The sequence below is a fragment of the Chroicocephalus ridibundus genome, chromosome 3, assembly GCF_963924245.1.
Source record: "Chroicocephalus ridibundus chromosome 3, bChrRid1.1, whole genome shotgun sequence".
In the NCBI taxonomy this organism is placed as follows: domain Eukaryota; kingdom Metazoa; phylum Chordata; class Aves; order Charadriiformes; family Laridae; genus Chroicocephalus; species Chroicocephalus ridibundus.
The window spans coordinates 55,498,506-56,075,221 of NC_086286.1; the positions used below are offsets into that span (position 1 = coordinate 55,498,506).

The 576,716-nt window shown below is 39.9% G+C and overlaps 3 protein-coding genes and 1 non-coding gene across 13 annotated transcripts; 3 read left to right on the top strand and 1 right to left on the bottom strand.

Moving 5' to 3' along the window:
• Positions 1 to 10,009: 10,009 nt before the first annotated feature.
• On the bottom strand, positions 10,010 to 10,719 carry SF3B5 (splicing factor 3b subunit 5). Its single transcript, XM_063329225.1, has one exon. The coding sequence runs from the start codon at positions 10,579 to 10,581 to the stop codon at positions 10,321 to 10,323; it is 261 nt and encodes an 86-aa protein (XP_063185295.1). The 5' UTR covers positions 10,582 to 10,719; the 3' UTR covers positions 10,010 to 10,320.
• A 21,110-nt stretch (positions 10,720 to 31,829) lies between these two features.
• STX11 (syntaxin 11) lies at positions 31,830 to 48,334 on the top strand. 4 transcript variants are annotated; one of them, XM_063329227.1, is made up of 3 exons: positions 31,846 to 31,930; positions 42,028 to 42,262; positions 45,269 to 48,334. In XM_063329227.1, the coding sequence occupies exon 3, from the start codon at positions 45,274 to 45,276 to the stop codon at positions 46,138 to 46,140; it is 867 nt and encodes a 288-aa protein (XP_063185297.1). In that variant the 5' UTR covers positions 31,846 to 31,930; positions 42,028 to 42,262; positions 45,269 to 45,273; the 3' UTR covers positions 46,141 to 48,334. The 4 variants fall into 4 exon arrangements, with proteins under 4 accessions (XP_063185298.1, XP_063185297.1, XP_063185296.1 ...); XM_063329226.1 differs by having other exon boundaries at positions 42,028 to 42,232; XM_063329228.1 differs by lacking the exon at positions 42,028 to 42,262 and having other exon boundaries at positions 31,830 to 31,930.
• A 3,579-nt stretch (positions 48,335 to 51,913) lies between these two features.
• On the top strand, positions 51,914 to 51,996 carry TRNAL-UAA (transfer RNA leucine (anticodon UAA)). Its single transcript has one exon. It is a non-coding gene; the product is annotated as a tRNA-Leu (tRNA).
• Positions 51,997 to 78,117: 26,121 nt separating this feature from the next.
• Positions 78,118 to 469,229, top strand: UTRN (utrophin). Of its 7 annotated transcripts, none has more exons than XM_063329232.1 (76): positions 78,118 to 78,221; positions 79,119 to 79,283; positions 141,243 to 141,304; positions 155,464 to 155,556; positions 157,025 to 157,102; positions 160,575 to 160,667; positions 161,547 to 161,719; positions 165,775 to 165,890; positions 166,853 to 167,016; positions 167,612 to 167,815; positions 169,007 to 169,188; positions 169,884 to 170,034; positions 171,489 to 171,608; positions 172,581 to 172,682; positions 175,720 to 175,827; positions 176,420 to 176,599; positions 177,900 to 178,069; positions 180,389 to 180,512; positions 182,205 to 182,292; positions 185,387 to 185,622; positions 185,893 to 186,073; positions 188,746 to 188,891; positions 190,899 to 191,111; positions 196,881 to 196,994; positions 197,843 to 197,998; positions 198,948 to 199,118; positions 203,084 to 203,263; positions 203,943 to 204,077; positions 204,583 to 204,732; positions 206,156 to 206,317; positions 206,680 to 206,808; positions 207,288 to 207,461; positions 208,084 to 208,239; positions 209,529 to 209,699; positions 211,618 to 211,797; positions 214,389 to 214,517; positions 214,649 to 214,819; positions 215,393 to 215,542; positions 216,802 to 216,939; positions 217,395 to 217,547; positions 223,983 to 224,174; positions 225,149 to 225,321; positions 229,513 to 229,663; positions 231,000 to 231,175; positions 232,333 to 232,468; positions 234,693 to 234,842; positions 236,036 to 236,120; positions 237,706 to 237,911; positions 239,054 to 239,171; positions 243,267 to 243,472; positions 245,034 to 245,188; positions 251,451 to 251,640; positions 333,259 to 333,431; positions 338,822 to 338,978; positions 367,684 to 367,813; positions 379,068 to 379,336; positions 382,245 to 382,391; positions 383,836 to 383,914; positions 389,115 to 389,175; positions 400,456 to 400,517; positions 401,494 to 401,568; positions 408,029 to 408,230; positions 416,891 to 416,976; positions 424,912 to 425,069; positions 427,330 to 427,496; positions 429,971 to 430,082; positions 441,516 to 441,652; positions 443,293 to 443,331; positions 443,574 to 443,639; positions 446,532 to 446,597; positions 454,510 to 454,668; positions 455,021 to 455,264; positions 461,097 to 461,205; positions 462,718 to 462,804; positions 465,624 to 465,646; positions 467,263 to 469,229. In XM_063329232.1, exons 2-76 carry the CDS (start codon positions 79,205 to 79,207, stop codon positions 467,269 to 467,271), a joined length of 10,437 nt encoding a protein of 3,478 aa, XP_063185302.1. In that variant the 5' UTR covers positions 78,118 to 78,221; positions 79,119 to 79,204; the 3' UTR covers positions 467,272 to 469,229. The 7 variants fall into 7 exon arrangements, with proteins under 7 accessions (XP_063185302.1, XP_063185303.1, XP_063185301.1 ...); XM_063329233.1 differs by lacking the exon at positions 78,118 to 78,221 and adding an exon at positions 78,223 to 78,351; XM_063329231.1 differs by lacking the exons at positions 78,118 to 78,221; positions 79,119 to 79,283 and adding an exon at positions 116,275 to 116,370.
• The last annotated feature ends 107,487 nt before the right edge of the window (positions 469,230 to 576,716 follow it).

Below are 576,716 nucleotides of genomic sequence, written 5' to 3' on the forward strand. Positions count from 1 at the left end.
TTTTCAGGTGCCTCAGGTGGGTGCCTGCAGCTTGGTGGGGTAAACTGAGTGCTGATGGGGACATGTGGTGCAGCAGGGGGGTGTGTGCCCTCAGAAATGCCCCCCAGCACCCCTGCCCCATCCTACAGCAGCAAAGGCACCCCACGGATCCACCTTGCCTGGCAAACAACAAAATCATCACATTCTGGTTGTGACTGGAGGCTACTGCTTTCCTAATAAAAACTCTTAATATGACTCATTGAATGCACCCCAAAACAACCAGATGAAGCTGTGACATGCGCAAAGAGAAGTATTATTTTGTGGGTGTGTAACCCTTGGTCCCTTGAACCATCTTCTTACCTGGCCACCATGGAGAAATGGGAGATGCCTATAAGCAAGGATTGACCTGCTGTCTTGGCTGCCATCCCCTACATCTTTGGGACCCATTCACAGGGCCCTGGTAAGTTCTCTGCAATTCTTTGCTCCCTGGTCTGCCGAGGCACTCTTACCCTTCAGCGTGAGAGATTCATCCTGAATTACTGCAGTTGGTTCCCTAAATGGCTCACACCAAAAACATGTGGGTAACAGCAAGGGAAATAAGAGTTTGAACTTGCAGCACACTGTAATTAACTACTTTGTGGCAGCTGCCTGAGAGGTTTTTTCTGCCCTGTTTTTTTTTTTGCCTGCAGTGCCCGAGTGATGCAAGGGAAGTACCTCCAAGGAAAGAGGCAGAAGACCTTGTATTTGACAATAAAGTAAGGACGTGGAGCAGCCGATGTGTCCTCACAGTTAATTTACCACAAGTAACTTGTTCCCAAGTCCTTATCTTCAGTTTAAGATATCTTTATTGCAGGAAAAGAGCTTCCCCACAGAGTGATAGCCAGGAACAGGCATTTTGCTTTGCATTCACATCCTCCTTTATCTTCTTTGTGTAGACAAGGCCTGAAGTTCTCTGCTCAGCTTTGCCAAGAAAAATGCTCTGTTCCTCGTTCATGACGCTCGGTTTTCTGGTAGTGTCCTTGGAGAAGTTGTGGGGGAGATAAGCTTTCAGCAAAAGACTCATAGCTAACTGCCATAAGGGCAGCATGAGGGATGAAATCTCTTTTTCTAAGAACTATTAAGCACTGTAATCCCTCAATCCTACTGCCCCTCACCTCCTCGTTTCCTAGTAAACATACATCATGTCCAAAAGATAATGCCTTAACATGGTCCTCATACGTTATGGGACTCCAGCTCACTTTCTCTCTGCAAGTGCTGGCAGTCTCACTGGTGAGCTGCATGTGTTGCAGAGTGATGCTTCAATTCGTTTTCGGAGTTTTAAGTTTGGCTTTTCCTTGTCTCATCAGCATCATGCTTCATATCTGAGAAAGAAACAGCAGCTCGGAGTGATACCCTTGGCAGGATGAGGCCCATGCTCTGGAGCTCTCAGCCACAAGATTTTGGTATGAAGTTCAGGCAGCTGGAAAGAGACGCTCCTGGCCCTTATTCTGTCAGTTTTCCTAGGGGACCTTCTCTTCCACAGGGTTTCACATATATGTTTCTTCTGAAGAGACTGAAGGCCCTATTGGGGCTCCTCCTTTGCTTGCAAAGCACCTAGGCAGGGACGGTGCACAGATGGCAGACTGTAAAAGTGAACGCAGAGAAGGGATTGTCCCTAATCTGGAACAGTTTCATAGGGAGGGGAACATATTATCTCTAACGTGAGTTATTCAGCGTGACAACGTGCCAAAGCTTGGAGTGCTTCATCTCTGCTCACTGACCAAAACAATACCTGTGGTCCATAAGGCACTGTGAGGAGATGACCAGTTAGTTCACACCAAGCTACCGTGACAATGAATATCTGAATTCACCATGTTTAGGCTGTGGTAAAGGCAGCTGCTATATGGATCTGCTTTTTCCAAAAAAAAGGATACATATTCTTGTTCCTTCACCTGACTCAAGAGCAGGGTACAAGACTTCATCGGCAGAGGTGAGAAGTCAACTAAAGGCCTGAACCAGAGAGATGCTGAATACCTGAAGCTCAGTCTGTGGTTCAATGGGAAGCTCCAGCTAAAATGGCTGGATAAGATTGAGGTCCGGATGACTAGCAGATCGAATATCCAAGTGCCCTGCTCAGGTTGGTAAGTCCTAGCCTGCAAGTGAGCAAAGCCTCACAGGGCCACGCTTTGGCCCTGCACTGCCCCAAGTCTTGACTTCCCACCAAGAGAGTCATCCTATGCTGCTGCTGAGATCCCACAGCCCCAGTTGCTTTCTGTGGCTTGCTTGATGAGCATACGGATCATCTCCTTCCCTTAAAGCCTCCTCATAAACAACCAGTCAAAATACTGGGAATGAAGTCACGAAGCAGAGCGCTGGGGGAGCTGTCTGCCAAGGCACTCGCTCACTCCAGCTTCCCAGGGTCACCCCAGGACAGCTACCCTTAGCTCTGCGGCGCAACAAGTTAAATTGCTCACAGATTTGCCTGCAAATAGCTGCTTCGGGACCGATTGCTTAGAGGGAAAATATTTTAACAAGTAAAGAAAAGCAGCGTATAGCTCCTTAAACAAACAGGCTTTACTGCCGCTTGTAGGAAGGCCTGTTGCAGCTCCTTAGCAACGTCCCAGAGCTCTGATGTGGGCGCAAGCTGCTTTCCCAGACAGTGGATGGGTCTGTCACACTCTCAGGAAAGCCTGTGGAGGCCCTGCTTGACCAGGTCCGACCCAGTGACACCCTGCAGGGTCCACCCCCCGCCCCAAGCTTTGAAGGGCAACCCCAAAGGCACCATTGAGCAGTTGGGAAGTGAGAAGTGAGCTTAGCCGTTCTCGTTACGGTCATCTCTTAAATCAATACGAACAGTGGTCTAATAATGCAAAACGCACCCTCAGCCTTTTAATATATGAAGTACTGAAATCTGCACACATTCCACTCAAGATGTCCAAGTGTGACGTTAGTTATACTAGCGGTACATTGTCAGCAGGAAACAGAAAGCACAAGTCTTTACTATTCTCCATTCATCGGCATCATACATTTGTTTCTTCAATATTTATTTATACCAATTAGGACATAAAATATGAATGCTGCAAAGTTCAGAAAATCCTGTACCAGCCTCAGCTCATCCCAAGGCTAACCATCAGCCTTACCGGCAATGACAGGAGTGTGTCAGGAACCTGTGCTATTGTGCTACGACAGCAGAAAAGAGATTAGTTTGGGTTTCACCAGACTGCAGCTTTGCAGACGTACCAGAAAGAGGAAAGAAATACTAAAGAAACATGTTTTCCTCTAGTTCTCGTGGGATTTGCTACTCCATAGATTGAACAAGAGCCTGCTTTCAGCCACTCACTAATGTGAAAATTTTTTTGCAAAAGTAAGAGGCAAGGAGGAGCAGGTCCTACATATCCTTACATCCTCAATCTTTTTTTCCTTTTTTGATGAGTTTCATGTTATGGTTCTTCGTCAAAACGGAGATCGGAGAACTAACAGCTCAAGGCCTCAAAGTTTTACGTGCAATGTTGTCTTGGCAGTGACACAGCTGAAGGACAGTTGAAGGGCAGCTATGTTCTTCAACACAATCCATGAAACCCTGTTTCTTTACAGTTAAAAGGTAATGCTGTCACGGGCCCTGCACTAGAAAGACATGAGAGAGACATCGAGAGCATCCCCATAGCCTTACCCACTGCTTTGATCGTTTCAGATCAAAACAAAGTATGCTTTATTTTGCTCAGCTTTAAAGGTACCAACTTCGATAGATCAGATTTTTCCCTGTTCACATTACTTTCTCTTCCCCCACAAACATGGACTAAGACACTTAGTAAGACAGTAACCATTAAAGTCACAATTTTCCTAACGTTTCTTTTTACTCCATGAAATTTTATCAGAATAACATTAAGATGACTATTTAAACACTGGGTCCATGCTACCACTGGAAAGGTAGCACGTGAAGAAATATGTTTCAAATTTAACTAATTTTAACTATGTCCTGAACATGACATTGGAAGTTCACTATTTGTTCTTGGAAAACAGCATTTAACAAAAACATTCCACCTCTAAATATCCTTTGGCTTCTCCATTAATTCTGTAGCTCAGAGAGTAAGCAAAAGAATAAATTTTCAGTACTTGATGCATACTAAAAATTTTAGGATCAAGCGTAGCTGCTGATGTGTGATGGGAAAATTGCTAGGCTGGTAAATATTAGGATTAATTTTCCTTTTAAAAAACTAGGAAGCAGATTTTTTTTTAAGTTATATGAAAAGAACAATACTTACATTCTACTTAAACATGAGGAAATGCAAGACTTGGTTGCCTGTGCCGTGTGATGTCTGCCCTGTTGTGCACTGTGATCAATGTTTAATTATAGCAGTCTGATTTTTCGGGCTTTATGCACGTGTTCTTAGCTACGCGTGTACCCAATTACACAGTAGCCTGCAGGTTATTACCCCACAGTTTCTGCACAGATTATAGTAGCTTCTGGCCCAGAATATAAAACATGCTATGTTTTCTTCCTTAGCAAAAGCAACTTAAAGCCATTTTTGCATATCCAGTTGGTTATGCTCAGTCTGTCCACAGCAGTTCACTATTCAGTTACGCCAGTGCCGTGTGTGGTCAAGCCATAAACCTGACGAGAGAAGTGAGACATTAAACAAAACCTCATGTCTTTGTAGCATGTTTACAAATCCTAACTTTGCAAGTTTAATCTTAACACCATTTCAGCGATGCAATTTACATTGCAGTACCCAAGAGGCATCAGGCTGTGAAGAACTCCTAAGCCAGCTGTGCTGCAAAGGGAAACATGGGGCATTTCTTTTTCACAAAAAACAAGGAGTCTGAGGAGACGTTTCTGAGGTGGACAGTTCCAGCTGTTTGAGGTGGGTTTCAAAACAAATTTGAGTTATAAACTACTTGTGGCAGGGAGCGTTTGAGTGTTCTGCTATGTGTTAATGGCAGGGGGGGCAGGGAAGTCCAGCATATTTTGTGTGCTACTGCAATAGAAATCAAGCTGGCATGAAAATGAAAAAGCAAAAGGTTACAGTTCTGAACCCAAGAAAAATGTTATTATAGCTGTATTTTTAGGGCAGTCAGAACCATTCAGAAATGCTCACAGAAACGTGAGCATCCTGACACATTTCTTCATGATAGAATGATGGCTCAGTTTCAAAGGGCACCAAAGAATACACTGTACTGCATTATATTCGTAAGGCCTTTGTCAAATCAAACCTGATGGAAATTAAGAAAAAGAAGAATATAGGAGGAGAACAACAAATAGACAAGGGATAAGGGAACATTAATGGAATTTCCAAACAAGGATGCCTAACTTACTGAAATGTGCCACAGTTTAATACGTTTAAAATGCATTTAAGTTCTTTTGGGCAATAAAGCTAGCCTCAAGGCAGTGGAAAGCATGCATTTTTAGTTAGCCACAAGAGCATAGATTTATAAATGTATTCTAATAATAGTACTAAAATGAAATATTGCATGATTAAGTGTTAATGACTGAGAAACAACTAATGAAGTTGTGAGTGCACTTTTAAGACTCCTTTGTGTACTATGAAACAAAATAGGTCTTTTGGCTTTTTTTTTTTTTCATTTTGCTTTAGAAACTCTATGGAATTAGCACTTCAACAGCACAGCACCAACAGAGCTCTGATGGGGATTCGGAAACTTTGGAAACCAGTGATGCTTAATATAGCTCAGCTTTAAAAAGGAATTATCTGATGTGCTGAAGTAAAATCCTGATGGTAAAACAGACTATGAATGTTATCAGCCATGAATGTTTAATATACGCAAATGATCCTAAAAAAACGTTGAGTTTTATGCTGACTATGACTAAAGCGAAAGAAGTGGCCCAACTTTTACCGTTTGCGGAAAATAACTCACTAGTGCAATTATTTCCCTATGCAAATGTTAACTAATGCACTGCTATCATTCTGATAAATCAGAAAATAGAAAAATGAAGGTATTCAGAACTATAGAGCTATGGTGAAGTCCTAGGGCTCCCACACTGCTCTATTCACCCATGGTGAACAAAAGGTGTAATATATGTTTTGAATCTTAGAACTATCCCGTTGGAAAAAGCTAAGTATTTCTGCCTATTGGAAAGTTGTAGCCATTTTTTTAAGTATCCATCTATTTTGTCAAAGGAACCTTTCAAGATAGTGTGCAATTCTAACAGTTATCTGTGCCTTCAGTTGCGTAGCAGCATTATTTGCTGCCCTCTGGTGTAGCAAAAAAAGAAAAACTCACTTATAATAAAAAGTAACTGGAATATACTAAATTGAGTAAAGTGCCAGGATTTCTTAATTTATAAATAAGTAGTAAACCTCACACTTATGCTACCTGGAGGAAAAGATAGCCATGTTACCAAGAGAATGGTAACAAACATCATTAAAAATGAAGGTGGTAGTGCACTTCTACAGCAGTATTTTCCGGATTAAGTATAACCGATTTATAAGCAAAATAAACCACCTTAGCATGAAGCTTTGCATGCTTTTTCTGTAAAAGTCAAGCTTGGTTCTCCTCTTGAATCATGTATAATTAAGGCACCAGAAGCAAACCTTTCTCCTTTCACCTCATACTTCATCTTTCAATCAGGACAGAGGTAAAAAACAGATGCATCCCAGTAGCACACATAACTAACCCTATTCTTAGGATGCTTTACCCTTTCCAATACCAAAATGTAAAAGAGCTCACTGCCTTCATTGGTTTTAAATATGCTTTGGGATTTAGGAAAAATACTGTAGTCCAGAAACATGCTCTTCAGTGTCTCCCAATTCTCTTCAAGTTTACCTTGAATTCTTAGGAATTCTAATTTCCTTTGGTTTTCTCCACTTTTTAAGAAACTGTTTGTAATGCTTCACAATCATTACTTAACATGGACACTCTAAAAACCTTTTCCCACCACATTAAAACAGAGGCACGTGCTTAGAATCACAGAATCATAGAATCTTCATGGTTGGGAAGGATCTTTGAGATCGTCAAGTCCAACCATACACACACAAAAGAGAAAAAAAAAAAAGCCCAAACCCCTACAATCTCTGCCACTAGAGCATGCCCTGAAGTGCCACATCTAGACGTTTCTTAAATACCTCTAGGGATGGTGACTCCACCACCTCCCTGGGCAGGCTGTTCCAGTGCCTGACCACTCTCTCAGTCAAGTAATTCTTCCTAATACCTAATCTAAACCTCCCCTGCCGCTACTTCAGACCCTTTCCTCTGGTCCTGTCATTATTCACTTGGGAGAAGAGGCCAACACCCACCTCTCTACAGCCTCCTTTCAGGGAGTTGTAGAGGGCAATGAGGTCTCCCCTCAGCCTCCTCTCCTCCAAGCTAAACATGCCCAGCTCCCTCAGCCTCTCCTCATATGACCTGGTCTCCAGACCCCTCACCAGCCTGGTAGCTCTCCTCTGGACACGCTCCAGCACTTCAATGTCCCTCTTGTACAGGGGGGCCCAGAACTGAACACAGTACTCGAGGTGAGACCCCACCAGTGCCGAGTACAGAGGCACCATCACTTCACTGCTCCTGCTGGCCACGCTAATCCTGATACAAGCCAGAATGCTGTTGGCCTTCTTGGCCACCTGGGCACACTGCTGGCTCATGTTAAGCTGGCCGTCCACCAGCACCCCCAGGTCCTTTTCTGCCAGGCAGCTTTCCAGCCACTCTTCCCCAAGCCTGTAGCATTGCTTGGGGCTGTTGTGACCAAAATGCAGGACCCGGCACTTGGCCTTATTAAACCTCATACAGTTGGCCTTGGCCCATCGATCCAGCCTGTCCAGGTCCCTCTGTAGAGCCTTCCTACCCTCAAGCAGATCAACACTCCCACCTAGCTTGGCGTCATCTGCAAACTTACTGAGGGTGCACTCAATCCCCTCATCCAGATCATTGATAAAGATATTAGACAAAACTCGCCCCAAAACTGAGCCCTGAGGGACACCACTGGTGACTGGCCACCAAGAGGATTTCACCCCATTAATCACAACTCTCTGCGCAAGGCCTTCCCAGTTTTTTACCCATCAAAGCATACACTTGTCTATGCCATGAGTCGCCAGCTTCTCCAGGAGAATGCTGTGGGGGATGGTGTCAAAGGCCTTACCAAAGTCCAGAAAACGTCCACAGCCTTCCCCACATCCAGCGGGGATTTGAGTGAGTATACCCAGCAGAACCAGCAAGTTCACCCACCGCGTAACTCTGACTTGTCCCTGAAGGCTGTTTGGCCTTTATAACAAAGAGTTGGCCTGCAAGGGGGCATTAACCTTTACTTATGTATCATGTATTTGTTGCTCATATTTTAAAATGTATTGAGTGAGTATCGAGAATACCCATGGACAGAGCTAATTGTTAGCAGTTTATACTCAAATAAATCTTCCTTGAAATGTGTTTTAAGTTCCAATTTATGCATAAGCAGATTAAGTTGCAGTTTCTGCTTTTTCCTTCCGTGTAAGAGATTCAAGACTTGTCTTCACAAAACATTGCAAGTTCCGTTTCCAACCCATTACAAAAGCACCTGTATTCTCCAGCTCTTCCAGTTCCCGAGTCCCAGCCATCAGACAAGATAGCTTATGGAACTAATTAAGTAATTGCTGCTTCTGTTCTTTCTTCTCTCTGGACAGAGTAGCTATGGTGCACGTAAGACAAGAGAAAAAGGCTTTCACCGTGGGACTCGTCCACGCCACTAAGCATGTTGCCTGCTCGCATATGGAAAAGGCAAGTTCCTAAGATTTGGTAATAGAACAGACTTTTATTAAGAGTAACAGTAACCTTGCTGGATTAAGACTGCATTGCATACCTTCTCGTAAGTGCCTGAACTCAGTTAAGTAAAATCTTTCTGCCACGTTGCTCAGTACGTGAAGAAAAGACGCTCTTCAAACCACCTGCTACAGCTTGCGTGGAAAGTGAGAAACCGGAGTTGTTCCCCACAAAGCTTGCAGGTAAAATTTATTTCGGACCACTTCACCCATGCCCTCATGTTAGTAAGTGCAACAAAACTGGAAAAATGCCATCTCTGAATTCCTCAGAAGGTGGACGTACTGACTTGAATGCTGCCTCAAGAGCTTGCATGCTTTTTCTTACTTTATTACAGTATTATGAACAGCTTAGTTTTATAACACCCAATAAAGAGTGTGAGAAGTTTATCACTCAAAAGTTTTGAGATCACCGATTTAAGAAAAAAAACATTGGTAAGCTTGCATAGTCTTAATAGGATCAGAAAACACTGAATTTTCCTACCCAATGTAAAAAACCCAAACACAACCCACAATAAAAAAAACTCACCTACAGTTACAACGCTCCACATCAGAAACGAGAGCACTGAATTTCTCCAAGCAACATATCTTTAAGTTTTACTTTGAGGTCTTCCCATTAATTAGAACTCAAAAATTTATTCTTACTATGACAACTGAAACAAAGCCTATTTTAAGTGACGAATCAAAATCAACATCAGTTCAGTCTGCAGTCTAACATTGTGTCATCTCAAGGCATTTTACTTCAAAGTAGTAGTGAGTAACCCTTATGTTTCTCTTGGGAAGAAAAATCTGGAGCAGTCATCTGGCAAAATGGTTTAGCTTTTCCCAAGTCTCTGCATCACCTATTCCATATTAAGCCTCTAACCCCACAATACACTTGTTAAGCATAACATAGAAAAAAAAATTTAATCACTAGTTGACTAGAAAGCATTAGGAAAAAAAAAAATTAGCTAAGTTGGATTACAGAGAATCAAGGTTTGGAAAATTCAAAGTACAGGCAAGAGAATTATGAGGCAAGAAAATGGTATTTAAAGAAAATCCATTTTGGAGTTTTAAAACACCAAAGCAATTGACTTACGCAAATCACCCCACACAATAAACACTAACAACAGATCAAACCCTTTGAGTGTCAACAAACTTCCTCTCTCTCCTCAACACAGTTAAGCAAGCACCCATTTCCCCCCGGCGGGGAAAATGCTGCCTGCAAAGTATCCGAGACTACCGCCTCGGATGGTTGCATTGAGCCGCTTAATACTGAGTGATCAGCACTCCTTTTAGAAAAAAGGCCTCTTGAGAGCAGACTACCAAACAAAACATTACAAACGCCCAATAAGTTTTATTATTTCCCATTTTAAAAAAAATCCGAACGATTGTACAGTTAAAAGAGTCGAAGCTGTCCAGAAGCTGGCATTTTACAAGCCTTTCTCCCCATCAGAGTCCTTCCAGGGAACACCACAGCAGGGAAGCGGAGGGACCAGGAGTACGGCGGGCCGCAGACGCCAAAGCTCCCCGGGCCCGCTGAGGCGGCTCCTCGGGCCTTCCCGGGGGCGCAGGGGCAGCCCAGCGGCGCCGGGCTCGGCCGGCAGGCAGGCAGTCGCCCTCGGGGAGCCCAGCCTGGCGGAGCGGGCTAGGACTCGTCGGGCTTGTCGGCGGGCGGCCCGCAGGGCTGCAGCATCTTCTCCATGAGGTTGAAGCGGACGCGTGCCTTGCTCTCGTTCTCGGCGATGGCGAAGTAGTTGAGAAGGTCGAAGTGGCCCATGTAGGAGCAGTACGAGTCCCGGTGCTGGTTCACCAGCCACTCCCACTTGGTGGTGTCGGCGTGGCCCGTCCCGATGTACTTGGACTGCAGGTGCTCCAGCTGGCTGTGGATGGTGTAGCGGTCCGTCATGGCGGCGGCCGGCAGGCGCGGAACGAAATGGCGAACGGAAATGATGTAACGTGCCCTCACGCCAGGGACCTTTTCCGCCCCTCCGACCGGAGCGCAGCAACCACCGTTCCCACCCGGCCCTCGGGCCGAAAGCTGTTATTTACTGCTCCGCGGTCCGCTCGGGAAGGGAAGATTAAAAGTAAAAAAAAATTAATAATTCCCGGGGATACGTGCTTTCCTGCCGCGGTGCACGATGGGAGCACGCCCGAAGGGTATGACGGGAGCTGTAGTCCTCGCTCCGCGCCGGGCCTGGCCCCGAAGGGCACCGTGCGCAGGCGGCCCGCCCCCCCCACCCCCCCCCCCCCACCATCCCCTCCCGGCCCTGCGGCCTGGCCCGTACGGCAAGAGCCTGAGGGCCGTCCCTCAGGGCACGGCTCATCCCAGCTCCTGGCATTGTCTCTGTATAAACGGCATCTCATTTTTGCCTCCCTAAACAGGCGGCACGGGGATTCTGGCTCTGGAGAAAGAAAAAGCTGCCAGGAAAAGAGCCAGGAGGTGCCCAGAGCAACCCAAAACATTCCTTTTCCTTAGCCCTTGGCTCGGCTAGAGGGCAATGCAGCGCTTTCTGGGGGGGTTCTCGTAGAAGAAGTCCATATTAGAGAAAGGCTGAAGAAGTGCACAGCGTTTGTGCTTTTCAGTGGTGCCCAGTGACAGGACAAGGGGCAACAGGCACAAACTGAAACACAGGAAATTCCATCTGAACGTGAGGGAAAACTTCTTTACTTCGAGGGTGGCAGAGCACTGGCACAGGCTGCCCAGAGAGGTGGTGGAGTCTCCAACTCTGGAGACATTCAAAACCCGCCTGGACGCGTTCCTGTGCCACCTGCTCTGGGTGACCCTGCTCTGGCAGGGGGGTTGGACTAGGTGATCTCCAGAGGTCCCTTCCAACCCCTACCATTCTGTGATTCTGTGATTTGCGGGTCCTCCCCAAATACGTAGTTTGGTGAGGTTCAGCCTGTTACATGCAGCTGAGGGAAGTACTGCAGGTCCCATCCCTGTACCTTGGTGAGGTTCCTTAGTTACTTTTCCCCAGACAGGCTTTGCAGCTGAGCAGGGTCAAGGGATTTAAGCAAAAGTTAAGTGTTACTGTTGAAAAAAGATTTTTTTGATAGCGCAGGTAGTATTTTTACGTGAATGTTAAAAGCAGATGTAAACCCCACAGAAATTATAAATTGAATTGCCTGTCTTCTTTGGTCAAAATGGAGCTTGAGATAGATTTTATCATCCACCACATAAGTAGTCTTTCTTCTCCAGCTCTCTTCAAGAGCTTACACAAAGTTAAGTTTAAAATACACGAAATGATTCCCGCTTTCATATGATGGTAGTGTTTTTAATTCCTTGTTTTAAAATAGGAAGGACACATTGCCAGAAATTTTCCAATAGGACACTGATTTATTTCTTCCTGGCCTTGTAAACATCCTGTAGCCAAAAGAAATCCACAGAAATATTCTGTGAAAACCCGTCTGATTCTAAGCTCCTTGCTTAAAAGCAAGCATCTTATAAAACCAAGGCCACAGAAAGCAATGTCAAAACAACATTCTGAAGTGTCCTTACCCTTTAGTGCAAAGAACTAAATGAAGACTATAATTTTTTTTATAGTATTATTTTTACGAGGATCTGTTGAGTCATTGTTATCAAGGCTTACTTAGCAGGAAGCAGTTTACACAGCTGGATACAGCAATTGGATTCTGTGGTTGCTTCCAGAGAGACCAAGAGAGAAAAAAACAAACACACGCAACTCCTCAGGAGTGTCTGTATATGCTGGTATATAGAAAGACAAAGAAAGAGATATTCTGAACATGGGAAAGCTGTCATTTCTTTTTTATATGGTATATTCATAAAAAGCAGGATGGTATGAAGGACACTAACTTTTGATAGATGTTCAGTGCCAACACAGTGACACATGGGACTGATCTCAGAGGTGTTTTCAAATTATCATCTTGGAAACTCTAAGCCAGGAGATGTATTGATTAAAATAATCAGTTTTCAGAATAGAAAAGACACCGAGAATCTTATTCATCTCTTGCAGCTGTCGCAGGAGTTTCTAGGAGTAATAGTTGCATTAAACCAAACAGATCTTAGCGTTCTAGTTCAAAAAAACACCCTAAGAGGGAAGTGTAAACCTGAAAGTTTCAGCAAGCTTGATAGTGAGCCAGATGAAAACACTGCGTTCAGGCATCCAGAACTCTGTGAAAAGATGTACAAAAACTTCACTGTATATTGGCTTTGATCAAAAATTCCGCTGAGAGTAGACGACAAGCTTACTAATACTAGGAAGAAAAAATAGGTAGTAAAATTACCAGCCAACAGCCAAATAACAAATATTTGCAAGTAATTACCTAACTTGGAATTTCACCTGAAAAATACAAAGTTTCAGCTGCTAGCTTTGAAGAATTACATTTGATTATATTCACTTTATCTCCATTTCTTCTTCCGCGCAAAAATAAAATCTGTTGTTGGGCGTTGTTTTTCTTGTAAAACGGATGGCTGCACTGGGGCACTTTCATTTCAAGTTTAGGAATACGAAGTGACTGGGGGGCGGGAGAGGATGTAAATACACATGCAGGCACAGATGTAGACTTTATACAGAGAGAATTATCACTGAGTGGGGATACACTTGTGCGATTAGGATTCCTCAATAATTTAGCATTCTGGGATATTTCAAGGGTTTTGTACTGAATACTATTAAATATAATTATTAAAATATATTTGTCTTAGTCTCTGAAGTCACGTTGATAAATAATTAGTGTCTGAAACAACTCTGAAACAACCGATGCTTACTTATGGAAATCACGTAATGTGTTGATTTAAATGCTGAAATAATCTATTTGGAGATTAAAGCTAAGATTCGAATGGTCGAGACCCCAGGAGCAGGTCGTGAACGGCAGCAGCCACTGGATGTCAGGGTTGGACCTGCAGAAACTTATTTCGTAAAACGGGAGTTGGTTGCTCTTCCAAAAAGAAGAGAAAGAGGGTAGAGGAGGCAGGTAGGCCAACAGAGTGACAGTGGCAGTCGACTGCAAGATATAAACGAGTTTTTTAATTTCCTACTGACTCTTTAGGTAGAAGGGTGAAGCCATAAATACTTCACAAACAAGGGGATATCCAACACACACCCAGAAAGATGATAAAATGGAGAGACATGCCATAATTTTTTTTTTTCAGAAATTCCTCTGTTCTTCACTATATTGATTTATCCTACAAATACAATTTCAGAGCAAGAAAAAAAAAATGCTTGAGACTGCATTAGCCTAGAAAGAATGGTGCTAGAAAGTAAAAAAAAAAAATTAAGAAATTAATGTCATTATGTGAGAAATTACCCTTTTTGTTAAAAGTATGCATTTTCTTTAGAAATGTGTTGCTTCTACTGTAGCAGTGTTCTTAAATAATTATTTGCAGGGGTCACATTACCACTTAGCATTTTTAGTAGGCCGCAAAAATTACTTTTCTTTAATTGCATGGTCTTTTTCTTTCCTCAGATTTGCTGTGTCATCACATACACTGCAAAAGCCTTTTTGTAATGTGTGCGGTTTCTCAATGCTGTTACCAGCCTACCAACATTAACAGCCGCAGGAAGCCCTTACTTTGGCCCTGTAACATGTGGAAGATCTTTTTAGTGCTTTTCTCAGAGGTCCTGTGAAAACCAGTTTTCATAAGCAAGTATCTTTCTCCAACTTGTTTTGCGTAAGCTCCTCTAATTTCTTTTCCTTGCAGTCAGAATTGGGATTTTGCTCCAGTGTAGGAATATTCCTTCACACTGCCACAGCTTGTAGCCTTTGGGGCTGCATCTGAGACAGAGAAAATACAGCCCCTGCAAGCATGGTTAAGTTTTAAACTTAAAAAAAAGTTTTTTTCTCTAGGCCGACTGCTAGAAACTGTGTTTTGATATTGTTTTGATTTTATAGTGTGTAAATACCTAAATATCTGAAAGCTTCTTTTAGGGTTGTGCCGCTGATTCTTTGCCAAAGCTGGAATAAAAATGTGGAATACAAAATAGGAAAAGAAACAATACTGTGTATCCTACCATTGAAAGCATACACTTCCAGCTGTTGTGTATCGATGTTCCTGTCTGGAAAAGAGAATTATATTATTTTAAATCGGACTGCAACTGGAGAAGTTCACTGCTGAAAAATTTTCTTGACCTGAGGATCAGGACAGGCATTATTTAGTATCGGGTAGTGTTTTGCAGTATCGGGCTTTGATATGTTATGGTGTATCAAACCTTGGGACAGGAGGCTGTTGTACCGAGTGATTTGCAGCTGGCTGGAAATGAAATGTTGGACTGAAAATCATGAACTCTTTTTAATGTCAGTTTCAGCATTTTTAGGATATTTTTGTTTGGTTTTCATTGCATCATATGCCACCAGAGTTATGCACTAAGCTTTTTTAAAACTCCCTCGAGCGTTTCTAAAATAATATATTCTAGAGCACGCTTTTGTTGTGTGATGGCAGAGTGAAAACCTAAAGGTCTTGATCAGGTTAATTGCCCCTTCTCTGTCAAACTGAGTAGATCTGTGACCTGCACTAACCGTCCCTTGTGAGGAGCAGCTTATGGAGGGCACAGATTTGGTCTAGTAGCTTCACACTCCATCACTTGCTTGTGAAAATTACCATGACGCACTACTCCTTCTTCGGTATACCTTTGAGTAACAGCTGTGTGCCTTCTGTGTACCAGAATCTAATTAGCTTCATTTAGAGGCCATTGAGAACTTCCTAGCGTGGTGTAGGAGCACCCTAACGGTAGAGCCACAGCAGGGGTCACTAGCACAGCGCTCACAGATGAGACTCTGAAATAATGCGATGAGCTGAGAAACGTGGTGCAGAGGGGAGGGAGAAGACGGAGCACCTCTACCAAGAGTGCGGCGGAGGTCTGGGAGAGGCTGCTCTCACTTGCTCTTTAGAGGGAAGTTCTCTATTCCGAAGCCATCACTTTGAAAATAAAAGCCCCTCCGCTAATGTGATTAGTTACTGCTTCAGGATAAAAATAGAGCTAATGATAGTCTGCCAGGTGAATTGAAATTGCTTGTGTCCACATACATTTTTGTAATGGGAAAGGTTTGTTCTTGTCATGCATTTTGAAATAAAATGAAGTAATAATAGTAAATGCAAAAAAAACTAGGGAAGACTACAGGACTATCCCAGATGCAGCTGTATTCTGCCCACACTTTTCTGTGGGTGTCTTTCCTTCTTTCACCCCAGGTAAACTGTCGCAGCTAATACAGCTATTAATTGTGTTCAATAAGGTATACAAAATAGCAGTGATGAAAGATACATCTTTAAGTAGGCCCTAGAGAAGATATCAGAAACGTACACAAGCTTAAATTAGAAGAAATTGATTTGACCATTGAGTAGCTCTGTATATCCTATCTTTGTCTTCTTTCTATATGCAGGGAAGAGTAAGGACAGAGGAGGTGACTTTCCTTTTTTTAAGTCTGACTCCTGAAGCTGCTTAATGCAGCTGTTTCTTTTTTTATCTGCCACGTAAGTATCATGTTTTAAAAATACTGATTTCTTCAGAATGGTACTTAAAAATGTTCTGTACAAGGAAGACTATCTGTAACCAGCCTTTTTCCCCTCCAGCTTCCCCCCCATTCACACACGTGCACAAGTATTCACCGTTTCACCTCCTGCTCTGCAGTGAGCACAGCAGACATTGGGGTCATCATCCTTATCTCGACAAAAATCTGTCGTCTGTATTCTGCACAAGGGCAAAACTCATCTGTTAATGCACAGCGAGCCAGTTCATAAAAGTCAGAAATAACAGCTGGAGAAGCAGGGAGCCACTGGTATCAGGGAGTCATCAACTCGTCTGTTTGGTGCGTGTTGTACTAATTCATGTTATGAAATTTCAGGCTGTGGATTGCTCGTGAGGCAGTCAGCAAAAGAGAGAGGGGGCAGCAATGGATATTCAGGAAATTAGCATCATTACAGAAAGAAAAATATAACTGTTCCTTCCGTGCATCTCTAGGAAAAGGCAAACCAGTAACTGCCAGTTAACCGCTTGTTTTTCAACTTGGGTTGGGAACTTCCTCGTTTGAAATAAGAAATGTACATAAGCCTCTTGCATTTGCTGTAAAATTAAAGCTTTCACTAATAAAGCTATGCAATGCCTCTTACTTTCAGCTTTATCAAAGTATTGTTGTTTATTACCTTTAAGAAGGCAGAAAGAACATAATAATTCAAAACACTGAGCACCATAGAGAAACGTGTAGCACCAAGCACAGCTCTTGATAACTCAAGACAAATGTCGTCTTGCTTGCTGGTTTCATTCTTGGGAATGTCTTGTTTGCCACAAGCTGAAAATCATTTAGTTCACCAGGTCCTCAAAATAAAAAAAGCAAACCCAGAGTGTTGAGAACTGACAAGGAGTAAGCCACTGGAAGCAAGTGGCTTTATAGCCAAGATTGGACAATGTTAGTAATGTATGGTGACAGCCATTGCATCTATGCATTTTGGCATGTGATTTGAAAGTTTGAAATAGAATTGTTGATTTGGGAAAGCAAACATATGCAAGGAGTACAGCAGAAAGATGTTATCTGCTTTAGCTTGTAATATTTCTCCCTACCTCCTCAGCACCATGCAGACTGAGAAACCTTGAACTGGACAAAATCCAAAAAACTGCTGGAAAAGTATTGTCAAACCCAGGCACTCAGAAACCACCTGAACCTGGAAATTTTTAAGTGGGCTTTTCAAATGGTGATTTTTCTTTGCCATTGTTTTTAAGTAACATATATTCTTTGCTGTCTTTTTTTTTTCTTTTTGCATTTTGAGACTCCATATTTCCTTCAGTTTGCATTTGCTTTTCTCCATAAATGTTTGAAAATACTTATTTGTATTTTTATATATATATATGTATATATATATTTGAAGGTACTTAGTTTAGAAAATGAAAGCTGAAATTTTCACGTGCTCAAATGGTTGCAGGGACAGAAGCTTTAAGAAAAGCACCAGTCATTGTGAAAATGGTGCTGGGGTTGCGAGCTGGAGCCCTACAGGATGTGCGTAGATAGCGTGGAAGGTGGCTAATGCATCTCTCAGAATAGCTGTTGTGAAGAATAGACAATTCGGTATTCACATATAGCTGTGAATAGCCTTCAGTATGAAATTAAAACATTGGCAAAACATAACTCTCTGTTCCCTTTTCCCTATCTTTTTCAGCCTCGTGTAACTTAGCGACGAGCATCCCTTGGTTAAGGCGTTCTGCTGCAGTGTTCATACCACAGTTCACCCAGTGGGGCCTCACGGTGGGATTATGATAATGCCAAGTAATGTGGCTGTTGGTGAGGTTCACCTCTGGGCATGGGCATAAAGATACCTGGTTTTGAACAGGACTAATGGGATGTATTTCTGACAGGCAGAGAGAGGGAAGGGCAATCTCCCCAGTGGGTTCTTCACTTTCAGCTCCAGATTCAGCCCAGGGGTTCTCTCAGTAGGTGCGAGGGGTTGGGTATTTCAAGCGCTAAGACCGCTGGCAACAGTCATTCGTACCTGGCACCTCAAAAGGATCAAGCCTGAAGGGTAAGGAAAGATTATTGTCGGTCCCAGATGTGCCAGCAAAAAAAGCCGGCACGTCAGGAACAGGCTGGGGCAGATTCCCATGCCAACGTGTGCATGAGTCTGTCGCTGCCTGTAACTGGCGTGACACCTTCACCCTTATCACACTCGAAAATGTAGGAAATTATTTGCAACCCTTGAAAGAAAAGTCAAAGACAATTAAAGAGATTATTTCTCAACTACAGTTGCAATTACAGCAAGTTGCCGGATGATTTTTATAAGCAAGGGATGAACACACAACAGTAGCAACAGAAAATGCTACCGGAAAGAAAATCTAATCTCCTTTAGTTAAAGGACCATGAATGCCAATCAGTGTAATCCCGTGACATCTTTTCTCTCCCCCATTTAATTAGTTCCTTGTGTGAAGATGAGCTGAAGATTATTCTCCTTTAAAATGCATTTACTCTATCTCACATAGGTAGCTGCACACAGAATAAAGGCTCCAAGATCTTTCCCATACCGTGGCTGCCTGCTGGATTCATCAGTGTGAAAAGGGCTGCTCTGACTGACTCAGCTGCAGAACTGATTTGTCGTGTCAGTGGAGAACAGACCTGTGCAGATGCTGAGTCACAAACTTGCTTGCATAATTGGAAGGGTAAAACAAGCTTGTCGAGTGACTCAGTTTGCAATTTGATACTCGTCTCATTCCCAAATGCACAGGCACCTGTATTTGGGGATAGAAGGGATCGTTAATTACACTTTGAGTCATTTCAGTGGTACCCATGGAATGTCTCCTTCTGAAATGCTCTGCTGTTCAGTTCTCTCTCCCATAACCCCTGGGATCTGCCCAACTGTTTCTTCCTTCACACAGGGGAAAATAAAAAATCTGTATTTTCCTGCACTACTGAAGCCAGTCACCATTACTATCCTAATAAATCCTCACACGGAGCTCAAGTCAAAAGCCCAGCATCCGTACTTTTCACGTTTTTTAAGAGACTTTTATTACCCTATTTAAAGGACTTCGCAATAAGCTCTTTTCAATGGTATATTAGGGTTAGGAAAGAAGGTGCATCTTTTGTGCATACGTAGAATTCCAAAACAGTGGCATAGAAATCATAAGCCAAAATCTTCCTGCAGATGTAGGTATATTGTTTTGACTGCTGTTTGTGGCAGGAAAAATTGGGCTTTTAGCTGAGAAGATCTGATGCTCAAGAGGAGTTGGAAAAAACTCTGCGTTGAGAGAGAGTAGTTTGTCCAATGCTCTATCAGCCAGAGAAACAGAAACAGTAACTGTGCTTTAAGAAGCAGATAGCCATAAATCTAGAGAAAAAAATAGTGTTGAGAGCAGGCATCTACTTTATGGATGTCACTGTTTCCTTTATAAAACACATCAGGAAGTGCAATAGTCTTTCTTCTGAGAACTGTATAGTATCCTACAAGCACTAACTCCTGACGGACGAACTAAGAAAGGAAAGCCTAATTGAACAGACGAGGACGTTGACACAAGCAGCCATGACATCCCTTGCGGGGATGTCCCCCATGTGGAAGGGGTGGCAGAGCAGGCTCTGTGCTGGTGCCGCACCGTGCCCACGGCCCAGCTGTGCCTCCAGCTCTCCCCGAAGACTTTTCACTGACTCAGCTCAGCGCATCATCTCTAGGTGAGACTTGTTTATGACCGTGACAGTTTGCTTTGGGTAAATTAGCCCTTTGGAAAATTTTATTGTCGGTTAAGTTTCTGTTTCCTCCTACGTCCTGAGCAGAGTCTTGAGCTGAGCCCACACTCGCCCTGACACATTTCTCACCCTTCTCACACTGTACGCTGTGGAGCTCCTCCAAGAGCTGCGTTTTGATTTATAGGCAGAGATAATCATATATTTCACTACAACGAGTTCTACCACTTTTATAGCAAATCTGAAAATTTTCACTGTCTCACTCAACCCAAAATGTAGCTCTGTTTGCCCAGGATGAGCCGGGGCATTGGGGGGTGGGGTGGTGCATCTGAATACACTTTTAAAGTACTTCTACCAAAATGTTCTGTACAAACAACTTGTACATTGGCTCTGATGATATCATTTCAGATGCCTGAATGCAAACTCCACCTCAAAAATCCCACAGCTATTGGTTATTAGGGGGCTGTCTCAAGACAAAGGTCACCTTCAGCTTATTTCTCACAGTTTTCTCCCAGATGTTGTTAATGCCTTGTAAAAGAAACACGCGTTGGGCTTAGACAGAGCTTTGGTAGTAGGTTTTTTCCTAAGAAAGGTACTCTAATGAAGGTACTGTAGTGCAAAACATGTCTTACAGATGTGTGGTAGTCCTGGGTTTGGATTGCTACGCCTGTGTCTGGGTGTGAGACCTTACTTCCCCAAGGTTTGGGGCATCAGAGTTGGGATTTTTGGATCAGCTCATTAGGAAGCTGGGACAATCACAAGTCTGGTTGTGATTTGCAGTTGTGTAAGTATCTGAATTCTGGGGGCTAGTTTGGGCTTGTCTCTAGGATCTGTGAACCATTTAATCAAGAATACATGTTGTAACTGCCAAAGCCAGCTGCCAGAGCATTTGTATAATTAACTTCATTTTGCTTTCTGATTTTTGTCCTAAGGGCACTGGCTAGAGGACACACATTGTCTATTCACTCACCCAGACACATGATCGTTATGTTTTTATTCTCCTCTATACCACTGCCTATCCTCTATCCCATGCTTCCTGTATTTTTGAATATTGGGCCTGTCTCATTTGATGCCATAGTCAGACTTTCACTGACTTCACTGAAAGCGGAATTTGGCTATTAATTTTAACTGGCTTAGGTGTCTTAACTGCTTACTTACACAATATTTTCTATGTCAACTGTATAGCATTCACACCTCAGAAATTATTTGAGGGAGGGAAGTAGAAAGATGGCTGTATAGAGGCATAAGCCTTAAGAGAAGCAAAATATCTGTCAGAAAAAGGCAGAGACATGAAAAGACATGTAATCTTTTCATGAAAGGAGAGGACTAGCACTCAGGGAATTTGGATGCAACTTCTGGTTAGATCAAGGCTTCCTGTACACCTGTAGGCATTTTGACAATTTCTGTGATTTCTTTCCCATCTATAACACATGGGTAGCAATACACATAGCAGTATTTTTCAAGTAATTGCTTGCAAATTGGTTTAGAGAGCCTGAAGTAGAAGACAGTTTATAAGTGTAATGCAATATTATTATTGTAGTCACATAAATTGAAAACCTAGCTTAGTCCATCAACTTAATTTAATTGTCACCAAAGCCACATATATGGCAGGCTTTCTAACATTACTTGGAAAATCATCCTGCAAGTGAAAATGTTGTCCTTCCAGAACTGGTGTGTCTATCTCCTTTCGTCTTCAGGGAATAAGACTCTGAAAATTTCCATGTAGTACAGGTTGGAAGGCGGATGGGCATATTACTGGGTGTGTAAGAGAATTTGGAGAGTGCTTGTTTGCGTCTAATCGGTCTGTCTTATGACTTGTAATACACTGCAAACACTTGTTGAACTGTTAAACTAGATATAGATAGAATTCTTTGACCAAGACACAAAGAGCCTGGATACACCTCAGCACCTAATAATGCAGTATCAGTTTGGCAATGTAGGCTGCCAGGCCACCAGCCGGTGCCAGGCGAGCATGTTTTATGTCTTGGACTGACAGACAGTGTATGCGGATCGCTCTACCCGGACACCTGCGTGGAGACGGGGTTGTTTTCAAAGAAAGCTACAAACGGTCGAACTGCAGATACGTATCGTTAGAAACAACAAATCTCTGGAAAATCAACTCAGTAGATTGGTAACCAAGATTAAAATGAAATGTAGGTGTGTTGCAGTGAGAATGTTGACTAACGAAGAAGAGCTGGCTTTGCTGTAGCAGCTAATGAACCTATCTTAGGCGCTCTTCATGCAGTAACAGGCACTAGACGGTGAGTCTGGCTGCTCTTGCACTGCAGGATGTGGGATGTGGGATTTAAGGGCTTCATACTTAGAGTCATCTTTCAGCACCGAGATCTGGCCTCTACAGCTGTTGATTTTGGACCACATTCAAATCACAGAGATCTCAGGGAATTATTTTGTCCAATCTCCTGCTCAAAGCAAAGTCAACCTGATTTCTGACCAGGTATCTCTGGGGTTTGTCCAGCTGGGTCTTGAAAATCTCCAAGAACAGAGATTCCACAGCTTCTCCAGGCAATCTCATGTTCCAGTGCTTCATTGCTCTCATAGTGGGGAATTTTCCTTTGTATCCTATTGGAACCCGCCCTATCTCAGGTTATGAGCATTGTCTCTCATTCTCCTGCCATACACTTGCGTTGTATCATTAATCTCCTCTTCAGTACTTTAAGGCTGCTGTTAGGTCCCCTAAATCTTTTCTTCTCTGGACTAAAGAAGCACAGTTCCTTCAGCCTCTCCTCGCAGGTCACCCGCTCCGAGCCTCTGACCATCTTGGTGACTCTCTGCTGGACTTGCTCAAGTTCATCTACATCCTCCTCACACCGAGAATCCCAAAACCCTTGACTTTCTTACAAAAAGGAAAGGAAAGGGAGCAAGAACACTGCCTGTACCTGTAATGTACTTTCTGGGTCACGTAACTCTACGGCAACAAGGAGAGGTATTTATCTGCTTGTTCTTTCCCAAGAGTCAGCAAAGTGTAAGGCAGCAGAGAGAACATTACTCAGGTTTCTCAAACTCACATCTGTACATTCTCACTGACCTGAGCGGCCTCACAAATAGTCTGTGATTTTGAATTGCAAGGGTAATTATGATATTCTCTGTGACTGAGAAGGAGCTAAATCCTACGTGGAGAATCCAATCAGAGGGAGACCGAGGAATAGAGCCATATAGGTAATGGAATAGCCTTAAAAAACTATACATTCCAGAGTGGCTGGAGGTGGAAATGTAGGGAATCTGTCACCTCAGTGAGTCTTTTGCCCCCCCCCCTTTGCTATAGGGTTTAAAGGAGGGGACTGCACAACATCAATTGAGCAGGTGACCCTGCTCCCCCCCTTAAGGAATGAAGGGGGAGAAAAAGTCTCTGTAAAGGATTATCTTACATGTAATTAATTTAACTGTCACTAAAGCTGCAGATATGGCAAGATTTCAAACATCACTTGGAAAATTTTCTTGCCATGTCATATAACAGAAATATTTTTCATCACAAATTGAGGTGTCTATCTCCTGTCATCTTCAGGGAGTGAGCATATGAAATTTGCTATGCAGCTATTCGGTGTGTTGTTTGGAATGGAAAAGATATATTCTGAGTACTGATTATTGGTGAACTTTAAAAAATTTGCTCTTGGATATTTCAGGAGATTAATTTTGTTTATCTGTTGTTGAATTATTTTGTTAATTGTACCTGATTTTAAAACCACGCCAAATTGGTATTTACAGCAATTTTATTTGCTGTAGCGTTAATATTAAATGTGAACAGTATTTTAAATTATTGCGTATGCAGGATCTTCTCTCGCATAATTATATGTTATTTGGGTTTTCTTTTATTTATCATGTTGTAAACATTTATTCTCTGAGATAGAAACTGTATTTAACATCCTTCCTACCAATACGTAGCCATTATCAGCTACCAGGTTTGCAGGAAAGCCAATGTAGCCGTGTAACGTGAGGGTGTGTAACATTGCTTTCTGTGCCTGTTCCCCAGCTATGTCATCTTTCTCTCAGGGAACTCCCTGGTGACCTCGGCCAGAAGCAAGGCTTAATTTGTTAGGCACAGTACAAATGTATATTAGATGACGTATCTTTCCAGAAACAATTTTCTTTCAGTAAAAAGATGCGTGAATTCACTTCTCACGGTTAAAAATACAGCTACCTGATTTACCCTACGGTATTTTTAATATGATATTAATAATAGATTTTCTGTAATCTCTCAAAATCTCACCATGTCATTGTAACTGTTTATTAGCTTAATAAGAAATACACACATTCGACATTTGACTTGAATTCTGGAGAACTGACTTACCCCATCTGAAGCTGCAGTCTTATGTTTTAGTGTATTTTAATATTTTGTATTTTAATAAATATTTAAGTACACCTTAGCACATTTTAATAAGATTCAGAAAGTGAGGCTAAAATAAGGTTCAAGAAGTCATCTAATCCATTCCCCACCTCAATTTTAAATCAGCCATACCTGACGTATTCCTAGCGGGTATTTATCCAGCTTAAAAAAGAGGCACAGCCAGGATAAGCTGCATCACCGAAGCTGAAGGTACAAGGAAGAAAGAAGAACTCAGTAGGTATGCACAGTGTAGTCCTCCTTATCTGCCATACACAACCTACACAGAGATGCTATTTGTAAAGTACATATATAAAAACCACATTTTTCAGACCAAATAATTCTTTATGTTGATAAACTGGAATAGAGGCTGTGTGCTCTGGTTTTGGTTCATCTGTTGGGACTTCCCCATCAGTTTGCTCACTTGACTATGACCTGAGCAAATGAAAAGCCCAGCACCTGATGCTTTCAAAGATCCTGAAGTTAAGGGATCTGTGTGGCAGTGCCAATGCCCACCTCCGTCCTGATGGATGCACAGTCGATTCATTGGAAGTTAATAGTTGCTTCGCATGAAAATATGACTGTACACTTTGGGCGCTGCAGAATCTCTCTCCCCCGTCGGGAGGGAGGCAGGGCCGGCAGCGGCTGGGACTCACCCCGGACTCCAGCAGATTTGGTTGGGTTTGATCTTTCTGTAATCAAACCACCAAGGCAGCTGCTTCCATCAAAAGCCAGTAGCTTCATAAAAACAGCGCAGGTATTAAGTTGCCCTTCTGCCTTCCTCGCTTTCTTGTATGGATGCCTCATATACAGAGATACTCCATGGCTGGGGTAAATGAGAGGAGACCTGTGGGCTCCCGTGGCATTGCAGTGAAGCTGCTCAGTGCCCCCAGTGCTTTCTACCTTTGCATTTCTTAACTGCGAGGCTTGAGGTGCCTGAAGTCTGGCTGATAGCAGGTGCCTCCCAGAATCCTGGGATACTTGCCACAGTCGACAGAAAGTTTTGAAATCGGTTTGAAAGATAAAATATAAGCCTTCACTGTTCTCAGATAAGTTTTGCAAGTTGTTTGACAAATACTCCTCTACCTTGACGTGTACCATTAATTTTTAGCTTTTTCTAGCTAAAACCCTGCCCTGTAAAATGCAAACTTTAACAATGACTTTGTTTCATTCCATGGAAATCTGTCATGCTGTTACTGTCACGCATCACTGTGTCACATATATACCATCTGCCTTGCCATTCAGGGAGGACTCTAGGCAGCAACTGCTTATGACTGGGCTGTGAAATGCATCGCTCCCTGGCTGTGTATTCCCAGCTAAATGATCCCGAATGAATCTTCCCTCACCTTCAGCTAACCAAAAAGTTCTTCTTTTTCTTCTTAGACCTGTAGCACATCACTACGATGCTGCCCTTGGGTAGGTCTACCACAAAGCATTTAGATCTAGCCACAAAGCCACCTGAAAGGGTTCCACTTGTGCAGGATGCCTTCGCAGGCTGGTAGCCCGCATGGCAAAGGAACACTCCCTGCAGCTTGTGCAGTCTCCCCACTCCTTTCTGAATTAATATGGTTATATTGCTTGTTGAAAAGCACTGGCAGCATGAATAAGGTGATCCATACACACGGCTGTGTAAATTTTATGCTCACACAATTCTAGGATAGAATTACTCTATTTCATCGAAACTTGGTGGGGTTTAGAAAACAACCCCTTTTCTCTGAATGACTAATGACTTGAAAATGATGCTCCAAAAAACTATGGATCGGTTCTCATTTTCCAATGGCTCTCTTTGTGAAGGTCTATTTATTCTTCACCATACCCTTCTAAGCCTTCTAAGGCTTTTAATCCCTGGATGTTCTTACCCCTTAGGTACTTCTCCCTTCACACCTGATATACAGTCTGGCCATTTTCTGCTCAGAGAGTAGTGATGAGGCAAAAACAGGTCATGGAGCTTTTGGCAATATGAACTTGCCCCTCGAATCTGCCGTTACTGGGACTATACCCAAATCTGAGTGCCTGCTATGTATCTTCCTGGCCTGGCTTTTTGATCCTTCTGGACTCTCATAAAGATGTCCTTGTCTCTGCTCTGCCAGGTTACAAAGCACTCTCTATAGAGCAGAAGCTAACTGCTCTTAATCTATGGGCATGCAAACGGACAGAAGAGATACCTCACTCCTGTCTGGTAACAGGAGTTATTAGGCCAGCTGATGCGACAGGGTCCTTGTCATGTTATAGATATGGTCTGTACTCTTGCATTCAAAAGCTGTGACAGCAGCAGAGAAATCCAGTGGCTTACTTGATAATCAACCAAGCCTTCAGCTCCCAGAAATCAGTATTGTTCCATCGGCTCCACTTAACTATGCTTGTTCACGTCCATTATGTGAAAATATTTGGAATTTGTTCATTTATTGGTTACTAGCTAAATAAAACATGCTGGCACCTGCCATCGTCTCCTGAATCAACAGAAGTCCCGGGACTATTTCCTGTCCATCCAATCTGGCATTTAATACAAACGTAACTAGATTTGCAGCTCTTTAAGAACTCATGTATGGGTAATGAACCTTCAAAGCGGTGCACAGGTGCCAAGTTGTGGTTCACAAGGAATTCAGGGGTATTACACCCAGGGCTGGCTCTGCATGCCTTTCAGGCATAATTGGAGAAGAATGTTAAATCCTTTCCTAAATAAGCAACAGAGGTGGCCCTAGCACAGGGCATACTCTGACTCCGCAGCAATTACATCTGTACAGCTTTCAGCACTCCCACCTTTTCTAACAGCCTTCTTCCTTCGTAATGAAGGAGAGAAAAGGAAAGCAAAAAGAAAAACATCCGCAGGGCTCAATAGGTAGAGCACTATGTTATCCCTCATAAATCCACATAACTCCACAGGCTTCAGCAAAGAATTAAGGTGGATTTAGCTAGCTGTGGAGACACTTGGCTTCTGAATTCTTTTCAGCAGTCTGTTCCTCATGCAACCAGGGCGGATCTCTCTACATCAGCAACGTTTGGTGAAGGACTTGTTCTACAATGTCAGTAGCTTTTGTTAGAGGCTACAAGGAAATGTGAAAGACTCAGAGCAGGAGTGTTTGATGGACCTTACTCAAGGTGGAAGTACTGCAGCTGAAGACTCAGTTTCCCTGGTAAATGAATATAGTGAAAGAATTCCTAGCATCAGCCTCTTGTTGTCTCCCTCCATTCACCTTGGCAACTGATAAAACATATAACTTCAGGAGAAGTTAATGATCCATGAGGTTAAAAAGCAAAAAGTGGATATTAATACAAAGTTATGTGTCCAGGACCATGTGTCTTGGTTTAACCCCAGCCGACAACTAAGATGACACAGCTGCTCACATACCCCAGCTGAGATGGGGGAAAGAATCAGAAGAGTAAAAGTGAGAAAATTTGTGGGTTGAGATAAAGACAGTTTAATAGGTAGAGCACTACTTCCCATCGGCAGGCAGGTGTTCAGCTATCTCCAGGAAAGCAGGGCTCCATCACGCCTAATGGTTACTGGGGAAGACAAATGCCATCACTCCAGACGTCCCCTCCTTTCTTCTTCCCTCAGCTTTATATGCTGAGCATGACGTCATATGGTATGGAGTATTCCTTTGGTCAGTTGGGATCAGCTGTTCCAGCTGTGTCCCCTCCCAACTCCTTGTGCACCCCCAGCCTTCTCTCCGGCAGGGCGATATGAGGAGCAGAAAAGGCCTTGACTGCCCAGCAACAACTGAAAACACCAGTGCACTATCAACTCTGCTCTCATCCCAAATCCGAAACGTAGCCCCACACCAGCTGCTAGCAAGAAATTTAACTCCATCCCAGCTCAAACTATGACAACACAAAACAGTCATTTCATTGAATCGATGTGTGCTAGATTACATCAGACCTGATTCTAGCTTAAAAGATGCTCGTTTGTACTGCACATCCAGAAAAAGGTACATGGATTTTGTACGTGTCTGAGAGTGGTCTCTGCGCTACAGGACTGGACTGGTTGCAATTTGCTCTATTTTTAGGTAAAAGTTTCACAAGTGTCAGTTATTATAGATCGATAACACTAGGACTCCATGCTTGAAATTAGTAGAGGTGTTATGGGTGCAAACTGTTATGTACATATGGGTAAACTCGAAAGAAACATAGGGGTATTGCTATATAGCAGATTAGGATAGGGAATTGGAAGTGTAAATATAAGTGTCTTGGTGAAACTGCTTTTCCCAAAAATTGAGATCCCCAGAACTCCCAGGTGCCCTGAGATGTCGATAAGCAGTAACAAAGAGAAATCTGCATCCACGTAATTTCTAATTTCTTGGGCTTCATATGAAACTCAATCAGGCTATTCCATGATTGGTTAGAAGCATCAGGCACTGGAGCAGAGACAAGGGCTCTCCCTGGCATGGACAGTCCATCTGCTCTGTGGATTGTCCTTGAACCACTAGATATCCTCAAGGATGTGCTCATCCCAGAGCACAAGTCCTATGAGGAGCAGCTGGGGGAGCTGGGGTTGTTCAGCCTGGAGAAAAAAGGGGGCTGAGGGGAGACCTTATCGCTCTCTACAACTACCTGAAAGGAGGGTGGTGAGAGGTGGGGGTCGGTCTCTCCTCTCAAGTAACAGGTGATGGGACAAGAGGAAATGGCCTCAATATGCACCAGGGGAGGTTTAGGATGGGTATTAGGAAAAAATTCTTCACTGAAAGGGTTGTCAAACATTGGAACAGGCTGCCCAGGGAAGTGGTTGAATCACCATCCCTGGAGGTATTTAAAAGACGTGTAGATGTGGTGCTTAGGGACATGGTTTAGTGGTGGTTTTGTCAGTGTTAGTTTAACGGTTGGACTCAATGATCTGCAAGGTCCCTTCCAACCTAGACAATTCTATGATTCTAAGGTATTTTAACGTACATGAGACTCCAATTTGTTTATATATTACTTTCCACAAACATTTATGAGCACTGAAAGTAATTAAACCTTCCTCTTTCTAGAGATGAGGAAACTGGAAATAAAATGTGGTTCATCCAAAGCCACCACCGAAGATCTAGGTCAGGATTAAAAGTCTTTTAAGGGAAAAAAACCCAAATCTTCAGAGAAAAAAAGAACTAAAAGGGAGGCTTTCTGCCTCCAGATGTTGCCCAAACTCCTTTGAAAAAATTATTGGCATCAGTGATCCCTACACTAACAAATTCTGCCTTTATGTAAATGGAGTATTTCCTTTCATTGGTAAATGATAATTTTTCATTAAATGTCTCTCATATAGTCAGAGATAGTACAAAGTGAAAAAAAATTAATTTGTTACTTTTGTAGCTTTGCATGTAAGGCTGCTCAGGACTCAGGGGAGGATAAAGTGACAAGACTGAAAATTCTAAATCTCTTTTATGGGCAAATCACTTTTCTCTGTCTAATCAGTTTCGTTCTCAATCTACACCGTTATTTCAGAAGTGACTGAAATGAGCATAATAATCCAAAACAAGTGTCTTTCGTATGTATGATGACATGACAATCTTTCCATATGACTTACCTGGTTTTGTTTCTCGTAACACCGTGCAAATGGGCACCCTTTGTAGGATGTAGCAGCATAGTATGCTCAAGCACTTCAGTCCTTATTTTGTCAATGGTGAATTTTTTTTTAGCTATCTTTTCATGTAGCTTAATTAGCTAGCTGTTTCTGAAAGTTTTCGACCTTCTTTAACCTCGTCTAATCTAGGTGACAAAATTTATAGAAATAATAAAGTCCTCTCGCTCTCCATTTCTTTTCTTAGAAGGTTAATAATTTAATAACATTGCTACCTTGCCTGCTACTCAGCTACTGAAACTGTAAATAAAGTCTCTCTCAAAGTGGAGGAGACTTGCAACTCATCTATTTGGTCTTCCATACCCTCCTCACAAATTACAGGGCAGATACCAGATGTTTCTAGATGAGCATTTTGCTCTTGATTGGGTTGTCAGGCACATCAATCTATGCACCCAATAGCCTTGCCAGTGCGACAACAACAGCAGGTCAATTTGTAATTGTTGTTCCAGGCCATACAAAGCAGAACTTATCTTTGATTACCCGTGAAGTTAACATTAACATGCAGCTTTATTTTCAGCTCCGCTTGCATTAGCAACACTAAAGGCCTGTTTGCTGTCTTCGGTCCAGTGGCAAAGAAAAAGCCACCTGCCCACGCCGGCGTTGGGGACACTGCAGCTGGTCTCACGAAGCAACAGCTTGGAAAAGAAGAGAAACCCCACTCATAATTCAATGCCTTCAGGTAGTTTTAGAGGATCGATGGGACCCACCTACCTAAATTCAGCTCCAGTATCAAGGTCTAAGAGAAAAATCCCAGCAAAGACTTCACATGGAGGAACCCTGCAGTACAGTCTTGGATTTTTCAAGGAGAAAGAGACACTCTCTCAGATATATTTTCAACTGACTGTTAACCATAAAACCTCAAGTATTCAACTATTGCTTAAGTTTTTTTCCTGACACAACAGCAGCGTAGAAAATAAGGAGGAAGCTTCCTACGTCTCCGCAACTGTCTACATTGTGACAGAATTTTCTCTCGGCATGGCCAGGGACACAATGTAAGAGAAATTTTGGAGCCTTATTGTAACTGGCAAGGGCTCAGGAAAGCACAGTTGCTCTTTCATCTCCTACCTGGCACCAACAAAAAAGTAACTTCTATCTTTTAAAATTTCCTGATTCGAATTCTCTTCAATTTTTGTGGTGAAAGGGAGCAAAAAGTACACCCAAACAAATGTCCAAGATGTTCGAGAAAAGCAAAAAACTTCCTGTCTCAGAAAGACTTGAACAAGACTTGGGTCTATAGCTACTTGTGTGGCTTATTAGTGCGTATTATTAGTGTGTATTAAAAATTGTGATGAAGTTTTGTTGTTGCTTTTTGGAGGGGAAGATTTAGCATGTTGGTTTGTTGGGTTTTTTGTTTGTTTGTTTGTTTGTTTTAAAGTTAGAATGGTGGGGAAGGTAGTTTTTTTCCAGGAATGGTCAAAGTTCTCAAAGTCACCACCCAAACACGGGCTACATTTGACTCTCACCCTGAAGCCCCATGCCAGAAGCGCCCCCTCTCTTGCCCACACCGAGCAGCGGCAGCAATTTGGTTGAATTACGTTCCCAGAAGCTCCTTCGACGCCCTATTTCATCACGCACGGCTCAAGCCACCGGGACGGGACGGGACGGACGTTGCTCCATCAAGCAGCGGTGGGGGGGACGGGAAGAGGTGGGGGGACGGGACCGGGTCGTGCCCCGCTCAGGGCGACGCCTGGCCCAAGCTCCCTCCCCAGCCGCCCGTACGTCCCCTCGGTTTTAGCTCCCTGTCCGTCCCGGGCCTCACCGCGCCCCCAAACCGCCCCCTCACCCCCCAGCCAGGCGGCGGGGGTCGGAAAGCCCCCGCTTCCCCGGCGGGAAAAGGCAGGGGCGTCCACGGGGACGGCGGCAACGGAAAGGGCAACCTCAGCCCACCCACGCTTCCCAGCACCCACGGGGCGGACTTTCCCCCCGCTAGGGAGTGGTGCGAGCCGAGCGCCGCCCCGAGGGGACGGAGGAGGAGGAGGAGGAGGAGGAGGAAGGGGTGACGGCGCGGCCGCCCCTCCATCCGCACCCCGCAACGACGGCCGTGATTGACAGCCCGCCGGGGGCGGGGCGCTACTATGCAAATAAACTCCCTCTCTCTCAGCCAATAGGCGGGCGAGACGGGCGGCGGGGGCGGGGCGCTCGTCGGGGACAAGCGCCGGCCTCGACGGCGCGGGTGCTGCGGCGGCAGCGGCACTTCGGGGGCAGCGGGACGGGACGGGACCGGCCGGGACGGGACGGGCTGCCCTGCCCGGGGTGAGTACCTGTCAGGATGGGGGAGGACGAGACGGCGCTTTCCTCGGGGAACCGGCCGGGATGGGCTCCTTCACCCCGTCGGCTGCCGGGACGGGATCTCCGCCGTATGCCCGAGGCGCGCTCAGCATCAGCCGGGGTCCCCCGGCGCCCAGCCGGCCCGGAGCTGCTGCGGGACGGAGGGCGGCCTCGGGGCGGGCCAGGGCTCGGGGTGCGGCGGTGGCGGTCAGCCCGCCCCATCCCCTGCTGTCGGGGGGAGTCCCGCTCCGTGTCCGGTGCTGGCAGCGCCGGCCAGCCCAGCCGGCGGGGCGGGAGGGGCCGCGGGGCTCTGGGAGCGCTTCGCACCTCGGTTTTGTCTGAGAGTAAACGAAACTGCCCGGTTTGAGTCGAGAGGGGAAGCCTGAAGCCCGGAGGCAGAAGGGACGGCCGCGGATGGAGAGCGGGCTTTTGGGTGCGGAGCTGCCTTCGGGTAGCTCCGGTCCCGCAAAAGGGGTTTTCACAGGGTGAGGGAAAACCAGAAGCGCTTTCAAATATGAGTCTCCTCGTCCAGTCCCAGCAGGTGTCTGAATTTCTACCCGCCTTGTCTGGCTGGCTTAACGAGTAGTAACATTTCATTCATGGTGCTCATCTGCAGGTATGAAGATGCTCATATGTAGTTATGAATAGCTCCGGAGCAGATTTTGTAGAAAATTGGGTTTCTATGCAAAATATCATAGCTTTTACTTCTTTCTTGAGCATCAGCATGGCCAGAGCTGCGAGTGGGTGCAAAAGTTAGCGTTCTTTGATTGCTTCCTATTAATTGATATTTGTTTCCTTTCCTGCCAAGAAGAATTAGTACTGGTGTATGTGTGAGATAAATGTGTGTAACTGTGTGATACCAGGAAAGGAAATGACTAGAAGAATAACACTGGCCTAAAACGGACATTCATGCTTCTTGTTCCTGTTCTATAGATGGTATTTTAGGAACTGTTTTGTTTGGTTTTTTTTAAGCTGTCAGGGATCAAAATGGCACTATATGGCTTTTTAAGATGAGAATACAATTTGAAGGATGCCGCTTTCCTGCCAGTGGTGTTACTTGCTATTTAAATAGTTTTATATGGAAGTGGTGAGACTGCAAGATGAGCATAACTTTTTTTTTATTCAAAACAGACCAAAGTTCTAACAGACAGACTAAAGGTCATCCTTAAGAAAGGATGGTTTAAGTGCCCAGCACCTCTGATGATCTCTTTCTCACCTCATTTTTTTTCACTGGCTTCCTTGTATGACCACTGCTCTGAAACTGAAATTGCATGTTAAGTCATATGGCAAATATATCTGGTGTTTTGGCTGAGACTAAAACTGCAGGTTAAACTCTGTTGTCATAAGAGATGAAGAAATTAAGCGCGGTACATAAGATTTCTTGAGACATTAAAATAGGTATAAAGTGATAACAGTATCTTCGGGGCACTGCAGATAAACATGGTGTTAAGGAACACAAGGGCATATTTTATCAGTCTTGGAGATTTCTTGTGCTGTGGGGTTAGGCTTCATGTCTAACACCTTGCATTATACTGGAACAGTAACCAAAATCTCCTCCAAAAGGAGAAATTCTAGTTGTTGCTGGTGCAGAAATAATAGGTAAGGGAATCTGCTGGGTGAAAAGGGTCACCCGAATTGCTCCCCAGGCTCACCTGTGCTAGCACCCACGCTGCGCTGGACACGCCATGAGGCTGGGAGCGAAGGCATTGCAGGGCCATGGGGGGACTGTAAGACATTACCTAGTCCTTTTAGTGCATTGTAGCAGTGCACCGAAGCCAGACCTGAGAGAGGTTTCTGTAGCCTCTCGCTGCCCTCTATGAAGAGGCTCCCATAGTGTTCCTGCAGGAAAATGGCCCAGTTTTCAGCTAGTCGCAGCTAGTTCAACAGACCTCTCATGTGTGAAATGAATGGATTACTTCATGCGTTTCCAATGTCAACATAGGGAACAAGCTGATCATTTCTCTTTTTATAAACTCCTTTTATACATTAGAGCACTGTGTCTCTCTGCCTGATCTGCTGCATGAATTAAACATAAGTCCCTCGACTCCTCTTCCTCCAGGGTTGTATATTGGAAACACTGTCCGTTATCCTGTGACTTTCTAAGTTTGGTAATTGGTGCAGGATGTACTATTCCTACTGAGGCCTTACCTATGCCAAGCAGAGTAAAACCAGTCCTTCCCATGCCATCTCTCATATAAGGCATGAGGTTCTGTACAATGCCATTATATTGTGAACTTGGTTTTTAGCTTGCAGTCTGCTATAACCCCACTGATCCTTCCTGCTACCAAACTAGGTATTCCCTACTTTCCTTCTGTGCAGATGATTTCTTCTAAATGTACCATACCAGGCTCGTCTCTATTGAATGTCCTTTCATTTTCGTTAGTACTTTTCTTGCTTGCCAAGATCGTCTTAAATTCTCATCTTTTCTCCTCCCTTCTGCCACCACACGCTCTCTTCCACCCCCTTCCAGTTCAGCATCACCTGGAGACCGTACAGGCTCCTGTTTGGTTCCACTCTCCAAGTTGCTAATGGAAAATAGGGATAACCTTCTAGTGTCACAGAAATCCATCATAATGTCGGCATATTCCAAATGAGTTCTGATGGTGAAAAGGCAACTGCTGAGTCAAATATGCAGGTGCTGGACCAGATGCACTTTCCATTATCTTTTATCTGGCCCATCAATTTTCTTTGACTGTTTGGCCATCCCTGTAGTGCAGGGATGACAAAAGCACAGTGCAAAAATTACTGAGGCGATGTTAATTTGATGCGATAAACTCATCTCAGCACCAAATGTGGGGTTACCACTTTTATGCAGTTTTGCAGAGAAGCCACTTGGCTTCTCCCCGTTACATTTTGGGTTTCCCCCCAAGACGTGTCCCCGACATGAGGCACGTCTGGTGAGGAACATCATTCCCAGGGAGCGGGAACACTGCTCCTGCCCAGGGCTGGCTCCTGGGAGCCCCGTCTTGGGGAGCAGGGGGGCTCCGCCTGAGGGGAAGCAATGCTGTTGAGTTTCTACATCTGTTCTGATGGCTTTTGCTGATTGTGTCGAGCGTCTTGATATCTCATCTGGCCTATCACACAAAGTGTATGGCACGTCTCATCTAGACCCTATTTTTGTAGTTTATCACAGACAGAATGATGTCACGTATCTTGGCTTCCGAAGGCTTATCATGTGTGCAGTGTTTGCTTTATCTACTAATGACGGTTAACCCATTAATTGCCAAGATTATTCTTGACAAAACTATGTTGACAAAAGCCAAGGAAGTTCTGAACACGTCAGCTTTTCCTGCTGTGTCTTTCCTCTGTGCCGTATTTGTGTAAGTGACAAATCACTTATTTTTGAAAGGGAGAATAAAGCTGGCTTGAGCTTTGGATATGCCCAGTCAGGAACAGATTCTCAAAGTGCCACTGGCCAGTGTATGCCTAATTACATCTATATCTTGTCTCAGCTTCACTGGTTTGAAGAGGCCTGTAAACACCCATGGGCTGCTAAATAGTGTACAGTAATTGCCATAAAGTCTGCCAGTGCCAGGCGTGTCCCGGGGCTGAGGCTGTGGGTATGCACGTGTGGCTGTGGGGCTTATTTCCTGATTGAAACTATTTTGGTCCAGTTACAGTTGTGTAAATTTTGTAGTAGGATCCAGAACTGAGCCTCATGTGTACTGGCCCACATGAACAAATACCAATAAAACACCCTGTATACAATCTTTAAGTGATTTTTTTTAAAGCTAAGAGTACTTGATCTCAGATTGTAATACTTCATTACAAGCTTTAAATATATGTATAATTTAAAAAGTAATGCTGTTGTGCTAATTTAAAAATGTCTGTAAGAACATGTTGCTTCTGACTGATGATCACATGCAACCTCGTATTTCTACTCAGATGCCAACATAATGTCTTAATCGCTTATAAATACCACTGTGTGGTAGGAATAGTAGTTATATAAATGTGGTATGTACATAGCTATTTCGCTGAGCCAATGTGTTTCATGGAAGCTGAGGTGATTAATTAGATAATGTATATACTTATGGCACTGTAGCGACAGTGCTGCATGTGAGTGCGTCCGTCGCCTGATTTCCTTGGGCAGTGACTCATGAGGATGCCAAGCTGTAGTAATTGCGAAGGAATGCATGGGTGGCTGTCTCACTGTTTATGCTGGTGGTAGGGCTCTGTCTTAGCTATTTGCCAAGGCCGTGGAGGTACAGTTCATGCTCCCCTCGTCTCCATCCAGGCCAATTTTGCCTGAAGACTTTGTTTTGCCTGGGGCAGGACGGGCACGCTGCAGTGGTCAGCCGGCAGCACGCTGCATGTGTGGAAAAGCACTGAATGGAGAGCGGTGGTGGGATTGTTTTTCTCCCCCTGGGGTAAAACACAGTCCCGTGCATGGTCATCTACTCTTTGTAATGGCGCTCTGCTTTTAGCAAACTGTGTATGTTAAAACTGATCGGAGTCAACTCACGGGTCTCAAGGATTACAAGGATTTAGCAAGTTTTCAAACCCTGCAGTTGCTAACTATATATTCCTTTTCTAGCATCCTTAGGAAATGGAGCTGGCTAAACTTACGGTGAGCATTACACTTTCCTGTCCTTAACTTCTATTTAAATACAGAAACATGGCGACTGCTGGAGAGGTCCCAATTTTGGGAGGGGGTTCAAACAAAGCACGTGAAGACTAACACTTTTCAATGGTCCATGTAGTGAAGATGGAGAAATGTATTTTTTTAAAGCCTGGGTACAGGCCCTCACAGCCATACAAAAAAAAAAAAATAATCTAGTTACAATGGCTCATTAGTGTGACTTGTGAGAAAAATGTCAAGAGGAGATACTGAGAATCTGTTTTGTTGTCTATCCAGGATTGAAAATTTGTCAGCGGTGACCCACAGCTCTCCAGTGAAAATTTAGACAAGTCAGTAAATAGCAGCAGTCAACCTGTACGCTACAGGCTGTCCTCTCCAATGCAGGAATAATGTTTACTTAGCATGTGCTACTGTTTAGTAACAAGTTAAAACTCCAGATGTTTTTTGTCAGTCTCATCATAAACATGTGAAAATGCAATGCATATTATGCGTGCATTTAATGCATGCTAGCGGTTTCCTCTAGTTTTGATACTGAAAGCTAGAAAGCCTGATAACTTGTCGATGGAAAACGCAAAGATGGTTAACCTATTGAATAGCTCTGAGACGTATGAGATGCACCCTAGATCCTTGAATTTGTAACATGGTGTTGTACAAAAATTGAGAGTTACTTCATGTTGAAGAGATTGAATACTGGTAAAGAAACCGGGATGAGACAAAGAAGAACCTCCAAAGCAATCAGTATTCAGGCAATTAGTACCTCATTACTTCGAGTTAGAGGCAACAAACTATTTGAATGTTAATTTTCTCCCCTGTACCTTTCTTAGCCTTTATGGTAGGAGAGGAACCACTGGAGACTGGGAGATTCTGACAACTGCAGAAATAGCCTGCAAAGAATAGAGCCATCCCTAGATCTCTGCATCTATCAGCTTGTAGTAAATCACTTGTTCTGGTACAAACAGAGAAGTTGACGTTTCATACAAGCTTTTGGAAAGAAAACCCTGCCCTGAGACATTTGTAACTGTGTACACTTCTCACTAGGGTGACTGAAAGCATAAAGGAGGTGTTTTGCTGTACATAGCCTTTGACTACAATATGAAGCAGGTAGTGTCTAATAGTCTGCAGGTGCATTTGCAGCTTCTTGCTGGATTACTGTAGCTTCATAACTGCCGCTTTGTGTTAACCAATGTACCGTCAGTCCTGAATACTTTTTGCCTATTTTTAAATATTGCCCAATCCAAGAAACTCCGGAGAAGATAACTTCCTTTCAGTGAGGCTACAAAAAGATTTTGAAATGCTGATCTCTGTCATAGCTGTTAATATTGGAGCAGAATATACGGTCATGATCTTAAAACAGCTCCAGAAGGCAAACTGTTCTAATCATTAGATTATGATTTTTGGTGTTTCCTGAAGCTCTCATAGATGAGAAGCAAGAAAAAAGAGGAGCCATTTGAGAAATTCAAGCCTGCTGTTCCACCAGTGATGGACATGTGATGATTAGGGGACTGGAACACCTCTCTTATGAAGAAAGGCTGAGGCATTTGGGTCTCTTCAGTCTGGAAAAAAGAAGACTGACGGGGGATCTTATCAACGCTTATAAATACTTAAAGGGTGTGTGTCGGGAGGATGGGGCCAGCCTTTTTTCAGTGGTGCCCAGTGAGAGGACAAGAGGTGATGGGCACAAACTTGAGCATAGGAAGTTCCACCTGAACATGAGGAGGAACTTCTTTCCTGTGAGGGTGGCAGAGCACTGGAACGGGCTGCCCAGAGAGGTGGTGGAGTCTCCAACTCTGGAGACATTCAAAACCCTCCTGGACGCGTTCCTGTGCAGCCTGCTCTGGGTGACCCTGCTCTGGCAGCGGGGTTGGACTAGATGATCTCCAGAAGTCCCTTCCAACCCCTACCATTCTGTGATTCTGTGACGTGTTTGGGGAGACAGAATTTGGTCTGAAAAGATGACTAGCTGCCTGCTGTGAGTCAATTAGAAGGTCTTTTGGAAAGAGGAAAATCTATTGTAAACAATAGTCTGTTTTCCAAGTTAATATTGTCAAATCTATTATTGGAAAAGCTACCAGGCCAAATGATTAAATCTGCTCTATGACAGTTGTTTCCCAAACAGAAACAGTAGAAAATTATGACTAAATCTGAGACTCCAGCTCTTAAATGAAAGGCTTCAGCTGCATTCAACACATCTTTTTCCTATACAAAATGCAGATTGTGCAACGGCAGCACACTATTTGCCTTGTAATTGAGTGTGTTCAATTCAGCCAGTCCGAGTGGATTTCCATCGATACTGCATCCTCCACAAGCAGCCTGGGAAGTTACTGGAATGTGCTGACACACACTTGGCTATGAAGTAATTCTGCCTAGGAGCAGGTTCTTCCCTAATTGTTCACTGCGTGTTTCTTGGGTCACATCTGTCACGTGTCATGCAACCAAGAGCAGATGCCATTCAGAGACGGGATGAGCCACCTGGGATTGTAGTGGAGCACAAAAGGACTTTTTGTAGTAGAGCAGAAAAGGACTTTTACCTTCTGAGGGAGAGAAGAACCACTGATATAAATGGTTTTTAACTGGTTTCTTTTGAAATATCTGTTGTTCCTCCAATAAGCCACTTCAACTGAAATAAAAGCTTCATCTTGTAAGGTCCTACTCAAGGCTGAAGAGATTACTGGGTAGACTTTTGGTAATCCACAAGCTGGTATTAACTAACGTCTGCCTTTTATGAATGCTGTAAAAAGAAAAAATGTACACTGGCTTCCTTCCCAGCTGCTGCTGGTGAAATATAGATGCTGTGCTGTAACTGCTGCTTTATTTCACCATTTGTCCCCAAACTCAGTGATGTGGATGTACAAATGTTAAAGCTGAAACAATTATATGTGTGCAACTCGTTTGTTTCTACAGAAATAACTTTTCGTCCTTTCTTAATTATTTCTACTTAAATAACAGGCTGCAGAGTATTAGTGCAGCAATGGAAATGTATGCACAGCATGCTCTTACAGCGGAATTCTATTACTGCAAATGGCTTCTTATTGCAAATGTTACAGTAGTTCAGAACTCCTATTTGTATGTATAGGGGGCTAATGGAAAGGGGCTTCACGTGTATGCACGGTTTTTGATTTTCAGAGTGGATTTCCTTTCCTGTCTGAAATACCACGTTGTGCAGAGTTGTGTGGGGCCACAGTCTCACTGCAACAGGACAGCTGGCGTCTTCCTCGTGCATCATGAGAAAGCTAGTCATAGTGGTGATTAATACCAAGAAGTAGCATGCTAACATGAAGAGATGAATACTGAACGTGTCCTCAGCTGACTGTACTTGGTAGATACCTGACTTCAAAGTTGTAACCTCTGCAGTCATTACCTGGCCTGTATTTAATCTGCGTGTGAGTGTGTGTTCAGGTGTACACACTGTGATGGACTGCAGAAGGAACTTGATTTTTAGAAGGCCAGATTTCTCTAGCCCAAAAATACAAACATGGAAGTACACATTCCAGTTTGAATATACACAGTATTTTAAAAGAAAATAAAACTGACAGCTAATCTAATCTATTAAAACACACACTCTTAGAATTAAGGTGTTTATACTCTTCGGGCCATTACCCCAGAGTACAGAGTAGTTGGTGTCTTGATATTCTAATGTGTTAGATGTATCCTAAATAAACCAGTGCAAGGAGTTGAATATACTTATTTGAACTCACGTTCAAATTAGCAAACTTTTGACCAAAGGCTGGTCCATTAGAACCGTTTAGACTGGACCTTTCGAGGTCATCTAATCCAGCCCCCCTGAAACCACACACAGGTGATGCAGGTTGCTGAGGGCCATGTCCAGTCAAGTTTTGAATATCTCCAAGGATGCAGATTCCAAACTTCTCTGTGCACCTTTTCCAATGTTTTTGAAGGTTTTGGGGTTTTTTCCCCCTCTACTATCTGGCTGGCATTTCCCTTGTTCCCACTTGGGTCTGTTGCCTCTTGTGCTGTTGCTGTGCAGCACAAGAATGGTCCAACATGAATGGTCCACCCTTGCATTAGGCTGTTGGTGACAGCAACAAGATCTCCCTTGAGCTTCCTGTTTCCCGGCTGAACACTCCCAGCTCTCTCAGGCTCTCCTCATAAGTCAGGTGCACCTCTGACCATCTTGGTGGCCTCCCCTGGACTCACCCCAGTGTGTCCATGTCTCTTGCGCTCAGGAACCCCAGCACAACGCAGCACTCCAGATGTGGATGCTGAGGGATCACTTCCCCTGACCACTTTTGCTACTCCAGCCTGGGATGCTGTTGGCCTCCTTTGCCACAAGGGCGCATTGCTGACTCATGTTCAACTTGATGCCCACCCACGCTCCAAGGACCTTTTCTGCTGAGTTCCTTTCTGGCCAGAAAGCCCAACTTCTACTGCTGCACCAGGCCCTCTATTAAGGGAGAGATTGCCGCTCATTTTAAAGAATGAGTGCTGAGGCTATCCTTAACAACTAGTAATGTACTAGGTATTAATATATTGTTGTTTTAATTACAAACAATGTTGTGAACTTGTATGTAGATGCAAACTTTCCTGAGTGACAACAGCATTTGATAAAGAAGGTCAAGTTTTCTAAATGCTGATCTGTTTCACTGAAATTTTTTAAATGGCTGTTCCCCCCTGCTCTCCCGTGCTTGTTTGTTCATTTGTTTCAGCTCTTCAGTGTCTGTCCCTGACACTATCAAAGGAATGCTTGGAAGTTATTGTCCTTTCTTGGGAAGATCTGGTTCCCCTTTGTTTGAAATGTGAATTTGAAATGGGGAAAGAACTCTGTGGTGGCATTGCATTTGAGCCTGCTGTTTTCCTAAAACTTTGCCAAATTGCGAGTCTCTCAAAGCAGCAATTTGCAAATGCCCTAAATAAATTTACTGTGTTCCTTGAGCAAAAGGTGCTCACGGAAGCTGAAATCTAAACATTTTCTTGAACCTCACAGATGTCTTTGGCCAAATACTGCAAATGCTAACCTACAGAATAATTGAGCATGCTCTGGCATAAAGCTGAACATCCTCTGCAATTTGTGGTGTTTGTGGCCTAATATGATGCTGAAATACAGGCAGAAAGTCGTTCTCTTCCTGTCCTCCATCCTGCCCAGGCACTGGATGTAGATAAGGAAGAACATCTTGAAAACGTGAAGGTGAAGTGGGAAGCAGGCCAGGTGATGCGCTCTGGAAACAGAGAGAAAAAGGCAGGACTCAGGGAGAATGAAAGATGTCAAAAAGTCCCTGATTTTGCATGACTGTGAAGTCAGGCTTGGAGAGACGGAAGCCATTTGTTAGGACAGAAGTGTGATCACTTTAGCTGTGGAGCCATTACCCTGACGGGTGCAGGTCCTCAATGCAAAGTTGAGGATCCTAATGTTGACCCCCTTGAATGTAAGTTTTGGTATGTAGTCTGAAATAATGTAGGACTTTTATAGCTAAGCACTCAGACACTGGGAAACCCCTTGTTGAAGGTTGTCAGTGCAACTGTAATTCGATCCTCTGTTCACATTTAGAATTGGATTCTACTGGATCTACTAGACCACAGAGATCGTGGGCAATGTTTTATGTATCGTTGGAGATGACCTTCTCACAAGTGGCCTCAATCCATGTGTTCATTCACTGATGTCCAGCTTCGTACTTCGTGGTCTTACTCAGCAAAGTGCCCGAGGCTTGCAGCAGTGACCAAAGTCAGAAGGAGCTGACTTCTGAACGTACCAGGTACGAAGAACTGTGCTTCAGGTGTCTCAGGTGGGCATCATAACTCATCAAGAGTGATAGCGTTGTCCTTAATCATTCTAGGCTGAAACCTGTGTCTGTGGATGGGGCTGTTAGATCTGACCTCCCTCAAAAAACTGTTACGAGTTTCTGGAGCTTTCCAGAGATTTCACAGGAGAAATCCCTGAGGAAATTAACAGTAGTAACACAGTAAATGAGATATCTGTCCATGAACTGAATGATGAATATTAAATTTTACATTGTACAAATTTTATTCAGCACATGCAGACTGTAGGCAGAGACTTGGTGTGAGCGATACGAGATAGGCCAGTGTTTAACTGCATGATGTTCCTGTGTGTAGGTGCAATCTGAGGCCACACTTGACAGCTCCTTACTCTTCCTTTATTACTTCGTTTTTTAACCTTTCATGTTGTGTTAAAAAAAATCAATATTTTTACAGAGATGCTGCAGAGTTACTATACACATGAACTTATTACAGCATTAGTATTTTCATGTTGTGAATTGCCATGTATTTGCTTCTCCATTTCTTCCTGTTTTTATTTTATCTAACACCTTAAAATAGTTGTGGGTGAGAACGAAAAATTGCAAGTTACACTTTTGAGGCTAGGGGGACAGAAGGGTAGATTTATTGTTACAAAATTATGAGTTTATTATGCAGGAGCTCTTACTCAGTGTGGTTTTCTGTTTGTTTTTTCCTTATCAAGCACAAAAAGTAAAATGTAATTATTGTTGAGCCAATTGTCAGTCTGCTCTCTGTGGAAGGCTGATGAAATCTAGCTTTTCTTAAGTTCAAGGAATGGTGAGCACAAAGGCAACAAAGGCACACATACGATTTAGTTTACATGAATGGCACCTTGCAGTTGCGAATTGTCATTTCAAAGTCGTGAAAAAAAACATTGTTTGCTGTTTCCAAATGTAGATGCTAAACACAAAAAGAATAAACTGCTGGACCCAACACATGGCAGTTCGAGGTTCATACTAGAAGTGGGAGGATCATCAGCTCTAGGGACGCCAGTAAGAGTCAGGAATGCAGTCAGATGAGCAATGCGACTGGTTTTCAGAGCCACGACATTTCAGGTGAAAAGCATCTCAGAAACAGTGATTAGCAGAGATCTAAATAATCCTGAGATTGCTCGATGCCTTTGTTCCCTTTCCACTACGCTGTTTAGAAAATGGTCCACTATTTCCAGACAGGAAGGGTAAATGTTCTCACTGGCTCAGTGCCTCTACGTAAATTTGTCCATGCAGTTTTAAAGCCAAGTAAACCTGACTTTTAAACTGCACCACACTTTTCTTCTTTTTTTCCCTTTCAGATGGGGATTTTTCATCTTGGTGTTGTGGTATGAGGTGAAAGTCTTGATTTTATTATTGCTGAGGGAGGAGGTGGAAAACCTTTCATTTCCTAAAGCTTTCTCTGTATGATTGTGCTGAATCTATGTGGCTTATATTTTAAATTCAAAGAATTATCTTACATATGTGGATTCCTGAATGAAAGCTCTTCTCTCAGGATATTAATGGACTTCCTTGGTTTACACTGCTTGTAAAAGAATTGGTTTAAGATGAAATTCACTTTTTTTGCTTCGGTGTAAATGTAATCTTAATCAGGACACTTCTCAAGACCAGTATGTACCCCCAATGAACTATATGAGCCCAGAGGCTCTGTCTGTGATGGAATTGTTCCATCTCCTCCCTAACATCTTTAACACATCTCGGAATTCCATGAAACAGATTATAAACTTGCAGTTTTAATTCACACTGGGTATGTACACATGCAACTTTTCTTAGCCTGGGAATAACTGATGATCCAATGATGGGATGTGTCATTCACCATGGATAGCATGTTTGTAAATGCTGTCAAGATACTTTAATTCCTGGAAAAACAAAAATGAATTCTCCAGACACAGAGATCTGGAGATGTCCTGCTTGGTGCTGCTTCTTAACTTGGTTCTCTTTTTTATTAATTTAAATGAGGTCATGTGAGGTACAGCTTTTGTGATGGGAAATGTTCAGCTTCCTGCTTGCTGTAACACTTGGTGCAGGGTTCTTGCTGGAGCTTTCTTTCAGATTTCATTTTCTGCAAAGACTTTAGGTCTGGAGTTTGAAGTAAACAACATATTTAAAGGAGACATATGTTTTGTTATCACATAACTGGTCTGTACAGATTACTCATTTTGTGGCTTTTTTAATGAAATTTTTAGTTAACTACATCTGCGGCAAACACACAGAAAACTAATCGTGATCTGTAAGAACAGCATTACTTTATTTCTTCAGTAGGATGTTTCCATCATACAAAAAAGAAGGGTGGAGGTTTTTACTTACAGAATGCTGCTATTGCTGTGTTGTTTTGCTTGATGCCTGGTACGCTATGGTCAATGACAGCGTCTGGAGACCCTGAACTTGCCCTTTTTTTTTTTTTTATTCTATCTTGATACTTTCCACACCATTTCTCGAAACTTTTATTTCTCAACTGTATTGGTAAGTGCCATTTCTGTTTCTGAGAGGCTTCCTATTCTTCTCACAGAAAAAGCAAGCTTAGAATGACAGAGGACTTGTGACATCTGGGGCCATCGATGTAATGAAGAGTCAAGATCTAGAGGAGATTTCTCGAGTGAGGAGTGGTGGGAAGCGTTCAGTTATTAACACGTCTACACATACTGATAGCTGAAGGCTTCCTATCATTTGCTCAAAAGTTCGATTTTTTTTCTCAAAGTGAAAGACTGGCAATTTTGGGGGGTTGGGGATTGTCTTATCATTCTTTTGGATTTGTCTTCAGGATTTGTTGTCTTCTCTCTTGCACTTTTTTAGTTTCTAAGCTTTGTAGTTTCCAGGAGAGTGTGCTAGCACCAGAGTTTTGGATCTGAGATCCATCACCGTATAAAATACTGTGAACAAATTTAAAATCTGATATTTTGGGTTGTCTTTGATGTAGTTACCTATGATGTAGTTACTAGTTATGAACTTTCAACCCTTGTAAACCCATATTTTATTTACTTTAAACTTCTTCCTCCTGTTTTACAGGCAGGATGAAAGACCGGCTAAACGAGCTGCGCGAATTTGCCAGGTTACACAACCAACAGTTTTCTGATAGTGAGGATGATGAAAATTCACCCCGCGATGTTCTCCTTTATGAGACTGATTATGCCTTGGAAATTCTTCATAAAGACATACAGAACATCCGGACAGAAAACGACCACCTAAAAGAGGATGTCAAGCGGCTCAGAAAGCAAAACACCCGCTTCCTTACTTCCATGCGCCGTATTAGTAGCATCAAACGAGATACTAATTGTATTGCCAGAGACATCAAGGCCCGCGGAGAAAGCATCCATAGGAAACTCCAGATAATGAGAGATTTCAGCGAAGATGCAATAACAAAATACGGTGCAATGTCTGTCATTGCCAGGGTAGCGAAGAACCACTACGTTGACCTCATGCATGCCTTTCAGGAAGCTATGTTTGAATACAATGCAACAGAAATGAACCAACGGGAGAACTGCAAGATTCGAATTCAGCGGCAGCTAGAGATCATGGGTAAAGATGTTTCTGGCAACCAGATTGAGGAGATGATTGAGCAAGGCAGGTGGGACGTCTTCTCTGAGAATCTCTTGGCGGATGTTAAGGGGGCTCGCTCAGCCTTGAATGAGATAGAGACACGTCATAAGGAACTGGTGAAGTTAGAAGGTCGCATTAAGGAAGTCCACGAGCTCTTTCTGCAGGTGGGCCTGCTAGTGGAGGAACAGGCGGACACCTTCAACGTCATTGAGATAAATATGCAAAATGTTGAGGACTATGTAGGAGACGCTAAAGAGCAAGTGAAAAAAGCTTTGGAATACAGAAGAAAACACCCCCTCAGAACAATCCTCTGCTGCTGCTTATCCTGTTGCAGAAGGTGACTATCCCACTGAAGCTATCCCAGACCGACTCAAACATCTTCAGAACGAGGCACTCTTTCCAGTGACTTTTCTGTAATGGCAACCCCTAGAAAAGGGGGGGGCTATTTTGCAGTCAGTTCTGTTCATTGCCTTTTTCCAATATGTGCTGAAGGCTGTTCTATTTGAGAGCTGCTAGAAATGTTGATAAAACTATTTTTAATCTATTTCTAATTGAAATGTACTCTGTTGCTGTAACTAGAGGTGCAAGAAAAACTCTGCAATACTTGTTTCAGATAAGCAAGAGAGAGGAATGAATGATGGGTTGTATAACTCAGCCTAGGGAAGATGAGACATTTGAAGAAGTAACTTTATTCTTTGTCACAGTGAGTCTGCAGGCGGTGCAGCCTTGCCGCCTGGAGTGACACAATACACCACAGAATCAGGAGGTTTCAATCTTAACTAGTTTGGAGCCTGCTTGATGCAAATACTTGAACAGATTTTTGCTCTGTTCATTTGACAAAATACTGAGCCTGTTAGCAGGAGCAGGACACAGAACTTTCTGTTTCAACTTGATTTCCATCTGTCACGAATCTTAACAGAAGTAACTGCACCTTAAATTATAATATGCACGTTTTGCTCCATTTGTGTGCAAGTGACTGCTTTTCTCCATTTTGAGTACCCGCAACTTTGTCAAGGTGGCTAGAAACACTGCGACACTGAGGCATCTCACTGGCTTTTGAGGTCAGCCACTCTGTATACTCTTCATTTCAAAACTGCCATGCTTTTATGCTTCTAATACATTTTTCTGCCAATTAACACTGCAGCCAGAAAAGATGCATGCAGTGGCCTTCTGCAGAAGCACCCATAAGAAGAAAACAGTTGGGGGGTAGAGAAAGCATTTTAGGGTCTCCTGTGCTGGCACATGCACACAAGCAGTTTTAGTGGAAGGATTATCCTGTCAATAGATTTTTATTTTTTTACAAGCATTGATTTAATATGGATTTTTTTATATATATTTTAAATAACATGAAGGATTAAATTTATTAACATTCCATTTTACTAGTGTACAAAACCCAAGGCTTTTCTCCCATTGTGAGGAAATCTCCACCTGGGAAAGAAAATAGACATATTTCTTCAGTACACCTGAAGAAGAAAGAAAACATTTTAATGTCATTTCAGTGCTCTTTTCACGCTTAAAAGTAATATCTCCTTTTGTGTAAGGGGAGTCTGCCCACAATGGGTTTGGAATACAAGGAGGGAATAGAAAATTTGCAGCCCTGGAAACCACTGAGCACTGTCAGTGAAGCGTGTATTTGGAAGGCCTGGGGAGTGATTATAGCTCCTGCTTCTGGAGGTTTTCCAACTATAATATTTCTAGGTGGCTTCCTGATACGCTGTGACCTAATGCTATCCTTTGAATTAATGCAGGACATTTTTTCAGAAGTTAGTGACTTTTAAAAAAAAACTCTGATCCTATTTGTACCTATTTTAATAAATATATTTAAACATTTCAAATATTTTGCATTTGGGAGTTTTCCTCGGGAGATGCGCATAGCCATCTTCCTGCACCAATCGCAATGAAACGTTTCCCTTCTGATCTTTTGCGCACGAATTTTGTATGTGAAAAAACACCCATACATTTCTTACTATTTATTTTGATATAACAAAACAGCACAACAAATGCAACTTCCAAGTTTCCATGTCCTAGTGGGAAGTACTTCTTTGCTAGGCAGGGTGTTTTACACAAATAGAAGCTAAATGGATAACTCTTCTCAGAAACTGAAAGCCTCTTTCGCTGAAGCACCTGTCTGTGGTAACATGGAAGAGTGAGGAACACCGATCTTCTAAAATAGAAGATATTTTGATATTCAATGTTGTCCTGATGATATCAGTATTACGCTTGCCTGAGGACCTCTCCAACAACCCAACGTTCAAACTTGAAGTGGGGGAAAGGCGAGTGTTGAGCTGGCAGCATTACCCGTAGCTTTGGTGCTACTCCAGAAGACAAAGTCGTTTACTCGTTAGGTACTGCCATTCCGGGCAACGGAACTGTGCATTTGTAGAGAAATACCGTAAACCTCCGAGGGTCAGCCTACGGGCATAAATCAATGAAGAATAAAATACGTATTTCATTTCATCTGCATATTCTTAGCGCTCAACAATGCTTTTGATAAAAAACATGTACTTTTTTTTTTGTTGGTTTCTTTTTTGCACATATTTATGTCTACAAGTGGAATAAAAGATTTAATAAGAAAAAATGAAAGTGCAGAGTGTTGTACATCAAATCAGCAGCGCAGAATAGTTTCTTGCATTGTTAAAGTTTAGTTTAAAAGCTGCTGGACTAAACTCTGAGTTGGTGAAAGGAGATTAAACACTGCCTAAAAAAAGTCCTCCTAATATTTGTTGCCACAGTAAATCAAATGTGTTGCATATTGAGATAGACTTACCATAATTTTTCCTATAAACCCACGAAAAATGAGTTTCATACATTATATGATGATTCTCTACTGCAAGAAAAAATCAAATTTATTCTGGCAGTTCTGAGAGATCTCGATGATTTCATTAGTAGATATGCAAAGCTTATATTCAAATCTTTAGTCTGATTTGAGGCACAGGGAAAGAGAGTGAAAGCATGAAGAAAAGGTAATTGTAGACCTTTTCTCCTGACTTAAGGCAGCTGCTGCAAGGAAGAAACTGAGAATTATTGAAGTACCAGCTTGAGACCCTTTAAAACTAGTTTTAAGTTGCAATGTGAATTAGAAGCACTTAAAAAATTACTTCCAGTAACTGAAGAAATCATTCTCTTCCTTGCAAACGTGTGTTCATTGCTTAATAGTATGGGGGGTTTTCTATCCTTCAGTTGTGTAAGAACTTAAATTTTGCCATCCCATGAACTTGCCTAGTCACAGTTAAACAGACTTTTGAAAAAAAACATCATCTTACTATAGTTGCAAAGACTCATGCCACACAGGATGAGTGGAAGAAGATGATAAAAGTAGCTTGGTAATATGTTATCATACTAATAACAGAAGCTGCAGAATGGACGTCTTCATACTTTCTAAGGAGAGCTGCCTTTTCATTCTGAAAGTCAGCATGACTCCTATGGAGATGTGCGTTGCATATTCCATGGGTTGGGGTTTTTTTTTCTCGTCCCTCACATGGCAAACCCTATAGCTGGGTTTGAGGGGGAAGTAGTTAAAATGTGAGAGGGGCTGCTTTAGCTTTTAGGGTTGCTGTTATGTTGGTTTTGTTCCCTACCGAAAGCAGCAGAAGCTCCATGACCGTTCCCCCCACCCCTCCCCGAATCTCAGCCCTTTCTGAGGAGGAGAAAGGAGAACTGGCAACCAGGCACACCTTGCTCTTTCTAAAAATGTAACAGGGCATTGCATAAATATAAAAGAGCAAAAAAATCTCCTCTTACAAAATACGATGTTTGGTATGTAACAGTGAACTTCCTTCATATGTGTATGAGTCTCCATTGCATCTTACGGGATTTTTTTTTTTTTAAACATGGGTTTCATTTTAGAGAAATAGCAGTGGAACAATTGCGACCTCAAAGTGAGGGACCCAGATTACGGACACAATTGAGCAGGCATCTCGGTGGCACATGTCTTGGGAGAAACTTCTCAAAGTAAAGGTATAGCTCGTAGTTTAAGACCCAGCTATCTTTTTTTTTCTGGAGGCTGAACTGCTGCTCTTCTAACTAACCTACATTAAGGATGTTTTGAATGCACAGCCCAAGTTGTATTTTATAATTTCTCTAAAACAAAATGGGTTCTCTAGATTTTTGAACCATGGGAGATATTTGGAATTGATTTGAAAAAGGAAAGAGCTACACATGATTCTGTTTCCATCTCTAGGGAAGTATCACAGATATGATGAAGGCAGGAAACAGTATCATTTAATAGATACTGTATGTGGTGATTACAGTTAGTCTATTGCTGATACAATGTGATTTTCACATGCAGCCATGTATTTGTTCCTCTAATATGTGAGAAGGCAATAGCAGATCTATCTTCTTCCACATTTCTAGCATATTAGATAGCGTCTTCGTAATAGTTGAGCCGAAACCAGTAACAGCCAGTGGAAGACTACTCCACAGTTGCACCTTACCGTACAGCACATACGTTTGTTAGGGCACAAACTCTTAACAGGAAAAAGTAACATTTTATGATATTTCTCAGAATAATGCTAGACGTAAATAGAGAATAAGATAACCTGATGATATTTCTCTACTCAGTACTTTGCTGAAAGGCACAGCCCTACTGAACAGGCAGCAATGCTAGCTATGGCACGATGCCCATTTCAAGCAAATGATACAGCGTGGCAAGTTCCAGTCAAAGAGCTGTTCTTGCATTCATGGGCTCCAGCGTGTGAATGAAAATAAGGAAAAAGAAAGTGTGAGTTTCACATCTGTTCTTCATGTATGTAAAATTTTAACAATTCACTTTGATTGTATGTGAGAAGCATTTTCCTTCACAACCACACCTCGTGTACTGGGGGTCTCTGAGCACTAAGAGCTGAAGAGGTTAGGGCACCACCTGCACCTGCAAACTCGAGGCCCAGACCCCTTACAGAGGCCATCTACAACCAGGGTGTCTAACAACCAAGCAGGACGTGCTCCTGCTCTGCGTATGGGGAAGCAGACGGCCTCTGTGTGCCGCCCCCAGTTTGCTGGAGGCTGACTCCACCCAGCATCCCTGGCCTGTGCCCCACCGAGCACTCGTCTCTCATCCCTCGGCGGCAGGCTCAATGGTGGCAAGGTTTGGTGCAATGGAGGATCTCCATTTTCTCCTCTGGAAAATGGGCAGCAAAGGGAGCGGGAGCTGGAGGGGTGAAGGCTGGCGATGGGACACTTTTCCTTTCCCCTCCGGACAGGCGACAACAAGGGAGGTTCCGGTGCAGGAACTAACTGGGGATATTGCAACAGGTGCTTCCGTAGACTGGGCAGGCAGCGGTGATTGGCAAGAAATCTTTCCTCTGCAGTATTCTTCTCCTAATTAAAGCCCAGTAAGACTTTGCTTGGTTTCTTTTCCCTTCTATTAGCAAGGGAAGATACATTCCAGGTAACAACTGGGCAGGAAGAAGTGAAATGTCAGTACATAACAACGGTTTTCCCAACAGCACCTGCCAGTCGGTATTTCACCAGGCAGCACCGCCCGGGGGGGTGTGGGGGTGTGTGTGGAAGCGGAGCTCTTTTCCCTTTTTGGTGCCCCGAGCCTCGCCGCCGTCACCTCTCCGCACCTCTCCCATTGCCCCGACGAAACACGTCCCCACTGCCGCCCTCCCCGGCTTCCCCCCCCAGCCCCTGAGCCCGCAACTCATCTGACCTGCTGAGGCCGCGGGGGGGGCACAGCCGGCAGCCCGCGGCCTGGCCCAGCGCTCCCCCGCCGCCCCCCTTCTCCCCTCAGGGGCGGGTCCGCGCCGTCCCCGCGCACCTCCTCCCCCCCCCCCCCCCCCCCCCTTTCCCCCTTCCGCTCCGGCGCCCGCCAGAGGCAGGCCTGCGGGGAAGGGCTGCCGCTCGGCTCGGGGAGGGCGAGGGGCGCGGGGCCCAGGCCGGGGCAGGGCTCCCCGCCAGGCCGGGCCCTGCCCGCCCGCCTCCCGCTGCCGCCGAGAGGGGCCGCCCGCGCGCGCCGCTCTGCGCCCTCCTGCGCTGGAAAAAAAGGCGGGAGAGAGCGGGGCGGGAGGGGGGAATTGGGGAGGTGGGGGCGTGCGGGGGGCGCTTGGCGCCGGCCGGAGGGTCGCGAGCGCGGCCTCATATGTAGGAGCGGCTGGGAGCCGTCCCTGTATCTGGACCAGGATGGCCGAGTGGTTAAGGCGTTGGACTTAAGATCCAATGGACGTATGTCCGCGTGGGTTCGAACCCCACTCCTGGTAAGTAATGTTTTTCGGGTTATTTCTATTTTTTTTTTCCCCGGAGCTCCATGGCGGGGAGGGCGCCGTGCCCGGCAGAGACGCGGCCGCAGGCAGCCAGCGGGAGGCGGCGAGGGGCGGGGAGCGGCACCCCGCCGTCGGGGCGGCCGCCCGGGTCTCCCGGCGCTTGGCGGCCTCAGCCGGCTCCAGCTGCGGCGGGACGGGCCGCCCCGCCCCATCGGGCCGCCGGGCGCTACCTTAAACACCAGAACTTTTAGCCTAAAGTTGGTTTCGCAACTTAATTTTGAAGAGTATTTAAATATATATATATAGATAAATATACATATATATATAGAGAGAGAGATAAAATTTAAAAAAATCTGCGTGTCTTCCGCAGGCCGCTCGGGCCTGGGCCTCGGTGGCCGCCGTGGGTGCCACATCCAGGGCCGCCAGTGTTGTCGCCGGCGGCGTGGCGGGGCCGAGGGCAGGGGGTGACCGGCGTCCCCGGGGCAGAGGGCACGGTGCCCTGCCGGCCCTGCTGCCTGGCGAAGGCCCCGGGCGTGTGGCCAGCGCGGCCGGGCTGGGGCCTGCACCCCGTGGCCGCCGGTGTCAGCCCGACGAGGTGCCGCCCCGCGCGTTTCCCTGTCTGTGCTTCGCGCCGGTTCTCCTCGGACAGGTCTGAAGAGGGAACCGCGCCCGGTAAAGCATCCCTAAAAACCATATCGCGAATCCTCCTCTGGAGGCAAAGCTGTCGCCTTTGGTAGGGTGCCGTCGGGGCACGGCGCTGGGGGCCTGTGGCACTGGGTGGGGGTATGGCCTCCAGCTTCATCCACCCCGGGTGGCGACTTTATTGCTCCAAAGTGTAATTTAGCTGGGTTTTGTGTCACTTTATTTTTTTTTATTTTTTTTTTTCCTTCCCAGTTCCAAGCACTTTGAATACTTTGAACGCTGTATGACAACCTGTCACAGGGCTTTTACAATGTCATCATGGTTTCAGTTGGGTTGGAGTTAACTTTTGTACTAGCAGCTGGTGTAGTGCGATGTTTCAGATTTGGGATGAGAAATAGTTTTGATAGCATGCTGGTGTTTTTAGTTGTTGCTAAGCTCTCAAAGCCTTTTCTGCTTCCCACACCACCCCACCAGCGAGTATGCGAGGGGACGCAGCTGGGACAGCTGACCCAACTGACCAAGGGGATATTCCATGCCACGTGACATCATGCTCAGCATATAAAGCTGGGGGAAGAAGAAGGAAGGGAGGGAAATTAGGAATTACGGTGTTTTGTCTTCCCAAGTAACCATTAGGCGTGATGGAGCCCTGCTTTCTTGGAGATGGCTGAACACCTGCCTGCCAATGGGAAGCAGGAATTAATTCTTTGTTTTGCTCGGCTTGTATGCGTGGCTTTTGCTCTACCTATTAAACTGTGTTTATCTCAACTCATGAGTTTCTTCTCACTTTTACTCTTCTGATTCTCTCCCCCATACGAACTAGGTGGGGTGAGCAAGGTTGTAGCTGCCAGCTGGGTTTAAACCATGACAAACGTGAAAGTGAGGGTAAGTACCATGCGCAATACGGTTCGGGATGAGGGTGTTAAAGGGTATCTCCTGGTGTCGAGCCTGCTGAGGCGTCCCTGGCCGACCCCAGACAGTGGAGGGAAGGCAAACCCCGCTTCTGGGGCAATGGTCCCTGGTGCTGGCGGTACCCTAAACTATCCCGAGGATTCAGCTAAAAGTTAAGTGTAATGAGCGAGCAGGATTTTCAGACTAACCTCCCAGCTTTTTGTTTTAATTAGCAGGACAGATGTAGCAGTTGTTTCACATGTTGCAATGTTTAATTTGCTATAGCATGGTTTTGTTGTTTGGGTTGGTTTTGTTTTTTGACAGGGTAGTGTCATTGTGTTCTAGCATGTTGAAAGTGCAGGAAGTACAAATCAAGTGCAGACTGACACATTTTAAAATACTAGTGTTTGCCTGAGCATCTTGGTCTAATTATAATACAAGTAAATATAGTTGGTTTTAGCCACCCTGTTCCCGGTAATTAGAGCTGAAAAATTATTCTGAACTTTCAGTCCAAATATATGCTGTGATGATACAGAGACCAAATAAAGGATAAACTCTCAAGAGAGAGACAAAAACTCACGGACCGTCAGTGCAATATAAAATAGAAGGTGAAATATTTCAGACAGGATATTTTATTACATGCTACATAAGATGATCTGGTATCAAAAATGTGGACAAGGTATAAACACAGAAATCTGATAGTCAAGAGGGAGTTATGGAGAAAAGTGTGGTCTGGTGATGAATTTTTAGGAAATGCAAGTATGTATGTTGTCTTTTTTGACTGTTCCCACAGTTAAATTGTAAATGCAAAACATGCCGCACTTTCTAGAACTGTTCATTAAAAAGCAGTACTGCCAGGTTCAAATGTTTTATTAACTAAATGTTCATTACTATTATTCATTAAGGTACAAATTAGTAAAAATGGGTGCATGTTTAAATGTATGTTTTACCTGTAATGTTGTAATGGAAAAATGCAGCCCTTGGAAAACCCACATCTTTGCATACAAATTGCGTAATTCTGTGTATGTGCTTCTTAACGAGCATGTTTGTACATAAAATAAATGCTCACGTAGATTTTTGTGGATTCAGTGCTGATCTTGATGAAAAGTTGGTCCCAGCTATGTCAGTTACAGGATCAATTAGTGGCAGCTACACAGCATTGTGAGAAAGCAAAAAGAAAAGTAAAAATACAGTTTTATAAGAACGGTAATCCCTGACCAAAAAAAGTTTTTGTGATAAAGCGATATAGAAAATGGGAGTTCTTGATCAGAAAGGCGTCTGTTGCAGGCATAGCCCTTTCCTTAAGAGATTTCTTTTGCAGAGAACTTCCTTTGGTTCTTTGGTGAAACTGTGTTCCCTGATTTTTATAGTGGCTTGTGCCAGAATACGTGCGGATCTGGAATGGAACAGAAGATTCTTGAATTTTTCCTGCTCTCAAGACATATCCATAGAATCTGCTGGCAAACAAGTACGTCCAAACCCCTCCCTACACTTCTCCATAAAGAAAGGGATAATCTGCTGGAGTTATTGGTTTCTATTTAAGTGAAGTGGCAGGGTGGTGTAATGTGTTTCAGCTCTGAAGGTGACCATGATTTTGATTTAAGATTTTTATTTTATCAAGCAGGTATTTTTCTTTGGTTTTAATAGCTTCCTTGTTAAACCCTCATGAATTATTGGTGGTTGCCTTTGCAATTTGACATTCTTACATGCACTCGTTATACTCTTCATATATATACTCTTGGCCTTCAGTTCAAACAATATTGTTTTCCATTGGACTCCATTCAGTGGATGAGTTGTTTTTCTAAAAAGGTCATTATCTGTAGGATCATTGCCTCATTTGTTGAAGAAATTGGAAAAAGTATAGTGACTAATGCTAGAAACCGGAATAAAAAAAGAGCTTCGTATGCAGACAGTTGAATGCTACCCTGATGAACCAGGGGTGTTTCTTTTGCTACTGCATTTCCTGTCTTGATGAGGAGACAGTTAAAATAGATTTTTCATAAGCAATCACTCATTTTCATGTTCCTTTTTTTGTGGTATCCATCTTGAGAACCTCGGTCTGATTTGCAGAAATGCAGAACTTTTGCAAACACAGGTGAAATCAATATGTCGCCTGTATTTTAAGCAGTCTCTGAAAAATTTCCTATTATATGTCAAAGTTAGTAGAGATATCTGACATTAATCTTTCCATACCTCAATTTCCCATTGTGTAAAATAGAGGTAATAGAAATACACCATCTGCAAAATGGGCTGCTATGAAGTAAATTCATTCTTATTCGTGAAGAATTCAGATAGACACTTAGGTAATCTTGTTGCGTTAGAGAAGCCCATGAGTAGAATATCAATGAATTCGGAAAATAACATGAAATAAATAAGGTACAGAGACACACTTTGAGCTGTGAAGACCTTGCTAAGTTTTGAACAACTGGTTAGCCAGCAAGCACCTCATGATATGTGCTGAACAAGGAGGGAGTCTTATAGAAAAACAGCAAGCCATAGTTCAACTCAAAATTATGTCTTACTTCATAAACAGAAGGCGTATAACAGAAGGCATAAACATAAATCAATTAGAAGGCAACCTATTGGTGAAATATTATTGAGGTGATATTTCAGTATAGTTTAATCCTTTTTAAAAACTTTCAGCAGCTTTTTTCAGTTATATTTTAGCATGTGATGGAAGCATATAATTTGTTACTTCAGTTAAACCATTTTCTTATCATGCCCAGTGACCAGTATCTCACATTGAGGAAAAAGGTGTAAAAAGACTGAAGTTCTTGGTCTATTGCATCATGCTGAGTGTAGGATGATCAGTAATCCCTCTGATTCTTACTACAGACTAATTTAAAGTCTGTAAAGTAAGATCAGTCTCTTACATTAGTGGGAGTAACTGCATGCAAAGTACTTGGTAATTCTTGAATTGTTCTAGTTTTGGGGTCTGTGTGGTATAAAAAGAGAGGTAGACTCTATTTTGTGGATTCTTGTCATTCTCAGGACACTTGTTCAAAGATTACCACAGTATAATCATAGAATCGTAGAATCTTCATGGTTGGAAAGGACCTTTGAGGTCATTGAGTCCAACCAAACAACCTACAATCTCTGCCACTAGAGCATGCAATAATAATATAGACAATTGTGTCAATGTTTATACATGTGTCTTTATACAGGTTCATTTTCAGCAGTTTCTGGGCTGTTAATCTGCTGACTGCGTCTGATGTTACCTGCAGTTTCTTACAGTCGTTTCTATTGGATTCGATAGCCACAGCAACCAAGTGTCATTAGTGATGTTAGCTAATTCTGCCTCCTTCTCCAGGGCATTACAACACACATTCCCAAACAGATCCTTGCAACATTTTATTGCTTAACTATTTTTCTTGGTTTTGATGACAAAAAAGAAGAGATTTTCTGATAGGTTAGTTCAATCCAAGCAGCAAGCTCTGGGGAGTCAGACTGTGGTAGTACAGGGAGCTCGGTTGCCCTGACTGCAGCGTTGATAGAACAGAACAAGAGTCTGCACAACACGTACTGCAGTGCAAAGCCCTGCAATTCACTTAAAGTGCTGATGGAGGTAGGTTTACTCTTATAACTGACAGATGAGCCCTGCAAGTCTTGCTGTGGTCACTTAAAGCATCATCACCCCCAGTATTACCCTGAGTGTTGCTCTCCCAGAGCTAGGATGGCCTAAGATAGCCATCAGAAGAGAGCAGGTGCCCACCCTTCAGCTGCTCCAGTTAGTCTCTGGCATTTTAGCTCAAAGCCACCTTCACTGGCAGAGAAAAGGGCAGTAGTTTTGCACTGGAGTGAAGGGCTGTGGGCACACGTTCCCTTTTGCCAGTTCTTCTCATCAGGAGGAATACGCGCAGGTGGTAACACTTCACATCAGCACAGCATTATTACTGAAGGATGTTTCTGAAAGTGTTAAAAGACTGGTCTGTGCACTAGATCACCTCCAGTTTGGGAACATTTTCCCTTGTGCTGGCTTTGCTGTGGTGGCAGCAGCCTCTGGAAGAAGGACAGAGCAGACAAGTCATAATTACACTACAGCAGCAAGGTTCACCACAGCACCTCCTAAATGAGGGGCACTGAATGCCCTAAAATGAAGGCAGCATGATGCGGAACGTTGCAGCTAAGATCTCTGGCATCTAAGGGCATGGGCTTAAAGCATGCTAACACGCATTTTTCTGGGATTTTTTTTGCTTGCATTAAATTTATATGAATGAATTGGGTTTTTTTCTGCCTGTGCGGGAGGAGCTTTTGTTTGAAGGCCATAGAAAATGCGCACACTTTCCTGGAGATGGTGCTCTTAAATGTGCAATTACAAAAATGCCTTCCTTTCTCTAATGATTTTAGGAGAAGAATGTGCTTTCCAGATTCCTTCATGCCTTGATTGCTGCTTCTCCTTCACCATCTGCCCAACTGTGACGTTCTTTCTGGCTTGGAAGTGCTACAGGATCTTTCCTCCAGACCTCATCTGCCTCATTTTTAAGTGTTTGCTGAAGTGGTTCAGCCAATTCTTGGCAAGAGATCACTCCCTGACCATGTGACTTGGTGGATTTGTGACACCTGTCTCTTGCTATTTCATCATGTGTTGCAAACTTTCTCATAGGAAAGTGGAATCAGTGGTGGGAAGTATGGACTGCATTAATGAGTTCTGTTTGCAGCTAATCCATGTTTTAATGATTGACGTGCATATGTATTTTAGTTTCACTTGTCCTGTCTTCTATCTCTCTTGCTATTTTCTGTCACACTCCCACCTTTTGCTTTTTATGTGCATACCAAGAAACAGATCCAGCTGGTCTAGCAGTTAGCTTCTGCTGAAAGAGACAGAGGCACAGTCTTTCCCCTGCCCTGGGTGTACTGCACATTCCCACTGCTTCCCTCTTGCATCCCTCAGTCTTTGATTGTCTAGGAGTATGTAATAAACAAACCAATTAGTTTCCTGTTACTTGGATCTAAAATTAATCTTTGAGATTATCTCACTACAAGAACTTTTCTGTGAAGAAATGAGGAATTAGAGACAATTTCTTACGTGTTTTGGGCTCCTTAACATAGACAATACAGATCCACTGACTGGTTTTATTTATCACAGAATTGCAGAGACTGGAAGGCCCCTCTGGAGATCATCTGGTCCACCCCCCAGCTCAGAGGAGGGTCATCTTGAGCAGTCGGATTTTGAATAACTCCAAGGATGAAGACTCCACGATTCTCTGAGCGGCCCATGTCAGTGTTTGACCACTTTCACAGTAAAAAAAGTTTTTTCTAATGTCTTAAAAATAAGTGTTCTCTTGTGTTTAAGGCGTTTTATTATGTTTAAGCTTATCTCAGACTTATAGATCTGTCTGCTTGGAAATCTTAAATGATTTCATATTTTCTCTGTGCTTAGATTTTTCTTCCTAAACATCCCAAGATAAAATGAAGGAACTACAAATGCCACAACACACACAGGGACACCCACTGGATACATGGGTTTGCTGCCATGCGTGTTTTAACAAGAGTTATATTGGGAGAAGGATAAAACCCCTGCAAAGATCTAAGCAGGTGCTTCATTTTAGATACTGAAAGCGATTTTTCAAATTTTTTTTATCCAAATAAAGACCAAGGAGTGCAATATTTGATTTAGAAATATGTACAATTAGTTTCCTGTAAGAAGTGAGCACCTGTGTCTGGCCTTAGCTTATTGAAAGCCAGAGTCCTGTTAGAGTGTTACTCATTGGAAGACTGTTCCGGTATCACAATTAAAGTTCATGATCTACAGGTTAGACTGCTGTAATTTGATCTGAGTTTTCCTTTAAAATGATCTGGGAGCTATAGTGTTAACAAATGACATCTGTCTGTTGAGTTGAGGGAAGATAATGCAACTGATAGTGCTCACCTTCATCCAGTGCTATTGTCTGGCAACCCAATAACTACAGGTAAAAATTTTTATTCCTGTGTTTACATAGGTGTTAGTAACTTCCTGAACAATCTTTGCTTACTGGCCGTGGCTAATTAGTCCTTGTCCTAGATCCAGAGACTGCCTCTGAATGAGGAATTGGAAGGAGTCAACGTAGTTCAGAAATCCCATTTATGTAATGCTTTCCAGATCCTTTTGTTACTATATTCAGAACAGAAATTTATTTAATTACTGTGACTTCTATCTTTTATTGTAATATTTTGAGTTGGTTTTTATTGTTTTGCAGGATGCTTTGCTCTGTTGTGAGAATAGCTTATTTCTTGGCTGAAACTAGTTTTAATATTTATGTAGCTAGCTTAATAGCTAGCTTGTGGTTTCCACAATCTGTATTTTGATAGCACTATGACAGCACAGGTTATATCTATGCCAGTTTAACAAATCCTATAGTGTTCTGTGACTGAAAACAGACTGAGACATGCCCAACCTGTTGAACTGCATTCATTCAGGTGACCTGCCCCAAAAGTTATTTGACACATCAGTATAGGAAGAAAAACTGAAAGAAACTGGATCCAGTTTTTGTGATGTCTCTGCCTGCCCAGCCCCTCTGAACAAAATATTTTTCTACAAAAAATTATTGTGTAGGGTATGAATGCATGAGTCAAATTTCTTTTAAGAGGAGAAAGCAGTTAATGCCTCCCAATAGACAGTGCAGAGAGACATCATGGGTAAGCTAAGGTTTCTGCTCTGTATGAATTGATTAGGGAGAGAGCTCAGCCATCAACACAAGAAAAAAGGACCTGTATGGCAAAGAAGGTAGGGTGACTGTATCCGGCTGAAATATTAACAAACTTGAGAGGGTTATGAAATATGAGATGAGAATGGGGTGGGATTGGGCATCTCAGAACCATCATTAAAATGCTCTGAAACCAAAAGTTGTTGTGGTTAGAGATTCTTTTCCTATACATGTTTCTGTTGCTTTTCTTGGTAAGTTGTCTCAAAGAGAGGTTTAAGTAGAATTTCAGAGAGCTCCTGGTTTAGGTTGGTCTCTGCAGAGAATGTATCAGGAGATCTTAAGCTGCATGATGGTACCCACAGCCCCAAAAGGAGCGTCTATGATTCCGTTAGAGACAATGCCTCATATTCACCTGGAATTCCTTAACGGACTTGTCTCCATAGCCAGGAATGGGCCTAGGTTGTAGTGTTAACTATGTCAGAATGCTGTTTTTACACCGAGGTAATCTTAACTGTCAAACGCGGATGTATGTACTTTGCATCCTACGTTGTTTCCTTTTATGTACTGTTTGTTATTAACAGTCTTGGCGTGACTGCTTCCCAGGTAATAAATATATTCTGGCGTAATTAAAGCAGTTCCGCTTCCTTCGCAGGCAAAACCTCAGAGATGGTGTCTCTGGAGGGAGACGTTGGAACTGACCGAGAAGTTGCCAGCTGCTATTTATCTGTTAACCAGTACGTCAGGTACCATCTTTCTGAATTGCCATCCCTGACCGCCTCTGTATTTTTACAGCGACTACTCATTTATAGTGACCTGCTCTGGTCTCTAGGTCATTACTTTCACAATTGTAAAAATTGAGCTATAAAAAAAATAACTGTGGTTTTTTCATCTTTTTTAACTCATTATATATGTTCAGGTAAAAATAAAGGAGTCGGAGAAAGCAGTTTGAAGACTTGTGTTTCATCTGCATGAAAATCCATGTAAAACAATATAACTTAATTAATTCTTAACAAGGTAGCTGACTTCCCTTAGCAAGTTATCCATATGGGATGCACTTCTGAGGAGATACCCAATTAGCTCTGTTGCTGCAGCCAGTGTTTACGGACATAAATTTGTGGATCCTGTTCCTGTTGCTGCCACTGTGTAAGCAGATTGTTTATCACTGAAGTTTTGGACAGGCACAGAAGCATGTTTGTGTAATTAAAGTTGTAGCATCTGCACAATAGTTATACACTTAAAATTACTGTGCCTCGGTGTCACCTCCCTTTTGGTCTTCAAACCAGCACAAAATGAAAATACAAGCAGTTCAGGCAAAAATTCCGTTAGGCCCATAAAGAGTACAGGATACTGCAGGGTTTCTGGTACAAGGGCAGGACTGCAGTATTTTTCCTATCTCACAGGAATGTTTTGAGAGGCATCCTAATATTATGTGATGAGAAGGGACATAAATCCATATGGATAAAATGAAATTATGCATAAGCAGTTAGCCTCTGCAGAAGAAGAGATACAGGTTGTAAACTCTTTAGAAAGCCCTTGTGCCATGCCACCAAATCGTCTAAATCACAAAGTATTCTTTGGGGAACAGTAGAGCTGTAAAAACTAGCCTGGCCATAACTTTATCTAAGGGATAAATTAAATACAACTACTAACTCTTGACTGTTTGGAAAATAAAGGCCCAGTTTTCATTAACAAGGTGGAACTGGATGATTTCTTTTGGAAAAACAGTTGGATCCTTTTTATTCTGTTTTACAAAAACATGTATCAGGTGACTGCTGCATTCTATATTTGAGCCTTTATTTGAAGAAAGATTCAAGGATAACAAATTCTAGTACCAATGTTTGGGGAATACCTTGTTTATTTCCAGGACAAATATTATTAAATGGATTTGAAAGAGAACCATCCAAAGATGAATTTTACCAGTAACAGAAAAACTCTCTAAAAGGAGTGCTTCTCATCAAGCATAATCATACCGCCTAAACAGACGCTGTGTAGGGAAATGCCTGACCTTAAATCTAGCCACGACAGAAACGTATTCCTCAGTTATTCAGATGGACTGTGGATTTAATTTGATGACTTCTTTTATTTATGATTAACTCCTTTAGGAGTGAAATAGTGTTCCATGTTGGTTCTTTCTTATGTGTTTTGCGAAGTGGCAGTGTCCATTTTGTAAGTGGCTATTGCAAATCAAAATGAGCCCGGAAAAGAGGCTGGCCTGTACCCGGCCTCCCGGTCAGCTATGATGGGATTTTTTTAGGGAGATGGCTGTGTAGGGGCAGCAAACCAGCACTCCTGCCGGAGCCTGGTGCCGCACAGCCAGGACACCTTCCTGGGGTGGTAGGGCCTGTGGTGGCCCCAGCGGGCTATGAGAGCTGTGGGGTACCTGTGCAAGCCACTGGTCCTGGACTGGGTCTTTCACAGTGGCATCACAGCTCTTTCCACCTCCTCTTGTACCATGCTGTATACACACCTAGGAATTGCAGCAGGGAGTTTAGTCCCTTGAGCACAGTGGGGGGAAAAATGGCAAAAAAAATGGTGGTTGGGGAAAACAGGTTGGTTGGAAGCGGGGGTGGTGTCATGCTACCTGCATGCAGGGTTAGGAGCCCTGAAATACGAGCTGCTCTCTGAAAGCCTAATGGAAGTCTCCGGCTGTAGCAGAGCCCAGCACACCAGGGAAGCAGCATGTGGGTGGGCAAGTGATGCTCAGCCCCTGGCAAGGGCAGGGCCCACCGCTGCCCTCCTGGGTAAGTGGAGATGGGCACAGGCTGGCCAAGGGTGGGAGAGGTCAGGCTGTGAGTGGGCAAACAAGTCCATGTCCTGCACCACTTGTGAGAGGGGATCCTTCTCTTCCCTGTTGCTTTCTTTGTGTGTCAAAGGATTGATGTATCCTTTTTGATACCTTGTACTAAACCCCAGATTTAGTCTGTAGGTGCGGAGACAGCTTTTGAAAGGAATGAAGTGGCTTACAGTCAGCAGTGCTGCCTTCTCCACAGGTACAACCAATTCCTATCTAAGAAAGGGGGCAGAGCTGCGCAGGGACGGACAGGCTGGGTGATGTGAGTGCATGCTTTAGGAGTTACACCTCTGTATGATTCGATTGCTTAATCATGCCCCTGTTTCTCTGTTAGGTGGCAGAAGTGTATTTCTGTCAGGGGTTTGCAGCAGGAAACAACCACCATGGTTTAGCTGACAAGTCTGGGGAGAGCTTTCCAGGCAGGCTGGTGGGAGAGATATGACTAAAATCGTAGTGTGCTTTATATCAGTTCCTCATTTTTTTTGTATGATCCTGCTCTCACTAAAGTCAGTGGGAGAATTCACCCATTTAAACAGTGTTTTCATTGGCATGGCTTGCATTCATTATTCTCATGTTGATCTACCCTTTATTTTTTGCCCAGAGGCCACCCGGCTGCTGGCTGGTGGACCTTCTCGGATGCAGGAAGCAGACGGCACGGGAGTTTAAAGGAGCTTCGGACAGTCCAGCAGTTTCATGGTCAGTCTGGACAGCCCCAGAAAGCTGTCGGGGAGGGCAGGCAGGGTCTGGTCATGGGCGGAGAGCACTGTCAAGCTTCCAGCCTTACTGAACAGTTTATGTTTTTTAGTTACTTCATGGGAGGAGGGAGCAGAGCATGGCAAGGTGATACTGGCATCATCGCCTGTGAGTTAGGGTTGCATGGCCACACATCAGCGGGTGTGAAGGTGTCTGTGTATGAAGACTATTGTCACAAAGTCTGGGAATTGAGCAGAGCTTCAGGCATGGCCTTATGCAGAGCCAGAGAGCAGCCCGAGGGCTATAACGGGCCGGTCAGACTCCACTAAAAGTGGAGCTATTTATGGGAAGTTGTCTGTTTTCTCTTGTGACTTGTGGATGTTGCCTCTTGTTCACCCAGGCTGTGAGCCCTCTCAGTTTGCACTTACGTATAGCTTTATCAGGTTTTCAAATCTGCTGTTTTCCCAGAGGAATGTCTGTTCCTGGCATGTAGCCCTCCTTCTCTTTTATCGAACTGAAATTCACCTCACTCACTGTGTGTTGGTAGCTTCTGGTAGATGACCAGCAGCTTAAAGATTGCTCTCTTAAGGCCCCTCCTCTCTGTCTTCAGATCGAGGGCGTTGCGGTTCATTTGATCCCACCCTTTCTGATGTCCAGCCCCTCCAGTTTCTTCATCACATCCCTTGCCGTCATCCTGAAATACCTTGCCAAGCAGAGAGCGACAGAGGAGGTTTGCCTTCCTTGCAGTCTGAGGCAGGTGGCACTGGGAATCACAGGAGCAAGCGCATGCAGAAAGGGTGGTGGCGCGGCATGTGACGCCCACGTGTATCCACTTCTCAGGTGCCTCATTGTCACAGACAATGCCTCAGCGCATGTGCCAAAGCTGTGAACATCAAGTGCTGGTTTTGCATATACTCCCAACTGAGCCAAATACTGTATGTGCAGGAAATTTTCTCAAGAAAATCTAAAAGATTAGACTAAATCATATCCAAAAGTGACATTTTAAATACAGATGCACAGCACTTTAACTTCGTAATTCGTAACTGATGTAAGTACTATAAAACACAACTTTCTCACGTGTTTTTTTTTTTTAATAGGAATTTAATTTGCTGTCTTCGAAAAAACTTGATTCTGTATGATTCCACTCTCAAACCAAGCCTCACACTTGCATAATTTTTTCAATCATTCAGAACTGCAATACATTTATACATTTGTTACTGCCAGTGTGCTAATGACTAATGTCTGATTTAGCTGTTGTCTCTTAAGCTCTGTTACTGTTACTTCAGGTCAGAGAGATCAAAGGTCTGGTATTTTAAGGGATTTGGCACTTCTAGATAAAAACATTTTGCATTCCATGCATGTCCAATCTCTAAAGATAAGTAGGGAGGAATATGGTAAAATCCTGGTATCTCTGTGGAAGGGGTAGTCGGAGTGTAATTTGTATAATTACCTTGCATGGTAGTTGTTTGCGTTTGTCAGCATACCTTTATTTTTGTTTTCTACGTGTTACAAAGTCTTTTGCGCTTATTTTTTGGTACTGATTATATGAACATTTGATGCCTGCTGCTGTGAAGAGTTTGTCATTTAAACAATTCCTTCCTGAGCGCTTCAGTTCTTCAGGCTATCAGTGGTTATATCTTTTGGGGCTTTAAACTGAAGTTTTTTTAACATACGGTAACACTACTTGATAGTTTCTTCCAGGAATCCCACCCACTGTGTTGGCTGCAAACAGCTATATGAAGAATGCTGTTCCCATGGCTTAAATACTTGTAATGCTGTCCCACCCAACTAACCTCAGCGTGAGTGACTTCAGATCCACCAACGAGATAAGCAGTGGAACTCTATGCTACTGTCCCTCTGATTTAAAGGTATTTCTTCCAACCAAGTTAGTATTTAACATCCTTTATATTACTCTTAACAAAGATCATACAATTATAACAAAGAGAGGTGTTCTGTCTGTTACACAAAAGAAATGCATCACTGTTTTGCTCTGAACGGGTGGTATAGAGCAATCAGATAAAATACAGAGTATGAAAGGATACATTTTCCTGAGTGGAGGAGAAAATTGGCTTACATTAGGTGAAACATTAATGGCAATTTCACTAAAATGAAATCTTCTTAGTGCTGTGGTTCTTTCCAGCTGCGCTGTAATTCTAAACTAGAAACCGTCCTAGCAATTCATCCTAGCATGGTAGCAGGGCTGTTTTAAAAAAGTATCAATTTCATCATGCATGTGCATGGATTGCAAAATTCTGGAGGTTTCCCAAGTTATCCCATCATGATAATGCAGGATTTTTTTATTTGATGAAAATCTTTGGATAATTTCTTCCGTACCGCTTTTCCCCCTCATTTCCATACTGCTGCTGCTAGCGTTTTTTACCAGATGTAGCTCTGTCATGAAAGCAACTTCTTCCTCAATTTTTGTGCCTGAAACCTTGTCTACCTTTCCGGAGTGTATCAGTTAGTCCAATAAAATCTATTTCACGTTTTTTCAAATCTTGCTCCTTTTCTCTCATTAGGCCATCCCGCTGACATTACTATTATGAATACCTTTATATGTTCCATGCCCCAAATACTCCATTATTGGTTTTGCATAAATACAGTGCTGTCCTTATGTGTGCCAGATGTGGTTCATATTATTATCTTATTATTCTACCTTATTCATTTGATATCTCCGCCTCTTGGGGAAGACTCCCCAAGTGCGTTTATATTCCTGTGGAAAATCTGTAAAAGCAGGATCAGATAATACTACTGTGGGTAGCTGGCCTCATCACCTACACATGGGGCAATGAGAGAGAAGGCCTGTTCCAGTTCACAGAAAGAATAAGTATCCGCCTTCTCTGTAGAATTAGAGAGAAATCAGTGCATGGTAGGTAAGAAAAATACAAGTTTGTTATCAGCTGATAATATTGCTGTTTCTCTCCCCTCACACATAGCAGCAACCAGATGGACGGAGGTGATGGCCCTTCCCCTGTTTGCAAGGGAGCTTTGCTCTGTCCTGGGCAATCCAGGTATTTGACAGCTCTGGGTTGGTATCTGAAGCTTTGGGTGGGATTCTGCTGCTTAAATGTAGACCTGTGGTGCCACCTGAGATGCCTTGGGTGCCTATAGGTGTCTCATCAGCCCATACGTCACCTCCTTTTGGGTGGTTAAATGGAATTGGATACCAATGTCTATGTTACTAAATCCTTTTCCTGTGTCTGAAAACAATATGCAAGGACAAGAGCAGTTTGAAGTCACCACCACTGGTTTTGTTGTGTGGATCGATTCAGCCATCTGCTTCGGGCTCTCATTCTCATCATGCTTCTTCTGTGGTGCAGTTTTGTGCTTGAGAAGGTATACTGGTGGCCAAAAGGGGCAATGCTTTTACTTTCTTTGCCCTGGGCATCACTCTCCCACTGCTCCCCTTAGTGCTGAGCATTCTGCTTTGGAGTGGGGAACAGCAGTGCTGGAGAAACAGACCCAGTAGAAACATGCAAGTGAGAAAGGAAAGCGTCTGCTCAGCTGGCAGCTGCCCTCTGGCTCAGCCCTATCACAGAGCTGCCTGGTTAGGTACCCGCTTGGCCCTGCAAGTTGTCTTGTCTTTGGCTCTACAAATCCAAAGTAATTGAGCTGTTCAGGAACAAAGCGGATCACAAAGGCCGTAGAAGGCAAATATTGTCTTTGCACAGTCAAAGGAGCTGGGGCTGTGAAGTTAATTTCCAGGGAAGATTAAATGAATTAGAAAGCATCCTTTTGAGGCTCCATTGCAACATATGTTCTTTGACAGAATTCTTCCCCTGGAAGCCCCCTGGCAATTTGCGGTCCTCCCCAGACTAAACCTAAGAGCTTTCCTGTAAATAAAAAAGGGACAGGCTCCGGAGGCAATCTGGACCTCTGTGAGAAGCCTCTTTGTGCCATTCTGTGAGGGCTGGAAACTTCTTAGGCAGCAGAACGATGGATGCCGACAGGAACAACTTCTCCAGCTGGTTTGTCTCTCTGATGGGAGAGCGAGTGGCTGGCTCTGCCGGTGGCTCTGAGACCCGGTAACCCCCAGCTGAGGGAGAATGACAAAGTTGCTAGGGCGTCTGGCAAATGTAAAGCCTTACGTAGTGTTTGGGGCTCACTCTCCCTAACCGCTTTCTGCCTCTCTTGGTGCAGGAAGGTGGATGGTTTCCAGCTGAAACAGTTGACGGAAAATTCCTGCTAACGGAGAAAAAGTAGAGGCCTAACTCCGGTAAAGACTCTAAGTGATGGGCTGGAGTCAAAACTAGCCAGGCCAGGGCATGGGCCGGTGCTATCCTGCTGTCCCTGTTGTCTGTGAGGGATGCAGAGAGGCTTCTGCTGCTGTCAGGCCGGGCCGGGGGGGCGTGAATCAGGGATCCTCTCTGCTTTCCCTGGTTGTTCCCTTCTCACTGTACCAAGTGAAGCTCAGGGAAAAATCGGGGCTCAGCATTGAAACCAAGTGAGCATGGTTAGTGTCTGGAGAGGAGGCCCCGTAAGGAGAATGCAGAGAGCATCTGAATCACTTCACCACCCACGAAAATATTCCACAAATAAAGTGGAAAATTTCATGCTGGAGTGGTGTAATCTTGAATGTATATAGGGGAGAGCACCCAAAAATTAATATTACATTAATTATTAGTGACAGCTTTGGCGGAATTTGAAAGTGTATCCTCAAGGTGAAAAGTAATGCTCAGATTAACAGGGTTTGTGGATCAGCCCTAGGACTTGTAGGCTTCCTCAGGCATTGTTGAAGAGGTTTTGTTTTCCTTAATTTTTCATATTTGAATTTGGTAACATTGCTTTCCCGTTGCTAGTGTTACCGCGCCTCTGTTTATTGGTTGCTATTCCTAAAAACAAATCCAGGCTTAGGCTTTCGTGGGAAAAAGATGTGGAGCGGGGAAAGAGAGGAAGGCCCTTTGGAAGACTTGTGGCATTTGATAATGTTACAAATGAGGCCAACAGCTATTTTAAAAAGCGCTGTTCAAGTGGTTTATTTCTGGCAGAAATGGAGGAGTCCGAAGAAATCCTTACCCGCTTTGTTCTAAGGCTCGGGATATTCTGCCTGTTGTGTTTCTCCCACTGCCATGTACTTTATCTTCTGCGGGTGTCAGCGGAGGGTTTCATAACACACTGCTTGTTTCACACTCTCGCTCTGAGATACGGGTACAGCTTTGCACTTTGCCTCTTTATAAATAAATAATCGGTTTTCACAAATGAATCATCTATTATTTGAGGTGGGCAGAATATTCTAATGGCATCTAAGTTAAGAATCATGATCTTTAAATGTTTGGTTTGTATTTTTGACCTACTGTAGTTACAATTTATGTCCAAGGAGGTATAAAGAAGATACAGGACAAAAAGGCTATCTGACCTGCAGTTGTGAGAGAGACACGGACATCCTCAGTAGTATTATTCATGACTCTTGGTGTAAGTGTAGGTGTCACATTCTTTGGCAGCGGAGGTGCTGGGCACTGCTGAAACACAGAACTGAAACAGCCCAAAGCTTTTACCTGACAAGAAATAACAAATGGAGGGAGGTATTGGAGCACAAGGAAACAGCAAAACGTTAGGACGTGATAAGATGCTCATGTGCCCAGAGCTCGTCCAGGTTTCTAGCTGTATCAGCTGGCCGTGTCAGAGCTGTTCCTGCTCCCTGCAGACCTTGCCACAAACACAGCTGGAGGCAATCTCACTTGCAGGACATCTGCCTCGATACTTGTCAGTGTGGTGGGCTGTGGACATCTCATAGCATACATCTCGGGACCTACTGTTCTATTAGTTCTCTCTGTGTTGTATTACAAATGTGTAATTGAGGCTTCGCTGATCCATTTTGGCAAAGACGACCCCTTTGGGAGGGGATCTGGGAGACATCCAAGGTTTTGCTTTACGCTCTTTTTTGGAGTGGTACCTCCAGGAGCAGCCATGCACCTCATTCCACACTCAAAATAGCAAAGATCTTTCTGTGGAAAAGTAAACTCTCCCAGTTCCCGAGGAAACAAATACTGCTAAGTACCGTGTGGCCATCAGTACCACACATATGCCAGGGAGGAGACATTTCATGATACAAAAGAAAGAATTTAAAGATCGGTTAAGCAAAAGTTAACGAATGTGATGGATTAAACAGGAGTTTAAGTGTCTGTCCTGGCCAGTGCCACCAGCTTGGCTGCGGGCAGGTTGAGAGGCGAGGTCGGGCGCATTGCGGGGGCAGAAACACACAGAGGATGTAGGGGTGCCTGGGGTCGTAAGGTCCCTGCCTCAAACAGCATGTCTACGTGCTCATTGAATCCCACCCAGAGAGCCCAAGGAACGTGTCCGAGGGAGTTTAATACATACAAATGCTTTAAACAAACACAGTGAAGAAGGGAGGGGGGTGGAGGGTGAGCCTGCGGGGGTCTCTGCTGGGAAAGAGAAGGTCCTGCTGGGTCTTTGCTCTTGTGTTTAGTAACTTCAGCAAAACTTTCCTGTGAGCTTTTGCATCCCTAGCACGTCTTATGCTCGCTGAAAACAGTTTTCTATTGCACTCCCCTTCTTCATATCCTTTGTCAGGACCATTTCTGGTCTGATGCTGGCAAAATGTTGCCAGCTGGTGATTGCTACTTCAGGGCAAGGACAGATGATTTCATATTTCATAACGAATGTTTTACAGGATTTGCTAAAATTAAGTTTCATTCCCAGCTAGCTTTCCCAATCATACAATTTGGTTTACTGTTGTCTTTTTTTCATGTTCACGGCATCGTATTTCAGACTAGATTAAAACTCTGAATTTGCCAGAGCTTGGATACGTTTTGTATGTTAAATATACATTGGTCCTTTTAACAGTAGTTACAGCATTTGCCAGATGATATTTGCAGAGTTGTAAAACATACCTTTTGTCCAGGGCCAGACACAAGCTCTCTGGGTGAGGGACTTTGTTGCTCTGTGTTTACATGCTGTTGAGCTCAAAGGCACCCGATCCTGACTGAGCGAGCCCTTTGGTGCTGCTGTGCTATAAATAATACTGTCATCCTGTACCTGGTAAATGTTTTTAAGATGAGTCCGTAAGTGCTTGAAGCATAAGTGCTCAGATATTATGTTACAATTATGTTCTAATGGCACAGTATAGTGGATACTCTTAAGAAGATTCTTGCTCTCACACGGTTGGAAATTTCTCTGGAAATGACAGTAAGGCTTTATTTTCTGAAACGCAAAGTCCATGTACGAGTTCTTTCCCAGCAAGGACAAACTCCAGCATTGCTCCCTTTCAAATGCTTGGCCTCTGCAAGTCACGTCCAGTTAGATACATCAGTGATGTATTAAGGGGTTCTGTTGCTCCCTCATTTTCTTCTGACAGTAACTCCAAAAAAGGCTTTTTTCAGAGTAGGAGAATGGTTTCAATCATCTTTTCATTCAGTTTTGTGGTCTCTTTCTTCATTTCAGTGATTAAGGACTTGGCAGGGCTGGACTTCTTTTTTGGTTTGGAAGATAGCTTTGGTTTGGAACATCCCAAAGTAAATGATGTCCAAAAGTTTCCTCTTTGTCTGCTGCGATTTCAAAGCAATTTTCGTGGCTCAGTTCAGGACTGCCTAATAGAAGAAAATGGAGCAATAATTACTGCCTGCAGAGCTTCTAGCACAGCAGTTATTTAACTAGCTGCAAAATAATTTAAGGAACCAGCAAATGTCTCTTAGAAAATTTTGCATTCCCTGAGGAACTGCGTACTTGGAGCCAAACGCTTTTCCTTGAACCGGGCACGTAATTCCCGTGGCAGTCAGGCGGCAGCCCCAGTGTGCCAGGCGTGGGGCCCCGTCGCTTCTGGAAATCTCATCCATGCGCTCCTTTCAAACACTCCCAGCGACATAACTCAAGAGTACTCATCCCTCCGGGAAACCCACCGCACTCACTATGTTCAGACCTCAGTCTTGGCCCTGGCTGCACAAAGCAGACAGAAGGCTGCCCTGACGGGGTGGCCAAGATTTCCTGCTCACGCAGGGGAAATTTCGCAAGGAGCACAGCCAGCACATGGCCGGCTGGCCGGCCGCACTGGGAGCTTGGTGGCCGGGCAAGCGGCTGATCTCTGCCCCACGCCTCACTGGGGACAGCCACACTGGTGCCCACTCCAGGAGGAGGATGAGAGGCTTCAGTCAAGAGGATTTAAACCATTAGCTGAAATAGCTTTGACTGTACCTTGCGATAAGTGACCTCATTCAGGCCAAATTTTCATAAAGTGAGCGTGAAAATGTGAAGCGGCACAGAGTGAGATTACCTAGCCATCATGGTGATCTACAAACAGGCTTTGTCAGATGCTGCAGCTTGCAGAGCATCTCCTGACATGTTATAGCTGTAGCCACAGAAAACCAAGCCACTGCAAAACAAACTCATAACTAAAGTCTTTGGTGGGTATAAAACTTCAGTTATATAATTTATTCTGTTGACTGAAAAGGGCTATTCATTTGCTCAGAATTAAAAATTTATGTACACATTTGTGATGCTCAGCTCTAATGTTATCATGGCAACTTTATTTGTTTTAGTTAAAAGCCAAAACCCTTGTCATCTCAAGGAAAGAAGTAATTAAAAGTTATTTAGGCTTTCAGCACATGAAAAAAACTCCACGTTTTGGAAATAGAAGGCTAATGGTAGTCTTGTAAGCCCATGCGGAGTTAATTAATTAAGACTGGGGCTTCCTACAGGGTCCAAAGGCAGGTATGGCAGAATCTGGTCCAGCCTTCTGGCCATAGGCTGCTCGTCCGTGGTCGGGAAGGCGAACGTGTGAGGGTTTGCTCAGGGTGGTGAGAGCACTGCCACGCAGCTTCTGGACTGCAGCTGTTTTGCAGCTGGAGGGATCAATGCCGAAGCATTTCAAGCCTGGCTCTTGCCTCAGTCTTGGTAACCGCCCGTGTCCCTGTGTGATTCGGGGGGGCAAAAGCCACGGGCTGGCAAGTCTAGCCTATGGGGGAGTTTAATGGGGTGGAAAGCGTTTAGTAGGTGGGAATGTGGGACATGCTGTCCACAGCACAGGTTTTTCCTGGTGCTTTTGGTGTCCCAGGGGGTGCCATTGTCCCAGTAAAGACGTTACTGAATGGTGTTTTCCAGCAGAGAGATATTTTATTTACACTTGTGCAATCTCATATGTAAAATCTTCAATTCTGCTTCTAGTTAGGGAACTTCTTGAGGGGTCAAGTACAAAGCATCCACGTTGATCATTTAAGAGGAAATGGCAAAGAAGCGGTGACATGTACCTAATCATTCGATCTAAAGTGATGCAAACAAATGTAACAAATAAGGATCATTTATGAAAAATTTATTTGTTTCATTCCTCTTTTGTGTTTAAGTTGGTTTGTATTCATTCCATATTGGGAGGATTCACAGGTAGCAAGGAATTGCTTCTTAACTTTGGTAAGAAGGAACTGTTTCTTCTTCCACTGCCTACCCCTAAAATACAGATTTACATAGAAACGCCCTTTCCATACTTTCCACCAATAACTATTTCTGCAGAGTGGTGAGTGCTTTCATTTTTAAAGTGTTTCCAAGTTGTCTTTGTCCATCTATCATACTGTTTCATTCAATAAATAATGCTCCTATGATGGCAGGTGTTATTTTTTCCCTACTGCAAAGAGTGAAGCAAGTTAATAAAATTAGGGAAGTTACACAAGTTTCTATGTTGTGTTAACACAGGAACCATGTTTCCTATTCTATCCCCTAACTGATAAACTTAATGAAAAAGTGTACTTATTCTATAATTGTACAAGCATTAGGTATTTATATGTCTAGCCGCTGAACAAACTTATGCCAATATATAGCATAGGCTATTCAAACGCCAATGGAATGTCACTGAAAAAAATAGCCAGGAGTGAAAGAAATAAACAGAAAGGTTAAATAAATAAATGGAAAACAACTTGTGTTAGGAGTGACTTTGACTAATAACTCACACCTGCCCTTGCGGAGGATTGCCTCAGGGTGTTGGCCAAAGGTTCCTGTCTTGCACAAGCGTTTTTGTTGTTGATGGTTCTCTTTTCCAATCCTCTGCTGCAGTTAAGAGAGTTATGTTGCGAGGGTAAATTGATTACTATAATTGTTCATTAATGCAGTCTTATTTAATGTACTTTTAGAGGTTATATTCTTCAGAACGATGATAAATTATGGTAGCTTCAATTAATGTCACTGCAGCTAAAGGGATGTCAGCATTTCTATTAATACAGTGCAATTTTCTGGGGTTTTGTAATGAAGCTATAAAAAATTGCTGAAACCTAAGATACAAGGTTCCAGTGTGTTTTACCCACACAATATTCCCTTGAATCCGATCTGATCGATAGATATATCGAATCTAATGAGATAAAAACAGAGTGGGGAGAATCTACTGAAGATACAGATCCCAACTTGTAGAAATGGAAGTATGCTGAGGGGAACACACTGCTTTCTGTTGAGCTTAAACAGAAAGGGGACATAGATTGGTGACACAGAGACAGTCCGGTGGGCCTGTGGCAGTGCAGGTGACAGGCATTTTGCTGGGAGGGCATCTTGCACCCAGGCCTCCTGTAGTGGCCATGATTGCCTCCTGCGCTCTGCCCCCACTCTGTCCCTCTCGCTTCCTGTTCCCGGTGCCCCCTAACATGTGGTTAACTCTGTGTGGCAAAACAGTCTGCAATTTATTAAGATACATTACAGTGCCTGCCACAAATGGCTCTAATTCTCGGAGGAGTTTGGAAGGAACTCACACACAAAGGTGGCTGAGCTTGGAATAAAAATACAATCCGATGTTAAAATCGGATCCCAAACTGAGGAGCTGAAGGTAGAAAATGCTCTCCTACCTTTAAAAATTGTGCTAGGGCTGATCTTGTATATTCTAGTATCAGATAATTAGTTGAACAACAAATATAACTGTAAAGCGCTTAGATGACAGCAAACAAAAGGAAAAGTAACAAGCAATTATGTCTGCCCGGCGTACTAAAGACTTTCAAAGGTACTGTCAAAGGAATTGTAGATAAAACTGACCCAAGCTTTTAGAAAAACTTGTTAATTTTCCTCACAAGAGGAACATACAGGGAGGGAATGTTCACTTAATATGTCTTTTTATATATTTTTCTCCTTGGATAAGAGATAATGAAAATTGTAAGGGACTTGTACTAACTGCTAGGTGCCAGCACGTCAGCACCAAAGCACCAAGGAGCTTTTATTTGAATTCAGATGCAAGTCCTGCAGGAAAAAAAAAAAAAGTCTGCTGAGTAACAGCCTGCCCAGTCTGTTAACTGAGAGTGACAGTAGGATGGGGAATGCAGAAAGGGACAATAAAGGTACTCATAAAGCAATCCGTTTGATATCTCATGTCTTTCTGAATATGGAATGGTTTTCTGAAATCATGACAAAACACTGATGAATGGGCACGCGCATTATTATAGCAGTCAATCTCAGGGTAAGGAGATACCTGAAATTCCTAGTTAAATCTTAATCCTATCAATTATGAGTGTATTCTAAAAATAGAAATGCTAAGAACAAAGAAAAGTCAAGGAGGCAAGGTAAGATGAGCTCAGAGCCTCACAATGGCATTGTTTTCTTGCACTAAGGAATAAATATTTATTTACTTTGGTCAAAGTTCAAGGGCTCCACATCTCCTCAGCCCATTTCTTCACAATTGCTTTTTCTGTATTCCCCTTGTCTTTCTTTTCTTAACATTATCTAAGGCATTCATGGACTTTTCCTTTCTTTTCCTAATTTATTTTGCATCATACAGAAAGGTAAACTGTGCCACACAATCCACGTGATATCAATGGTCTGCAGCAACCAGGACATTTGTAGGTGAATGTAGGTTTTAGAAATACAACTGGGTGGAGACTTTGTTGTTTGACTTGAAAATTGTGCTAGTCCTTATTTTCTGATTCTACCAGTCACGGGAGTATGGAATTAGAGAGACCTAAAGCATATGCGTGTACAGAGTATTAAAGATTGGGGTGTGGGGTTTTTTTTCCCCCTGTTGGACTTGTGCCTAAAGACCCAGATATAAAAATTACAGCCTTTGCATTGAGAAGCCTACCGTCTAAATAACTAGCTCGGAAAACTCAGGCTTTGATCAGCAGCTGAGTGAGGATGGCTCTGGAGAGAGGCATGTTTGAAACACACCAGGGAAGAAATTTCTCCTGCTTCCCTGAGGTAGTGTGCAGTCTTGTTATTCTATTACCCTTGTGCTGGCACTCCGCAGTTCAAAGAAGATAATGATGCTACTTCTGTCTAAAACAGAAAAATAAAAGAAAAAGAGGAAAAAAGAGAAAAAAGGGAATGCTATCAGGTTAAACTGAAATGTGTTTCTTTTTGAGAAATAATTTGTAGGTGCTTTCAGAGCAAGATTATAAAAATCGGGACCTTGGGCTTACACGCGGAGATTTGAAATAGGATACACCAGCTCTCTGCTCCCGCTTATCAGCTTGACGGCAGCTTTTAGCGATCAAAGTTATTGTTACCTGATAGCGGTCTTGGGTAACCTCTGTGAAATGACTAATCCCCTCAGTGCAGCCTGCGAAAGAAAGGTCCTTCTGCCACATAGTGTTCCCTTGCATTCGGCAAGGCAATGGGGTGCTTTGGGATCACTGGGCCCCGCACCTCTGCAAGATACCCGGTAGTGAGAAATGACCATTTTCATCTGGGCTGACTCTTGAGCGGGCACTGGGTTACGTGGGTCGGTGCGTCTCTCATCCTGTCTGTGGAGGACTGCTATGAAAAGCAGCTGGCTTACGCCTGGGTTCTGGGCTTCCAGTATTTGGGTGTTTTTTCGTCACTGGGCATTGGAAACCCAGCATGCAGAGGGAACGCATGGGATGGGGCGGAGAAGCCGCCTGTTCAGTCGAGAGCAGCAAGGCAGAAGGGAAGGAACAAGTGGAGCTCCTCTAACCACAAAGGTTGTGTTTGTAGTACACGTTTATCACTGTAACGTAAACAGACAGGCACAAACACAGACCCCGCCTTCCCAACAAAACCAGTCTACTGCTCCACACTGCCCTACAGTTGGACACTGACAGGCGCCGATATCGGTGCTTTGTAGTGTTTGTAATCCATGATCCACAGTTCTCAACAGATTCACAACTTCAGTCATCTTTGGACACTTTTATTATTTTCTGTTTACAAGTAAGAACCATTAACGATTTTCATGCTGTGGTTTGGATTAAGCAGATCAAGCATGACTTAACTAATTTGCACTGAATCACCTAGGAAATCTGTTCCACGATCACAACTAGGCATCTTCATCTCCAGGGCTTCTTCAAAGTGCAAAAATATATTGCACAATCTGCGAGGCCCTGCCTCCTGGGATGCAGAACAGTAAGTCCCAGTCCCTGTTACACACGTACTGCACAGATCAAAGGTTGAGGAAAAAATGTTAAATGCAGGTAGAATTATGGTAATAATAATTTACAAGTAGCTTGTTTTGTTTCTTTGAGGTATCTCTTTTTTTCCTCGGGGGAAATAGTAAAAGTATGGGTAAATATCAAAGTTAGTTTAGGCTAAAATACACGTAATCATTGTTTATTATTGTAGTGACTAGTAAACTCATGAGATGTAAACTGGTAAGAAAAAAGACTTTTGAAGCAAATCTTCCTCATGTCATTGCTACCGATTTCTGTTCACCTGGAGATGCAAAGTGAATGTGGCGCCAAGCCTGGGCTCCCTCTTTTCTTCTGGCTGATAAACTCTGCACCTGCTTTCCTGCAGAGTGCTGGCCAGCGTTGGGTTTTGTTATTAAGGCAGGGAGATGCTCGGAGTTGGGAATGCCTCTAACCTTGAAAACGTTTTGGGCCAGAGGGCCGAGGCCTGGCGGGTAACACTGAGGAATTACCCAGCTACGGCGTGTCTCCGGTATCGCGGAAACCTCAGACTAAGGCTTACCGAGATAAAGGCGGGAGCACGCGCTCGGCAGCCTGGCAGCGCAGGTGAGTACGGATTACCCGCCCGGGCAAATACGAGCACCTTCATTCCCAAATCGCATGTGCGGCAACAAATTAATCAGCGTGAGCCAAATACTTTACTAACGTGTATGTCTGTTGGTACCTAGAAAATGAGGCAGCGTCCCGCGCCGTACATCTCTACTGACACGGTGCTGTTGCTTTCCCGCCCAGCCGAAAACCACCCGCCACTTTCGGCCGCCAGGCGACCCCCCCGAGACGACACGCCCGTTCCCCGCTGCTCAAGCCTGTAAAACGCATAAACGCCCCCCAAATTCTGTCACGCAGCGGGAAGGCCCCGGGGAAGTTGGGGGGGGGGGGTGGCGGGGGCGAGTCAGCCCCGCACCCGCCGCTGCCTCGGGCGGGGCCCTCCGGGGGGCGGGGCCTGGTCCCGCCCCGCCTCCTCTGCCCCCCTCCGCCCTGTCCCGGCCGGGTCCCGCCCCTCCCGCCCCCTGGCGAAGGGGCCGCGCCGCCGGGGCGGCTCTGCCGGCAACAGCGGGGCTGGCCCGGCTAACAAAGGGGGCGCCGGGGCCGAGGGAGGAGTCGCGGTGCGGGGCCGGGAAGGGCGGAGGGGGCGGAGGAGGAGGAGGAGGGACGGCAGCGGCTCGCACAGAAAGTTGTGGGTCCGCCAGCGCAGCGCCGCGGGGAGGAGCCGGCCGCGGGGGGAGCGGGACCGCCTCCCGCCGCCGTGTCCGAGGGGTGAGTGGCGACGGTGGTGGTGGGTTGCCGTCGGCGGGTGCTCCAGCACCTCTGGGAGCGGGGCCAGCGGGCGCCGCGGCTGCGGGAAGGGGCGTGGAGGGGGGAAAGTTTGTTCCCCAACTCCGAGCCGGTAAAAGGGGGGCGGGGGCGCTATGCCGGCGGCTGGGCGCACCTGCGGGCGGGGGTGCCGGGACGGGGGAGAGGAGCGAGGGGCGGCCCCGCCGCGGGGGGTGCCCGGGGGCCGGCGGCGCCGCAGCCGCGCAGCCCGCGGGGAGGAGGTGCCGGCACGCCCGGCCGCCCGCCGGGTCAAAATCCCCGCCGGGGGAACGGGGGTGGCGGCGGCTCTGCCGGGGCGGCCGGGCGGGGAGCTGCCCGGGGCTGTGTGCGGGGCCCCGACCCGCGGGGCTCGGCTCCCCCCGTCCCGAGAGAGGGGCTTCGTGGGTTCTCCCACAGGCGGCTCCCAGGCCCCCGGGCCGGCAGCAGGAGCGCGACTGCCCGTAGCCCCCTCGCCGCCCGGCGGGAGCGGGGCTCCCGCGCTTTGCTACCCGCCTCAAGCGGGGATGTCCCTTTTGCTGCCAGCTGGGTGACGGGGGTGACACAGGCTGTGTCCTGCCCCTCTGTGGTGCACGGGTGGGCGTGGGGCGCCCGAGAATGGCCGAAGCTTTGCTTTCGTGGCTAGTGACTAAATTGGCCAGCGGCACACCTCTGTGCTGTCTCACTTTTTAAATCTCATAAAGTGCCCCTCGGCAGGGGCGCAGCGGGTGGCTGGCCGACCACACCGTCACGCGTGGCCGTGGCCAGCGAGCCCCGGTCCCGGCCAGCGCCTCCCACGCGGAGTCAGCCCTGGTGCAGCCCATGGAGTTACAGTGCCTCTCTGCTGCCCGTCCTGCCCTGTAGGTGCTGGTGCTGAGCCGGGGCCCCCCATGGGAAACCTCTCCCGACGGATTTAGGCTGCAGCCGTGGCATTCCCCAGCCCCACGAGCATGGCCCGTGTCTCCGACCAGGAGGAAGGACCTGGTGGGGGACACAGCGAGTTCAGCGACATCATTAAGTCCAGATCAGGTAAGCTGTTGAGAGAAATGGCGTTTCCCTGCGTTCTCCTCTATAAGTAGCTTCCGACATCAGCTTGCATTTTGAAACAGCATGTTTTTCCCAACTTTTTTTGGGCCATATATTGGTAGTACAGCGAGCGACGGAGGCTGTTCATGCAGCTGTCCTACAATTAAGTAATAGTAATTGTAGATCTCTGAGGGTTTTTTTGACAGCGTTAGTCAAGTCTGTTTGTTTGGGATCCACCTCCTGCATTATAATTACCTCTGCTTTTGTAAATAACCATGTGCTTAAAGAGCTCTTATGCAACCTAGTGTTGGCAGCTTTTGTGTTTCTTCTCAGATGCTGAAAATGGCAACTGTGGCCACAATACTGCACCTCCTAAAAGTGCATCACTGTAGTACTCGTGCAGTAAATTAATGTGCTTCCTCCTTAATGTAAAACAGTTGTCTAAGGCTACTCGCTCAGGCATTTCCTCTAGCAAAACATTCCTGTAACAGATCTGAAGATTATTGGAAAAACATGGTGGGTTTTTTTGGTTATTGTATGTTTGAGTCTTGTGAGGCTCTGATGGCTGCTGGGGCGGGTAAGGAGGTACCTTCATTTTAGCGGGGGGAGAGCAGAGGCTTTGGAGGGGCAGGAGTGAGTTGTTTGTGGCTAGGCAGAAATTTGTGCTACATCCAGAGACTGGATGCTCATTTCTTTAGCCTTAAAGGCTCTCTTTTCTCTCTTAAATGCAAAACGCTCCTGTTGTCAAAAGATTTTTCTGTCGATATCTGAAACCTAGCGTGAGGTGTGTTTTTTTTTTTTTTTTTTTTTTTTTTCAAACGTTCCATACATTAAAAACCTGCAGCTTTTCGGTTGGTGGTGGTTTGATATGTCAGCTTATGTAGGATGCGGGTTCGAATCTGGATCCTGCTGAAGTTTGAATAGTTTGTTTCTTAGACCTCTTATTTCTGAGGAACAACACCTTTGGTGGAGGCAGTCTTCCTCTTCACTTCTGGAAGTGCAGTTGATGAAACAGAAATGCTTGTGGTTTTCCATCTTGAATTCTGTAGTGCTGGTTTACATTTTCTGCTGTTATTTTGAAACCGCTGGCCCTAGCTTCATTTGATTGCAAGCATGCAGTCAGCACCTCTAAGGGATTTGGGGAGCTTAGGGATGGCTTACAGACGGTTTGTATGCATGTATGTACGCAAGTACTACAGTTTTATAGGATGTCTGAGGAAACACGGCTGTATTTGAGGTTTTCCTTGGATGAACAAGTTGTACAGTAAGTTCTGTTGTTTTGGTTAGGGCAGATGATTGTAAATCTCCTGTTACAACCTCTTTAGTTTTCTTCTTCTCTGTTAATGAGAAAATGATGTATATTCTAATACAAGGCTAAAAGACTTGTGCATTAAATTAAAACTAGCAAGTGAAGATTGATCTTAAATAATTCATCTTTTCTAAATGATACACCAGTTTGGATCTGGGTGTGTGATTTCTTCAAGTTAATTATTTTACTACATAGTGCAGATCTGAACCATTCCCTGCAAGTAAACCTGTGGGAGGGATTTCCTAATGAAAGGGCTGAAGTTTCCTGAAGTACAGATGGCAGCAAATTAAAGGCTAGTTGTCAGGACTGGGGAAAAAATATTATAAGCGATGCTTCCATTTTTCCTAGATATCTGGAAAAGAGAATGTTACTTTTGATACTTAGAAAGAGTTGCTTTTTGCTGGGAAGCTTTCTCCAGCACGGGATGTTCTTCACAGTGTAAGTGACTAGAGTACAGTAGAAGTATTGCCTTACTATAACTTGCTAATATTTGGGGTAGGTAGGGGTCTGTTTGGGTTTTGAGGCTACAGAGAGCAGAACGAGCCAAGGTTTAGGATCCCCACTTTCCTTTCTTTTGCCATAGAAAATGGGCTCTTATTCTGTTTCTGGATACTCAGCAAGTTCATAACATGTGCTGTGGGAAATCTCCAACACTTTGATTACAGAAAGCATGCAAATATGCATCTAATATTTTCACCCTTAGTAGATAAAATAAAAAGCCTGCTTCTAGTGGGTGAAAATCTTTAAGTGATTTAATACATCGTAGTGTTGTTAAGTGCATGTCATTCCTATGCATTTTTAAAATAAGAGCGCTGAAAACACTTTATTCTTGTAAATAAAAGAAGAGAGAGATATGTATAATGTTCTGTGTAAAGATCACTTTCTCTGTGCTCTCTTGGGCAATTTTTTGGGCAATGTCTTTTTAAACGTGTTGTTCTTCATCTTTTTGGAACAGATCACCAAGCTCTCAGGATATTGTCGTTATTTAAAAACATTAATCTTCTGAAAGTGGTGGTTAAGATATATGGCAAAATCTGTTATTTTGTTAAAACTTGGAAAAAAAATGATCATTTGGAATGCAAGAGCCTTTCTTAGGTCAGCCCTTAACAAAGTGTGGTACTGGTAAAAATGTTTCTAAATATTTGGATACAAATGTAAACTTAGTCTTTAGCAGCCAGTGACACGGAATATATCCTCTGACTGTAGTCACCGCTGCTTTAATTATCTTGCTTTGTAAAAGCGGGAAATAGCTAGAAAGCCATAACGGTGGCACTGTTAATACAGTGCTTGGTTATTGAAAACTTGATCTTTAATCCAAAGTTACTCTTATGAGACTATAATAAGACACATGAAGCTTTACTGCTGCTCAGGACTGTGTGGCGCCTATCTATGCCTGTTTTTATGAGCGGAACTAGCTTTGTATTTTTTTTTTTTCTTAATGACTTGTAATTGGGAAGCCACCAGCATACTGTGTGAAGGATATAGGAGAGCAATCAAAATAAATTAATGTCAGGTTGGAGTTTTATTTGTTGCTTGTGTGGAAAAAGAAGAGTGTATGTCACAGGATTTCACAGATGTGAAAAGAATTAGATCCTTGCAAAATTACATCCTTTGAGGGGTTCAAACTGAGAGGACGAAGGATAAAACACTTTGGGTGGTGATCCCTTTATGTAATTGGTTATGTTGAAAGTACTTTTTCCTTCAGCGGTCATCAAGAAAACTTTCTATGAACATGCTATAGGCTGTAGCTGTTGGAAGCGATAAATGCTTGATTATCCGAAGCAAAAGAGTTGTTTTTTTCCAGTAATCTCACTTTTGTGGCTTATGATACTAAAAAAAGAAAGTGAGACTTCTTTCTCTTGGTCAATTAACACTTACTATTTTCTGTCTTGTGTGTTTCTCTTCTTTGACTGGATAGCTTGTTCGCGCTGCTCTACATGTAGCTAGAAGTTATTTTTGAAGACACATCTTCTGCACTTAGAATAGAATATGATGGTGACCAAAGCTGCCTTTAAAATAACTGTTGGCTATGATAATTATAAGGGAGGCTGCCTTATGTTTGCAGAAGAAGCAAGTGTCTTTTTGCCTCCCTTCCTCCTGCACTAGTGGTGGATGCTGATGGCTCTCGAGCGCCTGATGGCTAAGGGGTTGGGTACTTGTTCCTGGATGGTTACATTTGGTTTATATATTTGTAATAAGCGTTTGTGTAGCATTATTAGCCTGTGCGTCTGTATGATTGCTTGCTATGGAAAAGGAGTTTTCCCTTCCTTACTTCCCTATAGCATGAAGTAATGTATATGGAGCTGATTTATATCTTTGAAAGGCATCTTGTGCAGATAGGTGAGCTTTTCTCTTTGCAATAGCTTTCAGGAAGGAATGCTGTGGGATGATTGCCTTACAGTGGTGAAAACAGCTCTGTCATCACCGGGCTTGAAGAACAGATGAGTCTTTGCTATGATTAATTATGGAAAAAAGACAAACTCCCTTAAAATCTGTCATGGTAGCTTGGAATGGTAATATATAATTAAACAGTAAGACGTGACAGGAAAAACATTTCTGGAAGATTACTCTACGCCTCTGGTGCATTTTAAGATATGAGTTCCTGTCTAAATTGAGGGGAACTTGATTCTCCTCATCTACCTTTCATTTTTAATTACATTAAATACATTCGTCTGAAAGACTGCTTTGACAAATTGTAACTTATCTTTGGAGTTCTTGGGCAAGGCTTGTCCTGAGAACTGCTGCTGTTGTCTGTCTGTCTGTCCCCATGAAGCAATGCTTACTTGGCCAGCAGCCCCCTTGCTCCAGGATCTCCCTGCCCCGTGGCGCCACGTGTTGCCTTTGGAACCAGTTCCTTGGGTCGTGCCTCTTGCTGCCAGATCGCTGCAGGCCAAACGCACCGCTTCTCGTTTGTCATTTTGGCTCTGTCGGTGTGAAATGGCCAGGAGTCATTATAGTTGCAGGCAGACCCTCGGGGGTCGTCCAGCGGGTGTGGGGTTGGCGTAGCTGGTTTTGCACCGTGTGAACTCTTCAGGGACGTTTGTGCAGGGTATGTGTGGGCACAGTGTTAAAGCCAAGCGACAAATTTGCTGCTCCTTATTTCCAGACACTAAAATGACTGTTTTTCAAAACTAAACCTTTAGGTTGCTGTAGCCTGGCTCCTTTCTCTCACTTGTATCACCTCCTTTTTCTTGGGACTGTCTGCTGGGGACAGATTGGATGCTGCAATGAAGACAGTTTTAGGGTATTGCCTAGCATTTATGAAATGGCAGATATATAAGTACCAGGCTGGCTTCTTCTAGATTGGTAGGTGAAGAAATAACATATGCTGCTCCGTGTATTTGAAGCACGACTTTGCCTTGGAATAGAAATTGAGGCTCCTCGGGGAGGAAAAAAAACAAGCCCAAACCATAAAAGCAGCCCATTGATTTGCGTGTGCTCTGCTAGGAAATGAAGACATAACCCTGGGCAAGAGCTGCTGTATGAGGCACCGTGTGTAGTGTGTTAAGTGTTTGTGAAGAGGTCTACAAGTCGGGATGGGGAGAGGCAGCTGCTGGTGGTGTGGGACTCTCCCACCAATGAAGATCCCGTGGAGAAAGGGTACCTAGGTGAGGGGCAGACCAGGAGCTCTGCCTCCGCTAGCCCTCTCTGAGACTGTCCCCTTCTCCCCTCTGGTCTAGGGGAAAGAAGGAAGACTCTCATACAGTATCATGAAAATATTTTCATGTGCAAAGAAATTCTCAAAGTTTACAGCATTAGGCGGCTTAGCAAAGAGTTAGCTGTACTGCCTTAACATAGCTCGGTAACTGCTCCTAATTGTCCTCCTCACCATGACTATTCCTCCTAGCAGAATCCCTTGTCCATGGTATGTGTGTTGGGGCTGACTCTTGTGAGTAGGGAAGAGTAGAGGGTATTGTTATTAACACGGTGCGAATAAGTAAGGGGACGGACTGGAACAGGTAGTTCAGTGTAGGTGAGGAAGGGCAAGCGGAAGAGCACGTGGGCTTGAGATGAACTCATGTTGTTTCAGGCCAGTATAGCTGCTCTGCTGCCAGGTAGCAGCATGGATTGGTGTGCTCAGAGCTCGCACAATCTGCTTTTCATAAGTTATACAGTATCCCTCATTCAAAGGAAAATGCACAATTAAAAGAGCGCAGCTGTTCTCACCCATCCTGGGAGCTGAGATGCTCCTAGCATGAAGCTGGGGAGAATGACATTTATTTGGATGCCTTAATAGCAGTCTGAAGAACGAATAACAGGGTTTAAACATCGTGAGGTGGGAGGGAGGAGTTGCATTGTCTGACTTCTTATTGTGTTGATGAAAGAATAAGTTTTAGTGCTCCATACTTTGTCAGAAGTCTGTTTTATGTTTCCCTCCCCTCCCCCAGTGTGTTTCTGGAATTAAATGGGGAGGCAAACTAAGCCATAATTTCAGAAAGTGACAGTATATCCTCAGAAGAAAGCTGGGATTTTTAAAGGTAGCAACGAAAATAACAAGCTAAGGAAATTGGAGGGCCCTCTGGCATCTGTGTGTTTGACAGAAGACAATGATATGGCTCTCTCGCAAGCTGTAGTTTTGGGAATGAAGCAAGAAACTACTGACTTGTAAATATACACAGCTGCAAAGTCAACGGAACATCTGCCATGAAGAAGGAGGAGTCAGAAACTGCCATTTATTTATTTATTAGGGTATGACGTCTTTGGGCCTCTTTGAGAGGAGATACGAACCACCTGATACTGTCTTTGGAGAGTAAAAAAAAAAAAAAAAAAACCAACAAAACCAAAACTTACTTTGATTATTGGACCCAAGTTGGGTCAGCCCTGAGTGGAGCACAAAAAAAAAAAAAAAAAAAAACAAAACCAAAAAAACAAAACACAAATACTTGCAGTTATCTCCTGTAGCCACTTACCAGTGGGACCAGTGGGTTGGGCCTGGTATGGAATTGCTGGCTGTGACTCCAGGTGTGTGTCAAAGCAGCCAGGAGACTGACATGGCTGTGGGTGGAGGCTGGGGCCGGGATGGGTGCTGGTTGTTGGTGGGGAGCCTGCCAGAGGAGGGTCAGCTATACCAGGGAGGGTGTGGGCTCACAGTTCCTTCTGCCAAGGGCAGGCTCGAGTTGGTCTGTGTGTGTTATGGGCTGTGTCTTCCCTCTGACTGTCTCTGAACGTGAGCCCCAGCGATGCAGGGCAGGCTGGTTATCAACGGGGACCCATCTACAACTGTGGAAGTGACCTTCTTGTGAAGGTTTCTTATGCTCAGAAATGTGTTCAGTCTTTAATAATTTGCATTTTTAGGTATTCATTAATCTGAGTGCATGGGACAGATACATTAAATGTGTTGAGGTGCTGGACAGGAATAACTTGAGCATTGACTATCTTCTCTTGTAACGAGGCAGCTCCTGTGCTGGGGAAGCATCCTCTAGCAGCGTAGCTCCTTTTCAGGTGTGGGGGTCTCCTGCTGCGTGTGGAAGTGGTGAAGAGCTGCTGAGTCTTTAGCAGGTGGGAGATAGAGTGACTGTGTGTTTTGGCAAAAGACCAGCTTCTATCTCAAAAAGACTGGATACGTGCTGGCTGGAAAGGATATGGCTATGTGACAGAGATACGTTGTCTTAAGGTTATTTTGCTGATCAATATAGGGAATGTGCAGCAGTACTTTTCAGCCATAAATTATTGGTAATGAAGGTCCTTTCCGGACTTCAGCACCTTTTCCCGTCACCTTGTGGAAAACCAGGAGGACCCACCATCCAAAACTTCAGATATTTTGTAGGGGAATTAGCCAAGTGTGTAAAGACGGTCTTTGTCTTCTGCATTTAGCTGTGGAGAAACATGCACTTAAGCCATGAAACAACATGCTTTGATGGGTCTATGTAATTCCTTCCACAAATAACTTTAGTTAGTTCCTTTGTACTCTGCTTTTATTGCCTAGCATCAAATGTGGTTTTTGCTCCTCTCCTGATTTAGATCATGGCAGAGGACCAAAGGTGGAATATACTTCTAAAATGTTGTGCTATAAATTATCGATCAGAGAAAAGTGGCGTGATGGATAAATTCTGAAATGTTTTTGCTGGCTTTTTTTATTGTTATTAATTTACCATGTTATTCTGGATGAGCAAAGAAGAGTAGTCTGTGTATGAATAACAAACGGAGAAGATTTATTTGAACATTTTATGGGACCATGCTGGGAATTGGGTGAAGCCTTTTGGTTTCTATGTTATTTTAATAGTTACATTGTAAAATATGATTGTATTAAAAGAAGAGAATAAATAAAGCAGTATTTAAATGCCAACCGACCAAGACCTTTTTATTCACTCTTTCTAGGCTTTTACTTCTGTTATAACTTAATAATGAACAACAGCTATGGTCAGCATAAATAATTTCCAGAGAGAATTCGTTGCTCTCTCTTTCTGCATTCTACATGTACATCTTGTTCTTGGATGAGGCTTCTTGTGGAAATTCACGGGAACACGTTGTGTTAACTCTGTGCCTTTTTCTTGAGAAAAAAACTTTGTGGAAGTTGGAAGTCTGGTAGTGTCCTTCTGAATATAGTTTTTTCTCTCTTTGGGACGGTGGTGCGTAATCTTTCTGCTGTGAATGCTTTTCCTCTGTGCTGAGGAATTTTTCTCTTGGACTTGGCTGTAGTGCCTAATTTAGAGCTCGGTGGTTTGATTTACTGAGCTTTTTTTCCTCATTAAAAAATTATCAATTTTTAGCTAATTTAACATACTATTCATTCTAAATAGAGTTTATTAAGTTTAACCTGAGAGTTGTTAAAGGTCACAGTACAAATGTGAAGTTTTCACTCTGGTCTTTCTACTCCAAAAAAAAAAAAACAAACCCTGAAAAAAATATGCATTTGCACACTCTATGATCTGTGCAGAGGAATAGCCTGTCTGGCAGAGTGTCAGACGTGTGCAGTGCCCAGGTACTTGCTAGTGAGGATGCCACTTCTCCCTGGTGCACTGAGGGTGGAAGAAACTGCTCCAGGCTGCTGCAGGTGCCTGGCAGGCTGTGGACCACAAACCCTGTTGCATCCTTGGGATTCTGCTCCTGCCTTGGGCTGTTGCCTGAGTGCCTCAGAAGAAGCAACTTGAGCATTAGTGTTTTAATATTGAGATAATTCAGGACAAAAGGACATTTTTAAAAAAAAAAAAAAACCCACCCAAAACCCATCTTCTTACCCCCCTACCCCCTAAACCACTGTTCTGGTTTCACTGGGTGTTTGAGAACTTGTTAAAGCCATGAAACATACTGTTGTCGTAATGTGGAAGTGAGTTTTATACTCCTGTGCGCAACCAGCATGTCCAAAATTGAACAGAAGAAAGAGGAAGGAAGAGTTCAAATGGGGTTTTGTCCATTGTCACAAATGTCGTACCACTCTGTGTGTTTGTTTTTTTTTTTTAAGGCTATTGAAACCCAATTCAAGTTTATTATTTGCCCTCTGAATGTTAACAGAAAGTTCATTCTTGATTACAGGAAAAACAGTATTAAAGGAAAGGAGACTGAAAGCTGTCTCTGCGATCCATAATTTTAGTGAGGTGCTTTACAGAGTCTCTGCAGATGCCAGGCTGCTCACCTGGTGTTCTACACTGCTGCCTCATCAGATTGCTCTTTCCCCTCTTCTTTTCTCCCCTGGTGAAGAGCAGCATGTAAAAAAAAAAAACAAAAAACATTGAGTAGAGGTGCAGTTTTAGCAAATATACTCCATCTCTAGCAAGAAGCTTCAAAGGCCCATACCACTACTGGGAAAACTTTTTCTTCTATTTATGAGTATTGGGAAACTGATGGCAGCAGTTTGTGGCATGTTTCCATGTAGATGCTTTTCTTGGCCCTTTTCTGATCCAAGGGAAACTAGATAAGTTGAGACTTACAGAGCTGTTGAGATGCAGGGGAGGAGTAACTGCTGCATCAGCTGTGGTGGTATCTGTTACTTCTCAGTCCTCCAGCAGAGCCTCTCTTTGAACGACACCTCTTCAGAGTTTGGAAAAATGCATTTTTATGCCAAAAGGATTAAAGTACTATCTGCATCTTTCTTACATGTCCATGTGTGCATGGCAGGTGGGAGCATGAGAACACACTATGAAGTCTCAAAACTGACTTCTCAGGGTCTTTACGTAGACCCTCCTCTAGAGAAGTGAGACATGGACCTGAGAAGAACCAAATTTTAGATTTCTTTTTTTTTTTTGTTATCCAAAGCAGCTGTTTATAAAGGTCTTCATTTAGCTTGTAATGAAGTAAGTAGTTCCTAAAACTTAGGAAACTTGAAGTTAATGGATTCCATGTAAATTGTATTTTGTTCATGTTTGTTTTAAGAGGGGAAATAATTTCCATACTAGGTCATGACGGCTATTTGTCTTTCCAAGCTAAGAATTTCCTGTCGTCTTTGAGACCTTCTCCTCTACCTGTAAACCACTGGAGCGGGTTTTCTGTCACTATATGATAATAACCTCTTCTCAGCAGGCAGTGTTAAATATTTCATCATTGTTTAAGGAGAGCAGTTACTTTACTTACATAGTGACTAACAGTACTGGGTGTGTTCATCTCCATGAAGAAAATGCAGAGACAGAACCCACCTTTTTTATTTTTAAAAACAAAAAAACCCTCAAAACCCAAGTCTTACTAAGTGAAAATCCGCAAATTACCCCTGCTTTAAAAGATCAGTTAATTTTGAGCAAGGCAACATGGTTGCAGTGTGACAGAGTTCTTTAGGTGTTGTGGAGTACTATATCTGTAAAGAATGGAAGTTGTGTTTGCATAAACATTTTGCTTCCCTTAAGTGAGGGGGTGCAATGGGAGGAAAGAACAGTAGCTGGTCTCATGAGAAGGGGGTTGCTTTTGGGGGGCGATCACCCCTTGATTTCTAGTTTGGGAGTTGTATTCCCTCTTGGGGAAACAGTGAGGTTAATGCCAGGAGTGCAGTGGGGAAGGTGAAGTCCCATGGTCTGGCCTGTCTGAGGCATCAGGTGGGACAGAATCTCGGTGGTAACAAGTGCCATTTTCATGTGTCACACAGTATGAACAAAGCAGCCCCCAGAATAGAAGGACCGAACTGGAAGAGGATGTACTGGACAGATGCAAACTTTGTTCTTCAGTCTCATGTTAGCACCACTGCTGGTCTACTATCAGTTGTGAGACTGGGATATTCATACTTCTCAATTTGAAGCTCTATGTTATAAACATAAAATACGACAGCCTGCTCTCTGCCTGAGTGTATAAACTTGCTTTGTTGTTGGCGTGGTTTGGGCTCAACTGGCCACTGAAATAAATGACAGATGCTCTCCCCAGCCTTTCCCTTCAGGGAAAGAAGGATGAGAGAGAAAGAGAGGTGTTTAAAAAAATTAAACTACTTTAACAAAATATTAATAATAAGAAAAAAAGAAATATATACAATCTACGCAAAACTGTATCAAGCTCCCAGGATGATGATCACGTCACCAGCAGGCACTGGGAAAGTTCCAGACTGGACTCAGCGATGGATAGGAATTGGATTCCAGATTCAGGAATGCACAGATTGGGATCAGAGGCAGACAGACAGGGTCCTCCTCGGATGCTGGTTATTGAAGAAAGAGGATGATCCCTTTGGTTCCTCAGCTTTTATATGGAGCGTGGGGCAGATAGGATGGAATACCCTGTTATCAGTTTTGAGTCACCTGTCCTGTCTGCTCCTCCCTGCAGGTGGGACCCCTCCATGCTTTTCTGCTTCTGACCCTCCAATGGGGCAAATAACAAAGTTAGCTGACCTTGGTTGTTATAGCAGTTAATATAAGCAGGAGCCTCTCTGCATACCATTCCTTGGTATAAATTATAAATATCAGGCCTTATCACTCTGGAAGTGGACTACTGTCTGAAAAATACACTGTTAATTTCAGAGAGTTCAGTTAGAAGAGATTTAACTGAAAGGTAAAATCACTGAATGGAAAATTGTTTCTGTTTTACCTCAAACCAGGACAGCTGTATATACCTGTTGGGCCAGCAGAATTTGGGGTTGAAAGAAGATGTGAAAATGCTTTGGAGTAACTGGGATCTTGAGTCTGAGATGTAGTCTTTTTTACACAGGAAAGGTGTTGTGGCACATCCAAACCAGAGATTCATGTAAAATGTGATAACAATATAGAATGGCCACCTAACTAATTTATAGCCAGTATGACTTTGTAATTGTTTGTGGCACTGACTTATTATTGTTTGTCTTGTCCCTGAGGATGATTTGTGACTGAGTTAATAGCATTTAAAAATAGATGTCCTGTTCAATTCCAAATATGAGGATAATAATTTTTGAACATGATATGCAGTTAAAAATAAACTAAAAAAGCCACAAAACTTGCTTTTTGAAAAACATACTTCCTTTCTTCCCAGCAGTTGCTTTTTTACTTTGTGTGTGTGTGTGCTCTGTTCCTCCTCTACCTTGTTCAGCTTTCTGGGTTTCCTTCCAGTTGGACGAAGACTGCAGTGACTGCCTCAGTGTTTGCTGTATGGCCTGTGGGGATGTCCTGGTTTGAGCGACACAGGACTAATTTCTCTTCTAATGCCTGGGAAAACTGCACTTCTAGAGGACTCTAGTGTATGAAGTTGTGAAAATATTTACTTTATAGCCAGCTATGGTATGTAGGTTTCAAGGTCTCAGTGTTTTCGTGCCTTGCCAGGTGCAGGGATGAGGAGGAGCGAGACCTGGGCACTTGACCCAAGCTGGCCAGCAGGATTATTTCATACCATGAACATTACATTCAATATAAAGTAGAAAGTTTGCTGAGAAGCTCTCTCTCTTCCTTGATGGCTGTGATCCCGAGAACTTCTTGCCCTGGTGCCAGACCCCTGAGCCCTTCCCTTCCTCCTGAAACTGTAGTGCTTGCCATGTCTGACATTGGCTGCCCACTGCTGGGAGTGCAGAGCTCCTGCTGATAGAATTGGCTGAGTATAATCCTTGTATATTTTATATTGGTATGGGGAGTATGGGGATCAATGCTGGTTCTTTAGTATTATTAACGCTAATTATTTCGTCTTATTCTATTAAATCTGTTTATATTTCAACCCTCGGGTTTCCTTGTTTTTCCTAATTCCCCTTCCCGGGTGGGGAGGGGTTATTGGGTGATAGAATGATTGTCTGAACGACAATAAATTGTTGTGGGTTCCTCAAACTGTAGCAGGGGGGAAAAGCAAAAGAGCCAGAGAGGCTTTTTTCCTTCCTGCTCTCACCCTAGTACGAGGGAAGGGTGGAAGAAGGACTGATGTGGCAGTGCTGGCACCCACTGCCCAGGGATGTGTGCTGACCCCTGGGGACGCCCCTGCCCCCATTTTTCAGGCAGCAACTCCTCTGCACTGTGCACAGAAAGCAGTTAGATGAGATAATCTGAAAATCTAGGGAAACGGGTGGAAAATGTCATCATACTTTTTTTTTCTGCTGAATTTGTTGCCTCTCTGGCTTCACCTCCCCAGCCTGGCAGGCATTTGCAGGGAGGGGAAAAAGCGTTCCATGAGGATTTAACTGCTGCTCTAGATCATCTTCACAGAAGATAACTCCAGTGAAGACAGAATTGTTTGCAGAGCCGCTTGTGTGAATATTTGTATGGAGAAGACTTAGTGGAAAATGATCTGAGGGCAGTAACTGCTGAGGCCTAGATCAGAAAACATTTTGGGTACCTGATGAGAAGCTCAGGGGTCTGGTGCCACCAGAGCAGTTGGGTAGGGAAAGAGACCTGAGCTATCTACAAAGGGCCTAGTTGTTCTAAGGTATCTTCCTCAAAACTTAATTGAACAGCTACCGTTTGCCACTAAGGTTGGTAAGTGGTTTGTGAGGGCATGAAAATGGTGCATGGCTGGAGGGAGCCGCCAGGCCTGTGCAGTGCCCTGGCCATGGGCCCTGGCCGTTGAGCACAGCTAAACATGTGCAGGGGTCACTTTGTCCGAAACATGGTTATGGGAGTGATTTGGGGTGGCGTCCATCTTTCCTGTCATTGCCTCCTAATTAGAGCCCTCATGCTGACTTGTCACTCTTGAAAAGCCAGTTCAAATTTTTAAAGGGTTCAAACCGCTGACCATTACCCTGAGCACCGGGACGTGGTGTAGGGCGAGAGGTGGCCCGTTCCTGATGCATTGTACTGTGACAATATGTGCCAGGAGGAGCGTGAGGGCAGAGAGCATTGAGGGCATTTCTCAATGTCATGCAAACCCCAACGTATTTTTGGGAGGAGGAGAGCATTTCTAAGCATTTCTTCACTAGAGATGTACTGCCTGATAACTGTGTCTAAGGCCTAAGGCCCAAGAAAGGAGTTAAGAAGCTTGTCCATCTGCTGAAGCTGACACTGAGACATCAGTACCAAAATTTGGTGCTGAAAGGTGGTGGTCTAAGCTGAAGAGCAGACTTGCACTAAGCCTCGATATTTTTCCCAGGAGAAAGATGTTGTAAGGTCATCAGACAAGAGCTAGAGAAAAGGAGCTTTGCTTTCCATGTCCCTCCCAAAAATAAAACAACCAAAACAAACCCTTTGATTGCTGGTATAAGCAACCATCAGGCCACCACCCCTTTTGATGGCGGCAAGAACATAGTGTTATCATGATAAACAGCTGTTGTGTTGCAAGGGGGGCTGGCCTCTTCACAGGGACAGTTCTGATAAATTTTTGAACAAAAACCCACTGCAGGAAAAAGAGGAGGGATTTCATTGCTGCGATTGTTTACTGCAGATAAGATAATGATCCTGAAGTTTATGTCAGTGTCACAGTCAAAATAATTAAGATGTCTAGAAAGAAGGGGAGCTTAGGGTTGTATATAGAAGGGAATTATGTCACCATATAGATAATGATGGATCCCTTTGACAAGAAATTGCATCCCTGTTTGCCTGGAGGAAATATGTGGGATATGTTTGGAGAGCTGTTTCCTCTGTTTGGCTGGTGCGATCAGTGGGTGCTGGGCTCTGATGCAGGGTATGCATGGTACAGAGCTTATTAGCTTAGGCATGGTGGTGCTCTAGCGTCTGGCATTGAGGTGGCAAGTGTGCTCATAGGGGCATTATCCAGGGTTATTGTGGTCAAATGCCTCCTATCTTTATGATTTCCGCTTTGCGTTCATTTATATGGTGTAGTCAATCACATGAAGTGAACGACGTGACATGCTGTGGTTGGCGCAGTTGCGGTCTGATTCTTGGTGACTTGCTGGGTGAGGTTGCTGTCATTTCCCACAGGAATCATGTGCGACGTGTGTTCTTTGGTAAGTGCAGCTGAGGAAGGTACCTGCCCCACGGAAGAATGCAGTGTGGTACTTCTGCCCCAGGGCACTTTCACATTGCAGTAGCTCCTGCTTCTTGCAGCTACTTTAATGTTGTTCTTGAAACTGTCTCTCACTGGTTCACTTGATGCTACACCTAAATTAGGAGTTACTGGGTTAGGTCAGGGATCACTCTTGCATGCACTGCCCACTTCTGAGGTAGATTACATTTTCTTCAACGGGAACTGGGGTAGAAAAGGAAGGCAAGCGTGTAATATCTGGTAGATCCCATAGTTGTTGGCTTAATGAATAGAGAACATAATTCAATGCCAATGTATTTGTGGTGTTCTGGGCAAAATGTCACATGGGATGTAGTGGTTTCTTTGTCTATTTGTCTACTGACTGGGCAGGGATGCCTTTAGCACTGAGGAAGCTATCATGAAAGCAGTGAAGGATCCCAGGAACCTGGATCTGTTGTAGGCATGCCAGGTTTGCTCTTGCTGTTTGTCTCCCTCCAATACGATGTTGAAAAAGTCCTGGTCTGTTCTATTTATCATTGGAGGATTCAATGGCCTTAGTTTAAGTGATTCAGTTTAGCTTCAGGATGAAGTCTGTGGCTGACAGTGAAGTCCTGTCTGTTGTCCAAATGTGTTGAACAGGGCCCTTGGAGAAAATAGGATCCACTATAAATCTCATCACTGCAACTGGTTGGGAAAAAGTAATTCACACTGGATAATGTGTGGAGGTAACTTTTGTGGAGATTTTGGTTTTAGCATGACTTGCGCAGAAAAAATGAAAGTTTGGACTTTGCTGCCAATTGTTGCCTGGGAAGCCTTGATACATCATTTCCTCCACAGCACTGCACTGCTGCCACTGGGGAGATGAGAGCTGGGGTGGAACAGAAACCATTAGCCAAGAGGGGAAAATGGACTGTCTGTATTATGTTCTGATAAATTGTCTAAGTGAAATGAAGACTGCTTAGAAATGTTTTGCTGATTTATTTTTTTTCCATGCTAGTTCTTGCCACCTATTCCTATAGCTTCTTATTTTGGCCCTGCAGTCTCAGGCTTTAATTTATACTTTTGTCCCCATATAATAAAAATGCATGAAAATGTAATGTTCAGTTGACCTCCCTTTTGCTGCCTGGGGAAAGAAGGAAGGGGTTAAAGAACATGAGTTCTCCTGATGTAATGCACTGTTGAAATATGCTAATGTACCATAGTGGTAATCTGAAGCAAAAATTTATCTGGCCTAGGACTAGCGCAACCTGATTATGAAAGTATTCTGTATAATTTGTATAGGCATAGGAAGGAGGAGAGAAATTTTGAAATGAGTTGTAACTCTTTATACTTGTTTCTTACAGTTTGAAAAGTCTGTCTTCTTAGGGGTTTGGATCCTTATGTGCACAAAACTGACACCCTTTTGTTCCTTTATGCCAAAATACGCACAACTGTTTTTTTTTTTTTTTTTCCTCCTAGTGATTTGAGGACAGAAGGCAGAAAAAGGGTTTTTGTTCCTCCGAAGATATTATGTCTGCCTGGTATTCTCATTTCAATAAGGCTCCTTTCATATTATTCCAGCACTCGAAAAGGACCTTAACTCATGATCCTATTAAGAACCTCTCGTGCTGCCAGAAAAATGTAAAGAGGCTGTAGATATTTGAGGCTCAACTCTCATCTACAGTACGATGAAGAAAAGGAAATCATACGTTCTTGGCTCTCCTGAATTCTGCAGAGCCAAGAGGTTATCAGCTGACAGAGTAGATGAGTTGTAATTATGATAACTAATGTTACTGGAAGTCTTTAAAAAGCACTTGAGTTAATTATGTTTGATCTTAGTGAGAATCTGTGGCTGTTGGGATGGATTTTGATCTGGATCTATTATCTAGGATACAGTGTGGTGTAAGGAAAAATAATGTGTGTGAATTGTGTGGGACTTGTCTTTTTATCTGCTTTGTATCTGTATTGTAGCGTACTTAATAGAGAATATATGTTTCTCCTGTTCTTTTTATTCCTCTCCTTTTTTGGATGAATAAATTGAACTCTGCTACAGTTTGGAATCCGCAAGATATCATAAAAGCCTTTTTCAAAGTCTGGCAAATTGTAAAAGCTAATTTCAGTGAGAATTAATGCATGATACAGAGTTTGCCCCTTCTGTGTAAGATGCATATAATTGAAAGAGTTATGAAACTTATTTTGCAAACTGTTATTTTTAGACATAAGTATTCAATTAATACACAAAACAGGAACAAAAGAGAATTTCTGGTTATTACTGTTTTTTAACTAAGGCGTCCTTTAACTATCTTAATCAAGGGGGAGAAGATAAAGTCTTTATTGCATATAGAATTCCTTCCTTAAGGAATGTCCTTTAGACAATGTCCTTTAGACATTTTTCTACCCCATTCTGCAGGACTTGGAATGACGAGAGTACAGCTGAAGACTGAGTGGGTCAGACAGATCATGTCTTCCAGAGTCATCCAGCTCATTACAAATAATCATCTGCTGTTTGTTTAAATATCGGTAGCACAAATAGATAACCTGCTGCCCTACCGTTTCAGTGCAAAAAAGTGCTTCGTGCTCTTTTGCGAAGTAAGAGCAACCAGGTTTAATTGTATCTCAAGAATGAAGGGCGGTGTATTAATACAAAGTGAGTGGATTTTTCTTTGCTAAAAACTTATCAGGAGCTGATCCAATGATTATAATTTGATTTTTTCTTTTTCATAATAAGTGGAACTAGTTAAACAAGTCCTCTCAGCTTTGAGTAATTTTTTAAAGTCTTATTTCAAATTTCCTTCTGTAGAATAAACAATTCATTATGAATAACCACATACTTAATTTTGAAAAGATGGCTTATTTTCAATTACTGTTCAAGTACGAATATATATGCAAGAGAGACTACTTTTAAAATGACATCCTCAAGGAAAATACATTTATGCAAGAGAGACTACTTTTAAAATGACATCCTCAAGGAAAATACATTTATCTAATGTAAAGCTAGGTGAAATAATGGTGCAAAGTACTAACTTGGCCTTAAGTTCTTTGGGTTTTAATCTCTAAAATGAGAAGGTTTGCCTCTTGATGACGGATGAAGAATGTGAACAAAACGGCATCTGATCTTATATTTTTTTTCTTAAATACCTACTGCTGTCTCCCAGACCGGGTTTAGTGTAAAACAAGCCTGTCCGTTCCCAAACTTATATTAGCTTTGAGATTACGTGTGTATAGTGCTTGAGCTGGTCATCAGCTGTTGAAGATGTTGAAGGCTGGCTATCTTTAGCCTTGTTTAGCTTCCCTGCTTAGCTGCATGTCGTGTTGTAAGCTCTTGTGATGGTCTTTCAGTGTTTTTGTCAGTACTTGAGGGATTCTTGAAGGACAGGGTGGTCGCCTGTCCCTCCACCCCCTTGCAACTATTCGTATAGAAACTCATCCTGACATGATTTTTTTTCAGGTCTGTCTTTGTGTTGTTGGGCAAAAAATGTGGAAGCACTAGCCAAAGGGACCTTTATGCTCTATCTACATGGAAAATTTTGTGGTTCCTGCTTTACTCTAGGCAGCTAAATAACAAGGGTTAAAAGTGTCCTGGGATGGCCAACATCACTTGCTTTTTCTTGGGATTTTTTTTTCCCCCCCTGTCTTAGTGGTACTTCACTGAATTCCCAGAAAAATTGGTAGAACTTGACTTTGCGTTTTCATCCCAGGGCAGAGTGTTAGCACAGTGAGCTAAGCACGGACATGGCTGTGTAGCTACAGAAGTGTGTTCCCTTATGGCAGTTATTCAAGAATATCTTTGAATATTTATATGGTGAATTAACACCGTAGTGTAGAGGAGGTCTGGCAGAAAATCTTTCAGGATCTTGCAAGCTGCTCTATGCAATGTTAGTGGTTTCTTTGCGAACGTGCGTATTAAAAAAAAAAGCACATATAAAACATGCTGAATAAGGATGTTGAGAGTTGAATCTGGCAACGTGGGATTTTTGCAAAGGCATCTTGTTTTATGGATTGGCATTTATTCGATCAAACCTTTATTTTTAAAACTGCTTACACAGGAAAAAATTCGCACCTCCTTCAATGAATATCTATGTTTCACTGAAATTCAAGCAGTTGTATTTTGTAGACTTTATTAAAGGTTTTTCATAAATTGAAAGTTGACCTCAGCTTTGATAAACCTATTGGTCTGTTCTGAGTTGTTAGTGGCATTAATGTGCTGAAGAAGGAAAGGTTCTCTCCAGTTGAAGAGAAATCCTTCATTTCATGGAGAGATTGGAAGAGTGCTTGCTTCCTTTCCCTAATTTTTCCAAGCTGACTTTCCTCTTAGAATGGCCTTGTTCTCCCATGGCAACCTCCCTGGGTGGAGGGGGAGCCTGCATTGGGGATGAGGAATAATTCACTTTGAAGAACAAACTTTGACAAATCTAGAAGAGTGATGGAGATTATAAAAGTCAGAACAACAGGGCTGACTGTTAGAAATGACTTGATTTAGAGCAGCCATGGTATTGCCAGGTGAAATTCTTCAGTTGGGTAAGAGCAGAGTAATTCCAGCTTAGCACCCACCTGGGCTCCTCTGTGCATGGGTCACGCCTGACCCACTGCTCCATTTCACTCGCTGCAGGACAGATGGCAGGTAACTCTTGGGCACAGCAATGTGCTCAATGAAACACCAGCTGTGCTATGTAAGGTTGAGGGAGAATTTATCTGTGCAGATCTTTTCAGGTGGGAAGGTAGGGCTAAGCTTAACCGTCTGTAAGCAATTAAAATTCATGACAGAAGGTCAGGATATTATACCCTCCACCAGTCATTTCTTCATTAACCAGACCTATGCAAATATAACATGGTCTGTTAAAATTTAACCCCAAGAGATGACTTCTCGGCTAGCTTTCTAGTCTACAAGGATCAGTGTTGATGCATAAAAATGGGGAGTAGGTGGAAATGCTTGAAATGCCTTAGAAGCCTCTTCTAACTTAACATAAAAGCACAATGGATGAAAAAAAAGAGCAGTTTCTACACATAACATACAAAGTGTTTAGTAAACAGTAGTGTGTAGCAGGCATTGGGCGGTGGAACTATCTGATAGAAGCTATGTGCTTGTAGTGTGTTTAAAATACCTGCTAATGAATTTGGATCCACTTTATTATTTCATAATCACCTTGTTTTTTTCGTAGTTAAATCTAATCTAGGTACTGAATTTTAGTATGGCTGTTTTTTTTTTTACCTTGAGTGAAGTCGTCTTCCACCCTTCTACTATTATGTCGTTCCCCCCCACCTTGTTATTTCTTATAGTTATTTCTGTTGAGAAATGGCAGCAGTGAAGAAGCAGCTGTAACTGTCCATGTGTGTAGTTCTCCTGAACTTGGTTCCCAGTTGGAATTTCTTGGACCAATGAATTGCTTTAAAAAGCTCCTAATGTCAGTTGGGTGCAATCTGTCAGTAGAGCCTACTGCTTATAATAGTTCATCCTTGTTACCAGTCTGAGTGCTGTGTCTTTGGTTCCTTAGGTGAATGACCCTGTATATTTTAAAGGTTTAACCTTTTTCTTGATTATGTTTTTCAACCTATGCAACTCCTAACATCAGAGCTGCCATATCAAACAGATCTTTTATCCTGTTAAGAGAGGGTGTTCTTTAGGATGTGCATCTGGCTTGAAATGTGAAGTGCTAAAGACTTCTTAATGCTATAATTATAATTCTGGGACATCATATCACAATGGTAGCTATTGATTTTATTTTTTTTTTTTCTTTAGGGAATTGTTTTCTCTGCAGATCAGGCCTGTTAATACTGCAGAATAATGTTGGAGGTTTTTTTCCTTTTCTCTTAATCAGAAGGGAAAACTGTAAAATTGGTGTCATCTTTGCCTCTCTTCTGCACTATTGGTTGTCACAGACCCTGGGCTTGACAGATGCGTGTAAGGTTCAGGTTATCCATAACTCAGATATGTGCCTTTGTCAGGGGAAATAGCAAGAACATCCAGGAAGATGACCCTTGATCTTTAGCACTGTAGCTTAGTCTTCTTCAAGAAAACAAACAAAGAAATCCTAAAAGAAAACAAACATACAAAAAGCTTACCTTGACTTTCTGCTCATTTCTCTGTTTTCTGACTACAAATGGGGTCTGATGCCTTCAAAATAGAAAGAAGGTAGAACTTTCAAAAATTATGTTCCTATAACATTTTTTTTGGTATAACCAGGTACTGGGTAGCTAAGAGTCCCCTGTGACTAACTGAGAGGTAACAAGATTTCTGCTAAGTGACAGAAATGTCTTAAATAAAATACCAAATACTACATGTGTTAGTCCAGGATAAACAAGGTGATGGGTTGTACCCGCTGAAGTTATTGTAAGGGTTGGGGAATGGAGATTAGAGAGTTCCAGGGAAGAAAAGATTGTTCCTGAAGAAATAGGTTTAATGAGTTTCAGCCCTCGGGGAACAACATATTTTAAAAAATGCTCCTGTTCCTGCCCATCCCCCTCATAAAAATGAATGGCAAAGTAAATAAAAATGTGATTACACACCTCTAGCTTGGATGTTTCTTCCTGATATACAAAAAGCACAGCCACAAAATAAGGTACTGTTTTCAAAAGATGGAACAAGATGCAATGGGGGTTGGGTTTTTGTCATCTTTGTTTATGTTTAAATCTAAGAGTGGTAGAGGTATATGTAGATGTATATGCCTGTGCACACATATATACATAGACACATATATATTTCCCTTCTGGGACTTCCATTTGGAAATGGTGACATTCCTGAGAAATTATGCAGCCCTTTCAAGTTGAGAATAATTATACAGTGGTGTGTGGATCTGAGATTTTTGTTAGAAGTCTGTCTAATGAGACGTTTCCAGTCGGTTGCTTGGGAGGATGGTAAGTCCTCTGTTCATACTAAAACACGTGCTTGTGCTCCCTCCATCACGTGCTGGGGTGGGAATTCTTGCAACCTGTCCTGAGCACCCCCCACATACCAGCTGGTGGCAGAGGCAGCTTTTCCACTTCCAGCCTGAGTTGTCCCCAGCTAACAAGGGTGACTTGGAGGCAGCCAGCAACAAGGGCATGTGTGCACACTTCAGAGTATGTCATTGACATGGCTGGACCACTCTTAGGGGATGGATTTATCTCCTTGTCACATCCAGACTGTGCGCGGCAAGCTCCTGGGCATTGGGGATATAGGAGATGTGACTGTAGAAAACCTTGGATGATAACAATTAGTAGAAATGTGGTGGTTTGTATTTTTTTTTTTAAACCACCATGAAATTTGATATAAGAATTGGTGTATTCTGCCCTAAAGTCCTTTGGGTTTTTTGGTTGGTCTGTCCCTGTTGTTCCCCCACCCCCCGAACTCACCGTTAGACTTGAATGGCAGCTTTCTAGGTTGCGACTGGAATATTTTCCTCCAGAATGAAAGAATGCTATATGGAGAATATATATTCTCGCTTGTTCTCTTATTTTTAAAAAGCAATGCCATAACTGAGCTAAAAGTACATCTTCTGAGTCATCCAGAAAAAGGTTCATAAGAGGCGAGAGAGATTCAGAACAGAAGTGGCAGAGAGAGGACATTCTGGCTGCTAAGTGCTAGCTTCATGTGGTCAGAGACTTCATGTAGTAGGTACAGACAAGAAAGAGTGCACCTCAGGCAAACAACTGAGGGAATTCAGACATCCAGCCTCCATGGGATAATATTTATTGCCACTTCTTTCCTGCTTCCCCTCCATCCTCCCACCCCAACTTTTCTGTCCAGCTCTGATATCTTAAATGAAAAGCAATCTCAAACACTTCTCATAACTATTCATGGATGTTGAGTTCAGCTAATCTGTGTGCTTGGTAAGGTTAATTCCCAAGGTTTCTCATGGGTGGCTATTTTCTGACATCCATCAGTTTCTCTTCTATATATGCAACGCCTGGACATTGGCATCTGGATTCTGGAGATGCAGGTAGATTCACTGTTTCCTTCCAACTCTGCTGGAGAAAGGCTGGTAATTGTTTTTCTACTTGGTCCAAGATATACTATGTCTCTTCTGGTGATCCAGGTCTGAACTTGGAAATTCCTAGCTATGTTTTCATGTCCTGTATGTTTCTGTCTCCTTCCTTGCCTGTGTACTTTCTTACTTGTGTATGTGAGTGTGAAAGTTGTGTTTGAATTGCTTAGCAGAATGAGCAGGGATAGTGGAGGTTTCATGAACTTGCTGGAAAATCTTAGTTTCACTCACAGCAAGAGGTCCCCACCCAGCTGGGGAGGCTTGTGCAGTTCCGTGTGGGTGGCTGCGCCAGGCTTGCTCCTGTGAGCTTGGCTTTGTTGAAATCAAAACTTAGCTCAGCCTTTAAGCATCATGTATATGGCTTCCTTGTGGTTTCTGTTTGTACTGTGCTGTAAGTTCCTCACTGTGTGCCCAGCTTTTTAGACAAGAGATAATTGCTTTATGTTTTTTTTTTTTTTTTCTTCCACTTCCTGCATGCGTTGTTCATAAATCCTAGTCAAAGGTCTGGCAACAACTTGTTAATGCAAACATGAGACACACAGTTGTTCTAGTCTGCCTAGCTTCCACTTTTGTAATGGATTTTGTATATAGACACAAGGGATGTATATGTGCGGTGATCCATCCCTCCCCCTCCTTCCTTGCCTATCATTTGCTGCTATTTGCACTATTCCAGTGCCAGAGGGAGGAGAGATGGACTCTAGAGGGCTAAACTCTCTGCAGCGCTTAGCTGGAAGGTACTTGGATATTACAGTGATGCTGTCTAGAAGATCTTTTGACGAAGGGGATCTTGGCAATGCAGGTTTTCTAAGATGGGTTATATTAAGAGACACTTGGCTTATTCCAAAATAATTTTGGAGAACTTCTGTTCAGGTTGACAGTGCTGAAACACTTCTGCTGTGCTTCTGTGAGGTTGTTGAGGATGAGATTGCTATTTTGTACTTGCAATGTTTACCAAGCTTTTCTAACATTATCTTGATATGTGTGTTGGTTTTCCTTTTTTTTAGGGAGATACAGCACTCTTCAGAGTGGAATTTAATATCCATCAAGTTTTTTACAGATCATGAAGGAAGTCTGTTGCTGCTGGCTGTGATTATAGGCTACTGCCAGTATGATGGAATGGGAGCTTCTAGGGTAGAGCAAGTTGAAGCAAATGAAATGCAAACTTCCTTATTTTTGTAGTGGTATTATCCATGAAGCTTAATGGTGAATTGTGACCTTTTTACCTTCAGAAAAAAGGCCTGGCTGGTGCTGTGAAACTCCTGATCCATGCAGGAGCCCATGTGATTTCTGTAAGCAGCAGGCTAGATTGGAAGCGCTCACCTTCTCCATTTCCATCTACCAAGACCTCCATGGTTTTGGCATTGCTGCTGCTGCTTGAACCTTCCTGCTCCCCAGCAGCAGCAGAACCTGACCATGCCTTATATCCTCCCAAATAATAACAAATCTCTTGGCTCTTCTGTTCTCTAACAGAAGATGGTATTTAGGTGAGGGGAAAACATACAAATAAGCTCTGTGATCTGCTCATGGTGCCTGTGATCCATCCTTCGGCTTTGAGGGATGGGTGGGCTGTAGGATCTGTGATGGCCAGATGCTGTGGCTCAGAAGTGTGATGTGAGGAATTCCCTCCTGTCGTCACTGCTGCTCTGGCATGGCTTCCCAGCAAACTTCCTGGTTGGAGCAGTGATTGTAGTTTGGAAGTAGGCTGTTATTGAGACTGGTTTTCTGAAGCAGTGGAACAAATGGCAAACCAACTACATCATTAGCGTGACCTTCGTGTTTTTGGCTGGAACTGGCTGTTGAGGGCGTGGGGAATTGTATGAATGGTCATGATAGTAACTGAGAGGAGTTCTGGCTGTTCCCATAGTAGTCACAAAGTTTTTGCTGTCTACAGCTGAACACATATCCTTTTACTGTCATCCTCATCCTCTCTACCAAATACTGAAATGCAGAGTTTGAATTGTGTTGGAGCAATTCCATCCAGTTCCCAGGGGAGGCAGCGAGGGCTGGAACAGGCCCTGGGTACTTCTCAGGGCTTGTTTGTTAGATGGAGCTGGCAAAGCTCTCTGTGGCCAAGCTGAGCTTAGACAGAAACCTTGTGCTGGGGGGTGGCTATGAGTCATGGTCTATCTGGCTGCTGAAACAGCACTTCAGGGACAAGTACAAGTTAGATTTATTGTGATGATGTCCTCTCCCTCATATTTGCCCATACCTGCCTTTGTGTGCTGGTGGGAGGAGTTCAGTGGTCCCACCTGGTGTTGCTCCAGGGCATGTCCTGTTCCCTGCTGCTTCTCTGTCCCAGCTGCTGGTCTTGCATGCAAGAGACAAAGTGGTGGGCATGCAGTATTTATTTTCAGCATTGGTAGGGGTTTATACTCACTTCACTGGGATTGTACTGGGATGCAATGAGGTGGCCTGTCTCATTGATTTTGACCTTCCTGATGGAGGGTCAAAAAACAGATTGACAGCTGTATAGCTCAGTGGTAGAATAAGGCAAGGAAGATAAAGTTAATTATGGTGGAATGGGAGGTACAAGATTGTTAGTGTGACAGCACCTGATGATCATGTGGGAGTGAGAAGACTGCCTTGTGACTTACTTTGAGAGCTGTTTTTTTTTTTTTTTTATTCGTGAATAGTAGTGAGGTTTTTGTTGTTTGCAGGAAGAGTAATTGAGTATATGGAGGCAACTGGTGAGAAAGATAGGAGGTGGAAAACAGCAGGGCTGGGGGCGGTTATTTGCATGTAAAGGATTTAGGGTTAAAGTAGATTTCTAAAAACTGCTGGGTAATGTCGCTTCTTGACTTTTTGTGGCCGTCTGGCTGCGTCTGCCCCAGAGCTACTTTTCAATCATAGAATCATAGAATCATTTAGGTTGGAAAAGACCCTTGGGATCATCGAGTCCAACCATCAACTCCACTCTACAAAGTTCTCCCCTACACCGTATCCCCTAACACCACATCTAAACGAGTCTTAAACACATTCAGGGATGGTGACTCCACCGCCTCCCTGGGCAGCCTATTCCAGTGTCTGACCACTCTTTCTGTGAAGAATTTTTTCCTAATGTCCAGTCTAAACCTACCCTGCTGCAGCTTGAACCCATTCCCTCTTGTTCTATCACTAATTACCTGTGAGAAGAGAGCAGCACCAACCTCTCTACCATGTCCTTTCAAGTAGTTGTAGAGAGTGATAAGGTCTCCCCTCAGCCTCCTCTTCCTCAAACTAAACAGTCCCAGCTCCTTCAATCGCTCCTCATAAGATTTATTCTCCAGGCCCTTCACCAGCTTTGTTGTCCTCCTCTGCACTCGCTCCAGCACCTCGATATCTCTCTTGTATTGAGGTGCCCAGAACTGGACACAATACTCAAGGTGTGGCCTCACCAGTGCTGAGTACAGGGGGACAATCACCTCCCTACTTCTGCTGGTCACACTATTTCTAATACAAGCCAGGATGCCATTGGCCCTCTTGGCCACCTGGGCACACTGCTGGCTCGTGTTCAGCTGCTTGTCAATTAGAAACCCCAGGTCCTTTTCTGCCAGGCAGCTCTCCAGCCGCACTTCCCCAAGCCTGTAGCGATGCATGGGGTTGTTGTGGCCCAAGTGCAGGACTCGGCAGTTGGCCTTGTTGAAGCTCTCATTCCATTAGCATTGGCCCATCAATGCAATCTGTCCAAGTCTCTCTGTAGAGCCTCCCTATCCTCATGCAGATCAACACTCCTGCTTAACTTGGTGTCATCTGCAGACTTACTGATGATCATCTGCAAACTTACTGATGACCCAGGGCCTCACATACATCCAGTAGCACAAGTTTTACCAAACATAGGTTGTTGGGCTTTGTGTTGTTAAGTAACATTGCAAACAGTTTAATTGCACCTGTATGAAGGCTCTGTTTCTGAACCTTGCCATCCTTTTCTTAAACTGCCTTGCTTATCTTGCAATCTAAGCTGTAAAGATCTTTATCGTGGGGATCCCCTTTTTTTTTCCCCCACCCTGGCTCCCCATGGCTGATCTGAAGTACTGTTGTGATTAAAAAGTGATTTTGAGACAAACTTCTGTTATAGGGAGCAGAATGTGTCAGAGCTCAAAGTGATTTTTAAAATCCATCAAACAAAAGCACATAGCAGCAGATTAAACAAAACAAGCAAAAATGGATTAATTCTGTGATCGTGTTACAAAGGTAAGAAAAAAAAAAGGCAAAGTAACAATGCAATTGTATAATGCTTCATTCATACAACCATCTTAAACAGTTAGAATGGGGGACCTGCGCATAAATAATAAAAAAGTTTATAGGGCAGTATAACTGTGTGTGAATACTACAATTAGATATTAAATTATTGGTAATAAACATGGTCTGATGTCTGTTTGAATATAGGTATTGTAGGGAACTGCTTAAATCTAGGGCAAGCTGAAGGCAGAGTAACAAAGAGCCTGGAGGGCTGCACACTTGCGTTTGTGTTAGCGAATTACAACTGCCATACAACTTGTTTCTCTGTTTTGTTTTTCTTCTCCTCCCCCTTTATTTGTATTGGAGTTTTACCAACCTATAAATACTTTTTTTTTTTTTGAAGTATACCTCTAAACAGGCTTAATACAACTTGCCTCAGTATTAGCTTTGTGAGTTTAAAGTGTCTTTTGGTGTTGACAGTCCTGCAGAGAGAAAGGAGGCACGCTTTTCAGCAGCACCCTGTTGTTGCTTGAGAACAAAATTAAGCTAGTAATAAAATAGCCCTACAAGAAAATCTGCTCAGTGCTTGGTAGCAGCAACAAAAGTGAGCAGGGCCATAGGAAAGGTGAGACAAAGTAAGGCAAACAAGGTACGCCATTTGGAGCACTCTGCTTCGCATGCTAGGGAGATCGTGGGGTTGTAGAAGCCTATCTGCTGAGTGGAGTAAGGGTCCTGAATGCACAGGATGGTGCCTGGTGTTTCAGAATCTCAATCTATTCATTTTGGTGTAAAACCCTTTCTTCAGGGCTACTTATATTACATCCTCCTGTGCTCACTGTCATGAGTATACTCACTATATACACTTTATTTTAAAACACATGAAAACCATCATTGTTCAGTCAAACGGGAGGGACAAGACACTTAAGAACTTGCCTTTTTCCCTTTGAATTTAAAGCTTCAGCTTTAAAATGTTTTTGTAAAAGTAATGTAAAATTTTATTTAACCTCTGGTAAGGTTGTTCAGTAAGTGTCAAATGTGTTCATTTGGCGGGGGTGGAACGAATGGCAGAAAAGCTGCTGTTCAGATCGTGAATGAGAGTGTGCCTGCTCACACTTCAAGTTTGAGGCATGATGCTTCGGTAAGGTGACCGATATTGTTGTTAGTATAGTGTGTGCATCTGTTTTTAAACTTTGAAGTGCTTTAAAATCAGCTAATAAACATGTATATTGTTGACATTAAATATTTATGAAAGAATGCTGCATTGTATGTGCTGTGTTGCCTCACAATAATTCTGAAGCGGGAATTGTGTCTTGGGGTTTCCTTTTCTAGCTTGGGAAGGTGTGTGATTTGCCAGTCAGTCTTGCACAGGAAGGCTTCTTGGAACTTATTGTACCTGTGGCCTCTATCTCAACCTTCACGTGTGATTTAAGCTTTAAATTCAACTAATACTTGGCTATGTTGGTGCCAAAAGCCATACTGGTGGTGGCAGCAGTAGCAGAATTCAAGCGTCATTGTACCATAGTACTTTGAGAGGTGCAGACGGAGTTTTTGAGACTGGTGCTATGCAGTTGCAGGCTTACTTCTGCACGGTGTTTGCTGGCTTTGCATAGAAGTTTTCTGGGAGTTTTATTATGATTTCTTAGTGGGTGGTGGCATTTGAAGAATACAAGAATGCAATCCTTCTGTCCAGTGGAGCTTTGGTAATTACTCCTCCGCACACTTGAGCTTCAATAACTGAGCCCAGTGTTTTCCATTTGACCTGGCAGAAGCCTGCAAAGGATACACACAGAAAGCTTGCTGAAAATGTCTCGAAAACAAGTGAGGGTGTAAACACGCAACCTTTTGCTGGCTTGCAAAATTGAATTGGTTACTACCCCTCAGCTGCTTGGCGCTGCTTTGTCTTCTCCCACCACACCTCTGCTGATGGTACAGTTTGTGTGAGCTTTCCTTGGCTAGTGTGGAGCCGAGTGAGGTGCCTGCTAACCCAGCTGTTGCTTGACTTCTTCAGCTGGTGTGTGGGCTGGGCTGGTCCCCAAACTCTGCCTGGGAACCTGGGCAGGTGGCTTGAGATGGTGGGGTTCATTTGGGAAAGGATGTGCAACTGTCTTTTCACTGCTCTTGGATCTCTGCTTATGAGTTTGTGTGTATGGTTACTTTTGGAGAGGCTGGCTTTTTTTGTATGTGTGTTTATTTGCGTAGGTGTTTTCTCCCTCTAGGTAAAAGTTCAGTTGTGTCATGTGCTTTGTCTCTCTTCCACACTTTTCTCCATCTCTAGTCCCTTGATACACAGAAATGCTGTGTTAAACTGAAGAGCCCTCCTTGTAAGAGCTTTAATTCTGCTTCGGTGGCCCTAAGAAAGCAGGTTAATGCTGTTTGCTCCTTCGCTCTTTATTCTTACCTGATTCCCATTGCCAGTTGGCAGTGCAGCGTGGTGGCTCTGTGTTGCCATAGCTGCTGCGTGATGGTCTTCTGTAAACTGACCTCAGCCTCAGACTAGTTGAATAATCAGTTATTTTCAGGTTACAGTAGATTCACTATTTAACAAAGGGTATGGTTTTACCTCATTCTTTTTCTTGCCATGCTAATCGGTGAGGGAGGGGAGAAAGAAGGCCATTAATTCTAAAAATGGTTTTAATGATGCACTGACAACTGTGATGCACTGTTGGTTTTTGGTCTTTATTTTTTTTTTTTTTAATACAGCCTTTGTAGAGTATTATACCTACCAAAACATCTGATGTTGGATTATCTATTGAAATATACTCTCTGGCCTTGTTGCAATCTTGGCAACCTTAAACTTACCCACAATGATATGCAATTTGCAGCGGTTAAAAGGAAATCAGTAGCCGAAGGTTGTGAATTAGTGTGTAACCTTTTAGTGCAATTTAACTACTGGGACAAATTAACAAGAGGTTTAATAAGTCTGCAGTTAGCTGAAGGCTCTAAAGAAGATTGAGCTGGAGCATATGTTTTGTGGGGGATTTTTTTGGGTATGTTTTTTTTCTTTTGGTAAAGAAGTCTTTCATGGAAGTAAAGCCTCATACTGTGGCAGCAGAGTGGGTAATTTTCAGATGAGTTTTCCATAGTTTGAAAAATTTTGAGGCCTGGCTCTGGCCTCATGCAGGAGAAGGAACAGTGTGGTGCCCACCCTCATTGTGCTGGGCAGCATGTCATCCCCCAGGGCTGCGGTGCTGCTCCGGCGCCCTGGGCGCTCTGTGTGTGTGCCTGGGCTCTGTGCTGGCTCCTGCACACCCAGCGCAGCCTTTCTGTGCCGAGATCAGCAGGCATGTTTTGGGGTTGGTTTTTTTTGGACTCTGATAACAGCAATGCTATTTCAGAAAGAGGAATCATAGAATGGTTTAGGTTGGAAGAGACCTTAAAGATCATCTACTTCCAAACCCTTGCCGTGGGCAGAGACACCTTCCAGTAGACCAAGTTGCTCAAAGCCCCATCCAGCCTGGCCTTGAACACTTCCAGGGATGAGGCCTCAACAACTTCCCTGGCGACCTATTCCAGTGAAGTTTTGCTTGCCTTGGGTTCTTGGCAGGAGACAGGTTTATCCTCTGTGGGGTGAAGGTTTTAACTGGAGATGTGTTTGTATGGACGTGTAACTCTGTCCTCGCTCTGTAATCGCTGTATTTATTCTTAGAAGACTAACTCCAGTCAGCACAAACAAGTTGAACTTCTCGTATGTATTTGTCAAAATGTGCTAATGGACAAGAAGCCGCTTGCAGGAAGGCTGTCCCTGAGCTGCCTGCGGTCAGCTAAATAACTACAAGGAGCAGACTTGTTTTTTTCTGCTTAGTTTTAGGATGCCTCTGATGCTCAAGAACGCTAAAAGTCGGTAAGAAACTAGGAAAAGACAGCCAGTTTAACTTAGGGAGCCCTCTCCAGTACTCTTGATGTTCAAGGAAGGAATGGGAAGACCTGGGATTCCTAATGCAGGCTTTCTGCAGATCCCTCTTTTCCTGGTGAGCAAATCTCCCCATCCCCAGCACAGTGACTGTGGGAAGTCCAAAGGGCTTTGTTAACAGTTCTTGCAGACGGCAGAGCAGCTCTGCACAGTGCCGTCCCTCTCTTTGCCCTCTGTGGCTTTTAGTTTTGGAAAAGGATGAATAAAATACATTGTTGCAAACGGGAAGTAGACTGTCTGTGTGGTCAAAATTTAATGCTAATTTTAAAAAGATTGGTAATAAATATGCATACTTATGACAGCTCAGTGGCAGCACACAAATAAATAGTGTGCTCTAAACGGTACAACTGAAGAGTTAATGTCTTAGAGGGTGCTATCTGATCACCCGTGCATCGGCACAGGGCATTAAAAAAGAAAAGCAAACTTCTAGATGTTTGACGCTGCAGTTGTTGGTGGCACTCTGCTAACTACTAATGCCTCAGTCATTGCTCCGACCGTGTCACTGTTGAAACGGGTCTGTGATAAATTTGACTGTGATTATCTGCCCTTCTCCCCCAGCGGCATGAGATGAGGGTTTTGGCTTTCAGGATGGAGGCTGCGCTTGCAGCACTAGCTGGTAGCAGCATCCTCAGCGAAGGCCTGAAGGCTTTGGCAAGCAGCAGGCCTTGTGCTTGCTCCAGAGTTGCTCTCCAGGCTTCCTTGTGTGCTGTTCTTCCTCTCTGCCCAGCCTGAGGCAAACCCCAATGCCTCTGCACAGCCCTGCTTGGTCTGCGTGGGGAGAGCTGGGAGGGTTGGCTTAGTAAGGTTTGTTGCTCTTCAAAGCATGTATGTATAGCATGTGTATATATATGTATAAGGAGTGGATAGGAGGGTTACATCTAGAGCTTTTACTCCCTCCTTTGTCCCATTTTGTGGTACCTAAAGTTAGAAGGTGATTAGTACTTTGCTGCTGTAGCTGGTGGACAGGGAGGAAGAGCCGCCTTCCACGCAGGAGCTCTCTCTCCTGTGGGGCTCTGAGTATTTGCTATATTGACATACAAGCTTTGGAGTGCTTTGGGTTGTTGTTCTACTGTTGACAGGACCTTTTTTATCCTTTATTGGTGTGTACCCTGGCCAGAGTTTGTTAGCAGAGGTATGTTTAACTAACATAAGCCAGAATGGATACCTATGGAAGTGTGCTCAAAATTAAATCAACCTACATAACTGCAATTAAGAATGAAATCCTGCAGATTTTCTATTCCTCCCACCTATATCTTCTGGTTTGAGAAGAATGTATCAAAAGACATTTTCTAAGGAAACATCCTTATCCAACTTAGAAGAAAGCTTTGAGATGTTTCTGTTTTTAGAGGTGCACACTGACATTTACAAAATGAGAGACAGGAAAAGGTACAAGTAAATTGTTTTGTTCATATAGTTGCCTAAGCCATTGCTTCCCAAGCTTTGGATTGCGTCCTGGCACGTGGAGGGCAAGGGGGCAAGATGTGTTTTTGAGGCAGTGCCTTTTCCTGGTGCTGCAGTGTGCTGAGGGCAGTGCTTCTGTCCTGGGTGGAGTTGCCCACCAGCAGCTCTCACAGCCACTTGGCTGACGGCCTGAACCCAGGCTCATCAGTCTGTCCGGCTGCAGCAGGGCAAAGCCTGCTGCTAGGGCAAGTGGTACTGAGAACTGTCAGCCACCAGGATGGCTGTTTGGAAGGGCTGGGGTGGCAGAAGCGATGGTCTCTCTCCTGTGCTTGGGCTTGCATGCTGCCACTCAGGGCTCAGTGCAGGATTCCCGCTGAAACACACATTCCCTCCCAGCATGCAAGCACACAAGTATTCAGCTGTGCATCTGTCATACATTGATCAGGATTTTTTTTTTTTTTTAAAGTTGCCCATGAATGGGGAGGAACCTAGTTTCAGAAGGTGCGCTCAACATCTTAAATGAAAAGCAAAATGCATAAGGCTCCTCCGTCTCCTGTGGACCTGCTGTTGCTCCTCTGGGCTGCTGGAAACAGGTGGCCCAGGATGCTTTGTGAAAGGGGAGTGCTGGTTGTGTGTCATGGTTTGGTTTCACTGATACAACTAAAATGTAAACAACACATTCTGCAAGAATAATGTGCTTTGTGGGTTTTCTCAGTATTTGCATTCAAAATATTCCCTTCAGTATCTATACAAGAGAAAAAAGGGGACATGCCTCCCCACCCCCCCAAATAAAAGAAGAACTTTGAAAAACAGTAACTAAAATTGTGAGGTTCTTGAAAGGTGTCACAACTTGTTATCTACAGTTGCTGCTGTTACTTTTGCAGGATGTCTCGGTCGGTTATTTGCAGCAGCCACAGACATGCTATTTTACAAGAACCGTGTCTGTCGAGTGCATCATGGCGGGAGCGCTGCATGCTGGAAGGGTTTGGTGTTGGAGCTGCCTGTGTGAGCACTGAGAGAGTATCTGTGTGTTATCTGTACCGCAGTGCTCCAACAGCTGCCATACTCAAAACTGTGTTTGTCTTCCACAGTAGCAGGGGCAGTTAATGTACTGTTAATTCCCTTTTCAGACAAAAGCTTTACGCGGACATCAACCTGCTGTGTGAAAGGAGGTTTCAGTAGAAATGCTAAAAAATCTGTTATCCATCTGAAGTTACTGTTGCTGTGGGTATCCTGGAAGTAGGGTTTAAACTAATGACCAGTTACCATCAATCTGCAATAGGCTCTTGAAACGTTACTTTCTGTTTAAGTTCCTGCCGTTGCCTATTCACCATCCTTTTCCTTAGCATCGCCCTCTAAGCTCTCTTGTTTGCTTGCTCAAGCAAGTGTTGTGTGGTCTGCTAATTCAAAACATGTTTGTCAGGCCAGTGAAAAAAAAAAGTCCTGTCGTGTTGTTGTGTTGAAATAAAACATCCTGAACAAAATTATGGGGTGTTAATGTCCCACAGCATGAGAAGCACTTAACTAGAAGCTCATTATAACAGTGTTATAAAGGGTAGGGCTAGAGAGGTAGTGCAGGAACCCTGCAGAAGAGTGTGCTTCTCCTCTAGGAAGGAGAGGTTCTTGGCTTGCTCATGATTGAGAAGGAAGGTGAAGGAGGAACTCTGTATCTCCTTGTTTTGCTGCCATAAGAAATCCTCTAGGTTGTTTTTTTCCCTCCTCCATAAAACAAGCCTTTCTCTGCAGACTTGTCTGGAAGAGTGGAAGTTCAGACCAGGGTTAACCAGGGCCTGCTTGGAACAAAACTAGAAAGAGGGAGGCTGTGAAAAAGAAGCCAGTTTCCTCTTCCCAGAGTCAAGGCATTCAAGACTCTTGGAAGGCTCCCAGAAGGCAAAGAAGAAATGGAAACCAATCTCATTAGAGACTGCCTTGCATAGAGGGGATTTTTATAATTAAAGGATGTTGCCCTCCGCTCCCATTGTTGTTTGCCTCTGTGAACTTTAATTTTACTTTGAACCTGGTGCTGACTCCATACATGCTGCGGCTGCGATAGAGAAGTGGTCTTAAGTATTTATGAGCTCACTTTCAAATGAATGGATACAGTTCTCTGGGTTTTTTCCCTCCTTTTCCGTTTTCCCCCCACCTCTATGCTTTTTCACTTTCCCATTCCCTGCTGCGTGGACTGAGTTATCGATCAGTGGTGTTTCATGTGTGAATTGTGGCATTCGGACCTTCTCTTCTAAAAAGAACTGAGTTGCCATCTAAGCTCCAGTCCTTCTGAAAACTTTTAAAGTAAGTTTGTCATGTGTTGAGCCTAGCCTTGTTTTTCTCCATGCTTTGTAATACATGGTCAAGCATAAAACCACGTGATTTCTACTTACTAGACTTCTACTCTACTTTACTTCGGTCTCCCCACTGTAGTTTCAGCTGGTCTGTTTGGCTGGTCTTTTTTTATCTTACATGATGATAAGAAGGCTAGGCAGCCAGCCAGCTGCTGTTGAACTATAATAGAGCCAGTGGTATGTACAAAATTTGATTACTGCTGTCAACACCAGACTGAATAAAAGAGAGCACATACTCCAGTCAGAGACCTGCTAAATAAATGGCCTATTGAATTCAGTAGTAGTAGGAATAAGACCATCTTCTTCTCCTAATGAATGGTTTATCAGTATGGAGTGTGCTAGTGTGTTGAACTCTTGAGTTTGTTTAAAAAAGCAAAAAATCCTCTCTTGCCGCCTTTGAAGATTACTTTCTAAAAAAGCTTCCATTTCTCTCTTGCTTATCAGCTCTTGTGGTTAATGCATGGATTTTACACCCAGTACTTCAGATTTTAGCAGAGGCCATAGCTTCACTTTTTAAAAAGTAGCTTAAAATATTCCTGCCATCCTAAAGCTAACTTTTTTGTAGATAGGTTCTGACATGGAACTAATTAATGTTAACAATTAGGCAAGAGGTGAACTGTGTTTAAATTAAAAACACCCCCCCCCCCCAATAAATATTCACTGTGTATAGTCTTATTGAAATGTTGGATTTTTAAAGTAAACCCTGCTGTTAGATAAAAGTGGTTTCTCTAATGTACATGATGTAGTTGCTGATGGCAGGCAGAGCTTGAGAGCTGAGATTCTCTGGAAGATCTCTGGTCAATGAGAGGTTTCCATCAGCCCCTCTAATATCTTTGTGTTGAAGTTCATGAGAGTGATGGAGGCTCAGAGAGAGTGGTGTTTCTGTAACTGCTCTCACTGACTGCACACCCTTTCTTGATTGAGGAGCGGGAAACCTAGAAGTGTTGTAAGAAACTAGCTAACTCCTGAAACTTGTACGGATCCTTCAGTATTGGCAAGTGTCTGATGGAGAGAGTCTTAATTCATTTATGTAATGAGCCTTATCTTGGAGTGGCAGGGACCAAGGTGAGATGAGGTATTGGATCAATAGGAGAGCACTTTTAGGGAATGCAGACCCGTCTCGTCAAGACCTGAAAAAAGGGAGTTCACTTGCTATTGGTAAGGCTTCTGGCATACGTGTGTGGCTACCCACTAGCTGCCATCATATGCTTGGTAGAGTTGGCAGTGTCTTTTTGTTTCGTCCTTGCAAAGGGCTTGGTGCAATGAGGTTTATATTTGTATTTGCTATGGCAAAATGCATCGTTGTTGCTTGTTTCTAAAATAGGAATCCTAGCTTTAAAACTTTATTACCTTTCCACGTTGCTCTTGTTTGCATGGTCCACAGAAATGTTTGGATACAGATGTCTGATTTAGTCCCCTGAATGTATGGCTGTCTTTATTCATGGAAACAAAACTCCTTTTGTGTGAGTCTTTCAGGCTTCAACTTTGAGAATTCTTAAAACTGGAAAAAACCTCCAACCCACAAAACAAAGTAAGACCAACTCCCGCCCCCAATAAAATTTGAAGAAAAATCTTATCTTGATCTCCCCCAATAGTTCCTGTCTGGTATGTGACACAGTAAACTGTCCCAACTGAATATTAATGAAGAGGTGAGAGCTATATTTAGAACAGTTGTCTGATAGCATAATGCAACAAGACAGACGAATCAAATAGCGTCTGTCTTTCTGCTTTTGAAACCAATTCTCCTGTGTGCAGCTCCTCTCTGCTTGTAGCGCCTGTACTTCTGTGTGAAATTAATCTCCTCTTGCATTACTTTTTTGTCACTGTTGGAATTCTGTACAGTTCAATATCCTAAAGTGTGTAATGTGGGATGGCATGTCTTTCATAACTACAGAGTTCAGAGTCCTCTCAACTTTAATATAAAGTTGGCAACAGGATGTTGAAGGTTGCGGGATTGGATTTACCTTCTGTAATGGTGATAAACACACTTTAAAGGCCCACTTGCAAAATAATTCTGATGCTGTCATAGCCTTGCGTTATTAACCTTCTGCTTTACTGGACTGTGATCTGTCTTGTTTGGAATTACTGCACAGGGGAAATGGCATGCCTAATCAGCATTTGTAATTTTTGACACGGAGGTTTATTTGTAGAATTCCCTTTTTATGCTGCAATCTTGTGTTAAAATTTTCTTTTTGCTCTTTCGAAAGGTCATTCAAAGGTGCGGATGCTCGCCTTGCAGAGTTGTTCTGGTTTCATGTTCTACTGAACATGTGTAAAAAGTGTTATGATAATGCTGCAAGCTTTTTGCAGAGTAAATGCTAAAAATGTTTAGGGTTTTTAAAATTAGCATGGTATATGAGCAGAAAAGGAAAACTGCCACCTTCTTTCCTGTTTTCTGTACGTAGAATTTAACTTGCTGGTGCTTTGGAAGCTGCAGTGTCCTCCTGTTTTCATAAAGAATAGCAAAGCAGTGTACTCTGTTTTTAAAGAGAAAAAAATTATCTTAATTAGCTTTAAGTCTGTTACTTGTTTACGTGCAGCCTTTTAAAAGGTTTGTTTCCTGAATGGTTTTGTCAGTCACTGTGTGGCTGAATGTGTCGAGCCCTCTGAGGAAAACCAGTGCTTCCCTCCCCCTCGAATCCCAGCATGCAGTTCTTGCGTGGGTACTAGCGTGTACTTCCTCTGCATCTTCACTTTCCTGTTTTTCAAAGAGTGAGCTTGATCATGAGTGTTCAAACAGCCAAAAAAGTTGTGTGGAAAAAGTACAATGTTGCTGCGTCTTGGGATACCGACAGGCAGACCTGTTACCCTCTGCCAGGTGAGTGCTTGGTTACTTATGTTTTCAAGGCTGCGGTGGATAAAAGGATACAGCCATCTGGGTCTGGTTTTATCTTCTAGACCTGATGCAAGCTGCTTTTCTTAACTTGGTTCAAGTTTGCTGACTCTTAACAGGAGGGGGTCGTGGAAGGCATGGCAGGAAACAGCCCACGGAAAGGCTGTTTTCTGTGGCGTTGCTCCATTGCAAGCGCTGTGCGAGCCCTGGCTGCGTCACACCTGCAGCCGCAAGATCCTCTTGGTAATGCTTGTGTCGTGGGCTTCCCTTTCACCTATAACTTGTTAACTTTTTCATGGCATAAGTTTTATTGCTGTTCTGTCTGGTTGAAAGTCTTAGTGTCCCCAGTTTTCTTAAACTATGCATTAAGTTACAGCGATTTCACTATTTAGTTGTGTTTTGATTCTCTACACTTCTGCTTGCTGTATCTTCTTGGACTTTTGAATGTACATACTTACAGCAGTGCCGTCACCCCTCACACTTTTTTTTTTTGATGCACTTTGGTGGTATCTCCAAGGGAGTAATATTGCCCGTAATTTGGAAAGAATATGTTTTGGGGAGGTGTGCTTTGGAGGAGGAGAAATTGGGAATGTTTCTCTTTCCTTTTCTTTCTGCCATCCTTTCCTACCCATCCCCATTGAAATTTCATAGATTGACTATTACACTGTTTTGTGACCAGGGCCAAATAATATAGATTGTCCCGGAAAATATATGCATATATACTATACTGTTTAGATATAGTAGTTGACAGATGGGGGCTGATTATTTTGTGAATTGGTGTCAGAACTTCATGGATGCAGAACCTGCTGATATTTGACTTTGGTCCATTTGACTTGACTTTTGATGTGGGTTTTTATTACAAAGCTGGAGTCTGAATATGGGTTTTTAGAAAGTGAAACAAAAATCCTCTTTAGATGTAGCAGTGTAATGGCTAACTTTAGAATAAAATGATGGGCCGGGACTCTGATCTCATGTGTGTTTGCTTCTAGAACAATGAGGTGGATTTGGATATATGCCAGTTTAGTTGGGAGCAGAAACTTTTCCTTTATGGCCCAATCCAAACTCTGTTAAAACTGACCAAAATATCAAGAAAACTCAGTAATGTGAGTGGAGTTGCTTTTGAGTGACTCTGGAGAGCTCAGTAAATTACAGGTCAGAGAGATCTGGTGTTCTTCAAAATCTGCATGTATTCAGTCTGCTAATGAGGTGCAGCTGCAGTCGATCACTCTTGGAAAGTTAAAAGTATGAGAAAAACAGTTTGCTTGGTTTTTATTATGGGCCATTGTTCAGGGAAAATGTTTGTTCTGGCTCTGTGTGTATCGGTGTGGGTTTTTTAGGACTATTTCTTGGATTTTTTTCTTCTTCCTTTATTCTTTTACCGTGGTATTTTTAGAAGACGATGAACTTGGGGCAAATGTTACAACCAGTCATGCAATTAACTGGTGAACACTGCAGCTGTGAAACCTCTAAAATGTCCATCTATGGGATAATAGGGGGGTCAGTCCTTTTGAGGTTTTCTTTTTCAGTCCTTTAGGTGGTTTTAATGTGTAAGTGCCAGTGTGTATATGCAGATAATATTTGGTGATGTTTATGTGTCTATGGATGATTTCTCCAATGGTACCTGCCCTAACTGGGGCTAGGCTAAGGTGTAAATCTCCTGGTTGAGTAAGCAGCTACTTGGTTGCTCAGGTGCTTTATATGATTGAGCAGAGAGTGCTTAGTGACTAGTTCTTAAGGCCTGTTTAACTCCCTATGAGCTGGGAACCCTCTGTCTTTAAAAGCAACTGTATCATGGCTGGTATACTGCAATTATATTTTTTTTCTTCCTCAAGTAGCAGGATTTTTCCCAGAAATTCCTTGTGTTATAATGTTTCTAACTCTTCATAAAGTGTAGGACTATAGATTTGCTTTCCAGGAGAGTGGCAGTTTCAAATGCTTTTTTTCTTTTTTCTTTTTTCTTTTTTTCTTTTTTCTTTTTTTCTTTTTTCTTTTTTCTTTTTTCTTTTTTCTTTTTTCTTTTTTCTTTTTTCTTTTTTCTTTTTTCTTTTTTCTTTTTTCTTTTTTCTTTTTTCTTTTTTCTTTTTTCTTTTTTCTTTTTTCTTTTTTCTTTTTTCTTTTTTCTTTTTTCTTTTTTCTTTTTTCTCCTCTCTCCTCTCTCCTCTCTCCTCTCTCCTCTCTCCTCTCTCCTCTCTCCTCTTTTTTCTTTTCTCTTGTATTTGGGGACTCTGGGGGACTTGTGACTTTGGAGAGTTCATACAAGGGCTTGGAAATGCACAGAGAAGAAGAGAGCAAAAAATCTGAAAAAAGGCAGAAGGTGAGAGGCATGGAAGGGAGAACAAGAGAAAGAAAAACTGAAGGTAAAAGAAATTAAATCTGGGGCGGGGGATGAGAAAGCCTTTCTCTGTTTGAGAGGACAGAATTTTCAATGATGCAGTACTGGAAATATTCAAGCAGGAAAAAATTGGGTGGGGAAGTTGGGAGGGGTATGTGTGTGTAATCGTTTCTTCTTCACGTCCTTTGCTTCTCACACAAATCCAGAATGTAAATAACAGGGAGACAAGTTTAGGAAGCACCTTGTGAGCAGCGCTCTGGCTAGGTTTAGGGTTGATTTATTCGCCTGTAAACTTTGCAGTGCTTGCAGAGGTGCAGCTTTGGTTTTGTTGGTCAGCTGCTTGTTGTGAGAATTGCTGAGGGCTGGAGGAAGGGAGGTTGAAGCTCATAGCTGATAAAATATGTGAATGTAAATGAATTTGCTTAGGTGAAGCCAAAATGGATAAGACTCCTCTGTCTTTTGAAACCTAAACAACACCATCCTGTTCAGTCAGATTGCTTTATGGCCTAAAACATACTACATAATTTAGGTAATCTAGTTGGATGTCCTTCTTTGTAAATGTCTAATCTCTCTTAAGAACCTTTTAAGCTCTCAAGTCAGTGGTAGGTGCTGGGACTGTGGTGGCACTGGTAGGCTGTGTGGTGTCTAACTGGAACTAAAACTTGGTCTTCATGTGCGAGGGAAAAAAAAGAAGGGATCTCATACTTTCTTCACCTGTTTGAACAAGTGGGCATTCTTCTTCATTGCTGTTCCATGTCATGGGAGATAATTTATATCGTTCCATAAAAACCTCTGAAACTGTTCTAGGAAAACTTGGACTATTTTATATTTATATATATGTACTCTACAGTACAGTACTACAGGAGTATTTGATGTGCTTATTTTTAAATTATTATTTTTTCTACCTCAATTACTTCATTACCCAGATGGATGTCACCCTGCCATTTGAGGAGAGGCTACTTACCCTATATTAAGGAGGTAGAAGATGATGCCAGTTCTGTGACACCTTCTAGAAGTGGTTGCCTTGTGGCACTGTTTCTATAAAATGTCAGCTCTGGACATAAAAGCGCTCTGCAGTAATTGTATGAACTATGTTAGCATCTTAGCAATATGCCACTACATATTATTTATTTTTTTTTCTTCATACAGTTGTTAACAGAAGCAAGAGGGATAGATTTACATTTTATTGTGTGAGCTAATTGCTGTACAGCCCCCAGCCCCATGCTTAAAAGGAGTGTGGGTTTTTTTATAGCAGTAGGAAATAATGCCAATGACATGACTGAGGCATTTTGCAAACCGATAGTTTGAGAGCGTATCTTTTGAAACTCTGCCTTTAGCTTCTGTTACCATTTGGGTCTCCCTTCTTGCTCTGATAGCCTCTCTTTGGAAATCCCAGCAGCACTAGCCCACAAATGAAAAGCTTCCTTTCAGGTGGGAAGGAATTTATCTGTGTTCCCACAAGATATATGCACTGATAGCAGCTTGAAATCATTTAATCATGAGACCACAAACTGTTACAATAGTAAAAATAATATTTACTGCGTTGTTCATGTTACTGTAAGCCCTGGGTTGGTTAGTTTGCTTAGTAGAACTGTGCTGAACCTCCAATCTGTTTGATTTGAAACAACTCAGGCTTTTAAACACATGAAAATGGTATATTTCCTTTTTGGCAGCAGGTGATCAAGGATGCGTTCTGAAATACAACATATAGTTGTAGCTGAAATGTATGAGAACAGATTACGTAGTAATTACATCACATTACATAGTTGCCTTTTGGGTCTTCACATGACCTGATTTTTCAGATTCTGAAGGACTTTTTTTTAAAAAAAAAAAAACAAACCAACAACCGCTTCATACTGAGAAAGTGGAAAATATTTGGCTGTTGGCTCGTAGTACAGTCCCTTTTTTAAATTGTAGGGGAGCATTTTGCTGCTGGATGCAGGCTGTGCCCCTCTGCATTGTTTCGGACGGAGCGGTGCCTGTGACTCACGTCTGCCGTATGGAGAAACCATGTTCCCACTGGCCGGTGAATAATCTGCCGCTGGTTCACTTTTATGTTTTCACTGAAATGTTCTGACCCTTAACTGGAGGGCTCCATATGCTTCCTGCCCTCGTCCCTGATGAATAGGGCAGGAATTGGCAGCAGCATGGTCTGTTATGTGACCTAATTTGTGTGGCGTCTGGGTGGAGCGCGCTCTAATCTTCACTAAGCGAGTGGCTGAGAAAGCGAATTGCGGTAATTCCCCAGCTGATCCTTCCAGCGGGTAAAAAGTGAGTTTTTGCTGCAGGGGAAGGAGATGCCTTGTACTCCGACACTTGTTACGTGCTGAGATGAGTTTCTATCTAGGCGTTCAGAAAAGCAGTGAACAAACAGTTCAAGGGTTCTAGGCAGAAATTCAGAAATGTGGTGGCCAGCTTCTGTGCGGTGCAGGGTGACAGTCGACAGCTTTCCCCTTGTGTCTGCCCAGATCAAACCTGGCACGCAGCAGAGTGCATTGACAGCTTTCTGTAATATTTGACAGTTAAAAGAGCATTTAGTGGCGCTTGTGCAGATGGAAGCAGGATGGTTGTATCTGTCTTGCTAAATTACACGACAGTGTGGATTTTTTACTGCAGTTATGAATTATCTCCTCTTTATTGAGATAAAATATTGTTCAGGCTTACTTAACTGTTCTGGGTCTTGAAATTAGAGCCTGAGATATTCTAACTTATAGTACGTAGATGCAGCATTCAGTTATACGCCTGGGATGCAGAGGGCTGGGCAGATACTGGAACTGACTGTGTCAAAGATCATGTATTTCCCATTGTTCTGGTAAACTGGCTAAAAGGAGGAGTGCATCATTTTTTTTAGCTACGAGGCTAACTTCTTAAAGAAATAGCATGGGATGACTAGGCAGATCCCGTCCCTGCCCTTCCCTTCTTGTCCTGGTGCCTGGTCCCAGCTCAGCGCTTTTGCGGGGCTGCCCCAACACCAAGGCTACAGGACTGCCTGCCTCAGGTTGAAAGACCTGAGCTGGTCAAGTGGAGCCTTTAATATCACTTCTTTTTCTCTCAGTTATATATTTTTTTTTTCCCTGCTAGAATTGTACAGTTCAACCATTTTAAGCTTCAGATTATTGTAAAAGGTTCTTAGCTGGTTTAATACCTTGTAAAGTGAAATATTTTTAAAGCAATTCATAAAACAGTCTGGGCAGACCATTGAAATTAACTTCTGCTCCCAGCTCAGCTATAGTAAAATCAATATTTACTTGGCCTGTGTGACCTCAGTCTTTTTATATATAAGAAAAACATTTATTTCCACTGCTGCTTTTAAGGTAGCAAAGAGATAGTAAAATGGATACTTTCTGATCCCCTCTAAAGCTTCTCTCTTGCACAAACAGCCCATATATGGATTTTTAGCAAATATCAGGCATACCCCTTTCTAAAAAATTAGTTGCTATTTCTTCACTTCTGATGTAGAAAACAAATAAATAAGACTATGATCTTTTTAGTTGCTGAAATAAATATAAACTTGGAATTGAATATTTGAAAACTAATCTGTATAACTAAAAGCATAGCATCCATTTTATTTTCTCTGATTTTCTGTAATATAACTCTTGCATTATATTTTTTTGAACGAATACTTTGTTACTAATTCTTCTTGTAGTTTTCCTTTCGGTGAGTAAGTTTTAAGCTTCAGCTTGCTGATGACAATTTGAGATTGAAGGTTATATGCTGGGATTCTTAGCAGTGTGTAAAAGAAAGGTAGAAAATGCTGTCACCTGATGTTTCACCGTCATTCCTGTATCTGTTGCCATGAAATCTCATGCGAGCGTTCCTTATCTAATCTACAAGCAGTAACTCCAGTAGCTTAAAAAAAAAATTCCAAGTGTGGGTTACACAGATAACTTTCTTGTGGGGACATGCCTCAACCTTTTGTTTAGTAATCTTGCACGCAGGTAGAGTCTCTCACAATGATCAAGCTTATTTCTCAGTTTAATAAAAATGAGAGAAAATGATGTCGATGAACTTCAGTATCAAATGATGACTTACTGATAGTGTTCTTTGTTGTAGTAAGCAAGCAGTAAACGTGTTGGTCAGTTAAATGGAAGCAGGTATTTTACACTTTTTGGTTTTGACTTCTGGATGGAACTGATTATACAGCAGTTAATGTTAGCAGCAAGAGTTGCAAGTGCTAATACTTAGACAGGATTAAACAAATCGCAGTGTACTTCTTGTGTTTTTAGGTAATTCTGATGTAGTTGCATTCCTGTCTTTAATGTAGTCAAGTGATTTATTCTTAAAAATAATCCGACAGGCTGTTATTCCCACTTTAATGCACAGTGTCAGCCTTCTGTTGGAGGTGCTTTCAGTTTTGAGTAACTTAGCTATCGGTGACTAAGGGAAAAAAGTTCTTGTTTTAACCAAGTCATTTTATTGGTTTTGCAATTGAAAGAGAAACTAAGATATTGCTGACAATGCAAGATATGTTTTTCTTCTGAGATATTTCATTTTGGCAATGGATTAATATCAGAAAACAGTGCTGTTCAATTCATTGTTAGAATCAAATGATTTATAAGTGGTAGTGTGCAATAGTATAATACACTTTTCTTGTATGTAGAACATCAGTCTTGTTTCTCTAGTTTGTTTTTTTTTTTTAACGTATTTGGTGGTTGGTTTGGTTTTTTTGTGGGTGTTTTATTATATTTTATAGCAATAAAAGTAGCTTCAAGAGTTTGCCCTCAGGAGTTGATCTGGAATTATTTTATTGCCAGGTAAACTAGTTTGCTATCTTAATTTATGGCCAGGTAAACTAGTTTGCCATCTTATCTGACATTCTTCCCTGAGCTAAGGGGAAAGAGTTTGCTGTATAAATGGCAGTAAGTGTCCCTCATTGCAGTTAATATTGTCTTTATTGACTCTGCAAAACAGGTTTGCTGTTCAGCCCTTGTGGTGCGTTGACCTTGGTGGCTGCCAGGTGCCCACACAGCTGCTGCCTCACTCCCCCCTCAACTGGCCGGGGGAAGAAAATAAGATAGAAAAGCTTGTGGGTTCGGATAAGGACAGGGATGTGACTGGGGGGAAATTCATTTAATTTATTGCCAACTAAAATAAAATAACAAGAAGAGAAACAAAGCGAGACACAAAGACTAAAACACCTTTTCCCTACCTCTCCATTTCTTCCCAGGCTCAACTTCACTCCTTCAGTCCCAAATCCTTGCCCTCTTCCGCCCAACAGGAATGAAAAAGCCTGCTTATGTAAATTATATCTTCAAATAGAATTGTTTTTTTTTTTATTATTTGTGAGAAATGCTGACTTTTCTTGGCAGATGTGCAGTCAACCCTCAGCAACAGCATGAGCTTAACCTATGGTCCAAAAATTTCCAGATGGTAAAAATGGACCCTTGGTCTGAAAAAAAACTTAAGTATATCTGAAAATAATTCAAAATACAATTTAGCAAATATGCTAATGCTTGTGGGAGGAACATTTGGCTGACAGTGTTTCCTCGTACTTTCCTTTATGGTGTGTGACTCTAAAATCAACACAAACGAAACCCATGTTGAGGCAAGCAGACTTGCATTAAATATTTGCAACATCTTGGAAACAGTCCTGATCAGCTGCTAAGCAAGTGCAGTGTTCTGCTGCTCTGTGTGTAAACACTGCTATTGCTTTTAATGGCATCAACTGAAGTAGCCCGCAGGGAGCGGCGAGGCTGGTTTACAGCCACCATATGCAGAAGTAGTGGCTGTTTTCTGGCCCCTTTTGCTGAAGTCCTGGCATGGTGTTCCTTGTTCTGCGCGCTGCCCTGTCTCCTGTCCCCTCTGCAGCATGCACAAAACTGCATGCCTTGAAACTCTCACTTTCCAGAGTGACAGAGGGTGACTAAGGTCACAGTGCAAAACTTGCATGTTTTAATAGCATTGTCTTAGTGAATATCCTTGAACATTATGCCCAGCAGAGTCATCACAGGTAAATAATTAGCTGTTGTTTTGACAGTGTTAAGGTGCTCTTTAGGTAAGACAGGAGACTATTTGGCTAGCCTAAAAATATTCACTGTAGCCATTTGTAAAAAAACAAAAAAACCCAAAAAAACCAAAAAACCACAAACAAACCAAACAACAAAACCAAACATGTCTGAGTGTGTACGCAAATTATCAGTGTCTGGAGGAATTAAGGAAAATAAGTGTTCTTCCTCAGTTCATGAGTTTAGCATGCAGTTCTGCTCCAAGTCCAATTAAAAATTGGATGTGGCACTGTGAATAAATCTGTAGCCATCTTATTTTTAGTGTAGTCCGTGGGAGCATAGCAAAGTTGATGCTATAGTTGGTAGAAGTTCCTGTAAAATGGCTCAGACAGCCTGCAAAGCAACAGGTGTTGTGGGAAACGCTTTACTGACTTAACAGTAGCTATTGAAGACTTCTGAGGCAACTAGATCATTTCTGATTGACTTGTTTTATTATTGACTGCTTTGCAGTGGAAGAGCGCTCTCTCTTGTCTAATAAATCATGGAAGCTTTTTCCTTCTTTCTGTCTTTGTATATTCATTCCCCTGTCATGTTCTCATACCAGCATAAGTGAATTATTGAGCCTTCACCTTTGCAAGAAACAAACCAAATGTGCAGTTGAGGAAGAGTTAAAACAAAGTTCCCAAATAGTACCTTATGTTGTCAAAGAATTTTTTTTTGGGGGGGGAAAGCTCCCTGGTGTAGGTAAGTGATGTGGTGTGTGTGTTTGACTTTACACAAGTATGATATTGCTAATAGTGTGGTGGGTTTTGTGTGTGACCTTCATCTTTCCTCCTTTTCTGTTATGTTTAAATACCTCTTTGAAGTTCTTTGATAAATATCTTCCATTTCTCAGGTTCTTGTTTCATCCACTCTTTCCTGATGTTACTATAATATGATACTTTCTGCTGTCCTGTGGTTTGGAGATTGACATGATCCAGATGATGAACTTGTCGTAGGGTTGAAGATGATATGATAAATACAGACATACGTGTTTCATTCTTGCTCACTCTTAATCTTTTGTAATTATTCTTCTTCTCCCAAGAATGGGTGTCCTCACATATTGCTTTCTTGTATGGCTTTTCCCATTCTGCTAAAGGTAGAGAATAAAAGGTAGAAACTCATTCTTTTCTGGAAGATCTCTGGGTTTTTTCCATAATGTTCATCTCTAGGAGGTGCAGGTAGTACATCTTGGCAGCTGGAGTTGTGGGCCATCTTTTAATGCTCCCTTACTGAGCCCAAATTACACTCTGCATTTGAAGGGTGAGAAGGCTGGTAGTCACCCTTCCTTGCTGTTCCTTTTTGCAGCCATGTAAAGACTTGAGGAATAACAGTGAAGTGTTGTGACATGAATAGAAAGAGTGCAACAATGTGACTCTGATTATAGACAAGACCAAAGTTTCTGAGCTTTAATTTATTTAGTTTTTGTCAACTTGTTGTTTCTTTTCATTGTATACTTCTGCAGGACTGGAGACAAGCCTTTTGCATGTACAAGGTTGCAATTAAATGCATCAAAATTCAAACTAACATAATAGGTTGCTGAGTCAGCTCTTAGTCACACTAATTCTTTTGAGAGAAAAAGTCTTCACGTATATTTCTTTTTCTAGCTTCCTTAGAAGCCCTGTCTTTGTCACTCTGGTGATTCTTCATTTATACTGTTTCCTTTCACTCAGTTCTCACTTGTCATCTACGAAATTTGGGGATTTTGTTTCTGAATAAGTAAAGTCTGCAAAAGCCTTCTTGTGAGGCCAGCCATGTTCGTTCATAGTTGGACTAAAAAGATGCTGCAGGATAAAGCCAGGAAGTCGTATTCTGGTCCATACTGCCTTTTTAGCACTAACAGAGCTGCTCTTAGCCAGGCTGCATAACTTTGAGGGGGGATGATAGCAATATTTAGTACAATAACTGTTTTTAAAAGGGAAGACTGTATAGCTTCTGGCTGCTTGAGTTACCCTTCAAACATGAATTTTCATTTCCAAACTTACTGAACCATGGTAGTGTTTCATGTGCTGTTTGAGCAAGTAGTAGGTAGGTAGGTGACTGTGAAATTCAAAATGCCTTTGGTCCTGCTACACCAGCACACACAGACTTGTGTGTGGTTGCAGGAATTCTTTCCTTGCCACTTTGATGTGGTAGGCTTCATGAATACTTGGGTTTTGTAAATGATCCTATTCTCCCATAAGTTGGTCATATGTGTCAGCAGTGGACAATCTGAAATATGAACGGTGTATTGCAGCTTGCTCCGTGATGCTTCAGACAGCAGTCCGTATGAGTTCATGTGCCCTTCCATACATCGTTACTACTGTTTCCCATTTCCACGCTCCTTTGCAGCTTAAAAAGGTCTTATTTCTGTTTTTGTACTGCTGCTTTGTTTGTGTGTTCTGGTTAACAAAACATTCTAACTTTTAAAGAGTAGCCTAAATGTAGCAGTAATGTGGAAAATCAGAAGTGGTACGTAATTAAATTAGAGATCTTCAGATATGAAGATGTAATCTATATTATGTAAGTTAAACTTATATCATTGCATTGTGGATGAAAACAGTTGTGATGTTTCTTAAAAAAAACCTAAGTGGTTCTGTGATTTAGTTTTTGGGACTGATGTCCAAAGGAACAGCCAGCTGTAGAAAAATCTTGGAATAGCTGTTTAAAACTAAGCTATTAAAGGTTTTCAGCTGTATTCATATTACAATGGTTTAAGGTGATATGTTAAAGCGGAACAACTTAAAAGACCTGTGTAGGTGGGAACTGGAATGTGACTAAATTGCAGGCATGATAACATCGTTAAGTGTCACAAGTATTTGGCAATTACAAAGCAGTCAGAGACTAGCTGACTATTTGAATATCTCATGTGGCATATCCTCCTCTCTGCTTGTCTTTGAAGGCAAAAGTACTAACTATCCCTCGCCAGTTTAATTACCTAATTTTTGCCCAACATATACGTCTGTGTATCACTGCAAATTCACATTGCTGTGAACTTGGGTAAGATTAAGAAAAAATGCCTGCCAATGAACTAAAGAAGTTGCAGAGTGTTCCAGATTCATTGTACCTCCCTTCTGAGTTTAGGTGGGGGGGAGACACCTTGGTGAAAGGCTAATTCAGGGCTAATATATACTCAGTCAAGGTTCTCTGATTTGTTACCGCAGTAAGATCACGTGGGGAATGACCAAAGCTGCTGTAAGTTTCCTTTTTTTGTGTGGTTTTTTGTTGTTGTTGTTGTTTTTTTTGGTTTTGTTTTGTTTTTTTAAATAATAAAATATGAAGATTGCAGTGTGTGGTGCTTGTGGAATCGATCAGGCGTTAACTGCATCTGCAAAATAAAAAGTGAAATGCTACAGCTTCTCGCAAATTTTATCAGTCGTATTGCTCTTAGTTTTGCCTGGTGTGATGCAGATAAGACTGGCAGAAGTATTGAACTTGCTCGTGATAGTTAATAATACAGAAGGTTGAAAGTAAATTTTTCTGCTTTTACATTTGTAGAAAAGGATCTAAAATAGAGTTAAAAGTACTGTCAAGATGCATTCCCCACTCTCTTCCCACACCTGGTTTGTAGTATACAAAACTAAAGATTCAAAAGCAAGTCATGTGAGAACTACGGTGTTTTTAGGAGATTATCTGTGATTTCTATTTTGTATTTCATCCTGTTCATACCACTTGTTCTTTCTGTGAATGGTAATGTTATTTTAATGGTTCAGAAATAATAATCTTACTTCTATTACTTCCGTTAAGGTGTTACTTTTATTTGCATAACCTGAAGAGTGTGAAATGCATTGCTGTTTTTGGTGGGTGTTTGGTTTTGTGCTTTTTTTTTTTTTTTTTTTTTACTACTGAGCTTTGTAGTTTGCTATAAGTTAAGTGCATTATTTTATTGAGAATTTGTAATTCTTGTAAACATGTAGGAAGTCAATTTGTTATAGTAACTTTCTCAGAGAAGTGCAAATACATGTTAAATAGAAAGCAAGCTTCTCTTAACCCCACTGGGGAACCACATAAAAGTTTTGCTTTTCTTTGATAAAGAGCCAGTGTTTTTTTGTGCTTCTGGGATTGCATCCCTGCCTTATCCCCATGTCTTTTCTCTCCCTCATTTGACCCTTCACCTCTGAGCAATTACACGTTAATCCAGACCCTTCACAACCTGCTCAAATGTGTGGAGCAATTGGGCTTTGCTTCACCAGAGCTGGCGCGTACATGGGAGTTTTTGCATGGGCAGAAACTAATGTGTGGCTGGCTCTTGGGAGAGCTGGGGACGTGCAGATAAAGTGCTAACGCCCAACCTCAGACTGGGATGTCATACTGAACCCTGCCTTTAAGCACAGCCCATGTTCTAGCTGTGCTTATATCATGTATTTCTCTTGGGAAATTTGGGAAATACTTCAGTACTAATTGTTTATAGTAAGAAATATTATTTGATGCTACTTGCAAATAATTTTTCTTTCTAGGGTGGGCTGTGGGTCAGGGTGTGAAAGCCTGGGAAGAAATTCCCCCTTGCATTTTGTGGCTCAGCAATGGTGAACTTGTCCGGGCTTTTTCTGGGGTGGGGCTTAAGTGCTGATCTTACTTTTAATCCAGAATGACACTGCAAAGACATAAGTACTTTTATGGATTAAAATATCTCAGATCAAATGCTCTGAGTTTCAAGATAAACCTTTGAATTGAGGAAATGATCATTTTATATTGCATCAAATGCTTTAGTCGGCTACAGAGGTTGTACTTCGTATTTTGCTTTTGCTCTGCTGTATAGCCTCCCTTTCTTACTGGCAGAAAGAGTTGTTCTGCCATGTAGTTATACTTTTTTCCTCAAAATTAGTGAATTAAGCCAGCAAAAGCTCCTCTTTGACCCAGCTTTGGCTATGCCAGAGGAGGTTTTGTTACTGGTGATGTCCATGCACATTTTTCATATCTAAGCCAATATAGTTGTGCCAGTAAAATTCAATAGTGTATGTCTGTGTTTAGATGCTGACTTATGTGCATTGGTGGTAAAAACTATTTTCAGACTAAACCTCACAGTATTTCTTCTTGTGTTGCAAGCTAGTTTTCATTTTAGAGGTCATTCAAGGATACAAAGGCCTTCTGTATGGAAGGAAGTTCCTAAGCACTTGGGTTTAAAACACTGCTACCTAGTTATGTCAAAGTTGCATTGCAGGTCTGGTTTCAAAAGGTCTTAACATTGTTCCTGAACTCGTCTCTTAATCTTCTGCATTGGCTGTTTCAACATTGAAATTCGTCTGATTAACTGGTTTATGCTACTTTTACATCTCTTCAACTTCGGTGCCTGCAATCATAGTTCCTGTTGGATTTAGCAGTGGTTGCTCAGGGGAGTGTGTTACCATAAGGAGGGCTGTGCTGGGTTTAGCCTGATGTGGTACCCTTGGTGGTGTCCACAGCTAGGTACAATGTGCTTGCACTTCTTCCATAAGAACATCTTCAGTGGCACTTCCTCTAATATACCTTACTTTCCAGTGGTTTGCAGTTCAGGGATTTTTTTCAGCTGTAAATTATATCAATTGTTTTGTAGACTCTTAATTCCATAAGCTTGTCTCTGCTTTTTTAGCCCATTTGTACTCATGCCCTTGTTTGTCTTGCTTTCACTGGTGGTTACTGTCATTAATTTTGGTACACAGGCTAGCAATATTCAGGCTGCAAGCTCCAGCCTCACTGAGATGTAGACACCACCTGCTCTGCTGCAGGGACATTGATCTTTGTTGAAACAGAAAATCGGTGACTTGAAGCTCTTGAGCTGCCTCAGTTGGGCAGCTGTCTGCTGGGCAAGGGCTCTGAATCCTGATGCCTGACTCCTTAGCACCAGGAAGGTGTGCAAGAATCCTTTCAGAAAATGCACCCAAGACAGGATTACACCTGTAAGTGTAACTGATCTACTGGAGTTGTTGCCGGAGGCAGCAGTAATCTGACTTGTAATTATCTGCTTTCATTAGGTGATCTTTCTTTTTGTACAGCCAGTTTCTAGGAAGGGAAAAGTGATGTGTCTGTTCTGAATTTCTCATGCCCTCACAAAACGATTTAAGGTGATGGAGTGGCAGTACTCAAACGCCACTTTGCACAGGTTTCATCACAGTCCTCCCAGTTGGTCATTAAATAATAAAAGCACTAGGATTGGGATGTGTACATGTAATCCTTTGCCTAAACAATGGGCTGCTGAAATCCCTTGGCTCACGTTCTTGACAGGCTTTGAACTTTGGTTGCTCTCCTTTTGACTGCTCTGTTCCTGCATCTTCTCCAGTTTTGGTCACGCAGTTTGGAGTGGTATATCCTGAAAGAGCTTTCTGTACTGAAGTGGGAGGTCTTCTGCGGGCTCACACTGATGGTGATCAGTGGCTTGCGTGATTGCATAAATGGTGGTTTTAATGCATTCCAGATATTTATCCTTTAATTGTCAAACAGAATTTATGTACTTTCAGAGCAGTTAATCAGGGAGAGAGTTCAACTTTGGGGCTTAATTACTGACTAAGCCAGGGAAGGAAACGTGAGTTTAATTAGGATATAGGATTAGCAGTGCCTTGACCTACTGCTGTTGTGACCAAATAACAAAAGAAAATTCTTATGTTTGCCAGAAGCCATAAGAAGGGATCATTTGTAAAAGTTTACTCCAGTTTCTCTTTTATTCTTTCCTAATTCAGGTGTCTCACTAAATACATGAATTGGATAAGACACCTTTATGACTGTGTTTCTTCTTGCCGCTAGAGAACGAATATTAATTTCTTCATGGACAGAGCGCTCAAAGTTTTGCTTAGCATCACATTTTTCTGCACAAAGGTTCCCCCTTCCCCAGTGGTGCTATATTTCTTTTCCTTGGCCAGCAAAGGGATGTGACTGGGAAATACATTTATCTCAAGAAGTTGACTTGCCTTTTGCTTAATCTTCCTCACTAGGGCTGTACAAAACACTTAATATACTTCAGGTAGGTCATCTGAAGCTAAAAGCAGGTTAAGTTACGGTGATCGTTTCCGTAGTGAACTTGCTGGAATATTTTAGCGATAGAAATGAGAGTATTTTGTGTGGTTTGCGCTAACAAGCATATTGGATTTAAATTCTTTGGTCATCCTATTCATTCTTTTGCTTACTTCTTCATGTTTAGAGCACCACTACACCACATTAATTTTGGGGGCTTCCTTTAAACCTTCTACATTTCAGGTTTCATCTTAGTAATTACAAAGGTTAATAGGCTGAGGTAAATAATTTACAGGCATCAGTGTGGCTGATCATTGACAAAATAATGGAATAGCTAATGAAGCCCAGACTTAGCCTGTCTGGAAGGAAAATAAGCAATTTATGCTTTTTTTAAACTTTATTTGCCTGTTTGGTTTCTGTAAAGACTGTTGGCTCAACTTTGTTGCTGAGATCAGTATGCAACAGTTTGAGTTGAGGAATATTTTCTATTTCGGCGTGTTTCCCCTCTGCTTCTGTCTTGCAAGTGTTGCCAGCCTAGGAACTCATGAGAGTAACATGACATAGTGTGAGTTTTGGTTGTGAAGAATTGAAATGTGTTAGTCTGTGATTGTAAGTTGGCCACAGAAGAGTGTAGAAGCTTTCTAGTACATAGTCTGTTAAGTGAAATCGTGTTAGTGAGCAGCTTTCCAGCAAGTGTCTTGGTGAGCTTTAGATGCTGTCAAGCTTTGCTTCCTTTCTCTTTCATATCTTTCTCTTTACCATGAACATGCTGCATGTTCGTAGACAAGCTCCCCTCTACTCAGCGCTGGTGAGGCCACATGTGGAGTACTTGGTCTAGTTCTGGGCTCCCCAGTACAGGAGAGACATGAACGTACTGGAGTGAGGTGAGTGAAGGGCCACTAAGACAATGAAGTGACTGGAGCATGTCTCCTATGAAGAAAGGCTGAGAGAGCTGGGACTACTCTTCAGCCTGGAGAAGAGAAGAATTGGGATCAGGGGGATGCTACCAAAGTTTATAAATACCTGAAGGGAGAGTGTAAAGAGGATCGAGCCAGGCTCTTCTGAGCAGTGCCCAGTGAAAGGACAAGAGGCAATGGGAACAAACTGAAACACAGAAAATTCTATTTATACTTAAAACACTGATATGGGTTGCCCAGAGAGGTTGTAGAGTCTCTGTCCTTGCAGATCTTCAAAATCTGACTTGACCTGGCCCTGGGCAACCTCCTATGACCAACAGCATTGGACTAGACAATCTCCATAGGTGCCTTCTGACCTCCACTATTGCCATGTTTTCTGTGAAACACTTTAATGCAAAATTTTACTAAACTTCTTGGGAGCAATGCAAAGAGTGGTAGATTTCATATGGATAGTGAAGCTTGCTTAATACTTGTAAGATGGCTTGAGGCATTCATATGAATGTGCTTATAAGATTTTAATTGATATTGCAGTGATTATAACAGTTACAAAACTGTAACAGATATATAAAATATAAAGTATACATGCTCATTGTGTTTGGGTTTTTTGGGGGGTCTGGAAATCTTGTTCCAAGTAACAAAGTGAGTGTTATGGCTTTTTAAAGACACTTTACTCTTCTGTTTTCTTATTTTCTGAGTTAATTAGCACTGGAAAACTTAAAATATTTTTTTTTATTACCTTCTATGGATGAAATACAATTGTATGTGTGCTTTTTTTTGTGTGTCTTAAGACTAGATTTCTAAATACCATCAGAGGTTTGAGGCAATCAAACCCAGAAAACTAATACCTTGACTTTGCATAACTCAACTGCTGAAGTTGCCATGTTATGAAAGTCTTATATACTGGACTGCTAGGAAAGACTTAAATTCCATGGGGTTATAAATTCCATTTGTTTTTAAATAACTCTAGTCGGCATGCTGCTGTCACTGAAATGGAACCTATGTGGTCTGTATTGGGAGGTACTTAGTTAACTTGCTTGCAGAAACCTTTAAATAGCATTTATGTAATTTTTAAATATGTTAACAGCATACACGTTTTTGAAATCTGTAGATTAATCCATTATCACAAGGAAGTAGGATATTCTGATTATGCTTGTCTTTCAATTTTTTTTTTTTTTTCCCTGCAAAGCTGGTCCAATTTCGATTAACTAGTGTGAAACTTAATCCAATTTTCATGTCAAAAAGTTAATTAAATAGCTACAGGTTGTGTGAAAATTAGTGGCTGGAAGAAGAAGAGGCCCTGAACGCAGTGCCTCTACTCAAGAAGCAATTGTTAAAAAGAAGTATAGATGTCTTTCCTGCTGCCTGGTGGATGGTCTGTCAGTGTCTGCCTGTGAGGCACAGCCTGGTGCATACCCAACTGCCTGTACCTTGTGTGCTGGGATGGGGTGGGACCTTACCGTGAGAGACCAGAGAAGTCGTGGGGAGGAGCTGGCACTGATGGGGCGTATGCTAATATTTAGGAAGCCAAACATTATTAATCTACTTCTTAGGAAATTGGAGCATTTAATATGTAGGAGCCAGGTATTTTTAGCTTACATCTCAGGAACTGGCTTCTATTTGTGAAAAGCTGTTGACCTAGAGAGGTTTAGAGCAAGAATGAGGATGGAGTGTGGTGGAAGGAGACTTGGGACAACGTGGGGAGAGATGGATGGAGGACCCTGGGAAAAAGATGGGCAGCTCTGAGAAGGAATGGATCAGGAAAGATTTTAATATTTGTGAGTGAAAAGACAGAGAATAGGGGATGAGGAATGTTTGGGATTGCAGCCTTTGGGTTTTTGGAAAAGGAAGATAGCAAAACCTCTGGCTGAACAGAGTTGGGATAAAAGAGACTCTGGAATATGAGGGGGGCAGAAGTTCAGTGCTGTGAATAAGAACTTCTCAGAGCGCTTCTGTCTTTACCCACCTGTCATAGAGAACAAAGTAACAGTTACATCTTTTGTAGTGTGAACCTTGTTTCCTGAAGGTGTTCAGACAAGGTTGTTTGTGATGTCTGTCTGATTTGAAACTCTGCCATAACTAGCAGAGAGAGATACTTGGATAGATACAGTTAATGGCTTGGCTTCCTTCTCTGCCCGAGCAATATTGCTTACTTGGGCCTGCGCAGGGTCTCTGACATCTGTTGTGTCTCTGCTTCCTTCTGGTATGCAGATGGGCTTTTTGTGGGGTCGGCTCTTGTGTTATGCAGGAGATTATGCTAGATGATCACAATGATCCCTCTGACCTTATATCCCGTGAATCACCTCCACAAATGCAAGTGAACCTAATAATAGTTCTAATTTGGGAAGAGAAAAAGGAGCAGATGGCTAACACCAACTTGTGGAAAGCAAATCTGCTTTCTTTGTAACAGCTCAGAAATGCAAAGACCTAATCTGTGTTCATAACAAAATGAGCAGTAGTAAATCTGGTTTGTGATTCCTACCTTTTGTTTGTGTCTGTAAATTTGCTCTCTTTAAGTGCCATCCTGTTTTTGTGCTTAGAAACATCTTAATAGCCAGATTTTGGGCAGGAGTTATCTGCCTTTCTCTTCTCTTTCCATGTGCCAGTCATGTTGGTTGGGACCTCAGGGAGATGGTGAGGGCATCTTCTTCTCCCTGCTTGTGAGGTTTGTCCTTTGATATCTACAGGGTGCATATAATCCAATCCACTCTCTATCATTGTAGAGGTATTTGTGATACCTTTATTTCATTTTTTTTTTCCCATGGTGCACTTGCTGATAGCTGAAACCCTTTGCTCTAACCAAAGATAACAGCAGAGACTTTTCCATCCTCAAGCCTTAGTGTGTGGTTGCTGGCAGTTTGTGAAATATGTGCCCAAATGTATTTGTGTCTCACACAAAGGCTTCCCAGGGCTGTCTTGCGCTGGGAGCTGTTGCTGCTTGGCTTGACTGAATGTTAGGGAGCCATTGCAGGCTGTTGGATAGAAATGTGGGCGACCCTCCAGATCAGCTCTGTGTAGTTGTTGGGAGACACTAGCTCCAATTCTTGGCAACTTGTGAAAACAGCGGGGTCACTGGCTGACCAGTGTGGGCCGTCAGGCCTGGTGCGTGGTACCACAGCATTATTTCTGTCTGCCGAGAGCTTGCTTTTAAACATCTAGCTTCCTTTTAAACATCATTCCAACGTGCTGAGCCCAGCAGTGGGGTGTGTTAGATTGCTTTTGCTGGGAGGTATGGAAACAGCTATTTTAATATTGCTTCAGCTGTGAGGATACCTTCTTCTAAGTTATTGGTTGCTGGGGGATTTTTTTTATTGTGAAGTAAATTCAATTTATCTTAGATTCACAGCACTCTTCAGTGAGAACCGTGGGGTGGTCCTCATTACTGCTCTGTGGTGCCTTGTTGGGAAACACCAGGGCATGAGGTGTGGGTTTATTTTTTTTTTTTTTTACGGTTTTTGTGTTTGGTTTTTTTTTGGTAATGCTTGTATTTCATAATTTGGTCTATACAGAGAATTTATAATTTGGGCAACTGCGTCTTATGTGGCAATTGCTATAGGCAGACATCACTACTTTTTTTTTTTTAGAGACAAGTTATTAATATAACTGTGTTTTGCCCAGCTGCTGAAGTTTGGAGAGGGAAGGAGAAGGAATGAAGGAAAACTTTGTGCTGATTGCAGAAATTAAAATTTCAGTGCAAAGGTAAAAGTTTACAAGGGAATTACTTGTTGTTAGAGCCCTATGTTCTACCATGGTGTTGCAAGAGAAGAGGGAATCTGCAGAACAATCTAACTTTTACTTTCTGTTTCGTTAAAAAACACTAACAGCCTCCCCTCTAAAAAAGCCCAAGCCAACCCAAAACCTCAGGACTATAGATAAAGATTATTTGGTGTTAATGAAGTCAGGGTCCAGTAGTCCTGATGAGCATCAGAGGTTCTTCTGTGAGCTTGGTGGTCGTGAACTCTATGCTTTGTGGCTTGCTTGGCTTTTTGCCTCTTGCTAGCAGGGATAAAAACCACACTGGTTTCCATCCTCAAATTTTAGATGCTTATTTTGTGTCTTTTTATACATGAATTAGTCTGAGCGAGTTTGACAAAAAGATAGTTACTTTCAAAATGCTTTTTCTATCCAGAAAACCCTGCATCCAAGAATACAAAACTTTCCCCTCTTTTTGTTAATGTTGTCAGGGTTTCAGACCAGTGCTAGTCCTGGGTGGGGCAGTATCTATGATAGATACCTTGCTTGCCTAAAGGCTTAGGCAAAGGGGTGTTTCTGACATTCCAAGTGTCTTAATTGAAACCCACAGGCTAATTCCTTCTTTTATTTCTAAATTCCTTTGCCGAGAACTTAAATAATGAGGTGGGGAAAGCAAATTTAAGTTAAAATGTGAGATCACCCTTGGTAACTTATGCTGGAATGGTTGGGCAATTTCTGTACTTTATTTGCCAATCTAGTCTGTATGCTTTTCCAGGGCACTTTCATTATAGTGCTGCTCTGCCAACTGTTTTGGGTGTGATAACTTTTGTCTTTCAAAAACTAAATAACACCGTTCTGTCATGTAAGCATGTAATGCGTTTTGGGGAAATAAGAAAGCTGGCTCTCAGTATGAAGCTGAGGTTGAGTAAGGGACAAACCACAATCCAGTAAGGCTTTTGGTTTTTACCTCTATTTTTAGATCATTTAAATTCCTTTTTGCTCCTGAACATAATATTCACAAGATAATAGATTGGACTTGAACTGCGGTTTCAAGGTGCCCCAATAAAATTAAGGGACAATGTTGAGGGTGGAGGAGGTACGTAAGACTGTAAAAACAGCTGTTGGGGGTGACTGAATGCCAGGACACTGGCTGGGCATCTGATCACAAGAGCCGGTTTTTTTGAGTGTACTCCAGTTGCATGGACATACATCATATTGTATAACAGAAACAGGCTTCAGCAAACAAGCATCCGGGATAGGAAGCTCCTCTTCTCTCTGTCATCACAAGAGTTTAATTTTGTGTGCATGTGTGTGTTTAGGTTTCCTTTTATTTCCTCTTAAAGGAACAAACTGTTCTGACACTGGCCATTACGAGTCCATTAAGTGACTGGAGGGCAGGCAGAGCCATATTGGCCAGAGGAAACAGTCGGTAGGTGATGAAGCAAAATTTGGCCCCCAGTCAGTCCTTGGCTTTTATCGTCAGGCTGTGGTGGTGTGGAAGGAAACACAAATGTTTTAGTGACTTGGTGAATTTGTTTCTCACTGGGCTGTGACTTGCTGACATTTTTAATGTCGTGTGTGAGAAGTTGACTGGCTGGAGTACCGCACGCTTTGCTGAATGGTAATATTGGTTTTTTGACCGAATGCGGCTAATTTGTTACCCGAGTCATAATGTCAGCCTCCGGGGGTTAGCTTTACAGACTCATAGGAATCTAAAGAAAATTAATTTGTGGGATAAAATAACTTGTCACTGTTGTTAACAAAGCACCAGCATTTCAGTTACAAATTTCTTTCCAGGGATTTACAGCAGGAAAGCTTGACACAACCCTAGCTATAATGGCCAATTACACAAATCCTAGTTTCAGAGGCTTTTATAAAGCAAACATGAAAGCAGAGTCTGACTGGGCAAGTGTCATCTATGAGTTTTATAACTGAGCAGGATGTTTTGGAAAGATGGGAGTTGTGGGTGTTCTGATTCCTTGCTTGACTGAAATAGAAAGGGTGCCCTGATACTGAAGAGATAGTAGGGGTATGTACATTCATATTCTTTCTTTCACCATTAAAGACTAAGTAGTTAATGTTTATTGAAGTCATGTGTGTTTTCGTTTGTCGGTGTTTTTTTTTTTGTGTGTGTGTGTGTGTGTTTTTTTTTTCTCCCCTCCCTAGGAAACCCTTTTCTTGAAAGGAGGGGAAAAGGGGGGTGGATTTTCAGTAAATGTCATATATGCTACTGCAGCACACACAGCTGGAGCACTTTCACAGCCTGGACCAGGGGAGCAGCTGTAGGCCTGCTGAAGCTGGTGTAATGCTGAGAAGAGCTGTCACCTGCTGTGTGTGTGTCTGTGAAGGGGCTGAGCCCCCCAAGATTGGGGTGTGTAAAGTTCCTAGTGCACAGGATTTATAAATCTATAACCCGTTTCATAACTGTTGTTATCCTTTTACACAGTCAATACAATTATTTTTGGCCTTTCCTTGTGCTTTGCTTTTATCATCTTAAGGAGTAACCATGTTAAAAGAACATGACATCTTGAACTTTGGGGTTATTCTTGATTCTCACAGAAGTTTAAGGAAGGAAAAAGGCAATCCTAGCCTTAGGAAAGCGTTCTAGTACATAAGTATGTACTTGGAGTTGCTAGTAGAACAGGGACAGAGGCTACTGAATTTAAAGAGAGAAGGATGTTTAGATCTCAAAACAAATACAATACAAACAGTATTTGCAATTACTGTAAATGGAAAACATTACCAAGAGTTGGACAGAGTCTGAGATTGAGTTTTGTATGATGCTAGGTTTTTGGTCCAACAGTGGCAGTTAATCTAGTCTGCTCCTGTCTCCTAAACAAACAAAAAAAAACCCAACCAAAAAAGCCCCTCAACCTTGGAGGGCAAAAAATAGAGTAAACATATTCAGTATATTTGAAGTTTCAATCTTGACCCTGTCAGTCTCCTGTGAGATGGGTACTTGGCACAGAGTATCCTGCTGGTAGATCCTATCTGTCTCTCATGGCACAGCAAGCTCTTTCATTGAGGGAAGAGAGCAGGGTTAATGAGATCTTTTAAGTAACTCTATTCCCCCAGAACAGCACCTTGAATTTCAACGAGCTGTTTTAAGCACGGCCTACTGTGCATGCACTGTGTAGGTATCTTGAAGTTCTTTCAGAAAAATCTTTTTCTGTATTGGGCTATCTTTGATTTCTGATTGAGCTCTGAGCGTGACCGAGGAGTAGGCTGTGTTGGATCAGCTTTAGAGGGCAAAGAGAAGAGGCAGAGAAGGGTGAAACAATGGCTGCTGGCTGCCACATTGCAGCAGACATGTAGACTCTTTGGCGTGCCCTGAGCAGGTTTTTCAGTTGTGGCCTAAAAGGACCCCAGAAGTGAGATTTTTTTTTTTTTAAATTGATATGAACATTTTCATAAAGTTTATTAAGTCTTTTAACTGCCATGACATTTCATTTCTTACTAATGTGACTTCTCTTGTCTGGACTGAGCTGTAGCCGCTATTCCTTGTTCATGTCTGTTGGGTAAAAAGCACCTGGTCATTTGTTCCACTGCTCCAGTAGCCTGTGTGTACCAGATTTATGGCTAAATATATTAGACGTGAATGGCATCAATTTCAGATGCGTGTTGGGCCAGAAACAAGAAATTCTGAGGTGATTTACCTAAGGAATCTTCTGGTAGCATTCTGTGATTTATTTATTTTTTTTTAAAATTTAATAGACATCTGGGTTTTGTAGGTAAAACTTGACTGTACAAGTCTCAATTACTGCTGTCTGAGGTATATGATCTTTTTAGTGGTGCCTTTTAATCATAATCTGATATCTCTGAAGACTGTATAATTTTTTTTTTCCTTTTCATGATTTCATGTAGTTGGAACATTTGCGTGTCAATCCAGTTTTTTCTATGGCTTCATCCTAGTGCAGGGGACAGATGTTCTGAACACCATGGTGGTATGCTTTGCCCAGTGGAAGGCACTACCTGCCTTGGCTGTGGTCTGCTGCATGGATGTGGAGATTAAAGCCTTTCACAGGCTGCATGTGTATCTCTTCTTGGCTGCAGCAAGCAGGCCTGAAAATCCATGGTGGGCCAACTTCCTTTGCCTGGCGTGTTGTCATCAGGTAATTCACTGCAGATGACTAGGCATAGTCTTGCCCTTAGCACAGCTCAGTGCAATTTACCCAAGAGGTGACCTGTGATATGGGCAGGGCTGTGCTGGAGATGACTAAGCCTGATTTAGTGGGACAGACTCTGCAAAATTGCAAATGACTCCCAAATGGCTTCCTTAAACAACTTGGGAAGCTATCTTCTCTCTGCACAGCTGAAGGCCACTGCTCCTCCCTCTGCTTTGACCTGTAGGTGTTAGCCTGTCCTTCCTCCTTGTCCTGCTGAGTCCTTCTGGCTGTGTCCTGGACCCTGGGTGGTGGTACTTTGGTGCCACACCAGTAGGGGCATCTGAAGGGAAGGGCTGTTGAACCCATCCCACAAGTTACCTGAACTTGACTGTGACTGATCACTAACATGGTTTCTAACCTGGGTGCCAAACCAGGCTGAGGCTGGGCAAGGATGTGAGTGCTTCAAGGGTTATTCCAGCAGCTTTGCTACTGCAGTTGCTGTGGCATGTACTGAAGGAGGCTATTATCTGTGTCAGAAGCTTGAATAAGGACCTCAGTAGCTTTTGGAATAATGTATCCAGGCAAAAAGGTGTTGACAAAGTCTGTTAATTAAAAGCCCATGGTTTCATAGGTTGCTTTTCACCAGATGGGAAGCTTGTGAATTTAATGCATGGGTACCCTGCCCAGGGGGTGCTGTGAGGCTGACTCTGATGCAATGGAGCTGCTGTGGTTGCTAGCAAAGTTGAAACACTTGTGTGACTCTGCAAGTACCAAAGTCTTGTAGAGGTTTGAACAGCTTCAATGACAGATTAGGCAAAAAATTATCCCACTGATTCAAGATAGTTTTTATTATGACTTGTTTTGAGCAATCTAGGATTAAGAAGAATGCATTTTCACTCATTGTTTTCTTATTTTCTCTCTCCAGATGAACACAATGATGTACAGAAAAAGACTTTTACAAAATGGATAAATGCTCGGTTTTCCAAGGTAATGTTGTGTTGAAAGTATGACTTCATTTTGTTTGAAGTCTTTGCTCTTACCCTTGTAGAATGCTCCTAGTAAAATGTATCATGAGAACAGATATAATACCATAATGTTTGTTCGCTCTTTGTTTCCCCATGCACATAAACATTTGACACTACATGTCTTGTTTAAGAAAATATGAAAGATTCATCTGTTAATACATTAAAATACTGTTATTTGCATGACGGTGTCTGATTGGGTTTTGGTTCTCTTTATACAGTTTATTTCTACATGCAGTTTTCGGAGTGCATTACAGCAGATTTTGAACCTTAGTCACTCCGTTAACTCTCAGTGCTGCCGAGTTAGCTTTCCTCATCCAAAATACTCTGCAAACCTGCAGTTGAAGCCACCTGGTGTTGCTCCTTGAGTCTTGACTGTGAATTTTTGTATAATTATTTGTTAATGTTGAATTTTCCTTGGCATTCATGCTGTATGTTTCTTGTTTTAATTCTCTTTACTGACTTGAAGCTTACTAAGGGTCTTGTTTTGTGTTTTGGGATGACAGGAAGTGGTGGTTGCTTTGGGATGCTATTTAAAGCCTGTTTTTTATACTGTTCTGCACATAGTGAAAAACAACACTTTGCCCAGAAGCAAGGGGGCTGTGGGAACTTTCCCTATTTTATAGTCTGAACGTGTGAAGGAACCTGGGCTATTATCAGAGAAAATTCATGTTGGTTTTTTTTCTAGCCAGTATGGTGCTGCAAGTGGGGTGAGTAATAGTTTGCACCCTGTTAATGAAAAGGCGCATGTGTGTGAAATCCTGAAAGCAGATAAACATATAGAAGGAAGGGTGTGGAAGGAGGGGTATGTGTGGTTTGTTTTTCTTTTTAAATATATCAACAACAGTGCTATAGCAATGAATGGCGGCCTCTGGAGCACTGCCCTTCTGAAGTTCTTGGTCAGCAACGTAAGAAATTCTTACCTTCCTTCCCTTCCTGTGCAACAGGAATACTGGGCAATGCAAGGCTTGTGGCCTTGGTTCATTCGCTTTTGGCTTAGGTTTGTTTTGGTTGAAAGCTGATAACCCGCACTCTTCATCCAATGCGTTCTTGGCTAGCTTGCTCTTTAGGGGCGTGTACATGCAACTGGCTGCTCTACACTCTGCTTTTGGCTGCTGCAGAGAGGAAAGACAGTCCTGCGGGATGAGGATAAGGCAGGGCAGGATCATGTAAGGAGTGAAAACATAGTGAGGAAGGAAAGCCCGTTTGTAGAGACTTACCCTGGCATAAAGATGGCACGAACATGGAAATGACAATGGTACTGAGAATGTGCTATCTGACTGGTTTGTACGTGTTATGGACACTGTATTGAAATAGGTAGAATTGTTTTCAGTCTTTATACTTCTACACCCATGGATATATCTTATAAAGTGCCTTTTACTTTTATACTATGTATTCAAACAGATCCTGCTTAGCTCCTGGATTTTCCTGCCACAGAATATGGTCAGATGCTGGTTGGATTTGAAGTAACTCTGTAACTTCATGGCCCATTAAACCACCCAAAGCTATGAAAGCCTTGTTAATGACTAAAGAGACTCGTATAAAAAGACATACTCCTGACTACTGCATGTCCAATTCAAACCGGAGCATGGCTACTTTGCTACGAGAAGATGCAGGTTTATGAAGATTGGCATGTTCAGATTGCAAGGAAATTGCTGGTGTTAGGTAGAAATCACCTCATGTAGGAAAGTCTAGTTTCAACTGCGTCTTGAAAATGTAAAGAGACTGATTTCAGTCTTATTGAAGTTTTTTAACTTACCAGGTCATTTGGGCTGTTTAAAATTCCTTTTCTGTGAACTAGATTGATTCAGCTGCTTAGTAGGATAGAGAGATTTTAGAGGCTGAGTAAATGTAATCTGACTTACATTGCAGAATACAAAATGGTAACTGAGGAATTTTGTATGGAATTGCAAAGTTCAATCCAAGAATTTTACTTCCCTTCCACATTAATTATATTGTAGTTGCCCTTCATTTAAACACATAAATACAAAGTAAGCAGCTGAGCCTCTATAAACTAGTTTGGCATACAAAAATCCTAAAATTGCAATTGCATAATGTACTCAAAAGTGCTGAACTTGATTTAAATCAATTCAATAGGGTTTTACAAAGGATCTGGAGACCGAGTGATGTCTTTCCCTTCTCTCATCAGAGAATAGGTAGATATAGATAGTTCTTGCTCTAGTTCACAGTACAAGAACTTGTGTTTGTGCTCTTCCTTTGAATTGTGCTAAAACAAAATGCATCATATTTGCACATACTTCTTGAAATGAAAGCATAAGCACATTTAAAGTGGATTGAGTCTTAAGGTCAATAAACGTATTCAGCCAAGACTCAGTGCTTGCTGTAGAAATCTTTACCTTATCAGAGCCATACGCACTACAAGTCACAAGCCTATCATGGTTGTGTAGTAAGGAAATTTTGTTAAAATCAAAGGGAATAAAATTCCTTAGACAAATTGTCTATTTTACCAAGCTTTAACCAATAGGGAAGTTTGCATTCAAATAAATATTGATACAGAGCATTTCAGTGTATCTTTATATTAGGCTGTCTGATGTTTTTCCTTATTGTATGTTTTTCCATTCTCTGTTCAGTCTAATTTCAAGAGTCCAGATTTAGCTGTTTCTCTGTAGTATAGCCCACCAATTAAGTTGTATAGATAATGTATGCTCTTCAAACACTGTAAAATTATGTTTTTTATCCTTTTTTTCTATCCTTTTATCCCTTTCTATCCTTTTTTCATTAACATTTACCAGTTCATAAGTATTAATGGATATATTTCCAGAACACCTTTCTGTAATGCAAGAGTACTGTCTCATGCGTTTACAGCTATGGCATATAAAAGTAAATATCAGAAGTAGCTACTAATTTTGAGTGCCCAATCTGAGACTTTGGTTAGATTATCCAGAGGATTTGACATTTCTGTAATATCTTCATATAAACCAGAGCTCTTGTGGAGCCTTATGACAGAGCTCAGAGGGTTCATCTCTTCTGCAAACTCAAGCAAACCATCTAAAGTATCTAGTTGGTTTTCAAATGGAGCTTGATCAGCATAGAGAAGGGACTTCAAGAAGATGATACCTGTGTCAGCAAGGACGGGATTTAATGATCTAGGGAAGTCTCTTAATATGGCACACTGTGATTACCTGTAAAATTGTGCTTTAAATGATTCGGATTAGTTACAGGGGAACCCTTGACTAAAAGTAGAATTTGAATTCAGGTCCACAAGGTACTTTACTGGTCCATTAACCATACGTTATTAGTTGTACATAGGTAAAAGGGGAGTGAACAAAGATTTTGCAATCAACCCGTTTTGACTTTTACAGACTTCTAAATAGTTTCAATCTGTATCTATTTGCATGGCATATCAGCAGGCCTGGCACTTCTAGAGTCATCGTACAGACCTCTGACACTTCAGCTGATAATTACACAGGGTACTGGCTGGATGGATACACTCGCAACTCTAGAAGACTTCAGAGGCATGTTGAGGGATTCAGGAGTCTTGTGTCCCACTTTAGACCGTGCAAGTACAGTTTTCTCTGCCCTGTTTTCTTTATTTTCTTTACTCCTACTTTCTGACCCTGTTTTTATTTCCCCCTCACTTACTATTACACCCTCTCATGTCAGAAAGCTTGCCTGCCCAGCAGATCCCGGCAAATCTGGAGTTTTGATCACCCTGCCTATTTCATTCCCACTTCTGTCTCTCACTCAGTTGCTTACCCAGCAAGACCCAGTTTTTCTTGTTAAAGCTCCAGACCTGGTCTGTCTGTCCTTCCCCTTCTCCCACTCTACATCTCCTCACCTTCCCAGACTTTAGATGATTCGATGCTTGTGTGGTTGGTCCCATTTTTGCATCTATCTTTGTCTAAGCAGTCCTTTCCTTGCCCTCTCTTTATCTCCTTGCAGGACTCAGTCTTTGCTGACTCTCTTGTTCCCATTTTCCAGAGTTTGCTTTTACACAGGGTAAAAGCAAACAGTCTCCTCTTCTGCTGTTCCTGAACTTGGCAGGTAGGGCCCAGGGTCAGAGCAAGAAACATGATGCCCTAACTCTTAATTTAGACCCGTGGAGTCAGATCTGTCACAGCTTTTCGGAGCTTAGTGCTTTCACTCTAGAGGAAGTTCACAGATCCAGCATGGGCAAACTGAGACTCTTCCTTTCCCCCAAAGAATCATGTCTTCATTACATTTGGGAAGTTTTCCCACAGGGATGGCAGAAACACTTTATTTCTAGGAAGGTTGTGCTCTGCAAAATGAGCATAAAACCCTGGAGATGCTTGTGCTATTCACTGAAAAGGCTACTGGATTTCCCTTCCAGCTCCCCCGGGTTGAACAGGAGCCAGCTGGGGGCATTGTTCCAAGATGTCAGGAACTGCATTCAAAGCCTTGCGTGACTGGGAGCTGTGCCTCCCTTCCCTTTCTGTCATGTACTCCCATCTCTTTCCAATTCAAGCTCTCAATTTCATTCTTCTTACATACAGAAGCCTTATACAGTCTTACTTCTGCATTTGCGGCATTCTTGTTGCATCTGTGATCCTGGTCCTCCAGGTCCTGTACTGGGGCCCTGATGTCTGTATTGGCCAGCAGCTGCAGCACTGGCAGGGCTTGGAGCTAGGACCTGTCAGTGTGGCTAAAGCCAGACCTCCCATACTTTTACAGCATCTTAAGCTCTCTCTTGCTCTGCGGTCTTTCAAATGGCATTTCATTTTTAGGGTTAAAGAGCAAAGAAGAGGCTGAAGCGCAGCTTGGGAGCTCCAAGTTAGCTTGCGAGAAGGCAAATGCTTGCTGCTGGGGCTCCTGTGCTTTTCCTCTCCTGGGCTCTGACGGGTCCCCTGCCCTGGAAGGACACCAAATAAAGTAAAGATGAGAGAAGACAGTGCAGTAGGCAAAACTGGTGAGCTGTACTTGGAGTGCTTTGCGATGTGATGACTTCACATGCATTTTAAGATTTAAAACAGTCCCTCCCTCATTATACCATGTATTAATTAATTTGTTAACTGCAAAGTCTTGTCTAACCTTCTGGATGGTGTGCTGTATACATCTTTTCCACCATTTTTGCTCCTTAATTTTCTTCTTTCCTCTAAGGGATACTTTACTGTAAGAGTAAATGTCAGACCCCATACTTCTGAAGACATTTTGCTGCTCCACTGCTGACACTTAGCAAATGTGATAAATCTTTTTAAAGACAGAAGCATACCTATTCAAGATAATTAATTTCACATGACCTGAGATACCTGAGGCCAAAGACATTTCAGAAGAGAATTTTTTTGGGGAAGGAGAATTATGGAGTTTAATGTATTAGTCATACAAGAAGCGAGATCAGAAAGATTGATTAGGCCATTTTATCTGTCCAAGGAGACATCACCTAGGATGGTCTGTAGTCCTTTTTGCAGTTCAGTTTTTGTGGCACAAGCAAGGAAATACTTGACTGCTGGTAAAATATTCTCCAGTGTAACTGCTTCTGCTGTATTCCTGCTGAATTAAACTGTAAAGCATATCTTCACTCAAAGATAGCCAAAGCTTATAAAAAAAATTGGCCTTAACCTGAGGAACAACTTGGGTGGAAAAGAATTAGTGTTTGTATGAGCCGGCCTTGAAAAATTCAATTTTCAGTCTAATTTTTTCTTAAATGGATTACTTAGTTTCTCCTTTTGAGAAGAGGTGAAATAGGATGTGAGTTAACCAAGGCGCAGGAAAATAAATCTTTTTTTCTCTAATAGGTTATGAGATATGGTAAGGATTTTTATGGTAAGGATTTATAGCGTAAAAGCAATAATACGCAGCAGTTTGATCTCTCCCAGATTTAGCTACACTATGAGAATTGCAGTTTTCTGCCTTCCTCTTAACTGCTGCTGTTTTCTGCTCTAAGAACAGGGTGCGGGCAGCATCTCCCTTGCTTCAAAGTTTGGTATAGTAATATGGACTGTAATTGCTGATGGGTTTGGTTAATGCTCTGGGCTTTGGGATAGAGTTTGACTCTGCTTCATGGTCTTAGTTATCATCCCAGCTGTTAGAGTGTTTGTATAATAGTGTTTGTGTGACCTTCTCAGGCACTATTGCTGAACCTGGTCAGGCCACTGAAGCAAACCCGTCCCTTTCCCTGTTAGTAGCTCATGAGAACAATAGTCTACCTGGTCAGCAGGAATATTTTTTTTAAGGAACCAAGTTACAATCTGAAGTTAGCTGGCTTAAAAAAAGAAAGAAAAAAAAAAAAAAAAAGAGGGAGAGAAGGGAAAAAAATAAAAAGACTTTTCTCCTTATAGGAGAAATAACTGACAGTGATAAGAAGTATAGTCCTACCTGCTCCTGCTGAGAATGATACATAATGAGGCTTAATTGCAAGCTGAGGTTAGTACTGTTACATTAAACATATTATAATAGCGTAAGCATATGTAAATGCATTAATAGATACACTGGGGAGAAAAAAAGACCCACAGAGAGTTGCTGATGCCTTGTGTTTGTTTTGCTGCCTTGCTACGTCTAATATTTGCTTTTATGTTTTCCCTCCTTCTATCATGTTGTCAGTCAAGTATTTCAGGAGTTCTGTGGATTGAGCTATCTTTAGCTTTTCAGCTTTGCTGCTCCTTAAACTTGTGTCTCTCATCTAGTAGAATCAAACTTTTCAGCATATCTCAGTGATGAGTCTTACTTTTGTTTTGTTTTTTCCTCTGTTAATCTGGAGTTTTAAATAGCTATTTTGTTGCTTGTAGTTACTTTATTTTTAAGCACCAGTAGTGATGTTTAAGTTGGTCTATAAGGTGTTTTTATCCTGTGATTGTATTTATTTATTTATTTATTACTTGGTATTTGAATTCATAGTTTTGGTACTAGTGTTGTGTAGAGATGCTACAATGACTCGGGCATATTCGTCACAGAGTAGAGCATGCTCAACTATAATAAATACAACTGTCACAGTATAGCTAGTATTTGTGTACGCTGTCCTGTAACTGCTACATGTCAGTGGAAGGAGGATGGAAAAAAAGTATCACGTTTTAATAAAAATACTTCTGTAAACAATGAATATAGTCTTAAATTAGAAATTGGCAAGATTATTTGTTGACATAGTTGTTTACTTTTTGCAATGACCTTTTTGCTTTCTGAATTTTTTCCCACATTGAGTTCCCATGTACTGGCCTCGTGATGCAGCGCACTTGACATGTCTCTTACTTTATCGTGACTAGTGTAGTTCTTACTCCTTGTGTTGTTTGTAATGGAGTTTAAACTAAGTAGGTGGTTACCATGAGTTCCCTAGGAATTCACTTGAATGTTATGAATGGGCTCATGTTGTAGTTTAAGTGCCCAACCTGTTCAATATTTCCCCCTTCTCAAGAAAAAGGGGAAAGGGGACTTTGCAGCTCTACTGTTTTGACCTATTTACTGAGCATCTCACTAGATGTTAAAAATTGTAATCTGTGGTTAAAAATGATTAACAAAAGACAACTCTGACCTTCGTATAAGTGACATTGGAAGATCAGAAGAATTTGTCGGAAAATCAAGACGTACTGCTTCCTATATCTTTTCAGGGTGTTTTGGTGTTTCTGAGGTGGCAGATGATCTAAATGACAACTAGGTCTTTTCCCAGCACTCCTCTGAGCAGCCAGAACTTGTCTGCTGCATTCCCTTGGTGGCTGGTAAAGGTCATACGTATGCTTTTACAATACGCGTTACTTCCCTGGTGACAGCCAGCATGCATTACTGTGAAACTGAGAGGATCTTTCATCCTGGTTTTAATGTCGTCACTAGGAGGTCTGAATCAGTATCACTGAGGAGGATGTGAAATAGAGGTGGCCTATCTCTTACTCTCAAATATGTTTGGCACTCATTTATTGGAAAAGAGTTAGGTCTAATAATGTACCTTCAATAATTATTGATTTAAAGAACATGTAAAGTCTCTGCTGCAGGGAACTATGATGACATAAGAGAAAACCACATGTTTCTAGTTAAACTGGAGAACCATTAAAGGAGTTTTAATGTCTAACTTTGCATATAATTTCATGTTCAAGAACAATATACAAAGAACATAAATAGCTGTGATAAAATTATAAATAATAGCTGTGTTTAAAAAAAAAAAAAAGATGAGGCTTTGTCTTCCTGAAAATTTGTGACTGCCTTTAATTCTCTATAACTTGGCTCAATTTGATACAGTTCCCCATAGTAATAAAAGGACAGTTAAGAATGTTCTACTGTAAAATATATTGGAGGAAGATTGCTGCCTTGCAGCTGTGTGTGGCTTCAGTAGAATAAACTGTAAATGTTGATGACTGGTCTTTCTACTGTTGGTAGCATTGGATGACTCTTAAAAAATCTGGTCCGGATTTTGTTTATATCTTCTTCAGTTTCCTGGGAACACTTTCTGGCAAAGAGCAGGAATGACTTCTGCACAGTCATATTGGCTGGCCTGGATGACCCTTCTTTACAAGTAATCCTAGATGCACACAAGGAAGTGTGAGTCATCCTCTTAAACCTGATCCAGGTAGAGGGGCTGAAAGTCAGCCAAGGGGCATGTGAAGGCTGCTGCTGTGAGGAGGAGGAGGAGGTCACTGCGTGTGGGCTTCTTCCCAAGTGATGCCGGTGTCAAGTGGAACATGCAAAGCCGGTGCCCATGGTGACTGGTCTTGGCACCTATGGCTAGCATCTGGTCTCCAGCTCAGAGATCATTCAGAAGCTGCTGCTGCCCCATGAGAGAGATGAATCAACAGAAAAAGTGTTTTCTGCTGTGAATAACCAGTGAAAGTTGTTCTTTGTCTCTTCCCTCTCCTACTCACATTAGCACAAAGGCTGGTACCAAAATGTTTGTTGGAGTAAATGTAACGTGGTGGATTGGATCTGACCCTTGTGCATGAGCCCTGTGGTGGATAACAAATGTGTCACCACGCAAAGTTTATAGGATCACAAGCAGGCCTAGACACAGCTGTCACTAGCTTTTATTTCTCTCCTTTCTGTTGCTCTCCCTTCCTTTCCTCTTTCCTTTATGCTAGCTCCTATTGAAGTGAATCATCTCCTTCCCTGCTGTCAGTGCCAGTTTAAAGCATTGGGGAACCAACGCGGCCTCTTTCTAAGTTAAGTCTGTTAATTATGGTCTTTTGTCTGTCTTATCAAGCCCTTGTCTCTACTACAGCAACTCTGTGTGCAGCTCTGCTGGCAAAGCCCTCTCGGGCAGGCTGAGGGAAAGAGGTTTCTGCCAGTGTTTTTTTTGCTGTCACAGCAAACATAAGCAAAGCTGAGAAAAACGACCTTCTGTTAACTGATAAAAGTATGTAGCAAGGGGGATGCGAATGCTTTACACCCTGAACTAGCACAGTTCTCCTGGTAGGTGGGGCGTTCCTGCCTGTCCTTTATACTATCTTTGTGGTAAAAACTGGGCCCTATTTTGTCTTTGAGAAAGGACCCATTATCTGTCTTGTATTTGTACCGTGCTTAGCACAATGTAGGCTGCCCCTTAAGTACTTACCAACGCAAGCGTGACTAGCCATTTGCCCTTGCTTAAATGGCTCGCTATGGTTTGTCACTGTCACCCTTTCATAAGGCAAATACTTAGATTTCTTGATCCATTGTGCCCACTGATGGACTGCTTATCCCTTATGGAATGCTGGTGGAGGATGAACTACTTTGTACTTGTGTAGTCTTTCAGTATGTAGAAAGCGAGTAAAACATTGTCAGTTCTGAAAAGGAGAAATTTAGATTAGTTTAGCAGGACTCTACAGAGTCCATGTCTGCAATATATCTGTGGGTACAGATTTTGTTTTTTTTCAGAAGGCCAGATTGCTTTCTGGAGGTTAGGAGAGAGCAGTATGGGTGTGGGCAGGGATGGTGGAGGAAGCAATCTGCAGAGCCCCATGCCTTACCCTGTAAGGTGGGAGAGGACTGCTGCCCTCCCCACAAGCAGCAAACTCTCACTGCAGCACACCAGTCTGCCCCAGCGCAGAGCTGGTCCCAGGGCTGCTTGCTTCACCCTAGTGTGGCTTGGGGCAGTGCTGTCTCCATGGGCCCGTCAGGTGCCCTGTGGTGGGAGCTGAGGTGCTGGGTCAGAGCCAGGGCTCGGAGTGCTCCTGGCCCTGATGGAACTTGGTTTGGATTAGGCTCCCTGACTAGAAGCACAGGTCCAGCCTTAGTGGTCACGCATCGCGGTTCCCAGGTTGCCACTACACTGCCACAGCAGCCTCCCCTCGTAGGTTCAGTGGTGGGTTCTACCTGCGAAGAGATGGTGCTCTACATCTGTTTTCTCACAAGGAGAAGGTGGTGACGGCAGCAGCCTGGTCTGGCTCTGGGCTGGCCCGTGCCTGGCACAGGAGGGCACGCATAGCTGTTCTGCCAGCATTGCCCCAGAGCTTATCCTTGTCTTCTCTTGGGAAATGGATGTATGGGACCTTCCCTTGGGCTGCCATTTTATAAAATTATTTTCCAGCTCCTTTCTAAGCTTAATAAACTTTGAGTCAGACACCAGTCAGAAGCTGGGATACGTAGCTGTTCTGTCTGGAAAAGGAAAATAAAAGACTTCCTGAAGCCCAGCAGGTCGCTGTCTAACTGCACCCCAGGAAAGCCAGGCAGCATCCAGCTGCACTGTGCACTGGAGGACAGAGCAGTGATGCTCCTGATTGCAGACCATGTGGCTCAGATAGCAGATCCTGTGTGGAAACGTGTCTCCAGGTGTAAGGAAGACGCATGGGTGGGAGGAGGCGGTGTGAGCAGAGGAGGGAGCGGTGCATTGCACAGTCTCCACTGCCATTGCGACAGCAGCGCTGTGGGCTGGCTCTGTGCCCTGATGGGACAGCTGGGGCTGCCTGGGTGGCCGATGCCACCGGGTGCCTGCATGTCCCTCCTGTGGGTGTGGGAAGCTGGAGGAGCAGGTTTCCAGCCTTCCTGACAGGTGTGCTGCAGTGGAGGTGGTGATGGGCTTGGCAGCAGACTGGATGCTGCAGCCCTCTCTTGGCCAACTTCAGTCACCCTGCACTTGTAGAAGAGCTTCCTGTGGGCTGACTTCCTTCCTATAGAGTGTTTTGCTAGACTTCATTAAACACACATGCTTTGCATCTTGCTGGGCCTCTGTTTTGAGGACAGTGGATACTTTAATAAACCAGCAAGGAGTAGCTTAGACTGCAGAAATAATTTAATACTCTTCTGCTGACTCTTTAAACTGACAGCAAGACGTGGTGCTCCGATGGCCAGTTAAATGGAAAAACCATTCTCCTGAGAAAGCAAATCTGAATTATATCCACCATCACAGCAGGGTGCTTCGCATAGGGCTGGAATGTACCATGACCTGTTGAAATGAATGACTGAAAGCAGGAAGGAAGTTATTCAGCTTGTTTTCATGTATATGAAATAAGGGCATGGGAAACAAAGAAAGAGGGCTGTATGCTCTCAACACTTTGTTGCACTGTATTAAATGAGGCATTTTTCTGCTTGCTCAGCAGATCCAAATGCCTTTTTTTTTTTTTTTTTTTTTACTTCTGTACCTAAGGGAACAAATTTATTGAGGGTATATAGCTATAGCATTCTCAGTTTTGGTGTTATCAGTCTGTTATACATGTGTGCATTGTTTTAATTATATAATTATAAAGGCCTTACTTGTGTAAGGTCTTTGAGACTGTCTCCCACAATGTCCTTGTCACTAAATTGTAGAGATACAGGTTTGATGGATGTCCGCATCCAAAGAGTTGCAGTCAGCTGCTAAATGTCCAAATGGAGATCAGTAACAAGTGGTGTCCCTCAGGGGTCCATATTGCAAACCCATAGAGGTCAGTATCTTCATCAGTGACGTGTGTCAGGTTTGAGTGCACCCTCAGCAAGACTGCAGATGACACCACTCTGAGCAGTGCAGTTGATTCGCAAGAGGGAAGGGATACCATCCAGAAGTACCTTGACAGGCTTGAGGAGTGAGCTCATGTGAACTGCACAAAGTTCAGCAAGGCCAAGTACAAGGTCCTGCACTTGCATCAGGGCAATTATCAATATCAGTACAGGCTGGGGGATGAATGGATTGAGAGCAGCCCTGTGGAGATGGACTTGGGGATACTGGTGGATTAAAAATCAGACGTGAGATGGCAATGTGCGCTTGTAGCTCAGAAAGCCACCCATATCCTGGGCCACATCAAAAGAAGCGTGGCCAGCAGGTTGAGGCAGGTGATTCTCCCCCTCTGCTCCACTCTGGTGAGACCCCACACTTCAATGGCTAACACGTATTTGCTTTCACAGTCAGTGTTTGAGTTGTACTGCATTCAGTGAGACCTCAGTTAGCTCGTTCTGTCTGCACGGCTGGATACATGAACAATTTCTCCATGCCCTTATCAACCTACTTTTAGTATCTTCCACGTGGTGATGCAACTTAAACCAAATTTTGTTGGCATCTGTGGTAATTGCACTATGGATAATCTCCTCCCGTTATACACCATAAACTGTACCAAGGGCTTCCCTAAATCTGGTCCTAGGTATTCCATGCTTGAAAGGTTTGGTTAAGTTGCTATGCAGCAGGGAAGCATCTGAACCATCTGTGAAAAGTGCACGTGTTAGGAGGAAAGCCTCGTCCCTTACTGTACTAGGAAGGGATTCAAATTCAAAACAATTCCCTAGTTGAGCTCAGGAAGTGGCAATACGTAATGGTAGGATGTTATCAAACTCTGATATTTAATGAATACTCCTGTTTGGTATTGGTCTGACAGCTACGTAGCTTTCTACACCCTTTACCTAAGGATGTGTCAACATGTGTATATATGCATTTTTAAGTATGACTTGTAAAAGTAATTGGAGAATAAATTTGTCAGAAAAATTCATTGCAAAATTGGTTTAATATCAGACACTGGGGCTAGTATCTGTGTGTTTTAAAGTGACCTTAGTTATACAATCATTCTCACCGCTGTTTGGCTGGTCGATACTATGAGTTAGGTATGTTTCTGTACTGGAGATTAAAATATGGCTCTGCAGCTATGCAACTCTGATTTCTTTTTAGTAGTTTTAGTACTATCAATAGTTTTAGTAGTATCAAATCTAATTACAGTGGACTTTTAAGAAAAAAAAACAGGAAACCCAGGTATTTGCCCGAAAATGGGGTTCAGCGGCCAGTTCAGCGTGCTCTTTCTGATTTGTTAGCCAGTATTTGCTGTCAGGGCAGGTGGAGGTTAGTGAAGGTAGAGGAGATCTATGTCATGTAAGGTGGGCCTTTGACAGCCTTCTTTCTGAAGAGCAATGTTATAAAGCCAAGGTGATAGAAAAAGGCAGTATTGGAGTTTTAGGTACTTTTTAGAAAACTTTTTTTTTTTTCCCTCAAATTGTCACTTCAAAGGGACACTGAAAGCAGTAGCTTAATTGATCTCCTGGCAGCCAGCAGATGAATATTACAAAGCGAATTCACTTAGTTGCTGGCTGCCTGTGTCTTCTCCCCCTACCCTGTAACACTTTTCCACGTTAACTTTCTTAACGTGGGAATCTAATAAATAAGATTAAAAGGGAGCATGGAAAAGGTTAACGTGATTCTGCTGTCATCTACCACTATTCTTATACAGGGTCCTTCCACCCTCAAAGAAAATAAATATTAAAAATGTATGATTTAGAGTAGTTTTGAGTTTCACATTTTGCTGCTTTTCCAAGGTAGAGAAAATAATTAATTCATTTCAATATATATTACACCTTTTGATCTACTAGTCTGTATAGAAGAATGGCAGCCTCCTACATAGGGCTCAGTTCCAGGTCCTTTTCTGTTTTGTCTTTTTTTACATCTGAGAGAATTTGTCCCAATGGCTTCTTTCTGAAAAGCCCCAGTTTCTTCCTCCTTTAGATGCAGCCAGACCAAAGCATTCTTTCTCAAATGACTCCTCAAACTCGCCAAGGTTTTGTATTTTTTTTTTCTTTTTCACCTTTGAGTGCTAACACATCTACACTAAAGTGAGCCAGGATATGTTGATTTGGTTTCTCAGTACTAGGCTACTGATGGACAGAAACATAGAGATGGGGAGAAAAAAACACACTGAAGAAGGGAAGGGTGCCTTCCTGATCACTGTCACAGGCCCCTAGCTTTTATTTACTGCATTCAGAACCAAATAAGAATGAATTGAAAGATAAAATGGAAAAACTACCTTTTTTCAGAGAGTTTCTGCTTAAACACTATTCTGATTACTGCTTTTGTTTCTTCTGCAGAGTGGGAAGCCCCCAGTTAAGGACATGTTCACAGATCTGAAAGATGGAAGGAAGCTTTTGGACCTTTTGGAGGGTCTGACGGGGAAACCTCTGGTAAGAGGAATGTGTATGAGTCGTATTCCCATTTATTAAAAAAACCCCACCAAACCAGCAAATGAGCAAAACACACAAAACCCAAACCGTGGAATGTGATGATTTTTTTTTTTAATTTATTTAAAAACTTGTTTTGCTTGTAGTGTGTACTTGCTATCTACAGTTCCAGTGAAATTCCCATGAACACCACTCGTGGGATATAGGGTCAGGCTGAAGTTAGGTATGTAATCCTCTCTTGAGAGTTAACATATTGTTTAGCACGTAAAAGCAGTGGTGTTAATCACACAGTGTATATTTTTAACAAGGATTTTTTTAAAGGTCTGCTTCTGAATGATTTGGAAGAGCGCCTTTAGTTGGATACTGTGGGCTTTTTCTAATAAGCTCATGAAAGATCCTTTAAAGAAAAATGAAAGGAAAAAGACAACAGCTAGTAGGCAATGCAAAAATCTGCATCTCCATTGAAAAATCCTTTGTGATCTACAGATAAGAAAGGGCTGAAAATACTCAAGTCTTGTTTGGGAAAGTGTGTGTGTGATTGAAAACTTTTCCCCTGCTAACACTGATGGCCTCTTCAGAAAGATACATGAGGCATGGAGAAACCTGTGCCATCACTTGGGATTAAATTCTTGTTTTCACTATTCATCTCAAATTTGGGTATTGACCTTATGGGGAACCTTCAGCCATTTAAAATTTCACCTTGCAGGCGCGTGTTTTTAAACATGCATTGCACTAGTACTTCTAATGATTTGTGGTCTGATTTGAAGTATGCTGAAGACAATAGGAGTGTTTTGGTTTCTAATTCTGTGGATTACAGAGTTTGAAGTTCAGCTCCCTGCTCTTGCAGTACGATCACGTTCTGCCTCAGGAGTTAAACTGTAGTGATTAAAAGTAAATGGAGTGGCAGGTATTGTCAAAAGTTGCGGTGGTTTAGTTGTTTTTGTTTTTTGCCCCCCCCACCCCCCCACCCCCCCCCCCCCCGGTATTAAAAGGAAGGGAAAGTTAAGAAATGTAACTTCTTCCCAGAATGCAAAGATTTAGCAGGCTTTTGGTGCCAGAGAAACAAATTGCTGCTTGTTCCCTTTTGGGAGCCAAAAAATTTCAACTAGTCTGGCAAATGTTCGAAACCCTCAGATTTTCCCCAGGAACTCCCACTTTGCTGTTGTATTGCCAGTTTATAATTTTGCAGATGCTGGGAATAAAAATTCTGTATTTACTGAAGACGAACTGAAACACATTTTGAATCCAAGGCTTGTCCTCTGCCTCGAATTGAGGAATAATGTTCTGACCAGTTTTCATTTTGTAATTGTTGTGGATGATCTTGTTTGGCTTTTGTTCCTACATAAAAGTAAAATAAAATTAAAATCTGGAGAAAATTAAGACAAAGTTCCTGTTGTTTGCTCTATCATTTATTTTGTTTGGTCTGTGAAGTTAATTCTGATGTGAGCAGATTGTAACTTTTTATTTTCAGCCTAAAGAACGAGGTTCTACACGAGTACATGCCTTAAATAACGTCAACCGAGTACTGCAAGTCTTGCATCAGAACAACGTGAGCATGTTTTTCCACAAATTTTTAATAGACTCTTTAATTTATTCCTGTATGTAAATGAGTTCAAAATGCAGAGAATAAAGATTTTTGGTACCTAAAATGAAAATTCAGCAAGATGGGTAACCTGTTCTCTGTTTTCCTTATCTGATACAGAATTTCAGTGTCTGGCAATTTTGTGAAATCTTAAAATGCTAACTTAATAATGGTATTAACTAAACTGTGTTTTGTTGAGATGTGTTCAGCTCCCATAGTAAAAGTGACTTGAGGCTCAGCTGTGCAGAGCTCATGAACCTGGCAGGACAAGATACTAATTTCCAGTGGTGATGCATAACTTGTAAAAAAATCTGTAAGGGTACGACAGGTTTTGTGTCTGGTTTTTGCGTCCTGCTCTCAAAATCTGTGAGGATCTTTCCATTGACATCTGTCAGTGCTGTGTCAAGTCTGTACTGAGTGTTTCTAATTTGGAGCTTTGGTTACTGATCAGAAAAAACAAACAAACAAACCCCAATCCTTCTTTAAGAAAAATGAGAATAATAATTATATGTTTTATTTGTTTTTATGTTTTTACTGCCTGGAAGCTGGTAGCGCTGTAGTGAAGTGACTTCATTTTTCTCCTGAAGAACAATTCCTGATAAGCATTCTCTCTATAGTTAGAATTTCTATTTGCAAATGTCAGGGCACTAAAATAACTTAATAAGAACAAGGCAATAAAATACATCTAATGCAAAAAGGCATTGACATATTTGTGTAAACTACTGATTGAAGAGTGATATGAACATGCTGTATAATGCTGCAATTTCCTCTCCCTGTTGGTGGACTAGTGTCAAATTTCTAGGAAGCAGCCAAAGTTAGTGGTGGGTTGTTTGTTTGTTTGTTTGTTTTTTCTTCTTTGAGGTACTGTAAATATTGATTAACTTTTTTCTATGGATAAGTAATGACTCTTTCCAGCTTGAAATTGATTTATTTTATGAAGATAATAAAATAATATTGAATTACAATAATTAATTAGTTCTTCCTTAAGTCGGCAGGATCTGGGTTTCTAGAAGTAAATGGATGGTGTTAGTTAGCTGAAGGTTGTTGAGGTCACGTACATGATTTATACCTACTGTTTAACTTCATTAGAAAGTGTGTGTTTGTTAAGATGAAGGGAAAAGGCGTCCACCAAGAAGCAGTTGCATTCCGTTGCCTGAGAGTTTGTGGGCTATAGAATATTCATAACTTGTGAAATAATTTATAAAAGTGTTTAAATATATATTGCAAGGATCAGATAAGCCTAGGGTGTAGCTGTTCAAGTGATCCCGTGAACCTCATCCATCTGATGAGCAGAATGGTTCTAAGTAATGAATTTCAAGTTTTTAAAAATACTACTACTACTAAAAATCCACTGGAAGTCATTCCCTGTAGCCACTATCAGTCTCCTGTCAGTAGTACTGACTGTCCACTGTCAGCTGTCTTTTATTGATTATCTTTGCTTAAGTCTGAGTAGTCCACTCACCATCCTCGTGGATTGCTGGCTGCATCCTGCAAAGCGTTGGTTTAGTTCAGAATCATTAAAATACACAAATGGACATGTGGAGTATTTTCTTTTGTGTATGGTGTGGCTAGCAAGAGGAATACATTATTATTATTAACCTGCGATTAAAAAATGTGAAAAGTTTTTGTTACCCATTCTCAGGAGTGTTTTTCTTCTATTAGAGGTGAAAAAAGCTCTTGCGATGTAATTGTTTCATTTTTTGTGCCCTTCACCTTTAGTCTTGCATTCTGCTCCTTGTGTTCTGGCGCGCTTTCCAGTGCATTGTTTAATGATCCACACTGGTGATTCTTTTGGCCTGTTTTTGCCTGTTTAATTTACAGTTACCTTTAAAATACATGCCTGGTATTTGCAAAGAGTATTGCTGTAAGATTGTTTCAGCTGCTCTAAAAACTGGGAGAGGACAATCCACAAGCTTCCTTAGTACTTTGAAGTGTAATTTGTGGTTCTATGTTAATCTTGCAACACAGTTTTAATTTGGTTTTCCTAACCAAGAGACCTATGGGGAACTGAAAATTGTCAAGATGATATCTGAAAGTAGAATTGAAGCCACTTGTGATTGTGTGATAAGAGGAAAAATATTCATGGAATACCATTATATTCTTACATGTCAGCAGTATCATCTAAAAGAAAATGAAACTTTGTTCTTGTCTTTTCTGGCACTGTAGGCTACATCCATGGAGAGCCAGAGTACGGGCTCTGTTACTGTCCTCTGATTGTCCGTATTGTTTAATTGCTAGCCAGCTCCTTGGCGCAGGGTTTTCCTCTATGATCAGTTCTGATCCTAATCAATGCCCAGATGCAGTTCTCAGAGTTAGTATAAGCTGGGAGATGTTTCTGGTAGGCACTGTGGATGACACTGTTTTGGAGCAGGGGCGACAAAGGGAGAAAAAAGGGAAAAAAGAGAGAAAAGGGAAAAAAATTCCTCCCTATAGAGGTGGAATTCACTGTGCTGCTTGCCCCTGGGCTGAAGGATGCTTCTGGCTCAGGTTATTTACAAGAATGAAGCCTCACCATCTGCCCTGTGTGGGAGTGCATTGCAGCATCTGCTATATGTGTACATACACCCAGGGAAGTATTTGTCTTCTCTGCCATAGGCAGCTGTTCCTAGCCCGATTTCCATAGGCATGGTGGTGACTAATGCAGGGTGCTGCTGTTAGTTCCCTCCAAAAGGAGGTTCAGAGTTAGTGCTGCTTTCTTTGCGTTGACTGAAGGGAGACTTGATGCCCCATTTGAGTTCAGACTCTAAAGTAGCACTGAATGAGTGTCTGGGAGCGTGCTCTAAGCTTTGCTTCTTCTGAGGGCTGAATACTTGATGCAGGAGTGGGTAGCCTCTCCTGCTCTCTTGCTTACTAAAGTAATTTCCTTGTCTCTCTTCTCGTCTTTATCTTTTTAATGATCTCAATTAGACCATCACCAAGTCTATATGGAGTCCTATGCATATGGGAAACTTGAAAATTTTATTTTTCCCTTGAGCTTTTGATCTCCTTGTATAAACTTGTCCCATTTGCATGTTGGTTCATGCAAAGGACAATCCTGTTCTTATTTCGGTTTTCATGGTTCTATCTCTGAGGGTGTCTTGGAGCAGGACTGCTTAACTTCTTTTTTTTTTTTTTTTTTTTTTTAATATCAGATTCTTCATGTTTTCATTTCTGTTGGTCAGTGTTGATTGCTGGCATGCATCTGTATATTAGAGGAAAGGATAAAAGTCTTCCAGTGGACTATCCTCTTTGGTGCCATCTTTTGTCATGTTCCTTAAGCAGTCGTCATGACAAATTCAGATAGAGAGTACTCTGTCATCTCTGCTTCTCTCTTTCTAACAACTTTTTATTTCAGAGCACTTGATAGTATGTGGCTGGACAGCCAGGAATATGGGGTGGGGTTGCGACTTGAAGCTGTGATATAACAGTGTTTAATATAGAGTTGATCCAACCTCTCCAGGTGGAGTTGGTGAATATTGGAGGAACTGACATCGTTGATGGAAATCACAAGCTGACGCTGGGGCTGCTGTGGAGCATTATCTTGCACTGGCAGGTGAGAGGCTGCTGTGAGATCTCTTCCTTTCCAGGAATTGTGTGCATTGATCTGCTGGGATTCTCACAAACCTTCCCGGGGTTTTGGTGGCGGAAAATACTGCTTCTATTTTGGGCTGGTAAATAAAGGCAGGCCAGTGTTTGGTTTCTGATCTCTGTCTATTGGCTGCTTCCTGTGACACGTATTCTCGCATGCGCTCGGTTGTACTCAGTCTCTCGGTTTAGTTCCTGCTGGTGTTAATTGCAGAGAGGCTTTTCAGGCTGAAGCACTGTATGTTCCTTCCTCAAGGCTTTTAGGCACTTGTGTTAGCAGGTGTTTTTTTACTATCTAGGTAGCAGTGTTGGGCTTGCATCTTATATGTTGCTCTGCACGTTTGTTTCTCAGTCTCATAGATTGAATTGCTTCTAGTTTATCCAGTACCTGGGAGGATCACTGAATCCACTTGGAGAGACTTTGATGGGTTCTTATGCAAAGTACCCAAACAGCAGACTACTTATGTGGCTGAGCAGATGTGCTCTTCTTGCAGAAAACCTGCGCAAGCTGTATTTCTGGGGTTTGTTTACTGGTGGAACCACAGCACAAGGCAGTGGGAAATATTATAGCCCGTGCTTAGTGTAGGCAGCACGGAGAAGGGGAAGGATCCTAATTTAAGAGTAATGTGTCATTATTACATGAAGCATTACTGGTTGTTGTGATCAGTAGAGTACATAGATGGCCTGAAGACTCCTATTCCCAAATTTCATGTGAGGAGTTAGTTTGATTCATAGCTTTTCATGGGAAAGACCCTTTCACAATTTGTGAAACAGCTTGGTTCAAAGGTTTTGTAAGCAGGAAAAGTAGAGAACATGTCTGTAACATGTAGTTGTTGCTGTCTTGCAGGTGAAGGATGTCATGAAGAACATCATGTCAGATTTGCAGCAGACTAACAGTGAGAAGATCCTGCTGAGCTGGGTTCGGCAATCCACAAGACCTTACAGTCAGGTCAACGTTCTGAACTTCACCACAAGCTGGGCAGATGGACTTGCCTTTAATGCTGTCATCCACAGACACAAGTAAGTGGCAAACAGCTTATCTTAGACCTAGTAAGCACTGAGAGCTTAGAAGTAAGCACCTTTTTTCCCCATGTCTTCTTGCTTGAGCATTTGACAGCTTCTAGTCTTTTTCTGTGATTCATTGTTTGTTTTGTTTTGTTGTGGTAACAATAACAGTGGAGGGATATTGCCAGAGCCTTGCAAAGGGGGAGCCAAGGCAGCAGTGTAACTCTCTCAGTTCCTGCAATGCATGCACGCTTGCTAATAGAAGTGGGTTTACGTACCGCTTAGTATGCATTGTACAGCAAACATGCTGAACAGGTCTCTGCAGGGGAGGCTGACCACCTCCTTCCCCTCTACTTCCTTCCTCCTGCCCACCCTCCTCTGCAAAGGCAAAAGTTTCTTCAGTCGGAGTTTGCTGTATCATTTTAGTAGAAAGATACAGAAGCTTCAAAACAAAGGAATAAGAAAGACAGACACTGTAGTTTTTCTTAGTTTTTGAATGTATGTTGCTTGAAATACAATGGATGCGGTTCTTTGAGGAGAACTGCTGAGCAGAAGAATCAAAGGGTAATAGAATACTTCAGGTGTCCGTAGCGTATTCATTAGTTTGTTCATTATACTTTATAAGGAATACCGTTAAAGCTTCTTTGCACAAATCTTTTGTGTTCTTTTCTGATTATTGGAGAACTCTTTGGTAGTGTAAAGAAATCATCATTACAGAGTCCAATGAAAATTACCAGTCCTTTTTTTTTTTTTTTAAGTTTCTTTGAGATCTGCTTCTAGGCAATCCATTCTAATCCAATGTACTTTAAATGAAGTCAGTTCATTGCGTTGCAAGGGTTGACTGTTCTTAACCATTAATAACCATTTTAACATTGTAATGGTATGATAATATCTAGAATTTAACCAGACCTCCTGGCCACCAGGTATCTGTCATGGCAAATGTTTTACAGACACCCAGAATATTTATATCCAGCAGATACAAAGTGTTCACAAAAGCATACGTTTGCTTTGACTCTGCTGTTCTCTCTGCTCTTAAGTGCCCGTTTGGCCTCTGCTGACTGAAATGACAGGCTCTGTCAGAGGATCGCTGACTTCAGGATGGGCCTGTCCTGACACACCTCTGTGCCTTGTAGACCAGACATGGCTTGTGTTTAGCCTGCACGGGTGCGTGGGGAGCACCTGCACCACATTGAGGGCTCCTGAAGGTTTGGAAGGACTGTTCTGCAAGGCAGAGCAATACTAGCAAAGGTCTCTTTGGAGCTCATCAGAAGTATTATTAAGTCCCTTATCTGGATGGTGTGAGCTGTACTGGTGGTTTTCTTACTGCCATAATTGCCTGTAGTGGCATAGTTCTACTGCTGAGCGTGTGAAGCTTTGTGATGGAGAGACTTGCCAACTTTAGACACAAGTGAGTCCTAGGTGACCTGAGGGGAAGAAGGAGAGAAGCAGCAAAATTGGCTTCAGGCTGTTTGTTGTCCTTATGCATTGTGACTATGTACTTGAGCTTTGCGCGATCTGAAGTCTGAGAGCTCTGCCATTTTCAGAGCACTGTTAAGTAGCAAAAACCCCTGCTGAAAACTTTAACTGAGTAACTGTGCTTTCCTCTGGCTTCCTAAACTTTCTCACTTACTTGGCTCTGCTGATCTCCGAGTCTTTTATTCTCACTTTCTGGGAGCCTGGCAGCTGCCAGAACGTCAGAATTCAGCTTTGCTGTCCCTGGGCACCAGTCCTTTAGCCAGGGAAGCACCATTTTCCTCACACTTCTGAGAAATCTTGAACTGGGTTTAAATTTAGGTCGGCTTTGAAAGAGAACCTTTAAAAGGCACTTGCAAGGGGATTGGGGCAGGACAACAAAGCTATTTAGCCTACCTAGCCAGTAGTGCTTCCCATCTGTCCTGGTTTCAGCTAAGGCAGAGTTAATTTTCTTTCTAGCGGTTGTTGCGTTTTCAGATATGGTATGAAAGGAATGTCAGTACTGCATATTGGTTTAGTTGTTAAGTGATGTTTATACTAGTCAATGACTTTTTTCAGCTTCCCATAGAATCTGAGAAGGAGCATAGACAGAATAATAGAATGGCCGATGGAATATTCGGTGCCATAGACATCATGCTCTGTATATAAATGGGGGTTGGCTGGGGGTGTGAGGTGCATGTGTAATCTGCGATCTCTACTCGGGTCAGGCTTGGCAACCAATCCACTGGGCAGTGAGAGCGACTTGTGTCTTGTATATTCTTTTACTATTATTAGTGTTATTGTTATTTTCCTTTTTTGTTATTGTTCTATTAAACTGTCTTTATCTCAACCCACGAGTTGTCGTTGTCCTCCCCCTCCCCCACTTCTTTTCTCCCTCTTCTCCCTATCATTCTCAGGGGAAAGGAGGAGTGAGTGAGAGGCTGCGTGGTCCTAGTTCCTGGCTGGGGTTAAACCATGACACCTGCCTAAGGGGCATTTTCAATATTGCTTTTTTAATTTAGCTTAATATGACATTTCATATTGGAGAATTTTTGTGTATCCCATTTAGAGGTTTAGTGGCTTGCTTTTCTCTTTATGTGTCTATCAACGATTGTTAGCAGTGCTACCTCTTGGCTATAATATCTAGTAGCTTTGTAACACTTGCAGTACTTAATAAAATTATATGAAGTAATAGGACATTTAACGTTTTACTGTGCCTGGTCTCTTTCATTTCCTAATATTGGCTTAGTTCCTCTTTGAATTTAATTCTGCTCATTGGTACAATTTTCTTGTTCATAGGTAAATGCCTAGATTACATTCTATTAAAATTTGTGTTATCACAGTGTGCAGGTAGTGCATATACAATACGCTTGTTGCAATGCGTTCTTCAGAGTAAGAGTCTCTGCTAAGGCTTTATGTGAGTCTATGTAGTTATCCTTGTTTCTTCTTGCATGGAGGTACGGTATTCTACTAGTTTCTACCAGGATCTTTGTACATCTCTTTCCCGCTCACCCCACCTTCCCTCTGGTTTTTTGCTTCTCAGACCCAGCTGGCTTATGGCCTTCTTGTTTCACAAAGTGTAATGCACAACAGATGTTAAAAGGATACTCTCAGATCAATTTACAACTGGATTAAGTATTAAAACAATTAAAGGCAAGCCCGTCTCTTCCTCCCCAAGTTCTATAAAGCGCAGAATCAATAGCAGTGTTTTAATGAGAAGCCGCTATTACAGGGGAATGGGAAGTATTTTAATGGCTTTGTAGTCTGATGGCTGTGCTGCTGCAGCACTAGGCTGATCATGCCCTGTCGGTGTAGGTACCACTAGGAGGGGACCCTGTTTGCCGACCCCACATCCTGCTCCGTGCTCTGCTCTTTCCTCTTGAGACCTGCTGGTGTGTTTTGGGTGCACAGCGGGACTGGAGATCTGGTTTGGTTAACACTAACATGAGGTGAAGGCTGGCACTGTAAATCAATCAGCTCCTTGGTCTGATTTGCATTGTGACTCGCTCTCATGAGCACTTGCGATGGGATGAGTTTTTTGTAGGCTTTTTTTTTTTTTTTTTTTTTTTAATGGGGGGGGAAGGCCGTGGGGCAGGGTGAGCAAGCAGGAGTGGAGACCGCTGCTGTTCCTGGCTGTGATGGTCTGGGGTGGTCACCGAGCCACATTACAAGTTTGGAATGAGGCTCTCCAGGAACAGAGTGATTCTTGATTCCCCAGCAGAGCCCAGTGTAGAAAGCACGTAGTGTAACAGTAATGCTGTTAAAGAAATAGCTGAAGAGAACTGGTCCTGGAATAAATTTTAAACACAGAGTTTATTTATTTTCTTGTTAGTAGTATTTAATCTCCTGTTGCAGTCAACGAGTGTGTGTATGGAATGCACAGAATGGAAGGTGGATGTTGCTGTGGACAAACAGTCAGTTAATTGGTTTGTAATTGCCAGATTCTCACTCATAAAAAGAAAGCACGTTTTTTATGCATTTATGTTTATATTTTGTGTGTATGTTTATATTACTTAGGTAGCTACCTTCATATCCATAACTTCATATTCTGTATGGTATGGAATTTTTTCTTCAGGTACAATTTACTGCTTTCTCTCCTGTTTTGTTGTTACTTTTAGACATGAGCTTTTCAGCTGGGATAAAGTTATAAAGATGTCCCCAGTTGAGAGACTGGAACATGCTTTCAGCATAGCCAAGAACCACTTGGGAATTGAGAAACTGTTGGATCCTGAAGGTGGGATATAGTTATTTTACTTGACTTGAAGCTTTCTTGCTTTCTCTTGGAAGAAATTTCTTCTATTGATATTTACTGTGAATACAAATTCCAGCATTTTTTTGCTGTGACATTTTGTTTCAAGCCCTTAAATTTGGGTTTAAAAGAATGTAAATTGTAGGGTAAGGGTATGTCTGTGCGTGCGTATGGTTTGGCTTCTTGAATGTTAAGGTTCAGATTGACTTAGCCTTCAGAGGCAGTATACAGAAGGTGAAGTTGGTACCCTGGCTTTGTTTAATAGGAGTTCTGCCACAAGGGTCTGTGCTTTCCAGATGAAGTTAGAGCATTATTTAGAATGGGATAGTTTAAGAGCTCATGATTTTTTGCTCTTTATATACACGCTGAGTAGCAGTAGCTGCCAGTGCTGTGAGTACTTATCGGGCAGGAATGCTTACCAGGAAACTTTTATGGCCCTTTTTTAAAATCCTGAGCTGTCATTCTGCTTTGAAGTGAGCCTCCAAAGATTCATTCTGTAAGACAAGCTCTGAAACTTTACAGATTCAGGCATCACTATCTTAAGAAAAAAGTTAACTGAACGAGTAGCACTCAAACTGAGAGATAAGTGAACCTGAGTCAGTGAAACTCTTTTCCATATCAAAAGTAAGAAAATGAACTGACCAATGCTGGGAGTGGGGATAGAGCCTAAGTGGAAGCGTTTGTTTATGTGGGATACTGTCCCTGAACTGCATTTGTGCTTGGGAGATGCTCCAGAATAATTTTCCTTAAACAGTTTTTATTCCTTAATAACTTCAGGTTTGGGTTCTTACTTCAAAAAGATCATGCCTTTTTATGTGAATTCACTTCCAAATGTAGGAGAACCTGTGATTTACACTATTTGTAAAGTCTTAACTGTATTCTAAGTAATGATTTAGAAAAGCAGCTTCTTCATTTATTTTTCCCCATATTTTATTTTTTTGATGCAGATGTTGCTGTACAGCTTCCAGACAAAAAGTCCATTATTATGTATTTAACCTCTTTGTTTGAGGTCCTTCCTAAGCAAGTCACCATGGAAGACATCCGGGAGGTGGAAACCCTTCCAAGAAGATACAAGCAGGAATGTGAGGATGGAGAGTTCAATGTGCAGCAGGTGTGTTAGTCATAAAAGTCTGCCTGGCTTTTCTTGAGTTGTAATTTTAGCCGATCTTCACACTTGTCAGTTATCTCTGGAATGTGTCTTTTATCTTGGGCAACGCAATTGGGGAAAATATGAAGCAGCATCTTTGTGATGGACTTCAGTGGTTTTATCTTCCTCTTTTTCGTCTTTTCTGATTCATGTACAAAATCCTGTGTGTTGAGGTATAAAGTTCCATCTGTGTTATGCTTCTTTCTTCTGTTTATCTTTCTCATTTGTCTTGGCAAGCTGGAGAGGGTGGCCCAAAATCTTTAACTGAGTTTGCTGCAGAACTTGTGGTGCTAGTGATGGGTTTTTCTTTGGGTATAAGATCCACTGCTCTGTTAAATGAGCAAAATTAAAGTTGTCTTTCTCATCCAGGTTTGTTATTTTAAAATGGAAGTTTATTAGTGGTGACTGTGGGCCTTCCCGTTAAAAATGTACCAAATGATTACTTTTAAAATTTTATGAAGGATTAAAATGGATCTTAGTGTTGTTCTGGTTTTAGTATCATTTGGAAAGGCATCTTCTGTGCACTTCTTAAAAAACCACTTTTCTCTTGGCTGCCTAGGCTGTAGCACTTGAAGAGGAGCAGGGCAGTTCTAGAGCAGAGACTCCCAGCACGGTGACGGAGGTGGATATGGACTTGGATAGCTACCAAGTTGCTCTGGAAGAAGTTCTTACATGGTTGCTGTCAGCTGAGGATGCATTTCGGGAACAGGAGGAAATATCTGGTGATGTTGAGGAAGTCAAAGAGCAATTTTCCACCCATGAAGTAAGCTTCTCTTGAAAATTCATTTGTTGTTTTTTGTGCGTGTGTGAGAGCTGCAGAACTTCCATTTCCTAGACCTTATCCAAAACCTGCCATTGTTTTTTGGTCGTCTTTTTTCAAAATTAAAAGCACCTCTAACTGAATGTAATGGGTTTGGTGTTTGTTTTTTTGTGGTGTGTTGGGGTTTTTTGTGTGGGTGTGTGGTTGTCAGGTTTTTTTGGATTTGGTTTTTTTTTTTTTTAGAAATAATATCTGCTTAAAGGTGAAATAGGTCTTTTTAGGAGAATTTACAGTGGAATATGCTTTGAAACTTTAATGTATTTTTTTAATCAGCTTTTGGTGGCTGGCTCAATGGTGTCTATAATACAAAGACAGTCTGATCCAGGCTGTTTTCTGCTTCACTGCTGCCAACTACTAAAAAGCCTGGTCAGCCTTATGTCACTTGCTGTTAAATGAAGGCAATGCTGAAATTGATAATAATGTCAATTTAATTCAGTGGTCCCCCTGTCACGATTAGCATAGGCTTTTTTTTTTCATAAACATGTGTCGTTGCTTCCAAATTATTGTTGTTTCCAAATTATTTTGTTTTGGTGCTGTTCCAAGTCTGAACAAATGTTCTAATATTGCTAAAAGTTTCAAACATCGTGTTAGAGGTTTTAGTTTTCTCCTGTGTCAGCTTACTGTGTACAACTGAATTTAAAATCTGAATGCTGATCAATATGAAGAATTTTTTTTCCCTTGTGCTACAGTTTTAAAGCCATAAGCCAAAGGAAGAGGTGTTTTGGATTTATAGGAAAAATGTGAATTTTTAATGTTATTACCTTATAGGGTTCTATTTGCTTTCCTATGGTACATTTAGGATCTTCTTTTAAGTTCTGTTGGCCACAGGTAAGTTTCTGTTTTATTTTCTTGGTACATTTGTTCAAAGGCTATCTTCTTACAAACAGCTTTTTCTCTAAAGTGGTCAGCTTTTTATCCTCAATTAGCTCTGTTTTACTCGCTCCAGAATTTTTGTAGCTCACGGAGAATCTTTTCTCAGAGAGGAACAGGTCTGCCATGCTTGTGTGTTTGATGGTGCCAGCTCATTCTGCTGCACTGTTTCAAACATGACAATTTGTTAGGACATTTACAAATTCATAAACTCCTGTTGGAGCTCACAGATCATGGTGACGTGGCTGGTTGTACCGTTTCCAGGCTTTCATGATGGAACTGACTGCGCACCAGAGCAGCGTGGGCAGTGTTCTGCAAGCTGGAAATCAGCTGGTGGCCCAGGGAAATCTGTCCCCCGAAGAGGAGTTTGAGATCCAGGAGCAAATGCTGCTGCTGAACTCCCGCTGGGAGGAGCTCAGGGTGGAGAGCATGGACAGACAGTCCCGGTAAGTCACGCTGCACAACCTCTTCTAGAGCTGCGGGGCCGACCTCTGCTGCTTACTGCGACTCGGAGGGGTTGGTCCGCATCCATTTGCAAGATGTTTGTGGGTTTGGTTTTTTTTTTTTTTAATAACTCTTCAGTTTGACATGAAATTCACCTTCTTCATACTTTCCAAGGTGAAACAAAGGAAACTAATATAACTGGGGTCTTCTGGATTCTTGTATTTTGTGACTGTTATGTTATGTAAATGTGCCAGACTAAGTATATAGTATCTACCTGCAGTAGTTAAATAAATGTGGTTTTAATACTGTTTCAATAGTTCAATAAACCATATAGTAGATGTTGATAGCTATGTATGTTTACACAAATAAACTACACTTAGAAGAATTTTTTCCTGCCTGTGGGTTATCAAGCTAAGAGCTGAACATCAAGGGAGAAACTGCATTTTGTTGCAGCTCTCAGCAGATCCCTGTTGCAAGAAACAATCCCTGGTACAAATTGCATAGTTCACTAACTTTTTTGTTGAGAAAGAAACAAGGATACTTAACTGTGTTCCTTAGCTTAATGGTGAAAGTATTATTTGATAATAGCTAACTGGTTTGTGAATGGCCTCGCTTCTTTCCTGTAGGAACTAGAACTTAGTCTCTTTCCTTAGGAAAACTGTTTCTGAAATAACTCTGCCTGTGCTTCCCCCTGCAGCCTGCATGACGTGCTGATGGAGCTCCAGAAGCAGCAGTTGCAGCAGCTGTCCGACTGGCTGACGGTCACAGAAGAACGCATTCAGAAGATGGAATCTCAGCTCTTAGCAGAGGATTTGGAGTCCCTTCAAAAACAGCTGGAAGAACATAAAGTAAACCTTTTTGTCTGTCACGTAATATGTGTGGGAGAAGTATTTGGAAGATGTGTACGTTGGTGGGTTCCTTAGCTGAGAAACTGCATTGTGTCAGAAGTCATATACGGTTGTATGCTGAGGGGCTGCATTTGATGTTTGGAAAAGGATGATGGGCTAGAAAGCAATTGGAAGTATCTTTCTTAACTGAACACTTGAGCACTGACAACTATAGCAGAAACTGTTGTCCTCATGCAGGAAGTGAAACCTGTAGGGGAAATTGTGTTACCTTATTTCCTGCACGGAGTGTCTCTCCAGGTAAATTTTGAGGTGTGAGGGACAGTATGAAATGACCTGTGGGCAAACTTGCTTTTAATGACTGGCAGGCATTGCTAAAGCATGCTTGAGACTCCCAGATTAAAATAAAGCGGAAGCTAAAACTATCAGGAAGGGCCTCCCAAATTACTGATTCTAGTCTCTGCAATTACAAGGATCGCATCCTGAGGGGGGTGCATAGACACTGCTCGCTGATGTGTACAACGTTTCAGAAATGGTTTGTCTCTCAATTAAATTTCTGGATGGGAGTCCAGCCTTTCTAGCCTGCAGTCTTTTTTTTGAAGGAGAAAGATGGCTTTTTCATACTTGTCATGGAGCTTTGGTTTTCATACTCAGTGCTGAGGTTTGACTTTCTCCCCAGCATGGGACATACTCCGAAGTTCTTGCCCTGTGAGGTATTTTTAGTCTGTGTAATTTCCTGTCCCGCATTTAAATTCTTTTTTCTGTCTTTAAAGTCTGGGGAGTTTGAAGTGTGTTGTTCATGGAGTAGCTTAGGATATTCTGGGATCAAAAGTGATATTTACGGTACTGTAAGGGCATATTGATCTTGCAGAGATATTTCAGAGGTAGGCTTTAACCATGGATTCTGTTCTTCCAGCAGTTCTCTGAATACTTAAATCTACAGATTATTCCCAACTAAGTGAAACTGTATGCTTTCTGCAGTTTTCGACTATTGTCTTGGAACATCATGATCAATTATAGCACTGTTGGTACTTAGGAGAGTTAAATTGTCAACTATTAAAAGATAAATGGTCTTAGTGATTGTTTCCTGTTTGGCATGCCCTATAATACTTGCTTATTAACAGTAATAGCTTTTTGTAGAAACATAAGCTCTCTTACCTGTAACAGTATACACACAGGAAGTCAATGCAGTTGTCACATGATTCTCCTAGTCAAGTATGGTGCATACAGCTTAAAACATTCCATCATGTTTTCCAGTGTTTTAACAGGATGGCTTTGGGTTCATTTCTAGCAGTCTTTTGCTTACATTTATTTGAAACTGTGCAGTGATTCCCAGGTAAAATCTATGCTTGACTGTTGAATCTGAAGTACTTTGCTACAGCAGTTGTGTTAGTCACTGTGGCCAAAATAGCAGATTAGCAAATGTAAAGTTGGTAACCTCAGATTTGTTGTTCTAGAGCCTGCAGAGTGACCTAGAGACAGAGCAGGTGAAGGTAAACTCCCTAACGCACATGGTCGTCATTGTTGATGAAAGCAGTGGGGAAAGTGCAACAGCTATTCTGGAGGAACAATTACAGGTAAAATCATAGAATAGTTTGTGTTGAAAGGGACATTTAAAGTTCACCTGTCCACCCCCCTGCAATGACCAGGGACATCTTCAGCTAGACCACGTTGCTCAGAGCCCCATCTGACCTGGCCTTGGATGTTTCCAGGGATGGGACATCTACCACCTCCCTGGGCAACCTGTTCCTGTGTTTCACTCTTTGTAAAAAATTTCATCTTTATGTCTAGTCTAAATCTTCCCTCTTTTAGTTTAAAACCATCACCTCTTGTAATGTAGGAGCCCTCTTTTGACAGTAGTAGCGGACACTTAAAACCTTTGCATATAATTGTCAATCAACATTTTTGTGTTTGAAGACTATTTATCTGAGAAAGTAATTTAAAGTAATTTTTTCTTGATAGAAGTAATACTAACGTAAAGAATTGTTAAATTTGCTCACGGTAAAATCTGCAAAAGTGCTTTCGTGACTTTCAAGCTCAATTCCTGATGAGTCAAGCTCTTTGCATTCCCAGTGACTTAGGCACTTTTGTAGTGTATTCTCTCATCGGTTTCATTAAAATGGGAAGATGCACGGTACAACTCTTATTTCATATAAGTAATTTTCACTAGGAAGTTAAAATCTGGTGGGGGAAACGTGAGCAGAATTTACCTAGGGAATATAGTGTGAAATATTTTCCTGTTTTTGTCAGAAGTTGGACTGTGAAACAGAATTTATTTAAACAAAATTCATGCTTCTTTGTTCGCTCCTTTTGAAGTCAATCAAAGAGCTCACTGACTTCAGCAAGAGCAGAGATAGGGCCATAGGTGAATGCTCTTGAAAGTTTTAACCTCCAGCTTTGTGCAAAACAACAATGGCGATTACTGGCAAGGAGGTAGCTATAATGTAGAAAGCGGTTACTGTGAAATAGAAATTATGCTTTTGATTATCTGATTTTTGAGTTTCCTTGTGAGGCTCGTGTATGTTCATGAGTGTTTCCTGCTTTTGTAGAGGCTCGGTGAGCGGTGGACAGCAGTTTGTCGTTGGACTGAGGAACGACGGGTCAAGTTGCAAGAAATTCAGCTTCTGTGGCAGGACCTGCTGGAAGAGCAGGTTAGTACCTCTTCAGTTACCCAGAGTGACTGGTTGATTTGTGGAGGGGAAAAAACAACCAAACAAAAAAAACAAACCAAAACAAAACAACCTCCAAACCCCTTAGGAGGGTTTAACAGCTCTCAGAAAAAAGCCTTGAAAAACGAGATGTTGTGTTACTGTTTGAGTTCCCAGTGTTTCTTGAGGAGTAGAGTACCTGTGCAGTGCAATAGAAGTATTTTCCGAAGTTTAAGTAGGAAAGTTTATAACTCCTTATAAAATAATTTCCAAGGTAGTTTGTGAAATGGCCAAGAAGTGGGAATATCCATGGTAGCAATGTGACAATGAATCACTAAGTATTTGGTGGTTCGGTCATCACAGAAATTTTCCATAATTAAGGTATATGTGCTTCCAACATGGATATACATGTACACAATTCTGCAGTCAACTAATCAATAGATACTGTTTTCAAAATCAGTAACATAAAATATTTGGTTAATATAGCAAAGCGTGCAGCTTGTCTCACTTTGCTGAGTTTAGGTAAACAGTTGGATTGTGAAGAAGATGGCATTGTGAGTTTTGTCTTGCTTTGATATCACACATTTTACATATATGTTAAATATACTGCTGAAACACAAATTAACTGATGGCATAAAAAATATGGTCACACAACTATATGTGTTAGGTTTGCATACCTGGTGCTAGAGCTTGTTTTGCGTCTCAGCTTAAAATATTTGATGGCTTTCCCTTTGAAGGTTTTACTTAAATTGTTTTGTTTTCTTAAATGATGGTATTTATCACTGTAAGCTATTGCTTGAACTCTGCTGTATGCGCAGATTGTTTAGACGTTTGAAAGAAGTAGAACAGTGCTGATACAGCTGTTGCTATCAGTTACAGCCTGGTTTCTTTGACAGGGATGTTTTGTCTGCATTTTTTGGGGTTACGTATGTGTTTCTCCCTGACCCCTCCCATATCTATTTGCAGTATATTGATAAGCTGAATTTGTAGCTCGTGTGACCTTGTTGGTAATATGGCCCTGAGGTTCAGATTCTGGTTTATGTAATGCCAGCTGTCTATTTATATATATTTCTTTAAAATACCACATAAGCATATGTGTATGTACGTACAGAAAATTGTGTGCTAACACTTCCTGGCAACTCTTCGGCAAGGTAAGTCTTTGAGTTGAGAAATAAGGATTCTGTGTATGTCAAGGTGCAGACTTCGGGTGCTCTCGGTTTAGATGACCTTATGTGAACATATTTCTGTCCTCTTCCACCTTTATATTTGTCTGGGGAAAAGTGAACACTCATTGACTATTACAATACTGTTAAGAGTGTCATCTTATGTTGGAGTTTCTTTGCTTTCAACTTTTTTTAATTTGTATGTAATTATGTTGCACTGTAAAAGTTGAAAAAGTTAATTGTTGTTTATTTAATGTAGAATGTCAGCTAGCAAGTAATGAGGAAGTAGAAGTTTATTTAGGTGGTTTAGATCAGCCTGTTTGCATTCGTTGTTCAACTCTGAACAGTGCATTTATTACTAACAGGTTTGAATTACAGTTCTATGTCCTCAAGAATTATCAAGCGTCTTACAAAAATTGCAATTTGGAACTAATTAAAAACTTTAATACAAACACTTTGTTAACACAAAAGTAGCTAAAATGTTTGGGTACTATCATTTTTCTATTTCATCCAACCAATTGGAGAGATGAGCAACAGTGATGCATCAGCCTTTTTGTGGCTGCCTAGAAAAGTTTTGGAACCCACACTGCCAAGTCAACACAATTCTTACCGCTCAGGAAACAAATTTCTCAATCAATGCCAGATATGTCTTAGCACCGTGATAATTATGTTTCAGTTTTCTTGGGAGAATTATCTTTAACTGCTGATTTAGCAGAAATTAATTGAATACATTGAAGGGTTTTTAAGCTCCTCTTCTGCATAAAATATGTTGGCTGGGATGCCAGCATGACTTTTCCAGAAAATGTGTGGTGTTATAATTCCGTTTCTCACAGCCCCATGGCAATTCCACCGCCATCATATTTGCTGTGTGTACACTTTGCATATTGGTTTACATTGGCAATGTAAACTGCGTTAACCCTTCGGCCCAAATGTTGCTGTAGTCAGTTCTGGGACAATGCCAAAAATATGCAGCTAGACTGAGGAGCCTAGTAGCTGTTGTAAAGTGTGCTGTTCAAAGAACAAAAAGGTCTGCCTTGCTGTATCATTTTATTTTTTTTTTAAACACCAAGGAGTAGCAGTACGCCAGAGCTGATAGAGAGCTGGATATTATAATCTATGGAGATGGCTGTGCAGCAGCAGCAATATATTGCAACATAATATAAAATTTATAACATGCTTCCTGATACCTGGTGCCAGTTATTGCTGGAGTTCCCATAGGAATGCTGCGTGACTGAAGAGAAGTGAGATCCAGAACAGGTTTCCCAAGGAAAAAGTAGAAAAAGCTCAAGATCCCTGAGTTTGTATTAACCAGAGCAGATCACTCCAGCTTTCAGCAGTTAATGAGACCGTATTCTTGAAGTTATTTTGCAATTGGAAGTAGGTGCCCTAAACAGGGAGGTAACTAATTAATACCTGAGTTTTTGAATGACTTCCTAAGAGCTCTGAGTTATCGGTGGTGTAGCTTCTGTGAGAAAATGTTTGTAATGGCTGGTTTTGAATCACAGAGGAAGAATGGTGGAGCATGAAAGAAAGCATACATACCATTTTGATATATTTAATTCTAATATCATTTATAAGTCCTTCCTCAGCCTTATGGTAGGTATCTGTTTGCTACAAGTAACTTTGGGGTGTGTGTGTGTTCTGATATATTGAGAAATGGTTTTGTAGAGATTGTTTTGCTGGAAAGCATTACTTAGTTGTCTAGTCTGATATTTTTTGTCCCCTTTTATGTACTATTTTTGTTAGTGCCAACTGAAATTCCTGCGTATAAAGACTGCAGAACTGTGCTTTGAATGCAATGATCTTAAAGAAGGAATTGTCAATAGCTATGTGACAAACTTGATATTTTCTTTTGCTGCTTTTCTTATGATCTGCAGTGCTTATTGAAAGCTTGGTTAACTGAGAAAGAAGAGGCTTTGAGTAAGGTCCAGACAAGCAACTTCAAAGATCAAACAGACCTGAGTGTGAATGTTCGAAAACTAGCAGTGAGTATCGCTGTCCTGCTCTATCCTGTCAAGCCTCATAGACTAAATGAATGGCAGATTACCAGTTTGACCCCAGCAGGAGCTGTAAATGCATGATTCTTTGGAAGCCAGGACAGTACTGTCTCCTTGCCAGATTCTTTCACTTGAATTTAAAAAAAAGCATACAACTTACTCCAGGGCCATTCCAGGGTGGTGTGCCAGACTTTGGAACAGCTGCCCTGGGTTTTTGACAGGGTTTGGAGTTTATTGCAAGCCACCAGTCAGCTGTATTTTCCAAAGTGTGGGTTTGTGGTTTGGGTTGTTTTTTTTGTTCTGTTCTTTTAATACATTGGTGCGGCTTGTACCTGAACTAACCATTTGTAACTGTTACCCAAGAGATACTCCTGGTTGCTCTAGGAGCTGCTTCAGGGATGTGCTCTTTTAAAGAGTGTCTTAGTGCTTTGTTACACAAGAGAACTATTTTGAAACCTATGATGCATCTGGCTCGGGTAGTACAGGTTCCTGCCCACCCTCCTCCCTCTCCTCCCCAAATAAAAGCTAAGGGGTGGCAGAATACCTGATGTTGCCTTATAATGTTTTCTTTTAACTTCAGATTTTGAAAGAGGACATGGGTATGAAACGGCAAACGCTAGACCAGCTGAATGAGCTAGGTCAGGATGTGGCTCAAATCCTGGGGAATGGCAGAGCATCCAGTAAAATCGATCAGGATCAAGAAGAACTAACTCAGAGGTGGGACGGTTTGGTTCAGAAGCTAGAGGATTACTCTAACCAGGTACTTAACAAGGCTTTATTACTTTTTAGCTGTTTAGATGTCTGTATGCAGACCTCTGATACTGTCAGCAAAATTGCCCAGGCAAGCTCTTGGCATCAGGCTAGACAGCCAGGTGAGTGCTCTTTCACGTGGGGCTGACTTTACCTTCTGACAAAGCTGTCTGCACTCCTTGGTCTTCAAAACCCCAAGTTGTTAACCTGACTAGTACTATTACTCCTTTCTCACACAGATTAAGCTTCATTTTTCTGATGAGTAAAGCAGGCTTGCCATGTATTATCAATCAATGCAAATGCCTTTAAACATTATAAGAGTGCTGGGACTGGATAAAATCTGATACTAAAAGAAAACAAAGACAAACCCCCAAACCCAGAATAGATAAATAAATGGGAGTCATACAAACATTTATGCTCTGTGAGTATGATTTCTCATCTGTTGAAAATAGAGTAGTTGTTTGTTTGATAAGTAATGATGGTAGCCAAGCTGGATTGTTAAATGTTTATTTTAGTATTTTGAGTGCTTGGTAATGTTTTTATTTAGACAGAACTCCCATGGGCTTCTGTGAGAATTTTGTTTGACAGTTTTACGACTCATATGTCCCTTTTTTGTGATATTGAAATGTTATTATGGTGAAGTCTGTGGCACTGATTCACGATCCATTTAGTGTATAGTGAATGAGTTGTGCAGTCTGTGTAGTGGTCCATTTCAGCCATGTGGCTTTTATTTGTTCTTGTGTTTGAGTCAAAACACTGGAGAGTGACAAATTCTGTCTTCATCCTTTCACTCCCCCTAAATATCAAGCATATACTTAGAACTTCCAGGTTGATTCCCATGGGACTTACTTTATAACCTGTTAAAGAGTGTGGAAAGTTTCTATTGACTTGAGTGAATTTTTAGGTTAAATCCATTCTGTATCAGCTCTTTTTGAGATATAGGCTTGGTTTTATGGAGTATGAGTATACAGTATAGAATTGTGTGTTAATAAACCCAAAGACCCATAACAAGCAATTATGAAAGAAAATAGATACGATGCTTATTTTGTTGATTCTAGTTCACTTGGACTGGCATGAAATTCTAGTTGAACTGAGAATTTTGATGTATGGTTCACATCTCTAAAATGAGAATAATGACATTTTTCTCTGGAGTGCATCTGTGATAAAGGTGCTTCATGACAGCTAGGTGTGGTCATTTGTAGGAGTGAATAATGGGCTTTTATGACTGATGAATAAAATGAACTAAGCAAAAGCATTTCAGTTTGTGTTAGAAATGGCATTTAACCCTTCTTCTAAATTATTTTGTATAGGTAACTCAGGCTGTAGGAAGCATAGGGATGTCACAGGTTTCACAGAAGACTGCTGCAGAAACAACGCCCTTGAAGGAACAGGTAGTGGTTAAACAGTCCAGACAGGAGTTGCCCCCACCGCCACTCCCAAAGAAAAGGCAAATCCCAGGGGACAGTGAAGCAAAGAAAAAGTAAGTATCTGTCGCTACCATTTTCCCTTGCTTACTAGATACTACATAGACTCATGTCTCTTGGTCTTGCCTTTTGATTTTTCTTTTATGCAAGTGAGGAATACTTATGTTGCTGTTGTGAGGCTGGGTTTGTGGAACAGGAAGGGAACATACAGCCTTGTTTTCAGAGCCACAGAAATCCTGCATCTTCCATTAATTTTCATTAATTAACTAAATGGGAAACAGGGGTGATGTTTCTCAAAAAAGTGGGTTTTCAGTCCTTTGTACCTCAGTTCCTTTGCTGAAAGATAGAATTAATTACACTTATCTTGGAAAAACATCTTCTTATCTTTGGTTAAAACGTGTTGTGAAAGTGCCAAGTATTTTGATTTATTTATTATTTATTCCTAATCCTCGTAAAATATGTAGGAAAAATGGGAGCAAAGGCACAAAAGGCTCAGAGGACCTATTCCATGCACCCGGTATTTAGTAATAAGAACAATATTACAGTGATATTTCCTTTCACAAGTGTATCTAGAGTGGCTGACTGATTTGCATGTATAGAATCCTAGAATGGTTTGGGTTGGAAGGGACCTTAAAGATCATCTAGTTCCAACCCCCCTGCCATGGGCAGGAACACCTCCCACTAGATCAGGTTGCTCAAAGCCCCATCCAGCCTGGCCTTGAACACTTCCAGGGATGGGGCATCCATAGCTTCCCTGGGCAACTTGTTCCAGTGCCTCACCACCTTCACAGTAAAGAGTTTCTTCCTCATGTCTAATCTAAATCTACCCTCTTACAGTTTAAACCATTATTTCTCACCCTGTTACTACACTCCCTGATAAAGAGTCCCTCCCCATCTCTCTTGTAGGCCCCCTTTAGGTACTGGAAGGCTCCTGTAAGGCCTCCCTGGAGCCTTCTCTTCTCCAGGATAAACAGTATTTAATAACATGTGTGGCAGTGCTTTTATTAAATAGTATACCTAAAGCTAAAAGAATTGTTTTCAGATAAATTTAGAAAGTAAATTCTGTATACTCATCTTACTTTTTCTATTTGCCTGAGAAAGTGAGCATTTCTTTGAGGTGTCACTAGTTTAAACCTTTGGCAGGTCATTTAGGGAGAGGATAGAGGGCTGCATTAAGAGCAGGGCGTTGCTGTGCTATAGGTGATGTGTGTTCACATAGTGAAGAGGAGTTGTTCTTTTCATTTTTCTGGAGGAGGAATGGAGGTCTGAATGGGTGAGGAACCTGCTCAAACCCTTTTGAGGACGCTGGTCAGATCCTTCAAGCCCTCCAAGGGGGTGGTGTGCGCATGTGGGTATCCCAGGGCACTAACACAGTCAGCAGCCCATCGGTTCCTTCTCTGTGTCTCATGAGTTGTAGAAATATTTTAGACTTTGAAAGCAAAAGTGATTTGATCTTTTCTTAGAGTTCAAACTGTATTGGGGACAGTCAGTTAAAAGAGGTTAAACTTTCTGATGCTTTTGCCTGATCCCAGATACTTATGTCTAAACCAACAAATGGCCAGTAACTAGAATTTTGTGGGTTTTCCCATGAAAACTTTGAGTGACTAACAGTGACTTCTGCATTTGTTGCTAGGCTGTTATTCTGTGTTAGGATTTACACTGTGTTAAGTAGTGGAATTGTAATATGGCCTGACTTGTGGCCTGTATAGTAGTAGTCCATCCTTCTCTCAAGTTCTGTACAGTATTGGTCAATTTGGGAGTTGGTGTTTTCTTGTTTATTTTTTTTTTTATTTTTGGTGGTGGTGGGTTATTGCTTTTAGGTATAAGAAAGTTATGTTAGTATAGACATGTCCAAAAATATTAAGCTATAATCTAATCTTTAGTCAGCTAAGCGTTCAAAAAGGTTTGTCCACTATCACTGCCGTGAGTGCTTAAGCTGCTAGCTTTTTCTTCGGACTAAATACTGTTGCAGACTTTTACAAAATCTAGAGCTGCAATACTAATTTGTCTTGTTCCTGAGGTTTAGTTTAGAACTTTTAAAATACTCTACATTGAGAGATATCTTTTGTGCCATATTTAAAGAAACATGCATGAAGATATATATAAAAAAATGAAGAAATAAACCGCACCATGCATTTATAATTTGCTCCCAAATGGTAATACCATAGACATAACTTTTTTACTGTGTCAGGTTTTTGAAAGTCTGTCTCTCTCTGACCACCTGTGAGTATTAATATGAGAAACATGAATCTTGTGTGCAGCCTTGCTGTTTTGTGATTGAGTAATGTGCTGAACTTTAAGACTTCTGATTTTTAAGACAGAGTGACTGAATAGAGAAAAATGACCAAAAAAAATTGTCTGACCTTTTAAACCAGGTTTGATGCTGAAAGTACTGAGCTCTTGAACTGGATTTCAAAATCAAAATCTGCCATTCAGGCCACAGACATCAAAGAGTACAAGAAGATGAGAGAGACTTCAAACATGAAAGAAAAGTTGAAGGTAAAATGGGGAGAATAGAGAGTGTTCCAGTGAATAGTATATTTTGACTCTAAGCTGGGTGTCAGCTGGAGGTGTGGGCTGATCTACATGCTTTGTGGGGATTAAGTCCTTTAGTTAAATAGTTTCAGAGCTGGACGTACATGGAAATCTCTGACCAGCTGGACAGAAAATTCTTCTGTGTTGGGTTGCACAATCCACAGGGAATTTTACAAACATATATTGCTGATGTCTCCTTTGGAGTTCTGATAGATGTCTCTCTTCAGGATTAGTCTCTTTTCCACTAAGCAGCATATTTTGGCTTCATGTTTCACAGTTGGAGATGGTCTTGATTGACACCACTTTCATAACTGTGGCAGCGATGGGCCAGGGGGCTGCTCAGAGACCCCTTGAATCATGCTGTAACACTCTGCGCAGACTGTACCACCCAGGGTCTGAAGTAGTCCGTCGTTACAATGTTTGGACATGTTGTTTGCTCTATTAATTTTGGAGAAAACCTGGTAGTACAATATTACTGACCTGTAAGACGTAATACATAATTTTACAGGATCCTCTGGGAGCCATGAAATAACCATTTTATCTTCCTTCTGTTTTGGGAACGTATTCTTGCCTTTTTTGGTCCTTGAGCATGCTTTGATTACTGGAGCTTTAGCAGGACCTGCTAAATTTGATTCTTTTGAAATCAAAGACAACACTTAAAAATATCTATAAGTCTATAAGGACACTCCTTCTCAATGCTGTAGTGCAGAATGGTGCCAGCAGGAATGTTTGGAATGGCAGGACTGTTGGAAATAAAACCAAAACAACCCTCCCAATAGCTTGTTTATAGAACTTTTTGAATGTTTGTAGCCCTTTATAAAATAAGCTCCAAGATGGTCACCAGGTTCCCATGAACAGCAGTGTTTTTAAATGATTGGACTCTAAGTGGATAGGACAGTGTTTGTTCTTCCCAACTGTGCAAATAAGATGCACGCTTCTTCTGAGTTTACTGTAGCAAGTCTAAACCAGAGTAATGACCTTGGACATTAGTTTCAAAAAGATTTTAATTTGGAGATACTTTGTTGTAATCTTAGAGGGTATTGAAGCTGTGGCCAAGGAGCTCATCTTTCCTCTGTGGATGTATTCTACCTCTTGGCTCACACAGGAAGATTCATCAATATGTGTGACTTAAGGGAGGAACTTGGTAGTCACAGAGAGAGAGAAGCACTAGAGTTTCTGAGAGTGGATTACTAGGGGGCTATAGTTTTTGCAAGTGGACTTCTAGGGAAGAGGTGGTTCTTCCCTTCTGCTGGATATCTCAGTAGAGATTGTAGAGGCGAAGAGACTATTTAAAAAGAAGTCTTTTTTTCCACTGGCTTGTATTGAATAATTACAATGTTTGATCACAATTGATTTGTTTTAGCTGATGTCCCAATATCTGATTTCATATAGCAGGATCGTCAACCCTTTTAACAATATTTTATTCCTGGTGGTGTTTTACTAGACTCTTGCTTGCCTGGCACTTCTGAGAGGTAACTCCTTTTGCATTTGTTTTCCAAACATCTTAGAAGGTGCCTGTATCCCAGAAAACTGGAATGTGTTTTGGGTAGTAGTGGGAAAATCCATGTTACTAGTGGGGAAGGTTGGGGGTGGGGGTGTGGAGTCAAGAAAAATTACCCTCTCTGAAACTGTATTCTTTTGGGGTTCACTTTGTAGGTGATTGAAAAGGAAAGGGTTGAAAAAAGCCGAAAGTTAGATGAACTGAAACGAAGTGCACATATTCTTTTGGATCAAATGGGAAGGGGTAAGCGACCTGAAGGTTTTTCTGTTTTGTGATTTAATCAGATGAGTTGCTGGGAAATAATACTGAAATAGGCTACCTCTAGTTAAGCATAGCAATATTTTCCTTCCCTCTCCCTCCATTTTCTTTCCTTCAGAGACATTGGTCATTGTTACTGTTACTAGTTATTGATATGTGCTTTGTTTCTATTAATGCTTATAGAAAAGCGATATTAATATTGTTTAATGTGTGTGTGTTCATTTGCAACTTTTTAAGGCTTGTTTTTATTGAAATAGACATAATTTCTTAAAATGTCAGTAACATGCTTTTGGGGGAAGGAGTTGGTTTAATTTTAAATTGTGTGGAGATTTTAAGTATAAAATTTTAAAATATAACTGCCTTGAAGTTAAAATTTTGAAACCAAATTTAGGCTTGATAAATGTGTGTATATATCTCTCTTTATTTCTAGTTTCCTCTGTTTCTCTAAAACTGTCAGTATGTTTTGATGATACAGTCACAATTCATGGTTCAAAGGCAAGAGAGAAGCCTACATGCTTCAGAAAATGATTGATTGTCAATTAAAACACTTATCCCTGGAAACTTATAATTAACATCAGTGAAAGTTGATTCTTTAAACCTTGCCAAAATCTTGTTTCATAATATGACAAAACTCCATCACTGAAATGTGACTTTCTCCATAAAAGAGCTGGTCATATCATCCAGAGACAGTCTTTTAGATCTGCTATGCACTTGCCTTTTGGTGAAGTGTCTATAACTGGTAGCATTCAGACAGGTGAAAGGATCGTGTCACTGTCCTGCATACTAACCAGCATACCTTCTGGAAAATGCTGATTTCCATTGGATTTCCCAACTGTCACATTTTTTTTCCAGCCAGCCCCTTTGCCTGGATGCACCAATCTGCTAAGCATCTATAATCCTCCCCCCCTTGCCTACTACAGCTGAAGCTTTTTACAGTGGGTGCCGTTGCCCTGAGGCTGATGGCTGGAAGCCACTGATCTGACCTGGAGTTTGGGTTATAAAAATTGGTAGCTGTTCCTTGTCTTCAAACCTGCACAGAGATCCTCCCTCTCTTTTATAAATCCCTCCAGTTGTGATAAGTCATGGCTATGAAACCAGTACGTGTTGATCATAACGAGAAACGCATAGTTCAGAAACTGGTCGAGGGAAGTGATTCTCCCTCTCTACTCCACTCTCGTGAGACCCCACCTGGAGTACTGTGTCCAATTCTGGAGCCCCTACTACAAGAGAGATATGGACATGCTGCAACATGTCCAGAGAAGGGCCACGAGGATGATCAGAGGGCTGGAGCACCTTTCCTATGAGAACAGACTGAAAGAGTTGGGGTTGTTCAGTCTGGAGAAAAGAAGGCTCCAAGGAGACCTTATAGTGGCCTACCAGTATCTTAAGGGGGCCTACAAGAAAGTTGGTGAGGGACTTCCTAGGATGTCGGGTAATGGGAGGACCAGAGGGAATGGATTAAAACTAGAGATGGGTTGATTCAGACTGGATGTTAGGATGACGTTCTTCACCGTGAGGGTGGTGAGACACTGGAACGGGTTGCCCAGAGAGGTGGTGGAAGTCCCGTCCCTGGAAGTTTTTAAGGCCAGGCTGGATGGGGCTTTGAGCAACCTGATCTAGTGGGAGGTGTCCCTGCCCATGGCAGGGGGGTTGGAACTAGATGATCTTTAAGGTCCCTTCCAACCCTAACAATTCTATGATTCTATGCTTTGTACTGGCAAAAGATAAGATTCAGCAATTGCTTCCTAATTGTTTGTCATCTTAAAGTCTGGGACCCATAGAAAATAACCGATCTACAGCCCCTGGCTCTGTTAGGGTCTGCTAGTATGTTTTGTCCAGCTCAGAATGACAGCCCTTCTCTCCAGACCCAGGCCCAGCTACACCTGTGGAATAATGCACAGCAGTGGCATGCATGTGTATACATCCACTTCTGTCGTGGGGTGTGTACAGGCCGTGCCGTAATGGCAGTGACCCATGGTTTCGTGCATGCTGCTCTTATGTGGCTCGTTGCAGCTGCTGTGCTTCTGTATTGTAGACGTGCCAAGTGTATGGTCGGTGTGTGCAGGACAGGGAGGACGTATGGAGCAGAGCCTTCAAGTGCCCTTGCAGCACGCTGGCTGGTTGTGCTGACCAGAGCACGGGGCTACACTTAGGCTAAAGCGATGCAGCAAACAGGCCCCTCCATGTGACTCTCCTCCTTGTGCTCCAGTCTAAATGACAGAACCATTAAGTTCAAATGACCCAAATATGTCTCATATAAAGAAGACGGTACCCTGAAAGTGAATCTGCATCAGAAACTTCCAACAGCAAGAATGTACTGCTGAATACATATTGCACTCAAATGTCTTCATATATAGCAAAATTATCAGTTACTTCTGGCACTTGAGGAAATAAAAGAACAATGAACGGGTAGGAGGTCTGTTCACTTCTGCTGCTGCATCCTCAAGTAATGCATTGATTTGTCAAAAAGATGGCATAGCAAGTGCTTCGTGTAGTCACTGTGAGTGGGAAATCTCATATTTTGTCATGTTGCTTTTGTAGCTATTCATATTACCTAGTTTATTAATCATGTCTGCATGCAATGTGACATTGTTAGCCATTGCTCCACCTCTCTCTCAAGTCGACAGGATTTCCATCTGTTTTCAATGGCCTTATTGCTGCCTTCCAACTTGCTGCTTCTCTCCTCGTGGAGACTAGAATCCTCTAAAAAAGTAAATTTACTGGAAGCCTACTTAAATAAATCTTATTTTACTTAAATCTGCATATCAACATTTAGACACAAATCATGATGGTGAAGAGGGTCATGATAGTTGAGAGTCATCTTGTTATAAATTCAAATGTTATCAAACAGAAAGAATGGAAGTGGAATATCTCAGTCTTCATTTTACTGTTAAAATGGAAATAAGAAGATGAAACACTGTTAGCAATAAGTACAGATTTATGGATAATGGACTTGGAATCAAAGCATTTTGCTTGTTAATGCAAATGTACACGTGTACCTGAAGAGAGGAAAGGTTAAATGCCTGTTAATCAAAATGTGTTGCAGTTAATACAACAATAATTTATATGATCTTTTTAGAGGGACTTTCTACAGTGGATATAAAAACTGTGATGGAGAAAATATTGTCAGAGTGGAAAGATGTGGTTCAACATCTGGAGGAAGTGGCCAGAAAGATAAAGTACCAAGAAGATATAAATGCTTATTTTAAAGAAATGAGTGAGCTTGAGAAGATTGTAATTGAGAAGGATGGCTGGCTTAAAAACGACGCTTCTTCAGCATCCCAGCCCTCAGCAGTCCTGAAAGACTTATGTCAGGTAAGTCTGGCAAAACATGTTAATTCTGATTGGAAGCTGTTAGGAGTACAAAATACCCCAGAGTAGCTTAGCCTAATCAGTAAGGTAACTCAAAATTTCGGAGGCATCCAGGGCACACAATTTGACTGGAAGATTTTGGTACCTGTGTCACAGGAGTATTTAATGTTGTTGCCCTAGTAATGTGGAGGAGCTGTGCTGCAGTAGCTTACTAAAATCTTTGTTGTTAACAAGGCAAGTGTGAGATTTGGTTTTGTTTTTGATCATTCACAGCGGGAGTTAACTCATCTTGTAAGCCTGAGTCCACGGCTGGAACACCTGAAAGCCACCTGTAAGGCACTTGCCTCTCAGCCCATGCCGCCAAACTTCATTCAGGAGAGCTTGAACGGTTTTCTTGATCGCTTCAAGTTAACTTGTCAGAAACTAGAAGAACGTCACCAGCAGCTGAAGAAAGGTAAATATATATATATTTTGCTTAACATAAGCCCTCCTGATACTTGTGTTCTGATATTTTTTTTTTTGTTGTTGCTGTTGTGAGCCAATTGAAAACTCGCTGAATTCTAGCAGAGTTTTCCTACTGATTCTGGGATGCTTTGGGTCAGGCTGACAAAATCTTTTTATTCACCCTAAAGAATATTCATATGACTTTCTCTGTGCACACTACAAAATACATCGTTCCATGGTGTTAAAAGCGATTATGCAAGGATGCAACATTCCTGGAACTACATTTAAGGAATTAGCAAAACATATTTAAGGTGGATAATATAGTTTGAAAAGCTGTGTGTCTCTGGTCTTACAGATATAAATAGTAATACTAGAAATAAAAAATGGAAGATTAGGAGAACCTTGTAAAATTCAAGCTTGCATGTGAAATTTATTCTTTTTCATAGCTTTGTTGAGCACATTAGTCATACATAATTCCTTTTGGAAATTTCATCTTTGAAGTGATTTGGAATCTGGTTTGCTTTTCAGGCGCTTTCTCCTTGGGTTTTTGTCGCATTAAAAATTTTATTATGAGCATTCAAAGCAGTCATGCTGGCTTCTAAAGGGTTTTAAATGTAGTGCACAAAATATGTAACCCCGTTAATATTTTACAGCTGAATAGCAAGAGCACAGACCTATTAGGAGGTTTTTTTCCTTAGTTTTCATTTTGTTTCTGAGGAATTCAAAGAAGCGTTTTGCTAATGGCCCCAAGTGGATGAGCATTGACACTTTAATTCTGTGTGTATAAAAATAGGCCTAATTACTAAATGGTTAGGCCATCTATATAATGTGTTGCACAAGGCCCGCATGCTTTGATTATATCCATGCAGAAAACTGTATGAGTAAATGTATCTGCCTGCTACACTCAAATTACAGGGTATGCTTTCGTTCTTACTGTGGGGAATGATTATTTTATGACTGTTCTGAGTTCATGTACTTTTGAATAATTTTATTGGCATTGTGTATTTTGGTAATTATTACATGATATGACAAAAATACTCCTTATTTTTTTCATGCCACACATCACTTGAGGCATTATTAACATATTTGAACCAGTTATTACTTGGTAAAAATACTTTACATATTGTAATATGTTAAATTTGTATTTGTGTTGGGGTTTTTTTTTTGAATGATAATTTCTCTGCAGATTGGGTATTGCTAAAGAACAGACGGAAATGTTAGTTCAGGGTTTCAGTTGTTTATTTACAGCATAGTTTGAATTGCTGTAAGGTAAAAGAACTTCCAGAGTCGTATAACTGGGAGAAACAACTGGTGGTGGCACTTGAGCATTTGTGACTTTGGCAGGCTGTGACTGACAGAAGTCCAGCTCCTTTCGTGTCTTTTTGAGCCTCTGAAAATTCCCTTGTGGAGTGCTACTCACTCCCATCTCTACAGGAATTTTTTTTATGGGAATTGTGACTTAATTTTTTTTGTCAATGGGAGACTATTTTAACTATTTTCTCCTTTGAGATTTGATGTAGTTCAGTGACAGCGTACCTATTTGCTTTTTACTGAATTCTTCTTCCCCCCGCCCCTTTAAATTGATCCTGGTTTTTTGAAAAGAGGAAGCTAGGTAACTAATTCTCTCTAGAAATGTTGACTCATTCCTTAGTTATAAATGATGTGACAGTTCTGACAGCAAGCTGTTGAAAAGCTACCTGGTGAGTCAGAACAAGGCTTAGATTAATTTCATTTGTGGCAGTAACAAAATTGCTTAGGAATCCTAGGCCAGAGAATGTGCATACCACAGTATGAGTCTTGCAGCCAAAATCCTGTTCGCTGCAGTTTTCTAACTCTGATGCTTTCTTTCTGAAATGCCAGAGTGAGATGCTGCCTCCTGCCTGGCATTCCACAGAGGGCTGGTTCAAGGAAAATCTGAGATACAGGCAATGATTGCAAGCAGATATTCCATCTGAACTTTTATTCTCTATTCGGTCTTCCCAGATAGTGTCTCTGTTCTGGCAACAGGCTGAAAGCTGCTATTTTTATATATTTTTATGTGTGTATATATATATAAAAATGAAAAAAAAAACCCCAAACCCTACTACTGCAGTAATACATATTTTATGTGTGTGTGTTTATATAGTTGCTATATGTAGTGTGTATATTTAATATATGGCTATAATATATGCTATACTTTATATTTTATATATAGTAGATATCTGTGTCGGTTTGCATATGAATAGTAGATATGTCTAAAACTTTTTAAAATGAAAATACTAAATTGTGGGGATGTAGGCATGCAAAAGCCCAAGTACTATTGATTCCACTACCCCAACCACCCTGAGAGATTTAGGTGCTTAGGTGTATACGAAAATACTGAAAATTGGGCTGAGTTCTTAAATCCTTATTTCTGGGGGGGTGTTGTCATCATATATTTATTATTATATTCTATATAATACATAATTATATATTATATGTATTTAATGTTTTTTAAAAGGAAAAACCATTGCCATCAGCAGAAGAGTTTTTTATCTCTTGGAAGGTCTCAGCAGGATTCAATGTACAAGTATATCTCACTTTGATTTCTTGTTTCTAAACGATTCTGATCACTCTGATTATGTTCACGTCTCTCATAATTTGGGTCTCGTGTCTATTTCCTTACCTTGTATTTTGTTCCATTACTCTTTTCGATGCCTCCAGAGGCAGAGAGCCAGCCGAGCCAGGAGTACGTGGACTGCCTGCAGCGGCTGAAGGGCGCGCTGGGCGAGCTGGAGCACAAGCAGCAGTCCATCGCCAGCGGGCTGAGCGACCCCAGTAAGGTGGAGAAGGCCCTGCAGCAGGCAAAGGTAACTCTTACCTTCGCACTGACGCGAGGAAGCTGCTTATTCAGCTGCTGTCAGCCCCTCTTCCCCTGCCTTGTTTTCAGTGGGGGAGCGAAAAGATGACTCGGAGGGAAGTCGGTCCGGGAGCGGTGTGTGTGGCAGGGTGGCTTGCTGAAAGCTGGGTCACCAGAGGCTGCTGAGGGACGTGTCGGGCGAGGGCTGGGTACCTCCGAGCCTGCAGGCTTCACAGCTTCTCTTGCCGCCCGTGCCAGGAGATGAGGCCCAGAGAGCTGGGACTGCTTGGCTCCGGGAAGAGGAGGCTCTGAGGGATCTTCTCTCAAGTGCTGCAGTGCCTCAGACCACCTTGATGGCCTTCCCAGGCTCTCTTCAGTGTGCCCGTGTCTCTCTTGTGCTGAGGAACCTCAAAATGGATGTCAGGGTGCTGAGAGCATCCCCCGCTCCTAGGAGCTTGGTTGGATCAGGTTGGTGACCTGATCCAAGGTCTGCTCCTTTGCTGCTGAGCACGATGGTGAGGAAAGTCAGGAGCCCGGCCTGCCCTTCCCTCCCTTGGGAGCTGCCTTTCAGCTCTCCCTGCCCGAGCTGCACTGCAGCCGCCTGGCAGCCATGCCCAGCCCGCTCGGGCTTGCTGTCCTGGGGAGGCCATGTCCCTCCCCCGCAGCCATGCAGGCTCCCTGACCCTGCCTCGGCCCTCCCGGTGAGGCTGTGGGACGCAGGCTTGTAGTCCTCTCCTCCAAGCACTGGGCATAGCCTTTCCAGAGGCGGGGTGCCTCTCAGGTTCAGCTGGTTAACAAATCCATCCTGTTTCATCCTGCTTGGCTGTTATGAGGGAGTAAGTGTATTCCTCTGGCCTCCAGATTGCCTTTCAAAGGGAAACAGTGCTTGCAAGCCATAAAGGTAATTGTTGCACAAATTCTAGAAACAGTGTTTTGTTTCCTATTATGAGCCTATAAAGTAGGGGAAAATCTACGGATAACAGTTGCTTTGTAAATATCGGTTACTGGGTCAGGGCTGGAGTGACAGGAGAAAATCATGCATCTTCAGTACTTTTTTTTTTTTTTTCTTAAAAATACACACAGACAAGTATTTCCCTGTCCCTCACTGCTTTTGTGGAATCATGCTCAATTCAGAAACATGATTTTTCCCTGTGTGGTGGCATGAGAGGGCTGCAGAATGGCTCTGCAGGAGCTCTTGAACTCCAGTTGCCGGGTTGGGGACAGGCTGTATCTGTCTTCATATACTTCTCTATTCAGCAGAGAGTGATCAAATAGATATTTTTAAAAGCCCGGTAAACAGGGGAGTTAGTGCTTTGGATTATTTTTGAACCAGCAGATTAAAAAAAGTTCTGAGTTCTTTGGATTTCTCTTTTAATGTTGCTTCTGTATTGTTTAAATATGACAGAGATTTTCTGGTCCATATGCTGACTGAATTGCAGTAGCATTTAGTCTTTGGAGGCTTGTCTTTTCCTGCTGCCTGAATCCTTCCTCCCTCTTTTCTTCAGAGACTAATTAGCCAGAAAGGACATACCACGCCAGTGTGGGAGCTTTAAGGAGTGTGATGGGCGATGGGAACAAATTGCAGATGATGAGCTGCTTGTGGACCTGGGATTGTCCATCTCCTCCTTCTGTACTATAGCTGGCACTGATAAGTGCTTCAGGCATAGACCCAAGCTGGGGATTGACAGTCTGTGACACCCTGCGCAGAAAGCTCTTGTTTGCAGAAACAAGCATCCCTCTTCCCAGTTTCATTGCTATCTCACTACCTATCTTTTTAGAGGAAATGGTATACTTTATCCTGTTTCTTTCCTGTATGTAGAAGTAAAATTGGGAACATAAATGTATCAAAAATAAGATTCTTCCTCAACAAAATATAGCAAAATATATGGTCACGCTTATCACATGTGCACATTAAATGTATATACTAATAAAGTTAAATTAATGAAATTAGTAATGGTTTCATGTGTTCATTACAAATTTCTTTTTCTTTTTTTTCTTTTTTCTTTTTTCCTTGTAGGCAATTTGTGAGACGCTGGAAGCCCAGAAGCCCAGAGTAGATAAACTTGCTGAAGAAACAAAGGCTTTGGAGAAACATGCTTCTCCTGATATAAAAAAGGTCTACACACAAGAGTTCAAGCATGTGCAGGGACACTGGGACAAGTTAAAGCTCAAGATTTCCAAAGATGTTAAACTACTGGAGGAACTTACATCCAAGTTGAGAATATTTGAGGTAAAATGAAAGGAATTTTTTTTGTTACATAACTCAGTAGTTTTAAAGCCCTTTCTTTCTCTGTGTTCCTGCAAGAGTCCAGATGATACTGATTGAGAAGGGGAATGTTGATGGGCCACTACTCTGTCAGAGGCTGGAAGCGTATATAATGTATTTGTAGCAGGGCAGCAGAGGACTTTAACATGCCAGGATATTATTTTATCTTCTAATAGAATTACTTTTAACTTAAAATTGGCATTCCTCTTCTTTCAATACCAGAAGTAAAGGTTATGCCAAAGTGAAGGGTATGTCAGCTGTGCTGTTGAAGGCTTGATCCCACCAGGAGCTGAGTGCCCTCTCTTGCAGTTGGTGTCATATACCCAGTGCCTTACTAGTTTGGCATCTAAAATTGAAATTCCATACCTGCTACAGAAAACCTGCTCCTTCACTTGAGGCTTCTGTCAACAGTAATAAAGAAATATTACAGCCTGTTAAAAAAGAAAGTAAAGAAAATGCTTAAGTATAGTGAGTTTTCCAGTTCCAACAGATGGCGTCTGAAGTGTCAGGAAGGAGAGTTAAAGAAATAAGATTAATCAGCACTCTTACATATTTTATATATTTTTATACACACACACAGGTGAAATCCTGCACAACAGAAGGTCCTTTAAAAACAAAGGGACTAAAAGCAAGGGTATTTAAAGGGTATTTAGATATTTAACACATTGATAAAGAGGGGAGAGATAAGTGTTTAAGTCACTTAGAAGAGGTTGACTCAGTATTTACTGGTTAGATGGGTTTATTTGTGTTTGCTTTAAGTCCCTTCTGTAGACTGGGGAGAAGAAAAAAATAATGACAACTAAACATATCATGCTTTAGCCCATGGAAATATTATTGTGACCCAAAAGTTAAATAGGTACTAACCATTCTTCAGTATCAGCTTGAAAGTATAAGCTGATCAGAGCACTATAAAAGCCCAAATATAGTGCCATTTTTTTTCCTAGAGTAATGTTTAACTAGACTAAGTAAGTCTCAGATTATTTTCATTTTTGTATTATATTTTAAACTTCAAAAAGCGAGAAAGTGCTTTTAGAGATTCCCTGTCTCTTGGGATAAAAGCACATGTGCATTAGCTAACAGAAATCTGTATTTTCACATGCATTAAATATATTTTAATGTGTGGAATTATTTAAATTCTTTTCTATTTAACAGAGTATGCATTATGCAATTTATCAACATAAGTAACTTGCTGCATGCACCTTCTTGAGAACATTGGTGTCATGCATGCACACCATCACTTTTTCCCCAAAAGTTTCTTTCAGCCTTGCTCTCCCCTCCCTCTGAAGCAGAAAAACTCTTTTATTTGATAGTGGATTCAAACCTCAAACTAAGTGGGTTTTTTTTTTTTTTTATTTTAAGCTAGACAGGGTCTTTAATGACTACTTAAGTATAGACACGTGTTTAAACTGAAATTTTTATTAGTAAGGCCAGGTTATTGACTTGCATGAAGTTGCTGTGAAAGTTGGACAAACTGTGGCTTATGGTTCGGAAGTAGTAAAAGCCTCAAGTCCCTTTTTTTCTTTTCTTTTTTTTTTTTTTTTAATTAAAACCCACAAACCTTGAAGAAGTCATAGTAGGAGCAGTCATAGTAGGAGTAACAGATTGTAACTAAATTAAGAGCAGAGTGCACACCTGTGCTTCCATGAAAGTTTTACCTGGGGAAAAAGCCTGGAAGGAAAAACTTGCTTGTAAAGTGTTATTCATTAATAGTCTGTTTCAGGACTTCAGCTGCTCCTAGCAGCACGTGTGTGGGATGTGTGTGTATGAATAGCATAGGTATGGTAGTCCAGTCTAGGCTAGTGAACCTGTAAATGGAAATCACAAACCAGCCTGTGAATAGGAGGAGGAATTACAGGTTTTCAGAGGGGAAAATGTGTATTTTTTTTATGTAACACTTTTGCGTAATACTGTTAGGCTGTATTACCTGAAGTATAAAGATAAAAGCTGTGCCTGCCCTGCCCCCCTAGAAAAACATGTTCAGGAATATGTGTACTTGTGCACCTGAATTTGAAAGAGTGTCTGCTTTTAGTCTGGTTCCCTCAAAAACCCATCCTTCCATAGCTTCTTGCAGCAGCCTGTGGGATGATGTGGAGCTGTGGAGGAGCCAGCGCTGCTGGTTAGCGGGAGCTGAGTGCCCAAAGTGAGCTGGCTTGTACAGGAGCCTAAAAGCAACTAATTTCTAAGGCTTAGCCAAGCCCTTGGTGATTATTTTCCAGCAACCACCTCTAATTTTTCTCCTGACTTTGACCTACCATATCTCATTCTCTTCCCTTCCCTCTCTTTCTGGTTACACTTATTAGTTATTTAGCACAACAGAATAAATATTCTGCATGTAAGCCTGCCTCAACGTCCTTTGTGCAACAACTTTTTATCAGTATTGTTCTTCAAATGATTGCAGCTTTCCAGTTGCCTTGATTATCTGTAGCTACACTGAGCAAGACCTACTTACCTCATCAGTTTTAGCAGAGTTTTTTTTCTCCCTTAATTTGTTGTAAGTGCAGAACTCTTTCTGCACTTGAATCATGTTCAGTTGAAGGGTCTGTACACGCACCTACTTTCCTAAATCATGGCTTTAACTGAGTGGAAAATGGCTCCTGAAAAATGAAATTTTCTCATATTTTTAACTGAGAATAGAGTACATGCGTGCAGTATTAGCATGGCAGGTTTTTATTTAGTAATCGATTATTCGTTTTTTTCAGCCAAAGGTGTAGTGCCCTGTTTTTCACAGCTGCCCAAAGTGATGTTGGTACCACTGTATATATGAATCACTCACTGATGAAAGATGTGGATTTTTATGCCTATGGGTGTTTTGAAGAGCTATGGAGAGCAGAGCATTGAAGCCATGTGCTGTTATTTAGATCTGAGAAGAATTTTTCCTGAGCAACATGTTAAAAACTTTCCTGTTAACTTAAAAAGAAGTACAGAAGCTGAAAAAGAAATTAAAGCAGAAGAAATAGTAGAAGTAATTATTAAATAATTGAAAATGGAAGAAATACGTAGTGGTGCTATCTGTAGAAATACGTGGCTTACAGTGGGGGTGTTTTCTCATGAACTGGATTCTTAAGTGCACAGTTCCTGTGTTTTCTAAATGTTTCATAAAGCTGTCAGTGGACAGACAGTCATGTGTTTATATTCTCTGAATTTTCCTTTTGAAGGAGTGGTACTCATCTGTACAGAGATTTTTGTAGTTCAGCCCTGTATGAATAAAAATGAGAATGTGAAGCAAATTGAATAAAAATGTTGTGGATGGCACTGGACAGATGAGGATGGAACATGCACTGCAAGAAATATTGATATGGGAGACTGGGTATATGGTCCTGGTGCAGGGACTTGAATGGGTCAGTACTGGAGAATGTGATACCAGAGACACAAGATTAGTTTGAATGGCTGGGCAGTATCTTCTTGGTTAAGAGAGGAGATGAAGCATCTGGCTATTAAAGGAAAAAAAAATTGAAAGTGGGGGAGAAAAGAAAAAAAAAAAAAGAGTAAGTAAATGGCAACCCTTGGAGAACATACGGTCATGTGCAACTACACGCAAGTGTTGGTTTATTTCAAATGTTTCTGTTTTTCCTAATTCATCTTTAAAAAATGGCATTCCCCAAAACAGCACTCCTTGCACTTAGGTTTTTGAAAAGAAACTGAACGTGTATCAGCGAGCAGACAGGTGAACAGTGCTTAAAATATCCTTGTTAGTTTGAAGAGCAAGTCAGTGGCAGATCTGCCTGTGGGTCCTGCTGCTCAGGTGGCCCTTATGTGATTTGTGATGTGTCAGAGGCTCCCCCAAGCTGACAACATCTGCATTAGTGACATGACGTGTTTTACTGTGAGACTGTCTGTACTAGGCACGTGAAGAGAAAAGTAGACAAGACTCATTTTATCAGTTTTGCATCTTGTATTTTCTAGAAGAAAATTTCTGTATCTTGCGTGGCTTGCTGTGTCTTTGAGTATGTGTCACCTTCAGTTCCTTTAAATGTACTGCATGGCTGTACATAATGTGGTTTTTCTAGGAGTGAACAAGTTAAAATTCAGCACACTTGATCGTTGTTCCTGCCTGGAATAAATTTTAGAAACTGATCCAATGTTTTAGTTCATGTCTAAAAATTGTGAGCTCTTATACATCAACAAACTACACTGGGTATTTGACCACTGGTAGTTATTTACCCATGCAGTGCAGGAGCATTTACTTCATTGAATTTCTGTAGACTTGGCTCGTGATTCGTTAAGTTATTTAAATATGTGCCTAACTTTGTGAGTTATGCTGTTTAATTCACTTCAGCTACTTATGTAAGTAGCTTACTGTAAGCAAGCTAAATGAGGTATATGCTAAAATGCTTTGTCAAATGGCAGCCTTTATAAATATGTGGTGTTTTTTTTGTTTTTTTTTTTTTTTTTTTTTTTTACATTAAGCCATGGTTCACTGTTAAGCCTCCTGGGAGGCTCTGTTTTTTGGAAAATGATTTTCAGGCTAATCAGCTGCAGGAAATTCCCCCAAAATGGAAAAGGAATGAAGAAAATGTCATGACTTTGACCTCTAATGGTAGCATTGGCCTAAAAATAAACATGATCTTAGTCTAATGGGTTTTCGTTAGTGCAGGCGTTTTTTTGAGAAGCAGTGTATAATGTATTGATCTTGAAAGAACAGTTATTGCAAGGTTTTTAAGGAAACGAAGTGTTTGCTTTCTTCCTCAATGACATGCAGAGTAGAAGGTGAAGCTTTGACTCGGCTTCTCATTAACAGTGCTCTGTGATGATGATTGTGTCAGAATAAAAAGATGACATCTATTAAAAAATCCAACGAAACAGTCCAAAAATATTGACTAAAACCCATCCAACTATATTATTAAAAAATAACAATCACATAACTCAGTTGAACCAGCATAAGGAAAAACTTTCTCCCTGCTCTAAGTTTGTGGTGGTTTTGTTTGTAAGGGTGATTGGGAACATCTACAATTTGCACAGGAAGGAGATGACAACCCTCCTGTCTCCTTTCCTACCTACCTCATTGCAGGATATAAGGCAACTGCTAAATGTTAGGTCATATAACTCTGATATTGTTTATGGTTCCCCCCGCCCTGTGTGTTGTTCTAGTGAGTACAGTAGCTGCTATTGGCCTCAAATAGCTAGATTTTTTTTTTTTTTTTTAGTGGTTAGTCTAATCCTCTGTCATATTTTCCTTTTATGCCTATGTTTCTCCGTAAGGTGAATGGCTTTTCCAGGATAGCTTCTACCTGTCAATTGTGTTTAGCATTACCTCCGCCTCTTATCCCCCTTCCTATAGGGCCCTCTCTTTTTCTTGGACATATGTTTCTTGAACAAGTGTGGTGGAAGCAGTCATACATGGATTCTGTTGTCAGGAAAAGGCTATCCCCAGCCTTCAGCCAGGTGAATGGTGACCACGTAATTCCTGAAGCCATGCTTGCCTCCTTGATCCTGTGTTTCTGTGTGATAGCCTGGAGAGTGCAGTGTCAATTAAATCATGCTGTGGCATGGATGTAAGAGAATCACTGTTGTGAATTTAATTTTCATATAAATTTGAGAACAGAGAAATTGGGAGGGGAAAAAAACCCAACCCCAAACCAAAAATGAAAACAAAGGTGGTCTGATTCAAAACCAAGACATTGCTAGCAGCTTGTAAAATATTCTTTTGACACTGCTAGAAGTTGTTGAAATGCAACAGTCGTACACTGTTCATCACTGCATTGTATCAGCTCTTCATTATTATGTTTGATTTAGACTGATTCAAAAGTTGTTCAGAAGTGGATGGATGGTGTGAAAGACTTCTTAATGACAGAAAAGGCTGTTCAAGGAGATACTGAAGGACTTCAAAGACAACTTGACCAGTGCACAGTGAGTGTCTTTTAAGGAATCTTTTGAAATAAATAATAACTAGCATCTCTTCTTTATTATTTTGCTTCTATTATTAAATATTGTCCATGGCATACTCCATACAGCTGGCCAGAAAAATTGTCTTATCTTTCTTCAGGGCACATTTTAATTGCTTCCTCGTGTGTAGCCATAACACTTTGTACTTTTCAAAGGTCTTCACCATATTTACAAGTACTCATCTACAAGTTGACATTAGTCTCAGAAAATGTTTATAGATTTCTCCTAATTTTGAGATTAGGGAATTGAATCTGTGAGTGAAAAGTGCTTTTTGCATGAAACTTCCAAGGGCGATAAAAATAACAAGCAAATAACTCTGAAACTCCTAAGGTTTAGGAGTTGTATATGCCTTACAAGTAAGATTCCTTCCTAGCTAGTGGCAAATAGTGATCACAAATAGGCAGAATTTCATCTTACAGTAAGTAATTAGAATTTCATCTTATAGTAAGTAATTACAGTGTACCTTCTAATGTTTGTTTCTGGGAGAAGAATAAGAGTCTGAGGTATGCCAGAAACATCAGGGTATGTAGTGCACATAATCTTCAAGCTTGTGTTGTTCCAGTGTTGACATGTAGCATGTGAGAATGTTCGCACTGTTTATGGCAAGCTGTATTTTGCTTTGTAATTGCATAGTTCTGATATTTTGGGCCAGTGAAGGATTGTTTTAAACAGTCTAGTATGGAATACAGCATCACTCCGCTTTTTATTAGAGTTTCTCTGGAATAATTAAAAATTACAAAGTTGCTGGTATCCTATAAATTATGTAATGTTTTGCTAAAGAAGAACATTAATTTTCTCTGATGTGTGCTCAGGTGTTTGTCAATGAAATGGAGAAGATTGAACCATCACTGAAAGAGATGAAAGAAGTAGAGTCTGCTTTAAGAGCTCAGCCTATCACAGGCATAAATACTTGGGCAAAATCTCGGCTAGTAGACTGCCAGACTCAATGGGAGAAACTCAGCAAACAGGTGAGTTCTCCATATATTGCTGTTGCTAGCTTGTTACTGCAGGTATTTGTTCAGTTGCGTGGCAATGGTAGGATGGCGAAGAGGTGAAGCAGTAAAATAGTGGAACAAGTATGTTTTACTTGTTCCACTGCCAAAGTGGCTGAAATCCAACGTAGCCCAGTGAATCCTTCAGAAGTGCAAATATGTTAGAGGATACCTGTCCAATAGTAGTTTTGTCTGAATACATGCGCTTCTCGGTACCTCAGAGTTCACTGTGCTCCTTCCAGTTTAATTGTTTGTAACTAACCGTTAATTTGTTCACTTTCCCTCATGCTACTGTTTCTGGGATGCGTGGGAGGGAAGACTGACCTTTTTGTTCTGTTGTTGTTCCTGAAATCTGGAATATTCTTCTGGCCTGTGTAATTTCTGCCTGCTTCCAAGTAACTTCGAAAAATAAATGGCTATAAATAGACTACCACTTCAGTCTGGTGTATTTGGTTGTTTCTTTTGGGTGAAAGCTTTCTGCTGTCTGTAGAAGCATACTTCTTTAGTTGCAATGTCTGGAGAGGATCTGTGTTGGAGAACCTCGCTGTTGATACAGAATCCAGATTACCTGGGCTGTGGAAAGAAGCGAGGTTTTAGTGCTCTGTATAAAGATTTATCTAACTATGTGATACTTGTCATCAGGAGAGGTTGTTTTTTTTTCCATCTGACATTTTCCAGGGATTGTTACCAGTTTCCATGCAATGAGGAAAAAAAGTCATTTTCCTCCTTCCCTCACCTCTAGATTTTGTTGATCTGCTAAAAAGAGATCCTGAGTTTTTGTGTGTGTATAAAAGTCTTTCGTTAATTAAAAAGGCCTGAAAATGTTTTGATACTAAAATGTTTTAACAAAGACTTGTGGTTTTTCACATATACAAGGACATTTAAATAACAAAACTGCTGTTTCTTTCTCCACCTTGGATTCTAGATCATTAGTCAGAAAAATCGCCTGTCTGAAAGTCAGGAAAAAGCTGTAAATCTGAAGAAGGATTTGGCAGAGATGCAAGAATGGATGACCCAAGCTGAAGAAGAATATTTGGAGAAAGATTTTGAATACAAGTCCCCTGAAGAGCTAGAGAACGCGGTGGAGGAAATGAAGGTCAGGAATACCAGGTCATTGTAGAGACCTGATTAAAGAGAAACAAAACTTAGTGGCTTCGGGGGTTGACCTTTTGTGCAATTATTATCTATGTGGAAAGGAGCTCAGGTCATGGCAAGATTAGTGGTATTTTTAAGCTTTGCTTTGTGGAATTTTTGCTTTTAAAGCACAAACTACAAAAGCAGATGTTCTGTTTGGCCACGAGGGGTAGGGATTTCATAATGAATAGCAGCTTGCCCAGTTATTGAGCCAGGCTTGCTATGTATAGCTTATTAAACACTAAGAATATGGAAACTTACTGCAGGAGACAAAACTTGAGAAATAAAGAAAAGGTGATGTTATACCTGTCTAAATTAGTGGTTGTGAAAACATATTCTTCTGCTTGTAGCTGCTGGGCTTCAAGTTCTTGTCCTCTAGATAGAGTAACTCCACATTTAGAAAAGCAGTTTAAAACAGTTCTGTTGTAAGGTTATCTTGTGTTCCTCGTCTGTTGCGAACAGCGACGCTGGTCTCTGCTTCTCTAATTTTGGGACTGGTGGACAAAAAAATGGAGAAGGAGGAGCTATTTTTGTCTCATTATAAATTAGCTATTGAATTGATAATTTTCTTGGATGTATGTACAGAGTAAACAATAATTCTCTCTGTTTTTAAATCTAAGAGTTCAGGCATATCTTCACAAATGTTTTGACTTGTATGCATGTTATTTAAATGAGTATGCGCTACACTGTTACTTGGTGGAGCATAAAAAAAGGATTTTTTTTTTTTCTTCCTTACAAGTGCTTTGACAAATCTATTTGAAGTTTTGAATTGTTCCTTTTGAAGGGGCTTTCTGAAGCAGTCTTTAATAAGTGTTTTAATATATTAATGTCTCTTGAAACCATTTGAGATCACATAGTCTGACAGCCTGCTGAACATAAGCCAGGAAAAGAAAGAACCTTCATTTCACTGGCAAATCTGAGAGACTATGAGCACATTTACCTTTTTCAAGTCCAGATTATATTCTGTACTTTTGAATTTGGCAGACCAAGGACAAGGAGAAGGCTGAGATACTTAATGCCTTCTTTGCCTCCATCTTCAATAGTCAGGCCAACTGTCCCCAGGGTGTTCAGCTTCCTGAGCTGGAAGATAAGGATGGAGAGCAGAACAACCCACCCATGATCCAGAAGGAAGTAGTCAATGATCTGCTTCTGCACCTAGACACACATAAGCCTATGGGGCTGGATGGGATTCACCCAAGAGTACTCAGGGACCTGGCGGGAGAGCTCACCAAGTCTCTCTCCATCATTTATCAACAATCTTGGTCAACATGGGAGGTACCAGATGACTGGAGGGTGGCTAAGGTGATGCCCGTCTACAAGAAGGGTCGGAAGGAGGATCTGAGGAACTACAGGCCTGTCAGCCTGACCTCGGTACCAGGAAAGATCATGGAGAGGATCATCCTGAGTGAGCTCTCAAGGCAAGCGTAGGGCAGCCAAGGGATCAGGGCCAGCCAGCATGGGTTTAGGAAAGGGAGGTCCTGCTTAACCAACCTGATCTCTTTCTATGACCATGTGACACACCTTCTGAACACGGGGAAGGCTGTGGACGTTGTCTGTCTGGACTTTGGTAAGGCCTTTGACACCATCCCCCACAGCATTTTCCTGGAGAATCTGGCGGCTCATGGCATAGACAAATATACGCTTCGCTGGGTTCAAAACTGGCGGGATGGCCGTGCCCAGAGAGTTGTGATTAATGGGGTGAAATCCTCTTGGTGGCCAGTCACCAGTGGTGTCCCTCAGGGCTCAGTTTTGGGGCGAGTTTTGTTTAATAGCTTTATCAATGATCTGGATGAGGGGATTGAGTGCACCCTCAGTAAGTTTGCAGATGACGCCAAGCTAGGTGGGAGTGTTGATCTGCTTGAGGGTAGGAAGGCTCTACAGAGGGACCTGGACAGGCTGGATTGATGCGCCAAGGCCAACTGTATGAGGTTTAATAAGGCCAAGTGCCAGGTCCTGCATTTTGGTCACAACAACCCCAAGCAACGTTAGGGGAAGAGTGGCTGGAAAGCTGCCCAGCAGAAAAGGACCTGGGCGTGATGGTGGACAAGCAGCTTAACATGAGCCAGCAGTGTGCCCAGGTGGCCAAGAAGGCCAACAGCATTCTGGCTTGTATCAGGATTAGTGTGGCCAGCAGGAGCAGGGAAGTGATGGTGCCTCTGTACTCGGCACTGGTGGGGTCTCACCTCGAGTACTGTGTTCAGTTCTGGGCCCCTCTGTACAAGAGGGACATTGAAGTGCTGGAGCGTGTCCAGAGGAGAGCTACCAGGCTGGTGAGGGGTCTGGAGACCAGGTCATATGAGGAGAGGCTGAGGGAGCTGGGCATGTTTAGCTTGGAGAAGAGGAGGCTGAGGGGAGACCTTATTGCCCTCTACAGCTACCTGAAAGGAGGTTGGAGAGAGGTGGGTGTTGGCCTCTTCTCCCAGGTGAATAATGACAGGACCAGAGGAAAGGGTCTGAAGTTGTGGCAGGGGAGGTTTAGATTAGATATTAGGAGGAATTACTTTACTGAAAGAGTGGTCAGGCACTGGAGCAGCCTGCCCAGGGAGGTGGTGGAGTCACCATCCCTAGAGGTATTTAAGAAACGTCTAGATGTGGCACTTCAGGGCATGCTCTAGTGGCAGAGATTGTAGGGAGGTCTTTTTTGTGTGTGTATGGTTGGACTTGATGATCTCAAAGGTCCTTCCCAACAATGAAGATTCTGTGATTCTGTATGTCAGTGAGCCATTAAACTTACTGTAACGCATATCCTCTTGCACTTGCAGTAAGAATATTATGTTGGGACTACTTTCAGGACTGGGAAAGAACACTCTCTGTATATTTGACCAGAAGCATTTTTGCTTAAGGTTTTGAAAAACTTTTGAGCTTGCCTAATTCTGCTCTCATTTGAACAGAGAGCAGAAGTCCTGCTACATTTGAAGGAGTAGACTTAAGATGAGTCTAGGTGGTTTTTGATAATCCTCCCAGATTTTCCTTTTTTTGCCCTTCCATTAACTGGCGCTTTTTTTTATTGCCTTACATTTAGAAGACATCTTTAACAATATGTGCAACAATAATGCTGTCATGCAATAATGCTGTCATGTACTAAATTCTACCATAAAGCGCAGTGCCTGATATATCAGAGGTACTTCAAACTTCATAAAACTGCCCTTGAAACCTGAAGAGAGAGATATGGACAGTGTCTGTTTCTGGAGCCCTCTAGTTGTCTCAACAGAGACAGGCTCAGAGTGGTCTTCAGCATCTGTCTTCCAGCTATCCTGCTTCCTGAATTCTGTTTAGGGCAAAATTCAACAACTGATAATATGATTTCTCCAGGTCTGTGTGGTGGGAGTTGTACTCTGCTTATCCTGTCTATTTGTTACCAAGCACCTCCCAGTGCAGTTGGGTTGAAGGAATTCTGGTTGTCCTTTTTGCATGTTCCTCTAGCGCATCCAACAGCTGCGGGAGAGGTCCCAGTTTTATAGTTGCAGGTGTCCTGGGGAATTACGTCATCTTTCCTGGATAACTTTGGGAGATAGTTCCTGAGCTCCAAGTCTCATAACTCCCGTAAATTCACCCTACCTTGTTCTCCCCCATATGCTTATTTTTAGCAAACCTCTATTTTTCTCTGGTACATTTCTCTTTTTGATATCTGTATGCTAGTGTATAAATAGCACTGAGTTTAATCTTTTTTGCTTTGAGTCATAGATTTTTAATGAACAAACCATAAATGGTAAATATGCCTGTATGTTTAATAAAATAGGGTTTTTCAATGCTTACTAGCATAATGTGAATTCCATGGAAGTTAGTGCCATATTTTGTTGTGCTGAGACCCAAGATTACTTTGGTAGCAACACTTCGAAGGTTAAACAGCTGATCTTTGGTTTGAGTGGTGAATAGCTGACTGTATGGCAATTGAGGGCTGATTGTGTAATACCTTTCTTTGGTCAGAGAGCGAAGGAGGATGTGTTGCAGAAGGAGGTGCGGGTGAAGATTCTCAAAGACAACATCAAGATGTTGGCCACCAAAGTGCCGTCTAGCGGTCAGGACCTGGCGACCGAGCTGAATGTTGTGCTGGAGAACTACCAGCTGCTGTGCAATCGGATCCGGGGGAAATGCCACACTTTGGAGGTAAGAATAATAGCTCTCAGCTTAGTAAAATAGAGGCAGGTGGCAGAAGAGGAATGGAGAAGGACACTGAAAATGTCCAATTTTTTCACTGAATCCAGTAGCTTTAGCATAAACACATTTTGCTGTGGCTCCTTTACAAGATTTATTTTGCTTGAGAGGACATCCTTGGAATCCATGAGGCACCATCTAACTTTGCTTTTATAATCTGTGTTATAATCAACACTTGTGCAAATGAGTAACCTTGTCTCGCAGCCCTCTTGTCCATCTGTGTGTCTTCCAAAATGACAAAAAGAAACTTCTCGGAGATTAAAGGTTGAAATATGACAATAATTAGAACAGGTCAATTATAGTTTGGGGTAGGTTGTGTATGTCCTGTCTTTCAAGAGGAGTGGATGCATTTTGTTATATTCTTAAATCGTTATAAGAATCTGGATGTCAGTGATAATTTTAGCATGAGTTTAGAGACTTCTATGTGTATTTTGCATATTCCTTTTTATCTTGCTGCTATAGTTGCAGGTTTTTCTGTCTATAACTTCCTGTGCCATGGCATGCTTTTGAATATTTACAACTTGCCTATTTGACATAAATGTCTCAGAAACAGAACTTCTTTAAGCTGTTCATAGAGTATATGAGCTCTGTCTGGCATTCCAGGCTAATCTGTTTTTTCTGTTGCTCCTAGGAGGTGTGGTCCTGTTGGATTGAACTGCTTCAGTATCTTGATTTAGAAACAGCTTGGTTAAACAATCTGGAAGAAAGAGTGCAAATGACAGAAAATCTGCCTGAAAAGTTGGATGCTGTCAACGATGCTCTTGAGGTATTGTAGTCATTCTATCGGATTGGTAACTTTTCAGATAGCCCCGTTTAAGAAAACATTAAGTTCTACACTTCAGTAGAATACTGGAATACATGTTGAATATTCTGATTCTTCAGGTTAAATGAATTTATTGCTCTGAATTTGGTGTGGATATTTGTAAGGTCCTCCACCAAACGCTGATGCTGTACATAATTGTGCTGTACTTGATACCATGATAAAATTGTATGCTGTCTCCTGTCCTGTGTAAATTGATTAATTCCTTCCAGCACTATAGAATGAAATTATGTGAACAGGCGAGAAGTGCTGTGAAGTTCAATTATCTAAAGCAAAATGACCACTGTATTTGCCTTGTGCCATCATGGATTAAGCCATAACTAATTCATGCTTTTAGAGCACTCTCAAGACATTTGAAGTGTAAAACTTCTGTGTGTGCAGCCATATTTCCATCTCTGAAAATGCCGTATCATTCAGTGTCTTGACCTTTAAAACTCTCTCTTCTAATCAGTCCCTGGAATCAGTCCTGCGTCATCCAGCTGATAATCGAACCCAGATTCGGGAACTTGGGCAGACATTGATTGATGGAGGGATTCTTGATGATATCATCAGTGAAAAATTGGAGGCTTTCAATGCCCGCTATGAGGAATTGAGCCACTTGGTAAGAATTTGGGGGCAGGATTGAAGTAGACGGGGTTTTTCAGCTCAGTAGTCTGGAATGATTCTTGTTAGATAGCTGAATTCGTAGATGCAGGACTGCAATACAGGAAAAGAGGAAAAACCTTCACAATGTTGTCAGCTGTTTTCAATTTGGAATAATACCCTAAGAGCAAGATATAGTTTTTTTTCCTGACTTGAATCATGGTTTTGTTTTGCACCTTTGCACTGTGGGGACCCTGTGGTATTTTTCCAGGTAATTTTGACAAAAAAGCAATTCCAATCTCAGGGGTGGTGGTTCAATAACTGAGGTTAATATTCCCGTCCTAGTGCCATAAATACTAGTGAGCTGGTCACTAACATGAATAAGTGACTTTTTCACTCTTTGGAATGGCTAGGATGAAATCGCACTGAAATAAGGAACAGAAGGAAAACATTCTTCTCCTTACCCATCTATTATGTTGTCCCCTTCTTCTCATACTTTAGTCTAATCTTTTCTAGATTTAATAAGTAGAGGAAGACTGGCTGTATTTCAAGTTGCATAGATTTGTAACTTGTGTTCTGTATCCTGGTAGTACAGGTCCCTGCCAAATTGCAGGATAGTGGTTTGTTGGTGGTGGTTTTTTTTTTTTTTTCCTGTCACCGCCTAATTGTAGTCATAGAGGGAACTTCACTTCATCCTCATTACAGTGAGCAACATGAATGCAGTGCCCTCAGCTGGGGGCTACGTGCTGTCATTTAAGTTAGCATTCACAATTGTTTTTCCTATTACAACAGTGTTTATACAGCAATAAAATACTATCTGCTTTGGCAGCTGCAGCGCTGACACACTGGGCTGTTGACAACTTTCCACATCTCTGTGTCTGTATGTACGCACCCACTGGTTTGTGCATGTGTTGATAGTGGGAAATCTGTGTTCCCATGCAAGTAGTGATGTTTCGGATGAACTTAGAAGTTTTGCTGTTGAAGGGAGGGGGTGGTGGATGGAAGGAACTGTGAACCTCCGTTTTCACACTGCGACAGAAAGACAAAGTTTATTGTTTTGAAAGAAAATGCCTGAGTTTACACATCAAACAACATTGAGCTGTAGTGTATTACAAAGTGTCTGATTCTAATTGACGAGCTAGTTTTTGAAACTGGTATGTTTTTAACAGAATACTTTGCTATGAGGTGACAGGAGAGACCTGTTTTCACTGTCCTGTATGTCTAGCAGCAGAACTCTCATTGTGTGCCACTGTTTGTCAGTTACCCAGTATAAATCACATCAGGCTTCAAAAATTGCTGCCTTCTGGGGCTTGATTTTGCTCTCTTAGACAGTCCTCCTGGCATAGGATTTTTTGGGTATCCCCCACCTTGTTTTGAGAAAGTTTAATATAACTCATATTGAATTACTTCTCCATCTTGTCTCACCTTTCTGTCCCACTCAGGCGGTGAGCCGGCAGATAGCCTTGGAACAGCAGCTTCAGACCATGCGAGAAACGGACCACATCTTGCAGGTCTTGCAGGAAAACTTAGTGGAGCTGGATAGACAGCTGACATCTTATCTGACTGATAGGGTAGATGCCTTTCAGATGCCTCAGGAGGCCCAGGTATTCCAGTATATCTTTTCACTACAAAACATTTTGAAATATCTCCTGATAGTTCTCAGCCTAGACTTAGTAATTCGTGAAGGCTTCCTTTCAGTCCTGTGCTGATGTACGAGGTGATATCTTTTATAATATGAATTGTTTTCCTGTTTTAAGAAGGTTGTATTGAATAACAATCTTAACAGCTTTCAAATTAGCAAGCTGTCACCAGCACCAGAATATTTAAAATAAATCTAGTAGTGTTTAACTTTTACAGAGTGAGTTTTCTTCTGGTGGGTAGTAGTAGGTAGTAAGCAAATTCCTCTTCCCCTCTCTGCAAGCAACTTTGTAACGTATTTTTTTTTCCTGTGTCTGTGATGTGGCAGAAAATTCAAGCTGAGATTGCAGCTCATGAATCCACCTTAGAGGAGCTCAAGAAAAGTGCTCGCTCTTTCCCTCCTGCTTCTCCTGAATGCAGGTCTCCCCGTGGTGGAACTCAGCTGGATGCTTTGCAGGTAAAAATATGAGAGCTGCACTAAGAATTTAAATGTGAAGAGCTTCTGGTTTTCAATTACACCTTGCTGTTGTCAGCCTGTAAATTGCTTGGTGCGGTCAACCAAACCTCAGAAGTAAATAGTATATGCTTTAACATGCTGTCATTAAGAAACAAGCAGCATTAGATGAATTGAATAAGGAAGCTTAAATTTCATAAGTATCATGAGATAAATGATGAAAGTCAGAAAGTCTCTGTATTTTAGTAGAAATGATATTTTGAAAGTATATGATACAGAATTATAGCTCTTTTGCACCTCAGGTGGAGATTAGGAATAGGTGATGGAATTTGGCTTGGCAATTAGTGTTGCCATATATACTGAATTCTGGTGGCACGAGAGGCGAGTTAGGATCTGTGGTAGGGGATGTTTTAAGTGTTATTTTTTTTAAGTGCAGATATTAATTTAAGACAATCTTTTTAACATAATATTAATTAAAACAGAGAAAACTCCGTGAAGTGTCTACAAAGTATCAGCTTTTCCAGAAACCAGCCAATTTTGAGCAACGCATGTTGGATTGCAAGCGGGTGTTGGATGGTGTAAAAGGAGAACTTCATGTCTTGGATGTGAAGGATCATGACCCAGATGTAATCCAAGCTCATCTGGACAGTTGCATGGTAAGTATGCAAAGTTCTTAACTTGTGCTTGGGGGTGTTTGTTTCTTGTGTGATTTTTCTTGCCTAAACACTCTCCTGGGGAAATTTTGCTTGAAGTCCTGATGGAACTGTTACAACTTTTTGCAAAGCACCACCAGAACAATTGATAACTAAAAGCCAGTAATTCTTCTGGGAGAGAATGTGGACACTTCCACAGTGTCCGCAGTAGTGGATTGTTGATCACAGATGTGGTAGAACAGCTGAGTTTTTATAAACTCCCTTCCCTGGCTCATCCTCTTCTTATGCAGAAGCATCACTCCAGGGGCAAGTTTGCTTGGTTCTTAGTATTTGAACAGAACAAATACTATACATAAGATCAAGTACAGATCACAATGTTAGCCTGGCCACATGTGGTGATGTTATGGAGTAAACACTACTAAATTGCCAGGTTAACTCTTTTTCTGGGTGAAAATGAAAACTAGAATAAAATATGGAACATCAGGAGTTTAAAATCTTGGCAGACATTGCTCTTAATCCATAGCTCAGAGTTTAAATGCAATCTGATGGTCAGGTTGCCAAATGAAGCAAAGTTTGAAAATGTGCACTACAAATTGATCGCCAATGAATATATTTGTGTTTTTAGAAACTCTATAAGACCCTCAGTGAGGTGAAATTGGAGATTGAAACGGTTATCAAGACAGGAAGGCAAATTGTACAGAAACAACAAACAGATAATCCCAAAGCAATGGATGAACAACTGACAGCATTGAAATTTCTTTACAATGAGTTGGGGGCACAGGTAAGAAAACCAAACGTACATATGAACATTTGTCTGCATATAAATTCCCTTCATTGTTGTTTTGATGTCAGATGATGTTTTAAGTTTGATTCTGAAGCTGATACTGTATAGGCTAGTTCCAACATCCAGGAGTTGAGAAATTAAAGATTACACATAACAATGTTGTAGTTGTGCAAGACTCATGTGCTCACAGAGTGTTCCTGAAGGGGTGGAAGCCTTGAAGAAAGGAAATTTCCCAGAGCTTTCATCATCCTGGCAAAGCTGGCCTGCTGTTGCTTAAAGTCTCTGAGCACTGTTGTACATTCTCTTGTCTGTAAACCAGCCTGCAAGACAATTTACTATTAGATAGTCATATGAAAAGTTTGACTTGATGTAATTTTTTTTTAAAGAGGTGTCATGATGGTTTCTAATCATAATCCATCTAAAGGGTTGCTCTCGGTATGAAATAGAAAACGCAGGCAAACCTATGTTTCCCATGAAAGGCATTAAGATGTGGATTCTAGTGGAACCTGTACATCTATAGCTCAGAAAGCATGTGGACAAAGAATTGGGAAAGGACAGAAAAGCAGAGTTATTTGCAGTATAATGTTATGATTTTGTTAGTGTCTGAATTTATTTTTTTAGATCTTCAAAGAGTGCATTATTTTGAATAAATGCATGCAAACACTAAGCTGAGACAGAAGACAATTTTTCTAAATGTCAATCGATTCTGACTACTATTGTTGGATCTATTCTAAAGTCTGTGTTAAAGTTTGACCAGACTAATTGTGTAGCCAGTGTGAAACGGAATTGATTATATTGCAGCAAACATCAAATTCCATATTCACTTTACTGAAATGTTTTCAAGGGCAGACTACATTTTCAGTGAATTTTTTCTTTACAGCTAGCAGATCTACCCAAACACAAAAGGGCACTGAGTTTTACCTGTGTGAGTGGCTGACTGGATTCTATATCCCCCTGAGTTTCAATTAAAGGGTCATAATAAATGAAGTTTAAACACCAATTTAGTGATCACTAGCTATAAATAAGTTGGTATGCAGGTTTCTTTGTCTCCTTTAAGTGTATCTTAATTTAAAATTATTCTCATTTTATATATTCTGCTTTGTATAGTAACATGCAGATGTTTATAAACTATTTTTTCTTTTCAGTGTCTTTCTCTAATGCAAGACAGTCTTCAGATGCAAGGAGTTTTATACAGTTGGGTGGATATTTTATCTGGCTAGCACTTTCATTTTTGCTATCTTTTAAAATCTAATTTTGTTTTCTTTTTTTCCTTTTTTTTTTTGTAGGTGACAGAAGGAAAGCAAGACCTCGAAAGAGCATCTCAGCTGGCACGCAAAATGAGGAAAGAGGCTACCTCTTTGTCAGAGTGGCTAGCTACCACTGAGGCTGAGCTCGTGCAGAAGTCCACTTCAGAGAGCTTGCTTTCTGATCTGGATTCAGAAATTGCCTGGGCCAAAGTAAGCACTCTCTAAATATCTGTAGAATAAATTTTTAACATTATGGCAATACTATGTCGAAGTGGCTGTGAATTTAAATCCCTGTAACTTATTTCTAAATCTCTTACATCATGAAATTTTGGTGGATTCAGTAGATCATATTCAGTACCTTACTGTGTCTCAGCTCTTTCATCTCAGTCATCTTGCCTCAAACTTAAATGGCCAGTAAATATTAAATATATTAATTCATATTTGGTATTAATAGGTATTTAAGTGACTTACTGTATCTTTAACACAGTTCATAAGTGTAATATTCTTACTTATCAGCAAATATAATTTTGGGCTGGGTCAAATATTTTACTAGTAGAGGAAACTGAAAGTTCATTGATATTTTTAATGAAAAATTGAGTTTGTAACTTTTCACTGAAACAGCTTTGTCTTCAAAATTGTGACTTTGCAAAAGCTCCCATAATTCCTTATTTTCTTCCATCTATAAATTGAAACTTTTCATGGAAGTAGGCAAATATGTTCTAATCATTGTGAAGCAAAGTATTATTTTCTCACTCTGTGGAAACTTGTATATGTAATAGTTGGAGTTAGCAACAAGTGTCAGTTGATACAGTTAAGCCATACTGGTCTTTCCACTCATTGTTTTGTGTTACCTTTTACTTTTAGAATAGGTCTGTGTACAATCTTAAAACCTGAAAGCTTACAAAATAGAAAAAAGTCTAATTATAAGCTGTTGTCACCCATTTCACTCAGGATTAGCAGTTATTAGCACTACACTTCTGCTGTGGCAGTATCCCTAAGATTTCTTTCCAAACAAGCTTGTAAATACTAATTGAAGTATACTTACTATACATCTGTAAGCAATGTAAATAGTTCATGAACTCTTATGCTGCACCACCAGGAAGACAAGCCCTTGTGTTGCATGCAAAGTTTTCCTTCCTGTCTTAAGGTTTTCTAGAGGCAATTTTAAAATGTAGTAACTTCAGTATTTGTTTCTTTATCTAAGATAATAAGTTATAAGTAAATAATAAATTATTTACTTCACAGATAGTATGTTCAAGGAGCTTCAGATGCTAGTTGTGATTAGCTGTATTCTTCCAAATGCTGTACACTGACATCAAAGAGCTTTCTAAATAGACAGATGTTATCAATAATAATCAGTGATGTTATGTGGCAAGAGGTGCTATTTTCACATGGAAACCATATAGCGATATCCAAGAGATGATGTATTACTTAAGTTTTATGTCAGTATGCTTTCTTTCAAATAAGGTAATTATTGTTTTTTTAGGTTAAAAAAACAAACCCTGTTTAAAATCAGAGATGACTTGGAAAAAATGTTAGAGCTAAAGATACATCTATTTTCTTATCTATGTGGAGGTAATCTAACAATGGGGCTTCTGTAATACGTAGCAAGTGAATTGAACATATACAGTAATGAGTGGTGGAGAGGTGGTGGTTCTCAAACCAAACATTCAGCCTTGTCCTACTTCTTTTCTGATTGTTGCCAACTGTAAAAGTACTTTAGTAGGAAAAAATACAGAGAAATCCAAAGTGTCTCTTGAAAATTGTGTTCTCTGTGGTGCTTAACAATGCAGAAAAGAACCTTTTAAAATTGCATCTATAATACGATTTGATGCATCTGCTTTACCTACATAATGAAAAGGAACTGTGAAGACATTATAAAACAAACCAAAAAGGTCTCAAGCTACGTTATTCAGGAGACTTACGTGCATTGTGCTCTTGCTTGCTCCTCTCTCAAAAAAGAGAGATTGTTAGCTACAGAGAGTGAGTATAAACAGAAGGTGATTCTTGGTTTGATTTTTCTCAAGTGAAGATCATCTATGATACTATTTGTTTCCTGTGGAGGTAAAAATCTGTCTCCCTTGCCCTTGGGAGCAGTGTGTAGTGTTAATGGCTTATCTTGTTTCAGAATGTGCTGAGAGAGCTGGAGAGGAGGAAAGCTGATCTGAAGAGCATCACCGAAAGCTGCACCACGCTCCAGGCTCTGGTGGAAGGGAGTGAGACTTCCCTGGAGGAGAAGCTGTGTGTCCTTAATGCTGGTTGGAGCAGAGTTCGGACCTGGACCGAGGACTGGTGTGACACGTTGTTGGTAAGCTGCAAATATGCAGGGTAGTTCTTCCTCCACACCTTTGGGGCAGTTGCAGTTTTTACTTGTATCACTTCTCTGCGATGCAAAGCTTCCATGGTGCCTCATGGTCTTGAAGGAATGCAGAATGGATAGCTGGTTATTCTGTAGATGGAGATGTGAGTTGTGGGGTTATATGCAATAAGGAAGGTGGGAAACTGTTTTGTAAGTGTTTTAGATGTGCTGATAGGCATTTGTACCAGGTGCTTGGTAGTAGTGGCTGTTGCTCAGTGGGTAGAAGAAGAAAATGCACAATCTGGATGTGAGAGTGATGAAACTACGTAAGTATCCCGGGCAGACAGTTAACTTGACCAAGTGGAAATAACCTGCTTAGTTGTAGAGAATAAAACTGTAGGTTTAACTTTTTTTTCCCCCTTTATCTTTCTCCTGGTTTCAGTGCTAGACTCTTTTCTGGGTTCTTAGTTTCCCTAGACTTTGTGGTGTAGTTCCTCTTTTCTATAGAAAATCCAGCATACGCTTAGTGAATACCTTTCACACATCTGTTGTTTTAATCTTTATCATTCCCCTTTTATGTGCCATCATGCTACATTTTTTAATCTTTTGTCCTTATTTACAATTTTTTTCCTTGTACCTCTTCCCTGTTAATGTTTTATCACTTTCTGTCTTGCTACATCAAAAGTGCTCGTACTACAGTTCTTGCTAGGCTAGCGCATAGAAGTAACTTTCTAAACAATCCCGAAAGGGGGCATCTACCACTGCACATAGACTGAGTTATGGGGCATACAAGCATTCATAAAACTGCTAGTGGGTTTACTCATTAACTGGTAGTAGCTGATTCTGCCAGATTAAAATGAGGGCAAAAAAACCCACCAGATTATGGAAGTGTTGTTTGTTTCGTTACAGGTTAGAGCCCCGAAGTTGTATCTTGCATTTTCTATGTAACTTTCTATAAGATCATGAATTTATTAACATAAGTAGAAAACAAAAGGAACTAGCGCAAAAGGATTGGTTTCGATGAGGCTGCTGTGTGTGCTGCTCTTCATTCAGCCTGAAAGAAACCTCTGTGCCAGCTCCAGCATGAGCAGAGTGTTTTCATGTCCATAGATTTCCTCGAGACCCAGATGATGGCTGTTTAATGGACAATTGATAACTTCCTAGTGGTGTTCAGCAAAGCACTTGGGACCCTCTGTCAACCTATTGCTCTTTTGGACAGCCCATTGCTGCAAGTGTTTAAGAATATGCCAACTCTGAGTTGAGGCCAACAGTGTCTGTTTGGCTGAGTAAATGGAAGACTGAGCGTATTATACAGCCTAAAGCTACAAATTTTGCTAAATAGACATGAAACGGTCACCATTTGCTAACACCATTAGCATTGATGCTAATATCAGACTGATGTTTTCAGATAGTTAAGGTATTTCTGTGGTGTTTGTCTAGTTATGACAATCCACCTTCAGAAGCCCCTGATATGGGCTGAAATTGTGGAAACTTTAGTGAATACCTGGATGGTGAGCCCTGTGCATCCTACCCAGTGCCTGCTGCCGGTCATACTGTTCATTTTATAATCCAATGATGTCCGTGGTAGGAGCAGTCACATAGTTTACCCTTATTTGTAAATGCTGTGAGGGTGATCTGCAACTAAAAAGCTTCTAAATTGTGTTCAAGTCCAGTGGTGACATTTGTCCTTATGCTGACTTTGTTAGGTTAAATTCGCTCGGTGAAGATACAAATTTTTTGATGTTGACAGTGCAATCATGGGCCTTCTGTCTCCTTCCTCCACCCCCTTTATTTTGTTAGTCTAAAAGATCAAAGCTTAGCTACCCTGTTTTTGGGTGAGAAGATCTGTGCTTAAGCAGGATGGTACTTCTCCGAATCTGAGAGCTTTGCTTTGTCACACAGAATAACGTGTTGTTTCTGTTTGTGGCACCTAATGTTACAATTTCTGAGTACATACGAAAGCAGACCTAATTAACTTCTTTACAATGTGGTGACTTTTCTTAAGATGAAGAAATATTTTAATGCAATCACTAAAATATCAAAACTCGACTATTACAATTTGTAGGTTTTGGTGTAATCCCCTTTCAATTAAAAAAAACCACCCAACAACACCAACGGCACATAATGCGTACTGGTGTATCTGCAACAACACCAATGGCACATAATGCGTACTGGTGTATCTGATGGTTTGATAATTGAAAAAATCCTGGCTTTTTCAGTCGACTGAGATGATGTGGTCTGGCTGTAATGTTGTAATACACTGTCTATCTTTATTTAGATGGAAAAAACACCTCAGCTATTTCTGTTTCCCTTTCTATGAATTAGGAACAATAATATTGAAGGTCTTGAATGAAAATTGAATTCTTGTAAATACTTATTGAAGGTGAAAGGTACAATCTAATTTTCAGTGTTCCTTTCCAAGGTGTATCCATAACACTTTATTCCATTGATCACCTTCTTATTCATAATGGTTTTTTGGAAGGATTTTTTGTTGGTGTGTGTTTTTTTTCTTGTGGGGGTGTTTTTGGTTTTTGTGTTGGGATTTTGTGTGGATTTTTTTAAGTTTCTCACATTGATACATTTTTTTCATCTTTTTCCAGAATCATCAGAGCCAGCTGGAAATTTTTGATGAAAATGTTGCCCACATAAGTACTTGGTTGTATCAGGCTGAAGCCTTGCTGGATGAGATTGAGAAAAAATCAGCAAGCAAAAAGGAGGAAACTGTTAAGGTAGGAAGTGTCGCTGTCAAGTAATCACTTCTGGATTCTAAATGAAGTGAAGCCAGGTTTGCTGCCTGGATTTTTTTAAAATATTGTTTCCTTTCCTAGGGTAACCATTTGCATTTTCTTTCACTTCTTAGCGCTTAACATCTGAATTAGATGATGTTAGTCTGCGAGTGGATAATGTGCGTGATCAGGCTATCATCCTAATGAATGGTCGAGGGGTGTCATGCCGTGAACTTGTTGAACCCAAACTGGCAGAATTGAACCGTAACTTTGAGAAGGTCTCTCAGCATATCAAAAGTGCCAAGGTGAGGATGAACGAGCCCCAAAACATGCTTGGGGGCCGTGTGACAAAATGATGTACAATAGCTTGAGGGGATAGATCTTTACGTTTTAGAACAGTATGTCTCTGCTTTTGGTTTTCTTTTAAGTGTAGATATTTATATGTGAAAAATCAACAGGCTGATTTTCAGACCAACCGCTTTTTTCACTGGAGTCGCAGGTGGTGACTTGAGTTGCAAGGGAAAACTTAACACATAACTGTGTGTTATAAAGATTCAGAAAAATTTATATATTGCAGTATATATTTATATAAACTACAGAACAACACCATAAGCTAATGTGACTGGAGGTTTTTTGTTTGTTTTGAGACCAAAATGCTCAGATTGAAGTTTGAAAGTGGAAGCTCGCTAATACCAATCAACACTGTGTCCAGGCTAACTTGATGTTAGATCAAACAACTCTTGCAGTTCTTTTATGCTGATATCTGATGGTCCTACAAACTGGTATACCTGTTCATGGAGAATTGGTTTAAATCATTAAATTGTGTGTGACGGCTCAGGCTAAATTTTCAGCTTGAACAGTTTTATTTTGCTTTGCAGATGCTTGTTGGACAAGAACGACTTCCTGTCATGTCAGAGCCCCGTGAAGTCAGAGTAGCTTTTCCAGACCTGGAAAAATTTGAAAGTGACATCCAGAATATGTTAAGAGTTGTGGAAAAGCATCTGGAGTTGAGTGGGGAAGATGAAAAGGTTTGTGAGCAATGGAAGAATTAAATAACTGACAAACTCCCTTTCTGTTTTGTCCACGTGTTACTTTCCTCCTGACTTTCAGGGGGAATTCTTCTGAGAGAATCTTTAAGACAGAAGTAGAAAATGAAGGGAATTCCTATGCTGTTGGAAACACTGTACCATTTTCCCACACTTTTCCTGTAGCTGCTGCCTCTTGGCTGCTGCCTTGAGAGTAACTCGTGATACATCAGTCTGTATTTTCATCATAGTTTTATATAATTCAGGTAGTAAACTTTGACTTTCATTTATCTTATCCCTTCTACCGAAGGTAGCTCTTTATAAGGAATCCTTCCTGTAAAAGTAATATGTTGCAAACCTTTTTTTTTTTTCTTTCTTCATATCTAACTGCCTGAACTTACATTGAAATGATTACTTAATGCAGCTGAGACTCTTGCTATGTATTTGGCAATTTTGGGCCTCTAATCTATTGCATTGGGTAGATTTTTTTTCACTTTAAATTTAAGCTGGTATGATATATTGAATCACAGTGCATAGGTCTGGTCAGTGTATGTTTTTGAGATGAGGTGCAAATAAGAATGTTGTAATATGGCTCATAGCAAGTCCAAATAAGAACTTGGAACAAAATTTGTCTTTTTCTAGATTCTTATCTAGGCTCTACTATTCACCTGTATAAAAACTGTCATACTTTTGTTTGCATCTTGTCCACAATAGCCTTGTTGGCTACAAAATGGGGTAAAGTCCTGCCAGGCCACCCGATTTGCCTTCGTTTTAAGCACATAAAGTATTACAAACTGAGCTGGAAAGCTAAATATAAGTCTATGGAAAATGGCATTTATACTACAGAAAACAATTTTTAAAAGGCCTCTGTGGAAGGACCTATTAGAGAGCATATGCTTCTCTGTGCTGTTTTTAATATATACTATTTTCGTTTTCTTGCTATTCTGCTCTGAGCTTGCTTATTATTGTCAAGGAATGTTTAGAATAGAGCTGAAGTGATAGCATCCTCTTGCTGTGGCTGCCTACTGCTGGCTCATTGAGTGAGCTTCCTGCAGGGTATCTCTTTATGATGGAATGATCAAGTTGGATTTTAGGATTTGGTAGTTGTGGAGGAGAATCTCTGCTTGAATTTGTTTGGCTCACATTTGAGTAATAAAACAACAGTTGGGTTCCATTACTGTTAATATCTGAGCAGGTAATAAATTCATTTTGGAAATCATAGCTGAGCTTTCTGTAGATAATGCAGACTTGTGTAATTTTAGGTGGACCAAGAAAGAGCTCAGATTGAAGAAGTTTTACAGAGAGGAGGGCAGTTGTTACAGCAGCCTATGGAGGACCATAAGAGAGAGAAGATCCGCATTCAGCTGTTGCTTCTGCAGAAAAAGTACAACAGTGTGCAGGTATGATTATAATAGTTACTATAGCTAAAGCTCATTTATGCAGTCTTCCCTTTGGTATCCCACTTAGAACCTGGTTAAGACTTTTTAACTATACTTACAGCTATTCATGGAGTTCTCAGCTGAAGAGGTTTATGTGAATATGAGTCTGCTCCTGAATTCCTCTTGCTTCCTGTAAGAGGATATTATCAGCAATTGCAGACTCTAGTATGTTGTGGTGCTTTCATACGCATGTCATATTAAAAATGTTTTTGTGTATAACAAAGGGGATGTACTTTCTTATACTCCTTTAACTCACCTTCAGGCCAGCTGTGATTACCTGTCTGTGCAGATAATAGAATATAGCTATTTAAAAAATAAATGGCTACCTCAAGTATTTTTGTTTTTCAAATAACACCTATCCTGTTTGTTACTTCCCTTTTCTTATACCATATTTTCCTAATACCTTGGATTTGTAGGAGTGCAGGTCATTTCAAAGGAGGCAGGTGATGGAACTCACTCCAGTGTTTTCCCAGTATAAGAAGGAACATGACAGTTTAATGAAGTGGCTGGATGAGGCTGATCACCGTCTGTCAGGGCTGCAAGGTGTGGAAGAGGAACAAAAACTACAGGTAAATGAGACTTTTGTTTTTCTTAGATCAAACAGAGTGAAGGCCATGTATGAGCTTTAGAGAATCATATATTAGGGTTTTACGGCTGTTCTTTTGACACATTCTTGGAAAGAAGCGTGAAAACAAAATGACAGCATTCATTTTTCATTAGGAAATTATCTGCTTACACTAGTTTGAGATTTCTACATAGTCATTATAGGTCCAAAATATCCCAGCCATCAGGCCCAAGTCTTAGAGTCTGATCTGGGCAGTATGGTTGAATCAGGACAGTTTCTCTTGCCAGTCTTGCTCACGGGGATTAGACTTACCTCTTTTTGATACCCTGGCTCAAACAGCCTGATTCAATGTCTGGTTGGCGCAGGTATGATAAAAGCCTTGTCAGGCTTAAATTCAGTGCCTGTGCATCCTGTGGTTGTGATATTGTAGCTACGCGGCCTTTCACTGCCTCAAGTGCGTAGGCACTGATAACTACCCTCATGTGATTGATATTACTTTACACAATGAAGATTAATAAAAATGACAAAGGTTGAAGTATTTCTGATGAGAAGAGTTATGCGTGATAATGTGTATGTGCAGGTCTTGACAAATAATTTCACAACTGATTTAATAGGATGTCAGAGTCTGATAAAATTTACTGCCCAGAAAGCTGTATGTCTTAATTGTTGAGGGTACAGATACTTTTCTGTTACGGTGTGGTTTGGTGGTTGGGTTTTTTTTTTTAAATTTTATTTCTCCTCTTCATCCTTCAAAATACTTTGACTGCATGGTAATTACATTAATATTTTAGGCAATAACAGTGAGGAACCTTGTGAAGCAGTAAGTAATTTCTCGACCAAGCTTGGGGGCTAAGCAATCTGTCAAGTACTTCTCAGTTTCTGCGTATGAAGGTTCATAATTAAAACCAATCAATCTCTTTTTGACTGCTCTGTAAGTCTTTAACGCAGCACCAATTAACTTGGAGGCAGGCATAAAATGCTCTGGTTCCCTGTGAGTCTCACACCACAAAATCATAATGTGTGGTGCTCTTCGTTCACAGCTGTAGTGCTATGTGGCTTCAGCTGCCTACGATAGCTGTAGACCTATGGCATATGGTCTGCTCTCCTTGGTGATGCTGGCTATTCAGTACCAGCTAAGAAAGTAGACTTTTTAAATCTGCTTGTCTTTAGAGAAACTTCTTCAAATTATAAAGCTCCCATGCAGAGCTGGGCAGCGAAGATGGCCCCAGGATCTGTTTAACTGTCCGACATCTGACCGCTCCATTGACTCCCCAGCGGTCACTCCTCATATAGTGTGGTACTTGCACATGAGCTCTTTGGGACCTGACTGATGCCAGGGCATTTATTTAAAGGAAATGGGGATCCATACACATTTAAAGTAAAACAGCATGATTCAGCTGTTCTGTTTGACCATCAGCTGCTTTGAGTGAATCTATTACTGGATTGAAAAGGGAAAGAGCCATCCACCTGGATGGTTCTTTGCTAAAGGGAACAGTCCAATTGTGCCACAGACTGGTCTTCTGTGTCACTGTGGTCATGCTGCAGGTTGACTGATCTTCTTTAAGGAAGATCCTTTCCTTTGCCTCCTATAAAGCCTTTTACTTTAGGCATATACTACAGCTAATCCCTAGCACTACTGGATCCATTCCTGGATTACTGCATCATGGTATCTAGACACTGAATGCAGAATATCATGTAAATATGGATTACCATGGCAATTGCAGTAGACTATTGATGGAGAAATGTTATCTTTGCTCAGAATTAGTTAAGCTGTGTAAAAATATCCTTATGCTTCCAGATATAGTTTCTAGTCTGGCTGAGTCAGCTAGACTTTTGGAAAAGGACCACAGCAGTTTTCATTACTGCTGCGAAACTCGGAAACTGCTGCTTTTGCTTCATGTGCCTGTGCCTCTAGCTTTCTGATATTTGAGTGATAAGCCAGCCTGTCTCAGGTGACCTTATCTTACTTTCATGGCTTGTTCTTTTACCTGCTTTGCTAATTTTTGAACACCAAAAATGGTATGGGACCATACCATTTCTGAAGGGACAAATAGCGTTCCCAAATGTCCATTATTTTAGTTTAACACAGTTGCTCCAGAATTTTCTTCAAGCCACCAGACTTGACTTACCCTCCACACCAGAGAGGACCCTAATGCTAAAATTCTGCAACAGAAACTGCCTCTCCCCAGTTGTTACCATCTGTTCTGTGCTTGAACGCTCTCCCTCCCCTTTCTTTTAGTCAGTGGCGATGTCTGTCTGATGAAGTTGAGGAAAGGGAAACCCTGGATGCATCCATGGGGTCCCTAGACTGCCAAATATCAAATTGCAGTGCTTTTTGCTTGTCTCAACTCAGGACTGAGAAGCATTAACCATGAATTCTTGACCCACTGGTGTGCGGCTGGCTCAAATCCTCACTTTGATGTAAGGAAGGTGTAGTGAGCAGAGAAGTAGAAACTAGTGATTGAAATGAACAAACAGGGAGGGAAATAAAGATTTCATCCACCAAGCTGGGGAGTAGACTTCAATTAAGTTTTTATGTAATACATTATTATTGTTTTTGTAAGTGAGAGTGGAGGAGAGGACTGACTTATGGTGCTTGAAGGTCATATATATTTATATATTGATTTCCTGGAAGTAGCTGGAGCATAAATATTCCTCCTCATGTATGCTTCTAAGGATTATGGAGCCAAGTGTCTCTGAAATATTGGTAACCCTTCTGCATAGCAGGTACTTCTGAATAACCCTTGTTTTACCACAAATCTGTTAGCTAGAAAAGCATGCGTTGGAAGTTTGTAGCTCCTTGAGTTCCTTCTTTTCTAACTTTGCTTTAGTATTTATTTAAATTGCGCTATTCTGACTTGGCTTGGATTGAGGGAAAGGGAAAAATTAAACCTTAAAGTGCAGAGGTAATTAGTTCACTAAAGTTCCTGAGAGATTTTTACAGGTTTTAGAAAACTGTTTTGAAGTGAAAATGATAATTTTGCAGATGGTAAGTGAATTTGCTGTTGCAGGCACAGAGCAGCTTTTCCTATAAACGGAAACACAGACACCATCTTGAAGGCTCTTGAAGTATTATTCCTGTAATAAAAAAAAATATGTTTGTTTGCCTATTGTGCTTTTTACAGCGAAAGTTCTGGGTTACTTAAATATGAACCATTAGCTACATCGCCCCCATATATGTTGTTTACTGACTGCATTAATTAACCCAGAAGAACAAATACAATGGGCCTGAGATTTTAACTTTTCCTAGAAAACCGTCTATGAGATATTTTGAGTATGAGAGAGAAGGGGCAAGGAATGGTTAAAAAGTGAGCGTATTTATTTGTAAAGATGATAATCATGTGTGGTGATCTGAGATTAGACTGGGTAAACGCTTTTCGTTAAAATGATTGTGTAGTTTAACATTCACAGTAAGTTATTTAATTTTATGTCAATTCCTTGAGCAATATTTTCCAAAATCCACTTGGAAGCAAGTCAGAGTATCTCCTTGAGTCGAATCTTTGATAGATTTTGTTTCAAAATACACATAAGTGTAAAAGGGGAAGAAAATCTGAAAACAAAATCTAAATTGCAGGTGAAACTAGATGCTAAGTGTAGGAGGAAACAAATTTTTATTTGACCACTGAATTAAAATTAATTTATCAGCTCTCATTGAGAAGGTTTTTTATAGAATGTACACTAGTAACCAAGTATTCCCTTTTTTCTCCCAGTCCTACATTCTTCCTATTATTCAGAGAGACCAAATTTAATAAACATGCTCTGTCACCACTGAAATTAAAGTAGAAAAGGGCTATGAAGTCATCCAGTCAGATCTCCTCCTAAATAACCTTTGATTAACTTTTTATTTGTAGATGCTTAAGAAAAGAGTTTGCTTGCCTGTTTTTTTCTTTTTTCTTTCATTAAAAAAAAAAAACAAACCACAAAACCCCCATAAAACCCAGCTTCTGTGACATTTAGGTGTTTGACTTGCGTGAGACAGTTACGTCAAACTTCTGCCTTTCCCTTTTTTAGTACATTATGCTGCATTTTAGAAGGTGCCAGACTGCAATGCAAGGTAGAGAACAGCTGAACAATTAAAACTCAGCTATAGTAAAGCACTAATGTGTTTGTAATGCTTACATCTGTTCGCCTTTAAGAAGGAGGGTTGTGAAAGGAGGAAACATCGTCTCAGTGATGGGAGGCAGCTGAAGCAGATTAGTGATGAGGTGTACTCTGCAGGAACAGTACCAGGAGTAATTCACTACTTTGCAGAAGAGCAGCAACTTGGCCCAGGGTGGTGTTACTGGGGACGCAGAAAGTTTTGGTGTGTGTCAGTGTTGGCAACAAGTGGAAAACAAGTTTGCTGCATGCCAACAGATGCTATTTTAAATCTTGTGCAAGATTTTTCTAATAGGAGATAAAGCAATATGTGTGAAGTAGATAGATAATAAAGTCCAGTGACCTATTCGTTTGGATGAAGTCTAGATTCTGGACTGTTGCCTATGTGAGAATGGGACTTGTGGGATGATGGAGAGTTAGAGAAAACACCTTGTGAAGATGTTGCAGGCATCTGTGCTGCAGCAGGCATCCTGGTGTTTGTTCAAACCTAGGCTTATTCCACATTACTGGGGGAGAGATACGTTGAGTTGCACAAGCTTTGTCTGATCTATTTGGAGCTGGGGCCTCTCCTTCCACAGGAAATCATACCACTGTTGAAGCCTTGGGCTTTTGCTCCAAATTTCAGTGATGGAAGCTGACAAAATATATACAGCGCCTCAAGAAAACGCGCTTGGGGAACATCAGGGACCAGGATGCTGGATTTGTAACTAAAGCATATGGAGTAGTTTATGGTTTTTACTGCGGTGCTTACTTGCTGCACTGTTACTGAATCAAAAGCAATGCTGAATATTTTATGATGCTTATCTGTAATAATTGTTTTCAGTAGGCTCAATGTATGCTTATGTGCCTGTACATCTTACTACTTTTGTGTGCAATGAATGACTGAAAGCATACCATGTTTGGTATGTGAAGGTGGTGAAGGTCTTGTGGAAGTACAACTGTGTCCCCAGTTTCAATACAGGGATGACTGTCTCCTTAATAAAATAACACAAAAACCCCCAAACCAACACAAAACAAATAAAATCCTTAGGACCATTCAGTGCATGAGAAGAAATCCTGAATGGTGAATACAAGAACATATATTTTCTGCTGAGGTCCTTTTTTCTTTTGAACTACACGTGTTGCATATGTTAGATTCCAGTTAATTTGAGTGACATACTTGAAATGCTCCAGAAACATGTGGAGGAGGAAGATACAGCCAGGTGTTTGCAAACAACTCTGTTAGTGGGGATTAATATTTTACTGGTTGTCAGCTGTGCTAGCAATTTGCATGTGTGCATGCAGCCCAGACTAACTGCAAAGTAAATTTCACTAGCTGAAATTCCTGTGAACATACATTTATTCTTCAGTCTCTTAAGTGTATTCTTAGCTGTTAGTAGATCATACAGTCGAGCACCTCTGTCTGTGTCTTACTTGACACAAATTCACTGAGTACAGGATGGTGGCTTAGAATTTGCTTGAATTCTTCAGTATTTGGAGGTGGGTTTACTTTTTCATTCTGATTTTAAAGAACCAGTCTGTTTTCAGAGATGGTAACAGAATCCTGTTGGACAAGAAACCTTTTCAGCAAAAAACTGCTTTCAGTCTTTGGAGTATCTGCTTCACCTGGCTTTGCTACCTTTGCCAGGCAGGGGAGAGTATAGCATCTTGCAGCTGGCATCCTAATGCTTCAGATCCAGGCCATCATTTATAATCCAAGAAAAAGCTGCATTAAATTACTGTTCTTGCTTTCTTATCTGCTAACATGGTACTTGGCTAGATAGCCTGGTCTTACAGCCAGAGCAGACAACAATTGCCAAGCTCTTGAGGAGTTCATGTCTCATATTACTGCAAAAAGCATATTGTGGTACCGGTAGAGCACTAACTTATTTAAAAAAAGGTTGGGAAATGTGACTGCTTATTGAAAAGACTGTGGAGAGAAAATACAGTCTGCTTCAGTAAATTGGTAACTTCTGGGAGTCCTTGGTGATGAAGGAAGCAGACAGTGGATTGACATCACAACTAGATACAGGCTTGATCAAGAAGTGCAATTTCTGGGCACAGTAGGGATCAAGGTGAGAGAAACAGCAGTTCCCTTCCCACTCCCCAGAGTTTTAATAAAGAATAATTCAGGATCATTCTGAAGCATGATATCTAGTGTTTTCTAACATTTTTTATAAATATAGAAACAGTTCTCTGCAGAACTTGCAGCTTTCTGAATTTATGTAACTTTGCGAGAAAGGCCTTTGTTTTGTTTTTTAATGTAGAAATGTACTTATTCTGAGTATAGTCTACTGATTTAGGATTTTTTTCAGAAAATTGCTTGTTCTTTGAAGTATAAAATGACCTTCCATGTTTTTAGGCAATCCCTGTCCAGCAGAGGTTAAAAGGCCACTTTACCACAGGGGTTAGGACCTTGCCTTTTTCAGCTGAGTACTTGGTTGAAGTCAACAAAGTCTTGCTGGCTATGGCTGATGTTGAACTGCTGCTGAATGCACCAGAGCTAAATACTGGCATCTATGAGGATTTTTCAACTCAGGAAGATGCACTGAAGGTACTGCATGTCTAAGTATTATATTCAGAGGGAAGAAGGGAATAGCAGAAGAAAAAAGACCACCTTAGCAACTGTATAGCTGTATTGTATTTTTGCTCAGTGTGCACTGGATCAATATGCACTGAGAAATAATGAGACAGTTCTGTGACTCTTCTGTTTAGTTGATGAGATTCTCTTGTCCCTGTTTACTCTGCTTCTGTGGTCCCTTAAGTACAATTAGAAGCGTTTATGTTAAGATGGGTTTAAAAAACTTAATTTTGGTGCAGGTCTCTCACCTGATTTTGAAATTTTGGTATATTCTAAGGATGTATTCAGAAGAAGCAAATAGCAGACCATAGAATTTTTAGAAGTATTACTGTTTTAAATTAAAAAAAAGACAAGTAAATTCCACTGTTTGCATGGACTGTTTGTTCTCTGAATACCAAGGCAGTCTTACAACAGCATCTGGTTTAAAGGTATTTTCACATCATAGTTCAACCATATTTGAGATAGATTGCTTTAACTTTGTTGTTTAAATCTAAAGCTTTTATGTAGCTTATGGTTTTGCAGTTCTGTGTGTATGGGAGGTTACCTGAAGCATAATAAAGTCACGTTTTGTTGGCTTATTTTTTACATGAAGAAGGAATATGTACAGTGTCTTCATGACACAGGTCAGATTTGTTTAATAATGAAGGTACTGCTGTTTTGAGAAGCATGGTGTGCCCCTTTCCCTCAGGAACAGATTGGATATATAAAATAATTCATCGTCATCATAAAAAAAAAAAAAGAAGAACATATGCTTAAAAAGGTGTGATGGACTAATCAGTTGGTAAAACTGATTTAATCTGTAAACTGCTGATGCTGATGGTTGTGATCTTATTGTAGATACTGATTTTTGGAATGGTATTTTGAAGAGATTACTTTTTGGTCCTTTTTTTAAAATTTCCTGCTGATATTGACTTTACTAATGGTTTGTGTCATTACTATCCTTGTAGAACATAAAAGATATTTTGGATAAACTTGGGGATCAAATTGCAGTCATACATGAGAAGCAGCCTGATGTTATATTAGAAGCATCTGGACCTGAGGCAATACAAATAGGAGATGCTTTAACCCAGTTGAATGCGGAATGGGACAGGATTAATAGAATGTACAATGATCGTAAGTGGTAAGTCAAGCATGTTTGGTTTCTGTGAGCACGCGGTAAATATTTTATGTACTTGAATAGAAGCGTTTTACAAATGTATCCTAATGATGAAGATAAAAAATGTGGGAGTAATCAGCTTTAGTATGTTAGAATTACACAATAATTGCCAGAATTATTGAACATTGAAACAGTTTGGGTGCTTTTATGAAGCTGATTGTTTTTACTTTATAAAATAAATATTTGTTTATAAACCATAAAATTTTTGCTTTGTCAAAGTATTGCAAAGCAAAGTTGTAGAAGAAAAATATTGAGTAGGACATCTTTTAACAAAGAATTCAAGGCTGCTTTTGAAGGAGGCAAGAAGTTTGAAAGGATGCTGTCTTTAAAATACAGCACCTACGGTAGTTGCCAATAATCTTTTTAAGTAATTGAAGATGAGAGATGACCATACTAGAAAATTTTGTGGTTGAGAGAGAATAAGACAATATTGAAATCAGTGCTTAAGAAAAATGTATTTCCTATTTCCTTTCCACAAATATCAAATAGCTGTAATTTTACTTATGCCAAAGAAGTAGAAGAAAAAAAAAAGTTAAACTAAGCTTTGGTTTCTTCCCACTTATTATCTGAATCAACTTTAAATGTTTAAAAACAAACTCAGTACCACTTAGTTAAACTTGGAAAGGTGAGTAAGAAAGGCATTTTTAGTTGGAATTGGTGAAAATATGAAAGTATGTGTTCAGAAAGGTACTTATACTGCAAACAGCAGTAGGCACTGAGATTGCGGCTGTGCAAAAAAACCTTAATGACTGAAAATGATTTTGTGCAACTTAAATGCAAAGGCTCACACTAGTTAATTTGCTTTTACAGTATTTGCTTTTTAATGGTGATATAAGGTAATGGTTAATGCAGAAGTTCTGTAGAGCCATAAAGTAATGGCTAGCCATGTTCACTTACTTTGTAGCACCAGAAATCTGACATAAAACACACTTGGTAGCGTATTTTAGAGAGATGTCTTTAGGAAGAGTGTGTATTACATAAGCTGATGTTTTCAACTCTTTCTCATAGCAGTGGTGTATGTGTAGGAATATAAAAATTGGTCAGTGCTATTGTCTAAGCATAGATCTCCAGAAATTCTGGGCCACTGGATCAGTGAAACATCAAATGTCTGATAACACAGCAGGCACTGTTGTTTCAGTGGTTTTTAATTTGAAAAAAAAAAAAAAAAAAAAAAAAAAAAGAAAAAAAAGTGGTGCCAGCTAGGTACCACTTTCTGTGTTCTTGCTGTCTGCCTGTCATCACTTGCTTTATTTGGAGACAACTGCTCTGGAATCTGATGCCCATCTGTATTTATATGGCTGCAGCTATTGTGTCTTCATAGGTATGACACGCACTAAGCTTTAGTTATGCTTTTTTTCCCCCTGTAACTCAATTGAAAAGCTTTAACTAATATCATCCTTTTGTAACTATGAGTACAATTTCATTTACTACTTAAATTTGATTTCATCAAATAGCCAGGGTGAACCAGAAACCTAGTCTTCCCATTGAAAAAGATAAGTGTATCAAAGAGCAAGCTGACTGTTTATGATTAACTGGCAAAATGCAACAGATTCCCTCCTCAAATGGTTCACCAAATACAAATTAATCTTGAACTTCATAACGTTTGCAAAGCTCTGACTCTTTTATGAGAATAATATTGTGTGCAATTTTCATACAAAAAGGACTACTGGACTAGCAATTTAAGCAAAATAGTATGTAGCTTCCTGAATATATTAAGTGCTGCAATTTTAATATTAATTTGATTTGACTTAATATTAATTTGATTAATGAAGACAATATTAGTATCAATATTAAAATGCTGTATTTTGTCATGAGTATTTTTATACCCTTTCTGTTTCTAAGAAGAATTTTTAACCAAGTTTATTCTTGCTTTTTCTAGTATTCCCCTAAGTATAAGCAAGAAGGTTAGAAGACCTTCTCTCTTTAATAATCTTTGACTTTTTTCTATTGTGGATTGGGTGGAGATTTTGACAGAATTAGGAGAAACAGGATATGAAGTCTGTGGCAAAAGATTGATTTAGTTTTCAGAGGTAGTAATGATTTTGTGATTGAGTGCCAGCTAAGTAGTTAAACCTTTGATAAAAACTCTAATGTAGGCAAGCACAGGTTGAATGAGAAGCTTTGCTAAGTACAGTTTAAGTGTTCAACTAAATGCAGTTGACGTCAGTTTGACTTGAACATGTGTGTAAAGTAAAACAGGCATGTGTTTTGTGTGTGTGTGCATGGGCTTAATGCTGCTTTGAGCTGTTTGTAACACTGCTGGTTTGCTAATTCTGCTCTTTCTGCCATGGACTTCCCCCAGTGCTAAAAGTGTTGATGTCTTGGGAATGAGCTGTGGTTTGGAAGCAAGTGGATTCCTGCGGAGGAGGGAAGAAGTAGCCAAGTCTCGGTGACAGGACTTTGGTCCTTTCATCTCTCAGATGAGGCAGTCTGTAGTGAAACAGCAACAAGCGCATTGCGCTCCAAACCGGAGTGAAACTTGGTCTCATCTCATCAAAATACTGACGGAACTGTAGTCTCACAACAGAAAAGTTAAAACAGAAGTTAAACCTTTGTATCTCAGAGCATTCTCCTCCAAAGTTCTAAAATTCTGGATTCTGAAAAAGTCGTGTTCAAAACTCCCCCAAAAACTTTCACTTTGGAGGAAGCCAATAAAATATTCCTTTAAGCTATTTTAAGTGCTTGGAATATCTCTTCTCATTAAATGTGGAATGAGATACTATCATGAGACAATTTGTTCAGTTAGACTAAAATGTACCTGAGAAATAAAAGGAGATTGAGATTTGGGGTCAATCTACGGATTCATCTAGTGTATTGAATCGAGATACATGCAGGAAACTGAAATGGTAGAACTAGGAGGTAAGGTCAGAAAAATTTAAGTAGAGATTTTTTAAGGCTTTCTTCTTTATTGAGATTGGCCCACATAAAGAATAATAATAACAAAAAAGCCCTGTATGTGCCAAGAAATATGGCTGTCTTGATAAAAATGAGATAACGTTTTGATGAAAATAATCTCACTAGAAACTCTGAGATTGTTGAATTTAATTAGTGAAGAAAATAGATGCAATGGTAGCTCTTTAAAGTTTGGTTTCACATATCTTTGATGTTATGCTGCTAATTTCAGATTGCATCTGTATATATGCAGTAACCCTGGAGCCTTTGCTGTTGGAATTGTTTAAGACAAAAATAATGGTCTGCAGATGAGATCTTTCCTCTGTCCTATTAGAGGGTCTTCTGATTAGCAAGAGACTTGGCCTCCTATGTCTTTAAAGAAGGCTATTTTATCAGTTTGGAATGGGATACTATTCAGTCCATTGGCATGGATGTAGATTTCATGTTGTTTTTCTTAAGTCCTGTGTCTTTTGAGACATCTGTCCTATTTGCTTTATAATGCTTAGAGTTAGTAATCAACAAATAGAAAGCAAGCCCCTCTCTCTATGACTTTCTGACGTGGTTTTCTTCTTTAACATTCACGGGCTCTTTGTGTCAGTTTGTTAACATAGTAGAACTCTCATTTTAGTTAAAAACAACCTTCTGACTGTGATAATTCAGTCTGTTCCATACTAGAAAATGTTGCCCTTCAAGTTAAGCTACGCTTTAATTTGAGTCTGCAAAGGTGATAATAATAATGAAATGCCTGGTGAATTATTGTGTGATTAAATTGTGTAAGACCTACTTATGCAGGCCCACTGGTAATACAATCAGTTCTATATAATCAAAATCACCTTCACTTATTAAATTCCAGGCACCGGCACCCCATGGTTCACGAATTTAAAAAAAATAATAAAAAACCGAGCAATTAATCATATTTCATGTTCCACACTGTCTGATATCTGAACCGTTTTATAATAAAGAAAAAAAGGGTTCTGCAGACTAATTTGATGCAGCTAATCAATCTTTATTTTTTAAGTGATAGAAATAAAAGTTTGCTTAGGACGGCCCTTTTTTTCCTTCAGCTGGAAGTTAACAAACAGTCTGTGCTCATGGCTTTTACCAGCTGCTACTATGTCAGGAAGCTGTCGGTAACTAGGACTTGGTTAACCAGGCTGTGCGTTAGCCTTTCTGTTTTGCAAGGGAAGTTTCCACTCACTGGAGTAGGAATCACAGCCTTTTCACCAAAACGGTTGGGATAATTTCTCAATGCTTTGTTTTCAGTTGCTTTGATAGAGCGATTGAGGTGTGGAGGCAGTTCCACTGTGATCTCAATGACCTCTCTCACTGGATAACGGAAGCTGAAGTGTTATTAGCCGATGCCCGTGGTCCAGATGGCAGCCTGGAGCTGCAGACAGCTGGGCTGCATCAGCAGGTATGTATGATTTGTGTAGAAAATGAGCAAGCTGGAAAAAGTTGAGATTTTTGTCTAAAATTCTAGTTTTCTATATAGATATAGAGAATTGAAATGAGGCTGTGCAATTACACTTTAAAAAGTGGTAACTCTTAAAAATTTATTTTTCAATTGCAGGGAAGATTCCACTCCTGCTTGTAGTATGGGATTTTATGATGACTCTTAGTATGGATGGGTTTGAGAGAATTTGATAATTGAAATGTTGGCGTAATTTTTGTTGTTTTATAAGTTTTGTTACAGCTTTAAAAATACATTAATTGGTTAAGAAATCCAGTATATTACTTCACTTACTTTCAACTCATAATTAAAAAAATGGACCCCAACAATGGTCAACTCTAACTTAGAAAATTATTTTTTTAAACTAATGACTTTGCAAGATCCTGCTTTGTGTAAGCAATCTAGGAGAAGAGAAGATTCCAATTACAGATGTCTTAGGTTTGATTGTTTTGGGCTTCAGTTCTGGAATTTAATTCCCTAATGTCTTTCTAGCTCATCATTACGGAAGAACAGACATTTCTGTTTAGCTAAACTGCTTTACTTCCTTTTAAATAAGGAGGAGAAAACATAACTTTAAGGATCAGAATTTTTTTCTTTTCTTTTGGGGATAATGGTTGTCCAGGATTTAGGTTCTACCTAACATACAGTTTGTATTTTATCCCTGTTGCAGCTTGGAGTTTTCTTCTAGGGCATTTCCCTTCTCTTTCTTGAATAATCTTATTCCTGATCTAGTTGCAAAGAAATTTTTACTAACAATGTATGGTTTTTGTAGTGGTTAGGGACATTTGAAGGTTTGATCCTGACATCTTCTGACTTCCTTTAGTTTCATGGATTTTTCTGTGATGTCTGGGGACCATGGCCATAATGATCCTAGCTACAATACTATTACGTTACAGAAATAGTCGGGTGCATAGGTTATGAAAAGAGCTGGTTTAAAAAAAAAGTCATACCATCTGTTAGCACTACTAGAAAGTGCTATACATTAAGAGGAAAGGAATCAAACATGAGTGTGGATTCTAGTGCTGACAGTTTAAATGAATTCTTGTGGTCCTAAGTAGTATTCGGCAGCCTATTCTGTATCATTATCTTTTTACGACGCTCATTAGAAAATTGAACTAGATTCAACAACAGACTCTTAATAACTTAAATCCAACAGCATCCAATTTTAAGTAAGATGGTTTAAGTGCCCATTTTAGTAAAATAATATATACCCAGGATTCATCCTGCATATTATAAGCCACAGATGAAAGTCACTTTAGGTCAGTAATAAAATTCTGTGTCGCTTTTATGTTTCTGACAGGAACTTGAAGAGGGAGTCAGCAGCCATCAGACCAGTGTTTCAGCATTGAACAGAACTGGGGAAGGGATCATACAGAAATTGTCTGCTACAGATGGGAGCTTCCTGCAGGAGAAGCTGGCAGGATTGAATAGACGCTGGAAAGCAATCACTGCCGAGGTCATGGATAGAAAACAGAGGTAATAAGTTAATCAGAAATTTGGATGTCTGACCAGATGTGATGAAGAGAATCTCATTTAGAAGACTCTGGGAGAGATAGTGCTTTCTATTGCACGCTGTCATTAATCTGAATTTTACTGACATTCAGACCTCTGTTTTGAACTGTCTTCTAGAACCAATTTCTCATAAATGCACTTGCAATTGACTGCTTAGTGAGTCTGTGCTTAACAAAACCCACCAAATGACAACGACAAAACTTCCTTTCTTACAATTTTCTTTTGTCTTTAAAATAATTTCATTGCTAAGCCAGACTTTTTTAGGAAGGAATACCCAGCTACTTTCTCTGGCTGAAGCTGAACTGTAAGTACATTACCTTGATTTCCGTTTTTTCATTGTCAAAGATACACTAATTGAAACACTTGTATTGTTCTTAAATTTCCACAATACTATAACATTAGATCTTTAAGTCTGGGCTTGCAATGATTTAATCCATCTGATTAGGTATTTTCTGAACGAAATGACAATCCATTTTGAAATAGCCTTTAATTTATTTTAAAAGATCAAAGAGCAAGGTTGTCTGAAATTAAATATACAAATTTTCACCATATCTGGGAAAATAAGGTCTTCCCTATGTTCTTTCTTGTTAAAAAAGGTATGAGGATAAATCCCTGAAATTAATAGTTATTTTTGGAGGCTATATTTATATAATTATACCTTTTTAACATCTCCTGATACCTTTAGAAATGTAATAAGATTTTTCTTAGTTACTTAGTTTGAGGATTTCCATTAAAACTTTGTGTGGTTTATGGAATTCCTACCCTGGAGGGTTTAGGGACGTTTCTAATCCTTTCACTAACAGTGGCCTTGTAGTGGCTTACAATGATTAGGCCTGAAGGTGGTGTCATTACTGTCACTTACATTAAATGTTTTCTGCAGACTTTTAAAAATCTATTTTGTGACTTTGGAACTGAAATTTATCTATTTTTAAGGTGGTATTATTAATTTGAAGTACCTTGCATTTTAGTAATGAGGACAGAATCCTTTGAATACCAAAATGAATCCTTTAAAACGCTCAAACCACTGAAAAACACGTGACTGTTGCATCAGAATTAATGTAGGGCCGACATGCTGTGTTCGGTGCAGAAATGCATGTAGATTTTTTGTTTTCCTTTTTAAGGCTAAAAGGAGAGAATCAGCAGCTGATAGAGTACAGAAAGAAGCTGGATGAGCTGCGTTGCTGGTTGGAAAATACAGAAAATGCTCTGGACACAAGATTTGCATTCAGCCATGACGAAAACTTCCGAGAATTACAGGCAAGATGGATTAGTGTGTATATGTGTATGCGCATGTATGTCTTGTGCAAAATCAGGACGTGGATTTTGGGGAAGGGAATTTTCACATTATAAATAGCCAAAGAAATATTATGGTTGTGTTGAGACAGTTTTGTGAGATTGCTTACATAGCAAGATGCATCTTGTAATGAAGTTTGGTTGAGTTGATAACATAGTTATCTAGCCAGAAGATGGTGGCTATGTAGCAGAAAGTGAGAAACAGATGTACTACTGATATAATTTAGTAAGTGGGATTTCACTGGAGATTAATGCCCTTGAGTCAACTTTATAATTGTCAAAACTTCAGCAAAAAGCCAATAAGCTTAAAATGGTAAGTAAGCACCATTGTCCCATTTACTGGGCAGCTTTAATACTTTTGTAATGTGTAAGATTTTGTTTAACCTTCTTTTTAACACTATAATGGTTTTGGTCATTTCAAGTAACTTGGGTGCATATGTATATGTGTATTTTTCCTGTTTGTTTTGTCTGGCTTTGACAACAAAATGTCTTTGGTTTGTAGGATGTGTGTAAGAGAATGTTTCTAGAATCCTAAAAGAATGGAAGGAGAAGTAAATCCAATCATCCTGCTTGCTCATTTTTTAAAAATCAGCAATTAAAAAAACAAAACAAAAAAAAAAAAACGCAAAAAAACCCACCAAACAAAAAAACACCAACAAATAACCTCTGATAGACCAAATCAGGTGGAAAGGCTTGAACTTCCAACAAATGTGTATAAATGATGTAAAGTAGCTGCAATTGTGTTTTGCCTAAAATTGTTTTGTGTCAGTTAAGCGTTGGCTGTATGACTCATGAAAGCTTAATTTTTCTTGTCTACCTTAATGTAGATTCCTGAAATTAAAGGTAGAACTGAAATAAGGGGGGAAAGAGCAGAATTTGCTAGAGAAACGCAGATAGGAAATTATTAAGTACCAATTTGGTTCTGTGAATGCAGGAACAGATGCACAATTTTGCTTATGTATATTAAGGAAAGGTGAGCTTGCAATAGAACAGGTACTGAGTAAGATTGCTGGGCTGTTCAGGAGGGTGAAGAACTCATCTGCAGACAAACTCAGACCTTGCCTTGTTTTGTCTAGTCAAAGAACAATGAGAAGGAATATGATGATGAGGATAAGAAAGCATAGGGGAAGATGAGCTATTATTAAAGGCTAGTATTAGGGAAGTGGGAATAACAGATGTTAATTGATCAGTCAGGAATAAATACAGTCTGGGAATGAGAAGGAGATTTCTAAATAGAGCTTCTGGAGCAGCCTCCAATTAAAAAGGATATAACGGGGTTAAAAAAAAAAAAATTCTTTTCAGGTAGACCCTTGAAAATTTAGGAAAGGCACTATTTGATATAGTGCTTATTGTAGCAGGGTACTCTGTTCAGTGATCTCCCTTCCATGACTGTGTTCCTGTCACTTTACTGTGCACACCTCCATAATACTTGTGTAACAGAGATTAACGTAAATATTGGGGTGGATAAATATGATTTGTACTTGCTATTGTAATTTTTTTATTCTAGTGTTTTAAAGACAAAATTTATGATTCCTGCTTCACAGCATTTGTGGTCTGTGGGCAAATGATAACACAGTAAATTTAAAGTCACTAGGGATCCAAGCATAAACTTTTTTTTGCAGGATCTGACCTGCATATTAATGCTTAAAGAGAAAGAAGACTGTGGGATTTCGATCAAAATGAAGTTGTAAGGTTATGTTTAGTTTTTTAATAGCGTTTGAGTACGTTTCCTTAAGAGGAAGTACATGGTAGTGATCTGTCATGTACTTGTATAATGCATGTCAGGAGTGGGCCCTTAGTTTTCAAGTTTGTTTTTTTTTTTTTTTTTTAAAAAAAAGAAAAATTAATGCAGGCAAAATTTTGATTGACAATGTGTTGCCTTATGGATACATCCAGAGGTGATCAAACAGAAACGTCTTGTGAGATGAGAATCACTCTGCATAATATGAAGCTGTATAGTTACCTCAGCTATTTGCAGGTTTGTGAGTTTTTTCCAGTTAGCAATAAATGTTGATATTTGAATAAACGTTTTACTTTCTAGATATAGCATAGAAACCAAAATGGAAGCTTTTCTTTTATATACTTCCAGGGAAATTTCTAAATATTGGCGTTAAAGGAAAGCTTTCCCCTCCCTTTGTTTAAACATGTATGCATTTTTCTTCAGTTTGAAACTCTTCTGTCCCTTTAGGCCTTAAGTGAAGAGATGGACGTACAGGGAGACAAACTGGAATGGCTGAACAGAACTGAACCTGAAGTGCTTCTGGATAAAAATGTTGATCTTCAGGAAAAAGACAAACTTTCCGATTGCCTGCAGTCCCTCAATGTGAGGTGGAATAAGGTGTGCATTTCTTCAGCATTGGGTACCTGAAGTTGAAAATATAGTAGTGTAGTTGGAATGGTTGTTTTCATTTCCATGTATCTGCAAAACGTACATAAAATGTCTTGGAAGCCATGCGGGCATGTTCAGGAAATGTGCTCCAATCCATGTCTAAGTGAAAACTTTTTTCCATCAGACTGAGTTAGTTTAGCTTAGGAGTTTGTTGATTTTTCTTTTGTATTAGCTTTCTTCTAAACAGCTGGATCAAAAATATTTTACTTATTTGAGACAAGCAGTAACCTATAAATTTGAAATTGAGAGAATCACAACAAACCTTTGCTGTATAGAAAAGTTGGATGTTTGCAGCAGTTAAGAGGAAAATGAACAAAGCTGTGGTAAAGCTTAGTGAGAAAATCTTACCAAGTGTATCTGGGATTCTTCTTGAGTATAACTGCTGTAAATTAGAAATTCTAGTGTTCAATCTCATTGGTAAGTGTATGAGAAGGAAAGAACTTGCTGGTTGGAGTAAATCTAGACCATTTTGAAGCAGAGCCTGTAGATCCAAGTGAAAAAGGAATAGAATTACTCGGGATTGTATTATGGAGCGGGGAGGCAAGAATTTATTGGGGAAAGGGGCTTTTGATAGTTCACGGAGAGGAAAAAATACCTGTTTTTACCTACACAGCCATGAAAATGGGATATTCCCTCCGCCCTGCCCTTTGTATATTACATTTCCATCACTGCCTTCTAAAAAGTTTTAAAAAACAAAGTAGGGAAATTTGTCCTCACTACAGTAGACTTTAGCGGTAAAATTTTTTTCTTTTTAAATTAATTCTGTATTTCTCTACTTCCCTGTCACTGATGACCACAAATCATGCTTTGCGTTGTCTTTCCTTTGAAGCGTAGTCAAATAATGAGTCATAGCTTTGATGCTTAGGCAGTAAAAAACATGTAAACAACCTGTCTACAACAGTTCATTTATTTCTCTCCAAGATTTAGGGTAAGACACTGGAATGTATTGAAATAACACTCTGAGTACCTGTTGGCATATTTATTGTTTTTAAATGATACCTTGAAGAAATTCATTGAAATGTATCTGAGGCATGCCATTGTAGCAAGCATGGTGTAGAATATTTTGTCTTCTAATAACTGATTACTTTTTTGCTGTTATGTAGATTGTCTTACTGGTTTTATTCCTCTCTGCTGGGCTGTAGGTGTTCAGAGAAGTGCCTGACAGAATGCGAGAACTGGAGGCATTTGTTGAGCAGTCTCGTCTCGTTACACAGACCAAGCCTTCTGGTGAGTGATCATTCCTTCTTTTGTGCTTAATTGTATTGAGTTTTTGACCTCTCTGCAGTCAAAAATAATCCAAAAAGAAAAACCTTCCCAATGAATTTAGACAAGTGGAAATAAGAAATGTTGTCCATTGCTGTACTTGAGGCTGCCTTCATGTTACTATGGAAGAGGGAAGATTTGGTTAGGAAAAAAAGTCACTCTGCAGTTCAGGACTGGGGGAGTCCTTTGGGGTTCCCCTAAGAGTTTTGAAATGGAGGAAAGTTTTAGTAAATCTTAGGCCTCCTCATCAGGAGTCAGTGTACTAGGTACAGAATAAAAACCAAAAATAGCTGTTTGTGACAGCCTAGTTTCCTGTGGATTTGTACCTTGTAGTCATGCCTTTTAGTAATTAAGATCCACTAAAAGACTTCCCTACAGCTAATTATTTGTAAAGTATCTCTCCTGCATGAGATTCTCTGCAGTCCTTTAAAAAAAGGCCATTCTGTGTCTTTCAGCTCAGCAGGGACACAGATAGATCATTCTCATCTGGTAGATACTGATCTTCCTGAATCTTGTAGGGGAAGCTGTCTAAATACGATACGTTCTTGTATCAGGCACTGACACTGGCTGTCTTTTTAAGTCGTTGGAGGCAGATCAGCAGATACAGAGTGTAAACAAGATGCCCAGGTCTCCTTTTCAGAAAACTAGGTAAAAAAGACAGCCCTTGCCTGAATGAATTTACAGCTTGAACAGCTTGAACTTAAGTAAATTAGCTCTTCTTTTTTCAAGTCAGCATCAGTAAACAAAATTTAATGGAGGAAAACCAACTTTTGTTTAAGCATTTCAAAACCTTGATTCGCCTTGTTTTCCTTTCATAGAGGGCGTTTGTTAAGTAAAGCTCCTGTATTTCATTGCTTGAGGCAAGTGTGTAATATTCATGCTCAGCTTGATTTAACAGTGTTTTCTTGGAACTATAACACAACCAAACACAGCTTCTGGAGTGAACCTTATTGTTCAGCTCATTCCTCACTTCTTTGCAGTGTCAGGTTAAAAAGACAGAAAGGATGGGGCTGAACTAGCAGGCATCTGTCCCTTCTTAGAACAGTCGTGTATTGCCAAGTCCATGAAGCATCTATTGCAGTAGCTCAACTTACTTGTGCTTAAGTGAATGCCGAGCCAAGAGTGGAGAAAACCTTTCCGACACATAATACAAAATTGAGGAAGACAATTTTAGATGTTTATCTTAAACGAAAAGATTGTTTTTTAGTGAGGGTCAATTCCCTTTTGTGTCAAACACTGTTTAGCTTTGTTTCATTAGATTTAATGTCACTTTGCCTTTGCAAGTTTGTTTTGTATTTAGGCTGAATAATTTGGGTGAGTCTTTGGCTTGCAATGAAATAATTAATAGCCTTTTTTTAAAATAAAAGGAAAAGGAATTTCTGATTGTTTAGTTTCTGGCATTCCTCAAATGCAAATTTTGCTGTGCTTTCTTTGTAGATGTTGTTGCATATTTATAGTAATTACGGCCACCCCCTGCTCTGTAATTCCCACAATTGCATATGTAGCCATGACTTTTTTTCTTTAACAAAACCCACAAACTCTGTTTCAGATGTCCAAAAGGTGGTGCTAGTATCTTCTTCATTGGAAATTCCTGTTCAGACTCGGCAGGCTTTGGAACTTTCTGCACCGGCTGATCTGGATAAAACTACAACTGAGCTGGCTGACTGGTTGGTATTGATTGACCAGATGCTCAAGTCAAACATAGTCACCGTGGGAAATACTGAAGAGATCAATCGGACTATTGCACGAATGAAAGTATGTGGTTTTTTTGAATGCTAGTGGATTGGAAAATTGCTTGCACTTTAATAGCTTGTACATTCAGTAAAGAAATCACGTGTGTTAAAAAAAAAACCCAACAAAACTGACTGCAGTAAATGCATAACCTGAAAATTACACTTTAAATGCTGTCATTATTACACTCCTCTCCTCTCTACTGTTTCCTGTTAATTCCTATGTGAGTTAGGCACTGCTATTTTTTTGTTTTAAATAGAGAATAACTCCTGAAAATGATATATTTTTTGAGAATGTATGGATAGCTTATGCTGAAGACTTTGGAGCAGCTTCATATTTGCTTGGAGGATGACCTTTATGATCCACTCTCCAGTGGTTTCTAATGAGTTTTGTTGTGTTCTACTTAGACTAAACAGTTTTCCAGAGACATGCTAAAATGATTAAAAGTTGTAAAATAAATGTTTATGATGTAAATGTTTGTTTCTGTTGATAGCTCATGCTATGCTGAGCCATGACTAAGGGCAGTATTTGTGAGATGTATGGTACCATTAAGGTTCATTTTATCTGACTTGATATCAATTAACGTGAGTAACTGTAGAGTAAAAGCTGCAGGCTATAAACAAATGTTAAACTGTTTCTGTGGGTGTCTAACATAATCTGGAATTGATAGAATAATGTGATGTACAGTAACTTTAGAAACACTTTCTTTTAACTTTATAATACTTGTAATATCAGTCCCTGGTACACCACAGTGAAATAACTCTTGTTTTTTATACAATGTGTACTCCGATTGTTCCTCCCTGTTCTTTTTCTTCTCTATCTCTTCTTCCTCCCCATATAAACGATGAGAGCTTGGTAAGAGGAAAATAAGTTATGAGAGAGTGAAAAATAGATACTGTAAAATATTCCACAATGACTATTGGTAACTCTGTGGTTTGTACAGGTTAATCTTCACCTCTGGATCTTCAGTAACTGTAATTCAGAATATTTTTGCTTTTTAAAGCAGCGCTATAATACTGTGACAATTCAAGGGTTACAATAATGACGAGAACAGCCATCTACTCACGGTGACACATACACGTTTTGTTTTATTTACAAATACTACAGATGATGTTAACTAAATTCTGCTTTTTTGGACTTAAAAATCATATCCTAATTCTCAACAGATAACAAAGGCAGATTTGGACCAGCGACATCCTCAGCTTGATTCTGTTTTTACATTGGCTCAGAATTTGAAAAATAAAACTTCCAGTTCAGACATTAGGACAGTGATCACAGAAAAATGTAAGTTTCTCCATTCTGTGTTTGCAAACACAAAGTTGCCATGGCAGTAAAAAAATCGTCATATCTTTCTCTTATGCTCTTGATTTTAAGCCTAGCTGAAGTTGCGTTCCTTGAACAAATGGAAAACTTAGCAGTTAAATGGCTTTCACTCTTAACAGTCTAGTGAAAATTCCTGAAACAAGAATTTCCACTTGTTTTCTTGACTGGCCATTTTTTCAAGTACAAAGGTAAATATTTTTGCTGGGATTTCAAAATATCTTATGCAGAATTTGAGTAACTTGACAGCTGCGGATCCAGGAACCAAGGATTTTTTATTTATTGAAAAAAGGAACTAATTGTGTATCTTTATTTTTGTTGAGCTATGATGCACTGGATAACTAGTGAAAAGCATGAAGGTATTGACTTAGGACACTAACTTTGTGTACGTACTTTTAAAATTTTTGACTGAGGGTTAGTAGAGCTTTTAAGTCACTGATATATACTTGAAAGTTGAGTTTCCAGTTTAAAAGTCCCTACCCCCTACGAAAATTTCTTTTACTAGTACTTAAGGAAAGAAAACATACAACTGACACAATTACAAACTAAAGGACAATGTATTCTTTGAACTCTTAAGTTGTGTTGGTTTCTGAGATTAGAAGATTCATGTATCAGGAAATAGCACAGTTAGAAGTAAAAATTGGAAGATGTATTTCACAATGTTCTCCTCTGCAATGTAGTTTTCCTTTACTTACATCTACGTGAATTTCTTTGGTGTCTACAAGATTTGCTGGAGATAATAACAGGGTTAGATAGAAAGGCCATAGAAATTTTAAAGGATCTGATGAGGTGGCATCTGCGGCCTAAGATTAAGAGGAACTATGGATTGGTAGGGGAGTAAGATCCAAAGAAACTAAAGCAACTTGTAGAGCCTGAGTTTTGGCAGCCACTCAGAATTAGGGGTCAGGTGGAAACTTGGGGGAGGATAGTAATAATGTAGTCCGTGGGAGTCAGTCAGCAAGGGGAGATATGGTCATTCACAAAACAGTCTTGATTCTTCAAAAGAGGTGAACAAGGAATAAAGAAACTGTGTGTTGAAAACTTGAGTTCCCCTATAGTCATGCCTATCCAAGGTGGGAACAAAGAAGCTGTTTATGCTGCCATGGATGAAACTTCCAGTATATACCCTAGATGTGTGTGAAGATTTTGCTGCCTGTCATGGAACGTGAAAAAACTGAAGGTCTTGTTGCTGCTGACATTTGTAAAGGAAGGTTTGCTCTTTGAAGAAAAGTGAAGCTCAAGACTGCTTTATGCACCTCGCTATTTAAACACTGAGGGGAATATCCTGGGGTGCATCAAGAAAAGTGTGGTGAGCAGATTGAGGGAGGTCATCCTCCCCCTCTACTCTGCCTTGGTGAGGCCGCACATGGAGTACTGTGTCCAGTTCTGGACTCCCTGGTTCAAGAGGGACAGGGAACTGCTGGAGAGGGTACAGCAAAGGGCTACCAAGATGATTAGGGGACTGGAACATCTCTCTTAAGAAGAAAGGCTAAGAGACTTGGGTCTTTTCAGTCTGGAAAAAAAGAAGACTGAAGGGGGCATCTTATCAATGCCTGTAAATACTTAAAGGGCGGGTGTCAGGAGGATGAGGCCAGGCTCCTTTCAGTGGTGCCCAGGGACAGGACAAGGAGTAACAGGCACAAACTTGAGCGTAGGAAGTTCAATCTAAACATGAGGAGGAACTTCTTTACTTTGAGGGTGGCAGAGCACTGGCACAGGCTGCCCAGAGAGGTGGTGGAGTCTCCAACTCTGGAGACATTCAAAACCTGCCTGGACGCGTTCCTGTGCAACCTGCTCTGGGTGACCCTGCTCTGGCAGGGGGCTTGGACTAGATGATCCCTTCCAACTCCTATCATTCTGTGATTCTGTGATTATACCAATGTCCTACAAACTCCTGTGAGCCTGCTCTGTGTTGTTTGATGAAGCCTAATTACTCATGTAGCTAGAAGCACAGAAACAGAGAAAAGCTTTCTTCTCTGGAACTTCCCTCCCAATTACTGTATGGACACTGGGAATTAAATACACAGTCTCATGAGGAATTCTTTCCAATCTTTCTGCCTTTGATACCAGACTGGTGCCCCTGACAACTTTTTCTAGGAACCTACCTATTGAACTCACTGAATGCTGAGGCTACCAAGAATTTCACTATTTTTCTGTCCCATTTTCCTGAAGACTGAAGAGAGCAGAAATATATCAACAGTACAGAGAGTAAGGTTAACCTGGCCGTTAATAGGGAAAAATATATCAAGAAATATTCTTTCTGTAATAATACTCCTACTATGTAAACATCAAATATCTATCCATTTCAACCAAGTTACTATTTTAGACAGCTGTTTCTCAGGGATATATTTTCCTTCCAGCTTTGTGGGGAGAGCCTAAACACTTCTGAGGTTTTTCTCTGCAGTTCATTAGCCAGCACACAGGGTTATAGTCTTTTTTCACTCCTGCTGTTTTTGCTTTTGCTGTTTTGGTGAAACCACTGATCTCTCCCAGCAGCTGCTGGTTTCCTTTGAACATGCTCTTTATCCAATATAGTAACATTTATTTTTTTTTTAAATAATAAAACCCCATATTATTATTTGCTGTTGGGTTACTGAAGCTTTCTAAGTTCTCATTCAGCATGACCTACATCATGCCTGAAAATTAATCTAAAACTTGCCTGTGGGTGGAAATTGACGAATCTATATCACACAGATTGAGTTTGTCCGCCAGTAATACATGATAAGTGGGCTTTGCTGCCACAGACCTTGAGAGCTTTGTGAAACGAAACAGAATATTGTTGAATGTATTAAGGTTAACAGATCTTCACAAGCAGATCAAGCATAATGGCTTTGCATAATTGTAAAAGACTGAAAAAAAAAGAAAAAGCAAAGGGTAAAGTTCACTTAAGTAGTTTTAGCTTAAGTACAACCTTTGGCATTTTTGCTTCATGAGACTGAAATGAGAGACAGGGAGATTGAAATGACCTGAGTATCAAGTGTGTTAGTTTTCTAATAAAATTGCATACTTGCTGGTAAGATAAACATATTGGATATGTTACGTACTGCCTACCTGTTGCTGCTCAGAGTACACCTATGGTCAAGAAATTCAGTTTAGGTTTTTTTTTTTTTTACATTCGCTTTTTTACTTTTTAGTTCTAGTGATATAATGCGTTCCTAATAACTGTCATGAGAAATGATAGGGAAATCTATTTCCACTTCTATAGACTTCCAAGTAATATGCTTTTTTATGGTCTGTAAGTATTAAGAAGAAGGTATGATGCTATTAATTTCCATACAAAGGCAGGCGTACTGCTTCCCCTGACATGCTATTTTTTTTGTCCTAGACTCTTGTCATGTTGTCTTTTTCACGCTTTGTTTATTAAAGGTTAAAGCCTGTTTATCGATCATCTAATGTAACTCTATTGAGAGAGGAAGGAAATGGGGTGTAATCAATAGCTTCTCCGTTCTGCTGTGTAATCTGCATAAGCCTGTAGAAACCTGTGGTAGAATGGAAGTGCCAAAGTAGGTTGTTACTGGAGTGTTTCTACCTTGGCCAAAATTGTAGTACAGGTGCCACTAGACTGCCTTCAACATACAATGGTCTGGAAAGCTTAGTTCACTTTGTATAAGCTATCCAGACCTAAATAGTGTTTATTATTTATTTGTTTATTTGTAGTGGTTTAAGTTGCGGATGCATGAAAGTGACTTGCTCTATAGCCATCACCCTAAAATTGTGCTCCTTGGAGCCCTGCTGTTGGTATGTCTCTGCAGTGCAGCTGCGGCACATTTGCCTCCCACATATGTGTAGTTATAAAGTAAAATAATGACTTTGAAATACTCCAGAAATAATAGCTCTTACCTGTATGCTGACCCACTTAAAAAGGCGGCCAAACACTTGCATTTTTTGTTTGCTTGTGTGAATGCGTAAACTACATGCGAACTAAAATACTGAGTATGGAAAGTACTGTATTTGAGAATGAATTCTATTACTGCCTCTTGTCCTGACAATTAAGTGGTGTAGTTATGGCTACTTGTTTGTTTGCCTCAGGTTTTTCATATTCTGTATTGTCGTACACAGTGGAGAAGGTGAAGAACCAGTGGGACAACACCCAGCATGGCGTGGAGGTGAGGCAGCAGCAGCTGAAGTACATGCTGACAGACAGCATGCAGTGGGATGAGCAGAGGCAAGAAATGGAGCACCTCATGGAGCAGTGTGAGATCCGTCTGCGTGTGCTCCTGCAGGCCTCAAAAGAGATGCTTGCCAAACAGATTTCAGACAACAAAGTAAGACCCTCCACACTTTTATTTTTTTTTAAGTCCCTACCAGACTCCTCAGCCTATGTAATACTACTGGATGCAATTGATGTGTAAATATATAGCTTAGTTGTAGGACTGTTTTGGCAATTCTGTCTCTTTTGGGGCATGATATATTCTAAATTTTCTCTTATTTTTTTTTTTAATATATCAGACTTCCTGAGAATCACCTTCTGGGAGGGAAACAGGTGGTACATGTGCACGTGTGTCTTTTTGGAAGTGTAGTTGAATGAGTGTAGTGTAGCATCTAAATAAATGATATTATGCAAAAAGCTTGTACCTCAGACCAATAAAAGTTTAATCATACAGCCACAGAATGTAGCATGTACTACTTATAGAAACCTATTAGCAGTGGTTTAGTAAATCCAGGAATGGACCAAGCTATTTAAAATTATCCTGAATTTCACTTCTGGTGGATGCCAGGCGTGTTCAACACTCTTTTTTTTTTTTTTTTTTTTCCAATCCCATGCAATAGTCACTGCTTTTCGTACCACAGCAATCCTGCTGTGATAAATCAATAAGTCTGATGTGCTTTGTCCTGGTGGCTGTCAGAAAAAGGGCAGGCTGTAGGTGGCACAGGATGAGAGCTAAAGAGACAAATCAGTGAGGAGGGGCCCTTACCTGGGCAGTATTTAGAACAGGGCTATAATAGAGTTTTAGATAGAGAGTGTATGTGTGTGTATATATATATATGTGTGTGTGTGTGTATATATATATATACACACACACACACATCTATATATATATTCGTGAAGGGACAATGTAGGCGTGGAGCTGGGTATGGAAGGAAGCAGGGAGTATAACTATGAGAAATGCTCACTGATCCATAGCTATTCCAGTAAACAGTAAAACTGTGTGCTTTTCATCATCTTTCTCTACATGGGCAGGGGATTGAAAATGGACTGTTAGGTCTGCTTGCTTTCTTAAGTGAAAGTAGGCCTGTGCCCAAACATATAGTACAGAGATCATAAAATATAACTGGACATATATATATGTATGCAAATATATTTTTTCATTTAGAAATAATCTGAGTTCAGGATTCTGTAAACTCAACGCACCTTATGAATATCCTGCCACAATAACCAAACACACCTAATCTATTTTCTTCATTTAAAAACAAAAACCCCATACAAAACAATGAAATCAAATTCTCTTGCTGCGCGCTTCATTTATATCACTTTTAGCTATCCTATCACTATTATCATAATCTAAACTTATTCATGCTACTAAAAATATGGAAGTGATATTTTACTTCTGTTGCCAGTAAAACATAGAAGAGGATTTTTCTAGCCTTTGGCAGTTCTGGCAAATCTAATTGTTCCCTACCTATTTTTTTGATTGGTTCATTGTCAGGACACTTCGTATCTGTAGGTTTCCTTTTTAAGATTTTTCTTCTAGATGAAAAATATGCACATTTTTGTTTAAAAAAACAAAAGGTAAAAAGAAGGATTTTACAATATAATAAAATGCATAATTTAAAAAATAGTGCGATTTTGATTTTACTCTGTCTCATTCTGGAATTGTTTTTTAGCTGTTAGTACAGGATTTGCATAGAGGTGATATCACAGTAGCTGCATTCAATGATCTTTCTAATAAACTTCTTCGGGAGTATCGTGATGATGACACAAGGAGGGTGAAAGAAATCACCGACCAAATGAACACTTGTTGGATTAATCTAAACCAAAGGTAATTATAAGGTTTCACTCTATATGTAGCTGTTTGCATCTTAAACTTGTATCCTATCTATACGTGTGTATTGCAGTTTCTTCTCCATCTGCTTTACTGCAGTATTTAGGGCTACTGTGAATAATTAGTCAATTACAGTCAAGCTGTTTTGAGTTTTGATGATGGAAATTCCCACGGTTCACCATGGAAGGCTTCTGTATGACTTCTCATTTATGTGGTGTTTTTTAAGTGTGGAAAACAAAAAGTACTTTTCTCATGTTTGGTCTCAAGTTTGCTTGTGGCTATTATTCTCTAAGTGTCTTTGAACAGTTCCTCTCCTGTTCCTTGATGTTGGTGTGCTTTATGTATTTGTAGTTTGTTGCTGTGCTTTCTTTCCATAAGGCTGTAAATATTCAGCTTGATCTTCCAATGCATTAACTCATTATGGCCTTTCATCTAATGTAAACTTGCCCTGAATGGGCATGCGTTTTGGGTTCCAGAGTGTGCTGATGCTTCTAGCACTCCCATCTAGAAAATACTTAAGCTATAGGAACTGAGACTTACTTGAAAATAACTTTTTTTTCATCTTCTATTAAGACATATTTGCAAATATGTCTTAATGGAAATATGGTATTTCCCTATGCATAATATTTTTTCCTTCAAGGTAATCTAATCTCCATAGAAATGCTTTTTAGTATTTGATAGACAGTTAACATTTAGAATAGTGTCTGCCTCAGTGTCTGCAGCTTAAAGGACAATATACTTTGTGGTTAGAGGGACAGAAGAGAAAATTGATCCTGCGTATATGGGAGTAGGGGACATGACAACCAAAGTCTGTATGTATGTGTGCATATAAAAGGGGCAACTGTTTTTGTAATGAGATGTCAGTTAAGGTAATAAAAATCCTAGGTAATAAAGTCTCTGAAGTTGAGGTTATATTATAGAATCATAGAATTGTTAGGGTTGGAAGGGACCTTAAAGATCATCTAGTTCCAACCCCCTTGCTATGGGCAGGGACACCTCCCACTAGATCAGGTTGCTCAAAGCCTCATCCAGCCTGACCTTAAAAACTTCCAGGGACAGGGCTTCCACCACCTCTCTGGGCAACCCGTTCCAGTGTCCCACCACCCTCATGGTGAAGAACTTCATCCTAACATCCAGTCTGAATCGACCCATCTCTAGTTTTAATCCATTCCCTCTGTTCCTCCCATTACCCGACATCCTAGGAAGTCCCTCACCAGCTTTCTTGTAGGCCCCCTTAAGATACTGGTAGGCCACTATAAGGTCTCCTTGGAGCCTTCTTTTCTCCAGACTGAACAACCCCAACTCTTTCAGTCTGTACTCATAGAAGAGGTGCTCCAGCCCTCTGATCATCCTCGTGGCCCTTCTCTGGACACGTTCCAGCATGTCCATATCTCTCTTGTAGTAGGGGCTCCAGAATTGGACACAATACTCCAGGTGGGGTCTCATGAGAGTAGAGTAGAGGGAGAGAATCACCTCCCTCGACCTGCTGGCCACGCTTCTCCTGATGCAGCCCAGGATACGATTGGCTTTCTGGGCCGCTAGTGCACACTGACGGCTCATGTTGAGGCTCTCGTCTACCAGCACCCCCAAGTCCTTTTCTTCGGGGCTGCTCTCAAGCCAGTCACTGCCCAGCCTATATTGGTGCTTGGGATTGCCCCGACCCAGATGGAGGACCTTGCACTTGGTCTTGTTGAGCTTCATGAGGTTGGCATGGGCCCACCTCTCCAGCCTGTCAAGGTCCCTCTGGTTGGCATCTCTTCCCTCCAGCATGCAGCTGTCCCACACAGCTTGCTGTCATTAGCAAACTTGCTCAGGGTGCGCTCAATGCCTGGGGAGGCATTCTGGGGAGTGAGAGGAGAACTTCGCAGTGGCAAGAAGTAGGTAATGAAGGAGGCAGAGTAGAATGTCATTTCATCCTTCTTTGGGGTAAAATGGTACTTCTGTCATCTTGTGCTTTTGATGTGGCAGCTGGTTTCCTGGTTATGTCCATTGAGAGATGAGATACAAAATAGGCAAAACTTTGTATGGCTCATTCAATGTAATTGTTTGAGAGAATGAAAATTTGTTAATCTTTAAATGTTTTGAGATATAAGATTTTTCAAGTGAGTAAAGCATTTCATAATTATTCTATGTGATGCAGACAACTTCTTTTAATGGTTTTTCAGAAAACTTACAGTAGACAGTAGGAAAGGCTTTGGCATGTGACAAAACTTCCTTGGCTTTTTACTTTTACTTTTTCTGAACTAGGACATAGTGATGAGGTCATCTCCTGAAATGGCCCTTCCTGACCATTCATTTGCATTAAGATTAGGGACTGCAGCGTTTTCACCCTCAGATTGTCCTTTCTTACCTCAAAGGAAACTAACTTCATCTGAATGTCATGGTGACATCTGGGGATGAAGATGCAATTAGAGGGTGAGGGGAAACAGCTCCTTGTTAGATTAGCAGTAACGGTAGACTACAGCTCTGTAGTAGTCTCATTCACATTCAAACTTTGCAGTGTTTTGGCTAGAAGTGGCATAAAACTGCCCACCACTCAGCAGGTGACTAGAAAGAACAACTCCTGCCTGGAAGCCTCTAATTATGTTTGAATCTGCTAAAGTCTGGAATAATATACATTCTGTTACGTATAACTGAAGCTCCTCAATTATCACTAGGGCTACTGTTTTGCAGTCTGCAGCCTTAGGAAGATGAGTATCTACTTTGTTTTTTAACCAGGGACAGAACGTAAAGGAGAACTCTGAGAACCTGTGGGTAGCGAGAGCGTGGAGCTGCTTAACGTTAACCCCATGGACCAGCAGAGTAGAACTGAAAGGGGAGAATGTGAAGTGAAAGCACCTTTTCAAGGGAATGAAACTTTCTTTACTTGCTTTAAATGCAATAAACAGAAATACTAGTGAACCTTGAGTGACAAGGCTCACTTCATGAGGCAGATCTTGCGACATGCAGGGGTTGTTCACAGAGCACACGTGTGGCCCTATGGCTTCTATAAGCACAAATCTGTATTTACAGCATAATGCTTTAAAATACCTGTTTGTTCCCATGCTTGGAGGTTGTGGAAGAATGAGTCCTGAATAGTACAAGAATATTACCAGGAAGATGTAGCCATGGCACGTGAAGTTGAAGTAGCTTATTTTAAAACTGTTGGCATTAAGAGATTGAAGCTCCCCAGCTTGATGTTGTGTAAATTGGATACTCTGCCCAGTGGCTGTTTATGTTCTGTTTTTATATGTTAGGGTGAAACTGTAGTAATTCTGTGTGGTTTGGCTGCCTCAATGCATTATAGTTGCTGTCTGTACTCTCAGATGTTATTTTCTGACTTTCTTTTCATCATACACCTGTGTGCATTGCAGATTTTTAGTTTAAATCTGAAAAAATAATTGGGTGGAACAGAAACCTGAAACAGTGCCATAAAAACTTAAATACTAGAGTTACAATTTTCTTTTTCTTTTTGAATATGTCTCTGCTGATAGAATCTGCTTAGACCTTCTTCACGATCACAGTGTTAAGTGAAGTTAGCTGCATTTGTAAAGGATTCTGCAGGTTCTCCTTATAGTTAATTCTTACATCCTAGAAGGACCATCTGTCTTTTGAGATTGTTCTAATTGTATTAGAATGCTTTGAAAATCTGAGTTGTCTTTTTATAGCATGGAGTAGTTGTTAATCTGCAATATGGAATCCTCCATAATTTTCTATTTTACATTTGTGACCTTTACTGGAAGGAAATGAAAGTATTTGCATCTGCTCTGTAAGTGTTGCTCACTACTGCTATTCAGATCCTCTTTAAAAGCACCCATGTAATCTTAGAACATTAGTTCTAAATCTGTTAATTTATTCTGATGGAGTACGTATTTAGTGAAAGGAATTATTTTCAGCTTTAATTCAAATATCATGACAGCAGTGGGACTGTAATAGGATTTCATTCTTTCCTTTAATTTCAAATAAACAGAAAGTTTGAGAAATTAAAACTTTAGGCTGAAGATGACATTTTTCCATAAATGTTATTAGCTACAAAGTTCAGGTTGTCTCGTTTCCCATCTAGTACATCAGTACTTAGACTGAGATCTGGGTCACTTGCAGTGTTTCATCCTTTGGGGCTTTTCTTTTTCTTTGAAGGTCACCTTTATTACCAGTCTGTTCTTCCCATTGTCACTTCTGTTCTTCCACCTTTGGCCTTAACCTGCCGCTGGGGAAGAAAATCCCTGCAGAGGGAGAGGGTTTTGAAGTCAGAGCTCATAACTGCTTTTACCTTACGTTTTTCTTGCAGATCCTTGGTGTGTTCTAATTTTTGAGCTGGTGCTTGTTATCTTTTTCTAGGCAATATCTAACAAACCATTTATAATCCCTAGCATGCTAGTTGTTATGGTTTTTTTTTCTCAAGAGTGCATGAAGCGTTACAGAGTTTCAAGTGAGAAGTAAGAATGAAGGCTTCTTGCCCTGCTAGTCATTTACCAGTAGCCAAAACTTGGGCAAGCGTGAAGTCACGAATGATTCAATTTATTATTTATCCAAATTTATTTTGGATAAAGCAATTATTAACAAGTGGCATAAGACCTAAGCTCCTAAAGTGAGGGTTGCAACACTATCTTTTTGCAAGTAGTCTAGTCTCTAGAAAATGCAGTTGGTAATGCTAATACTTAGGAATGTAAGCCTGGCAGAACTGGGGTTGTGTGAGAATTTCTTACTGCCCTTGAAGGAAAACAGCTTTTCATTGGGTCTCTCTTCTGATGTGCTACTAAACCAGAATACCTGTTTTGAAATGTCATCCTGAATGGTACTGAACACCTGCAGCTTCCTTTCTAAAAAGAGTATTTTAACTACTTTTGAAATTTGTGATTTTAAACACAGTGATACCCTAATACTGCTGAGCAGTGCTGTTGCCACAGCATGGCAAGGAGGAAAGAAAGCCCAAGTAGAAGGAGGCAGAAGACACATAAGTTTGGTGGGCCCAACTGTAGAAAACTGTCCAATTAATGTGCAAATATCAAGTGCTGAGTGTTTTGGCCTTTTCTTACCTGAAATTAAATATCAGTTTACCCCTGAAATCTTACAATATGGTTAGTGCTTGATGTGAAAATAAAATTGAACTTCCTACTTATTTAGCAGCAGCATTCTAGATAGTAGCCCTGTTAGGGATTTCTATACAGTGTGCTGATGTGGGAGAGCTTGTTTCTTTCTTTTGTCCTGATTTTGGGAAACGGGATACTGCAGAATAACAGCCTCAAAGGGATGAAATTTAGCTTGTCATGCTTTAATTAACATTGTTAATCAGAGCTTTTAAAATTGCTGACTATAACAGTTTCCCATCTGAGTTTCATTTTAGTGACAATGAAAGTTCTGTTATGCAGAAGTATAACGTGATCTTTTTCCTAGGAAATCTTTTGAAGTTGCTTACCAACAATGTAATCCAAAGGTTTTAAATGAGTTCCTTACATCTTAAAAAAAAATCCTCTTACAAACAAAAACTTTTGTGTTTGCACCAACCAGAGATCTTTTAGGTTGATTGAAAATTTGGACTATATGCATGCTCTAGTGGCAGAGATTGTAGGGGGTTGTTTTTGTTTTTTTTTTTTTTTTTTGGGTGTGTATGGTTGGACTCGATGATCTCAAAGGTCCTTTCCAACTGTGAAGATTCTATGATTCTATATTCTGCCAGTCTTCTTTTTAGATTTAAGCATGTTGAGCATGGCTTGTCTGTTATGATGGCAGTGTATTACTCTGAGTGATAGTGCCAAAAATCTTGCCTTTTAGCAGAGAGCGCCAGGTATTTGGCTTTTCGTCCCTCAGCACTTTAACTCTTAGAAATTTAGGGAAATGTTTCTCCTCACCATAAAAGAGGAGGAAAAAAATTCCCCCGAACTCTCAGTGCTTCTATTCCACATGATTTTTGTTGATGAGGAAAAGCATTCACACTTTTCACATGGGAATAACACTTCTACCATCTGGGGTAGCATAAGTCCATGATGGAAATACTCAAAGGGGAAAAGCTGGGTTTTTAATTAATAACTTCATTTCTTCCACGTGCCTTTTTAAAACGGGCTGTGACATATCTAACCAGTTCAGAACATCTGTGGGTAGCTATAGATATAATAACCAGAAAAACAGTGATACAAATAATGATAAAACCAGCTGTGACAGCTGGTCAAATGTATGGTTTCTTAATAGAGATAACTTTCAGATTTCCTTTTAGTAGTTTCATTATGAGGTATGTAATGCTGTATGTTATGGGAGAATATTCTGACACTTGTCTTGTTTACAGAGCTGTTGATAGGCAGAATTTCTTGGAGACAGAGCTGAAGACAGTACAGGCCTTACACAAGGATCTGGAGAGCTTCCTCAAGTGGCTTCAAGAGGCAGAAACGACAGTTAATGTTCTAGCAGATGCATCCCAGCGTGAGAACACTGCTCAGGACAGTGCCTGCAGAAGGGAACTCAGGAAGCAGATACAGGTGAGAAACTAAATAATAATGCTGTTATTCATGCTTTTTCTCAATGGCAAATGTTATAAAGGAAAGCTATCTACTAGAGTGGGGAAACCTGCAGCCTATTGGAAGGTGTTTAAAAAACTGTATTTTAGAAGTCAGGTGTGTGAAGGAAGAAGCAGATTTTTCTTCCTGAGGTTTGAAATGCATATTTTGTGGACAGCTGTGGCGCTGAGGGCTCTCAAATGTCCTTGGAGGGTGACTGTATTCAGGAAGTGTATTAAATCTTGGAGGGTGACTATTCAGGAAGTGTCTACTTAATTAAACCAAGTCATGTTGTGGGATTGTCCAACCAAACAATTTAATCTACTTCCCTCCAAATAAAGCTCTTCTGGGCTGCACTGTCTCCTATCCCTGCCTGCTACCTTCCTTCTCCTTTTCCAGCAATCCAAGTTGTCGTCATGCTTGGATCATTTCTTCTCCCTCTCCTGCTTTCCAGCAGCTCCCCAGCTGGCCTGCCTTCCTTACAGGCCACAAACTGGAAACCTGAGAAATAACTGAGGAGCCTAACTGACACCATTTACCAGTCCCTTTTAATATAAGGACACCCTAGCTTGTCTAAAATCCAGAAGAGAGATCCCTTCTCCCTGAGTAAGGACCATGGACTAGCTGAGTACCACGTTGTCTGGCTGTTCCTGGTTATGCATATCCCATACATCTCCTTTGGGGAGGTAGGAGAGAGAGAGAGGAGCTGGTAACGGTACAGTGTGTTGAGAGAAAACAGGAGGAGAAAGGGTGTGGAGATCAGACAGTTTCTTCAAAATCAAAATCTTTGTGTTAGTGGCAGCATCACCAGCTAAAAGGATTTTGTATTTCTATGATATATGAATTGGCTTTGTCCGGTTTATCTGATGTGAACGATGTTCATGTGTCATCTTTTTATGTTTTAATATATTTTTTCCTTTAATTACATTGTGTCATTTAGCACAGTTATTTTGATATGCACAGAACTGGGAGGCTAGATCAGTTATTAAATCCTGCACTCTAGCTTTGGAATAAAGTCTGTGGTCTAAGTTCATGGGGTTTGAACAGCTTCTAATGAAAAAAAAAAAAGTGCTGCTTTCAGCAGTGCTGTTAATCTGAACATATCTACATTGAATTTAAATGAAACAAGACAGTTTAAAGTATCTGATAGCAAGCTACTTACTAATCATAAGGAACAGAACAATATATTGTGGAAGCTTGTGTGTGTTGAAGATGACATATCACTCACCAATGTTTATATGATTAAGGTCAGTCGGGTAACTCCTCTGTAGAGATGTGGCTCTTTGTGAAATGCTGAGACTAGTCTGTGATGGCAACATGTAGAATTTAATATTATACTTTCTATTGGCAACCCCCCCCAAACAACTAGCACAGTGGAGGTGGAAGAGCTAAAATGAGGCCACAGGAAGCTAACGACATGAGGCGGTGTTGTGTGTAAATAGACTTTTTTTGCATTACCTTGCATTCTGTGTGGTCAATCACACCAAGATAAAGCTGTTATTTTCCAATTTGCTTGTTGGCTCTATGCAGCTGTGAAGCAACTTGGTCATGGAAGAGTGTTTGCCCTGCAGCATTGGGTGGGCTGCAATCTGGTTAAATTTACCGGAATCGTGCTGTGTGAGGGGAGAACTGCTGGGCAAGATGGGCTGCTGTGGGGAGAAGGTCTATAACCAGCTCCTGACCGGGGCCATTGTCCTGGCTTCTAACCGTTGAGAAGGCCAATGTAGGGGCTTGGGCATGGCCTCCCCTTATTCAGCATAACGTTTACCTGATATTCTCCACCTTTTCCTGTGACTGTATGCTTCTACATACTGTACACATGAAGCATAATAACTTAACTTACCCATGACTTCACATAATATTATGTGCTTTTTTCAACTACCAAAGGAAGTTAAGTAGAGCATGTCAAAGACTGCAATAGTGTAATGGCTTCTGAAATTAACTTTTTCCCCTACCATCTTTCAATCTCATTTTAAATATAACTGAAGACATTCATATCATGACACTGGAAAACACTCCAAAATCAATGTTTGTTTTCAAATATTTGTTCATGAGAACAAAATGAAGCTCTAACATCTTGCTGTACCTTAAAAAATCAAGCCCCCTCCCTTGCAAATTCTAAGTTAAACAAAGATAATTTCCTATTCTTCCCCTGTTAAGTGGTATTAAATGACAATGTTCTTCTCTTTGTACTTTGAATATGTGAAGAAGTATTTCTTTTAAATGGTTATAAGAAGAATGCAGGGCTTGTGACTTTCTCCACTCTGTGTGAAGATGCCCCTGCCCCCAAGGCCTGTTTATTGAGTAAAATTTTACTATGAGTTTAAGGTGTGATAAATTCTAGGTGAAATATGTGCTGAACATGGACAAAACATAATGAATTTTTTGTTGTTGTTGAAAATGCATGATGTATAGCAAAATAAGATCACCTGTTAAACTGGCATCTGTGTGTGATGGGAGGACTATCCTCAGTTACACTGTGGGGCTAACTTGTTTGGCCGCAGGTCAAGCCAGTCTACAGTGGAATCAATGATCTGGGCCCTGTTGAAGCTTTGTTTTGACCTACATTGCAACATCTGAGGCTAGCAACAATACTATGCAAATAACGCAAACTTTGAGTGTGGTAATTATTTCTTTTTGAAAAGGAGGAATATCAAAATCGTAGCATCAGTCTTTTTAATTCATTCTGTGAGTATCTAAATGTTGAAGACTTTCCTTCCAGGTTGGCGCTGAAACACTCCAGTCTGTGTTGCAAAATGTTTAGCAGCCACCTGAAAGAGGTTAAAACCTAATTTGAAGCAAGATGCAGAAAGTGAGCTAGGAAATGATAAGAAGTAATGCCGGTCAATATGTGTGAAGTCCTGTGCCTACAGAAGTAAAGCTGTTCAAAGTAATTTGAACATTTCGTTTTATTGTAAATTAAAATCAACATGACTAGCAGTGGGCTGTTTGTTTGTGTCACTGCTTGATTCAAACTTGTATATTAGCTGGGAAGGAAAAAAGCAGAACTGAAAGAAGGCAAATGTGGACCGTGCATTGTCTTACACAGAAGAGGTTTGAGCTCTTGCATAGTTATTTCTGAATGCCTCAGTGTTTTTGGACTTGTGCTCCTTCATAGGTTTCCTCAAAAGATGTTTGGTAATAGTGTCTCAGCTAATGATTGTAGGCTTGAGCTGGTAGGTTAAAGGAACAGACTTGTGGCGGAAGAGAAGATATAAGCCAGGAGCAATGGAGTACAGGGGAATGGTTCAAATGAGTGGTGGAGATAAGGAAAAAGAAGGTGAGTCTGGTAAGGTGGAGAATATACAGATGGCAAGATTTGTATACACAGAGTGGAACGAAGGCTTTGCTTCTTCAAAATGATGTCACTGGTTCTGGACAGATCAGGAACAAAACAGAGTACAGGTAAAAGGGGTTTGCCTGAGGACTGGTAGAAATATTGATTCAGTTCTAAAAATAAGGGTGAAAAAGTTGTGTTAACTGAATTGGATGGGAGGAGTTTTTAAAAGTCCTGTATGAAGAGCCATTCATCCCCCCAGATGGAAAGTGCCTGAGAATAGGCAAACCAGTGTATAATGCACCGGCATCTAAGTTATGCATTATCTAGGTTCATATGAACTTTGGCTGCTACCTGTAGTTGGTGCCTCCATACTGTGCTAATTGATGTGTTTGAAATGTGTATGTACCTATTCATGTGGCAATATGCACATTAAATAATACGATTACTTGTAATGATGTCTACCAGCTACTGTGTTAATAATGGTCTCCCTAAACATTTTCTACAGCAGCCCCTCTAAAACAGGTGCCTCACTGGTAGCAAAACACTTCCATGCTCTTGAATGTTCTACTGCCATCCTTAGATGGCTTAAATAATTCTGCTTTGTCATGGGAAAAACATTAAAATGATGTTAGCTCTTTGGATTCAAGGATGGCTAGAAAAAGGGGTGAAGGCACAACCATATGCTTTTAATTTGTCAAAACCCTGTTCTTCCTTGTCCTGATAATCATTCAGGAAAAGATTTTAATTGTAAACAGCTCCTGAAAAGCATTCCTACTTTCTCGTGCAAGTGTGAATCCTTTGAGATCCCTTTGACTAAATTAGCTTTAAGAGAGTTTTCTTAGCAGAGAGGTTTACCCCCTGTGGTGTTTCCTTTTGTATCGGGTAATCTAGTTTTGAGAAGCGCCTGTGTGAGTTAGTAGCCTTTAACGTATGGCTGATATAATTAGGGCAGGTATCCCTGTGCTCCTCTCTCAAGATTTATAACACAGTCTGTTATTCACTCACGCTACAGCTCTGCCAGAGCTGCGTTTAGTCTGGGAGCGAGAGCATCCTTTCCTGGAGTGAGGGAGCGAATGCTCAGTCTGCCGATAGAAAGCAGCTAGGAGGGGAGAACAACTGTTGTGATACACCGGAGCCGTCTTCCTGAAGGAATTCCTTTTTTGTTCCTACAGCTTTCAGGCTTAAATTAATAATCTTTCCTGGCTATTTAGAGCACTCCTGAACGGTGGCAGACGCTCGGCTGCTCAACAACTTAATTTACCCTCTGCACAAGCAGAGCTGAGCAGTACCAGTTAGAAGAATCTGTGAAGACTGTTATTTTTTTGCATTTGTTTCGTGGGGTTATTTTGGGAGAGAAACTTATGCTATATCAACCTCCTTTGCCTTTGAAACGTATAAAGCCTGTGGCTTGCAAAAGCAGTCCTGGAAGAGAGCATGCTCAGAAAGCTGGCAAATCATTGTCCAGTGACCGGGAGGAAATGATAGTTGCTCTTCATTTATAATGCAAATTCTGAGGTGTCTTCAGAAGTGTGGCAAACTTAAAATGATGGCTGTGGTGAGAACGTCTCTCCAGAAAGTTGTGGTGTTGTTGCATCGTTTACAGAGGATGGCAGTTTCTTCTCCACGTTACCAGAAGCTTTGTAAGGTAAGAAATATAAGCCCTAAATCTTGAGAGTGTCTGATGCCAACTCTGTTGTCTTTCTGAGATAAAAAGAAAAGTAAGTAAGTATGGGATGAGTGTAAAAAGTATCTAGGCTATCTAGTGTGTTTTTAAAGCCTACCATGCTCTCATGTGCTTGTGTTCTTAAAGAATGCAATACAAATAAACCCTTGTGCTTGTCAGTATGATGCTTTTTTTTTTTTTTAAAACAGTGCTATCTTGCCTACCATTTAAATATCCAGAAGGAAACTGTTAATGTTCAATGATCTTTTGTAAAATACTACACATCTTTTCCAAAGGAGTTGGTTAATTCTCGGTAAATGCAGTACTTTAACTCCTGGATACCCATTATGTAGACTAACTCTGTTCTTCTATGCCCAGTGTTTTTGCTTTTGAGCTTTGTGAAACTTTTAATTAGGAATGAGTTTAGCAGACTAATACGTAGACATGAAATTTTGACTTCCCCTGGCTGTATTTATAGAGTTTTTTCAGAGATAAAAAATAAGGAAAAGTTGGAGGAAAAGCATGTTTACATAGGCTACAACTCATATTGGCATTTTTGCTGTTACCTGTTTTGGTGACTGACTATTTCTGCTTCCACTGAGACCATGTTTACTTTTTTTATTGCACAGGTTCAGTAGTTCAGAACTTTAATACTGTGGTAATGATCTAAGCTACCTAGTAAAAATACATTTTTAAAGTTGGTTGGTCACTCACCAGATTAAAAAAATAAATTTCAAACTGGTCTGTAAAGTCCACAAGTTAATAGTGCTGCAGCGTTGGTGTCTGTGTAGGATGGTCATACTGTGGTATATTATTGGACTTTAATATAAGGATCCTGCTTCATAACTTCAGAAAAATATGAAATTGGAGAGGTCTTCAGCTCTGTACTGACATAACCTTATAGAAATTCTATTTGTCTTCCTTTGAACTTTTTTCTTATTCTTGATGCTTGTGATACTTTAAAACTGCCTGTGGTTTTTGGTGAAACTATGCCTGAATTTTGCATACAAGGTGTGTGAAAACCAAAGTGTATGACCATGTCTTATTCCGACAATAAAGCGAAGCCACCATGTAACTCAACATAATTGCTTCAACCTGAAATGTGTTTTTCATTATGAGAGATAAACAAATGACATCAAGTAAAAAAGATCCCACCTCTGTAATAGTAGAGTTTGGAAGTAAGAAAAGGGTATAATGCGGTATCTGGTTCATAACAGTGAAGCTTGTAAAGGAAGTTCGGGCATATGGGAGAAAATTGTTTTTAAAAGCGGGTTTCAGTGTGCTCCTGTTTACAAAGCTGTACTAAGAGGTGTATCTTCATTATGAAAGGATGATAGACAGTAGTTTGTGTACATACAAGCTATTTTAACAAGCATGCCTTGATTACTCTTGTCTTTATCAATTGTATCATTAAACAGCCCTGTTTGCTTTTGTGAATAAGGCAAATCTTTTTTTCATTAACGTAAAGACGTGGTTTTTAATTGTCTTTTCATAAGCACTAGGAAATCAAAAGTGCTTTAAAACCTATTTAGTCACATTTTTGTGCATAAGCTAGTTTGTAACAACGTTTGTCAAACAGGAGCAATTTAAGGACTCTTGCAGTAGTAGTTACTTGCTAATTAGCCTGAGAGCATAGTAAATGGTTGGATACTTAATTGAGTTTAAATCTACCCAAGGGGTAGTAAAAAAATCTTCTCAAAGGCTGTTATTAAAATATATTATCTGATTGAGAATCCATGCAGTGATAGCCTTGGTAATTTTTGGGTAGCTTAAAATCACACATTGTATGTTTTTCTGTTTGTTAAAAGGTTATGTGGCTTAGTTTTTTCAGGTGTTTGTGCTTAGTTTACTGAAAGTAGAATTGTTGGTTTGCCTGTAGAGTTAAATGAGGCACTGATTGAGGAAAAAAGGAATGGTTTACAATCCCAGTCACTTCCAGCAGGTGTCAATGTAAGGCAGTGATATATGGGAGTCTGGTGATGGAAATGTTAATACTCGGATGAGAAAATGGTATGGAAATTACAAATTAAAAGCAACTGTGACAGCATGTCAGGAAGGCTTTCTTGTAGTGCTCTGTATACTTCTGTCTGGAATTTCACAAGTTTGTACATGTCTTGTGAACTCTGCAGATACGCTAATATAGTTCAGCTTTGCTGAAGAGAAGTCATTTACTATAGAGTATATGGATTATTGCATTGTGTGCAGGGTAGTTGCTTCATGAACTAACATTTAAATGTTTGATGTGAAGGGTTCTCTGAAGCAGAGCAGAGTGCCAGTGAAATAAACATTTTAAAAAGTGCCAATGAAATATTTAAGACAAATTCTTGAAGTTAGCGTTTGTCTGTTTTAAACTGCACTGTTTATAAAAGAATAAACGAGGCTTTATTATTCATCTGTACTGGGGGACATCATAATTGTTCCTTTTATTATCAGCTTCATATAATAGTAATGCTCAGCATTCATAATCGTCATTTTTCAATTTGCTTAAAAGCAGAAACAAAAATAAACACTTTGGTGACATATTACAGGGTTGCTGAAAAACAGGAAATCCAAGGTTTAGGATATTTCTTCTTTTGCTGCTTTTTCTTTCACTAATACCTTCGTACCAAAGTGAGTTTTGCCAGACACAACTTTTCAATAGTACTGCTATTTGATATTTTTACACTGCAATTAATGGCATACAAGGGCAAAATGTGTACGCTTAGCATCGTGTTGTCAGGACAATGTGTAATAAGTTTTGCTTTATTCTTGTTAGCAGCTTTGTTTCGTAACTCTTTTGTAACATTTTGACACTCAAAGTGAACAACCAGAAAAATGTTTTGTGGGGGCTGTCATCTGCTCTGTGTTCTTGCTGATGTGTGATTGTTCCTTATAAAATGTCTTCTTAGGTGTATTAGGTATACTCAACTAGCTCAGACAAGAATGAATTTAGATTTTCATTGGGAACATCAAAATTGTGGTAGATCATTGACAGATCTCTTCCGAGAGACCAGAACTACAATATTTCTTATGAAAATGAAGTAGAAAATTGGCAAGCTTTCTCCAGCTTCCCTGACAGAAGTGAAAGAATAGTGTGTCTCTGTCAGACAGGTAAACGGCTACCTTGACATATGTATCCTACTTGTGGAGCTTGACCACAAGTACTGAGATATTTTTGAAACACATTGCTAGCGTTCAGGGACTGGAGCATTCATCCACTGGAGGACAGGCTGAGGAACGTAGCTGGTAGCTGAGAGAGTATTTTCTCATATCTTTTGTGATGACTTCTTGAAGAGAGCCCTCTTTAAAAACAAGTAAATAAATAATCAAGCCCTTTATATAAAATACTTGAAATCTCAAACCTGATCCAACATAAGTCTTATGAATACATAACTTAAAATGCAATTCTCTCATGTTCTGCTGTTTCTATTTTTTTTTTTTTTTTTAATGGCTAGTTTATATTTATAAAACCCCAGGAAGTTAAAAGCACAGTGAATGATGGGGTCAGCCAAAATCAACTTTTACTGTGACACTGGTGATTGCATTCCAGAGGACATTTACATAATGTTGAATTTTGAGAGTAGCAGCACAGGCTCTGTTTCTATGAAATTTTGAGCAAACGTGAGGATGGGGCAAAAAAACCGGGAAAGGGTGTATTGAGAAATGGGTAGGCTAATCCTGGTTCAAATGAATTCAACGAAGATGAGTTTCCTAATGTTTACATGACTTCAAGTTGATTTAGAAAATAAATCATTGGCACTTGATGACATTCAGGTATGAAATACAGGTAATTAAGTGAGGAGGAAGAGGAGGCAGCGATGTAGTACATATTTATTGGACAGTAGAAGTGAGAACAAAAGTTAATTTTGGAAGTGTGTCCTGAGGGAGGCTACTGTATTAAGATAGCTGTTAGTTGGAAAACGAAGCAGTGCTTCTGTCATCAAAAACATTGCTAAATTACTCCAACAGTTTCAATGAGAAAGTGAAGTCTGGACTGCTTGATATTATTCAAGTAGTATAAAGGACGTTCTAATTAGATCTAGATCTACCATAAAGCCTTATAGAAGGGAGGACACAAGAATTAAAAGGAACCTGGGATACAATGGCTGTTATTTACTGAAATACAATGAGGCTAAAAGTGCACTGCCAAAAAAAATGGCTATTTTGGAACAGGAGATTTAGTAAATAATATCTAATAATAAACATCTGAGAGGAATGAGCAGAATTTCATGGAGAAAGTTGTAAAGTATTGGGAAGACTTCTTGATAGTGAGATTTAGGAGCTTACGAAGTCTTTTTTCCCAAGGGCTCATGTCTCCTCAGTCCTTAATGAAAACGTTTAGTAAGTGCCTAAGCAGTATTTTGGTTTAATAAGCCATTTCCATGCATACAAGAACAAGGAGGCGATTGTGAAGAGCCAGCATGGATTTTAAGAAGAGTGCCCAACCCGATGGCTTTCTGTGAGAAAGTTGTTGCTGTCTCTTTGGATGAAGGGAAAACAGTAACGGTCCCCGATCTTGACTTTAGAAAGACATTTGACACAGTCTCTGATAGTGAAATTGAGGATATATGGACAGCTTAGATGAGTGAAAAGGTGGGAATAAAACTGGCTGGACCGTTGGTGTTCCTCAAGGATTGGGACAGAGACAGGTACTGTTTAGCATTGTTATGAATCCGAACAGTGAGAAAGAATGCACCTTCAGCAAGTTTGTGAATGATATTAGATTGTGGAGGAACAGTCAATATGTTCCCATTCATTGAGGCCTCAAGTGGGAAGGACGGACTGCCAGGAACCCCATAAAGTTTTTTTAAAAAAAAAAAAAAAGAGCCCAAAGCAAATTCTTGCACCTGAGAAGGAATAACCCAATGCATTGGTACAGGCTGTGTGAAGAAGACTGTAGCCATCAGGGAGAAGTGATTATTTTGGTATGCTTAGCACTCACAAGGTCAGGTCTAGAATACCATGGTTGGTTTGAGGCCCCCAGTTTGAGAGATGCTGAGAGACCGGGGAGAGTGCAGGGCTTGGGGGCTGGAGCACGTGACAACAGGAGAAGAGGTGGAGGGAGCTGCTTTCATTTAATTTGGAGGGGAGAAGGCTCCAGGGGTTTCCAAATGCTGTCACAGCCTGCCCTGGTGGGTTGTTACTAGAGAGAATGGAGGTGCCCCGTGAAAGGAAAAGAGGCAGTGGGAATGAGGGATGTTGCGTGTAAGGGCAACAGTTCTGCACAGCAAGCGTAGCTGAGCACTGGTGTGGGCTGCCCAAAGAGGCTGTGTATTTCCATCTCTAGAGGTATTAAACTGTAGTGGCTAAGGTCCTTAGTAGCCAGACCTTGCTTTGAAATTGGCTCCTGAAATTGGCAGGAGGTTTGACTGTGTGACCTCCAGAGGTCTCCCAACTTGAGATTTTCTATGATTCTCTGTGCTAGTGCCCTATTAGCTTATGAGTGAAGACTGAAATAGTCAAAACTATAGTGCGGCAATTTTCAGCTGTGACCGTGTTGTCTACTTCTTATCAAATGGAACTTCACATTTTTACCCCATGTGAAAAATTCTTATTACTTTGCTGAATTTTGATCTAAATCTGGGCCTGCTCTGAGTCTGCTGTACAGCCATAGCATGTGCTCATTTGTGAATCCTTTTGCTGTAGTGTAGACTGCATTTTCAGATGATGTTTTCAAAACTCAAAAAGAACATGCCACGAGCCCCTTTCAGAGAAATGCTGCACACGTATTGAGCGATCAGGCTGACCTAAATGTAACAGTTTTGTTTTGCCATTTGTCTAATTATGATCAGAGCCAAATGAAACTGTATAATAAATGGGTACTTTATTGTAAATCCATTTTTACAGAAGACTCTGGTCTCTAGTGCTCTGTGTACGTATAGGCTTCCCTAGAAATAAAACTGTTTCTCTAAGGTGAGAGAACAAGGAGAAACAAAATGGGAGAGGACATAAAGCTTCATAAATTTTGTATTTTTAACTGCTGCACCAGTCATTCCTATTTGCAAGCAGAATGCAGCTTAACAGGAGAGAAGATGGGTTCTAGGATATAACTTTTTTAATAGCATTTCAGTAGTATTTTGGAAGGGAGGAAAGGAGGAGAGAGAGGAGATGAGTGCAATATTTCAGGACATGCTTTTAGAATCCTCTTACATTTAAAGGCAAGTCTGATTTTTGAGCTGAAAATACTTTGCTACTGCAGCAAGAATGAAAATGAATATAAAATATGGGGTAGTTCTATTAAGGCATGAATGTAGGATTAATAGGAAAATTGACTTCCATGAACTTCATGTGTTTACAGGAGCTGGATCAATATTTGATATATGAGACCATCTTACCATAGTATTTTACCACATTGCTTTTTGATTGCTGCCATTTTTCAGGGAGCAATTTTTTTTCCTCTTTCCCTTAGGGCTCAATTACCCTGCCCAAATTCATGAAGTCCTGAAGCAGTAGGTGCCTAAAACAGCAGAGTGTTTCACCAATTCCCATCTTGAGAACGGATTGCCTGTCTTGTCTTCTGCCTCACGCAGATCATTTGAGCTAATTTTTGTGAAACCTGCACTCACTGTGTAGCTGGGAAAATAGTGCTGTTTGAAGCTGTCCTGTCAATGCTAGTCATCAGGGACTCTTCCAGAGTTCTGCCTTCCCTTTTGCATCCCCCTCTGTTTTTAATCAAGAGAAACTGCTATGAGACTTGATGTTCCAAAGTTGCCCTGCAAGCTTCCTATTTCATATCCACTGCTTGCAGATCTGCGAGGCTCTCCGTCTGCCCTGTGACATTTTCATGCCGGGCACTCTTGCTATGCTTTGCTGCAAAGGATTTTACTTCAAAGCAGAAGTAACTTAGGCAGTCCTGTATAGATGGGTAATTGAATGTGGGTGGAAGTTGTCAGTGGCATTCCTGATAATTGATGTCGTGTGTCGCGCTACAGTAAGCAATTCTTCATAGTCAAAGTGGAACTATATTTACTTGCAGTTTCTGGTGTATGGTAAATATGGTAGGTGCTGCAAGGGAAGTAATACATAGAAATGGTGCCCATGCTGTACATGCTCCTCAGTTGCTGAGGAGCCTTGTATCTATGGGCCCAGTGTTGTGCTAACAGGGGAAGTTCTGGCTTCTCTGCGGTGGTGTTTAAAATTTCTGACATGAAGAGAGCATCCTTCCTGGGTAGAGTGGGAGGCTTTGGTTTCCAATGCTTTACTCAATTCTTGGCATTTCTGCTGAGACTGCTGACCAATTAGTGCTTAATTGTGCTGGGTTTTGGGATGTGGTCCTAGAACAGTCATCTGAGGTCGCTGCTTTCTGTCACCTGCCATCTTTGGACACAGTTTGAACTATGCTTTTTTTTCTTCTTTTTTTTCTTTTAAGGAAGAATGCATTATTAACCCTGAACTAATCAGTCATCTTTCATGTTTAATTTTTAATGTTCCATACCAAGTACTGTAACTCTTGGTTAATATTCTCTTTTATTGTTCGTTACAAAGACAAGTATTAATTTGCCGCAAGTTCCAGCACTGCAAACTAGTTGAGACAAATGTCTTTTCTCCTCTTTCTTTCTGTTACTGAAAGCAAATTTTAAACTTCAGAGTTTAAATGAAGGTTACCCACCTCTTAATGTTTGGGTTCCTCTGAGATTAGGATGGAGGCATAGTATAAGTTAGAGAATACACAAAATATCCACACACTCCCCCACAACGATTTCTTTATTAACAAGCAGAACACTTTCCTCTTTTGGATGAGGGGAAAAATGCAGCCAGAAAGAAAAAAGAAAAGCCTCTCAATGGAATTTCACTTCTTTGCTATGTATTTTCATCAGGAGCTAACAGCACTCCCTCAGCTATTTTCACTGAAATAGCTATATATCTATTTGCAGGCCATTATCTTTCACTTAATATAGCCCAATAGTGCAGTGATAAATTAGCTCTGAAATTTCTTCCTGTAGCCCTCAGTAAGAAAAATAAGGTCTTAAACAATTCAGCTGTTATCTGTAAGCAGATAATTTAGCCAAATAGCTGTATTGTAGAAGATTCATCCCTTATATTGGAGAAAAACATTGTTTTCTCTCTATGAGGGTACTTCTAAATGAAAATAGGGGAGGTAATTGAGAGGTTTTTATTGAAGAATGTGGATCTGGACATGACCTTCCATGAGCCCCATCTCTCTTCAAGCTGATGGTGATAAGGCCCTTATCACAGGCTTGGTTACAATAGTTTAGAAAACAAGAGGGTTCTACCACTTTTGAACTAAGTTAGAATTTTTTTTAAAGCGTTCATTTTGTCTAAACCCCCTTTTGCTAGGTGACAGAGTCCTGTCTTACTGTTGCAATCAAGATTTAGGCCACTCAGGGGCTACGGGATGAGGAAAGCACAGCAGTTTTGTCTGAGAGGAAAGCCATGTGTATTTACTCTCCTTTTTCTCTTTCCAGAGGTGTGGTAATGACCTCTTTTGTAAGGAGAAACTAGCCCTCTGCCAGCAAAACCTGAATAAGCCTTTTGCAACTGTTTCTGATTGTTGTGTTATGAAATGGGGGTGGTAATTAGCAAACAGCATTAAAGATATCGACCACCTTTGAATTATGGTTCCAATAATTGTTATTTTTAATTGGAAAAGAATGCAAAAAAAGCCCCCCCACAGCCCCATGGATTTTGTGATTGTGGAGAAATCTTTGGAAGTTGTGATCGGGTTCTGAGGACCAGCAGGCCTTATCCTGTGGAAAAGCTTCCTATTTAAAGTATCATTTAATAATACCTTTGAGTGGAAAAGTCTAAAATACAGCCTAGTGTTCTGTACTTCAGGAGTACTTTTCTAAAGCAGCCTCATAAATTGAAGGTAACAGCTAAAAGTTATTTTCAGGTAAGGATTAGTGTCGATTCAATAAAGGAAAACTTTCAGAGGGAATAGCGTTGTTAAATCTTAGAGCATGATTTTATTTTGACATTGCTGGTAAGTGACTGCAATAGGAGGGTAGAACTGTAGGCTGCTGGTGTGTAATACAACAGCTAATTGAGCTTGTCAATGGTTACTGAGCTGTTCCTGTGGCATAAAAGACAATATTCATTTGGGAACATGAGTAATGGTTGGTACACATGCTGATCTGCAGATGGTAGCAGCGATCAGTAGCGCATTTCAGTGGAATGATCTTTTAGTGTGCCTGAAGAGCAACTAATTTTTTCCATGCATCTAATAATGAACCTCTAGTTCTAGTTTAACAGGTAATCTGTTCATACTAGAAGAAACATGGAGATTCCATGCAACAAGTACACATCAGAAAACGTAAAAACCAAATGAAAGACATCTTTGGCTAATGTGTGGTTAGTATTTTAAAAGGTAGTTAAACTTGGGACCAAGCCAAGGTTATGCTTGAGTCTAAGACGACTGTATGATGCACTGGGTTAAGTATGTTAATCTTTAATATTCAAAGTTCCTAATCGAAATTTGAGGAGGCAACAAAGATTTTATTAGTGAGCAAATACAGGCTTTAACATTATTGAGGTCCAGTATATTGTCGAGAATGTGTATGTTCCCTGGAGGTTCAAGTTGGTGGTGCTGAAGCTCAATGAACATTATTCTAGAAAAAGAGAGGAATTATAGGCTGAACAAAAAATGAATGGCTGCAAACCAGAAGAAACGAAGCCCTCTAACTATGTTACTTTTGCATATTTAATAAACTTGGCTGATAGCACGCTCAGAGCATGCTCACTGTAAGTCTCTTGTGCCAGGTAAGAGCTGCTAGAAAATATAGCAGTCTATGTGTAAAAACCTGCCAATGTTCTTTAAGGTGGCAATTAAGGGCTGTTTTGAAAATAGAAGTGCTTGAATGTTACACAATTTTTAGGTTGCAAAAGAAAGGGAAACACTATCACAAAGAAGATGGAAACAAACAAGCCACAGCCCCAAATAAAGCTACTGGAAAAAGTAGTTTTTCTACATGTGATATGTGCATCATGATATATGTAGCATATATAGGATTATGTTCAAACTTTATTGAAAGAAGGGAAGACCTTATATGCATAGAATGTATCTATTTTTTTCTTGTAGGAAATCAAGGGAAATGAAACTTAATTGGTAGTTGTTATGATAACTCTGGATGGCAGATCTAGAACAGAACACAAGAGATTTTTAAACAGAAACTGGGGAGTGTATAGGAAGGCTCTAAACTGTATCTTTTTCAGGCTTCAGTCCAATTGCATAGGACATGTGAAAGGGAACTGTGATTTAGATCATCTTAGAAAGCCCAGGGCACAAAGCTAAGTATAATCATTTCTCTTGTTTAGCATTGTTTAATTTGATTATAAAGTATATTTAGATTTTATGGCTGTTTTGGTACTGTCCCAGCATCTTTGCAAGAGATAAGTCTTTGGCAATGACATTTGTGTAATGACTTAGGGAAAAATAAAATGAAATTAAAGACACTTCATAAAGAAAAACAGCTGGCTTACAGTTTATAATGATAGCATGAATTTCATGGTCTTGTTATCTCACCTAATGGTGATTTCCTGGGATGGTTTTTGAAGTTAGAGTCAACACGCTGTTAAATTGAGAGCTGGCGGTCGGTCATTACTGCACTTAGAGTATTGAGGCTTCAGTCCATAAGGGAGCCTGGAACTTTTACAGATGAGGTGGCCTGCATAAATGAACCTGTTGGAAAGGCAAAAAGACACAGAAGCCAGCATGACTAGGCATGGAGCTACAGAAAACACTCATCTGCCCAGTTGCTGTAGCACTGGCTTTTTTTGTTCTTGTGATGCAACATTTTACTAGATGCTTTAAGGTGAAAAACAACAGTTTGCTTTTCTTTTGAACAAAAATGCAGAGAACAGAGTTGCTGTCTTCTGTAGGGACTACATTAGTGTCACTGCAGGAGAAAAGTGAGAGACCTGGCTGCATGAAGTAACGGCTTTGGAGAATTTCGCAGTTCAGAGAGCAAATTAGCTATGATCCCTAATCAAATGTTGACATTTGTGTTGTTTTTTTTTTTTTTGTTTTAGCCTTCCTCCCCCTCCCCCAGATCCTTAAAAGTTCCACCAATAGAAAATGAACACTTATCATTTCTGACGCAGCCCCTTTTCAGACTTTTTAAAATTTTATTTCTGTGATTTGACTGTTTCAAGCAGCAAGGCTGTCAGGGTTTACACAAAGTACTGAGAGATAAAAGATGCTACACCTCCTTTTTTTTTTTCACTCCTGTGCTGTAAATCTCTGCAGATACATAGGCCATCACTGCCTGTGGCTTTTTTTGTAAAAGAAAATACACTTTAATTTCTCTCAGTAGAAGAAGGCAGAGCAAAGGAAAGTAAATAAAGTGCCATTCCATTTGATATTCTCTGGCTAATTTTATTCTTTATAATTTGATCACAGCCATAGGAATTCTGAATGCTGATTTCCCTTGTTACTGTAACTGGTTCCTGGCGACTTCCTTTGTGTGATTGTTTGAAATTAATATTCATACATTCTTCAAGGGAAAATGGTGTCTCCCCCTTCTCTTTTCTCATCTCTTCCTTTCCTTGTCACGTTTGGAATTGCTTGCCTGCCAAGCGTACCAGTTCCAGGTCTGCCACCCCTTGCTTTTCGTCTTTGTGGTAATGGCTTCATTGATTTTACAGATTTTATTTATTTCTTAGTATAGAAAGGAAGGAGTGGCAAATCAAGTTCAGTGGCAGCAGTGAAAGTCTTCAAAGGACCACCCATGGCATGATATTTGGCATATGAGGAAAAAAAAAAAAAGCTGAAGTGTTGCTTCCAGGAGGCTCCCATTTTCAGGAGGAATGTTGTTACTTGCACACAGCTCTCTTGCTCACAGCTGTTGAAATGATGAAGGGTCTTTACATGGCAGCAGTGAGATGAGGTGCTGGTAGATGTAATGGCAGTGGTCATACCTACTGGAAAAATTCCCAGTTTATCCAAGAGCTTCTGCCCTAGAGACAATTAAAAAGCAAATTAAAAAGTTGTTTTGTTTTTTTTTTTTCTTCTGCTGCCATCTTTTACATGAAAATGTTAAATAAGTATTCAAGGGCAAGTCAAACTTACAAGTAAAAATGTTAAATGAGTAATTTAGGACAGTCTTTTAACATCTGTTGCTACAAAGGTCGTATGTAGTTTTCGCGGTGCCCATCTGCCTTCTGCTGTGCTTGTCTGAACCAGCATCTACTGACTGCTCTGGTCTTTTTGGGCCTCTAACTTGGGAAAAGCTCAATGGATTCAATTAAAAATATGCCCCATTTTAAGCATGGAGAAAATAAGGGATGCTACACAAGATGAAGCAGCATCAGTTTAAGTAAAATGTTGGACTGTTAAACTGCTTGTGATAACTGGTTGTAAGTTGGTTTTACGCCAACTTTCTTCACATAATCCAGAGGTTGGGGTTGTGGAGCTGGAATTTTTTGGTATAAAGACAAAGCTGAAAGCAAAAATGGTAGTGGTAGTAGTAACCAGGCAGATAGTCTGATTATTTCTGTAAAGATGTCACTGTACCTGAATTACTTGTTCTGCCCTGGTGGGCAGAAAAAGGAAAAAGGCAGGAACACTCGTTATTTCACTCCTTCACTTATGGAGAAGAAATTTGGTATCTTAAACTGGTATATTTGGTGTTGATGGTTATTCCTGCCTGCCTTTAGCTGCAGTCTTTCTTTGCAATCCCCAGATCTCCTCCTGGGTAGTCACCAGAGTGATAAATCTTCTTTCACATGAAGGAAGAAGTTTACTTTCAAATTTAAGATCAGCTTTCAAATGCTCCCTGGCTAAGGTTGTATAATAAAACTGGAAGTGCTGTTCCATTATCTCAGTCATTGGCCCTTCTAAATGACAGGAGTAGACTTCGTACTCTGGAGTAGTTTTTTAAACGTACACTTAACTGTTGCACTTTGTGGTTGTTTCATCTATTTGTTTCCCTCATTTAAAAGTCCAAGTTGTGAGTGAATAAACTTTTTGAAATTCTTCCTCAGACTGCTAAAACGTTCTTTGTCACTTCTTCTAGCTCCGCACCATTCCTTGTCCCCCATCTGAAAAAGAAACAAAAAATCCCTTTCCCAACAGGAAATAGTGATGCCTATGTTGCAATACAAATGTCTGTGGAATCTTTCCTTCAGCCTTCCCCCTATTGTACAGAAACGAAATCCTTAAAATCTCTCCTAGGTAGGTTGATAATCTGTTTTAAAGAAAACCTGCTGTGCCTACTAAGAACGATGTCTTATCAGTTAGGTTGTATTGCTATCAACACTTATTTTATTACTTTCAGTATAAAATCTTGAGCTGAAATGTTTGCAACCACAAATATCTACAAATTGGTCAACTGACAGTTAACGTGTGGAAACGCCACCTACGCATTGCTCTACCGGAGGGCGGCACAAACACTTGGGGTTCACTTTTTGAGGGAGAAGGAGGCCCTCTTCCCTCTTCTCCATCAGCACTTTCCCAGCTGTGGAGATGTAATCAGAAGCAATAAGGTAAAATGAAACATTTTGTCACTGGATATTTTGGAGAAACCTATTCTGATTTTTTTTTCTAATGAAGAAAGTACCATGGCTTCAAAATAGTGGTATCTTATATCTTGTCCACGGTTACCTTTGCTACTGTTGTCTGGTTTCACTAATAATTATTTTGAGACTCTGCAAAGATCTTTCTTTGCAATGCTACCCTCTCGGTCACCACTTTTCACATGGCATTTGCTGTGTTGATTGGCATTATGGCACGGGACGTTTGTCTTATATGTGTGGCTTCTCTCCTTTTTTCCTAGAATTTCTGAAAATTGCCAAAATTTATTTCTAGTTCTTTTTTCCAGCATCTTTGGAGCTGCTCCCATCTTAGGCTTCTGTGTAAAAATTGGTAAGTTGACTTTTTTCTGTTATTCTGTTGTTAATGAAAATATTCAAAAGTGCTCAAGACAAGTCCCTGTGCAATCTCTCTTTATATGAACCTTGATAGTGAATTTTTTACTACTAAATATAGTTTTTCAGATAGGTATGCTTGCATCTGGGACTGTCTTGTAAGGCTTTTGACAATTAGTGAAGTCAAGATAAATGACACTTACTACTACTCCTGTATTCCCAAGGTTTTTTCTCCTGTCACTGAAGGAAATTAAGTTAGTCTGACATGATTGATTCTTGACAAATCATGGTGGCTGTTGCTAATTTTCTTGTTATGTTTAAGGTGCTTATGATGTGCTTACTATTTTTTCACAAGAATTGAAATAAAGCTTATGGGCAGTGAATTCCTTAGCTCCTCCTTTAATTCCTAATTTAAAGAACAGAATTATATTTGCATTTTTCTGCCACCTTGTGTTGGTTCTCAGAGATAATTACTAGCAGCTCTTAGACAAAGCCTATTATTTAAGTATTCTTTGGCAAATTTCATAAGATCTACCCAATTTGAAAAAGTCAAACTTACCTAATTACCCTTTGGCCTCCTCTTGACAGTTGAAGCTCAGGTTTTTGCTACTTTGTCTCGGCAGTTACATAATTATCTGAAGGACAGTATTCCTTATTAGTGAGATTGGAAGCAAAGGAAAGGATTGAACATTGCTTCCTTCTCAGCATAATTTTTTAATAGCTTCCCTTTACAGTCTTGTTACTGGTTGGAATGCAAAATTACTGTTTTCAATAAGTAACTTCATTTATAAATACAGAATTAAGTTATCGTTTATTGACTTTGTATCTATAGAGGAAATTAACCGTTTCCTCAGGGGGTTGTTTAGTTTAAAAAACTGTTAAAAACCTTTTTTTGGTCATGAAAACAACAGTTCATCCTTGTATTGTTAAGAAGGTGCATCCGCAGACAGTGAAGCAAGCTTTGGCAGGACAGTATGGAACCGAGTCTAGAAATAACCATGCAAACAGTCCAATCTGAGCCTTAAACACAAATTGTGTATTATTAAATGATACTTTGAATGTTTGAATTTCTTATTGTGAAAGGTATGAGAGGGGTGACCTTTCCCTTCTGAAAGAAAAAAGTAAGCAGGGTAACTATTTCAAAGTTGCTGTTACTTCTTACTTCTTCCTGTTGTTCATGTAAAGTACTGTAGGTTTAGAACCTGGATTTAGATTTTTAAATGCATTGCTGTTGTGTATGTACACTGTGTACCTGGCAGATGTGAGTACTTCAGAACTGTCCTTGTCACAGCCTGCACACACACCCCCCTGTTTTTTTGGGTGTTGTTGGTTGGTGGTTTTGATGTGTGTGTGGGTTTTTTATTTATTTATTTATTTATATTTTAACTGAGACTGAAAAAAGTGAATGTTGTGTTTTGCAGCTTGGTGCAATGCTTTTTTTTATAATCTAGACATACCCAAATTATGTATTCTTGTCTGGTTTGTCATATTCAAATGGCGACCTCAGTACAATCACTGCAGTTGTTTGGATAGGCTTTTCTGGCCCAGTGAGACAGTGGCTCAGCTGAATGACTGGGCTCACCAAGCCTCTTCTAATTCAGCCTACTGAATAGTGAGGACCTGCAGTAATCACTGTATGACTGTAGCACTTACATGAGAAGTCAGAACGTATCCAGGTAGCGCTGTACTCCCAGGAAGGAACGGAAATAAATGGTGACGCCTTTTAAAGCACTTTCAGTCTGCTTCTCTATTTATTTGTGAAAGGAAGAAGAATGGAACACGGATGAGCATGGGAAAAAAATTTGGGAGCAGGATAGTCCTCTCTTTGAGTAACTCAAAAATAAATTATAACAGTTAGGAGTGTTGCTTGGTTGAAATTTATACGTGTCCTGTATGTTTATTTTCTTCAGTGTATTTTCAGTTTAACTGTGTAAACCCCCAAATAATTTGATTTAGTTGCTTAGCAGTGCATGTCCCTGCAGTCCTATTCTAATATACTCAGACTTTCCTTAATTTAAGTAATAGAATTAGTGTGTACGTTAGACACCTTTTATCAGGTTTTGAAGTGTCGACTTTGGAAAGAACTGATTTTTATGATGTTGGAAAGCAGAGAGCTATTTGGAACAAAGTCCACTATATCTTAGGTCAAAGATTTGGCAGTGCCTTCATACTTAAAGGTAAATGTGGAAATGAATGATGTTTAGTAGCAATGAGACCTACCTATTGCCCTTCCAAGAATGGTCAATGGTATAAGGGTGTCCATAGACCTTGCTGGAATTTTAATACAGTGTCCAATTGGCACTGAAAAGTAGGCAGGGATTGCGCCTGTCTTCCATCCTCAATGGGAAAGATGGCACTCTTCTGATTAGCAAAAAATGTTGAAAGCAGAGCACATCATGGAACATAGGTGTTTGACAGCGAATGGTATATGGAAAATAGGCATAAAGAAAAAAAACAACAACGCACAACAGAACCTCTGCTCTGATCACTTTAGGCATGGAAAACTGAAGTAGAGGGAATTAAAAAGGATTATGAAATTGTACGTTTTTTCCTTTAAAGACTGTGAAAGGCTTAGTAATAAGTAGCAAATTGTTTAAGCAGATAAATGTTTGAAGACACTGTATCTTCTTTTAGGTCTGTTTAAAGAAATTTTATGTAAAAAGCTACATGGTAGCTTCACAAAGTAGGTTTTTCTGGAATGCATAATACAAATTCAATGTGCACAACTATTTAAGAAATTATAAAAAGAAAAACTAAGTCAAATGCTACTTCAATAAAGAAACCTGATAATGAGAAAAATAATTGAAGACTGGTTTAATGATCTTTTAAACCAGAAATACACTTGCAGATGTACAGAGAATACCCATTTCTTCTGGGGTAGTCAGTCTATCTTTGATTTGTAACTTGTTAACTGTAATGGAAACTGTTTAAACTCAGTGCAGCAGTTAAACTAAGGGAAAATTACAGGGAAATATATTTATCAGAAATGAATAAGTCAGTAACCTCACTATGAAAATACACTATAAAAATGCTTTGTTGTTCTTACACCTTTCTGTTGGGTGTTTTCTGCTTTTATGTGTTTTCTGCTTCACAGGCTGGAAGGCAATTTTTGGTGCATCTCAGAGGAGGTTAGTCGTTGGTTTTGTTTTCAACAGGCATGAGTTTTATAAGACTATAATACCTTGTAAAAGCTTATTCTGATAAAATATGATGGCTGCTAGTTACTGCCACCTCTCATCCTCACTTGTATTGATGGTCTCTCTTACTCCCCCAGTTGTCTGTAGCTGTGTTTTAATTTTTGCTTGGGTTATAGCCTGCCTTCAGCCTCTGTGCTTGCTTCGATCTGTGCTAGTGCAATAGTCAGCTTGTTGATGTTCCTGGCTACAAAGCTCCTGGGTGTGAGGATAACGCAAGTGATTAATCATAGAAAGCTGATCATGCTTTGCTGAAGTCTTAGGCTTAAACTATGGAGTGGTACCAACAGCAAAAAACCTCTCAAAGCCCTTCTGTTGGCATTCCTTTCTCATGTCTGTTTGTGGTCTCTCTCTCTTTTTTTTTTTTTTTTTTTTTTTAAACAGTGGGTGGATGTTTAGTGTCTGGCCAGTTTTAAGGCAGTGGTTTTGTGCTTTCGTTTTCTATGCTTTCCCTCCCACATACTCACATAACCGTTTATAGCATGCTTATTTGCGTTTTCTTTATTCTCAATGGAAGATGACATTTACCAGACTTGATAGAAATACCATTTTTTTCCAACTTGAGGTGGTCATCATTTTCTACTTATCTTACTAATTTGCCTTGTTGAATTTTTGGCGTCTCCTATTGATTTAAAATTTGGTCTGTGAACTCATGACTAAAAAGTTCAGCATGCAGCGGTAACAATCCAGTATGAAAAGCTTAAGAACTATTTAGCTCTTTTCTCAATTTAAGTTCCTCAGTTTATGCACTTAGAATTAATTTTGTTTTGTTGGTTTCAAACAGCAGTATTTATAGTTAGTAATTATGTCTGAACTTGGTGAAAATAAAAATAAGAAAAAACCCAAGTCTTAAGCATGAGTATTTTAAATCAGTTCTATGATAAATGCGTGGAGTGTTTACCATCCAACTAGATGTAGGTTACTTCTGTTTGAGGTGTCACTGGAGGTCACTATTTAACATCTGATTAATAAAATTTACCTTTTTTGTAATCATTCTGTTTCCCTTGGGGTAGGGATTTATATTTTTATAGCTTCAATAAAGAATAATAAATTATTCAAGTCTTTCAGAAGTTAGGGTTGAGTTGTTCTATAAATGAAAAGCTTTTCCAAAACAAATAAACAAGTCACTTAGAATCATTAATCTAAACTAACTTTGCCTCCTTTCCCTCCCCTTCTATAAATTTTAGCTGTAATGAAGCAGGACTTTTTACTAAGATGGAGTGGGCTAGCGCTTGCCAAATGTTGTCTGTCATGTCTACGCATATTAGGGTTCTCCCTCCTACTGTACCAAGAAACATGGTGATTTAATACCCGATAGAGCTGTGGTACTGTTGTGGATCAAATTGTCAAAAAAACCCTCACTAAAACAAAACCACACCCCCAAGGGTATAGATAATGTGTAAATATTGAAAACTTTTCATATTTTAAATACAAAAATAACTGTTTTCTCATTTAGAACTATATCTCTACGATTCCTATTGTAGAATCCTATTGTCACAATATGTGACATAAATACACACGCATGATCTTAAAGTATATGCGTTTATAATACACGCACTTTCAGATTCTCAATTCTCCATGCTTTTTTCTGGCTCACTGCTCTTGGCTCGTATAAGCAGATTTCTCCTTTCTTAAGACCTTTCTTGTAGGCATTCAGCATCATCAGACCTGACAAAATGGGAAAACTCACTACTTGGGCTATTGTATGAGTTTCATATGTGATAGTTCACCTGCAAAAGTGCAGGAATTAGGTTGCGGTCATTCCATAGTAGGTGACCTACTAGCCTCCATAGAGCTGCCAATCATCCCTGAAAAGACTTCAAGTCCAGGGGTTTCTAGGAATTTCCTCCCAGTCATAAAATAGTAATAGTGACAGTTGTGTTGGATGACAGTAGATGCTAAACTGAAAGATTTTTGATAGAAATTCCCTTTCCCTAAAATTTACATAAAAATTAAAGTTTAGGCCAATTTAATTAAATGAATGTGTAGGCACACAGCATGTGTCTTAATTACAAAGCTTAGTAAGGTGATACAATGCATAACTATTATAAAGCCCCTCTATTCTGTATTGTTCAAGGTGCAACTGTAAACAATGATTAAACAATTCTGAAGAGTTACTGAACTCTGGTTTTGGTATTTAAATACTCTTATTTTTTGCTACATTCATGGCATTTTAAAGCAAAAGCCTCTGCAATATTAAATAAGTAAAAAAAGGGAAAAAAGAAAAAAAGAAAAACTATATAAATACCAGTTAGTCTTGATCAATGTTGCCTTTCATCTCATGGTCTGCTTGCTTCTTCAGGGCATTTGAATGCAGGAAAATCTATAGGCGAGGGACTGAAATGATAAAGATCAGATGTGAAAGTGTATTGCACAGGAAGCCTGAGCGTGGATAGAGGCAAGTAAGCAGAAGAAGAGACAGACGCTTATTAATGATGACCAGGTTAATGCCTCGAAGTCGACTTGATTCGGAATCTTTTTAGATCATTTCAGGATCAGAACGGTCAAAGGGCTCCTGAAGCAAGTATTCCCTTGCTCGTCATGGGCATTAAATATGCAATGCTTCTATGCTATATTTTAATTTAGTCTCAGATTAATTGTGTTATGCACTGAAAAGAGGGAATTTTTATACTCCTCCTCTCTGCATGTTCTTTATATCCTAATAGTGTAGTATTTTTAATGTATTGCTCTAGACTCAAGGTTGTGTTTGTGCCACTGCATGATGAAGAAGGATGGGAGGAAATGTTTCATGTTGTACTTAGTTTGTAAAAGCATAATGTGAAATTTGCTGCTATCGTCTCTATCTGGCTAAACTGGGAAATGATTTTGTTCTTGCTTGTTATTGAATGATTTTAGTTTTCTGAAGAGTTATCCACGATAGTATCTTGTCATGTCTCTAATGAGTAGTGCTTATTTATGTTTGTCATAAGCTATGAACCCTATCAGAATTAAAAATAAGCTCTTACAAGACTCGGGAAAAAAAATCGACTGTTGTAGGTGTTCTGATTCTGCCTACCAAGCAGGAAAGTTAAGTAGCATCAGCAAGTCCTGATCCCTAGAGCTTCTTGGCATCGCTCCTGCGGTGAGAATGGAGTTGAGCACTGGGATAGGTGATGCTCCTAGGGCTTGGGAAGAGAGCCATGGGGAGCCTCCTTCATCCCTCATGTTCCAATGACTTTTATTTCTTATGATAAAAGCTAACTTGTTAGTATAGCAGCCTTTAAATGCACATTATTTCTGGGGGAGGAAAGAGTTTCCTTGTGAAACACAGACTCCTCGAAAGGAAATGGGGTACTTGTAAGACTTTAAATACATGCCTTACAGTTCACGTATGTAAGGTAAAAACAGCCTTTAGCAAATGTGTGTGTGTGGCTTTATGTGAGTAAGAAGACAATTTCTGCCTAGAGGTCTTTATTAAGTGAATGATATCTTTGGAAATAAAAAATAATTGATTTTTTTTTTCCCCCTGCTCCCTGTTAAAATCAAATTTATAAGCCAGCCCAATAGTCATTCGAATTACAGCATTTACTTTCAGGAAGTGAATGGAGTAAATATCCCTTGTGTCAGTATGGGTTAATGAAACATTGATTGAGAATCTGCCAGCTTCCAATTGAAACTTTATTGCTCCTTTGTTTTATCATAAGTTTAATCACTAACTAAATAGTAAGATTTGATTTCTTTGCCTGTTTCTTAGGATGAACAGTGTACAAGTTCTAAATATTGTCTGTAAGTTTAAAATAATCTTCTAGAATTGTATCAGGAAACAATATTTGCATATTTAATATGGAGCTGTTGTTCAGTAAATATTTTTGTTGCAGTGACCCAAGTAAAACAGTAGTTCATCTGAATTGTCATCACTGTGTCTTTCTTGACAGAAATGTCAGGTCTTGATGATTACCCTCACTTTTGCTTGAAGGTTTGTACCCTGCTGACAGATAAGCAAGTTGACCTTTGACCCTTTTTTGCATAGTGTTTTTAGAACTTGAAAACAACATGCAAAATTAAATGCTGTCTGTTCTAAGGCAGGTAAACACAGAGAGAATAATTAAAGGTGACAGCTATATCTAAGTGACATAATATGTATTTTGACAGTGCCCAAAATGTACAACACTAGATTGAGGGCTTCCATCTGCGAGGCAGTGTAGATCGTGGTGTTGCGGAGCAGGTAACATCACTTTACGTGTCCTGATCTGTTCCAAGGAAGTAAGAATTACTTTCGGTCTTTTCATGTTTATACTTTGTCTATTATGTGTCAGTGTTTAAAAAAATAAAATCAAGCTATTTGTTAGAACCCCCATAAAGCCTTTAATGGCTTCTCTGTTTCTAGAAGTTTTCAGTAGCAGGGATGTCTTCAAAATCCTGTTTGCTTTCAGTGCTGGGGTATTAAATTTTTAAAAGGGAGATGTTGCCAAATCTGTTTCTCCTATTCTCTACTGCCCAGTTGTTAAATTGCATTCATTGATTCTGTGTTTGGATAGCAGCTATTTTAACTGACACACTGCTTCTCCTAAGAGTTCTTGAAGTTAAGGAGCTGTTAGCATTCAGGTGGATTTTTCTACATCTTTTGTTAATGTATTAGAAAAGATCAGCTGATAAATCAAAGATTGTCAGTGACCTTTTTATCTTAAGCACTGTGTTACAAACCCCAATACTTAGAGTTTCTGCTGTAAGCTCAAGTGCCACAGACATGCCATAGGATGCTCTTCAGGGAGTCCTTATCTCTCTGGGCACTAGACATATGGAAGAAGACATGACACTCATCAAGAAAATGTGAATGGGCTTACAAAAATAAAATGTCTGTTTTAAATAATTATGTTTAGCTAAATATAAGTCAGCTTTTAATTCAGATGTGTTTGTATGCATTTATTTATTGTAAGTGTGGGAGAATATTGGCTCTGCATGCAAGGCGGTCGCTCTCACCTACTTCAGCCCGCTGTCTTGATAGCAACCTCTCTCGCTGATTTAATACCACCTCAAAAGTTTGCTGTGCCATAGTGTCAGGAACTTGTTTGTCCTGATGTGTGCTCTGCAAAGCAGCCGTGCCTGGCTAGTAGGCAGTAATGCTCAAAAAGCCTCCAATTAGCAGTATGCTGCCTGGCAGTGAGCAAATGCTGTGGATTAAGTTTTGATGTTCCTGGGCAGCACATTTCATGCCACCCCAGCCAGGTGTCTGTGGTGCGACCTTACTGAGGAAGTCTTCTGCACTGAGATTCCAGACGTTGGGAGGTCTGATAAGGGTGAGCTCTTTAATGACTGTAAGTGGCATATTTTTTTTTTGTCACTGTTAAATATCATTGCAGAGTGCGCTGGGGTTATTCTATGGCAAATCTGTTCTTTTAAGCCTTGGTGATAAGTTGAATTAAATAGATGGTTAGAGTCCACTTCTGTATGTACAGTTGTGTGTGTGTCTGTAAGACAAGGTGGTAAAGCTGGGGTACGTGTTGGAATGGGGCAAGGTGTCTCAAGCACACCTGAGAACCAGAAGATTTAGTATTTGAGCTGTCCAGCTGGTTATTAAAATCCTTTTTTGCCTAATTAGTCTTTGAGAGTTTGTCACTGAATAGCTTGAAAGTGTTCTGTACAAAAAGTGATAGAGTTTAAAGGAAAAGTGACTGGAGAAGACTGGAGACTGCCTTGAAGTTTGCTGTTAGAGGTGTAATAAGCTGGCAGCAGTAACTAAACATGAGTTTGTGGGCTGTCTTCTGCTTGTGGATTTTACTGCTGACTCTTCTTTCTTGAGATTTAGCTGAAGCCCTGTGGTGTGCTTTGGTGCTTTCCATGCTGACACCAGCGTGGGCTGAGACTTGCTCTCCTTTTTGAACCTGAACAAGACCTGATTTAAAATCAGGTCAGAGGGTTGGGGTTTTTTTGTTGGGTGTTTTTTTTTTTCTTTTTGTTTTCATCAGTTGTAATGAGCCTGTTGAAACATGCACTTGCAAAAATATTTATTTGCTCAAGAATGTTGATGACACTGTTGTATTTGCAGACACTTGTGAATAATATGTGCATGGGGATGTGTTAATGCTGGGCAGCTGTACCAAAAGATCCCTGTATATTTTGTCTTATACCACCATGCATCTGTGGAAAGTGGCACAGATAGTTCACTGTTACTGAAGGTGTAATGCTCAACCTGTTGGAAAAGCTAATCTATCATAAAATTGAGTTCTTGTAAATGTTGATTCTTTACAGAAAAGAACAAAGTACTAAACTATAGCAGTTAATGTGTGGGATAAGGAGAAAACAAAACAAATCAATCTAGAAATACAGCAGGCATCCTAGATATTATTTTCCACCAAATCAACCGACTGTGATGTTTATAACAAATTAATCTCCTTTAATCCAGTTGCAGTTTTCTGTTGGCAGTAGATTAATGTTTTTAATTATCATTATGTAGCGTTTATAGTGCGTGATAAGCGTGGCACTCTACAGAAGTAGAAATTAAAACCTGAAGAACTTGCAGTCTTAATCAAAGCAAGTAATAAATGTAGTAAAACCTGATGTGAGAGAATGGGTTTTAAACAAGTGGTGTAGCATTCTTCACTAGTTTGCAAATACATTGTTGTCAGATTTTTTTTATTCTTTTCTTAGCAAGATAACAAAAATATGTGATGCTAGTAGTAGAAAGCAACAAGTCGTAAGTAGGAGAGTTTAGTGCAGTGGAAGAGGAATCTTATCCAGGTAGGTGGGCGTAATGCATAAATTGCAGATAGAAGAGAGTCTCTAAACAGTATGTGAAAGTGCTTTGAAAAGAAAATTGAGACATTCAATGGTCATGTTAGTTTGAGCACTAAAAGAAAGAAACTTTTTTCTGACAGGCATATTGATTAGATTGAGTTGAAATAGGATGGCCAGAAAGGAAGAGGTATTGCAGCCAAGACAAGAAAGAAGCATGATGTAGGATTGTTTTGTAGCAGTTGGTGAGGAATGTATACACTTTATAACAATATAGTTTTAAGACAAGTTATGGTATAGTCACAGATAACTGAGAGGATAATGAGATTGTTGTTTACGGAGCTGCTGGGTGGAAATAAGGGGGTCACTCTGCATAGTGTTAACTGAAACAGCTTTTGGACACAGCTTTGATGTCTGTGGTAACTAGAAAATACAAAAGAAGTAACCATTTAAACTATACAACTTGTTAAGAGAATCAACACAAGTCTTATCAAATACTGTTTGTTATGGAATATGGTTCTCATGCCTTTTGTGCTTGAGAACAGAAATTCAACTTAGACCTTAGGCTTTCTTGGACCCATTGCAAGTATCCTGCATCTTGCAGCCTCACGTGGCACTGCTACTTTTCACTCATTTTATGTGAAGAATAATTTCTCAGTAAATTACAGGCTATTACCCATTATCCAAATAATTCCAAATGCTGCAAGTACAAAGGAATTATGCTGTGCTAGAAATTAATGCATTTTATTTAGCTCCCTCAAACCCTCTAGAAATGATTACCTCCATCCCTGGTCAGCTAAAATATCGAATTCAGAGCCACTCTGGGAGTAAACAACTTTTTAAAATTTAGGATAGTGTAATTGGTATAGAAGTAAAACCTTTACCTTTAAAATATACCCATGAAGTTAATGCCTCCATTTTTGTTGCACCAAAATGGTTTCTTTTTTTTTTTCTTTTAGCTCCTATCTGTTTCTGTAAGTAAACCCACAACTCTTTCAATGTTATCTCTGTTTTTGTTCCCCCCCCCCCTTTTTTTTTTTGTAATAAAGCACCATCTGTTCAGTTGGCAAAAAAATTGAGGATTGCATATTAACATCCATGAAGAAATTTGGGATGTAGGCAGTTATAAAGATAGCAAGAACTATTGTTACTGCAATTTTATTCATTATTAGCTCAATACTTTTTTTCCCCATATAAAAATGACTCTGGCATTCAAATGGCTAATTTGACAAGTGCTGCAAAACCCACATGAAAATTAATGAGTTGTATATAATTGCTGCATATGCAAAGAATAACTGTTCGGATGCATGTGGGTTTTTTCTGTAGGTGATTGTACAACATTTAAATTCAGTGACAAAAGTTTAATGAGTTTCATCTTTTGTATAAAGGACTTCGTACTTTACCTGCTTTATCAGCAGAGCAGCATAACCCTTGAAAAGTCCCACAAAGGAAGGGAATGATCCTGAAAACTGTGGGAAGTTGGAGTGAGGCAGAGGGCTGGAGCTGCTGGTCAGTGCTGGCAGGACATGGCCATCTGTATCAGTAATTCTGTTCAGATCAGAAATGATCTCTTGAGGAAAATCTGTCAAAGTAGGCTTATTACCTTCTTTTGGTTCATGTCATCTAGTGAACTTGGAGTGCAGAAACAGGATACTCTCATGGATGAAACTGAACTAGAAAGTGCAGTCCCAAGGCACACCTAGTGTGCTCCAGGCACTGGTAGGCATGTAGTCAGCAGGGCAGTTGAGAGCTAGCCTGAAGCCCTGAGCACCGAAAAAGGACATGCGGCCCTCAGCTTAAATGTTTGCATTCCACAGGTCTGTTGTGTTGTGCTTTTGTGCTTCCTGATGTAGACATGGCCTGTATCACTCTCTGGTCTGTCTGCTACATTAACGCGTAGGAAGAATATTAGAACCTCTGTTCTAGCAGTAGTTTTGAAACCATGGAAGTCAGAGAGGAGAAGCATTGCTGTTACGGCGTTCTTGTCAAGATACCCTTCCAGAATCCTGGGGTCTTACTGAGGCAGGTGCTGTGCAAACAGCATAAAAATGTTCCCTGCTTTGGCAGATCTAAAGTGCAAAGTAGGAGACAGGTGGATACAGCTACACCTAGGTACATATTCGAGTAGTGTGGGACAGAGCAACCTTCCTCCTTTTTGACGTAGATGAATAGGCTAGCTAATCATTTAATGATGTCATACAATAGAAGAATGCTGCTTTCCATAATACTACAGTGGCAGACATCTGTTTCCTGAGATTTGAGTATGAGGCATGCTTCTTGATCATTTGGGGGAAACTTGAGAAACACAAAACATCTGAGAGCATGTGGCTGTATATTCAGTGCAGAAATACGGGTGCTCCCTGACTTGCCTTCTCTCCCTGCCTTGTGCCCCTTTGCTCGAGCTTCGTGCTGATCAAACAGAATAAGTTTGGTAGGGTAAGTCTGAGCATCAGCATCACTTCTTTTGGCTTTGTGGTTGAAAGGAAGAGACGATAGAGGTCAGAGGACTGACTCATTTTTTCTTACTGATTGCGAACTTTTATTGCACACAAAATATTAGCAAAACATTATTAATATTCTCGTGTTAAATATTAAAGTTAGGAGGCGCTACAGTTGCGGTCACTTAGGTAACCTTATTTTGCCTCCCTTGTGTGCATGCGTTATTGTTCAGTCCTTAATTAAATGTTTCTGCAATCTTTGCACTCTTTCCTCTTGCTTCATTTAGTGTGCGAAAGCCGGTACTTGCTTAATGAACACCTGCTCAGTGTTTTTTCTTCCTTGTTGTTCAACGTGCGGCCCCGTTCCTTTTTAGATCATGCCATGTGGAAAGCCTGTGCCCAGGCTTGAAACACATACAGAATGGAAATAAATTTTGGGGAATTTAGGTGGCTAAAGCTTTAGTTTGTCCTGGCCAGGAACAAACTGGCTTTTACTTATTCATTTATTTATATATACATTTATTTAAATCCTCAGAAAAATAGCCAAATTTTGGTGTATTTTAATGGTTGATGGTGATTTGGTGTTGTTGAGATGGATAGAGGGGACAACCCTCGCTTCTGAAGCATGCTGCTATAGTTATTTTAAGTGCTGTTATTAAAACAGGGTGAAAACATTGTTTTTCCTCCTTCTTTATTAGGAGAAGGGAAAAAACAGCTATAACAATGGATAATTTTAGCTCGAATGGTGAAAGTTTGGTGAAACGATGAGCAAAAGTAAAGGATTTATCATTACTGCAGGTAATGTTAAGGACTGTGCTGGTTTTATAGCCACCTCTCTTAAATTAAAATATTGTCAGATAACTCTTCAGATAGCAAATCTGAAATCAGCTGCACTTCAGAGCTGTGAGCTTTGTTCCAAGATTTATATGAGAAGAAAATATGTAATTTTAAGGGGGGAGAAGGTATAGTTATTTCACTAGTAATTTCTATTGTACATTACTTCTGTACGCTACAATTTCAATCTGTGTATACAGTTTCTCTGATATTTTCTTTGAACATGCTTTACGGTGAAATAACAGAGCTATCACAGCTCTATAAAATGCTGCTGGTGTTCTTTAAAATAAACTTTTCCAATACTGGAATGTCATTTGGCAGGCCATATTACTTCCCTGCTCTTTATTATCACTTTCTACTTTGTCAGTTCTTTTGGTCTAAACGTTAATGGACATCTTTTATTTGCATGTAGGTATGTGAAGGTAAATGACTAAATCAGGCATTGGAAAGATGAACTATATTATGAAGATAGTTATAACATATATCAAATGCTCCTCTATGAAAGTGTTTTTCCTTTTTGCAGATTATACTATGCTATTTCTGAGTACTTTTTGAGTGGGCATTTTCTAGAAGGGGGATAAGAGGGCTTGAAGATGATGACATACTATAACACTTCTGTTAAAATAGCAAATATGCTTACCGCTATATAATATGAAATGCTTGAGGGAGGCATCTGATTACCAATGTGGAATCTCAGTTTAAGTAAAGCTTAAAGAAAATGCCTGTTAAATTTTGTCCATCGCAATCAGTCCCTTTTGTGTGGGTAATATACTGATGCTTTTGTTACTATGGTTCTTATATTAATCTTGATTATCGACTTTTAGTTTTTATTTCTGTTGAAGCGTGAAGCCTTTCCATAGTCATATGCTCCTGGTGCAAACGTAATTCTTCTTGTCCTGGTCTTGCTAGATAAAACTTGCAGCAATTGTTCTAGGTATCTTTTTAGAAATGTAATTTCTGCTCACCTGATAATGTTTCTGTTGAATAATTACCACTCTCTGTAGAGAAAGTGTGCTCATCTGTCCTTTGAAAGGAATGCTGGTGATGACTTGAGAGGGGAGTCATTTGGTATTTTTTGGTATCTCAAACCCATTGTTTTCACTGCAAAATGCACCTGCACCAAAGGTCCCGTACTCTGGTTCTGCCATAGCTCAATACTGGAGATCAAAAAAAAGTTTGCAGGAAGAAATGTGTTTACACTGTGACATAATAAAGCATCTTAATGAGTTGCTTTATTATTTTGCCGCAAGGTTTTTGTTAAATTTTATAAGACAAAACAAATGATGTTTTTTTGTTTAACTCAAATAGGCATACTGACATTATTGGCCTCCTGTCAGCATAGCTCTCTTTCTTTCATCTGCATGCCATTTGCATAGCAATAATTCATATAGCTCTCGCTTTAATGGCAATTAACTGTTATAACCACTTGAACAAGGAGATGCAAGAGCAGAATATACAGGTTTGTCCCGCTACGCCATAGGGCTCTTCTCCTCCTGTAGCTTATTATTTACCGCTCTTAGTATGTAGGAGACCCAGGCATAGACTAAGACCCCAGGGTACAAAATTCGAAGAAAAAATGGATCCTGCCATCGTGCATTTTTGATGTAATAGCAGATTTGGGGAAGGCAGAAGTACTTCATAAGTACATTAGGCAAAATAAAATCTCCAAGAACCACAACACAAAACCAAAAAGCAAATCTATTTTAGTGTTTAATTTAATTTTGGAGCAAGTAAATTGTATGTGTAGAGAATGACACGTGTGCATGACCATATATAGCTTACGTTGCTGATGATGTGACATCACAGAAGTTGGGATGCTTTACAGTTGATCAGTAATTATACCCAAGGACATTGTATTGTTAATGAGAACCAAAGAACCAGGCCATAAATATATAAAAAGTATGCTTAAAAATTTCTATCTGTGTTAATATATGATTTATTTATTTTTTTTTGTTACATACGAATAGATGGGGGAAGTAGGCAAACCTTTCTACACATTTAATACTGTATTTATTTCCTCATATGACTGAAGTGTTAGTGAAAATAGGAGGAAGTCATTAATGGGAATCAGTACCAGAGATCTGAGCCTGGAATAGACATAAATGCAGCAAAATAATCTGGCCTGGACTGTCTGCAAAGTCAGCTGGGAGCATCTTGATTCTGTTCTGAAAAAATACCCTGCGAGAGGAATCTGGAAAAGATATGGGAAAGATTTTTTTTTTAGGAGGTATTCATTCCTTGTGCAAGCACAAGAGGTGAAAAAGAAGTGACTACCCCTCCTCTTGACACAGGCATTTTGAGATCAACACTGCATTTGCACCTAATGGTCCATATTTCAGAAATATAAATCTATTTGCATTCAGCCTGACCCTATTATGAGTCACTAATTAAGAGATTAATTCAGGTACTTCTGCTTGAGGGCATGTGGGCAAGACTGCTGGCTGGGAAGGCATCCAAAAATGCGGCCGGGGAGCAGCATCGCTACCTGCGGCACAGTTGTCTTGCAGATGCTGGGAGCGGTATTCCAGAGTAAATAAGTTAACATGGACAAGCAGAAGAGGACGGGCGTATCCGCTATGTTGCAAATGCTTCTTCCTTCACAATGAATTCAGTCCGAGTTTTTATTTTGTAGGTGCGGTGGTGCCCCATGGACTGCTTTTGTTTAATTTCAGGTGGCCCTTCTCTCCCACAGAATTTGATATTGGCAAATAAAAATTATCCACTAAAACTTTTCTTCATTCTGAGCAAGGCCAAGGGGCTAAATTGAAACATGAATAGATGCGGTTTTAATAAGTAGGTACTACCTATTAAAATGTGTAGTAACCAGACGACTATAATTAGATATCTACCCAAGGATTTTCATGCAAATCTTACAGGGCATTGCTGAACTGGTGTTTGTGGTGTACAACATTTGTCCTTCACTGGTCTGCATATCCAGCTATGGAGAGGTGGCAAATATTATGATAGCTTTAAAAAAAAATTACTCCGGTGTCCTGGAAATTGCAGACCAGCAAATCTGATATTTGTACCAATGACACTGCTGGTAATCATAGAAACGAACAGAATCACTCAATATTAAATAACTGTTATATATTGAGAAACAGTCATAAAATTTTAAAGAGATGCCATACCACAAAATCTATCAGAATTCTTTAAAGAATCAGAAAGCCACTCTATAAAATGATTCAGTCAACACGTTTCTATTATCAAAAGCTATTGATGTGTCCCTATAAAAAAAAAAAAAAAAAAGTGGGGGGAGGGGAAACCACTGTGGTTGATTGTTTTGTTTATTTTTTCAGTTAAAAAAACACAAAACACAACAACAAAATCCCCTCAAGCTTCCATGAAATAAAAAGGAATCTTCTTTTGCATTAGATTTCTAGATGAACTTTTATGGTTGAATCTATAAGTTAATGATTTGTGAACAGAGGATGAATAGTGGGATGTCGACGTGTACTGCTGGCACATATGCATTAAAGACAGCAAAACTAAAATGGTCTGGGAAGAGTTGTAATGCTTTCTAAGGTGATTAAAATGGCATACGAAAAACTGACAGAAGAAACAGTTCTAATTATATATGAACAGTAATTGATTCTTAATTGGCTACACTTGGAAAAAAGATCTTCAGGGTAATTCTGGATTTGAGCTTAGTGTCGCTTCAGATACCAAGTTGCCTAAACAAAAAAAACAGCAAAGAAAATTTTAGCAATTTAAATCAATTAATAGTTCCTAATAAAAGAAGAAAGAACAAAATGGAAAGCATTATTTATGCTACTGCATGCCCTGGGTAATTCTTATTACTGGATACTGTGTTATTTTTTTTTTCTTTTCACCTTACCCTCAGAAGGATATAGTTCAACTACAGAAGATACTGAGAAAAGGCAAGCAGAGCAATCAGTGTCTTGAATGGCTTTTGAATGGGATGAAAGTAAATAAATTATGATTCTCAATATGGAAAACCACGTGCCCTTACTCATCTTGCTGAAGTCTATAAGCTCTTTGAATAGCAGGGAGAAGACGAAGAGGGAATGATTTGTTCCTTATGTCTCCTAACATGAGAATGAGGAGGTAACTAATGAGGCAGCAAGTTATTAAATAAAAGGAAGCACCTTGTCATATGACAGATAATTAAATTGTAGAACTCATTTCTGCAAGACAATATAGTGGCCAAATGTAAAAAGGAACTTAAAGTGTTTGGACAAAATCATGGCAAAAAAAAGTAGTCCTTCAAGCTTATTAAAGATAATGTTTGGCTAGTGCCTGATCTATGAAGCCCCCTGGCTCAGTAATAGTTGGAGACAGGGAGACTGTATCAGAGGAAGGATTTCTGCTATCACATACTGTGTTGCACTCTTTAGCTTGACTTCATGCAGCTGCTCTGAAGTTACATTCTTAGCTGCGTATCCTGTTCTTCGTCTTGAACCACAAGACAGAAGCATCCCATCACCTCTTCTGCCTTTATTCAGAAGCAGAAGTAAAAAGCACTTTCCTTCCCAGTAGAGAGGCTGAATAGATACTTACTCTTCTAAGTATTTGGTTGACCTTTTCAGGTTTCCCATTGTTTGTTTTAATTACTTTTGATTGATAGTGTAGCACTATTGTCAGAATGTCCTATTTTGATCCTCTCAAAATGCAAGCTATGTTTTTTGCTCAAAACGGCTTTCTACCTTGAAACAGTAATTGGTCAAATTGAAGTCTTTTAGATTTCAGGGTTTTTGACATGCTTTAGGAAGCTATTTTTGTCCTCTGAAGATAAAAGGTGTTTCGATTAACGTCTGTGAGCTAAACAGTTTATGAGACAGAAGGGAAGGAGAAAAAGGATTTGCAAGGATCTAGAAATGTGTTTACAGCATAGATGTATAAAACGCTTGTTCAGGCACACACAGCTAAATAATGAATTGTTCACTTGCTAGAGCTGCCCCATTTGTGGTTCCTTACGTACTGACTTATAGTCTTAAGTGAAGTTAAACAGAAAAGCTAACAAAACTTCTTTGAACTTGCTCAGTTGTTTGCTTTAGCTGGAGTGTTGTTTGTTTGTATCTTTTTCTATTCCCTCCACACCGTATCAAGCTAAGAAATTTCTAAGCCCTCAATTGCTAGGTGGAAGTCAGCCCAGTGTCTGTAGATCTCAGAGGACTATTTGGCACAGAGGGAAGGGAGAACGTGTGGATACGTGCATGCACAGATATTTCCAGTTAATCCCCTCCTAATTGGGTTACTGCTGAGCTCGGTACTGCCAGCACCATCCTGAGTTTCAGAACATTTGCACTTTTCCTCTGGGAGCATGCTATTAGGTGATAATCTCATTTTTTTTAATTTAAAAAGTGTTAAGGAAAAAATTATAAAGGGAACAAAGTGCATCCTAAAAGCCCTCGAAACAGAAGACTATTAAGCTTTTATGTTTGACTCGTGGGTTTTGAATCTTTAGTAGTACTTGACATTTGCAACCCGATGGAATAACCTCTTTCTTTGATTTGCTGGAAATCAAAACTGAAATTGTAGCTGGTAAAAGGGATATTTAAGACCAAGTTCTGGAAATGCCACTGCTCTCTCAGGTAGAGTTTAGCCTTATATGGACTGCATTCCCTATTTTCTATGTTTTCGGTAAGATATCTACTGGCTCTTCTGAGAAAAGCAAAGCAGTGATTACCAGCGTGTGAATTTTCTAGCTATTGTTTTCTTTGTCTCAGGAGTTCAGACCCAGGAACTCATTTTTAGTGAACAAAAATTCTTCTGATAATCTTGCCATTACACTTCAGTGCACGGAGAATGTAGATTTTCAAACTCATTCTTCTAAATGTCAGCAGTTTAGTGTTTGGCTAAGATACTGCCATAGGAAAGGAATAATGCAAATTAAGTAGATAATCTAAATAGAAATTTTACTCTGGCAAGTGCTACCATGTAAATGAAAGCAGTCAATTTTGTTTTGGCTTTATGGTGAAACACGGCAATAGTTTTAATGTCTCCTCAACTGTAGACTGAACTCAGAGATTCTGCATCACAAAAAGAAAGCTTCCCTAATTCTGATATGTTCTTTAAATATGAATATATTATTGAGATTTGTGCATATAGCTACTAAGAAAGTGAAAAGTAGAGACAGATCCCGTGTAGCAGAGGATTTCGTTTGGCTTGATTCGATAGCTTCTTGGTGAAATAGTATCACTTTTTAAACACAGTTTGCTCAGTAGTTTGTTCCTGCCACTCCCATCAGAAGACTATACTAGAATCTCATTCCTCTGATGTTTACAAACCTGGATGCTTTCTAAACCATAGTCTCTCTTATGTAGTTAATGGAAAGGAGCAAGCGTCAGGAGAAGATAATTCATATTCAGTATTTAGGAGCCCAACTGAATTGTTCTGGGTTGCTATTTGAATGATTATCTGTGTTTTCATTGATTAAATTAATAGGCTATTGTTTTAGGTTTTCAGTGTAAATTCTTTTGTTCTAGCCCAAATGTATTCGTGGCCATTTTGTGGAATTACAGAAAGCAGAGCATGGTTTCATCAGACAGGATTTTTTTTTTTTTCCTTTAAGAAAGAAAATAAAAGGAAAAAGAAGGACGGATTTAAACTTGGGAAATGTCATAGTTTTTCATCCACACAGATTTAATACAGCATATATTATCATACAGCAAATATTATCATAAGACACTGCTAACAACCATTCATTGTGTTAGAATAATAAAAGACCTTAAGGTAGTAAGGTATGAATCAAAAGTGAATTATGAGTAGTTTGTCCAAAAAGGAAATTATTTGTGTTGTTGATGATAATTTGGGAGATTCATCCAGGGGACAGTACTGGGACAGTATGAGAAAATATTTTAATTCAGAACATGGCCTTAAAAGGTGTCCACTGATTAAATTTGTTGATGAGACAATGCTAAGAGGTGTTATGAATACAAAGAAGAATTGGAAAATTATCCATGAAAAACTAGATGAGTTGAAGACTGGAGCAGTGCACCGGTGTTTAATTACACATAGTGCAAGTTTTGTGTACTGGAGGACCAATAGTATCTTATGCTACAAACTGGATAGTTGAACTGGAGATGTCAGTTGCACATGATCAGAATGTTTTAACTGATTATGTGGTGGCATGCCACCAATGTGATGCAGCAAAGATGACTGCGCTTCCGAGGTGAATCAATGAGTTAGAAATAGGAATGTTTTAATGTTGCTATGCTAGGCACTAGTGTGATTTAAATCTGTTGTTCTATAGATAATTTTGATGTCGATGTTAAAGAAAAATGGTCATACTAGTAGTAATGCAGAGAAGGGTTACTAAGTGAGTGGAAGAAAAGACAACTTGCCTTAAAAACCCCTGCTTATATGTAATGTTGCAAACAGGACAAAGTTGTCATAAAAACATTAACAATACTAATGTGAACAAGTTTGGTGCATGGTATTTTTTTTTTTTTTAAAACAAACAAAAAACCCTAACAAGAATTTGGCCTTATTGAATAGAGTTGATCAATCTGCCTCGAGAGCTTGAAATCTAAGGCTAACCAAAGGAATGCATGTGAAGCTGAAGTTCTAATGGGTGTTTCTGGTGAAGGGTGGAGACTGATACCATGTGTGTGTTTATTTCACCTGTTGAAGATCTGATTCTGACCTTGAATGTGAGCATGGACCCCTTCAAATAAGAGACTTACTTATGTTTACTTAGTTACTTGTAGCAGAATCTCATCTTTGAATCATCTTTCACTGCCACCAGCTTTCTCAGGAGCAGTGGTGGGAGAAATTTTGTGAAAAAGGCAGTCAAGTTGTCAAGCAAGGTTGTCTACCAATACAGTTTGTATTAATTTGTAAATATTCTGCAAATTAGTTTTTAGATTAAATAAGTGTTTTAGTAGGGTGAAAAATTTTCACTTTAGACAACTTCTAAGAAAGCAGTACATCATTTGATGTTTTTTCAAGTCTAGGTTCTATGGTGATGTGAAACCAATTAAGAAAACACAACATTATGTTGCATTAATCTCAGAGAAACCAGGATACAATTAATCTTTTGTTGCAATATGAATGGGTGAAATCTATTAAGTGATAACATGAAATATTCTAATTTAAGCTTAATGTAATAGCCAGATTTTGTCAATACATGTATAAGCAACATCAAAAAAGGTTGTGAAATCAAATTAAATATGGGAGCTTATGAATAGCTTGATTTCATATTTACTTTGAAACATATGTATGCAGCTCTTAATTATACATATTACCATATTTTATCTCTCTTCTTCCTTAAAGAGGCATGGATTTTATAAACTGCAAATACCTCTATTATGAAATTACCAGAAATATGATAAATAGTGCTTTCTGGAGTACATACTGCCCTAGTCTAACTTCACATCAACTTCCACAAATTTCTCTAATGCAGTAGGTACTTAATACTGGTGGGACACAGTCCGGAAAAGATAACCACTGGAGGAACTAAGTACCTACAACTCCATCACATAGTTCATTTGCTGTATTTAGCAAGAAGAATACTAATGTTACGAGTGCAGTTACAGTGATAAAAGTACTTCTGGTTGGCAGCGAAATGGAGATTTGTCCTTCAAACTGTGCAAGGGAGTCACATAGACACAACAAAAAAGGAGTTGAATGCTTAATTACTGCTGTAAGAAACTGCCTATCTTGCACTAAAGACTCCCAAATCATTAAATGACTTCTGCTGACATTAGTCATCCCTGCTAGACTGTGACAATCATTATAAATAGACTCTTGGTCCCTCTAGAAGTTTTATCTAATTTCATTGCTGACTATATACAGGACCAGTGAGGAAAAGGCTGTCTGCTTCAGGGGGAATAACAAAACCATAGTTTTCACACATTGGCTTGAATACTTTGCAAGTATTGTACATCTGGATGAAATGTATATATGTTTCTTTCTCTCGATTCTTTTTTTTTTTAAAGTATTTTAGAATGCTTTTTTTGTTTCAAATATTGACATATGGAAACTGGATGTTCACAAATAATTGAGTCACAACAACATGTCTCTTCATGTTGTGATGCTTTTGTGTGATTTTGGTAAAGTCAACCTCTGTTGAGATTGGTTTAGGTATCTTCAAAATGTGGTCTTTTACAGAAAGCTTCCTCTAATGTAATGCTATTGTGAAGGTATGTCAAGGGTTGGTGTGTATCAAAAGGTACTCTTGTTGGCTGACTGATTTTAAAAGTAAAGAAAGCCTTATAGGATCATTAATTTCTCTTCCTATTTTCCTGTCTGCTGCTTTAAACTTAACAGAGCCCACTATCTATCAAACCCTATTTATGGAAGACTTATTCCATGGAAATACTGTGGCTACTGTCTTCTGGTCTGTTTCCTTAGTATTGATTGAGTTCTTCCCTGTTTAGATAGATCTTTGAAAAACTTGACAAATAGAATGAATTTTCACTTATTACTGATTATGATTTTGAAAAATCTTGGCCTGGATGGTTGATCATCTTTTTTTCTAGTATGAAACCATAGACTGTAGAAAATCAGTTTTTGACTGCAAAGGCGAAAGAGATGCATGTCTTTGTGATGAGTTACTGAAACAGCAAGTTAACCATGAAAACCAAATATGCAGTTGCTCTTTGAACAGGAGGTATACTTTTATCAGTTAAAGAGTGTTTTCTTATAATTACTATTTTTCTTTAGCAAAACTATGGCTGAGCATCTTAAGATTGTGAAAAGTAGACTTTGACAAAAATCTTTAATTGAAAGATTACTTAAGAAGTGAATAAATACAGGTGCAGTTAATGTCATTGGAAGTTCTTTGCTGTGGTAGTTGCCTCCTCAGCTGTCTTCCTGAGGAAGACAGTACTTACGTTTCTTTGATGCCATGACAGCTGACAGGAATTTCTTTGAGAACAAGCCTTCTCATCAGGGAGTAGTGGGGCTCACTAGTAACAAGATCACTGCTAGGGAGCGTGCTCCCTATATGCCCCTCACAGGCCAGATTACTGGATCTCTGGTCACATCTGCAAGCTTCACTGGGACAATGGGGACTGTGGGCAAACCCTGTGTTAGTCACCGACATTCACCATCCAACCCTGCGTGTCCTGGAGAGGAAAGCAGCAGGCACGGCGCTTTTGCTCACAGAAAGACGCTCTGCTGTTTTGTTCTGTGATGAGCCTTCTCCTGTGACCTGTGCTGCTTTCTCAGGTTGCCGTCCTTTTCCAGAGTGAGCAGTTTGTGACCATGAGCACATGGCAGCTGGAGCTGATCTGATCAACAAGTCTTGAAGCAGAAGTGCTCAAGTGACCAAATGAGACCTTTTGACTACCTTGTAATATCCCAAGTTTTTACTTTTTTAAAATAAAAACCACATTGATTTCGCAATGAAAACAAAGAAGGCATTAGCCACCTGTCGGTTGGTGTCACTAAAAGAAGAATATGAAAAAAAATACCCACTCTTGTGTTACTCTCAATGCATCTCAATTGAAATAATACTGAGCAGGAAGTGCCAAGGATTTTAAGTCATCAGTGATAGATTGGGATGTTTATTCAAATCTAAATCTTTTGCCAAATTGAATTTACTTTTATGTGATGGTAAAGGCCAAATGAATCACCGAGGGTTGCACTGTGCATAGTGGTTTCATTATAGAAACTCATGTAAATGTCTCAGTCTGTGGACAGTTATTAATGCTGCTATAATCTAGAGGTCTGCATCATGTAATGAAACAGATGCCTAATGGATGGTGTATTAATCGAAACTCTCCAAGGGCTAGTTTGGATCTTAGTCTCGTTTGTTTTGATTTTCATTAGGAAGCTGATTGTATGTGTCAGCATTGTGAAACAATGCTGTAAATCTCATGTGGGGAAAGCAGCAAATACATGTTTTTAGAAAAGTAATATGCAAGGACAGGAATTTTCCATGTTGTAGACTATTTTACGTCTTCTGAAAACTGTTTTTTGGGGGCAATATTAATCAGCCTAGTCAAGGGAAAAAAACCAAAAACTGCTGACATGACAGGAGTGAATTCATGTCTGTGTAACCTTCTTTCTAACTAAGCTAGTTCTGATATTTGATTTAGGATTTTTCTTTAATGTCTGAATGACTTGAGAGGAAAATTAAGATGCCTGCTGGTATAACAGACAATATAACTATTAATTCATTAAAGCAGACTTACCAGACTTATTTTCCTGGAAAATCTTAGTGCCCATATATTATTTTTTTTTAATTAAAATGTCTTCACTTCTTTATCCGAAACACAAAATTAATAACTGGCAAAGAACATGAAGTTAATTCACTTTGCCCTCTTAAGTGGATATTCCTTCTATATGAACAGAAAGAAAATAAGCGTTTGGATGGAATCTCTTCTAGTCAATTGAGTTGATATTTTAATTTAATTCTTGTAATATTCTTGCAATTACTGGAGTTTGTAGTGGATGGAAACTGCTGCTGGACTGCCTGAGAGGTTCAAGTAGACACAGGTGGTGAGTAGGTGAAGCAAGCTGCCTTCCCTCTGTTTGTTTCCTATCAGTGAACCAGCTCTGGCCTTAACTTGGACAACGGTGGACGATGACACTCTCCTTCATTGCCCTTTTGAAAGGAGGGGGTGGATTTGTATTTTTAGGAAGAAGCTTTAAGCAGCTGTCTTGTCTTTCACATGCCCGTGTTTTTTGAGAGACTCAAGCACCTGGACGGCAGCGAAACACGCCAGAAATCCTCTGTGAAAGGAAGGGAACTAATAAGAGACATAGCATGTTGCTTGGCTCATTCATGCTGCCTTCAGTTGATGCCTTCTTCTAGTCTTGTGTGTATTCTTTAGCTTATAATTTATTCAGGAACTCATTTCTGGTACTATATTTGTGATGCTGCATGTAAATTACTTACTATATTTATACCTCAAAAGATTTTGATATGCCGAAGACTCTCATTCTAAGGCTTCTAGTTTGTAGCATGATATAGAACCAGATCACAGTCATATTTTATTGCAAAGTACATTAGATAATTTCACAAGAATAAATTTCTTTTTAAAAACTCGTATTTCTTTAGATAAATTTTCAGGGGGGGAAAAAAAGTTAAGTATTTTATACCTGAGTATTTGGCTGTTTTCCTTTAATTCTCTCAAAGAACCAATAAAGCTTTATTTTATAATATTTTTCAAACAGTATGAGTTTCTTAGTTATATGCACAATATAGGTACGTTAATTGCTGCTAGTCTTGATTTCTACTAGTATTGTCTTACTAGCTAATTTTGAAAGGAACATCACATTGTGAGTAAAATAATCCCATTCATGTTCCCTGGAAGTATTTTTAAGTGCCAAAATTCTATGTCGACATACTGTATTGTTCTGTAGAAATGAAAAATTCCACTTAATTTAGTGTGGTGAATTGTTTTCTCCAAAATTAAACTGTAATTATGTTTTTGTATAGTGAACTGGTTCTTAATTCATTGGTAATGCTAGATTGTTGCAAATGCAAGTTGTTTGCAAAATGAAAGGTAGAAGTGGCAAGGCAACTAATTTACAGCCAAATAAGCTGTTACTCTGTATTGTTGCAAAGATGATTTTATATAGCTTGAAATTTCACACATTCATATGCAACACACTGATTTCACAAAATGAATGATTTCTCTTCATGACTTCATCAGAAGAATGATGGTCTTAGTGCAGATTTGCCAAGATTTTGGTAATGTGCTTTTTATTTGCCTTATAGGAGGCTGCTTTGCAAAAGATCGTATCTTTCAAATGGCATTTTCCATGGCATTTCATTTTTTAATTGCTTTCATGTGCATAATCATAACCTTTAAAATGCAGTGTTTTCTGTAATAAACACTTCTACAGCAGTTCATATGAATTTAGTGCAAGGAGGGGAAGATGACAGCAAATGTCATCAAAAACATTGCTCCCTTAAGTTTTTTAATCTGAGGATTTTCAATGTGTGGTACAGTTAATGTGCATTGGTAAAAGCCTTGGCATAGAATGCAGAATGCAAAATGATGTGGGAAAACGCAAATTAGAAGTGGATCATAGGGAGAAAAAACTGGACAGGGCAATGGCGTGAGGAGTGGCTCAGCTTTGAGGCTTTGAAATCAGCCCTGCCTTGAGGTGCTGACCTGCAGAGCTCCCCTCCGCTCTAAATGGTTGTGCCATTCTCGGAAAGCTGAATTTATGTTTGCTTCTCCCGAGCACTGCAAGTGTTGTCCCTCTTGTAACTACTGATGAAACTGCTTGATAAAACTGTATCGAACTGATGAGTAAGTGAACAGTAATTGCCATCCAGCTAGCATTTAGCGCTGGTTAACTGAATTCTTCAGGAGAAACTTATGTGGAAGGCAGAAGTTCTATGGTTTTGCAGACCAGGTTTTGCTTTAATAGTGTGCTATCTTGGGCCAAGAGGATACCAAGTCCTCTAGGTATAACTTCCACGCAATTCTGCATCCTATCAGATGGATGCTGTAAACCCAGTATGGCAGGAGGCATGAAGAAACTTAAGGACAGGGTACATGAATACAAAAAGCAGCTTGGGGTTGTTTTTTTGGCATCAAAATAAAGACAGAGCAGAAAGTTGCTTGCACAATTATTTTTAGTCTGTGTTCACTACTGCTGCTTTTACCATTAACATCCTTCTTGTAGAAAGTGAGTTATTTCCAAATGTTTATCCACATGTTTTCAAGAACACCTTCAGAGACGTTTCTAAAAATTGAAGGGTGGTCAATTAGGAATTATTGTGGTGGTTTGCCACCAGTGATTTTAAGTATTACAGTTATAAAATTGGATTTTGTTTTGTTTTTGTTTGTTTGTTTTCTTTAACTACTTTCCCCCTCCCTCCCCCAGTGTACAGGATACCATCACTTTGGCTCTCTGGATGTATATAGGCAACCGTACCACTGAAGGTTTTAAAATTCTGTTGTAGAGAGAAAGGTGAGCTTCAAAATGGAGAGAACTGTGGATACTGCAATTATTTTAAAATAATGACTTGGACAAGCTGACATTTTAACCTTGTGTTTCTAGTCAAACCACTGAATGAAATATGAGAATAACTGTCTTTTGCTGCCTGTTAATGGGCGAGTTCACAAGGCTGAGTTTTTCTGAAACGCTCTTCTTGCTAAATGGAAGGAAAACATAGCTATTTGATGAGAAAAGGTGATTTTTAACCATAATCCTCTTCTGCCTGGTGTGTGAGTGCCCATCTGAACTCAGGTTTTACGTATAGTCACAATAAAAGTAAAGCTGGTGTTGCTTAATTTCTGGGGTATGTCTCTTATCCCAGTAGTTCACCGCTTGCCACAAAATAGAGTGGCGTAGTGCACTGGTTTGACTCTACTCCTAACACCTGAGAGCTTGTTTTCTTAGTCTCCTGCCTCGAGACTGAATTTTGTTTGTGTTTTGATATTGCTTGTTTGCAAAGAGCGCATGCAGTCTAGTAGACCTATTTTAAATAAATAAATAATTCTCCAGACCATGACTGACGTCTCTTAAAGATAAGTCACTCATGATCAATTGAAAGTCTTCACATCAAATGTCAACCTAAAGGTGTTCAAAACAACAGTCAAAGAAAACATTGGTAAGAATAATAAGGGTGCACAAATAGATTTTGTTCATAAATATATTTTAGAGTTATAATGTGATCGGAATTGAGGCTCTGAATTACCATCAGTGGGCATAAATTTAAAAGTGAGTCTATCCCTGAAAGTGGTCTTCCTAGCTTTATGAGAATTTTCCCTAGAAAACAATTAAAAACTGTTTTTGTTGCCCTCTAAGTCTAAAAAGGTAAGAAATAGCTATAGATCTAATCAACCCCTTTTGCAATTAGGGCTTAAAGGTAATGGTCAAAACCTGAAACCTGGATGCGCAGAGGAAGTGTTTAAAAGTACTGAAGTCAAGAACTTTCTGTACCTCCCCAATACATATCCTTTGTGTGTATGTATATGCACACAGTATATTATAGATCTCTCTCTCTCTCTCCATATAAATGCATATGTATGACTACCCCCCATCCCCATTGGTGTAGGTGCTAATCAGTCGAACTTTAAGTGCTTCATGGTACTTCAAAGCCAGAGCTCATGAAGGATGTGCAGGGATACTTGTGGAGCTTTTATTTCTGTTGTCCTTGCACAATGATGTCAGGACAGAGAGTTGTATGGCTAAGAGTAATAAATCACTTATGCTAAATAATGCAAGGATGTTGATCAACAATAACTTTTTGAAGTGGACTTGCATGAAAATACAGTGTGTCTGTGCATTCTTATCTTAGCCTGACTGGAAGGCTTTTTATGGTTGTATTCTGACACTTTGATATCAGAGACATTCTGTGACATCTAAGGGTATTACATTTTGTATTTTCTGATTTAAGTGAAATTTTAAGTGGAATGACTAACTGCTTTTCTGTAAAAGAGCGACATCTTCAGCTAACTTAAACTGCCACAGAAATCGTGAGGTATGCTACCTGAGGATGTGTGTCTCATCTCTTACACTGAACTGGATTTGGTTTTGCACTGGGCCCAGTCCTTCTCCCGCTGCAGCCTGGGTGAAGGTGAGCCTACGAAGTGCTCTGGAAGCTGTAGCTTGTCTTCCTCCAGTGTGGAGTGCTGTTATTAACAGAAGACCTGCTGTAGAGTGCAGAGCTGGCTGGATTGCTTGACACAATCGTGGACCTTGCTGCTGAGACCTGTGGCTGTTTCCAGCCCAGGGTGAGGGACAAATTGTGTTCATTTGTATTATAAAGGTCAGGTTTTGAGCTTTTGCTGTACCACCCACTGTGTCTCACTCCCTGATCTTTGGATACTTATCGCGTGGAGGTGTCTGTCTGACATTTCAGAGTTACTGATTGTTAGATGTTAGTTCAGAGAGAGAAAGAGGAATGAAAGCCCGAGCTTATGGTACTCTGTTTTATGACTTATTAGCTGTGTAGCACAGATTGCTCTAGATGTCTGCCCTCTGTCTCCTTCCCTCTCCTTTAAAATATGATTATTTTCCTGAAGTGCTGGTTGGAAAGACGTTTACAGACAGATGCTAAGAGCAATGAAAGGTTGGATCTGTTAATGAAAGCTATTTTGAAATCGAGTCTCTCTTGTAGAATTCTTTTCTATCCGACAGAGCAGCAGTTTTATAGTGGGATGATCAATGCTGCCGCAGAAGGCCCAGCAGAAGCAGCATGAATTTTACGTTCTTCTGAAGGATACAAGAATCACATGACCGAAACACTGATTTGCTCCTTTCCAAGATGGTTTGCAGCTTGTGACCCAATAACCCATCATACTTCTAAAAGTTGTATGATCTGTAGATCTCTTTTTTGGTGCAGGGTGTAATACAGAAGCAAGCCTCCCTTGAGAAGAACGGAATAAGTCTCTGTAGTACTGGAAGTAGGTGTAGGATTGTCCAGCGGGTGAAAACAACCTTTTCTCTAGGTGGCAACAAACTCTTAGAAGGTATTGAATGCTGACACAGAAAGCTTGAACAAAAATAAGATGAAATATGTAACTTATCTTGAAGTTTCTACAACTTCCTTTTTGATAATTCACTGTAATTGATATTATTTTCTGGAGAAAAGAATTAGGCAGGTCTTATTAGATAGATAGGGCTCATAGTTCAGAAAAAAAGGAGCAGCATATTACCTGTTCAGATGTATGTAAGGTGTTCATTCTTTTGAGAGATACATAAGTTCTTTTTCAATTTTTAAAAAGAAAATAGAAGGGTAAAATAATTGTAATTATTTAAACTAGCTTCTGTTTGATGCCTTGACATATCTCCGATGTGGTGGACATGCTTTTTCTGCCTCTGCCCTGCTTGTGGGGGGTTGTTAATGTAACCTGTGTGGCACTGATGGCACTAATGAAAGAGAAAAGTAGGCATACTGCCTGAGCCTGGAGGGTTGAACAAATGGACCTAGAAGATGGAAGGACTTTTCCTCTAAGCTGTTGTACAGGGCGTTCAGGACTCTGCTGGATTGCTGGACTCTGCAGTGCCATGTACTAAGGAGTTTGTTGTGGGAAACAAACTGATGGAGGGAATGGGGAGCCAGAACTAAAGGTTGAGAAGAAGGAAGAAACCACCTGAATGGCGAACAATATGGTGCTAAATAGCCTTAATGCTTTCTCACCACGTAGACAACCACTGAATAAATACTGCATTAATTGGGAAACATCAGATACATAATGCATTTTGAGGACAGTGTTTCAAATTTGGAAGCCTCATATTGGCATTTTGGGAATTCTATGGATTAAGAATATTTCATAATCAAAATATGTGGCTGTAATAATATTCTGATGTCAGCCCCTCATTGGAATATATGTGATGACCTAAAATAGAAATCATTTGTTTTTAAAAAGAAAGTTGGAGGAGAAGCAGTAAAAATATGAATCCTTATGTTTAATACATAAAGCATTTATTTTATAAATGGACAAAACACTGAAGAGTTCAAATACTGTTTTCATTTAGCTGCACACTCACATGTGTGGAAGGTGAATTTTGGGGATAGTACATTGTAAGTAGCTGATAAGCTTCAAAAGATATGATCACATTTCAAACAATGTTTATTCTGTGGAATAATCTTCTAAAGCAGAAAATATTTTTTTTGTATCACTAGTGGTGGAGGCTGTATTTTATGTTCTAAAAGAGGTCTTTTCTTTTTAATATTATTCATAAGCTCACGCATGGAATTTCCACAGTGACAGGGAACAATTGTTTCTATTCACCATTTCCAGATTTATATTAAATGCATTAGGAGCATTCAAAATGTCCTTTATTTTTCTTCTCATCTGCAATACCGGTTTTGTTTTGCAAGTGTTGTGTTCCTGCTCTGGCTCTTGACTTTGCTTGATCTCTGGTATGACTGTCTGGGGCTGCCTTTGCAGATGTTTGTTGCCTCCATTTTGCGTTAGCAGTAACATTTTTCTCTCTTTGTTGACAAAGTAAATGTGACTCCAAATGGCATTCCCCTCAATTAGTGATGTATAGGAATGCAAAATATTCAACTCTTAACAGTTTATTAACGTTAGCAACTTTTTTGCTATAGGCATCCCTCGATAGGATCGTTCAACTCCTCACAACTGTTGTTAACTTTCCCACCCTCTACCAGCCTCCACTGAAGGTAGAGGGAGGGCAGGACCGGGGTGTCTGGAGTGGGGCAGGGGTGTTCCTGGGTTGGCAGTGCTCCATACCCTGGTGTGAAAGTACCCGAGTGCTGGTGGGGCAAAGAAGGGGCCAAAACATACTTCAGCTCTGGTTATATTAAGTTTGGTCATGTCCAAGGTAAATAAAGACGGAGGCTATTTTTCTTTTTTAAGCTGCTGCAATTAACATCCATTCTTCGCCCCTCCCTCCCCCAACCACAGCTGTTTTGCTGCGATCATGCTTTGTGCAGTTTTGACTTTTGTTGAAACTGCTTATTTCAGCAAGCGGCCAATGTGTGTGGAGTATAGAAATGACTCGATACCTGATTTTGTCTTGCTGCAGTGAACCACCTTTGTAGATCTGTTGTAAATTCATACATTTCTTACAAATGCTGATGTACGATCAGTTGATTTGGCAGTAGGCTTATGGCATTGGTAAATTCATTGCTTCTAACCAGGCTATATAGCAAATTTTTCTAGTAATAAGTGTAATAAAAAACGTACTAGAGCGGGAATGTATTTTTTCTTTGTGTTTTCAATCATTTCTGTAATTCATTTTTATAACCTCCCCCAACACAATAACTTGGTTTATAACAGTTTGCAGTGTAGCATTTTGTAAAGGCTTGTATTTTTTTTAAAAAAGTGAACCAAGTAGAAAATAATAAAAAACTCCTCCTCCGCTACTTCTTGCCTTTCCTTTTCTCTTTTGGGTTTCTTCCTTCTTTGCCCTTTGTCTTTAATCTGTAAATCAGTATGCTAGCAGCTTCTACTGCTTCATTTGTTTTAAGCATCCTTTGTATTATTTCCATTTTGCTCGTCTGTCTTTTAATTGGTACAGTGTACTGCCGGTACTTCAGAAAATAGCTTATCAATATGTGAAGAAGATGCTTTCCTCTTTACTTCTTTGTTACACGCAGAAGGTCCTTGAGATGCCGTAGCCCAGTTTTCATGTTGGTAGTTTAGTTGTAACATGTAGGTCATTAAATAATGAACCTAATTTGTTTTAAAACAAAAAAGTATGGATGACTTTTGGATTGGTTTTGAGTAATACACTACAATAGACTTTTTAAAAATGTGTGTATTTATGTGTGTATATATATACACGTAAAAAAAGGATGCTTAGATCAGGTGGTTAAGACTGAAGAATCTGAACTGGCACTGTCCTTGTAATCTCCTTGTTTCATTTAAAACTTGCATTTTAGGTTTTTTAGTTGCAAAGAGCTTTACAAAACAAACCTTTTTTTTTTTTTTTTTAATGAAGATACTAAACATCACAGGTACCTCTCCTTTGAATTGCTCATTTACTGATGCCCCCATAATGAGCACCAGTTAGGCGAGGAGGTTCATCTGTAAAAGCAGACAACTATATTTTGTGTAGTCCTTGTTTAATTGGAGAACTTTGAAGTTGCTGCTGTTGCTTTTCTCTACAATCGGTTTCAAAGGAAAATTTTTTCTGAAGGGGATTTGCATCACCAGATCAGGCAGTACCGCAGGACTGATAAGAAAACTCTCAGGGTTTCTCACAGTATTGTGAATGAATGTAGTACGGTCATAACTTGCAGAGTGTGGAGACAGACTGCAGTTTTTTGTTCTTGTCAGTGGAAAATATAGATCTGGACTTCATATTAAAGAATAAATTGTTGGTGAGCTGCTGTTTGTATTGGTCAGACTGAACAGAGACCATTATTGTACGGCAGAGAACTATTAGGTGGATATGCTTTCCTCTGAATTAACTTACATTATCATCCTCCTCTTTGCCCTGGTGCGTTCCCAAACTGTACTGCTCCTGGCAGTGAGAAACACATTCCTATGCCTGAGTCTGCTGTATCTCTTAAATCTGCAATAATCAAAACAGTGCAAAATATCTTTGTTGTATTGCGATTGGAGGGGTAATCTGCCTTTCTAAAACTCCTTTGAAAAGTTGGCTACTTGATTACATGAGTAATTCCTTCTCCTTTTTTCAGCGCTGCAGGATTTCTTTCCTTAATTTCCAGCTGGAGTCATTGGCTGATGGCTGACTGATGCCTTGGACTCCTGCCATTTTTCTTCCCCATTATAACTCTTCTTTAAATACCAGATAACACTTATTTTTCTGGGTAAGTGGAACAATATTCTCCAGCAATAGTCTTGCTTTTAGTGATACTGGGCCCTTGGCTTGGTTTCAGTTCCATCTTTTCTTCCTATTAATTGATCTCACTCTATCTCAACTGCGTCTTGCTTCCAGCAGCTCTAAGTGGAGCTTTTAGCCACTGTTTTAGCCCACACTTGCCAGATGGCATTGCAAGGAATCACCATAGGTGTGTTCAGTTCAGTCTTCCCAGCTTCAATCCAAACATGACTTACATCATTAGATTCTAAAGAGGCATTTGTATTCCAGCCTGAGGTCAGTAATGTTCCCCAGGTTCTGCAGGGTCTCTCTTTCAGGGCCATCAATCACTGTGGCTAAACAAGGAAAAGGACAGCCAAGAAAACTCTGCTCAGTGGACATTGCACATAACAATTAGGTTGGGGCAATAAAGGCTTAAAAAAAAAAATAAAGGCTTAAACAGAAGCTGGTAAGAGAGGCAGATGTTACTAATTTCATTAGTAATTCAGAGCTTAAGTGAACTAATTTGTATGTGCCACTTAATCATCTCTGTGTCCTTATGTCAATACCCATTCTGTTGTCAGGAGACCACACTTCCTGAACGTTCTCCCACTTGCTAAATTCTCAAATTTAGCTCAGATTTGATGTGCTGAGTGGTCTACAGTATCCCTACCATGCTAATAAGACCACAAATTTGCCCACTGCTGGAATAAATTTGAAAATATTTTGAAGTTTGTAAATGTTAAATAACATTTTCCTTTGCTTCAAATATTTTCTTATTTTTTCTGTTGTAATTTATTATGTTTTAGAGATTAATATTTTACAATTTTCACTTCCAAAAGGTAAGACTGGTAAGTGAAAGACTGCGGGAAATACCACATTACCTTTAAAAAACACTTTTAATTAGTACATTTGCAATAACACTACTGTTTGCGTACCAGAGTGGATCTCAAATTGGACTTTTTACTTACGATCGTTATAAAACTACTTCTCCCCAAAATACACTTTTGGTTGTTGTTGTCTTAGAGTTTTGAAAGCTCGTGTTCTGTTAATACTTCAAGTTTGGAAGTAAATATTTGAAAAGCAGGTCAAATTTAGCATCTGGCATGGCTTTTTTTTTTGTTTTTGTTCCAAATAATTTTGATAGACTAATACAGTTAGTTAAATACAGTAAACACAACTGTAATCTGAAAGGTTTTTTTTTAATTAGGTTTGATGTTTCTCATACTCTTGCAGTCATTCTTCACTCTAGAGAATTTCTACAGAGATTTCCAGTAAGAACTTCCCTCTTCCAGTGTGTCTGGCAGCTTCTGTTTTCTCAGAGGGAGATGCTTGCTGGAGGCTGCTCAAAGCAATCACTGTAAGAAAATAATTTTTTTTCCCCATCTCTCATGGGATAAATGCATCATCTGTGCTTTCTGATAGCATGAGTCAGCCCTTGTCCCTCCCTCTCTGTTGTTAGAAATGATGGAAGTTGGTGGCTGCTTTAGACTGGACATTTCTGATTAAATGAATGGAATTGGATTGGGTATGTTTTGGCAATTTAAGTGTTGAAAGGAAAGTTTTGCATATCTCAGAATACAAAAATTTAAACTGTGTTATAAGGTATGGTTAAAACTTCATCCAAAACAGGTTGATTTGATCCAAATGCACAGATAAGGGCACTTAAGGAAGTGCCGTAACACTCTTAGGGGAGAAGGAGATTAATAAAACTTATAAGTTCAGTCTACAGCCATTAATAACTAAGTATTCTTGATGTCATATGATATACTTTCGACACGTGCGATGCCTAATTTGGGCTGGTTGTAGCATCCCTAGTGTATACTTCAAACTGTATCGATTTTCAAGTAGATCTTTCTTTACACCTTTACTAAAGGAAAGATCAAATGGGGAACTTCTGTTAATAAGACAACCTAAAGCTACAGTCTGTAGTCTTCCAGTATTCAGCACGTTACTGCCATTAGCCTAATTGATGCAGATACCTCTACGTGATTTACTAAAATTCTGTCTGTTACTGAAAATAGTCTCATAAACTGGTGCTATGGGGAGAGAGCTATGAATATAGTGAAGCCTGCTGCAAGTCATTTAGAAGGCACAATTTGTATTCTTTCATTTCTTTCTTTCATTTATTGTGAAACCTTATTATATGTGGATGCAAGTGCTACACTTGCCAAAAATTGAAAAAGAGTTGTTAAATAAGAGATGCTGTGGAGGACAAGGGAAAACTCCTTTCCCAATTTAAACATATGAAACAAAACCTCCCAGCATGACTTATTTGAACTGTGGTTTCAAGAGTGGTTCTGAAGGTTCCTGATTCTGTATTGGTATAAGACCATAACTCAAGTTAGTAATAATTCTAAACAAGGACCAAATGATGAAAATAGCATCAAGACAATGTACTTTACAAAAAAACCCCAAAAACATTTTGCATGATTAACTGAAATACAATTTTTTATGTTCTGGATTGCACAGTTGGGCAACCTTTTTAGATTAGGAGTCTTCTCTATATTTGAGGCTTATAAATTAAAATATCAAGCAACTCATACCAATGAAAAATTGTGTATTCAATATGCATCTTTGCTGCAAGTGTAATTAATGTTCAGTATGACCAATACAGATCTACTGTGACTATACTAAAATGTGCACAAATGCAGTAATGATTATTAGTATTTTTAAATAAAAGAAAATAATCTGGGGATGTTCAGTGATGGATACTTGTAAGTTCTTATAATGACAAGTGTACATTTCAGTGACCACTTATATCATCTACTGATGCTACTCAGTGTCAGTATATGTTGCTTCCCATTGATTGCTACTGTGCCTTAAAGGATATTTTATTTCTTTTCAGAGTGGTAGAGTACAGTTATGGTACAGCTGATTGCAGACAGTTTCTGCATCGTATATTCAGTTATTCCATTTCAAATGCTAAAAAGGTTTTTGGGTTTTTTTCAAAATGAGCAAAAGTACTTGATAGGGACACAGTAATTTTAAAGGGTAGAAGTTCAGCTCTTAGCTCCTGCAGCAAAATGCTTTTAGTATTTTTTCCGTTATCTGCCTGGAAAATTGCACTGTTTCAACTTGTAATTTTTAAGTAAGTTTAATTGAACGATGCATAGTAGGTAATAAATTTTAAAAATAGTTAAACTAAGCTTAATCTGGTTAGGCTGTTAATTATCAGCAGGATTAACTTCAACTAAAATTAGGTACCTTTGAGCAGAGGCATGAATAATGAAACCAGTAATGGCAAAGTCTCGGGAATGATTGAAAGGATTTTGCTTAAACAAGGTGGTTATTTAACCTCAAATAAGCCTTTTGGGGGATGTACCATCTAAAATGGATAAAGGACTTTGTAAGAGCTACCCTTTAATCCTCTTCAGAATCTGCAGGTTGTTACAATAGATAAGCGTGTGTTTCTTACTTAAAAATAGCAATGATTACTTGATATTTTGCATATTGAAGAATATTGCATGGAACTGCATCCTCCCAATTTGCGATAGTCACATGTCAAATAATATTGTGGTTGGTTTGTGCCTTTGATTCACTGCAGATATTTGCTAAGTTGATGTACTTTTCAGCGAGAATGAGCTTTTCGATTTGAAATACTGAAAGTCAGACAGTCAAGTTGGCCCACAGACGATGCCCAGCAAAGGCTGTTTGGTCACTCTTGTTATGAAGAATATCATAGATACTATCAATACAATGATTTTGTTTATAGGTTGAAGGTCTGCCAGTTGAGTTTTATTGCTCTAATATCTAACTGTCAGTGTATCTGATCTGCTTTTCCAGTCCTTATGTTGCATACTCACTTTTGACACCTCAAAGACACTGGGTTGCATTTTTCAGGGGGTTCATTATCTACCTACTTTTTAGTCATTCATTTACAACATCTTAGTTTCTGTAATGCAGTGATAAACAAGAAGTTTCTTGTTGCAGTTGTTTCAGCAGCTTTTTCCACACAGGATCCCCATTTTTATTAAATCTGCCATACCGTGACTGTTAGGTGCATCTGCTAAAGATGAAAGTAGCTTAGGCTGATTTTTGGTGTTTCAAAGCATGTTCCAACATTGGTTCACATGAGCTTTCATTTCGAAAGCAGTATCAATTTTGCAGTTTTTGTGCATCTTTTAAGGATTTTTTTTTTGTATGTGTTGCTGCTGTTGTTCTCATGGATTTTTGCAAGTGGCTATTTTGAGAACCATTTAAAAAAAAAATTAAAAAAATCTTAGTGGTGTTTTAGACAAGGCCAGATGCTTATCTAAGCATCCAGAATATCAGCAGATGGTGACAGGGGAAACATGGTGTTCATTGACAGAGGTTTATGCAGCATGGGTGTAACGTTTGGATGTTTTATTTTAATTGTGGCGGGACAGCTGCATATCAGCATAACCATCTTTTCCGTCCTGGGAAAAAAAAAGAAAGCAACAGTCAGAAGGGTCGTTTGTGTTCAGTGGGTATTGACTCTAAGCAAATTAACAGTCAGTACAATGTCATGCAGTACTCAAAATGTAAAGTAAATGCAAGAGGAAATAGCAAAACACTACAAAAATTCCTGTTTTCTAAGGGTCAGGGTACTAAGTGTTTGAGTTTCATGTTTTTACAGAACATCATTGTTGAAAGGTACAAATCTTAATACATGACATTCTTGTTTGGTAGGTTTTGCTGGTCTCTTCCCTTGGAGTCCTTTGTTCTTGATATTAGAAAATTCTTTTGGACCCATTTTCTTTCTTTTCTAAGTCTTCTACCATAACAGCAGCCTCTAGACATCCCGAAAATGTAGCATATAAACCTAAATTTGGTACCCGAGCCTTCACGAGCATCTTATTTCCTCATTTCCTTATTTAATAAAAGTAGAAATAGTAGTAAATCTTCCATCCACAGATGTCAAAGTACTTTGCACGTGGTGATTAAATGCAGTAGCCAAATCGTCCTTGTTTGATATAGCTAAATCTTGAGGATCAGGGACTGAAAAAGAAGCAGGTGTCAGTCATACTTTTATCTCTCTCCTTCATTTCTTTTCTGCACACCTTCACCTAGTGTCTTATTTAACTCTCTGCCAAACTGATGTGGCTGTGTGTTGTTTGGCGTATGTTTTGAAAGAGATGGAAATTGTCAGATGAGCTTGTCTGGCAGCCTTTTATCCTGATACCCTCATCCTCACTGACCTTTAGATTTCATTTGTAATTATAGACTGAAATGATCCATAATTGTATGGTTTTCAGACATCATTGCTTTCTAGCACAGAAGCTGTTATAAACACTGTTTTTCTTTTCTTGACAACTGGAAGTGCTTTTTTTTTATTATTGCTATTTAAACTCATCTGAGATCAGTAAAGCTTTTCTCCACTTTTTTTGTTCTTTTGAGAGATATTAAGAGGGAACAGCTAAAACAGGTATAAAATCTTCTGAAATCACAAAACATCCCTAAGTGTGCTTCATAAAATAATGATGGTGCCCCCTCTTTCTTTTTTCTCCTTCTAAAAACTATTATGGTTCTCCATTCATTCCCTTTAGCAGTTTCACCAATACTGCTACAGTAAGTAACAACAAATCCAAACTGATTTTAGATGTGTGAGTACTTGACTTGCCGTATTCTTCACTAGCAAAATGATATACTTAATGAGGGGGAAAAAAAAAGTTACGAACTTTCATTGAGATCACCAAACCAGCTACTTAAAAATCTCTACACCCCCCCTGGTTTTTTTTTTATTTCTTTAATGAATGTCGCCCCTTTAGGGGAGACTGACTTCTGTAGGTTTGCTAAGAATCCTCTTGCTTAGACTCAGATGTGGGAAATGCAAGTGTTAATTTCCATCTCTTCTGCAGAAACTGTTTTAAACTCTATTATATGTAAGTTTAAAGACTAGTTCATCAATGTACAAAACTTGAGATATCAGATTTAGTTGAAGAAAAGGTGTCTGGAAGCCTGCCAGTGCTCGAAATAACACAGGTAATTGTTGGACTCCCTTTATTTGGGGTATGCTTTCCTGATGCGTGTTTGCATGAATTAGGAAGGTAACACCCACATTTTGTGCAAGGCCACTTCATCAACTTCCCAGAAGCTGGAAAAACTTCATAGCCAGGCAAGAGATAATCTGCATGTTCTGAAGCCCAAATAATTTCTAAGTGGTGGTAGTGTTGTCTTCTGTCCAGAGAAGATGTATTTAGTAGCTACAACCCTCAGGCATGGATTTTAGCTCAAGTTTAGTAGCTGGTACTTTTGATCTTGGGGGGGTGCCTGTGGTATGTCACTTGAGGTAAAGGTGTTTGCTGCCTTAGCATATAGTAACCATGTCTCGATAAAGAAGAGTCCTGTTGCATTGCTTTAATGTAACCAGAGTACTGGCAGTCCAGATGAAATAGACGTGACTGGTGGGAAAAGTCCTGTGCATACAGGACAAGAGGTTAAAGAAAACTCAGTCTTGTGTCACTAATAAAGGCTGCAAGAACACGAGCTGAACTCCCATCAGGGCTCAGGGAAGCCATGTGGAAGTTTAACTTGAGAGAAATTTATCGGGAGCCACGCATCACCGGGTCCGCTGCGTGCAGATCACCTTTGCTTCAAATGAGCTTGTCTGAAGATTAAATGAAATTTCATAAATTCCTTTTTTGGCAGAATTAAGAGCCCATTGACCCTGTCAGAGCATGGAATTTCAAACCTACTGCTTAGGCCACCAAACTTTTTTCCCCTTTCACTGAAAGATGATTGTGTGGTTGCAGGTGACATTGTAGAATCGAGCTTGATGAAGGAGAAGAACTGTCCGAGCTCGGCTTTCCTTTCTCCTTTTCCCTCTGCTCAAGGTGATTTTAAATGCCTTTTTGAGTACACTGTGTAATAGACAAGGCAGCAATTATTCCTTGTCAAATTTATGGTTACTTGATTATTTACATCACCTGAAAGAGGCCAAAATCAATGGGAGCTCTTTTGTGCTAACAGTGGAACTTCATTTTATCCCTGTCAGAGACCTAATTTGCCTCAGCAACTGCTATTGTCAAAGTAGGGCAGAGCCTCTTTCCCTGAAGACCTTAGACTAAAATTGCTAACGCTGCTCTCCTCTGTCTGTCGAGGACACGAAAGAAAACAGTCATACCAAGAAAACAAACTTTAAAAATTTAATATTCGTTAATGATGTCTGTTATTTTCTGGTTCTCTGTAAGATAGCTCTGTCTGTGTGCAAGTTTATGGGTTTTAAAGTTGAACGTTTTAATGTTGTTGTCCTCCCCTTAATCCCCTTTCTAAAAAATGAGTGTTCTTCGTGTTTTCATCATCGATCTTTTTTCCTACTAGTCTGTAGAAGTCTGCTGTACATGTTAAGCTTTATAGATAAAAGGTCTACCTTAAAGGTATTTTGAAACACGTATATAGCAGTTCGACTACATGATCATTGTAGGTCCCTTTCAACTGAAATATTCCATTCCAGTTCCATTCCTGAGGAAGCTGGTTTATATTTTGTTTGGTGAATGTTATACAGAAATACTGCAATTCACTAATTCTGTCAGCATATACCGTAGCTCTGAACAAAAGAGTGTTTGTGAGCATGTCTGATGGTGTGGCCTACGTACTGTTTCAAGTTAGTTATATTTAAAAACGACTGACCGTGGTGCTGCTAGTTATTTTTTCTATGTAGCAGGGCTTGAACCACCCCATATTGGCATAATTTCAGTAGGACCCCAATATTAGCTCAGAACTTCATTCAGTTTCAAATTCATCTGTTCGTTAAACTGTGATGGCTAGAGCCAGACTGTGGCTTTTATTGAGTACCGGAGGAAAATGCACACCCCATTACAGGGGAAAGATTCCTTTAGCAGGTGTTAGGTAATAACAGTGAAGGCTTCTTTTTTTTTGGAAGTGTCTGACACAATAAAAAGAAACATTTCTCATTTACAGTGACTTTTTTGATCTATAGAATATCACTCTTTGATGGGTTTCATTTCCTTGCGGGCGAGCTTTCATTTGTGTTTGCTTTAGCTTTAGTTTTATAAACACTAGGCTTTGCTGGGATGCTTAACGCCTTTAAGGTCCACAGTCTCAAGGGGAGCTTCAAGTACTCAACACCCTTGACAGATGATCCAAGGTTGTTTTTAATAAATATGCTCTTTTACAAATCTGTTTGCTTTTTGTGTAACCTCTTTTTATGTATGGGTGAGAAGCATGGACGGGAGAAAAACCATGTGTGCACAAACATGTGGATAGTGTTTATTCCTTGGTAGTTATTGAGGAGTGTCAGAGAGCAGTTTGGAGTTGGTCTGTGATGACAGTTAGCACCTATGGGAATCGCTAGCAACCTGAAGAACCTATTCAAGGCTAGTAAGTCTCAATACCCCTTGCTTGCTTTTCAAGGAAACAATGGCTAAGTGTGAAAAGTCATAATTTTCACTTTGCATTAGTAAGCATACTGGCAATTTGGTTTTTTTGCTGCTGTTTTTCTTAAAGTAACCAGAGAACAGTAGTAATAGCTTAATATTTGGAGAAGTTGCTTCCATTAACAGAGTGCATTTTTACAGGTGATTGCAGAACAAGCAAGATGCCTTGAAGAAGGGATTTAGAGAGAAATGCAGCTTGCACGCTTGCCTCATTCTTTGTGCCCTGAAATTATTATAGCTTCATTCTACGAAATATGTCAAAGACACAGGGCTTTTCTTCGGCTGAATAGGCTTCAGGTTTTTGCATTTTCTCCTTCCTGGCATTCTTTCATTTTGCACATTTTACAGTGAGTTACCTTTTGCCATGTTGAACGTTTTTCACCTTATCACTGAATGGCTGATTGGGTCCAAACTTCTCAAGTGGAAACTGTAGCTCCAGAAGAGACCTGTTCTGGGGCTACGTATTACTCCGGACAATTCAGTTCCCAGTGTTCATCCAAATGCATACCTCAGGTGAGGGAAATGCAAGGGGCAAGTGCCTCTGCCCTTCACAGCTGTTTGGAGCAGTGTGTTTGTAATGTGTGTACTCCCCATGGATGCCACCTGCCATGCCTTACTGGTGTGCTCACTCTTGCTCTTCTCCGTTGGTCTTCTGTAGAAAGTTTGTTTTAGTACTTATTTATTCCATGCAGAGATGAATATGCAGTGGATTCCCCCACCCCCACAACTTAATGATAATTGCTTTTGTGGGTTTTTTTTGTTTGTTTGTTCTGTGTGGTTCTGTGTGCTTCCTCTCCCCCTTGTCCCCTCATCAAGACTTTAAACATGCAGAAAGGCCAACAGGATTTGATTCTACATGGATCAAACCTTAGCGCATGTATAATGGACCAGTATATTTGTTCTTCAGCAGCATGACTGTCAAGTATATTTTTTTTCTTACTCATATCTGCAGTTAAACAGCTTTTATCTGAATACTTAATAAGTACTAATCTTTCTCTAAGTTTTCAGAATCCCAGCTTTTTAAAAAACACAATATGAATGAATGTTAAATCAGTGGATTTTTTAAGATTCTCTTTTCCTCAAATTTTCCTGTATGCTGGACAAAATTTTTCAGTGCCAGCCAATTTCTTGTGACACTCCAAAAAACAAAACTACCTTCCAGAAGTCACTACCTGAATGAAATCCAATATGGGTTGAGTTGCAAATACTGTAAGGTGACCCTGTGTCCTTGTGAAGCTGACTCTAACCTTCATTCTACGCTTTTATGTGCAAATCTTCAGCTTCCTTCCTCCAGCACAGGCGCCTCTGAAAAGTGGGTGGAGTCCTTGACTTTAAATGAGAGTTAAATGAGAATAAAAGCATACAATAATTCAGTGGAAATGGAGCTTCTGACCAACATTAAACAATGAAAGCTCTGCCTGAATAAATTTGGAAAACCTATTTGTTTCTTGTAAAGTAACTAGTAATAAAATGGGGCTAGAGAAGCCTTAGGCATATTGTATTTAAATAAGCTTCTTGTTCAAGCCAGAGCTAAAGCTCCAGTTATGGATAATGCAGCTTACATTTTATTTCAAGAGTAAAGATTATATTATCATAATTTCAATTGTAAATGCTCTTTACTTTTGTCAACAGACCACTGATAAGATCTCTATGTGAGCCTCTTAGTTGACAAAATGGCACAGCATGCAGGAGGATAATAAACCTTCTGTGAGGAAATTTGGTTCAGCGCTTAATAACTTTAGTCAGATGGGATATTTCAAAAGAAAAGCGTGCTTGCACTAAGAAAAAACAGCAGCAAGTTCCAAGTCCCTCTGAGTGAGCGTGCTAACAGCCCTCGGCAGCCTCCCTTCTTGCATGGATGTCCGTTCCCCCGAGCACCTCTTTTCCTGGGCTTGTCTCACCTCAGACTAAGGGGTGACAGTGCCACCTGAAAGCAAGGGAGCAGCATTCCTTGCATGCATTGACCTTTTGCAGAAGGCTGGCCTTGGGGCTGGCAGAGATGGTAGGCACAGCCCGGTTTGGCCTTTGCTCTTGGTTTTGAGCGTATAAAAGAGAATGATTAAGGCTTTCCCGTTCCCTCTGTTCCCTCTCTCTTCTCCTGAATAAACAGATTTGCTCCAGTTTTTAAGCATTTTGTGGACGTATCCTTTGAAACATTAATTAGTTGCAACAGCTTGTTGAGTTTGAGAAGGTATTGAGAATATTCGTTTCCGTTCTCCTCCTCCATCCCACAACAGGTTTGGGATTCTTGTAACACAGCTGATCCTAGAAACACACCTAGGGGAGGCTTGAATTTTTTTTTTTTTTTTTTTTCATATTTGAGTGGTGGCAGGGCTGATTTCAGAAGTGCTACACATGCCAAAGATGAAGTCTACAGATGTCACAGACTTCATCTTTGGCATCCATCTGCTTTTCTGGGTTTTGTACTGAGTAACCTTTAGCCAGAAGATGGGTCTGGTAAACTGATTGTGGTTACTGGAATAAATTATCAAATAGAAAGCATGGTTATAAACACATGGCTGCACAGTATACTGAAAGGTAAAAACAAATTAACAAAAAGTAACTAAAAAAGCATTTTTTTTGCTAGTTTGACACTTAGATAAGCAAACACGAATTTGCTACTAGCAATGACGTATAGCAACCTTAAAAGAAACTGGATAGGAGCTGTATGATGGATGGTTTTGGAAGGTGCATCTGAACAGGTGCTTCTTACTGAGACTTTACATTCATTTCTCACTTTGGTAAATGCTGGGAATCATTTTCAGAGACTGAATTATTAAACAATTAAAAAAAAAAAAAAAAACAACCAAAAAAACCCCCCAAAACAAAAGGGGGGAGTGGAAAGCAAAACATCTGGTCTGAAACAAAGATGATAGGCCAGTCAGGCACTGCAATGAACAGTTCCTGCTGTGGGAGATGCCAGAATGATCAGCAGCATGACAGGAAAGACTGCTCTCAACCGTCCTGTTGCTTAAGAGCATACGGTATTCCCTTGGAAGCCCTTAGATAATGGTTGTTGGAAGATTTAATGTGGGGATAAGATTTAAAATCCATCAACAAGAAAACATACAGTGACTGTTCCCTTGATGCCTCCTGAAAGGTGAAGTCTTTTATTTACTGTTCTTAAATTTTAAGGTCTTTGGATGAGGCTTGTGTCTGCTTTCTGTAGTACTTTATAACTGCCTTGGAAGCTTATTTTCAGTCAGAAACAAAGACATTTTTAACAGAATCTGTGCAATTCGGACTTTACTTTTATTCTTCAACCTGAGGTGTTGCATTACAGTCTTTTCATTTTTTGCCTCACTGATTAAAGCAGGATTAATTCATTCCTGATTACATGTGCGTATAAAAAGATATGAATAGCAGAAGTATCACGCCTGTATGTGGAGATCTCTCTATGTTCCTTACATGTGTTTGATTTCTAAGCAATGAACATGAGAATGATGCTTCCCATTTCTATATCAGCTACAAAATAGAATAATTTCATCTCTTAACAGCATTGAGCATTTGCAGTCCTTGATTGGAACTTAGATTTTTAAGTCTTTTTACATTAGCTGTAACACTGCTTTTTTTTAAGTACTTATGTAACTTAACTTCTTTGGTTTAAAAAAAATTAAAAAAAAACCCCAAACCTCTTTGTGTTCAGTGGAGACACAGGTAAAGAAATGAGGTATTACCTAAAGCTGAGAAGCTAAATAAGAAAAATTTTAAAAGCTCAGGAACAGAAAACCTAATGAACCCTTGAGTCCCTAATTTTCCTTCTTCTTCTTCTACACAGAATAGTTGACATTCTGCTTGATAGCCTTTGAACACACAAGAATTAAGTCATGTTTATTTGCATGTTAGTTATGTTTAAAAAAAATTAAAATTAAGCATAGCTTGCATTACCTGACACTTTTAAAATCTGTTTGTGCTGCCAAACAACATATATCAGGATGCATTCAGTGGTTGTCATCAGTTGACCCTACATGACATATTTATGACTATTTACTTTAAAGCTAATAAGCGTATCCTTTTCATGAATCTTCTAATTCTTTACTAACATCGATTATTATTAAGATTGTCTTCTATTCCCTTATCTTTCTACCTTGCTTTTCAGATTCTGTCACTGGGGAAGATGATGAGTAAAAAATCAAGAGATACCAAATGAACCAGAACATGTTTTGCAGTTATAAAGTATAAGTGTATTTGATATGAGGGTATTTAGGCTATAAGATCACCTTCATGTTTTTGAGGAGATATCTGTTTTTTGTGACCAAAAATCAAATGTGCATTTCCTAGAAATTGTACAATGTGTATTTCTTGAACAGTCTCTTTAATTCTTACAGAGTATTTTAAGTGCTATAGTGATTTTGTCTGTTGTGTCTCTAGAGCCAAATGTTGCTGCTGTGTGCACTGTATTTGTAGTGTCAGATGTAACTTCAGCAGTGGTTTGCAGCGCAGGCATGAGGTAGTTTTGTTGTTACAAACCAGCTTTTTTTTTCCCATTAGTTTTGTGGCAACTAATCGCTTGGCGGCAACTTGATTAATGGAATTTACCTTAGTTATTTTCCTTGTCAGTGAAGCATTTACTGAATTTGGTAATAACCAGATCAGTTGCTTCCGCTTCATAGGGCTTAATACCGAAGAAGGATTCTTCTGAGATAAATATGATTGAGAGCATTCATTTAGCTGTATAATGGACACAATGTAGATCAAAAAGGTAATGGAGACATAGATATGTGCTAGAAAACTAAATGGAATACAGTCAAGTTAGTTGGCTGAAAATGCTTGAGATTTCAATTCTGTCTCCTTAGTTTTGGAACTGTATTTCTCTGTAATCTTTGATAGCTATGCAAACTTATTACTGTGTCCAAATTCTTTCCAGAACAGAGTAGGGATGATGGGTATCACCTGCCAGAGCAGTCACTCGGAGCTTACTCCAAGGAAAAGATGTGCCAAATATGCTTGATAGGATAAAGCTCAAAAAGGAGAAAAATAGCAAGCATGGGCATACTGGGCTCAATTGTGCCTTTCCTCTAGCAGAACTGTTGTAGGTGTAGGGAAATAGTATGCTGTGGTGTGGAGCACGGGTGCCTGGAAGCAATTATAAACTTGGGAATGATAACACCTGCCAGATACTGAGGGACAGGCGGCTGAGCAGCGAAAAGAATTTCCTGTAGCTTTCAAAAGATGGTAAATCTTCTCCATTACTTGTGCTGTGCATGGGAGAAAGGTGTTTTCTTACCCTTTCATACACTATTTAGAAGTTTTTGCTATGAACAGAGGAGGGCTTTCACCAGCACCTACAGCACCATGTGACTTGCATGCAGGAGTTGTGGAAATTCAATTCTCTGCACTCTTGTCCTTTTTCTCCAGTCTTTGTGTACGTTCTCCCATTCTTACATGCTTTACGCAGCTGACACGATGCACCTCACTTCAGAAAAGCCACAACCACATTTTAGAGGGTTACTCTCTGAAACTTTGTATTGCTACTGTTCTCCCTTAAGGCGTTGCTAAGCAATAATTAGGTGTACTTGGCATCTTCAGTGCTATCATTACACACTAGATGTGTTAAAAAGGAATATAATTTATTTGTTTAAATTACATAACTACAGAGTTGTCTCAAAGGATCACTACACAGTTAATGAAAAGAATGAATACTCTTTCTGAGCTACAGCATTTAAACCTTAATCTTATGGTGAGTTTTTAGGATTTAATTCCATGGTTTGAAAGTGAATTTAGATGAAGACGAGGTTGTCCTATGGTATCCGTCATACGGCTTTTAAAGAAGGCCCTCTATCACATCCTACTTTTCTTTATCCACTCAAAGCAAAAAGTATAGTTCAGTTTGGTTGGTGAGGCATTGTGGGCTGATGCTTTGATGCAGTATGCACAGCATGAAAAGATTTAAATCAAATGATAGCACATCCCTATACTCCAGGGTCATTGAGCTTTTTTTTTTTTGTGAACTTTGAAAACAAAACCTCCACCTTTTTGGCAAATTAAAATGGTATACCTTGGTATTTCTTGCCAGATTAGGAGATTGACCTCCTGTGCTTTGATAGAACTATTTAGTAGATGTCCATTTGCTATATCCACAAGAGTAATTTTCTTATGGCTGTTCCATCATGGCATGTTAAAGTTCATATAAAAGCACATTTCCTTATAAATGTTATGAAAATTCTGACTTCATAGACAAAAAAATACTTCAAATAATACAAATTACATACTTTATACACTTTAAATACAGAAGATCATCTTGCTAACAGTTATGCTAGAAATTCAAAATGCAGTTGTTTTTATATAGCAAATGCCTGCCCAGTATTTAGATATAGAATTAAAAATTCGTGGCTGAAAAGCTTACAGCTGAAGCAAATTTTTATGGCTGAGATTAGAGTTTTTATTGGATGGGGAGTCCAATTCCCACTGGCTTTCAAAAAAAAAAACCAACAAAACCCTCAAAAAACCAAAACCAACTAGATCCAGGTAATACTTCTCCTTCCTGCAAGATAAGGCCACTTAGTTAACTGAGAATAGAAGACAAGGTATAAAATAATAGAGCATAAAATAGTATACAGGCAGACTGAGTCAAAAGGTTGTGCTTGGGTACTTATCCTTGGAGTGTGTCAAATTGATAAATTATGCATCAAAAACATAATGGCACTATATCCTTTTAGGTAGGTGAGTCTAATGCCATTGCTTAGAAGTAAAGTAGGAAGAGACCTCAATATGTTATTTGAATGAGATTTTAATCCACAGATACTGAGTTAGTGCTGTAGAATTTAAGATGGTCTGTCAATTATTTATGATAAATTCTGAAATCAAAATATGATTTTCACGGTCTTTCCACTATTTGGATTGAGTACTCATCAAAAAATCTACTAAATTAATCAGCTTTTCGTTGGTCAGTTTTAGTATCTGGAGAGATGAGTATCCTTTACCAAGTAATAAATACATAAATAAGGCCTCCTTCTTGTAGCAAATGATTTTAAAGATGTGTATTTAATTGTCGCATGTATTATTAATGGATTTTATCACGCTTTTCTCAGACTAAACTGTTAGAGAAGCTAGAAAACTTCTCATCACAATCAAGAAAATCTTAAGGAAAACTCCATTTTCAAGCTGGGCTGAAATATTGGAAGTCCCATAATTTTAACTTGGGAAACTGGATGCTTATTCTGGGTGTGGGTTAATGCAGCCTCTAGAATCTTTTCCTTGGGTGTGCTGCTTTGGCAGTCTGTCATGTTATATCTCCACTAGACTATCACCCTGTTTTCAGTTTCACCCTTTTTAATAAAAGTGTTAATAAGTACATCTAAGACAACTTGTTTGTTTTGTTTCTCTGCGAAGAGAGCAGAATTAAAGATGCAATTAAAGACAGAAAGACCACGAGGTGCCTCGTGGCTTGTGGATTTCCATTGTGATTACTCGCAAGCAAGTCCTGGTATCTTGTATCTGAAGAGGGAAAACCAGGAGGAAAGGCAGCTAACAGTCTTAGAAGGAGGTGTCCCCAGTGAACTCTTTATAGAGTGTCAATCAATGGGAACACTGGATTTACTCACCAGTAATAACTAGGAAGGAATAACCTTACCATGAAATTCCTGCCTGGCATGAAAGCCAGATTTCATCCGTACTCCCTGCTGCCTCCCTCATTCTGTCAGTTAGTTAGGATTAAGACCTTCATGTTCTGGCCAGTCCCATAAGTGGAATTTAAGTCTCAGTCTCTTGTACAGTAAATTTCTTAATGGCTTCATGCCTGACATGGATGCCACGCTGCTACTTCCCTGCATACTTCCCTTTGACATCTAATCTCTTTTAGATATACTCCAAGTATGAGATACTTCTTTGGATTTTTGTGTTCTTGAGTACATTTGAAATATTCTGCTCTAAGGATTGGGCGCTTCTGGGAAGTTCAATGAAATTAAAACACACAACTTATATTCAGGTCCAAAACATTATAAAATCACGCTTGATTCATAAAGCTGAAAGCCATGAGTTATCCAAACAAGACCAGGCTGGATGGGGCTTTGGGTAACCTGGTCTAGTGGGAGGTGTCCGTGCCCATGGCAGGGGGGTTGGAACTAGATGATCTTTAAGGTCCCTTCCAACTCTAACCATTCCATGAAAAATAGGAGCGGTGAAAAAAACACCACCAAAGCACAGTCCTTTCCTAATATGTCATGGCAGTGCAACAGTGCCTGTTGCCAAGACTACATAATCTCGTCTGGAATCCTAACAAATTTTATCCTTGAGATTTAAGTTCTTGTCTCATACACCATTTTCTGAAGAAGGCCACAGTCTATCTGTGCTTATCTAATATAGAACTCTGTCATTGAATATGGCAAATGTTGCCATACATTCCCAAGACAAACTTTAGTCTTAAAGAAAGAAATGAAGAAAAAGTCAAACCAGTGCAGTGCCTTGGCTCTAAGCTCTAGGAGCTCTGCAAAGCCTTTTATGTGATTCATAATCTGCATTGCAATCACCACTGTAACAGATAACTAACTGGTAATTTGGGCAATCATATTTGTAACTTTTGTCTTTTCCTGCCACTTGTTTCTCCTTATTATAAGAGCTTGATTTGTCCATCTGTCTTGATGAATTCTTGGTCCTTTGGGGTACTATATCACTCGAGTGATTTGGCTTCTGGCAGAGGTTATCAGTGAGGCTGTGCTGGAAGATCTCTCCTTAGTGAAACCCTGGTGTTGGGTTCAATTGATAGTGACCCTCAGTGTATGACCGACCTTGCTGGAGCTGTGTCTTTGTATTGTGAATGCTGACCTGCTGTAGAAGGAAGAGGGCAGCTCTCCCTCCCGGTCTGATCAGATTGACGCCAGGTATTTTGCAAGGCAGGAGAAAATACCACAGTGCTTTTGAACAAGTGAATTTTTTTGTGTTCCTGCCTGAAGCGGCCTGTCTTGAGTGAAACCAGGATGTACTGATTTGCTGTAACCACCTATTGACCTCTGCGTCTTTTACATCTGAGTCGCACAAGGGAACACTACTCTTTTTATCTTTTTGTTGTTGCCTGTTGTTGTGAGTCACGTAAGATATATGTATGCTCTGTGTGTAAACAACCTGGTTCATTCACTCTTAAGATTCTTGCTGCTGTTTATTTTTCCATTTTTCTTCTAGAAAAAAAATCTTTTCTCCTTTCTTTAGTTTGTATTCCAAAGTCAAACTGTGCTTAGGACAGTTTTCTTGCGTTTTTTGCACATCTCATGCATGAAGCAATTTCTTCACAGTGTCTTTGCACGTACTTAAATTTGTTTTGCAGATCAAAGTCTGAAAGACTTTATCTTTTCTGAAATTGAGCTTTAGAGGTATGTGTAAGATCATCTCCAAGTTGATCAGATATTTTTCCTCCCAGGGGCAATGGAATAATTTTTTTTTTCCCTTTTCCTTCCTTAGTTTTGTTTTCATTGATTCCGCTGGTTCACTTGATTGCAGTAGCCTAACATTCAGTTACTTCTGGATTTATACTTGATTAAAAGTGGTGGTTTTTTAATTGATTCTTTACAGTACTAAGTTTTTTAGATGCACAATTCTGACATAAGTTTTATAATCCCTGCATTAAGTGTCTTGCTAAATGATGAGGCTCTTAAGCCTGGATTTGCAGGGCGTGCGGTTCAGAACCCACTCCTAAAAACAGTTGCTGGCAAATGCGATCGTAGTTGTGTGTCAGAGGCTGCTGTGCTGACCTTCCTTTTTCTGCCATTGATGAAAATGCTTTTCTGTTGATGGTCCTTGCATTTTGCACGCTGCCATTAGTAACCTTACCAACGGCTATAAAGTGCTGTTACCTCGCTATATTATTTTTAGCGGTTTTATGTTGTTATTTAAGACATGTCACAGTGTTAGGTTGATAGTTGGACTTGATGATCTGAAAGGTCCCTTCCAAACTGGATGATTCTATGATTCTATGTCAGTAAATGCACCAAATTGCTCTAATACCAAAAGGTAACGAGAAGTTCCACTGCACATGATCCTCTGCAGCCAGTGCCTTGAATCCATCAGCAGTACATTGCTTTCCTGTGTCTTAAATTCCCTTGTGTGGATCTTAGTATCTACAAGAGCGTTGTGGAAGTGCACGTATGATCCAACATTGGCATGTCTACAGAACTACTGTCTTTACATGTACAGGCTACAATAAATGTATGTCAACATAGAGCTTATTTCAGTTACCGTATTTTATTTTTCTTCTACAAATGCAGAATTTCTTAAATACTGCAATGTGCTTTCATGAGAAAGGGACACGGAAAAGGCTGTTATTCAGTACAATTTTCAAAGCTTTTTTATTGGAAGCATTGCTCCAACTTTGTGTGTGTATATATATTTGATTACCTTTTGTAGAATTCTGCAAAATGGTACCTATCCACCTCAGAAAGCATTTACATTTGCATCTAATAGTATTGAAAGATCTAGAATGTATGATTTTTTGATGACAACAAAAAATTGGGATGCAGGTTATCTAAGTATGAAACCTGAGAATAATTATAAAATTAATGTGTATATTTAGATACAGTCCTGGAGTTACGAAGTCTCATTATAATCCAGCCTGACACCCATTTTCATTTTATGTGCACTAGCACTTCTAAAGTGGATTTAAATGCTGTTTTCTTCCTGGTTTGCAAGGGTTGTTTGTTGTTTTTTTTTTCCCTGCAAGAGCAGTAGAAAGAAGCCTTAGTGTGTATGGGAATCAGGATCCACACTTTGTCTTTCAGGAGAAGAGAGATTCTTAAATGGAGATTCTAGTTAAATCTCTTGCAGGATGATTCTGCTTTCTTACTCTGTGTGGGTTTTTTTCCTTCTGTAAGTGGTTAATTTAAAAAAGAACAGTATGTGAACATGACTTTAGATACTGTTGCATTAATAATTGGGCTTTTTGCTTCTATAAGAAGCAGAATAAATTCAGACAGTTTGTGCTTACCCAGTTGTGCAGTAAAGCTGGTCTAGTTCTGCTGCCTTTGTTTGGAAAACTTTTCTCAGTTTATTTTGCAAGCACTTCTGCAGTTTGTGTAATATGCCCACAAAAAACATATGTGCAGGCAGCAAAGCACATATAAAATAAGCAAAAATCCTGCTACTGCCAGTATTTTTTTTTCCCTCCAGAGTTTTTTCTTAAAATCCTGACTCATAGTGGGTGTATCAGTATAATACACTAGGTGAGAATTAATTTAGAGACAGTTTTGTCGTTGGTGACTTTATTGGTACTTCGTAGTTGGGTGAAATAAAAAGAAAGTAAAAGCAGCATGTGATACCCAACATGGTCATAGGAAAAACATTTGTAATGGGCTTTGCAGTTGATGGATTGATGGTTTGGTTTTAATTACACATTTTCTGACTTGCTGGCAACTATTACTGAAGCTCTTTTTGGCGGTTGAGTAATGTGTGGTTGTACGGAAAGCATTAATAGTAGTTTAAATAGGCCTTCACATGCACACAGGGTTTCCAGTGGGAATGGTTTGAAGTGATTTCCTAGTAGCCACCCTTGGAGTGTCGGGTTTCCCGTGGGCGGGCGAGTGAGCAAAGGCTCATGTGAAAACAATCTGCCTGCGCCGAGTCTGCCCTCATGAGCGGCAGCGGGTGCCTGTAGGCTTTGTGGAGCACTGGTTGCTTTTACAGCTACAAAACCTGTTCAGGGACTAAATAGCTGCCTTTCCTTTCAGGAGGAAGGAAAGAAGGGCGAGTAAGAGGTTTTGGTCCTGGGTTTCTGCAGCCTTAGGGATGGCAGTGGTTTTCCAGCAGGGAGGCCTCCAGGAAGGGGGAGTGTGCTTGGCGTCAGAGCAGCACCAGGGCTGCTGGAAGGGAGGATGCTGATTACAATAATAAACAAATGCCGGCGATAGATTACCGCCCGGCTGTCAGGGCAGACAGGACCAAAGGAGAAGATCCCTAGCAAAGGCTTCAGAGGTTGAAGCAGGATCCTTTGCTGGAGATTATTTTTTTTGTGCCTAAACAAAGGAAATGACTTTTTAGATTTCTTTTTGTGGGCCTTGCCTGTTTGGCGGTGCGGTATCCCCTGGGCAAAGTGAAGTGGGAAGAGGGCTGGAGGTGGCTTGGTTACTGCCATAGCAACACCAGCCCGCTGGTGGCCAGCTGCGAGGAAGGCAGGGAGAGGAGAGGTCGCCTCCTGTCCGGTCACACTGCTGTGTTTCCTAGGCTGAAGTGTGCCTCATCGCATTTCAACTTCTCTGAAAAGCTGGCTTTTGGTGGTTCCTATAAACAGAAGTTGCTCTGGAGACTTTTTTTTCTTCTTCTTTTTTTTTCTTTGTATTTTTTTTCCCCTTGAATGGAGCAACGCGGAAGGACTTGCTCCTCGTCCCCACCCTCTGCAACTACCACACAACAGCAGAGTATACTTGCTCGGGGTAATTGAGACCAAACGTTGAGCTTGAGGTCTGCAAGAAGCACTTGGAGCCTGCAGGCCATTGCCAAGGTGAGCTGGAGGCAGTCCGGGCCAGGCGTGGAGACAAGGAGATCCCCACAGCGCCATGGGGCCAGGCTAACCCTGCAAGGAGCATCGCCCGGCATCAGCGGCTCACCACCAGATGCCCAGCCTGTGGGAAGGAGCGGGGACAGGGAGGCTGCAACAATGGTGCTGCGTGAACTGCCCCAGGGGGAACACAGCCCAGGAGAGGGGGATGCGCAGGAGATCTCGGAGAGTTTTGAGAGAGCATAGGTGCAAAAAGAGAGAAACCTTTTGAAGGCTATAGACCTGGCTTGGAGGACGTACCATGTAGGCTTCAGGAGACACTTAACGATGATTGGCCTGAACTTCAGCTTACGTGAGCTGCTGACAAAATTTGAAAAGGTACGATAAGCACAGTTTTTTATACTTACACCTTTGGAAAAGGTTATGCCTTTGAAAAATACACAATAAAAAGGGCAATATGTTATGTTGATTAACATCAGTATAACAAAGGTTGATGTTAATCTCAGGAGGTTTTCTGTGTTACTGTTAAGGTCCTCATGTGACCCCCGTGGCCTCTCAAATATGGAAGTATACTGCTTCTTCCCATCCGCATTTCAGGTCCTACATGATTAGTTTTAGAGCATGTACTCTGACTGTGGTCATCTTTTTTTTTTTTTTTTTTTTGGACTTTGCTAAGTCAAGAGCATAAGGGGACTTTCCAGGATCCCTGTGACCTTATTTTGCTATTGACATAAAGGAAGTGCTCGGCAGTTTGCTCTTAAATTTAGTTGCATGTTATCTTAGTCAAATTGGAAGATCTCATGATGGCTTTTATAAGTAGAATTAATTCCAATGAATGCGCCACTTTCCCATCGTTTCATCTGCTCTTCTTTTATTCTAGCTAGTTACTCTTTCTATTACCAGGATATTTGGTAACAGTAATGCTTAGAGGCTTGGCTCTGCAGTGATTGCATTGATTAGTGGGAGACACGAGGCTGTTCAAAACCAGATTGTTTTCATCTAATTTGTCAGCACTTCCAATGAAACCTGGATCAGATGTTCGTACCCATTGTTAGTTTGTCTTTGCATACTGTATTTTCTTTTTTTTTTTTTTTTAAATTACATTTCTCCATCCAAACTTCCCGTGCCCTGCAAGACCAGAGTCTGTACATTAAGATAAAAAATATAAATACTGCGGTCACAAAGTAGGAGAGCAGATTGTAAAACCTGGTTTTCTATCCTAAATCTCTAAACTTCCATATGTTTGGTTTTTTAAATACAAATCAGCGCTGGTCACTACAACAGTAATATAATGGGTATTATTAAATGAGCCAAAAAGTCTCAGTCTTGTGTTTGTATAATGATTTTGATGAATTTCAAAATCACAATAAGCCTGGGTCCTCAGAAGACTGTTGTAAACTGGTTTGGATTTGTTGGTCTGTTAAAACTCTTGTATTTTTATTTCCCTACAGAAGCAAACTTTGGAGCTAATGAGACATACTGTTTAGTATGCCACCAGCATGATTTCTTCCAAAAGTAGTAATAGTAACAGCAAAAGCATTTGTGACATGATTTCTTCAGTGTGTAGATCACTTGCTCCTCTCCTGCCCCCAGTCTGTCAGCTGGGCTTCACTCTTCTCTTGTGGTTGCTGCTGGTGCCTGTAAAGATTAGGACACATGTTGGACTCTTTGTGGTGCTTCGTGACATGGTTAAGACAGAAGTTTTGAAACCAATGTTTCTAACGTTTTTTGAACAATACAAGCCCTGGCATTTGCAAATTCCGGGCTCTCCCCTGTGATTTTGAATAGTCCAGTGTCTTATTTCCTCTCAAAGGAATTGTTCGTAGCAATTCTCAACAAAAACAAAACTTCCAGGTCTCACATCTCTGCTGTATTTTATAGCTTGAAGCTTACTGTGTCGTTTTGTTGTCTACTGTGCTGAAATTTGTAACACGATGTAGGAGGATGCTTTGGTGCTGGAGAATAAAGTTAACATTAGTTGGTGAACTTCAACCACAAATTCTAATCTGTGCTTATTTAGCAAGTTTCCTTTTTCTTTTTTTTTTTTTTTGGAGCAAGTTCCTCTCCTCCTTCCCCTGCTTCATCTCTCCCTCTCGTGAATCCCCACACACCCATCCTGTTCTTCCTAACTGAGAAGCTTGCTGCCAGGAGAAACAGCATTATGAGAGTGATCCTGGCTTGCAAGCTACTTTGAGCTTTCTAGATTCATTAATATATGTTGCAAGGAGAGAATTATGAGAGCTGTTAATGTGGTCGTAATGCAGAAGCCAGATGGCATTTGCAGAAGCTTGCACGGCACTCCCTTCCTATGCAAAAGCAGAGTCACATTACACTGGAGTGGGCAGGGCTGCCGTGGCTTTGTTCAGTCGCAATTATGTGACTGCTGGAATTAGTATTAATGGATTTGTGATGCCTGCCCCTCAGATGTTGAGTCGATGCCATGTGATGGAGCCACAGAAGCTGTGGAAGGCAGGCTGGCTTTCTCAGCCATCCTAAGTGCATCATCATTCTTGTGATGAAATGAATCCTTACCCATATCATATGTCACCTGTTAAGGTACTATCCATTAAATTTAAGTGCAAGTCAAGACAGCTTTTTGGAATCTCGAAGTGTCAGTGCAAGGCTTTTGGTAGTACAAGCACTTGAAAATTCGATGTGAAAAATATCCCAAAGTGGTTTTTCCTCAAAAAAGTTGTTTTTCTTCCTGAAATATCTGAGAGCTTAAGTAGTAATTAAATTTCTGTCATATCTAAAGCCAATTGCTTTGATCTTATACTATAGTCCCAGTGGCTGTAGTGATACCCAGTGTGGTCTGTGTGTGACACTTTAGAGAGGTTTAATGTCTGTCTTTATACACACTTCTGCCACTGGTGGATTTATTATAATGGCAATTTTGCCCAAGGGTTTTGCACGTGTACTGCTTTTCTGAATGTGCATTCATTACAAACTGATTGCTTAACAGCAACTGCCACTGCAGGCCTCCGAAACAGCAGATGGGATGATCCTTTCTAAAGACATCACTGTCCTCTGGCACCAGAGGAGACACTCCCTGGATAAGTACCTAGATTCTTCAGAGACTTCTTTTTTTTTTTAACTGTCTCTTTTTACAGCAGCATTCCTCTCTCCCTGCTCCCCCTAGCATTTGTAAGGGAGAGAGCAATAAAAATCCTGTTTCCCTTTCACAATGGCCACTTTCATATGCCTGTATCATGCGCTAATTCTTTCTCCCTCCTTAAGAGTCATCAAAAAGTTAAAAGCTCAGAGTGAAGCAGAGGCTAAAGGGAACATCTGACACAGCAGTGTTCCCAGAGGCAGTTGGCAGCAGCAGGTAAAATGTTTCTGGTTCAATATAGACTAAACAATCTGCTATTTAAAAAAAAAAAAAAAAAAATTAAAAATCCATTCCTTTGCTACCTGCTGTGAGACCTCAAAGAAAGGTGTTCTGGCTGATGCCTGTGGCTTTACAGTTATGTCATTAGGTTGGCACTGACGTTTTTGTTCCAGCTGCTCAAGCTGGAAGAGTTTTCTGCAGACATGTTGGTGAGCAGTCATCCATCACCTTTATTCCTGACCTCTAAAAGAGGCAAGTGCAGCATTTCTGTAACTATATCATCGCTGACTTGAACTTTGTCAGTGAAGGCAATGGACAGTCATTTTTGTGGGACTTGCAATTCCCTGTACCTGCACCAAGTCTGCTGTCCTGTTCCAGTGACAGGCATGGTTTGTACTGAGTGGAAGTGGAGTGGAAGTACAAAACTGTCCTAGCAAAATAGTCCGGGGTAACCTTTGCTGGGGAAAATGAAATTCTTTAAGCCATTTTGCATCCATGAGGAGTCAACCTCAGTCCTACTAACTCCTCCTAAGATCTGCATGTGGTTCAAAAGCCACGATGGTTTGCCTGTTGTGTGGCTTGTACCTGGGGATTAAAATTATGTAGAAATCTGTGTGCCAACACAAAATGCTGCCAGTCTTGTGGCACAGCATCAGCATTGGACCTGCACGTCCGTTTCTTACAAGCCATGAGTAGTTTGTGTGCCATAACTTGCCATCCCTGCTCTGTGGTCTGATCTTTATAGAAATTCTGTGGAATTCTTTTTCCTAATAAACACAAAAATAGTTAAAAATTGGGGTGTAATACAGAATTTCACTGTATATAGTGGGTTTAAAAACAATGGAGTAAAATGTTGGTAAGTCCTATGTGTAACTGTTTTAAAAAACCCCGTGAAGTTATGATTTGGTGCAGAATGCTATTGACCTTTTTTTCATAAGAGACTAAGAAGAGTTTTGTGTCATGTCATATATAGTAAAAACTTGATTAAGGGATCTTGATAATAGAATCTGTAATGTTATAGGAACATCTGTTTATTTACCTTACAGAAAAGAATAACTTCCCTGTTTTAGATCTTTGTGTTATAAAGCTGAAGTACGCTAGAATTCTTAACGGAGAGAATGGAATAGAGTAACATTTTGCATGTTATGAAATGCATTGTTTCTTCCACTTTAATTTTGGTGTGGAAATGTGGAGGTTTTTTTCCATCAGTCATGTTTTTATCTTCAACAGAAGGGTTTGGGCCCTTTAAAGAGGAAAATATTTTGCCTTTGTTAATGGCAACGTACCAATGAAGACGGTATAAACAAAAAAAATCTGAAAAAAACATGAGTGGAAGTGAATATGCTGACAGCTTCGGGGGTTGCAGAGTGAATTAGAGGCCCTGTGGACTCATTCAGAAAGAAGGCACTAGAATACCCATCATCATGGGAGTGCTATTGGTTTGGGGTTTTGGGGTCTTTTTAAAGGACCTTTTTTGTCTTCATAAGGACAATTTTGTCTACTGTTGTAACTGTTTAAAATATCCTTGCAGTCTGTAAGGAGGAAAAAAGGAAAAAGCAGTTTGATAGCTGATTGACCTTGGAGTTGGAGTCACAAAGTTTGGTTCCATTAAAATCTTTTTCATATATTTTCTTTTACCCTGGGCAAGGCACTCTAGTCTGCCTTGGGCTGTTCCAGTAGCAACTCCAACTGGAGTCAGCTACGTCTTTGGGTCCTTTTCAGAACTGCCATCTATAGCGTTATTAGTGTCGCATACCATATTTATACACTCTTTAAAGACACGTGCTCTTCAATTGTGATTATATGATGATTTAGTATTTTATTTAATTGAAGCTTAAGCAAGAAGTAGGCTTCTTATTATGGAGACAAGCTTTAAAATCAGATCTAAGCTAAGATGAAGGCTTGAATCCTGCAGGTAAATCATCTGCCATGAGAGGGGTAAAGAGTGAAAGAAGCAAAGAAGTCTAAGGTTCAGAATGGAGATAAGGGGATTTTGAAATCACCAGACCAAAGTGGAAAAGACAGGCAGCGGTTTGATCTTAATTCTTAAAAGGAATTTAAGGAAAGTGCTAATCTTCTAATAGCCTGGCTAGGGTGAAGTAGATATATAAATGTCAACCTAGTTATTTCTTCTCTTTTCTATCTTTCAAAACTTTGAAACCTGCACCTTGATTTATATATAGGATGAATTCTTTCCTGGAAGACCTTTCTTTTAATTTAGGACCTGCAAGCACTTGGGCATGGAAACAGATCTGTGGACCTCGTACCAATCCAGTTTAACAGATATGTGCACATAAATATTTGCAAAATTAGCAAAATATGGCATCTCTATAGTAATACCTCCAAAAATTAAGTTGATAAAGCTATATAGCTACAGTTTAAGACCTATGAATTTCTGCTGGCAAAAAATCCTTCTCTGTTTGCAGTGTTCTTCCTTTCTTCCTTTCTTCCTTTCTTCCTTTCTTCCTTTCTTCCTTTCTTCCTTTCTTCCTTTCTTCCTTTCTTCCTTTCTTCCTTTCTTCCTTTCTTCCTTTCTTCCTTTCTTCCTTTCTTCCTTTCTTCCTTTCTTCCTCCCCTCCCCTCCCTTGCACTAGGAGAGCACTCTGGCCCACATCCCCTTTGCATTGGGCTAGGAACGACAGTGTTTCATGACTGTGACACCCTCCCCCCACCCCCTTTATATTGCAAAAGGAACAGAATTTTTTTTCCCCCCTCTTCTCCTGCACCCTCCAGTATGTTGGCTCTGTGACTCTGGATATGGGAGCTTCCTTGTGATAATAGGGAAATGTTTATAATTGCTTTTAAAGTACTGAAAAATGGAAATTGGATTAACTCTTATTAGACTTAATCCTAGTTGGGGCCTGAGCAGGGATAATCAACTTTTTTCATTCCTTTTTTGTCACTTAGAGGACAATGGAGAAGAATATGGAGAATCAGTGACTGAGAAAAAGGCAGGAGAAAGAGAAATAATACATCAGGAGGAACATGAATTGGGATGTGTACAGAATGGATAGGGTTCTTTTTCCCCACTTTGCAATAAGAAATTCTAAGGAAGGGTAACCACAACATGTTTACAAATCTCATAAGAATTGAAAGATTACAATAACACAGTCAGTAAAGGAGATTGCTGCAATTGGTACCAATTGATAATAATCCTGGGACGAGATGGGAGCCCATCATCCTTGTTAGCCTTCCAATAGAGGACAATACTTAAATAAAAATCTTCAAGATCTTTTATATCATTATTGGGGGATAACTAACTTAATGTGTCTACCTGTTGCCATTAGCCATCTTTCAAATCCCACCTTCCTGGTGCATTTCTTTGTGTGCATGTTGATGTGGGACATGTATTTGGATTTCTCTCTCTCTTTTTTGAGGGCTGTGATGCACTGGCATTCCTTAACTCTAATATCAGTCCTGTCAGTTTATCCATCAGCTGGCAGTGCTTTTTTTCCTGGAAAATAAATCAGAAAAGAGAAAGGGAAGTTAATTAGCAAAGTTGATTCTTTGAACTGAGCTGTCACAACATGGCCATGACGGATGGAACTCAAGAATGGGAACAGCAGATTTACTGTGCTTTAATCAATGTAATATGACTGGCAGACACAAGAATCAAGCCCATTTTGAAGGAAACATTTTTAAATAGGCATGCTTAAGTATCCTTTCAAATGTTCTCAATAGATTCAGAATGAATATTTGATTACAGAATGGAAGATCAGAGATCATTTTGTTTTCAACAGATTTTTCTTTTGTAACCTTAAGGAGGCATAGAAATGGATTTGACATGGCCAGACTTCTGTAGCACAGATTAGTGTGCAATTAAAATTGTAACTGCTGTATGTGGTTTTATCTCCTGGTGTTTGGACCCGAGCTGGTTTTCACTGGGTCCGCTTGCACATTGGAGGCATAAGGACAGGAGCTGCAAATGTTTTCAGATAAGCATCTGATTTAACTGATGACTATGCTGTCTTATTTGGGTTTGTTGATTATCAGACTCTTCCGTTTCCCTTTTTCATTTTAAAGGCCTTGCTTGTATCTATTTTCAGAATGGTGATTTTTATCAGGATAGTTTAAAGACAGCAACAGTGTCTTTTTATCTGTTTTAAAGTAGTGAGACTCAGGGCAAAGAATAGGTAGTTGTCCAAGGTCACACAGTGGTTCATCTAGAGAGCCAGAGCTTCACATGATGCTCCCCTCCCTCTCTTGCCCCCTGCCCCTTTTCCCTTTCTGCCTCTCCTCCCCCCACTTCTCCAACTGTATCCTTACCTCTTTTTGCTTTCTCCCCTAGCTGAAGAAAGCTTTCATGCGGTCTCAGACTCTTAGCTACTTTTCCACTGTTTCCACCTATCAACTGTTGATGAGCAAACAGCCATTCTAAGATGCAGGACGACATCTTGAGGATGGGGAGGTACAAGAGGCCCCTCCTTTCCTGCTCCTGGGAACAAATGGAGATTACTGAGGAGTCTGGAAGCATAAAAACCTTTAAGGGATTTCAGTTATTGAATTTATTCCTTTGCAAAAGAAGTTTGTTTACATCTACATCAAGTTCCTGTCTCAATCTTTTCTGATTAATCTGTTTCAAACAGCCAGTAAACCACCTGGCTCTCCACGTGTTTACACTGATCTACTAGTGTATAGACAGACGTATGGGTGCTAGAAAGCATTGGTGGTGATGCAGGAAGTTTTGTTTGCTCTTATAATGTGTTTTAAAAATAATAATGTGCTTCGTTAGACGAAGACAACATATGTAATGTGTTTCCTTAGGCAGAAGGTAGATCGGAGAATAAATTAAATTTAATTTCTAAGGGGAGGAGAAATGAGTAAGCTGAATTGAAATCACAAGCACTTCTTTTTCTTTTCAGTATTCACTATGAAATTTGGATTATAATACATCCTGCTGTTTTATGTCTACCTCTCCATATATTGCAGGCAATGTTGTGCAGTCGTTTAATTGTAAAAATGGGCTTGTGGTAACTGTAGTAGTTTAGCTGTAGTTTAAGGATGTAGGTTTTAGTTAAAAGCTTTCATTGCATATGACTGTGTAGAGTTTGAATTTCACTGGGATGTGTGAAGTTTCTGCAGTGTTTTATTTCAAAAAGGAAAGAGACAATTTCTGCAATTTCTGAGCAGGAAATGATTTCTAGGGCATTTGAAAATGCTGCACTGTGTGAAATGCGTGGGAGAACAGTAGACCTACTAGTTACCTTCAATGCTGCAAAAACATGCAGAGAACTTAGTGTTTATAGTTCTACATCCTGTTTCGCAGTCAAGGATGACCTTCAAACTCCTCACACTTAAGAAATCTAGACCTTTTATAATGATGTTAATAGGGTTGCAGGTTTTCCCCTCTGCATCTCTTTTCGGAGTCACCCAAGAAAGTCAGACTATGTACTCTGTCCTGGTGCTTCGGAGAAGTAATGAGAGTAAGCTCTTCCTTCCTTTATTTAGAGAACTAAGATGTTTGGACTTTCTTGCTGATATTTCAGGACATCCAAGCTGAGATTGATGCCCACAATGACATCTTTAAAAGCATTGATGGAAACAGACAGAAGATGGTGAAAGCCTTGGGAAACTCTGAGGAAGCTGCCCTGCTCCAACACCGGCTTGATGACATGAACCAGCGCTGGAATGACCTGAAGGCGAAGTCAGCTAATATCAGGTAAGTAATAAAAACCTCCAGACATGAATGGGTCACAGCTGCTATCTCCTAAAAGGCTTGAGAAATATGACGACGGCATTGCAGTGAAATTGCCATTTTCTTCTGTAAAGGACCCCTGAGTAAAAATATAAAAACTTGGTGCACTTGCTCACCATACACGCTTAACTACTTGTTCTTCTCTCTGCAATCTTTTTGCCAATCTATACAGAAATCTGCAGAAAGTATGTTGAATCTTTCCTTATTGTAAATTGATAGCAATGTCAATGAATTAATTCTGTGAACCTACAGTTACTGTTAGGAGGAATCAGGGGTTTGTTGTTGGGTTTTTTTTTACCACTGAAATGAAAAAATTTATAGGACTTGCATCTTAAGTATCTTGGTCCATACTGGTAGTAAATTTTTTTTTAATTGATGCTTATTCAATTAAGAAATGTTTTAAAATACATATTAATCAAGAAATGCATTTTAAAATTTTACATTTTGCTACCCTACCAGTGCCAAGCTCACTGACTGTTGAAGTGGAGTCATTGTTAAAATCTTTGCCATCTCATTTTGGATGTAGGTATTACCATATTCATTAATATGAATACAATTCCACATTTAAATGAATTACATAGAAAGAATTTCCAGAGCTTTTAGTTGCAAGTTCTTGCTTGTTGAATAAAGGAAACTGTTCTTTAATAGAACAGAACAATGTGAAGCATTCATATGAATTTTCTGAAGGCCAGAAAAATTACTTGAGCTTGGAATTCAGGCATAGGAGTTTGAAAGAGTGAGATAGAGGGGAAAGTGCGACATTTACTTTTCATCTTCATTTATCCTATCAATAACCTGCTAAACAGTTAAGTGAAATGGGTAAATCAGCTCCATGAAAGCCCACAGGCAGAGCTTGAACCAGAGGAACCAAGCAGTTTGGTGTGGGGGCTTGCAGAGACTGGCCCCACCATGCAATTAGTTTAATGCAAGAGCTATTAAACTTGGGCTATTATGAGCTCTACTCACAAATAAGTCAATGTGAGAGGAAGACAAAAACATGCTCATAAGACAATAACTTAGCAACTGTGGAGTTCTAGCAAGAACAATTCAGTTGCTTGGCCTTTCCTGGTGTTGATCATAGTTTGGGGGAAATTGATGGCCAAAAAAAAGGACCATCAAGCCATTTACCCTGGCCAGTTCTGAGTTCCAATGCAGCAATACAGAGACAGTGATTGTGCAGTGAATGCTCAAAAAAGTGGGAGTACCAGCTCTTCTGAATACGGACCCATCTTTTCACTCTGCATAGATATGTCACGTGCATCCCACTGGGCAGCATTAATGTTTGCAATGTTTGTGTTACTCTGCTGGTACCTGCAATGCTGCAGAGCTGCATGTCACTGATCTACAAGTAGAAGATAGGCAGGGAAGAGAATACTGAAGCAAATATGAGAGAAGTAAATTAACCTTTCAAATCTCAGTCGCCACTGAAAGGAGTGTAGCATTTCTGAGTTCAGGTATTTTGCCCTGTTCTTTGATTGCAGTTTACTTTTCTAACTCATGCAGGAGTGATGAAAGCCTTCATAGGGAAATAACAAAGCATAGAACTGATATGAAGTCAGTGTGTTGATGTAGCTGTTTGTCTTCAACTTTTGTTTTCTTGCTGTACCTTATTTCAAGGATGAATTGGAAAGCAAAACCGTATGGATGAGTCTTGTGAGAACAGCATATAACCGTGTTAGATGCCAGGACTGATGATTGGAAAATCTGATTGTTTTGTTATGGGGTTTAGCTTTTGGGATAGTGCTTCTAAATTAAGGTTTCTCTGAGTTTTTAGAATATTTTCAGCTACATGTACATTTTGATTATGTTGATTTTTAGTTGCTGAAGGTACTGCTCTCCCTTAAGGACAGTATGAGTTTTTCTTTCTTCATTCCTCAGAGCTGACGATGCTAGTCACTGCATTGACTTTACTTCCCTGCTGCTGTAACTGAAGGGAGTTCCAAAGTGAAAAAGCAGCACTCTTGTGACCTATTTTTGAATACATGGAAACCACTTAAACCTGTACTTGCACTGACCTATGACATCACCTGAGAACACTATACCTCTCCTTGAAATTACTTGTAGAATTATACATGCTTCTTTCTTTTTCTCTCTTTATTATCTTATTCCCAGGAAGAAAACAAAGCTGCAGATTTGTGCAGGTCTGCCTTTTAAAGCCAAATGTTTAGGAAAGATTTTTTTTCTCCTGGGGCAGGAGGTACAAGGGTGTCAGTGTTTGGAGGAGGGTGGAGGTAAAAGTATGGGAGAAACAGAAAAGGTTTCTCTATATTTAGACCACCCACCAATCTTTTTTATTCCATATGTTCCCTTGTTGCTCAGCAGGAAAAGTGTTACCTCCGTAGCAGAAGCAAAAGCTGAGGAGGTCTCCAGCTGTGAAGAGAGCCTCTCAGGGTCAACAGAAGGGGAGTTATGTCAGAGTTGCTGTTCCTCTGGATGATTTTATTCAGCCTGGGTGGAGGGGGGTGCTCTCAGTCTGGTCAGCTGAGTTGGGAGCATCTGTGTTTTTCGGGTTCATCCAGGATTCCCTTAGGAGTCCTTCTGAATACGAGGTGCTTGATGCTGGGGAGTATTGTTGCTCCAACCACTGCTCAAAACCAGTCATCTATAACTGAGCTGTATTTTTATCAGAGTAGATTCTTAAGCCACTGCTTGACCTGGTGAATCCCTGGAGATTGCCAGTTCATTTGTCACAGGAGCACAAACACCTGAAGCTTTGTTTGCAGGTTGTGTATTGGTAGAAGTACCGATTGCAAAACAAAGGCCAGAAATCCTGTCTTTGAAAGCAAAGAAGCCCAAGAAACATTTCAGAACTTCATCATAGTTTATCGTCTCTCTTTGATAATGTCTGTATGACAAATGTAAATGTGATACTAAAAGTTTACACTGAAATGCACGTTGGAGCATGCCTTTGTTCCCTTGCTCCTGTGCAGCATTTGCTTTGAATGGGGTTTACTGAATGCATGTGTCTCCGCTCCCAAGGAGAATTGAATGCTTGTGTCTACTCTTCAGCTGTTGCTGCTGCTGCATCTCGCTTTTGTTTTCAGTATTGCTTCTGATAAGATTGGAAGGGAAAAATCCAGGCTGATGTGATATGGTTTCCCCTGTGTATTTCTTTTCCCACTAACGTCTTTCTGACCTTTCTCTCTTGAGGTTAGCTCGCTCTGTGTTCAGAGAAGAATTTTAAAGTCCCTGTCGGTGTAGTCCATTTCCTCCCCACTCCTTACTGCTCTACACCCACAAGTTTAGTTTGCACTGGGCTTTGAAACCATGTGCTAGTGATATTTCGCTACTGTCATTAATCTGTCATGCACATGGGTAATCATTAGTGGTAAATTACAATGCATTTAATCTAGTATCATATGCCACTTCATTTGTGTTAATATCAAATCAGTTTTTTCACTTAATATTATTGCACTGTATGTTAAATTAACAGTGAGTCATCCTTAAATTGTCCTTTAACTAGTTGCAGTTTTTTTCCCACCCTTACAAAACTCCGATTCATTTTGTGTACAAAATAATAATTAGAGCAGAATCTCGAAGCCTTAGAGAATGCCAGTTTTTAGAGGTGAGAGCTGCTTAAATGTGCTAGATACACTAATAAATCACAATGAATAGAGATTTCACTATCAAATCTACAGAAAGCCATAGATCTGAACATTTTAATTGTGTTTGCTTCTAGAAATTCATGAAGATACTTTATTTTTGTAACAATCTGTGAGTCTAACAGCAAAACTGTAAATTCAAATGCGGGCTGCCTTGGCTTAGATGAGAGGGCAATGTCTCTCCTCTGTCTGTTTAATAGGAAGAGTAACTCTGTTTTGACTTAGGGAAAGGAGGGCTGGTTCTCGGTACCTAGCACCTGAGGGTTACGTATATGCAATGCTTTGCAGCTTGGTGTTTCTGAGGGCATTTTTGATGAGATGTCAAGTTAGTTGTGAAAAGGAGAAGGTACACATTGTACGTGGACCACCCTGTGCTATTGGGAGCGTGCCCTTGTGTGTGGCTGAGGGCTTCAGGTGCCAACTATAGTGAATGCTCCAGCTGTGAAGCAGGTACCTTGTGCACTAACTTGCTGGAGAGTTAGTATTGGAAGAACAATACAACAGGAAGAACAAGCTGGTTGCCTTGAAAATATTTCTGGTTAGCGAGTATTAAAGAACTAAAACGAGACCAGGAGAGAGCTGAGACAGTACGTTTCACTCAGGAGCTGCTGGTCTGCAAACCAAGGGCGGCAGGATGCTCTTCCCTGGTACGCATATAACTGCAAATGCGATAGCTTGCTTGTAATTCACTGCAGAGCGGGATGCTGGCTCAGCTGTTTAGGCCTGGGCTATGAGCAGCTGGCTTGAATTCAGTGTTGAGAGAATGGTATCAGTGAGAGCAATAAGGGACAATAGAAACCGTGATGCACAAAACTATAGGCAGTAAAATGTCGCTTCTAGCAAGTAGTTACACTTTTTCTTTTTCCCCAAGTAGTTACCTAAGTGTTTTCCTGAATGGAGTGAAGGAGAATAGGTTCCTTTTCCTAAAGCTAGTTTGTCCTTTTCAAAAATGCAATATTTTTTTTTCCTTTATATCTTCCTCCCCTCATACACTTACTGACTGCTTTTTGGGTTTTTGCTTATAAATTGTTGTTTACTGGTATAAAATAGTACATGCTGGTCTCAAATGAATCCATAACACAGGATGACTGCCGTAAAAGAAGGGCAGCTGTCGAAGATTTCCCTGCAGCTGTGTAGGCACTGCAGGGAGAAGCCATCAAGTCAAGGTATTTTTGAAAATGATAGAAAAGGATGTTGTGGAATCTGGGGGGTTTGTCAGTTAAACTGAGGGACAGATTCACTGTGTTAATTATCTAGTAGCTCACCATCGACTAAAGATGATGTATTAAATAACCCGTGTCGCTGATATTTTCAGCAGCACAGGCAATTTACTGTTGATCACTGCTGGGAGAACTTGTTGCTTTCGCTGCTGGAGTCAAGGTCCCGGCATGAGAGAGTTCGGTTTTGCAGTGCTTTAGCTCACAGAATGACGCTTGTACTTCATGCGCTGCAGTGGTGGAGTCACAACAAAATACAGCATTTCTTTATGTTGCTTACATGTGCAGTGTTCAAGGTTTTGGATAAGTTAAAGCATCAGCTACGTCTTTGTGTTTCCCCATTTTCCCTCTGCTTATTTTGATTTGTTGTGCAAAATGTTTTGAAGTAGAGGTTTTTTTTAACACAGAGTTGCTTTTCAGTTAAACACTTGAAACATTCCTGTCTCAATGATGGAGCAATTTTTTTTTATTTATTGCACTCCCCTGCTGGTTTTGCTATTCAGGGCTTTAAAGATGCTTTAATGTTGTTTCACAGGGCTCACTTGGAGGCCAGTGCAGAGAAATGGAACAGACTGCTGACGTCCCTGGAAGAGTTAATCAAATGGCTGAATGCGAAAGATGAAGAACTAAAAAAGCAAATGCCCATTGGAGGGGATGTTCCAACCTTACAGCAACAGTATGACCACTGCAAAGTAAGTTGCTTAGGCTTTATAGATAAATATGCTACTGCGAATAACAGAACGAAGAAAATTTGAGTACAGGAGAAATTATGAACTAGTGCCTAATCTCTAGAAAATAGCTATAGGTCTCCACCCTTTTTGCTTTGCTTCCCCACCTTGCCCAGTAAAGCACAACTGTGGTACTCTCTATGAAATTTTATCTAAAGGATTTCTGATACATGTGTTCAGTCCAAACACATTTTTTAATGTTTACTGATGGTTTTTGGATTCCTAACAGGTAGTACTGCTATTCTGCTGTTTTACTCTAAGTCAAATCAAGTAAGGCACACAAAAATAAGAACTGAACAAGAATTGTGAAAGCATTGTTGAATGTAAATTCAGTAAAATTATGTAAGTGGCTTTCTACGTGTTACTAAATTGACCAGTAATAGCAGCCCCCCACCCCATGCAGATTTATACTGCAAAGATGACTCAAAACCATTTCTGACAGCTAAAACTTACCTATGCCTTGTACTGTTGTAACTATAACACGCTATTCCAGCTCTCTGGTTTTGCTAGTTCTGTTCTGGTTTTGTACATAACAGGGTATTGATTCCAAATATTTTTTGACAATAGACAACTCTGTTGCACCTACACCGTATCTTCATTCATGCAGAATGTGAAGTCTGTCTCACTAACTCTGATCAGTAATCAAGTTTGGATGTATTTGCCATTGGACAAATTCATTCTAGTAAAGCTGTTTCCATCTTATCATATTTGTTCTTCTGTATGGTGTAAACAGGGAAAGAGAATAAATGCAGCTCTGTATAGCTAATTGCATAACAACCAAGTTCCCCTCCACCAACACAACACTGTTGTCTTTTCTGCTGTGGTGTCTAGCGAGGGCAAAAGTTGAATTTAGGAAAACCCTTAGTAATACAGAAATACTCACTTAGAATACTGTGAGGAACTACAGAAAAAGTAGCCTGACATGAGCAGCACTTTTGAGACTTAAATCCAAAATAGAAGAGCTTAAGGAAATCTGCATATATTTCTCCTTAATTTAGTCTTTTAAAATACAGTTATTAGCATAAACTCAGGATCTTTGTTTCTTGAGAGTTCATCTCTTCCTGTTCTTATCCACTTAAATCATCATGCTCTGTTTGTAGGCACATCTGCTGTCAATGTTTTATAATGATCAAATGGTGGATTGCTGGTGCCAAAGAGCAATAAAAGACTGGAGCAAATCCAAATATGTGTTGAAGGAGGTCAGTGGGAGGTGATAGATCTCTCCAGGTCATTTTCTAAGGGTTTGTGTCTCATGTTAGATTATAGCATATGTATGATGATAACAAATAAGACTGCTAGTGCCTGTCATTTGAAGATCTTAAATTTATTTATAAAAATGGTAGCTTTTACACATCATTCTGAAGTAGAAAAGTATAGGAGAAGTGATGCTGGATTGCTAATTTGGGTCACTGGCGAACTGCAGCACTGTGAAGGAGAGAACACTTCTGGGTGGTTTAGTCCTTGCCGTTATGTTTAAAGAATAACAGATAATTTGTTATGTGTTGAGGTTAAGACTCTAATATGTGCATTGAGGAGCTTTTAGAGGTTATTCTTTCATTTTTCAAAAAGGCAATATTCTTGCAATGTCACTGTGAGTATTGGATGTATATGTCCCAGTCCAGTATTTAATACGAGCTGTATTAATGGTCTGCAACAGCACAAAGTTAAAGCGACACTGTGGATCGCATTGGGTTTTTTTGTACACCTACGCAAGCAAGAGCACAGCGTTCAATTGTGGGTATTTCTTAGATGATGACTGGATGATTATTTTGTAACAGTTATTTTGGTAGGGACCAAGAGATTGCCATATATTATGTGATGCTACTGTGCCATACCAAACACGAATTATTAGCACGTGGCATTTCACTTTCTCTTGAAGTCTTGCTTATTAGTCATTGCCAGAGGAAGGGAGCTGGGCCGCAGTTGTGTCCATTGGTTTCATTCTCCATGGAAGCACTTCACTGCTGTTTCTTAGCAGGAACTGTTCATTCCTTGCTGAAGCTGCAGTTTACTAATAAACTACATCAAGCTGAAAGGTTGTGCTTTTTCAGGTAGAAAATGAGAAGTGGAGAAAAGAAGCCCAAAATAAAACCCAAACCCCATTTGGAGGTCCTTCTTCTGCTTCCTCAGCATAATTAAGTGATTGGTTGGTGTGGTTGGGATGTTGAATAAAAATGCCCTTGGTTGAGGAACACATAAGTTTTATGCCTGTGACTTTTTTTTTTTTCCCTCCTTTTAAAAACCTTATGCCAAATCTGCCCTTTCAGCTGATTTGTCGTAAAATAACTTTATGTGATTCTGCCCTGTCAGTCGCCCTGTGCCTTGTTGGGGTATCACTGGCTGGTGTCACTTGCTTTGCATTTAAGGTGCTCCTTTTAGAATACGCATCCTGTGTTAAGCTGAAAGTTTTCAGTGGAGATTTGAGGTGCAACTGTATCAGATAAATATTGCAGAGATATGACTTGATTTCTCTCCCTCTCGAGGATACACGTTGAGCTTCCGCGGCACCACATCAGCTGGCCTTCAAAAGGTTTTCCCCGGGCTTCCCTGAGCAAGGGTTGGGTGCCTCTGCTCTCCTCTTTCTGTTAGTGTCACATCTGAGCATTGCTTTGAAGTTGTCCTTGTGCAAATTGAGCAGTTCAATACCTCATTTTATCTCCACTTCTCTGTGATCCCTTAGCTCTTATTTCCAGCTTGCTTACCTGATCTTGTCCCTGCTGGTACTTCAAAACGTAAGTGATGAAATAGTGGCTCAGTTCTGTAAGATGTGTGCCCATTATAGTCTCATCTCCTGCCCTTTGTTTTTCTGGGTGCTCAATCCTTCTTGTATTAGCATTGCTTTTTGCCTCTAGTTATTCAATAATCATTCTCCTTATTAACCTACCTTTTTTTCCCCTCAGATACATGAAATGATGACTTGTTTGCATCAGCTTAATGGCACTAATTTTATTGCTCTTTGCTTCTCTTAGTATCTCCCCTACTCAGTGCTTGGCTTCAGCAGTGCTAAATAAATAAGTACAGTACTGTTTGGGTTAGCTCACATTGTTTGTGTGCTACCGAGGTCTGTTTGGACAGGAGGAAATAAATGGTTTGCAGTTTGATTTTTAAACTTGTTTTTGTTTTAGATATCAATCATTCTCCTATGCTTTAAAAACAAACACCCACAGCAACGTTAGACACCTGATTCAGCGCTACAGGGCTACAGATTTAGAGTATATTTTCCAGATTAACAGACATCTTTCAGGATGTAGCAAATATTTATAAATTTTGGATGGATTTTTGTGTTGTTCAGCCAAACTTCCATCATCTGTAGTAGTTCATAGTCTTATCACAGACTAAATGCTAAGCACAGTCAAGCAGGGAGCACATCCTGTCTGGGTGTTGAATTGTGCTCTCTGTCTTGCAGGGGGCAGGGCAAGAGGAAGCTTAAGTAAGGGAGCATGAATTTCCTATTTTAATTATTGTCAAAATGTCTTTGTCTTTGAGAACGGGCTGTGGTGGCAGTCCCAAGAGTACTGGAGAAGTCACAAATGCTTCGGAGCACCGAGAGGAAGTTTAAAAGTACTTGAGTTAAAAAGTCATCTGTATGAAGTGTACCTATAGCTGAGACTACATTAACACTCCTGAAATGTAGAAAACTCATCTGCGAAAGTACTGACACAGGGAATGGCTTAGAAGGAAAAGAAAGTGAAGGCAGCTGTCTTTTCAGAGTTTATTGACAGTGTTTTTTCCGTAATTCCAGTTTCTTATGGTTGCTTGTCCTTACCAGCTCAGGTTTTCCCTTTCGTTCTGTTCTTTCCCAGTCTTCCTTATGAATATTCATTTAGGATTTTAAAGTGTGTGATGCAAATTTTGATCAGCTGCATAGACCACACACAAAAAACTAAAACACCAAAACCACCAACCACAAAAACACTACCCCACTCCACCCCGCAAAATCCCAAAAGACCACCCATATGTGGATACCCTATTCTGCCGAAAAAGAAAAGCTACAAAAGTACCATGAAAAATCAGTGGGCTGGTTTAGTGCATATGGGAATACCTAGAGTCACGCCTGTGTACCAGAGGAGGCGATGCAGGTGCTGACACCTTGTTCTCTGGAGATGCGCTGAGCACTTTGTATCTTGCTTTTCCACTGGAAGAGTTCCCTGACTGTAGCTTTTTGGAAGTGTGCTTTTGCTAAAATACGAAGACTGCCTATACGATATAAGTCACTGTGGTTTAGCTTTCAGAGAGAGAACAGGACGTTTCAAATTAAGCAGAAATGGGTACCCTCTCGCATAAATCCTGTTGGCATCTGTCTGCATAAATGAACAAATGTCTAGCTAATACTAAATAATGCATGCGTCTTGGATCACAGAGATGCTTAACTTAGCTTCGTTTGAGCTCAGAATGAATTGGCCAAGGACTTGTGAATGTTTGATTGGTAACTTTATGTCTATGGATGAGTCATTAATACTTCAGACACTCTTCAGACTTTTTGGGGTTGCTGTCTGTGTATTTCACGTCTCAGATTTGGTTTGTTAAAGTAACCAAACGCTGAAAGTTGCAAGTGTTTCTTTCTGTTTTATTTAGCTATTGCCACTTGATCAAAAGTGTTAGCATAGCCAACTGGAAACTGCTTTGTACTTGTTGTTATCCTTCAGGGTGCCTGTAATTCCATTGTTCTCTTTACCAGCAGGAAAAGTCTGTGAAGAAAAAACGTGTTTTCTAGCCTTAACTTCTCTGTGCTCTTTCCATGTACCTGCCTGACTTCAGGCAATGGACTTATTCTTAAATCAATTCCTACTTCATTATTCTAGATTTGTTTTTCTTGGATATTTTCTATATTAAAATAATTTTCCATGTTAGGAATTATTAACGATAAGAATGAGAAGATGAATATTATGATATTAGTGCTGCCCTAACCTATGCTTTTAATTATAGTCTAGAAAGGACTTTATTACTTTGTTACACATCTCATGACGTAAGACACGAAGCATGCAGAAAATCTGTGCTGTGTAGAGGTGGTCAGCGATGTTGCTCAAATATTAATTTTGACTGAGATGTGAGCTGTGAGGGGATGAGAAAGCAGAATTAAACAGTCTGTGGTTGGAAGAGGAGGGTCAATAGAGCCTTTTCCTTAGAGGAAGAGCTTCAACCTCGTTCGATGGACAAGGGTGCGATTGAAGCAGGAGCTTGAGCGTTCTATACCACACTGCTGTGAAGTGGCTGTTCAAAGTAAAGACATGTTTTCAAAAACTATATGCTCTATCAAGGGAAGAAATAGCCTCCCCACTAGTCAGTCGGCATTACTGAACAGTTTGAGAGCTGCTTAAGTAATCTTGTAATGGTTAGGAGCCTTTTAAGGACTCTTGAAGTTTTAAGTGCTCTGCATATTCGAGAATCCTGAACATTGATTATTGGTGAAAGAGAGAGATTGTACTGTACAAAAAAAATTGTATTGTACAAGGACAGTACAGTTCATTAAGTTTTAACCGTGACTCTTTTCTTTGAGGTGTGTTTAGGAGGAAGAGGTGGAAATTGTGGGTGGGAATATTTTGTTGCAGGAAAGGATGAGTGTATTTAATGCCTAAAGTTAAATGAGAGTTCTCAGGTGGACCCATTTGACTTCAAGCTTGCTAAGGATTTACTCAAACTGATTTGTGTGTTACACGAATGATTCAGGTGTGTATCATTCCTGGGCTGTTCCTCCAAAAGAATGATGTGTAAACAAAAACATGGCACAAAGAATGAAGTGTTAAATGAGGATGTCAGTGCATTATATTTTTAACTTTGACAAAAAAAATGTTTCTTCTGGCTGTATTTCAACTTGTTCCCAGAAATGCGGTTGTCTTGTGATAAGTCAGGGAAGTTGCAATAGATCAGTACTTAAAATAATAAATAACCTGGATAACGAAAGAACAAAATATTGTGTCACTAATGCAGAGTAAACCAGGTTGTCTTACTGTGGAAAAAACAATTGATAAGCACTTTTTCAGTACAATAAATAAAATGTTTCTGTGGGGTTGCCTTTTTAATGCTGTCATTTTGGTACGGGTATATATCAGTATATACATCTCACGTTGCTGTTTTCTTAGGATCTAGTGTCTTGTTTGTTTTAAGTGAAGACTCCTATGTAAACTTCTACGACATCACTGAGTCTTTTTCAATCCACTGAATAAAGCCTATTCTTCTTGAAGGTTTATAGTTATCCTCAAATATCTAAGAGAATGTTCTGATATTGCTGTGTAGGGAAATACATGTGACAGAAATCAGGCTTATGCTGCAGAAACTGCACAGTGACCAGCATTTCTCTCCGTCCCTTAAATGGCTGCGACAAGTCCAGTACCTCTTTGTCTGGTATCTTCTTGTCTCGCATCCCAAAAGACCACTCTGTTTCCATCATTATTAGTAGTAGCCCATCTACTACTAATGAAATCTCAGAACACCTTGATGCACTAGGATGTACCAGGCTGTCTCTTTCCACTCCTGTGTCTTGGGCTGGAAGACCATGACTGCCTGACCTTCAAGGGTGAGCCATATGTGCAGCCAATGAAGGTGATGGAGCACAAGTGTATTGGTGACCCATTTTTAATCTCTACCCATAAGACAGCTGCTGTATTCCCTTAAGTAGCTCTGTTGTTCATCTCTCTGCATTGTTCTGATGCCACTGTATCTTTATGGCGGTGTAGTGACTGGTATTGCATGTGATACTGAGTTGCATCAATGTTTTATACTGTAGTAAAACAATGTTTTTTTGTCTTGCCTTTGTGATAATGATCAACATTTTATTGGCTTTTTATTTTTTGGTTGCAGCTGCATATTGAGCAAATTATTTCAGACACCTGTCAGTGAAACTTCCAAGGCATTTTTTTCAAAGCTGTAACTGCCCAGAAAAGTGTTCAGGGATGCTGGTACCTGAAACATAAGGAAGTATATCGACAGATGCTCTGATGCTGGATCACAGAAATGGACTGGTACAAGGAAATGAGACAGGACATTTCTCTGAATGCAAATATTTTTTTGCTGAGGTCTGTTTTTCCAAAGGCAGAATGCCAGGAAAAAACCCACTGGCACAGCAGCAGCGAATCTGTTTTTCCAACTGCAGAGAACCACCAGAGAGCCACAATGATACAGTGCCCATTGCCATAATTTTTTCAGGAGCTTTCCTAGCCTGTATCAGGTAGAGCTGAAAATTGTTTGTCCTGCTCAAACCTTTCTCATTTTGAAACCAGCTGGAGATGCTTTCTGTAGAATTTCAAAATCTTCTCAGGTCTCCTTGATTTCTCTGTGATCTGTTTTGATAAATTGGACCACTAAGAAGAAACACACTGTATTTAGCAAAGCTGTTCACTTGTCATTCAAGGTGTGGAATTGAGCTTGCAGGGATTACTCCAAATCTTTTAAGACCCTCTTTACATAACTGACACTTTTCCATATGAATTTTGTGCGAGTGCTAGAGAGTTTTATCCTCTTTCATCGAATGTTGTCAAAGGGCAGAGTCCCCTCTGCATCATTCTTTTGGAGAAAACCGAACAGGAGTTAATGATACGCTCCATGTGCTTAAATATACAGTAAGAGAGAGACTGCTGTCACTTCAAAATCCTTCTGGAACTTTGTCTGTATTTGCAGACATGGGCTGGCAAAGAATCCATTGTATTTTCTGTTAAGGATATCTTCATCTAGATCTTGCTTCTTGTTGCTGCAGGCAGACTCTTTAGGGGAGAAGAGTATTTATTCCAGTTAACTCCTGAACTATTGGATCCTCAGTCCCTTCTTATTACAGCCAGTAATCCACCCTAGGAACATCAGCAATAAATTGGAAAAATAGCGTTGTCATGGCAGCCGCCCACTCCTGTTTTCATGCAGATTCTTGCGATTAAAGGCTAGGCTTCAAAATGTATGTACAAAATAGGTGAAAGAATGGGATTCTGCTTTTTCTTGCATTTTGGTTAGTTTTCCTATTTTTGTTTTGTTGCTTTTTTAGAATGCAAAAGAAATGAAAAGGTAGGTATTGGTATAATGGGCAAAGTAACCTTGCAGGGGGTGTTTTGTTTTGGTTTTTTTATTTACAAGAACTCTTAACCTTAGCTATTAGGTGTTCCTAGGAAGTTCCCATACATCTGTATCTTCTGACCTGGGTTTCAGTGAGTTTCTCTCATCCAGGATGGTTAGTCTGAGAGGCTGGGAAACTGCTAGGAATCTTACTAAAAGCAGCTTTGTTTTCTGAAGTTACGCTCTTTCAACTTTAGCAGGCAAATGGTGTCTAAACCTGAAATGGTGCTTAAAGATTTGGAGCTTTCTTGTTAGGAAAACTGCTGGAGGTTATGTTTGTGCTAACACAAGTTAGTTCAGCGGTGTGCTTCAGAAAGGTGTCATACTGGGTTTAGGATTCCTGCTCCTACACTTTCAGCTGCTAGAGGTCCTTACGTACTCCTTAACAGATTTATCCAGACAGGTTAGTTGTTACGGGGAAAAGAAGATTGGGTTTTTTCTTTTAATCAGATTTGGAACCTGAATCCTCATCTTATGAGGCCAGTAACATGGCTCCTTTTCCAGCATCACTTAAACTATCATCAGTTGTTGTCCACATCAGATCTGGGTACTCTAAGCATCAATAATTAGGTATAAGTACAATTCCTCTCTCTAGCGCAGTGCTTGATAGGCCTGCAATATCTGCAGTCATTCTTCATAGAGTTACTGAGAACACTTTGTTTTAATCATCAGTTTACTGAATTTTATTGAGCATGGTGTGATTTAGAAAGAAAGTATTTGCTTGTGCAAGGTGGCTGTTTCTTGCTTGTAGGGTTTGGGTTTTTTTGGCTTGTGTTTTGGTTTTGGGGTGGTTTTTTTAGGCACCTCTTTCTGGAAGGGAGTGCCATGTTGTCCTTACGATCACCCATTTATTACTAACAAGCTCTTTTACATGCTTGGTTGCTCATTTTATAATTTATTCCTCTGTAATGCGTGAGGACATTTTAAAAGCATCCTGTGCAAAACCAAAGATTTCTCGAAGGTCCTTTCTGTCTTGTTGTTTAATGATGATGTAACATTATGTCAGGGCTATAGCGAAGTGACTGTTTTCTAAAGTGATTGCAAGCACTGTATATTAACGGGCTGTGAAGCTTTGTAGCCCGCTCTGCCAAATAGAGAATACGCGTGCAGCGACTTCTGTGACATGAGCAGCCTCTTCTGGTTCTGCAGTGAATGAAGATCAGCCCTACCTCTAGTTTTTGATTGTCGGAGACACTGCACTGACATGGGATTGTGCTAATGATAGGTGGCTGTTGTTTGGGTATACCTACACACCGCTTCTCTGCAGGACAGATTTCAGGGGCGTATAGGAAGCTGCATAGTTCTGTCGAACTTCTAGCCAGTGTGGGCTGCTACTTAAATGAACAGGCATAGCCTGTAGTGAGAGAAAACACTTTAAAGGTCTTCTCAAAGAACTTAATAGCTGCTGATGCTAGTAATTTATTTGTTTTCCAGTATGGTTTTCATCTTTTAGGCCTTTCTTGTTAAAATAATGTGTAAATGGAGAGGAAAAAAATATTTATGCCAATGTTTGATGGTGTAACACAATAAACCAATTTTATTTCCCAGTTAGTTTCATAACATTGTCATTTGCGATTTGGTTTTTGCGAACAAGTATTTATAAGCTTTAGAGAGTGGTAAACTAAAGCCATAAATCATTAAGTAAATGTTCTGATACATTTATTTTCACTTTTGTTTGAAGTTGGAGTGAGTTTTATACATTCCTTCTACATTACTAAGGCTTTTTTTAGTTGAAAAGTCCTAATATAGGTAGTACAGTAGATTAAAAAACCCATAGAAGATTACTTCTCCCTTGAAGGATCTGGTTTGCAACTTACAGGCTTGAAGAAGTAAAATTTCTTGATTAATAAAAGGACTATGCTTACAATTTTATAAACAGTCATTAAAAAATGCATACTGTTATAAATGTGTGATTCACTTGGGTGTAAATTAAAATTGTCAGCACCAACAGAGACTTCAGTGATTGAATCAAATCATTACTTTTAATGGTATATTTTTCATTAAGTCAGTGAAACAGGTCAGCAAGAATTTAGGATTAGCAATAATACAAGAGAGAATAGAAAATGAAATAGTTTTAAAGAAATTACTGTAACAAATACATAACTTTTCTGTTAAATATCACTTCAGGTCATCGTCTGAAAGTTTTATTTATTTTTTTTTCTCCCTTGCTCTAGGTTTTATACATTCTATATTCATTCACTTTGGAATCAATGTGATATGAAGTCTTTTTTTTTCTTTTTCCTTTTTTTTTTTTTTTTTTTTTTAAAGTAATAGCAATTTATACATTTTCTCTTTTGCGGTTCCATCTCCTTTTTGGGTGGTGAACCTGCCTCGGAGAATATAGGCTAGAAGTTTGTGTAAGCTTCCACTACCTTAAAGGGATCAGATTCAAGCCAGGGAAGAAGCCCTCCAACTTGAACAAGATGCGGAAAATGTAACGTTTTTGTGCTCTGAAAGACAAGAGGGAAGACTGATGTGAAAATATTTTTATCATCAAATAAATGCAAGGGAGGCGGAGGGTGTCATTTTTAGATAATTATTGATGGTGTCTGACAGTTGTGCCCTGTGCATTCTCTGCACGATTTTGCATCTAGAGTTTTGAAGCAGAGAGACACTATGCAATGCTTCACGCTGCCATCAGCACTGGGATTAGCGTATGCCATCACGCTGGGTATGGGCGCCCTCAGGAGCCTCAGTGCCCGATATAGGAACGAGTCCCTAGGTTCTGACTAAAAAGTAGACTCCAATTAACCTTTTTTTCCCCCCTGCTGCAGTAGTGACTCAGAACCCTCTAAACTGGGAGCAAAAATTATTACTGAACAGTTGTAACCTAAATATTGTATCTAAGAAGTAGTGTTTTCTAAGTTTACTAGACTTTTTCTAGAGCTAGGTGCTTAGTAATCCTGGCAGCTTTTTGGTATAAATAAAAATGACTGAGAACTTGGGATGATAATATTTCTCTTAATTGTGAGGACTTAGAAAGTTTCTAGGCTTGAGTCATTAAAGCAGGCAGTGCTTAGCTTTCATACATAGAGCACTATTGATCTGTTGATTCATTTTCAACAGCACTTTTAACATATGTAGAAATCGACATATTTTTCTAGTTAAATAAACAGAGAAGGGAAATGTATATTCATCATAAGGATCGGAGAGTTCTATTTCAATATTTTAAAATTTAAGTCTGTTATGCTTTTGACAGAGGCTTTAGCTCCAAACTGCTAATGATTTCAAGGTTGAGACAAAAAATGTAGCCAACAGAAGCACTGTTTGGTTACTTGTCAAAAATGCCTGGAGATAATCTCCTCCTGTGAAGTTGACAGAAAATACTATTTTAATTTTTTTTTTTATTTTTTTTTGACATTGTAAAACCTGGTGATGCTCTTTTGGGCTGTTGGAAGAAAAAGAAAGCTGAAGGAGGTTACTCTGCTCCATAGGTAGCTAGAGAAGAAATTATACAAGCATGTGGGATTTGCTTGTTTTTTTTTTTTCCAAAGTCCTACTTGAGTGGCACAAGCTGGAATGTGTTGAAACTGTGCACTTGTTATTTGCAAATACAAGGCTGTATTTACAAACTATAACAAAGTCTGGAGTTAATAAAAAGTGAGGGAAGAGGGAGAAAAGCAAAAAGCTAAGAATAATTGCATATAGTGACAAAATCCCCTGTGTGGACCTATGCTCTTGGAATAATGAATATGCTCATAATGTCCTTGCTAAATTAGCGTAAACTGGTGTTTGGGTCCAGGTTGGTCTAATTGAACAATGTGCTTTTTCTTCTACTGGAATTCTAGATGGGAAAATACATAATCAATTTCTTTGTGTATTTTGGCATGTTTTCCCATAGTGTCTCTCAGAGGTTTGACAGCTGTCTGTCAGTTAGCACCGCTTAACCTGCACTTAAGAAATTTCAAGTGTAGCTTCTCCCTAGGCAAATCTCTGAGAACTCTTCTTCACCTTTGGCCAACAGGCATCATGCCCTCGCCCTCCTCTGTGTGTGAGGGAATTGCCCACATCCACAAAATTTGGCATGTCAGGCCTTGGAGGGCTTCTAGAAGTTGTAAAGAGTTGTACATAGCCTTAAACATAGTTTCACGTAAAGCATGATCAGCGTCTGCATGTTCTGCTTTGCTTCTGTGGCTGTCCCCAGAGCCACAGAGAAGCTGTGCCACCGTCCGGGTGCATGTACAACCAGCCCCACGTGGCAGGCTTCTTCCCCAGGGGAGAAGTAGGAGGCAGAGGAAGCACTGACAATCTCACAGTCTTCCAGTGGTAATGCAACTCTGCAAAGCTCTATCCTGCTGAGGTTTTAAAAGGTTGAGAAGTCCTGAATCCAGACTGAAGAGGGAAGCAGCATGTTACTGGCAGAAGCATTTTCCCTTGCTGAGGAGTGTTTAAAAAGTCTGTCTTTATATAGTTCTCCATTCTCTGTGGGTTCCTGGTGATCAAACTATTTCCATTTTTTCTTTCATACGTAACAGATAGGTCATGTTTATCCAGCAGTGCAACACAGATACCTATGCTAGTAACAAATGAGTTTTTCAGTAAGAGAAATTAGCCTATGTAGAGATCTAGCTGACAGCAGTTGTAGTGCTCTTGCAGCATACACAAACTCGAGCACTTTCACACTACATTTTTTGGTTCTGTTTAGATATTCTCTCTTTAGTTCATTTTTTGTATATGAGGAGGAGGATGACTCCTGTACAGAATTTGAAATTCAGTGCTCCCATATCTGAGTTAGGTACAGTCTCAGCTGTGGAAAGCTGGGAGTGAGGCACTTGAAGGCACTTGAGCCCAGATTCAGACAAATACTGGGATTTTTTTCCTTCCCTAACTGAGAAACTTCCTTTATGGCATTGGTGCTTCAACATTCCTCATTTTAGTGCCACTTTCACAGATGTAGCATAACATTTTTGTTGTATTTCCTGAACTTGAAAAGGAGTGTTTTAGAATAAGCACGTCTTTAACGCTTATGAGGTAGACAGTAAATAGATGAGTATACAAAATTGAAAAGCTACAAGGATTTTCACCCATTCAGTATTATGGATGTGTTGTTTGGCTTGTTCTCTGAGTAAAGAGGAAGTAAAGGAAATACAGAACAAATGTTTCTATTCGTTGCATTTGACGGACATTACTCATTGAAAGTATAATGGACCTTGGGGGCAGAAGAGTACCCAAGCTTATGATCAGGCTGCCATTGTCACTGCAGCAAAGCTTATTGTAACACCTTGACTTTTTGAGTAACTCCGTTTGCATCCTTAATATTATGTGTACTTTAAAGGAAACTATTACTTCGGTAGTGACAAGGTGATCACTGCTGGACATATACAAATATAAGCTAGCTGAAAAGATGCTTGTAGAGTTATGTATACCTAATTTACATCCAATCTTCCATGTCAAAGGGCTGCACTGAGAAACTGAGCTAAAAGATCATAGAATCGTTTAGGTTGGAAAAGAGCTTTAAGATCATCAAGTCCAGCCATTAAGCTAGCACTGCCAAGTCCACCACTAAACCATGTCCCTAAGCACCATGTCTACGGGTCTTTTAAATACCTCCAGGGATGATGACTCAGGCACTTCCCTGGGCATAGATGAACTACTATTTGCAATAATAAATATACAAGCCCAACCCACACTGCTTATTAAAGAAAAGGCCTAAACTCTGCTACAGCTTTTCTTCTGTGAGCGTTGATAGAGGTGCCCAGTGATGTACTGTGGTGGTACTAGCCTTTCTTGGAGAAAGGAGCCCAGTGAAATGTTCCTTGAAAACTACGTCTCTGATATTCAACACTTAGTTCTGTGTTGGTGCTCTGCAAAGATGAATTCATTCTGTAGCGATGCTTGATGTCTGCATGGAGGTTCTATGGGAACTGACCACATAGCGGCTTCTACAACATCAGTGATGTGCAAGCAATGAGCGTTTTTCTCTGTCACGCTGTATTTGTAACACTCAGAGGTGGCTCAGAGTTCGGCTACAGTGAACAGAGCTGAGCAGAGAGGAGGTGATGTGTGCAGGCAGAGAGAAACGTGTCGAGGAGTCTGAAGCTACAGGGCAGTCATGCTTGGTTGAAATTACTCATTTTCAATAGGTCAGCCTCATTTGGGATGATTTTCTGATAATCTTGTACTCTTCTGTATGAGCATGCACGTAATGCCATCTGACATTTTTGGCTGCTAAGAGATTCTTAGTCCAGTGAGCATAGTTGCTTAGCTGCAGTTACTCAAAACCTTTTTTCACCCGTATCTTCCTACTTATGTTTTTTTATGGTGGTGGTGGAGCCCCACTGGAAGAGGAGGAAGAATTTATTTATCTTAACACTCGACCTAAAGTTGTGGAGTAAACTTACATGAAGGAATGGCTGATAGTAAACACAGCACAGTATTTAAAGGAAACAAGCAAAACCCCATGATATGTTAAAACAAAGGTAGTTTTCTTGCTGGGAGAAAATGGAAGAACAAATGCAGGCCAGATGTGAATCACATTGCTTAATGCTATCCTGGAAAACATTTGGGTAATAAGATGATGTGTGTGGCCTAAGAATGTCTCTATATAGAAAATAAACTTGCTTACCGCATTTTGATTATACTTGTAGATGAATGCAAAGAGATTTCTAAGCAAGCAATGACTTCTTTCCGAAGTTAGAAGCACTGAAGTTAGAGCACCTCATTACTAAATACAATATAAATGAACAAAATAAGTGAAAAATCCTTTTCCGTTTTTAAAATCTGTATTTATGGTGTACATTTTTTATTAAGGGTTTCTGGGGTAAGGGACCAGCGTATAGGTGTCCTGCTGCACTGCTTGTTTGCTTTAAGCTGATATTTACATTTCTGGTAAATATTGTTATAGATATGTCAGAATATTCTCTGTTACTCCTAATGGCATCCAGTCACTAAAACAAATTCTAGTTTTTGGTTTTAAGACATTCCCCATGTTGGTTCTTAGTGTTATTGTTTATACTTTCAGCGTTTTAGTTATTGCTTCTATTTCTCACCATACCTTTACTAGGTAATTTTGCCGTGGCATACAGCTTGTTTCCAAGCATTGAGGACTAAAAATAACCATTTGATTACGTGCAATTTTTGCTGCTTAATGCAAAATTGTTTATGGTTTCAAATTCTTTGTTTCTAAAGAAAAAGAAAGCATTTTTAATAGATGCTGGGTTTACTACATGTAAAACAATCCAATTCTTTGCCTGAAGAGCTTAAAAAACCAACCAACCAAAAAACAAACAAAACAAAAAACCCACACTTTTCCTACTGGAGAAACAAAAGAAACAAAACGGAGAAAGGAAATGAAGTGAATGAACACAAGTAATAAGTTTTGTGATCTAACATGTCTGCCTTCTGTGGGAAGGCATTTGTGGAGCTGACTTAACTTTAATATGTCTTTCTTCATGGAAGTATGCTTTTGAGGAGTAGTCTCTGTCACTAATTGACCCCAAATTAGTGCCAGTTGTATTAAATAACTTCTTTCTCCTAAACAGAAAACCACTATGTAGTCCTCCAAAAAAATGGTTAATGACAACATTTGCAATAAGGTTCAGTAGGGCTTTTTTTCCCCCCAAATTACTAAATACTCGTTCTTATGGAATTATTTTAAATCAAGGAATATGGTTTATGTGAACAGCTATTATAAGAACTTGTGATGGGTAAAAATAAAGGAAAGATTTCTCTTTGGTGTCCATGGATGTTTTGAAGAACTTTCCCTGGATTATTTTAATTTCAGATTTTTCCTACTAAAAAAAAAGTAAGTTAAAATCAAATAACAAACTCAGTTGGATAGTAGGAGGGCACAACCCTGTAATTAGAGGATTCAACACAATTTGCAAAACACTGACAATTTTCAAGCAGGTTTACCCAGTATTTTTTATTAAATATATGTATACTGAATGACCAGCAATGTTTTAATCCTAGTTTCTTATTGGTAGGGTTGACTGAAAGCAGCTATATATTTTTTGCTTATCTGCTTAGTTTAATTTACAGGTCCAGCTGGGTTTTCTGTTGTTTTTATGAGACGTTGTTAGATCACCTATTTGAAAATGCAAAGACCTAGCAAAGCCCTTGTGTTGGACAAATGTAGTTTGCGGAGGCAGAAGTGGAACGAATAAAACGATACAGACTATTGCATGTTTTGGCAAGTTTGGATGTTTCCTGTTTGACAAGGGGCTAAAACTCCCATCTGAAGTTTTGTTTGTTATTTGTTTTCAGTGTGATTCATGATGAGAAAAAGTCTTCTGCTCCTTAAAACAAACACACACACACGCCTGACCCAACAAAAAAATACCCCAAACACACCACAACTACGTTGTGACACCTACTGCATTGCTGCTGTGACATAGAATATGTGACATGTTACAGTTGGGGCTTGATTTTTTGCTTTGCCTTTTTTTCTTTCTTTTTTTTTAATGCTATTGCCTTCTATGGACATGGCACCAGGTGTTATATTCTGCTCTTTCATGTGGCCATAACTTCTGATGGTGACTCGAACCAGCTGAAGGACGCGACTAACCAGAGGAAAACAGTCTTGTTGCCCTTAAGCTATTCCTTGTTCATGTCTCTCCCAAATATGCCTGGAAAATTGTCTGGAGTTAGAATATTTCCCATCTCAAAAACTGCTTATTTTTTGCAATGGTGGTATTACAGTAATTTTTCCCTACTAGCAGGTGTTGAAATACTAGCACATGATCCAGAGACAGGAAATTTTGGAGAAGTGACCAGAAGAGATCCAGTATAATCTGTCATATCACAGCAACCAACTATGTGGTATAAGCTTTACACAGACTCTGTCAGTTTAGGTAGTTTTGAAAATGGGAAGCTACAGTAGAAAATTGGAGAGCAAAAAGAGACAAGGAGGGGGAGAGGTAAACCTTGGTAAGCGAGAAATGATTAGGCAATTAGGGAGAGGGGAGCATGTAACAAACCATGAGATAGATCATAATGCAAGCATAATAAGGAATTGTGGTTTGTCAGGGGAAAACTTTCTGTGTTGAACTCTGACAATTTTGAGTCATTTTTTTTCCCTAGTTTGAGCATCATTTGGTTGACGTGACTTTTGCAGCTGGTGACACAGGACCTTTGTTCTGAGCCAGTGTAGCTGCTCTTCTGCTGCCTGTCCCCGACTCTGGTTTTCTGCTGCACAGGGAGAATCCATCAGTAGAGGACAGATTGTTGACTGTTTAGCAATTATTCAGTTGTCTGTCTAGACCATTTGCTTCTGAAATGAAAACAAAGTGACTGTTTCTAAGAAAGAGGAGTAATGAGCTTTGACAGGATTTCTGCTTCTGAAAGGATTTCCAGTAGCAGTCCTCTGTCATGTATGCATACATGCACAACCGAACCCAAAAACCAGAACAGGAACATTAGAGGTAGTCTCAAATTGCAACTGGTCTCTAACATTTTGCTGCTTTAGCGTTCAGCTGGGCTCTGGTGCTTCCTCCCGCAGAGGGGGAAATATTCCTCCCCTTACACAACTGTCAGACAGGAGATGCTCCTCTGAGACTTTTTGCAGTGATCTCACTTTTTGGAGTATTTATAATTCATAGGTGATGTCATGTAGTACAACCCTTCTCTTTGATGACAGCAATTCATCAGTGTGGACTCTGGTGTACACTTGCCCTAAGAAGGCTGATGTTACAGGAAACCTTTCTCTTATGTGAGACGCAGGCATGCTCACAAAGTGGATTCTAGCTTCATATGTGGAACGGGTGTTGATAGTGCTGCATAACATAAAGTTGTTCTTGAGTGTCTGGAGTTTGACCTGCAATTACTAAAAATCTTTCTCAAGACCTCTGCAGTAATGTGGTAGGTACTGTTTAATAATAAAGTAGCTTATGAGACCAAATAGATTAGACTTGCCCCGTTGATGTTTGTTTGAAGAAGCGCAGAGGAAATGTTAATCACCCAAAATAAGTAAAAGGTGACCTGAGTTTAACTACTCTTAACAACAATGCAGCACCCGTGTTAATGTTGTTATACCATGTTAATGGTGGTATCATCTCAGTTTGAAGCAAGAATTTTAGGGCCTGTTAATGCTGACAGTTCATCAGTGCTCAGTAATAATACAGGCTAAACAAACCCAAGCCTGTCTGTTGCTGGCAAGCAAAGAAAGAGGAATTTCTCTCTCTTACGTTGAAGAGGTAGATGGTTACCATTGCGTGGTGCAGGGAAGTAGTGCAAGACACTGCAGATGTACGTGGTTACTAGTGCAAACAAAATATTTGAGTGCTCTAGCTAAATTAAGTAATAAGCCATTTAATATGCAGGAAATGTTTTGTGTGTCTTGTGTCAGGCTGGAGGCCTTGTGTGTTTAGAATGCATTAAAAAAAAAGTGTGGGGGTTTTTTTATCTCTCCTCCACCTTTCCCTGTGAGTATTTTTCTGACATAAAAAGCAGAAGTTATACCAGTTGCTACCCGTAAAGAAGCAATGCGAATTTGACACTCTGACAGTGTTTCCACCATAACCTCGTTTGTTGAGGTTTATGTAACTGAGTAGTAAGACTTGTCCAAAGCTATACTGTTATGTGCTCTGCACTGCACAGTTTCACAGTTTGAAGCTAATTAGAGTTAGCATCGAGGACACAAATTTCCCTTGCTTCTTCAAAGGAGGTAAAACTTTGAAGGCTGTGGAAGAAATGTAACTTCTGTTCTGTAGAGAGCTCTACAAAACAGTTTCATCTGAAATGGAAGGATCCTTATTTTGATGATTTATTGCCTTGTCTTGAAGGTAGATTTTTAGAGAGTATAATCTCCTTAAATGCCTTTGAAATAGACTCACTGCAATGCTTTATTTGGCATTGTACAGTGATGTTTTCCTATGGGGCTGTTTGGGGGTTTTTTTTGCACACAATTTAAAATGGCATTGCATCTTTGCTGATTTCTTAGTGTCAGTCCCCTTTGTCTCGACACCAGTTCTTGTACGTGTTAGAATAAAGGTTCTGGTTTGTCCCTAAGTTTCATATAACTGTTGTCCTGTTTTTGACAGGAGCGAGTAGCAGAGGTTTTGGTGACAGGCAAAAGAAAATGGAGCAAGCAGAAGGGGTTACTTATCTTCCCACCTTCTGTCGATCAGAGATGTGCATGAATGTTGGATTACAGAATCCTCAAAGACTGTGTCTTCAAGAATTTGAAGCTGGGTTCTTCATGAAAATCTATGATGTGTTTTTCCCAGAGTTGCATAGATAGTGGAGCTTATTTGAATTCCATATACTTAGAGAATTAAGAATTGTCTTAAAAATTATTGACAGTTCCTTTTCATGCTAATTCCACAGATACCGTCAAATCATGGAAGATGCCTTCAGTTTGTAGACACTGCCAATATTCAACATTAAACAAATCCTTTGTACTGATAGGAATGATAAATGATTTTCACATACTTCACATAAAATGGCAGAAGGTCTCTCATTATTTATTTTGGCATACATATCTAAAGCATCATGGTTGGGGGACTTCTTTTTTTTTCCTCTAAAACAAAATTTAAATTTCCAAAAATATTCAGTGGAGTTCACAGATAGTAAAAGGTTGTTACTGTTGTATTTTTATGATAAAAAAAATTGTGGTAGCAATGGAAGCCAACACGTTTTCCTAAAAAGAAGAAGCTGCTTTGAAGATGGAGGAATGAGACTATTGGGGTTTCCTGCATAATACTGTTTCCATTTGGTTGGCTTGGTTTTATGTTTTTGGGGTTTTTTTAAGTGTGCTCCAGAGTTTCTGGATAACACGTTAATGTTAAAAATCTAGTAGTTATTATGAGGTTGAACTTGTTAAAGCCTTTGTATCTCATGTCAGATTTTTAAATCACTTTTGCCATCTAGTCACTTGTAAAAGAGAAGCCCTTATTAAAGTAGACTCCATGTCCTGCTCAAGTGATGGAGACAGGAGAGGTGGTATAAAGTGATTTTGCTCTAGATGAGGTTCTGTCCTTTCAGCTAATTCTAAAAATATATGAAATACAAAATAATTCTGAAGTCATTGCTACATCACGACCTGTCATCTTTCTAGTCTGCTGGTATTAGTCCATGACAAAGCAATACCTGGATGCCTGAAAGGAATGACTGGAAATGCATTATTTGTTAAACTGTTCATTGTTAAGTTGTTGGGTTCTTATGGGAATATATCTCTTCAGTAGCATTTCTAAAACCAGTAATGACAGTAATGAGTCAAGAATAAAATGAGAAGTTTCAAATTGCTGTTCAGTTTTCCTTATCTCTGGGTTGCGCTTCGGTGTGCCTTTCCTGAAGTAAGGAGCTCATCAATACTACATAACCTCATCTTTCATCAGTGATGCAGAGAACTTGCTGCCTGTCTGGCCTCAAATGTTTTTGAAGAGCAGTAATTGTAGGACTCAAGTGGTTTCATTGAGCATATTCCTGTTTTATAATTCATTGGGGCACAGTGAGCTGTATGTACATGTGTTTGTGTCCTACAAAAAAAACCTGAAAATATTTCTGTGGACTGCGTAGATGATATGTAGATGGCATTTTTTCTTCTCCGGTTTGTCTGAACCTTGGCCTAGTGTTCAAGGGTATTTCATTTTTGAAGTGCTGTTATTTGGATTTATTCTAAAATGGAGGATTTGATTGTCTGTAATTGTTAAACACAAGCACGTGTGTTAACATCACAACTTGCTGGTTAATCCTTTAAGAATAAACTGTGTCATCATCTTCTCCAGGAAAATCCAAACCAGAAGTTGCATGTTCATTTCTCTTTCTGCCCTGCAAAACTAGCCATGACTTTCCTCAGAGTAGGGTGTTGTTTGGTTGTTTTTTTGGTTTTTTTTTAAAGTGTAGCCTTTCAAGGTTTTTGATACAGCATAGTTGTCATCTTTCCATAGCAAAGGTTGGTAGGATTAATTTTCTTTCACCAAAAGCCCATTGTAGTCCTCTGATGTAAAACTGAATGTGTATTTACAAGGAGTTTGGCATTTGAAAATTGGTTCCACTGCTAGCAGGATGATTACTGCCGTTGTGTAAAAGTAAATACTTTTTTCCATCACCCGACGAGTAGAAAGCTTAAAGAGCTTCTCTCTCTGTCTCTGTCAGACTCCACACTCTGACTCAGGCATTTTTGTTGTCTCTGGGATGCAACGTGTATGAATTCTTATGTTAAATGCTGATTAGGTGATTAGGTATGTTAAACAGATTTATTTTTTTTTTCTAAAAGCACCATTAAAAACATTACTTTTTTCCTGTGCATAGCAATGTAAAACAAGAGTGTTTTAATCTAATTCTTTTGTGCAGTTTTATTCAAACCATCAAATTTAATGATTCTCATGCCCTTTTTTAGTTGTCATATTACAACAGCTTTAGACCAAAATATGCTCAGTTAGCTTAGTAACTACCTGGATGAGCAAAATAAGTGTTGTATTCTAGCAGGTTTTGTTCTGTTTTGTTTATATGATGCTTTTATTTATTTTTTCCATTAAAAAAATAGAGCACATAAAAACAAAAGAAAAACTGACTGCTCTCCCTTTAACAGCCCTGGTCAATGTTGTCATTGGTAGGAGAGAAGCTTAGCCATAGTACCTCGCTTGGTACAGTGAAATGGAAAATAAGAGTTGAATAGTCAAAAAAATGTCTTTCTTGAAGAACGGGAAAGGACCCAACAAAGCAAGTTCAGTGGATATGTGCTAAGTGTGTAACAAACCCATCACAACAGGGTTCCACTAACCTTTTTTGAGAAATCCAGAATGGCTATAATTCTGAGGACTTCAGTAATTCATTCAGTGGGGAATTTGTGTTAACACACTGAGATCCCTGCCTTTTCAGATTGCTTTTTTGTAAAGAACAACAATCATATATTTTTAGAAAAATTGTTTTGAAGATGTCTTTGGCAACAGCTCAGGGATGCACAGTAGGGTATTTTTTCCCACGTAGTTAGTTATAAATCATATTAAAAATAAAAATAAAAAAAGCTGCAAGAATTTGATGCTTTCCAGTGCATAAGACTATGGTCTGTCAAGCCCTCCAAACTTCTCAGGGCAACAAAGGCTTGGTTATCGTTGACCTAGAAACACAAATAACAAAGTCTCATTTCAGTGGGCTAGGAAATATGAAATCCAGTTACATAAGATTATTGGTGCTGGAAGACATATTAATGAGCATCATTATGACTCACTTTTTGTAACCTTTGCTCAATTAAGCAGTGTGTCCCTTCATCCTTAGTTGGATTTAGATCCTGTAGCATCTCTAGGGAATGCAGGATTTGCAGCAGTTCTTTCTTCAGAAAAGACTAGAGAGGTTCTTTCTTGGCAAATCATTAAATGTGTGAAAAAAAAAAATTATTTTAATTTTTAAGAAAAAATGTAGCTTTGTATTCTTTAGTTCAAGAATACCTTTTTAATGTCTTTTTTGATACAATCTGTATAAAAATTAAGCTTACCTCTGCTATTACGGTGTAGCATTGGATTCTTTTCTGGTCCACAAAGGAGTCCTTTTAAAGTCTCTGTAAGGGTATTGTAAGTTAAAACTTCCAAAACGGGCTTCAAAACGTCTTTTTCTGATTTTAAAATGCTGTTAGAAGAAAATGAGGAAAATAGACTTCCTGGGTTTGAATTACTTTAACAAGTTCAGAAGGAAGTGAGCCTTTCTTAATTTAGGTGTTCACCACATAAATGCATAGATGCAGTTTGAGATTGTCAGTTCATTAGTTTTTAAAATGTTAGTAACAGCTTCATATTTCATGTCTGTAAGTTCGAACAGTCGATGATAAAGCATACTTTCCATCCTCTATCTCTTTGGCTGTTCTACTGTGAAGCACTTTGGGAATTAGTTATAGAGGCTTGTTTCATGTAATGCGTACCTATTAATGCGTATACAGAAGTGGAGATATTTTCAGTGAATAGCCACAACCACTGCACTCATCCATAGACCAGACTGGGAAGGGAAATTATCAAGGGACAGATAGTTTCAGTGAAGAAATGTCACTGTTTCTGGCCTGAAGCACTTTTGTTTTGATAAATCAAAGGGAAAGTCTTAAGTAAGCTAACATTTATTTACCTCTGGTAAAAGATCACCAGTATGTGTAGCCTGATGCTCTTTGTTGCCCGCATCTGTGATCTTACATTCCTGTCAACTTAGTTTCCCTGTGCATGCAGGCAAAAGAGGCATTTTCTATGGACGGAGCTTCCAAGTCTACTCTCCCGTTGAATCCTAGTAGTTGCCACCCTATTTGGACACTGTATTGCCACGACAGCAATAGAGGTAGTAAATGATAAACTGAGAGACAATTTAGAGAAATGCAGCCTCTGCCACTCACTTCTCTTTGGTTCTTTTTGAGAAGTCTTTTGAAAGTGATGTGGGATAAACCTCCAAAACTTAAACTTATGTTTAGATTCTTCTATTTTTAAAAAAAAAAGAATCTGAAATATTTAATATATATTATATATTTATTATAGAGGCAAACAGCTTTCTCCTCCCCTCCCTGATCTTTGCCTTCCCTTCCTTATTCTGGTGTTTGCCACTGTTTGTTACTGATTATCAGAACATGTACGATTGGGTCTCATCCTTGAAGTCATGCACTGCGTGTGTTTCTATCTATTTCCAGGTATTAATGGCCTCTATTTGAATGTATTCTGTATCAGCTGTCATAGATACATGATAGAACTGACTTTCACACAGACATGTGTCCAGAGACCAAAATACTTACTTTTGAAATTTTATATATATGTGTTTTATTAAATAGTGTCTGTCATGAAGGAGCATCTTTTAAACATGTTACGCTTATTTTCGTTCTAGTTGGTTCTTTAGTGATGCAGACAGCTGGCAGAGACTCAGTCACAACCTTGATCTCTGTGTGATCTTTATAAACAATCCCCTTTTCCATTCTTCAAGTTTTCTCAATCATCCTACCTATTCTCCCCATCCTGTTACATGCCGCAGAGGATTTTTTCCATTTCATTTTAGTGTATAAAAGTAACAGGATTTTTTCAAGCACCGGGTGCAGAATAAAGATGACTAAGTAATTAAATGCTACAGGAGATGCTGATTGGCACATAAAGCTACAATATGATAAACTGATATGAGTTACAATAACGTGCATCTTTACTTCCTTGAAAGAGTGCGTAATGAGACCTGATTTAAATATGTTCTGTTTTTAAGAAACATCCCATGTGTTTTCTTTGAAATTAGCTCTGCCTTCATCTGTTGGAACTATTAGGCTGATCTGTTTCTTGAATTATTCTATAGAAGCCTGTGCAATTCAGAAGAGGAAAAAAGAGGCTGTAAATCAACAGTGCATAATTTTGGAAGCCCACTTACTAAGCTCAAAAAATAATTTAAAGATGCAATTGAAGGAAATAAGTGCTTATAGGATACACTAAACAATGTAAAAATTCATGAACAGCAAAAGTTTTTCTAGCTTTCTAATTTTTCAAGAGTGGAAAAGGCTTCAGCTACAAAGCATTCCCAACAGAAATTTTGGAAGGCCTTGGTCTAGGCAAATTCCTTGTCTAGAAATTCAGGCAGTAAGTTAAAAAATGTCAGCTTGTAAGAAGAGATAGTTTTTTATATTAGAAATCTCTAATGAAGAAAGGGTAAACGGGTTAGATTGTAACAGAATAAATGGTATATAATTTCCAAAGATATAATGGGAAAAACATATGTTTCACAGTTACTGAAAGAGGAACAAATCAAAATGGAGAGTAAATCAGGTAGCTTAACACTCCTTTGTTCCCTTCCCCGAGAGAAGGATTGTGTTAGTGGAGTCCTCGGTTACCCCGTCATAGTCAAGTAACTTGAAGGATGTCCCTCGTACCTGCAGAATGAATCCTGCAATGCTGTTCATAGCTGTTGTTTTGTGTGATGCTGCATAAAACATTTCAGGAGCGTAGTTTTGTGAGCCTGTGTCCATCTATCAGTAGAAGAATTCTTTCAGGTCACAAAGGAAAATTTTTTAATTTTTCTTGTCTAGTATTATTTAAGGTCAGCTCTGAAAGCTGTTTATGTTGACACTACATCATCACACCAGATTTTAGGTTTCCATTTCCCCCCCGCCCCCTACTTACAAAAATCAAGAATGTCTAAAATTAGTGTTCATTTTACCAGGAATCTTTAAAAATCCATGTCCTTGTTTATGTAGGAAATAAGGATGAATTTGCAAATGCAATAAAGCAGTTGGAAGCATAGACGTTGGATTTGGTAGTCTGTCATCTGTCAGATACTGAGGGAAGCGAAGCTTGCCTTTTGGACCATTACCTAAAGTATACAGTAATTGTACAAGTTTGAATTGTAGTATGAAACATGGTGGTATGAATTACTGCCAAAGTTCCATACAGCCCCTTTTTGTATGACCAATATATCTTTAAAATATCATTGTACTTCTATAAACATAAAGGAGCATCATGGGGCGGGGGGGGGAAGAGTGCTGTATGTGTGCTCAGTGTTCCTATTTTCATCTTGCGTTCATATCTGCATACCCACAGGACTCAAAAAAATACTTGCATCCATGTGTTTACTTTATAAATGGACAGTTTCAGTCTCAAGTCTTTTGCCATACCTTCACTTATTTATTTAATCTATACCAAAGTATTAATTTTCTCCTGATTTTCTCCCTGAAAAGTATAGCTAGCTCCAGGGAAAGAATTCTCCCTATACCAGAACCTGTGCTACGCTCAAAGCTGTACAAATGCTTTCACTATTTTAGTCCTTAATGACAAACAAGGGGGAATGAAGTGACACAGTAATATACTTCTCTACTGAAAGGGGTGCATCCATTCTGAGTAGCCATTGGGGAGTATCTTTTGCAAAACTAAGTAAAACACCAAAATACATGATTGCACTTCTTATTAATAAAAATCTTTAATACAATAATCAGTTTCAGTATTGCAGCTTTTATGTGCCCTGCTGGGCTTTTTATGACTTACTTTTAGTCTGTGGCTTCTTGTAGGTGTGCTTTTTCCAATGAAATCTTTCTTCAGTCCACTCAAGACAGATGATGTTTGAGCTCGAGATTAGATTTATAAGTGAGTTTCTTTTCTGTTCTGTTGCAGAGAGGTTCGCCTGCAAGGAGAAGAGGGAATTATTGATATATTTGGTTATTCTTGCATCATATACGCTCTTTGCTGTTCTTGTTTACTGGCAGAAAGAGAGAGACAGGGAGAGATATTGAGTGTTGCTGCAAAAGAAAGAATGAAGCTATGCAAGTCTGAGTGGCTGTTACAAAAATTATTTTTGCGTCTGTGGCATAAGAAAAAAATGTATAAAGCATAATGCAAGAAGTCTATGGTGTGCTCAAGATACTCTACTGCTAAATTTTTTCAATCTTATTATTTCATGTGCAAGATTTCTTTCATGCAAAAATATTTCTTTGTCAAGATCTATTAATAAGGAATGCTATGGATGGTTTAGAGTTGAGGGGCCAAAGTCTTAAAATCTTCATGTTGTCAACCTCAGTTTGAACAGCTTCAGTGGCAGGGATGCTGGAGGGGGACAGAGAATTAAATGCAAGGTTTCTTAAGTCAAACTTGATTGAAGTTTTATTGAGGGTAATCAGGAGAAGTTGATGAACGCAATATGTGAAGGTAAACAGGAGAGACACAGCAAGAGAGATCCATCTCTAGATTATTTCTAACTGCTGATATTTATTGGTAGGCTCAAAATCTGTCATAGCCTCCCTTTTCTTGTATGCTTTGGAAATATTTGGGAAAACACATGGAGGAAAAAAAGTTATTCTAGAAAGAATTCCTACTTCACGCTGAAGTAAAGTAATCACCTGACAAAAATCTTTGAAATTAAAAGATAAGATTGTATTTTAATGATGCATCCGCACAGGCTCTACTAACCAAAAGCTTTTTAGATGGGTAAGTTTGGAGCCTTAATTGCACAGTACTGATAATGGCTTCCTGTCTTCCTTCTTTCCTGAAACAAATTCCTGCATAGAGAATGTTTTCATAATTTGTAAAGTATGGATGATTTTGAAGAGTCTTATTCTAATGTGTGTTTTGTGAAATTAAAATATTTACACATACTGTGCTGATTTGAAGGGATTCTTCAGGAATATTGCCTTTAAAATACTTCAGTTTCTCTGAAAAACAAAATCTATTTTTTTTTTTTAAAGTAGGGCTTGGTTTTTAAATGACAAATTTTGTTTCTTATTAAACGTAGTATATACTGAATCCTACAAAGAACAGGGCTTGTTCTTATTATTGCTATACAAAAGCATGTAGAGATAACACTGAATAGTTCTTTGTATAAAGACAACAGTTAATGCTTACTGAAGATAGGCCTATATAATGCAAGTTGCTACATGTAATGGAGGTTAGCATATTTTCAGTGATTAGTTTTTGTTTGATTTTAGTTGTTTTTTTTATTTAATTTGGAGCACAAGTAGAATGAGAAGGAATTGAAGGATTTGGGAAGATAAGGAGGATAAAGGAATAAAGTAGGGGAGAAGGGGGGAAAAATAATACCTTGCCTCCTGCTAAACTAAAGTCAAGAGGTAGGTGTTTTTTCTGTTTGTGGCATCAAGAGACTTACTGATGAGTAGGGTAAGGTAGCATTTGTGAGACTTTCATGGTAACTGTTTTTTACAATTTTCTGTAGTGGAAAGCACTCATTTTGCTTTGTAAGTTTGTGAACACTGAGTGGCTGCTTTTCTTGAGCTGGAATGGGGCCTGAGCAGATCCTGTCAGCAAAATAAGCCTTGATTTTGTAATTAGAGCTAAAAAAATATATTGGAAAAATTAAGCATAGCATTTTATAATGTTCAAAGCATCTTCTTTTCTGTTTCTATTGGTAGAAAGTAATACAAATAAAACATACAAAGCAGTTTCCTTCTAGGTGGGACAGATTTATACTTAAAAAATTGAATAGAAAAAAATATTTATAAGAAGCATAACAGCTGACTACGTATGAACTCTTTTTTTTTTTAAAAAATAACGGTTAAGCTTAACCCTTTAAAAAAGTCTGCTGGAGAACAAGATATCCTGAAATTAATTTCCACTAGCATAAACGCATCTTAAAGAAAAAAATATTTCTGTATATAAGGCTCAATTGTTTCTGCATAATAAGGCTCAAAATATTTTGGGGCAATTTGAAGGATGTTTTTTCAGAATGTAGTCTCATCACAAAAGTTCTGGTTGCATATCTTCTAAGTTTTAAAAATATTAATAAATAGACACAAAAAAGATGTAGTATTGTCTAAGGAATGTAATATATTTTTGCAATTCTTTTTAGCAGTTGTGAAATTATCTTCTCGAGTTTCAGTAGGTGCAATTTTCTGTTATTCCAGCTACCAAAAAAGAAAAAATAGCCTGTTGTAGTAATCTACTATATATTAGCAATGCTGTTAATAGGAATAAACCCCTATTCTTTTTTGTTTTTAGAAGTGTCGTAGTTTCAGTTTCTGTTAGGTGAGCGTACTTAAAACCTACTAGCATCATCTTTATTGTGTTCAATTGTTCAAGTCAATTCTATAAAAATTGACTTGAAGTCTTAATGAATTGACTTCTAGCCTTAATGAATTTAATACCATTTCTGTTTTGTAAAATTTACATTTTATCTTGCAGTCTGAATGACATGTTGGCTCTTACCCGCTCACTAGACAGGTCTGGTCAGAGAAGTGAAAACAGAAGAAATGGTATAGTATCTGTTGTTCACAAGGTCAAGTTACAAATGGCTTTCTTCTTCCCCTTCCCAAAAGGCACTGAGGCGTGAACTGAAGGATAAAGAGCAAACCATTCTCAATGCTGTGGACCAGGCACGAGTTTTCCTTGCTGACCAACCCATTGAGGGGCCTGAGGAACCAAGAAGGAGCTTGCATTCGAAAACAGGTCAGAAAATACTCTCTTCCGGGAATGGTTAAAAGGAAAGGAAAAGAGCTTGCATGTCTCTAGTACATATTTCATATCCCAATTACTTGGTTAGAGTTCAGAATTTTCCAAACCACATCCTGATTGCTTTCGTTTCAATGATTTAGCCTCTTAAGTATTACCACTCTGCCATGTAAGTTCTTATGTTTTCATGGAAGAAGTAGAAAAATCTCTTTTCCTTTTCCAATTTTTAATTGAAAACACTAAGTCATCAGTTCTGATCTTTCCTTTTTTCTTAACACGATAACATACGTACCTTAATGTAGTCGGAGTAGTAGTTCAAGGATACACATTCAAATGTATATATGTCACTATTGCAAAGTTTTACTCCAGAAATAGAAATAAATGTATTCAGTGGTGTATCTCATTAGAAGTCAAAGGAATCAGCTTTAGGAAGGCAGTCATTACAGGATCTTAAAGATTTGAATGTTAGATGAACTAAGGAATAAACCACAACTATCCTAGAAATGACATTTGCGTAGTATTTGTTGAGATATTTGTCTGTATCAGAGACCAAGGAGGAGACAATAATTTTCTTCCACCCCACCCCCCATAACTGCAAAACAGAAAAATATACCAACTATCTGTTTAATTAGTTCCTAGAATTATGTTTCTGATACAGGCTACAACGTGATAAAATCTTACTTTTAATGACGTAAAAATTGTTCTTGGAAAAGGTGGTAATCTGCTTTTACAGAAATAACAGTTACTGTAAGATGTGGATAATTTACGGTTCTGTATAACTTACAAAATTACAGTATAGCTGCTTGTATCAGGAGTTAGTTTATTCTTCCTATACGTTGTCTTATACATCTCCATAGCAAACTTTAAAGTTTGTTCGATGGAAACAACTAATCTTTCCCACTCCATACTTGGTGTTCTTTCCCTTCAAATTTTTATGCGGTTTCCTATTCCCTAATTCAACTTTGTGATAAAGTTTGAATAGCTGGTGATTAGAGCCAATGAACCATTTTTCCCTGTGATTAGTTCTGGTACCTTAGCTGCTGTAATGTGTCTTACTACTTCCTTTTTGAACTCTTGACTCCTGAAAACATTCTGTTTGTCTTTACTCTCAAACTTATTTGATATATTGCACCTCTAATGTTTTAGCCGGTGTAAATCACAAGCAAGCTTGCAGTTGAAAAATCAGGAACACCTGCTTTATGTTAGCTTTTTATTTCACAGAAAAGTTTGAAGTCACAGACTCTCCTCCCTAAAGCCATAGAACCACCCAGCACAAATGATGCCAATGCATAAAACGTTACCAGTGTAAAATGTTCATTTTCTAGCAATGATCTAGTGTTGATTGAAAGTGCAAGAGCAAACTTCAGATGATGAGCTGCATCATAACTTCTCTTAATGCTTATTATTATTATATTATACAGATGGCCGTGATAACTGAATAGCAGGGAATTCGATGACCATAGTGAACTGCATAACAACAATGGCCAGGCAGATTGGTCTGCAAGTGATGCTTGAGTGTCTCTTGTCTAGTCATCGTATTGGAAAATTCATCAAATGTACTCGGACCCGGAAGCTTCATAGATGTTCATTGAACTTATTTTCCTCTCAGTAATTCCATAGACTTTCTTTTTTTGAGCACGTGGTGAGTTAGTCTTGGCTACCAGCCAAACTCCCACTCATCTGCTCACTCACTTCCTCCACCTCAGTTGGATGGGGGCAGAAGATAGGAAGAACAGGAGTGAGAAAGCTCATGAGTCAACATGGGGACAGATGCAGATCCCTTACAAACTTCTGTTATGGACCAAATAGATTTAGCTTGGGGAAAATAAATATTTTAGTGATTCGGTAGTGGGAAACAAAAAGACAAACATTAAAACCACAGCTTTCCTCCCCCCTTTCTCAGGCTCAACTTGACTCCTTTATTCCTGTCATCTTCCTCTCTTGTTATAACTGCAGGTCACTCTCGTTGTCTTCCACTCTCGTTACAACTGCAGTGGTGTGATAGGGTGGGAAGGTGGTGGGTCCACGGTTAACCTAGCAGTTTCTCTCTGCTGCTCCTTTCTTCTCACATCTTTCCTCTGCCCCAGCGTGGGCTCTCCATGGGGAATATCTGCCCTGCTGTTGAGCTGCTCCTCCTCCTCGGACCTTGGTGTTCTCTCTGCTGTTTTTCCTTTTTGTTCCCTCCTTCTCCCTCTATGGTGTTTTCTGCTCTTTCTTAAATACACTTTTCCTTACGTGCCACCATTGTGGCTGAGAGCCTCAGCTGTGCCTTGTGGTGGGACTTCTGGTGCTGGCTGTCCCCGGCATGGGGCAGCCCGGGCCCCTCCTCACAGAGACCCCTGTGCAGCCCCCGCTGCCAGCAGTGGGCACCCAGACCCTGCACGGAGCGGTGTTACCCTTTCTGTAGATTAATAGACTTTCAGGCCAAAAGGCATCTTTGAATCATCTGCTCTGATCTCTTATATATCATAAGCTGTTAAATTTCACCCAGGACCGAGTCTAGTAAATTTTTTCTGACGAGTAATGCCATCGATCTCCGGAAAGCTGCGTTTCTGGATTTGAAGACATCGAGACACATACAATTTTTCTTCTGATTAACCATTTTTATTGAAGGCTGTGGGTGCGGGCTTATGTTTGCTTTTAAAATGTTTATTTTTTTATTTTCTGTCAGCTTCTCGATCACTGGTATTCTCTGCAGTAGATTGTTTACTTGTTAACTTCAGTGAAGTACACTTCATGTTGCTAAAGGGGAAGAATTTTGGCTGTGTCTGTAATACAAATAGCAAAAACTTTTTTTGTTTTTAAATCAAAATCACATTGATTGGAAAATCACTTTTTCTTGAGGTTAGTTCTTACCTTGCGTAGTGGCACGGGTGTTTAGCGGGGGAGGGTTAGCTAACCCAAAGAGGATAAAGCTTGTAAAATCACTTTCTATTTTAACCTCTCCCTTTTCATCCTGTTCTTTTTTTTCTACACCACCACCCCTCAAACCCCCCAGATCTTTTCATGCCTGGGAGGGCATTGTTGCAAGGATGAGGAATGAGAGAGTTTTAGGAGAAAACTGATAAGAATCAGTTTTGAACTTGACTGACGAAGACCAATTCTAAGGAGCTGTGCATACATACATTCGTTGTTCCATCCAAAGAGAGTATTTGTTATAGGATGCCTTATAGTAACCCGTTGTTGTCTATAATGTTCTTGCTAATTTCAGTTATATCACAAGAATGTAAAATCAGGTTATGAGCAAGCCTTGGTGTTTCTTCTTTCCCACGTTGGCCTTATGCTTCCTGTCTTGGCCTTCTACTGTACTAGTAACTGGCACATTCAACCACAGTTCTTCAGCTTCCAGGAAACTTCCTTCTTTGTTAATTTTATCTCCCATCTGTCTTGTCTTCTGATTTTGTTTTGCCATATTACTGTAGTGAGGCCCCCATCACAAAAAAACAACAACCCCAAGCTTCACATTCTTCTTGCCTTTGAGCTGCTTCAGCATCTGAGTGGAGCTGACTGATAGACCAGCAGGCCAGATGCTGAATTCTATAGATGGACAGGATAAGGAAATTGGAAATGCTCACATTTTTAGCTTTGTTGTCACTTGTCCATGGTATAGGAAAAAACTTAGATCTAAAAATGTTAATTGTAATTCTCTATGGCATAGTTACAGTTGGCTTCTTAGATCCCTGTACAAGGGTTACAAGGTTACATACAGGCCATAGGAAGCACAAAGGAAAGCAGAAATAATATAGGGCTTTGCTGAAATTCTGTCCTTAAAGTGCCACTGTTGCAGTGAGGGAGTGAAGATAATTTTTTTAGAAGATAATCTAACCTCCTAGCAGATTACCACAGGCCACGACGCTGATTCTCACGGCAATAGTGAATGTTTCCAGGAGTCTGCAGTATTGTCGAAGTACTTCAGTAGCTTCTAGTTTTCTTACGGCCATCAGATTCCTAGCTTTGAAAGCTGTTATTTGGTAGCAAAGGTTGTTGTGATAAACACATTTAAAATTAAGTATTTACCATCTCTTATCTTCTCTTAATTGAAAGTGTAGAAAACCCCATAAATCACATCTGTGTTATAAGAGAATTATATTAATAGATATCAGTGAATTACATACCTATACTTTATTTAAACTTGTAGACACACAACATATTCAGCTGTTTCAGACATAAATAAAAGTCAAACTTCTCTGCTTCATACCAGTGAATGCAATCAGATAACTTCTCTGCCATAATTTTTCCTCTTAGCAAGGAAGACCTCACTGGAAATAGGAAGTTTGCTGTTTTCTAACATATATATATAGCAGGCAACAATTCTATTCCAAACATGTGCCTGTCCACTAGCTATCACACACCACTGCAATAGTTTTTTGTTCTCTGCTATGCAACCTATGCTATGAAGCCTTGAGTGTGAAAATTAGAAGTACTTTGGAGAATGAAGAAGGTATGGCCCACTGGAGATCAGTGGAATCATGCCCAGAAACTGCTTACACAATTTTGACCATTGCTGCCTCTATTTTAGTTGCAGCTCATTCACTTGTGACTTTTGAGAGTTTCTTCATAAGATTAGAGAAACGTGCAGTTACCCATGAGAGAATTCTCAAACTAAGTATCTCTCTCCTTTTCAAATAGATCTCTTAGTCATCCTACAAGTTTGGTCCGTCTGGGTAAAGCCTCGAATTTCTTAGTGCAGACTCTACGTGGTTGCCTCATTGGAGTCACTTTAGGAAAGTTCAAAGAAGTTGTTTCTGTTTGCTGAGTGGTGCAGAGTGCAAACTTGAGAAGTTTTAGGCTTGATTTTTTAACAGCTGAGTATTGGAAACAAGCTGGCCTGAGGCCATAGTGGTTAATTTTGTTATTGGGTTTTTTTAACCATGAAGACCTCAGGATATAAGCAGAGTTATAGTAGTTCTTGACCTATATGCTACATTATAGCCTGGTTTTAGCTGAAACACAGGATGCTTCCCAGGCTGAAGCCATGTTGTTAAAGTTTAATGGTAGTCTTGTTTTAAAGACTCCAGAAACCCGTAAAGCTTTCTCTGCGAGAGAATTCTCAGTTACGCTACTAGCAACATGGATGACTGATGGATGCCAAAGGTTAGGACCTTGTCTGAAAGAAAGTTCCTTTCTTACTCTCTAGAGCAAACATCGCTCAAAAACATTGTAAATGAGCCTCAAGAAAGCAGATTGGAAATTGCAGTATATTGAACAAAAAGTGTATAGAGGAGAAAAAAACAGGCTGAGGAAACTTGCTTAGAACGCTCAAAAAAGTTCAGGATGTTGATGTTTTAAAGTTGTTGTTATAGGATGCCATCAAATCAGGGAGCCCTATGTTTTGTGCTGCCTGACTTGTCTTTATTTTATGTTTTTGTATTGTTTTGGAATAAAATAGATGCCTTTGTTCTGTTTTGAAATGCTGTTAGGGGATGTATATCTGTCTCCTGCAGCCTTGCTGAGGAGCTACCTGCCATATGTGCTGTGCCAGAAAAAAAATCTTTATTGATCTTTGGAAGAAATAAAAGGCCTGTTGAAGTGCTTTGGGAAGAAACATAAGATTAATTCCTTGCTTAGCTAGAGTAACTGGGATACAGTTGTGAAAGCCCTCTCTCCATTAGTACTCTCCCTTGGACAGGAATTGGAAGAATACGTAGTGGCTTGGTGATGCTATAACAGTACCATTATATCTGGCTTTTTCTGGTTTTGTGGCAGGAGCAGACTAAAACTGAATTAATACCTGGTTTATGTTCCTGGAGCAACACAAACTTTGGGTTTCCACAGTGCAAAAGTATTGTGAACGTGCTTTGCATCGCACCATGTATTACAAAATGGTGGCTTGTTTTTAGTGAAAAGTATTATGTGTCTTTTGATTATATTGACAAATTACACTGGTTATGCTGGGTAAACGCATGTTTCGCAGGACTGCTATGATCTGCTTTAGTTTTCTGGAGATAGATGCTATGGGATGACTTAATTATCTCTTTTTAACTAGAAACTAGTCCTTCTGTGTCTTTCCCAGCAGCACCCACTGGGAAATATCAACAACCATTATTAAAGGACTTGTATATTTGCTAGTATTGTTCTCATTTGTCTTTATCTGGAGCCTGTACTCTGGGCCCTTTCCAGAAGTGTTCCTCATGCATGAGGCTAACAGCTTTCATTTTCTCTGCTTTTGCAATTCTGTCTTCTGCAGACCATAGGTAATTTGTCTTTTATCCTGCAGAGACTGTCTTCATTCACTCTTTATTTAATTGTATTTCTTTGGTTTGAAGAACTTTCAGTTTTGATAGAAGAAAATCTAAATAGGCTAAGATGAAAATGTGCTTTTTCTTTGTTTTAACTACATACGCAATAGATGTTTGAGTAGGAGAAAAAGGTCACATACTGGGTTATGCTTGCATGGTTGGGTGCTTGGAGTCTGACTAATTGCTGTGTTTCCACATTAACCAGTTGCTGCTTATTCTTTAAACTTCCTATTCCTATCCCATCAGAACTAAGTTTTCTGTCAAGACTGTAAGAAACCCAGAGGATGCTTCTGCTGGAGCGATGCCAAAGACTTCATCATACAACAATAGCACTGCTTTTGTTTTTTCTGCTTAGGAGTTTGACAATGTGCCATTGTGTCTGTTCAAATACTCTGAAAGTGTTCATAATGATTACAGTGCTGTGTCATGCATTGTTTTTTGCTGCAAAGATTGATTGAACCAAGGAAGATACAACATTTGACGTAATGGGAGAGGGAGGGGGCATGAAGTCAGCTCCAGTTCTAGTATATTTTTTTAAGAATATAGCAAAAGCGAAAGGAAATTAATGTAAAAGTGGCAAGATGGAAAGAGATCACTATTTCAAGTCCACATAATGAGGATCAAGCAAAGTTACTTAGAATCAAAACTGCTAGAGCTAGGAACAGTTTGAGAGATCTGAAATAAATTCTTAAGCAAGAAGAATTTTCCTCACTGATAATTTTCCTGGGTAGGTATTCTCCATATATGTAAGCACATAAGGAAGTTATATGCTGTAAAGTTCAGGCTTGAAAGTTCTGCTTCCATGGCACTCTGTCTCTGGTAGAGACACAGAAAAGCCGTTGGTGCTTTCATTGCTATCTTGGTGACAAAAATTGCTTATTAAAATAAATTTTTTTCCACTAAAGATGCAGACTTTTTTTCCTGCTCTTTCTCCCTGACTGTAAGGTCAGTTAATATCTTTCCTCCCTGGTAAACAGATGCTTTGGTGAGTATAGGCTTTTCTTACTTTCTGAGCAGCTGCTGAGGTGGATATAATGTAATAAGTACCATTAAAAAAAAAAAAAAAAAAAAAAAGAAGGGGGGGGAAGTTCATCATTGAGGAGACTTTATATTAAGTGGGGACAAAAGAGCAGCAACCACTGTGTAGCGTTTTTTTCACAGTAAAAAGGAACTCTGTCTGCCAGTGTGTGTAATGACAGACTGGTGAAACCAATTCCAAACTCATAGAAGAAAGTTCTCACTATTAAGACATTTTTTTTATGAGGTTTACAATTCTATGCTATGCAACCAGTGTCTTGGAGAATGTGTTATCTGCTTGAAAAAAAGTAATGTGTTGCTCATTAATAAATTGGGTTTTCATGATGGAAAACGTGAAGTTGTACAAGATGTATTTCTCTCTTAAATGAATAGATGCTGAATGGTTTTATAGCTCATATAAATGTGTGTTTTGCTTTATTTCCCTAGTAAATGTCTTTTTAGGGCAAAATTACAAGAGCTTCTAAGGCTTTTGTAAAATAAAGCAGTCTTGCAATGAATTAATATTTTTCAAATAAAACGTGTGGCAGATACCCTTGCACAATGACACTGATTTGACAAATGGTCTTAAAAGATGTTTCTGTTTTCAGTTCTGTTGGGATACTTGTATCACCCCAATCAATCTGGAATTTTTTCCCCTCACAAAATATGTGACTAGTCTGTCATGAGTAAAGCTGTCTTGTTTTAGCGGGACAGACAAAGTCAGGCTGTTGTTTTCCTTTTCTATTCCCATTTATTGCTACAGCCGCTTTTTTCCGTATTGCTTTTGCTGGAGCAAGAAGCGCGCATTGAATCTGTTGTGTCAGTACCTTTATGGACAACCAAAAAGTTTTGCAAGATTTTCAGCAGGTACTAAAGCTTTCAGCATGTTCCTTGACACATGACTGATCATTTTAAATGACCTGCTAATAATCTAGTTTAGAACTGTTAAGCCCTTCCACCTTTCTACTCTTTTACGCAGAATTGGTAGGTTTTGGCTCTGATAGCAGATAAAGGATGATGCAAGCACGTGATGTTGTATAAAACCAGCAGATTACACCTTTGCATATGTGTAGCTTCTACTTAGCCCAGTGTCTGGGTATAATGTACCCTGTGTTGACATGTTTAAGATGCCAACAAAGGAGACTTCCTCCACTGGGTTGGCAATTTTATGTCCCCTTCCAACAAAGCTCAGTATTGTCTTTCCTTGTGTGAAGTGTTCCGACTCTAGGTGCTCCCTTAACCCTCATTTAAAGTTCTGCAGCTTTTACTTCTGAGGCCTGGTTGTCCTCGATCTATAACTGTAACATAGGATATCATAGGATACCTCAGCCTATGAGTTACCCTATGATACTGAACTCTGACGCTACGTGCAACTTTCCTGCAGGCTACAATTTAGCTTGGCTTCTAGATTGTTCACAGTCCCTTTGTCACTGGACTGCAGTGGATTCTCATTCATTCATCAATGGTATATTATTATTATCAATGGTGAATAATTAAAAAATTACTTCCAGTAACAACAACTTTGATATCTTTACATAAGCAATTTGTAGCTGTTGTTTTTTTTGTTTAGAACAACAGTTTTTATCTGAAAGGGGTTTTTGTTTAGAACTCCAGCTTTATTTCTTTTCCTTTTTCTAAAATCTGTTACAAAGCTTGGAGTAAAGATCATCCCAGAGCTGTGTTGTCCTATGATGGAATTCCAGAGACAAGGTACAATTTATCACAGCCTATCTTTGGTCTTCGTCTTTATTCTGGTCTGTCAGTATTGCAAATTGTGGGTTACTGCCATGTCTCTATATCACAGAGCTACATACATAATTTATATCCCTTCACGTCTAATTAAGCATTGCAGGTTTTTGTCACAACGGTTCCTCCCCAGATTATTCTTCTCAAATACGCTCTTGCCATTGCAGTATCCCTAAGCCTGGCTCCCCTTTGCAGGCAGCATGCATGTGAGCAATGCTCTTCTGATAGCTTATGTCACCTGGCACGTCACTGAAATGCATTGGTAAGCTCAAAATTTCTTCTGTCCCTCTCATCTCTACTCTTCCTTCAAATGGCTTTCTGATTTTTAAAAGAGCTTTCCTAATTCTAACAGTCAAAATAGGCTCTGCAACCCACAGCCCAGGTATTTGTCTTCCTTCCTTTGGTGATGTTGGCTCTTGTTGATTGTCTTTGCTTCCCATTCTCCTTTCGTTACCGGTGGTATTTTTTTCTCCTATGTAACCACTTCTTAGCAAGTTGCCTTGTACAGCAACAAACTGAATGTATTCTAACGATTTATTTTGTATTAATTACTTGCAATGTGCTTTCCTGTATTGGGTGCTATGGAACAATAGTTGCATCACCAGAGGCATAGTAAGAGAACTTTTGCAACCATAAGAGTGCATTTACTTTGACATTCATCTAGCCTTTGAAAAGCAAAAAGCTTCCTCCCCCTCCGTTTTTTGTATGTTCCCCTCTCACGCTTTTGCCCCCATGTTAGCAACTCCAAGCTTAGTCTGTTATAATTTTAATGACAGTGTATTACTAACTTGAAGATTGTATGTCTCATTTGACTTCTGACTAAAAATGGTGCTTTCATCTTTGCATGATTTGCATGATCATAGACAACACTTGAATTTTAATCACAAGAATACTGTGATAAACCTTTTTCAAGGGTTTTATACAGGAGTGAACAGGAGGCCAGTTGGCTTAGTTTCAGTGTATGCCATGTTTCTCCCCTTTCTTTTGTTCTCTGATTTCTGCATTATATCAAGTTTCCGCTGCTTGCTTCTCTGCCTGCAGAAACCGCAAGGTTGTTATGTAGAGGGAGAATTTTCTGAGACTGGCTTTGTTTGTTTGTCATTACTGAAGCAACTCTTCCCTAGTGAAGGAAGCTCCCCCCGACTTTTTTCAGCGAGGCCCCTCTGAGCGGTAGACAGCATGACCTGCTGGGGATGTCTTAGGGTTTTCTTTTTAGCTTTCTGACTGTCTGTGTGTTGCTCAATATCAAAGTGAATGCCCAGCAAAGGCAGCATGTTCTCTTATTGATAGACCACCTGACTGGTTTGCAGAGATCATCTGTTGTGGAGAAGAGAGAAGCCACCAGCTGACTCAGTTCATGTTGTCAAAGGGGGCTGAGGCCTATCTATGGTATGGAGTTCTGTCGGATGTCTTGCAGACTGAGCAGGGATTGGGGATTTAAATATAAGCAATTTACAGAAATAATCAGTATCATTTCCTGTGACTGTGTCCTGAGGTTGTGCGTTTTCCCACTTTGGCTTTGCTTATTCAGTGGCAGCTGGTCTTTGCTAACATGAATGAGATTTCTGTGGCTGCTGGAATGGGATTTAGACACATAAACCTGAAATTTGTGAGAAATAGTTCACCATAAGCTTGGCTCCTTTTCAGTCAGCAGGTTCATTGAACATTTTTAGCTTTGCAAAACCTATTTAAAACAGCTTTTCCGGACTTTGGTGTTAACACAGAAAAATGGATGTAGCGCTCCAGAAAGACTCGCTGTGTGGCACTAGGTACACCTTGGGTGTTGCTAGCGAATAGGAAGAGAAAAAACATCCTGGGGGTAGGGTGAAAGGTGGTGGTAAGTGATCCAGGAACAAAGCACTGTTCTTGTTCTTTCTGCATGAAATGATCCCCAGATTCCCTATTGCGGCTTCCAGTAGGGAAGAATGATCTTTTATTTCTTTCTCCTGTGCCTCCAAAAATAACAAATCAGCAGTAAGCTGCCTTTGCTTTGCAGATATCATAATACATGGAAGTCAGGAACAGTTTCCTGTCTTGTGATCAAGCTTTATTTTGTCATCAGGAGTGATTAAGGTTTATTTCTCTTATAGCAAGGTAGACTTTCTTGTACCTTGTACCCGCTGAAATAAATTCTCAGTTGACTCTGGACTTGCTGACTGTCTTGAGCATGTACCTCAGGAGCACTGTCTGGTTAACTAGAGGTGAATAAGAGAAAAAATAAGCAGTGTAACTTCTCTTTCCCTCTGCAGAGCTGACCCCTGAGGAGAAAGCCATGAGGATTGCCAAAGCTATGCGTAAGCAGTCAACAGAGGTAAAAGAGAAATGGGAGAACCTAAATGCCAGTGCCAGTATCTGGCAGAAGCAAGTGGACAAAGCATTAGAAAAACTGAAAGACTTGCAGTGTGCCATGGATGACCTTGATGCTGACTTGAAGGAGGCTGAAAACGTGAGGAATGGCTGGAAACCTGTAGGAGACTTGCTCATAGATTCATTACCAGATCACATTGAGAAAACTACAGTAAGTGTGAAACTCCTGGGCAATATTTAGCCTGTGTGAAAGTCAGACCCCTTCCTTCTTCTACCCCTACTCATGTTAGATATGTATACACTGTATACTTAAATTCTCATGTACAGTTTAAAGTGCTCTTTAAAGACTAGGTCTGAGCTCTCAAAGAAAGTCCAGTATTGTGCCACATTGACTGTGTTAGCTGGGATTGCATAAGCACGTGATCAGCAAGCTACAGTTGTGTATGGAATATAACTTCATTAAATGGAAAAAAATGTATTCTGGGATTTAAATATTTTCATCCTAGAAATACTCCCTAACCCATAGTTAGGCCATGGGTGTTTTTGGAGCTTTGCCTAGGCACTGGAGTATGAGTGAGCTGAGTCAGTTATTATCCTAGCAGTTGATGGTAGACTCTCCTCCTTTTTGTAGTGGTGAGCTGTCAGATCTGTTTGGCTGTCATGTATAGCTTTCTTCTTAGAAAAACATTTAGAGCTCTTTAACTCATACAGAAGTATATGTACAGTTTTAATTTCTGTTCCTAAAATTTCACAAACTTCACACGTCTATTGTCTATTTTAGCTTGTATGAGTGAAAATTTGTATTTGCTTTTACTTTAGCCTGGCTTCTCTTCAGGATTATTTCACAGTGAAAAACACACATATATATGTGTTCATATATGTACATATTATATATATGTATAATGCTCTCATGGGCATACCAATTCTTGCAGCCAGGGTTCCAGGCCACTCATGCAGGGCTCAGCACCCCAAAGCATAGCTGCTCATGATCGGTAGTAGTCGTCCCTGCTTAGCTGGGTTGGGTAGGGTCTTAGTAATGCAGAGCTCCCCAAAGAAGGAATACGTTCTGGTAACTAACATTGTCCAGGAAAGTTGACTGGAAGACAGCACAGTGCTTGAGGGAGTGCCTGTATATCAGGGATTCCAGAAGAACGTGTGGGTGTGCACATCTAGGTAGAGGAAATTGCTGTTGCAGGCAAATTTAGCAGTTGTCGCCAAGCTTCTGTTTCACAAATACAACTTTTCAGTTTTTAAGCTCAAGAATGAATATGGCAAAACATTAGAGGACCCTGGGGTCGTTTACCTGACCAATCCATGTCTTCAGCATGGGATGCTGGTGTTAGAAGAATGAAGGGTCATGGGCTGCAACCAGTTTTCTGTAAATACTCTCTCTGTGTATACAATAACCTGTAGGCTTATAGGAAATTGACCCAGGACTACAGTATTTCTCACATATCAATGTAAGCATCCTCGTTCTCCAAATTTTTTTGTTATTTTCAGGTTTAGTGGAACTAAAAATCTTTAAAACAAAGGAAGCCAAAACTGATTTATATCCAGACTGCTGTTGACTTGAGAAGAGTAATGCATCTCCTCCTCGCCCCTTATATTTTAGTATAGATACTAAAGCAAGCACGAAGATGCTGATGCTGAATAGCTCTCTGTTCTCATGTTAAGAAGCAATTTGTCATATCTTGATGGCTTTTTCTGTAAAGAATAGCAAAGCAAAGTCTTTTAGATTTTCAGTGCTGTGGAAAACTGAAACATCTGCTGAAGTAATAGGGGCCTGCTGCCTGTCCAGAAGCCAAATGCTTCTTTCTTGCCAGTAGGTGCATTCTGTTCCTAGCCCTGATGAGAGAGATTTTGAAGGGAGGTAAAAAATTGCATTGTCCAAAGAAAATCTTTTTTCCAGTTGTTTTTGCCTTGTTTCATGATGTATAATCAAACCGATTGTAGGATTGAACAATTAACTGCTCTCAGCGAGAAAGACATTTGGTACATCTTTTCAACTGTAACTAAAACTTGCATCAATTTTGTCTTAATACTGTATTTAGTTCCGTTTGATTCAATAAACCTTTTTCTTTTTAATCATTGCAATAGTTCTACTCTACAGTTCTAATCAGGTAAAACATTGTACTCCTTTTCCTTAGCAGATACGTTCCTTCATGCTTTGCTAATTCAATAATAGTTTTTAAATTGAATTTTTGTCAGCTGCTTAATACTGGAAAACTGTAGTTACTGACCACATTTTTTTTTCTTAAGAGCACTTGACATGCTGTATGCTGCTAAAGCTCCTGATAAAGCATTGCATATTTCTTTTTGGAAAGAAAAGCTTTAAAGCCACTAAAAACCTCATTTAAATTGTTTTAAAGGTGCAATTTGGATATGGGCTTTTGGGTAAATTTCATATTGTTTTTCTCTAAAGATGGATATGAAGGAATTAATAAGAATATTGAAGTGAGTGAACTTTCTTTGCTGGAGAACTCAAGTGCGTAGAATTGTTTAGGATAAGCCACCATGTTGGGCAAGTCAGCACCATGATGAGTTTACAGTGCTGCTCAGATGTCATAGAATCATAGAATTGTTGAGGTTGGAAGGGACCTTTAAGATCATCGAGTCCAACCTTTAGCCTACCCTGACAAGAGCCACTTCTAAACCATGTCCCTAAGTGCCCCATCTACCCTTTTTTTAAACACCTCCAGGGATGGTGAATCCACCACCTCCCTGGGCAGCCTATTCCAATGTCTAATAACCCTTTCAGTGAAAAAATGTCTCCTAATATCTAATCTAAACCTCCCCTGACGTAACTTGAACCCGTTTCCCCTCGTCCTATCACTTGTCACCAGGGAGAAGAGGTCAGCCCCCATCTCTCTACAGCCTCCTTTCAGGTAGTTGTAGAGGGTGATAAGGTCTCCCCTCAGCCTCCTCTTCTCCAAGCTAAACAACCCCAGCTCCCTCAGTCGTTCTTCATAAGGTTTGTCCTCCAGACCCCTCACCAGCTTTGTAGCCCTTCTCTGGACACGCTCCAACACCTCAATGTCCCTCTTGAAGTGAGGGGCCCAAAACTGAACACAGTACTCGCATGTCCGATAAGCATAAATGTCTGCTTCTTACTCTTCTAGGCTTTTAGAGAAGAAATCGCTCCCATCAACTTGAAAGTTAAAACAGTGAATGATTTGTCCAGTCAGCTGTCTCCACTTGACCTTTATCCATCATTAAAGATGTCTCGTCAACTGGATGATCTTAATATGCGGTGGAAACTTTTACAGGTATTCTTCTGACTGTGTACAGTAGGTGGTGGTGGGCGGAGGGGTGCTTCTCACTCTCTTCTGTTCTCTTAAAAGATGCATTATTACCATTTGTTCATTATTTCTATCTTTAATGTGTTAACTTTAGTGGTACCAAAGTAACAAAGGGAGATGTCTTTCCTTCTGTGGCTTGACCAAAAGCTTTTGCTCTCAAGCTGTCTCAGCAGTTTACTCCCTCAGGAGACTGCATTAATCTCTGGAAACTAGTGGGAACTATTGCTGCATGCTTTTTTGTTTGTCTTATAGCAGTAATTTTACTGCATAAGTCATTGTTACTGAAAACTGGTGTACGTATTTCTGTTGTGTTTGCAGCTCCTGTGAAACCTGTTTTATTTTGGTTTTGAATGTTCAGATTCTACAGGGAATTTCACTTAAAGTAACTTAAGTATTAGTAGAGCTATAACAAGATGTAAGCGATAGCACATTTAACATTATACAACAGAAGAGAGTATGCTGTGAGAGAGATTCATATTGCTTAGTTATGATTATTGTACTTAAATGCTCTGAGAAAGGTAAATCAATGGGTCTGATTACAGTTCAAACTCATGCAGTTTCACAGTGAATGCTTTAATGAAGTTTCTTACATCAGTTAAAGATCATTTATCAATTTTTGCACTTTCTCACTGTTTTTTGGTAGGAAATACTTACTGTGAATCAGCTGCTATTTATTTCTTTAGCTGGTTTCTAAGGGTGATATTAAGTGTCTGAAAGAATTGGGGGAAGGATGGAGGATCTGTCGCCTCTCTGGCTGAGGGTAGTGGGACTGAATTTTCAGAATCTGGCCATCGGCTTCTGGGCTAGTAGTTTTGAATCAGTCACTTCTGAGAGGTGAAACTATTAATGTGTCATATGAGTCCTTCCCTTTGGTCATGTAATTTGGTAGTGGGTTTCTTTTTCTTTTTTTTTTTTTTTTTTTTTGTGTCCTCTCAAATTGAGTTAACTAAGCAGCCAGGGGTGTGCTAGTGCAGTTTCAATTAATAAACCACGGGGGAGTCATGTCAGCCAGTGAAGTGGTATCTTCCAAAATGTTTCTGTGCTGGAAAGGCATCTGTGAGATCAATACAATCAAACTGAGACCTGCTGACTATGGAAATTTGGACAAAGGAAGGTTTGGGAGGAGGTCAGAAACTTCAGCAGTCGGCTGTAGTCACCACGAAACTGCTATTATTCGTTATTGAACTGCAGTACATAAAAGAACGCTGCAAGATATGAACATGACTTTCATCAAGCAAATGAAAGAAAAAAAGTAGCCTTGAATAGCTCGACATTAAATAAGTGCTATGACACACAGACAACTTAAATTTATTTAACTAAAAATGAATGTAAACAAGAGTTTTTATTATCATGGTCCTGCTGTTACAAAGTAAATGCAATGTGAATTTTGTGTATGTGTGTTTATGTGTAGGTGTCTGTAGAGGATCGCCTTAAACAGTTACAGGAGGCACACCGAGATTTTGGGCCTGCATCGCAGCACTTTCTTTCCAGTAAGTTCTTTGAATTAACAGATGTGTGTGAGAGATGACAGCTTTCTCAAACCCTGGTTGCTGCTCTTTCCTCCAGGTTTCCCTATGGCTTGAGGAACAGGAAGTTCCTCTTCTATGTTGTTATCTACCTCCCATTTTTTGTAGGAGTGTTTCCTCTTCATAACTCCACTGACATTCTCACTGGCGTGCTTCCCTTGGGGATCACTGTGATATCTTGCTGAGTTATGGTTTTGCCCCTGGTTGCTTGATTCTTTGTCCTCTATTTGCTGCAAGATCTGTCCTGTGGCTATTCCAGAATCCTTGTGTTCATAACCACATCTTCTCATCCCCTGCCTACCTCTTTCCCCAGTTTCCTTTCACTTCCACACTTGCTGGGATGACACAAAGGAAGAGCAGCCTGGGTGTTTTTTTGTTTTGGTTTGTTTAATTTTTATTAAAGACTTCACATCATACATTCCTGGAACTTCAGATAAAGGGGTAGTGAAAGCAAACCTGCATCACTTCCTCTTGAGACCCATCCTTGCATCTTCTTATATGTAGTGAAAATTTTAGATATGTAAGCCTACAATCTCCCATACACTAAGAGGGCAAAAGCAGATACTTTTGCTCCCTCGTTTTCATTTGACTTATTCATTACAGATAGATTGGTTGTGATATCTAGATCCATGTTGATTTTCTGACATTCTAGCCTATCTGCCATCATCAGAGCTCATGATACAAAGTGTTAACCCAGTAAGCTCTCTGTTTTTTAACTGAGGGCTTCAATAATAAAGATAAAATTATTCCAGGAGTTGAGAAGTAAACACAAAAATGAGCAGCTCTGTCCCAGAGATTCAAGTGCTATATGTCACTGTACAGCTAAACAGCTAATATAATTTGAAATAATAAATAAATCTCAATTTATTTTTTTTTCTTGAGTTATGTGACAACCGTGTTCTTATTTTAAATTGACAATTATTTTTTCAGTAAACAGCATGGTAAACAAGATGCAGTGTATTTAAAATATTACAGCTGTTATGCAAAATAATGATTCCTGGAGTCACTTTGTCCTTTTTTTTAATTGGCAGAACAAACAAACAACTTTAAAAGTATGGGATTTTTTGTTTCATTTTTTTAAATCCCATTAGACATATTGCATATTGTTGCCACAATGGTTTTGTAGCCCTTCCAATCTCAAACTTGTATGCCTATGTAATAATTTGCTAAAAAGAATATAGATAGAGTGGTATCTTTGGCACAGTTGAAAAATGCCAGATTAACTGTTTGGGAGAGTAGTCAGTCTAGTCTGTGTAATTAAAACAGACTAGGAAGCAACACTGAGAAGATGCAGTTTCCTCTGCTCTAGCTGGTTTGAGAAGTTCCTGACTTCATTCCTGTGTCGCTCTTAAGGCTGTTCACCTCTCCTCACCTGGACCAATGCAAATGTTCAGGTGACTGATCTGGAGACAAAAGAGACCCAAAAAAAAAAAACCAAAAAAGAAATCGATGAAAGAGTTCACAAGTAAAACAAGGAAGCCTGCCAGGCAAGGTTGGCTGGTTTTGTTTGCCTTGACCTGGATCATTTCCTTGATTTGGTTTACAGCATGCTACAACAAATAATTGTATTCACAAGACTGAGTGGTGAACTGGCTTTGTTGCTGGATAAAACATTCATAGTTTTATGTCCAAAGAGACTATGCAGTGCCTTATCAGCATGCCTCAGCCTTGCTTAGGGCATCTTCTCCAGGATTAAAGGGACATTCAGTTTGTTACATACAAAAATCACGAAGGGAAAGTTTAGAGAATGCATGTTGGTATATACTGTACAGAGCTATAGCCAAGTACCAGAGTCCTGCAAAACCAAATAACATGCAGTTATCTATTTAAATTATTTGTTAAAAACAATCTCCTTCCCCATACAAACTACAGCAAAAGCTTCTTTAAAAAAATTAAATCTGTTTTAAAAGCTTGAACTAGACAGAATTACAGAACTTAATACCTACAACTTTACATAAAGTCTGTTAAATGAAAGTCAGGGAGAGTAACTTCAAAAGGAGAGTAATAAAAAAATCATTAAATCTGGAAAAATGAAGGGTTTATGCTGACAGGTTGAAATAATGCGTATTCTAAATCAAATTTTTCAAACCATTTTAGCAGCGATAAATGACTTCTAACTGTGAGGAACAAGTAGAGCAGTAGTCTGAATAAAATAACCTCAAATGTCTAAAACTGAGATTATGATACGTGTGTCTTGTGCAAATCCTTATCTCAAAGTTGCACTTCTGAATTAGGGAAACTTTTTATCTGTGCTCATTTGAGTGCAGCTATTTTAAATTTACCTCACCTACCTGTTACTCTTTCTCCAAATCCTAACAAGAGACCATAGCTTGCCATCACAACATTTTCAGCTGACTAGCTCCCAGTTGTCATTTAATCAGTAATTTGTGCTAGCAAAACACCTATTTCTACCTGTTCATCAGATTCATGCAATCATAGAATAGCGCCGGTTGGGAGGGACCTCAAAATATCATCTGGTCCAACTTTTCATGGGAACAGGAGCCTAGATGAGGTTAACTAGCATCCTGATTCCAGCCCCCTTAATCCAGTGATTTCACCTCTGCAGTGGCTGGTAACGTCTCTACTAAAAAGGCGCAGTGCAGTGCTTAATACTGCTGTTGGACTTCTTGGAACACAAATTACACGTATTCACCCAGGCCATCGCTAGGGAAGTGCTTCAGGATATTTTTGCAGACTAGCAAACAATGTGACATTGGCCCTTCCTAAAATGTCCTGCAGTAGGAGGCTGAGGTAAAGTATTAGTAGGCCACTACAATCTATGATCCATCTCTTTGCTGAGCTATTTTCCCTTCCCATTAGTGTTAGGCAGAATTTGATTGCTCTTTTTTTCAGTGCGTTTGAGATGGAAAGTAAGCTCCTTGCAAGTTAGTTACTGATCAGTAAATTTTACACATCTGTAATACTGATAAAAGTGAAGAATCCTTATAATCTGTTATTCTTTGCAAAAAAATTTTTTTGCTGTCTCCCACTTTTGGAAAAAATATCTTGTTTTTTCTTTAATTTGTTTATTTTCTAAGTCCTGAGATCCACTCCTCTCTGTTGTTTCTTGTATGCTTTCCTCTCTGTTGTGTTTTTTGTATGCTTTCTTAGAAGAATCCATGAACATCCATGGAGCGCTGACCCCACATGTTCCCTAACAAATAGCCTGGTCTTCAAGTGGCCTGCTCTCAAAGCATCTCTGAGTGGTGTCCGGCCTGACTAATATCTGCAGGCCTGCTACTCAGTGACAGAATCGATAACTATTCTGTTCAGTTTTCAACGAGAAACAGATTTTTAAAAAAGAATGGGAATTTCATTTTGCAGTTTTGTGGAGCAGAGAGCTGTCATTGTTTTTAGAAAGGTTGTTCCCAAATAAATAGAGTATGACTTGGTGTGTAATAATTAACAATTTAATTTATTATGTTGTTTAGTCCATATCTGTTTCAGTGCAGAATATCTATGTCATAGCATAGAAATTGTACCTAAGCAAATTGTGGCCAGATTTTTCTTCTTAGTTAGCGGACAGAATTAGTGTAGTAGTACCAGAGCCACCATAGGTGCCAGATTGCAACACTAAAGAATGAAACTCTAAACCTGATGGACACCTTCACCTGTCTCGTTGATGTATTTATTGTTTTTTTCCCCAGAGTTATGAATGCTTAAGGATTATTTTTTAGTTAACTACCTCTATTTGATCATTTAGCCTTTACTATCTTTTTTTCTTTACTGGGTGACTACCTACCTTTTTATTGCAAATGTTATTTTCTTCCTTAAAAAGTGACATGGAATTTTCTCTGTTTTTTCCCAGTGAAGAATGTGGTTTACTTGGTTCCTGTAGTTTCCCAAATATTCTTCCAGTTAATCTGCCTTTTAGTACATGAATGTTTCTTAAATTATAAGCCATGAAGTTTTGTTTGGCCCAGGAAGAGGCCACAGGCATTGAAGTGCTCAGGGAACAGCCGGCTGGGAGCAGGGCAAGACCTGCCTCCCTCTGCAGCAGCACCAGCCTTTGGAGCTTACACAGCTTCTAAGTCTTCACTGCAGCCTGAGAGGTCTTAGAAGAGGAGAAAGTTACTTTCAAATGGATTTTTTTTCCAAAGAGGGATGAACTCTAAAGCAGGCCATACTTGCAAAGAATTACACTAATTGAGAGCTTAATTACTTGAAAACTAATATGGATCAAAGTTGTGTCTCGTTTTACCAGTTTTTTTAACAGGTGTGTTAGCACCTAAGAGTAGGCACTCTGTCTTGGAAGTGTTGGCATATCTATACGTAATAATTCATCTCAGCGATCAGTTATTCCTACCTGTTCTTTCGATCTCTGCTTCTACCGTGAATCTAGCGAAGTGAGTTTCTTCTATGATAACAGCTAATTAACCAGGCACTAGTCTGGTAATTTCTGGTAGGACATATACATACCTATGGTTCTTCAGTAAATAGCTGCTTCTAAATTGTGCACCAGCAGTCCTGTTGGCCTGAACACTGTTTCTGCTTTTATCTCCTGGGATCTTTAGATAAGCAGAGTTGTAGTGTCATGTATGACTTCATGCCTTTTGTAACTCAGTGTGCAGGCGGCTTCCTGCAGTTATGGATGATATCTGTTGATGTATCAGCCTTGCATAAAATCTGCAAAGATTATCGCTGTTCAGCAAGGAGTGCAAAGACAGGTTTTAATGCCTTTTTTTGTTGGTCATACAGTGTTAATTTGAGTTGCAAATTAGGAGGTAAGGGTTGTAACTAATAAAAATAAGGTTGATACATCTCCTTTTTGTTCTGTTGCAGAGCATTAATTATAGTAGTGGAAGCATTTATTTTCAAAGCTTAAACTGATCATAATTCTATGGAGATAGGAGAAACAGCATCTCCATTTTCCCTGGATGGATAGCTTACTTGCTCAGAATTTATTATCCTTCTTTGAAGTAGAATCGCCACGTTTGTTTTATTTCCAGCTTGGCATCAAATAGATGCCTAGAATCATATTGATAGATTGCCCTCGTTTTCTCCAGCTGATTTTATAATTACTGCAAGTTGCCTGGGAAATTTTAATTGTTCCCATTTAATTTATTCTAACTGTTTTAATTATAAAATAAATAAAATAAAGATAGTTTTATGGTTTTCATTTGACAGGTGCTTTCTAATACTTACGTTCTCTTTATTTCCTCAGCCTCAGTACAGTTTCCATGGCAGAGATCTGTTTCACATAACAAGGTGCCCTACTATATCAAGTAAGTTTGTCTTGATTCTTTTTTCCTTAAGCATAACATAGGGTCTTAGCACCATGACCTGGCAGGAAAACATAGGTACTAAGTAGTAACTAGAAATGTTATCAAGAGTTTCTCTACATAGTGTTATGCTCCATATACTATATATGTTCATGTTATTGCTTTGCATACTGTATAGTTCAGAAATATGTAAAAAGAAATCAATGACAAACCTTAACTAAAAACCCCACTCAGATAGATAGGAAACAGACGAGATGCTCCAGTGTAATACGTTATCAGTACTCCAACTAAGCTTGTTCTTGTCTGTGGAGCTCATCCAGGAAATAAACTGTAGAGTAAAGGGAAAAAAGCTGAATACATCGTTGATTTAAAAATGCAGTTTATAACCTGTAGCAGAACAGTGGTGACTAATATCACCCAATAGAGCCCATTCATCATTTTGGGCAAAATTCCTTCCAAAATAGAGACGCGTTGATTGTCCTTTTGTCATTTTCTTTATGGAAGTTTTTATAGTGCTTGATATTAATGTAAATATTGACAAAAATTGTACAAGTACCTTGGTTACCAAGAGGAGTGGACAAGATACCTAATTTGAAAATAATAAGAAATACGTAGTTCTGGAGGTATGGAGATTTTGATGTATTCTACTCAGAGCAATCCTTAACTTGGGTTTTCTGATTCCATCAGCATTTATTTATGCGCTGTTTTCCAGTACTATAAAGGTCAAAGATTGGAGTTTTGAGAGAAGGATAGCTTCTCACCAGAGGTTAACGACATTTAAGAAGGTACACTGTATAGTAAGCCAGACCCAGAGTAGTTCATTTTAAGCTGAAGGAAATCTGTGTTAAAATGTTATCAGTTTGAGTTTGTGAAAAAAAAAGTAGGATTTTTAAATCTGTTGGAATTGTACCTACAGATAATTCATTCTAAAAAAAATCAGTGAGGACTTAGTACTGTTACATATTGCTCTGTCATAAGTCTGAGAGACCCATTTTGTGTTTCAAACAATTTATGCATGCTCGAGAGCTTTGAAAAGCAGGTAACTAAATCTGTGTTGATCAAACCTGTTGTCATCATTCTTGAGGTGATGGTTGCTTTTAAACTGTGATATGTAGGTTAATTTTTTTAAAGGGTCTGGGTAGGTAACTAGGAAAAGGAAAAACCTACTGTGAAGGTATGCTCTATAAAAGCATTTGTGCCTCCGTTAAAAAGGTTTGCAGGAGGCAATAGAAGGCTGTGACAGGCTGGAGGAGAGGTTCTTCCCTCCCCCCAAGTGGAAGAGGAGAGGGCAGAGGTTGGATGTGGAGGCACACTGACTGCCCAGACTCAGGCAGCAGTGCAATTAAAATGATCACACCTACAGCAGTAATTCAAAGAAAACCCTGAAGTATCGAAGTACAGAGAGCAAGAGGAAAACTAGCCTGAAACGGTCTTTTCGTGTGGGTATGTCGTTGGTGGGTGTTGAAAGATGGCAATTCACGTTCCTGCTCTACCTGATCAGAGCTGGCAGCTGAAGCTGGGAGTGTTTACCAGGTGTGAGTTGGCCTGTGGAGGGGTCTGTGGAGCTCCTGGGTAAACTCAGAGTTGGAACATGGAGATAGGATGGATACCACCGCAATGGATGGAACAGACTAAGATTAAAGCTTCTGATCTGTGCTGAGCAAAGCAAAGATTTTGAACTTGAATATTTCATATACACATCCTTTTTCCATACTTCATAATACATTTTTTTTTTTACTTTCTGGGCATCTCCCTTGCCCCACCTCAGACAGAGTTCAGGTTTTAAGAAATCTTTTCTTTTTTATCGTGGCCAGTACAGAAGAAAGTAAGTCTTTCCAGTGTGCGCTCTAGGTGCAGTGCTGCAAGCACACAACTTGGTGGCAAAGTATCCACTGCTCCTGTGGGCTTGCTCTGATGGTAGTGCGTTGGCTGCCCTGGAGCTAGACTGGGAAATGAAGCCAGTCAGGGCTGAGAAACCCCAGCATGTCCTAGAAATTATTTTCATGATCTTGCACAGGAAATTTGATAAAGGGGCAGAAGTGTAGGGCAAGTTCTCTGAGGGTCAAGGTCTTTATAGAAGCAGAGACCACTGTTTTATTTTGAGGATGACTTTAATGAAGTCAACAGAATTAACTACTGCATCTCAAAGAAGACTTTTCTTTTCCAGTCGTCTTTCCCTACTTCCAACATGATACACCACGCTGCGGAAGCAATGTCTTGATTCTTGTGTCTTGAAAATGATGTTACATGTAACCAGTAGGATTTATTTATTTTAAAAAGCTTGAAGAAGAGGAAAAAAAAAAAAGGAGGAAAAGCTTGAGTTTCAGTAGCTCCACAGACTGACAAGCAGACTGACCTTGGCAGTTTCCTTCATTTCTTATTGTTTACTGATCTAAACTTCAGAGTTGGCAGCGGCATCTAGATAAAACAGAGTTAAAGAAAATAAAGCAGAAAAGAGCTGATTCTGAACTTACTTTGCTTTGGTATGATCAGGCAGGAGAGTAATCTTAGCTTTAAATATTCTTTTAAATCTTCGTCTGTTCCCTAATTTCAGATATAGTTTAAAGAAGAGAGGAAAATTATGCTGGCACAAAAAGTTATTTGATTGGAGCGATTAAATGAGGTTTTGTAATAGAATTCAAGAGAACAGTCATCAGGATTTAATGGTGGTTGTTTATATATAAAGAAATTTTGGGAAAGAAGCAAAGATTAAGTCAATTTTCTTACTTTTTTGTTTAATTGTACTAAGCTTTTTGAATGAGGTGCCTTTGTAAAATGCAACATGAGTAGAAGGAACAGTTACAATGAGTCTCAGTAACTATCATTTGAGAGCAATTATATTTACTGTTTTGTACAGCAAGACTTCCATATTCGGAGAGAAAGTTTAAGGTACCATTTATTCATTTCATGGGATAAGGAATCAAAGCAGCAGGAGGAGGAGAATAAAAGTATGATTCAATGATTGTTGGCTGAAAAATGAGGCTTTTTAAAAATTAATTTCGAAAGGGAGATAAATGCTAATTGAAATCAGACTACTTTAATTCTGAATAAGAACATATACTCTTCTTAGAGAACTGTAAATTCATACCTTTACTTCACTTTGGTTGCTTTTTGTGAGTGTCCTTGAATGATAAATGTAAAATATTCAGAAGTGACATAGCTGTAGATTGTGATGTAGTTGTAGCTCTGTTAAGATGAGTATTTAAAAAAAAATAAAATACTGCCCTCTTCACAGTTTTACTGCACACGGAGAATGGAGTTTAAAAAAAATAATAGGGAACTGCAGCTGAGAAGGCAGGAGGGAGACTTTAGGTGTTAATGAATCTGTAAGGAGAATGTTAAAATGATGCAAGACATCTGTATTTTCAGATGAGCAGCATTTATTTTATTTGTTTCCTGATGCCAGAGGTAACTTGCACTTGCATGCACAGAGAGAAGTGTCTTAGCGAAAGAGGTCCTTAGTGTGCCGGCACACCATGGTGGCTTTGGAGTGATATTTGTTCTCCCCATCCTCTTTACTAACAGTTGGCATGTCTGCCCTTGTGAAGGACGCATGTGAAAGATTAAAAAGCCAGACTACAAACTCCTCTGCCCCATAAATTCAGACAGAAGTAGTCTGGATTTGGGACATTTTGGAAAGGAGTAACTATTCTGCTTGGCTGGAAGAAGGATTTATAATTCATTGAGCCCAGGTTTATCAAGGTGTGTGTGCCCTGGGCTGTGGCAGATACTTGGTTGAACTGAACCTGCACACGTGATTTAGCCTGTCTCTTTTATCCTCTTGAATTGGCTTACTTACATAGTAGTTTACATACCAAATTTGCCAAATCGCTTTGCCCCTAATGTGATTTTATTTAGTCCTTTTTGCCCCCTGTTTGATTTTTTTTCTTAATGGCAATTGATAGAAGTTTCTGTATGTCTGTAGTATGAGTCTTCTCTGTTGCGGTAGAATTCAATCAATGAAAACCTGAATCAGTAAAATCTCTATACAGTTAAAAAAAAAAAAAGCAGCAGCTTTATCTTTCGTACTTCATAAAAGAGAATGGGAGTAATGAGCAGTATAGAGGGGGATACAGCACAGCAAATACGTTATTTATTAATGCAGTTTTGGAAATCAAAGTGTGAAGTTTGGCCAAAAGCTTTGGCAAACTTGCTGTTGAATACATATTTCATAGGTTGGTTTGCAAAGGTTTGAGATTTAATAAGGAGAGTTGTCTGCTGTTGTTCATTTATAACTTTGAATCACACGAATAAGACATGCTTGGCCTCTATAACAGAAAATGAAAAAAAATAAAGTCTATATGACACAGCACTTCGATAAAAATATTCTAAAGAGAACCAGAAGAATAAAGGAAATGCTCTGTATGATTGTTAAACATCTTTGAGGAAAATACTATGAACTGAAAGGAATTTGCAGGAAACATTATTACCCTGGCATTTCTCACTGTTGTTCTTTTAACAGTAATTTAAGTGTTCTTCAGCTGTGTACCTTTCAATGTGATAAATTATTAGGTATTTGTGCTGTGCAGAAAAAACAAAAGGCTGATACAGAAAGGGTCACAGTGAGTTTAGTCTCGTGCAGGGCATTACATAGGGAGAGCAATTTCTTGGTGTAATCATTAAATTGATCAATATCAAATTCCATAGACGTCCTGGTTACTTTTCTGTAACCCTGCAAAGAGGCTGGCATCACTGACATCTTAAAAATCCCATTTTATCACCTCCTGTATGATGTTCAGCTTTATGGGGGATGGGAATATAAAATGTTTTCTGCTTCTCCATTATTTTTTTTTTCAAGACTCTTCAGGAATTCTTTCCTGACATTTGGTTTATGCCTGTGTAGGGGAGAGAAGGAGAACTAATAGAACTAGGAAACTTAACTTTTTTTTCTTATTCTAGTTATATCCATAATCTCATTCTTAGAAGTATTAAGAAATATTTCCCTTAGAAAGCAAAATAAAATATTATTTGCAGAAAGAGATAATACAGATTTCAGTTTTTGAGAGTTTCTTCAATTACCAGTTCCTATGCTGGTCTTTGTTTACTGTTAAAGAAATGCAGTAGTACATTTTCTCTGGAGGGAGTTAAAGATATCTGCATAAAATTACCCTTGTAATGCATTATGCCAACTCCTTTTCACCAGAGTATTCTCTAAGGGACTTAAAAAAAAAAAAAAAAAGATATCTAGATAAAACACCATGACATATTTATAAGGTTTTATTATGTTGTTATGCCATTTGAAATTTGGCAAGGGCAGCAAAGTTAGAGTTCTGAGTACTGTTGATTATTTAGTGATCAGTAAAGATCCTGATTTCTGTTAACATTTTGTGCAAATGACTGCAGGAACAGAAAGCTACTTAACATAATGCCAAAGTACTGTTTCATTGTCTGCTCTTGTGCTGTTTGCCATTGATTATCAACACAGACATAGGCCTTGTCCATGCCTAAGAAATGATAAAAAACCCACAAACCTGTCTCTAGTTTTCTTGTAGACAAAAAGCTAAAAAAGAAAGAATTGATTTATTATTTTTTTTTCCACAACTCAGTAGGCAGCTTGTAACACCTGGAGATGTACAACTTACTCCGTTCATCTCAACAGGACTGTTCTCTTCTTTCTAGAAATCCTAAGTTAAATGACAGGCTACCTGTTTCTCAGCTCTTTATTTACAACCAGCAAGTGTTTTTAACAAGGATTATCTTTGACAATTATAGTTAGAAAGCTGCCAGCAAACATAATGGGTATGAAACAGATCGTAAGGGTAAATGTTTGTCATTTGAGAGCACTTCACTAATATGTAGGGTTTTTTAAATTTGGAATATTTTATGGTTATAGTGTTTACTTTTAGTTAGTGAAATTTACACAAACACATTTAGACTTTCTAAATTACAGTTTTGTCATGTAATCTATTCATGGATGCCAGTTTTGTTTCCATTGCTTACACTGTGTCAGCAAGTTTTGGCAGAAGAGACCTAGGACACTCATACTCTGAATAACTCAAGTCTTTTGATACTAACCAAAAAATAATAATGCTGAATGCATTCTCTTGTGGATCAGTCAGTGAAACGCTATTAATTCTTCCCTGACTGATCCATGTGGAAAGATGTAACATGTTCACGCCACAGTGAACAGTGTTACTGTCCTGTAGACCAGATCGCTTCTGTCATAGCAGAAATCCATTCTTACGCCACCCACCGTGCAGAATGAAATCTGGTATCTTCAGCTCCTGTAGGCCTCGAAAAGTTCTTTTTAATGAGTGCCATCCACATGCAGGATGAATAATGAGCCCGACTGTTGTTCACTCTCACTCACAGTGAATGTCACCTCACTCTACAAGAGGTTCTTCCTGAAGCTGGTAGGGTACTTGAGAGAGAAGGTGCTGCTCGGTGCGAGTGTCACTGTGACCTGGGACAGGACTGCCACAGTACTTGTAATAGAGAGGGAGGACTCTGTAGATTCATCTGCTCTTGGTGCAATGCTTGTTTTGAGTCTTTTCAGAACTTCAGTGAGACGACTAAAAATAATAAACTTCTCATGTATTTTCACAACTTATTAGGTAAAATTGTTTTTTTTTCTATGTAACTTCAGCATCCTTCCAAAATTAGATTTCCATTAGCTTCTCTGCAGGCTTAGTTTTCCATCATTGGGTGTTACAGATTGTTTTCTATAAAAAATACAGAAAAAGGCATTTCTTCACATTCTTAGCCGATAGTTGCCTAGCAGGACTGAATTTTCTGAAGAGTTCCTGTTGTGTCTCTGTCGTGAAAACAATCCATTCAGTTCTACCTAATTGCCTCCTGGGACTTAACAGAAGTTAGGGTCTCTAGAGGAATCAAGTTAGAGCTCTCTTCGTGATGTAGTAAAATCATTTTGCCTGGAAATCTTCAGAAAATGGCTGGAGCACTTCTGTGAGTGAACTGCATACTGTTGTAGTTGCTTACCTTGTTTAGCAACTCTGGTAACTAGCAATTTCGTAATTTCTGGTCCTTTGCCCTAAGGATGGCATCTTTCACATGTACATGTAAAATACATGCCAAGAAAATGTGTAATCTTTTGTTTATCAATTTCCTTGTTCTTGTAGGTCTGATGTCTTGTATGTTATTTGTGTTTACTGAGCAAGGTGTCAGAGAGGAAGGGGAACATGCAAGCCTGCTTTTCTCACTGGGCAATAACTGACAGCAGTTGTAACTACTGCAGTGCATATTTTAGAATAAATTGCTATGTCATGATCTTGCATAAAAAGGTGCTGTGAGATCCCGGTCAGAAAGGTCTCCCCCAATTTCATCAAGTCTGTCTCATCTGTTACGGACATCCAGTACCGAGCGTTTCTCAGTGCTTGATCTGCTTGCGTTAGTCTTGCATCAAAACCACAAAAGTTACTGTAGCTACAGCAGAGAAAGATGGATCTTATTTCAAAGAGCTGCTTTACAAACCAAATCACCAGAAAGCACTTTGTCTTGCATGCCTCCTGTTTGGAGCGCCTAATAAAATGACTCCTCTCTCTGGCAGTTTTATTTGTAGCACAGGAAGGTTATCTGCACACCCATTTTTTTTCTTCCTGTGAAAATCAGTCTGTGTGCACATAAAAGTCCCTGCATGTCATGAAATTGTTATCAAATAAAACTTTGCATTAAGAAATGTCGCTGCTGAGACTGATTCCTCTCCCACAGTTTTTTTTATAGCTCTTTTTAAATTTACAGCTACTTTATTTTATTTTATTTTATTTTATTTTATTTTATTTTATTTTATTTTATTTTATTTTATTTTATTTTATTTTATTTTATTTTATTTTATTTTATTTTATTTTATTTTATTTTATTTTATTTTATTTTATTTTATTTTATTTTATTTTATTTTATTTTATTTTTTCCTCGGCTCTGTCCAGTGTAGTCTGGCTTTGGTGTCTTCTTTCTCAAAAATTAAGCCCTATCCATGGAATATATTTGTGGTCGGTGGTGGCACTGCCCGCAGCAGTGGAGTTGCTGCCTCCTTTGACCTGCGCAGACTGTTGAGTCGGTGATTCACTCGCTCTAAGCCCATTCCTCTTCCCTGCTGGATCCATCTACACAAGCGCTCAGCCAGTACAGGCGGTTTCTCGCTAGGTGTTTTGGGAGGAGGCTGGCACAATCGCGTTCACCTTGTGTAGTCATTTGGCAGCTGTCAGCTAGTACTGACTTTTGGGTAATTATGGACAAACCTGGATGAAGGGATTCTCTCTCACTTTTTTTTCCCCTGTCCCGCCAGATGATGTTCATGGAGCCTCCTTTCTCACATAATCCCAGTAGCAGGTATCTGCCACGTGTGGCAGACAAAAGAACTGAATGATAAGTTTTAAAACCCCGTTAGTCTATACGCAGTCTTGCACAAATGTGTTTCTCTTTCAAATGAAAATAGAAACATAAAAATATTTTCTGATCATTATGTTATTAGGTATACATTTCATGTTCTGTGCTTTTCTCTAAAAAGAAAATGTAGCTGTTCTGGTATTTGCTACATTAAATGGAGAAACAAGACGTTAGTCCAGGATACAGAGATTTTGGATATCTGCTTCACTTTTTTTCTGCTTCGTCTTAAGCACACACAAAATAGAAAAAAATAACATAATTTTTGCATGGCGTGTTGTCATGATTAAAGTGGATCTTAGTCTTTCAGATAAAACTGCTACTGAAATTATATACTTAAAGCATACAATTCCAATAATGAAACTGTTGTTTGTTTTTAAATCTCGAAAGCCCGATTTAAGGAAAAAGTTTGATTGGTAATATCAGCTCTTACTCATTGCATATGGGTTTATAAATTATTTAGAAGCTGGACTTTAAATTGCAATTAGATCTGCCCACATCCTAATTAAGCATTACAGAAGTGTACTGGAGTATAGCAGTATATTTCGGGGCAGGGTGTGTGTGTGTGAGGAGCGGAGTGGGAAGCAAGGATTTATTGAAGTATTTAACAATTTTTTTCATCTTTTATTTTTAAATAAAAAAAGAGAAGGTTTCTGGACCTAGCAAATTTAACAATTTATTACCAGAAAAGAAGAATTTCAAATCAGCTTCTGCTATTGATCCATTGTTGTTTGTGTAGAGAGGCATTTGCTGCTAATAAACCTTTGCACTTCTGCAGCGCTTCCCAGGTGAGATCCTTGCAGCACCCCACAAGTAAGAAATGGATTTCTTCATGGAAACATCTTTTTTAATGCCAGAAAACAGGGAACTGAGAAACAAAGGCTGCAATTCAGCAAAGTTCTTGCCATCACGGCTAATTTTAACATGGTAGTTTCTAAGGCAGTAAATAGGATTTTAGTGAGGTAAATTGCCTGTTGTTTACATGCAGTGTTTGCAGTAATATTCCAGCATTTAAAATACAGTGAAAATTATTTTTATATATACATTTAAAGTTTCTGTCACGGTACTGCCACCTACCTCCTTTACTTTTAACATAGAAGTTTGAAGGTGTTTTAGTTAAGAGTCTTTTCTCAGAAAATCCTAAGAGATCATTTTCACATATGATGTTGTCAGTAAAATCACCAGTCTTGGTTTTTTGATTTGGTTTTTTTGGTCGTTGTTTTTTGTTTACTTTTTTTCTCATTTGCTTGGGGCGGGGGGGCAGGGCAGGGCAGCATTTCTTGATCAGGGGAGTTGAGGTAAACAATTTCCTTAAAACAAGCTTTATTAAACTGATCACATTGGATCCATTTGGGTGGACAGTTGCAATAGGTTTTGTCAACAGAAATCAATTCTAAATGGCCAACATGATAATGATGGCATCCTGCTTAACATGATAGTGCAGATAGTTGGCAGCTTCAGGACTAGTTTTGAGGTTATAAGTTGGTCAGTCTGAATCATTATATTACATTTTATTTTCCTGTTTACTGAAGCTGTATATGTTCTTCTTCTTTGTAATACATCAGGGTTTTTGAGAATGCTGCACAGTCAGTTGCCTTTACGTTAGCCCAGCACCAAACCCAGATACATCCTTTTTTGTTGTTGTTGGCTTCATGGTGATTTATTGGTGTGCCCTTCCAGGGAAATAATTGTCAAGCTACTTGTTTTTGAAGTTACTTTTCTGGACAAGGATAAACATAGTGCTGTTTTAAAAGTGCCTTTCTAGAAACTGCAAACCCACTGATTTAGACAGTGGTATGCCTTAGCTTTGGAGTTCAGCATATCAGAACCTTGACCACCTCATTCAGAATTTGAAACATGAATGTAATTCATGTGATATTATTATCAAACTGAAACCAAATAAAAGTTTTAGTTCAGGAAAAATGTGTTCAGATGTAAAGATGTGCTTCAGTGTTCTGAATTGGGAAGGATTTACTATAGTATTTCAGAGTCAGTCAAGGTCTAACAGAAGATGTTGTTTTGATCACATGTTGTATAAATCTGTCTTGTTTAAACATAATCACATTCAGGACTTTTCCCTGCTTTCAGTTGTCTACTAGGGAATAATCACAAAGAGGAGAAAGAGGATTTATACCTACTGTATTAATAGGATATACATATTTGGTCTATGAACTTCCACGAAAAACACCTCACAAAGTTGTGATGGTGCCAGATATATAAATGAGAGAGTTAAGCCTAGTGACAGAGAGAAGGTGACTCTGGAGACGTAGACCAGATTCAAAGCTGGAAAAGTCACACTGGTGTAAAGAATGTAACGTGGGGATTGTATCCCCTATGCAGAGCCCCAATGCATGCACTTTCCAATAGTGTATCTCAAAAGGTAATGTAAAGAAACGCCCTCAGCACTTCGTTTGGAGCGTGCATTGCCTTTGTGGTACCTGTCCTGTCTCTGTAGCTCTTTGGAGCAGGGATCTTCTGTCCCATTTTTTTGGATCACTGAGGATAAAAGACTTCATTCTCGGTTGGTTTGTCAATTTGTGGGGGATAGTGAGGGAGAATCTATTATGATAAATTATTGTACAGCCATTTATACCAGCTGAAGATACAGCCAGCTACATTTTTATTGTGCTACAGGAGCAGGAAGTTTTACATTTTTACCTTATTAGTGTACCTCTTAGTTTCAGAATCAGAGTTCAGCTGATACAGTCACACTAAGAATCAAAAGTAAATACTGTTAAATATATTGCTATTGCCTAGCTTGGTTTGGGTTAACAAAAAAAAAAATCAAGGAGCTGAGTGGCACAGATCATGTACTTTACTTAAAGAGCTGAGGGGTTTCTCGTCACTTAAACACAGAAAATCAGAGTATCTTTGGGCTTTTGTCCTTTGCTTTGAGTGTCTACGTGTGTTGCCTGAAACTTTTATTACCTCATTCCTTTGTAGTCATGAGACACAGACAACCTGTTGGGATCATCCTAAAATGACTGATCTCTTCCAGTCCTTAGGTGAGTGCATTTCTTAAAATAACCCGTTATGTGATGTTCATTCCATGAGTAAAAGCCTGCATTTTTCTGCTAACCACAGCTGAGTTGCCATGAACTGTGTGTAACAGACCATGTCCCACTTTGCGATGAGACAGACTTTGCAAGAAGCCTACTGCCTTGATCCATGTCATGGTTTTTTGCCTTTCAGTAATTTTAATTCTGAACAATGTACTCTGACTCTGTGCTTTAATGAAGTATCTTGTTTATTTCTTTTAAATCCACAAGGGGTTGTCCAATGATGCAGGCTGCCTGCACCTTTAAAGCAGGATGCTAGTCTGCAGGGAACTAATTTTTGTAATAAATCAGAGCAGCTATGCTGTCAGTAAAGGCTAGTCCATATTATGTACAACTAGTTCAACAAGCCCTGCTAACATCTATATTTACTGTGAAATCTCCCTTTCTAAGGAGTGAAAAGGTAGGATACTGTTAAGTGAGGAAAAATGTTACTATACCCATCAGTTTCTAAAATAGAGCTTATGACTATCTGACTGTCCCTTTCAAAGCACTATTTACAAAGTCATGGCATATAAATTATGACTTAAAATGCCATTTTTTTCTCTGTTACTGTGACCTTTGCTACCCTCTGTTTCTCGTAAGTTGTAAATTATTTGAGAAACACACTGTATTTGAGCACTTTTCTAGAAACTACTCAACACTGCATAATATGTATCTAAAACTCTATTATATGTATATTTATTACATGTGCCAAGATAGTGTCAGGATTTCTGGTACGCCAATCTCAGAGTCAGGAGGCTTTCCCTACAGGTGGATTGGATTGAGGTCCCAAATTCCCGGTTTTATTTGTTCTGATATATCCTATTAACTCATTGAAGAGAAGGGATATCAGACTTTGTCCAAAATGTGAAAATTTTTATGTAAAGGAAAGTTACGGACTCTCTTCTTAGGGCTGCTCACATTTCTGTTTTTCCTCTTTCAGCTGACTTGAACAACGTACGCTTCTCAGCCTACCGTACGGCCATCAAAATCCGAAGACTGCAGAAAGCATTGTGCTGTGAGTTTGGCCTTTGAGACAAACTGTTTCTCAGCAGTACTTGGGGAAGGGAGGGTCAGCTTAAGACCAATGACATTAGCCTTTAACACGGGACCAGAAACATCCTTGACAGATTGTCAATCAACAAAATGGCAGGAAGAATTCCCAATAGTAGGTGTCGTCATTGCAGATAAATAAAATCAATTAATGAAAAAAGTGGTGCAGCAGGTGAGTTGAAATGGTATGCCCACTTAGAATACCTTGAGAAGTCATAGAAAAATAAACATTGAACCTCTTGACTGTTGCATGCTGTTCCTGATACAAACTAGTGTGAAATGATGTGAGCTACAGTCCTGACCTTTGATATAAACTCAGATATCATATGATATTTTTAGACTTCTATTCCATTTTTTTCTTAAGTGTTTACTGCTGCTGGATAACTTTGAAAATGTTCCTCCCTCACATACCTTGCTGGAGGGAGAGACTATCTTGCTGTGTGAATTTCACTTAAAGAGGAGATCAGGCTGCCCGAAGTGTGAGGGGAAAGGATACAGATCTGTATGATTGGCTATAGGTAGCTGGTATTGCTGTACATTTTAGACACAAAAAGCTACTCTGACAAAACAGACTATTAGTAATATTAGTATGTGTATATATATTGGAAGTGTGGGGAAGGGTCTCAGACAGGAAGTAAACATGCATTTCATATGGATATTAGTTCTTCTGCCCAGACCTGTGTTGGCATTTGTCCTTGTTCTTAAGCAATTTAATAATTCAGTCAGTCCACTCTGAAGAGCAGATAGAATTCATCAGCAAGAGGGGATAGGTGTCTACTCAGTAGGCTCAAATGTCTAAACTACTTCATTTCCAAGGTTCGCATCTGTATCTCCAGTTTTCTATATTTGCTAGATTTTAAGAAAGCCTTTGACATTATATCACAATTATGGTTTAATTCAATGGCGAGTCGCATGACTACCACGTTCAAAGTTTAACAGCCTGAGAACTGATATACCAGGAGGTCTTATCCTGGCCTCCAGACTCAGGACTTCTCTGATTCCCACAGCAAGTATCACACTGGGGTTCTGGGCTCTCACCTGAGTCTCCTGTGCAAAGCAAACTCAAGAGTACCCTTTGGAATCATCCTGTCACTGGTATTTCTGCATTGTTCTTGAGAATCAGGATGATAGAAAGAATATATGGTACTTTCTTGGGGGAGCTGAACTAGCTTGTAACTGCTCAATGTTTATTTTAGAGAAATGGGATTGGACCAATAGTTTGATGTAATACAGGAATGGTTTACATTATAGAGAGGGGCAAGACACATGAAGACAAGGAAGATAACTGAAAGGACAAAAAGCTTAGAAGGAAGTGAGATTTGTCAGATATGCACGATCACAGATGAAGCTGTGCCTGAGATGGTAGCTAGCTACTCCAGAAAGCTCGAGTGCATCTATGCAACAACAGCACAGGCTCTTGGGAGTACATCTCACCACTTCTTCATATGCTATGCTGGCTTCTCAGAGAATTTCAAATCAAGTTCAAGATCTTGGGTTCAAGGTCTTACGTTTGGGGGGAAAACGCAGAACCTGTCCTTTGAAAGATTGTTTGATGGTATTGAAAGAAAAACTGTATTTCTTTGGCACAGCCTAGAGCTTCTCTATGGAAGAGAGATGGTTTCACCCAAGGCTGTAATTTCATCTCCCAGCAAGACTAAAGAGCATTATGAGCTTTCTGCTTATCGGCGTGCAAGTTATAAAGTGTGCATCAACATGTACCTGAAAACCAATAGCAAAGCAAGAAACCAGAAAGCAAAGTAAAATTCACCTTGTGCATGCTGCTCCCCAGGGAGGAGTGAAAAAAACTGCACATGATGGATGCGAATCATGCTGCCTGTGTGATAGGCATACAGATTGTCTAGCGACCTGTATAGAACAAACTTCACTTTCATTACTTCTAATAAGCTTTGAGGAGGATCATACTTCCCGCGCTTGCGTTTACATCAAAATGTATCAATTTCTGTAGTAACTGCATTGGTCAGCTCTCCTCATTCACAGATTTCAAAAGTGTCTTCCTGTTGAAGTGAATATTGTCTCCAGTTTCAGGGGAGAGAGGTGGAAAGAGGGCAGAGGGATGTAGTAAGAAGTAAGGAGAATATTCCAGTTTTAAGGAGCCAGGAGTAAAACTGTCATCTCTACAGATCAAATCTACCTCGTTATTTTTGAAACTGCTTACTTGCTCCATCTCTGTCTCGCGGGAGTTGACAACAGCCAAACAAATCTTTATGACATGCACATATTTGACCAAGGATTGATGAAATTTGCAAGAACACAACATTTGTGGGTTTGTAAGAAAGTTATTACAGATTATGCACAAAGCTAAATGCTACAAGAATTTTCTGTCTGTGAACTCATGATGTGGCATAATTTTAAGACCACCTTCAAAAATAGAATCAATGCTGTTCCTTTTGTCTTTGTTTGCTTAGCAGATTATTTCTTGCCAGGGAACAGGTCAAATTCCATTTGACTGTGATGATACTTGGCCTGTTGCTGTCCTGTGAATGGCAGCTGTGATAGCCAAAAACACACAGCATGCACTAACACCTACTGTCTGAGGAAGGGAGAGTGGTTAATCCCTATCTAGAGTTCTTTTCTTGACCTTTTTTTTTGTTGGTGGTTTTGTTTTAAGGTAGGGAGTCATCTTCTGTGCCCCTGCCATGAGTTGCTTTAGTCTTCCATTGCCTTTCCTGTAATTTTAACTGTGGATGGTTTTTAAATGTGGTTGGGTGCAGAATGCTTCAGGAAGGCTTATGTGCTAAGGCAAAGAAAATGTCAAAACAAATCACTAGAAAATGAGATCACTGTAAAATGTGACAAATTGCTGTCACAGTTGCAGTGTGTGCCTAACTGCAAAGGCCTTTTTGGCGAGAACTCCAAGGGCAGAGCCGAAGCAGGATGCACAGTCCCTCTTGCACCTGATAGATTTTGACTTTGCAGTGAGGACTGGTAACGGGGCATTAGTGCTATACAAGCACGTTCAGGAGTATGTAATTGGAGAACTGTACTTTGGAAAACTTGCTGATGTCAAATCTCTCTTCTAAGTCTTTCCTCAGTAAGTGTCAAAAAAACATGGCGCTGGGGAAGTTTTTTCCCCCCACGTCCCTTTAGAAGCAGGCAAGTAGAGTTGTGTTTCATCTTGTTCTGTGTTTTGGAAGGTAGATTCCTGCAAAGACTAATATAGGTGTGTATGTACCTACATGTATTTATTTTGCAGGAAGCTGAGGAAGGTTGCAGGTTGGAAAGAACAAATTCTTGATTAGCTTCTGTGTCTCAGATTATGTGAGGCAGATGTACTAAGCGCACTTTTCCGCTGTAGCACAAGAAGAATGGGGCCAGAGAGAGAATCCTGTGTTCTAGTTGTGCTGGGCAGCTCTGCAGCACCAGGCCCTGACTATAATATTTTATTCTTGTGCAGCATACTTTAGCTCATTTTCAAGAAATTATATATGCCCCAGATACTGAAGTGGAGTACTGGAATGGAAAAAGAACAAAACAACCATGTGTATTCAGAATTTCTGTCACTGAGCTCCTCTAGGTGATTTAAAATTTAGGAATGCTAATAGGTATATCAACCACACAAGGCTAAGGAATGAACATTAAGGCACACCAGACTACAAGCGAGAGCCGTGTAGACTTCCCTCAGCCATCCAGTCTTTTGCAGGAACTGGTATCGTTCACAAGGTCACAATACAAAAGCTCCATAGCAATAGCTGCCTATTTGCTGTGGGGTTACAGCAGTCTCAAATTTGCCATCAGCAGCTGCATGTCATTACTTGCTCCTGAGTCTGCCTCTCACATCTACTTGAACCATGCTGAATGACGTGATTTCTGTTTATAGTTTTCCTTTGGGAAAGTCTCCTCGCTGCAGAAAGGAAAGAAATGACCCTTGTGGCCATTTGCTGGTTAACAGCAGGATTGGTCGCTCAGCACATTTGAGCGGATGCAGAATGGTACTGCAAAAATGCACTAAAAGCTGTGCACAGTAGTCTTCATGTCAGCTATGGCATATGAGTTTCAGGTTAGCTTTTCCCCATCTGCATAAACGGAGTTTATTTCAAAACTTTCAGAAATGGAAATGTAATGAGAAAATAAGCCCCTTTGCATCAGCTGACTCCAGGAGTGCTGCTAGTGGGTAGACCTTACCGGGGCAGGATAACTGCTTGTACCCAAAGTTCATTCAGCCAGGTGAGTACTGAAGTAAGCAGGAATGGAAGTAATTTCCTCTGGTTGTTCTCCCTGAATGGTGTAATCCGAAAGTGTAAGTTTTGCTTACAGCAGCAGAGTTTCCTGAAATGTGAAATATGAAAATACTGAAAGTACATCTCCCAGTTCCCTCTAGAAATGTGAAGGTGAGATCTTAATGCCAGCAGATCAAGACATGAAGTTAGCAGCCTTACTCCACTGTCTGTTGAATTGCTGTTTTCAGTGCAAAGATGATTATGCTAAGCCAAGCCCAAAGGCTCCAACTTTCTGGCATTACAAAGCATTCCAAATTTTCACTGGCTATAAAAAGGGCTGTCAATCTGTTTTAGGAAGCCGCTTACCTGCTTTTAGCCAACCCTTACATACATTATAAAAACATGTTGATAAAAAACCACTGCCAAACTGATTGCAATAATTTTGAGGGGTTTTTTTCCCCCCTGCAGGTCATGAAGGAAAAGCATGAAAAGTGGCCATCTCTCCTGAGTGCAATATTTATGTGATTGGGTAGCACGTTATAGTTTTGCACCTGGCTTCACCCCCTCCCTTCACCCCTCAAAAAATAGTCTGTGTTGCATTGTGGTGTGGGTTTTTTTTGTTGTTGTTTTGTTTTGTTTTTAAATATGCCTGTGAGCCCTTTCCAGTGTATTACACGTTTTCCAGCTACTGTAGAAGATTATGCTGCAGTGTACTGCCAAATACTTTGGCTACCTCAAGTCAAACTAGTGGCGAGGTGTTTTGCTGCAATTAGCAGTCTGTCTGTTTGGTAAATACATGGCTGGCATTTATTTGCAAGCTTAAGAGATGGGCTTTTAGAGAAAGAAAAAAAATATAAAAAGCAAAGAAACATAAAACCCGTTCAAGTATGATGCTGTAAAGTTAGAACAGAATGTACAGATGTCTGTGAGGGAGAGAAAAGTAAGGTCTCCAAGGTACTGTTTTTCATTTTACAGTGGTGTTAGGAAAGGTAGACTGAGGAAATGGGATTGGGAATATAACCTTCTTTTGGCCTATAACCTTATCTTTTGGTAGATGCTCATTGAGTTCTTGACAGAATTGTTTGTAGTGGTAAATATTGTCTTGCTCCTGCTTTGTTCTGCTGGACTTATTTTCCAGCCCAAGGTAGATTTACACAGACCTGCACAGACTGCTCTTCTAGGGTCCTTATTTAACATTATTGGTGCAGAGCAATTTACAGCACATGTGGGACTGTCATGTTTCATTTCCTTTGAGAGATGACATATATAGTGTAAATGTGTTACTGGCTCTCCAGAAACAGCGCTGTATGAGTTCAGAATATACTTCAACTTCATGCTACATACACTGTAGCAAGCATACTGATATATTGCAAATATTTTTCTTGCTAAAGTCCTTGCTTCTGTCAAGAAATGTCACTAAGGATTATGCCACCTTCTGACTTATATTATTCTTCCTTCTTTCACACCAAAATAAATTTCCTCCTTTTCACATTGTTTTGCAAAAGGAATTAAAGAGCTTATTGACAGGTTTTTGTTTTCACCATGCAAACTCCAGATTTTCACAATCGCAATCACTGTGGTTTTGGGGGAAAACCTTGTCACATCTAGGTTCACCAGCTGCTTATAGAAAGCATGCTGTAATAAAGGAGATCAAAATATTTTTCATGAAAGCGTAGCATTTTTGTGTTCTTGAAAACTACAATAAAAATTTTTCCAGTGTCCCCCTGCTTTCTCTTAAGTCTTAATTTAGCAACTGTTCTTCAGTTAATCAGACCTCAGTACATTCCTACTGCATTTAAGAGAACATTGTTACCTAAAAATTTGCTTCGCTTTGCATTTAATCAAAAGTGATAGTCCTTTAATGGGTTTCTGCTTTATGGTGAATGCAAAGAATCCTCTAAGCCTAGTGGACACCCAGTGTGCATACATCTGAAGTTAGGATCCTCTAATTACGCAGACTACTTCAGTGGCGTTTTAAATGTTCTTCTGAGCTGTGCAGTGTCATTATGGTATTCTTGTTGATTCTTTTTTTTTTTTAAATATATGGTACCAAAAATACTGTTGACTCCTCATAGAGAACGGTTTTTCACTATAATGTTACTAAAGGAAAGCTGCTTCTTGGCAAGTCGTCCGCAGTGTTTGCTACAATATGCACATGAACAAGTATTATGAATGCTGTGCTTGGGCATCTGTATTCATGCCTTTTTTCTTTTTCCTTTTTTTTTTTTCCTAATCACCTGTTGTTAGTGGACCTGTTGGACCTGAACACGACAAGTGAAGTTTTCAAACAGCACAAGTTGAGTCAAAATGACCAGCTGATTGGTGTCCAGGATGTGATCAGCTGTCTCACCACCATCTATAGTGGACTTGAAGAGAAACACAAAGACATGGTGAATGTTCCTCTCTGTGTAGACATGTGTCTTAACTGGCTACTCAATGTGTATGATAGGTAAGTAACAAGTCTTTGTTCACAGTGTGTACCCCAGTAATTTAATATAGTATTAACAAAGCATAAAACGTGGAGACACATTGGTTATTTTTGCACATGTGACTTATCAAAAACACTAGACTTATAGGACTGTTGTATGTTTTTTCGGAGTTACTTTCTTGAGGAAATGTTCATGGTAATAGAAGAATGATAAAGCCTTAAGAATTTATTTAATAAAAAGTCATATCTTTCGATAATTTTGACTCAGTATTGGAAGTGCAGTTCCTTGAGATGACATGTTTCTTCTGCTGTCCTGCTCAGATACAGTGAACTAACGTTATGCTGCTTACTAAAGAAATATTGAAAGGGTTTCAGGAAATGTATATGTGAGTAGAGAACTGGATATGCTGCTTTAGCTGTGTTCCTGATGTAAATGTTCCAAATTGCCCAGATTGTTTGCTATTTGTACCAGATCCTATTTCTGCTACAGGTTGGTGATGGTTTTGTTCTCTACTTAACGCTTAGTTAGTTGCATGCCCTAGTGCTGGCTGAGCTCCCTGTCCTGAATCCTCTCTCAGGTGGTGGTTGTTTTGATCTCAGCACTAAAGCCTCTCTGATGCTGGAGGCTGAGTGGTGTCCTGGTCCCGGCTCACTTCCAGCACCTGCAGTTCCTGCCTCGTATCACTTCTGAGTGCTGGTGTGGTGTCATCCACCTGCCCTGGTCCGGGCAGCAAAGCTGTATTTCCCCAGCGGATCGTGAGTTTGCCTCAATAATGTTTCAGGATGCTTACAGGGAGAACTTGTGGGTTTATTTAAATGCGTGTCTCTGATTTTCTGAGAGAGCACTGATTCTTAGAGGACGTGCAAAAGTCCACTCCAGCAGCCCCTTGTGGTTTTGGCCCATCCTTTCTGAGCCCCCAGACACTTCTTTCTTCTGCTGAGTATCAAACTCTGACCTCTCTGCCCTGCCCCGCACTATATGAGCCTGTCACCTACTATCAGTACGTTTTTATTTAGTTGTGCTTTTGAGTTGTGAGTCTGTTGCCTGTTTTTCTTAGTGGTGGTTACTGTTCTCATCTCCCTTCTGTAGTAAAAACTGGGAAGAGACTTGGTTTCCATCAGCTCCTCAATTCCCTATAATGTACCTCCTTATATTGCTTGAGCAGAGGCATTTTGGGACTCTTCTGGAGCTGACTAAAGACACAGAAGTGCAATATGTATGGGGTGTGGTCCCTTCAGTGTCTCTAATGGAATATATGCTTTAGTTCAGAGTTATACACAGAATTACAATCAGAATTTCTAAGCTGCATGAGGTGGGTCAGCAAATTTCTTTCCTTTCTCAGCAGTTGAAGATGGAAAGAGCAAAAGTATTTCTTGAGTAGTGATAGAAATTCTCATACGTGGCTTTGCAAAAGAGAGCTCCTCGATGTATGCATTATCCTCACTATGTTCACTCACTTAATCAATGCCAAATTCTGCAGTTCATAGCTTTTTGCTTCCCCCCCACACCCCCGGAGGATTACATGCCAGTAGTCCTATACTTCGTGGATATTTTATTTTGTTTTATTTTTATTTTAAATATTGTGGTAGGGGAGAGGGAGGGAGGGAACAGAGTATTACCATTTGTCATTTATGTGCTGGCTTTGGCATTCAAATATTGCTGTTTAATATTGTGACATTTCTGTTAGTTGGACTTCTCATCATTACTGCTGGAAAATTGGAAAGCCCATCAAATAATGACTGGGACTTCTTCCTGCAATTATTCTTATTTTGCAGAGCTCGGTATTGTCAGTGAATAAACACATCGCTTGCAAATAGAGCAGTAGATCAAATATGTTGCCTGACTTAAATGTTATTGGTTATTTAGAATAAGAGACTTAATAATGTCAGATATAAATAACTACTAATTTTTTGTAGTTACTGGTTGGGTGGTTTTTTTTCAGATTGATCACAAATCCATTATGTTTTCTTCAACTTACTTTTGCTTCCTAACTTCAGTTAGAAGTCAGTTGTTTAATCTGTTCATATTGAAAATGCACATAGTGAGTAACAAACCTTTCTTTCAATAACATTTCCTGTTGCTCCCGTTTCCCCTTGCTTGTTATGTTGAAAGCTTTAGTATAGATAATTCTTCAAGCTGATGAGACTTTAATCTTCAGTCAAACTTTGAAAAATGGAGGATGAAGGTTTTCTGAGATAAAATTACCTTTTACACTATGTTTCCTTGCTCCCCTTTGAAATCCACTACAGGAAAAAAAAAAAAAGCTGAAAGAACAGGCACCAATTTTGAGCTGCCTTTTTTTTTTTTCCAGTTGGCCTTTAGGAAAGAACTAATTTGTGTCTTGGCATTTCCATTGTTTATTGCACTGGTGTTGTACATATACAATGTTTCAAATCGTTAAACTGTCTACAAAAAACATCTGTTAGTCGCATGCTATTAACCGGAGATTTAATTACTGATACACGGATTTATGGCAAACGGGGTAGTTCTTCAGACTTACCTACAGATGTCTTTGGCCCTTAAAAAGAACCAATTTATTTTTAGAAATAGAAAGCAAGTCTGTTGTGTTCTGGTATTTTCTGACACATCAGGAATGATTCATTCTTCAAGCTGAGTAGAGGAGAGAAACATTGAATTTACTCAGTGACTTTGACTTCTTCAAGGACTCAAAGGTTGTTCCAGGCAGAAACATCTGCCCTGTAAACGTCTTCCAAAGTGAAAGTATCTTGTTTTTGTTAGCCCAGAGAAATTTTTTTTAAATGAAATTATAAATAAACACATTGCATTTTACAGCGAGAGCTGTGAAGGAAATTGTTTGCTCTGTGAAATCATTTGGCCAGGCCTCTGTTTAAATCATCCAAAAGCAATAGCTGGTGGTTATTGTTCTGGACTATATACTGTCAGATCTGCTAAAATCTCCAAAAGTCATTTATATGAAATGGACTGATAGCTTTCAGTACTAATGGAATAACTCAACACCCCTTGAAATGAGTTGGTTTACATATTTTGAAGTCTGTCATACATAATACAGAATACAGGCACTATTTGTGGGTAGTGACTCATTATTTCAATCAAAATTACCCGACATCCATAAGGAAACTTTTACATGCATTGTTTTTAAAGTCTTGCAACGTTTATCTGACCTCTTGTATTTCAACTTTAAAATTTTCTTGATTTTTGTGGTGTTAGGATACTTTTGATAATGCATTCTTTTAAATTTAATTTCTTTGGTGCATTAGTCTAGGAAGGCTATCTGTGGTGTTGCACGTATACTAACCTTTTCCATATGATCAAACCTGTCATCGTGATCATTCTCTATGGCCCAGGCCTCCCCTGAAGAATTACATCTTTGTTATTTATTGTTGCACTTGTATACCTGGCAAATTCTAATACCAGGTTGAGTTAATATCCCAGGCCTTACCATCACTTTAAGTTCAGCAAAATTTGAACTTCTGAGGAATGAGAAGGATGAGAGACCTGCTCAGTCAGCCTTAACTTTATGCTCTGGTTTTGACAGTAGCTGACGGAAATTTTCTGCATGCACTCCAGTTGCATTCCCTGCGTTGATAAGAGCTGTCTTGATTCATAGAGGACTCAGCGGGAGCAGCTTGGCAGGCTGTGATAGTAGTAAGAAGTGCTCTAGGAAGGACTTGGCCCTCTGTCGGGCAGGAAAATGGGCTCCTTTGACTCACTCCTCTCTGGTTGATCAAGGGGAGGCATCTGTGGGGGCCTTCAGAGATCTGCCAAGCTGCCTCCTGTTGCTGGGTTATGTAGATAACTGATAGCTACTGTCCTTGGTAGGCCTTAATTGTAGTGTCAACACTGACCAGGCTTGAGAGAGAGCTCTTTGACAGAAGTCAGAACTGAAGGGGGCTCATCTTCTCACTTCTCCAGTTTTCCTTGCTAGTGCCTGATGTTTTCATGCTGTTGCCCCCTTCCCTTGGGGGACATAGATTATCTCTGGACTTGATATTGCTTATCTTATTTTCTGTTGATTTGACAGTCATCCTTATTGTGTATTCCTCAAATACAATCTCTTATACTTAATCTTGCCCTCTGTTTGGCAACTTTTTGTTATCTGGCTGACTCCTGTGTGAGCTGTGCCCATCACTGTTTGCCCCTTTGGCGTTCGCATTGTTTACGTACTTAGGTAAAACACTTCCACATTATGTCTGGCTATGCCATTGCAAAGCTACAGAATACTTGCATACTGTTGTTGGTAATAAGAGTTTTGTATGATTACATTCAACAATCTAATATTAATTATACCCTGATTAATACATTTATAATTTACAGGTGTTACAGGCCTCTGTTTTGACTACGGGATAGACTGTGTTTTCCTGTCAAAAGAGTTTTGGGTCCTAACTGTATTGGGATGTTACTTAGACAAAGGAATAAAGTTTGCATGTGACGGTTGTGTGATTATGGAACGTTTTTGGAAAGTTCACTAAACTCATTTGCCTGGAAAGACATACCTTCAGATAATTTTAACCCTGCTTTAATGTCTTTTATTGAATTTCCTAGGTGTTTGAGCAGAAAGAGGAATGTTAGTTTTAGGATTTAGCATGCTGTTCTGCAGCTGAGATGTTCCTGTGGCTGAGTAGTGGTAAACTATATTATGTGGTTCCCAAGTGCTCCACACAGCTTATGTCTGACATAGTGAGGTTGGAATCATAGTTGTTTCATTTTTTTGGAGTACAGTTGTTACGGGAGTAGCAAGGGAACTCATGAGGCACGGCCCCTGTTATCTCTGTGTTACCTGTTCTTCCCTCCCTCTCCTGCATCCTCTAATTCCAATTATCTCCTGTACTAAGATGCAGGGTAAAAGTATTCTCCCTTTCTCTTCGGGTAATACAGCCATTTCTAGCTCACCCTTCCTTTTCTCAGTTGGTTATGTTATTGTATGGTAGTGACAGTCCTCAGGTTTTTTGTAAAGCAGCTCTTTGATATTCTCTGAAGTTTCATTGGATCTCTGAAACAGCTGAATAGTTGCTTTGTGCTTGGACGGTGAGTCCAAACTATGCAACAAAGTTGTATGTACTCCAATCCCAATCCAGCCTCTCTACTTGTGCAGCATGGTAGCCTCCCATGTCCTTGACCAAATGTTCCAGCTAGCTGATTCCCCACTAAGCTAGTCCTCTCTGTAGTATCTGCTTTCAGTGCACCAATGCATGCTCCTACCATGCCTGGAAATGATGTGTACCCCTTTTTTTTTTTTTTTTTTTTTTTTTAAAACATTGATTGTGGCAGGTTCAAAAGTTGCATTACTTCTAGATTCTGTGCACCTCCTGACTGGCAGTGGATGAAGGTGCAACAAGGGGATCATACCTGAGGCATATTGGCCAAAGCTTGCCTAGTGCAGGTGTACAGACAACAGAATCAGCTTGTCCGCTTCCTTACTAAAGCAATAAAATTCCAGTTCGCTTGGGGAAGGAGAAGAATGTCAACATCACATTACAAGGGCAATGAATCCTTAGATTTTGTATTGCTGGGGATAAGAGGGCTCAGATATATCCAGAGGGACAAATGGACTTTAGTAAACAAGAACAGTGCTTCTGACAAGCAGCTATAATGTTTTTACCATTTTTTACTTGAAGATAGGTCAGAGGTCAATAATATTCCATTTTTATACTGCCTTTCATTGTTGTATTGACTGACAATGGGTGAGTTTGCTCTAAACCAGTTAATAGAGCTATAATGGTTCAGACTTCCTTTCGTTAGGATCTGAGCAAAAAAATATCTGAGCTGCTTAAAGTGGTCTTATCAATTGATTTTGTAATGACAAGCATACTTGCATTGCTATAAAGTGTATCTGAATAGTGTGCTGGTGCTTAATTCTAAACACTCGATGCATAAATTCTGCATGAATTCAAGGATTAAAAAGTTTCTGAACCTTTCCACAGTAAGACCTTGATTTTCAGATGCTTGTACATACAGCAGAATTAGATGGTTGTGCTGCCATTCAGAGGGACCTTGACAGGCTGGAGAAAGGGGACAACAGGAACACCGTGAAGTTCAAGGAAGGAAAATGCCAAATCCTCCCCCTGAGGAGGAATAACCCTGTACACCATTACAGGCGGGGGGACAAATGGCTGGAAATCAGCTTTGCAGGGAATGCCCTGGGGATCCTGATGAACACCAAGTCAAACATAAGCCATGAACTTGTGCACTTGTGTCAGAGTGGGCCAACAGTCTCCCGGGCTGCATTACGAAAAGCATTCCCAGGAGGTCGAGGGAGGTGATCCTTCTCTTCTCCTTGGTACTGCTGAGATACAACTGGAGTGCTGGGTTCAGTTCTGGGCTCCCCATGACAAGAGAGACATGGACAAATTAGAGCAAGTCCAGTGAAGAACCATCACAATGATTAAGGTCTTAGAGTATCTGATGTATTAGGAGAGGCTGAGAGAGCTGGGACTCTTCAACCTGGAGAGGAGAAGTCTCAGGGGGATCTTATCAATGTGCGTAAATACCTGATGGGAGCAACAGAGAAGATGGAGCCAGGCTTTTCATGGTGCCCAGTGACAGGACAAGAGGTAGTAGGCACAAATGGAAACACATGAAATTCTGCTTAAACATATAAGAAAAGGATTTTTTTAATGTGAGGGTGATCAACAGTGGCACAGGTTGCCCAGAGAAGCTGTGCAGTTTCCATCCTTGGAGATAGTCAGCACTTGACTGGATATGATCCAGGGCAATCTGCTCTACCTGGCTGAGCAGGGGCATTGGTCTAGATGATCTCTGAGAGGTCCCTCCTAACCCCAGTGATTTTGTGACTCTCTAAGCTGGGAAAAGTTAAACCATTGAATTGGAAGTGTCAGTACTACAAAGTCTGTAGGTTTGGTGAGGGCTTTTTGTTTGTCTTTGGTGTGGGATTTTTTTACTTGGATATACAATTCCAGTGCTAATATTTAGTTGTTTCCAAGGAAGAGGCTAGGGGAAAATATGTTGCTCTTTAGAAAAATGTCATATTGCAGGCTTTATAATTTATTGAGGAAATGGGGTTTTTTTGTGTGAAGGAAGTTTTTCACAGTCCTTATAACAATATGCTAAAATCTGGCAAGTTTTAAGCCTCCACATATATGTCCTAACTTTTTAACTGCAAAGTTTTTTTGAATTTCTGCCTTTTATAAACAAATACTCTAGTCAGTCCTGAGTTAAATCAAACCCAAATGAATGTTCTGCTTTGTTTTTCTGGGGAACACAAAATTAAAACACAGAGAACCCTCCACAGAAAAGAATGGTGAAAGAACTTTATCAAAGTTGCAAAATGAGCCATTTACGCGTTAAGGTATGCCAGAATGATGTAGTGTCTGTGATTGAAAGAGGTAATTTGAAGGTAAGATTGAATGTATAAAATAGGTGGCACTTTTATAATATTCTGGGAAATTGGGTCCTGATTTTCAAACTAGGCAGTAAAAGTAATGGGTGTTTTTGATTAATTTAGCAATAATTTCTCTGTACCTCTGTTCCAGCTTGTGGAATAGAGAAGATAATACTGTCTAGTCTCACTAGATTAGGTGATGGTTGTGAAGACAAATGCATTAATATTTGTAAGGCGTTTAGCTAATTATACTGGGAGCCCAGAAGTAAATTAATAATTTTGTATTCAGCACAACGTTTATGAAGTAAATCAGACGGCAGACCATATGTTGAATGGGTTGGATAGAAAGAGATACCTAATAACCACTTGAGAAGTAATTAAAGGATATATCACTTTTGCGTGACAGAAGGGACCAAATTAACGTTTGGGGTAATATTTATTTTAGTATTGTTTTACTTGCTGGTGAAGGACCCAGCTAACCTTAAACGCAGGCATTTGTGTATAATATACAATTTTACTACTATTGTCATGGTTTGTTTGCCATGTCTCATGTAAAGACAAATTGCGTGGTGTGTTTTGGTCTTTGAAAGAAGATATCACCAGATCTTTTAAGAATATGTTTCTGCACTGATCTTTTGAACTTTAAAAATGTCCCTTTCCAGGTACCCTGATTTTATCGCTTTTGTTTTTATCATTTTGAACAATGTTTGTCTTGCAGGCTTAAAATCACTTGCTTTGGTACCCACTTATCTGTTCTCAAGTTGCTTAAGATTGGATATGTTGTTTTTTGGGTTTGGGCATTATTTTTTTTTTTTCATGTTGGACAAGATGAACCTGAAGTCACATTGCTTAAAAAGAACAACAGCTCCACGTCATTTAATTACTGTATGTGGTTGGCTGCATATGTCCTGGTACACATGTATATCAGAGCATTTTAAACTTTCCTTTAAATAAAAGGAAAAAATGAAGTTAAAAAATAGAATTAATTACTGTGACATGAAAACTTGGTTTTATTTTGCAGTCCTTGTGTTTCACAGTGGGTAATAGGCTTTCCTGCTGTGTGCTCATGTATTCTTTTTCTGTGTATATCACATTATTAAATCATGTTGAGAGCTTTGCAGAGCTTAAATGTCTGCCCTTTTGGAGTAATATGAACTGTTTTGACATGCAGACCACTTAAAAGGTGAGTTAAGCTTTTGTAAGGGAAGTATTCTTAATGTGATTTGTAGTGTTAATTTTTTTCGAGATTTGAAGTGTATTTGAAGTAGAATTCACCAATGCCTTTGCATTTTGAATAGACTTGAGTTGGAATGAAATAAAATTAAACTGTATTAAATTGTCTTATCTTTATCATTTCAGTGGCCGAACTGGAAAAATTCGAGTGCAGTCCCTGAAAATTGGCTTGATGTCTCTTTCTAAGGGCCTTCTGGAAGAGAAGTACAGATGTAAGGAAGAATGTGTTTTATAAAATGCTTACATCATATAATTAAGTCATGTACAATAACAGTACACATTGTAGCAAAATTTGTAGTAAAAACATCTCTCACGCCTGTAGCAAGACAGTTTTCTTCGAAGTAAAATAGAATTGCTCTTTTTCGTTATCATCAGTGACAATGGAGAAAGTAGGATTTATATCCTGACCATAAAGTATTGATGTCAATTATGCATCTTTGTAATGCACAGTATTACGCTCCCCAAAAGCAAAGGAGAATGTAGCTGTGTGGAAGCTAGAGAAGTATTCTATTTGACTGATTCACTTCTCTTTTTTTTGGTGTGTGGATGGTTTGTTTGGGGAAAAAATCAAGCAAGTCAGTATTGATTGGAACAGATTGATATGTCTGATAAAGCAAGGAAATACATCAAAACCCAGCAATTGTATTTCGTGGTCTCTGAGAAAGTTGATCTGAACTCTGAAAATAGTTTTACAGTATCTGTCCTTCCTGACAGAATTGTACAAAGAAAGTTTAAATTATGTTGATTGAAGTAATCTCACACAGGCTTGAGAAATACTAAGTAGTATAAAAATACTTCACAAAAATAATTGCAGGAGCAGAAGTGAATAGAGTAACTTTGTGTCAGCCCCCCCGACAAATACAGAACAAAAGATTAAGCACTATGTAAGAGCATCCTAGGTGATGGACAGTTATATTTTATACAGCCCATCTTAAAATCATTATTCTTTGCAGTAGTTCCTTGACACATTTTGAAAGCACGTGTAAAATCTATAGAGGCTGTATTTGCCGCGTACCACTGGAGCTCTGCAAAAATTTCTGCTTTCCTTAGAAGCGTTTGTAGGTAATTTTGGTTATTAACATTGAGCAAAAGTACGGGTATATATTGGGGCATATTTTAGCATCTGAACTTGAGCCCATGTTAAGACACTGGGTTTTTTTAGTTTCATTATGTCGTTTGACGTATTTGTGAATTAGTAACATATTTAGTGAATAACTACAAGAGCTCGGTGGACGTACCTTTATTCAGTAATGACAATTCAGGAGGTGATCTGCCATTTGGTGTGAAATAAAAAGCTTTCATAAAGAATGGGAGTTAGTTAGGCTATGGATAACAGAATGATAACCCTACCAAAAGATAGTTTAAGAAAACCCCCAAACCTGGGAATAAACTCACATTAAATTGCTATTAATTAGCATACTTACAGTTACCGAATACAGACACTGAAGCAGAATGAGGAAATGACTAGACTGGATTCATTTTTATGTTGTTGCTTTGTGTCTAGTAGTAAAATAAAAATGGCAGCAGATTTGCATAACCCAAGTTAACAGGATGGGCTTTTTCCTGAAGATTGCTGTGAAAAGTCCTAAAAAATTAGTGCAGAAAAAATCTCAGGAGACTTTTGTAGCAAGTGATCATAACTTCAACCTGAAATACATCTGATACTGAAATAGTTGTTCATCTTCTCAAAGCAGAGAATTAGTAGTCAGAAAATATTTTTTTTGCTGTTATTATTCCTGGCTAGGCTTTGATATCTTTGTCAGCTGTATTGTCCTTACAAACCATAAAATTGTCACAAAACAAAACTCTTCAGTCTGAAAGAAATTTTGCAGGAGTTTCTGGAGGAAGGAAATAACAGTGTCAGGTACTGGTTATGCAGCCAGTGTTTTGCGGTCCTCTGGCACCAGCTGTGTTATAGACTGATCTTTGATGTGAACTCTCTTTCTTGCTTTGATGATGATTAGGGTGTGACAAAATCTACTGCTGAGAGAAATTTTGTCATATCTGTCTCACTCATATCTCAATATGAGTGAACAGTGTGCTGCAGCAGGAAAGCAAGCTGACAGGATGCTGGGTTGCATCAACAAGAACATCACCAGCAGAGATAAAGAAGGCATTATCCCAGTCTACTCAGCACTTGTCAGGCCACGCCCGGAACGGCGTGTTCAGTTTTGGTCCCTGCTATACAGGAAAGATGTGGGCAGGCTGGAGAGGGTCCAGAGAAGGGACACAAAGATGATCAGAGGACTGGGAAGCCTGCCATATGGGGAAAGGCTGAGAGAACTGCGTTTGTTCAGCCTTGAGAAAAGAAGGCTTAGGGGAGACCTTAACACCACGTTCCAGTATTTAAAGGGTGGCTACAAAGAAGGTGGAAACTCCCTTTTTACAAGGAGTCACATGGAAAAGACGAGGGGTAATGGGTACAAGTTACCACAGGGGAGATTCCGATTGGACACAAGAGGAAAATTTTTCACAATGTGAAGAATCAGCCACTGGAATGATCTCCCCAGGGAAGCAGTGGATTCCCCAACATTGGTCACTTTTTTAAGGTTCAGCTGGGCAGGGTGCTGGGCCATCTGGTCTAGATCGTGCTTTTGCCAAGAAAAGTTGGACCAGATGATCCTGAGGTCCCTTCCAACCTGGTATTCTATGATATTGAGCTTTCAGATCCTCAGGTGAAAACCATAATTGAAATGCTAAGTAATTTCAAGAAAATTAGTGTTGTGGTTTAACCCAAGCTGGTAGCTAGAACCATGCAGTCCCTCACTTATTTCCCCCAGTTCGGATTGGGAAGAGAATTGGAAGAGTAAAAGGAGAAAAAACACGTGGGTTGGGATAAAGACAGTTTAATAGGTAGAACAAAAGCCACGCACACAAGCAAAGCAAAACAAGGAATTCATTCACTGCTTCCCATTGGCAGGCAGGTGTTCAGCCATATCCAGGAAAGTAGGGCTCCATCACGCTTACTTTGGGAACTAACTATCATGGTTACTTGGGAAGACAAACACTATCACTCCGAACATCCCCCCGCTTCCTTCTTCTTCCCCCAGCTCTTTATTTGCTGAGCATGATGTTACATGGCATGGAATATCACTTTGGTCAGTTGGGGTCAACTGTCCTGGCTGTGTCTCCTTGCAACTTTTTGTGCTCCCCCAGCGTACTCCCTGTTGGGGTGATATGAGGAGTGGAAAAGGCCTTGACTGCCTAGCAACAACCAAAAACACCAGCATGCTATCAAAAGTATTTCTCATCCCAAATCCAAAACATAGCACTATACCTGCTGCTAGTAAAAAAGTCAACTTTTGAAAGTCGACTGAAAGTCAGCCCAACTGAAACCATGATAATAAGGCCCTTAGAGGGAAGAGCAGTACCCCCAGACATGGGTGCTTAATACGAATTACCTGCCTTCTGATTTTTCCCTTTCTCACACCAGCTCCTAACGTTTTCTTCTCCTTTTGGTTATGTTTCTTCTAAGCATTTCTGAGGCATTGTTGATCCCAGGCTCCTCTGAGCATGGCAGTTGTTGTATGGTTGCAGTTTGAGCCCTTAGCACAGCACAGACCATGCTTTAAAGGTTGTAGTTTGAGAGAGGCATACTCTTCTCGGAGTAGTTGGTTGTAAAATCGGCAAGTTTCTTGTTTTAGAAACTTTTGGATGAACGCTTGAGTCGTTTATAAAATGCTTAACCAGACTGTCTGCTTAAGTGTTTTCTACCTCAGCCTTCCTAGAGACCATAGTTTTGGGGATCGACTTGAGGAAACATAATTTCTGGGCTGCTGAGACATTTGATTTATGAAATGATATGGTAAACTGACAGTTTACCAGTACAATTAACCTTCATCTTTCTCTTACCTTTTTTGGGGAAATCAAGCCTTTGTTCTTTTTCCTTTCTTTAATGTGAGCCTTTTAATATTTATTTTTATTTGGTTTTAACAGCCAAATAAATTCATTTCACATTCATTTACAGTAAAATTTCCGGTATAGGTATGATCTTTTCACTTGACACATTTTTAAATATGTTTTGCCAGAGAAATTTCTGTGATTTTAATTAAGCTTCTTTTTAAGATGCTAGACTTCAGGGTTGACGTGGGAATGAATCTTTAATTAAAAATAGTCCCAATTACTTTAGAAGAAACATTGAAGCCTCAATTAAAGAATGCCTATTCTTGAAAACGTTTAAAGACATGCTTAACTTCAAGCACACACCTGGATGCTCCTGTGCATAAAAATGGACCTGCAAATGTAATTGAGTTGCCGTGACCTGGTTACATCAATGCTTGGAGAGCAAATAGCCCAGGGCCTTTTTTTTGTTGGTGAGGCCAATGACGTGGTCTGACTGTGTCCATGCTGTGCTCTCCTTACTCCCCAAAACAAGGTGGGTTGTGTATGAGCTACCTATTGGAAGTGATCCCAGACCCTACCCTACTCTCACATCGTTCCTGTCTGTTCTGGGAGCGAGAGTTAGTCAACCTTGATCCAAAAGCATGATGGGTGCTTTTTTAGCAGCTTAATGATATGGATGACAGCATTCCAGTGCCAGTGCCCTGGTGCGCTGCTAAGTTCACGGGTATGGAAGTAGCTTTAAAAAATGGAAAAGAGAAGAAAAAAAAAAAAAAAGGGGTCCACGTGACAAAAGATAATAGTAGCTTAGTTCCAAAATACTCAATACAATACACAATCACAACACAATACAATAAACAAAACACTGCTTCTTTTACCACTAGTTGTTCATACATTATTACAGGAATTCTGAATACTGTAGAACAATGTTCTTGGAAGGTAAATTTCAATCATATCAGCAAGTATTTGTAACAGTAAAAATTTTAATGTGCATGTGTGATTATACACAGCAGGTTTTATTCCTGGTCATGCAATCAGGAGACAAATCATGTCTCAAAGAGTATGGATTTCCTGAGGGACAGCAGGAATTTTATCTTCCATTTCTTTTGTTAAATTTTAGCAGTGGAGAAGAGTCATACCACTGTGTAATAACTGGGAGTACATTTGTGTGCATTTCGCTCTTACCTGGGCTCATTTATAATACAGAAAGCCCAGACCGACAGCAGAAACAGAAAGCACACATGGAGTTTTACTTAGTGTGTAGATTTGTAGATTTTGGGTCGTATCATTTAATGCATAAAAACTGTAGGATTTGAGGTGAAAAAGAAGGGCTACTTGAAAAATCTCCACTGTGAAGCAGCTCAATTTTCAAGTGAGGTACAGCATCCTTGGAATGTGATTTTTTTTTTTTTTTTTTTTTTTTTTTTAATTCATTGGGGCTGCGTGGATGGTTCGGGTGGCAGTGCTAGGTTTTTGATTTGATGTCTTGGCAACTTCAGCAGAAGACAGAAAATGTGTGTTGTGGACATCTTACTACTAACTGTCTTATTACTGTTTTGGTAGGAATTTAATAAACTTTTCAATGTTTTCAAGTGTTCGCTTCTATACCAGCCAGTAAGTACATTTTTTCAGGTTGTCCAGCTAAGTTGCCATTTGAGTCCAGCTGGCTGTTATCCTTAAAATACTAGTGTGAGACTGAATTGAATTTAAGATATTTTTTTTTCTTCTTTCTGTTATTTTTTTTTTTCCTGTGGCTCAAATCTGAATAATCTTTTATTTCACTTCCCCAGTCATTTTTCTTGTCCTTTTGGTAGAGTCCCTTATACAGTTCAGCTTTTATATCAATGCATTTTATGTATAAACTCATATAATAAGTAGGTACATATTAACAAATTCCATTTTTAAGAGTTTGTGGCTTCTGACATTGCTGGTGGGTGGCACACGCAGTCCCTTTTCCCACTGGCAAGTATGCTGTCTGGCTGCACCCTGTCAGACCTCCTCCCATATGCCTGCCACTTGCGAGCTGCTCTTGCCATGCCTCCTTTGCCAGGGAATAGCTCGTGGCTTACTTTGAAGAATTTGGCCAGATAGCAAGAACATTTTGGCTTTCATGCCTTCAGTTGAGGAGCTTGTCCTGTGTGCAACACTGAAGGCATTGAGGGTTTTGGGTAAGGAGGATATCATCCATGGAACTCCCTCGCACATAGATGCCCATCAGTTATGGCACAGCTACCAGTATTAAGTTTTATTTGTTTTTTAAGTGGAGTGCTTTGGAGGAGTTTGAGTTCTTCAAAGGTATTTGCTTATTTCCTACTTGGATCAACCCTAGCTGATCGCACTCCCTTTCCCTCTTCTGCCACATCGGTTTTCCTTTATTTACTCACTCCCCAATCAACTGAAGGTTTAGGGCTTGGGAAGTTACTTCATCTTCCTCCCAGCTAGAGAAGTTCATGATTTGTTCTTTTAGTGCCTGTTTCCACTGTAGACTGATGCAAACAAAAAGAATAAAACAGACGAGTTTTTGTTTGGTTTTTTTTTTGTCTTACTGGGTTTTTTAAACTGACCCTTAGAAACTGGAAAACTATTCCAACTGCAGCTGAAGAAGCTAGCCAGGATCTGGGATTGCTAGGATGAGCCTGCAGCTGTGCAGTACTAGTTCTGACACTGCTGTTTTCTATGGTTTTTTTTTTCTCACTGCTAAGCACTGAAGCTGCTGTAGCATTTAACTAGGCAAGAAAGGGGTTAGAGAAATACCAGAAACTCTAAAAATTACTTGTCATCTAGATTTCTATTTTGTGAAAATCCTTTCTTCTGCCTCAACCCCCTTTGCCAAGAAAAAAAAGTATGATCAGATTTTCAGAAGCATGCTGACAAAGCTTGACAGTTGCTCCAAATGAAGAGCAAAACAATTTACAGAGTGAAATAAAAGAGTTTCTCTTCAGTGTTTCTGAACAAAGCTTGTCTGTTTCTCATTCAGAAGTGCAGTCAGACTGAATTTTCAAATTTCATTTATTTCTAATCTATTAATGGTTGTTCTGTTGGGAAACATGAAAAGTTAGGGACATAAGTGGATTTTTTCATCTTTTTCTTTTTTTTTTTTTTTTCCTTAAGATTACCTGGAGCTATAATCCAAGTCAGCCACTGAGCACAAAACGAGAATGTAAAAGCCAACTGGAGTGAACACAAGAATTCACTTCCATTTCTTCTGTAATTTATACCAAATCACAGAATTTAAAAATATTTGAGATGAACTCAGTGTTCATCAGATTGAACTCAGAGTGAACTCAGTGTTTAAGATATTTCCGGTAGAGATTCATCTTGTGACTAAATATTAATGTACACAGCTACAAAGTTCATAAATGAAGGATTGTTTGTAGAAACGTTAAAAATTTTAGCTGAATTTTTTAACAAGTAAAAATGTCCAATCAAAGAAATGTGTTAAGAAAGCACTTAAGAAGTATTATCTATCCTGCAGACAAGCCTATTAATTTAGTGCTTTGCTGTGACTCTGAAGTAGGTACAAGCAATGTCTTTCTCCCCAGTAAGTGTCTGTATCTGGAACAATTTTCTTGACCCCTTTCAGCCTCAATTTTTTCTGTCACTACAGTCATCCCAAAACATCCACTTATACTGCGGGGCTTGACACCTACCATAGGAAAAGGGAATCAGTAAAGGGACAGTGCGTGGAAGCAGACGTGGTTATCTGGGATGCAAATGTGATTAATGTTAAGCTTGAGTGGCCTTGCTGGCTGCTGCTCTTGCTTTGAGCTATTCCACACGGCCAGCTGTGACTTGTGCTAATTTCTAGTCTCAGTTCAGAGCAAATGTGCTTCTGTCCTCAACCAACCAAAGGATGGCGTAGACTTTAGGATAAGATTGTGGATTTCTGAAATATGATTTCCTTCTTCCCTAATGATAACATAGACAACTTAGTAAATATTAGGGGGCAATGTGGGAACGATGAATTAGAACAAAAAGCTGTTCTAATTTTGCGATGTCTCTTTTGTTTTGTCACACAGCTGCTCCTAGGTAAAACAGGAGCTGCAATGTACAGTTTTATCATGAGATGCCATAAGAATCTGTGCAGTTTCATTCATTTGGCCTTACTTTTCTCATTTGTATGGTTGTGGATCAAGAAAACGTAGTCAAAGTAATCAAGATTAGGTGAGGGTGAACTATTGTAAATGGGACAGATCTGTAACCAAGTCTGGATTAGAAAAATTACAAAGCTCGAGCTGCAGCGTTACTGCATAAAAGAGAGTGTACATGGAAATGAAATGAGACAGTGCCTCTTGTCGCTGTTGCAGACCTCTTCAAGGAGGTGTCAGGCCCCACAGAAATGTGCGACCAGCGGCAGCTGGGCCTTCTGCTTCACGATGCCATCCAGATCCCGCGGCAGCTCGGGGAAGTGGCAGCCTTCGGTGGCAGCAACATTGAACCCAGCGTGCGCAGCTGCTTCCAACAGGTAAGATAACAAAGACCTTCATGTGAAAAAAACCCTTCTGTCTGAAGTCTTAAGATTCACTTCTACATGGTGTGAAATGAAGAGACGAATTAAAAAAACATCCATTGAGTGTTTGAACAGAAATGAATATGCTCCTGCTACTCGATGTGTGAAGTTATTGTGAAAATGCAGCTGTAAAAGATGGTTTATGGTTTAGGAGAGTATCACACAAATGACTTTTTAGCAAAAAGAATATATAAATCTTTGGATTTGACAATATTGGCTGCTCTGAAAGCTGTTAAAAAATTTTGTAGCAGCCAATTATCCTGCTCTGCATCCTTCAAAGCAACCTGATACTGTGAGAACAATGTGCTTTTCTCTGCTGGAACAAGGCGTGATCTCAACGGAACAAGAGAATGATGTTGATAGTAATTATTGACCTTGTGCATCAGGAAATTATTTAGCATTATTTTACTGACAAAAGAGTTTGCAGTTGCATGAAACTTCAAGCATAGTCATTTATATACTGTGAGCCTTTATGCAGCAGATCAGAACATGGAATAAAGCTGTCTTACAGCCTGCTGTTCAGCTCCACGCTACATGCAGGGGGTTAATGAGGCTGCAAGGAGCGTCTGTCTGTTTAAAGAAGATGAGAATTAAAAAGAGGATGTCGTAATTGAACACAACCTAACTCAGGCTTTGTCAAGGATGCCTAAAGGTCCAACTGTTTGCTAGTGATATCTATACTGCTTGAGTGTGTTATTTCTGTGAAAGTGTCTGCTTTGAGCATTGTCAGAAATTATATATGGATTAAAAATTCACTGTGGCATATATAAAACTACTGACTTTAATATTTCTGATTTTACTGAATCAAACATTAAATCTTATAGTGAACTTCTAGAGCATTTTTCTTTTGCCATTCTTTCATAGACATTTCTTTGTTGTCATCCAGGGCTTTCACAAATTCAGTTGTGCTAGCTTTTTTCAGAACTATCAGATTCATTTCTGGAGCCTGAGATGATTGGAATTGGAGGAGTTTTTTCCAGATCATGAATAATTTGGTAGATACTTATGGAGGTTGGTTTGACCAGTTAACCATATAAAATTTCCTCTGAGGTTTAACACTGTTGCTTCAGACAATAAGGGATGGTGCTTGACATACCTATCACTGGCCTCGAGTGGTTCAAGTCATCCTGAAATAAATTATTCATTTGTTAGAGGCAGACTTTTTCTGTCACAGAGGAATGATCTTTATGTCCCTCAAGAATCTCCCCCATCTCCCAGGGATACTGGAAAGGTAGTGTTTAAATATCTGATGTGATATTATGACTATACTGATGATAAGGTTGTATCCCTTCTCTCACATAAATGGTTCAAGTTCAGTCCCTGGTCATTAAGAGAGCATAAAGTGTGCAGCTGCATGACAGTTATCCCAGCCTAGTAAAAACAAGTATTTTGCTGGTAATGAAAGCACATTATTCTTTTTTTTTCATGCTGCTCCCTCTTACTGGCAAAAATTGACTTTGACTATGAATAGGTTAAGAAGCCTAGTGTTGCATCATGTGTTACCATTTAAGAATAACTTTCATTTTAAGTTGTGTTCTGTTACTTCCAGTGAGCTCAGAAAGATGACCTTTGTTCTTATTGCGGAGAAAGTTGATAAACATACCTTTACAACTAGGTTCCTCTGGTGGTTAAAACTTAAGAGAATGTGGAAGCCAGTTTGTTTGCTTCTTAAAACAATCATACTAATACATTAGCTCTGCCATATTCTTGCAGTGATTCCCTCTAAGTGGCAGATTTCTTTCTTTCTCATTATTTATTTATTTACCTGTTCATCTGTGTGTTTGTTTAATGTGCTAGCTTGAAAGAATGCCGTGTGCTTGAACACAGTAAAAAGAATTGCATGAGTCTCGTGGCAGTTAGTAGACACACGCAAGCGCTACTGACTTTTAGTGGTCTGTCATCGATCTTCATTCAAAAGACTATGGACTGCATTTACTCTTTCATTATGTACTCCATCTTTGTTACCATCTGTCTACTCTATCACAGCTGTTTAGTCCCCTATATTCTTACTCACTTGTCGTCTTTATTTCCATTTTAATCAAGGTTGTTTCTTGTATCCTGTAACTAGCTTTACATTAACCTGGCATGGAAAGGGTTGACCTAGGTTGTGAGTTTTTTTAATTGAATCCTAAGGAAAATCTGCTTTTTTCGTATGTTGTTGTTTGGGGTTTTTTTATTTTCAATATGTTTGTTGTTTTTTTTTTTCTCTCCACAGAACCACAATAAGCCAGAAATAACTGTAAAGCAATTTATAGATTGGATGCGCTTAGAGCCACAGTCTATGGTATGGCTACCAGTTCTACACCGCGTGGCAGCTGCAGAAACGGCAAAACATCAGGCCAAGTGCAACATCTGTAAAGAGTGTCCAATTGTTGGCTTTAGGTAAAGAGGAGGGGAGTTGGGTGCAAGGTTTCTCTGAAAATATCCACGCTTTTTTGTCATCCAAGAAGTACAGTTCTATTCGTTTTTTCACCATTTTCGTGCTTTAAGATGGGATCTGCTGCCTGTGGTGAGGCCACAGTGTGGCCTGAGCCAGTGTGCTTCTGGCTCCTGCAGCACTGCTGTTATTAGACACCCAATGGACTGACAGGTGTCAGGGCGGGCTGTCATCAGGTGTTTTGGCAGTGGTGGACCCAATAGATAGCAAATGAAGTATAAATGCACCCCATGTGTTCTGTAAGCACAAGACCAAAAGGAGCTGATTAGTAAAAAAAAAATGTGGGCCGGCTGGCTGCTCTCCTGCATAAGGCTTGGGAAACTAACTCATGCCAGGCAATACTCAACACCCCTCAACAGCAATCTTCCCTTGCTTAGCACAAACCAAACAGTGATATGTTAATGTGATGAGACTTACACAGTTCCTGGCTAAAGCATTGAACGTAATCAAACACTCATCTGTTCAAGGAAGCTGTGAATTCTGAAAGGGACGATGAGGCCAGGGATATTCTCCATATTATCCTCCTGAACTCTATGATTTTACTATGAATTATCATCGTGGGGCATGAGATAGCTGGTACCCTTAGTGAGTACTGTTACAACTAACATGCATTTGCAAATGGATTACTCCAGCGTATAAAATGATGGTGGGGGGAATAGGGACTAGAGCTAAACATAACTGACTTTCTTCTGCTTTGGTCATGAAGTGTGTTATTTAGGAACAATATAAAGCAGCCTTTCTTGTCAGTGATTCTAAGACTTTTCTTAAGGTATCTACACAGATGAGTAATTTTTGTTCCCCGTGCTTTCCATTTCTCCTTCTTTCTGTTGTTTTAACGGATAATAATATGAATCCTGAGGTTGGATTCATCTCACCTAGCTTTAGGCGTGATGGCTTTAGTCAGTCATATAAGATTGAGCAACCCTCTTTTACTGTAAATATAGGTATGTGAGTACTTCTAAAAGTAATTAATCTGATCAAACTTTGTTGCCTGTCTTAAGACGAGACAAAATTCCTCTAAATGCTCCTATTTTTCTTAATTAATGCTTGAGGGAGCGTAGTGCGACAGAGCTCCAGCTCAGATATCTTTTAGATGTGTAAGTTGGGGCTGATGAATGTTGTCTGTACTGAAATATTTTCTGTGGAGAAGGAGGGTATAGAGATAGAAAAGAAGAGAAAGGAAGACAAAAGAATGGCTCATTCTAAATGATTTCTACCATGAAGTTAGAGATCTGCAACAACAAAAGCATCTAGCACCTTAGCAGAAGGTGGGTGTGGACATTTAATGCACAGACTCTCAGTAAAGATTATAAAAAGTTGCATCAGCATCCTTAAAAGCAAACCTTTACATTTATGGACACATATTGTCTTGCAAAAGAAAACATAAAACTCAGCAGGGGAAAAATGTGGATTGGTGCAGAAAACTGCTCTCAGGAAGCAATTTAATTTAAACTTTAACTATTCAGTAGCTATTCAGTTTGGTTCAGTTAGCTCGTTTTAGTTTCATACCAGTGATATAACCTCATACGGTCAAAACAACCATACTATAAAAAACAGTGGGTGGAATCTGGAGTTGAATCATTGCTTTAGTCAGCTTTAGTTAAAGAAAATAATTAAAAATCATGCTTCTGGTGGCTACATTTAATACAAGGGATACTGAATAAGTTTGTTACCTTGTTTATACATACAAATTCTCTTTTTAAAAAAAGCAAAATTCAATGTATTTTTTTAAACTTAATTTTTTATACTTTTTATAATTCTCAGTTTTCAAGAATTTTATTTTGTGAAATGTGTTTAGGATTTCTGAGCATCAAAAAAGGTGTAAAAACTAACTGGTAAATATAAAACCATAAAAATAAACCAGTCTGGTTTATAAATGTTTTTTCTGAGATACCATCTGAATACTGAAGAGAGGAAAAGAAAGCAATATAGTTTTAAGCCAGTCTGAGCTTTAAAATTATAAACTCTTCACACTCCGTCTATGAAGATGATGGCAATAAGATTTTTCTGCTTCAAAGCAACTTGGGCAAGAGGTGACTGATAGCAGCTCCCTGTATGGCTGTAGGAGGGAGGAATTTGTATTAAACACTCCATGAGGTAACCCATGTGGTGTAGGAAGGTTGTGTGAAGTGGACCGCGAGGGCTGTGGGTCTTCTGCGTCCTCTGCGGCTGCTGCAGTGGAACCGGTGCCCCTGGGTCTGCAGCTGCGAGGAGCGTTGGCCGTGCCATGTCCCATTTGCTCACGCCCCCGCACGTCAAGGTGCTTTCTGAGCTAATCCCAACAAACTCACTATGTCCTTGTGTTGCTGCTGCTGAAAAGCACATGACACCATTTCAGAGAATAAATGAGGCTTATTAACAAGTAAATATTAGAACAAAACTTAGGAAGCTCTAATCGCTTTGTTTAATGTCCCCACAGGTACCGGAGCTTAAAACATTTCAACTATGACGTCTGTCAGAGCTGTTTCTTCTCTGGCCGTACAGCAAAGGGGCATAAATTGCATTACCCAATGGTGGAGTATTGTATACCTGTGAGTACCAATTTACTGACCGTTCCTAAGGGATTGGTTTTTTACATTATTTGAGGTAAAATTTCTTTTGTAGTCTTTTGTCACCTAGATATTCTGCCAGGATTTCTTTTTCATGTGTTTAGTAGGGCCTTTCTTGCCGCCCTCCTCTTTGGAAGTCATCAGGGACTTTGCTAGTGCTGCTGATTTTATGTGAGCAGTGTTCGGATTCTATAGACATGGGTAGAAGTATTCACCTCGGAGAGAACTTGAACTGCACTTTTGTAAAAATAAAGCTGGAATATTAAATGTAATTGTAGTACTTCTATACTTGCACGTGCAGACACACGAGAAGAGTGAGAACATGTCAGAGGAAAAGGACTCACTTTACTATTGCTATACCACAGTAAAGAGTATATAATATTCTAGTAATGCACTTTAATATTTTCAAAGGTGCACAATCTTCGCTTTCAGGTCCAACTTTGCTTGCTTCCTGAAAACGCGGCTGGAAATATGTCGTGTTTTATTCCCCTGAGTAATTACTGTTTACTGGGATATTTAAAAATTGGTGTGTAGCTGGAAAAAAATAAACAGAATTGACAGTTTCTACCCAAAAATGGTGTGAGCGGTTTTCCTGCAATATCTAACAAAAATTAATTTTACAACACTATATTTCCCTAGTGAAATTTCAAACATGATTTTTCTAAGTTTCTAGGAAACTTTAAGTGAAGGAGTGTGTAACTTCATTTATACAAATATCACTTTCACTTTTTTTTATTTGATAGTTGTTTGCATTCTTAGGAATTTTAACTCAGTCACAAATAAATTAATAGGATAATTGATATGTAATCTAAACAACAGTGGTGAAAGGTCTGTATGCACAGAAAAACAAATTCAGACCAAATTGTAACAAGAGCTGATGAAATAGAGCTGATTTCCACTAGTGTTCTGAGGTTCTTTGGGTTCCTATATTAGAAAAAATAAAAAAGATCGTGGAGTTATTTGATTGTCTTTTGCTGTAGCAGTTGGGCTTATTACTGTGTTTTCCCACTCTTTTTCATCCAATGTGTCTCCCGTAACAGAATTCAGATTTTATTAAGTAGTGCTTTCACTTCATTACGATCAGAAGAAACCAAGAGTTGTGTTATTTTCATTAGTTCTATAACCTAACGTTAGTATTTGATTGATAAATTGGCATGACAGGCTACATTCTGAAGAATTTTTTTGAAGTATATTTGTTGTTTTTCAGCCTGTTCTAATATTTGCTATATTCTCTCACAAGTTTTCTCTTTCTGCCTCCTCTTTTCCTTCTCAAAACACTTACTGACTGTTTAAGGGCTATGTTTTGAAATTACAGCAGATTTTTACAAGGGGGGAAAAATGTTGCTTGTGCTAAATATATAATTTTAGGTAACGGTGGTGAATGTGTTGAGTATAAAAAAGGTCTGTAATATTTGTCTGCAATACAGATTCTTTATGTACTTTAGCTACAGATTTGATGTGTTTCTTGACATACAGTCTAATATTTTCTTATTGCAACTGAAGATGTAAAAAAAGATGTTCCATCTGTATGGCTGCCTGGGCATAGAAACGTCCTTGGCATAATTCAGAGTATTGCCTGGCCTGTAGCTTTATTTATACAACAGGATTTTTTTTTTATCATCAGAAAGTCTCTATTCTTATTTGTGTGGCTTTCTATGGTTTTGATTTCTTCTTTTTAAAAGGATTTGATTGGTTGTGGCATTTTTTTCTACATTAAGTGACTGGAAGCCCAAGTTAGACCGTTAACCTGTTGGTTTCTATCTACAACAGACTATATAGATGATGCTCATTTTGCCTAAAACCCATGCCTGATTTGTAGGTCAGTCACAAGTGTTTAGAAAAAGAAAACTAAAATGAACCAGTCTTTAATAATTACAATTTTTTTAATAGTTGCAGCTGGGGAGTCTATGTAAAACAGACATTGGGTCAGGATTTAGGCCAGACTCTGCAGGTCAGGGATCTGGACATGAGTAGATGTCAGATTTCAAGCTATAGCGAAGACTATGCTAATATTTGATATTTTTATTTGCATAAGAATTTAAAAGTAATAAGAAGTCTTAGTACAGTAGCAGCTGTGAGATTAATTTATAAAAGTACCTGATAAGAAAACGTTCTGTGTTTTCCTGAATCCTAATATTTATTCTTAGAATCTGTAATGTTTAAAATTGATTTGAGTTGAAGTTTATTCCCTTTTAAAATATTTTTTCACACATCTTAGGTAATTTTTTGGTTTTGTTTTATACTGCTTTCATGCTATGAAATAGGCCCAGTTTTGCCCATACCCACACGACTGTTGTAATCCTCAGGATCTGGAAGTCTGTGGTGTTTTCTTTCCTTTATTAGACATCATTAAAAATACCATGATACTGATTGTTTACTTGCCTTCTTAGCCAACATAACCCAAACAATCTGAACATGTTTGAGATGTGTTTTTCTTAGATTCAGGGTTTTTTTTCCTTATAAACTCTCAAACCTCAGTTTAATTTGTGTCATGGTCATGGAACAGAAATGTTATTTATCAATGCCTATAATATACAAAAAATCACAAATGAAGGTGTAAGGTGTGTCAAAGTAGATAATGCTGCCAGTTCAGAGTAAGATACCTTTCCTGTTGTGTTTGTCAAATGCAGATTACATCTGATATGGGGTATGGTGCTGTCCCTGGAACAGGATGGTACATTTCTGATGACTTCTGGGTTTTGTCTAAAGCAGCAGATCTGATACCTGAAAAGAGTTTTCAGTTCTTGTTAAACATGTTCACGTAATGTAACTGTGAGCCATTTCATTTACAAGTAAAGACTGTCATACAGAAAAATATATTCTGGAAATGTCTGGAGTCCTCGCTGTCCCTGGGACTAGGGACAGCTTGTATTATAATGAAGATTTCTATTCCCACTGCGAAAAGAATATAGTTTTAAAGTAATATTAAGTGCAAAATGAGGTAACCTAAGGCAAAAGTCCCTTCTTTCCATGAAATATGGGAGGAATGCGGTGAATACACTTTGTGATAATAAGAGGAATAAGACGACATTCTTGATTAAAGTGGGTGAAGGAAGGCAAGCGTATAGGAGGTAAAGGAAGGAATTTGGGGCAGTTTAAAGTATAGAAGAATAAAAGAGATTACGTGTAGAATCATAGGTTGTCTAGGTTGGAAAGGACCTTGCATATCGAGTCCAACCATCAACCTAACTCTGACAAAGCCCATCACTAAACCATATCTCTAAGCACTACGTCTCCCTGTCTTTTAAATACCTCCAGGGATGGTGCCGCAGCCACTTCCCTGGGCAGCCTGTTCCAATGCTTGATAACTCTTTCAGTGTAAAAACTTTTCCTACTATCCAGTCTAAACCTCCCCTGGTGCAACTTGAGGCCGTTTCCTCTTGTCCTATCGCCTGTTACTTGGGAGAAGAGACCGACCCCCACCTCACTAAAACCTCCTTTCAGGTAGTTGTAGAGAGTGATAAGGTCTCCCCTCAGCCTCCTTTTCTCCAGACTGAACAACCCCAGCTCCCTCAGCTCTTCCTCATACGACTTGTTCTCCAGACCCCTCACCAGATTTGTTGCCCTTCTCTGGACCCGCTCCAGCACGTCAGTGTCTGTCCTGTAGTGAGGGGCCCAAAACTGGACACAACACTTGAGGGGTGGCCTCACCAGTGTCGAGTAGAGGGGGACAATCACTTCCCTACTCCTGCTGGCCACGCTATTCCTGATCAGGCCAGGATGCTGTTGGCCTTCTTGGCCACCCAGGCACACTGCTGGCTCATATATATATTATATAATTTAGGTGACGCCTAAAATTAGAGGTCCAGCACAGACCTCCATTAATTTGGAAGCTGAATATGGGAGTTGGATTTTTTTCTTGGGTCCCATTTTAAGTGCACTCTGCTAGCTCCAGTTCTGTAAAAACAAATGAGCCATTATATGAACTGACTTCTTATATGCCTGTTTGACTTCCATAATGAGTACCCATATGCAATCCATTTTACCTAATCTCATCTGAATTAGGTCAGGAATAAAGAATTGATTTCACGAAAAGAATCCACTGTTATTTTGTATTACTATTTGTAATAATGGACTATGGTTGGTGTGCTAATTTGTTGCTAAACCTCTCTACATATTGAACTCATTTAATGCAATATAATAGTTACGAATTACAAAATTCTTTGCAGTAAGTTAGAATAGCTTCTATGTTTAAATAGAATAATGCTCAAAAAATACCATAGAACTGGGTCTATGAAATAAAAAAATTAAATAAAAAGAAGGTACCAAAGGACAGTGAATTGTTCCTTAGAATCCATTGTATTACGGTACAGATGCCCTGAATAGGAAGAGCACATCTACTCTACCTTTGCAACCAAATGCAACGTTGATGTTAAAACGTTACTTTTGTGACCTGTGTTGCAAAGCAGAGTACAAATATGTTGACTCATCAAACTGCCTTAATAAAATCCAGCTTCTCACTCTAAATGGATATTAATGCATTAATATCAATAGTACTAGCAATAATAAGAAAAAACCCCAAAACAACACTCCCCTGGTTAATAAATCTGACATTTAGAACTGGAGCTTAGTCACAAATGGAGGGAAGACCTTTTAATTGTCTTCTGGCAAGCAGTTCAGTCTAGGGTTTGCAGGGATTTCTCAGAAGCTCAGTTATTTCTACTTAAATTTAAAATAATTTGGAGAATGGCTTAAGGACTCTGTTTTTAAAATTAAATTTGCAAGGGGAGGATTCTCTGTTTTAATGGGTTTTATGATATTTGCATCAGGTGAGAATTGCTTCATAATTTCAGAATAGGTTTTTTTTTTATACCCGGTAGTTCTGTGTAGTCACTGAATTGTAATCTGTAATGCCATTTAGCATTCACTCTAGCTTGCAGTCTAGTTTTCTTGATGCTAGAAATGCAAAAATTCATGATAATGTCTTTGGTTATGTCTTTTTTTCTTTCATTCAAGATTTAGAGATGGGTGAGGTAAGGAACTGAAAACATGACTGTCTCTAAGTGGTAGAAATGCAAAGTTATTGTAGTTATTTTTTTCATCTTTAAACGGTCTTTCTCTGAAAAGGAAGAAATAGGGTTTTTTACGTAGAATTTTACACAGAGATAATGTAAAAATTTTGTAAGATTTTCCTAGTATCTAATTCAGGAATACTCTTAAATAAGTATCTACATTATTTATTTTTAGCTTTTTTGGAATGGAAATTCTCTCAGTAGTGGTACTTGTGTTATATTAATGTGGCTTTCTGTAGCGATGGGTCCTTTGAGTTTCAGATGGAAATAGTTACTGCATCAGGTTTTTGTTCTCTGAGCTGTTTCCACTTTGCAACTCCTATATTCCACAGTAAAACCTGAAAAACAGCTTTTCTGAGGTAATGTACAAATGTCAAATCAGCAGTTCTGAAAATTTTCTCATTGCAAGTAGTTTTACTTCCTGACCTCAGTGGAAGTATAATCAATTTCTGTAGTTCTGTGCCACTACACTCATCTTGCACAGTCCCTTATTTTGGGAACAGTTTTTTTTTTTTTTTGTAGCCTTTCTATACAAAATGATGGCAGCAAATGTTAGCCCCTTCATCTTCGAGATCACCAGAATTTTATTTCCCTGAAAGAGCTCAGAACATGATAGGCGAGACATCAGAAATTACTGGTTGAATGATAGTTCACCCTAGACTGAAAATTTTTTTCCAGGCACGATAAAGCTTATCTGCAATAGTGCCTGTTAAGACTTCTGCTCTAGGTAAGTCATCTGAAAATCTAATTGCTACTGACATCCAGAGAAGACAGATACATTCCTGAACACTAAGCAGCCTCAGTGTTTTATAAGCAACAAACTGACATAAGTAAGTCAGTGGTTTTGTCTTGACATGCTTACCAGTGCAGCAAGCATGACACTTCATTGTTATCAACATGGGATTGTTCTGTGGGCAAGATGAAAGAAAGCAGCAAGAATGGTTGAATGTGGCTATTTCGCATGAGAACATCGCTTCCAGCTGTGGAGTTCAGAGATTACTCTTTGCCTTGAGAAGAATAGCTGTCTGGTCAGGGTAGTCTTTGACATCTAGCAGCCGGGCAATGTGCTTTTCTCTACGTCTCACTCTTAGGGTTGTTCAGATAGTTGGTTTATGTGATCTGCTACTTTTGATCTTTTGCAACTTAATTTGTTAAATTCTGAGGTAAGTTAGTTACTCTTGAAATTACAGCTTGATTTCATTGGAGTGAACTAAAACACATACATAATTTATACTCAGTCTCTCCTCTTGGTGTGAAATTGCTATGAAATATCCCTATGTGAAAGTGGTCACAGAAGGGTAATCTTCACAACATTACACAGTGCAAACATCACTGATGTGGCAGTGACAGCCATAAATTACAGTTATTTTACCTTTAATAACCTAATTTTTGTGGTATCCTATCTCATACCTCTATCAAGGGATGAGAGATGCTTTTTAAAAGTGTGTGTGCTTTGTTGAATGGGAATGAATGTATACACTTAAACATGTGTTTAAGTTACGGATGAATTGCATTCTTAAGTGTCAATTTTTTTAAAAAAATAATTAGATGAATGAAGTATCTGTCTCTCTACCCCACATCCTACACTGAGGAGTTTCCCAGCCTTCTAGTGCTACCTAGCTGACAGCTGCTTTACGATGCAGCTACCGTCATACTTGCACATACAGTAGCTGTTGCCATACGTAGGTCTAAGAATTTTGTTTTCCATCAAGAACAGTCAGACTCGTGGTACAGATTCTATCCAAATGTTACAGATAAATAAAATGTCAGGAAATAAAAAGATGAAGATGTAAAAATGTTGGGTATTTTCTTTTCTTTTTTTTAAAAAAAAAAGAAACAACAAAAACTGCAGACCTTAAAATTTACAAAAGCATTTGAAGAGTATCTAATGGTATCAAATTGAGGTATCTCTACTAGGGCTTCAATTAATCATAGAATCATAGGGTTGGAAGGGACCTCTGGAGATCATCTAGTCCAAACCCCTGCCAGAGCAGGGTCACCCAGAGCAGGTTGCACAGGAACGCGCCCAGGTGGGTTTTGAATGTCTGCAGAGTTGGAGACTCCACCACCTCTCTGGGCAGCCTGTGCCAGTGCTCTGCCACCCTCAAAGTAAAGAAGTTCCTCCTCATGTTTAGGTGGAACTTCCTATGCCCAAGTTTGTGCCCATTGCCTCTTGTCCTGTCCCCGGGCACCACTGAAAAGAGCCTGGCCCCATCCTCCTGAGACCCACCCTTTAAGTATTTATAAATGTTGATAAGGTCCCCCCTCAGCCGTCTTTTTTCCAGACTGGAGAGACCCAAATGCCTCAGCCTTTCTTCATAAGAGAGGTGTTCCAGTCCCCTAATCATCTTTGTAGCTCTCTGCTGCACCCTCTCTAGCAGTTCCCTGTCCCTCTTGAACCGGGGAGCCCAGAACTGGACACAGTACTCCAGGTGCGGCCTCACCAAGGCGGAGTAGAGGGGGAGGATAAGGATAACCTCCCTTGACCTGCTGGCCACACTCTTCTTGATGCACCCCAGGATGCCACTGGCCTTTTTGGCCACGAGGGCACGTTGCTGGCTCATGGTCATCCTGTTGTCCACCAGGACTCCCAGGTCTCTTTCAGCTGAGCTGCTCTCCAGCAGCTCAGCCCCCAACCTGTCCTGGTGCAGGGGGTTGTTCCTCCCCAGGTGCAGCACCCTACACTTGCCCTTATTGAATTTCATAAGGTTCCTCTTTGCCCAGGTCTCCAACCTGTCCAGGTCTCTCTGTATGGCGGCACAGCCTTCTGGTGTGTCAGCCACCCCCCCAGCTTTGTGTCATCAGCGAACTTGCTGAGGGTGTGCTCTATCCCCTCGTCCAGGTCATTGATGAATATATTGAAGAGGACTGGACCCAGTACTGACCCCTGGGGAACACCACTCGTCACTGACCTCCAACTAGACTCTGTGCCCCTAAAGCTCAATAAAGCTAAATTAGGGTTCAGTAAACTCAAGTCCTTTTAAACAACATAGATGTTCCTTTATACTGTGAATTTTGCATCACCGAGCATGTCTTATTATACAGAATATAGCTCCTTGGAACTTGCTTGATTAGTTTTTGTATTGATCGTCTGTGTACATTTCTCTCCAGCTTCCTCATTACCCATGAATGTCTGGTTGGGGTTAATGACAGCATTCAGGAGGGAGGTTCATATGTCTTCTGGGAATCGGTTGCTATGTGAATATTAGAACAGCTCTTTGGTTTTGTGTTAGGCATAGTATAAGAAATGTAATTAAGAGAATGATGACTTAGGTGCAGACTAGTCCTTTTACATAGGTAGGTGCAGTGAAAAGAATGGGAAGTTGTTTGGGCTTTCATTATCACTGTATTGTTTTTCTTTGAAAAAAGAGAATAGTGAGATATAAATATAAATAAATATATCTATATATTATAAGTATTATATATTGTTTATTCACATACATGTTTTATATATTTGTGTTTATTAATTATATTTTTTATATTATTTAATTTAGAGCTCTCCAACTGGTTCATTACATTCTTGGTAGTACTTTTTCCCAACGAGGACTTGTTCTATTTCTAACATATTAAAAATATATACCAACTGTTTTTTTTAACCTACATATGAAAACCGTGTCTCAGCATATTCTGTTCTTTTCCACTGCTTTCCGTATAAATCCCAGTTTCTTAAATTTGTGTTGGTTTACAAGGAATTTTATCTGGTTTTAGTTTGTGACTTATGACTCCATTTGTGCCTGGCCGCTATGTTCAAGATTACTAATGCCAGTTTGTCAGTTGTAACAGATTTTCTCCTTGAGACCTTCCACTACAGATGTTTTTTTAGTTATTTATGCGTGCCAGCCGTGGATCTTAGTCATTCCTTCCTGAACTTTGTCTTGTTCTAAGAACTGACATTTTATATTGAGTTTAAAAGCGTGGTCTTTTGGCTGAAATTTTCAGTGAGGGAAAGGATTCTTTTTCTTTGCTTTTGAAGTAGTTCTGTAACTACAGTGGTATTTTTGCTATTGACTTCTGTGGAAATAGGCAAGATGTCATGATGTAAGGATGTGTACAAGCTACCTGTTGGTTTGAATTTAGTAAACACATTCTACGCAACAGTGCCTGTCTGTTTGTTTTCGGAAGTAAAGTGTTATAGTACATCTCTTTTGACATGATTTTGGATTGGATTGTGTAGTGTGGTTATATGCAAAAAACATAGGAGAAATACTTCTAAGAGTTGCATCTTAGTTGCATGTAAATTAAAATAGTTCTTCCAAATCTGATCAAATTTCACTGGTTAGTACTTCTTGTCCTCAGTCAGTACACAGTCATATTAGTCTTTCCAAGGAACTGGGTCAGGCTGTCATACCAAGTAAAGAATACACCAGAGGAGAAGTTTGGTGTCTCAGTAGACGTTTATTTCTGCAATGCGTAGGTACTAAAACTTTCATTCCTTGGCCTTGGGACAGAGTTCCATCTGCTGGAGTCACTGTTGCGTGAGAACAAGCAGCCCTTTGGGCTGCCTCATGTTCCTTGTTTGGATGATGCAGTGATTGGAGCAGATGCTTTCTGAAAATGATTTTGTGAGCCCTCCCTGAATTCACCTGTGTTAAAATTCGGGGGTTCAAAACCTCTTAATCCCAAACTTGCTCAGTTTGTTGTTACTTGTTAAAGTCACGTGTGAGAATCTCTTACCAACAACAGTTTGATTATCTACAATTTTTATTGCTTGTCTGATCTGCGTTAGAGAGTTTGTAACTGCGTGTATTATATATACATTAAAGTATATATAGGTGAATAGGGAATTATTTTAGTGTTTTGACAATAGATAATAAAATCAGATAATAGTTTGTCTGACCTGTTTCTAGACCTCTTTGTAGTACGTAATGGAAAAATTTACAGAACTGAAGTGTCTTTCACTCTGTTTTCCCTATGGATATCCATCCGCTTTGGCATCCTTTTATGTTAACAGGCTTCTCCCAGAGCAGAGGGTACAGAAATACAATCTGTAGTTTTTTTACAAGGTTTGGGCTGGAAATCTGTAGAAGCTGTTGCAAATCTTCAGCTAATGTAGGAGGTGAATGGCCTCTCTTTCTTTACTGCAGTTGCAAGAGGAAATGCTTAATAGTAACTGCTACATGTGATGGGGACTGCTCTGTTTAAGTACTTGGTAGAGTCTGTAAGCACATATACTTTAAAGGCATACCATAGACTATTGTTTCTTCCTGCAGGTCTCTTTATTGCCGTTTTCACCTTGTATTTTATGCCTGCATGTTTTGTTTGTATCCCTGCTTTTGTAGCAGAAGTTAACTGAGTAGCATTACCAAAGCAGTGCTGCCATTATTGCTGTGATTGTTTCCAGTTAAATTGATTTTTTAAAAGCGATTGCAGCAATTGTAATTCTCTTATAAAGAACACAATTAATTTCATGTGGGGAGGAGGGATGGGGCTAAGCACTTGTCAGTTTTGGAAGAGGCTGCATCAGTGGGGACCAGTAAAAATGCTGCTGGGGTGGGAGTTGCTGTTTGTGGCTTGTAAATTTAGACTTGCAGAATCTTGTGGCTAATTTTTAGTACTAGTCTTATTCTGCCGTAGTAAGGAGCTGACTGAATCAGTCTGTGAGTTCGTTACTTCAGGCTCTGATTGTTCTTACCAGCCCTGCTTCTGACTGCGCTTTTGAACACTGCTTGTACAATGGCTGGCACTTCATCTGTGCGGTTTTTTGACTCTGGAATGATAGTGGCAGAAACCTGTACGAAGAGATCTGGTAACTTGAGAAAATGCTCATGGAAAACTTGGTGCGTGCAGCAGAGAATGATTTAGCACGTACTGCTCTCCTCTTGTGGTAAAGTTTTCCAGTTATAGTTTTCAAGTATAGAATGAGAGGCAGTGAGTATTTTGTGGCACTTTGTGAATATTAGCTTTTTTTTTATTTTTAAAAACAAGGTCATTACTCTTAGCTGTATTTTTCCAGCAGAGCCATTACAAGGTTTTTCTGTCTGTGGGGTGAGTCACAAGCTTCATGAGTATGAGTATACTGTCAAGATTGCTTTCAATGGCTAAGAGTATCCCCTTATACCTGGCAAACTGATTTGCTTTTTTTCTGAAAAATTTAATTTTTGTGGTTTGTCAGTCTGGTTATACATGTTTACCTGTTTCAGTTTTTCTCTAGTTTATAAATTAATGGGTAAATCCAATGCATTTATTGCTGGGCATTTGAAGCCTCGTTGTTTTTTCCAGTAGAAGAGAATTTGTAGGTGCAGTACTGTTATTATTGTACCATATTTCAGGACACTAAAAAGGCAATTTTAACATCATTAACATTTTGAAGTTCTTCCTTGTATCCTTTTCAGGACAGTTGCAGCATTATTATGTCAGTGTTATTTAGCAATGTGTTCAATTTAATTTCTTTTAACTTTTTAAGACAACATCTGGGGAAGATGTACGGGACTTCACAAAGGTGCTGAAGAATAAGTTCCGGTCAAAGAAGTATTTTGCAAAGCATCCCCGACTTGGCTACCTACCTGTGCAAACAGTATTGGAGGGTGACAACCTGGAGACGTAAGCTTGATTATAGAGTAATTGCTCCTGGGGTCCCTGGCCTATTCCATTAAAAGTAAAAAATTGAAATCCGAGAAATAATCAACAACATCTGTAGAGCCTCGTGCTGTATTATTTTCAATGAATTGTTTTGCATTATTTGCAGATCTTGCCTGTTTTTGAAAAAGTAACGTATTTTAAACTTTGATAAGCATTTTATCATAAAGCCACGGACTTCAGCAGGTAATGCTGGAAGGAGACAAAGGGCTGTTTTACAGAGAACACTTTTATAGCGTTGGGGAGACCGGGTTTTTGGAACTGCGCTGCTTATTTGGTTATCTCAAAGTTCCTGGAGTTAGAAATCTGAAAGCTAATTAGGTTTCTACAGGCCTCAGAAATACAGGTGGCCTAATAAAAGAGAGCACTCTCAGTGTCTCCGCAATGTTACTTACGGTGCTGGCAGAAATCCTCCACTTCATTTAGTTACTTGGTAGCTGTCAGCAAAGGACACTCATAAAAGAGAAAAATTAAGATGTGTTGACAGGGTGCTAGAAGTAGTTTCATGGATTGACTCTCCTTGACATCCCGGAGTCTGTGGTACTACTGTATCCTCTGAACACAGCACGCTTAGCTAGCAACAGCAAATGAGACTCTTCAACATACGCGCTCTGCTTGCATGCAAGAGCCTGGCGCCATTGTCCATGCTTTGTTTTCATGACCAGAGGACTGTACGTTTTATTTACAATAAACAAACAAAACCTGCTCATTAGGGGTTTAAGAAACAGGAGGAAGTAATCTGAAAACTGGCATTATTGATGGCCTGGCTTCTAAGGAAGCAACGCACATTCAGATGTTAAAATATTACTCACCGGGGCAGTCTTCAAAAAAAAATGTCACCAATACAGGAAAGGAAAGCTGCTTTGATGTGATGAAAGTTTGACAACGGTGCCAGAAATCGGAATGTTGAAACTGTAATCACAGGTCAGGATAAAACTCTCTTGATCCAGTTATGTGAGAAATATACAGGTAAATTGCTAACATCATGCTGAGGAAACTGTTGGTATTGGTTTTCTGCCCTGCAGGTGGCAAAACTCAGTAACATTCCTTTAAAGGAAAAGAAATAAAAAATTAAAAATCCTAAGTAGTCATTCAAGTGTCAGAGTGTAATACAATATGTATTTACCTCTGATTATTTTTATGCAGTAGGAAAATAAGCATTGATAACTTTGACTTATGGTGGGTTTTTTCATTAGTGGTGTTTTCTACCCCCAGTGGTTTTTTTTGTAAATATAGTTCTAATTAGTTTAAAAGGAAAGCTCCAGTACTTGAGCAGAATTTAAATGAACTGATTATGGTTTGCGAACTGCAGTTCAATCAATAACACTGATTTGGTATTTTTTTTTAAATCGATTTTTATTTAACAAAATGAAGTATGTAAGTCAGTCTCATGTCTCTCCATGATACACAGCAGTATCTCTTGCTGTCTCTTTACTACATCAATTGTTGCCGATTCAAATAATCTGGGTGGGTTGCTGGTTAAAATATTTTGTCTTTCTCCAGCTTTCTCTTGCTTAAATGGCACTGAAGTTTTTGTTTCATAGTTTTTCTTTCTTTCTTTCTTTCTCTCTTTTTTTCTTGTTTGTTTTTTGTCTTCCTTACAGTCCTATCACTCTCATCAGTATGTGGCCAGAGCAATATGAGTGAGTATGCAGAACCCCTTTGTCTGGAAAGCTTAGTGTACTGGTTCTTTTCCTTTGGCTCAGTTGCTGCTAATCTGATGTGCATGAGCTCTAGGGCATGGCTGACCCAAAGCAATAACCCCCTCAGCAATATTGTGAATTTATTTGTCATCGGTCTAACTTACTTTAAAAATAATGTTGTCTGTATCATGAATTGCTTTAGACACCATTCTTTTTTTTATTTTATTTTTTTTTTAAACTAGTCCTTCCCAGTCTCCACAGCTGTTTCATGATGACACACACTCCAGGATAGAGCAGTATGCTACTAGGTAAGAGATGCACAGTTTCTCACTGGTACACTGCATTTTGTGATTGATTCCTGCAGATTTTAATATACTCTACTGGCTGGACATTATTTATTAAAAAGATTCTCTGTACTCAGAAGTAAGTCAAATGTTTTTAAATCATCAGCTTCTGAATACAGTCGTATTAAATGTAAAGTAGAGGCATTAAATCTGCTGTCTGTCATACAGAATAGAAACTGTTGCAGAATTACTATGAATTATTTCTAAAATGTGCTGCTTTCCTTTTCTTTCTTCATTTTTAGCCTTTGGAAATAAACTGAACTTGTTTGGTATATAATTTTTCCTTGTAGGGTTTTAGACACAGGTTTTCATTTTCTTCTGTAATAGGTTGACACTATCCATTACCATTGACTTTTAGCAGAGCGTAGAATAATTCCAAATGTTTCATGTTCTGTCTTTTATGGGGTCACCCTAGTCCTTTAATGAGAAAATGTTTATTCTGCCAAGTCCATCTAAGTGCATCTGTGTTTTGTTGAACTCTTTTCTGTACATTCAGAGCTGGTGATGGTTAAGCGCTAACCAGAGGCACCCTCTCAAAAACAAGTAACAACGCCAAACTTTTAGGCAACAAAGAAATCGATTCATACTACTATGGGAACTGGCTTAATTTTGCTTTTGGTGTTTTTATTGTTGTATCTGATCTCCACAATTAATAAACAATGGTAACTTTTTCAGCTTTTTGAATAAAAATTCAGAGCTCATGTTTAAGATAACTGAATTCTTACTTACGGGCACCAGGAGAAAGCTACAGAACAGTTTGTTAAATACCCAGGATACCCAACAGATGATCTTTGCAGCAGCAGGGGAAAAATGGGGCGGAAACTAACCCTGAAGGGCTACCTACTATCAGCCTCCACATTTTTCTTTCTTTTCCTTTTTTTTTTCTTTCTTTCGCAACAATCAGTATTTTCATCCTTCATAAGCAGCATAGTACATTGTCAAACATGTAAATCATTTAAATCACCCAGCATTTCTTTGAATCTATAACTTAGGCCGTGCTGTAATCAGTTAAAACCCATGGATGGGACTACAAACTAGACAAGAGAGCAAAAAACCTAGACTTCTCTAGAAAGATGTGAGAATTTTCTGTCTCCCTATGTCCTTTCTTCAGCCTGTGGTGCCAGAATGCTGTGGCTTTCTGTGCCCAGACGAATCACAAACTCTGGACCCGCATTAAGGATCAAGGGAGATGGCAGGTGCGATACCTGTTTTCCCTCTGCTCCCCCTCGGCTCTCACCAGCTCTGCTCTGGATTAGACTTGCTGAAGGTGGACGAAGGTGGACCGTGTGTCTCTTGCAGGATACAAAGCTAAACCAGTACCTGCTCTGCGCAGAAGTTGGTTAACAAAACCTCAAACTTAAAAAATACTAATTACTGTATAAGTCAACTATCTAAAGCTATTCAAGATGATTTTTCCCTCTAGTAATAAAATCTAAAAATTAAGACATTACTCCATCTGTATCTTTCATACAATTTTTATTATTATGTGCTTTCTGGTTGGATCTGTTGTTATGCATATTTCCCATACAAACTAGTAAATATTTTTTGTTGTCTTGATCTTTTCAGTTAAGCTTCTTTCAATAAATATTACCAGGGCTTCCTTAATAAGACTGTGCCCAGCAAAACCAGTATATTAGGGCTTAAAACCTTTATTGTCACTGATTGAAAAACGTTCAACTCTCAGTTTTCTCTTAACAAAGTCCCCTACCTGCAATCAAGTACCGTCTCCCCATTCTGATGTGCTGTGTCACTTCTGAGTTGCTTCTGATTCCCTTTCTCAGCTTTCAGTTTGTATCCCGCTACTCACCATGAGCTAGGTCTGTTTAGATGCCCCGGAGCGGAGATGATCTGAATGTCTCTAGTCACTCAGGAGCTTGTCCCTCCCTTCAGGGGAGGCGTTGGAGCACAACGTCCCAGCCCAGCCATGGTGGGACGAGGCAATCACAGACAACTTCATCCTGTGTGTGCTTTTGTTTATCCTTCTTCAACCCTGAGGATTATTAACAAACGTACAGATGGGCAAGCTTGCTCCATGCTAAAAGAAGACATCAGAGCTCCAATTTCTTTAGGGCCTTGCCCACTCCTTTTAACAAGAAGTTTAAAGATGTCCGTAATTATGCATAACACACTTGCAAAAATATATATGAAATTAAGATACTTTAAGAGTAAAGGAAATATCTGTATTTGGTGCACTTCGGTGTATGTGCACAGCATTGAGCGTTCCTAGATTTTTGCATATGTGTCTTAAGATATCTTTCCTAGAAAATTGAATAGACAGAAAATTTCTGCTGTGATTTTAGAGCAGTATGGCCTTACATGTAAAGTATAATGATCCAGTCCTTTTAGATTAATTCCTTCCAAATGAGAACCACAGGCCATGACTCCCTGTAATTACACTGGTTTTTGTGTTGTTTTCCAGGACTTGTCTGTCCACAGTGTGATGTTATTTGCCAAGCATAATTTCATGTGTTGCATGTGCTATATTTAAAAAGTATTCATCCTCTTTTGTTAGTCCAGCTTTATAAAATTCAAAAAGAAAACCATCTGTGAAAACATCTCTTTAACTAATTTTACCAAGAGAGTTGTGGTGGTGCGAATGATAATTATACTAGAGATAGAAAATATACTTGTTCTTTGTTGCTTGGCAAGTAGAATTAGTTAATCACAGCACACGTTTCTCATAAAAGTCCTCTGGACTATAGGTTTCTGTCACAAAATCTAGGAGTTTATTCCTATTTATGTGTACCAAGATTGCCATATCTGAGCTGTTTCTAAGTAGAATTGATCTTCACAGTTGCCTCTGTTTAAGTTGTGCAGCACGTTCTCTGACAGTCATGGTCTTTCCCTGCCTTTCAGGCTCGCACAGATGGAAAGGACCAATGGCTCCTTCCTCACGGACAGTAGCTCCACCACAGGAAGCGTGTAAGTAACTCATACTCATTAAGGCTGCCAGGAACTTCGGTTTTAGCTGCGTGGTATAATCCTCATAAGTCGTAACGCAGAATTTAGTCCCAGGTAAAGTGGCTAAAGTATGACATTAAGGATGCCTGCATAAATTCCTTTATTCCAAGCACCAGTTGTAGAAACTGGTGATGTTCATTTGATGATGTAAGGGAACTCTACATTTGTCAGCTATTCTGCTTTAAAAGTGAGGATATTTCATACGACTGGAAGAAAGTCACAGCTCTGTAGGTTCTAGTCTGTTAGTTCTTTTCTGCTTTTATCAGATTAGAAAAGAAATCCTTCTATGTCGAAGTTGACAATGGAGTGGGTTGATAGCTTTTGCTAACTCCCAGGACAATTTTCTCATTGAAAAAAAAAAAAATCTAAATCATCGATATTGAAAGTTCTGCAGAGCAAGAACAGTGTTGCTACTTCTTGCTTAGATTTCAGTTTGGTGGCAGCCGATCCATCTGTTTGTACTTGGGGGTATGAACACAGCCCCACGTTAATTTTATCAATGCCATTTTCCTTTTCAAATTATGTGTCACTTCTATTGTGAAAGCTTTCATTAAAATGCATTGCTGAACCCGGAAAGCATAGAACCCCTTAAATTACTGATGAATTAAATATGATTTTTCTCAATGTAAAAATACATGAATGTTTTAACCTCACTGTATCATCAGTTCTATTCATTAAATTAGTGTAGTAGGACTCCACTTCTTTTAAGTTATTAATGGATGTCATCAGCTTTTTTACAGAGGAAACAGAAGTTGTTCTTACTCAGCTTTAGTCGGGAAATGCTGCTGTTCTCAATAACTTTAATTTACTGTTTTAAAATCTAATCATGAAATTATTCTACCTATGAACATACTAAAAATTTGAGATTTAAAATATTTTGCTTCAGAGAAGCATTTGTGATCACCTTAAAATGCTTCCTGTTTCCTGCTAAATTAACTCTACTTTACATAACTAATAAAGCTGTTTTCGTATGTAACTGTTTTCACGTGTTCCTGTCATTGTTCAGCTCACCAGTGACAGAAGCACAGCCGAACTATTTCCTTTTGAGTTCCCTTAAAAGAAAAAGACAACAAACCAAACATACTGCCACTTGGCAGGGAAAGCTGAAAACTTGAAAACAGCTAAATGCTCACACACTTGGTAGAGTTGTTCATTTTTCAATTAATGAGTCTACTTATATACAAAGACCAAACAACCCTCCATCCCAATGGTAAAAGGGCATGTAAACACTTCGTTTCTACTGGCAAATTGGCTTCTGATTTTAATGTAATTTCCCTGTTCGCCTATAAAAATCACCTTTATTTTAAGAAAAAGAACGAACACTGTGAACTTCTGTACCAACATGTGAGAGGGACTTTTGAATTTTAGTCCTGTTGTCAAAAGGGGACTGCTACGCAAGCAAAATATGCACAGATTTAGAGGCCAGGGAGGACAAGAAAGTAACTTTTGTACCTAATGGCATCTTCTCTTTCATTTGCAGATAATAATGCTTGCTTTCATTAAGGTACATGCCAAAGCACTCACAAAATTGTGGCTTAAAGTTTGGAGTTAAACTATGGCAGGTTTCTAACAGCTAAGAAGTTAGGATCCCAGTTTGGTTCATAAGTCGCCTACAGGTGGAACACTGGGAGTTTAGGATTATAGTTCAGCTCTGTTCTTAATGGTAAATGCAGTTTGACTTAGAAATGAGCACGATGTAATCATTCTTTATAGACTGAATTTGAAGGAGCAATTTGAAATTTAGATGCGCATTTTTTCAGCTCAGATGCCCCTGCTGTAAACCTGTCTGAGCAAAATCTCATTTTCTTATGGTATACTTTTGAACCTTTAGGAGATGATCTCTGGTTTGGAATTCAAATTATCTGCTTCTCATAATTGGAGTTCTGTTCTGTGATCTTATTTTCATCGGTCCTCAAGAGTCCTTCAGTTTACTGTGAACCTATAAGAGAGGCATAGTTGCATTTAATATTGGAAAGTTACTGCTTTGGTCTTCTTGGCTTAACAAGTTCATCAACAATCGGTTTAACACTCTTTATGCTCAAAAGAGTATGTGTAAGAAGTGTTCTACATTTGAATGACAATGAGAGAACTTCTACCGTGAGTTAAACGCCATGAGTTTTTTTGCAGGAACGTTCTGTAATATGCCACTGGGTTAAGAAAACATTCTTCAAAGAAATTTCTTGGGTTTTAATAAGCCTGTTGTCTTGAACGTAATTATGAATTCTTCTATCTCCATAACTAAGCTTTTCTAACCCTCCGCTCCGCTAAGGGTATGTGAATTCTATTAAAAAACACATTTTCATCAATTGGAAAAATATTCGTAGATAGCTAAAAAAAAAGTCATAGTGTTTACTGTAGGATGTCCAGCTTCTTAGCAAACATTCTAATGCTCTCATGCATGAGTTTTCTGATATAAATACGTTGAATAAAAGTGTTTTTCCTTCATATCATCTTCTCCATACATTAGGGAGTTCTAAATGTTTAGGCTAAACTGTTGTGATTGATTTTCTTTGGCTTTAATTCATGCAAAAACATCTATATCTTAAAAGCAGACTGGCCTCTTCACAAGTGAAGATGAGCATAAGTAAAAAATGAAGACTCTGCCACAAAGAATGATAAATAGTGTCCCTAACAGAAAGCTGTGCCTCACAATGTGACAGATCATGGTGTGACAGAACGAAAAGACAAAAAACTTTGTTGGGAAAATAGGACAAGAATGTAACCTTCTGATTCCTGTAATGTACAAACTATCCCATCTAGCCCATACTGAATTTAAGTGTACTGGACATAGTATAAATAATTTCTGCATAAATGTTAAACAGCTGTTTTCTGGGTAATGCCTTCACTACCAGTCATCTTCACATCTGCAGCACCACTGATGCCATTTCACACTCAACTGTAGGCAGAGTTGTAACAGATATGAAATTTTATTTGTTAGGGGCCGTCCACTCAGGTGCAGGAGTAGGAAGAAGCAGTGAAGGCCAGTGGAACTTATAGCTGGCACTGCCACTCAAAGACAAACTGGAGCCCCAGCCTGTAGTACCTGAATACTTTGACATGATGTAAGTGGTTAAAAGGCATGTTGTCATATGAGAAATTACTTCCACATGATGATAAAATTAGGAAAAGAACAAGTAAGTTAAAGCATTTTGCAGGACCTTCTTAACCTTATTCCAATATTTCTCATAGCATCAGTAGGTCAAGGTAAAATCTATTTGAACTAGAATGCACGGTGCTTAGTATAAGAGCCACAGGAAAAATGAAAGAAGGATCACAAATACCCACATCATACTATCTGAAATGTAATTTAACAATCAGTTTTCTTAATCAGATAAAATAATATACTGATGAAAAGTGACTGTCAGGAAATCTGAATTTTTCTTTCCACAGCATAGTCTTGATGCAAGGGCAGTTATATGAGACATTATTTGCCTCTTGCTTTATCCATGCATAATGCATGTTTTGGAATAGACCTCTTGAAAATATATATCCACAAGGAGAATAGGATATTTCAAAGGCCATTTTCCCGGGCCTTCCTCGTCTGGATGCTCGTTTCCTTTGAGACGTACTTCTTTCAAGCTTGACCTCCTGGGATGTCATTTTTACTGCTTTCTACTATGGTGAAACGCTGAAAAGGAACTGCAGTCTCTGCTGTGAAGGACTTTGTGTACTTCTAGCTTTTTCTCAAAGCACGCAGGGTCTTCAGGAGAATAACCACCAAGAAAGGATGACAAATTTATTTTGATGTTGTGCTTTTATTTTGGTTGCTGATTGCCATCCCCAAACAATTCTGCAGAAGAGAGTCCCAGATTCTCAAAATTAAAGTGTTTGAGTGCCGCAGAGCGCGTGTCACTCCCTTACGTTGTAGGGGATTGTGAAGCCCTGCCCTGGGACCCCCTAATGAATCTGTCTTTCTTACAGTCATGAGGTTTGCTGGTGCAGATTCAAGGTTCAGGTTTTTTGAACCACAAATTTTGCAAGACAGACCAGAGGTAGAACACATGGTAAAACTAGACTTTTCCTTCAGAAGACATCTTTTATCAGGCACTTCCTCCAGCATGTGAAAAAGCCTGCTGTCAGCTACAAGGTGTGATCCCTGAAAACAGATCGGTCAATATTCACAGTCTGTCCTGTGCAGACTCTGAACCAGCGAGAGAGGAGGGAAATGAAATTTCCTCTGGACGGAATAACTGGGAGTCCAAACTATAAAATGATCTGGAATCCTTATTGAACCATTTGTATTTAGCTGTGTCGATTCTCACTTACTGGACCACAATACAGACAAAAGTATCTAAGCGTTTACTGGGTAAGATCTTTCTTTCATTGGTTTCTAAGTTTCATTAAAAAATGAGGTTACACCTAATGTAAAATCTTGACAGAGTTTTCAGATTTAGCAAAGTCAAATAAGTATAATAAATCCAGCTTTACAGAGCCCTATTTAAAAAAAGAATCCATTTCAGGTGACCTGCATGGTTGTTCATAAAATAATTCATCATCTTAAAATGTAGACAGCAGCTTTTTGATGGCTAATTAAAATAACCAGACTAAACTACTTGATCACGTGAATCTTTCCTGACAACATCAACGCCCTTGCAGAAAAGAAGGCTGTATGTGTAGTCCCATTGTATCATTTCAATTAATATCTAAACAGGGTTTTGAAACCTGGATGATGAAGCTGTGTTCTCTCTCTAGTCTGCTTTAACGCTCTGTTTCTGTGTCCCCTGAAGATGTGACTTTGAATCCCCAGCACTTCCTGGCTTAGTGCAGCCGTTTCGGTCACAGTGGGGGAATTCTGCACGTTTTCCAGGGCTGTAGAAGCAGACTTGGAAGGCCCAAAAGGTGTTACATCACTTTACCAAAAATTTTGTTATTAGGGGTGGGTTTGTCTTTTGGGTTTTTTTTAATCAAGATGGTTAAAGGGTGGAGAAGTACCACAAGGTTTTTGTTATTGCAATAAGACCTGATCCAAACTTCATTAACTGCACTAGCATTTGCTTTAGTTTTACCTAGACAAATACAAAATAAGAAAAGAAGTTATGGTGGGTTTCCCTGAGATCACTCAAGCCGTGGAGAAGATAAACCAGTTAGAGGCTTTTTTTCTATAGGTAAGGGGGGGGAGGTGGGGGGGAAGAGCACTGTTCTGTTTCTTTTTCAGGCAACACTGTCAGGTAACCCCTTTATTTTTGAGGGACTTAAATTCACACGCAACTCCAATTATATTTTTAATTATATAGCTGTATTGAGTGAAAAATTCATTACATTTATTCGTTTGCATGGGAAGATCAATATTGTCATTTCTTCTCATGAATATAGTACTGAGTACTGCCAAGACAGATTAGAAATGAGTGAATGTATATTAATTCCGTTAAACTTTTGACTCTTTTTTAAAAGCAGAACTCACTAATTAGGTTCCTTTTTCAATTGTAAACTTTTTGCAAACCAGTAGTTAATCACAAGGGATAAGATGAAGGAAAGTGATACGCAACGAGAGCTCTGTGGAAGGATGTCTTCATACCTGACCGTTTTTAACCTTTATATCATAAATGAACTTATGTGGAATAGAATGTCATGAACTTTTAAAGTGGATAGAACTGTCACAGGCTAAAATTTTTTTGTTGTCGTTGTTTCATTTGGGCTTTTTTACATATAGTGTTACTTGCGCATTTGTTTGATTGTAATGGTCTGGATTTTCAAATCTCATTGACGAGTCAGATAGTGGAAGGGCACAGGATAGCTTTGGATAGATAGGGAATAGTTATCCTTGAGAAGAAATAGTTCCGTGTTCTTCTACCACGGGATTAGTCTTCAGTAAAAAGGGTGTCTTAAGGAGTACTACAAAGAACCAAATCACTTTGGTGCATGATAGAAGTGCTTTTCTGACAGAGAGACACCAGAAATCAGTTTTTATTAAATCTGTGGTTATTTTGCCTTGCTCCTAATACTGGTGATGCTTTTAAATGGGTATTGATGTATGGAGCTACCAAAAAATCTTGGTTCAGCAGGATAAAATAGGGTCTTCCATTACACAAACAGTACGTTTGCAGCTCTCATTTGTTCCTGTCACACACATTTGCTCCCTTTACCCCAAGAGCTTGAATTTATTTCTGAGAAAAACCCCAATCCATGTGCATGGCCTGTAAAACTCCTGGTGTGTTTTACTTGTACATGTGTTTGTTTATAGATTATTTGTCACCACAGAAATAACGGCCGTTTCTTCCAGGGTATACATTTCTAAATAACTGGGTTTACTATTCATTCAAATTAGACTGTACACTTGGATCTTTTGTGATGGAAGATGTTAAATTGACTGGCAGGAAATTTTAAAAAGCCTCTTGAAAAGCTCCATTACACTTTTACTTGGAAAATGAATACTTTGCGTATCATGAACTTCCTATTCTTTGTATGTGCTTTCAAAGGCAGTCCTTGAGGATGCATTTCCTTATGTCAGACCACAATCGATTAATAGCAGAATTCATAGATCCCTCTTTCCAACAGTTGTAGGGAAAAGGGCAACACAAGAAATATTTTTAATATGAAGAAGTCTCCTTTCTAAATGTTATCTGAATATGCGTATGTATAGTGCTCATGTGTTTTTTCTCTTGTTGACGATGCTTTAACTGTAGAAGATGTTGAGGATAAAGTTTGTAGGGACAGTACTGTAAGGCACACAGTAACTTGGCAGTGCTATGTTAACGGTTGGACTTGATGATCTCAAAGGTCTCTTCCACCCAGAACAATTCTATGATTCTATGCAGTCTCTGGTTGTAGTCAAGCAAAGAAGAGACTTTAAGGAGGGTTTTCTTCAGCATTCATACTGCTGCAGCAATTTCTCTCTTAAAAACACGAATAGTATATGTTTTTCTGCTGCTGATTTATCCTTCTTGAGTAAGCAAGCAAACTGCTTTTAGGACATGGTATCCTTCACTTTCTGTTCATCTGACTCCTTACGGAGAAAAGCCAGAAACTGGGGAGGAAAGGCACACCTAATAAAAAAGGGAACTCATTTGGACATTATAACATAATTGAAAGTGTCAGGACTTCAGCATCTCCTTACCAAAAGGTATTTTCTATGTGAGTCAGGAAGAGGACAGTGTTAGAGTTTATTTCTGTCCCTGAATCTGCTTGAGGAGGAGGAGATCTGCTACCCTTGAGTTTCAAGGTATCGCATGTGTACATTAAAATGGGACTAAAACCCTGGAAATAATAATGCTAATTCAAAACCTATAGCGTTATTTTTGCAGCATTGTCAGTCCGTTTGTGCAGTGCACAGTGTTAGCTAGATACTTGATGAGTCATTACTCTCGGACTTTTTGAAGAATTCTGTGGGGATTTTTTCTCTCTAATTTTATCGGGTAAATGGAGCGCACCAAAATTATCTTCTAAAGAATATTAAAAATGCCACCTATTTATGATAAAAAAAAGGAACTATCTGATAGCTTTTTTGGTCTTATTTATTTTTAAGGTGTTTCAAATCAGTCATTTTTGGTTTATATTATCTCAGGTTCTTGTTTTCACTATGTCTTTTGAAACCACCAGCAGCACTTGTTCTTTATGCATACATTAAAGTAAACCGGTCTTTTACACTACTACAGATCAGTTTTCCTTTTCTTGTGCATTGTATGTTTATATGGGGTTTTTTGCAGTATATTTTTTAGAAACAACTGATAAAATTTTTAATACCATTTGCTGAGACACGTATCTGACAGTTATATAATAGATTCTTGCAGGCTTATTTTCTGCTCTCTTAGTCCTTTTTCATAAATAAACAAACAAAACCCTTTGGCTTGACAAAGATGTTTGCTCACGTAGTTTACGTGAGCTCAGATGTTTTACTGACGGCTCTGTCTTTATCTGTGTTGTTTTATTGCTGTAGGGAGGATGAGCACGCCCTTATCCAGCAGTACTGCCAGACGCTGGGAGGAGAGTCGCCTGTGAGTCAGCCGCAGAGTCCTGCTCAGATACTCAAGTCAGTGGAAAAGGAAGAGCGAGGAGAGTTGGAGCGCATCATTGCTGACCTCGAGGAAGAGCAAAGGTCTCATAATCGTCCTATCTGGTGTCCAAAATGTCACCTCATTGTTGTTTGGGCCATGCACTATGTATAGTTGTTGGAGATGAGAAGAGGTAGATCGAGGCATGTTTCATGCGCAGCCTGACCCTGTTAGGTAGAAGAGGGCGAGTCTGTGATAAAATACCTCAGTTTCACCTCTATCTTATTGCTTTATGTTTTATGTTTTCTTTCCCATAAACCACAAGTCAAGGCATTGTCTTTGTATGAGCTACTTGTGTTCTATAGTTGGAGGTGATAATAACATCGTTTGATCTAAGCACTTTTTTTATTTTAATTTGCTTAAGTCATCATTACCCTCCTGTTTTCAATATACCAGGAATCTGCAAATAGAATATGAGCAACTAAAGGAGCAACATCTTCGGAGAGGAATAAACCCTCTCGCATCACCTCCTGACTCCGTCGTGTCACCTCAGCATGCTTCTGAAGATGCTGAGCTCATTGCTGAAGCTAAACTCCTGAGGCAACATAAAGGTCGCCTGGAAGCAAGGATGCAAATATTGGAAGATCACAATAAACAATTGGAGTCTCAGCTTCACCGGCTACGGCAGCTACTTGAGCAGGTAGATGCACACTGATGTCTTTCCCCGGTATTGTTTCTGCATGATGGATTTCTTGGTGGAACAAACGTGTTGGAATTTTACTGCAGATATTTTCACCGTCCTAGTTTGGTCTGTTGCACTCAGTCATTTCCAGGAAGACGTTTTTCCCTACCCTCTAGTATAAGTCACGGTGAAAGTCAAATAAAGTCAAATGAGCACAAGATTATTACAAGTGCTCGAGTGATCACGGTAACTTGTGAAACATTGAGAATACCACAGACAAGTGCAACAGTTTTTCATGAATTAAAAAGCAGAGGGAATAACATATATACGCTATTCCAGGTAGTGGTGCCAGTCATGCCCTGTATTTGACTTCAGTTTTCCAATCTTTCCTTAAATAATTCATTTATTTGTTGTCACGGTTAGTCACTGAAGCCTTTCTTAGCATGCCAAAGACAGATTGCCAAAGATACATGTAAATTGCAAAGGAACAATTTATTCCAGTGAAAGTCCAGTTCCTCTTGAGTAGCATATTTAGGCCAATAAGCTACAGCAAAATGTTCTGTGCACAAGTAACGCTGAAGGCAAGAGCCTTTTAGCAAATGTTGGTAGCTAAGAGCTTGTAGGGTTTCTTTGTTGGGGAAAAACTGCTGATTGCTTCTGAAGTCAGCATATGCAGATCTAGATTATAAAAACAGCAGCAGCAACACCTAGAAGGTGTTGTTAGAGATGTTAGTTTGTACTGTATCATGTGTGGAAGCTTGAATGATTAAGAGAAATTTGTATAAATGTTTCCTCCCAACTGGTACATTTGGGTCAGAGTCCACTGAGGCAAATGATTTCTGCCTTCCCTGAGCCAGGTGACTGGCCATATGTAGTAAAGGATTTAACTAAGCCAGGAAACAGACCACAGAAACCAGGTATCAAAATTACATAAGTTCCTGCTGTAGATGATACTCTCATGACAGTGATAAAGATTATTTTTTGTTTGTTTCACTGGCTTTGTCATTCTTCTAGGCGGTTTTGGCTGAATAGCAATAAGATGCATCTGTTCCAATGGCTTCCCTACCCCTCTAGCAGAGTATTTTTGTTGTTGTTATTCCAGCATCTTTAATCAGTATTTGAGTAGCTTAAATATTTAACAGGGAAGATAACAACTGATGCAACTGTTCACAATCATTCATGACGTTAAGTATCTTGAGAACTGTGGCCAATACTAGGTGTTTCAGAGGAGGGTTTAAAATCTGCAAAGAAACAGCCGTAGAATAGAAACACAGAAGTTCTGCCAAACCCACAGTCACTTTCAGCTTAGTGCTTAAAGCAGGAACATGTTCAGCCTTTAAAACTTTCTTTTTTTCTAATGTAGCTGTGGATAATCTTACAATGTTGTTATCTTTTCAGTATCCTTATAACATTCTTAGTAAGACCTTTAGGGTAATACACGTGTGTTGTGATAAAGTGGGTGGGGGGAGGGGCAGTGGGTTCTTCTTTTCAGCTCCGCCTTTGGATTTTTGTGGGCATTCTGCAACTTGTGCTTTCTGATAGAGTAGGGTAGAAGAGTTGACTTTTTTCAATATGTCGGATCATTTACACCTTATTAACTATATACTGTTGCTCTTTTGCTCCCTGTCCAAAATCCCCTCTGGGGGAGTCGTGCTGTGCTGCTGATAGTTCCAAGTGCTGTTCCCAAAGCGGTTCCTGTTTCTCCTCTGCCTTCTAGTAGAGGGCCTGGTAAAAGGTCAATTCTATGAGGTCTGCATTATTGCTTTTATAATATACCTGTGACTTTTCGATGTGCCTTTCTATATGCATCCTTACGTTATTTAGGAGGCTTTTTTTGACCTGCCACTAAGCAGATTTTTTGTGGGCTGTCCCCAGGGATGCTGAAGCTACTCCCCTGAAGGGGATTTGGAAATTGTAAATAATTCACGTTTTTAGTATACATGCTTTGGAACTTCTTTATTTTGACATTAATACAATCATGAAGCAGCACTGAATCCCAGTAATGCCCCCTTAACTTTCTGAAAAAATGACCACTCTTCAGCATGTTTGTTTCTCTGTCAGTCTATGAAATTCTTTACCTTTTTCACTGCTTGAGAAAGGACTTTATCAGAAGCCAGCTGAAGATCTGAGTATATTTATTTGTTTATTTTGCTTTTATTGGCTGTCACAATTATTTTTAGTGTCTATAAGGTATACCTTTTCTCATTAATGAGATGGATGATTTGGGTGGAAGAGTCTCGTAAGTCCCAATGTCAAAACACATAACAACTCTGTAATACCAGTAATAATAATTACTGGTATTAAAGGACACAACTGTTTTACAGCAATTTCTTTGCTGTGGCTGGCATTTCATGCCATCTCTGTTTCTCTCTCCTGTCAAGTCTCTCCATTTCTCTTCTCCACTCAGCCTCTTGACTGTTGTTTGGGTTAATAACTTGCCAGTGAATCTAAAATACTGGGATTTTTCTTTAAAAGATATGGAATGAGTCTATCTACGTGCAGATATTTGGGTAGAGAATTAACAAAACTTCAAAACTTTCCTGTACTAACTGTTTAATCCAGATGAGAGCATTCTAAGACATTCTGTCGGGATCGCTTTTACCAGAAATATGCATGTGTCCTCACCACACATTTGCCTACTTCAGGTCACAGTTCTGAGGTTACCATACTATTTTTATTTTAGCAAGCCCAAAGGATTGGTGGCTGTCACACGATGTTGTCATTTTTGTCTGCCTGATTGATTATAGTGCCAAAGAAGAAGGTGAAACAGAACTGGCCTGTGACAAGTTTGATACCAGCATGTTAATCAAGTAAAGAAAAAAGAACCCGTTTTCACTTTTCTTTTTTCAGTCCTTTTAGATACTGCATGTGCAAAGTAGAAGTAAGACCTATTATGAAGGGCATTTAAAGCCTGTTTGGATTTTTCTCTGCTTGTCTGAGCTACTGAATAGAGGTTTCATATTGAATTTGATATTGAAGTTAATGGGAGCTAAAATCATCTGTCAATGGCTATAGGATTCACTCTAAGACAGAGTAAATAGGGACTGCAGCTCCCTCTTCAACTGAAAGCAGAGGAGATTTATCAAAAGAGAAGAAGAGACTTTCTTTCTTTTGTGGCTGGGAGAATAAGTCTGGAACAAGAAGAAACATCTGTAATAGATGTGGAAAGGGAATTGGCCTTTTTGAGGTTCTCTGTGATTCAGAGGTTGGGGGGGCGGGGGGCATTTTGTTTTGGTTTTTTTTTACCAAAAGCAACAGAAGCCACGGACAGAACAGGTGTTTTATCTATCCATTAAGCCACAGAACACGTCAGGCCATTCTTTGGGAAAGACACCAGCCAGAGGCACAGTGAAATAAGGCACTGTAGATCAAAATTGGTTAAAATAAATACCTCTCCTAGAAATGCATTAAAAACTGAGGTAGTAAAGAAAGAAACCTCAAGTTCAGAGTTTTCTGGAGAAGAACCCGTCTGTCCCTTTCTATCATTATTTGATTTTACATAAAAATAAGTTTGAAAGCTTGCAGAAACTGGAATTGGAAACTTCCTCCTCATCCCTATACAGTCATGCTTGGTCTCTCTGCTTTTATTTATTCCGGAAGAAGAAGGCGGCATATAGTAACATCTAGGCTATTTTCTTATGGTTTCTGGCTTAAGAGTCGTCTGCTGGGTTGTTACAAATCAGAAGGCATTAACTTCATGATGCCTGAAGGGGGTTGATGATGGAAATGATCAGATTTTGTAGATGTTACGCAACCGGGGTCAAGTAGAACATGATTTTCTACAGTTTTTTCTCAGGTTCTCTCCCAGTAAAACTGTTAAATCATGTAAATACATGAAGCTATATCCTCAACTATTTTGCATTTAAGATTTTTCAGTATCTGATTATTATATTAAAGCATTTATACCATTACTAGAACTCTTCCCTTTCTGCTCCAAATCACACTTTGCATTTGCTTAACTGATTTGTCCTGATTTTGGAAGAAGAGGGTTTGGGTTGCTTTGGCTTTTCTTGTTATTGCGGTCACTGGAACCATGTAGTGTAACATTTATTTGTGTATTTAAATGAAAATGAAGTCATCTGCAATTGTCCTCTGATTAGAAGGGGATGTGTTTTGGGGGGGTTTGTTTTTATGTTGGTTTGTTGTTTTTCTTTAAATCCAACTGCAGTATTTCATTCCGACCACTGCAGCAATATATGTTACATCAGTGTAAAGTATTCTGTTTGCTTTCAGTTTATCCACTGTTAGAGTCCCCGTGTTCTGCAGGGTTTTTTTGTCACTTGCAGTAGCACTCCTAAGCGATACTAAATAACCTTCACTACTAACTCATCATTTAAGTTTGTAGGCATCTCCTTTCTATCGTAATTAATCTTGACTTTACAATGCCTGACTATCCTTGATCTAGCTTATGTGTTGCTGCACTGCAGTTGTGTATCATGTCTGGCACCGATCTTCTTTCCTCAGTCACCCTCAGCCATCTCTGCACCATTTGTCCACAGTTACTGCTTGAAGAGGGACAGAGATCCAGTCCGGGTGCAAGTTTGCATTTTGGATTATGCAAATTCTCTCTGTCTGTCTGTCTGTGGAGTGGGCAAGCAGCCACTCCACCGCTGGAGGTGGCCTTGTTGTTCTGTACTGAAGTAACTCGTAACCCTTGGAGAATTTGCTTCATCTCTTTACCATTACAGCTCTAACCTCTTCTTGAACAGAGGTTCCTGGCTATACAGAATTACCTGGAGTTAGTTATTCCAGGCTTGGCTTATTTAAAATCACCACGCTCATTTTACCTAGATCCCATAGCTGGGTTGAAGCCTGATACTGAATAGCAAATTGCTTAACTACTTGATAAACATTCACTGTTCGTAGGAGTGTCTTGATGGTAAAATCCTTGGCTGGCTTGAAAACATTTCAGTTTCTGTTTGTCTTCTATATGCAGAGCATTATTTCATGATTTATTCTTTTAGTCAAATCTGGAAGTTGCTATTGGCATGCTGAAAGAGATGAGATTTGGAGGAGGAAAAAAGATTTGCTGAGTGCTCAAGGAGACATTTCCTTCTATTTCTCGCCACTGTGTATGGAAGAAAAAGTATCTTTCATTGTTCAGCAATCTTCAGTTTTGTTGAAGATTGTTTTTTTAAAATAGAAGTTGCAGCAAAAAATTGAATGTTGCACTTAAGGCTGTGAGCTGCAAAGGAGAAAACTTGTGCATAAATTAACTGCCATTCTGTATATTACTTCATTGCATCAAGTCTTATAGATGTTCTAGGTACTTGTTCAGTCTCAGTTTCAAAAAGATCTTAAAAGTAATTATATTTTTATAAATCTGCTTTTGACAGATTTACTCAAATAATCTGCTCTTTAAGCTGTTTGGAAGTAATTTGATGATTTGAAATTAAAAAGGTAAATGACAGGGGCAACCATTTCATGTAAGATTCTGTAACTGCTTCAGTTAGTATAGTATATATACTATAGTATACTATAGTATAAATTCTGCTTCAGGTGCTTCTGGTTTTTTAAGAACAATAACTTCTGGAGTTCAAAAACTGTATTACTACTCTCTTCCTCCAAGGATTTCTTACAAGACAGAAGGAAAAGAGGAAAAAAAATAATTCATCAACTGGAGTCTCATAAGAATTACACTTAAGTCTAAATTTTCTTTTAACAGGTTGTTGGTTTGGTTTTTTTCCCCCCTAACGGTTGTATAGACCTAAGACAACTTTCAATAGTTTGGCGAGCAAACACGAAAGAGCGCATTCAAAAGGAAAGGAGCAGGATGACTGCATAAAAGCCCACAATTAAATTCTGTGGATACAATTTATCTAAATTTGGGTATTATTGTCTTTAATGTAGCCTGAGTCAGACTCCCGGGTTAATGGCGCCTCCCCCTGTGCTTCGCCTCAGCACTCTGCCCTCGGCTACCCGCTCGAGCAAGACACAAGCTCGCAGTTTCATCAGACAGGTAAGCGTTTTGATCATATAATGTGCTACGTGGGTCTATAGGTAACTACTGAATAGGTTTGTTAGCATCTTTATGAAAAGAATTATAAATATAAAGGAACAAAGCTTTGTGATGCTACTGGGAGCAAGACTTACTGCAGCTGAAGCTGTTGCTTCCCCACACTTGCAAACGGCTGCGGTATCACAAGAATCCATGTGACTCTGAATTATGGATTTCTGTCAATAGACTCCTTGATCCCATCCATTTTTAGCAAGTAAATTTACTGGGCAAATCCATCCTTACTGAAGGGGGAGCAAGATTTCATTGGACTGAAATGGCCAACAGCTGTTTGTCCTATAGTACATCCATGCACCCAAGTAGTCTGTCAGATACAGGAACAGATGTCCAAAACACGTAATCGAAGTTTCCTGATGGCTGCTTTAAAAATTCTTCTGTGTCCTCTGCTTATCCTGGTATTTTGATGACCCCACCCCTGAAAGACTTCACATCTTTAGGAGTTACTGAGTATTTAAGTGTTCAGCCTCTGCACATGAGGGGATTTCTCTCTTGAAAGATTATTTTAAATTCTCCAATAGCAGAACTCATTCATTCCACTGGGAATTAGCAGAAATAACTACAGACCATTGAATGTTCAAAATTAGGGGAAAAAATAAAAGATTTTTCTCAAATTATCGTAAGTGCAATTTCCTCCCTGTTTTGTTTTCAAGCCTCGTGTTATAGAATAAAAAAATATTTTATTTCTGCGGAAAACAGGAAAAATATTCCCTTGCATCCTGAAAAGTTATCATTCAGCATTGACATGTGGGTTTGCTTTAATTTATCTGGAAAAACGTGGAATGTCTTCAAGTCTGATTTAAGGCAATGGTAGATTTATGAGAGATGCTAATAACACTGCCAGGAACAGAGCCAGTTGTATTCCCTAACCATTCCCTTGCCTTAATTTTAAGCAGCATTTAAAAAAATAAAAAGATGAGGAGGATTTTAACACTAGTCAAATTGCTGATGCATATTGAATAAAGACCATCTAAAAGATAAACTTTTTTTTTTTTTCTGAGAATAATGGTGTATTCACTCTGGAAGTTACGTGACAAATCATCTGAAAATGGAACAGAATATTAATTGATCAGCTACCAAGCATAATTCCTTCATCGTGTAAACCTTTTATTTATTTTAACTGTAAATTCTTATATGCTGCTCCTTGTTGGCAGTTTCATCTAGTTTAAATCTTGGGTGCAATGGTTGAACTTTAATGGAAGAGAAATGAGTTCTGCTGCAAATCAATAATGTAACTTTCACCTCCTCTCCCAAGGCCGGCAATTATCAATGACAGTTCCTGCACATTAAGTTACAAAGGCTTTAGGTAGTGGTTTCCCTTGAAATATAAAGGCTTATTTAACTGGAAGGTTGGATGAGAATGCCTTTCAGAATGTTGTTGTCCTCTTTTTTTTTTTTTTTTTTTTTTTAACCTCTTGTTACTAAATTCATTGCTCTCTTTTGTTGTCATATCTGCAGATGACTTGTTAGTTCCACCTCATGATACCAGCACAGATCTAACAGATGTTATGGAGCAAATCAACAGTACATTTCCAGCTTGCTGCTGTAAGTGTAACAAAATAAGTCTCTGAGAATAATATTGAATTTGAGCTGGTCTTTTGAAGAAAAAAAAGTCATTCTTGTGGTATTGACTAGGAAAAAAATCTCTCTGATGACATTTCTTGTCAAGATATGCAAGCTACGTAATTCTGTTCTTTAAAGTTGCTCAATATACACTATTTGTGAAGGGAAATAAACAAATATTCTCCTGTTTTAAACAGAAGTGATTGCCTGTAAGAAAAGCCTATAGCCCCATATGGAATTCTCATTTTGTGTCCACATAAGGCAAAAGAGACCTAGAATCCCATTTGACGCTGATGTAAACCCTATGTAGAACTTCACTGAATGTAGATTCGGAAATTCGGAATGCTGTTGCTCTAGTAAAACTTGGAAAAAAGGTCTTAGGCAACAGGAGGGACCACAGCCCAATCCTGACTGCCTGAACTAATTATTGAACTAGTTGTTAAACTACTTGACCAGAGGAAATAACTGTTAACACAGCACATAACACCTTTCCCTGCTTAAATGCATTGAAAGTTGATGTTTTATTCAGTGTCTATTAAAGAGAGATCAAAGGGAAAACCAATTAGTTTCATGTGCATGGCTTCTATCAGCTGACATACATTTCCACTGATCCTGTTCCTTCCAGAGCGTCACTGCACTTACTTACAGGAGTGAGGAGCTCTCTCTCCGGTTCCAGCAATATTTCATACAGATTGCTGGTTTTGGCAGGGGAGGTGAAGTGGCAACTTCGTTATTCGTGTATTTTTGTTTTTCAAATAGATGCATACATATATGTGTTCACTTTCAGCTCTTTTGCCTTTGAAAAACAGTAGTGATATTCTTTATATTCTTAAACTTTCATCAGTTTTAAAAGGCACAAGTGAGGGGGAGGGTGTTTATGCCCAGTCCTTTTGGAAGCATCGAGATTGAACTCTATTCGATTCTACTTTGTAAACTCGGTGAATCTTGTTAAAATACCCCTCTTATCTCTTGTACATACATTGCTTGGCTGTGAAGAACTGCATCACGGTAGATACACTTTGCACATTTTGAGAAAGCAAATTAGGATCTAGCAAAAAAGGTTTTGTTGCAGCTGTCCTTTGAGATTTTCAGTGAGTTCAATAGTTCAGGGCCTATCACTTTGCAAATTAAGGATTTGATTCTAAGGAGCATCTCTTCTTGAAGTCAAAAGCTTGTGGAGCTACTCAGCACAAGTCAAGGGTGTGTATGTATACAAATCGGTAGAAAATGCAAGTCAAGTGTCAATTCTTGTTTTTGCAAATTTCTGTCTTGCATGTACAAGCGGTATAGCAGCTACTGGACATTTGGCCCAAATGAATTTACATCAAATTTGCAGAAATACTCCCTTGCATACCTGTGTAAGGGCAAGCTTGATAATGGGTCTGCTCTCCACTACCAGGAAACATGGAAAAAAAAAAATAATACCCATAAGACAATATCCTGAATGAGGCAGGATGGAGGACTGCACGTGAAAAACGTGGCCCCACATCCTTTCTTACTGTGAAGCGTTTCTGACCATTTAAGATTAAAAGTAGTCACAATTCGAAATTTCATGTGATTTTGCCCTTTGCCATTGATGTGTTGCTGCAGAAATCAAACCAAACCAGCATGTCCCAATTAGTGGGTACTAGTTGTGTTTGCTCTTCTTCAGTCATTCTATAATATCTTTTACTTGGGAGATTCACTAGGAGTATATATATATTTTTTTTTTAACTATGTAAGATTCATAGACTGTTTTAGAAGCCTGGAATGAGGATTATTAGTCTGACCTTCTCAACAGAGTGCATGAAACAGCATGACTTTTGCTAGGGAAGACCATGACAGACAATCTAATCCTTCATCTTTTCCTGTGGCTGTTTGAAAGGGGTCTGTCTTTCTGGACAGACAATTGTCTAACCTGTTCTGTGAGACTTCCCGTGATGCAGACTCCATGGACTCTCTAGGCAATCTGTTTTAAGAGCATCACTGTATTCCTAACCTTAAAAAATAATATTCTTACTCTTCTTTAATTATGCCCAAGCAAAATATCATTAGAACAGCCTTCATGTTCAATGCATCGTTTAAAACAAACAAACCAACCAACCACTAAAAGCTGTTTTTTTCACCATGTCTTCACTACTGATCTCTCCTAGCTTTGCTGCAGCTTTCGTTAAGGACTGGCATCTGAGCCTTATATAGATTATTTTTAGTCCATCTTGACTGTAAAATAAAGCCAGTCTTTTTATTTGTTGTATTTGTTTTTGTGGGTTGCAAGTTATAATTAATCTTGAAATCAGTATTTCTACTTATTCCGAATATCCTCTATGAAGCAGTTAGGCATATATTAAGGTCAACACTGCTCTTAATGGGGTTTTTTTTGGTCCTCAGATTCTTTGATAATAATATAACACCTCCCTTGTTTATGAGGTTGGTCCTCAGAACTAGGCAAGTGTGCAACTCTGGGCAGAATTCTTGTCCTTGCATCCAAGTGAGTTCCAGAACAGAGCATTTTGAGCAGATGGTGTTATAATACAGCACTCATAGATCTATGTGTCCACACGTGGTGAAAAACGAATGATTCGTATCATCTATATATTCCTAAACCTATAGATTTGTTACAAGAAAAGGACATTTGTGAAAAAAGTTATGTATAGACCATTACAACACACTTCTAGTTAAATGTTCATTTTTTTTTAAGATAGGAGCCTTTCTGGTCTTCTCTAGTACATATTTCCTGGCTTTGACACTGGCTTTGTTTTTAAACTGCTAAGATGCAAAGTCATGTAAATTTCTAACTTTCTTTTGTTTTTTTCTATTTGCAGCAAGTTTCACTGGCAGACCACAGGTATGAGACATGTTTACATACTTGCACAGTCATTGGAAGCAAAGTAAAGCAAGTGGAAATGTTCCATTAAAGCCAAGTGGCAGAGTTTTTTTTCTGTATTTTTCCCTAGAGGTCTATTGGGAAGCTAGACCGACGTAACAGGAAGGCTAGATTCTGGAATTTGCCAGTTAATAGAAAACCAAAGATACCATGGTGTGCAGTTCTGGGATGCTGACTGGGTGGAATCAGCTCGAATCTATCAGGGCCAATTAGTTTCAAGCCAACATCAGCTCTGCGAGACCAAAGCTTGTTCTTTAAAGACATCCATATGTCCTTGTGCCCTGGTGCCCATCGCTTCAGTTCCAGGAGCTACGGGCACCTGGGCACAAAGGTCAAGAGCCACACAGCTTCTTAGGCATTAGATTAAGCTGCCTTCTGCCAGCAGGCAACCACTTTACAAACCCAAAGCAGAAATTTGGCTACTTTCAGAGTTCACAAAAATGCAAAACGCAATCTGGTATTTAGATACTTGTTCTCGAAAACCTGTTATGAATGATCAGTTAAATTGCTTTTATAAGTAACAGAAATAGGAAAAACAGTTGCTATAGGTTCAGGTTGATATTAAAGCCCACATATGGCAAATAAGGAGTGACATAAATCTTGTGTTATTGCAGAGTTCTTTGAAAGTTTGTTAAATAAATTTTAAAGACTACCACAAATTGCTGCGTGAGACTTCAGAAGAATTAAGTGCTAGGGAAAGAGTCTACTTACTCCCCTAAATTGCATCACTTTGTCCATTAACCCACAGTTTACAAGGTCAGACCTCCCCAAAATGAACATCTAAAAATTCAGAAACATTGCTCTATAAACACTTTCCTGTATTGCAATATCTGGGATAGTAGGATTGCCCTCCCATACAGGAATTTCTAGAGAGAATAAGACGAATCGTGTCCTGCACTCAGATAACTCAGACTTTGTAGTTCAGTCTGTTGATAAGTTAAATTATTAGTGAATTAAACTAGCATTTTTCAGAAATCCTTCCTCTAAGCAGGCACAGAGATAGCTATCAATCAGTGTTATCAGTGAATAATATCAATCTTCCTGAAAAAGCATGTGATTTTTTTTTAGATACAGCATGATTCCCAAATGGTCTCACTGCAAATCTACTCTTCCAGAACCATTTAGAGAAGGCACTTTTGTCTGTTTAGGAACAGAATCCTGAAACAGGAGCCTGGAAATAAGCATCACATTTGAAGGGGATGAGTCCAAATCTAGACACTCTATACTCTCCAATTTTTATCACTTAGGCTTCAGGTAGGACAGTGGTTTGCCTAAACATTTTTTCTTTGGGTGCAGAACATGGAGAGTCCGTAAGTTATATTTACTGCTCTTTAGGCTAACATCCTCTGGGCCTTACTCAACAAGAATTTTAAACACTGCAGTATAGTAAAATTAGGTTTCTCTTAACTACATGCCTCAGTGATTTGCTGAGTCTTGGGCAAATAGATCTAAATTTTTAAAATACAGAGGTTTTTGAAAGATGACATCTGTGTCCTTAACTGAACTGAGCCCAGAGTAGTTAGAGCTTTCTGTGCGTGTTAATGTGGTACTGACGCAGTTATTTCTCATCATGACAGGCAATGTGAAGTGTTCATTTGGACATCGACCAGTGCTTCCTGACGTGCAGTACAGCCCTTTTCTATAACCCACCAGTCGCGAGTTCCACTTCATCAGAAGGCTGCATGGGACCCTGGAACATGCTGTTCGCTCTGACTGCGTGTTCTACTTGAAATAGTAAAACACTGAATACCCAAAGACGAGGATGTTGGTTTTATAGTATTGGGGTTTTTTTTTTTTCTTCTTCTTCCCTTTCTATGCAACTGTAAATTAATGAGCAGTGGAGTATTTGTCACTGATTTGTATAAATATACAGCCGCGGGAAAAGGGGCAGGGGCTTTATATACGTTCTTTTTGATAATCGTAAAGAGAACTGCATAAGGAGTTTGGAGCAAAATGTTACATTTATACATTCCTTTCAGCTCTTTGCTTTTACATTGTAAAATACCCTTAGTTATATTCTCACACATTTAATGTTCTGTACTGATTATTTATATGCTAATCATCTGACCACACAGATTTCAGATTACCCTTGAATTGTTTTCAGGATTGACATATGAAGTTCCCGCATTTAGCACAATCTGCGTTATTGTTACTGGTTAACAAAAATTGCTGTTGGGTGCAAGCTACAGTATTTTAACTCCATTAAACAAGGTAAACTCTCACTTGGAGTCATAATCTTCCTCCTCGTGCACCAAGATTTTTAACTTTCTTTTAGTTATTTCCAGCCAACACACTTCATGTGGAAGATTATTTTTTTAAGCCTTACTTTGTTTTGAATCAGGAGATAGCTAAAAAGAGGACTTAGATGATAGCTTGAGTTGTTTTTAGTAAGGTCTATGTTAGTGTAATCTTTCACAACTTTGTTCAGAGACAAAGTTTGCTGTTCCCTGCTGTGCCAAACCTGCTTCAAGTTTTGGAATTTACAGTCTGTGAAGTAAAGCTCATTTCCGTGAGATCCCTTTCTGATGATCTAAACACACCGGTCTTTTGTCTGCCTCTTGGAAATGAAGAGACAATTAGAAAGCCCTTTCCAATACTATTAGCAATGGAACATTTTCTTCAAAAACTGCGATGCGCATAGATGGTATCATTTGGCATTGTAATCTTGCAACTCATCTTTATCTTTGAAATCGTTTATTTATGTACTTCGGGTAGGGATAATTACAGGAAAATTATGTCACTGATCAGCTGATCTCTAGTTTCAAAAGTATCATAAGATATTTTAATGCCTTCACAGAGTTTACAACGCTGCATGGACACTTGCTTTAATTTCAGGACATACCTTTAATTGGTAAAACTGCATGCAATATATTTCATGTATAGTGGAGAGAAACTAAACTGTGTTGTTTTTAATTATTACTGAAGAAAAAAAAGTTAATCTCAAAACGGTATTGGAAGAGTTATAAATTCTCTACTGCTACCAAAAAACACTAGAGGACATTAAGACAGTAGGTCAGGAATTTCTAGTGTTTTTGTGAAGTGCTGCCAACTAGATTGTCCTGCACCCACAGTACTCACTCCTGGACTGCTGCTGCTCAAGGAGTGATTTGGGCACAGCGTTGACCACGTTCTAGTGTTGGCTCCAGTGCCAGTTCTTTCTGAACCCTTTGGCAAATTATTTAACCACTCTGCCTCTGTTTTCCCATCTGTAAAATGGGGATGGTAGTACTTACCTCTCAAAGGTGTTGTAGGGCTTGCTTAGTTAGTGTCTGAAAAGCTCTATATAAATGCTAAGTATTACTCCTGAGCGACTGCTGCAAAATTGTCAAGGTGGGAAGAGAAGATGCTGGCTCCTGGAAATGCTTCATCTATTAAAGAAAGTAGCATAGTTATTTTGAGAAGAAAAAACCCCACATTTTACAGAAGAGGAAAGCCATGACCACCTTTCTACCTCAGACCTGTCTTCAAGAGTAGTATTGGAAATAGCTTTATATTCTGTTCTCTGCAAAGTACTTTGCTTTTATCAAGCTACATCATTATCTAGGCAAAGAATCCTTAAAAATACCCCCCTACAGAAGTAAAACAAGGTCTCAGTAGTGAATTTGATGGCTTTTATTTTTATTCTAAATATGAGGTTATGTATAAAGTTGTTTTTCTGCCTGTGTTTGTATGCATCCTTTGTCCTCTGCTGCCAAGTAAATGCTACTTCAAACACTACATTGTAACATTCTTCCTCTGAGACGATAATAAATAAAAGGAATATATTGCAGTAACTTGAGAAAAAGCATGGAGTTCTTTCAAGTTGTGTGGACTTCAAGGATGGCATTACTGCTAAATGCTGAAAAAGATTAATTTTAAGATGGGTGTGCTGTGATAGTCTATTTCTGTGTGCTAGCATTTTTGGAGTGTTGTTTGCATTTTTATAAATGAGATTAAGCAGTGTTTTCTCCACATAAATCTGTGCATATTTTCTCCAGTTTTCCATCTGTAGTGATTTAGTCCGGAATTGTTCTCAGTTTCACGACAGATATTAAATTTGATCACTGAGAAGCAGACCGCTTTTATTTTAAAAACGTTATTATACCTATTACAAAACAGCAATAATGCATGAAGCCCTGTCAAATATTGGAACTATAAATTAGCGTTCAAGTTTCGGTGGCATTCCATCAATGTGCTTAGCTGAAGCACAGCATTAGTTATTCAGTCAGGAAATAAGTACTTTTTAGCCCCACTGTGTGCTGATTTTAGGTATTTGTGTTAAGCTAATGCAAATTGTATTAATGACTGTGTTAGAACTACTGTGCTTAAAAGAGGAAAAAAGCCCATAGCTCTAACAATTCTGTTTTCTTATAATAATAGTTGGCACTGTTTTCATATTTAGTATTTATTAATTTTTTTTTCCAAACTCTAACAAACATAAAACATAAGTCTCAGAGTTACTGACATTTCCCCCTCAGTTTGTAAAAGAATGCTTAACAAATAAGTTGTAGGGAAGAATCATGTTTTTCATACATTCAACCATTTACAAAGAATTTAACTATAGAAATAGCAAAATATTGAATCAAATTAAGTTCTGTATTTAGAACAATAAATGTGACAAAGAGGAAGAGACAGGTAGATTAAAGAATGTATTAAACCTCACAATCTGTCTTTTGAAAAATTAAACATTTTAATTATATATTTGTAGAGTTGAAGGCAGCAGAAGAGGGGCATGGATCAGTACTGGGGCCTGGTTTTGAGAACAATTTATGAAAATGCTGAAATCTAGAACTTATAACCTTCTGTCCCCTGATCACAAGGGTAGCAGGTGCCAGAGCTCTGTAACGCTGTCACCAGTGAGGAAGGTACTCTCAGCCTAAAATCACTCCTCAGTACTGTGCCATGAAGGCCCTGGCTTTTGTCAGGGGAAACAGAGTGGCCCCCACATCCCAACAGCTTGTTGTGGGGCTTTTCTTGAGGGGCTTGGGGAAGGCCAGCGGCAGGGCATGGCCACCTCTGTCCTCAATGAACAATGCAATCGTAACCACTCCCTCGCTTCTCCGCACAACCGCTTCCTTTGAGCACTGGCCAGCCTCTTGTGCTGTTATTTTGTCAGGCAAAATAAAGCCAACATGATACTTCTCAGGAGAAGGATTAGGGTCCTGTGCTGAAGAGCCTATGCATCTGAGCAGGAGAGAGGCCCTCCTGCACAGCCCAGAATGGATGGGGTGCTTCATACCATATTTGTTCAAATTTTTATTACAAAACACCCTTGAGCTGAAACATTACTATGAGATCATTTCATTTTTTCCAGAGAAGATGCAGGATGATGCATCTAATTAAAATCAGGGCAGAAGTTACTCTGCTGCCAGGGCTTCATTGTCAGGGGAACTTCCACTATGAAACAGCTCTTCTTGGGGGGGGGATGGGTGGGGGTGGTATTATTTCTTTTTGAACCAAGACAAGGCTCTTTACATGTTCAAATCTCAATATGCAAGACAGTTAAATTACAAGACACCAGCCCCACTAGGTCAGAGACACTGAACCCAGCCACAAACTGTCAGAATTCACAGGACAATTCCTATTACCTGAGTGTCCTGGGTCAGGGGCTCTGCCCTCCCTCCTTTATTCCTACACTTGAAAAATGAGGTGGGGGTGGGAAGGGGGAGAGCTGAATTCAGCCAAATTAAACATGTATTACTGTAATGGACAAACTTTGGATTTATGCAAAAGACCAAAATATTCTTCTAAACATTTACAGTACAAATCTCCCTTTGGAGAGAGTTTGCTCCTTACATGTATTTTTTTTGTTCTCTACTTTATATGGAGTTGCCCTAAGAAAAAAACCTTCCTGAAGGTAAACATTCGCACCACTGCAAAGCTGAGCAATGGATCCTGTCTGCTGTCACACAGAAATGAAGATATCATGCCATATGGCTGAGAATTCTGCTCCCACAACAGCAACAAAATCAGTCTTACAAATCCAGCTGAGGTGTAAATTAGTAACAGTGGGATATGAAAACCACCACAGACAAAACCCCACAAAACTTCCAGCAGAAAAAAAAAACCAACATTTGAGCAGGAAGAGATCTGTTCCATCATACAATACAAAAAAAGTATCGGTAATCATCAGCTATATGATATGTTCCTGTGGTCAACAAAGGTGAGATCTTCCTTAGGCTCCCAAAGACGTGAGCCAGCTCCTGTCTTTAGCGCCACATAAATATTCACCATGTACCAGCCAAAATTACACTCCTTGACACTTAAATCTATGCATTAAAAAAAAAAAAGAGCTGGAGGCTGGCACAGCAGCCACCTTGGGAAGGGGAAGGTGGTGTTTTCATCAACAGCTTCTGTACGCTGCTCTCCCTGAGATGCCGGCAGGGAGCTGCCAGGAATGGGCTGAGCCACATCCTTTTCCCCCGGCATCCCAGCGTGGCAGCTAACTCTTGCAGCCAACACAAAAGGATCTTTTACATCGAAAACTGTTCTATGTTAGTATGCATATTAAAAGCAATAAACCAGAAAAGCTAAATAGAATTCCTAGGTGCCAGTCTGAAAGGTAAGTGCATAAACAAACATGAAAAAGCCGCTCAAACCAAGACATAGACACTGTCCTATCTCATTGCCATCTCCGAAACACAGTATTTACAGATGAACTATTCATGCTCTTGTTAGTTATTAAAGGTCAGAAAACTAGACATTTTTGAAGTGCTCATCTAACTGTATAAAAAGAGAGACTAATATTTACCTTGGAGGTACCATATTTCAGAAATGCTTGTTTCCTGACTATGGAAGAAGAGCCTAAGAGCTGATGTCTGCAGCTTACAAATCTAATATCTGGGGATAGGTCTCACCTTCGTATTAAACAAAACGATAGAGAATACAAACAATTTTTAGCTTGCTATTTTCACAGCTAGAAAAAGCAACCCGTTTATTTAAAAAATTTTAAAAAAATTTTAAAAAAAAATCTGAAAACCCCACAGCAGCATTGCAGCAATACTTCATCTGCACACGATGCGCTTCCCTTTGCCCCCACAGTAACTGATGCGTCTTTGACTATGATTTAAAGTCTTTAGAAAATTGACAGCCTCGCTTACAAACAATTTGAGTGTCTCCTAAGCTAGATCTAACAGAGTTAGGAAGAAAGCCACATGAATGAAAGACTGATGATTCGCCTGAATTTTATATGGAAATAGGCAACCATTTGGTCAAATACAATAACATTTCTGAGTCCCAGCCCAGGTGATGTGGAAGCCCAGTGGACAGCTCGTATGACTACAAGCTGGAATAGTCAGAGTATAACCCTGGCCCTGTAAAAAAAAAAAAGGCAGCAAAACCATTCCTTTTTCTTCACTAGAGAAGGCATTTTGCATGTCAAAGGATTATTTTTATCACAAGCGATTCAGGACCATTATGCTTCTCTGTATGTATTTGCCATGTGTGACTGGTACCTAACCCATAAATGAAGTTTCATGCATTTATAAATAACAGACAGAAGATACAATAGTAACTGCCACTGATGTTCCTGATTCAAATGCAAACAAGAGGAAGGAAAGTTAAGGGTTACCCAGGTCCTCCTCTTTGAAGACTGGAGCAACATTTACTTTCTTCCAGTTCTCAGGAGCATTCCTCTTCTAGTTCCCATGACCTTCCAAAGATAACCCAGAGCAGCCTTGCAGTGACATCAACCAGCCCTTGCAGCACTTGCCCGTCTCAGGGACCTGGGTTTCCTGAAGGCTGGTCTTACCGGTGGGATGACAAAGGGTTTCAGTACCTCAGACCTTTCCATGTCCTTTGTCACCAGGTGCTCTTCAGCAGCAGGCCTGTGTTTTCCCCAGTCTTCCTTTTGCTGCACTCGTTGAAGCCCTTCTTGTCACTTTCATATCCCTCACCAGGCGTTGGCTTTCCTAACCTTATCCCTGCACAACTGGGCAGTACCTCTGTATTCTTCCTGGTCCCTGAACAGGCCAAAGTCCAGTCTTCTGAAGCCCAGGGATGTGATCCTACTTTTTGCCTTGCTCCTTTCCTCTTGGGATCCTGAGCTCCACCATCTTGTGGTGCCACAGCAGCCCCCAACCTTCACATCCCTTATCTGTTCTTCCTTTATGAGTAGGAGGTTCAGCAGGGTCTCACCCCTCACCAGCTCCTCGAGCACCCATGTTAGGAAATTATCACCAGTGCACCCCAAGAAATTTTCCCTCGACAGTTAGCATAACTCTGAGCCAACGTGCTACCTTGCACGGTGCCATGAAAAAATCTTTTGCCAAGAGAAGTACAACAGATGAGTAGAGAGGGACCTTTTAAACACAGATGCTTTGGCTGATTCTGCGTAATACCACTGAAAATATTTTGGTGAGCAGTTGCGAGGAGTCTGATGAATGGCTGTGACACACAGGCAGGCACACAGGAAGAAAAACTGCCCAGATGTATTTCTGCCACCCCCGTTCCAGAAGCCCCTCTGGAACAGAAAGTGTAGCTCTGACCTACTTGCTTTCAGCAGGCTGTAATTACAGCACCTATCAATTTTCTATAAAAATACAGATGTGAACAAATGGAAAACCTGAGTGGCTCAAACATGAGCAGAATAAGAATGTTACTTCATCCCCTAAATCCCAGCTCCTGTACATATGATGCTTGCAGGCTGAAAAGTAAAACTAGTTGAAATGGCAGTAAAACATCAAAATAACAGTTGACTTTATTATGAAATATGAGCCAGGCTTTGTACACAAACGAGATATACAATGGTATCCATCTATCTGCTGCCTACACTTGCATTTTCTCCTCCCCAAAATGTCTGCTCACTTGCTGAGGAAGGAAAATTAATGGTAGCCTTGGCAAAAGAATTATTTTTGTGTCTGAACTCTCATTTGGTTTCTCACAATACAGCTTCTGCTACCGGGCCGGTGGCAAAAGGCTGAGCCAAGCGTCCGAAGCAGGACACAGCACTGCAGCCCCGGTCTCCCCAAGTAAAAGGGAATAGTCACTCCCTTCAACCTGCTGATTACAGTTTTGCCAGGACACCCCCTCTTCGCCTCCAGAGCACACTGTCTCAGGACAAGGAAGCCTCCGCAGAAAAGGCAGTGGGCGCCAGATGAGACTGCTGACTTGCAGGCTAACCCACTTAACACAGACCATGGTAACATTTGGCAAAGAAATTCTTCTGATACCTGTTTACATCCTTGTTATTGCAGGCACTTCGGTTCTGTTTCCCTATGAATCACAGTACTTGTAACATTATTTAGAAAAAAGGCATTAGTAGATAAATATTTTCTAAAATGCCACTTCCATTTATCTGCTTTTCTTCTAGACTTGCTTTCTTAGGCATAGGCTCACATATGCATACGTACTAGTCTTAGCTTTTGGACACCTTCTTCCTTTCATGTGTTCAGAGGTCACCAGCATTTGAACATAAAATACCAAAACACACCTAGCTTTTTAATTAAAAATTCTGTAAGTTTGTCTATGCTGTTTCTCACTTTACTACCGATGACGTCTCCCATGCCTTAGAAATCACTTCCAAAACCAGTACGTTTTCTATTTCTTTGCCCAAAGCAATGGTCCCAATTGAAAGCTTCTCGGAAAGTTTGACTTAAAATAACAACTTTATGAATAGTACAGTGTTGTTATACACAACTAAGTTACATTTCTTAAAAGCTGATTACAAACAATCTCAAATGAGATGTCTTCTTGACACTGTTGATTTTAAGGCTCCTTACGGTTCAATATAAACCACACCAAGAAGGCATAATCACACCTTTCAAAGCTATTTGAAAAATACGTTAGCATACATACTGCAGCTTAAGCCTGTCAGCTTTGTCTGCAGTCACTGCATTTACTTGTTAGTTTTTAGCCCAGTTGCAAAGGAAAGACAAGTGATAAATTAAGATTATAGCACATCTGTTTCCACAGAGATTGGATAAAATATGGCAGTTCAGTTAATGCAGTAAACAGCTTAAACAGTGAGAGCGATTTTTTCTTAATATATTTTGCCTGAATAGCTGACATAGACAGATGCCGAAGAAAATGAGTTGCTTTTTTTGCTAGCTTCTAGTAGTAGTAGTTATACCTCCCTCAAGCAGTATGTACATAATAAAAGAATTAGATTAAGTGATGTGATTAAGATATTCCACACCCATCTCCCCTCCCCTCCTAGACTGGCAGAAGTGACAAGGCCAAATATGAAATATTAATACTATATGGAAGCACATCCAAAAAGTTCAGTTCTGCGGACTACCCTTCCAGTAAAAAGTGCTTCAAGAAGCAATATAGATGATGATATGGCATTAATTCAGTTATTTGATATATATATACTGGAGACAACTGTGTATAACAAGACAGGGTTATGCCAGTGATAATTTAACATACAATACAATAAAATAAAAATTAAAAAAAACCACCCAAAACCAAAAACAGCCAAACCACAGCTGGCTCCTAAGTTAGCTGCCTTGGCACCTCCATGGTGCTCTCTCCCCATCATGGCCAGTCTCTACTGACAGGAGAGGCACCACGAGCCCCTCAAGGCTCCCACCCCGTTAGTCACTCCCTGGCCTTGTCCTCCCCACCAAGGGGCAAAGCAGGGAAGGGGCACATCTCAGTTTGGGCTCCTGCAGCCTCAACCCAGAACCACTTAATATTCTTGTTCAGCAAGCTTCCAAAGGAAAGCTGTGTTTATCTGATAGGTATTAGCAGCATAATGTAGGTAATTAAGTAATAATCACCTTAGAAGTGTGCCCGTCTCTTAGAGCAGGAGAAAGAACAGAGACTGAAGGTTGGGGCAATTATCTCATCCTTTAGCTCCAGGGAACCAAGCACCAAATAAGCATTCGTATCAAAGTCAGTAAATGATTTGGCCAATTACCTATTCCCATATCCCCATTCAAGTTTGCTGATTGAAGATTGCAAGCATTTATGTTTAGCCTTCAGCTTAGTATTTGGAGTACCATATAGGAACTGACTCTGCATTAAAAATTTATCCGTGAGTTACTACTTAATGTCAATACAATCTGTATTCACATCTCTGTGAGTGGGGACGTGTAAGAAACACTTATTCTGTCATCACAAACCATCTTTTATACATATAATCACAGGGTCTGTCATGGACTGAATTGTCCTTTCAGTTCCCAAAATCTCTTTGGATTGGGATTTGACAGGGTTGGGTAGGCAAATTTAATATACATGTTAGTATAGCATCCTGATAAACTACTCACTTTAGAATTACAGCAAGGAGTTTCAACATGCACTGAAGAAGTGGGTTTTGCTAGAAGTTTCCTTATTCTTATCCTCCTTCTTCCCCAAGAAGCCCTAGAAGTGTTTCAGGAATAGGTGGGCATCTGTCTCCACCTCCTTGCTCCCGCAGTGCACAAGAGGGAGAACGCAGCCGCTCCGCCTGCCTGGAACAAATCCCTCCTTTCCCCTGGTATTTAACCAGTACTATATTATACTGCATATACTTTCAGTAAGAGTCAAGGAATAAATTCGCAAACCCACTCTCTCCCTATGAGATCTTCAGCAGGCTTAAGGAGATTTAAAACTAATGTAGTTGGCAAAGGTGTCAGCAAAAGGCAAATTTCAAGAAAATTAGATCACCAGTGAATAATTACGGCCAGATTTTTTGCCTTTGTTGTTGGCAGCACACAAGAAAATAATATAATATCTAAATCCAACCTGATTTTTTTTTTTGTTCTTCTTAAGTAAATCAAGCACTTTTGATATGGCGTTAGAGGGACAGATTTTTCAGAGATGCTCTTTTTACAAGGACTCTGAAAAGCAGAGCTATGCTTTAGCTACAGGTCTTGCCTATTCTCTTGCAAGCATTAAGAGCTTGTCATCTGTGGCTGCCCATTTCCTATAAACCACTGACCTACGGGCACTAGACTTCATAATGATGAATTCATTTCTGATTACTTCTCAACCACAAAACTTTACACAGAAGTACTAAAAAAAGCACCAAGAGCTATACTGACAAGATGATTTCATTAGCACTGTAGGGCCCAGAGTCCAAAACCATGGTTCTCAAAGACTCCACCAACACCAGAAGGCAGTCAGCATCTAGAGATTAAGATTTATTACAAAGTTTCCCCCGCACACTTCGAATTCTGCTTTTGGGCATAAACAAGTTTCTCACAATTGCCATGAATAGACACAAATCTCATATTCAGACTTGAGGTGGCCAACAATCACTCCTTAATTTGTCTCGTTTGTAGGACAGACCCCACAAGCACTTGAAGAGCCTTGCCATCTCATCTGAGCCTGTACAAAAACATCCCCCTTCACAGCACAGGCACATGTAACTCCAGACAGCCAACACCACCTGTTTGGTTGGTTTCTCAAGCAATTCAGGTACAGAAGGTTTCTGAAAGGTGACAGCTCAGGTTTCACTCCATTTCCCCTCCAGAGGAGTTAATCTCACATGTATTTCATGTATCTATTTCATAGCCATGGTATATTTTCCTCAACAGGGGGAAGGAAGAAAAGCCTAAACAACATAATACTAATCCTGCTTCTGGTCTGCTTTTGCCCCCCGGCTTTTTACACACCTTACTCTGTACTGTGTCTGTGAATGTTTATACTTGTTAATCATTCCCTCCCATTCATTGTTAGACCACTCTGTGAGTCTGTAGAAGTATCTTAAGAAGCTTCCTATTTAGACTATCAGCCTTTATACACAGTTAAAAAGTAATGCAGTATGAAATCATATTGTTCAATGAACTGCTTCCTAGAAACAAACAGAGGCAGCCCTTTCTCCAGTTATCTGAATCATTGCACCAGGTTACTAATGCATATCCTTCACTTTTCCCACCTGGCTTCATAACACAGGAAACACAGCAGCTTTTCAGTCCTTGTCTTCCTTGTTCTTTAGGCATGGAAGGTCTTTGCTTTCCTCTTCACCAGAGAGGAACATCCTGAATATCAATATATGGTGGAAAGGTGTCATAACTCAATAGCACTTGTTGCCAATGTTACAAAATTGCTGGTATGATTTTCACATTCCCATTCGTCTTTGGTACGGAACACTTGACTCAGATTTATTTTTACCTTCGTACATACTTCGTACTGCACAGCTAAAGAACCAGAGGCGCACTGTGCCACGCACTCATAATTTCACCATTACCGATAGCGAGGCCGTCTCTTCCAGCCACCTCTCCCTCAACCATTTTAGGTGCGGTAATGGCACGGCTGTAAGTGAACCCAGTCACTCCTCTGAAAATGATTCAAGAGTTTGTAAGAGGGATAGCAGTATAAAAGTGCTTAAATGATTTCAGATCTTGTGAAAATCTTTAATCAGGATAATAAACTTATAAAAAAAATAAACACCCCAATTCCCACTACAAACTATACATTATCAATTTTGAGTCTCAGTATTAAACTGATTGACATCACCTGTGCTAATGTGGAATGAAAGAAAGTTTAGCTTCCAAAAAGCCACGCTAAAGAGGCCACATTCCTTGTTAGCCTATGGACAAAGCAAGGACCTGTGAACAAGCTCTGAATACTCTCAAGACAGCTGTTAAATCTCAGAAAAAGCAGCAGACCTCCCCCATCCTGTCACACAAGGAATAACATAAAAAGCAAGGCAATTCCTTTTCTGGGAAGGGTAAAGTTAAGTAATACAACATTCACCCCAATACGGGGTGGTGTGGGGGGGATAATTAAAAAAAAAATAATCAGCCATTAAAACAAAACAAAGCAGTATTCAGAACCTGTATTATTGTCATGTGGGACGCTCGTATGAGGGGGGTGGCAGCGGGGCAAGCAAAAGCTATGTGTCAGCCAACTGATACAGCCTTCTGCTGCTCTCAGGTTGAAAGCAGTAACAGGGCAAAAGCCTGGGGAAGCCAACTGCACTGCGTTGTACAGTGACCAGCTGCACAGAATTTACCAATCTGAGGGTCTGCTTTTCACCTGGGCTCCACAGCACCAAACAACCATTAAGCTGAAAAACGTCCTTTGCAAATGCCCCCTTGGCCCTGCCAGAACTTAACACTCTGCCTCCAACTTTTGACCAAGATGCAGCTTGAAACACCTTTCATTGAAAAACAGCAAGGGGAAAACAACAGCAATGGGCACACAGAGCCGATATTTTCCAAAGATGTTACAAATTAAGTTATTCCATTTTAAGTCACAAGCATCCCTACAGTTCCTCCTACTCTCCTCCCTGGCTGCCCAACAGCAAGACAAGTCTTTGAAGTCTACTCAGTAAAAAAATTGCTGAGAAAAAGTTCATCAATTTGCACTTGTGTTTTGCTCCTGGGAAACTCAGTATCAGCTTAGCCTTCTGGGTTGCCAGATTTGCCAGTTGTGAGCTGCAGCCCTCATTTAAATAGAGAAAGATACCAGTGTCATAAAAGAGTCAACAAGAAAAGGCAACTCCCCATTCACTTTGGTGCAAACTGGGAGGCTTGACTGAAGTACCTGTACTACAAATATCCACATTTAAAATGGAAGTGAGACAAAACCCAGAACTCTTTGACTGTCAGGGAAGGTTTAAGAGGGATCAGACCTGATTGCTACAGTACCGTAAGTTAGGTTCAGAGACAATCTTCTGGCTTGCATGTCATCAGAAGTTCACAGCTATGAGTACTCCCACATGGCTTCAGTTTCAATAATGTCAGATGCAAAGAAGGGGGGCTATTATTACCAGCTCCTTATTTCAAGCCCAGAGGGGTTTTTTTTTTTGGAGAAAAATGCAGTATTCCTAAAACACATGATTTGTTACCAAATCCCAACCCCTACCTATAAATCCAACATGATTTGATCTTAGTACATACAGTCTATTTATTTTGTCTCTATCTATTACTGGTAAAGCCTGAAAGGAATCAGTGTTTGCCCTGCAGCAATGGATAATCTCCGGAGGTCCTAACAGTATATCACCTGCTTCTGTAATTTCATCCTGTAAGAGGCCACACAGCTACCAAAACCAGAGCATCTTGGCCCTCTTGTATATTAGTGAGCCTTACAAATCATTAGTGCTGGCATCTGAAGCTACAAAATACCCCACAGTACAGCAACAAACAACATGAATTTAGTGCCATTGGAGCAGATAGTTTTCAGCTTTGACCCTAGTGTTTTAGGTAAGGGACACATCAGCAGACACCACATCCTCACCTTGTCTCTCCTGGAGATAAAGGGGAAGACTGTGGCCACACAGACACAACTGATTTTCCAGACATCGCACTCTGGTGCCAACTAACACACTTTTACCCTTCCAGCTGGCCACCCTCCACTGTGGTGGGCCTTGCCTCCCCTTCCCCTCCCAGCTCAGGCTGCTCCCCCGGCCTTCCCCAGCCCCTCCAGCCCCAAGGCTACCACCCTTCCCGCCCCACACAAGGCACCAGCCCACCTTACCATCACCATCAGCTCCATCCCCACAGAAAGCTGCTCGCACACAAACCAGAGTGAACGTCAGAACAAGCAAAGAGCAAGAAAAACAAGCCAGCGAGGAGCTAATTACTGCTTCATCAGGCACAGCTGGGAGGTGGCTGAGGCCTCACAGCTGAGGCCCAGGCCAGCTGCCCCCACCCTGGGCAGCCCCACACAGGGCTTACATGAACCACGGCAGCTCCTGTCTGCTTGCAGTACTGGTCTTGTCTTTGCTCTTCCCTACCAAATTTTTGCCTCCTGTGTGTTGCTGGCACAACTTCACTGTTTTTGAGGGAAAGCTGTTGGCTGAGCTGCAGGGTAAAGCTGGATCCCTGCAGTGACTCAAGCAGATGGGAGATGTATGGTGCGGCCATGTTTTGATGTCTGGGAAAGCTTATCTTGGTTCAAAAGTCACGTTAGAGCATGCCTCGGAGAAAGCAAGCCGCCTGTCTTTCTCAGAAACATCAGATGATTTTTTCACCGTGCTGGCACTGCGACATCCCCAAGCTGCGTGTCGAGGGGTCCCGACAAGCAATGCTCATCCCAACGCTGCTTCAGCTGGTCAGAGCAGATCCCGGCTTTTGAAATGTCTGGTGCTGGATTTGATTATCTTGTATTTTATCTGTGATCTTTATTTCCCCAAGGGTTGCTTAAACATACTTCTGATGATGAGGGTGAAAGACAGCACTGAAGATAAAGACATTGTCCCTCATGGATTATAAATTTAATTTAGCAAGTCTGAATTCCACTGATCTAGATTCATTGAGTGTAGTCTAATCAAGTCAAAATCATTGCCTTGGGGGTATGAATGATACATATATAATATAAAGATACCATTTCATTTTCCAGTTGAAGTCTATAAATGTAAATTGTGTATTTATGTTTGTGAAGAGATGAATAAAAATTACAGAGAGAATCTGAAACAACTTCCAAGAAAATGTTTGTCATACCTACCATCATGTGGGCTATATAGGGCATACACCGCAGAAAAATATTTGCGTTGTAGTATTTTCACATCCACTTGTAGAGACTGTTTAGTGTTTTTTTCACTCTTCTTTGAGTGACAGCATCAGGCCAGTGGGTCCTCAAATGTATAAAAACAGCTACAAAAGTGTCCTAAGCAGGGACAAACAGATCTTATGGGCCAATCTAGAGCTAGAATAAAGCGCTGGTTTAATGTTTTTAAAAGCTCTGAGTTGAGTTTGCTTGTTGCAGTCTGTTATATGTTGTACAGAAGCAGAAGAGCCAGAAGTATGTACCATGAACCTAACAAGGCCCACCAGACTCCATCAGTCGGAGTGGTCACTGGACAGCTGAGCCTGAAGTGTGCTATTCAGGTCACTCCAGAGCCAGAATTACGTACTAGAGTTTAGAAAAAAGCCAGTCTTTCTTCTTCCAAAGCAGTGGATCAATACTGGCACTGGGGATAAGTCCCCTTGCTAGGTATAAGCAGCTGTTCCGTGCTAACGAGCTGCCCTGTGGTATGAATGGATGGGAACATACTTTGTATAATACCTTTTTCTGCAAAAGCTATAAAGCAAAGTTTAAAAAAGAGTACCTCTCTGTACTCCACTCTGTAAGTAAAAGATTCTAATTTTCTATTAATTCTTTTCTCCTTAACTCAAAAAACCCCCTCACAATTCAAAACGTATTGCTGTGATTATTGTTCTGCATTAATGATGTGGTTTTGGAGGACACATACAGGTAAGATTATGTCAGCCCCTTTATTTATAAATCCTGTTATTCAAGGATTTCTAATATAGGTGTAATAGACATTTGTGCCAGCTATTGTTTGAGATACTGTGCTGAAATTTGGGTAGAGGAACTCATCTGGGAGATATTTTTTGATGCATTAAAAGAAAACAAATAGAAAGAATGACAGCCTTTAAGTTATATTGGTGAACATCCATTATCTTCTGCTCTCTTGGTTATTCACTGTGTACGAGCAACATGTTCTTACCCATGCTTCATCCTAAACTCTTGAATCCGGGAACTTGTCGATGCCTAAAATGTTCTGGTTTAGAAATACTACTTTTGGCGAGTGGGACAAAGATTTACACTTGAGTTTTATAGTTAAAATGAGAAAGTCCTGAGTGGTGAGTGCGGGTGAGTAATTTGCACAAGAGCAGAGAGCAAGGAGAGCGGCTGTGTGCTTGAAAGGAATGTACTTCTTCCTTGCTCAGAGCAAGGCAGTGCTTGGAGCTTCAGCATCCAGCATGGCTGTGGTGGTATGCAGCCATGGCTCATGCCACAAGGTCTGTGTCCCCAAACCTGCGGCCAGCAGGCCAGAGCAGCGTTGGTCTGAGGAAAGCAAAGAGCCAGATTGGTAACACAGGAGCCTGGCAATGGGAAAGAAGCCTGGACACATGCCAAGCAGGCACTGAGTGGGCACCTCAGGAGTCACAAGCAAACCCCAAAGAACCAAAGTGTGGCAGAGACTGTGCAAGGGAGCACGTTAAATGGAGACTTACTGCAGCCGGATCTGCAGTGCAAGTGTTATCAAGAACACCAGCACCCCACTGGCAGCAGAGCAACAGTCTATTAGTTAGTTAGTCACGTTCTGGTTAGATGATCTCAGAGGTCCCATCATCACTGCTTCTTGCTTTCACAGTGCCCGCTGTGCCCAGGCGGGCGTACTACTACTCTGAGAGGGTCTGGGAGTGAAGTAGGAGGAAGGTCACCTCTTGTATTCCCTTAACTCAGCAGTGCAAAAATGCCAGAGAGAAGTGATTAGTCACACTGCCAGCAGAAGTCACACTGGGTTTCAATACTTAACGCATTGCATTTTTAATTTTGGGGTTTTTTTTTGGTTTCTTTTTTTTTTTTTTTTTACCACTATGAGTACAGGCAAGAGTCCCATGTGACTTTTTAAAACCTATTTTGAATTCTGCAAATGTTGTGCACCCTCTTCAGCATGGCTTTGCCCTGCTAGGAGGTATCAGAAAAGTAACACAATACTAAATTAAAGTAACAGGTAAAGTAACAGCTGCATGTTACCCAGAGTCCCCAGGTGCCCCTGTTGTATTGCTAACATTGCCTCCACCAGGAAGCCAGGTGTGATACTTTCTGATGGAATCCAAGCATTAGCTAGACATCCCAGGGTTTTTGTATGATTTCATGATACACATATGAATACAAATACACATGTGAATAAATGGTTTGGAGCAAAGTTCTTGTTTTGACTGTCTGGTTAATGCTGGCTCTACTTAGTAAAAGTAATGAGAGTCCTGGGGCCACTGGTAATGGTTAAAATAAGAGTTGTGCTTGCTCAGTGAGCAGGAGAGCTAAGCCAGTATCCTGCTTGGAGAGCGATGTCTTCATTTGACTCCCTGCTGATAAGATGTATAACACGTACTCTGCTTATCTGAGAGGCTTGCTGACCCCTTGTCATAAATAGGATAAGAGTATTGCTGTTTCTGCCTTGAAATGACTAACACAGTAGTAGCATTTGGAGCCAATATTTGTCTGTAATGGCTACAGACAGAGGACTCCTCTTGTTACTCCGGGCTTTTTGTTTACAGATATTGTGGTTGGGTAGTGGAGAGTTTTCAGCTCTCCTTTGGAAACCTTTTTGCCATTCCCTAGGAACCCCTTGCCTTGAAGCTGTACAAATATTTATGAAGTATCACTAATAGCTCTGCTGATGCTAACAGGATTGTTAGAGAGCTGCTGTGCATGCTGGTCACTTGCCGCTTCTATATATTTTTATACTGATGGGAGGGCAAAATGTAGTACAAATAAATGATGTCTCCCTTTGGCTGGCCCAACCAGCGACATTGCCAATACAGAATGAGTTGTGAGAAAATATCTTTAAAATCAGACATAGCTGAAGGTTATCTTGACTGTCTATTACTTAATTTATGGTTTTGCAGAATTCACTGTTATGCGTCAGGGCAATAGCCATGGGGAGGGGGACGAATGAGCAGAACATGAGCTATAAACATTAGTAAACTCTTCAAGCCACTGTCGTTGTTGTGTCAGGTGAACTGAAGTAGTAAAGAGTCTGATCATCCACAGGGTTGATGAAATTAACACTTGGGTATGATGAGGCTCTAAATTCTGGGTTTTCTATAACAGAGACTGCAAATTAGATTTACAGGTTAATAGATGTGTCTTCTTTAAATAGTGCTCACTTTGAGATTATTTTGACTGAATGTGATAGCTATAGAAGATGCATAATTATCATAAAAAGTAAAAAAGAAAAGTAATTGTTCTTAAAGCAAGTCTAACTTGTGAAAAATATCCAACGTAAGCTTAATTTCAGACAATTTTGTTCCAATTACTGGTAAGTATTTAGAAAAGATCTCCTTAAATTAGAATTGCTTTAGCCTCTCAGTTCAACTCTAAAACATTTTCCATGATAGCTTCTTTTCATTTTTTAATTGATTGGTAAATTAATGCAAGCTGTAACTGAGATAATGGTGCAAAGCGATGCAATCAGGAGAATTAAAATCTTAGAGCAAATATGGTAGGTTTACTGAATTTTAAAGCTCGCCTTCTTACTTTTAGCATGTCTGGGATCGAAGGTTGAGTCTGTCCTTGTCTTATAGAGGGTTTTAGGAGAAGACTTGAGGTAGAGTCCGTGGGCCTCCATCACGGAGCACACACCTAAATTTGCAACACAGAGGTGTGGGCCACATTGAAGTGTGTCCCCAGGAATGTGCCTCAACTGCTACCAGGCAGACACAAGAAGCGTGGCTCGGTGACAGTTCACCATCATGTGTCCTCTGCTCTCGTGTTTCACCTCTGTGCTGCCACACTCAGTGCCCAGCCTGCGGAGAGCCCAGGCGTGAGACACATCCCAGCTTGGGCTGCACCGAGGTGGCAGGAAGGCTGGCCCTCGGCATCAGGAGCACTGTGAGGTGGTGTGACTTCCCGTGCCATGTCCACTTTCTGTCTGACAGGACACTGTCCTGGGGTGAGCGGCTGAAGCAAGCAGGGAGGTTTTCTCTTGTGTATGTGGGGGATTTGGGTTCTTCTGGTTGCTTGGGTTTTTATATATTTTGCAAAACAAATCATATTTAGGAAGGTGTTGATATGCCTGTTAATTTTCTTCTCCTGAACGTGGAGACCTCTCCAAGGTATGAAGAAGATGCTTGCTTGACAAAAGCAGGTTAAGTCAGAGATTTGGAATAGGCAGTTTGCTGGATAGCACAGCACTGTGTACTGCAATACCTTACTGACAAACTCAAGGAAAGGCAGATAGGATTGTTTTTCTTTTCCTCCTGAATTTTATTCTATCATCAATGTTCATAGGGACTGCTACGGTTTTGTATTAATTCTTGTTACAGTACCTCACATTACTGATTATTTCTGTAACTTGCAGATAATTGCACTTCCTACTACCTACCACCATACCACAGTATGATCTTCCTTCAGCCAATAGATATGTCAGATATGAAACTTATAATGGCTGTTTTTAGCTTTTATTCATTTGACATTCTATGTGTCAGAGGTGTCCAGGAAGCAGTTCCCACCTTTTTTTTCCACATGGGAACATTGTTACTACCGTGGCACTGGGGAAGAAGTCCAAGTTCAGGGTCTTGCTCTGGCTCCGCAGTTTAATAAAACCAGTCCTAGTTGCAAATCCCCCTCCCACCTTTGTTACCTCTGTAAATGGGATTTAGGCAACAATGAGACTTAAGCTGAGAGCAAACGAGGGAGGTTCCGTTCTACAAAGGTGATCGGTCATTAACTTGGGTTTGGATGCTCTAGCTTTTGCAGCTGCACTGAGCAGAAGATGGGGATGATTAAACACATAAATATCAGTGCAGCAAGTTATGCTCTTTAGAATCTAGTTAGTGATGCATCAAAACCATCTCACCTGTAAACCTGTCTGACTGCGGAAGGACCACAGAAGGTGTCCCTATAAGTTGTGGTATCAGCAGTAATGCTCCGATGGGTTTTGTTTGCTACCAACAAGAGAGCCATCAGAGTTAAGTCTTGGAGAGACAGTTAAGCTTGGATTGTGTTCCCGGAGACTAGTTATTCATCGATTTTTTACAATGCTACTGTTTCCTGAACAACAAAAGAAAATCCAAGCCTCAGCCCCAAATCCCGCCTTTATTCTCTTTCTGTTTTCTCTTGAAAGAAGGATAAACAAAGGCATGCCTGCTTGTTGGTTTGGTTCTGACAAGGCTTTGACTGACTAGGTCCCAACCTTGCGCATAACAGACTATGCCTGTGTCTCAAGGTAGAAGCCACCTACCCAATTTCAGAAAGACAGTTATGGAGCAGGGTAAAAAATGCAACTAGAGAAAACTAGAGGGAAAAACCCAACAACTCATAAACTCAGTGAGGAAGTGCTTAATGCGACGTGCAGAGAAGTGACTCCTTAGCCAGCCAGCCAGCTGTCTGTGTGCAAGGAGAGAGAAGAGGATGGAGTTCTGCCTCGGTGGGAACTGGTTGCCTCTATTAGAAAGGCCCCTGGAGGAGGAGGAGGAGTTCAGGGCCAGGCCTGCTGCTGGTGAATGTGCTTGGTAAACCCCAGTGCTTGCCCCACACGTGGAGCTCCAGCATACAACCGTGGGCTGCTCCTTGGTAGTTCTATGTCAGTGATGGTGAGAAAAGCCGGGGGACTTGGGAGTCTCGTACACTCAGTACACAGTGACTGACTGGCGCTTGTCTACGAGCAGAAAATGCACAGCTACTCTGGCACCTTTTCAAAATTAAGACGTAAAATCCTTCTGCTTTCCAATGTCACATTTAGTGCAACGGGGGAGGGAACTTCCTCATTTGTACTCGGGGTGTTAATCTAGGCAGCCATTTGAATGAGAAACAAACATCTTCTAATGCCAACAGCGAGAACTGCCAATCTCCAGTGAGCCAGGGGAACGTAGGATTCTGTCAATCCTGTTTTGTAATGCAGCCAGCTTCTTCCCACACCACCATCTCACTGCCATGCCAGCGCACAGGACATCTGAAATATCACAGTCAAGTCTCAGGAGTCAAAAATATCACTAATAATACAGAACATTCTTAGAAGAGACGTAATCCACTGCAATGATGGGAAGGAATAAGACATGGGAATGCAGATCTAAGGCAATCAAATATCCTTGGATCTTCACAACAAGGATACTGTGATGAGGGGGGGAAATTAATATTTGTTGTAATCAAAATAGGCACTGCAAATATTTACAGTGAATTATTCATAATCACATATCACTGCATGGTCTCACAACAGTTTTTCAAGCAGGCATCTTTTCCCCCTGCTCTGTTAATGGACCAAGTTTCCAGAAGGCTTCAGTTTTGAATTGCTCTGAATTACCTGAAGTGACAGCTCTTTCCTTAGCTTATGAATTCATTCTGATCAATTTATAACCTCTAACTTCTGATACACCTTCTTGTTCTGCAATTTATTCCCCACAGTGATCATCTGTAAGCATACTTTATAAGTGACTTGGAAACAGTATAATTTAGAGATGAATTTCTGTCTCTTAACAGCTGTGATAAAATAGTAATTTTGTTTTATTAAGTGGAGTGTGATTTTTTATTTGTATAACAGGCCTTTAATGAGTAGAGTAAAAAATTATTCCTGAATCCAGTAGCATTATAACAGCTGATATCTCTATTTACTGTAATTACCCAGAAAAACAATGCTTTTGATCACCACCCATCGACCTGGCTACCGTTAGCAGCTCTGCCCAATGCAGAGTCTCACCAGAGATTTATCTTTGTGTTTTTCAAATTGACCTGACTTTTCATATCCATAAATAACTGCAAGCACAGACTTGTTAATATGAAGGAGCCAGAGTTCTTATTATTCAGTTCAGATCTCTAATTGCTAGGCTTACAACTGAGGCTTTTATTGGGGGAATACGCTTATGTGGGGAATGCACTTATGAGTTGTATAGAATATGTAGAATATTTCTGTTCAGTTAACAGTCGTTGGTTCCAGAAAGTTGGGGCAAAATTGGCACACTGCTTTAAAAATCCCCCAAACCCTAGACCTGATTTAATTTCTCTACTTACTCTGAAGATCTTCCTAAACACGGGCAATACCTGCCATAGAGGTAAATGTTGCAATAAAATTATTTTGTAGTTATCAAGTTTGCTTTATCTGCTCCCTCTGTTCAGAGAGAGTTTTATTTTCCTCTCAAAATGTTCCATAACTCTTGGAATACTAATGATTTTTTTTTAATGTATTATTTTGTATAACAATTTCTAAACAATGCTAAACCATATCAAAATGCTTTCACAGCAGCATATCACAAAACATATATGGTGTGGCACAACTTTCTTGAAGCGGTTCTTTGTGACCTGTGTTGAGCCTGGGATGGACTGCAAGAAGTGATAGTCAAACTCATTTTTATCAGAAGACATGATTGATCACTGAAATAAACTACAACAGCAGATTTTCTGTTTTCGTAGGTCCTTAAATGAAACTACCTGGAACAGGATTAGATGATCTAATGGCCCTTCCTAATATTAAACTGAGTGGCAGCCTTTCTGTGATGGCTCTGTTCTGTTTATCCTTTGGAGTACCCTAAAAGCAAAGCGCTATTTGATCTCCCAGTTGACTTTTGTTTCACTGAGGATATTTAGCAGCCAGCAAACCATGACTTACATGCTGAGAAAACTACCAAAAAAATCCAAGTGCAGGCACATGAATTCTGTGTAATACCTGACTTCAAATTAAACACACAGCAGTGCTTGGAAAGCATAAGATTAATTCAGGCTTAGAGTACAATTGGAGAATTTTAAGGTGAGTTTAAAAAGTCATTTGAGCTAATGCTGTTAGCAATTGATCTAAATTACTTCTAACGATTTACTGTTAATCTACTCTGACCAGAACCGATTTTTGCTGTAAAGTCTTATGTAATGAATAAGCTTTTTTGTTTTGTTTCCCTGCTGAAGGAAGCTTTTCTGCGGGACAGACGGAGACTTTTCTGGACCTCTCCTCCCCTTGTCTTTTCCAGTCTGCTCCTCAACATGTTATTTTGCTAATGGGGCCTCTAGTGAGGCTGGCATGATAGCAATTTGAAGCTGCTGTCTGTGAACTAAGAGATCATTAGCACATGGTATCTCGACGGCTTTAACAGACTCCCTGCTTGATCCTGGGCAAATAGCTCCTGTCAGCTTCCTTTTTGGAAGACTGTAGGGGAAATTCCTACGCAGCTGTAACTGAACTTTCATTTTGCACTGGTGTCTGGGGTGTTAATATTTGATCATGGATGTGCTACCAATAAAGGCAGAGGGAAGTTGTTGGTGGAAAAGCCGACAGCTGTTTACGGCAAATCCTAATGGTGTGTCCTAGATTAGCAGAAAGGCTTGACACATTGATGTTTAAGTCTTATGAATGTTTCATCACTAGCAGTAATAAGTCTTTGTACGTCAATAATTTTCTACTTGATCCCTCTAATTTTCTTCCAAATTAAGTCATATTCTCACTGGCGCTATCACCTAAATGCCAGATGCACAAAGCCATTTAGGCATGTCTGTGCTGACTGTCACACCACTGGCTTTCAAGGCACCCAGGTTTTGCAGCAGAAATGAACACACATTTGGCAAATGGGCTCCAGCAGAGACAAGTTGGCCCGCAGGGAAGGATCAGGGGACCAGGATCAGGGTAGAATCTTCAGATTAGGTGAGCATCACAGCTTCCATTTGCTAGGAGGACACCTTTCAAGTCCTCAAAACTGAGGATAAAAAGCTTGAGACCTCAAATGCCAAAGTGCAAGTCTTACTTTCTTTGCCGTAAAATGTATTTTTAAAATTATTTTTAGGTACTTCATGTGACCTTGTACAGGATGATAGGTGCAGGAATTGGCTTTGAATGTTTTAAGTACATTAATTACTTGTATATTACGTACTTGTGGATGTGGAAGTCCAGCTGATAAAACAGGAGACAATAAATGAGGAAGCGTTTAGCCTGGAGACTGAAACTCGTCATGGGACTTAGTATGTGAACCAAAGAAGCAGCAAATAGGTCAGCTTGGGCTTTGTAAGTCAAATTCAGAAGAAAATTTTCAAACAAGTGTTTATTTATAGCACATGGAACTTTAATTGTAAGCTCCTGTTGTCCCTGAGTGTGTTAATCATGCATTTCTTTTTTCAGCATCATAGTTTCCTCATTTCACCCCCAGCTTCTCAAAAGCAACCTTATTTTTCAGATAGCATGCACTTTTAGGTAACTAAGCTACAGGTGACCTTGTGTATTTGTTAGGAATGAGTCAATTAATTGTATCTTTGAAGGGAAAACTGGCATAGAAACGAGGCAAGAGAGCAGACAGCTGTAGTGGTGAGTACTGCACTAGAGAAATTTCTTCTTTCTCCTTCTCCGCAGAGTTCCCATGTAAGCTGGAAAAACATGTGTCAAACGGCCCACAGATAAGTATAACTCTATTCCTTAGGCTGATATAGAAGTGGAAAGTATGATGATAAAATGGTCAGTTTCAGTAACTTCCATCCACTACAAAGCCCATGAATGAAAGCCATCAATTAGCCCCCACCGTGCAGCCCTGCTCGCATCCCCTCAGTTTGTACATTGCCAACCGTGACCATTTGTACCAACTCTTCACATGGGTCATGCACCCTTGGTGCTCTGCCCTGACCAGCCACGCCACAGTCCATCTCTGTGGAATAAGAGACCTGCTCTAGCTCAGGCTTTCGAGACCTGAGCAGGAATTTTCCTGCTGTTCTCTGCCTCCTGGCTGTTACAGCTGCAGGTAAGAAAAGACCCTTTATGCAGGGCAGCCAGCAGCCAACCCAGCCCGTAGGGAGGAAGAAGCTGCCATTCAGAGTAATGAAAAACCAGATTGAGAACCACAAAGGATTTGGGGAACCTGAAAGGAATGGGTGGCATGTTTCTGCCATAAGGATCATAGGTGAGGTGGGAGTGAGGATGAGGGAAAGAGGGAAGAAGTGGGAAGACGCGTGGTGACCCACTCAGGGATCTCCACTGCTACTTGCACTCCACAAGCCCTATATAAAAAGCAGTGTATGATCATGTGTTTTCTTGGTTTATTATACAAAGGCCTCTAGGCAGCCCTAATGAAGATATTTATCAATTCCTGAGGGCCTGATCATCATAACTGAGCTGCAAGGCTCTATGAAAATTGAACCCATTATTCACTGTACAAATAGATGTAAATATAGGTACGCATATTTTGTCGTGAGTAGCCTTTGGCCCAATAATGACTCTGTCCAGCTGTGTTACACAGCATTTCCTTAATATAACTTAATAATAGTACATTAGGGATGAAAGTGATCTTGTATAATTACAGACACAAGTAAGAAGCATACACTTGTGATTTTACTTTCCCTTCTGGGTCCTATCGGTACATGAACTGTTCCCAGAGTCTCTTTTAATTCAAAAATGACCTACTTATCTGTAGACAGCTCTGGCTGAAATGACTCAGATAAAATAAGAACGGATTGCATTATTGACCTAAACCAATTTTTTATGAAACTTGATGAACTTTAAAAAACAGAAAAATTTTATACAATTCTGTACTTTAGGGCCTCTTATAGAAAATAATTAAATGTTTGAAAAAAATATATTTCTGTATTATTCTAGATCCAGGTGGAATAAAGATACACAAGCAATCTTGATCATAAGTCTGTCCATATAATTTTTCAAGGTCAAATCATCAGGGATAAATTTTGGAGAGACAATCTCCAAAGAAATAAAGACATTTAAAAGAAAAAAAAGTTTGCTTTTCCTTCCCATTTCAGCTTTTTGTGACAGATATATGCGATGCCTCAGGCTACTGCTGTTTGTGTGACAAGATGCCTATGTCGCTTCGTCTGAGATGCTCCTGATTTCACTTTGGTGTTTCACAGAGACCAGAAGCAATATTGTTCATGAAAAAGAATAGCAAATGGAAAGGACTGCTGAGGACAGCATACTTGTTCTAGTCTACAGGTGGGAGAACATATGTAGCCTGGTCCTAATGCCACTTGGACATGTTTTACACTGGCATACTGTTTTTCCAGTCAGGGGTGTTTTTTCAATTGGTCTCAGGTCACACAAAACCAGAGTGAGCCTTGATAATGGTGAGTGGTATGAAGTCACCCAGTGACTTAGGTTTCTTATGGTGCCCAGGAATTGCCTCTAAATGGCTTCCCTGGGATGAGAAGCGGGGGAAAAAACAAAGAAAGTATGACATGAAATGTCAAAAGAGAGAGTATACAATCAGTTGTCTTGGTGAAAAAATGTCACTGCAACCGTGTCCTCCATGTCATGAGCACAAATTTCTCATAATATTAGCAAACGTGTATCTCAAATAGAAACTAGATGTCTCAGGAGTGATCTTCATTTTGGCAAGTCAGACCTTGTAATTTCCTTCAAGGTTAGGACCCTACCAAGCGATGCAGTTTGTGCTGGGGGCCTTTCCATTGACTGCAGTAGGAACAGTTCAAGGCTTTAGTTCTGAAAGCAGTTTTGTCCAAATACATAATAATATTCCCATATATAAAATATTCTCCATATAAAATATTCTCTCACTGTAGAAGCTGTGATTCTGTATGCTGTTTTGTTTTTACAGAACTCATCTTTAATACTACGGAACCAATATTTCCTATGAAGTGGGAAAAGCAGTTAGGTAGGTTTTTGTCTTTTTCAAGTTAAAAACCTGTTAGTATTTGTTACTGAACAGGTATAGCTGAAATTATGAGGAACTCACTTGTGCAGTGTCACAATTGGCAGCTAGTTAATTTTGAAATTGTAATTAGATTTTCTCCAGCATTTTAATTGCTGAAGCCAAGGGAGTGCCCATGTTACAAGAGAAAGATGCAGTAAAAGTCACATTATTTGCACAACTTACCCTCAGATTCTAGAAAGCAATGGCAAAATTTCTGCTCCAGTTTAGATGATTCTGCTCAATATACAGGGTTCAGTCCCTCTACTTGCATGGCTGGTATGGTAGTAACTCCCTGCGTCAATTGGAAATTAAAACTGCCTCGAGGAATTCAGAGCAAGCACCGGACTGACCCATCCAAAGGATGAAAGAGTAATACTGTGAACCTATTTATGAATAAAAATCCCTTTGTTACTGTTAGAAAGTTTTCTTTTGCAATAAATGGAGTTTCTTTTCTGTGAAAATATGGATGGTTCAAAATATGCTTTTTCTACTGCAGTTCCCAGCACTTAATTCTCAGTCTACCACCTGCCCGTGTTTCATGGAAATCAGGAGTCCTTTGACACCAGAACCATATTCAAAATGGGGGTAATGACTCCTCCATCTGATTCAATCAGAGGCATTAAATATAATGGTTTATTTTGTAAAAGCAACAGCAAATGTGAACATCTGCCTTGCGGCTCCCAGGGGACTCTTTTCAAAATAAACCTTCCTAATAGTTGAGATGAGCTCAGAGAAGCCATTAACATCTTTTGAAATTGCTCTTTAAAGATTACAAAGACCTTTGCAAAGCTCTCTGTTCTCTCTCTCCCTTACAGGTCCATTGGGATCTTAGCACAGTGTCCTCTCAGCGGGGCTTTGCCAGAGAGACAGCTGTAAATGCTGTCCCCTTTCACAGCAGCCCAGGGTGCTCATATGGGTCCTCCATGGCTGAGCAGTGCTGTGCTGGTGGACTTGCTGTTTCATGCGAGGTCCTGTGCTATGTACACATTGGTCCATGCCTGTGTTACACCTTTGTGTAAAGGAAGTACTTCTTCATCTAGGGAAACCTGGGTGAGGACCAGCGCGTAAGGCATGCTGAGGTCCAGACCATGACTAAAACATAGATGCAACTTTTGCCAGATCTGACGGTGCCATGCTGTTCCCAGTCCTCCAAACATGTCCAAGTAGGTCTCCTGTGTCCCACACAATGCCCCAGCTGCCAACATGCCTCATCCTTGGCCTCACACCATGGAAAGCTGGCCCTGGTGGGCTGTCTTTAGAAGGGTGCTGTCAGGAGACGTGATGTGTGTAGAGAGATTTAATGGCACTGATGATGCCAGTGGCTTCTCCACAGAATATAATGTCGCTTTTTCTCTCTGTCATGTTTGAACAAAGTCAAAGAAGTATCAGCTACACAAAGGCAACCCTCTGACATGACTCAGGAATCCAGCTTCAGCCAAACATCTTGAGACAGGTACCTGTGCTGATCACGGTGGAGACAGAGGGGATCAAGGACATGTACGGAGGGCTCCTAATCTAGCTAGCAACAGTAAGCAGCCTTTAGTAGTGAGTGAACGTGGCACCCCAATATGGAGAGAGATTTCAAAAACACCACATGCCTTCCTGCCCTACTCCACTGTCAGGAATGGAGAATTATGGGCTCTGCACAGATCGTAGTCCCTTTTCTAGCTGGTTTGCAGAGGAGCAGTGTCTCAGCGACATTTTTGCACAGCAGTAAATTGGAGCCCAGCTAGGTTTGCTGAGAATGTACCAAACGAGCTATCACTCCACCAGGTAGCGTGCTCATGCCTCCCAGTGCAGAAACATGCACTCAACCTTATCCTCTCCACACCATGTCTGCTTGAACCGGTTGTCACTGACAGCACTCGGGTGATGCAACAGCCTTTGGCAGGGACACAAGCCTGCCCTCATCCTGCCCTACCCGACTTCTGGGTCTTGTCACGAGGCAGGTCTAGCTCTGCAGCATGGCTAGGTCACCAGCACTGGCCTCAGGTGCCCACATTGCGTTGGGGACGCTTAAGTCAGCAGGACATTCTCCACCAGTTTGCTTCTATTTCAGTAGAGAAGCAGGGTCAGTCTGGAGCTGGCAGAGAAGTCTGGGGGCTTTCTCTCAGCCTCCCCTGCTTGCCTGTGCTTGTTAGATCCCCAGCGCCTGCCACGCAGCTGCGAGTCTGCAGCACAAAACCAGCAGGTTGTGTGTCAACCAAGAAATTGCCGGGAGATGGCTATGAGGGGTGCCTGTGGGCTGAGCAGAGCTTGCAGGGCCCAGGGGCAGGCAGTCACCACACCGAAGCCTGACAAGTGGGAAACACAGGGATCTGATGAGCACCTTCCTTAACTTGCTGAGGCAGGATGCCTGGAAAAAGGAGCTGGTAATGGCAGCCCACGGGGGAACACTTTTAGGAGCAACAATTTCCAGGTCAGTCCCAGACAGTCCTCCTGCTACCACTTTCTTGGCCGCATTCACCCACTCTCTGCGCTGTGCTGATCGACTTTGAGAGGTAAGGGTGTCACAGATTTTATTAGGGGAGTTTCATGCCCTCTTCTGCCCACCAGACAAGGCAAAAAGCAATCTACAAATGTAGTCCAAGTCTATGTCTAGGATGCTGCAAATCACCACCTCACTCTGAGTGTAGGTATCAGCCACTGACACACATTCTGTGTCCCTTGTTTCCATAAAACCTGTGGAATGTGTAAGATCTTCAGAGCTGCCCATTGCTTCATTATCATAGAATCATAGAATCATACAATCTTCATGGTTGGAAAGGACCTTCGAGATCATCGAGCCCAACCATACATCATTGACCTATGCTAATAATTTTTCAAGTGTCTAGGTATGCCCAGTGTGAACTAGAGGCTTCTGAAGATGTGCATATTGAGTAAAATACTCTGATATCAAAGTCAAATACTGTGTGTTGCAGCAGCAATCTTGCAGCTGTTTGCAAAGAGATAAGAATTGTTGTTCTTACTTTAAATGTGTGAAGTGAAGTGATTTTCTCTTGGTCACCCAGAAGAAAAAGTGGGGAATAGGATGCTTCTCTATTGCTCTTAAAACTAGTACTTGTAACTAAAAAAACATGCTGCCTCCAAGTACTATGATTTTTTTTTCCCTCAGAAATACCTGCAAGCTCAAGGGCAGAACCTCACTGTTACATTTTAATGATATTCACTGCTCTGTGTGTGGGCAGGTTGTACAGAGCTGGTCAGGATTTTTTATGAAGAAAATTTCAGGAAGAGACAATTTCTTGCAGCTAAAAATCTTCTGTCAAAATCCATTTTGACAAATCTTTCACTGGGAATGCTTAATGTCCGCGTGGAATTTAAGAGATCTAGATACAGCTCTCCTTTATTTTGAAGGGGGTCCTGGAACTCACGGTCAATCATAAAAACTACTTGGGTTTTGCTCTTGTGCTTTTCCTTTCTTAATGAAAGCACATCAAAACACATTTTCTTCATTTATATGACATACGTAAAAAAAAATTCTGACAGCACCATAATAGTCAGAACATAATGGCCTTAATATCCTAGTAATTTGAAAAACCTTCATTTGCATAGTGCTCATTGTTATTACGATGGAATTACTTGGTCTCATTAATGTGTTGGGGCAGTGAGCAGAGCTACTGTGGGTTGTGCTGCTTCTGTGAAGGTGCAGCATCTAGCATGTAGGGTTCCAGGAAAGATCCCACTTGTGAATACATACTATGTTAAGTTATATTTTATAGAGAATTGAGTCCTAAGTCACTACTGCAACATTTAGATGTTTGATATTTTATGAAAGTTCAAATGTCCTTGCCATGCTATGAAGGTAATTTTGAGATGCCCGGGGCTAGAGGAAAGGTTTAGGTCTACCATTGAGGAGCTCAAATAAATTTCATTAAGATTAAGTCATGGGTTTTGAGGCAAAACAAATTTACTTATGATATCATAACTTGAGAAAAAAAAAATAAATTGCACCAAGTGGGAAGTCTATGTGATTTAATTTTAAGGTGTCAGGATATCTATTAAAACATGAAATGCTTTGCAGCCCTCTGAGTGGGAAGCCGTTCAGCTAGAGACACATTTTTGATCCTGCATACATGCACACTGACTCACTCTTCCTCTAGACTGGTTTTCATCTCTCTTGGAAAGATACGATGGGTCTGTAACAGAAATCTGTCACAAGTTTGGAGAGTCCTGCTTGCATGAACTTGTGGGAAATCCCAAAATGCAGTGTGGAAGGGGCATCCCTTTTTGGGACACAGCGATGTGGGGAAGGAGCATTCAGCTCTGTGGACATCGTCTTCTTTTGGGTATCTATAGAATATTAAAACCTGGGGTGAAATTCTAGCTCTTTGGACATCAATTGTAAAACTTTGTTGACAGGAGTCAGGCTGGGTTCACACTATTCTCAGTGTGTGCTGTCTTCGGCCTGGCTTGCCCCACTGCAGGAAGCCTGGCCCTGTTTGGAAACCAGCTTTGAGGAAAGAGTGGTGCCATGAGCACGGTGCCAGGGCACAGTGACGGCCAGCTGCTGCCTGAGGGAAAGTCAGCTGAGGTGACCCCAGCACAGGCCACCATCCCCCTGGCTACTGGGCATGGGGGGCAGAGCTGGGAGAGAGCCCGAGGGAGGTTGGGCAGGGTCCAGGGGGGCTGGTAGTGCCCTCAGGGCCCTGACAAGCAGAATGAAATCAATTTATTGAAAGGAAAAGCCAGGAAAAATAATTTAAATTGTGCATCCTGATGACCTCTCACACAATACTATGCAGGATTATTCCTCTCTCTAAAAATGTTTTAAATCCCATCTACTTGTCTTTTGCATATGAAATGACGTAGTGTCACGCTGTGGCTCCTTCTCCTGCCTTCTTCTTCACCTGGGAAAAATTCTTTTTCTGTCTTTATATTAACTTGGAGGGGACACTAGGCTGTGATGAAGTTCCCTCCTGAGTGGTTTATATAGTTATGCAGATCTACCTCCTTTCCTCTTTCCTCCCTTGCTTTTGCCAGATGTAAAATTAATTCTTGTAGAATTACATCAATGCTATGTAATTTTTCATATTTTTCTTAAATCACAAAGCTTAAAATTGCCCACAGAAGTCATCAGTCTAAGTTGTGGTGGCACAATTGTTGCTAAGGATAATGAACCTCCTACTGCTCAGGAAGGTTTTGAAATGTCTGTATTATCTAGGATTTCTGTATTATCTAGGATTTGCAAAAATCGAGCTAGAAATCTCATGAGACTTTTTCTCACTGTGTTTTATAGCTGTTCTCCTATTTCCATGTGGAAGTACTATGAGGACAACCTGGTATGTTCTGGCTATATCAATTTCATTGTATTGCCAAACTCTTCCCAGAATTATGTATTTCGCAAATATATTTCCCTGGCTTCATTAGAGCTAGGATATTACTCACCATCTTTGAGGCAAACACTATCTTTCACATAGATTTATTTATTATTATTAACACCGGAGTTTACCCCTATATTTACATTTATGTGCTAGAAGTGTTGGGTTCTGCAACGGACATCAGTGCTAAAGAAATGAGAGTCTAATATTGTACATCTGTCTCTATAAAAATGGTTCTGTTTGCAAGTGAAAATATGCTCTGCTGTGTTAATGGAGGGTGCATGAGCAGAAAGTTAAACATACAGCTCATCCTAAAAACTTGTAGAGGTAAATATGTAGTGAAAATTTCTTAATGACTCCTTTCATGATGCATATACAATATAGTCTGCTCCTATTACAGTGTACTGGAAAACCTGAAAAAGAAAACCTGTTGAGGCTTTGACATTTGTTCCTACCTTGTCAGATTTCATAAATTTTCAGCAAATCTAAGTCAGGGTACCTGACAGCTTGGAGGAGAGCAGTCTGTTTGGTGTGGATATTACCAGATCAAAAGTTTTTTGCACTGGGCATTTGCTTGTGACTGTTTCTGAAATATTGCTTCCCTTATTTCTAAGGTAAAAAAAAACAAAAAAAAAAACAAAAAAAACAACAAAAAACCCAAACCCCAAAACCACCTCATCTAGGTGATAGGAGTTTAAAAATAATAGCAATAACTTCAGTTTTAAAGCTACAAAGTTCAGATATTTCCTGTGAATATCTGCTTTATGTCCCATGAGCTTTTTAGAGCACATGATGCTTATTTTTAGAAATGGAAAAACTCTCTTTGCTTACCTCTTTCTCTGAAGCAGACTCTTCTTTTCATGGCTTTCTATTACAAAATAAAAGAACAGCTATCCCATCAACTTGTCACTGTGTCATTTGCATCATCTGCTTTCTGTACTGCACATTTGAAAATAAGAAGTAATAGATGCAGATAAATCTTTCTTTTTGAACCTGATATCATTTTGGTCATTTGGCTTTTGAAATAGTTTTGTCTGCGTTATCCACAAGTGATTTTCAGTGCCCTGAGCTCCTACTCACATGGAGAACTTCCTTTTCCCTAAGTAGTTACCAGTAGGGTCACATGGTAAATAATTTAGCTCTGAAGCCATCTATAAAAGTTGACCGTTCTTTTTTGTACTGAATACCACGATCAGTCTGACCATGCAAAGACCTCTGAGGACACTGGTATCTGATGGCAGTAGTCAATGCTCAATACTTGCTGACATTCAGCTTTAGCCTTGGGCAAACCTTGGAGTTGGACTTTGGTAGGCTTAAAACTGAATTCCAAGGCTTGAAAAAGAAAAGTGTAGCTCTTAGAACTGGTGTCCTTCATCCTAATGTCTTCAGGCAACTGAATTGCTCTTTATTGAAGTCATTCAGGACAAAGTTTTACCTGTAAGACTGACAGCATTTTCTCATCAATCAACCCATGAGAAACTCAGCTGAGCTTACTCTGGTGACTGATCCGAGGATAGTCCTGTAGCTCATCAGGAATATGACATTGCACAAGTCTCTTCACAGTTGCTTTTGTATTTTACACCTGTACATTTCTCCAAACAAACAGGATGAGGAAATGCAGTTGAAATCACAAAGTATTTCATCGTCAAAACTATCTTTCTTCTACAGTATTGTAATAGGGGAAAATGCATGTAAGTTACTGTTTGGCTGGTTGTTTCGAAGGTCTGCTTTGTTTACCCCCAGATATTAGCTAGGAACAGAGAGAATTCAAGAATGTGGAGTTTTAAAACAAGAAAAGAATTTTAGATAATGCTTTGAAACACTCAGAAACTGAGAAGACAAAACCTAGTGCAATATAAATAAAATAGCATATCTCAGGTAGTTTGGCAGTAATGGTATGTTTCAACTTTGGGAACATGTATAAAATGCTAAAGGAAAAGAATATATGTTTAGATGAAAAGAAAAAATATTAGGTTAAAAAGTGCTAGCAGATGGCCACCCCCTTGGGGAAGAAAACTTATATAATTTATTTAAGTTTACAAGTGGAGTTATATGGGAAGTCTTAGGGCATCTCTAGATGGGAAACCTGGAGGATCACCGTCTTGATGCTGAAGCCCTCCCTTTTTAAAATTTTTTTTCAGTACTTTAATCTGTATAAAGTAGTTGAATATTGCTAACATTATGTAGTCTTACTTCATATCAAAATTGTCTTCTATATAAGGTAAATTAAATTGTGTTTTGTTTCAGAGTAGCAGTATAATGTTGAAGTGAATTCCCTGATTCCAATTCAGTTTGCAGAACAATTTTGATGCATGGCAAATAGAGCCATTATAGAGAAAACTAACTGGAAGCTTCATTCTGGATATACACCAAATGTACTCCAACCTGAAAGGTGACAAAGTGGTCCAAAACAGCGTTTGGTCCTTTGGTCAGCTTCAGCCTGCCTGTGTGCTGGAGACATTCAGAACAGGCTCAATATAGCAAAAATAAAATATCTGAACTGTCTATAAAGTTGATGTAGAAGAATCATCACCTTCCTGTCTACTGAGTATTATTTCTATCTAGTGATCCATTCCTACAACAACAAATTAATTGGTGATCTAACCATTGAATGATTGTGTCTATTCCTAATCCAGTGTGATTTTATACTACATAAGATAAATCCACATGCTGCTCATTCTGCTTGAACTGACTTTCTGACTGTGGAAAGGCCCAACTTGATTCTTGCTTCTTATCTCCGCAGCTTTCTGATCACATATTCATTAGCAAGGCTAAAACCCACCTGGACACATGTATACTGCCTGCATTTCTTACTATTGCTTTCCTAAGCTCTATTTGTATTATTTTATAACATATCTTAATGTTCTTAATGGTATTTTAACCATTTCTTAATACTATTCCAGTCTTAATTTATAATTAATAATAATTCAGTAACTTATTTTATACCAGTTCCTTATGTTAGCTTTCATCACCATCCCTAGAGGTATTTAAGAAACGTTTAGATGTGGCACTTCGGGGCATGCTCTAGTAGCAGAGATTGTAGGTTGTCTGGTTGGACTCGATGATCTTAACGGTCCTTTCCAACCATGAAGACTCTGTGATTCTGTGATATCATAGGCTAAGTTTAATAGGTCTACAACTGAGAGTCCGGATCCCTAAAAATGTCTATAAAATAATCAGTGATTACCAGATAAGAAAGCTTTTCCCTTACATAAATCTAGTTCGCCCTCAGACCTGACAATCTTCAAGGACCCTTGTCCTTGGCTGGTGTATCAGCTTGGAACAAGACATCAAGCTGCCATAATTCTCAGGCTTCAAACACAGGTCAATTGCTTCTTCGTTTTATCACAGGCCACATGCATTGTTTCTTAGATAGCTGGGTCACCAGTGCCTTAAAATGTGATATATTTTTTAGTTTTTTATTAGTTCTAGTTGCTGGTTTTCATCCTGCCTTCTCTGCCTGGAATATCCTTGCTGAATCTTTTACCTGATAATCTTCAAGTTCTTTGTCAGGATTAATTTCTTTCAGAAAGGCTTCCTCTAAAGAACAGTTTAAGAAGTGCATGCGAGAGAGACATCTTTTATGATATCTAAGTGTAGTGCCCCTTCTCCACCTGATCAGTTTCTGTACCTACAGTGTGGTCCGCTATCTTTTATCTCTGTTTACATTCAATTCAAGGACCTTCCTTTTCTTTTCTTTTCTTTCTTTTTCTTTTTTTTGAAAAGCATATTACATGTTTCAGAGACTTCTAACCAAACCCCCCAACAAAAACAACAGAAAAATGACTTCATGAGCCACGATTTTGGAGACACTGCTACTCACAGTCTAGGCTAGTTAAGTCTATGACATTTCTGCCGAGAACAGCAATGTAGCTCTCAGCTACAGTGGTAGATTTGTGATAATGCTGGGCAAACAGATAAAAATTTTGATACGTCTGCCTACTTTTCACAGAACACAAAACATATTACTGGTGCATACTCGATCTTAAGATATGTAAATACTGTATTCTTAACCTTTGTCTGGGACAGAAGAAGGTGACCATCTCACCCTACTAGTGTTTGTATTATCTTTGTCATTCAAGCAGAATTAATCTGGCTCATTTGACTTTATTCATCTACAATGTGGCATTCAAAATAAGGGAAATACTGCATTTGTAAATTGATTACTGATTATTACAATGGATGATAGCTGCAAATATGACCGTAGTTAAATACTGCTTAGACATGAAAATTAATTCAATTAATAGAATCCATTATGAAAACAATTTAGACATCTTGCTGCTCTTGGTGATTGACTAAGCTCCGTTAATACAGGCTTCTTATCTCACTTGTACTAATGTTGAATAAGTTCCCTCAATGGAGTTCCTCTGATGTAAAATCAAGTGAAAACATGTCAGACCAAGACACGTTGCATGCTCGTTCATCTGGAGTTGCTGGTGGTTGCTGTCAAGTGCACAGTGCAAGCAATTTCCAAAACTTAATTTGCTAAACTGAAGTTAAAAATGTTTCCTTGCATTTTGTTTTCCATGGAAAGCACAATACTCTTTCTCTAGCTTTCAAAGGGAGAGGATGCATTATAAAAGCACTTAGAAAACTGGGAGAAGTGCAATATTCATTAGAATTCACAATGTATTTGCCAATAGTGTGATTTGTTGGAAACTGGGAAAGTATCGCACTGATGTCTTCTTAACTTCATGCCTGTCAGCTATCTGATAGATTGAGATTAGAGAATTATATCTGTTAGTTTTGTTAGTTTCAAACCTGAGTAGGTGTACTAAGGTTATTCCAAAAAGTCATGTGTTTACTTACGCAGAAATCAAGAGCCAGAGTTAATGTTCTTCGTTCATTTAAAGAAGCGCTTGTAAAAAGAAACATTTGCCAGCAATTTGTTATCGTTTGCATGTTTGTACTTTATTTGTCTTGGCAGAACATGGCCAACAGATGTAAAATGTACTGCTATTTTTGAGAAAGTGCTAGAGAGCTTGATCTAAGATATGCCTTATAGAACTCAAATTATCTAATGAGCAAATTAATCCACAAATATTTCACATGACATCTCAAATACTTATCTATTGGTTAAACACAAAATTCTTTAATACTTAACTGATTTTGACTCTTGTAACAACCTTAGGGCACAATAACCATGCATGCGTTTTGTCTGGGAACAGTTTGTAACTGATAAAAATCACTGTAATGGAGTCAAGAAGTCATGATAGCCTACATATCATGGTTTCTTTTCTCTGAAACAAGGATTCCCATTGCAGACATATTTATGAAAGGGCGGTTGCATGCCTTCTCAAGCAGGTGCCCCTTTCCCTTGCAAATTCTTGTGATAAGCTGCTAAATGTTCTGGGATGCATTTATTTTTCCCTTTTCTAATTGATATTTGCTTTATTCATTATTTTATGTAATATAAAAAAATAAAGAAAAAAGCAGCACGCAGATGGCTGAGCACACCTTTTCTAGTGTGGATAACATACCTTGAGATACTTCTCAGTTCAAGCTTCAGAACACACTATATGAGATAGAGATCTGAACTTGTGCAGCTGATCAGAAGAAAACTCCCTGCTCTTTTGAGCACTGCTGACATTTCTGTTACCTTACAGTGCTGGAAACATTTGTCTTCTGAATTACAAATTAATATTATAAAATATACTCCCAGCAACTAACCAATGTAGAGTGTTGCCAAGCAGCATTTCCATACATTTAATGTCTACTTGCTGCAGTGACACTTAGGAATGAAGATGAGCTTTGGATTTTAAATACAAGTTGCTCCTTGAGAGGGAGTGCATGACAGTAGCCATGAATCCTTCAGGAAATTTATTCACTGATGTACAGAAGCATAAACAGGTTCTTGCTAAGTTCAAAGAAGGCAAAGCCTTTTAAGTTGTCCCTGGGTTGATAAGCTTCAACTCTCCTCTCTGAGTGAAACACTAATTTTAAACAGTAGCAGAGGAGCTCTGATGGTTCCCCGGCCTGTTCCTTTTTGGAGGTGTGAGGATTTTTTCTTCTTAATTTTGAAAATTTCTCAGTTATTTTCCAGTGAAAAGGAGGGATTTTGAGAGCTGTGAGTAGCATGATCCAATCACAAGGCAGGCAAGTAGACCATGGAGGTTGCCACTGCATATGCCACTCACAGTAGTATGCTACGAACTCGCAAGCATCCACTTTTTCAGTGCTTCAGCTCACTGGAGTGTCTCTACCTACAAACACTGTCTATAAAATGGAGAAATCCAACACATTCTCCCCTGTACATTTGAAAACAAATGACATAAGACTTGGGAGAAGTTACTGTCTGATCTTTTCCTGTGTAAAGTTTCCTTTTCAGCTTTTTCAGCTAGTCTCAATTCTCTTACATTTCAGTCCTTCAAAATACGTGATCTAAAAATAAAACCAAACAAGAGTTTTTAAAGCTTCACCTACTAAGCTTTTATGCCTAACTAGAAACTGCTAATGAGGGACAGATTAATTGGGACTTCTTGGAATGAAGTAGAAAGACACAATCTGCAAAAATGCAAGTATCCTGTTCCAACTTTTCCAAAGATTGTGGTGTTCTAATTTCAGCAACTCCAGTGAGGAGTCAGTGTCAGAGTTACCCAGAAAAAAATCCCATTTTTATGAGATATTCAGCTCTGGCCCTTTTGGGACTCACTCTAACTTTGAATTATGGCTAAAGTATTTCTTTGGTAAATGTTCCCTGAGCATTAGGCATAAAAAAAGGAAATATAGTAAACTCCAGGTCTCCTTAAATACTTCCTCCAGAAGTATACTCATGTCTGTGCATGAATACATATGAGTGTTTGGTTTTGATAAAATTGATAAAATGGTGAGAGCAACGACAGAGAAAATTGAATACAATGACTGATCGGTTTGAAGACAATATTTTCTGATGTTTTAATTTTTCCATAAGAGGATGAGCTAGAGATAGGCCTACAAATGGGAGCCATGTATTTCAGAGAACATATTGCAGTTGCCTCAGTGCTGTGGAAGCAGATCCCAGTAGCTTGTTCAGAATCAGCTTTTCCTCTCTGGAAGACCACCAGAGAAGGGAAACAGTGTAAAAACAAGCCGTCAGCAAACAGAAGCCAATAACCATCCGTAAGAATGACAGGAAACACTTTATTGAATGATTAGAAGATCAAAGCAAACTCATGGTGGTAGCTTACTACTTAAAATGCTGAAAAGCAACTCAGGACTTTATTCAAGGCTCAGGCTCTTAACAGAGGATTTTTTTTAACCCTTAGACAAACAACTTCTTCTGGAAATTTGGGCCCTGTTATCCAGATCTGCAAGGTGTGAATCCCTTTGAGGGGGAGACTGGGGCTAGGTCAGGACTTTAAAAGAGAGCAAAGTCTGGTTTCTGCCTGGAACTTCTCTTTAGACCAATTGTTAAGAGACAACATGTTTTGCCCAAATGTGTCACTGCTTCAATATGTATGCCTGAAAAACCAGCATCAAAGGCACATCCAATGCAACACTATTGATGCACAACCCCAACTGGCAGAAGCTATTGGAGCAAGAATACCATGAAACACATTCTGGTATTTATAACTTTTGAAGCCCTCTGCTTAATTTTCTGCATCGTTTGTGTTTCTTAATTGTCACTATAGTCTACTGTCCTGGTTTGAGGTAAAACAGAACCAATTTTCTGATTTGTAATTTTATTTTTTAGCTGGGCCTCTTCTAACTGACTAAAGTCTGAAATTAACAGCATATTGTTCAGAAACTGTTCACTCTCAGAGTGATAAGACCTGATTATACCAAGGAATGGTACACACAGAGGCTCTTGCTTAGACTTATTGCTATAACACCCAAGGTCAGCTAACTTTGCTGTTTTGCCCCAGTAGAGGGTCAGAAGCGGAGAAGCGTAGAGGGGTCCCACCTGCAGGGAGGAGCAGGCGGGACAGGTGACCCAAAACTGACCAACAGGGTATTCCATCCCATATGCATCATGCTCAGTATAAAAGCTGAGGGATCAAAGGGGCAAAGAGGGGCTCTGGCTCTTTTTTTCTTCAATGGCCGACGTCTGAAGAGGACCCTGTCTGTTCGTCTGCCTTTGATCCTGATTCGAGCACTCCTGACTCTAGTTCTGAAATTCAGCTCCTGTCCATCGCTGACTCCAGTCTGGGACTTTCCCTGTGTCTGCTGGTGACGCAATCGTCATCCTGGGAGCTGGATACGGTTTTGTATATATTGTATACTTTTTTTTTCCTTTAATTTTTATTATTCTATTATTATTTACTATTTTCTTATTTATTATTATTTTCATTAAAGTAGTTTAGTTCTTTTTCTAAACTCGTAAATCTCCTTATCTCTTCCTCTCCTCTCTGAGGAGAGTGGGGGGGAAGGGCCATCTGTCGTTCTGCTTGGCCAATCCAGCCAAAACCACGACAGATTTATTGGCACCCAACGTGGGGCATGATTGTGGCCCAACTGTGGTACTACCAGAGTTCTGATAGATGGTCTGAATAGTTTGAATTCCAGTTTACTCAGAGATTGATACAGACAGCTCACATCATGTCGTTGCTAAACAGATTATTGTATTGTCTCTTTGTAGTGATTACTTTAAAGTTTATTGATACAGCAACGCTTAGTTTGCCTTATGTGCTGTATTGCTTGCTTGCTCTTTCTGTCTGTATGCGGTGGTTCAAACGTGCTATTTTCCTGCTGTTTCTAATTGTGATCCAGTCTGTGATTGAATGTATAGCTTCTTTACATTCATACCTTGGGCATTACGTAATGGATTCTGTTACTACTTACACTAATTAGACTTTGAATTTTACCATGGATATGTTTACTTTGCCCTTTACTTCCTGTGTCATTGTCACCATCACAGCCAGGAAAGGGATCTCCTTTGGGTACCGTGAATGACAGTTACATTCCTAAAATCATGCTCTTGGTGTTGATTTTCCTGTGTGGGGTGCAGGGGTGGTTTCTCTTTAGATTTTGGTGCAAGAGTAGGTGTTGTATGATATGCACTACTCGAACACCATCGGCACCGGTACAAGTTGCCCTGGTCAGTAACTTCCTCTGTCCCTTGTGATAAAGACCAAGTAAGGCCAGATAGCAGTGGGGAGGACTCTTTTGATGAAGATCAAGGAAAGAGTTCTTCTAAAGACGATAGGGGAGAGGCTCCTGCGTCAGCCCAGGAGGAGGAATCAGATACAGAGGTGATCGTTAAATCCTTCTCTATGAAGGATCTGTGAAATATGAGAAAGGATTTTACCCAGAATGATGGTGAGACACTTGTCTCCTGGTTGCTCCGATGCTGGGTTAATGGGGCTGATAGCATGGAGTTAGATGGTAGCGAAGCTAGGCAGTTAGGAAATCTGGCCGGAGAGGGCGGTATAGATAAAGCTCTTGGGAAAAAGTCACAGACTCTCAGTCTCTGGAGGCGACTCGTATCAGCCATAAAAGGCAGATATCCTTTTAAGGATGATATTGGATGCTGCCCGATTAAATGGACCAGCATAGAGAAAGGTATTAAGTACCTGAGAGAAATGCCTGTGAAAGAGGTGATTTATGGTGACTGGGAAGTGAATGTAGATCCTGATGAAGTGCCATGTAGACAACCTATGTTGCAAAAGTTTGTACAGAGTGCACCACCAATGTATTCCCATACCTTGTCAATGTTGATTTGGGGAGGAGTTGATGATGATTCACTAATAGTAAATGAAGTGCTAGCAGATTGCGACAGTATGAAGACAGTCTTTCTCGTCCCCTCACTGTAGCAGCTGTGGAAAGATTAACTGATAAAACTGAGAAGCTGTTTGATAAACTGTTTGATAAACTATCTAGGATGGAGGAGAGATCTTATTTTTCCCCTGCGTGGACCCATGTTGCAGCCATTAGGAGAAGACCCGCTCCTACGAGACCAACTCAGAGGAAACAGAACACACTACGAAATATCCCATGGTTTTGCCTCTGTGACTATGGAGAGGACATGAGTAAGTCGGATAAAAAACCTACCTCAGCCCTACAGGCATGAGTAAGTGAGTTGCAAGGTAACACAGGTAGAAGAACAAATTATTCCAGGAGGACTGCTGCTCCAGTCCGCAGGGGGCAGTTTTCTGGTCCAGGTAGAAACTCATCTACTAATTACAGACATTAGAGGTGCCCTGCCTCCAGCCAGGAGGAGGAGAGGGACAACAGAATTTATTGGACTGTGTGGATTCGATGGCCTGGCACATTAGAGCCACAAGAATATGCAGCCCTTGTGGACACTGGTGCACAGTGCACCCTATTGCCATCGAATCATAAAGGGACAGAATCTGTGACTATTTCTGGAGTGACAGGTGGGTCTCAAGAACTGACTGCACTGGAGGCTGAAGTGAACCTAACTGGGAATAAATGGGAGAAGCATCCCATTATCACTGGTCCAGATGCTCCGTGCATCCTTGGCATAGAATTCCTCAAAAGAGGGTATTTCAAAGACCTGAAAGGGTATCGATGGGCTTTTTGTATAGCAGCTGTAGAGACTGAGGACATTACACAGCTGTCTACCTTACCTGGCCTTTCAGATGACCCTTTGGTTGTGGGACTGCTGAAGGTTAAAGAACAGCAGGTGCCAATTGCTACTGCCACAGTGCGTCGGCGACAGTATCGCACTAACCGAGACTCCTTGATTCCCATCCAGAACCTGATTCGTCGGCTGGAGACCCAAGGAGTGATCAGCAAGACTCGCTTACCCTTTAACAGCCCGATATGGCCAGTGCAAAAGTCTGATGGAGAGTGGTGGCTAACAGTAGACTATCGTGGCCTGAACGAAGTCACACCACCACTAAGTGCTGCTGTGCCAGACATGCTAGAACTGCAGTATGAACTGGAGTCAAAGGCAGCCAAGTGGTATGCTACAATTGACATTGCTAATGCATTTTTCTCTATTCCTTTAGCAACAGAGTGCAGGCCACAGTTTGCTTTCATCTGGAGGGGTGTCCAGTACACCTGGAATCGACTGCCCCAGGGGTGGAAATGCAGCCCTACTGTTTGCCATGGACTGATCCAGACTGCACTGGAGAAGGGTGGAGCTCTAGAACATCTGCAATACGTTGATGGCATCATTGTGTGGGGTAATACAGCAGAAGAGGTTTTCAAGAAAGATAAGAAAATAATCAAGATTCTTTTGGAAGCAGGTTTTGCCATAAAAAGAGGAAAGGTCAAGGGACCTGCATGAGAGATCCAGTTCTTAGGAATTAAATGGCAAGATGGGCGTCGTCGGATACCAATGGATGTGATTAACAAAATAACATCTATGTCCCCACCTACTCACAAAAAGGAAACACAAGCCTTTTTAGGTGTTGTGGGTTTCTGGAGACTGCATATTCCAGGCTATAGTCAGATTGTGAAACCTCTTTATGTAGTGACTCAAAAGAAAAATAAGTTTACGTGGGGTCCTGAGCAACGACAAGACTTTGAGTAAATTAAACAAGAGATTGTGCATGCAGTAGCACTTGGACCAGTCCGAACAGGACAGGACATTAAAAATGTGCTCTATACTGCAGCTGGAGACAGTGGCCCTACCTGGAGCCTCTGGCAGAAAGCACCAGGGGAGACTCAAGGTCGACCCCTGGGATTTTGGAGTTGGGGATACAGAGGATCTGAAGCCAACTATACTCCAACTGAGAAAGAGATATTGGCAGCATATGAAGGAGTTAGAGCTGCTTCAGAGGTAATTGGTACTGAAACACAGCTCCTCTTAGCACCCCAATTACCAGTGCTGGGCTGGATGTTCAAGGATAAAGTTCCTTCTACTCAACATGCCACCGATGCTACCTGGAGTAAGTGGGTTGCCTTAATCACTTGGCGAGCTTGAATAGGAAACCCGAATCGTCCAGGAATCGTAGAAGTGATCACAAACTGGCCTGAAGGCAAAGACTTCACAATGCCACCTGAGGAGGTGGTGACTCATGCTGAGGAGGCCCCACCATATAATGAACTCTCAGATAATGAGAAACAATATGTTCTGTTCACTGATGGATCTTGTCATATGGCAGGGAAACACAGAAAGTGGAAATCTGCTGTATGGAGTCCTACATGATGAGTTGCAGAAGCAACTGAAGGAGAAGGTGAATCGAGTCAATTTGCAGAGGTAAAAGCTATCCAGCTGGCCTTAGACATTGCTGAATAAGAAAAGTGGCCAATACTCTATCTCTATACTGACTCATGGATGGTGGCAAATGCTCTGTGGGGATGGCTAAAGCAGTGGAAGCAGAGCAACTGGCAGCGCAGAGGTAAACCCATCTGGGCTGCTGAATTGTGGCAAGACATTGTTGGGCAGCTAGGGAAACTAGTCGTAAAGGTACGTCATGTAGATGCCCATGTACCCATGAATCGAGCCACTGGGGAACATCAAAACAATCAGCAAGTGGATAAGGCTGCTAAGATTTTCCAGACAGATTTGGACTGGGAACATAAAGGTGAACTATTCTTAGCTCGGTGGGCCCGTGACACTTCAGGACATCAAGGAAGGGATGCAACATACAAATGGGCTCATGACCGAGGGGTGGATTTAATCATGGACGCTATTGCACAGGTTATACATGACTGTGAAACGTGCCGAAATCAAACAAGCTAAAAGGTTAAAATCTTTGTGGTACGGGGGACGACGGCTAAAATATAAGTATGGGGAAGCTTGGCAAATTGACTATATCGCACTCCCTCAAACATGTCAGGGTAAGCGCTACATGCTTACAATGGTGGAAGCAAGCACCGGATGGTTGGAAACCTATGCTGTAACCCATGCTACTGCCCGGAATACCATCCTGGGCCTTGAAAGGCAAGTCTTGTGGTGACATGGTACTCCAGAAAGAATTGAATCAGACAACGGGACTCATTTCAAAAATAATCTTATAAGTGCTTGGGCAAAAGAACATGGTATTGAGTGGATATATCATATCCCCTATCATGCACCAGCTTCTGGGAAAACTGAGCGATACAATGGACTATTAAAAACCACCCTGAAATCAATGGGGGGTGGAACCTTTAAAAATTGGGACAAGCATTTAGCACAAGCTACCTGGTTAGTTAACACCAGGGGATCCATCAATCGAGCTGGTCCTGCTCAATCAGACCTTTTACATAATATAGAAGGGGATAAGGTCCCTGTGGTGCATGAAAGGAATATGCTGGGGAAGGCTGTTTGGGTTTCTCCTACTTCAGGCAAAGGCAAACCCATTCGTGGGACTGTTTTTGCTCAAGGACCTGGATGTACTTGGTGGGTGATGATGGAGAATGGAGAAATTCAGTGTGTACCTCAAGGAAATTTAACCCTTGGTTGAAAATACTCAACTCTGAGCTGTATGATGTTAATTGTTATATAATACTAACAGCGTTCTGTAAGTGTCATTTAAGTTTGACATCTACAAAACAAACCTGGCTGGTCAAAGCAGTCCCAGTGCCTGTAGAGTGTTAGGAACGTACAACTGGACCTTACAGATGGCTATTTTTAAAACCCAGGAGAAATAAACAAAAAATAACTTTTGAAATGGCTGCAGAATGTGGTCCAAGCTTTATAAATAGAAAAGTATATTCCACTGGCCAGAAACTAAGGTTGACCAGAGTAAATCCTGAAGCAATGGAAAACATTACTGAAAGGGGGAAACCTGTATTAACTTTTACTGCTACTAATATTCGTGTTGCAATGGAAACATGGACACGTACTGGAGCATATGCTGATATGAACTCCAGCTAGCACAGTTAGAACATTGATTGTGTTCTGTAGAAACAATAATAAAAATCAGACTAAGTTACTTATTTAATGTAAGTAGTGTCTGTGAGTTCATATACTCTCGTATAGAGTCTGTTGTTAGTTTCTGAGTTGCCTTTCAAGTGGGAAGGAAAGTTTCTAACATTATTCCCACAAAAAGACTTTATGCAATGCATTTATGGAGCAATTTCAGGGGTTAAAGGTATAGGCTAAGTAGATTAAGTATTCAGTAGAAAATACTCTGAATATGTACACCTTTGATCTACAGCAGTGCCAATGCTGGCAGCTCCAACCAGAGCAAGCTCCAGTAGGAAGTTACAGAATCTTGTGAGAGCTTAGAAACTGATATCTGTTATTTTCGATCAAGGAACTTAAGCAGCTGCTTAACTGTACCTTGAATTACTCTAGTGAATTCAAGTCCTAAGTTCTGAAGAGTGAAATAAAGCTGAAGACACACAGAACCACTGGACAAAAAGGCAAGGGACACTCACGTGATTTTCATAGGGAACGATGGGGTGTGCGCAAACAACCTGTTCCCAAAGTCTGCTGCACTGATCACACTTTTGCTTGGAACTGGCATCAGGAAAGGCTGAGTGCTCTGGGAGGTTGCCTAAGAGGAATAAATTTAGGCAACTTTGTCTGAAGCTGCTGAAATAAATCTCATTGATTATAGTGATGTTCTTTTTAGGCTTTTTGGAGCTACAGAGCTTAATACCTCTGCACAGGTCTGTTTCCAGCCCACTCAAAGAACAACTTTTTAGTAGGTTGCAATCTCAGTGTTGCCTTTTCTTTATGGCTATTTTGCTCACCCCTCCCACAGCATAAATATTCGTTCTGTGTATGAAAGCAGTTGCAAATAAACTGGTGCAATTCACAAACCTAAAACTCACTTTTCTGGTGCCTATCTTTCGCTCATTCATTCGCTCACTTTTTCCCTGTCTCACCCTTTCCTTCTTCATGTCTGCTTTGTTGGTGTGGCCTTTTGTTGCTCGGTAAACATGAAGACAAAATGAGAAATGGCATCAAAAGCACCTATAATGTTCTGCATGTTAATAATGGTGAGCTTTTTCAGGCACTTCAGAAATGACAGTTTGTTAGTCTTGGTTGTTAATAGCTTAAAGGCAAATATAGATCAGCTTACTGGGAGAAAAAAACCAAAAGCTACAGAAACATTAATTTTGCAGCTAAGTATACTTGCATTTTTTATACTAATCCTCTTGCCAAAGGCAGTAAGTCTGAATATCAACAGAAAGGTATGTCAAACACAGAAATTGTGTTGCAGTCTGAGTAATATGACATCTCAATATTTTCCCAATAGAATATTCAACTCCTTTTTACTTATGATTGTTGACTTACGTTCTGATGTTCAGTCTTGTTTGCATAGTCATCTTCACTTCTCTAAAGTGCAGGAGTGGATAATAGCAGAGGGAAAAGACCCCTTTTCCTCCCACTCTAAGGAGCAGTATCCACAATGGCAGATGTTCCCAGATGTTTGCCAGGGCAGTGTCCCAGCCCCTTTCTTCCCTCTCCTCCACAAGCTACATCAGGCATAAATGTGGGCAAAATACTGCCAAACCATAGTCCTGCATTCACTCACGGTGTTTTTAGTATCTTCCAGCCAGACTGCAGAGGCATAAATGGCCGTTAAAGTGCAGGGCAGCAGTGAATTGTGCAGTGGCTGTTTGGTGGAAGAGAGGATCGCAGCAGAAGCCACCCAAGAATGACTGCCCAGGGATGCAGGTGTTGCCTATCATGACAGCATTTTGCTCTAGTGTGAAAAATGACTACGGAAAATAGACAATGGAGAGCAACTGGAAAAACGTTTCCTAGAATGTTGGGCTTGCTTTCTTCTCAGATCTTTTTGTTTTGTTTGCTTTTTTTTTTTTTGACAGTGCTCTGAATTCACCTAAATTAAAGGAAATGCACATCTGATCTTACTTGCAGATTAGAAGTTTCAGATGTACACCAAAGTTAAAGTAGTTAGTACATTCTCTGCTGTAACAGATGACCTATGCCTCACGCTGTTATACTTTTCCTGTCTTTGATTTCTTATCCTCTAACCATTTTATGCTGAGAGACACTGTGTTATCACCTTGAAATTTCCAATAATTGTATTATGCTGCAGAGGGAAAGAATCAATTAGACACTCAGCAATGAACATTCTTTTCATATTTTGCCCATATTTTTAGCATGCAGTTATTTGTATGCAGAGACAGATAAATCAGAGTTCATGAATGCAAATGCCATTTCGTCCTTTCAATCAGGTCGACTTGTAATTACCTGATCATGTTTATAGCAGACCCTTGAGTGAAACAGGTATATTTTCTACCTCATGCAATACAAGAAATAACAAAGTGCTGTAAGTCATATTTGCACTCCTGCCTCATTGGTTTAGCCCTTGGTCAGCTGGAAACACTCTGGGGTTGCTTTGCATTACAGTTGGTTTCAGCATCTTGTGTTGTGGCACCTATGAAGTGTGAATGGCCCATAAAAAGTGAATTTCACTTTCCTCAGTGGCACTGCTGCCTCTGCATCCAGTGATGGGACTGTGTAGGAGACAGTGAAGAGCTATTTCTGACTTTGTTCACCAGTTACAGAATATTCTTCATTATTACTGTAAATTACTGCTAGCAGTTTCTATTAGTGACTGATACATAAAAGATCATTTGGCAACTGCTTCACACATCTTCTAATAGCAACTTTCTTTAGATCATACATTCTTTTAAACATTCTTTGGTGGACTTGGCAGTGTTAGGTTTATGGTTGGACTTGATGATCTGAAAGGTCTTTTCCAACCTAAATGATTCTGTGATTCTATGAACTTCATTTACTTCTGCGGGTATCAGAAAGACAGAATAACAGGAAACAGCACTAGACATAATATTTTACAAACTACTTGAGGGAAATCATATTAAATTCTGGCAGTTATTTACAGATATCCATGTAACTCCAAATTTGGAGAGACAACTACTTCCCTATAGATTTATTTTTAGAGTTGCCCTTTTAAGCAACATCACCCATTTTCTGCGAATAAACTCTTAATGTTACCTCACAAGGCAACTGTCATTCTTTTCAGATTTTCATAACAGTTTTTTATCTTCTAAGTCAATTATTTAATGGGGAAGAGTGTCAGACCAACAGGAAAATGTTTAGATGAAGTTGCTAAATGAAAATACATGATTGATGCTCCTTTTTTCTTGTTATTGACTGAAGCGCTTGGCCATCTTGAAGCTTTTGCTCTTCTCTCTCTCCACTTTCAAGCTTCCTAGTGTGCAAGTGTGAAGTCCCCCGGGGGGGCTATTAAGCAAAACTGGTTTTGTAAGATTTCTGTCCTTTGTTTTGAGAAGCAATATATTACAATTTACTTTAGATTAAGAAGATTTGCATGGTATCACATTTGACTGCTTGCCACCTGCTCCAGAAGTGAAGGGACCCCCCCTGCAGTGGGATGGTTCCCAGGATCTGGGCATCGTTAAGGGGTTGGTGGCTGTCAAAGAGGGCATTGCCTGTGAACAGTTTGCAGAGTGCATGTTGGGCTTCACTCAAGCAGGAACTGCGGTGTTGTGACTGACGTCTTTGGGCTACAAAACCTCTAAATTCACTAGTAAAAGGAGCAACAGCCTGTTTAGGAAGCCCTTACTTGCAGAGTTGGACGTGGAGAGCTATTTATGCAAGTGATCTCAGAGCTGAGCTTGAAAATCTGACAAGTAAGTCTTCACAAATGATAATATCAACCTTTCTTTTATTCTTTGTGTTACTTTCTGACAATGAGCCATGACAGCACCATATAAATATTTTCCCTAAAAATTTTCCCTAATGTGATTATAATTATGCTTGTTTTCCCCACTTGGAGTGTTTCTGAGGCTCTCGGGATCAGAGACAACCCGAAGTTAGCTTCTGGCTTCTTTCACAAACAAAGGAGGGAGCGTGGTTTGAAGACCTAGCTCATAAAACCCCCGACAAGTTAAAAGTGTTCAAGCAGAGTGATAGCAACTCGAATGTGTTAGTCATCAAATAAAAAAGGGTCACGAAGAGTCTTATGTAAGCACTAGAGGTAGAAAGCCTAACAGAAAAAAAGATCTTTCTCTTCACTCTGTGAGAAAGAAGTGAGCTCTGGAAGGCTTGTTTTAAGGAGATTTTAAGTCTAACCCAGGGCACTCATCCTAGTGTCAGGCTGTATTGTCAGAATTTAGTTTTTTTTCTGTTTCTGGAAGCAGGACACTTGTAGCTGTGTTCATGAATCAGCCAGCAGGGGCTGTAGGCTGGCATAGACCCTACTTGGGTCTATGGAGCAATACAAGTCCACATGAAAGAATCGGTGATGTTTTCCCTTGGGAAACATGAAGCGTGAAGTCTTATGGTCCCAATCAGCAGAGCGTCCCTTCAACAAGAAGCTACCCTTGCCATGCCCCAAGACTGCAGGGAATTGCTGGGCAGTTCGTAGGGACTGTGAAGACAGTGTCCTGGATTTCAGATTAATTCATGTTGATTTCCACCAAATCCAAGGTTGCTACTTGAAGAATGATGGTTGACCAATATAGCATTTACCTGATTTTTTGTTCCTTACTCAGGGCCCGAAAACGCCACCACAAATACTGACAATCAGTGGGAGAGATTTCACATATCGGCTTTCATTGCTATTGTTTTTAGGGCCGTTAGTGCTTATTTTCAGCTACTTTTAAAAAGCATTATTTTCATAATAATATTAAGTGGCAGGTTTATCCTTTATCTGTTCTTTTTCTGCTCCCTTCTCAGTTTTTTGTGGTTGCTGCATTTGCTTTGAAAAGCAGACATTCGTCTAAGAACATTAACTTGAAAACAGGAAGTTTTAGAGCTCTTCATGGAAATTTCACTTCGTAATTTTCATATTCTTTTTTAAGTCAGCCTTTTTAAACAAAATCCTTGGAGCTTGAATGATCTTACAGAAACTGAACGGAATGACTTGATGGTAAAACTTTTAACAGCATTGTATTCACAGTAATTTGTTCTTGAAGTGAAGGTGAAAATTTCTTTCTTAACAGCACCATATTAATCACGCGTAGCCAACTGAGAATGCAAGTGAGATCATCTGATGAAGACACAGTCCAAGACAACTTGTACCTGAATTAGCCAAAACTCAAGAAGGTATGTCCTCCATTTGAGATACATTTCTGAAATAGAAGCTTTTAATGATATTTCCTTTCTCTGTACTTTCTGTGATGTGATAAAAAGTTGCTTTTTTATGATTGCCTTTCAGCAGGAAAATTGTGACGCTGCTGTATCTCATGGCCTTGGAGATATACTAAATTCTCATTCTCCATTGTCTTTCATTTTTTTAGATATCCACACCTATAAATTCTACCAATTCAGGAGGATTGCACCTTATATTGCTTGTGCATGGGGATAAGCAGCTTCCCAAAGTTCAGAGGTGGAGATTCAAACCACCCTAAAAAGGAAATGCAGAAACATTGCTTTGGCAAACAAAAGTCTACCTGATGCTGTTGTACAAGACATCAGCCATCAGGACGAAATCAGAAGCCACGGCAGAGCTAAGATCACTCCTAGTGATATGTGTTTTAAAGGGAAATATGTAGATGTAATTTTCCCTTGTTTACCAGGTTTCATGTTAATACTTGAATCCCTGCACATGTCTGAAGACCAAGACGAGGGGCCGTTCTCAATCCTTTCACTTGGGTGTTCATGCTTTTGTAGGTCTTGTAAGTTTTTTACTCAATTAATGTTATTGGTCTCAGATTATGGAAAATGGAAGCAGGTAAAAATTCCTGATTTGTCTGTATGTCCTGGTCTATACTGAGTCATCAAGCTGAGAAGCTTCTGTTTCAAATAGAACAGAGATATTTTACTAGTTTTAAATTGGATTTGACTCCCCATTTCTGATGATCGATGTCTTGCATGCTAAACTTTAAGCAATTGTATGGGTTCAAGATATTGATTGCATAATACATCCTTATTATGTGAATATGTGAATATTAAGCTTTCCCTTCAATAAGACTGAAGTCCTTTTTCAATGATACATTCATACTAATATGAAGGGTATGATAGCTGGAAATCACATAGGTTGATATGTTATCTGAATTGTGCAAGGTGAGACTATGACTTGGTTGATTATTGATACTACAGAACCAAACATGAAGCTAAAGGATGATCCTCATACGAGGGTAATGTGTTGTCTGTGAGACCTTCTGATTCTGGTTGCAGCCAACAAAAGTTAGAACTGTGAAGCACCAGTAGTCCAAGCCAATGTAGTTTGGGTTTTGCATATCTGAACAAGCACTTCTTAAACTGTGACCTTTTTCTCATACATACAGGTGTCATAGCTCTTCAGGAGACGGGTCTAAACTGATTGCAAGCAAAATAAAGAGCTATATTATACAGAATACCCTACTTGCAAATATCCTAACAAAATGGGGGAGATAAAAATAGTAAACAGACATGAAAATTTCACCAAGGTGTTACTAGATTCTAGCTGAAAACTGTTGTGACAATTCCCCACAGGATGGCCTTTGTTTTTTTCTGAAAAACTTTGGAGGTTCTCGGATCTTTTAGAGAAACATGATGGGACCCAGACATTTAACAGGCTGAGAGGCCAGACTTAGAAAGTGACTTAAGTTTTCGTAGAAAAAGTAACTCCTCTTGCAGTTCACTGATAGAGAGACAGACTGATTGTAATTACAGTGAATTATTGTCCTAGTTTTTGAGTTTTATTCTAATTAATTCTTTTTTTTGTTGTTGCCCATTGACCTTTCTTGATCTAGTTGTGGGGTAAAACCACTTCTGCATGCAGACAAGGATGCTGGAATCTGGACCCCAAGTCGACAGTTTGCTTTCTGAGTCATAGGATTTCTTGAGGTAAGCAAGAAATCACAGGGAATGATTCCTAGTAATAAGGCTTACAGAGACCTTTACTCCTTCATGCATCTTGTTTAGTCACTTAAAGGTAATATTATGTGTTATTTCAAAACCTTTGTGTATTTATAGCTTTCCTCTTTCCCTTTCTGTCCCTGTGTATTAATTAAACGTACATTAACTCAAAGAGATTTTTTCTTCACGTTGCTATTGCAACATAAACCTGCTAAAACATAAGAACCTGAAAGCCTCTTTCTGAGGCATAACTTGATTCCTGGTTTTAGTTGTCTATGGTGCTAAAGCTGAGCAGAAAAATTACAAAAGGGAAGGTCAGGAAAATGACACACTATAGAAGGAGAAGCAAGTCTCTGCTAGGGTTGGTGAAAATCTGTTATCCTCCTCATCTGCTTTCTGAGTGCTGAAAACCTTGTCCACCTTCCCAAATTCCACCTGCTTCCATAAATGATACTCCTCACTACTTCTCCCTACAAGCCTGACTTGATTTATATATCAGAAGAGCACTGTTACAGTTACAAAATTCAAAGGACTTTTTGGCATCATTAGCTAAAACGATCATTTACTTTTACTTGAGGTATTCTGAAGGAGAACGTAAAGATATTTTGCAGCAAGTTTGCAGGTTACTACAAACATGTTATGACTCCTTTCTAGTTAAGATTGACAGATTACCTTTGTGAGAAATAGCTTCTTCCTTTCCTTTGCCTCTGTTTCTTTTGAAAGATTTTTTGTGCAATTCTCATCTAATAGGTAGGATATACTGTATAACGGAAAGCAAGCTTGAGGATTTACTGCAATAAAACCAAAGACTTCTAAGTGCTTTATCATTGAGGAAAAGAAATTGTGGGAAAAGAGATATCTGGAGATATCTGGAGATCATCTAGTCCAACCCCCCTGCCAGAGTAGGGTCACCTAGAGCAGGTTGCACAGGAACGTGTCCAGGTGGGTTTTGAATGTCTCCAGAGACAGAGACTCCACCACCTCTCTGGGCAGGTGTAAGGGATGGACTGTAAATTCCCTGACGAGGGGCAGAAGGCCCTCCAAGCCTTCAATGGAATGCCTCAAACACTCACAAGGAAATAAATAATGCAGGCCTCGCCTTCAAAGAACTGATAAGGCTAACACTTCTGGGGCCTGAAAGTGTAGGAGAACTGTCTTGTGAAGACAGGATAGTTCTGCCACTTGTGTGGAGAGCTTGCTAGTTCTGAGTTCTCAAGGCCATTGTGTCCAATGAGTGACCTTTGCTTCATTATCCACGAAATGCATATGAAAGCGCACACCCTGCATATGCTAATGAAGATTATAGAGATCACACTAAACATGTATGACTATGGCATTAGTCTCTCCACCCAAATCATGCTACACGTCACCTGGGAGAAGGGAGAAACCTGAGACGAGGCTGTCCTCAGCAAGGCGGGTGGACCATGCTAATTCAGCAAACATAAAAGGGGAACAAAGAAGAAACAATAGAAGAAGATAATGCCTGGGAAGATTCTTCCCAAGAAAGAAGACCGTGCCTGGGAAGACTTTTCCAAGAAAGAAGAAGATTATGCCTGGGAAGATTCCCTGAAAAAGACGCTGGAACCAGGACCGTGATCTCTTTATCTCTGTCTTTTTCTCCATCTTTTCCTATCTCTATCCCTCAGTTTCTCTTTTCTCTTAGAATTAAGTAATGGTTAGAGTTGTTAAGTAATGACCTTAAGTACGACCTTAAGTACCGCTTGCCATAAGTTGTCCTATACCTATTGTTAAGTAACACAATGCATACCTCACCACTTGCCATAATTTGTTATATACTTAACCAATTATCGTGGACTTGTTAAGACCCATACTAACCATTTTGGTAAGCTAATAAATGTTTCTATATGGACCTTGAGATTTATCTCACCTTAGTCCGCACTGTTGAGAATTTATGAATCTGAAGTCACTTACCCTCCCTCTTTACTGGGAGTGGGACATGACAGCAGCCTGTTCCAGTGCTCTACCACCCTCAAAGTAAAGAAGTTCCTCCTTATGTTTAGGTCGAATTTCCTATGTTCAAGTTTGTGCCCATTACCTCTTGTCCTGTCCCCGGGCACCACTGAAAAGAGCCTGGCCCCATCCTCCTGACACCCACCCTTTAAGTATTTATAAGTGTTGATAAGGTCCCCCCTCAGTTAACCATATCCTCTGGTTAAATACCTTAAGACAATAAACAAAACATTTTTAAGGTCCTCTTTTGGCTCCATAAACACAGAAGAGGTAATCATGGGCAGATTATTTATTTATTTTTAATTAGGAAAAAATTTCTCATGAAAAAAGTACCTACATGTATTTGATTTTCTGTAGAAGCCCATAAAGAGAATGACACGCTGGCAAATTGCAAGACTCGTCTTGGTGGTCAGATTGAACCAAGATCAGATTATTTAAATTCTAAAAAACAGCACAATGGTAGAGACAAGCATTTTCATGTACTCTGTATATGAAAATATATACTCTATGGTGCTATGATAAATCATCCCAAGTGTCTATAAATAGGAATATCTTAAATGACGTGCCTTGTCTATGCCAAATTAAATGCTATTATCTTCTAATAACTGTGGCTGGCGGAATTCCCTTTTTTCTGTTTGCAAATGGTTTATGTAGCTTTTTGCAAATGTTTTTATTTCTAGATATCCATTGGACAATGTGGGTAGGTTATTCATACTCTTTATTTTAAATGTTTAGTAAGCATTACATGTGATATGCATCTGATCATGAAAATCATCTGATGTATTTTCTCTCCCATCATTTGATGAGTGAAACCTTAAAATAAAATAAACCAAAATAAACAAAAAAAAAGCATTAAAAATATGACAAGAATTTTATGTTTTCCTTTGTTGAAACTGGTTTGGATTTTTGGAAAATGTTAATTCATTTTTGAATAAAATTCAGTGTCAGCATTAAACAAGTGTATTAGTGAGAACATAAGTCAGATTGTGGTGCAGAAATTTAACAAAGGTTTTACTAAATGTAAATGTGTAAAGTTAAGGAATAAAGATAAAAAGAGATCTCTCTGATTACCTTTGCTCTGCTGGACTTTTATATTACGTTATCAAGTTGCAATGTGACAAGTAGCTGGGAAGAATAGGAAAAAAAAGGGCAATTAGGTAAACACAGAGTAAACTGATTTAAAATGAGGCTCTAGGTGTTCATCCAGATTGCTAGAGTATAGGCCCGAATATTCCTGTGTCTATTGACTCAAGGACACCGAGTGCAATGTTCCGTGTTACTGAATGACCTGCATATTTTTTCTTTCACCAGTCAAGTCAATTCTGGGGGAAGAAGTAGTCACAAGCATCACCAGAAAACCAGCCAGCTCTTCCTTTCTTCTGGTTCTTTAAACTTTAGGAAGTGTCCTGTTTACCTAAAACTTGACCAAAGTGTGTGTTTTTAAATTTAGAGCTCATTTAATAAGTGACTTACTGTGCCACTCATGGTATGAGAAGTATTAGTATTAAACTGCTGACATCTATTATTGTAAAAATAATGGTGGAAACCATTACGTCTTCAACTTGACGCAAATGGTTGAACATTACTAAGACAACATGTTAATCAACCACAACCCTATCTGACACGTAAAAAATGTAGTAACTGTAATCTTTTGTTAGTAAAGCCACTTAGCATGACCTGAAGGAAAAAGTAACTAATGGAAGGCATTTAAAGTACACACCGTTAAGTTCCTTCGGACTTGCCACTATTCATGTGTGGAAATACAGAGAAATGTTTAGATGTATTGTGTGAATTATAATAATTCCAAGCCTGTTTCTTAATGAATGGATTCAGTTCTATTGGTGGATTTCCAAAGATACTCCCTGTGTATTTTCTTTTATTTGTTGGTTTGTACAAGATAAACTTAGCTCAAATGATAACTTTGTTACTAGATATTTTTCCTGTCCCTGAATATGTGACATGGAGGGAGACGAACTCAAGGTTTTGAAATTAAGCTGATATGAAAGTAATTTCATCCTGAGAGACATAAGAGAAATATGAAGATAGTGAAAATGCTGGAGAAGGAAAGGAGGAAAGGAGTTTATAGAAGGAAACTAAACACTTGCTAGCAATATTGTGTTTTCCTGTGGTCAGGGAGAGACTAAGTAACCGGTTTGGATCGCTGGTATCCTGTGACTACCCTAGGTCCTAGACATGCTTGTTGTACCATGATCTCAATCTTACGGTTCTCCATTTGTTAAATCCTTCATTGTGTGCTCCTGGAATGAGTAGTCCAACATCAAACAGAAGTGAGCAGCAGCTTAGCAGTTTCAAACCATCCCAAACTGCAATTGGAAGTGGATTGAGTAGGACAGCATTGGGGACTGTAAGAGTGGAAGCGTCATATGGAGGGGTATGGTACTATGCTTGGACAAAAGTCAGTGGTGCTAAAGAACAGCACTGTGATAAGAAGGCATTAGCCAAGCAGAAAGTACATGCATAAGTAAAAGCATGCGACTGGTTTCTATTGTGTTTTTCAGTATGTAGAGCTGTGGTATGCTAAGGGAAAATAAGAACAGTTTCTGAAATATTTATGTAAAAAAAATGCAAACAGGAAGGCTTACTTTCTTGCTGCTCTATGAATTCTGTATTAGGTATTATTTTACTATACATATAATATCCACACCAGTTTCAATTAACTTTCTTTTGTGTTTTTTCCTTCCTTTTTTAACTATTTATTATCCATGACCAATAAACTGTCCCTCTTCTTGACCTCTCTTTATATGGCTTTACGGAGTTTTTATGCTATACTTTCAATTTCTAAGCATGTTACTGAGGCCCTGGTAGCTCTGCAACTTAAACAGCAATGTACACTCCCACGGTGTTTCAGGTATTGTTTTACTTCACTTCTGTTAATAAGATCAAGTCAAAGAAAGTCTCCCTGGCTTTCAAGCGAACAAAATTGCAACTTATGGGAAGTCTTGAAAAAGACTAGACTTGTAGCAGGCCATTGTATTACTGAAGCCTTTAGGACTGCTTGTATCCTATCATCCTGCTTAGTAAAACTAGACTCATAATTCAAAATTCCAAAACCCCAGTTAAACAGGCCTTTGTTCTGAATGAACCTCAAAAATTCACCCCTTCATCTACCACTGATAATTAATGACAGTCCTTCAGGAATAGAACCGGATACCTCCCACCTCTCCTAGATATATCCCAACTAGCTTGAAGAAGTAGTATAAACATCAGAGACAGAATTAGAGACAGATAAGATATAGGCACATTGAGCATTGATGCAGCATCATTCATATTGCTAAAAACTTGCTTGCCTCCCTGTTATTAAAGCAACAATTTTTAGACGGGAAGTGTGAGAATCCCACAGAGCAAACCCCCTGTAATGTGCTTGAAGCCTTGACATTTCAGCTGAATAGTAGTCAGCACTGAGACAGCAGGTCAGGTAGATCTTCACTGTAAAAAGCTGCAGTGGCAGGCACTGGATAAGAATTAATAGCTCCCAGGGTTACTTGGCCGAAGCCTCTGCTAACAACCATCTTAGAAAAGAGGCTGACAGATGTCCTTAGCTCTGCCTTTGTGCACAGGTAGTGGTTCTGAGAATCAGCACATGCTTCACAATCTACGCTAGAATGGATTACCAAGAAGCTCCCAGAACCTGTCCTCAGGCATTTGTGTTATCATTTATTGCTGGATATATGATTTTTTTGTGCAGCTGTCTTGTTAATGCTGTGGTTGATGTTAGCGCTGTGAGAGCCAGCGTTATTGCCTGAGGTATGCTTAGTCTCATATGCTCCATGACCTTCGCACTGTGAGCTCCATCCCCACCGATGTCAACATTTTTCAGGGGATTTACAATGTTTCTATTTCTCATTGTTTGAACATTTCCAGTCACTTAAGAGGAAGAGGTCAAAGAACAGAGTGAGTGAGGCTGTTGCTTGGACACAAATGGCTGTTGCTTGGACACTGATAGCATTTCTAAGGATAGCTTTTCTTACTGCAGAAGAGTACCAACCCTATCACTCTCACCTTTTCTGATTTATTAAAAAAAATCCCAACGCATACTTCAGTTAAAGCTAGTCCAGAAATCATCCAAAGGCTACATTTGAGAGAAACCAGGCAAATAGTATTGCCATTTCTTTATATCTTCAATTTGGACAAGTTGTCAACAAAAAAGGACCACTTTTGAGGTTAACTGAAAAATAGCCTGTGCTGAGAAAATCTCTTGTCTTCAAGACAACAAAGCAAGAGGAAATCAAAAAGGAGCAAAGTGTGATCACACCAACAGCACCGTGCTTCAGGAGCCTGCATTTTGGATTTATTTGAATTAAGGGGTTTTCCACCCACAACAACAAAAGGCAGGGAATCTGTTTGTGACTATGACCCTAAAAAAAGTCTTCAGGTGTTGAGGGGGGGGGGTCTACATGCAAGCTCTTACTATAGTCAATGGAGATCTTGGACTCAAGATAGTTGCTCTGGCAGAGGTGCTTAAGTAACTTTTTAGTTGTCCTAGAGTTTCTAAGACATTCACATAGTCAGATATGAGGTGGGACCCACGAAAAATCAGAGCATGGGTGACTGCATGGATGACTGGAGATCAGGAGGGATAACCTAGGGATTCTCAAATGGCACTTTGTGTCTTCATTTAAACAACTAACCTCAGTCCTAGGTGTATGCTTTAGAGAAAACCAAATTGCTTGCTAGACTCCATTGACTATATTGATATCTGCAAACCTTGAGTGGGTATTTAGGATAGTTTAAGATAACTCAAAAAGCACTAGAAGTCCACATTTAGGCATCTGAAATGAGCCCTAGATGTCTATTAATTATAATAGGAGCTTAAATGTAAGCATGAATTTGAGTGTCTTATTCTTGAAACAAATGCCATCAAAGGTGCCCAACCACTTCCAGCTGCTGAGCTTTTACAGTTAAGAACCAGATGGTTTTTTTGTAAAAGAAGAAAAGAAAAAAAAAATGCCTTCAGCAACCTCAATTTTCCATGAAACATATCAAGCAAATAAAATGCTAAACCAAAGGGCATAGTTTGGCAACAATTACAGACCCATTTCTCTGAGTTTTAAAAGTGATAGTCATGCAGTGGTCAAGACCTTCCAGGTCTTTTTGTTAGAAAGTTCCGGTCCTAAGAAAATACCCTCAAAGTATGCACACCATAACCGTACACATTAGCCTTTACTGAGATGGGGATAAATATTCCATCCCACAATTATATTAGGAAAGGGAAGTTCTCCAGAGTGGTTTGGCAGTAGCTGCTTTGCTTGTATCTCAAAGTCATTTGGCAGTACCTCACAAACCAAATAGTGAAGTTCAGATTTATGTTTCATCCTTCTCTTTCAGCACAGACATTACCAATGGTTTTCAAGATACTTAACAAATCTATCATGTTTTACTACCCCTTTTCCCTCAGGGGTCTGTACTGGGACAAGTACCGTTTAATATCTTCATCAATGATATAGACAGTGGGATCAAGTGCACCCTCAGCAAGTTTGTGGATGACACCAAGCTGAGTGGTGTGGCTGACACGCCTGAGGGATGGGTATCATTCCAGGCTGAGGATGAAGGGGTTGAGAGTAGGCCTGCTGAGAAGGACTTGGGGGTGTTGGTGGATGAAAAGCTGGACATGAGCCAGCAATGGGCATCACAGACCAGAAAGCCAACCACATCCTGGGCTGCATCAAAAGCAGCGTGGCCAGCAGGTTGAGGGAGGTGATTCTGCCTCTCTATTCCACTCTTGTGAGACCCCACCTGGAGTACTGCATCCAGCTCTAGGGACCCCAACAGATGAAGGACGTGGACCAGTTGGAGCGAGTCCAGAGGGGGGCCACGAAGTTGTTGAGAGGGTTGGAGTACCTCTCCTGTGAGGACAGGCTGAGAGAGTTGGGGTTGCTCAGCCTGGAGAAGAGAACGCTCCAGGGAGACCTTATTGCCACCTTTCAGTACTTAAAGGGGGCTTATAAGAAAGATGGGGACAAATATTTCAGCAGGGCCTGTTTTGATAGGACAAGGAGTAATGGTTTTAAACTGAAAGAGGGTAGATTTAGACTAGATATGAGGAAGAAATTCTTTACTGTGAGGGTGGTGAAACCCTGGCACAGACTGCCCAGAGAGATGGTAGATGCCCCATCCCTGGAAATATTCAAGGTCAGGTTGGATGGGGCTCTGAGCAACCTGCTCTAGTTGAAGAAGTTCCTGCTCATTGCAGGGAAGGTTGTACTAGATGACCCTTAAAGGTCCCTTCCAACCCAAACTATTCTATGATTCTATGAGACTTCGTCCTTCTCCATCGTCTTTCCCCAGTGCTAATTGCCTGAACTGAATGGTGGGCAACTTGAAATGGAAAAATCAGCAAGACTGATTATTTTCTCATTGCCAGATTGGCCTTCTGCTATTTTATGTTCTGGTGGTTATGGGGATCCATCACTTAAGCATCTCATTTTATCTTCATCTTGAAATAGGAAAATAATTAGGCGGTTCCTTTGTTCACATCCAGAGGATTTCTGCTTAATTTTAACTTCGTCAGTGAGAAAATCAGGTATTTGTGGTACTTATGTTTTTAAAGGCCCTCAAGTGACGTCCTTGTGCTTCTTGCTGTCTTTACATGAATGTCAGCAGTTTTGCCTGCTGAAGAGCTTTTTGGGGAAACATAATGATATTTCGTATGTAGAGGTAGCAGGCAGCCAAATACACAGCTGCATGTCAAACAACTCTCTGAGTCTAAAACGGGACAGCAAAACATAAAATTCTTTAGCCGTGTTGATTATTATGCTCTTCAGTGTATTACTTCATTATCTCTTATTGTTTGAAATGTTTTAGCAGCTTTGTGTGTGACCTGCACTGAAATTTGATCTTTTATCTTACACATTCTTAGCACGTAGCTCATCACTATTACCAGCCTGAAGTGTTAGGTTTTGTCAAAGGGATGGTCTTTCAAGATATTTTTTGAAAAGCACAAAGTTCCAAACTGTTTCCTTCACCTTGGAATAGTGCCGAAGCAATTTGCTAAAAGTTATGTGTACATAATGGCCTGAGATATTGGGGGCCATGCTGGACTAAGAGTAGCATTTTTATGGCAGACTGCTCAGTACCATCGACAAAGGAAGTGCATCATTACTGATGTAACTGTTCCACTGCTTGAAATGAAAGGGTCAATATGTTGTTCCCCAAGGCTGCAGAATAATTATAATAGTCTGAATTGTTTTCTACTGCTTCAATATACAGCTGGAAAAGTGTCAGGAATCCAAGCTCACTCACTCTTTCTCATTCTCTGCTCGAGTAAATATCATGAGAAAAAATTCTGCATACATGACTGGCATAAATCTGAAAGAATTTTGCTAAAGAGACTGGATTGTATAAGCAAAATAGCTATTTTAGAAACCTCTCAGCTTTTGTAATTCTTGTGTTAGGATAATGGAATATATAGTGTAGCCATCTGTAATACAGACTAGGAGGGTATAATGCAACATAGTTCTTGTTACCCTAGGATGTTATATACTTTATAATAGGAAATGGAAAATAGCCCACATGTAAAAGTAACTCAAGTGCCTCACAAAACATTGTAATAGTACACAGTAGGCATGCAGTATTGCCTGTGTTATTTTATGTAGATAAACATATATTACTCTAGTTATTTCCACGCTGTAGGCAACTTTAGCAACAGGTATTTTTTGAGGATTTGAGGATCTTTGTGAAGACATAAAGATCCACACTGCCTTCCTTTTGTCTCTATCTTCACTGCGCAGTGACCATCTGAGAGTGATGTATCCCAAGCAAGTGATTGCGTTTAAACAGAAGCTTTCCTTCATGTTAAGATTTCGTTTCTTTCCCCTCCACCAAGCCTCAGGCAAGGCAGTAGCTGCTCTCTCTTGCCATGGTACTGTACACCGTGATGAAGTACAGTCATTCATGTGAGACAATATAGTAATCAGAAGTAAATTAAACCCTTTAAAATTACCATCCCCAATCACAATACCTAAAACAATGTGATAATTGCTGTCATAGGAACATGGGAAAAAATAGAAGACTAGTCATTAAACAAATACTATAATCATTAATAACAAGTGCCATGTGAAATAACCATTTTCTACTAATCACTATCCTAGAGCTGTAGCGTAAACTGCAGTTTCTCTTTCATGAAGTGAACTGGCTCCATAGAGCTGAAAAAAAGCATAAACGTGCCAAAATATTTTATCCATTAACAGGTTTTGTGTTGTGTTTTGTACACTGTCTCTTTCCCCACATAAATATGGGTTTCTATATGCAGCTGTTATACAACCAAGCTTGAATTTGTCCTTTGGCTTCTGGCCTCAAGCAAACCATGAATCTCAAGCTGCTGGGCTTTATAATACCATTCCTCCTACGCTTCTGTGGCTAGTTTTATACTTCACCTCTTACCACCTCTCATGACCTCCTTACCACTTGTTTCACTCCTTGCTTTGTTTTACCCTTGTGGAGCAAGTGTCTTCAAAGCCTTCATATTCTTTCCCCTGCTGGCATTGTCTCCTTTTCCTCATCATGTAAGTCCGCATGTTCTTCTCCAAAGGCAGTAATCACCATATTATGTCTCTGTAGAAACCTTCTTTTCTGCCCTGAGTTTTTCAGCTGAGAATACCTCTCAGTTTACTTATCTTTCTCTTCTGTGGGTATTCAAGAGAAGGCAAAAGAACACCAATAAGCAAGGAAAACTACATGAATATGTGGGTCTGTTGGACCTTGGAAGATTTTTCTTTCCTTTCTGAATGCTCAGCACTGCAATTAGTAATTTTGATTAGCATTTCATACTCACCGTCTTTTTCAAAGGCATTTTTTTCAATTTTGTAGTACATATTGCCTATCTGTTAGAACAGAGATCTATTTAAACTAACTTTTAAAAAATTCATCTACTTTTTCTGAGAATCAAATATAAGTCTTATACGTAAGTTGATTCTCCTACAATAAGGTGTCACTTCTGTGTGTTCTTTTTACAGAAGTAGAATAAACAGAGGCCAGGAATTAATTCGATCCTGTCACAGTGAATCCCCTTGCCTTCTACATGCATATCACAGTTTGAGAAAAAAAAACCAAACACGTTCAGAGGTTGGTCACTTGCATTGTCAAGCCTTTCCCTTTGAAAAAAATAATCACACAGGGGAACAATATCATATTAGAAACAAAAGATGCTAGCACCACCTTTTTTCAAGCAGCTCACACATTGTTTAGACAGAGAGGAAGATGCGAAAGAGGGCAGTGGACACAGAAGGAAAAAAAAAATAAAAGAACAGATACCGGTTAATGGCTTGAGCTTAGAAGAGATTTCTCTGATGGATAAAGTGAGGCTATAAAGAAATCTGGGAGCTTTTTCTGTGTTAGAGATGCTCAACCAGAACTTCAGGAAGCTGAATATCTGAAGTCTTGTGATCAGTGCAGATAGGGAAAGAGCAAGGCAGAGTTGGGCTGCCATGTGCATCTTCTAGACGTCAACAGATGTTGCTGTTTAGAGCCTTAAACTCCACAGTTACCACGAAATGATACTTCTTTTCATAGGTAGTGAGGAAGCTTTTCCTGTCTGTCTAGCTGTCTAAGTTTTCTGAAGTAAGAGACCTATTAGACCACAAGCTTAAAAATAAAGACACCTTTCTCCCCCTTAACAAGTAACCAAGTCAACTAGTTAAGGGAAGAGATATAAAAGCCCAAATCTAAATCTCTTTCTACTGCTCAGGAGAAGGTGAACTAAAGACTTTGTAGCATTCGTGAGAGGCAGTGCTATGACTTTTATTTCTACATGGACTACCAGTCTGTGCCTTTACAAAACTAGAAAATAGTCTTCAGATCTTTCCTTTTTGTTTGTTTCCTCGTTGAGAAAGAAGGTTTACACCAGAAAAGTAGTGAGCAAAAGTCTGTTTTAGACACTGCCAGAGTATTATAGAATCATAGAATGGTTTGAGTTGGAAGGGAAATTAAAGACCATCTAGTTCCAACCCCCTGCCATGGGCAGGGACACCTGGCACCAGACCAGGCTGCTCAGAGCCCATCCAGCCTGGCCTTGAACACTTCCAAGGAAGGGGCATCCACAACTTCTCTGGGCAACTTGTTCCAGTGTCTCACCACCCTCACAGTAAAGAATTTCTTCCTAATACCTAATCTAAATCTGCCCTCTTTCAGTTCAAAACTGTTACCTCTTTTCCTATCGCTACACTCCCTGATAAAGAGGACAGGCCCACCTCTCAAGCCTGTCCAGGTCCCTCTGGATGGCATCCCTTCCCTCCAGTGTGTTGAACATGCCACACAGCTTAGTGTCATTGGCAAACTTGCTGAAGGTGCACTCAATCGCACTGTCCGCATCGTCGACAAAGATGTTAAAACAGCACCATTCCCAGTACTGACCCCTGAAGAAAGCCACTCATCACTGTTTTCCACTTGGACATTGAGCTGTTGACCACAACCCTTTGAGTTCAGCCATCTAGCCAGTTTCTTATCCACCCAGTGGTCCATCCATGAAATTCATGACTTTTCAATTTAGCGACCAGGATGTCTTGTGGGACAGTGTCAAATGCTTTGCCTAAGTCCAGGTAAATGACGTCTGTTGCTCTCCCCTTATCTACCAATGCTGTAACACTGTTGCAGGCCACCAAATTTGTCACGCGTGACTTGCCCTTGGTGAAGCCATGTTGGCTGTCACCAATCACGTCCTTATTTTCCATGTGCCTTAGCACAGATTCCAGGAGGATCTGCTCCATGATCTTGCCAGGCACAGAGGTGAGACTGACCGGCCTGTAGTTCCCCACATCTTCCTTTTTATCCTTTTTGAAAATGGGGGTTATATTTCCCCTTTTCCAGACTGCCATGAATTTTCAACTATAATGGAAAGTGGCTTAGCAACTTCATCCGCAGCTCCCTCAGGACCCATGGATGAATTTCATCAGGTCCCATGGACTTGTGTACCTTCAGGTTCCTTAGATGGTTTTGAACCTGATCTTCTCCTATAGTGGGCAGTTCTTCAGTCTCATAGCCCCTGCCTTTGGCTTCTGCAACTTGGGTGGTATGGTTAGAGCTCTTGCTGGTGAAGACAGAGGTGAAAAACTCATTCAGTACCTCATCCTTTTCCATCTCCTGGGTGACCAGGTCTCCTCTTTCCTTCTGGAGAGGGCCCACATCTTCCCTAGTCTTCCCTTTATCTCTGACATACAGAATTTTTTCTTGTTGTCTTTGATGTCCCTGGCCAGATTTAATTCTATCTGGGCTTTAGCTTGCTGGTTCCTGGCCTCTCGGACAGTTTCTCTGTATTCCTTCCAGTCTACCTGTCCTTGCTTCCACCCTCTGTAGGCCTCCTTTTTGCTTTTGAGCTTGTATTCTTTGAAGGAGGGTAGTAGAGCCCCTACAGTGCAATTAAATTAGGAAATGAGTATTTCTATTTTGGGGAGCTGATGCCAATGGTGTTTTTTTAAAGACAAGAGGCTAGAACATTCTCACCACAACTTCTTCACAGGCAATGAGCTCATGCGAAACTGTGGCAAAAAGGGCTTGAGTCAGAAGTCTTTGTCATTCATCCCACTATCTGCAGCTTCGTTCTTATCTTCAAATGTATAAAGAAACGAAATGAGCTATCTGCACTTTAATTTCCACCCAAGGGAAAGCTGGAAAATGGGGATGAATTTTACCCCTTTATTTGTCTCCCTGCATCTCTGTATTTTTCTGACAAGGTCTCCTTCCTTGGAAAACAATACAATTGCGGTCCAAGCAAAATTTTTCCACTTTGCCTCTGCTCCAACATGTATGGATCTTGCTGTCTGTGTCAGTGCTGCCTAGGCAGCAAGCCCACTCAAAAGCAGTAGGTCTGCTGGGCAGGTAAGGCGCATGTCCCATAGCTACCTGCCCTAGTAGGTCTGGGCTGCAGCATCAGGCTGTGAGAGGCCTGGAGGAGGCCTCTGCCAGGAGGACCAGTGCCTCCTGCGGATTCCTGAGCTGCTCTTACCTGTGCCTTGATTCAGAGGAAGATGAAGGAGGCAGTGATGACTTTTTGGGGGGGCATTTTCCAAGATTTTCCAAGCAGCTGATGCTCACTGGTCAAAGCTGTCCTAAAGAGGGCTGAGGCAATTGAGTTCTCCAAAATCCTTTGGAGATGGATACCGTTAGCTTGTTGGGATCTCATCCAGCTGGGCAGGTGAATGACCATGGGAAAGCTTATGTCTTGCATGAAATTTCTGTTACTTTCACAAGTTAATTATGACACTGTGCTGAATAAAGCTGTGACTGAGGTACCTACTTTTGAAGTGAGAATGCTTTCCTCCCAGTCGTCCTCATCAATTGACTTTGCCAGAACAAATTGATTTTTGTTCAAGTACGCCAAAAAATTACTTCTGTTGTTTTCCATTTATCTCTATCAAAACAAACAAATAAAAATGCAAGTAAAAAAAAAGCGCACAAAATGTTTATTAACCTGTTATACAAATGACCCGTGTAAATTCTATGCCTCCAACTAATTTTTCATGCACTATAAACAAGTCCTCATTTGCTTCCAGTTATTTCTATTTCTTTTTTAGTGGTGATTTCCCAAGTTAAAGGAAAGCCTGATAGCTACCTCTAATCTTCATAGAAATGGCTTTTAAAATATTCAGACTGAGTAATTTATTTTTAATGATCTGTAGCTCTGAAGCAGTTCAGGCAATGTGCTTTATACTCTGCAGAAAAATTCTCCTTGGTCCTCAGGGCAAACTTGCATTTTTTCAGGTGAGCCAGTTTTGACAACCAAAATGTTTATTAAAGAGAGAGAGACAGTAAGACAGAGAGGGCAGGGGAACTAGTGTTAAAAGCAGTGGCTGAAAAGGTCCCTGGTGACATTTTAAAACAGAATACTACTGAGATCGATTTTTAATTGCTTTGAAATCTCTCTGATCATTTGTACCTGGGAAAGGTTGGTATGAAATGTTCTTAAACAACAATTTCCTTCATCATTTACACAAATGGAAACTTAGCACACTGTGTTAACATATAAATGAAGTATTCAAAATGAAAGGTGTTTGAGACTCTAACATAGAGATTATTCTCAAGTGCATCTTCTGCCATACAGAAACTCCTGTTCTAAAAGAAGTTACATCCCACGACATCTTTGACAAAGATTTTCCAGTGAAAAGTAAGTTAAATGAAAGGCTCAAGTGTTAAAACAATTTTTGAAGGCTCAATAAGATGTTAGTAACATCACCCAAGACAGTCATTTATTGATTATTGAGCTCCTGAGTGGAGGCCTATTTAGCTTGTCCCCAAAAGATGCCCCAGACTCCCCTTCAGTTTTCCAGTTTATGTTGCTTATGTATCATTTACCTTACCACTGAGAAAAATCATTGGACTTTAGCCTTGATACCTCTACCTAGTTTCAATTATGTGCAAGCACTGCCTTATACGCTTATGGTTTGTGTAACAGACCAACATGTTTTTCACTCTGTTTCTGTGCTTGAACATCAATATCTCCCTTAGCTGCCTGATTACAGATCTTTGGCCCCATCGTGGTTTTGGGAGCACAGGCACTCTCCAGCTAGGGGCTGGTACACAGCACTGCTCTCTTCCTGTCTTTGCATAAGGATTATGCTTACTGATGCTAAAAGCGTCATTCCTTACCTGCAGCCTAGGCTTATTAAGACTTTTTCAATATTCTTAACATGAATTAGGTAATCTGAGTTGATTGTTAGATGAGAGGTCACATTTAATTTGATATACTATGGATTCTATATTCTTCTTTTTCTTGCTGTCAGAGTTTGATATCAAAGCATCGAGTTTGATACCGCTCGCCACTGATTCAAACCTCAGAAGGAATTGCTAAACTCTCTGTCCTTCTGTAGCAGATGAGTTTTGTTCCCTGCAGTTGTTTGTGGTAAACTTCCCTTCTCTCTTTAGCCTGGAAGAGATTTTCAAAACAAAGAACCTGTATTTCTGATCTTTTTGGAAAAGAAGGGCTATTTTTTCAGTCAGACTGAGAAACACCTTACCGCCTGTGGCTCAGCAACTTGAAACTGGACCCAGGGAGGCCGTGTCCCCCTTCTTCCTTTACAGTAGGCTTCTGTGCCAGAGGAAATGGCCAAGATTACCAAACCTTACCACAGGGGTGACAGGGTAGGATTACACAGGCTAATGCATTTTCTGACCATTCCAAACAATCCAGACTTGCAGTGCAAGATTTCTGAAGGATATAAGGATATACACAGAATTATTCAAAATATAAAATAATGGAAGCCTTCTCAGAAGCAAGACAAATAATAAAGTTGGTTTTTTTTTTTTCATGCTATTCCTCTCCTGCTAGGTTCCTATGCTACCCTCATCAATTTTACTGTCTCTAACAGTTTTGGTACGTACATCCTGTACATTATGAATAGAAATGCTGTGTTGTAAGATTATATTTTCTTGAAGTTATAAGAAGTGAATCATGCCTATTTCTTATACAGAAAATAAAACAGAGCTTGGGATACTTAAATAAATTCAAATAGAGCTAAAGGAATTACAGTATCTCACCACCTGTTTGGCTTTTCAAAATCTTTTCATTTCAAGATTCACAGAGATAGTAATGGATACCATTCATCAACTGAATAAAGAATTAAGCACCGGCAGTGCAAAGCATATTTACATAAATATTATAAAAAATAAGCTGATTATTTTCATGTTGAGATCACAGTAATAATAGCAGTGAAAAACAAGTGGGAAGTGACTCAGAGAATCTCCATGTAAATTTTTATTTGGGGTGATGTTAATATTTTCACTAAATGGATAGAAGAAAACCACAGTAAGAATTCCAAACATGAAGGAAAAATTCCAAAATTCCCATTAATTTATTTAGCCGATGTTATAATTAATACTGCTCAATGGTTTAAAGACAAAACTTTTTTCTTTAGGAGAAAAAAATTCCTGTGAATACGTTTTTCATGAGAAGACTGGAATTTTAAAACTTTAAATTTCTAAAAACAAGTCTTCTCAAATTTCTCTTTTCTTTCTGTTTAAAGCAGGATTTCCTTTCAGAATAATTTTATGCATATAAAAAATCACTTAAAATTACTTTCAGTTTGTAATAATTTATGGGCTCTTTAGAGTTTATTTTTGACTAAAACAAATGTATGACTGCCCTCCCCTCCCTTACTACTTCTCTCTTAAGTGTCGAAACCGTAATTTTGAATATCATTGCTTATAGAGGCATAAATCTGCAGTTGTCAACGGCTGCCCTCTGATGACAACTGGAAAATGCCATAGAACACCTGATGTTCTTAAATTAGCTAGTCCGTGCATTTTAAGTCCAGAAAGAATTGTTTATTCCTTGGTGAAGAACATAGAGAATTTTTGAATTATTAGAATGAAACACATGCAACTGTCAACTCTTGTGTGTGAGAGAATGTATTTATTTTCTTGGAGCAGAGGGAAAACAACGAATTGATCATCTGGATTTGTGTCATGCAAACCTAGGGGGAATAGGGAAAACATGAATACCCCATCATAACTGTCAAAACATGAATGACATTTGTTACAAACAAGAACCAGCAACAGATAAATTCTACCAACAGTAAGACATAGAATGGGATATGTAAAAATAGCATAATTATACACTGAGAGAGCGAGCTAGCATAAACGGACAGACATCCCTCTCCACTGTAAGATCCCCTTTACAATGTGTCTTGTTCTCTGCTTTGGCTTCTGTCATTTCGCCCAGCAGCAGCAACATCAAACTTACTGGTCTGTAATTTTGGGATTCCTCCTGGGCCCCTTTGGAAAGATTGGTGTCAAATTTGTCACACTCCATTCTTCCAGCACCAAGGTTAGCTGAAGTGATACATCACACACAGCAACTATTTTAGCAATTATGTAGTCTAATTTCTTCAGACTTTCAGTTAAAAAAAAGCCTACTCAGATGTTAGCACAGATGCAAACCATTTTCCCTGTATTGCTGTCACTTTGCCTTTACCTTACTTTTTCTACAAACTGGTCATCTATCACCCCATCATCTTTTTGCTAGACCTCTGGCCACAGCCTTTAGTTTTCTCTTTTTCAGCTTCGATAAACTGGTCTTCAAAATATTTCAGTCAGCCACATTGTGGTACGTATGACTGACTTCCAGCTTTCCCTGTTCGGATATTGCTTTTTTTTTCTCTAGTAAGTCTCAATGATTCTTCTTTTTAACCACACTGATGTAGAAGAACAGGGGAAGGGAATTCCTTGTGTAGTAGTCTTTGTTAATAGTTGGAATGCATTTGTTGCAAAACTCGACATGAAAGAAAATGCCCTGTGGTTATTTTACCCATTTAACTAATCCTTTTAACATCCTTCTAACCAGCTTCCTCAACTTTATCTAGCTCCAGTTTCTGAAGTTAGGCGCTTCCATGGGGGATATTTTTGATGTAGCTGTTCTTATCAGAACACTGACCGTGGATGCCTTATGGTCACTTTGGTGTCACTGCATGAAGGTTTTGGAAAGGGTTGATCTCCAACATCATGTCAGTACCTTTTGCACAAAAATATGATGTTGCTGAGGGCAGAGGACCAACAGTATTATGATCTCTGTGATGAAGGGGAAAATCCGAGCCTAGAGCTAAGTAAAGATACTTCCAGATTGCTTTAGCAGTGGAAGGAAAACATACTGCATGACAGCAGCATAATCGGACACTTGCTGACCATATGGCAGTGTCCCATAGTTGTATATGAAAAACGTGCTTTTTTGCGGATAGTTGTCTGTTGCAGCACACAGCTGCTGTATGTAGACATCAACTGCAGCTCCATTTTACATCAGTACATTAATGTTTTGCCAAACATAATAATACACACTTTTCTTATGATAATTAATCATTGAATAATTACACAAATTTAAAAGCTTATCGTACTGAAACAGACATTGTTTTTAAATGGGATAGTTGCTCTGAGAAATTACAAAATTTAGCACATAATATTTACAAAGGCGAAGAGGATCAGTGAATAAAAATCATGGCAGTGAATGTAACAGAAGCTTCAGGTAACACTTCAGATGTTAGTATCTACATGGCAGACACATAAGATTGTATGACATGACTATAGAAAAGCTGATCCAGCTGGCATCAAGCTATGGCCCTGAGCAGTTATGAGCACTTGTGTCCATGCCAGTGACAAGAAGTTAATGATAAAGAAATTTTATGGGTTTAATCTTCAATAGTGCTTACAGGTGCAATTACTTATTATTTTCTAATTTCCTCTCTGGGGTTAATTCTGACAACATTCTAATGCTACATGTGATAGCAGTCCGTATATGAGTTTTTAAGTTATGTTATAACTAATATAAAAATTCCATTAATTTCAAACTTTGACATAAAGTGGTTTCTTTTGACTGAGAAAAATCATAGAAAAAAATGTATCTCTTCATGGCAGGTTTTATTTCATAAAAATGGCTTCAGATTGCATTTTTGCAAGAGGCAGTATAATCTTCACCTTATGAACATAAGCAACCCTCCCTGGGAAAAAAATAAAAGTGAGGAGGCAACTCGTGCTGTGAAGGAGAACGAAGGCTTTGAGGACCCAGGCTAGACCTCTTCAGGGGTCCACAATCACATTTCAGGCTTTTGCTCATATATTTTTTCTTTCCTGTTTTCCCATTGAGATTTCCCCCGTATCCCAGTTTTGTGTGGGACACTGGAAAGCAAAAATGTAACTGCAGTTCATGTATCTCATGATGTCTCTGTGGAAAGCTGTACCATATTCCTGCTTCAGTTCTCTGGCACATTTTCACCTGAGTTGAAGAACTGGGACCCTCTGTTCACCAGCTAGGACTTACTATACTAAGATGAGCGAACCGCCTCTTATTTACTTGTGTAAACAAGAACATGCTTGTGTTGCCATCCACTCGGTCTTGTTGAACACCGAGCAAGTGCTTCAATGCATTTGAAAAAAAAATGATCAATTTTTGTTCCTTTTCTTTCTGCAAAGTTCTCTGGTTCTACTGAGGACATGGGACAAAAATGAGTGAACATCAGGAGGATAGCTATTTCTGCGTGAGAAGGTTATGATAGAAATTATTAGAAAAAATATTTTCATCTGAGTCTTCCAGGCTAGTTTTGCAGACTTAGAAGATTTAGAAAAGAGCTGCGTTCAAACCTTGTGTTTTAAACGAAATTTTTCATTGAGATTTCTTAAGGTGTTAGTGTGAGAATATTTCAGATATTCTGTGTTTAATTGAGGGTGATATTAGCACTCATGGTGATAAAATGTGATTAAATAATTTTGAAGTCAGGTACTCATCTTAGTTAAAATATGCAGAATACAAAGAATGGTAAATGCTATTTGCTAGACAGGATTAAAGAAATAGCTAAGTTTGTAATAATGATCCCTGAGGGATTGAGATGTGTCTAACCTATTTATAAACCTTTCTTGTTATCTTAAAAAGCAAATCTTTACTGGAAAAATAACATAATGAAATTCAGCCTGCTGTGGAGAGGTCAGTTTCAGGGACTCTTGTCCCTGCTGGCAAGTGACTCAAATGATAAATTGCCAGTGCAAATCATCGGATTGATGCCTGGCAAGAACTGGAGCTGGCCTTCTTCAGTACTTTTTAATTAAAAGAAAAGAGAAATATTTTGCCGTTTATAAGGGAAGAGTGCTGCAGAAGGAAGTAGGCAGAGGGCATGAGGAAAAGGGGAGCCTCTAAAAGGCTCATTTGCATCTCGGCCAAAACCAAGAGTCCTAATGATAATGGGCTTGGGGATGGGAGGGGAGAGAAGAGAATGACCCTGCTCATTCATCAGCCTGATCATTTTAACTCAAGCTTCCAGGTAGCTTTCCTATGGCTTTTCCCAGATCTTTGTGCAGTTGTTGGAACAATGGTAAGGATAGACTCCCCTGCCTCCTATTAGAGAAAGGTGAGAAGCACAGTCTGAAGTAACTTGAAAAGGGCATATTTTTAGTTCAAAGACCTGAATATAATTCAGGCTAGTAAGTGCAAAAACTTCTTGGGAAAGAGCCAAGTGTTCCGATACAGCAAAATGGCATCCATATCAAAGGAAACTGGAAACCCTCCAGAGCTACAAGGAAATCCTACAGACTGTTTTGTAAACATTTCAGCTTTGATAAACTCTGGTGGTGACACAGCCAAAGATCTCTGCCAGATTTTCTAGAGGGCTGCTCTGCTGAGCGAGCCTCCAAAGTACTCCAAAGTACTCCGGCACAGTAGGACAAGCCCAAAGGTCCTCAGGACTCCAATAAAAGTTAAAAAAAAAGACCATATAGGACACAACGCAATCAATGGTTCTCCCTGTACCTATGGAAAATTTCACATTTGGGTTGCACTTTTGAGAATATCTCTTGATTGTAAGGGGAGCAAAATGTCTGATTCCCCAAATCAGTGTTCATTTAGGCAGAAATAGTCCTGTCCTAGTCAATTGCAAACAAGAAAAAGAGCTTTAGTTGGAAAAAATAATTGCAAGAGGGGTCCTGACTCTTGCTACTAGTAAATAAAGAATATCCTAAACAGTTCCCTGATAAAGGACAACGGTCTTACCTAGGTTCTGTGAAACTGAAGAAAATAATTAAACTATCTAGGTGAAATAAATAATTCAGGCAGGTCTCTTCAGACAAGCAAATCAATAAATATTCATAGAATCACAGAATGGTGGGGGTTGGAAGGGACCTCTGGAGATCATCTAGTTCAACCCCCCGGCCACAGCAGGATCACCTACAACAGGTTGCACAGGAACGCATCCAGGCAGGTTTTGAATGTCTCCAGAGATGAGAAGGTTAAAGATCCAGGGAAGTTCATATTTAATTCCACTGCTTCCCTGTTTATGCAGGCCGTCTTACCTTTTGGAGTATATAACTCATTACACACCAGGCCAAACCATTAATGTTTGAAACTACAGCAGCCTGCCAGTCTCTTTTCACATAAAAATAAAAATAAAAATAAAAATAAAAATAAAAATAAAAATAAAAATAAAAATAAAAATAAAAATAAAAATAAAAATGCAATTCCTTTGTAGTGCTTCGGACAATTTTTTCAGGCACTAGGTGATTAAAAAGCAGTGCTGTGTGGGATCGCTGCTTATTTTTGATGCTCTTTTTTTCTCTGTTTGATTGCTTCTCTTTGTAGAGATGAACAGGAGGACCTATGATGAATGGTGGCTGGTTGTGGGCTGGTTGAGTTGAGTATGCTCTTGCTTTTTCTAATTAGGATGATAGGCAACTCATTTTTCCATGATGTCATGGTTAGATGGTATGGTTAGATTCAAATCCTTTTAGCATCATTAATTTTATTTTTATTAACTGATTTCAATGAATTTTATTCTAAAGTTCAAGCTTATAGAGAGGAAGATAGTATTTCTTTCTCTCTTTGGTAACTATATTACTTGATTATTATTTTTTTTTTCCTGGAAGATCTCAGAAGATCTTCAGTGTTAAATTTCTAACTTTTTCTTTTGTTCTGTCCTTTTTCCAATATGTCCTTTGAGTTCCATCAGTGTTTAAAAGGAGTGAGAATTCTGTCTCAAATGTGTCCATTAAGAAAGTCTTTCAGCTTTAATATGATTTATTTAAAATATATAATTAATCCTTACAGAGAACTTTCAGCCTTGATTTGTCACTGTTCTTTTTAAAATATTGTGATGATCAATCTTACATCCTTTCAGAGTCAGAACTTAAAAAACTTTGGTTTTTTAACTTTTGGTTACACCAAAGATATTATTATATTTTTAAAGTAAAAGATACTATTCACACCAAACTGGTGTTTAATCCTAAACTTTTGTTAAAAGCAGAATATGAGTTATTTGTAAATGGGGAGGATACACCAGGTCTACATGCTGGGAGGGCTGGGAATTGCGAGGGAGATACTCAAAGAAGAAATATCTGTCTTCAGGACAGTCTGCTACTGCTAGCGAGGAGAATATGTCCGGTAACAGAAACCATCTGAGAGTCCTTTGGGAGATGTCAGGAGCCAGAGGGCTCTTACCAGGCCTCAGAAGACTCTGGCTTGACCACAAAGACTGCAACATGACCAAGTGCTAGTTGATGCTGGGTAGAGCTTCACAGCTACCGTTTTCTTTGAGGATGTTCAAAACTACCAAGTGTTCCCTCTTACAGGCTCTCTGTGGTAATTAGTGTTGTAGCACTGGCTGGCAACTTGTATCAGCTTTTAGTATTTAATAATATCCAAGTGAGGATCAGCAAATGAGACCACACACTAATGAACATAAAGAAATACGTTTGAAATGAGTAGATAAAAATTCCAGCAGGGCCAGAGGGATATAAACCCCCTACGAGTGAACTGAGGAATTAAATTGTGTCTCCGTATATATGCCTATGCAAATGTGCCTTTTACACCTCCCCCTCTGAAAGGTTTCAAAGGTCTCACCCAATCTACACCGGCTGTTGGAGGAAAGACAACACTATTCCCATAGCGTTTACTTATTATGTAATTGTATTGTAATGCATGGTATTACTTTATATGGTATTAAACACCAACGAAATTATAGTGAGTCTTGGGGAATGAGCCAATACCATCTCTTCACAATTCCTCCTACTTTTGTTTCCAGCAGCCCTGGTATGTTCATTTTGGGCCATTTCTGCTCGTTTATACCCAACCCCACCCAGAAGCTACTAGGACAAAAAGCAGCATCTTGCTAAAGCAGAGCGGTTTCTGATGATGTACCCCTCAATATTTCAAGTCCCCTAAGAGAGGTCTCTGAAATCAGATTAAATTGAAGCACTGACTGCTCACAAGCCCAACTGACTTCAGCGGGAGTGTCTTTCATACCTAGAAAAAATGCAAAACAAAAAAGAAAAAAAGTTAAGTGGTCTGGAAAAATTAAGACCGGGCTTGCAAACTTAAAAGGCGCTTCCAATAGACTGGGGAGTTTAAGGGCTATCTCTCTGCATTTCAGTTCCTTGGCTATGGAATGGGGCGATTCATACTGCCTAATTTCACAAGAAAAACTCATTCATATTTATGAAGCATTTCAGATATTTTCATGAGAGCACCATCCTGCTACCATTAGCAAATACACGTGGAAAGCCGCAGTGGTGAAGTTTCCAGCTCCCTCTAATGTAGGCGTGTATAAGGTCCTCTGTTAGCTCAAGAGGTGCAGGTCTGTGAGGCAGACCCAACGTGTCCAGCCTTGCTGATGACATACTCAGGTGTCGGCACGATGCTGTGTGATAACAGTTCTGATTTTTTTCTCACTGTTCTTTTGTCTGGAAAATTATGCACAAAAAATATATTGCTAGTGGAATTTTAACACTCCAAAAAGAAATGTTTACAAGCTATGAATAACTAGAATTAAAATTTCTGATACAAGTAGAGAAAATAACTTGAAGCTGTGATTTGAATAGATTAATATTAAATATGCTGGTGAAGCAAGGTGTAGTTGGGCACTAAAAATCAGTGGGCACATTGAGTCATTTGAGTGTTAATTTCTTTTCGGCTCCATTACCTATCTGTAAAATGGATATGTTGCCTACTCTCACAAACACAATATTTATTGGTAATTGTGATACATTTTAAACAGAGACATCCATACAGAAATTAATTATTTTTCTAGTCAGTCTAGACTTAACTGATGTGTGGAGAATAAGACCAGAGGCTATACCATGAATAGCAAGGTTACGTACAGATTGAGTAACTCCTTATTCATTGAATGAGACAGAAAACAATAAAATATGATAATTTAATTAAAGCTACATCACAGTGCAAATGCACAAGGGAAGAAAAGTTCTGCATAGTCTAGCTTAACTTCTAAAGCTTCCTGCTTTTGATTTTGCAAGCTGAATATTCTTCTAACATTATGAGGACCTTTATTGTGTCTTTTTTTGCTCATGTAATTGCCACATATTGAACACCAGTTCATCTCTTGTGCTTATCAGATTGTCCTCAACAGCAACCCCTGTGACTTGCAGCTCCAGGAATTTCACAGCTAAAACGGTGACCCCCAGGAAAGAACAGGTGTGACACTGCCCACAGCATCCCAGCTCTTCATGGGAAGGAGCAAGGTAGTAAATACCCCTGTAGATAATTCAAGACAGTGAAACATATGATAGCCAACGTAACTGTACTCTAAAAAGGCACGATAGTAACAGAATCAGGGCACTCACAATTGTGTGAGTCTGTCTTACTTGACAGTAGGTTTCTTTTTTAAAGAAGCTATCAACACTAGCCAGTGATTATGCTCTCCAGTGCTACTAAGTCTTGACTACATTGGTGAATTGATAGGCATGATCATTCACAGTAAAAAAGCAAACAGACAAAAAAACCCCCAAACTCCAAGAATAAGAGTTAGGTCACAGCCACAGTTGATGGTAAAAAGAAAAACAGAAATAGTCTCTGTGTCTTTTCATCAGGGCACAAATTTATCCAAACCATGGCAATTACATAATCAGGCCTTACGGGAATTTTTGTTTTCACTAAAGCTTAAATTTATAAAACCCAAATATTTGAGGATAGTATGTTAATGTTTCTTGCCCTGATCAAAATCAGGTTGAGCCAAATGGTCTATCTGCTTTGAATATATCCAATGGCTTAATGGGAAGGGGAAATCTAGCCCAGTGTAGCTGGGGAAATGTAAGTGGAGCAGTATGAAAGAACTCAAATCCTAGAAACTGGAAATAATGTGACAAGATAACAGTGGCCAGGTAGGCAGAGAATAAGAAAAACAGCAAGAAAGAGACCAAGCCATCTCCTCTCTATGTTCCTCAGAGATTGCTCTGAGGTGGTGGTTTCAGAAAAAGCAGAGAAGGCAGATGTACAAAGGAGCTAACAAAACAGCTGAGGTTTTCCTCCAGTTTGTAAACAAGTTACTGAGAAACGCTGGTCTGAGGCTCCCAGATGTTACAATAACCTGCCGTAGTGGCAGGCTGGCAGAAACAGGCAGAATTCTGCTGTCTGCTCCTGGCATGACCAGAATGTGTGAGTGTAAGAAATTGTGTCAGTCTGCTGGCGTGTCATCATGCTGATGGCATAACAACAGCCACTTGACCTTCCTGCCAAAAAAGTATAGCCCTCCACAGCTGCCTTTCCTTTATATCTTAGTGAAAGTTGAAACGGACACTCCTGGAGCATCTGTCGGGCATTAGCTTTTGTTCACACTAATAATACTGTTGTGGATCAAGGATCTAAGGTTGAAGACATTTGCTGGGAAACTTCATCTCTGAGCTTTTAGGTAATGTATTTATTTGTGTTAAAAGGCTATTTCTGCAAGAGGCAGCTTTTGCCATCATGGAGGTATTTGGCATATTATAGGACTCACTGAACTCCATATGTCTCCTTGCCAGCTGGTTTAAATTGAAAGCCAGATGGTTTTAGAACTTAAGATAAAGAATTTATGTTTATTTGCAGAGAACCCATGGTATATTATTTTTGTCACTTGGTTAATCATTTGTCACTTTAAATCCTAGTGAAAATAAAAAACTTCACTGCTTGTGATTGAATGGTATTTATCCACACTAATTAATTATTTTTAACACCTAAACATGTGAAAGATTAAGTTGCCTTTGAAACAGAAATTGAAACTTTTAAAATCCCGATAGGTCTTGTAAAAACATGGTAGGAATTGAGGTAAGGTTACCAGCACTAATACTGTAGGACGATCATGTTCTCAAATACCTTAAGGGAAAAGATAGAGACAAAAATACAAGAATATTTAACTATGTATACCTCTCAGAAAGAATACCCCCCTATGAGTAGCACACTGGTCTCTACCGTGGCAACCCACCGAATACAGAATTTAATTGCAAGTTTTGGTACTCCTACTCCTCAGTGGGACATGCTCCAGCAACCCAGGGAATCAGGCTAGAACAGAGGAAAAGAAATGTGGTTTAGCATGGCTGCCACAGCCTTCCCTAAGCTCCTAGCTACTTCAGGGACTCCAGCTCTGCTCAGAATAAACGGTTCTTGCTGAGAAACTTGCTCATTCTAGCAGTTGTGTCTAACTCATTACATGATGATTCCACCTCTAGTTTTCTGGTGAGGCTACCCAGAGGTGTCTGTTTGTTTCTTATCAGATGCTTGTAGGGGGCCGAGGGACTGTTGTAGTAGCAAAGGACGTCTCATTTGGCAAGTTCTTGGTTATTGGAAACTGCCTTATCCCAAGGTGACAGCTTTTTGTCTTCATTCTGTTTTTACTTGAAATAGATTCCCTCTTCACATTCTGCCCATGGTTTATCACATCAGAGCTGAGTGAGAGTGAACAGCAGTCTGAATTATTTTTTTGTACAGTAATCATTCATAGGCACAAAACTGCCATTAAATTCCCCAAGGATGACAATTTTGATAGCAGTCCTATAAGACTTACACCGGTTCCTAGGTCTGATAGTCAACTGGTTATGATCTTTATCAGGGAGTGTAGTGATAGGACAAGGGATAATGGTTTTAAACTGAAAGAGTAGAGATTTAGATTAGACATGAGGAAGAAATTCTTTGCTGTGAGTGTAGTGAGGCACTGGAACAGGTTGCCCAGAGAAGTTGTGGATGCCCCATCCCTGAAGGTGTTCAAGGCCAGGCTGGATGGGTTGGAACTAGATGATCTTTAAGGTCCCTTCCAACATAAACCACTCTATGATTCTATGATTCTATGTTATTTGTAACTTTCTGTTTAGCCATCCTACTGTAGGCCGTCTTTGCAATCCTGCTGGCAAGAATCATGTTTGTCTTGAGCTCATTTCGCACTTTGTGGTGCTGTTTATCCATATCAACATCTTGCAAAATTGAAGACAGCTGAGATGTTATTTCAATGTTTAATCTCTAGATTTTGAAAAATTCTAGCCTGGCTCTAGCCAAAATGCATCCTCATAGGCCATTCAAACTTCCCAGTGTGCTTTTGATTGATATGAAAGGGGAAAAAAGTATACTTATGAAGAATATTTGTAGGTGTGAATTTTCCAGATGTCTTCTTTGTTATGTGTATTCTTCAGGCAGATCAAGGCTTCATCTGATGTTGGCAAAGAATGTCTACTGCTGGATTGCCCTACAATGAAAAACATAACTTTTTTTTCTTCTTGGAAATATGAATGTTCCTCAGATCTATTTTATTTTTTCCATGAGTCATGAAGAGGAAGAAATAGCCACAGGAAGTTTCCTTTAAGGTCACATTCAAACCAACTTAAGAGAGGCTCATTTTCAGAAATCCGTGTCACTTTCAGTTTCATCTCACACAAAAATCTGAAATGAAATCGAAAGTCCATTTGCATCACTACCTCAACCTGGCAATTCACTGCTCACTGCTGAGTGTCTTAGAATTCAGCCCTTTTATCTGTTCCCATTTGCAGTCCTTTGTACCGGAGTGCCGAGACCATGTGTTGGGATGTTACTGCCCAAAGGGAGCTGAGGTAGCAGTAGATACAGTCAGTCTTTAATGAGGCTCAAAGCTGCTTTATGCTGGATTAGGTTCTAGAGAAAAGCCGTGCAATGGAGCAGAGAGAGGCAAGGTGTGTAGCACTGTTCTCTGTCTTAGGCTCTTAAGAAAACTTTTTTCATGATGCTTTTCCTCCTTTTAAAGATCTGAATTTGTGTATATGGGGCCCAACAGCCTTCGGCACTTACAAGGAGGGCAAATGCTTCTATCTCCAAGTGGCTAAAGAATATACCTTAGGGAAGGGAGAATTCACAATAGCAAAATTTTCGATAGCAACTGCAAAAATATGTATGGCACTACAGTAACAATGAAACTACTGTAAGCACGAAGAGATGTCAGTCACACTCTCTAAAGAAATCATATGCCGTCACCAAGTAAATACGTAATTGTTACACTGTTGAACAGAGTATTAAGGAAGTAATACATAAGCAGATATGTAAAATTACAGCAGTGTGTACATCTGGGACACAGGGATCTGCTTCTGAATTTGGTCCGTGAATTTTTGGCTTTAACTGTGTAATGGAGAAACTCAATCTCTCCAATTACAAAGTAGTGCCGCTGACTGACTGAAAGGCTTACGTACACATTATTAGCCCTACTCGTGCTTGTGGAAGGATTTGTGTGCATTAATAGCAATATGATTTGTGTGTTATTTGCATTATACCATATATATCTTTTCTTTTTCTCTGAAATTAATCTCCCTATCACAAAACCTCCCAGGTGTCCCAGTTTCTTCAGGATGACTTTTGCCAGAATTTTATCCACATCTGTCTCTGTCAGCGACATTATTCAGCTCTGTGCACAGAGAAGGCCGTGATTCTAACCTTGTTTAAGTGCACGAGTTATTAGAGCATTCCTTATATAAAATAAGTCACCTGAAAAGAGCACTTTATTTCACAAGTGCTGCTGGAAAAGTCAAGTGCTCTCTTAGTATATATTGTGATGTTTGATGCAACACGGTCTCCCATGGAGCTTCCCTTTTGCTGGCTTTTGGCTATCACTTTCCATTCTCATTTGCCTTATGGCAAAATTAAGCAGGTTGTTTCATAACATATAAGCTGTGCTAACGGGACACCTACCATGGATTTTGATCCTGTACTAAATAGAGTACAAGGCAGAGGCTGAGGGCATAAACAGTTATTGAGATAAAATTTAGGAATTCTGTATTTATTTGTACCAGACAGGTAGTTATTATTTCTGCAGGAGTCATATTTATGAAGGCTGAATAATTACTTCCTCTAGCTTCTGCTTTGTTATTTTGCAGTTAATACCTTTTCATCCTCATTCCCTGTTTTGTAATATGCAAAGTATCTTTTCTTATCATAGATTTTGTGATTACAGGCTAGATGTCAACTTTTGGATGGATTTTAGATGACTGATATCTTTCATGTTCCATTTCAGAGCTTTCTAATTGACACTCAGATTTTCATTTCCATCTATGGAACCATAACTTCTTTTTTTTCCAGATACGATGTTTATAACCCAGTAGTTCATTGTGGCGTTGAAAAAGGCCATAACATTTATTTTTATATGATCAGAGTTGTGTTGTGTCAAAAATGCCTTAATAATCCTAAATATCTATATGTACATATGAATATGAGAAATGTGTTATTCAGGAAGTGCTGTAATGACATTTGATCTGGTATTTCAATACAACGATTGTCTTTAAAAGAAATCCTGAAGGGCATGCTATATGTACATTGGGATTATGTACAGTGTTTAAAATCTAACGTGTATGTAAAATGTTTGCAGAATTGTCCACCTAATTGAAGTCAAAGGTATTCAAATATTAAACTTCCATTGAAAAGACATTGATCTAACATCCTGGTTTTCAAAGCATTCCTCATAGTGACAATTAGATCAGTGGATTTCAATACTCCCAGTAATTCATCTTTAGTCTAAACTCCTTCTCTTGGAAGTTAATTAATCGTATGTCTTGTCTCATCTCCCAGATGAGCAGAATTGTGTGAGAATATGGTAACATCTATCCCAGGCTGCGAAATGCTGAGCATGCCAGGAGGTGATGCCTATGATATTGCAGTATATGCAGTCTGGGAGACTGACACAGTTGGATTGCCTAGAAGCAGGCTTATTTTTCATGATGTTTTGAAACTGCATGGCTATACTTAAAGTATTATGGGCATTTGCTTTCGTATAATGGTGGTCAACAGAGAGGGCGTGCCCCACTGGGCATAGATAAATTTCAACTCTTCGGGCTAGTCATTATTTGTTCCATTTAGTACCAGTTCTGTGGCAACATTTTTCTCCTGCTTGGACAACCCTGGTCCTTTGATTGAATCTTTCCTGCCTGGGCTTAGCTTATGGTTTCTGTCAAAATATGGTTGCAGGTAGCCCCAGCAGACATCAACTTTTCATGTAAACTATACATAACATTTGACTGCCTCCCTGAGATTTATTGTAAGACTTACAAAATCACTGTAAACCCCCATACAACTGTTACTTTCACTGATTTGTACCAAATTATTTTACATAATCTTTAGGTTTGCCTTTTAAAAATCTTCCAGGTATAGAAATTAAGATCACGCAAGGAGCTTTCAATAAGAGAATGTCTAGTTAGAAGTAGTCCTTTAGATCTGACTAATAATTAGTAAACCAGACAATTAAGGGATTGCAGTTGTAATAGAGTGGGGTGGAGGAAAAAAACCAACAAAACAAAACAAAAACAAAATCAAAAAGCCAAGCCACAAACTCTAGAGAAGATAATCCCCTTGATTTAAAGGTGTTCTAACGTTAATCAGAAGAGGCAAAGTTGTCATTGGTTATACAATATAAAACTGCTCTTTTTGTTTCCCTTCACTCACTGTGGAAGTGGAGCATGAAGCAGTCACTTTGGTTTCTTCATCAGCATTTTGAAACGCCTGATCAAAGTGAAGAGATATGGGACACTGTCTTTTATCTACATCCTGGCAATTGTGGTGGTGCTGTGCTGATCTGTAAGCTGCTTTAGCAATTTCTTTCCAAGTCTGTACACAAAAATTGTACTCTGCATTTCCAACAATGCAGTATGTACAATTTCAAGGATGGTATGAATATTTGCAGTGAATATATTATCTACAGTCTGCTTTCTGCATGCAGTAAGGAAAATTCATCATTCAAGTACATAAGCAACAACAGGAGAAGGGGAGAAGGCAAGAAAATGTGAGAGGAAACAAATATTTTTCCTGTTTGTGTATTTGCAATGATTTCTACAAAAAAGAAAAACAGCTTTCTAATTTTCCATTTCTGCCTTCATTATAACATGAAAATGATTAAAAGCAAGATGAAATATTTCAAAAAATGTCTATCCAGGCAACAAATAATTCCCTGTTTCAAATGTATTAAACGACATCAGGGACTAAATTTTATATATGTACACAGGCACAACCTTGCTATATGGGAAATGTAAGCCATGTATTTCTCTTCATAGGAGAAATGCTCGTGTTTTCTAAGAAATTTAAGACACCATTGGTAGAGGGGACCATATCTTGGAAGACAGTTAACCTTGAAAAGGATTTAAGCATTATAATGGGGAAGCAATTCAACCCGAGTCCTTGTCCAGTGCTGTGGAAAAGGTGAATGAGAACTGTGGCCGTGTAAAGAGGAGAACAATGAATAGCAGGAGGCAGGTGATTTTACTTTGGCAAGTGTCATTAGCAGGAGTGATACTCTTACACTATCTTCACCTCCTGAGCCCATACTTGAAATGTGGAGAATATGAAGAAAAAAAGAATGATGAGCTGAACAGAGTGCCTTATCTCACAGTTGCACAAGCACATGAAGTTGGCATAAACCAGAGCACTGGCTGACAAGGGCAAGCCTACCCTTTCCAGACCTGTAGTCTCTGTATTATTTCCTCCCTTGATTCTTCTCTTCTTTTGAACCAGGCTATTTTCAGACTGATTCACCACCCAGCCACACAAATACCATGTAGACAGAAAAAAGAAGGCAGCCGAGGGAGAGAAGGTGGCCAGAACAGTCGGTCTGGTTGCTTGTGCTGGCTTTGCACTCTCGGGGGACTAAAGCAGGAGTGGGAAAGGGCTGGACACTTGAATTTGCTTAGCTTATAAATAAAGCTGAAGTAATTTGATTAAGTATCACCAAGCAGACACTGAGTATTAGAAGGTTCTTCAGTGTCTACAAAGAAATAGCATAGCTGAGAGACGGTTCTTGGCTTCTGTTCAGAAATGAAGTCAGGAGAAAAGGATTTAATGGTGAGGATGCTTAGGAATTAGAAAAAAAATAAATCAAGAAACTGCCGGGTGATCTCTCTAATGTTTTCAAATCAGCAGTAATTGTTTTTCTGGGATACATAAAATATACACTCAAAGACACAAAGTGCCAGGTTCAATGGAGGGAGAAATGGGTGAAATGTAGTGGCCTGAGACAGATGAGAGGCAATACTAGGTGATCTAAGACCTCCTTCTGTCCTTAACCTCAGTGAAATGACACTGTGGCAAGCTATGCAATTGTGCTTCAAAATATATGCAGAGTTGCAAAAATCTTTTACTTACCTTACCGATGGCTGAGCGTTGGTGCAAAAATAATTTGGTTCTTATTTAAAATTGTTTTCAAGTTTTTTCTAAGCAAAACCTAAATGAGAAGAATAATATGAGTAGAGCTGCTGTGAGGATACTGGAGAGCAATGGGAAGGCTTTTGTGTGGATACCACAGTAACCACGCATGGCATGTTTCAGACTATTTGATGACATTTGATTTGTTGGTGCTCAGTGCTCTGCTGATAACTTTCTGCTCTCTTCTTCATTGAATTCACACATATTTTTAACATTTATTTTGTTATATCTTGGGCACATGGGTAGGAGAAGACTACACAAGCCCAGCCTTGAAGTACAAGGCATCTATTTGTGGAAAGGATCAAATGCCTTTCCACAAATTTCTCCACCCACTTAATTTTTTTAAATCAATGTCAATATTGTTGATTTTGTGGCAAAAATATGACGTAACTTGTGTACTACTATTTCCCACAGCACAGCAAATTGTGGGTTGTACTCAGTGTCTGATGTTACAGTCATTAAGCCAACGGCCAGAAGGTCAGTACAATTATTTAAGTTTTAAGCTACTGCTTTTGCAGCACCATCTAATGCAGTGGGGTTTGATTTACACCGGTCGATATATTTCCATTAGACTTATGGAATGCTTTACAGAGAGCATATGGGTCTTGTAAAAGAAGCTCATGGAGATCCCTGGGGTCCGAAGAGTGTAGATTGAAAACCACCAGTCTATGTGATGATGCAGCCAAGTTTGAGTCAATAAAACTAACTTTGTTACAGTTTTCCTTTCTGCAATATGGAGTACCTAAGCATTTTATTATTTGACATGTAGGAAGTCTTACTAATAAAAGGATTCTCTCAAAATCATTCGCAGTTTTATCTTCTCTTTAATAAAAATAAAGCACTAACAAGTTGCCAATGGCAATGATAAAAGTTTTATTAACTACTGCAGTAGTAGGAAAAATAATGTCACCAGATTTAAAGTGTGAGTCAATTACATGAGCTTTATAGCCATTTTACAAAATAAGCTGAGCAATTTTGGAAGGGCAGACTGTATAATCCACTTTAAAAATCCTTCTCTACTTCTAGGGAGGGTCTGTTCTCTGAGCCCACAGTAAACTGGGGGTAGTCGTGAGGAGTGCATCAGTCAGCCCCTACCACTGGCATCCATCTGAAAAAGTGTCTGTGTCTGTATCTGCATCTGCTATTTGTCCATAAATTGATTTTGAAGGTCTTTCTCTTAAACATTATATCCTTCTGTTTTCTGGAGTGGCTAGAGAGTTTTGCAACAGGGAGATGGGAACGCACCTTTTTCAAATGGGCAAACCTGTCTTCTCTGTTATTAAACATTTGTTTCTCAAATCCAAAAGGTTATCTTTTATCACTCAGGTTCAACGTATTTTTGCCACTGGCTAAGGTAGAGTCAACATGTAACATAAATGAAAACAATTTACCCGCCTGTATGATGTAGAAATTAATTCAGTGTAATTTATGGGCCTAGGCACTCTCTAGTAGACGAAGAGAGAGAAACAACTCCAGGAGTCCATTTATCCTTTCCACACATAAAAGATACACAAGTCAATGCCTGGAGATGCTTTTTTTCCTCACTGTTGCCTATGAAGATGGCTTGGCAACATCACCTGAATTTTATGTTTGAAGTGACCCAAGGTGAACCCCACTTAGAGCCCTTGTTTGGCACAGGAGACACAGAGTAGCACAGAGGATCCCATCAGGTCTCTGGATCGCCCCTTGGTACAAACAATGCATCATAATAACTGCTTGGGTTCCACACCATCATCTGAAGTCCTGGCACACAGAAAAGAAGGTGAATGCAAATGTCCACTAAGACTACAATGAAGTGACAATGTTCATTCATATACCCTCCCTACCAGTTACAGGCTGTCTGTGGTTGCGCTTGCTTTTCCAACAAGAAGAAATATCTTTGCTATCGAGACTCCATCCCCAATACTAGGCTGTTGTTAATGGAAGCACTTTTATTAATGGGAAATAAGATTAGATGAAATAAAAATTGATTTTTAACTGAAACTGTATATTAGAATTTCATAACTGGTTTTCATTTTTCAGTAATCAATTTTTCCAATTATTTTTCTATTTCTCTGTGTTCTGCTCCTTGTACTTGCCTCGAACTTTGCTTCAGTGAGTTTATCTTGAATTCATATTATCAAAACTGGATGAGAATAAGGCTCATATTCTAAGTGAGAACGCAGCTTTGTAAAATATCAGCATATAGACTAGAAATTAACAGGTCAAATTAGCCAATGCAGAAGGAATTCCTACATTTGGAGAGATCTGGTAAAATCCTAGATCCGTGCCCAAACTTTTGGGCTTATTCAAAAGAAATTGCAGACATTTTTTTAAACTGACTATCCACATAATTTACAAATCTTGACATTACATGCTCCTCTGAACTGCAGCGTGGATTTGAATCACAAGCCTCAGAAATAGCATAGGGCGCATGTAGGATATGTGCTTGACACTGCCAATCCCAGCATGCTGTTATATTTCCAGGCATCATCACTCCTGTTGGACCTTAACCATTCCTGTGTGTCAAAATAGATGAAGATGGTGGTTGTGCCACCAACCCTGGGTCACATGCCCCAGCTGTGAGTAGACATGCAAAAAATCTACCTGTGGGTGGGAGCTGCTGTTGGAACATTGGAAAGGAAGGTCACACGATGGATGGACCCACCTCTGATGGAACAGTCTGGACAACAGCTCAAATCTCAGCATGGTTTTTTTGTGTGTGTATGGTTGGACTCGATGGTCTCAAAGATCCTTTCCAACCATGAAGATTCTATGATTCTATGATTCTATGCTAATGAAGCATCTATATATACCACCGACCTAATCCAAGGGGATCATGTAACTGCATGTTGTCAGTTACACAGGATCAGGTCCTGATAGGTCCTTCATCTCAGCTGAGCTAAATGCAGTGATAGATCAGACAGATGTTTGTCTGTGATGTCCAGGATGCACATTTTAAGTTGGTGGAATCTAAAGCTAATATAAACGGTTTGGTTGCCATCTGATTTCCTGCTTCAGTAACTTGATTTATTATGGTAAGGAGTACAAGTATTCAAGCAGTCGGAGGCTGGTAGAGCAGGGATATGAGCCAAGCAGGGGACTTGTATCCGAGGACCATAGTACTACGCATTAGAGAGTTTGCCTGTGCATAGAGAACTACCTTTGGATGAATAAATCTTTATTGTATCAGTGGCATGAAGTAAGCAAAGTCTTGGTCCAAAATAACTAATGATCTTTAACTGCTTTCTGTGGGTTCAGCTGCTTCTTGTGCTCACTGCTGTGGGCATTCAGGGCAAAGGGTGGTCTTTCTGTCTTTTCTTTTTCTCAATTTTCAACTAGGAAAAGATCTCCTTTTTTCTCTTTTGCTGTGCTAGGTGAACATTTGGCAAGAAAAATCCTGGAGTTTAGCATACGTAGTTAATGAGAGAGGAATATCTCAGCCGAAGAGGACAGGGGCACAGACAGTAGAGAGTCTCTGGTACCTGTTCATTCAGAGAAGCCTGACTGTGGCCATAATCAACTGCTACAGTGAGCAAAGGGAACCAAGGGCTGCTTAACAGCCAGTGACAGATGTGCCCTTCAAGATTAACATTAGAAACACTTTAAATTAAAATGTTTTATTCCTCCCTTCATTGATTTTGTAATCTCTGTGTGAAATCGCTGGTTCCCCTAATTGGCTGATGAAATAATTAGTTGACTCTGACATTCATTTGGACTTCTTCTAATTAGAAATTCTATTCCATCAGATGGCATGTCTAAACAGGTTTCCGTCTGAAAATTTTCAGGAGTCTTTTTTCCTGTGTGAATTTTTGACGGATTGTGTTTCTTTGTTCATAAAGAATTATCTACCTTTTTCTTTGTTAACTTTCTTATGAAAAATTAACTGAATACAATTCAATATTATTTTATTAAGATTTGTGCCTAAAGTGTTGTAAATCAACACTTAAAACATGCTAATCTTTTTGTGCCTAAAGTATTGTAAATCAACACTTAAAACATGCTAATCTTGTCCCAAAATAAGCAAACCAGCATTTTAAAGTAACATCTTAACAGAATTCAAAGAGCTAAGATTGATCTGCTGTAAAATTACAATTTCCTTATTAAAAATATCTCAAAAAAAAATCTTAAAATTTCCTCCTATTAACAATAATTTAGAAATCACACTGGCAATGCAAAAGCTCATAACATCTTTCAGAAATATTCCTCAGAAAAATCCCCACCTTTTGGTGCTAAACTCTTTAAAGATCATCACCATTAGTACCTGGAAAACTTGTAATATGTCTAGTAACACTTTTGCATACGAGCACTGAAATGTACTTCACAAAGCCCAATTTATTGATGTAAATTAGCTGCATTCATTTTACTTCTGCATAAATGTATATCCTTCTCTGCCTGTGGGACAGTAGAAAAATGTCACCAAAAAAGTTATTTTGGGGTAGTTTATGTGAATGAAGTTGCACGCATGTGAGTGGAAAGTGAAGGGTCTCTGAAATAATTCTTATGCAAGCAATCTACTTCCCAACTGGAGCCCAGGGAGAGCAATGCATTTTACTGTTTTACTGCTCATGGGAAGCTGTTCCTCAGAAGGACTCTGAAGGCAGTACCGGTTGCTCATGAACCATAGAGCGTGATAAGTTAATTGTATCACTAAAAATATAGGAGTCTAGGTTCTTCAAAGCTTTGTGAACTTCATATCTGGCTGAAGTTGTGCTCCTAAACTAGTTTTATCATGCAATATAACACTGTTGTTTTTTTTTAATAATGCAGCAGTGAAAGAAAATTACTTTAGGTAGCCTGCCTAACACATTTGTTTAATGGTCATGGCAGCAGGAAAAGACGCCTACTCTCTATATTTCAGCACATTTTGCCAAGAAGTGTGGAGTAAGTAAATATTCCTTGAACAGTATGAACAATATTAGAAAAAATACAGGAAGTATCTATATGTAATTTTCTATATTTTACTGTTTGGGGCTGCTAAGAAATAAAAATGTGATAGGATGATCCTCCCAAGGGGACACAGTCTTTCAAACAGCTACTTTTGTGATACCATTTCATTGCAAACCCATTTCCCGCATGGGAAAATCCCTTATGGAGATTGTTTTTGTCCCCTAGGAAACAGAACTGTATGATAGTGAGATAGAAATAAAAATCCTGTATTTTTCACAGGCTTCTGTTCCTACCTGATGTGTGTGTATGCAAGAAGGATAGGGAGAAAGAAATACTACTTGAAATTAAGATACCGGGGAAAGACAGAAAGATACTTTATGATACTACTTTACTTATTTTTCTACCCTCCGTTTCTAGTTCTTTCGCATTCAGCTCTTGTCCTCCACTTCTGCCCAGATCTGTCTTTGCATTGGTTATACCTTTACTGTGGGCTTATGACCCACAAGCAGTATGAGCCATTGCCTGCTTTGTTTGCTAATATTTTGGCTTTGACCATGACAGAGAGCCAGATGTCACCACTGTGGTGGAGGTTTGCTCAGCAGAGTGCTGCAGAACGGCTTTTCGGCACTCTCTGAAGCTCTGGGATGAAGCACTATGAGCCAGGGGGTTCCGTTCTGGGCAGAACCCAAATCTGTAGCTCATCTATTGTTAGGTTTTAGCCCTGGTTATTTTGATACCTGGTACCAACAGCTGCTGAGTTGGGGCTTTGGGAGGGGGAAATGGTCTGTTTGTTTGTTTGCTTGTTGTAGTATTACTCTAGCCTCTCAGTGCGCCCAAGGAATTTTTCCAACTATTACTTTTTTTTTTCCTCACCCCTCCAGTAAGAACTTGTATAAGTTTTCACTGTAGACCATGCACGTGCTGGAAATAAGCTCAAGTTGGTTTTGCACGATTGAAAACTTGTGTAGATGGAGAACTGCTGCTGCTTTCTCTCTCTCTCAGGATCACTTAACATGTGATATCATCTTTCGTGTTTGTGCACTTATCTTTCTTCATTAACTTTTTCCCCCTTGGCTGAATCATTCAGTTGTCTGATGTGTAATACTGATACTTAGATTCCTTCTACAATTCGTGCTCTTACTTCAGGTACTTGCAATCATTACATGATTTTTCTTCATTAGAGGGGACTGTGTGTGTGTACCTCTCTCACTTGAGCAGGTATGGTAAGGACACGTGATCTGTTTTCATTAATGTCTCTGTCTCAAGTATGACTGTGAAGCAGTAGATCTTACTTTATTACTGTCTTTCTTCTCAGTGCCCAGCGTCTGAAAACTCCAACTTCACTGGACTGCTTTTTTTTTTTTAATTCAGCCTGGGTACGTGTCGTCTCCCAGGCACACCTGCATTGAACCAGAACAGCTGGAGATGTGAAAATTTCAAGTTCCCCAACCTGGCCTCATGGAGGCTGCATTATACAAGGTGCAGGTTCTGTACCTTTGCTGTCTGCAGCCTGACACATGAAGATGGCTCCAATCAGGGCTGGATTGGCTTGTACACACTGACAATCATGCTGTAATGATTCCAGAGTCATCCTCTGTGTCGTTTGGCTCTCCTTGCCATAAGGACAGAAATTGTCAGCAGACATAGAGGGTTGTAAGTCATTGCAGCTGGCTCTCTTCAGTGCTGCACTATTCACGTGCACTGATGTGCTCTTGGTTTGCTTATGAACGTTGCTTATTTGAAATTCTTTATTTAAACTGATGTCTAAACTTTGTCTAAACTAGTATTTCCTTGACCATGATACAGCTGATCCAGCAGCAGTACTACTACTAAATTTTAAGAATAAATGTACCATGGACAAAAACTTGCGGGGCCAGATGTTGTATTTTGCTTTTAGGGGCTTACTTAGAAGTGTATTTATACAATTCTTTATTTTTCTAAGTTGGAAAGAATGGAGCATGCTAGTAGCACGTGCAGTGTACTAATAGCACACACATTGACTGTACTGTTTTAGAAGTGGATGAGACAAGCCTAGGTTAATTAAATCTGACCAGAAAATCAACCATATAATGGCTGTGTATAAATCCTCCTAATGCAACAGTCACCTCTTTGCACAAAAGTGCTAACTCTATAAAATCTGTCATAGGAGGCTTGAATTGGTAGTTTAAGATGTCTACATTAGTCTCTGATTAAAAACTCACTAGTTACACAGGATGGCCTGCTAGGAGAGCAGCAATAAACACCAACGCTTTTCAGGGACCTGAAGGATTTGTTTGGTCAGGATTACAGCCTGACTAATTATGGCACCTATTTCTGAGACATTGAGAGAGTTAGTGTAGAGAGTACGCTGGCAGGTACTAACCTAATTAGAAAGTATGGTTATTGGGAGTCATTAATGAACTATATCTTCAAATTCTTCTGGTTTTAGGGTTCACTTTAACAGTCCCAGACCATCATAGTGATTTTAAAACATTCCCCCTTTCAAAATAAAGGTTTCTGTTGTCTGTGGGTTTACATAGTTACAAAATGCAAATTGCAACCTACTGCTTGTGGATTTGATCTTTCATTCCCTGGGTCTCCAGATGTGTTCTTCCACAGCAATGTTAATTATTTACCTTGTAAGTGACAGTCACATGCAACACTCTGTAATTTAATTACGCAGTACCTGACAGGAGATTTTAAAAATTACTAGGGGTATATTAAAAAAAAAAAAAACAAAACCAAAAAACCGAGGGAATTCAGACTACCTGAATTCCCAGTCTGGGATGCAGGGATGACATGTAGCTCAACTTGCTGAAATACAACTGCTCTTTGTGATCTGCTGCAGGACAGTTTGTAGCTCTCCAGCCTGCAAGGCAGCATTCCAACCTGATTTTGCCAAGCTGCCATCCTGGAACATTGTATCTGAGCTGATTGGGAGGGAAAGAGGGACAGCCACAAGCATCACAGACAGAAGCAAACAGCATCCCTGCCTACCCGCCTACCATCCCAAGGCAAGCACAGACCTTCGTGGATTAGACCCCATAAAAGACAGGTGCAGAGTGGGAAGCGAAAAGCATAGCAAGATTTGAAATTTTAATTTAAAAAAGATTCTCCTGCTGTTACTCATCTTCTTTGGGAATGAATGAGAATGTAGAATGAGAGTGAGATGTAACCATTCATGCAATATTATGTAGGAATATCAGTTTAATTCACTATCATTTAATTATTTTTAATTTTTGGTTTTAGCACATCCTCTCTGAAATCTAGTCACCGAGCATCTTCAGAGTTATTTTTCTCCCTTCTTGAGTTGGAGTCATGTTATTGCAGCATGGTATCTATGGCAGTATGAACAGGGTATTTTTTTTAAATGAATAAGTGCAAAAGGGGACAGAGGAGAGAAAGTGAAAGCAAGAATAAAGCATGTGGTTGATAAACCAGGTAGAATTCCCTTGCTTTTCAGATTGGTCCTTAGGAGACTGGTCATAATTATTTGTTTATCTCAGTATGTATTGCTGAAATATTTTCAATCTTGCCACTATTCACCTGAAAACCAAGAGAGATTCAGTCTTGCTGGAGAGGACTGCATAATAACTCCTTGTAGCTGCTTCATAGGTAATTGCATGAGAAATCACTCAAGCAAAACGCTGTGGCCATGTTTCCCAGGTTGCACTCAAGCTGCTTCACTAGCAAACAAAATGAAAACTGATGCTTTGTGAAATATGGGTGGGTGACTGCATCCCCAAAGCAGCTTTGGAGCTCCTGGGAGGACTTCAGGTAAATCTTCCACCTTCTTCCAAAAGTGTCTATGAAAGGACGGAACAGATGCAATGAAACCAGAGGTTTTCCAAAAGCACCTGCCCTGGATGTGGAGGCGGGAACAGCCCCGCTTCCCCTTCCAGAGAGCTGGGGCCAGGCGTTTGAATTAGAAACACATGTAGGGATGAGCAGAGAAAGAAGCATCTTTTCGCAGCTGTTTAGTCTGCACGGCTGTCCAGGCAAACAAGACCTACAGAGGATCCAGGAAGATTTCCCCAGAAATGGTATATTTTGAGAAGTGCAGATAACAGGAGCAGCCAGACCTGAACATCATTTTTTCCTTTACTGTAGAAAGACTTCAGCTTCCTCTGCACACTACCTGTGATTCATGGTCTTACCGAAGAGTGGCAGGATGGTGTGGAGAGATACTGTTTTCATTCCTTCCCTGCGGTCTTTAGGTTCAGCAGTGGATTAATTCCCACTGATATGAAAATATCTGACAAAAGCAAAAGGATTCAAATGAAACTGTGACACAGGGCAATGTGTTATCCCCACGTGCAAGCTTTGATACAAGAAAACGTGTGCCTTCTCTCACAGAAGGGATTGCCGGAATTTCTCTCACCCTGGAAAAGAAGTTATAATTCAGGTTTTCACAAGGGTAAATATTTTTAAGCAATTTCAAATTTCAGGTGGAAAAAGTAGGATTCTTATAGAAAGCGAAACCCAGAATATTTTCTTTCCTGTTAAGTTATAAATAAAATAAAATCATAAGGGTTTGCATTCTGAAATAGTTTGACTGCTTTACTATATGTTGCTGGGTTGCTTCCTTGTCCCCCAGTAGAAACAACATTTCATAATTAAACAGAAAAAAGTCTGACAGAAAGGCTCTATGTTTAAGTGCTGAACTACTTTTGGATGAACGAGCATAGCTTTTCAATTTTCTCACTTTGAATGAGCAAACTCAAAGACTCCCCTTGTTTCCACATCTAAAAACACACTGAAATTACTAGGTAAGCATTTGTTTGATTTACGAAAATTCTTGTAATCTGTGAAGGTAGTGTACTCTTTATTTCTTTGATGGCATTATAGGTGCTAGAAAAATAAATGCAACTTTGGGGAAAAAAAGGAAAACATTCCTGTTAGAATTCCAAGTTTTCCCACATCTAACTTTACAGTGTTGTTCTAAAATATGTTATTTTATGGTATGATAATACAAATGCAGCCTGAAAGCAGCTGATGGAAATTAGTGAAAAATTGCTATAGAATTATTAATGTAAACTTTTTTGCCCTGTTAGTCATATTCTGATTATATACCAACGAAAAATACTGGAGTCCTGGAGCTGGGAGTGCAGCACCATCATTTTTTTATTAATGGTCCTTTCTGAATTAGAAAAAGCTGTCACTATTTCACTATTCTTTTCATTAGTAACTGTTACTTAGATAATATGTTTTTCCCACTTGCCCTTCTGATCATCTTTTTGGGAAGCAAGCAAGCTAATTGTCGTGTCAAAGTTGCAATGGAAATGAATTCTCATTTTCATCATCCTTTTTTGTCTCAAAAGTTTGTTTTTTCACCATCTTTAAAACAGTTAATAGATACACAATAGATACCTAAATGAGACAAAAGGTGCTTTTTTGGTCATTAATTATAATTTGTCGCATATTCTAATAATTAGCTATTTGTTTATGCAATTTTTTCTTTATCTAAATGAGGATTAAAAGCATTAAATTCTACAAAACAAACAACATAATTGAAATGGACTAATAAAATCACTGCTATAAAGATCACTGGTTTTATACGTTTGTGTAAGAAATTATAATAGACAGAGAGGGAAACGATGCATTGGAAAATCAGATTAGGGTGACTGCCAGAAAGTAATGGTTTAAAATCACTAAGCATTATAGGAGAAGTTGCTATTGCAACTTGTGGTTATCATTCTTTGCATGGAGTAGTTTTTATAAATTTGCATTGAAGATTTTCCTTCTTAGTCCAGTGAGACTTTTCATTCATGTTAAGTAAAAATACATTTTTTAAAATTTGTTTGTAATTTTGCTCTTTTGCTCTGTATTTCTTGCAAACAGACGTCTTTCCACTCCTCCATTCCATAGCGTGTTTTATTCCAGGTGAAAACTTGAACATCTTACAGATTTATGGTTATGCAGCTATACAGATTTTGTCCAATACGTCTTTCTTTCTAGATTTGTGTTTCCACGTAACATAGTATATTAAAACCCCCCCAAAACAACACATCTGGCATAAGTAGCACAAAACTGATGGTTAAGTTTTTGATTAGAAATTTCTTTCTCAACCTGAATAATCCAGTTTCCTTGGTCACTATCTTCTGATCCAGAAGTGCATACACGCACATAGTAATGAGTCCAAGAAGGGATGTTTTCTGAAGCTGATTTTTTTACTCATATTAATTGGGTTGAGATGAGGGTTCCTGGGTTTTTGTGTGTTTGGTGGGTTTTGTTTTAATTTTATCTGTATCTCAAACTTACACAGGTGCTTCATTTATTTTCTTATTTCAATAGCATTCTATAATTCAAATATCTGGGTAATTTCCCCCTCCTCCCGCCAGATAGCTGGACTGGAGATGACATGGAACATATTTGTTTCACAATATGCCTCTTTTTTTCTTACCAACTCTGTTCCCTTTTTATTTCTGGGATTATCACAAAGTGTATCTACTTCTGCACAACTACTTCTAATTGTTTTGCCACTGGAGAAGAGGTAGTTCCTATCTGAGTGTTTGCCTCTGAGGTGTTCATCAGTGGATGCTGCAAGGTGACTAAAGTCATTCTAGAATTTGGACCCCAGCAACAGAGAAACAGATGAGCATAAATCATACAGTCAAATATTATATCAACTTCTCATAATTTACTGGGAAAAACACTGTCATCCCCAATAAAAAAATGCGTGAATAAAAGCAAAACAAGCCCTCCATTATTTTTCACATTTTTAGTATTAATTCGCTTCAGCCATGTTTTGGTGTTTCACTTGCTGTCAATATTCTATCAAATGAATTCCCTGAGCAGCAGGTCTATGGATTTTAGAAGACTGCAGGCTGTCTACAGGGAATAAGAGCGCACACCAATTTGATTAAGGATCTGAAATAACCCACTGTGTTCAATATACGTGGCTCATATTTCAGGCATTAAGTATTCAAAGTGCTGCCAGCCTCCAGTGTTCAAAACTTAGGACCTCAAAATACATGAAATCTTAAAAAAAAAAAAAAAAAGAAACATCGAGTTACTTTAAATTGTCCAAATGTTCACCTGTGTGATGATCTAGAGCATCCAGATGGGGCATTTGGATTTCTACAGAGGAGTGTTGAATGCAGCACCACGGTGTTGGGTGCTTCTTGACAGAAACCTAGCTAGTGACACGCTGAGCGGCTTACCAGTGAAAAAGGCTACGTGCCAAGGTATGTTTGAACTCCTTCCCTTTCTGGCACTTAAGGACCTGAAAGAAGATGAAATTCTGGTGTCACGGGTCTAATCATCATTGAAAAGACCTTAATATTTTTATAGGGGTTAAGTAGGTGATAAGCTTTTTCTCAGCCCAGAAGGGGTTGTCCCTGCTGGGTGTGCTGACAGAGGGTGGGTACCAGCTACTCTTCCTGCTGAAGTTTGAGCCGTTCTTCAGCATGGGCTTCAGGCATCCTAAACCAGAAGGAGAACTTCCTTTGGTTATTGCAATGAAGTAAGACGTTAAGACATGCAGGACATTTATACAATATTGTACAAAACATAAAAAAAATAAAGGAAGACCAGAATAATGGTTGGGATGGTTATTCAGGTTTTGGAAATTGCTACGGCTCTGTCTGAGCCCAAAGACAAATGTATTATTATACTTGCTGAAGTTCTGTCCCATAAAGAAGGAACAGATTCTTCCAGTCCATATATATCAGAATGTCACTCTATCTCACAGCGTGCTAGCATAGCATGGGTACTAGAGCAACACGTACGTTAAATGACACTGACATAACACTCCAGACAGTACAGACCTACTCGTCTTTTATCCCTGTGTCTTTCGCAGCCTTCCAGGAATGCCAATGTGTATGTTTGTCTATAAGAATAAGTCACTGATTCAATTAGAGTGATAAGCAGTGTGTCTGCATTAGGGCAGAGAAAGTACATAGCACCATTTCAAAGAGTGTCCTTGAAGACTTTCATCACTCATAAACTACTGTTCCCACTGCCCTGCAAAAGGAGCTGCTTTTGTGTATGTCATTATTTGGGCAGAAAGGTCATATTTTGTTGGTATGCTACTCAGGGCTTTCTGCAAGCAGTAAAACATTTTGGTAATACAAAAACTATTGGAATTCTTTTTTTATTTTCTTTCAGCTATCTCACAAGGAACATGATCAGCTTTTTCTGCCCCTGGGTTAGTAAGAGAGATAGAGAGATTAGTAATGGCGGCTGGCTGCAAAGTTAGTTTTAGGGATGAGCAATCAGGGCAATTGCTTGAGATAACAGGGCCTGGCGGGGATCCCTGAGACTGTTATGTAGTTGTGCAAGTCACAGTAAAGTTGGACAGAAAAAGGGAACGCTTTTTGCTTTAGCCCACGTATGAGGTGCAAAAAAGCAAATGCCAGCTCTGACTGACAGTAAAAGTTGGAAAAGTGCTTAGCATCTCTCGGCTGTGATTTCCAAATTTATCAGCATACAGTCACAGGTATTCCTAAAATAGTAATGTAGACTCTGTCCTCAAGACACACAGGTGCAACTGGCTTGGCTGAATTTGACCTTGTTCTACAAGAGGTCTAATGTTCCTCAGAAAGTTGTGCATCTAATACCCATCATCCCCACGCTTCCATGAATATCTCAGTGGGGTGGCACTTCAGGATTAGCAACCTGCTGTTGGCTGTTTGCTGTCGGTGGGGTCATCTCCACTTCTACAGAAAAGGAGCTTTAAATATTGTCTTGCTCAGAACGGTTCCACGAGATCCATTTTGTACACCTGTAAGGAACAACAAAAGATGAATTTCAAAGGGGGAACAGTGTGATACTTCTGCTGGGCTGTGTAAGCTCTTGACTAGGGATTAGCAGCAAAATAAAGAAAAAGCTAATATAAATGCAGGGAATGTGTTATTCAGTACTTGATCATCAGCTATAACAGAAGAGAAATTATGCAGTTTTCCAGGGCTCAGGCCCACGTTCTATGGTGATTAAACTAAAAATCTGAGATCAAACATAAGCAGACAGACTCAGTAATCAGAAAGGACAGACCTACAATAGGTTCTCATATCCCATTACACTTGTGTATAAAAACAAAGTATGTATTCAGATCCACCTTGTAAACCTGCTGCGTTCGTGAAGGCAATGCAGCTGCAATTTTACCATTAAAACAGACCCCCTATGCTATTCTTGCTCCAGAATTCACAGACTGTGCCATTCTTGTACTGTCCTCTAGTCTGTGATATAAAGGCTTTAGGTAAAAGCAGATTTTTTTTGCAGTCCCTCCAGATTGTCAACATTAACAAAATCAAGAATGGTGAGATAATCCCATTATGATCAGATAAAGAGAAAACTTTATTTATTTTTATGATCTTCTAACTAGCCTCTGAGTACAGACCATCAGTGTGAAGAGTTGCTCTCTGTAATTTATTGTTGGCTTTTATTGCAGCTAAGTACAAGATCACAGCCCAAGTATTTGGCAACAGTAATGTGTGTAGAGCTGCACTCACAAAGATACTTTTGTTGCTTGCTTCAGCAAGTAAGAAGACTTTTTTTTTTTTAATTATTAATTTTATATAATTACCCCCTTTTCTGTCTACTCCTATAGCATTTATATTCAGCCCTTTACCGACATCAGTGCAGGATATTATATGTTCTAAAGGCCTGGAGACTCTGACAGTACGTGTTACCTAACGTGGACATTTACGTAGTTCACAAAAACCATCAGATAAATGTGCAATTGCCTATTGTAGTTGCTCAATTGTGCAGCAAATTGAATGACGTAATCATAATTCTTCCTTGACCCAGTTTAAAGGAATAACCTATAAAGCTGGTTTCATACTTATTTAAAATTTTTACACTGTACACAGAAAGTCTAAATCCACAATCCTGCCAATTCTTTGTTTTGGAAAATTCTAGGATGGGGCAGTCTTTCACCAGAGGATTCTCTTTCTGCTAACACTAATCAATCAAACTCTGGGAATCGACAGACAGAATCACCCAGAGGTAACAAATCAGGGTCCCAGGCAATAACAGGCGATGGAAGATCATTTGTAATAGTAATGTCAAGGCAAGAAAATGTGGATATTTTAAACTATAACTCTAACATTTTTCTTTTTGGTTCATAATATATTATGTTCTCATTAGCATTTGCTTTTCCTCCCTCTCTCTATTCCCTGTTATCTCTTCCCTATGACAGGTGAGTTATGACTAATGATGTATACTTTGCATCATTCTCCAGGGGAAGTTTTCTCAGCAACAGTGCATTAAGCAGGCTCTAAGGGTGCTCAAATTTTGTCTCTGGTGCTGAGGAGCTAATTCTTTGTGTTTCCTTAAACAGCCTCAGTCATTTGGCTCAGCAAAGACCCCTTTGAGGCTCTCTTTCCATTCCTGTCTCTTTCAGACTGCCAGTAATCACCGCGGGAACTTGATGGCACTGGGTTTCTCCAGCGTAATTGTATTTAGCTGAGTGTGAGGAAATATCATGTGGTGCTTTTGTCAGTGCCAGACCCGTTACCTTTAAATCTTGTGAATCAGCAGTGAATGTGAATCAGCAGACTAATGTAGTGAAGTAAAGCAATTTGAGAGCAATGGGAGCCATCTATGGTACAAAATGGCATCTTCTGGCACGTGGGAATTTGACTTAATGGGGATGAATGGGTGTTGCTGGAGATCTTAATTCTTATCAGACAAATTTCACTGTATTTCCTTTGTTGGTGTTTTAAACCAAGGGGAAAAAAAACACTTAATGGAAGTTCTAATTCTCATTAGTTAGTGCAATGCTGAGAAATAAGTCTCAGACTTTCTTGCAGTGTGGGTCACTTTGTTTGGGAAATTGCTTTGTTGACCTTCATCTTTTCTCATTTGCAATACATGAGCTGATTTATAAGCTGTTCACATTTGTGGGGTCAGCTCATTCTACCTTTTGGGACATCTCATGGCAACTGTAGCAGCTGCTTATCTGGAAAAGTTACAAATACTGATATATGTTTTGCATGTCTTTTATTAATACATAACATCCAAATGCAGGAGAAGCTAATACCATATGAGGAACAATTTCTTCCTTGTCCTCTAGGAAACCATTTTGTTAAATTACTGTTGTAAACTGTAGGGATGTCACTGCAGTAAAGGCCATCTCTCTAGAACATCCCCACCGAACTGCCTCAGTCTTTCTTTATATAGGTAAATGCCCACCAGGGCTGGAAGAGTGACTTTGCCTCAGTTCCCCAGTGACTTTAAATGCATCTGACCTGAAGGGTATGTTCATACTGTAGTTCCCTAAACAGCCTCTCTCCTTCTCCTATCTCCTCCCAGCTATGTTGGACTTGATGGTTGGACTAGATGATCTGAAAGGTCCCTTCCAACCTAGGCAATGCTATGATTCTATGTTTTTGTTGTTGTGTTTGTTGTTCAACTTAATTTGATCAATATTCCATCCTGACTTCTTTATATTCTTCAGATTATGACCTATTTATTCACCTTATTTTCTCTCCTCTGTGTCCTCTCATATTTCTAACTGAATGCATCTCTGCTTTATAGGCCTTTGTAAAGTGGTATATTGTGACTCTATTATACAATTCCTTCTGAGCTAGATGTTTAATTTTTCCTGTATCAAGTTATATTTAGCCTTTATGCAAGACTCTGTAATACTTTTGTTTTGATATTTCTCTTGTTTCAATCACGGTACAAAATGTGCAAATCTTTGGCAAACCTTTTAAATTAACTGTAGTATTGATATTTCATTCCACTGCTAACGCTTTGTTAGAAACAGGAGTTTTGTTGCCTCTTCTGAAGGGCATACTTTAAAGAGCATGTACGAATTTTTCTCACAAATCAATCCAATTATATTAAGTATTTCAGCAATTTTTCACTTTGATTTCCAGTATTATTTAATCAGCTCTATTTATAACAATACGTTTTCCTTCTAACCAGGCTGTTCATCAACACTATTCCAAACTAGAAAAAACAGCCAAACCATTAATACAATGGGGGTTTTTTTTGCAGTGCATTTAGTGTCATCTTTCCACAGGCTTCCTTCCTACCGTGAGAGAACAGATAGCAGAGTAAACCTCTAGAAATGAAATCTTTGTCCTTTTTCATCAACAGGAGTTTTACTGTGACCTTTGTAAAGCCAGCTTTCAATGCTGGTGAATATATGTTAACAAGGTTACTGTTCAGAGGACACTGAGCCTAAATTCTCTATTACTTAGTGTAGTTGGCTATGCCTATGTATACAGTGAAACAGAGGCAAAGTAATGAAGCTTCAGGGTTGGCTCCTCTGGATAAGAGTACGCAGAAAACCAGACCCACATTCCGTTGTTATTCCCAAATTGTCTTTATCTTCGCTTTTATAACTCCCAGTTCTGTATCATTATATAAAAATTTCTGATTGACCTAAACCCTATGCCAGACAATTATAACTAAAACAAAAGTTAAATGACGGTGGTTGCGACCAGTCCATTTATGATCTCCATGTTCTTATCTCTGGTGAAGCTTACAACAGTCGCAGAACTGAAATATTCATATAGCAAAGCTCCATGGGGCACAAAATGCTTTGGTTGCTTTGGCCTTTAGCAAATCTGTGGTGAGTACTGCATTGCCTTATCCCTAATGAACTGGTTTTGTGACATTGCAGAATTACGTCACTCACATACTAACATGCCTATAATGAATAATAGAGAATAATGCTGTTCACATATCCCAGTAAATAATTTGTAATCTATAGGCATTGCTGTATCATTACTAGATTAGGTGTACCTAGACAGCCAGACACATATTGTAATCCATTACCTTCAAACCTTCAAACCAAAGTTGTCTTACAGCATACTAAACTGCCCCAAACAAATGGGGCGGTTTAGTATCCTGTAAAACATATCTTCATACTTTCTTTGTACTATGTCTTTTCTTTCAAATGTCACGCAGGCATTTCTGAATGTGAGCAATGTTTATTGAATAGTTATCTTCTTGTATAACCTTTCAGAGCATCCAAGGAGTCACTCTGACAGTAATGATGGAAACTTAGCAGGACTTCATTCCTCCTACTGCATCTTGAGCTGCTGAGTGGATTGATTTTTTAAAACATTTAGCAGTTTTCATAGACTTGTAACAGCAACATGTAAATAAATTACTTAGTCAACGTATTTTCTTGTATCAGCTCAATCAGTGAACAGTGACTCAGCACGGGTTTTGACATTAACAGAAAAAGCACTAAGTGGCCAAATTCTATGGTAGCTAATTTGATACTGCTTACAGCTTCCTTCCATAAGGACTATTTATGTGAAGATGTGGTGTTTTTCCAGCAGAACATTTATGAGAACAGTTAGAGGACACAGGAAAATCTATTCTAAAAAAAGAAAAGTTACAGATTATGCATTTTCATAGCAATCTTCAGCAGAGGTTTAGATACACTTTGTTCTCTGCATTTGCTATTTTAAAACAAGATACATTATGGATTATGCAAAGACACACTTTTGCTCAAACCAGCTATAGAGTTGTATTTTCAATTAAATGTCGGAACAGAGAGTAATTTACTTAACTAGAGGCACAATTATGTAAACACATAATTAAAAGGTCTTTTGCCTAAAGTAGCCTATTAGAGATACATTTCAAAATATACTTAGGTACCTAAAAAATGACATAGACAGTCATGAAAGAATTTCAAAGTACTTATGTACCTAAATCACATTGTAATCAACCGGGATTAGACACAGGCATCTTTGAATATACCTCAAGGTTTCTACCTAAATGCCTAGCCACCTTTATATTTCCTCCCTAATATCTTGACTATATTTTGAAGAACTTGTACTGCACACCCACCAAACACAAAGTGTGAGACTATCTCTACTGCTAGCATGGATTTGATCTGAGAGTGTATTATCTGACCTTGCAGCGCCTTCCTACTCTGAAACCCCACCCATGGTTTGAAAGCAGCAGAGCGCCAGTGCTCTAGCGTAAAGAACAAGGGTTCAGATTCACCAGGAACATTTCCCAAAGAAAGAAAATGTCTTTTTTTCTTCCTATCCTAGCAAGTCAAGCAGCCACACTGGAGTTTGTCTGCAAGTTTGTCTGCTAAGCTTTCCCTAACCTTGTTTTGCCATAGCATCATACAGTTGAGCAGGATGTGTATTCTCTAGTTTTAGAGTAAAAAAACATTGGTTTTTATTTCAAGTAAGCAGCCTTGGATGCATCCCTTGGATTGGATTAAAATGATCTTAGCGCAGAACAAATTTCCTGCACAGATTTCAGTAAGTAATAGTCTTCGTCCTCTTTGTACACCTTTAACACTGAATGTTTTATCTTCAGTTTCTACATGCCCCAGCCTGCTTTTTGTGAGCTTGTTTCAGAGGAGAGCACCTACCATGGTGAACTGTAGACAGGGAAAAGATTGTGGATGTAGCTGTTCCCAACCTGTTAATGCCTTTTCATTAATGACCAACTGGAAATACAAAGGCTCCTCAAGTGGTGACTCTGTTGAGAGTGGTGAATGCAAGTTCCTTGCAAGTTGAAAAGCCAGCAATTCTTCAACAGTCATCTGCAGTCAGAATGGGTTACAGCAAGGGCAAAGGAGGTATTAATAGCCATCTAACACCTTTCAACTACAGTCCTTGGAGCTCAGTTATCAGAAACCTCTGCAACTTGCCATTAATCACTGTGTGATGCTTCCTGACCTTCCTGACAAAGATTAATAATTCTGTATGAGCATACAGGATGTCAAAGACTATAGGAACAGGCAGACATTTCAGACTCATATCTCCACGGCCTTGCATCTGCAGTAATCATTTATAGCTGGAAAGCATTATCAAATTAGCAGTCGATAAATGTTTAATCAAGGAGCAATGTAAGGACCCAGTCTTTCTTCCATTTATTTACTTCTCTGAAAACAATTGATGGTCAATGTTTATAAAAGACAGATGTACAAGACTGAAGGAAGCTTTTAAAATTCTCCCTCAGACTGCTTATGCAAGCGAAGGAGAGGCAAGACCCTGAAAAGTCCCACTTTCCAGGTAACAAAATGCCTCTTCCTTTAGTCAGCAGCTTGAAAGAGTTTCTTGTGAAGCTGAAAGCTTCCTTTCTTTTCACTTACTCATCCTGACAGCTGAAATGAACAACGTCCATCTTCTTGGGTTAGTCTCTTCCCCCTCTCCACTTTGCAGTGACATGTTTTAGATTATCCACTCTGATTACAGAGGTCCTGTTTTGCTCCACTAAATATCCGATTTCCTGGCTTCATCTATTGACAAGAAGAGGTGCAACTTATGATTCATCCTCAGTGTTTCCATTAACATACTTTCTTAGCAAACGTTGCCTGATTCTGTCTGGTTTTGTTTTAATGCTTCGATATTTACGTTTACTGTATTTTATACCTGGTACTGAATGGCATCCTGGGTAACAGCTTAGCTTCTTTACCCATTAGTTCCCTTAATGGGGGGGGGGGGGGGAGTTCCTGAAGTTCCCCTACTTCAGACATCTGAAGTACCAAAGGACTATTTTAGTCTCTCTTTTAAGGAGATAAAACCTGTGCCATCATGCTGTCCATCTACATAATATGCCTCTACCGAAAACTTATAAATCCATTGGCCAGTTGTAATCATATTTGTGTGGCATCTGTCTCGTAAATAACTCTTACAAATTTCATGCAACCAGAGACAGAAAGAGAAGGATCCCAGTGTGCCTTCACTGTTAGAAGGTACCAGAGAAGCTGTAGGAAATCAAGCTTCGTTGCTTCAGCTGCTCAAGGGACCATGTTTGAAATGCATCAGTGGGCTTTAAAACACTAAACAATATTTGCTGAGCTACTGTAAGTTACATGGGGGTTTGGCTATAAATACGCTGTGTTTCCCTGAGTCTTTCCTGTACCATACAGGGTGCACGCCAGTGTTTTGCAAATGGAAAGAAATGACTCAGAGAGGGATGTGACACCAGTAACCAGCACCAACCCAAGTACTGCAGAGCTGGAGTAACACAGAGCCGCAGGCGGGAAGGTGGGGAGGGAGTGTGGACACCTGCAGCCAGCTCCTGAGACTCCAGCTCGGGGAGTCCCATAAAGAATGGTGAATCAGATGAGGGTGAGACTTGCAGAGTTTCCTTAGAGATTGGCCTTGGTATTTCTTTTACATAGTGACAGTAAAAAAGCAAGAGTAGGAAGGTTTAATTTAATTTGAAAATGAGCCTGCAGGAAAGTCATAAAGAAAAGGAAGACTGGCTGCTGAGAATGGATCATTAGTGAGGCTGTCATGGAGATGGAAAGCCTTTTGAGAGCTTTGTTATGGATAATCATTATTTTATGTTTGGTTGTGGTTGGTTTTTTTTCTGGAATCAGATGGGGATTTAAAGATTAGTGTAAAACTACTGTTGTTTGGTCTTCTGAAACAAATTTTGGTATGAAGACTTTGATTTCCTTCCTTCTGGAACAAAGAGTGCGTTGGTTTTTTCTTTGCACTGGCCTGGCTGGTTGCTCTCCGTCTCCTTGGAGGGGAGGGTCTAAAGCTGTGGCTGGTCTGAAATTGCACTGAACACAAAAGTTGTGGGAGAAGAAGAAATAACCTCTTAATAACTAGGCCAGTGAAACAAAGCTGACATTTGATGCAAGATCTCCTCTGCTAGAGGTTGTACAAGCTCAAAGGAAGACACAAATCTTGCTGTCTTCTACTTAAGGCAAGGCACAACAAGGGAATGTGACGAGCAATAAAGTGTATGGATACGGTGAAGAGAAGGCAAGAACAACTTTATTGAGATTATTCTGACACATCAACTGGCCAAGTGCAGAACTAAGAAATTTCAAATGATGAATGATTATTCCTGTGCACTCCCACCTTAAAAGACTCAGCTTAATGCCCTGTTTTGGGGTTTGTTTAGTTTGGTTTGTTTTTCATGTGTAAGGACAAAGACTAATTGGGGTATAGGTATTGACTTATGCTTCGGTTGCAAGTCAAGGTCTGGCACACACATACCACTCACGCAAGGAGTGAAGGAGTGAGTGAGACAATTCCTGCCTGTACACGGACAAACTGACACCCTTAACAAGAAATATAATAACCAAGGCCCATATCTCATTCTGCATGTAAGCTCTTTTGTGGGTAAACTCCACTCTGCTCTGGAGTTTGTGGAAGGTGCGTAGACATTAGTGCAGTGTCCTCCTTGTAATTCTTCTTGGTAATATCAGCTATGACTACTGCCCAGTCTCAGTGGCCACCTCCTTCCTGTTGTCTGTTATCTCAAGTGCAAAGGATGTCAGAAGCTATGGTTTACGATCCTTTCCGTTGGCTTGCACACACATCACAAAGGATCAGTTTTCTACTGAAACCACAGCATCAGAACGTCTTGAAAGATGCTGGATACTGTTGTGCCCTCTGTGGCCTGAATGATGTTGGTTTCCAGTCTCTCCCATCTTCTTTTAGGACGGTTCAGTTATCAGTCTCCCAAATAAAATGTCTGTTGAGGGTGGAGAATACAAATGAGCTTCACACTGATTCAGAAAATAGTGTTTTCTCTCATATTTGTTCAGCTATACTTCTAAATCATTCATATTTGGGTTTTGGTCAAATTGTATCTGAGGGGGACAGTGAAGGAATTCATGGTACAAATTTTTTATTGCAAGGCCTTGCAAGATAGACCAGTGTAGCTGAAGGGTAGGCATAACAAGTAAAGGGTAGGTATTACTCAGTGAAAATGGGGTAGTTTGCAAGTTAAAGTCGCAGTTCATTTTTCAGGCAACACAGGTTGTGGTACACAACATGAAAATGCGAATGCCAAGGACTCGTGTTACTGAAGGAGGAAAGTTTAAAGCTGCCTGTGCTTTGGTACTCCTCTCTGAAATGAAGAAAATAATATCTTATCTGGATGGCTAATTCATTACTGTTGGTAAATGCCTGGAGGTTGGTTCATGGAAAAGAATATCAGAAGTTGTACTGTGTTTACCGTGACAGTCTTATTTCCTTGCTAGTCATTCAAATGGCTCCCGCTCTATAGCAATTTCTCATGGACAGGCATTGATGAATTTCATATATTTACATTCTGTATGCTGCTCAGTATAAACTATAAGAGCAGTCATACTGTGGCAGCACAGCAGCAGTGTTCTGGTAAGGTACGTTGCATGAGTTTGTCCTGTAAATTCTTGTTGTGGTTTATATGTCTCAGATTCTGTATGCCCAGGCTACCAAAGGCAACATATATACAGTACGCAAATTTCAACAGCTCTGCTCAGCAAACAGAAAGGCTTATTAATAATGATTTAGCGCTCTCTATTCAAAGAGAATGGAGGCATGAGTTTGCATGCTTTGATGTCTGAGCCTTGTTCATCTTGTGTGTGTGATTTGTCTGTGAATTTAGTGTTCTGTGAGAGTCAAGGGTAAAATGCCTCTTGTCCCTTTGCGCATTTTTACTCGCATAAATCACTGATTCCACATATTATGCTGGGTATATTTCTCAGAGGAAAAGAGTGTAACTAGCTTTTTTTGCTGTTATCTTCTGCCTCTACTGACAAGGTTTCCCATATCATGCTGGGTTGTCAGAAAATGAACAAAAATAATCAGAGATGAATATTTAAAATTCTACTTTGTCCTGAGATTTGTAAAGTGCCTTGTTTATAAGGAGCAAAAATATAGCAAAAATAAGTAGGAGGGTCATCACATATGGAGATTTGCAATTAGGGGTTTAGTTTTGTATTTGAATGACGAACCACAGCAATGAGACACCTCTCCTTTTACAAAGCCTATGAGAAGTAGCACTCAATACAGCCTTCCTGTCACCTCCTTTCTCTGACAAAAATGGCCTGTGTGATCTTTTGGTCTGTGACACTTGGACTAATCTATGCGATTATATATGCCAAAGTCTCCATGTATATCATTAGTGCACACGACAGGCTGGCTTGCACATAACCTTTCAGATCTCCAGGCAAGCTTGTCCTAAGGACTTACTTGTGCGAGTTTTGCTACAGATCATTTAGCTTTCTGGATTGCATTTGGTTTATTTCTTGTCATAAAAATTTGAGGAACTATTTTTGACCTGGAAAAGAAAAGCAGCAACCCCAGCAGGTAATATGGTAAAAGATGTGCATTTAAAGATGTTTTGATGGCACAGTTACTGTTCAGACAAAAAAAAAAAGAGATTGAAATGAGATACTTGTTGAGTTGGGGTGAATGAGAAGATTTTGTAGTCATAAAGAGATGGGCTTATTCAGTCACTGAAGACGAACAGGCTATCATTTGTAACCAAATACATGTTCTTGGGTATTTTTTGCTAAAAGATGAGCTGATAATCACCTTCTTTGGGCTTCCTAGGGAAAAAGGTCATACTGAAAGCAATGAATTTATCTTACATCTCTTGATAGTTATGTTACTGATCACTTCATGCTGAAAGAACAGGCCCAAACAGTTAAAAAAGGGGGAGAAGATTTTTTAGGAAAATATTAATACACCTTTTAGTCTTCCAGGAAAACAAGGCATGAACAGGTCTCTGATTAGTTCATGTTTGGTGTATATATTTGCATATTTTTCTGTGAAAACATAACAGCACAGAACAAAACAACACACTTGTCTAGTTTTGCTGAATATCACACATACATCAGTCATGCCTCAAATCAGTC

Bases quoted from the DNA above. Each gene is read 5' to 3' on its own strand.
- SF3B5 (XM_063329225.1), bottom strand. From the start codon at position 10,581: ATGACGGACCGCTACACCATCCACAGCCAGCTGGAGCACCTGCAGTCC.
- STX11 (XM_063329229.1), top strand. From the start codon at position 43,288: ATGAGCAATGCGACTGGTTTTCAGAGCCACGACATTTCAG. The intron at 43,328-45,268 runs GTGAAAAGCATC...CCTGTTTTACAG, and splicing joins TCAGAGCCACGACATTTCAG to GCAGGATGAAAGACCGGCTA.
- UTRN (XM_063329231.1), top strand. From the start codon at position 116,277: ATGAGTGTTCAAACAGCCAAAAAAGTTGTGTGGAAAAAGTACAATGTT. The intron at 199,119-203,083 runs GTCAGGAATACC...TTCTTTGGTCAG, and splicing joins ACGCGGTGGAGGAAATGAAG to AGAGCGAAGGAGGATGTGTT. The intron at 454,669-455,020 runs GTCTCATAATCG...TCAATATACCAG, and splicing joins GACCTCGAGGAAGAGCAAAG to GAATCTGCAAATAGAATATG.